This window comes from Bufo gargarizans, chromosome 1 (assembly GCF_014858855.1).
Source record: "Bufo gargarizans isolate SCDJY-AF-19 chromosome 1, ASM1485885v1, whole genome shotgun sequence".
Classification (NCBI taxonomy): Eukaryota; Metazoa; Chordata; class Amphibia; order Anura; family Bufonidae; genus Bufo; species Bufo gargarizans.
Window position 1 is genome coordinate 690,847,438 of NC_058080.1, and position 576,716 is coordinate 691,424,153.

Genomic DNA, 576,716 nt, shown 5'->3' on the forward strand with positions numbered 1-576,716 from the left:
CGTCGCCATCACAGGTACGTGCAATCGGCCCCAGGTTAACTAGAGTCACCAAAGCGGCAGCAGGCCCTCACCCATAATGTTTTAGATGGTCAGATCAGCAGGCCCTTGATCCAAATGTTTTTGAGGGTCACCAGCAGGCCATCAATCATAATTTTTCAAGGCTGTGTATGATGCCCTCTTTTATTTGTAATAAAAGGTGTATTGGAGTGCCGGTTCCTTGTAATTTTTAGCAGCCCTTTCACTTAGTGCATAGGCTTTATTTGTGTAGGAGTCCCACTACCTGAAGAATTGTACCACAATGAGAATGAGGCCCTCCTTTATGTGATATACAGGTTGTATCGGAGTGCCTCTTCCTTGTAATTTTTGCCAGCACTTGCACTTTATATACAAGTAAATATACAGGAAAGAATGTTTCCTATACATTTTTCCTCTAAAATCGTTTTTTTTTCTTTAGTCGTGCGTATTATTGTAAGTCTGTAAAAGTGGTGTACTATTCGGACAACATCGTTCCCAGCAGCGACCTGCGAGTCCAAGATGCATCCAGACATCCTCCCCATGCTGTTACAGAACCATTTCGGTGGTGTTTCCATAAGTTTCTGACATTTTCCTATGAACCAGGCACCGTCCCGTCTTCAGAGCAGGGGGGGGGGTGCCTGGTTTAATACTTGGGTTCTCCCATTGACTTCCATTATACTCGGGTGCTTGGTCGAGCACCCGAACATCCCGATGTGTTCAGCCCGAGCCCCCGAGCAGTACGGTGTTTGATCAACACTAATAATGAGTAGTGTTGAGTGGATCAAATTTCTGGAAAAATTGGATTTGCTGCAAAGCTGAATTTCCTCATACTTCATGGAAACAAATCGATTTTCCGTGAAATGGCGGTAAACATAAAAAAAAAATCACCTCATGCTTTTGAGTGTGAAGAGGCCGCTTCGGCCATCTTGCTTGAAGATCCCGCGCTAAATTGTGTGCGCTGTGACGTATCACCACGCTGGCCGATATGATTACGTGTCGTGCGAGATTTCACCCTGGATTTTTAAGCAAGATGGCCGCAGCAGCCTCTTTGCGCTCAAATGAATGAGATAAGTATGATTTTATTTTTTAATTAGCAAACACTAAAATGCTTTAATATGGATCTCAGATACTGCGATTAGCTGGGGTCGGCCCAATCGCCGTTCCTTGTCATTGCACCCACTATTTACAAAGAAATGCGCTTCTTGACAAGGTCATTCGTCGAAGCAGCCGAATCGAATATTTGTGAACTTTGCTCATTTCTAATAATGATAACCCATCTGTGAGAATGTTTTTCTTATGATGGGAAGGGAAGTCAAAAGAATATTCTGCACATGGTGACATCTAACCAGAGGCTGGCCCTGGGTGCAATCGCTTGGTATTTCATGACAAAACAGGATCTGGTTCTGTCAGGAGATAGAAGGGAAACCCACCACAAATAGTTTCTTGGGGACAGGTTTCCTTGATTCTCCTTTTATACCACAATGTCCAGATTGTGCATTTACTCATAAGAATAAAGCTGAAATAATAGCTTCTTTCCTAGACACAAGTAGCATTCAATTAGCGCCATCTAGTGTTCAAGTTTTCATAGTGCAGACAGGAAAAATATGACTCATCCTATGAAACAGACATTTTATACAGAATATACTGAACATAGGGGTTTTTGTTGTGTCAGATTATGGGGGATACATGTTCTTGGTGGGTTTTATTTTGTGACAATATTTTATGAATTTCACATAAGTAAGTGACCGCAATTAAAACTTAACATTTAATCAGTAACTCATTAAAATAAGTAGGCCCAGATATAAAAGTTATTGAAAAAGAAGTACAAACAGGTGTCGCACCAAAGTACACGGGATGTGACCACTAACCGTTTCACAATAATTATATGGTCTACAAGTAGCAGAGAGTACAGAGGGATAGGTGTAGGACAGAATAAGATACTGGGTCTCTGTCCCTATATATCCCTGTGTCTCACTGCTAAATATCTCTCTCTCAGTATCCCTTATTGTCCCTCAACCAGGCAACAGTGACTGCCCAGTTTCGTCAAGTAATAAGGAAACAGAAACGGAAAAGTAGGATCAATTGAACACAATTGTCCCATAATCAAATTAATACAATTGTCTCTTGTTCTGACGTGTTTCATTGGTCAACGCCAAATTCTCAGAGGACCAGACAATATTTTATGGATATAAATGTTGTGCGGTTATAGATATCAAAATGTTTTTTTATGGCATCAAAATGGCATCAAAATGGCATTTGTTCCGCAGAATTGGCATGGGTGCGAACCCTTTCATACAGCCGTGTGAATGGGCCCTTGGCAAAAGTTGATTTGGAAATATTGTTGACAATTTTAAAAATTGCTTCTAAAATTCTAAACCTCCTAAAAAATAAATAACATTACTAAAATGATGCCAACATAAAGTAGACATATGGTTAATATTAATTAATAAGTATTTTATGGGGTATCACAATCTGTCTGAAAAGCATAGAGATTCAAATTTCGAAAATGGTGAAGTTTTCAATTTTTTTTATAAATTTGGGACTTTTTTTATAAAACATATTGACTCAAATTTGCAATTAAAATTACGCAAAATGTGTCACAAAAAAAAAAAAACATTCTCAGAAGTAAAAGCGTTCCAAAGTTATTAACACAAAGTAACACGTATCAGAGTCGTAAAATTAGGCCTGGTCAGGAAAGGGGGAAAAATGGCTAGTTTGGAAGTGGTAAATAAAGACCAATTGAAAAAATTAATTTCAGCTCAGAATGAGTTCAATGCAATACTAAAAAAATTGCCCCCAAAGGTCTACATAGCCTTTAAGTACTGCCTTCATGTTTGATATGCACATGTGTGGAACATTATGATGGGTTGGATGAAGGTAGTATGAAGTCGCTATGATGCCCACAAGAAAATATTTCTTTGTCGAGAGAAAACCCTTTCGCTACCAGCGCTGTATATGTACGATACTAGAGGTATGGGTAAACATGGCCAGTGGGTCTCCACTGTTTCAAACAGCAGAGACCTGAGGCAAATGACCTTGATCGGCAATAATGCCAATCAGGGTCATTAAATCCTTTAAATGCAGTGATCAAGTGTGATCATGGCATCTAAAAGCTCAAAAACCAGGAAACACGCGCTTCCGGCTAATGAGGATGCCAGTAATTGAATTCAATACGCTGGATCTCTCTAATAAGACCCAGGGTATCGGAGCTGCAATTCTTATTTTGGCCAGCAGGTGGCAGGCCAACATAAGAAAAGAGCAATTCTAGTGCCATTATGGATCTGTAAGAAACATGATGGTACAGAATAAAAAATAATGTGAGTCTTGTAGCTCAAACACGAGCTACAAAACCATAAAAAAATAAAAAAGATATACAGTACAGACCAAAAGTTTGGACACACCTTCTCATTCAAAGAGTTTTCTTTATTTTCATGACTATGAAAATTGTAGATTCACACTGAAGGCATCAAAACTATGAATTAACACATGTGGAATTATATACATAACAAAAAAGTGTGAAGCAACTGAAAATATGTCATATTCTAGGTTCTTCAAAGTAGCCACCTTTTGCTTTGATTACTGCTTTGCACACTCTTGGCATTCTCTTGATGAGCTTCAAGAGGTAGTCACCTGAAATGGTCTTCCAACAGTCTTGAAGGAGTTCCCAGAGATGCTTAGCACTTGTTGGCCCTTTTGCCTTCACTCTGCGGTACAGCTCACCCCAAACCATCTCGATTGGGTTCAGGTCCGGTGGCTGTGGAGGCCAGGTCATCTGGCGCAGCACCCCATCACGCTCCTTCATGGTCAAATAGCCCTTACACAGCCTGGAGGTGTGTTTGGGGTCATTGTCCTGTTAGAAAAATAAATGATGGTCCAACTAAACGCAAACCGGATGGAATAGCATGCCGTTGCAAGATGCTGTGGTAGCCATGCTGGTTCAGTATGCCTTCAATTTTAAATAAATCCCCAACAGTGTCACCAGCAAAGCACCCCCACACCATCACACCTACCTCCTCCATGCTTCACGATGGGAACAAGGCATGTAGAGTCCATCCGTTCACCTTTTCTGCGTCGCACAAAGACACGGCGATTGGAACCAAAGATCTCAAATTTGGACTCATCAGACCAAAGCACAGATTTCCACTGGTCTAATGTCCATTCCTTGTGTTCTTTAGCCCAAACAAGTCTCTTCTGCTTGTTGCCTGTCCTTAGCAGTGGTTTCCTAGCAGATATTCTACCATGAAGGCCTGATTCACACAGTCTCCTCTTAACAGTTGTTCTAGAGATGTGTATGCTGCTAGAACTCTGTGTGGCATTGACCTGGTCTCGAATCTGAGCTGCTGTTAACCTGCGATTTCTGAGGCTGGTAACTCGGATGAACTTATCCTCCGCAGGAGAGGTGACTCTTGGTCTTCCTTTCCTGGGGCGGTCCGCATGTGAGCCAGTTTCTTTGTAGCGCTTGATGGTTTTTGTGACTGCACTTGGGGACACTTTCAAAGTTTTTCCAATTTTTCGGACTGACTGACCTTCATTTCTTAAAGTAATGATGGCCACTCGTTTTTCTTTACTTAGCTGCTTTTTTCTTGCCATAATACAAATTCTAACAGTCTATTCAGTAGGACTATCAGCTGTGTATCCACCTGACTTCTCCACAACGCAACTGATGGTCCCAACCCCATTTATAAGGCAAGAAATCCCACTTATTAAACCTGACAGGGCACACCTGTGAAGTGAAAACCATTTCAGATGACTACCTCTTGAAGCTCATCAAGAGAATGCCAAGAGTGTGCAAAGCAGTAATCAAAGCAAAAGGTGGCTACTTTGAAGAACCTAGAATATGACATATTTTCAGTTGTTTCACACTTTTTTGTTATGTATATACAAACCGGATTCCAAAAAAGTTGGGACACTATATAAATCGTGAATAAAAACTGAATGCAATGATGTGGAGGTGCCAACTTCTAATATTTTATTCAGAATAGAACATAAATCACGGAACAAAAGTTTAAACTGACAAAATGTACCATTTTAAGGGAAAAATATGTTGAATCTGATTTTCATGGTGTCAACAAATCCCCAAAAAGTTGGGACAAGGCCATTTTCACCACTGTGTGGCATCTCCACTTCTTCTTACAACACTCAACAGATGTCTGGGGACCGAGGAGACCAGTTTCTCAAGTTTAGAAATAGGAATGCTCTCCCATTCTTGTCTAATACAGGCCTCTAACTTTTCAATCATCTTGGGCCTTCTTTGTTGCACCTTCCTCTTTATGATGCGCCAAATGTTCTCTATAGGTGAAAGATCTGGACTGCAGACTGGCCATTTCAGTACCCGGATCCTTCTCCTACGCAGCCATGATGTTGTGATTGATGCAGAATGTGGTCTGCCATTATCTTGTTGAAAAATGCAGGGTCTTCCCTGAAAGAGATGACGTCTGGATGGGAGCATATGTTGTTTTAGAACCTGAATATATTTTTCTGCATTGATGGTGCCTTTCCAGACATGCAAGCTGCCCATGCCACATGCAGTCATGCAACCCCATACCATCAGAGATGCAGGCTTCTGAACTGAGCGTTGATAACAACTTGGGTTGTCCTTGTCCTCTTTGGTCCGGATGAATGGCGTCCCAGATTTCCAAAAAGAACTTCGAATCGTGACTCGTCTGACCACAGAACAGTCTTCCATTTTGCCACACTCCATTTTAAATGATCCCTGGCCCAGTGAAAACGCCTGAGCTTGTGGATCTTGCTTAGAAATGGCTTCTTCTTTGCACTGTAGAGTTTCAGCTGGCAACGGCGGATGGCACAGTGGATTGTGTTCACTGACAAGGGTTTCTGGAAGTATTCCTGAGCTTATTCTGTGATTTCCTTTACAGTAGCATTCCTGTTTGTGGTGCAGTGTCGTTTAAGGGCCCGGAGATCACGGGCATCCAGTATGGTTTTACGGCCTTGACCCTTACGCACAGAGATTGTTCCAGATTCTCTGAATCTTCGGATGATGTTATGCACAGTTGATGATGATAGATGCAAAGTCTTTGCAATTTTTCGCTGGGTAACACCTTTCTGATATTGCTCCACTATCTTTCTGCGCAACATTGTGGGAATTGGTGATCCTCTACCCATCTTGGCTTCTGAGAGACACTGCCACTCTGAGAAGCTCTATTTATACCCAATCCTGTTGCCAATTGACCTAATTAGTGTTAATTGGTCTTCCAGCTCTTCGTTATGCTCATATTTACTTTTTCCAGCCTCTTATTGCTACTTGTCCCAACTTTTTGGGGATTTGTTGACACCGTGAAAATTTGAATCAACGTATTTTTCCTTTAAAATTATACAATTACTCGGATTAAACGTTTGATCTGTCATCTACGTTCTATTACAAATAAAATATTGACATTTGCCATCTCCACATCATTGCATTCAGTTTTTATTCACAATTTGTTTAGTGTCCCAACTTTTTGGGAATCCGGTTTGTAATTCCACATGTGTTAATTCATAGTGTTGATGCCTTCAGTGTGAATCTACAATTTTCATAGTCATGAAAATAAAGAAAACTCTTTGAATGAGAAGGTGTGCCCAAACTTTTGGTCTGTACTTTATATAACATTTTTTTAAAAATACAAACATTTAAATCTCTTTCAATAGAATAAAATAAATACATAAATAATTAAAAAATATATATAAACATCATGGGCATCACCATGTCAAAAAAACACCTGCACAATAAAATATAAAAATATTTTTCCAATATGGCGTAATGGAAAAAAGGGTCAAAATGGTCAATTCACCATTTTTTCATTGCTTCTCTTACACAAAAAAAGTTATAAAATGTGATCAAAAAGTCGCACACACTGGTATCAATAAAAACTACAGATCATTCTTCAAAAAATTTGCCTCCCCACAGCTCAGTAGATATAACTAAAAAATGTATGGATGTCACAATATAGTGATGTAAAAAAAAAATATATATTTATTTTGATATGATTTAGACATTAAAAAAACTCCTATACATATGCGGTATCGTAATTGTACTGACCCAAAGAATGAAGGGCACGGTTTAGCCACAAAGGGAATGCCGTAGGGACAAAACCCATAAAACAGTGGAGAAATTGCATTTTTTTTTCCAATTCCACCTCATTTGGATTTTTTTCCTCACTTCCCACTACATTGTATGCCATATAAAAGGGTGGCATTAGAAAGTACAACTTGTCCCGCAAAAAATAGGCTGACCTCATAAAACTGTGTTGTAAAAGGATATCAGCATACCCACAAGCCTCTCCATGACATCAGAGGAAGGGGGGCTAGTGGTGGACTCTTAAGAGCAGTGATGGTCAGTTCGCAGTGTTTGCCAGCGAACACATGCGGGCTGCCATCTCTAAGGTAGTCTCACCCGTCCAGCGATGCACAGGTAAGCCCTTACCTGTGCCTGTGCCGAGAGCCGGTCTGAAATAAAATGCAGTCACCGGGAGCAGGCAGTTCTGAGAACAGCCGCCGGGGGCCTTCATCGGGCTGTTCTCGGAACTGCCTGCTCCCGGTGACTGCATTTGATTTCAGACCGCTCCCGGCACAGGCACAGGTTAGGGCTTACCTGTGCATCGCCGGACGGTTGAGTCTACCTTACTAAAGATGGCAGCCGCATGTGTTTGCTTGCTAACACTGCGAACTGACCATCACTGCTTCAGAGCTTCTTAAGGTGTGTGTCCCTGTAGAAAATAGTAATTTATTGATGATCTGGTGACTTTTATGCTACCCCCAGGCAGCTGGATTTCTAGCGTATCATAACTTAAAGGTGTTATTCCATGAACAATGTAAAAAATTTAAATCATACATAATCTGGTACTTGACAATCTCTTTCTAACAAAGCTAGAACCAGCCCTGCACCTCACATGGATCCAGAGATCTTCCCATTCATTGCACTGCTAGATTTATATCAAGCTGACAGATCAATGGGAGTGTCCTTTCTGCTGCAGCTCAGGGGGTGTGTCTATGCTCTCCCTATCACAGCTCAGGAGGCAGTTAAAGGATGAATCTGAGCATGTGCCACCATCTTAGTGAGCAGGTTAAAGAAATAAGAAAAGAAACAAACAGCAGGTGGCGCTATACAGATACATTTCATTGACTAACTCACTAGCTATGCAAAATTTTTAATTACATGCAATTACAAAAGTATTCAGAACCAGGTGCTGGTTTGAAAACTGTAGAATATTTTTCATGAGACAACCCCTTTAAGTTCCATTTGTTTTATCCTTTTTATTTTTAGATTACTTTTTTTGAGTATGTCATTGTAGTTTTACATCCTCATAACCAAATTTTTGTACTCGTTGTCCTGTAGATATTAATCTAATAACAAGGACAGGTGCACTCTGCGATCTTACTAAGCCCTCAAACTGATGTTAAAATTGAGAAATTAACCAACATGTCCTACTAAGAGGCCCGAGCACCGCGTAGGTGAGTGTTAGGACCCCAGCTACTTGAGAAACCTTGGCGCAGTGCTCGGGCTCAGACAGGACATGTTGGCTAATCTCTCAATTTTAACACCAGTTTGAGGGCTTAGTAAGACCGCAGAGTGCACCTGTCCTTGTTATTAGATTGTTATACTGTTATCACATCCACATAATTGCTATCTTGTGTAGTATGTCTATTGTGGTACTTGTGGTCCGCTGCGGGCAACCCCCACTGTATGCATTTTTGCTGGGGATAGTCATTAGTAACGGACCATAAGTGCAGGATTTGCTCCCCTGTATATATATATGCACAACAGCATGTGGGGTTGAGCACCTCCTGCCTGTCTAACGCCACCCTATTTCTGTCAGCCTGTAGATATTAAAACATCACTTTAATAAAAAGCCTTCTTGTGTTCCGTATATTTGTGTGTTAACCCTGTGAATGCTGGAGAGCATAGCGGGTTTGAGTGGGTGATTGTGAGTTAACTAGTTTAAAGAGAACCTGTCATCGTGATTTTGTGTATAAAGCTGAGGACATGGGTTGCTAGATGGCCGCTAGCACATCCGCAATACCCAGTCCCCATAGCTCTGTGTGCTTTTATTGTGTTTAAAAAAAAAGGATTTGATACATATGCAAATTAACCTGAGATGAGTCCAGTCCGTGACTCATCTCAGGGACAGGACTCATCTCAGGTTAATTTGCATATGTATTAAATTTATTTTTATTTTTTTACACAATAAAAGCACGCAGAGCTATGGGGGCTGGGTATTGTGGATGTGCTAGCGGCCATCTAGCAACCCATGTCCTTAGCTCTATACACAAAATCCCGGTGACAGGTTCCCTTTAAGGCATCTTGTCCACTTAATAAGAAAAGTGGTGGCAGCTAATATCATTTACATGTGGATGTCAGATAGCTGAGGGGGGAAGATTTAGTGTAACCCTTACCCTCCAAGTAGAAGAGTGGGAAGTTGACATTAAAATCTGGGTGAACCTTCAAGCTCACATCCTGAGTCGTGATCCTGACAGATTTAGTTTTGTCCCCTATTTATGAGAGATAAAGATTTACAAGATTGAAAAAAATGGAACAATTTAGTGCAACTAGGGTTTCTCCATTTTTTTGCAGCTTGCTAAAAAGAGGAGGGGCTAATGGCAAGTGGAGTGACCCAAGATGTGATTAATGTGGCAAAATTGCTCTACAATTCAAAAATTCTGACTTAACCCCTTGAGGACCTCCGTTGTACATGTACGGCGGAAGTCCGGTCTCTAAACATGGTGCCCACTCGCACGTGCAGCGGGAGTCATAACCGCCGAGTTTCTGCTATTTAAAATAGCAGAGACCTGTGGCACATGTATACGATCAGCCAGCATACATTTTCCCTTTCAGATGCCGTGGTCAAATGTGACCATGGCATCAGAGCAGTCCAGAAGCGGAAGCCGCGCGCTTCCGCTTCGTAACAGCGTTCCCCGGGTGAGATCTGGGAACCTAGTACACTGATCTAATAGACTGAACCTCAAGCAGGCTTCGGCGGCTATAAGAGGAATATACCAATACAGGCCAGTAGGTGGCAGCACTGTATTGTTATATTGAAAATTAAGTGTTCAATGACGGCTATATAGTCATCAATGAACACAATGGGCAATTTAATGATTGCCAGTTATAGTCACCCAGGGTGAGTTAAAAAAAAAAGTTCAAATCACCCCCTTTCCTAAAAATAAAAATACTTAACCAATAAAAAAAAATAAACATCGTGGGCATCGCCGCGTGCGAAAATGCCCATACAATTAAAACATAACAGTGTTAATGGCATATGGCATAAAGGGAAAAAATAAAAACAGCAAATTTGCTATTTTTTGTGACTTCAACTCCCCAATAATTTTTTAAATAAAAAATGATCAAAAAGTCACGCAAATTAAATTGGTATCACTGAAAAGTACTGATTGCCCCACAATCGCACAGCCCCATACACATAACTACAAAAAAGTTATAGGGGTCAGCATATGGTGATAAAAATGTATTTATTTTTTCAGTATTAAAACGCAAGAAAAATTATACAAGTGTAGTATTGTAACCGTAATGACCTGGAGAATGAAGATAACAGGTCAATTTTACCGCATAGTGTGAGGTGTAAAAAAATTAATAAAAAACCTTCCCACTACATGGTATGCAACCATAAATGGCGCCATTAGAAAGTACAACTTGTCCCGCAAAAAATAAGTCCTCATAAGACTATGTGAACGAAAAAATAAAAACGTTAGGACTATGGGAAGGCAAGGAGTGAAAAATGAAAAGCAAAAATAGAAAATCTCAGGGTCCTCTAAGGGTTAAAGTAAGCCAATCAATATTTGGTTTAAAGGTAGACAACAGTGTGTATAATACTATCCCTGCAACATATCATCATGGGTGGACTGGCCATAGATTCCCTGATGATCCAATGCCCAGGGGGCCACCCAAGCCTTCCTCTTGACCACTAGACACATACATATAGATCTGATGGTATCAGCATAAGGGCCCTTTCACACTTGCGTTATAGTCTTCCGGCATAGAGTTCCGTCGTCGGGGCTCTATGCCGGAAGAATACTGATCAGGATTATCCCCATGCATTCTGAATGGACAGTCCGTCCTTCAGGATGCATCAGGATGTCTTCCGTTCCGGAACGGAACGTTTTTTGGCCGCAGCAAATAGCGCAGCATGCTGCGCTTTTTGCTCCGGCCAAAAATCCGGAACACTTGCCGCAACGACGGATCCGGAATAATAGCCCATTGGAATGTATTATTCCGGATCCGTCCTAACATCTTCAGTTCTTACGACGCAACGACGGATCCGGAAGTTGCGTCTGCGCCTGCGCCAGGAAGTAGGAAGGGCTTGGCTGGCGCCAACTTCGGCAGACAACCCGCGCGGGAGAGGACAGGTCGTGTCTTCAGCTCCTGGAGGTGAGTTTTCAGTGTGTGTTTTGTCTGGAAATATACATTAACTACATGCATCTACTATGTCCTAGACATAGTAGATGCATGTAGGAGGCAGCAAATGAATGCTGGGGGTAGTAGTCCCCTGGGGAATGCAGCCCCCCGCACCCACCGTGCAGTCACCCCAGCTTCAGTCCAAAGTGCTTTTTCTTTGGGACTGCAGCTGGCTGGGGTGACTGCATGGTTGATGTTGGGGGTAGTAGTCCCCTGGGGAATGCAGCCCTCCGCACCCACCGTGCAGTCACCCCAGCTTCAGTCCAAAGTGCTTTTTCTTTGGGACTGCAGCTGGCTGGGGTGACTGCATGGTTGATGTTGGGGGTAGTAGTCCCCTGGGGAATGCAGCCCCCCGCACCCACCGTGCAGTCACCCCAGCTTCAGTCCAAAGTGCTTTTTCTTTGGGACTGCAGCTGGCTGGGGTGACTGCTTGGTTGATGTTGGGGGTAGTAGTCCCCTGGGGAATGCAGCCCCCCGCACCCACCGTGCAGTCACCCCAGCTTCAGTCCAAAGTGCTTTTTCTTTGGGACTGCAGCTGGCTGGGGTGACTGCATGGTTGATGTTGGGGGTAGTAGTCCCCTGGTTAAGGTAGTACTGTTGTTTAATATTAATGTGTTAATTTTCATCTTTTTGTTCTCATTTTTCTTAGGTTATATTTTTTGGGAGACAGACCTTATCTTCATCTTTGAAAAAAAAATGTCCAGTAAGTATCATTTTTGAGGTTTTTTTTTTCAATGATTGAAAAACAATTGTTTAATTATTAATTTTTTCAATAGGCTATTCAAGTGAGTCCGGCAACTCTCCTCCAAGGCGACGAGTTCGCTTGGACACGGTATGTCATGTTTTAACTTTTTATTTTATTATCCCATTCATGTCCAAAATATTAATTTTATATTTCTTTTACAGAATTCGTCAACGGAGGAGAGGTATTCCGGCCCTGTTCCTACAGCGGGAGAGGAGGAAGTCGGGGGTGGACACCATGAATCGGTAATAAAAAAAAAAAAAAAAATGCAGTGTGTTTTTTCTAAAATTATTCAAATTTAAGGTTATTAAGTTTGATATTCTTTTATTTTAGTCTAATCCTACTGTTGCATCAAGAGGTCGTCAGCAACCATCCACAAGGCCCCGGGGAGCACGCGGCGGTCGGGGACGTGTGAGTATATCTCAGTATTGATTCTTGTTATCTCATATGTGTAAATTATTACATTATTTTTTTTAAATTAATAAATTATTTTCTCATTTTTTTTAGGGTTCAAGGGCCTCTGCCAGAACGGATGAGGAGGAATTATCTGGTTTCTATATCGACAACGAACTCCTCATCCATCTGGTGGAGGAACGCGTCCCACTCTGGGACCATACCGACCGCCGCCATGCAGACCATCACCTGACCCGGAGTCTGTGGATGGAGATTTGCGGCAAAATGCTGACGGATTGGGACGACCTCAGTGAAGGCAAACAGGAAGATTGCAGTAAGTATCCTTAATTTTTTTTAATTGATTAGTGATGTGTCATGTCCAACCTGCGGCCTCCAGCTGTTGCAAAACTACAACTTCCAGCATGCCCTATCCAGGCATGTTGGGAGTAGTAGTTTTGCAACAGCTGTAGGGCTGCAGTTTGGTAATGCCAGTAATTTGAGAGTAATGTTTATTTTCATATTTTTCAGAGACGGCAGTTATGGTGCGATGGCGCTCAATAAGGGACCGCTATAAGAAAGACTATAATGAGGAGGTCAATCGCCCGAGTGGGTCTGGCGGAACCCGCCGGCAGCCGTACCGCTATGCGGCTGCCCTAGGGTTCCTACGTAGAACCCTAGAGCTGCGAAGGTAAGTACAAAAATCCCTAAAAAAATTGGTCAAATGGTGAAAACTATTTTCAAAAAATGCAAATTTTTCTTTTTTTGTTTTTTTTACAGAACAACCAGCAGTACTCGGGCGCCAGAACCTCCTTGTGAAAGTCAACAAGAGGCGGTCCCTGCTGAGCTGCCACCCGCGGATCCCTCTCCACCTCGTCCAGCACCTGGTCAGGACCCAAATCGTCCTCTACTGGTGCCCTCTGGTGACGCAACAATGGCCGTTATGGCGCCACTTTTTGATGCGTTGATGCGTCGCCAGAGGGCCGGTAGAAGCCGCCAAGCTGATTATGAAGACCTCACAAGGCTCTTGTATGAGACCTTGTGTGGTTACAGCAATAGGATTGTAGCCATCGAGGCCGAGCTGAGAAGTCTGCGGGAGTGTGTGGCGCAGTTTTCTCAGCCGGGCCCGCTACAAACCTATTGGCCGTCAATTATTCAGCTGGTGGCGGACTTCACGCCCGACCAGGTGTTGGAGTTCAGACGTAGGGTGGAGGATGCGGTGTGGGATTTGAGACACTGCACAACTCCTGTTCCCCAACCACCAACCTATCCCCCCTCCCATTCCTATCCCCCCTCCCATTCCTATCCCCCACCACAACCTCCTCACCCCTTCCAACCTCCTCACCCCTTCCAACCTCCACAAACTCCAACCCGTCCACCTCAACCACCTCCCCATTCTACAACCCCCGAGCCTTTTCACCACTCTTCTTTCTCTCCTCAAAACTACTTCCAACAAGCAACTTTCACCACTCCTTCTTCGCTGGCTCGGACAACTCCTTCACCCAATCCCCCATCCCTTTTTGCATACTCCCTCTGTCTCTCCTCCCACATCACACATTTCAGTCTCCACCAGAACATACGAAGGTGGAGAGGGATCAATCCGTGCACTGCCTTCCACCCCCCAACCTCCTCCTACAATTCCTCAATACCAGGATTTGTAATTTTTGTTATTTCAAATTTTATATTAATATTGTTTTATTTATATATATTTTTATTTTATAAAATTCAGTAAAATTCAGTTCAAAGTTTTTATGTGTCCTTGTGTTTTTTTTACTTATCTAAAAATAAAGGCCCGACATGCTCTTCCACCGCTTGTGGAGCGACACAGGAACTGTCGCTCTACAGGCGGTGGGAGAGGGTGTGGTGGATAAAGGCCTGACACGCTCACACCGCCTGTGGAGCGACACAGGAACTGTTGCTCTACAGGCGGTGGGAGAGGGTGTGGTGGATAAAGGCCTGACACGCTCTCACACCGCTTGTGGAGCGACACAGGAACTGTCGCTCTACAGGCGGTGGGAGAGGGTGTGGTGGATAAAGGCCTGACACGCTCTCACACCGCTTGTGGAGCGACACTGGAACTGTCGCTCTACAGGCGGAGGGAGAGGGTGTGGTGTATAAAGGCCTGACATGCTTTCACACCGCTTGGGGAGCCAGCCAATGATAGTGGCTACTAATGCGGTAATAAGATTTTTAGTAAAATTAATATAAATTTTATTTAAAAAGAAACACCATACTACTATATTTGAAAAAGTTATTCAACTTTATTATTGAATATTTTTTTGGGAAAAAAACAGTACAAAATTTGAATTTTAAACATTCTGGTCCTGCCACTGTAAACGTCCAGCATCTGAGCTGAAGTAGGCAGCAAATGAATCTCGCATGGCGGACACGGCCACAGTACCACGTGGTCCAAAAGTTTCAATACTACACATTTCGCTTTCCTCGATTATTCGCTCAATCGCGGGTTCTTTAGTCCGTATGAAATTGTGAAGAACTACCCCACACTTTACTACTTCGTCTACTGTTTCAATCTTCAATTGAATCGGTTTAGCAAAAACTCTCCATTTAGAGACAAGGATCCCAAAGGTGCACTCGACCATTCTTCGTGCCCTTGTTAAGCGATAATTGAAAATCCGTTTTGTGGCATCCAATCCACGGCTGGAGTAGGGTTTAATCAGGTTTCCAGACATTTGGAAAGCTTCATCCCCCACCAAGACGTATGGCAGTGGTGGACTGTCGGTTCCAGGCATAGGTTCAGGAGGTGGAAAGTCAAAGCGCCGATTGTACACGCTCCGTCCCATGAAAGAGTTTTTGAAAATCATTGAATCATTGGTGCGGCCATATGCACCAATATCAACTGCCACAAACCGGTACTCAGCATCAGCGATGGCCATTAAAACAATTGAAAAATACTTTTTATAATTAAAAAATTCTGATCCGGTACCTGGTGGCTTTATAATACGGATATGTTTTCTGTCCACTGCGCCGACACAATGCGGAAATTGACACACCTCATAAAATTTTTTTTCAATTTGAAGCCATCTCTGCTGATTGGGAGTAGGTATGAACTCCTCATGCAGTTCCTCCCATAAAACTTGGCACATTTCTTTTACAATAGTTGAAATCGTTGAAATCCCAAGCCGGAAATGGTAGTGTAGCGACGTAAAACTGTCACCTGTAGCCAGAAAGCTGAACAAAAAAATAAAGAAAATAATAGATTAGTAATTTGAAATACTTAAACATTTTAGATTATGGATTTGTCTAATTTGATATGGCCTGAATCACAATAATTATCATAAATATGAGTAAAATTTTACTATACTTGAAAGCATCAATATATATTTACTGCCTGTAATATTTATATTAAATACATACAGATTAGTATAGCTGCTATGAAAATCTTCAAAAAAAATTGTTAATGAAATATAAATACTAGACAACACATATAAATAATAAAAATTAATATATACAGGTCCTTCTAAAAAAATTAGCATATTGTGATAAAGTTCATTATTTTCTGTAATGTACTGATAAACATTAGACTTTCATATATTTTAGATTCATTACACACCAACTGAAGTAGTTCAAGCCTTTTATTGTTTTAATATTGATGATTTTGGCATACAGCTTATGAAAACCCAAAATTCCTATCTCAAAAAATTAGCATATCATGAAAAGGTTCTCTAAACGAGCTATTAACCTAATCATCTGAATCAACTAATTAACTCTAAACACCTGCAAAAGATTCCTGAGGCTTTTAAAAACTCCCAGCCTGGTTCATTACTCAAAACCGCAATCATCGGTAAGACTGCCGACCTGACTGCTGTCCAGAAGGCCATCATTGACACCCTCAAGCAAGAGGGTAAGACACAGAAAGAAATTTCTGAATGAATAGGCTGTTCCCAGAGTGCTGTATCAAGGCACCTCAGTGGGAAGTCTGTGGGAAGGAAAAAGTGTGGCAGAAAACGCTGCACAACGAGAAGAGGTGACCGGACCCTGAGGAAGATTGTGGAGAAGGACCGATTCCAGACCTTGGGGGACCTGCGGAAGCAGTGGACTGAGTCTGGAGTAGAAACATCCAGAGCCACCGTGTACAGGCGCGTGCAGGAAATGGGCTACAGGTGCCGCATTCCCCAGGTCAAGCCACTTTTGAACCAGAAACAGCGGCAGAAGCGCCTGACCTGGGCTCCAGAGAAGCAGCACTGGACTGTTGCTCAGTGGTCCAAAGTACTTTTTTCGGATGAAAACAAATTTTGCATGTCATTCGGAAATCAAGGTGCCAGAGTCTGGAGGAAGACTGGAGAGAGGGAAATGCCAAAATGCCTGAAGTGATGGTCTGGGGTGCCATGTCAGCTGCAGGTGTTGGTCCACTGTGTTTTATCAAGGGCAGGTTCAATGCGGCTAGCTATCAGGAGATTTTGGAGGACTTCATGCTTCCATCTGCTGAAAAGCTTTATGGAGATGAAGATTTCATTTTTCAGCACGACCTGGCACCTGCTCACAGTGCCAACACCACTGGTAAATGGTTTACTGACCATGGTATTACTGTGCTCAATTGGCCTGCCAACTCTCCTGACCTGAACCCCATAGAGAATCTGTGGGATATTGGGAAGAGAAAGTTGAGAGACGCAAGACCCAACACTCTGGATGAGCTTAAGGCCGCTATCGAAGCCTCCTGGGCCTCCATAACACCTCAGCAGTGCCACAGGCTGATTGCCTCCATGCCACGCCGCATTGAAGCAGTCATTTCTGCAAAAGGATTCCCGACCAAGTATTGAGTGCATAACTGAACATAATTATTTGAAGGTTGACTTTTTTTTGTATTAAAAACACTTTTCTTTTATTGGTCGGATGAAATATGCTAATTTTTTGAGATAGGAAATTTGGGATTTCATGAGCTGTATGCCAAAATCATCAATATTAAAACAATAAAAGGCTTGAACTACTTCAGTTGGTGTGTAATGAATCTAAAATATATGAAAGTCTAATGTTTATCAGTACATTACAGAAAATAATGAACTTTATCACAATATGCTAATTTTTTGAGAAGGACCTGTATATATATATATATGTCATTATCTTACCGGATGGTCAACATGAGTCGTTCTGTAGGTGACACACTCCTGCGGAAATACGTATCCATCCTGGCCAGTCTTGGTGATACTCGGTCTAGGAGCTCATCAAAGCTAGCCATGTTCATGCGAAAAAAAATTATTAAATTTTTCGGGATAATGACGCAATTCCGGGTACAGGACTTCAAATGCTCCTTCGGTAATCCGTGCAGACGAAATTGGATGAACCCAATAACGACGAAGACAACGCCGACGTCTATCTCGCTGTTGTTTCCTCCACCTTGAAACCAAGATCAGCGCTTTGAAAGCAAACTCTTGTTCAGGCATCATCCTGGCGACAATCCTAAGCAGAATCTGAGCTAGTCCCTTAACCCCTTAAGGACCAGGCTCATTTTCACCTTAAGGACCAGGCCATTTTTTGCAAATCTGACCAGTGTCACTTTAAGTGCTCATAACTTTAAAACGCTTCGACTTACCCAGGCCGTTCTGAGATTGTTTTTTCGTCACATATTGTACTTCATGACACTGCTAAAATTGGGTCAAAAAAGTTAATTTTTTTGCATAAAAAAATACATTTTTTACCAAAAATTTTGAAAAATTAGCAAATTTCAAAGTTTCAGTTTCTCTACTTCTGTAATACATAGTAATACCCCCAAAAATTGTGATGACTTTACATTCCCCATATGTCTACTTCATGTTTGAATTGTTTTGGGAATGATATTTTATTTTTTGGGGATGTTACAATGCTTAGAAGTTTAGAAGCAAAATTTGAAATTTTTGAGAAATCTTCAAAATCCCACTTTTTATGGACCAGTTCAGGTTTGCAGTCATATTGTGAGGCTTAGATAATAGAAACCTCCCAAAAATGACCCCATTCTAGAAACTACACCCCTCAAGGTATTCAAAACTGTTTTTTCAAACTTTATTAACCCTTTAGGTCTTCCACAAGAGTTGATGGCAGATGGAGAAACAATTTTGAAATTTCTATTTTTTGGAAAATTTTCCTATATAATCAATTTTTTCCAGGAGTAAAACAAGGGTTAACTGCCAAACAACACTCAAAATGGGTTGCCCTGATTCTGTAGTTTGCAGAAACACCCCATATGTGGTCGTAAACTACTGTTTGGCCGAACGGTAGCACATAGAAGGAGGGGAACACCATATGGGTTTTGGAAGGCAGATTTTGCAGGACTGGTTTTGTTTATACCATGTCCCATTTGAAGCCCCCTGTTGCACCCCTAGAATAGAAATTTCAAAAAAGTGACTCCATCTAAGAAAGTACACCCCTCAAGGTATTCAAAACTGGGTTTACAAACTTTGTTAACCCTTTAGGTGTTCCACAAGAGTTAATGGCAGATGGAGAAACAATTTTGAAATTTCTATTTTTTGGAAAATTTTCCAATATAATCAATTTTTTCCAGGAGTAAAACAAGGGTTAACTGCCAAACAACACTCAAAATGGGTTGCCCTGATTCTGTAGTTTGCAGAAACACCCCATATGTGGTCGTAAACTACTGTTTGGCCGAACGGTAGCACATAGAAGGAGGGGAACACCATATGGGTTTTGGAAGGCAGATTTTGCAGGACTGGTTTTGTTTATACCATGTCCCATTTGAAGCCCCCTGTTGCACCCCTAGAATAGAAATTTCAAAAAAGTGACTCCATCTAAGAAAGTACACCCCTCAAGGTATTCAAAACTGGGTTTACAAACTTTGTTAACCCTTTAGGTGTTCCACAAGAGTTAATGGCAGATGGAGAAACAATTTAGAAATTTCTATTTTTTGGAAAATTTTCCAATATAATCAATTTTTTCCAGGAGTAAAACAAGGGTTAACTGCCAAACAACACTCAAAATGGGTTGCCCTGAATCTGTAGTTTGCAGAAACACCCCATATGTGGTCGTAAACTACTGTTTGGCCGAACGGTAGCACATAGAAGGAGGGGAACACCATATGGGTTTTGGAAGGCAGATTTTGCAGGACTGGTTTTGTTTATACCATGTCCCATTTGAAGCCCCCTGTTGCACCCCTAGAATAGAAATTTCAAAAAAGTGACTCCATCTAAGAAAGTACACCCCTCAAGGTATTCAAAACTGGGTTTACAAACTTTGTTAACCCTTTAGGTGTTCCACAAGAGTTAATGGCAGATGGAGAAACAATTTTGAAATTTCTATTTTTTGGAAAATTTTCCAATATAATCAATTTTTTCCAGGAGTAAAACAAGGGTTAACTGCCAAACAACACTCAAAATGGGTTGCCCTGATTCTGTAGTTTGCAAAAACACCCCATATGTGGTCGTAAACTACTGTTTGGCCGAACGGTAGCACATAGAAGGAGGGGAACACCATATGGGTTTTGGAAGGCAGATTTTGCAGGACTGGTTTTGTTTATACCATGTCCCATTTGAAGCCCCCTGTTGCACCCCTAGAATAGAAATTTCAAAAAAGTGACTCCATCTAAGAAAGTACACCCCTCAAGGTATTCAAAACTGGGTTTACAAACTTTGTTAACCCTTTAGGTGTTCCACAAGAGTTAATGGCAGATGGAGAAACAATTTAGAAATTTCTATTTTTTGGAAAATTTTCCAATATAATCAATTTTTTCCAGGAGTAAAACAAGGGTTAACTGCCAAACAACACTCAAAATGGGTTGCCCTGATTCTGTAGTTTGCAAAAACACCCCATATGTGGTCGTAAACTACTGTTTGGCTAAACGGCAGGACATAGAAGAAGGGGAACGCCATACGGTTTTTGGAAGGCAGATTTTGCTGGACTGGTTTATTTACACCATGTACCCTTTCAAGCCCCCTGATGCACCCCTAGAGTAGAAACTCCATAAAAGTGACCCCATCTAGGAAACTACGGGATAAGGTGGTTGTTGTTTTGGGACAATTTTTGGGGTAAATTAGATTTTTGGTTGCTCTATATTACTCTTTTTTGAGGCAATGTAACAAAAAAATGTAATACTAAAATTGTTTCTACATTCGCTATTTAGTTTTGTGGAACACCTAAAGGGTTAACATAGTTTGTAAAGTAATTTTTGAATACCTTGAGGGGTGTAGTTTCTTAGATGGGGTCACTTTTTTGGAGTTTCTAGTCTAGGCTACATCAGGGGGGGCTTCTAATGGGACATGGTGTAAAAAAAAAAAACTGTCCATCAAAATCTGCCTTCCAGAAACCGTATGGAGTTCCCTTCGTTCTATGCCCTGCCGTGCGGCTATATAGCCATTTACGACCACATATGGGGTGTTTCTGCAAACTACAGAATTGGGGCAATAAATGTTTAGTTTTGTTTGGCTGTTAACCCTTGCTTTATTACCGGCAAAATGGATTTAAATTTAAATTTTGCCCAAAAATAGGTGTTTTGGCACCGTTTTTATTTTATATTTTTAACACCGTTCATCCGAGGCGTTTGGTAAAAAGTTATTTTTATAGCGACGACTTTTACGCACGCGACGATGCCCAATATGTATGGCTCTCAGACTTTGGAGACACTAAGCAGGCATCCTAAAACTGCGGCCCTCCAGATGTTGTAAAACTACAATTCCCACCATGCCCTGATGATGGCTGTAGGTTGTCTGGGCATGCTGGGAGTTATAGTTTTACAACATCTGGAGGGCCGCAGTTTGAGGATGCCTGCACTAAAACTAATATTTTTTGGGGAAAGAAAAATTGTTTTCGTGTCTCCAAAGTCTGAGAGCCATAGTGTTTTATGTTCTCTAGTGAACTGTTGGGGATTATAAAAATTTAGTACTCCATGGAAGTGTGATACTCCCTGAAGCAATCGATAATGCAGAGGCCCGGATGATCGGGGCACGTGTCACATTGAGTTGTGGTGTCCTTCCGTATCCCCCTCTTGTGACACACTCTGCACTTTTTTTGGGTTCGTCCCTTCTTTCCAGTATGGGGGACCACACCTGGAAAGTGTTGGCCAGGGACGATCCGGGCGCCTCCAGTTCCCGAGGTACTCCGGCCTGCTCTTTCCCGGTCCGAAAAGATCAGGTCTTTGAGGACTGCCTCATAGAATTGGAGGAATGTCCCTGTGCTGCCAGCGCTTCGGCATAGTACAAAAGAGTTGTACATGGCAACCTGCACCATGTAGACCGCAACTTTTTTGTACCATGCCCGGGTTTTGCGCATGGCGTTATATGGCGTGAGGACTTGATCAGAGAGATCAACTCCTCCCATATACCGATTGTAGTCGACGATACAATCGGGCTTGAGGACCGTTGCCGCGGTACCTCGCACAGGGACTGGGGTGGTGCTGTTACCGTGGATTGTGGACAGCATAAGGACATCCCTCTTGTCCTTATACCTGACCAGCAACAGGTTTCCACTGGTAAGTGCACGGGTCTCACCCCTGGGGATAGGTACCTGGAGGGGGTAGGCAGGGAGGCCGCGTTGATTTTTCCGCACGGTCCCACAAGCGAACGTGGATCTGGCGGCAAGGGACCTGAACAAGGGAATGCTGGTATAAAAGTTGTCCACGTACAAGTGGTAACCCTTATCCAGCAGTGGGTACATAAGGTCCCACACGAGTTTCCCGGTAACACCCAGAGTGGGGGGACATTCTGGTGGTTGAATCCGGGAATCTCGCCCCTCGTACACACGAAATTTGTAAGTGTACCCTGAGGTACTCTCACAAATTTTGTATAGCTTCACGCCATACCTCGCCCGCTTTGTGGGAATGTATTGGCGGAAACTGAGTCTCCCCTTGAACGCAACGAGAGACTCATCAACCGCGACCTCCCTTCCAGGTACGTAGGCCTGCTGAAATGTGGCCCCAAAGTGATCGATGACCGGCCGTATCTTGTACAGCCGGTCATAGGCAGGATCACCTCGGGGGGGACATGCTGCATTATCGGAATAATGCAGACATTTCCGGATGGCCTCAAACCGGTGACGTGTCATGACCATACTGTACAGTGGGGTCTGGTATAGGACGTCCCCACTCCAGTATTGCCTGACACTGGGTTTTTGGACTAGACCCATATGCAGCACGAGGCCCCAAAATGTCCTCATCTCGGCTGCACTGACCGGCGTCCAGCCACCGGGTCTAGCCAAAACTGAGCCTGGGTTTTGAGCGACGAACTGTTGGGCGTACAGATTCGTCTGCTCCACCATCAAATTCACCAGTGGGTTACTGAAAAAAAAACTAAAAAAGTCTATTTCAGTAAACCCCACTGTGGGAATCTGGATTCCAGGATTGCCAGCGAAATCCGGAATCTCAGGCTCAAAGTCCACTGGGGGACACCAGCTAAGTTCATCGGCAGGGGGCTCCGGTGAACTTATTTGGTGGGCCGGGAAACCAGTACGAACCCCAGGGCGGCTCGTACTAGGGTGGGCCACAGGATCCCTAGCATGTGTGGCCCCTGGCTCCGCCTGGCGGCGTCTCCGCTGCCTTGGTGGCTCATCGTCATCCGATGATGATGAGGAGGATGCGGATGACAAAAGGAACGTGGGGTCATCCTCATCCTCACTGGGGCTCTCAGAGTCGGAGGCAATCTGGGCATATGCCTCCTCGGCTGAGAACACCCGGCGGGCCATGGGTGTGTGTGTGTGCGTGTGTATGTGCGTGCGTGTAAACCTTTATTCTATGTGCGTGTGTGTGGGGGCACGGGTGTTCACGTACTAAAAAGTCCAGGCAAAAAAAATGTGTTAGGAAAAAAAAAAAAAAAAAAAGTTCAAACTTGCTGATCTGCGGTTCAACGCTGATCAGCGGTCGGTGGGGTGGTGGGGCGGGCGATGCGCTAACAGTGGACGGACGCTAAAAAGTGCCGGCCAGTCAGCGCACGCAGAAAAAAAATAATGTGGTGGTGGGGGAAGGGTCTGGTGGTGGGGGGAGGGGGTTGGTGGGTGGGGGGGGGGCTGGTGGTGGGGGGGGGGGCTGGTGGTGGGGGGGATGCGGGGGGGGCAAGTGGCGTGGGGTCTGGGGTCTGAAAGTTGTAAAAAAAAAAAGTTTGGAATAAATGTGTTTTTTTTTTTTTTTTTTTTCTAACTTTTCCCTTCTTTCCCTGCCTAACGGTGCCTCTCCCTCACTGACCCTAACCTACCTGGGTGGCGATGGGTGCAGGAGGGTGATGGATGCCGATTTAGGGGGACACAGGAGCTGGTGCTGGACGATGCTGCACGGTCAGGGTGCTGGACAGGAAGAGGAGGGGAGAGAGGAGCGCAGGAAGTTTGAATCTCGCGCCTCTCTCCCCTGCACCAATCAGCACCCTGGACAGCGGCGTTCAGCACCAGGGCCAGCTCCGCCTCTGCAAATCCTCGGACTGCGATTGGTGGTGTAAAATTACGCCACCGATCGCAGTCTTTTTCCGGTTCATCGGGTCACAGGACACCCGAATGGACCGGAAACGCAGAAAACCGCAGGTCTGAATTGACCTGCGGTTTTCTGCGATCGCCGATACGGGGGGGTCCAATGACCCCCCCCTGCGTTGTTACGGGATGCCGGCTGAATGATTTCAGCCGGCGTCCCGTTCCGATTAACCCCTGCGGCGCCGGAATGCAGATTTTAAGTCAGGACGTACCGGTACGTCCTCGGTCCTTAAGGACTCGGGAAATAGGGCGTACCGGTACGTCCTCGGTCCTTAAGGGGTTAAAGGTTTACTTTTTATAGACCAAAATATTTGCATATTTTATTAGTTGTACAACAGTGATAAGATTAGTTTCTGATTAATTTTTAGTGATAGGATTAGTTTCTGATAAGAAATTATTTTGCATACCGGATCCGCTCTAAAATACACGACTGATCCGCTGTTTCAACGGATCCATACGACGGATCCGTCTACATACCGGATCCGTACGGCGGATCCGGACAAAAAACGCAAGCGTTGCCTTCAGGATTTCCGGATCCGTATCTCCGGAAAAAAGCCGGAAAGACGCATCCGGAATGAAAAAATGATGCGTTCTCACGCGTTTTTCCGGATCCGGCGTGTAATTCCGGCAAATGGACTACACGACGGATCCGGCCAACGCAAGTGTGAAAGAGCCCTAATTAATGTAGGAGTATCAGGCATTTATGCACCTGGCTAGTGGCCGCAGGAGCCCCCCCCCCCCCGAAGCCAACTGTATTGCTATCCTCAGGACAATGACTGTTTCATACTGTGGCGCGGGTGGCAGTATTTTGTGCTGCACTGGAGTATTTGCTTCTCTCTCTTTAACCATAAGGATCTGAGTGACTTTAACAAGGGTTAAATTGTGATGGCTGGCTTGACAGGATCAGAAAATCTCCAAGGTTGCAGGTCTTGTTTGGTGTTCCCTGGTTGGTACCTACAGTACTAGGAGTGATGCAAAGAAAGACAAGTGGTAAACTGTGCCATAAGCTCATTAATGTGCCTGGAGAGAGGAGGCTAGCCCATTGTTTTTTAATGTAACTGTAACATTTTTGACATGCTATACACTGTTACACCAGCAGATGATGGATGGGTGGCACTTGGAAGCTTGCTTACCACTACATTCTCCTCCTCTTAATAGCAGTGGGCTCATGTGACTTCCTGTCAGAAAGGGGGCTTAGCATGGCAAGCCTGTAGTAAAGGGAACACATCCATCTACTCCCGTTCTAAGGACCTTTGGGACTAGAGATTCAGCTCATCTGTGAGGACCACTATTCCAGGGAGACTGCAGGGTCCCAGGCCACAGAAGTTCTGCAAGCTACAGTGTTTACAATCAGGAGAGTGATGAGCACTATAGCTACACAGACTCCAGTGCAGGTGAGAGGAAACATATTAAGACACCCATCACCACAGTTCAGGACAGGCAAACTCAAAAGTCTGCATTTCACAAGTAGACACCTATAGCTATAAATGCCTGCTTATTGCTGTTAGCAAGAAGATCAGGAGAGAGACACTTTTGTAGGCTGGTATACTCAGAGTACCATCATCAGCCACCATTGCCCTGTGTACAAAATACTGCTAGATGTACTGCTGTTCTCATCTTGCATTTAGTAAAGATAGACTTTTGTTCTTTTACTTCTGATTCCTTGCCCCATTTTTTACGCTGCACCAAACCCCAGGGAGCGATGGTTTGAGGGAGTACACCATGACACATCTCATTAGGGCCACTACGACTCCCATCCTCTGCACCCCTGCCCTACAATTAACAGCTTTCTTTCCATACTGTGCATAGGAAGAAAGCTGCTAATCAGTGATGGGTCAAACAGCATCTTTGACAGTAGAGTATATATTACGTCATGGGGTATATTTGGCCTTTCTGCCTACAAATTTGGCCCTGTTGACTGGAAGCGTCAGTGATTTATCAGAATTGACTATTTAAAGCATTGTGGTTTCTTGAGGTTGGTAAAGATGTTATTTCAGGTTTATAATGCCTCCTGCAGCTGTACCAAAGCCCACGTTATAATGGCCATCTGTGAGGAAGTTCACACAATTTCGGCTCACGTAAAACACAATGTACTGTACTAGTAACTAATTTAGTGGATGATGAATATTATTATATTCTGGAACATGAAACTAGAACAGATAGGAGGCAAGCGCTAAATGACTGAGTATATTGGCGGGAAAGCCTCATGGTTATTCTCATATCTAACCTATAGGTTGCTGTAACTTATTTTCCATGTTCAGTTCTTCCCGTACCTCTGCTTTTGGGCTATTACTAGAGGTGAGCAAATATTTCATTAGTTGTAGTCTGGTGTTGAGGGGGTTGTTTTAATTTTCACCCAAAAATAATCATTTGAAGAAAATATAATCATTAATAATTAGGTACTTTATTTCAACTTTTCTTCATTTAGAAGGTTTTGATCCTGACAACCTCTTTTCATGTTCACTATTAGGGTATATGGGTGTCATAGAAGAGAAGCCTCTATGAGCTAGATTAGAAAGACGCTAATGAACATGGACTCTGACTGGGGAAGAACCAGTGTGTCCATTTATTATTGCACAGACTGTCATTCATTTAATGTAAGGTAGCCAACAGAAACTTCTAGCTACATCATTTCCAGGGGGTCTCGGGGGCAGCAATGGCTCTAATACTAAACAGGTTTTCAGTGAAGACAACCAGTTTAATCTTTATATTTCCTCTCTAATTTATTAGGCTCATATTTGTTATTTTTGTCACGGATGGTGTTGCAGAAAACAAGAAGTAACAAATAAAGATCCAACTGACTTGGTCCCAAAACTAAGGAACAAAAGGGTGAGTCCTATTAAAGCCCTATAGCTCTCCCTGACTGCTCAGCCCATGCAAAGATCTCTGTGATAGAAAGTTGCATGTCCACGTACCTAGACTGAGTGACAGCTGAAACCTCTATAATAGTGAGGGGATATGACCACCGGCTCCCTGCACTTAATACGGAGGGAGTCAGGGTCACCTAGGATCAAGCCAACAGGAAAACACAAATAAAGTAACAGACTTATCTGAGGAGCCAGCAGTTGCAGCATCTAGCAGTGAGCACCATCCAGGAAGTTGTATAAACCGCAAAGTGAGGCAGTATGGGAGGGGATATAAAGGGAGGCAATCACTGCTAATAGATGACAGCTGATAGAGGGAGAAGAGATGTCAAAGTGAAACCAAAACAACAGAACATCATGCAGGAGGTACTGAAGAACGTCTATCAGAACTTCTCAGAGATCTGGCGGTGACAGTACCCCTCCCTCTACGAGTGGACTCCGTACACTCAGAGCCCACCTTCTCAGGATGGGACCTATGGAACGCCAGTGGCCTTAATGTCCGCCACTGGAACCCACATCCTCTCCTCAGGAGCATAACCCTCCCAATGAACGAGGTACTGAAGAGAACCGTGGATAATACAAGAGTCCACAATCCTAGTGACCTGAAATTCAAGATTACCATCAACCATAATCAGAGGCGGAGGCAAAGAGAAGGGTACAGTGAGTTGGACATAAGGTTTTAATAGGGACTTGTGAAAAACATTATGGATCTTCCAAGTCTGAGGAAGATCAAGGCGGTAGGCAACGGGATTGATGACGGACAAGATTTTGTAAAGCCCAATAAACTTAGGACCCAACTTCCAGGAGGGAACCTTCAATTTGATATTCTTAGTAGACAACCACACCAGATCACCAACATTCAGGTCCGGACCAGGCACACGTCTCTTATCCGCCACAAGCTTATATCTCTCACTTATGCTCTTTAGATTATCCTGAATCTTTTGCCAAATAGATGACAAAGACGAGGAGAATCTCTCCTCATCAGGTAAACCAGAAGACCCCTCTCCAGAGAATGTCCCAAACTGCGGATGAAACCCATATTGTCACGGCTGTGGATGGGGAAAACCCTCAGCCGTGCGATGACAGAAGATGGTGGTCGCTGCTCGACCAGGATGACAGAATTAGAGATCAGGTCACCTCCTAATCGCATCCCTAATCTGACCCTGACTCCTAGCTGTATGAGCCGACCCTTATGGTAGGAGGGCTCATACTCTGGAACCTTGAAGTCTCTGCTAGCCCTCAAGGTGGACCTAGACTAGGAGCAGGGTAAGACGACCTGTTCCTTCTGGATACAGAGGAACAGGAGTCTCACTGGCCAAGCTACAAGGGGATAGGAACATGAACAGCCCATGGATATGGCAGGAGGATGAAAAGAACTTCCACACCTACCTGCCACAGACACACTGACTGGATCCTGTGCAAAACAAACAAGTGTCCACACCCAAATATAAATGGACACAGCACACACACAAACACACAGGAACCCAGATCTATAGGTGCATAAAATATGAAAAGGAAAACAACATCAACTAAGCACCGTGTATAACATTTTATGACCACAAGGGTGACCCTCACTGGCAGATGGTATTAGAAACCAGGAGGGTGCCTCCAGCTTACTACAAGGCTGGAGTACCCCTCAGACATCAGGTCTCAACTGAGGTTAAATAGCCCATGTAGCCACACCCACACAGACACACCCAGTGCACACACACTAGGAAGGAAGTTAACCCTTCCAACACCAGGGAAGGGAAGAAAGACACTTAAAGGGGACGTGCACCCATAAATAAACCTTGTGCACAGAAACAGAAACAAGGCACACCTAAATAGACAGGTTGCCAGGTGCAACCGCATGCACAACATAGCAAGCTGCCTCGCAACAGCTCAGGCTGCTATGCTGCCACATAAACAATGTTGGCAGCGGCAACCACAGGTGAGGCAACATACTACAGCCCTCACCTGTGATTGACAACCAGACCTAGACCGCAGGCAACTACATGCGGTTACAGGAGTCACGACCATGACCATGCACCAAAAAATAGTGACTTATCAGAGGACTCCTGACGACGGTTATTTAAAGCAAACTCAGCAAGAGACAAAAAAAACACCAATCCTCCTGATTCTCCGCCACAAAACAGCGCAGATATGTCTCCAGATTCTGATTGACGCGCTCTGTCTGGCCATTCGACTGCGGGTGGAAAGCAGAAGAGAATGACAACCGAACCCCCAAACGAGAACAGAAAGCCTTCCAGAATCTGGAAATAAACTGCGTGCCCCTATCAGAGACTATGTCTGAAGGAATACCATGCAATTTGACAATGTGATCAATAAATGCCTGCGCCAGCGTTTTAGCATTGGGCAACCCAGGAAAAGGAATGAAATGCGCCATTTTGCTAAAACGGTCCACCACCACCAGAATCACAGTTTTCCCCAAGGAACGAGGCAGGTCCGTAATGAAGTCCATGGACAGATGTGTCCAAGGATGGGAAGGAATGGGTAACGGGAGGAGAGGACCTGATGGCTGTGAATGAGGGACTTTGGCACGAGCGCAGGTCTCGCAGGCTGCCACAAAACCCTCAACCGACTTACGAAGCGCCAGCCACCAGAATCTCCGAGCAATGAGATCCACTGTGGCTCTACCCCCCGGGTGCCCAGCAAGGACAGTATCGTGGTGCTCCTTAAAACCTTGTGTCGTAAAGCGAGAGGCACAAACAACCTCCCAGGAGGACAAAGATCAGGAGCCTCTGCCTGGGCTGCCTGAACCTCTGCCTCCAATTCAGAATAAAGAGCAGAGACCACCACTCCTTCAGCCAAAATGGGACCCGGGTCTTCAAAGTTCCCCCCTCCCAGGAAACAACGTGACAGGGCTTCCGCCTTCACATTCCTAACCCCAGGGCGGAATGTGACAACAAAATTAAACCTTGAAAAGAACAAAGACCATCTGGCCTGTCTCGGGTTCAGACGCTTGGCTGACTCCAAGTAGGCCAGATTCTTATGGTTGGTAAACACGGTAATAGGGTGTCTGGCTCCCTCTAGCCAATGGTGCCATTCCTCAAAAGATAACTTGATGGCCAACAACTCCCTATCTCCCACATCGTAATTTCTCTCTGCGGAGGAGAGTTTCTTCGAGAAAAAGGCACACGGTCGCCATTTGGCAGGAGAGGAACCCTGAGACAAGACCGCACCCACACCCACCTCAGAAGCGTCCACCTCAACTATGAAGGGCAGAGAGCTATCGGGTTGTACCAAGATGGGAGCGGAAGCAAAACTCTCCTTGATACTAGAAAAGGCCTTACGCGCCTCTACCGACCAGGTGGAAAAATCTACCCCCTTTCTAGTCATATCAGTGAGTGGTTTAACAACAGAGGAATAATTCAAAATAAACTTCCTGTAATAATTGGCAAAACCCAAAAAAACGCATCAGCGCCTTCTGATTCTGAGGAAGCTCCCACTCAAGCACAGCGCGGACCTTCTCGGGGTCCATGTGAAAACCAGAAGCGGAGAGAAGAAATCCCAGAAATTGAATTTCTGGAACCGCAAACGCACATTTTTCCAGTTTAGCGTACAATTTATTCTCCCGCAGGATGAGCAAGACCTGACGTAGGTGGTCCTTATGAGTTTTGAAATCAGGAGAGAAAATCAAAATGTCATCTAGATACACTAGTACAAATTTCCTGTCACAACCAGACAGCTGAGAAGCTCTGACAGAGGCCTTTCAGAACCTCCTCCTTGAGTTTCTGTGTTGTGGTATTCAGTTCCTCCTCTCGTTAGCCTCTCTCAGCTGTCATGTGTTGGACTAATTGCTTCCCTTTAAATTCCTCCCCAGAATGCTTTTCTGGGCGGCTTATACTTCTTCCTGGAGTGTGTGTGCATGCTGACCTTGTTCTCCTGTCTGCTACAAAGCTAAGTGTTGTACCGTTATCTGTTATTTACTGTTTGCTGGATCCCAGGTGACCCTGACTCCCTCCGTATCTTGTGTAGGGAGCCAGTGGTCGTGTCCCCTCACTATTGTAGGGTGCTCAGGGCTTTATAGTCAAGGTTCGTGGATATGCAAACCTCCACCATTAGGATCTTTGCATAGGCTGAGCAACCAGGGAAAGTGCCAGGTCTTCTGCAGGGGTCTCCCTTGGTTCCTTAGCTTTTGGATCCAGCGAGTCATTTATACATGTTGCTTTGCCTTGTTTCCTGTACACCGTCCGTGACATTTCCCCAATAAATGATAAAGAATGCTGTTCACAAAATGCTGAAAGACGGCTGGAGCATTCATCAAACCAAAAGGCATAACCAAATTCTCAAAATGGCCCTCAGGGGAATTGAAGGCCGTCTTCCATTCGTCTCCTTCTCTGACCCTGACCGGGTTGTATGCCCCTCTTAAATCCAACTTGGAAAAAACTTTAGCCCCAACAATCTGGTTAAACAGGTCCGGGATCAGAGGAAGCGGATAAGGGTCACGAATTGTGATACTGTTCAGCTCCCTGAAATACAGACAAGGTCTTAAAGAACCATCTTTTTTCTTAACAAAGAAAAAAACAGCGGCAACAGGTGACTTCGAGGGTCGTATGTGTCCCTTTCTCAGGCTCTCAGAGATATAAGCACGCATAGCGATCCGCTCAGGTTGGGAAAGATTGTATAAACGAGATTTAGGCAGCTTGTTGCCTGGAATGAGATTAATAGGGCAATCGTACACCTTGTGAGGGGGCAGCTCCTGAACACCACTCTCAGAAAACACATCCGAAAATTCAGAGAGAAAAGATGGTACAGTCTTAGTAGAAACCTCTGAAACAGATGTTGTGAGGCAATTCTCTCTGCAAAAGTCACTCCAACCATTTATTTGCCTCGCTTGCCAATCAATGGTGGGGTTATGTTTAGTGAGCCAGGGTAGCCCCAACACTAGAGGAGTAGGCAACCTGCTTAGGACGAAACATGACACATCCTCAACATGAGTATCACTCACAATCAAACGGATAATGTGAACTATGCCCTTTAACGATTTCTGAGAAAGTGGAGCGAATTCAATAGCAAAAACAGGTATATCCTTTCCCAAAGTGCATACCTGGAAACCATGTGTTATAGCAAATTGATTATCAATGAGATTGACAGCTGCTCCACTATCTACAAAAATCTCACAAAAAATGTTCTTGCTCTCTAGTGCCAGGTAGGACAAAACGGGAACTACAAGCAAACGGAAAACCTTCAATTTCCGCATCAACCTTGCCAATAGTAACAGAAGAACGTTTTTAGAGGATTTTTTTCTTTTTGTTTCTTTATTACTCTAAAAAAAAACTGCCTGAATCTTCTAGAGGGAAAAACATTTGCCAAATGATTTATACCTCCACAACAGAAACAAACCCTCCTCTGAGAGCTGAATCTTCTATTGTCAGAGACAAGCAAACCCAGCTGCATGGGCTCCTGCTCAGAAGGGATTGAGAGAGACTGAGGCCCCTGCGCACTGAATGAGACCGCCGCACTGTCCTTGGACTGAGTATGACAGGAAGGAGTGATCTCTCCTCTCTCTCTAAGACGCCTGTCAATACGAACGGCCCGAGACATGGCAGACTCCAAAGAGATAGGTCTCTCATGAAAGGCAAATTCATCTTTCAATCCCTCTGAAAGACCATGGCAAAATTCGGAGTGCAGAATCATTCCAACCAGTATCAGCTGCCCATCTCCGAAATTCTGAACAGTATATCTCTGCGGACTGTTTACCCTGGCATAAAAGACGTAGTCTAGACTCAGCCAGAGCAATACGATCCGGATCATCATATATCTGACCCAGGGCTAAAAAGAATTCATCCACTGAATGGAGGGGTCGTGCCCCCACCGGCAGCAAAAAGGCCCAGGACTGAGCGTTATCCCTGAGTAACGAGATGATGATCCCCACCCTCCGCTCCTCATCACCAGAGTAATGGGGAAGTAGGTGAAAATTGAGTTTGCAAGCCTCTCTAAAATGAACAAAACTCTCACTACCCCCGGAGAACGTATCCGGAAGCGAGATTTTAGGCTCAGAACAAATTCCATGAACGCAAGCTGAAACGGTCACCTCAAACTGAGAGACAGTTTTCCGGAGATCTGCTACCTCCAGTGAAAGACCCTGCATGCGGTCAATCAAGGTTGAAACCGGATTCATGCTTAAGACGGTTTTGGTGGTTTATAATGTCACGGATGGTGTTACAGAAAACTAGAAGACACAAATGAAGATCCGACTGACTTGATCCAAAACTAAGGAACAAAAGGGTAAGCCCTGTAACAGCTCTAGCACTCTCCCTTACTGCTCAGCCTATTCAAAAATCTCAATGGTAGAAAATTGCATACCCTCGTTCCTCGACTTTATGACACCTGAACACCCTATAAAAGTGAGGGGACACGACCACCGGCTCCCTACACTTAATACGGAGGGTCACCTGGGATCAAGCCCACAGGAAAACAGAAATAAAGAAACAGACTTATCTTGTGAATGCAGCAGTAACAGCTTCTAGCATCAGCATACTCCAGGAAGTTGTATAAACCGCAATGTAAGGCAGTATGGGGAGGAGATATATAGGGAGGCAATCACTGCTAATAGATGACAGCTGGGAGAGGGAGGAGAGATGTCAAAATGAAAGCAAAACAAAAGAAGATCATGCAGAAGGTACTAAAGAACGTCTAACAGAACTTCTCAAAGATCTGGTGGTGACAGCCGAAGTCTCCAGCTTAACGCAAGCCACCGGGTATGATTTTGCATCCCCATGGATGCACAGCACATTTACACTTTTGTCCGGCACATAATTCCCAGCCACGAAGCTAGCATGCACTAAGGTGACCAGACTACCAGAGTCCAACAGAGCCCTGACGGAGCAGTCATTTATCACCAGGGAACACATGTGCGGCCAGGTGAGGCCACACACACTGGCACCGCATACCCGCACACTCCATGGGCTCTGAGGTCAGAGGACAGTAGGCAGCAATGTGTCCTCACTCACGGCACCTCCAGCACTGGGGAGCCCCAAGTCTCCAAGGTGAGAAGACCTCTCCGGGTCCGGACTGCCCGGGAGACCCAACCTCTAAAGCCTTATTCCCTCTTGCACCCTTCCACACACCCCCAACAGCCGGAACTCTCTTACCCACAGATGACATGGGTCGGGTACTTCGGGGAGGTGTTCGTGCGTTAGGGATATCACGGAGGAAGTCCTCAGTCGTCAGGAACCTTTCGACCAGGTTTACGAGCTGATCTGCAGTTTTAAGGTTTCCATGTCCGACCCACCGTTGTAGCTGCGCCGGGAGGGCTCTGAAGTAGTGACCAACCACTACTTTCTCCTCGATCTGGTCCAGTGTAGAAGACTCAGGTTCCAGCCAATTCCGTACAAGATGGAGGAGGTCAAACATCTGAGATCGGGCAGGCTTGTTCATGGTGTAGCTCCTTGTTTGGACCCTCCGGACACGAACCACCGGTGTAACGCCCAAACGAGCCAGGATCTCCATTTTTTATTTGCTATTGGCAGCCACTCTCTTTCCGCCACCCTCTCAAATACGGTCAAGTAGGCCTCGATATCATCAAGTGTCACTTTTTCCAAGGCCCGCTGCACAGCCCTCTTCACATTCAAAGTCTCTGGGGAACTTACCTCCACTTGTGGGGCTGGAGTTACAGCAGTCTCTCTTATTGGAGCAATATGCTCCATCAACAAACGATTAGTTTCCTGTTGCCGAGCCTGGGCCTCCACCTGAGCCTGCTGTTGGGCATATAAGGCCTCTTTATGCCTCTTCTTTTGCTGTGCCATGGCCTTTTGTTTCTGCGTCATGGCCTGTTCATGCCTTAGGTTAGCCTGCACCAGCTGCTATATCACTTCCTCCATTGTTTTCGAGGGACTTTGTAACGCTGCAGCAGCTTTCACCCAGGACATTAAATTATCAACTGTCAACCAGTTGCCCTTTTTCAGCAGGGACGCTTGCCCGCATCCGACACCAATTGTAATGGGTTACACTCTCAGGCAGGGCGGCGGTGATAGATTCTCTTGCAGACCACAGGGTTAAAGTCCAAATGTTGCTTTATTTATAACACTTTGCCAATACAGAGACCCCAGTTATAATTCACTGAGTAAGGGGAAGGTCCAGTACCACAAAAGCATAAACCAAACCAAAATAAACCCCTGCCCGTCTGGGCTCTGGCTGATACAGTGAAGATCCTAGCTCACCTACTGAACATAGGTCACACAGACACTTCAGCTTCTCTAGCCAGCAGGTCAGCCATCTTCCCAGACTTTCTCCAGGCATCACTCTCCTCAGACTGACAGCCTGGACTGTGCTTTATTTCCCCTTGACAATCCCATCTGGCTTCAGCTGGGGATCCCTCAGGCTAGGGGAAAAACTGTCCGGGAATGGGGTGGACTGGGGAGGTCCCTCTACCAATCCTACCTTCTCCAGTCCAATAAAATCCAGCCCATAAACTTAACAAAACTGTCTCAGCAACCTACACATTGCTGAGGCCATTTTAACCTTCTGGATTTTATTTACCTCACCCAGTTGAGGAAGCTGGGTGGGCTATACACCCCTTCCAGGACTTTACCATACACTTTTCTGTTCACCTTACCACAATACCTACTATGTGGGTACTCTAACAGGGTATTCTACTGTATGTGGACACTAAGGGAGCATGGCTACTGTGTGGGTCTCTGGGCAGAATTTGTCATGCATAGATAGGGGTGAGTTAAAGGTGTTACGTAGTATAAAAAAAAGGATGCTGTGGCTGATATTATCCCTCCCTTACTTTTCCAAAAGTTGGGAGGTATGAAAAAGGGTGACCTCGAACTTCGACCTAACCCTGTATAGGCATAGGTTTATGCATTTAGAAAGGCTAACAATATTTATTTGCAGAGGAACCTAATGGAAAAAACACAAGTGTGAGGCCTAGCAGAACTAAAGTAGAGCAAATCAGCAGATGGGATAAAGAAGTCTGGTGGCCAATTAGACCACACTGGTGGTCTAATTGGTATATATCCCTAAACCTAGTGGGAGGGTTTCCAACTGTCCAGAAATTCCTGTGACTTTTCCTGTGTCTGTGAAAAATAATTAACGTGTCCATGAGTTTTTTTGAGGCTGGTGCTATTTGTCTAGAAATCAGGGATGCTCAACCTGTGGCCCTCCATCTGTTGTAAAACTACAACTCCCACCATGCTCTGCTGTAGGCTGATAGCTGTAGGCTGTCCAGGCATGCCTGGTGTTGTAGTTTTGCAACAGCTGGAGAGCCACAGGTTGGGCATCCCTGGTCTAGATTACTTTGTTGGTAATTATCATCATTTTACAGCTCACAGTAAATGCTGGTAATGACTTAATATCAGTATATTGAGCTAAAAACATGGATTACTTTCTAGTTTGTCCGCAAGAAAAAAAAAATTGTCTGTGATTTTGTTTTTTATTGAAAAATAAAAATTCTGGTTGGCAACCCTGCCCAGTGACATAGCTATAGTGGAAGCAGGGGAAGCGAATGCTCTGGGGCCTGAACTCAAAAGGTGCCCACCCAGGAGGACTAAAAGATTTTATTGTCAGGTCCCCCTCAACAGTATTAAATAATACATTATATACAGTGATATTATATACAGTGACATGACATAAAGTATATACGTGTAGGAAACTGATGGAGAGACTGCATTCCCTGGTCTGAGGGCATTATCCTGACCAGCAGCCACATAGGGTGGTTGATGCACAGGAACAGGGGGTTGTGAAGAAGTTTCTGGGAGGGGGGGGGGGATTCAAACATTTGCTGTGGGGCCCAGTCATTTCTAGTTATGCCACTGCCCAAACCGTTTCAAGAGGCTGCTTGGCACAAATCACACTCTTCCTTATCAGACCCCCATGTTGTGTGGTATGGTTGGTTTCAACCATTTTGAGTTGACCATTAGAACTTTTTACGCATAGGACATTTCATTTAGGCTTTGACTTTCTTCTCATTCTTTATGAAAAAGATGGGATCACACAATTTATCATCATCACTGTCCTAAATATATCACCCAAGAGATTTAGATCTCATGTCCTTTAATGACCGAAGACTCCGGCAAATGTAATGGAGATAAATCTTTAATATCCACACTGACGAGGGGCTATTAGGAAATTCAAGGTTCTTTAAATTTAATATGTTAAAGGAAAAGAGATGTAAAGTCTAATTGCATTCATGAAGAGTGTTTTCCATACGTGATTGATTACGTTAATTGGAAAAAAGCTATACATAGGTAATGCAGGAGGGATGGCTAAATGTCCCAGAAAAACCTTGTAGTAATGACTTGTCACTGGTCTCTACTAATTGGGACACTGCACCAAACCATGTTACTGCAATAAAAATCCTTAACAACCCAATGAGTGTAGGTTTATATTCGTATTTGTGTTTATGCTGTGTGAACATTGCCCAAAAAAAAGCAAAGGTCTTCAGGGATGTAAAAGAATGATAGTGAGACACTAACTGTAGTAGATAAAGATATTAAAGCTGCTAAAACTAATAATTGAATGTGTAAATATTAATCCCCACAAGGCAGTATCTGGCAAAGGCAAGGACACTTCTTAGGGAAGGCAAATAAGGCAGTTGCCCAGAGGCCTCCACCTCCCAGCTCACTCTGGAGGTTCCCAGACAAGACATGGAAGACTAACAACTATGAGTCATAGTATTCTTTGATGGCTTCTTTTGGCCAATTTCTTTTTGTGTTAAAGGGGTTATCCCATGACTAATGTAAAAAATGAAAATCATACATAATCTGGTACATAACAATGTCTTCCTAACAAAGCTAGAACCAGCCCTGTACCTCACATGGATCCAGAGATCTCCACATTCATTGCTCTGCTAGATTTATATCAAGCTGGCAGCTCAAGGGGAGTGTCCTTTGTTCTGCAGCTCAGGAGGCGTGTCCATGCTCTCCCTATCACAGCTCAGGAGGCAGTTGAAGGATGAAACTGAGCATGTGCGGCCATCTCAGTGAGCAGGTCATAGAAAAACAAACAGCAGGTGGCGCTATACAGATACATTTTATTGAATAACTCACTGGCTATGCTAAATCTTTAATTACATGCAATTAAAAAAGTATCCAGATCCAGGTGCTGGTTTGAACTGCAGAATGTTTTTTCGGGACAACCCCTTTAATTGGGGTTAAAAGAGGAGCAGACCTGTTCCTGTATTATGGTGCTCTTACACAGGGCAGTGCATTCAGGTAAAATGTTATCTATTAATAATACCGTCAGCAATATTACCCTTGTATCCTACCTCTCTGATGTTCATATGTTCTAATAAGGCATATGGACAGAGTTGTTTTCATAGGATAACCCCTTTACTTGAACAATGGAATCCTTAGGTGGTATACTGTATTTGTCTATGTGAAAAGCCCCACAGAATAATTTAGCATGGGTCCTGTATACAATAAGCTCTCCCCAATCAGCTATTCCAACTGCAGGTCCTATAGCAATTGCGTGCCTTGTTTCTACGTTAGGCGTGCCACAAGCTGCATGTAAGTCGGTCAAAAATGCCCTCTCCTTTGTGCTGTTCTAATCACTTACTGTCCAGTTGCTATTGAATACCGATGACCCCACCAATACCACCCACAAAACAATTTAATATGGAAAATGGCTGTAATGGGATTGTTATATGACACACCACCTATACTATATATGCCATGTGTTGTGCCTTACGCTGCATGCACCACACCACTGTGGGATAGTAAGATGTATATAATGAGTGGTGACATCACAAGCAGCCTGTGGAATGAGGATAAAGCTTGTATGAGTCTTATACTCTTAGACAGGATGTCAATAGGCGCTACAGATGTGTACGTGTGAAACCGCACTATATTTGATGTAAACCAATCTGTATGTGTTGAGACACTGCTCTTTGAAATGTTAGCTTGTGGGTTAATTACCAAGCAGGCCACGATGGTAAGCCAGGGGTCAGTGTAGGGGTTATGCCTAGTGTGTCCACATGCTGTGTAACATGTTCCTAGATCTGATAAACAGTTGTGTCCAAGATGACCTTATGGTCAAACACACAGAGAATGCCACAGCCTCTGGTATGGACAGTAGTGATGAGCGGCAGGGGCTATATTCGAATTTGCGATATTTCACTAACATTTTCTAGAATATTCGTAATATATTCGCAAATTCGAGATTATTTTATTGAATGCGAAAAATCGGCAATGTAAAAATCGCATAATGCAAATTTGTAACGTGAAATACAGGCGTGGGTCACTTTGGCTACATTTTTCAAGCTGCTAGAAGTTTCATGAGTTTCTCCTGAGACTGGGGAAAATGGTTGGCACGGCAGAATATTACAATAGCTTTATATGCAGATAGGGTCAAGTGCTCCAATATGTTCGCGATTGCGCTAATCGGCAGTGATTAGAATATTTTTTCGCACTACGTGCAACTTCACGTTTTAGCAGCTCTGACTACAGATTACTGATTGGCGCACTAAGTATTGTTGTGAACTTGACATTGCTTCCTTCTCATTGGCCCACCAGCAAGAAGCAGAGAGGAATCATGTGTTCAGATGGAAAAAAATGATGAATATTCACGCTCAACACTAATGGGGAGGACCAGCGCACTGTGTGGTAGTTAGCTAGCAAGTTGGAGTGAGTGACGCTAGCAAATTGGTATGTGCGGTTTGGCCCAACAACCAATGTGATGGTATTTGGCTTATGTAACGGATCTCCTAGCACCCCGACCGGGTACCTCCGTTAATGGATGCTCCCAGTGCCTCCCGGAGACTCCAAGCACTCCGCTCGACACCGATACCACCACAGGAACCAGGAACAGGAACAGCTCTTACAAGAGCTAGGAGTTATAGCCAGGGGAGTATACACGTATAGCAATCCCCACACACATGAGACGAGGCTCCATGTTGAATGTAAAAACAGCAACTCTTTATTGAGGGCTACCCGCCCGTATTTATGCAGGTCCCCATCTGGTGGACACGCCCCTAGGGGACCAGAAGGAAGACTGTGACACAGGACAGATATGCAGCAATTCAGGATACACAGACACAATACATCCCCACAATGCATCATGACACCCGAGGAGCAATTCAATTATCTCTCAGGACAAAGGGAAATCGCCAATACACATGTGGGGACAACAGGACAGAAATCACCATTTAAACATACAATGTCACACCCTTACAGTAACCACAGACATTTAACATATCCCCAGATAGCTCAAGTCTGAGTGCATATTATTAGGTGAATGGCACTTAGACTACACGAATACAATAAAATTAGCTATCTGGGTACAATTCCAAAGACAGATTTAAGCTGTGCGGCCGGTCTGTCTTCTCCTTTAAAGTTAGTATGGGCCATAATCCTGAGGCAAGAGGCTGGCAACCAGGCCCCTCCAAAACCCAGTGGCGAGGTTATTTTCGCCACAGCTTACATGGGCTTATCCCCATAACACAGGCAAGCTGTGATGTCATCAGTCACAGTATGTTGTATCATACAGTGTATCGCATATGTATGAGGCTTAACATATATTTCACATAAATAATCATCAAATTATTAGCATTTTCATAGTATGCATCCACTTAACAGTTTAACATGGGTGGTATTGCATGTTGACGGGGTAAATAGTAAACCATAACAATGGGACGTCAACTGAGTAAAACAGTCTAAGGACACATTTACTTGGATACATTTTCTTCCCTGGAACATTCCCTGGCATTTTTAGTCCTCTTATAACCACCTACCTCTAGTTAGTTGGCAGTGAGGAGGACCAAGAGGCAGGACTCCTGAGATCCAGCTGGGCAGTGGCCCCTGCCTGTGGATGTATTTTGCAAACCGCATGTTCTATAGCTATAGAGTTTGTGTCCCTCTGAGACATTGTAGTCGGGGGTCATTTACTCATTCTGAGTGGACCGCTGTTCGAGGTAAACCTTGCCGAGCCCATGTGAGTCACTGCACCATCGTCGAGTGAGGTACAGTGTAAAGGTCATAGGCCACACTAGTAAGTTTCTGACCCTCTAAGTGACACCGCTGTTCTCGACACATATTAGTATTGTGTTAGGAGGATGTCCTGATTTTACCTTTAAATAGCTGGGCATTGGTTTTGTGCTGCGGGTGTTGCTGCTGTGTAGCTGTGAGTGTTGGTTGTTGTTGCCCAGTGCTGAGGTTGTTTATTCTGGCAGTAGGGGTGATGGTGGTCTGCTGGGTCTCACTGCCTGCAGGTACTGTGATGTGGTGGTTGCTATGTGGTGCTGCACCAATATGGAGTAGAGACTCACTCAAAAGAGGCCACCATGACACGTTAAGTGGGATTATGCATTTCAATCAAAACATGTAGAAAAGCCATGTTTATAAATTATTTTTAGCAGCAATAGATCCATGCATGGCTTGTGGCTATGAAATCCTTGTCTTTTTCTCTACAATTGACTACCGTCCAGGAGCCTTAGAACTGTAATGCTTTCTGCTGACCAGTCTCATCATTGGAATATTAGTGTTTGCCAAACGTGTGGTGGACAGAGATCCCCCCAGTCTTGTGATGTTTTGAGAACATGTAACAGAGGAAGTGGATACAGACAGGAAGTCCCATACTCGTTGGTTCTCATTGTCACACTGGTGCACGAAGACTGTGGTTTCAAAACCACCTCTAGATGACACAAGCACAGATCTGAAGTTGTCGCTTCACTCTTAGTGGTTGCATTCCGATACCCCTACGAAGTAAGATAACTCAGTAGTTTGTTTGCATATCTATGTAGACCACGTTACTCATTGTGATGTACAAGCATAGCTGTATGTAAGTGTTGTAGTATTTGTAAAATTGACTGGGCCTCTATGACCCCCCATAGGCTCTCATGCTACAAGAACTGACTTTGTTAAAAGATTTCAGTGTAACCCCTGATAATTACAGTACTTCATCTCTGTTCCACGTCTGACACCACCGTTCAGTACATTTTGTTCAACCTTAAAATTCGAGCTTCTGTTTTGGGACATGCAATGCTAACTTACCAGCAATATCTGGTAGTGTAATATGTTTAATTCTAGCTCAATTACAACCATACATTTTGAACCCTTTCATTATGACACAAGGGTCATGTGATCCCCAGTCTGACCGCCAGTCTGACCGTCAGTTTCCCTCTATCTGGCTAACTTCCTGTGAACTACAGGATCATATAACCATCTATCAAATCTCCCCTGGCAGCTCCCGGATCACTCCACTTTACTCCAAGCTGCACCCTACTTGTCCCTAAGAGGAAAGAGCACATCAGAGATATAAGATATAATTTCTGCCATATGTAGGAAGCAGGGTGATATAGTAGGTGAGTCTCTACACTAATTAGGTATAAATTATTAAAACTCCAGTGACTGACACTGTCTATACTATCTGCGTGTTCTGTGTGCAGAATGTCCAGTGTATCCTCTAAATTGCAGCTTCACACTGCTCTTCCCAGCCTCCTGTAAAAGCTGACAGGGAGAAAGCTATCAGTAGGAGTCAAGGGAGACCGGCTAAAGCTGTATCGCATAGGATACATTGAGATTCTGCAGTCTGATTTAGGGAACAGGAGTCATTGATTTATCAATTGCTGCCTCTTTGACTGCTCGTTTTAAAGAAGTTGTACATTAGAAACTCAAAAAACAGTGCCACAATTATATGTGGGTTGTGATGTTATTGCATCTCAGGGACATTGAAATTAATAGTTCTGAGATGCAATGCCACAAACAACCTGTGGATAGTCGTGGCACAGTTTTATTTTTTTTATTATTATTAAGACAGCAGCAATCGTTTTCTAATTTTGCATAACCCCTTTAACCCCTTCATGACATTTGACATACCTATACATCATAATGCCAGAACAGGTTTATGGAGCTGGCTCCAGGCCTGGACCTGTGCCATACACAGCAAGAGCTTTCCAGCAGTGATCAGGATCAGATATAACTCTGATCGTTATAGTTTAACCTCTCATATGCTGCAGCCAATGGTGAGTGTGGCATCTAAGTGGTTAGACAGAGGGAGGGGGCTTGTGTCCTTTCATTCCCCCATACAATCTTGAGGTGCTGAGTGGTTGTCATGGCAGCCAGAGGCCTTGTGAAGGCTCTAATTACACACTATACAGAGTTAACAGGTTTTTGGTAAAAATCACCATTCACTGCACTATAGAAGTATTGCACTGTATAGTGCTGGAAGGTTCTTGTGCCCAAAGGGGACTAAAAAACATAAAGGATCAGCTTAATAAAGTTTTTTAAAAAATATGATTAAAGGGGTTGTCTCACTTCAGCAAGTGGCATTTATCATGTAGATAAAGTTAATACAAGGCACTTACTAATGTATTGTGATTGTCCATATTGTCTCCTTTGCTGGCTGGATTCATTTTTCCATCACATTATACACTGCCGGTTTCCATGGTTAGAACCACCCTGCAATACATCAGTGGTGGTTGTGTTTGCACACTATAGGAAAAGGCGTTGGCCTCCTTGGTGGCCAGGACCATCGATACGCACACGGGCTAGTGCTTTTTCCTATAGTGTGAAACCATGGCCACCGCTGCTGGATAGCAGGGTGGTCGTAACCATTGAAACGAGTAATGTATAATGTGATGGAAAAATTATTACAGCTATCAAAGGAAGCAAAATGGATAATAACAGTACATTAGTAAGTGCCTTGTATTACCGTAACTTTCTCTACATAATAAATGATATTTGCTGAAGTGAGAAAACCCCTTTAAAACAACTATATTAACAATTTAAACCCCCCCACACATCCACCCAATTTCCCTTTTTATGTTAAAAATTCCTAAAGGCACAATTACTATTTTTGGTCACCTAACTCCCCCCACCTCTCAAAAAATAAAATAGCAAAAAGTTGTGTTCACCCCAAAATGGTACCAATAAAAGCTTCTGTAAACCTCACCCTGCGAAACAGAAGCCCTCACGCAGCACCACCAATAGAAAAATATCAAAATATGGCAACTCAAGGTAATTAAAAAAAAAGTGAAACACAAACAAAAGTATATAAATTGGTATCTCCATAATCGTACTGTCCCGCAGAATAAAATTATCATGTCAATGGTAGACTTGCTGGTGCTGGTGGTGGTTCTGGTGGTGGTTCAATTACCACCCCAAAAATAATTTTATCAAGGGATTAATGTCTGATATTGTGTTCTGCAGAATGGATGTCAAAGCTCTGACACTGTTCAAAAAAGAGACAAAAGATGACAAAAGTGAACTGTCTTCAGGCAGGTCTTTATCAAGGCCAGGAGTTTGTGCAGCTGAAGTTGTCAGTCACTGAATGAGACATGTTCCTGGTGCGGATCTCTGTAACAGGAAATAAAATGAATGCAGTAGCCTTATGAAACCTCTCATACCGTTAATTGTCAGAAGAGGCAAGCAGGGCCCGTTTTAGACAATATGTGGCTCTTGGTAAAATTTGAAGTAGGACCTCAATGAAATATTGTAATTCACTAACTTTAGTCGGTTTAAATGGCGGTATGCTAGCCTTAAAAGATTAGGGGCTAAAACCTCAATGCCCCAAAAAATAAAAATAAATATATACAAATATTATCACAATACACAGACCAAATATTACCACCATAGAGTGATTAAATAGTTACAATGTTGCATAGTAGATATGGTTTTAAAAAAAAAAGGGTCTAGTTGAACAAAATGTACTATACAGTGCAATATTACCAATGATACCAGTAAGTGCCCTCGACGGTCTTTGCCATAAACACTTCACAACCTCTTCCCTCTGCTCCTGAGTGAAGGCTGTAAAGTCTCCAGGATGGATGCTACAGCAGAAGGCAGAGGTTATGAAGTGTGGCCTGCTGACATCAGATGAAGACCAGGGCTTAATCCAGGTACTCTGGTGCCTGAGCCGAAAATTGAAATGGCCACTGACCTACCCAACCCTAGTGCTAAAGATGGACATTACATTCTGCACTAACAAACATACAGGAGAAAACAGCACCACATACCTCTTACATTCAGTGATATCTCCTCTGATAGATGTTCTCTTTTGTCATCTTCTCAATTCGGACCATACCACCATGAAGAATTATGTCAGACATGTCTCATCTTTGGAGAGTTAACCTACAAACATCCAACATTGTTATACTGCTGCTACCCCTAATACTATTTCTGCTGTGCTCCCTATAATGCCACCTGTTGTGCCAGTATATAATGCTCTCACCCCTGGAAGTGCCAGTATATAATGCTCTCACCCCTGTAGTGCCAGTATATAATGCTCTCACCCCTGGACGTGCCAGTATATAATGCTCTCACCCCTGGAAGTGCCAGTATATAATGTTCTCACCCCTGTAGTGCCAGTATATAATGCTCTCACCCCTCTAGTGCTAGTATATAATGCTCTCACCCCTGTAGTGCCAGTATATAATGCTCTCACCCCTGGAAGTGCCAGTATATAATGCTCTCTTCCCCTGGAAGTGCCAGTATATAATGCTTCCTTCCCTACAGTGGCAGTATATAATTCCTCTCCTGTAGTGGCAGTGTATAATGTCTCCTCTGTAGTGCCAATATACTGTATACTGATTTTGCCTGTAGTACCACCAGTATATAATACTCCCCCTCTCCTGTAGTGCCACTATATAATGTTCCCTCTCCCCTTACAGTGCTGATGTGTATATACATATTACAATGTCCTCCTCCAGTCTGTGGCCTGATTTGCTTCGTCCTGACACAGGTGGACAGATGATATCACTGCAGAGTCCTGTTCCGGGTCTCAAGTGATCACGAACACCAGTGTCATCGTGCGGGACGTGGTGCAGGGCTCCCTAGGGCTGTGCAGTGACTGGAGGGCAAACCTTTGCTTCCCTCGGGCACACCCTTGTGTTGGGGTTCCTGGTAGTTGTGGTGCCCTTAATGTTAGGTGTTCGTGGGTGCAAGGCAGCAGAACAGGTACAATGGCTGGTGGATGATGGAGTCATTAACCAGGCCACTCAGTATCAGTAAATAAGTGTCTCTTTATTAAAGTGCAGGATAGGAGTAGTAGTACATTGACAGGCACAGTTCCAAGGCATAAAACATAGTGCAAGCCTTCCCCAAAAGCAGCTCATGGACAGCAGTAGAGATGAGCGAAGTTTTCAAATATTCGATTTGGCTGCTTTGCTAAATTTCGTCAAGAAATTTGATTAGTTACGAATTACTTCGTAACTAATCACATGCCATTGTATGGAGCGGGCGCAATGATGGTGAGTGGTGATCACGCCGCCCCCCTGTCGTTTAACCCCTCAGATGCGGCATTCAATGCTGATCGCGCCATCTAAATCACAGGCAGCCTATCGAGGATAATCAGGGGTTAAAACAAAAAAATAATACATACACTCAACTCATCCATTTGATTGCAGAGAGGCCGTCGCGGACATCTTGATTGAATAAAACACGGCAATTGGGGCTCGCGCTGACCTGATGTCTCTGCACCCACCTAGCATGATGACATGGGGATATCACACATCAGCGCGCACCCCAATTGACGCGCCTCTCCGTGATGGATGAGGTATGTTTTTTTTTACCGCCAATTCAGAAAAATGTATTCGTTACCATGAGGCACCATGTCTCTGCAGTTCCTGGATGGAAGGGCACAGATTTAAGATACTGCTACGGATACAGTTGTGTGCAGGAGGCCTAAAGTGAGTCTACCACCACAATTCCGGACTATTATCTGCAGGAATACATGAGTATGCTGCATATAAGGAGTCAAGGTCACCATTTTTTTTTTCTCCTCTCTGGAGCAATTTTGATGATAAAGCAGCTTCCCTGGCTGTAGAAGTCTCAGACGAAGGTTCTCTGAGCCCTAATGAGCTTTCACATGTAGGTTCTCACTGTAGCATGAGTAAGAACAGACTCTCTAACCAGGGGGTGGACCCAGGGCCATCTTCTGGCAACCTAACAGGATGAGCCAAGCCTTTAAACCTTAATTGTCCATACAATGCTAATAGGTACACAAATTTAACAAATCACAATATTTAACTTTGCAATACATTTAATCAGTTAACCCTTTGCAGTGACCCTGTTCTGGACTACTACAGATGCATGTGTGCTTCTTTGGAATAGGCGGTGTGCTGGTATATTGCTTTTCTATTCTACATAAATATTATGCCCAGTCTTAGCACAGACCTTGGGTAACCTTTCCAGGTGCAATCTTCTCACTGTCCCACCTAGATTCCACCTCACGATACCTCACATACCTTGCTCTTTACTTCCGACTCCCTGCTTAATAGTGAGAAGATCGCATGTGTAAAGTGCAGTGCTCCAACGTCTGTGCTAAGACTTGAGGAATACAGTATATAAACCACTTTCGGATTTCCACCGAAAAGCTCTTTGGACATATTAAGTAATGGCAAAGGTACACCTTTGGGGGAGATCTACCGGTTTCCTCATCCACATTGTATTGGATCCCTTTATAAACTGGGACCAATTTTCTAATGTGGACCTTCGAAGATACACAAGATATGATATTGCTATGTGATACATTCGATTGTTTCATCCCATGCTACCATCGAGCTCAGCTTTAGAAGATTTTCCTAACACCCCCTAGAACATGGAAAGGGAGGCCCTTTAAAAAAAATAGTTGCTCAATTTTTCATCTATATCTATAATTTGAGAAGAAAACCTTGTTAATGCCTTTGTGTGTACTACATATTTAGTTTTACCCTAAACTGCAAAAGTACACAGGAAACCTCAACAGCAGTGTGGAAGAAGCCACATGACGAAGAAATGTAAGTGACTTCTCAAGTGCATAGAAAGGCGCTCACTGTGGGTCTAATAGGAAATGCTTTATGAACCTATTACAGTAATCTTGCATTGTTTCCTGAAGTACAGTCCAGAGCTGGATTCTCAATACTTTAGGCCGCTACTGGAAACAGTCAACATCCAGAACCTGGTGTGCAGACTGCACTTCCCAATATGTAATTGATCAGAAAAATATGGATAACCAAAGGAAACATCTTCTTGAAGTTTTGTGTTTGCTTGGGATATTTCCTGATTTTCTGGTTCCCCCCTACTCCAAAAATATTCTGTTAAATTTGGAATTTAGATTGTGTGTCCCATCGAGGACAGGAGCCAATGTGAGTGATGACATTCTCTGTACATTGCTAGAAAATATGGTGGTGCTATATAAATAAAGTAATAATGATACTATATACAGATACTCAGCACACAACTCAGTGTAGAAGATACTCACTTTCCAGGTTAAAAGTGGAGAAAAACATGCGCTACCATGACTATCTGGGATGGAAAATACCACTTCTCTATGAACTAATCACCATATCCAGGGCCAAATGATATGGCATGGGCCCTGAGGCCTCCACTATATTCCCTCCCAGATTGCCTTCTGGTGATCCTATCCAGCCAAAAAGAGGTGGACGCATGCAGCCTGCTTTTCTTTTTGGGGACTAAGGGAATCTCTAGCTAGGCTGTCTCCATAACTCCTGTAGACATCGCTGTTCTGCCATCTTTCCTATACAGGATGTGGCTGAAATAGTGTCAGATGTGTTCCAAGTCCTAGAGGTAGGATAAAGACCTCAACTCTATACACTCATTGACAATAAAAAAAACTACCTCACCAAGAAGGAATTTTTGAAACGGAATGAAACTTTCAATGTATGAATAAAGGACCGTCCGTGCCATAATCAAACTGATGCAAGAGAGCACAGGGAGGGTCTTGTCTTCACTATCAAGTTCCTTAAAGTTGTGTGGTCTTTGCTTCTCAGGTTCTTGATAATCTCTGATTATTACAGGAACCATCAGGCAATGGCAAAGTTGATGTAAAGATGGAGATAAGAGGTGGAGGTCAGAATAAAAGGCAAAAATGTAGCCCCATATGTCCAGACGAAAAGTCAGTGGCTGCAATGTAACAGCTGGGAACAGAGCCATACAGTAGGTCAGAGCACTGACCTATACCACTATGCAATGGAGTGGAGCTACTCTTTATTGGCATTAATAATGAACACATTAATGACCACCAAAATTCATTTTTATGACTGTCATTAGGAGGTCCTATTCTATGTTGCCATGTTTTTATGGCAATGTAGAATAATTCCTGCCTGGGTGTTCCATGCTGCACTTGGCTGTCAAAGGACAGACTGGCTCCTGCTCTAATGGCTGGGATCAGAGGAACATCCAATCCCTGCCATTTATCACTTTGATTACTGTGGTCAAGAGTTTATTAAGGATCTAGGAATTTTATAAACAGCAAACTAAGCTGTAAAAACCAGTGTCAGGCAGCTGCTGCCAAGGCCAATAAGATAATGGGTTGCATCAGAAGGGGCATAGATGCCCGTGATGAGAGCATAGTCCTACCACTTTACAAATCACTAGTCAGACCACACATGGAGTACTGTGTACAGTTCTGGGCTCCTGTGAACAAGGCAGACATAGCAGAGCTAGAGAGAGTCCAGAGGAGGGCATCTAAAGTAATAACTGGAATGGGGCAACTACAGTACCCTAAAAGATTATTAAAATTAGGGTTATTCACTTTAGAAAAAAGACTGAGGGGAGATCTAATTAATATGTATAAATATATCAGGGGTCAGTACAGAGATCTATCCCATCATCTATTTATCCCCAGGACTGTGACTGTGACGAGGGGACATCCTCTGCGTCTGGAGGAAAGAAGGTTTGTACACAAACACAGAAGAGGATTCTTTACGGTAAGAGCAGTGAGACTATGGAACTCTCTGCCTGAGGAGGTGGTGATGGTGAGTACAATAAAGGAATTCAAGAGGGGCCTGGATGTATTTCTGGAGCGTAATAATATTACAGGCTATAGCTACTAGAGAGGGGTCGTTGATCCAGGGAGTTATTCTGATTGCCTGATTGGAGTCGGGAAGGAATTTTTTATTCCCCTAAAGTGGGGAAAATTGGCTTCTACCTCACAGTTTTTTTTTGCCTTCCTCTGGATCAACTTGCAGGATGACAGGCCGAACTGGATGGACAGATGTCTTTTTTCGGCCTTATGTACTATGACTGCAGAATGATAAAAAAGGACACCTACCTTTGATTGTATCACAGGGTTTCACAGTGACATGACTGTAGATTGGAGAACTCCTGTATAGCTAGAATTGATGATCTAGAAAGGACCTTAGGGCTGTAGACTAAGCCTCTTCTTAAGAGGATAATGTACTAGTATTGTGGCTCAACAGAGGCCATCAATGATGAATTAACCCCTCTACATTATCGAAAATGAACGGGCTACAACACGCGCAAGACGCATTGGCTACGGCCCCTTCAATGTTTATCCTGGCACAGAAGCATGCCAGTACAATCAAGCTGAGTTACAGTGCCAGGCAGAGTCCTACATAAGGATGTGGGATGGACTCAATCTAACTGGAAAATGTTTATGGGGCTCTAGTGAGTGCCTCCAGTGAGCGTTGAAGCCCCTTTGTTTTGATGACAGGTTGAGGCATTTTTTTGTGGATCGAATGTGGACCCATTTATTTTTATCCACAAAAAATGCACACAGGACACAGATGTTATCGGTGTGCTATCCCCATCTGTGCAGCCATGCTGCAAATGATAGAACATGTCCTATTCTCGTCTGTTTTATGGACAAGAATAAGCATTTCTGCTTTGGGACCTGCAAAATTGTGCAGGATGCACATGGATCAGTGATTTGTGGACTGCAAAACGGATACAGTTGTGTGCAGGAGGCCAAAAGGCAGTCTACCACCACAATTCTGGACTATTATCTGCAGTAATACATGAGTTGTGCTGCATATAAGAAGTCCAGATCACCATTTTTTATTTTGCCACCGCCCCCGTTCCCCCAATGTCAGCACTCAAAGCTACGCTGAAATACACAGTCCTTACTGCTGTGCGAACAGACTGGAGAGGACACACCAGTTTTGACAATGTATTTCAGCACAGGTTTCAATGCTCACAGCAGGGAAATGGACGGCAGTAAAAAATAAAATATGGTGACCTGGACTCCTTATCTACTGTACTACTCATGTATTACTGCAGGTGATGGTCCTAGATCGGTGTGACAGATTCCCTCTAACCTCCCTGGCGGTATGATTATGTCAGGAATTTTGTACCAAAAGTGGTACAATTTTTTGCATGAAATTTGGTGTTATGTACTGTAGGCCTGCAATTCTTAGTAATTACTTACTTAAACCTGACCAAACAAGACTTTAGTAGACATCACAGATGTGATAAAGTTTCAAACACAAAATCATGAATTATAATCTAATAAATAGTATAATTTTATTTAATAATGTAATACAAATAATGAAATTTGTCAAACACAGAAAATTCAATAAACATCCTGAGTGTGATAAATTTTGAAACATGGGACTGCACAAAGTCCGACTTCACAATCAGGACAATGGAACCTGGTTTCTTTTCGGACTTTCTTTCTATTGCCATCTCTCTTTGAGCAGCAAACCACGCACATCCTGGTAGGTGCTGCCTTTTTTGCAGTTGGTGGGATGAAGTCGATAAAGTGACGACCAGTCAGGCGTTCTGGGTTGACAACGTCAACAGCACGACATCCAGGTCTGTTCACAGCTACTGATGGCGTCTGGTGGTTGACAAAAATCCGCTCAACCACCTTCCATATAAAGTCAGAATGAACAAGATGCTTGTCACTCTTTGCTCTGTGCAGGATATATGCATTCCAAGGCATTGTTCCAGAAGATGCCTGAAGATCTTCTTATAATATTTTTTTTGCTGTTTGCGCATAGCCGGATAAAATGTCATTGCCTGATCGGCTCTGTCGACACCTCCCATGGTATTATTATAGTCTATCACGACTTGCTGCTTCAACACATCTTTCCCACCTTTTGTGTGGACCATGGCAGTAGAGGTATTGTGCACAGTACTCTATGAGACACACGTCCTTCTTGTCTCGCCATCGCATTGCCATCATCTTACCCTTCTGCCAGGCAACCAATTCTCCGGTTTTGAGTTTTTTCTTGGCAAACATAGATGGCACAGTTCCGGAGACGTGTAGAAATTGTCCGTGGTCACACAATATCCCTGGTTCAGCATCTGGAATTCGGTGTAAATGACCGAATTCCAGATGTACCCAGTGGATGACTCGCACAGCATGTAGGATTTGATGCCAAACCACGCTCTTTTGTATGCTATGTACTGTATCCAGCTTAGGCGTCCCTTGTAGGCCATCAAACTTTCATCTACGCTGACGTCCCTTTCTGGCACATAGGTCCGCTGGAAATTGGTCACAATAATTTGCCATACCTCCCAGATTTTTTTTTTTGGGGCTAGTTAAATTCCTTATACTGCGATATATGAAAATATAATGGTGTTACTTACTTTTCTTCAGCAGTTTCTTATAAAAACGAACTTTTATAATATGTAAATTAGGTCTCTACCAGCAAGTAGGGCGTCTACTTGCTGGTAGCCGCTGCAAAAAACCACCTCCTCGTCGTGTTGATTGACAGGGCCAGCCGCGATCTCCTCCTCCGGCCGGCCCTGTCAGCATTTCAAAAATCGCGCGCCTGTGTTTATTCGGCGCAGGCGCTCTGAGATGAGGAGGCTCGCCTCCTCAGAACTCCCTCAGTGCGCCTGCGCCGATGACATCACCGAAAGAGAAGACGTCATCGGCGCAGGCGCACTGAGAGAGTGCTGAGGAGGCATTTTTGAAATGCTGACAGGGTCGGCCAGAGGAGGAGATTGCGGCTGGCCCTGTCACTCAACACGACGAGGGGGTGTTTTTTTGCGGCGGCTACCAGCAAGTAGACGCCCTACTTGCTGGTAGAGACCAAATTTACATATTATAAAAGTTTTTTTTATAAGAAACTGCTGAAGAAAAGTAAGTAACACCATTATATTTTCATATATCGCAGTATAAGGAATTTAAATAGCCCCCCAAAAAATAAAGATTTTTAGTGGGGTGACAGAAGCCCTTTAAGCATATACAACATTTGGGTTCCTGCTGACACCATTAGCGGTCTAGGAAAAAATAAAAGAAATTACATTTTTAATATTAAAATCTATTCCTCTTTTTCTCTCATTCATCAAACTCCAGAGCAGAGAAATGAAATTGTCAAGCTTTAGAAAGTGAATGTCCGTGTGGCTGTTTGACATTGGCAAGAAAAAAAAACTTTTAATCAATACGTAAGAAAATGACTTTTGCTTATAACACGCTGTCCTGTCTGCTCTTCCTCTTGCTTGTACACAAATAAAAGAGACATTATTAACAAAAGTGAAGTCTGACAAAGTCATTTTTCTGTTTATTCAATATTTAGTGACAAAGCTCAAGGCTGAGACATAATAATTTATGACATGCAAAGGAACCTACCCTGTAATACTCCTTAGCTCCATCCTTTCAACTTTCGTATGAAGTCTATGACCGTCCCCTACATTGTTCCTAAAGCTGGCCATGCACGTTAGAGGTGTACTGTCCCAACCCGGCGATTTCTGTGTGTTTGCCCCACCAGCGAATGTGTTTGGTGGCCTCTCAAGTCTCCCCCAACACCTGACATCAGATAAGTCAAGTTGGATTCAATTGCATGATGCTTTTGTTAACTGCCTGGTGGCTTTCTATCCTCTCCCCACCCACTACATTTGCATGTGTAGTACCCCAGACCTGGGGGTACTGCAAATTATATTTTGTTATCTTGTGTATTTGACTGTTCCCAGGGGTGTATCTATCACAAGGCAAACAAGGCATTTGCCTTGGGCGGCACTTGCCAATGGGGTGGCAAAATGCCTTGTTTGCTTAGTGATAGTTACACAATACGCTAAATATTTTTTTTGCACCTTGTCCGATCCGATCCTTCACTATGCGAGCGGCATCGCCGGCGCCACATAGTGAAGGACTTGAAAGACTTACTTCCTCCTCCTCCTCCTGACCTCCCCTGCCTTTTGCGTCCGCGCGTTGTCGTCGTGACGTCACACGGAGGTGGAGTCACGGGCTGGCAACGCTAGGGTGAGCCTTATCTCCTCCAAGTGCAGAACGGATCCTGCACACGGTCACTGTGAACACTGAGGCCAGGCCCCGGCCACCAATGCACTGAACCCTGAGCCTGCTGTCTTCAAAAACTGTAAGTACTTAAATTACAGTAATTCACTAAAAATCTATTACTTAGTTGTTTTATGGGGTAAGGGGGTTGGGACCCGTTGAGTGGATAGAGGGGGGAAAAGGGGTGGGTCAAATTTATATTAGGGGGGTGCCCAAGTTTAGTCTCGCCTAGGGCAGCACAAAACCAAGATACACCACTGACTGTTCCTGGCCGTTACTGCAGCAAGGAAAGGATGGCAAAGTTTGGCAGTAACAGGGTTAACCACTTTGTTCCTTCCCTGTTGGTAGGAGTGGGCTGGACCTGCTCCCTGACAAGATGGGGAGTTCCTGTCTAGAGACTTACGGGAGAGGAAGAAATTTGCAGAGTTCCTGCTCCTGATATAGGATTCTTCAGGGAGAAATGCCCAAATTGTCCTCAAGTAAAGCCTTGAGATTCCAGACTGCTGAGTGACCTGCTACATCTGCATCTACAAACATTGCTGTAAGGTGAGGGACTACAGCCAAGCCACCCATCACCAAACAACCTCTAGGCCAGTATCACCTACTGTAAGTGCTGAATTGCCACTAACCAACCTGCCTCAACATCCTTGCTGGTGCCAGAGAAGAATTGCACTTGAAGCCTGCTGAAGCTGTATGTATTGCAAGTTCTATGTTGCACTTAGTAAAAAAGACTTTGTTACATTCCACTCTGGCCTACTTCTTCAGTAAATAATTCCACTGCACTGATTCCTAGAGAGCATCAGCCTGAGGGAGTACACCGTGATGCAAAACTTCAACAAGGGCACTACCACTCCTATCCTCTACACCAGCTCCTTAGGGGGTCGCTGCACATGCACCCCCCTGCCCTGAGCCGAAGATGCATATGTATTGGAGTGTTTGGAAAGATAGCTGTTGGCCAATAGTTATCTTATGTGTATGCCCTGCATACGTGTAGTGTTCACAGAATACTGTCCCCACAATACAGATATATGTGACTTACACACTAGTTCCACCTTGAAGATATTGCAATGTTTATACCGTAGCGTAACACAGAATTGTCTATCCATAAAATTGTGCCACAAAACAGCAGTAAACATAAAATAATCAGAATCGTCCGCAGAGTAGTTACTGCGAGTGCAATACCCATACCAGTGCGTCAGATGCAGTGTCGCTATAATGCAACACTCTGACCTTTTCATGGTCCTGACCTGCTTGTCTATTCTGCTGACAGAGGTTACATCTTACCTGTTGCTTCCCAATCTATGCGGTCAGAGACACAACTGATCTATGATTAATGACTTTTCTCAGTACAGAAGAGTAGGACAGTGCCAAAATTCCTGGACTGTCTTTCTGAATTCTGAACTTTGGTGTAGGAGTTTGTAAGTCTGGAACCAAAGCAATGGGAGCAACAAGCAGTATACAAGTGATCTGAGATACAATATTAATTACAATATTACAAGATACAATATTAATTAGTTCTGTGATGATCATTGTAAGGTGAAACCATTGTGACTTGAAAACTAGTAATTGGTTCCAAAGTCCAAAAATGTAAACAAAAAATTAGGAAATAATGAATATAAAAGGGTTTTTCTAAAGAGAAAAATGGGGAAGTGAGATTGCTAGGAATCTGGCCCTGCCAACCAAGAAGGAGAGCAGAGGAAGCAGCTTTAACGGTGAATTTCCTGATTACAGACTATTTCTAAAGAGGTTTTCTGGGAGTTTAACCTCTTAAGGACACAGGGTGTACAGGTACGCCCTGTGTATTTCAGTTCACCACCGCGCGGCGGGCAGTGATTGGAACCGGGTGCCTGCTGAAATCATTCAGCAGGCACCCTGTGACAATGCCGAGGGGGGTCCTGTGACCCCCGTGTTGGCGATTGCTGCAGCTTAACCCCTTCTATGCCGCGGTCTGCACTGACCGCGACATAGAAGTTGCTTGTTGTTGAGGGAGCCCTTTGAGTCCCCACGCTGCTGTGGCCGGGACACGATGGGTGAGAAGACAGTCCGATGTGGTGCAGAGACTGCCCAATGCCTTGCACGGTATCGGGACCTGGCGTCTACGGATGCCGAGGAGATCCAGCCCCAGGCTGGGTCTTCTAGGCAACCTGTTAGTGTATGACTCAGTGTCATACACTAACAGGCAATGCATTACAATACAGATGTATTGCAATGCATCGCAGAGAGGATCAGACCCCCAAAAGTTGAAGTCCCAGAGTGGGACAGAAATAAAGTTTAAAAAAAATTATAAAAAAAAGTGTTTTCAATAAAAAAAAAAAAAGATTTAAGTTATAAAAAAAAAAACGCCCCTTTCCCCTAAATTTTATAATAAAAAATAAATAAAAAACACACATATTAGATATTGCCGCGTCCGTAACGGCAGGCTCTATAAATATATCACATGATCCACCCCATCCGAAAGACACCATAAAAAAAATAATAACAGTATAAACAAAAGCCATTTTTGTCACCTTACATCACTAAAAGTGCAACACTAAGCGATCAAAAGGGCGTATGCCCCCCAAAATAGTATCAATCTAACTGTCCCCTCATCCCGCAAAACATTAACCCCTACATAGGACAATTATTTTTTTTAACTCCATTTTACCAGTGTCATGAAGTACAATATGTGACAAAAAAAACTCAGAAATCTCAGAATGGCCTGGATAAGTAAAAGCGTTTTAAAGTTATTCACACATAAAGTGACACTGGTCAGATTTGCAAAAAAATGGCCTGATCTTTAAGGTGAAAATGAGCCCGGTCCTTAAGGGGTTAATATTGATGGCCTATCCGTGGCATAAGTCATCAATATCTAATTGCGTGGGTCCAACTCCCAGCACCCCTACCGATCAGCTTTTTAAAGATGCTGCAGCCCTCCGGTAAGCGCCTAGGCCAGTGATGTCACATACATTGGTCACATGACCTATGTGCAACTCAATGCCATTGAAGTGAATACCAAACACAGCTGCAATACAATGACTAGTACTAGGCTTGGTAAGCTGTGAAAAGACCACAGCACTTAGCAAACTGTCATAGTCTCTTCAAGCAGCTGATCGCCAGGGGTTATAGGTGTCAGACCCCACTAATCAGATATTGATGACTTATCCTGAGCATAGGTCATCAAAATTGAACTCTTGGAAATCCCTATTGTTGCATATACAGCGACCTGCAGAGGGAGTGTTGTGATGAGGATAGCAGTGGTGGTGGTGGCACAGATAGGAATGGTGTAGTAGTGTTGGCACATATAGGAGTGGTAGTGGTTCACAGTGGCTAACCTCACTCCAACATTCCCTGGGACTGTGCAGTGAATGGAGGGTGCACCACTTCCTCCCTCAGGGCAAACACTGGACCTTCTGGGGTTTCTGCCTAGTGTAAGGCACGGTGCCTTTGATGTTAGGTAGATGGGTGCAAGACAAGACTCTATGGTGGTCCAGGCAATGCAATGGTGGCAGCAGTGCATGTGTTAGGTGTAAAGAGGCTAGTGTAAGGTAAGTTGCCTCTGAGTCCCACTCTATTAAATCTAGGCAATGTCCCAAATTGACCAAAGTTTCCACAACAGGGTGTAGATCACCAACAAGTAGCTAATCTGTTGTAAAAACGTGGTGGACACCATATCAACATACTCCTTCCAAAAGTCCAAAACCATAGATATGTGTTAGCTTTGGTGTTACACACTATCCCGTATGGTCCTCAACAGTCTGTAAATATATATTCTCTTTCTTTCAGGAGTTGCTACTTAGCCTTAGCATGTAAGGGTGGGGAGCCTGTGTAATAGGCCTTACACTGCACAGACCCATTCAGCTCATCACATGTTGGCTGCCTAGGCCATACTCCTAGCTGATACGGTCAGACTACACAGCATCTCAGTCAGAGAGCCTTCCTTCTGCTGAGTGTCCATTGCTGCTCCGTTAATTCTAGTAGGAACATTATTCACTGAACTACCATTCTCCCATTCTTGCAATCACCACCACTCCTTTCCTTGTTCTGCTATACCTGCTGAGCTGTCCCTTCTCCCCTTGCCTTATGAACTTGGTTATTAGCTTGCTAAGTTCCTTGCAAAACTATGCTGTTTCCTGTTGTCTGCCCGTATACTGACCTGTGCCTGTTTACCATTGTCACCCTCTGCTTCCAGCCCTGACCTTGGACCTCCATAGGTCATTTGTCAACTACAACTGGACTACTCCAGGAGGTAACTTATTGGTGGTTCCCTGCAGCGAATCCTTATTTAGAGGTTAAAGGGTGAATAGCACAAAGCCAACAGGATAACACCCTTGGGTTTATCCCCAAGTCAAACTTGATGGAATTCTGCCCCTCGATCTCCAGGCCTGTACTTGTCACGGCTGAGGATGGGGAAAATCCTCAGCCGTGCGATGCAAGATGACGTTAACCCCTGCTCGGCCAGGACGACAGAATTAGGGAGCAGGTCACCTCCTAAAGCGTCCCTAACCTGACCCTAACTCCTAGCTGCATGGGCCGACCTTTAAGGTAGGAGGACCGATGCTCAGGAACCTCGGATCCCTAACTCACCCTCCGACCGGTCCCTGGACTAGGAGTCAAGGTAAGACAACCTGTTCCTTCTGGATACGGAGGAGCAGGAGTCTCACTGGCCAAGCTGCAGGGAAAAGGGGAACACTAACAGTCTTACGGATATGGCAGGTGAACTGAACTAGTTCCACCTACCTGCCACAGCCTTGCTGACTGGATACCTGTGCACAAAGGAATCCAGATCCATAAGCTGCACCAAACAACAAGGAAAATCCCAACTGAACATCACATAGACATCACACATAAACATAACATAAACTTAATGTGACATACATCTTATGACCACAAGGGTGGCCCCCACTGGCAGGTGAAAAACACAAGGGGCTGCTCCAGCTAAGCATGGCTGAAGCAACCCCCTGAGCCATGCCAAACATAGAGGCTTTATAGGCCTAAGTGGCCACACCCACACAGACACACCCAGTGTCTCACACACACAGAAAGGGAGTTAACCCTTCCACCACCAGGGAAGGGAAAACACCACTAAAAGGGGAAGTGCACATAATAACATAAAACAGAGTGCACACCAGACATACAAAAGTGCATACATACACGCACACAACTCCAAGGCAACCGCACACATACCTGTTGTCCGCGGCAACCGCACCTGAGGCAAACAGCAAAATGCCTCCAGCTGCGGTTGACACAACAACCCAAACCGCGGGCAACTGTATGCGGCTCCCAAGGAGTCACGGCCATAAACATGGTCGTGACAGTACTGCTTGTGTGCGAGCAGACTGCCTGCTAAACTTAAGGGCTAGATGCGAGTACATCTCCATTGCCCTGTGAGTCAAAGTGCTAAGGGCACGACCAGCAGGAAAATGGAGAGGAGCCTCTGGGTGAAATGAGGTTATTTCTCTGAATATGGGCCACTGATCAAGATGGCACATCTACAGAAGGAGAACGTTTTGTTGGAAGGTATATGGTGACAGATTCCTTATGAGGCTTGGGGGGAGGGGGACACAATTTGCCTTGTCCCAGTACAAGGGCCAATGTATTAGGGATTTCAGTATCCAAGTTCTCCTTCACTGGGACATGGAAGTCATATTCCCTGATGAATCCATAGAGGCATTAACCAATTATCAGTGTGCCTCAGCTAAGGTTCCCTGAAACATGGTTTAGGGTTCCCTATAAAAATGGGCTTCTGCTTTTACAATATAAATGGCAAACTAATTTCAGCCGTGTACATGACTGGCATGGAGCTAGGTAAAGCAGTCAACAAGGCATGGGCAGAAATACGTTTCTATGATTGCTAGTTTATAGCTTATCTACAGGCTCCATGAATAGCTCCATGTATTCATGTATTATCACTCATTACATGGTTTCATGTTCCTTCAAGGAACCTTCCCTTTTTCAGTTTTAATAATTTAATTTCAGTTTGTTGGTCTCTCTTTGGAAAACCCATCCAATTGCAGCAAGTCTCTTTCTTCATTTATCAGCCACCTCACCCTCTTCCCCATACCTGTTGCAATGATCACTCACTCTCAATCAAAGGGGTTATCCAAATTCTAAAAGATCCCACCCAATGCCTGAGCCCCTCCCCGGCAGTTGCTCCGAACCCCTGCATGGACGCCACTGCCTGAATGGGGCTCGTGACTGTCGTGGCCTGCTACTGGCTGCTCCCCCCCCCCCTCGCCAGATGTTTTGATTCGCGCAAAAGGGAGATTAAGTGTCAGGCCATGCAAGGATCCGGAGAGATGCGGATGCCAAGGAGCAGGTAAATATAATGTATACGAGGGGCCTGGGCATTGGACGGGATCTTTTAGAATTCGGATAACCCCTTTAACTGTTAATATCTATGAGAGATGAGGTGGGTTATCAGCTTCCCTGAGAGGCCAGGTTACATGCTGATTATAGAAGTCTACTGAGAGGTCAGGGGAAAGCAATAAAGCAGCTGCAGTGTGAGAGACAGGCAGGGAGACATACGCAGAGATGCTTCTGGCAAGTTTTCTATCTCACCCCACTGCTGGATTCACGGCTACAATGCTCAGTACTGCTGTGTAATGTTGTCATGCTGCTGCTGCCTCTGAGGGTGCGCTAAAAAGGAATAGGGGAGCAGGATCTCCTCCTCTTGTCTCTGCATGTTGTGTATAGGAGACATCACAGCAGCCAGCCTCCACTGTCCAGAAATAGTGTTATTCCTCATGCACAAACACATGACATATTATTCTGGAAAGTCACTCCCTGGAATGGCAAGAAACTGATTTAATAGTTATTTTTACTAAGGTAAAGCCAAACGCAATTTTCCATTATGAAAGGGTGTGAATCACCAGCATAGTGTACACTAGGTGGAACAATTTCCATAAGGTCAATTTTGGTCATGCAAAAATAGAAATCGTGTTCTCCCTGGCTTTCTCCATCGCCATGGCAACTGATGCCAATGATCCATATATACCATAGTATTACTGCAACTCAGGTTTCCCACTGGTAACCGCTTTGTACATTATGCTCTTTGTGCACTAAGTCTATTTTATGCCGTGCTGCAAGCATTTTACGTGAAACATCCGGTATTGTATGCGCATTAACATGGTGGTTATGTGTGACCGTCAGCAAGCTACAATGCAAGTATAGCATCCAGCCAAGATTGCTACACTACAGATATATCCTACCTCCTAAATTACTGCACTGCAAGTATAGGCTCCAGTAACAACTGCTACACAGCAGATATACCCCCCCCCCCCCCCCCCCCCCAAGATTGCTCCACTACAGATATATGGGGAAATTATGTGCTACACTACAGATATATGGGGCAATTATGTGCTACACTACAGATATGGGGACAATTATGTGCTACACTACAGATATGGGGACAATTATGATTGCTACACTACAAGTATAGGATTGCTACACTACAAGTATAGGATTGCTACACTACAGATATGGGGACAATTATGTGCTACACTACAGATATGGGGACAATTATGATTGCTACACTACAAGTATAGGATTGCTACACTACAAGTATAGGACTGCTACACTACAGATATAGGGGGCAATTATGTGCTACACTACAGATATGGGGACAATTATGTGCTACACTACAGATATGGGGACAATTATGTGCTACACTACAAGTATAAGATTGCTACACTACAGATATATGGGGCAGCTATGATTGCTACACTACAAGTATAGGATTGCTACACTACAGATATAGGTTCTAAATAACATGGTTACACTATAGGATCTAGCTAGAGATGAGTGAAGTGTTCAAAAAAATTCACTTTGAAGCAAATTACTGCATTAGTGCATTTCTTTGTAAGTAGTGGGCGCAATAACAGGGAGCGGCGATTGCGCCCATCCCCATCATTGTACCCCTCAGATTCATAGCTGATCACAGCATCTGATAGCAATTACACAGTGTAAAATAAAAACAAAAAAAAAATTACATCATATTTACCTCATCCGTTTGCTCGCGATGGGCCAGCCGCCGCCATCTTGATTTGAAGATCTGGTGTGAAATCTCGCACGGCCCGGGATGACGTCATCACGTCGGCCTGCATGGTGAAGCCATACTTCACTGCACACGGGATTTCGTGCGAGACCTTCACTCAAGATGGCGGCGGCCGGCCCACCGTGAGCAAATGGATGAGGTAAGTATGTTTTTTTACACCTTTTCAGGGAAAAATCGATTCGCTATCATGAAGCACAAGGAAATTCTGCTTCGCGGTGAATCTAATTTTCCTTGAAATTCGGACTTTGTGGACTTCGATTTGCTCAACGATTTTGCTAACGATGTCACACCACTTTCAGTATATACAGTGGACTTGATTTACTAAACCTGTAGATGGTGCAAACTTAGACTGGCCGTCTAGACCTGCACCAGATTAATATCAGTGCCTCACGCAGGATGATAAATGTGGTGCATGGATAGACAATTTTGTGGGGCAACTTTGGTGCTTTGCTTATGACCATTTCCAGTGACACCACACCTCTATTTCAGACTAAACAAAGAAACTTTCTCTAAACCTAGATGCGCCAACTGGCACCACATTGGACTACTTTTTATTGCTATTTACATTACTAAATTCACCCTAGCTCCTCTGCTTTCACTGTGTCATTTTAAATATGTAGTTGGATGCTGGCAATACCTTATGGCTCTGTAGATCGTCGGTTAGTAGGGTGGGGTGGCCCTATAGTGGTATGGTTAGGGCAGTTATGGGGTATTGTATTCTCCTAAGCAATATGGTTCTTGGGAAGTGTTGGCACCAGCCACCATGATTGACAGAAGCAGTATATGTGCCAGTATCAGAGACCAGCCTGAGGATGTTATGATGTTGTGTCACCCACATATCTAAGGCTTGTATGTAGAGTGGGTGGAACTCTGTTCCCACTACACAGGTGATGTGTCAGCAGTTGACAAGAAATGACAGAGGTAGTGGTGAATAAGGTACAGGGCAGAGGACGCCCAAGGCTGTGAAAGCCAGCTCACCTAGAGATCCAAAGATATCCTTGGAGGATAGGGGATTCACAGCTGACACCATCCTCAGGCAAGATGGGGTTGGTGCAATGTCTACTGAGGCCTTGAAGGAAGCAGCTAAAGATGAGTCCAAGATGGAAGCTAAAGGGGAGCCCAAAGGAACTTGCAGAGAGGAGCCTAGAGATTGTGGGTCAGATGTTTCTGAATTGCTTGTAGGCGGAGGAAGGGGCTAACGGCCAGAAGATGAGATATCCTCTATGACTATAAATGGTATCTCTTCTGTGCCGATGAGTGTAAATAGCGGTGTTGTGGCCGAGAGACAGTAAAATTGCTCAAGACATTGGAACTCAAGTTAAAATTGTTTTAATAATGTTAATAGTTGTTACAATGTTTAACTTTTGAACAGGTGGTCATTGTGATTGTCGAGGATGGCAATTGTAAAACTAGGTTTGGGGGGTATGTAAGATTGGCAGAAATCATAACCATCTTACTAAGGTTAAATGTGTTTTTAGTGCTGTGTCACTTTAAATATGCTTTGACATAGTTGGGGAGAGAGGTCGTTGCAGAAGGGCTTGATAGATGAGGGGGAAGTTATGGGGTCTTATGCAATCCTGAGCAAAATGGTGCTAGGGAGTGTTGACCCCAGAAGCCATGGTTGACAGGAACAGTGTAGATGCCTGTCTCAGTGACCAGTGTGGAGATGTTCATGCCTTGTAATGGCATGTCACCCACGTGGGTTGTGGCGGGTATAGAGCATCATTTGGGATGACGAGTCAGGGCAGCATTTGTGATGGTTATCGGTCCCTGAGTGATGTGAGGTTGGAGGAACTTGGGCTGAGTGGAACTGGAATGCTTGGAAGAGCAATAATTGTGGCCATGGATTACGTGGCCTGCTGATAGCCTGCTTCAACGACCTTCACTGTTTGAGCTGAATTGTTTTATGCGGCATACTGATCTGTGACTAAATTCATACACTGTAGTCTTGGGTCACGAAAGCAAAGTGTAAACTGTACTCCATCATTAACCTTTACAAGTCCTCCCTTTGTCTGGTGCCTCTACCATACAAAGGCATCTTAGTAGGATTCAACCTGCAACACAAGTATAGGATCCAGTCTGCTATACAAGTAAAAGACCCAGCATGGTATAGGAGCATAGGATTCTACAAGAACAGTGTCGGACTGGGGTGCTTAGGGCTGTGGCATAGCTATAGGGGTTGCAGCGGTCGCAATGGCCCCTAAATCAGGGCCCCCTCCCCTTGTGAGTGGTGCACTGCCAATTATGTATCACTCTCCTCAGGACGACGATACAGCTAGATGCTGTGGCAGGGCACGGGAACGATGTCTCTCTGCCCCGCTGTTCCCTCTAATAGGCTTCAGGCCTAGTGCCTGTAGCCTATTAGAGGCCGGCACAAATGGCACGATGGTGTAATCATCATCCCGCCGCCTGAGCTGGGCCATGTACAGCTCCAGACACAGGCCGAAAGAGGCCTGCACCACATTGCTGACAGCCGTTTGGAGGTAAGTATTTGAGTTTATTGTGTTTTATTTGGCACCATGCTGTTGGGCCACTATGTGGGGGGTGGGGATGCACTATGGGTGCATTTACTAGGGGTATTAAATAGGACCATTTTGTGCTGGCACATATAAGGGGGTATGTTCTTATACTGGCATATATTATGGGGACATTTTCTCTACCAAGGGCATTAAGAGGGGGTATTTTTGTTCTGGCACACAGAAGGGGGCATTTCTTTTGTACTAGCACACATTTTAAGGGGGCATTTTTTGCACTGGGATGCATTATTAGGGAGTATTTTTTGTACTGTCACACATTATAAGGGGATATTTTCTTGTGTTGGCACACATTATAAGGGGGCATTTTTTTACTGGCACACATTATAAGGAGAATTATTACTACTGGGAGGACTAAGGGGAACACGATTACTAGTATGATCACAGTGGAGTCATTATTCCTATTGGGGGCACTAGTAACAGTGCACTCTGGCAAAGCATTATTACTATTGGTGAGACTTTGGGGAGCACTATTACTGTGGGGGCACCCTGTCACAGTATCAACTTAGACCAATTATTTTTGGGGGACGCTATGTTTATGACACTATTTGCTGGGCGCAGTCATATTTTAGGGCACTGTGTGGCAATAATTATTGAAGAGGGCACTATCTGTGTGATACTAGCATTTTCAGGGGCACTGTTTCTGCAGTATAGTATTGGGAAGCACAGTGGTCACAGTATTGGAGGTGGCAGGACAGGGTGTTGAGAAGGTGTGGAAGATGATGGAAAAGTAAGAAACTAAGATGTCTGTTCGTCAAACTCTGCAGGGACCAGAGATGGCTGAAGGAAATAATCATGGTGGTCTGGTCTGAAAGGAGAAGATGAGGAAAGAAAACTTCTACATCAGAGGAGACATCACTGGATGTACGAGGTATGTGGTGCTGTATTATCCTGTATGTTTTGTAGTGCTGTATGTAATGTTTTCCAAGTATGTCTTTTAAGCTAGGGCTACGCGGCCGCCCTGGTTGCGGACAGGATCGGAGAGTAGTGGTGATCCCATAGAAATGAATGGGATCACCTTATCAGTCGCAAGAAATCCATCAGTTCTGGATTCTTTGCAACTTGCGTGGCGATTCCATTTATTTCTATGGGATCACCGCAATTCTGTGATCCTGGCCGTGACCAGTGTTGCCATGTAGCTGTAGCCTAACAGTAGGGCTGGAGGGAAGGGGTTAGATTAAGAATTTGACATACTGTTTACATTTTTGCCTCAGGCAGCAGAAAAGCAAGGAGCATCCATGCCCCTTGCAACAAAGTACTGAGGGAAGGGGGGCAAAAGCTGACCTCTTGGACCAGGCCTCATTAGCCTTTAGCTACGCCCCTGCCTAGGACTCACCAGTAAAATTAATTCTGGAGGCCACTGTACAGCTACAAATATTACCTGTTTACACAGCGGCAGACAGCTGCAAGGCACTACAAGATCCCCTACTGTATGATGGGGGTCCCTGCAGCGACTTCGAAAAATTGGGTCCCTGGGTAAAGGAGGCTGGCGAGCCTCTGTGCCTACAAGTCATCTCAGCCACCTGATGCATCTATAATAAAGGTACCTTCACATCTGAGCTACCTGATCCGTCAGAGGGACACTTTTAATATTTTTTCCAGGACCACTTTAAGTTCACAGTCCGCCCCTGAACTGCTGGATACGGTAAAGTCTGGTAGTCTGTTCCTCTCCTGGACCAACTGGCCGGCACAGCATAAAATTGGTTGTGCAACTAAATATTGTTGCACGGCCGGCTAAAAAAGGGGACTTTTGACTATTTTTCACCTAAAATAGCCACAAGTCCCTTAGTACATGTGCCCCATTGTTTTCTATGAGCATAGGCTGGCTGCGGTGGTGTATGCTGCCTATCTACATGTAGTGCCCTCAGTCTGCTGTATCATGTGCCACATGTGGAGGGACTAGGGGGTCCGCCTTGCTCAGGGGGGATTCACCTGCTCCTCTGTTGGCCAGTCGGAGCCTGCACATGCATCCCATCACAAAGATATCATTCACGTATAGGATCCAGCCCGCCTACATGTGTCAGACCCAGCAAGACCAGGATGAAGCCCCCAAGCCCTGTGGTCTCATGTCTGTGGGTGTGACTCAGTGGGGGGCAGTGCTTTCCAGGGCTGATGTGCCTGTGTGTACAGTGTCTGCAGCTGCACATCCAGTCTCTGCAGCCTCAGCTCTCCCCCTCCTCTCTGCCTCTCTCCTCCACTGTCTGCTCCTCTCACTCTCTCCCTGTGAGCAGCTGATCATTGTGATCATTCACTCCCTCTCTTTATTGCACTGACAAGCCGGGGGAGGATTTCAGCAACTCAGTCTATTGTCAGGAGGGGAAATTGCAATAAAACAGCAGCAGCAGAAGAAGCAGCAGCAGCCTCTTCCTCTTCCTCCTCCTCCTCCTCCTCCAGCAACAGCCACCTCTTGGAGAAGAAGCTTGGGCTGACACAACCACACCAAGGCTTTGCTTCTTTCTTACCATCATTTTATTATTACACACTGAACTGGGGGGGACAATAAAGCTGCTTTCCCAGGGATTTATTTCATGGGGATGTGTTCAAGGCAAGAGAGGATTCAGAAGGATATTGACATTGTCATTCAAAAGTGCAAGGCGGAAAAGGACTGCCTGTTTTCAGGTGAGTTATTGCATATGGAGAGATGGCAAATACCATGCCCATAGTGCCCTCTTCCTCCATTCAGGTCAAGATGCTTTGCAATTCAGTATAATGACCCCCCCCCCCCCCCTCCATTCATTTACATATAGCAAGAGCTGAGATCTATCTGTCTGTCTGTCTGTCTATATCTATATGCATCCGCTGACAGCTAAAATCTGTTGCCATGGCAGCGGTGCACTTGTTGAAATGGGGTTTCCTTCATGTAGGGTGTCTGTGGGCTGCTATGGAAGCTGCTGGGCTCTAGGAATACAATACTTTCATGTTCTCTGCTTTTATTCTGTCCCCCAGATTTCAGATATTCGGACAATACGTTCACCTTTACCTTCCTAGGAGGCTCCAAAAGGTACTGTCTTATTCCATTTCCTTAATGACATGCCTCATGTTATGCATAGGACTGTGTTGCCATGACACCAGCTCTTCTCAGGTTGCCAGGAAAGGCTGTGACAACAGACGTGTTACATGTAATAACCACTGAAATGTAACGCAGAAGCGGGATCCGCGTCTTACATGGTGTAAAGATTGCATTGTATCTTGCTTCCTGTTACATACGGCACTGGATACCGTCTCCTAGTTATATTATTCCTACTAGCACTAATAGTAGTAGTAATAGCATCTTTGGCTCTTTTTCTGGATCTGAGCTTAGCCCAGATGATAAAACCATGTTGTATGTGACAGAAAATCAAGTTAAAAAGTTGCAGCCTTACAAAGACAACGCCTGACGTAGGCTAGCTTCTCATATGTCTCCGGCCAACTGCGCAGATCCGGCGTCCATACACTGATGGCGCCTGAGCATGCAGCGTTTTTCTGTCCGGCGCTTTTTGACGTCCATCGTCACAACTGATGCACCGGATGTATTTATTTATTTTACGCACTTATATAGCGCTACTATATTCCGCAGCGCTTTATAGACATAAGCAGCCAACTGTCCCCAGTGGGGCTCACAATCTAAGGTCCCTATCAGGATGTCTTTGGAGTGTGGGAGGAAACCGGAGAACACGGAGGAAACCCACGCAAACACGGGGAGAACATACAAACTCCATGCAGATGTTGCCCTTCAAACCTAGGACAACCAGCGCTGCTAGCCACCAGTGCTAACCACTGAGCCACCGTGCTGCCCAGTATGTGTGTGCACGATCCCATAGAAAACGATGGGATCCGTTCTGGCTCAGTTCCCCTCCTGCGTTTTCTGAGAGGCAAATGATAGCCAGATAGCTGGACACGTGTACAGGGGGCGTACAAGGGCAGGTTTGGTATGGGGTGATGGAGCCAACAGGAATCCATGGTGGACAGGCTGTACGGGGAGTGGAACTGAAGAAAGAACAAGTGCATCCAGATCACGCCAGATATGTGGTATGTGGCGCACAAGTCGCCATGCGGTCTGTGGGGCTTATAATATACAGTAAGCACCGTAAGGGTATATTATAGCTACGATAAGGAGAGGTCGCGGCTTTTTCATATGATTGTCATCCGGTTTCTAATTATGCATAATGCCTCTTTTACAGAATTAGGCCTCGTGCACATGATCATGTCCATATTGTGGTCCACAAAATACAGATACCTTCCATTTTTCTCACTCCTGTCAATACAAAGGATTGTTCTTGTCCGTAATATGGACCAGAGTAAGACATCCAGGCGCGTGCGATTTTAGTTTTTTTTCTGGACTCATAGAAATGAATGGGTCCATATGCAACCTGCAAGAAAATGCGGATCAGGCATGGATGTAAAACACGGTCGTGTGCATGAGCCCTTTGCGTTTCAGGTCAACACTTCCTGGATACGACTTTGGGGACCATTACTACTTCTTACCTATTACTCAGCAGAATTGGGGTATTGTGCCCAGAGGATGCTTTTAATGTACAGTATATTTCTCCTTTTATTATAATGAATCATTTTATATATTTACTTGCTATCTCCTCTTTTGTACATTTGAAACTGTACCTTTCTACTATACATGTGTGTGTGTATACCATATATATATATATATATATATATATATATATACACACCGTATATAAAACCTCTGTACAGATGAGCCTTCACAGTGCGATGCCTTTCAGATACAGTACATTAGATCTGACATTAAAGCTTCTACGTGATCACAGATCAGCATTGTGATTTATCCATTTTCTTTGTGAAATATAAGGTATTATGTGGCAATTCCTGCCCTTAAGGCCTCATGCACACAACTGCGTCCATGTTGCGGTCCTCAAACCACGGATCCGGACACCTTCCGTGTGAAATCTGCATTTTTCTCACCCCCATTACTAAAAATGCAGTATGGATAAGAATAGGACAAATTGTGGAACGAACACACGGATGCGGACAGCACGTGGATGACATCTGTTTGTTGTCCGTTTTCTTTGCGGACCCATAGAAATGAATGGGGCCATGTTCAATCCACAAAAAATGGGGATCGGACGCGGATAAAAAAACACAGCATTGGTTTTGTCAGTGACTTATGGGTGGCGTATCAGCTTCTGCAATGCCTTGGAAAGCTAATGTAGTGTCTGTGTTCAATCTGATATTAGTAATGGAACTGAAGATGTATGGTCTGTTCACATTCTATAGGGTCGTCGGAGAAATTCCCACAATTGTCCACTTCAGTAGTAATAATTCAGAGCAACTGGAATTAGTTTATTTATATACCGTATATCAGTAGTAATAAGCCTGTTGCTGTGACTGATTACTACTGATATACCATGACCTGGATGAATGAGAAGCTTCACAGACAATTGTCCAGTTCATATGAATAGGGATTTGCAGAAATCAATGCACCGGTCGCAGAAACAACCGCGTTCAGATGCGCGCAATGGATTTTCATTCACAGAAATCTGAATATACCATTATTGCCAATTATGTGAATTATGCATTTTGGTAAAGCGCCATTGTATTCTACAGCAAACATGTACTAAGCCATGCAGGGAGAGAAGAGTAAGCTCTCATAGGTCTCTCTAGCTTTTGGGCGGCTTAGTAGACACACATCCACCTGCAATAGATTCCCAAACCCAATGTACCTACCTACATAGTGGATGTACCCCTGAGAATGACACCTAGGCTTTGAACAACTCGATCTCCCTCTATTACTTAAAGGGAACCTGTCACCGGGATTTTGGGCATAGAGCTGAGGACATAGGTTGCTAGATGGCCGCTAGAACATCCGCAATACCCGGTCCCCATAGCTCTGTGTGCTTTTATTGTGTAAAAAAAAACAGATTTGATACATATGCAAATTAACCTGAGATGAGTCCCTTATGAAGGAGTCCAGAACCGCCCCGCATCCTTAGAATCTCCTCCTTGCTCCCCGACGTCACAAAGCTAGAGCGTAATCTCGCAATGCGCAGTTCATTCCCTGAGGCTGATGCCAGCACAGGGAAGGAACACTATGCCGACACTGCGCATGCGCTAGCTCCTGCATCGCGAGATTGCGGCGCTCTAGCTTTGTGACGTCGGGGACCAAGGAGGAGATTCGGAGGATGCGGGGCGGTGCTGGGCTCCTTCATGCTGGACTCATCTCAGGGACAGGACTCATCTCAGGTTAATTTGCATATGTATCAAATCAGGTTTTTTACACAATAAAAGCACACAGAGCTATGGGGACTGGATATTGTGGATGTGCTAGCGGCCATCTAGCAACCCATGTCCTCAGCTCTATACACAAAATCCCGGTGACAGGTTCCCTTTAATGCCAACTCTTTGCCATTACCTGGATATAGTAGGAAGTTTACTATGGACAACAGAAAGACATAAGATCCTTTGTCCACTATGGTTGAGCAGTGCCCTTACTGGATATACATATGGTAGCTGAACCCTGTTCTCGCCGGGTAACATAGCCGGGTAAATGAGTCTGCCTGCTCAGTACCACTAGATGAGAACTTCTATAACCAAAGGATTAGGAGGGGGATTTGTGCCTGGGTCGGTCCTCCAAAATGATATAAAATGGTACAGAATACATTATAATATAGTATATGAAATATATATGTATATATATATATACGCACACACATATTACCCTCACTTGAATCTACTTGCTTTATAACAGCTATAAAGTGTTTATGGGGATGGGGTCCCACTAAGATGTAAGAACAGTAGTAACCTCCGCAGATCCCAAGCAACTGCTTTATCTCATGGTATTCCGTTTTTCCACCACTGAGCAGATATGGAACATGAAGCTCCTGGGCCTCAAGGTAAAAGCTGTGACAGAGCCCCAACCTACCATGTGCCATGTATAATACTGGAGAAAGACTTCTATCTCTAGCAATGTCCCTGTCACTGAGGATTGGGATGGTCAAGGAGACTTGCCAGGACTGAAGACATGGTCATAGCCTAGTCTTAGTGATTGATTGGTGTTTAATCTCCAGATCCCTTTAAAGGGATTTTCCAGCCGTTTGGCCTTCTTTAACTAGCCTGGCGATCTTCCGGATTGTAAATTTCCGGTTGGGGTCACATGCGCTACTGCAGCCAACGACTTTAAAGGTGTTTTTCAAGTGTTTTGACTGATGACCTATTCTTTGGATAGGCTATCAGTATCAGATCGGGGGTAGAGGTCTGACACCTGTGTCAGGTGGATGAGGCTGAGCTGCAGTACCAGGCCCAGCCACACGATATGCTGCTGCATCAGGAAAATTATTAAAGGGGCCATGGTCTACCAGTAAGCACTGTGGTCCCTAGCTTTATTGATCGGTGCTGGTCATGGATGTCCGAATCCCACCGATTACACATTAAAGGTTTCTTCTAAGGATAGGCCAACAATATATTTTCCAGGAAAATGCAGACAAATGACATATAGGCATTTTCACTGGCAGAAACCACTTTCAGGTGCTGTTGCCACCATCAGAGAACACTAGGACATCGCATCTTATAGGCGTTGCAGTAAGTAATGATTTTTCTTTCTTTTTTTTTTCTGTGGAATTACTTTTTAAGATGCATAACATTACTGGGTAATATCTAAATAAGCCTAGAGCTAAAATGGAAGCGTGTGTGCTTGCTGATTGTGACTGCGAGCATTGCATAGCGCGGGAGACAATATTCTTGCTTTACATTTATTTTGCAAGTGGTGATAATTTTCCACGTCAGGCAGCTCATCTTGATTTGTGTTTATTGCTGTGCATTTACAGAAGATTACATTTGTAGCAACATCTTTGGGCGCTTTATATGCAGAAAAGACTTTTGCGTTCTTTCGAAGCAGGGGCCACCTTTAGGTTGGGTGGTGCCTCCACTTCTTATGTACTAAACGTTGGGGGTGCAAGCTCTGGCTGCCCATGCCATTTAAAACCCATTGATGTCTACTTCAGTAGTGACAGGTCATACTCTCTTAAGGGCTCATGCACACGACAGTATTTTGCGTTCAGTATACTGGACGTTTTTTGAGTTCAGTATGCGGAACATATACTGAACCATTTATTTGAATGGTTCAGCAAAAAATACTGAAGTGTCTCAGTATGCATTCCGTTTCAGTATTTCAGTATTTCTGTGCCGTGAAAAGATAGAACATGTCCTATTATTGTCCGCAAATCACGGTGCTTGGCTCCATTCAAGTCAATGGGTCCGCAAAAAAAACTGAACACATACGGAAATGCATCCGTATGTCTTCCGTATTCATTCAGTTTTTGCTGAACCATCTATTAAAAATGTTATGCCCAGCCCAATTTTTTCTATGTAATTACTGTATACTGTATATGGCATACGGAAAAACGGAATGGAAACGGAAACACAACGGAAACAAAAAAACTGAACAACGGATCCGTTTAAAACGGACCGCAAAACACTGAAAAAGCCATACGGTCGTGTGAAAGAGGCCTAAAGGAGTTGTCCAGGATTTTGATACTGATGGCCTAGGGTAGGCAGTCAATATCCGACCGGTGGGTGGTCTGTCAAATAACGCTGAAGACTGCATGGCTGCTCCCAATGAAGTAGATGGGTGCAGTCAGTGTCGGACTGGGATGCCTACGGCCCACCAGTAAAATTTATTTTGGGGGCCCACTGTACGGATACATTCAAATATTACGTGCTCACACAGCAGCAAGATGCTACCAGAGGATTGAATACTTTGAGAAGGTAGGTCATGGGGATAAGAGGACACTGGCAGCTTTCCTCCATACCTAGAAGTCATCTCAGCTCGGATCGTGTCTAGAATAATAAACTGGGGAGTTTCTTTAATAATCAAATTTTTATATGACCATCGGCTGGTTGAGGTGCTGTACATTGTATATATGTAGTGCAGTAAGTCTGCTGTGTTATGTGCCACTGGTGCAGGGGGTGAGAGACTAGGGGCCCACCTCACTCAGAGGCCCACCGGGGGTTTCACCTGTACCCCTGTGGGCCAGTCCGAGCCTGGGTGCAGTGCTGCAGTTACCAGCTCTGTCCTCAGCACAAAGGATGGCGCTGTGTAGCTTCGGCACTGACTAGGAGCTGAAAAGTTAGAGCTGATTGGTGGAGATCCTGAGGATAGGCCATGAATATCAAAATCCTGGACAATCCCTTGTAATGTGATAGGCACTGCAGTTATCACAGGTAGTGTGCACCAGCTGGACTCCTGGTTCCAGTAAAACCTTGCCACTACCATACATGTGGTATGAGGCATGACATTTTGTACAAAACCGTGGAATTACCTCTTTTTTATGTCTCTGATCACACATTTGTGCTGATTACCCCCCCCCCCCCCCCCATTTACAAAGAGGAAAAACAAATCGCACATAGTTACATCGGTTGAAAAAAACCACAGGTCCATCAAGTCCAGCCTTTCTCAGCTCAATTATACAATATTAATTCTTAGATTAATTATGACCCTCAATGCCGTTTATTACTAGATAAGCATCTAGCCCTTTTCTAAATGTTGACATAGTAACTACCTCTTGGGGCAAGGTTTTCTATAGTGTCACTCCTCTAACTGTAAAGAATCCTTTCCTGTCCTTCATATCTAAATCGCCTTTCCTCCACATGTAATGAACGTTCCCTGGTCTTTTGTGAAGTCATTTGAATGAAGAAATCCTGTGCCCGATCTTTGTATTGACCTCAGATGGATTTCTACATGTAAAAGATATCACCTCTAAGTCGTTTTTTTCTAAGCTGGACAACCCTAATTTTTTTACGCCTCTCATTATATCTTCCATCTCATTTAATAATCTGTCCACCCCTCTGAACCCTTTCTAGCTCTGTTATATACTTTATAGTATGTGGAGCCCAAAACTGAAGCCAATATTCCAGATGTGGAAATTTATAGAGGGGTAATATCACACTGGAATCACAGGTTTTATCTCTTTTTATATACCCTAAAATCGTATTTGCTTTAGCAGCTGCTGCCTGACATTGAGTACTGCTGCTTAGCTGACTTGTAACCAGAATACCCAAGTCACTTTCTTGTGTTGTTCCCAGTTTTATTCCACTTATTGTGCATGCAGCCATATGATTTCTGTGACCGAGGTGCATTACGTTACATTTATCAACATTACAGTTCATCCGCTGCGTTCTTGCCTGCGCTGCCAGCATCTAGGTCTTTCTGTAATATCTCACAATCAAGCTGAATTTTAAGCATCCTACACAGATTTGTGCCACCTCTTCATAGAAACCCAGCATGTTGGTTAGGCATGACCTGCGTTGCATGAATCCATGCTGGTTATTAGTTATTAGTTTTTTCACCACTACATACTTTTGCAGCTCATCTCTTAGAATACCTTGAAATGTATTACACGGCACAGATGTCAGACATACCGGTCTGTAGTTGCATGCTTCCACCATTTTACCTTTCTTGAATAGTCTGAGTTGTCAGGTTTGCCACGGATTTTAGCTCTGATTTAAGGCTCATTATTAGAATAAGCATTTTCTATCAGAGTGGCGGCCACGTGCGGTCAGAAAATTACCGTACGCACACGGGTTGGTATCCGTGTTTTGCGGATCCGCAATTTGCAGACCACAAAACACATACGGCCGTCTGAATGAGCCCTCAATCAGTATTAAATCTGATGGCAATCCCATTTATGTGAATGGCTTACATGCTGTGGAAAACTTGGGTAAAACATCCATAGTGGAAATAGGTAAGGCCGGGTTCACATCTGCGTTGTGAACTCCAGCACTCTGATCTGGTCACTATATCCAGCAATATATGCCGGCTTTAGGCCAGACAAAAAATACTAAACACAGCATTTTTGGGCCGTCTGAAAGCCGGCATTGATGCCAGAGAGTGGCTGGATACTATTACAGTGAATGGGGATCTAGTGGTGCACGGTGGTTTCTGGCTTGAACTCCGGCAGTCTGTTCCTCTGCTGGAAAAGGTTGCCGGATTTCACCTGCTACTTATTTTCATGGATTCTGCATGGTTCAGCTAAACATTAGCTCCTTAAATGATGTGGATAATCCTTGATTAGATCCACATTTGTAACATAAATCTAAGCGCAGGTCTCAGATTTGTGCTGGTGGATTTCCTTGAAAATACGTGTCGGCTTAATGGGGTTGTCCCACTACTACAACTTACTCTCTATCCTGTGTCTGATTGGTGAAGGTCTGACCGCTGGTCCCTCACCGAGCACTAGAATAGGGGACAAGTGTTCCCCCTTTGAATTGAAGAGTGGACAATCATGTGTGTCTGCTGCTCCATTCAGCTCTATGGGACTGCCAGTGATCGGCGAGTACAAGCGATTGGCTATTTCCGGCAGCCCTATAGAGCTGAATGCAGCTCCGGATGCCTGCGTATCCTCCACCCAATTCCAATAAGGGAAGACAGGCCAGTAGGACACCATTATACTGATCGGTGGGGGAAACCCCCACCGATCAGACCCTTATGGAGACAACCCCTTTAAATCCAACACGTCTGAACATACTCTTAGGAAATGTTTCCCTGCTGATGTACTTAGCCAATATAAAGGCAGGCACAAATTGCCGCAGAAACTTTCTGCACTCGTCTTCGTGTTACACCATCGCTTAGAGTAATGAGGCTTTAAAGTGACAGGCATTTGACTGAACCTCAGCGAGGTCTCTGAAAGATGAAGCGTGAAGACGTGTTAAATGCTGTCATTAAGCCGTATATAATCTGCGAAGTGAAAGCGTTTTACTTGTTTTTCTCCTACTTGTCTTTCACTATTAATTTTAGCATTGTAAAGCGTTTACTGGAAGCGCGGACTGGAATTTATGACGTCATTGGGGAAGCACGGCTTTGTGATGCTGCAATGTGCGTCTGGTGTGTGACCGGCCCTGGAAGTGCTCCATGGTATTGGCAATGCTCCATACCGGCCTATTTACGGAGATTCAGCACCCTGCCTAAGCTGCATCCAAGGCATCGCACTCAGAACAGCTCTCTACGGCTAGATATCTGGCCTGGCTGTATTCCTTTGTCAAATCCCAAGGTTTGTTAACCCATAGAGAACCTTGTGATTTTCCTTTTTTTTTTTTTTTTTTTTGCGTGTTCGTTTTTCACTCCCCGCCTTCCCAGATTTATAACTTTTTTATTTTTCCATTCACATAGCCTTATGAGGGCTTATTTTTTGTTGTACTTTCTAATTACACCATTTACGGTTGCATACAATGTAGTGGGAAGCAGGAATAAAATTCCAAATGGGGTGGAATTGAAAAAAAAATATAAAAATTCACTATGCGGGAAAAATTTACCTGTTACCTCAATTGACACTGCTGCCCCCTGTAGACAAGTGGGGAACTATATATCAATCTGCTCAGCTCCTCCTGCTCTATAACACGGTGCTTTCAGATTGCATTGCATCAATGTTCCTCACCTCCGGTCCTCAGGACCCACCTGCCGTTCAAGTTTTCAGGATTTCTTTAGTATTCAGCAGGTGATAGAGTTAGTGTCAGTGCACCAGGACTTACCACAGGTATTCATTCTACGAGATATTCTCAAATCATGACCGGCAGGTGGGCCGTGAGGACTGGAGTAACGCTGGGTTCACACCTGAGCGTTTTACAGCGCGTTCCTACGCGCTGTAAAACGCACAACAGGCAAGAACCAATGATTCCCTATGGGAAGGGTTCACACCTGGGCGTTTTACAGCGCGTACGATCGCGCTGTAAAACGCCCGACGCTCAAACAAGTACAGGAGCTTTTTTTGGCGCGTTTGACGCGCGTTTGGGCCATAGACTCTTTGGACAACACTGCTGTCAATCACCCAAACGCGCGTTCACTATTAAAAAAACCGCGCATAAAACGCGCGACAAAAACGCGCATAGAAACGCGCGTTTGACAAACGCCTAGGTGTGAACCCAGCGTTAGGGAACACTGCATTGCGTTTTGTGGTGACAGGTCCTCTTTAAAGACATACTTGAAAAATATGAAATACAGGTCTACAAAACATACAGGGTAAGGCTACTTTCACACTTGCGGCAGAGTGATCCAGCAAGCAGTTCCGTCCGGCAAAACGTTTGCCAACTAATGGCATTAGTAAGACTGATCAGGATCCTGATCAGTCTTAAAAATGCCTGATCAGTCAGAAAAATGCATTGAAATGCCGTATCCGTCTTTCCGTTGTCATCGGCAAAACGGATCCAACATAAAAAAATTTCACCTTTCTTTTTGGTCTGCGCATGCGCAGACCGGAAGCACGGATCCGGCATTCCGGTATTTTGAATGCTGGATCCGGCACTAATACATTCCTATGGAAAATCAGGCATTCAGGTAAGTCTTCAGTTTCTTTCGCGGGAGATAAAACCGTAGCATGCCTGATCAGTCAAAATGATGGAACTAAAGACAACCTTATGCATCCTGAACGGAATGCTCTCCATTCAGAATGCATGGGGAGAAAACTGATCAGTTATTCTCCGGCATTGAGGCCTTTTGACGGAAGTCAGTGCGGGAAAAGAAAACGCTGGTGTGAAAGTAACCTAATACCGCACCACATACCTCTTACATCCTGTGTTGTCTGCTGTGAAGTACATAGATGTTGTCTTTCCTCATCTTCTCCATTTGGACCAGACCGCCATGATGATTTCTTCCAGCCGTATCTCATCTCTGCAGTGTTTGACAAACAGATATCTTAGTTTCCTACTATTCCATCGTCCTCCCACCTTCTGAACACCTCATCCTGCCACCCCCAATACTGTGCCTACTGTGCTCCCCAATACTATACTGTAGATACTAGTACCACACAGATAGTGCCCCCTTCAATAATTATTGCCACACAGACCCCTAAAAAATAACTGTGCCCATCAAATCATGCCCCTGACACTAATAGTGCCATAAACATAGAGTCCCCAAAAAATAATTGTGCCAGGGTGCCATCCAATAGTACTAATTCACCTTACAATGTGTGGCAGTCGAAAAAAATGCCCCCTAATGTGTGCCAGTACAAAAATAACCCATTATAATGTGTGCCAGTACAAAAATACCCCCATTATAATGTGTGCCAGTAAAAAAATTCCCCTTTGTCCCTTTTTAGTGCTCCCAGTAGAATCAATGTCCCCATAGTGCCTCACCCCCCGGTTCTAATAATGACCTCCCCATGCGGCTGTCAGGATGCAGGGCACAGGCCTCTTCCGGGCGGTGTCCTGAGCTGTTTGCTGCCCGGCTCAGACGGCAAGATGATGATGATATCATCTCACCACCTGCGCCAGCCTCTGATAGGCTACCGGCACTAGGAAACTGGGGGCAGGGAGACATTGTCCCTATGCCCAGACACATTCTGATAAAGATATATTAACTCTGCTGTCACATGTCACCATAATGTAAGTTTCCGTCCGTCCCTCTACAGTCACTGTATCTCTGTCACTCACCTGTCTGTCACTGGTTTAGCTCGGGCTCAGGTATTAACCATCAGCACATCCTGCATTACATCCATTCCTCATCCAGTGTTATATCATGTCCAAGCGATCGCTGGGTTACATTGCTGGTAACCAAAAGTGTAAAAATCATTACGGGAAAGGCACAACGATATTGAAATGACATAGTTTGCCCCTTTAAATTTTATTTAAAGGGGTTTTCTGGGAGTTTGATATTTAGGGCTTATCCTCACAGTAGGTCATAAATATCTGATTGGTGGGGGTGCGGGAGTTGGATCCCCGCCAATCAGCTGTTTGAAGAAGCCACACTGCTCCCATGATCGTTGCGACCTCACGTTCAGTGGTTACGTTTCTTCCCTGCAGCTCAGTCCCATTCAAGTGTATAGGCCTGTCCTGCAATACCAGACATGGCCACTGTACAATGTAGGGCACTGTGTTTGGTGTGCAGTAGGCACCACACCTCTTCAGACAGCTGATCGGCAATGGCACTGGGTGTTGGACGCACATGGATCAGAGATTGTGAGGATAGGTCTTTAATATCGAACTTCCGGAACACCCCTTTAAGCCAGTAATACTCTGACTCTTAAAGCTCCTTTGGGGGAAAAAAGTTACCTGATTGGTTGTTAGGAGCCAGTCTCCACACATGTCTCCACCAAGCGCAGTGCACAGATTGCACTTTATTTAAAATTGTTCTTGTTCAAGCACTTCCCCCCATCTTGAATTTTTTTTCAATCTGAAAACTTGTGTAATCTGCTTAATTATACTTCCTGTGCATTTCGGGGAGTTTCTGTAGCATATTCTTGTCTACCTTAGAACTGCAAAGTAAATTCCCTGTGACCACTTTTGCTGTTGTAAATACATGTACTCAAATCGCCCAGACAGGATGTGCAGGATCGGCATTCTGAAGGTTTCCGGAAGCAGATCGTCGAGTGTAGAGTCTAACAACGTTTCCAAAACTAATTAGCTACGTATACAATTACTGCAATAGAGGTTTTTTCTCTTAAAGGGATTTTCTCATTTCAGCTAATAGCATTTATAATGTAGGGAAAGTTAATACTTAACAAGGCACTTACTAATGTATTGTTATTGTCCACATTGCTACCTTTGCTGGCTGGATTCATTTTACTAACACATTATACACTGCTTGTTTCCATGGTTACAACCACCCTGCAATCCAGCAGTGGTGGTCGTGCTTACACACTATAGGAAAAAGCGCTGGCTGGGACCGTGGGAGCGCACATAGACTGGTGCTTTTTCCTATAGTGTGTAAGCACGACCACCGCGGCTGAATTACAGGGTGGTCGTAACCATGGAAATGAGCAGTGTATAATGTGATGGAAAAATGAATCCAGCCAGCAAAGGAAGCAATATGAACAATCACTATACATTAGTAAGTGCCTTGTATTAACTTCCTCTAGATAACAAATGCTACTTGCAGAAGTGAGAACCCCTTTAAGACTAAAGATTTATTTCAGAAGGATCCCTCGGATATAAGCTGATCACAGTGTGTCTCACCATGTTATACCATGGTACAGTGGTGGATCCTCAAAGACACAATGAGGTGCGCCACTAATGAGGCCAGGTGAGGCGAGCACCTCAGGCAGCACCAGGTAGGGGCAAGAAGGGGGCAGCGGAAAGGCCATGGTTCACCCCAGTCTAAGGGATTATGCATTCATTATCCTTTGTCCCCACAAGGAAGGATGGACTTTCCCATCGTGAATTTCCGGGTCACACTTAAGAGGTGTGTCCTCAGATTGGCGGTAGCAATGTAGTAGAAACAAATGTCCAGGAGGTCAGCAGAAGTACCAGAGACAAAGTCCCAAGCAAGCCTGTGTCCAAGCCATGGAACCACAGGTGTCAGAAATCTCAGGAGCAAAGAGAGTGGCCATGTGTGAGCAAGCTGAAGTCAAAGCGGTGGAACCACAGATCTCAGCAATCCAAGAGGCAAAGTGATAAACAGGTCCGAGAAAAGTCCAAGGGTGAGATGAGGCAATCAGGAAACAGCCGGGCTCAGGGAGAGACTAGCACTAATAGGATATAATATGGCAAAGTTCACAGACCAGAAAGAGGTTTAAAACCTGGTATGACATCATCTTTGGGCACCAGCTTTGTTGGTAACCTGTGCAGGATTCTGATATGGGATGGAGGTATAGGAGATATAGAAGAGCCAGCACAAATATTTGGATGAGTGACTCTGCTGGTAGCCCCATGATTATCGGTAACATGCAGAGGAGTGCAGCAAGTGTTTAGTTCCCCTGCAGCACCACCAGAGGGGAACGGAAGCGTTACACTATTCCAAGTGAAATCTCTGTGTTACCAATGTACCTATTAGTCCTCCATAGTGAGAGACACTCTTTGTTATTGCTCCCACTCTGCCTAAAAAATGATGAGGGTCCTTAAATGCCTTAATACGTAATTTGAAAATATGTTTTCTAGACCAGACACCTCTTTTAATCAATATGCTGATTCTGAATTCCGGATTCAAAAAAGTCACAGAATAGAGCTTTATGACTTCATGAGTTTATTTGGACAAAAATTTTGACATTTCACATTTTTACACCACTCACTCCAGTTTTCAAATGTGACTGGGAGGCGGACCTGGTTATCCTGTTGAGCTGATTTGCTGATTTAGGTTGGCTGTCTGCTGATTTGTCGATTTAACTTTTTAAAAAGTTGAAAAAATTGCCGCAATCTTACTCCAGTAAAGGGGTGGTGGAGTAATATATTGACAGAAGTGATACTCATAGGGGTATTCCAGTTACCGAACGTTATGAAGGGATAACTATTAGATCGGTTGGGGTCCTACCGCTGGGACTCCCATCGATCACAAAAACGGGAGCACTCCTGAACAGTGATGGTCAGTTCGCAGTGTTCGCCAGCGAACACATGCGGGCTGCCATCTTTAGTAAGGTAGACTCACCCGTCCGGCGATGCACGGGTAAGCCCTTACCTGTGCCTCAAGCCTGTCTGAAATCAAATGCGGTAACCGGGAGCCGGCAGTTCCAAGACCAGCCGCCGGGGGCCTTCATCGAGATGTTCTCGGAACTGCCTGCTCCCGGTGATCTGCTCCTGAAATGGACGGAGCGGCTGGTCTGAAATCCGTGCTGATGCTACATTAATTTCTATGGGAGTTCTGGAGATAGCTGAGCGCTGTACTCGTCTATCTCCAGCGCTTCGATAGAAATTAATGGAGCGGCAACGCGCATTACAAACCAGCCACTCCATCCATTTCAGGAGACTCCACGGGGTACTACGGGGAGCCCCCGTTATTTTGATGTGGGGGTCCCAGTAGTAGAACCCCAACAATCTAATAGTTATTCCCTATCCTGTGCCTATTAATACATTTTGTACATCTTATTCCAGCACACTTTTCTATGCCAGTCTTAGTAAATCTCCCCCATTGAGCAACATTTGATAATTTTTTGAACAAATTACAACAAACTAACTTAAAAAATTCCTGTCATGATAAATGTTCCCCAATGTCTTGTATAGCATACATATAGTACGATGAAATCACAATAACCATTCACCCTCATTAGCTCGGGAAATAAGCGGCCAGTTGGGGCCTTTAAATTAATGTTGATATAGGGAGTGCAAATATTTTTGAGAAAATTACAAGCAAACTGTGGGCCGTCTAATAGTGACATTAATCAGAGAGCTAATCCAGATAACAGTAGTGATATCGGAAAGATAATTAGCACAGTGGCTGGATGGAGCTCATGAATAATCACACACAGAAATGAACTGATATCTTCACTTGTGCTGAGAATATATCTTCTCACCTGCTTCAATTGTTTACTGTTAGCATTTAAGCTCAATATAATTATGCCTGGTGGAGAAGCATTAGAAAAACTATGTATGCGGCAGACAGTATGAGGGCATTTGCAAAAAAGGTCCACAGAAATGCTATGATATTAAGTAAAAACAGTTTTCCTATATTACAAAGAGACAAAGATGGACAAAGTGTGTTATTTGTGCCTTCTTGCCACCAATAAATAAATGTAATTCCTTCTGATAAACCCCTGCTTAGTTAAACACAGCCATTTTTATTGATGGGTGCCAACTTTGCTCTTCTTAATACATTTCCCTTTGATGAGCCCCCCCCCCCCCCGTTCATCTCAGTACATTTCCTGTGGATGAGCCCCACCCCTGCTTATTCTAATACTATTGATTGGCTTCATTCCTGCTTAGCTAAATACAGTTGTTTTTTATTGATACGCTCCACCCTGCTCATCTGGATACAGTTCCTTTTGATGAGGCCCACCCCTGCTCATCTCAGTACAATTCCTGTTGATGAGACCCACCCCTGCTCATCTGGATACAGTTCCTTTTGATGAGACCCACCCCTGCTCATCTCAGTACAATTCCTGTTGATGAGACCCACCCCTGCTCATCTGGATACAGTTCCTTTTGATGAGACCCACCCCTGCTCATCTCAGTACAATTCCTGTTGATGAGCCCCACCCCTGCTTATCTTAATATAATTGCTATGCCTTTGACTCTACTTTATTTAGTTAAACACCACACTTTTTATTAGCATTTCCCATTTATGTGTACCTGAATCCAATTTCTGTTGATTAAAGGGGTTTTCTGACATTTTAATACTGATTACCTATCCTTATGATGACAGGGATCCCCGCCGATTAGCTGTTTGAGAGGGCTATGGCTCTCCTGTGAGCACCGTGGCTTTCTCTCTGCTTTCCCTAGGCCGAGTGACAACACGTTCATGTGTCACGCGACCTAGGAGTAGCTCACCCCCATTCAAATGAATAGGGCTGTACGGCGCTGTGCTTGGTGAGCTGCAAGAAATCTGCGGTGCTCACAGGAGTACTGGTGCCTTCATACACAGCTGATCGTCGTGGATTCCAGGTGTCGGACCTTCACAAATCTGATGAACTTTCCAGAGGATAGGTCATCAGTATTAAAATCTCAGAAAACCCCTTTGAAGGGGTTATCCAACCCCCAATATAAAATCAGCTAAGGCCCCTAATTTAACATTAAAGAGAAGGACACCTTTTCATTGGTGCTCTGTTCCCTTCCCTTTGCTTCTAGTCTACTGTTGACTGGAAGTGTGACGTCCCATCCATCGTCACTGCTGCAGCCAACCACTGGCCTCAGCAGTGATGACACATGACGACTGAGGCCAGTAAATAGCTGCAGTGGTGCACATGAAGTAGAGAGGTGGCACAAGATCAGGCAGTCAGTTCTTTTCTTTATTGCAGGTTTATCCCAAGGTTTGTCCGGTTTCCTCTTGAATTTTGGACAGCCCTTTTAAGAGCACCCTTTTGGAACATGTTTGGAATTGTATGGGATTAGAAAAAAGGGAGCTGGTTTTGTCCAATAACAGTGCCACTCTTGCACTTGGGCTGTGTCTGGTATTCCAGCTCTTCATTAAGGTGAATGGGATAAAACTGCAATACCAGACATGATGAAGGAGAGAGCGTTTCTGGAAAAAACGGATTCTTTTTTATTTTATTTCAGATAACCCCTTTCTAAATGTCCCACTATGAAATATTGACGTTATAGGGGGGGGGGGGGGGTGTCTAAGAAGAGTGGACTCTAGTGGGCTCAATGCCACCATGCATTACATGGTCGCCCATACATTTGATGCGGCAGAGAAGTAGTTTGTATTACAGAGCAGCTTTTCTTGTTGCATCTGCAGAAATAAAATTGTAATCAAGGTCCGCCATTCTGTAATTACAGAGGAGAGTGTTTAAGTCATACATTCACTGAGCCTGCTACCTCCCACGCATCCTCTTCTAACGTGCCTGTCAGGATTTTGCATGTTATTCCCACAGCCTTGCTCTTTTGTGGTACTTGATGGTACTTGATGAGACCTTTGCGCCCCCTTGGGTACCAGGGCCAGGGTGCGACTGCCGATTCTACACCCTTCAGCTAATACCCAGATCCTTTGCCTACATGCACATCCTGGGTATTAGCAATGCAAACTCCCTCTAGGAACAATTAAGGCACAGCTTAAGTTGAAGCTAAAGTAAAATAGCTTTGTATGTAAATATGTGGTTTTAGTATTTTTTCTATGAGTGCCTTCATTTTCAGGAGAATGTAAGCCTACCTGACCTATTGGCCTATATTCTCAGCGTCTCTTGTTTTCTGCAGCTCATTTTCATTCTACTTACCACCCATTGTATAACCTACTTAGATTGAGCATGCTGATGAGAGATATATACCCTCAGCTCAACACGTGCAGTAGATCGGGTATTTTAATGAAAATCATGTTCTGCATCTAAGACCATTTCAAATATGTGTGATCTCCTATAGAGATGCTTTTCTATTTTTTTTTATCCCCAGTAAAGGCAATTCATGGAAATGTAAAATCCAATCAGTAATGATAATAATTGTACCTCAAAGAGGGACCCTGGTGAGAAGACCAAATCTCTTCTCTCTGGTCACTCTGCCTGCCCTTCCTGATTTGCACCACTGAAAGCCTTTCAGTCCTCTGTCCAGCAGTGGACTTGTTCAGCCATTTCTCCAAGAGAGATGCAGAGGGGCAGAACTGGTGGTGATGAGTCTTCAGTAGATACCTTCAGCTCTTCTGCAGACTGTAAGATGAACTGTTCATTTCCAAAGGAATATGTTAGCAATTGTCGATTTTCCATTCCAGTGCTGTCCATAATTGAGTTGAGCCATAATTGTTGCAATAGATGATTTTTCAAAAAGATCCCAAAGAATACAGATTTTATTTACCTATAATTGGGTCCATGAGGTTCCTGTTCATGTTTGATGGCAAGAATAGCTTTGTGCCTTCTGTGTATACAATACAGGGGTCATACCTGATATGATCCATCATGATCTTTTATCCATTTGATGGACCTGATATGAATATTTCAGATACTTTTTTTTTTTTACAGCATTGAATACCATGGCATGCTATTCTAACCATGAAAGAACAGAAATGTCAACTGAGCTTTCTATCTGGGTTTCAAGAATATTGTAGACTATATCAATATTCTTGCCATGAAAAGTAACTAAGGAACTGATAGAAATCTGATGAACCCTGTTCTAAGTCAACAGAACCCACCATCATCAGTTGAGATCTGTAAAAACTGAGGACATATAGATGTGTCCTTCCTTACCTTTCCTTTTGGCTCCAGATATCCTGACATGAGGGATGTGAGATGACCAGCTTTGAAAAAAGTGTAAAACGTTTGCGTTTCGGACATGGTGATAAACGCAAACATTTAGAATTTTTCAAAGCTGGTCATCTCGCACTACTTATCTTGGGTTATCTCCAGCGAGGATGAATAGACAGATGAACCAAGAAGTTTTCTAATGTAAATAAAAATATGAAAGTCAATGGTACTGTATATCAATAATGCATGGACCAGCCAGGTCCTCCGAGTTCTCGTAGAAGAGACCTGCTTAGGCAGGGGCAGATTTGGACTTTCTGGGGCCCCAGGCAAACTTATGTCTGGGAGCCCACATTGCACTACTAAGCTGCACCCCCATCAAACCGCTAAGGTCTACTGTCAACCTAGCAGTTCAGTGTGGGCACTTAGGGGCCTCCCCCACTAGGCCCATGTGTGGCTGAATGGTCTGAACAGGTGGTATGTCTTCCCTCGGTTTAGTCATTTTTTTTAAGGTTTCTTCAGCCAACCGCTTGTAACCAGCAGGTGTCCCCCTGATTTCTGTGGGCCCAAGCATTTTTTTGGTTTTCATGGCTAACAGGGCTTATGGACAGGGGTTGTCTAAAGAGATATCTTCGAAAAAACACTAAAAAGAGCCCACCTTTCACAAAAACATATATATATAATTGATGTGCTATGTGGTGACTATTCCCATTCTGCTAGGTTAATATTTCTTATTTCCCTTGAAGATCCTGGCTACCGATGGAATGCCATCATTAAATACTGAGAATATCTGAGAGACTCTGAGTTTTATGCAGTAACATTCAGGTGGCAGTGACTGTAAATAATACTAAAGTATATACTGAAAATGAATATATTCCTTTGGTTCTTTATGGATGTTCTCATTTTAGGATGCAGAAGCATTGCTTTGTAGAGATTACTAACACCCACCTTTATTGTTTCCCTTTCTCTGGGCGAGAATTGCTATTGTGCTTTCTTTTACTGCCATTCTCGTTATTGTAATGAAATACAATGTGAAAAGTAAAACCTAAAATAGCAAATATTGAAATGTTGAGATTTTCTGTCAAGCCCTGTATCGCCCTTTCCAGTTACACTTGTTCTAATAGGCGATGTAAAGCTGTGAGCCAGTCCCCCCCCCTCACAGCATGCAGTTTCCAGCACAGTATGAAACAGATTGCAGCTCCATCCCCCTTCTCTCCGCCACATTTCTGTTTACTGCCTTAGACTGCATTCACACGATGGTGGAAAAAATAGCCAATAAAAACAAACTCACTGAGTTTTTCATGACCTTTCTGAATACATCTATGAATGCATTTTCTGGCTGTTTGTCCATTTTTAATGACTGCTTTGCATCCGTTTTTTATGGCCGTTAAAAATAGCCGTAAAAAAGTATGAATAAATATATATTTTTTAGCATGTTGACCCCTGCAATGTCCTCAGTACACCACCATAGTCACCTAAGTATCTATAATGATCCCCCTGTAGTGCCCCCAGTGTCTATAATGCCCCCTCATAGTAGCCACAGTATATGAGGCCCCTCACAGTGCCCCCTATAAAGCGTCAGGTCCTGGGAACATCAGGTCGTTCCAGTTCCCTCCAGTGCAGAGCGAGTGTCAGCACCTTCAAGTGGATGAAGTATTTATTTTATTTTTTTAACAACTGAAAGGCACCTTAACCTATTTTTAACGGGCGTTAGACAGATGCACCCCTGTCTATACGGCCATTAAAATCAGTCCCATCGATTTCAGTGGGGTCTGTGTGGCCTTGAAAACTGCCCTCGTTTTGACACCCGCTATTTACTGACCGTTAAAGAAACGGCCTTGTGAATAACACCATACACTTTAATTGGTAGTAAAAAAAGCCGCGTGACAGCTGTTTTTCATTGTCATGTTAATGTAGCCTTAAACGGGGTTGTCCGGGTTCAGAGCTGAACCAGGACATACCCTTATTTTCACCCAGGCAGCACCTCTGATGTTGGCATCTCATGCTCCGATGCGCTCCCTTGCCCTGTGCTAGATCGCGCAGGGCACAGGCTCTTTTGTGTACAATAACACACTGCCGGGCAGAAGCTTCCTCCCAGCAGTGTGTTCGGTGACGTCACCGGCTCAGATGGGCGTGCTTTAGAGCTGCCCTAGCCGTTTTAATGACTAGGGCAGCACTAAAGCCCGCCTATCAGTGCCGATGACGGTACTGGGCTTCCTTGCAGACCCGTGGAGAGCCCGGTATGTCACCGAAACTCTTGAAAATGCCTTTGCCCTGCGCGATTTAGCGCAGGGCAAAGGAGAGCATCGGAGCATGAACTGCTCCAATGCTCAAGTCAGGGGGGCTGCTGGGTGAAAATAGAGCTCTGAACCCGGACAACCGCTTTAAGGCCCTGACTGGATGACCTTCAGGTCACTTATTAGGAATAAGCGTTCATAGTATCAGCCTGTATAATATATTGATGCAAACGGCACGAGTTTGTCAATTGGCGCTCGTTCTGCCGATCAAACAGTCCTATAGGGTTGTTATACTGGACAGATTTTGCAGGGAGGTTTTTGAGTATTTGCAGATATCCTGTATGCTAGGAAACGTGATGCTCACCCTCCCCTCTCACAGCATGCAGTTTCAAGCACAATATAAATCAGATAAACTGCAGCTCCATCCTCCTCCTCCTCCTCCCCGATTGCCTATTATCTGCTTTACCGTAAACAGACTTTATGGAGAGGGAGAGGAGGTTTTTACCCATTTGCAGAGATCCTGTATGCTAGGAAACGTGATGCTCACCCTCCCCTCTCACAGCATGCAGTTTCAAGGACAGTATGAAGCATATAGACTGCAGCTCCATCCCCCTTTCTCCCCACCTCCTCTGTACTTACATTAGGTTTCTAAGCACTTACAAAGATCCTGTAGGCTTGAAATCAAACTCCATGCTGTTGGTGAGGAAAATATAAATTTATCCCTGATACTACTAATGTATGCATGAAAAAAATGCAATGGTAGGATGGAGGGTCTTGGCAATCAACAGTGGTGGAAAATATTTATAAGGGGTTCTGAAGGTATGTCTTTATGCCAGTAGGACACTTTTATGCCATACATGGTGCTTGGTTCCTCATGAAGTTGAATGCCGCACCATGGACAACCATGCTGATGTGCACAAGAACGAGCAGATCCAGCGTGGTCGTCTCTGCTGGTTGCTAGGCAACCGCCCAATCTCATTTGCTATTAGGAAGTCCCTAATGAGTATTTACAAAAGGAAACTCTGGTTTTTGCTGCTTGACTGCCGTATTTTTCTACCGCAAAGGCTAGAAGGTCGATGTTCAATGTGTTCCTGTTCACACACAGCAGTAGTGACTGATCCTAGGTTTTTAGGGTCTGTTGCATTTGTATTCTCTACCCTGCGTGACCTTTCCTTGTCGTTTTATTGGTTATGTTTCCCTATTGAATTCAATAGGCATTTTTTGTGTTAATGACACAGTTGGCAACAATTAAGATTTTTAACCCCTTAATGTAAAATACTGTGCATGTACGCTCCATACGTGGTGAGTGCTGTATAATGCAGCAGACACCTGACTGCAATGACTGGGATTGGAGATAACTCTGATCCTGGTCATTGAAGCCCTCAGATGTCACAGTCAATAGAAACCTCTACATCTGAGAAGTTAATACTAATACTAATAACATTTATATATATAGCGCCACCATATTCCGCAGCGCTTTACAAATTCAGAGGGTTCATGTACAAAACTAAAAACATCACAATGTAACTGGCTAATATACAACTGAAACACTAGGATTGAGGGCCCTGCTCGCAAGAGCTTACAATCTTTAGAGGGAGGTGGCTCCTTCTGTCCTCTGATCAAAGCCCCCATGGTGAAATCGCAGGGCTCTGATCCAATCACATGACAGTGAAAAGACCGACCATTAAAAAAAATGTACACACTGTCAGTTTTTTATGGCCATCTCTTAACCATTTGTGCATCTATTTACTGTCCGTCTGTCCATTTTTAATGCCCATTTTGCATCCGTTTTGCATCAGTTTTTAACAGCCGTTAAAAACGGTCATTAAAAATGGTTGAGTTTCATTGGCTTTCTTTTTTTAACATTCTAACCCTGCAGTGCCCTTAGTATACATCAGTGATGGCTAACCTTTGGCACTCCAGCTGTGGTGAAACTACGACTCCCAGCATGCTCGATTTATTTCTATAGAGTTCTGGGAGCAGCCAAGCAAGGGGGGCATCTTGGGAGTTGTAGTTTTACCACAGCTGGAGTGCCAAGGTTAGCCATCACTGGTATACATCATGCGCTTCCTTTGTGCCCATAGTATTAAATTGACTCCCTCTGTTCCTTCCAGTATAAAGTATGGCCCCCTTGGTGCCCCCAGTATAAGTAATGGCCCCCAGTACCCTCAGTATATAATTTTCTCCTGTTGTACCCTCAGTAATTAGTACCTCCTGCCACCCTCAACCCCCAGTAGTGCTAACAATAAAATAACATGGCAGCCAGTAAAATCCCATTGATTGCAGTACTGGTAGCTGCATCAGTACTGCTATTGCAGTATATGGTATAAGCAATCACAGGATTGCATGTTTAAGTCCCCTAAAGGGGCTAACATTTTCAGTAATAAAAGTTTTAAAAGATTTAAAAAATATAAAAAGTTTCCCCAACTCTACATATAAAAATAAATAACAAAAAAATAAACATTATCGGTATTGCTAAATCTAAAAATGTCCAAACTATTTTGATATATTTGTTTTAAAGGTAGGTATCACTAGTGCCTCTAAAACCACCCAGAACAGCGCTATACACCATCGATTTGTGCTGGTGATGTCACCGGGCTCCCTGCTAGACAGAAGTCTCCTTTGAGCATACTGATGTGAACCCCGGTACGTCACCGGCTTATAGCAAACAGACCTTGCGCTGCGCGATGCAGTACAAGACAAGGGGAGCATGGGAGCAAGGAAATGCAGGTCACATTATTGCTCCTCTATGGGTACTTTCACACTTGCGGCAGAGTATTTCGGCAGGCAGTTCCGTCGCCGGAACTGCCTGCCGGATCCATCCGTCAAAATGCATGCAAGCTGATGGCATTTGTCAGACGGATCAAGATCCTGATCCGTTTGACAAATGCATTGAAATGGCGGATCCGTCTCTCCGGTGACATCCGGAAAAACGGATCCGGCATTTATTTTTTTCAAATTCTTTGCAGTCTGAGGGGGCCGGATCCGGCATTAATGCATTTCAATGGGAAAAAGTTTTGGATGCTGCGGTATTATCTCTGTCCCAAAAAGGCAAAAAGACTAAACTGAAGACATCCTGATGCTTCCTGAACGGATTGCTCTCCAATCAGAATGCATTAGGATAAAACTGATCAGTGCTTTTCCGGTAGGATGGAACTCAGCGCCGGTCCTAGGATGGAACTCAGCGCCGGAAAAGAATACCGCTAGTGTGAAAGTACCCTATATTAGGCATTTTTAGTTGCTGTCATATATTAAATAAGTGTTCACATTTAAACGGGTTGTACAGGATAATTAATTTTCCTGGGGCAGACAGCAGTGTGTTAAAAAAAAAAAAGGATCTCGCACTCTCCCTGTTGCCCTGTGCTAGGTGCACACGGCAGCAGGGAGATTACCATGGCAGCCAGTGCTTCAGTAGCGTCCTGGCTGCCATGGTAACTGATTTGAGCCCTGGGATTACGCTGCTGGGGCTCCGATCAGAACTGTCACAGGGGAGGGGAGCCTGTGGGCACTGCCACCAATGTTTTTAGTACTGGGGGAAGTGGGGATGGCACACTGCACCACCAATGAAGATAAGTAACCTTTTAATACAAATACAGGAGGCGGGTGCTAGCGGCAGAATCACACAGTTGGCACCCGACCTCTTTGACAGGGAAGTGCGATCCGCGACAGGTTAACTGCCGCGGATCGCAGCGCCCTGTCATAGAGGTCGGGTGCCTGCTATATGAGTCTGCCTCTGGCACCCGCCTCCTATATTTGTATTATTGGGTGAGTTATCATCATTGGTGGCGCAGTGGCCATAGCCCGTCCCCTCCTCTGCCCCTCACTTTTCTAATTGGCGGCAGCAGCAACAGCGGCACGGGGGGAGGGACTGCTTCCTTCTCCCCTGTGCTGCTGAGGAGAACATGGAGTGCGCTGAGAACAGCGCGTTCCATGTTCTCTGATACTAGGCTGCTCAGTAGTGCAGCCTAGTATCTGTAAATGTCAAATCCCGGTATCGGATCGATACCGGTAAAAAAGCATTAATTGGGTATCGATAATTCGATAACCACTACAACCCTAGTCTCAGACATGATTGGCTGAGGGGTCATCTCCTGCCATTTCCTGTGTGTCAAGCCTGGACCAGGAAGTGGAGACCAGCAAAGACTCGGTAATCATTGGAACTGAAGCTGCGGCGGATCATTTTGACCACTCTGAGGACTTTACTTAAAATTTTACCATGCTGAACAACCCCTTTAATACATTTGTCGGACCTTATGGTATTTGTCGGACCTTATGGGTGACAAATGCCACTGTATCCCTCCAGTGTCATGGTTGGTTTAGGCTGCTCTCTCCTTCTTCCTGCAGCTCTGCCTCTTCATAGCGGCTGCTATGTATAAGCATATATCTCATTATCTTTCAGTTGTATCTCCCTTTCATGTGCTGCCTTGAAATTGTGAAAGATTTTACTGAAGATAAGTCAAGGAAAAATAGTCACAAAGACGAATGTTGCAACAAGGTGCTTTGTCACCTAAGGCAAAAATTTTATCATTTAAAATCTGTACTCATTAATATGCTGTAATCGTATGAGCTTACATAATATGTGTCTGTTATCTTATTACCTTAAATGAATCAAATATGGCCTTGAAAATACCTGTATTTATTTGTGCAGAATATCTATATATATATATATATATATATATTACAATCTGCATTTCTCAGTATGAGGTCTCTACAGCACTGCATGCCAGCATGTTTGAAGCAGATCTCTCTCTCTCCTTCCCAGCAGGAATTCCCAGCATCGTCTCGAAAGCCTTTCTGTTTGTGATGTAGAAGTGCCTCCTTCAGGGCTAATTATCTATCTAAATATTACTATTTAGTTTTAATTGATAGTAGGTGATGCTTCTGTACATTAAAGTAGTTGTCTCACAAAAAATATTCTACAGTTTTCAAACCAGCACCTGGATCTGAATACTTTTGTAATTGCACGTAATTAAAAATTGAGCATAGCCGCTGAGTTATTTAATAAAATGTATCTGTATAGCGCCATTTGCTGTTTTTTTTTTGTTTGTTATTTCTTTGTCCTGCTCACTGAGATGGCCGCACATGCTCAGTTTCATCCTTCATCTGCCTCCTGAGCTGTGATAGGGAGAGCATGGATACGCCCCCTGAGCTGTAGCAGAAAAGACACTCCCCTTGAGCTGTCAGCTCGATATAAATCTAACAGAGCAATGAATGTGGAGATCTCTGGATCCATGTGATGTACAGGGCTGGTTCTGGCTTTGTTAGAAAGAAGTTTGGTTTTCATGTATTATACGATGTCTGATTTTCATTTTTTACATTAGTCATGGGATAATCTCTCTAAGGGTTGTTTCAGAAGAGCAAGTTTTCTTCGGGAAACACGTTCCGTGTGGGAGTGTGATTTTTCCCAGCTTGAACTCTGCTCCTCTAATGATTTATAAAACTGTGTGTTCCTGCCTGCCGTTGGCTGTAATGAATCGCACTGACGGCATTATGTCAGTACAGTTCATCACAGCCGATGTCGGGCAGGGACACACAGCATTATAAATTATTACAGGAACAGAGTTCAGGCTGGGAAATCAAGATCCCACATGGAGTCTGTTTCCCACAGACAACTTGCTCGTCTAAAGCTACCCATATTATAGGAAGTGCTCCATCGTGGTACACCACAAACAGCCCTCTGTCTTCTGATATGGCGCTTGACCAGATTGCAGTTTACATTCCCTTTTAAGCAGATATTACAGATGTAGATGTGTTCTTCCTTACCTTCAGTCTTGACGCAACATACCCTGAGATATGTGAAAAAAACATGATTTTGTGATACTGTGTCATGAGGTGTCTATCCTTTATGTGCCGATGTGTGGCCATCCAGTGGTTGTGATGTGAATTGCAGCCCGTCAAGGGTTTTGCAGTATGTTGTGATATTTTATTGATTTTTGTAGTGAAATGAGCTGGAGTCTTTGACTAAATTCAAGAAAAGGGATAGTTGGGTACATCTATATGGCCACACAGAGTTAATTAGAATGGTCCCATTTTAAGCGGCAGGCACCTTGATACTTATGCCTTAATACTCCACGGTAAAGTGATCCCAATATACAAGTGCACCTTTCTGCAGCAGTCACGCCATGTGAGTGACCATTCATCCATCTGCCTCTGCGCCATGTATCATAAAAGCTGAGCGATACATTCTAACAGACAAAGCTTCTTCTAAATGATCTCTTTCGGAAAAAAAGGGGAGGGGGGAGGGGGGGAATGTACTGCAGCGATAAATCAGTGTTGAGAAATGTTGTTGGGTTCTGGTGGGAATGTTGGGGCATTGATCACCATCCACATATTGTTATTTTAAAGGAAAGTTGGGGACTTTTTTCCAATAGAAAAAACACAACATAAAAATGTGCAGGAAACAAAGTGCTGTACTAGTGATGCAAGGACACCGCCAAATTATGGCTCCAATATAAGCTGCTCCAATAAATATCATGTCGTGTTCCATCAGATGCTGTATTGCGGAGATATTCTACACTGCTTTTAGTGAAGAATATGTCCATATTATTGTTCTTAGAGCATTAACACTGTGTTATCTGTGGTGTTACATAGGACTGCAGGTGACATCTACTACATTATCTGTACTCACAGAGCTATCACTGTGTTATCTGTGGCTTTCCATAGGACTGCAGATGACATCTACTATATTACCTGTACTCAAAGAGTTATCACTGTGTTATCTGTAGTGTTACATAGGACTGCAGGTGACATCTACTACATTATCTGTACTCACAGAGCTATCACTGTGTTATCTGTGGCTTTCCATAGGACAGCAGATGACATCTACTATATTACCTGTACTCAAAGAGTTATCACTGTGTTATCTGTAGTGTTACATAGGACTGCAGGTAACATCTACTACATTATCTGTACTGATAGAGTTACCACTGTGTTATCTGTGGTGTTACACAGGACTGCAGGTGACATCTACTATATTATCTGTACTCAGAGAGTTATCACTGTGTTATCAGTGGTGTTTCATAGGACTGCAGGTAACATCTATTACATTATCTGCGCTCATAGAGTTATCACTGTGTAATCGGTGGTGCTACTTAGGACTGCAAGTACCATCTACTAAATCATCTGTACTCAGAGCATTATTACTGTGTTGGTGTTACATAGGACTGCAGGTGACATCTATTACATTATCTGTACTCAGAGTTATCACTGTGTAATCGGTGGTGTTACTTAGGACTGCAAGTACCATCTACTAAATCATCTGTACTCAGAGCATTATTACTGTGTTGGTGTTACATAGGACTGCAGGTAACATCTATTACATTATTTGTACTCAGAGAGTTATCATTGTGTTATCTGTGGTGTTACATAGGACTGCAGGGCTATTTCTTTGGAAATTCAATTAATGTGATAGTCGGCTGATTATATGAAATTAAGCACACACGCCTTTCCCTTGGATTTCTACCATGATGTAACAGCAGCAATCCGACCGTCGATGGGACCGCAGATACGGTTGAAAGTTGTGGCTCTATCTCACGCGCTTGCTAGGGGTCCCCAAGCTATTGCATGGTTTGCGTGGTGGTCAAGACCCCCACTGGACACAGCAATCTGTTTCAGTTGAGGCTCCAAAGTAACAAAACCTAGGGTCTTTTATACTCATTTTTATTGAGCTCCTGGCTGGGGTAGCAAGCTCGATGGGCATACATAGTAGTGTGGTTGGGCTTCCCTGATTAGCAAACAGGACATAAAATAGAAAGATTATTGTGTGTAGAATTTTCCAGTAGAAACCAAGTGGGACTAGCCAGTCAAGTTCCTGTAAAACTGGTAAATGGTGGGGGTGCAGGTTGTCGGACCACTACTGATAAGATATGTATGGCCTACCCTAAGCATTGGCCATCAATATAAAGGTACTGGACAACCCCTGTATTGTATACTCTAATAATATACCGCAACTTGAGTGAGTTACTTTGCATATACCAACAGCAAAGGCCAAGATGAAATGACCCCTTTGACATTGACCTCGTAGTCTGTATACATATTTCTAACCTCTGGATATGTTGTCACACCTCAGTAAATTTTCTTCTTACATTTCTTCTTTGAGGTTTTCGTGAATTTGTCGTTTTATTAAGTTAGGCCGTTCTACACTTTGTAAGTTCTCCAGAGTATTGTTCACATTGTTCTTTATAGCCAGAGCATGAACGCTGTGTACAGACGGCCATTGATTTCAGTATACAGAGATTACAGGTCATATTATAAACCGACATTCAAAAAAAACATGTTGCGGAACTGAAAGTGACAAGTCAGAGGAAGAGCCGGAAGGCTGCAATAATTTCTGCGTGTCCTTTGATATCAAGAACTGATACTGTTACTGTATCATTGTGAAAATATAGTCCACTAGTGCAGTACCCAAGAACTGGGGGATATTTGCAATTGTTGTGTTTTATTATGTGTTGTTATGTATTTTCATCTACACATTGGCAGTTTTTTTCCGGCAGAGGAGGTAATGTTTGGCAGGAACGAGGCTAACTACACTGTTCCTACTCTCTTGGTATGATTGGGATGGTCCTACTTTCTGCCAGGAGGGAGAATTCGAGAGAGAAAAGGGAGCTGAAGCACAAGCACTGAGCTCCTACTCCTAGGGACCCTATCCAATTCTCCTGTGAGATTATCACTCCAGAGAGACCATCAGAATCTAGAACACAGCTTCTAGAAAGCATCAGTCTGCCAAGACAGTAGAGTGATCAGCAAAATTACAGTTTTGCAGACATTGCTGCAGGTGATGGACTGCAGCTCAGACACTCATCACCTAGAACAACCACCAGGTCAGACTAACATCAAGCCTGTTTCACAGTGGACACCCTTAATCCACAAGTGCCTGCTAGTGCCATTAAATTGACATCCAACCAGCCACCATACCTCCTCATCTGGTGCCACAAACTGAACTTTGTACTTAATATTGCTAAATGTACCACAAGTTATATTTTGCAATGCAAGACTTTTATACATTTACCACTGGCACGATTTTTCAAACCACCTTTCCACTGCACTGATCTCCCAGGAGCAATGGCCTGAGGAAGAATACTGTGACACAATGCCTCATCAGGGCCACTACCACTCCCATCCACAGCACCGGCTCCTTAGGGGCTTGCTGCACTAGCATTCTTCAAAACCTACAACCACATCATATTATCCAAGTTGTCCCCAGATCAAAACGCAACCTAGAGCCTACCCAAAAGATCAAAGATCAATGGGACTATGACTATAAAATGTATAATAATCTTTAATTGTCAAAATGTATAATTTAAATACAATAATAAGGAGAAAGAGGTACGATGGAAAGTGATCCAGAAAAGATATACATGGGGTAGATAGATCAGATACAGCACTTATGTCACAGATGTAATAATGGGAAGCAAACCCCAAACTCTTATATCTAGCTACATAGTAAAGCAAAAAAGATACCATAGAGTCCTAATAGTTGTACTCCACCAATGGGGGCAAAAAAATACACGTCCCCCAAAAAGTTTTGTTGACCAAGCTAGATAATTCAGGCTCTCCACCAGGGCAACAACAAATAGAAGCTCAAGGTAGTAGATTAGACTAAAACTATGAGGCTGAGTACATATAGGAACATAATGATACCCAGGGCTAGGTGCATAGATATTGCACAAAGTTATAAATGCTCCACTTGGCTACTGGCTGAATATATAATGCTGAATACATACAAAATCCAGTTGGCCCTAAAATACTTTTTATTAATACATATAAAGGCTTTATAATGCCTGAATCTTAGTACATAAATACTGCACAGAGCTGCAGATACTATACTAGACTTCTAGCTAGATATATATTTGCTGAATACATGAAAAGTACACAGAGTCCTAAGTGCTATGTTTCACCGGAGCAGTAGTACTGGTGCCGTGCTGAGTACATATAAATAATGACATATAGTAATGAAATCAATAGTTGCACACATATGTACATACAAAAAGATAACAAACTACTCAGGGGAACAGCCCATATGCAGCTATAGCAACCTACCCACAGACCTAATGTGCAATACGCTGAGGTATCACCCCACACACAAACGCCTCGACACGTGTTTCGCCCCTCAGGCTTCGTCAGGAGGTGACCTCTGACAAATGTGCAATATTTATGTACTCAGCTTCAGGTATTATAAAGCCTTAATATGTATTCAGCTTTAGGGCTAACTGGATTTTGTATGTATTCAGCATTATATATTCAGCCAGTAGCCAAGTGGAGCATTTATAACTTTGTGCAATATCTATGCACCTAGCCCTGGGTATCATTATGTTCCTATATGTACTCAGCCTTAGGCCTCCTGCACACGACAGTTTTTTTTCACGGTCCGCAAAAACGGGGTCCGTGATCCGTGACCGTTTTTTCGTCCGTGGGTCTTCCTTGATTTTTGGAGGATCCACGGACATGAAAAAAAAGTCGTTTTGGTGTCCGCCTGGCCGTGCGGAGCCAAACGGATCCGTCCTGAATTACAATGCAAGTCAATGGGGACGGATCCGTTTGATGTTGACACAATATGGTGCCATTTCAAACGGATCCGTCCCCATTGACTTTCAATGTAAAGTCTGGAGTTCTTTTATACCATCGGATTGGAGTTTTCTCCAATCCGATGGTATATTTTAACTTGAAGCGTCCCCATCACCATGGGAACGCCTCTATGTTAGAATATACTGTCGGATATGAGCTACTTCGTGAACCTCAGATCCGACAGTATATTCTAACACAGAGGCGTTCCCATGGTGATGGGGACGCTTCAGGTTAGAATACACTACAAACTTTGTACAAGACTGCCCCCTGCTGCCTGGCAGCACCCGATCTCTTACTGGGGGATATGATAGCACAATTAACCCCTTTAGGTGCGGCACCTAAAGGGGTTAATTGTACTATCATATTCCCCTGTAAGAGATCAGGGCTGCCAGGCAGCAGGGGGCAGACCCCCCCCCCCTCCCTAGTTTGAATATCGTTGGTGGCACAGTGTGCCCCCACCATCGCCCCCCCTCCCTCCCTCTATTGTATTAAATCGTTGGTGGCACAGTGTGCCAACCACCATCGGCCCCCCTCCCTCCCTCTATTGTATTAAATCGTTGGTGGCACAGTGTGCCAACCACCATCGGCCCCGATCCCTCCCTCTATTGTATTAAATCATTGGTGGCACAGTGTGCCAACCACCATCGCCCCCCCCCCTCCCTCTATAGCAGTAACATTGGTGGCAGTGTGCGGTCTCAACAGTAGAAGATTCATACTTACCTGCTTGCTGCTGCGATGTCTGTGTCCGGCCGGGAGCTCCTCCTACTGGTAAGTGAAAGGTCTGTGCGGCGCATTGCTAAAGAACTGTCACTTACCAGTAGGAGGAGCTCCCGGCCGTTCACAGACATCGCAGCAGCAAGCAGGTGAGTTTGAATCTTCTACTGTTGAGACCGCACACTGCCACCAATGTTACTGCTATAGAGGGAGGGGGGGGGGGAGGGGCGATGGTGGTTGGCACACTGTGCCACCAACGATTTAATACAATAGAGGGAGGGAGGGGGGCCGATGGTGGTTGGCACACTGTGCCACCAACGATTTAATACAATAGAGGGAGGGAGGGGGGCCGATGGTGGTTGGCACACTGTGCCACCAACGATTTAATACAATAGAGGGAGGGAGGGGGGGGCGATGGTGGAGGCACACTGTGGGAGGGGGGAGGGGTGGGGGGGTCTGCCCCCTGCTGCCTGGCAGCCCTGATCTCTTACAGGGGAATATGATAGTACAATTAACCCCTTTAGGTGCCGCACCTGAAGGGGTTAATTGTGCTATCATATCCCCCTGTAAGAGATCGGGTGCTGCCAGGCAGCAGGGGGCAGTCTTGTACAAAGTTTGCAGTGTATTCTAACTAGAAGCGTCCCCATCACCATGTATCACATATACTGTCGGAAATGAGTTTTCACGAAGTGAAAACTTAGATCAGAAAAAGCTTTTATGCAGACGGATCTTCGGATCCGTCTGTATGAAAGCAACCTACGGCCATGGATCACGGACACGGATGCCAATCTTGTGTGCATCCGTGTTCTTTCACGGACCCATTGACTTGAATGGGTCCGTGAACCGTTGTCCGTCAAAAAAATAGGACAGGTCATATTTTTTTGACGGACAGGATACACGGATCACGGCCTCGGCTGCAAAACGGTGCATTTTCCGATTTTTCCACGGACCCATTGAAAGTCAATGGGTCCGTGAAAAAAAAAGGAAAACGGCACAACGGCCACGGATGCACACAACGGTCGTGTGCATGAGGCCTAACAGTTTTAGTCTAATCTACTACCTTGAGCTTCTATTTCTTGTTGCCCTGGTGGAGAGCCTGAATTATCTAGCTTGGTCAACAAAACTTTTTTTGGGGCGTAAGTTTTTTCACCCCCATTGGTGGAGTACAACTATTAGGACTCTATGGTATCTTTTTGGCTTTACTATGTAGCTAGATATAAGAGTTTGGGGTTTGGTTCCCATTATTACATCTGTGACATAAGTGCTGTATCTGATCTATCTACCCCATGTATATATTTTCTGGATCACTTTCCATCGTACCTCTTTCTCCTTATCATTGTATTTAAATTATACATTTTGACTAATAATGACTATTATACATTTTATAGTCATAGTCCCATTGATCTTTCTTTGGTTAGGATCTATGTTGCACTAGCATTCTTACTTGTTCAGTGTCTTTCTATTCTGTTTTTAAAACACTGGAATTTGGTGGGAGCAATTGTAGCTAGCGGAGAGGGGGCTGAAGGCAGGGCATGTGCCCCAGGTGCTGGTGGCGGGGTAGGGTGAGGTGCCACTGACACCAGCAGCAAGACTTTTTAATAAAATTTTAGCTATTATGTAGAGACTACTATTTTGGTATCTGATTTAGGTCTCTCGTATTTTGTTCTGTATTTTGCATCGGAATGTGTAAGCCGAAGCTCGGAGCAGGTCCAAAACACGGAAGTGGTGCAGTCTTTCTTTTATAGTTTTGGTCTGAGCCTGTTCCACTCCTGGTTTCTGACTTACCATACAAATGCTGAATGTAATACTGCCACGTGAATGTTATTTTAATGTGTGGGAGTTTTGTTGCTGATATTGCCATTCCATCTGAAGGTGGTTATTCTGGCGGCAAGCACGTGGATATCTGTATCCTCATTCAGATGAATGAGACAGTCGCAGAAATTTCTGCAGCAAATCTGCTGCATGTGAATGTACCATTAGGCCAGTTTCACAAAGATGCTGTCAGCTCCTGTCCAGCCACGGGTCTGTTGCTCTTTCCTGACAGCATTATGTGAGTACAGTACAGTCGACCGGCGATCAGGCAGGAACTCATAGCATCATAAATCCTTTAGATGCTGTGAGTTCAGTCAGAGGAGCAGTGTTCGGTCTGGGAAATGCAGCCATCACACGGAGCATGATTCCCAGACCCAACACAAACCTGTGAACTCTGCAGGGAGGAGGGGAACTTTGGGCCACCACACGGTAGCAGCTGTCCTGGGGAAGGGATACGTAGCTCCCGGTTCTGGATAGGTTGTTGGCACAATCTCTCAGTATTGCAACCTAAAGCTTTGTGTCTCTTACTTCATTTGATCATATGGTAGCGTAGAAGTACAATATTAACCTAAATCTTTGCCCAGGGCAAATGAAAGCCCAGCTTTGTAGATGGCATTGTCTGCCTCAGAACAATTATACGGATGGAGTTTATTACCGGCTGTACAAGTGCTGGGAACAGCACCAGCATGCCCATAGTAATGAGTCTTATTAAACCATTGGTGCCTATGTCCAATGGTTTCATATGAGTAATTCATGTTGACATACAGGTTCGCCTTACCTGCTTATCGACACTATGCTCCGAAAATGGCCACTGATGGAGGGTTCCAACCATCAATGTCCTCCATTAATTTGCACTGGGGATGGGCCGTACATGCACTAGTTTCCCTGTGCCCAGTGTAAGGCCTATTGCACACGACCGTATGGCTTTTTCAGTGTTTTGCAATCTGTTTTTCGTCGATCCGTTGTTCCGTTTTTTGTGTTTCCGTTTCTGTTCTGTTTTTCCGTTCCGTTTTTCCATATGCCACATACAGTATACAGTAATTACATAGATAAAATTGGGGTGGGCATGACATTTTCAATAGATGGTTCAGCAAAAAACGGAAACGGAAGACATACGGATGCATTTCCGTATGTGTTCTGTTTTTTTGCGGACCCATTGACTTGAATGGAGCCACGGGACGTGATTTGCGGGCAATAATAGGACATGTTCTATCTTTAAACGGAAAAACGGAAATACGGAAACAGAATGCATACGGAGTACATTCAGTTTTTTTTTAGGAACCATTGAAATGAATGGTTCCGTATACGGAATGCAAAAAACAGCCAGTAAACGGGGAAAAAAAGTTCGTGTGCATGAGCCCTAAGTGAAAGAATTCTTTATCAGCAGCCATGTTCCCCGCGCAGCGCTGGCATTCAGGTGAGCGGACCTGAGTGTATACATAAATTATTTATATTAAACTATTGCTCATTGCCTATTACTAGCTTCATGCGTGTACTCTTCCCATCACATGTGCATCTAATAACAGTTACCGGTCAAGCCCTTTAAAGACTTGTTTGCTGAGGACTATGACCAATAAATAAATGTGTGCCATCAGAAGTCTTCTCCCAATGTGGCGTCATCCTCACTGCTCTAACGCTGTCCTGTCAGTGCGGACGGCATTGGAACGACAAGCCCCTCTGCTCTGACTAGCTATGAAGCCCGGCTGAGGTGAGCACACAGCATGGTCTTGCAAGATAAACTGTATCTCATGAGACCATGCAGGACTTTCTGTGCTTCACGGTGTCTGGGCAGAATCTGAGTAGTGAAGATGACTCCAGCTTAGGAGAAGACTCCTGGTGACCACCATCTTTTCTAGCCAAAGGCTCTTTTACATAATGTACATCAGAAATATCAGGAACTGTATCTTGGGTAGGGGAGGCCAGGAACTAAAAAACACCAGAATACTGAGGCCAGCAATGCAAATTCAGGACAGTACAATATTTAACCTGGTGACGGGTCCCCTTTAAATATTTGGTAGACTGGAATTTCCCAAAGTCCACAGGATGCCAGATTAATGAAATGTTACTGTAGATGCAAACAGTTTGCTTCCTTTAACACATTCTCAGTTTTATGTTCTTTCAGACCTGGGAAATAGAAAGATCTAATGAACCCTAAGGGCTGGTAATCCTCAAATCAGCAAAACTCAAAGAAGGCAAGGAAACTCCATAAAAAATGATGGATTATCCTTAGGATAAGCCATTAATATTAGACACGTTGGGTTCCGATTCTCAGCCGCGAACCCAATTAGCTGATTGATTTTTCATTGTTTACCTGACACAGCGCTGTACTGTTAGTAGTGGTTATTTCTGGTATTGCAGCTGCTCTAAACTGCAATACCAGGCACAGTCAATTCTAAAAGTGCTGTTATAGAGTATAAGAGAAAAGTGGATGATAACAATTTAATGTGGCTTCAGTAAGCTATGTGATGTGATATATTCCTGATAATCTGCATTGCTTTCTAATGGTTGACACTGTTTCTAACTGCTGCATAGCCTGTAAGCTAAATCATGGGTTAATCCTGTCCATGAGATGTTGCTTCTAGAGGGAAGCCAAAGCTTAAGCCCTTAGGCTTGGCCTCTCCTCTAATTCCTCAGTTAGTTGACAGTTGGAACCTTTGTGTGGGTTGAATCAAGGCTGCTGTACCAGGTACTTCCAGGGGTGCACCACCAATGAGGCCAGGTGAGGCGATCACCTCAGACAGCACCAGGTAGGGGCAAGAGGGGGGCAGCCAAAGGGCCATGTGCTGAGGGGAAGGGGCTAGGTTAAGAAATTCAGTTGTCCCCTCAGGCAGCAGAAAGGCTAGGTGCACCCCCTTACTTCATCCAAGTTTGATCCCAAAGGACTTCGAAGAACCCCTGAGACTGTGTGTAGCTGAAGAACCCCTGAGACGCACGTCTACGGCTAATAGACCTCACTGAATTTGATTGATTGTATTTAAAAGCTTTCATCTCCCAATCCTATCAGTTTGCTCCTTTGTGGAATCTGCACCTCACTGTCAGGAGTTACAGATACATTTTGGATTAATTTGCAATGCACCCCTCGAATGGCCCCATATGTAAGGAGTTGCTAAGAATTTGTATCTCAGAGCAACTTTGGAAATACCTCATAGCTGAGCCACAACTTGTTGGAAAGGTTGGGCTAAGATTTGTGCATCTATCTTCTGTGGAAGTGTAAAGACCATCGGTTAACCTTGTTCAACTCCACTCTGGTCTCTGGTCTGTCGTTCTGCCCTCGCCTTTCATTGAACAGGAGACTCCACGCAAGTTGTGTCTTGGGAAAGATACTATTACTTTTATCCTGCGGACAACTATGAAGAGGATGGAACTGGAAGCATGAGGTTCTGTCCCCTGTATAGTTTCCGGCACTGGCGGCTGCCCAAAAGAGCAGACCTATAAAAAAAAATTGGGGGAGGGGTGGGATAAAAAAAACAGGACTTTTCAAAGCAGCCAGCCCCATAACTGTCATATAATTTAGGACCATTTAAGATAAAATAAAGTAACAACAGGTTGACATTAATCGGCTGCAGCTTGTCCAGAAAATATCAAATACCCTTACCTGAGGAATCATTAAACATAACTTCTGTTGTCAGATTATTTTAGAATACATTTTGTACGCCCCAGCTGAAAGCAGACACTTTGCTAGAACTGTCTGCACAGGGATCTGAATAGCACAAAGTAAAATTCAAACCTTTAAGTGTGTCACATACTGTGCCAAGATCCAGGCGCTGCAGGACTCCAACCTTTTATCTTCTGCAGCTCCGTAGCTGAAGGTGAGTTATTAGACGCACTTGAGGAAGTTTACAGTTCTTGAATTTTTTCATCTGCAAACGTGTCCTGATCTCATATAATAAAATTAACGGATGATGAACAGTCCATAGACAAGGCGTTGAATGGCAAATAGGAAGGATGCAGGCCACTGGCAAAACTACCTTTGCGAAAATACACCTTAGGGACATAATTAAGAGTGGGAATTGCATCAGAAGAAAATGGCTTTTTGATCTTTCTTCCAGTATGTTATTCTGCAATTCCCATTGGAAATCTTCCATCCATATGATTTTCATACCCAAAGCTCTTTCTAATTAGTCTTTCTTAGAAGGGCACATTAAAGAGGCGATACAATATTTGTTTTTGCTAATATGCGATCAGAAGTAAAAAATATGAACAAATTGGAAAAAAAAAGAAATAAAACATACTTGTACATGCCTTTTAATTGGCTTTATGGTATAATTATCATAACTTAAAGATTAGGGACAATTTTTGTGTTTTCTTTTATATTGTCCCAGTAGATGAGTTATTACAGGTTGATGGAGCTTACTGATGTCTGCTTAGATGTTTAGACCTCATGTACATGATCGTATTACAGATGGTTTTGAGTGACACAAAGCCGCAGAAGTCTATGGGCCCATAGTTGTACCGTTTGAGGCCTTTGATGTCATGCAATATATATATACAGTTGCAAGAAAAAGTATGTGAACCCTTTGGAATGATATGGATTTTGCACAAATTGGTCATAAAATGTGATCTGATCTTCATGTAAGTCACAACAATAGACAATCACAGTCTGCTTATACTAATAACACACAAATAATTAAATGTTACCATGTTTTTATTGAACACACCATGTAAACATTCACAGTGCAGGTGGAAAAAGTATGTGAACCCTTGGATTTAATAACTGGTTGAACCTCCTTTGGCAGCAATAACTTAAACCAAACATTTCCTGTAGTTGCAGATCAGACGTGCACAACGGTCAGGAGTAATTCTTGACCATTCCACTTTACAGAACTGTTTCAGTTCAGCAATATTCTTGGGATGTCTGGTGTGAATCGTATTCTTGAGGTCATGCCACAGCATCTCAATCGGGTTGAGGTCGGGACTCTGACTGGGCCACTCCAGAAGGTGTATTTTCTTCTGTTCAAGCCATTCTGTTGTTGATTTACTTCTATGCTTTGGGTCGTTGTCCTGTTGCAACACCCATCTTCTGTTGAGCTTCAGCTGGTGGACAGATGGCCTTAAGTTCTCCTGCAAAATGTCTTGATAAACTTGGGAATTAATTTTTCCTTCGATGATAGCAATCTGTCCAGGCCCTGACGCAGCAAAGCAGCCCCAAACTATGATGCCCCCACCACCATACTTCACAGTTGGGATGATGTTTTGATGTAGGTGTGCTGTGCCTCTTTTTCTCCACACATAGTGGTGTGTGTGTCTTCCAAACAACTTAATTTTGGTTTCATCTGTCCACAGAATATTTTGCCAGTACTGCTGTGGAACATTCAGGTGCTCTTGTGCAAACTGTAAAAGTGCAGCAATGTTTTTTTCTGACAGCAGTGGCTTCCTCTGTGGTATCCTCCCATGAAATCCATTCTTGTTTAGTGTTTTACGTATCGTAGATTCGCTAACAGGGATGTTAGCATATGCCAGAGACTTTTGTATGTCTTTAGCTGACACTCTAGGATTCTTCTTCACCTCATTGAGTAGTCTGTGCTGTGCTTTTGCAATCATCTTTACAGGACGGCCACTCCTAGGGAGAGTAGCAGCAGTGCTGAACTTTCTCCATTTATAGAAAATTTGTCTTACCATGGACTGATGAACAGCAAGGCTTTTGGAGATACTTTTATAACCCTTTCCAGCTTTATGCAAGTCAACAATTCTTAATCGTAGGTCTTCTGAGAGCTCTTTTGTGCGAGGCATCATTCACATCAGGCAATGCTTCTTGTGAAAAGCAAACCCAGAACAGGCATGTGTTTTTTATAGGGCAGCTGCAACCAACACCTCCAATCTCATCTCATTGATTGGACTCCAGTTGGCTGACACCTCACTCCAATTAGCTCTTGGAGATGTAATTAGTCTAGGGGTTCACATACTTTTTCCACCTGCACTGTGAATGTTTACATGACGTGTTCAATAAAAACATTGTATGACCAATTTGTGCAGAAATCCATATCATTCCAAAGGGTTCACATACTTTTTCTTGCAACTGTATATATATATATATATATATATATATATATGTGTGTGTATCAATAGCAAAAACTTGTGGAATGTGTTCAGCCATACTTTATTCCCTGGCACACTTTACACCTGTTCCGGGCATGCCATAGCCACCGCAGTGGTACTGGCCACAATGTGCCCCTCCCAATAGGGGTAGCCATATAGTACTGCTCCTACATTGAAATCTGATGGGAGAATTGTGCAAGAATGGGGGGGGGGGGGGGGTTTGACCTGAAAAGGGAAGATGACTTACCTGACTCCCCATTTTTTCTCCTCCAGGCCTGTGATCCTTCACTGTGCTAACCTTGAAGTCAACATCTGGTTTGAGATTGCCACAGCCAAACACTGGTGACTAGCTCCCCTTGTGTCATGACAAATGGTCTCATGATGTAAGGAGATCCAGTCTCCACCGTGGCCAGTGATTGGCTTTGGCAATGTCATACCAGATGTGGACATCGAAGGAGCCCAGGGGAGCATTGCCTAGACAAGAAGGAGCAGGATACCATCCACCGGAAGCAGGTAGGTAATCTTTCCTTTACAGGTCTGGCCAAATGGGAAGGGTGGGGGTGTTTGTAAAATAATAAAACACCCATTTTTGCACAACTCCTTTAGGGCTCATGCCCACAAACATATTTTCTTTCCGTGTCCCTTTCATTTTTTTTACTTCAATGGGTCCACAAAAAAACAGAAGGTACTCCGTGTGCATTCCGTTTCCATGTGTCCGTATTTCCATTTTGCAAAAAAATAGTCCTATTATTGTTCGCATTACGGACAAGGATAGTACTGTTCTATTAGGGGCCAGCTGTTCCGTTCCGCAAAATACGGAATGCACACGGATGTCATCCGTATTTTTTGCGGACTGCAAAATACATACGGTCGTGTGCATGAGCCCTTAGGGACCGGCTGTTCCGTGAAATGTGGAATGCACACGTATGTCATCAGTATTTTTTGAGGACTGCAGAATACATACGGTCGTGTGCATGAGGCCTTAAAGAGGATTGCCAGGTTCACAATATTTATGGTCATTAATATTCTGAACATGGAAAACTCCATTAATGCACAATTATGTACATTTGGTGTCCAGATTACTTGGAAAACATTTATAGTTATAAGGTTTTATCAAAACTTAAAAGGATTTGCTGGTACTTGGATACTCATGGCCTATCTTCAGGATAGGTCCCCACTATCAGATGGATCGGGGTCCGGCACCCCTCATCTGCACTGATCAACTTTTTTGGGCAGCAATTGGAGAAGGCTCCATCCACTGTGTGGTTTCGGCCCTGGTGGTATGCAGCTCAGCTCTCAGTGAATGGGAGTTGAGCTGCAGTACCCCAGCATGGCCGCTAAACAGTAGATGTGACCTTGTGTGTCTGGTTCCTCCCAATGTTCAGTTTTCAGCATTGGAAACAGGTGTTCAGTGGGGGTGCCAGGTGAAAGGACCCCCACTGATCTAATATTGGTGACCTATCCGAGGATAGGACATCAGTATCTAAGTACAAGAAACCCCCTTTAATAACCATTTCATGGAGTTGCCCCGTTAAAGACAGAACAAATGGTAATTGTCCTTAAAGGATCCCCTGATCTCAGTTTTATTAACTAAAGGTGCGATCAGCTGATATAGAATGTATGTAGTATGAATGCTCCACCAGTCAATCTTCATTTTCCATGCCATTGGAAAAGTGACTTCTATGACCACCGCAGATTGAAGGACCAAGCATCACATTGTTTCAGCTTCTGTACTCCTGCTGCTTTTTTCATCAGCCATTGGCTACAAAAAGCTGAGCAGGTTGCCTCTGGATAATGAGGACTTCCCTTCTTAGAAGTGTACTGGAACCTGTTTAGTGTGTGAGGCAGGGGCGTAACTACCATAGCGGCAGACCATGCGACTGCTATGGGGCCCAGGGCAGGAGGGGGCAAAGTCTTTGTTGGTTTTATCTCCTCTTCTACTGGAGGTGAAAACTTGGTTGGGACTCTGCCCTCTAAAGGAACAACTTTTAGCAAACGTGACAGTGGAAAAATAGCCCAACGGTCATTGAAAAGGGTTTAGGCAGAAACCCTTCTGTCCTGTGTGGGGGCCTGGTGTGATCCCTGCTATGGGGCCCTTACTTCCCTATGTACGCTACTGGTGTGAGGTGATAATTATCACTGAGCTGATTGTATCACATTCAGTTGGTGAGTTGGTGCTGGAGATTGTGCTGGGATTTCCTGCTGAGATAGAGGAAGAGATATATGCTTCATTATGAATCTGCTCCTACCTCCTGCAGAGACTACACACTCTGTAGTACTTAGCACAGTTATTAAAGGGAATTTATCATTAGAAAATGACTATTTTTTTTATTCAGACAGCATTAGACAAGACAAGAGACACTTTATTGCCATTTCACTGTACAAGAAGCACAGTAAACGAAATTATGAGCGTGCAATTCAAGTTAAAAGAGATATCACCCTAAAAACAATACGTATAGAAATAGAAAGTAATAAAGGCTCTACTAATTCATCTCATTATTTAAAAATCAAATTGCTAACGGATAAAAACTATTTATATACCGATTTGTTTTACGTCCCAAGCTCCTATACCTTCCTCCTGACGGCAAAATATTAAACAGACAGAGGCAGGGATGTGACGAATCCCCAAAAAAGCCTCTGGCTTTATGAGCCACATTCTCAATGTTAGGCAAAGAAGCCCCAATAATCTTCTCAGCGACCTTTACCACTTTTTGCAACGCCTTTTTTTTTCCATACCATAAAGTAATACTATTCCATAACACGCTTTTTACAAAACCTCGATAAAAAGTTCTAAGTACAATGTAACTAAAAGGAGCTCTCTTTAATTGCCGCCAAAAAACAGGCGTTGATTCCCCTTTTGAACCAATGCTGAGGTATGCAAAGACCATGTCAGAGTATTGGAAACATGCACCCCGAGAAACTTTATACTGTGAACAATCTCAGCCCAGGTACCATTGATATCAATAGGCTCATACCTTAGAGCATACGGCGGATCTGCAATACACGGGCACCGGCCCATGTGTACTCCGCATCACGGATGTGGACCCAATCATGGAGATGCGGAAAGGAAGCATGGATCGGAACCCCACGGAAGCACTACGGAGTGCTTCCGTGGTGTTTCTGTCCGTGCCTTCGCACCGCAAAAAAAAAATAGAACTTGCTCTATTTTTTTGCGGTGCGGAAGGATCACGGACCCATTCAAGTTGAATGTCACGGACCCATGCATTGGGGGCTGAAAATTGTGGGCCCCAATGCACGGAACGGAACCACAACATCCGTGTGAATGAGCCCTTAAAGGGGTTATCCAATCCTAAAAAAAGCCCCCCCCCATATGTCGGGCCCCCCAGTTATGCTAGGAAGGCTTGTCCCCGTCCCCGCCTGCCATTGGCTGCCCACTCCCCCCGACACTGGATGTTTTCATCAATGCATGTGGAGTAGCAGCAGCGGCGGTGCGGGGACCAGGAGCGGCACAGGAACCGGAGACCCGGGTAAGTATATTCAGCGAGGGGGGCCCGACATATGGGGGGGCTTTTTTTAGGATTGGATAACCCCTTTAACCGCATTCAAAATCAGATTATTATTTCTACATCATTCAGAAAAAGTTCTCACCTCCTCCCTGTACACCATCTCATCATTATATTGATAAGACGACAATGGTTGTATCGTCCACACACTTTATAATATGATTTGCATGCAGTACTTTTGTTTTTGTCTTAAAAAACGCATCTTCTCTCTCTTCTACTGACGGATCAGAGCGGAAAGCTAAACACACGGTGATATGAATGCACCCTCAATAAGGCCTCTTGCACACGACCGTAAGTACTTTGTGGTCTGCAAAAATACAGATGACATCCGTGTGCATTCCGTATTTTGTGGAACGGAGCAGCTGGCCCCTAATAGAACAGTACTATCCTTGTCCGTAATACGGACAATAATAGGACATACGGAAACGGAATGCACACAGAGTACCTTCTGTTTTTTTTGCGGACCCATTAAAATGAATGGTTCTGTATACGGTCCACAAAAAAAACGGAACCGACACAAAATGAAAATACGCTCATTTGCAAGATGCCTAAGAATGGCCTTGAAATACAGCCCTATGGAGCTCCAATATTCGGTAGGACAGAATCGGATACATTCCTGCCTACTCTAACATATTGAGTTCAACTGGTAAGGTTACTTTCATACTAGCGTTAATATTTTCCGGTATTAAGATCCGTCATAGGGTCCCAATACCAGAAAAAAACACTTGCGTTTTGTCCCCATTCATTGTCAATGGGGACAAAACCTAACTGAACAGAACAGAATGCACCAAAATGCATTCCGTTCCGTTCTCATACCGGAGAGCAAACCGCAGCATGCTGGTGTTTGCTTTCCGTCCTGGGATGCGGAGCAAGACCCACAATGCAAGTCAATGGGGACGGATCCGTTTTCTCTGCCACAATAGAAAACGGATCCGTCCTCCATTTACTTTCAATGGAGTTCATGATGGCTCTGTCTTGGCAATGTTAAAGATAATACAACCGGATCCGTTAATAACAGATGCAGACGGTTGTATTATCAGTAATGGAAGCGTTTTTGCTGAGCCCTGCCGGATCCAGTATAAAACGCTAATGTGAAAGTAGCCTAAGAAAACTCAGAATCCAATCACACACGGCAGTGCCAAACCCCAACATATCTAACGTCCTAACCAGCTGTTGAGGAATTATTGTATCACCAAGCTAAAGTTGACAAACAACATAAGTGCACACGTGTTAGGGCTCTTTCACACCTGCGTTCTTTTCTTCCGGCATAGAGTTCCGTCGTCGGGGCTCTATGCCGGAAGAATCCTGATCAGTTTTATCCTAATGCATTCTGAATGGAGTGAAATCCGTTCAGGATGCATCAGGATGTCTTCAGTTCCGGAACGGAACATTTTTTGGCCGGAGAAAATACCGCAGCATGCTGCGCTTTTTGCTCTGGCCAAAAATCCTGAACACTTGCCGCAAGGCCGGATCCGGAATGAATGCCCATTGAAAGGCATTGATCCGGATCTGGCCTTGAGCTAAACATCGTTTCGCCGCATTGCCGGATCCGACGTTAAGCTTTTTCTGAATGGTTACCATGGCTGCCGGGACGCTAAAGTCCTGGCAGCCATGGTAAAGTGTAGCGGGGAGCGGGGGAGCAGCATACTTACCATCCGTGCGGCTCCCGGGGCGCTCCAGAGTGAGGTCAGGGCGCCCCTGGCGCATGGATGACGTGATCGCTTGGCACGTCATCCATGCGCATGGGGTGCTCTGACGTCACTCTGGAGCGCCCCGGGAGCCGCGCGGACTGTAAGTATACCGCTCCCCCGCTCCCCGCTCCTACTATGGCAACCAGGACTTTAATAGCGTCCTGGGTGCCATAGTAACACTGAAAGCATTTTAAAGACGGATCCGTCTTCAAATGCTTTCAGTTCACTTGCGTTTTTCCGGATCCGGCGTGTAATTTCCGGCAAGTGGAGTACACGCCGGATCCGGACAACGTAAGTGTGAAAGAGGCCTTATTCTTCTCCAAATGTTCCAGGCTCAACTGAAGTGCAACTGTAGGTAAACTGTAAAAGATAAAGGTAAGTTAGCTACAATGTTTTCCTTAACCAGGCTTTCAAAACCCTTCATTATTATAGGCCGATAATCGTTTAGATCAGGGATGCTCAACCTGCGGCCCTCCGACTGTTGCAAAACTACAACTGCCAGCGTGTCCTATTAGCTGTAGGCTGTCCAAGCGTGCTGGGAGTTGTAGTTTGCTATGACGCCGTGCGCTCCCTGCTGCCGCCGCTATGCAGTAATACACTGGTATGATCTATACCAGTGTATTACTGTACTGTGCCGGCAGCAGGGAGCGCACGGCGTCATAGCAACCAGTGACGCCGTGCGCTCCAGCTCTCAGGAGGGATCCAGGCCGCGGTTCCACGGCCCGCACACGGCTGTGAAACACGGCCGTGTGCAGGGGGCCTTAAGGAGATGTCACTAGTTAAAACTTGGAATCCTTACTGTTTCCCATGCTGCTTGGTGAGTCCAAATAAAAAAAAATAACAAGGAATAGCAGTATTTGTATTTTGTAGCCCCTGGTGATACTTAAATAGTATATTCATGGAACGCATAAAAAAAGAACAGTAAATTCTGAAGAAAACACATAGAATCATCTTGTTTCGAGACTCCCTTTACCCTTGGGACAAAAATGGTTTGAGGCCATAATTGTGGATTCTGTTATCTACAGCGCGGTATTCTCCCGATACCCTAGATTTGACGGTAACTTGTGCAGCTTGTTAATGATGATAAAAAAAGAAGCCACAAAAATGGAGCAGAATAAAGATTCTGTAAAAAAAAAAAGTCAAATTGACGTCTGTGACCCAAATTTACAGTTTTGGTATGACCAGAAATGACCATGTTTTTACTGCAGCCTAAAGGCTCCTGCATACTGGTGTGGAGCCTGGAGGGCAGTGCATGGAGGCTGAACAGCTCCTTAGTTACGGTGCTTTACTGCCTCCGATCACTGCAGTACAGTCTATATCGGACTCTGTAAGGGCTCATGCACATGACTGTATGCATTATGCTGTCAGAAAAAAATACGGATGACGTCCATGTGCATTCCGTATTTTGCAGAACGGAACAGCTAATAGAACAGTCCTATCCTTGTCCGTAATGCGGACAATAATAGGACATGTTCTATTTTTTTCCGGAACGGACATACAGACATATGGAAACAGAATGTACACAAGCTCATTCATACAATGGTGGTTTGATTCCACAACCGAGACCCATTGTTTGCGGCTCGGGTGTGGACCCATTCACTTCAATGGGGACGCAAAAGATGCGGCTAGCACTCCGTGTGCTGTCCGCATCCGTTGCTCCGTTCCGAGGCCCTGCAAAAATTATAGATCATGTCCTATTCTTGTCCGTTTTGTGGACAAGAACAGGCATTTCTATAAAGGGCTGTCCCTTCCGTTCCGCAAATTGCGGAAGGCACGTGGGTGGCATCCGTGTTTTTCGGATCCGCAATTTTCAGATCGCAAAACACAAGCCCTAACTTCCTTTTTTTTTTTTTGCAGACCCATTGAAATGAATGGTTCTGCATAACGGACACGGGAAGGAAATACTTTCGTGTGCATGAGCCCTAAGTCTTGATATTCCCACGTGGAAGAAATGCTGATCCTTCTCTGCACATACACGTTGGATTGAGCACACCGTAGCACAATGTCTCCCTGTTTCCATATGAAATCTAAGGGATTAATTACCCATTTTTGTTGTAGAAAAATCTGTTGGGGATATTTATTCCCTGCAGTCTTATGCCTTATTCACATAGTCAGTGTTCGGTCAGTCCCATAAGGGAGCATTCACACGAACGTGTTTTTCTTCCATGTCCGTTCCACGTCCGTTCCGGAATTTTGACCGACAATGCACGGACCCATTCATTTCTATGGGTCCGTGAAAATTGCGGTATGCCTTTTATTCTCATCCGTGTGCTGTCCGTTCCGTGTGTCCGTTCCGTGTGTTTTAGAACATGTCCTATACTTGGCCGCAAATCGCGGTCTGTGGCCCCATAGAAAGTCATTGGGTCCGTGAAAAACGGATAGCACATGGAAATGCATCCGTGTGTCATCCGTTTTTAACGGACCTTTGGACTGAAAACATTCTAGGAAACCCCATTTCATTACCCATCCGTTTTTTTTGCGGACCGTGAATAACGGATGACACACAGAAGCACCACGTCCGTATTATATGGACTTGCGGAACGGAAAAGGAAAGATAACTGAAGACATACGGAACACACGGATCCGTGATTTACGGACCGCAAAACCAACACGGTCGTGTGAATGCTCCCTAAAGTAGAGTATTGGATCTGCCTTTCTGTAGCTTGTGGTAGTCTAGGAGGCCCTCTGTATTGATCCACAGGGAAGGGAGCATAGGCATAGCCAAGAAATGCGTGAAGGTGGTGTCTGAATATACAAAAAGACACAAGATGACAAGCAAAGCAGCAGAAGAATAAAAGGGATAATGAACAGAAAGCCCTAATACTGTATTTGCAATCTTTACTGTATCTTTTGTCCCCGAAGTTAAAAAAATAAAATATGGGATACAAAGTTCAGGATTAGACTGACCCCCACACTATGGACAACTTTTTATTGGACCAATCATATTTTACATACTTACATATGAATATGCCTGTTAGGGATCATCTTGCAGTATAATACTGCCGCCGATTGCTCGTTCATCGGGCTATTGTGATTTTTAAGCACAGCGGATCGTACTGTCTAATTACAATCTGCTGCCGGCAAACCACTATACAGCATGGTGGCGAGCGATGGCATACTGATTGCTCCTCCCCATGCTGCGGAGGCGATCGCTGCGTGTAATAGCCGCGTTCTCCTCTGCTTGCTAGCCGGTGATTGCCAGAAGAGGAGCGCTTCCCTCCCGACAATTGCTTGCTCAATCGGCCCGTGTAATACAGGTCATTTCTGGAGCACTCTAACAACATATTAGAATACTTTCACAATTGCGTTCTTAATTCCGGTATTGAGGTCCAGCAGAGGATCTCAATACCGGAATTAAATGGATCCATATTGATTTTACACATCAGGATGCATTCATTCTGTCACTGTCACTAAATACATTGAAAGTCAATGGGTGACGAATCCGTTTTTGTAGGCTCCGAAAAAACGGATTTATCACTATTGACTTAAATTGTTTTTAGTGATAGAGGGATAGATGCTTTTTTTTGTTGTTTTTGTGACACAAAACCACAGCTTTCAGCGATTTTGTGTCCAGTCACAAAACAGAACGCTGACGGAACGGAAGACATCCTGATGCATCCTGAAAGGACCTCTTTCCATTCAGAACGGAAACTACATTTTTATTTCCGGTATTGAGATCCTCTGCCGGATCTCAGTACCGGAAAAAAAAACCACAAGTGTGAAAGTAACCTAAGGCAAATATGAGATGGTGTTTAATTCCTTTCACTTATGGGGGATATTTCATTGTGATAAATGTCTATAGGAACCAGGCCCAGCGTGTCTTCAGTTGCCATGATACAGTACACCTACATCCTGCAATAAAATCCCTGGCAAATTCAAACGGTTTATTCTCTTTACCAAGTTAACCATGTGGATGCTACGAATATAAAGTTATGTCACCTTTTATCCACAAGGCTCAGGTGCAATACCAGACATGGCCCATGATCCAGAGTGGCGCTGTTTCTGGGAGAAAGTAGATATGTTTTTCTGCTCTCTTACAATCCTATTAAAGGGAAAGTATCACCTAGATTTATTTTTTTTTATAATTAAAATCAGACAGTGACACATATTGTTTTTTATCTAACATGTTTTCATTTTCTAATTGCAGATGATTTTATTTTCTGTACATGATTGTGGGGGCAGCCATCTTACCTGAGCTGATGGTTATCAGCATTTACCCTGGGTTCACACCTGAGCGTTTCTGAGACGCGCGTAAAACGCCCGTATTTGTCGCGCATTTTTATGCGCGTTTTTTGCAATAGTAAACACGCGTTTGACGCGCGTTTGTGTGATTGACTGCAGTGTTGTCCAATGAGTCTATGGCACAAACGCGCGACAAACGCCCCCAAAAAAGCTCAAGAACTTGTTTATGCGTCGGGCGTTTTACAGCGCGTTCAAACGCGCTGTAAAACGCTCAAGTGTGAACTTAGGGTAAGGGATATGCCTTATGGACGGTGGACACAATAGACTGAAGGGAACACCCTTATGTCTATAGGACTTTTTTCTAGAAATGCTCTGTGACCTTTGACGAGGTCATTGTGCAGGGGGGGGGGGGGGGAGCATATAAACCAGTGACCAACTAGAAAAAGTACCTGAGTATGAAGTTTTAATCTGTTTGTGTGTTTAATGAATTTGTTCCAAAGCTGCCCTGGAGGCCAATCCCTGCCCTTGTTTATTATAGGGAAATCTCTAGTAGTCCTATATACCCCGACAGGTGCAGGCTGCCTTTTTATTAACTGTTCCCCATAACAGTAACCTCCACAACACCCTGCCCCTTTAAAACTGAACTCTACAGCACCCCGCCCCCTTAAAAGTGACCTCCACAGCACCATGCCCTCTTAACAGTGACCTCCACAGCATCCAACCCCCTAATGGTGACCTTCTCAGCACCACAGCCCCTTAACAGTGACCTCCACAGTTCCCTGCTGCTTAACAGTGACCTCCACAGTTCCCTGCTGCTTAACAGTGAGCTCAACAGCTCCTGCCCCCTAACAGTGACCTCCACAGTGCCCTGCCTCCTTAAAAAGAACCTTCACAGCACCCTGCCCCTTAACAGTGACCTCCACAGCACCATGCCCCCTTAAAAGTGACCTCCACAGCACCATGCCCTCTTAACAGTGACATCCACAGCACCACACCCCTCTAACAGTGACCTCCACAGCATCCAACCCCCCTAACAGTGACCGCACAGCATCCAACCCCCTAATGGTGACATTCACAGCACCCTGCCCCTTAACAGTGACCCCCACAGCACCCCAACCCTTCAACAGTAACCTGCACAGTGCCCTGCCCCTAAATTATGACCTTTACAGCACCCTTTCCCCCTAACAGTGACCTCCACAGTGCCCTGCCCCGCTTAACAATAACCTTCACAACACACCGATCCCTTAAGTGACCTCCACAGTGCCCTGTCCCCTTAAGAGTGACCTCCACATCGCCCTGTCCCCTTAAGAGTGACCTCCACATCACCCTGTCCCCTTTAACAGTGACCTTTAAGTGAAGAAAAATAGCTTTGTTGTTATGGAAACCTGGTGTAACACTGTGTGTATGTCAAGCGCGAAGGACCTGCGAGCTTCTGCTGGTTAACAAGGGTCATGTTACCATGTGTATGAGTCTGATCTGCAAACTCCTATTGGCTAATACATTTTGTGGGAATATCTCAGGAATGGTGCATCCTAGAGAACTGAGACCTTTATGAAAACCTTCTCAGACACCCGATGTACCTATGTGCCAAATTTGGTGTCCATCAGTTCAGGCCTTTGGATGCCTATAGATGTCAGATGTACAGATGGACGGACAGACAGACATAGATTTTTATACTATAGATATTATAATATAGACAGTATACCGAACCTATTCCCATGTAGCTTAGTCTATTCAGCTCCTCTGCCTCTATAACATGAGGCCTGCAGATAGACTTTAAAGCTTAGGTTCGGCTTCGCTGACCCTTGGCTTTTACAGCATATTGAGGAAAGGCGTCATCAGCAATTCCTTAATATTTATGTTATACTCGACATTCTTGCTTCATCAGCAGGAAAAACAGGAGTGGTAGGAGAGAGACGAGAGGATGAAATCCCCATGTGCCATTAGTAGAATGGAGGAAATACAGTACGTGCAATAGGAAGAGCAGAGGAGCTGTCAAAATGTGCTTACGGCATCCGCAATCCCTGTCCTCTCACATGGGCATGCTATAACCGTGATCTTACACTTTAGCTTTCCAACTACAACTCCCAGCATGTCTTGACAGTCCGACAGTCTAAAGTTAATGTTCAATATTTTCTTAGCCATGAAGGATGTACAGAGTAGATAAAAAAATGTAAATTGGGTTCGTTCCCACCCAAATGCTAGAACATTATTGATTTAAAGGGGTTATCCAACCCCTATAATGACCCCCCTTTTTGCCCAGGACCCTCAGATAGATTATATCCACTCCCCGGCACCCACGGCCGCCACTGCATCTCCCCGTTGCGCGGATCAAAACATCAAAGCCAATAGCAGGCCCCTTGCGGCCTGCTAATGGCTATTGTCTCGTCGTCAGATGTTTTGATCCACACAACAGGGAGATGCAGCTGCGGCCGTACAGGGAGCAGGAGCGACGCGGGTAGCGGGGAGCGGGGTAAGTATAACCTATCTGAGGGTCCCGGGCATTAGGGGGGTCATTTTAGAAGTTGGATAACCCCTTTAAGTAAAGTCCATTTTTGCCCTGTGGTCAATATATTGTTGTTACATGAATATTGTAATTCAGATCTATTACAAAGAACATGATAAATATGCATCTTCCTTAAAACCACCATTTTGCTGTTGACAAAATATAGAAATTGCAGCGTCGAATCCGACTGCAAGCAGCGTGGTTTCAGTGGGAATAGACAAAGTCTTAGCAATTAGACAAACCATCTTTTTGCATCGTCTTCCAGCAGCTGCTGAATCCTCGCTTTTCTCCATGAATTCCCAGGGCCCTGTACATAATCCCTCCCCACTGCATACAGGTTATGGCAGCCAGGTGTATGGAGCATTTCATTAAGTGCGACATATCTGTACTGAAATAACACAATTCATCTACCCATGTCAAGGTGTAAGCTGTTCATCCATGTCTGGGCCACTGGAGACTTTGTTTTATTTTAAGGTTATTACTTTCTTGCTTCTCGGAGAATTTAAAGCGAAAGAAAATAAAAAAAATTAAAAAATTATACCCTTGTCAAAGCAGCACCTGGAGTTGAACCCTTTTGTAATTGCATGTAGTTAATATATATGTATAGCGCCACCTGCTGTTTGTTATTTTCCTTGTTTCTCTATCCACCTCAGTAACAACACTTGGTTGTGGTGGTCACGCATGCTCCGTTCCATTCTTCAACTGCCACCAGCCCTATCTAATGTTTGAAGCTGTGACAGTTACGGGAAGAGAACTGCAGCCAAAAGAACACACCCCTGAGGAAAGATACACCCCTGGAAAAGGACATGCCTCTGAGCTACCAGAACAATTGCAGCAATGAATGTGGAGATCTCTGCATTCATGTGAGATACAGGGCTGGTTCTAGTTTTTTAGAAAGAGATTGTCATGTACTATATGATGTCTGATTTTTATTTTTGTACACTAATGACAGGACAACCCTGTTAAGGAAGACAGTGTGTCCTCACTTGGATATGCCTCACTCAGGAGTAGCTTTATGTTACTCAGTTGCTCGTGAAGTTTCAGACCGTGCTGGGATTTGCTGCTGTGAATGAGTAAGAAAGAGCTGCTTTAGGGCTCATGCACATGAATGTACACATGCACACCGTCTGTGTGGCTGGCGCTAACAGATGCATACCCATTCGACTTGAATTGGACCGCGATCTATCTGAGAGCATGTTCTATTTTTTGGTGGTGCGGAGGCATGGGTTGAAATACAATGAAAGCGCTCCGTAGTGCTTCTGTGGCCTTCCACTCCATATCTTCCAGACTGTGGGCCTATTCAAATGATTGTGTTCAGATCTGTGATACGGTGCGCACACTCCTGGTGCCGTATATTGCGGACCCACTGTTTGCAGGCCGCAATATGGGCCCACTTTCATGTCCTTGAGCCCTTAGTCAGTGTTTGGACACATATTTGTTTAAATAGTAGATAAAAAACTTTTTAAAATCATTACACATATTTCTACTGGATTTATGTCTAAGTCTTTTAAGATTTCTCCATAAACAGGGCCACTCTTGTCCATAGACAAAAAAAAAACAAAAAACTAAAAAAGCGAAAAAAATGTTGTCAGTTCAGTTTACCTATCAACCAGGTACGTTCCCATTTTGGATGACTTCACTTCAGTACAGGTAGACATCTACCATACAGTATTATTCTTCTCTACACTGCACAGGCATGTTCCAGATCCGTCAGGAAGCAAAGGCGTAGACTGGAAACCATGCGGCTTCCGGAGAAAACGTCTCCACAAAAGGGCAAGAGATACAAATGTTACATACTATTAAGAGCTCCTTGGCAGAAAGGGTGAGCCTGTTAACCGCTTAGTCAAAAGAAGTAAGGACAATTACAGGCAATGATGTCACAAGACCAGGCCTACCAATTGTAATGAATTTTTAATAATTCCCATTACAAAGCATAGGATCAGGGAGCTGAGGGAGCGTGGCCCCGAGCACTGTGTCTGGATTGTGTTTTGTTCACTTGCTTTCTTCACTTTTCATTAATCATCAGCAGACAGGACAGGCGTTGGGGAACGTCAGCAAAGCTGCAGTGTTTCACCGTTCTTCCAGCCAGTATAATAAGGAAGCTAGACTTCCTCATCCTAATGCTTGGCGTTATTCTGAGTGAAAAAGTGTTAATTAGTAATTAAAATATATAACAGTGAGATCACAGCAGTGACACCTATGATGCTAAATATAAGTGGCTGACTGGAAGAGGGAACCGTCATGTTCGTTTTAGTCTTTTAATTTAAATGCTTTTTTTAAAGAGCGATTCTATCTAAAATCAGAGCCGGTCGTTTGTTTCTAGGTGGGCGACTACTCCTTTGGATCTGTTCTGACACAATAACTAGGCTGCAAGTTACATAGTTAATACAGTTGAAAAAAGACATACGTCCATCAAGTTCAACCAAGGGATAGGTGGGGACGTGAATCCCAGAAGGAAGTGAGACTCTGATAGCTACACGTTCTCATAAGCATTAATGTCATTTACTTTTAAGAATTCATATAAACCCTTTTTAAAACTGTCCACTGTTCCTGATGTGATCACGTCCTGAAGAAGTCTATTCCACAGATGTACAAAGAAACTTTGACACTTCTGGAGACTGAACTTTTTCTTCTCCAGTCGGAGGCAGTGCCCCTTGTTTTTTGAGGGAATTTGACATGGAACAGTTTTTTACAATATTTTTTTTTTGTATGGCCCATTTATATATTTGTATAGGTTAATCATGTCCTCCCTTAGATGTCTCTTCTCAAGACTAAATACATTTAGTTATTTTAATCTTTCTTCATAACTAAGACCCTCCATTCCCCTTATCAGTTTAGTCGCTCTCCTCTGTACCTTTTCCAGCTGCAGTGCGTCCTTTCCATGGACTGGTACCCAGAACTGAACTGCATATTCCAGATAAGGCCGCACCAACGCTTTGTGAAGTGGTAATATTACATCCCTGCCCCGCATGCCTTGTTTAATGCATGACAATATCCTAGTGGCCTTAGAAGCAGCTGATTGACATTGTATGCTTTGTATAGATAAGACGTGGCACTCGTGTCTCTTGAGATCGTGGTGCTGGTTGTGTTGGCTTCCCAGACACACTAACACATTGAACAGAATAACAACCGCACTCAACTTGAGTTCTGATTTGTTTATTTTTATTTTTATGGCAACTTCACCAATTTGTGACGTTTCGGTCATAAGACCTTTATCAAACACTGTGATAATAAGAAAATATTTCTATAAGTATACATTATAATGGCAACATCAAAATAAATATATATCCATTGTACCTTATTTCATCATATAGTACTGACACTTTACACAATGGGAAATACTCGAATGCAGGTACCAAGAAAATCAAAAAAATCCAGAAAGATTGCACAGTACTACACAGCTTAGTGTCATCTGCAAAATGGAGCTAGAAATGGTGCTATTTATCCCGTCCTCAATATCATTAATAAATAAATTAAATAATAGGGAACCCAGCACTGAACCTTGGGGTACACCACTTATAACCTGGAACCATTCTGAATAGGAATCATTGACTACAACTCTCTGGACACGGTCCTTCAACCAGTTTTCAATCCAATTACAAACTATACTTTCCAAGCCTATAGACCTTATCTTACTTATTAACATCTATGAGGGACAGTATCAAAAGCCTTTGCAAAATCGTGAAACACTACATCCACAGCCACCCCTCTGTCTAGGCTTCTACTCACCTCCTCATAAAAACAAATCAGGTTAGTCTGACAACTTCTGTCCTTTGTAAACCCATGTTGGTTATCACTTGTAATATTATTTACAGTCACATACTCCTGTATATAGTCCCTTAAGAGTCCTTCAAACATTTTTCCCATGACAGAAGTTAAACTAACTGGTCTATAAGGAGGACCTAGATCCTTTTTTGAATATGGGCACCACATTTGCCTTTTGCCAATCACTTGGCACTGTACCAGTACCTAGAAAATCTTTAAAAATTATAAACAGGGACACATCAATGATTGAACTGAGCTCTTTAAGCACTCTTGGGTGTAATCCATCTAATTGAATTTAGCTTGGACCATATCTACAGTTAGCCAATTGAGTATATTACTGGATGTACTAACAGCCCAGCACCACAGATATCAGCTCCTTTCTCTTCTTTTGTATATACAGAGCTAAAAAAAACATTTAGTAACTCTGCCTTTTCTTTATCTTTAGTGACTAACCCCCCTTTACCATTATTTAGGGGACCAGCTCAGACCTTGGTTGTTTAGCATTGAATAATTGTTTGGGATTTGTTTTGCTCTCTTTTGCCACCTGCTGATAGTTTTCTATTTTTACAAATTTTATCTCCTCATGTGGAGGTTCATGAGATAATATGGCTGTGCTTGTCTGTATTGAACAGTTCAGCTCCTGAAATCTTATCGGACAGGTCAACTCCACTTATGAGGCATGTGTGAAGAATCTGTAGCGACACTCTCCCCCTTTCCCTGAGGAGTGGGTGAAGAGGATAGGAGTGGTAGTGGCCCTGTTGAAGAGTTTTGGTGTACTCTCACGAATAAGAAGGAGTCCAGAGTTGAACATAGCAGAGTCTTTTATTACTAAGTGCAATGTAGAATCTGAGATACATAAAGTACAGTAGCAGAAGACTTTAGTGCAATTCTTCTCTGGCACCAGCAAATGTATGGAGGTAGGTTGGTTGGCGGTAATTCAGTACTTAGGTGGTTGTTTGGTGATGGGTGGCTTGGCTATAGTTCCTCACCTTACAGCAGTGTCTGTAGATACAGAAGTAGCAGGCAATTCTGCTGTCTGGACTCTAAACGTTTTACTTGAGGACAATTTGGAATGGTTCCCTCTTAAGATTAAGTAAGAGGAGCAGGAGTACTGTAGATTGCTTCCTCTCGACTCTGAGGCTAGACAGGAACTCCCCCTCCTGGCAAAAAGTAGTACAAGCCCACTTTTACCAAGAGGGGAGGAACAGAGTGATTTAACCTGTTCCTGCCAACTTTTCCTTGCTGGGAGTGATGGCCAGGAACAAACAGTAAAATACATAACATAGCAATAAACAATTTGTAGTACCCCCAGGTCTGGGATACTATAAATCCAGACGAGAGTTAGTTTAGGCTGATAACTTGTAATTATGCCCAACACAGTAGGTGAAAAAAATACTTTTTTTTGCCAGAGCTGTGGACTGTACAAAGCATGTATGTAAAAAAGGCCAGCAAAATAAGGAGAAGGGAAGAGCTGATAGTGGAGGGAAAAACCGTAAACAGTTCAAATACAGGAATAAGATAATGTAGGAACATGAGATGACAGGATCTAAGATGGTGACCATGTTGTATGTCAGTCAACTTTCATAAGTCCTTGAAAGACAAGTCTATCTACTTAGTATCTGGTTTACACAAGTCTAGCCTTCCAATGACAAATCCGATGCTATCATTTATCGGTTTTGGTGCTGGATGCCTCACTGAGCTGGACAGAAGAAATGTTCCATACCATGTTTCCATGTCTATGAGCTGGACAGAAGAAATGTTCCATACCATGTTTCCATGTCTATGAGCTGGACTGAAGAAATGTTCCATACCATGTTTCCATGTCTATGAGAGAAAGTACAAAGGTGCTACACTGTGTGAAAAACAACTAGGTGACAGTATCTACACAACGACCACAGAGGCTTAGCAAAAGGGGTTGTGCATCCTTGGGCACAACTCCAGACATGGTGTGTTGGTAGCCTCAAACTGGCAACAGCTGCAGCTCCATTCCCTTCTATTCAATCCAATAACAAATGCAGAAACGATGAGAAAAAAAACAAAAAACTGGTTGATTTGAAAACGATAAAAACTAATGCTATGAGGAAGTGAAAACGGGTATAACATTGCAGTGTGTTTTGAGAGAGTACTGCTTGTGCTTGAGAAAGAGAGTGGTACGCTTTTGAAACGCATTGTATTGTTTTACCTGTTTTTCTTCTCCTCGTATTGATATGAGGGACAACCCTTATGAGAACCACCATTGGCGGTTCACACCTTTGGAAGCTAGAGAGAGAGCTTAAGAAATGGTAAGACTCATCACACTGGTGATTTTTAGTTTCCGCCAGGGATTCTGGCATTATTGACATAATAGTGTAGTCTTAATAATAGTGAGAATAGTGTGGTCTTAAAGTGTACCTGAGTTTTAAAAAAAACTTATATAATGGCCAAAACATGACTGTTCCTTCACAGTTTTGTTTGTACAAAGAAGTACTCTTTGTACAAACAAAACTGTGAAGAAACAGTCATGTTTTGGCTTCCCTAGTGTTTTTTCAGCCATATTATTCCCTTTTTCAGCAGCATAGCTAGATGCATTTCATTCAGAAGCAGGGTGCGTCTCTCCCTTCTGTGGAATCTGCCAGCAGTGTACTGCTGTGACATCCTTTCCCTTGCTTTCCACTATGTTTGTTTTTAGCTCCTTAGCTCACAGAACATATAAGGAGGGTAAGATCACACAGAAAGGCAGCAGGCTGCTATGCTGCTCAGAAGCAGTGTAGAAGCAGGGGTTTTATCAGGCTCAGGATTTTCACTAGCTGTCACACGCCCGCACACCTGTCCTCTCAGCCATCTGTCTCTGTCACCAAGGATGGATCTTGCTTGACAACAGGCAGTGGACTGCAACTTAGGTGATCCCTAGTGGTCATGACTTTACAGCTTTTTTTCAGGTGGATGCAGGCAGCTTTTTTAAAATAAGTGACTTGGAAATTTGCTAGTTACACCATTTTCTATTAAACAAAAGGAAATTGTGTGAAAGTGCAGGGATTCTTTAAGCATTATTCATTATGGATCCTACTGTAAATCAGTGGGAACTGAGAGGGTTTATTGAATTCCATCTGAAAATAGGCCCAGTATTGCTGTCACGGTTCTGTTATGAATGGAATCCATGACACTAAACAGAGCTTAAAGCGAACCTATCAGGTGATTTCTGCTTCCTGACATGAGAGCAGGATATGATAGATAAGTGATAAATAGGTTTATATGATTTGAAGCAGGATGTCTGCAGAAAAAATCCTGTCAGGACTCCTAAGAAAAACAGAGCGTATAATGACCCCCAGTGGCCCCCTCACACAGTATAATGACTTCCAGTGGCCCACTCATGCAGTATAATGACCCACTAGTGACCTAGCCCCTCCACACACATAGTTTAATGACCTGCAGTGGCCTCCTCATACAGTATAATGACCCTCAGTGCCCCCATAAAGTATATTGACCCCCAGTGTCCCCCTAACACAGTATAATGACCCCCCCCCCACACACACACACACATAGTATAATGACCCACAGTGGCCCCCTCATACAGTATAATGACCTACAGTGGCCCCCTCACACAGTATAATGACCCCAAGTGGCCCCCTCACATAGTATAATGACCCCCCCCCCACACACACACATAGTATAATGACCTCCAGTGGCCCCCTCATACAGTAGAATGACTCTCAGTGTCCCCATACAGTATAATGACCCCCAATGCCCTCCATACAGTATAATGACCCCCAGTGGCCCCTCACACAGTATAATGACCCACAGCAGCCATAGCAGAGGAACGTGAGCACAGAGGACCCCTCTGGTCAGACCTGCAAGAGGATGGACAATGGCATAGATAGACAGCAGCCAACTGACTACATATGATGTCTGTATAGTAGTTCAGTTTGTCCTCCCTCTCAGCGAGTGTAAAAAAGGCCCCCAATTTGGACCAGTAGAGAGGGTCCAACAAGGTGGAGAGCCAGAAGTCATCCCTCTGCCGAATGGTGACAATTCGGCTGTCACTACGCAAGCAAGTGAACATGCATCGGGCCATTTGTGCAGGTGACTTGGAGGAACTCCCTGCCTACATCTAAACTGCATACTGCTACGGTGTGCCTGGGTCCTCTGCCTCATCTCCCTCATCACCCTGTAAGTCCTCTGGCTGCTTCTGCACCTTCTCTACTGTCACCTGTGTATAAAAACCACCCATTTCGCTACACATTGCTTGTGCTCCAATTTACTCCTCCAGTTCAGCCCCCACAGGGCTCATGTGGCTGTGAGATCTAGGCGCCACGTATCCAGTCCCCTAACGAGCCAGATTTTCCAGCATCTGTTCCAGGACATGAAGCATTGGAATGACGTTGTTCATCCCGTAGTCCTGGCAACTGACAAATAAGGTGGCCTCCTCAAAGGGCCTGAGCAAACGTCACCTGGCCAAGTTGCTGGTGTGGCTGTGCAGGAACCACATTTACCCAGTGGGCCGTAAAGGACATGTATTGTCCGTGACTGTAGTTAAAGCTCCACACGTCGGCGCTGCCGTGCACTTTGGCAGACACCGATAGGCTCAAGGACTGGCCCACCTTCTGTTCTGCATATGTGTGCAGGGCTGGTACTGCCTTTTTGGCAAAGAAATTACGGCTTTGGACTCTCCACCTCTGCTCGAGTACTGTCTGCATGTCACTGATGTCTTCCTCAACAATCTCTGGGTCAGGAGCCTGTCCGCTCGCAACACCAGCTCCCACGCCACTCTCCTCATCACTACTTGCCCGCCTAATGGAGGAAGCGGCGCATGTCTCCTCCACATCTTGGCTGGCCAGAAGTTGCTGACCGTCCTCGCTGTATAGTGGAACTGAGAATACAGCATATAATACTTGTCTGGCTGAGGGAACAGAAAAGGACAGAAGCAGGTTGAGGTAAGGTGAGAGCACAAGGCCATGCCAACTAAGGGTTGTGTCTGACCAACCCACCAACTCTTGGCCTGGGGTGTCTGATGTCACTTGGGACGAAGTGGATGACCGCTGGGTTGCTGGTCAAGACACGACCACTAGATGACACCGGGAGCTCAGGCTGCTCACTGTGACTCCTGCTGCCACGTCCCCCTACTCTGCTGCACACCTGTGCCTGCACCAGAAACATTTAGACCTATGCCACTCCCCTGTGCAGGGCCTGGCACTTCTCTGTCTGACATACTGTTAGATCAAATAAATAAATAAAAAGGAAATTAAAACACCCCAAACAAGTCTGTAATTTTCTCGCTTCACCACACAACAGCTAATAAGTCCTTTTTTTTTCTCCACTAATACATGCCAAAGAAGGCTTTAGAACATATAACTGCACCACTGAAGGGCAAATAGGCCCTTACTTTTTCCACTTATACTCGCCACAAAAGGCTTTATAACATATAACTGCACCGCTGAACGGCAAATAATATATATATTTTTTGCCACTAATACACGCCAAAAAGGGCTTTAGAACATATAACTGCACCGCTTAATGGAAAATATATTTTTCTTTTGCCACTAATACACGACAAAAAGGGCTTTAGAACATATAACTGCACAGTTGAACGGCAAATATATATATTTTTGCCACTAATACACGCCAAAAAGGGTTTTAGAACATATAACGTCACCGCTGAACGGCAAATATATCTTTTTTGTCACTAATACAGGCCAAAAAGGACTTTACAACTTTTAACTGCACAGCTGAATGGCAAATATATATTTTTTTGCCACTAATACACACCAAAGAGGGCTTTAGAACATATATGTCACGGTGCAGTGTGGGGAACTCCACACCGAACACCGATATGAATTGGGAATAAAGACTAGGCCTGAATGCCGGGATAAAGGGAGCAGGTCATCTCCTAAAGCATCCCTAAACCTCGCCCTGACTCCTATCCGTATGAGCGGACCCAGATGGTAGGAGGGCTCCTACCCAGGAGCCTGGGCCCTAGCTGACCCTGAAGATCCCTGGAATAAAGTCAGGACTGAGACACCCTGTTCGTCCACAACAATTATAAACAGGAGTCTCTACATACCTAGCAGCAAGGAGAGGAGAAGACAGTGAACAGAAACTGGATGAGCAGGTAAGAACCCAGTGATACAACAACACACTAGATCAACTAGCACTTACCTTCCGCAGCAACAGGATGGAACACTGACACCAATAACCAGCTGGAACCCCATGCGGACAGGATGCATGATGGCACCAGGCAGAGCTGCTCACTGACTTGTGTTTCCCCCTCCGGGGAACCCAGGAGCCCTCTCACCGAAGGCACAGACAGACAGGGGAAATGTGTAGCAAACATGCTGGACTACAAACACCAACAGACCAGATATGTAACAACAACTAGACATACAACAACCCCAAAATAAAACCCACACCATACAAAGAGACATGTAAGGAAGGGTAGAGGACATAACAACAACGGGAAGACATTGGAGAGACATTGATGTCAAACTAGGTGGCCCTCACACTGGACAGATGGAATCTCCAGCACAGCAGCATAACTCCAGCACACACCAAGGCTATCGTGTCACGGCGAACAACAACACGACAGTGACACAGTCGTGACAATAAAACTGCACCACAGAACGGCAAATAATATATATTGCACACGACTTCTGGTCCGCATCCGAGCCACACTCTGTGTGCTGTCCGCATCCGTTGCTCCGTTACAATGCCCCGCAAAAAAAATATAACATGTCCTATTTATGTTTTGCAGACAAGAATAGGCATTTCTACAATGGGCCGTCTGTTCCTTTCTGCAAATTGCGGAAGGCACACGGACGGCTTCTGTTTTTGGCAACTCCGCGGTTTGTGGACCGCAAAAAACGGAACGGTCATGTGCATGAGGCCTAATTCACGCAAAAGTGCTTTAGAACATATAACTGCACCGCGGAACGGCAAATATCAAACAGCACTTGCACCCCAATAACAAGAACGGTTTGCTGGAATTACAGTGCTGTATAATGGCAATTTTGATCCGCAGTCAGTGCAGCAAGGTGTAATAGGATTGTTCCTATTACCCAGGCTGTAACCTCCCCTACTGAACCCTGTTCTACTTCAATACTGCGGAATTATTCCTCCCTATCCTTTCCCTAAACTTCTATACAGCAAAATAAAAGTTTTAAAGTCATTTCTACCACAGTCCATAGCAGCTGCTGATGTCTCTCCCTGCACTAAGTACACTGGAAAATGGCTGAATCCAAGATGGCTGAGGCTATTAATAGGGCTGTGACATCACAGGGCTTGCTGGCTGCTGATTGGCTGCATGCATGGCATTGGTTATCCATTTTTCCCAGAGTTCCTTGCTCCATGTCCTAACACGTGCAGCAGCCATTTTAGGAAAAAAAGGGATTGGTTACCACCAAGCGTGAGGAATTTCTTATTCGGTGCAAATCAAATTTTTTCAACTTCGATTCGCTCATCTCTATTTACGATTATCTCAATAACATCTATCGTGTTTCAATAGGCCTGTAGAAAGTTGGGGACCTCTGGTTAACAGGTCTGGGCTGAGTTCCTTATTTAGCGGGTCTGTATTCATTTTGGGTTATGATAAAGAGGTTCATGTGTACTACATGTGTAACTAAAATGCCTTATGTTGGGGGTATATCCTATGTAAATGAAGAGGACATATGGTAATAAAATGTTATGCAGTTGTGCACAGCTTTCACACGGTACCTAGCTCCACAGAATCTCCTGGAGTCAGACTTTAAAGGCTACGTACCTTTGGGGGCAGTTTATTTTATTACTGCATTGTACTCATTTTGAGCTAAAACTATTTTAAAGCCAATTTTTCAGTTGGGCTTCATTAGAAATTTTGAGCCCCTTTCTCTGTACAGCCTTGAGATTCTCTAGTAGCTTCTTACATCAGGAAGCTCAGCTGACGGTTCCTTATGTCTGATCTCTGAGTTCATAAACGCTTATTAAAGCTCAATACTTATCTTACTGAAAAGAATGTGGCTTAAATAAATGTTTATGACCTTTTAGTAATTTAGGGATAAGGTTTATTAGATGCTAGGCACACAGTGAAAATTCAAGTAGGATTCACATAGCTAGATAAACAGTTAACCCTTTGTGAATGGTAGAATATTTTTAATAAAACCAATAAAAATAAATATTTTTAGCCCAAAATGAGTAAAATTCCATCATAAAAATTGCCTCTGAAGGTGTACATAACCTTTAAATACAGATGTGTATTATGCCTTTAATCTATTCCTTTCCCCTTCTTTGAAGCTCCTTTTCATTCGATCATTTTCAGATGAAAGTGATTTTAGTAAAATATAATTCTTTTTCTTCTACCGAATCTTTCTATAATGTGGTCACCGTGACCATAAAGATGATGGACTTCACACATTTATCCAGCACTTTTTATTGGTACAGTATTAAACATTTCTTTCAGCCCTGAAAAAAGCTGATTAAAAAATGTCTAACAGTCATCTCGACTTTCAGCTGCCTTCAGGTTAGGTTGTTTCTGTACAATTGCTTTGTTTTTTCCCCAGAAAAATGTACTAACCCATTAGTGAGCTTAAAATCGCATGAAAGGGTGTTTGGGTGCTCAGTGTATCTGTGTAAATATCATATGGCGTAATTTCACACCAGTGTACCAAAGGAGTCCTTTTGGAATATATTTGGCCACCAAAGGAAATTATTCTTGGGGCCCAAACCCCATATTATCAATAACGTTTAACAGATTTTGATTCAAAGATTTATCAAACTGGTGTAAAGTGGAAGTGGCTTAGTTGCCAATAGCAACCAATCAGATTCCTCCTTTCATTTTCCAAAGGAGATGTGATAAATTAAAGGTGGAATCTGATTGGTTGCTATGGGCAAGTAAGCCAGTTCTACTTGACACCTGCTTAATAAATCTCTCCCATAGACTCTAGTCAAGTTATTGGCTCCAAAAGTTTTTTTTTTGGGGGGGACCTTTGGGGCCCACTATGGTAACAAACCCTGGGCCCACCAGAGGATCCTGTGGTACTCTGGGTGGGTCAGTCCCCCACTGTATGTTTGGGTCCCACAGCTGCAAATGTTTTAAACAGTATACATTTTATGGCAGTCAATGACAAACTTATGGAATTGGATAGACCTACAGTTGAATATATCCAGTCGTACATTTAGACACAAAGGGGGAGATTGGTGTAAAGGAAAACTGTCTTAGTTGCCCCTAGCAACCAGATTCCATCTTTCATTTTCCAAAGGAGCTCTGAGAAATGAAAGGTGGAAGCTGATTGGTTGCTATGGGCAACTAAGCCAGTTTTCCTTTGCACCAGTTTGGATAATTCTCCCCCAAACTCTGAAAGCACACACACAAAGTTGGCAGTCTGATGTGCGCCGTTGTCCACTTGCGTAGTGCCAGGTTGAAGGTGCAGCCACATCCACCAATGCATTTTGGCACCAGTGAGTACTGTGCTCCACACTTCTTTTTCTGACTCCCTTTGTCTCCATGTAAAGCTGTCTTTACACATCAGACAATCCAACTCATTTTGGTGAGACCAACTTATGTGTATGAGGTGTCTGAATCTCCCGCAATGGCAGATATTCGAGTAAATAAGGGCCTGGCATGTGGATTTCAACATGCTCGATCCTTCATGGCATAAACTGCTACCAGTGTGGCAGCAACTTTCTCCTCTCTCCCCATTTAAAACATATATCGATACTTGGCTGAGCCTAGCTGTAGTCGGCCAAACGAGCATTCAACTTACATCTAACGTGTATGGCCACCTTTAGACCTAGTGTCACTGTACTTTTACACAGTTTCATTTCATGAGTGAGTTGAGTGCAACTTGAGTGAATTCAGTGCAAATAAATTTTTACAGCTTCATTTGCAGTCAGTGGTAACGGTATAAATTTCTCTGCACTGAGATCCCCCAAGTGGTCATTACTGGCAGCCCTTTTTGTAATATACTGTATTATGTGAAGGGAAGCAGTGACGTTGAGCTGTATAGAGAAGATTTATCAATGTATTTATGCCAGTTGCTTGTTTTAAATGCATTGAGAGATATGCCGAGACCCATATGATCACCATATTTACCGTATGATGCACCTGTTCCACTTTTTACGTCAAAGAAGTTGGATAAAGTGGGTGAGGTCAACTTTTTAAAAACACATTTCTTGAAATGTATTTTTCTTTCACCTAAAAAAAAAAAACCATGTAAATTCATCAGAAATCTGGGGAATTGAACTTTGCATTCCACATTCTCTGAGTATTTGACGCACGTGTACTAAGAAACTTGGTTTGCGCTGGGGGCCCAATAGGGATATGGGGCCCTATGAGATTTGTATACTCACCTGTCTATGCCACAAATTTTTTGTCCAGGGTTTCTCTAGAATTTTCTGAATGGTCAAACTTCTATAAGTCACGAAGATATCTAATAGTTTAGTATCACACGAGTCCAGTGGATGCCAAAACTTTGCTGGTCCAAAGGCAATGCATAAATATACAGTGAGGAACAGAAGTATTTGAACACCCTGCAATTTTGCAAGTTTTCCCACTTAGAAATCATAGAGGGGCCTGAAATTCACATTGGAGGTGCATTCCCACTCTGAGAGACAGAATAAAATAAAAAAAAATCAGGAAATCACATTGTATGATTTTTAAAGAATTTATTTGTCTTGCACTGCTGAAGATAAGTATTTGAACACCTGAGAAAATCAGTGCTAATATTTGGTACAGAAGCCTTTGTTTGCAATTGCAGAGGTCAAATGTTTCCTGTAGTTGTTGACCAGGTTTGCACACACTGCAACAGGGATTTTGGCCCAATTCTCCACACACATCTCCTCTAGATCTGTCAGGTTTTGGGGCTGTCGCTGAGCAACACGGAGTTTCAACTCCCTCCAAAGATGATCTATTGGATTTAGGTCTGGAGACTGGCTAGGCCACTCCAGAACCTTGATATGCTACTTACAGAGTCACTCCTTGGTTTTCCTGGCTGTGTGCTTCGGGTCATTGTCATGTTGGAAGACCCAGGTACGACCCATCTTCAATGCTCTGACTGAGGGAAGGAGGTTGTTGCTCAAAATCTCACAATAAATGGCCCCTTTCATCCTCTCCTTAATACAGTGCAGTTGTCCTGTCCCCTTCGCAGAAAAGCACCCCCAAAGCATGATGTTACCACCCCAATGCTTCACAGGAGGGAAGGTGTTCTTGGGATGCAACTCATCCTTCTTTTTCCTCCAAACACGACGAGTGAAGTTTAGACCAAAAAGTTCTACTTTGGTCTCATTTGACCACATGAATTTCTCCCATGCCTCCTCTGGATCATCCAGATGGTCATTGGCAAACTTCAGATAGGCCTGGACATGTGATGACTTGAGCAGAAGAACCTTTGAAACTATGGTCCCAACTCTCTTCATGTCATTAAACAGCTCCCCTCTTGTAGTTCTAGGCTCATTTCTTACCTTTCTTATCATCAGTGATACCCCACGAGGTGAGATCTTGCATGGAGCCCCAGTCCGAGGGAGACTGACAGTCGTCTTTAGCCTCTTCCATTTTCTAACAATTGCTCCAACGGTTGATCTATTTTCACCAAGCTGCTTGTCAATTGCCCTGTAGCCCTTTCCAGCCTTGTGGAGAGCCACAATTTTGTCTCTGGTGTCTTTAGACAGCTTTTTGGTCTTGCCCATGGTAGTAGTTGGCATCTGACTGACTGCGGGGTGGACAGGTGTCTTTAAAGAGCTCAGACAGGTGCTACTAAGTTAGATTAGTGAGTGGAGTAGAAGTGGACTTTTTAAAGGCACAGTAACAGGTCTTTGAGGGCCAGAATTCTTGCTGTTTCTCAGGTGTTCAAATACTTATGTTCAGCAGTGCAAGACAAATAAATTCTTTAAAAATCATACAATGTGATTTCCAGATTTTATTTTATTTTATTCTGTCTCTCGGAGTGGGAATGCACCTACAATGTGAATTTCAGACCCCTTTATGATTTCTAAGTGGGAGAACTTGCAAAATCGCAGGGTGTTCAAATACTTCTGTTCCTCACTGTATGATATAATAAAAAATGTAAAAAACAGAATAATAAAAGTGAAAATATATAAAGATGAACATGGTATGAGTACATAATGCATCGATACAAATAAATAAGTGTTCCTCTCTGGCTCTTAGATTTACATTCAAGGTCAGTACAGGTCCCATTAGACCTCAGTAGGATATTGTACTAATGAGTAGCATCTGCTTGTAGAGCTCTCCTTTCCTGGTCTGTACCTTTGTACGGCACGATTTTTATTTGTATACACTATTCCCAGTTGTCCTTTCCTGCAGAATAGAGTAGAAATAGTAGATTATCACAGAGACTGCAAAATCACAGCAAGTGATATGTTCCTGTAAAAGATAGACCTGTCAGATCTTATATGCAAAGGGGTCTATTCTGCATTGTCAAACACCAGCTCCTGTGATGGATTCTCAAAGATTTTTGCCTCTGTTTTCCTACATTTTATATCACACTTTTCCATTGCACTTCTGCCAAGGGACTCTTAACTGGAATGTCTCTATCTGATGCATAGATTAACTTCATGAAGCATGGCTCATATTATTTATCTGATTAATGTTTTTCTTTTATGATTGCTCAAAATTAGATAATAGGAACATGTTCATTTTATAATTTGCTGAGAATTAAATCATAAGCAAAATTACCCGAATCGGCCATTTCATTAGGCTGTGCATATTTCACATGGTTATAATTGTTCCTTTTTTGCATATTGGAAACTATGTGTATGGAGTCGGCATGTGTTTCCAGTGCTCAGATAGATTTTTTTCTGGTTACTCCAGTTTTTTTTCCCTACTCTCTAAAACTGTGATAGTATATTTGGGTTGCCATACCATTGACCCTGGTGTGTGTGAGGAGAATATTGTAAGCGCCAATAGGGATATGAAGGTAACAAATAATAGGTAACAAAAAGGAACAAATAAGAAATAATGGGATACACCAGGAACGGGCTACCCAACAAAAATATGAGCTCTTCCCCCCAGTTCAATCACAACTCTATCCTTGTTCATTCAAGGGGTTGACTTACTACACAGTGATGGCCCATTTTGACCCCACTGGTTGGCTCTTTTCCGTGGCTGCATGGTTGGCTCAACATAGTTTCTGGGACAGGTGGTTGTCAAAAACAGTCCATCCAAGGGGTGTTAGGTGTCAGACCCCACCGATATGATTATCTGGCCTGAGGATAATTAATATTTCCATGAAAACCCTTTTAAGGAATAGTGGTCTTCATGCAGTGTAGTGAGAGCTCAGATATGGAGTTCTCGTAGATTTTAAACCCTCACAGACAGGGCCCTCTCTCCTTCTGTACCAGTTTCTAACTCGTCTTGTTCATACTTATTCCAATTGTCTGTATTATGTATGTGCACCCCTTTTCATATATACAGCGCCATGGAATGAATGGCACTTTAATAATAAATAATAATAATGCTTCTGAAATTACTACTACCTTTATTTATTGGTTTGGGTTTTATCTACAGTCCTTCATACTTCTATGTCCTTCTGTAACTAAATCAGACTGATCAACTATGACACCCAGCTAATTGTATTCGACAGACATCCATGAACCCTTTAATGCCTATAGCAACTTTTGGTCTTGTTCCACCAACCCTTTGATTCAACCTCCAAAGGCAATGCTTCTAAAACTTCCTTTTTTCTCGCCCTGGACAAGTTGCTTGGGATCATTACAATTTTCTCATGTTCCTTCCTTTCCTGTATATGGTACGTTGGTACTTGTAAGGTAAAATATAATACTGTAGAGTCTATAGTAGCAAGGAAAAAAATGATAATTTCTTTCTGCTTTACTGTGTTGTCTGGGACAGTATCTGCAAGGTACTGAAGGTCTTAATAAAACAGAAGTGACACTGTACCTACAGATAAGGCTTTGTATATAGCTCCCATGACTGTACTCCATTTCTTCTTGAAAACTGTATTATGGTTTACTTAGCAGATGAATTCCCCATAAAGAGAACCGGTCCACAAAATAGTGAGCTTGTTTACTTGCATTTACATATGACATAGAATCGCTTATTATCCCCCTCTTTTATGTGTCTATTATAGATGACAGGCAGATAACTGTTTTCATGAGTCGATGTAATGCCAACCAATGAGGATTTTTACACCAGCATACAAAATGAGATCTACAGTATGTCAAGAGAGCAAATTACTGTTCACTGTTTGATTGCTGGACATATTTTAACTGGGAGATGATTATGATTATTCTAGTATAGACTATTCTTCTAGTCTATAGGCCTTTCACCTCTCCTGACATGTCTGTTTTTATAGTTTTATGCATTCTTATGGCTCTATGTTGGGCCATTCCTTTATTATTCCTGCTAGAAGTTGTGAATGAATTGCTAGCAGTCTGCAGTAAGGGTACAGAGGGGTGGTAACAAGTTGGGGGGTGTACCTGCACCATCTGAAAATGGCAGCACTGATTGGAAACAGTGAGTCTGTGCAGGTACACCCCCCCCCCCCCAACTGGTTACATTGTTGTTACATTGGAAATGCATGAAGCCATAAAACAGGCATGTCAGGAGTGGTGAAAGGTCCTCTTTAACTTCAACTTATTAAAGCTACCAAAAAGAACATCTGCTATCTTTTCTATGCAGGGAGGATGTGTGTGGCCCCAATATGGTGGCCCTAGGGAAGTACTTAACTATAAAATATATCAACAAAATGGAAAAAATATTTATGTCCTGTAGACATAAGGGTATATTTATTATTAAAAATGTTTTATTTTTTCCCCAAAGACTCTACCACTTCATTGACTCATTGGCTTCAATAGGACTGAACTGTGATAGACCTAACAAAATACACTAAATACATTTTTATAGCTGTTGGCTTACCAGGAACTGTTGCTTCCCAATAGTGCCAGCATAAAGAAAGACGATCAAAATTGATCTGTTAAAAAAAAATAATAATAATAATCATTTGAATCTTTTCTAAATAAATTGGATTTGACGCAAAGTCCATAAGGATCCACTGAAAGTTTGAACTCGTGAAATGTCCAAATGTGAGCTGAAAATGCAATATGGAGATATTTACCATTTCAGTCCATGTAATATCGATTAAATAAGAGAAGCCAAAATTGTAGGAACTTTTCAGAACAGATACTGTTTGTTTTCTTAAGCGCTCCTGGCACAGTGAGTCTCTAGATAAAACATAGCCTAATTTTCTGCTTGAAGCACAGTGTATAAAACTGATGTGCCAAAGTAGGGGCTGCCCATAAGATACAGGAGGAGACTGTAGAAGCCAGCAAAAAAAGCTATGTGATTGATAATCACTTTGAAAGAAAACACATGCAGAGCATATGCCAGATTCAGGCAGATTATTGGTGCTAACACTTCTGAATGCATACAATGGATTTCTCATTTTTATAGCTCAGAAATTGTTGTTGGACTAGAGTTTGCGCTGCATGCAATTGGGCCAGATTTACTAATACTGTAAACAGTATAAAGATGAGCGAGATTTATCACAGTGGGTCAGGCTGAATTATAGAGTTGGTGAATAGTGTTGATCGCGACTATTCTAATCGCAAATTTTTATCGCGAATATTGGCACTTCGAGAATTCGTGAATATCTAGACTATAGTGCTATATCTTCGTAATCACGAATATTCTAGATTTTTTTATCAGTGCCCATGATCCCTCACTACTTCTTGCTTGTGGGCCAATGAGAAGGCTGACTTTAGGAGTAGTGTTCATCGCAAATTTGCGCATCACAAATTTTTATCGCTAATTTTTCTATTGCCAATTTTCGCAATCAAGAAAATCACAAATACTCGAATTCGCGACTATATGAGGAATATTCGCCCAAATATTAGCGAAATATCGCAAATTCCAATATTGCCCCTGCCGCTCATCACTGTTGGTGAATGTTTAGACACTTTTTCTAGCTTTTTAACTATTGGTTTGCTTATGTAATGGAACCAATGTGTATCTGATGTACCATTGGACAGATTTTGCTTGTGCCTACACCTGAGGACGTTTTCGAAGTGGCCAAACTGGTCTTCATTCTTTACTTCAAGAGGCAGTGGCCTTTTGGTTCGCCTGTAGAGGTTAGTGTCTGTTCATTGGCTGCTGACCACAGAGGCACAAGTGAGGGGCTCCAAAGGATCAGGCAAAACCATATTTAGGAACAAGCCAAGGTCGGGGCTGGCAGAGTTCATACACTCTGGTAAGCAGTCCAAGGATTGGGGTGGGCAGCACAGGGTCAATATAAGTATCAGGCAGAGTTCAGGTCAGGCAGCAAAGGGTCAAATCCAGTTAACAGGCAGACAGACAGTGCTATGCAGCTTTGCAGGGACTGGCTAGCTAGACAAACCTATTGCTTAGACACCCTCCCACCGGAAAAGTTGCCTTAAATACCCTAGGTAGGCTAGTCATTCGCTGGACAGATTAGGATGCGCAGTATAGGCAGGCAGAGGTACTGCAGGCAAAGAGCAGGCAACAGTCCAGTATGGAGTAGATTGAGCAGTCGGATTCCAATGGCCACGGACCGCCAGAGCACAGCAACAAGGAATCAGGTAAGCATTTCCGTGGCCGTGCCTGCCAGGAACAGGGAGCGGCTGGCTGCCATGCACCGCCAGCATCACAACTTACTTTGAGACAGAAGTTTGTGCCAAAATGATGTTACATTTTATGTCACTTTCCCGCTAAGCCATGCCGCTTTCAAACCTAGTTAAGGGCAGTGAATTACTCTTCTTAATACATAGTCTTAAAAAATATGTGCAAAACAATATTTTGCACCAAAAATGAGTGAGATTTTGGCTCACAATAAGCAAGAATTCAGGTGCTGCTACAATAATAAAAATGGGCCATAGTGAGTATGCTGCAGATGATTATTGCTGGGAAGTTGAAAAATAATAATAATAATAATAAACAATAATATGAAATCCAATTATTTTAATATGGCAAAGAGTAAGAGGAGGCTAAATGGCTGCAGCACTTTACTTCCTCCCTGCTGATTTTCTGCTTCAAGAGAAATGGCTAAAATAATTTGGAAATCCTCCTCAAATGGAGAATTTCACGCTGACAACTAGTGGGTTAAAATATTTTTGAAAGGGACCAATGAGCACACAGGTCTTCTTTTGCTTCATGCTGGTTGCTGGCTATAATGTAATGTTTTCAGGAACCTAAACTTTATAGTAATACAGATTATGGGGCAGGCTCCATCTCTTGGTATCACCCTCTATTAGCTCAAGTCAAGAGCTTAGTACGGAACTGATCTTGACACTGGTGAAACCTTGGTCGTGCCGAACTTAAATGGGATCTGTCGCTTTCTTTTTTCCTATGACACAGTGCTCATAGAAAAACAAGCAAACTGCATTGTGACTATCAGCAAATAACAGCTGATCCTGCAAGTAAGACACAGTTGCTGTCAGGGTGACCTACAATATCTAATACTATGAGATATGTATGTTTTATTCTGCTAAGAGGTATAAGAGGTATCGGGAATATACAGAGAACCCTCAGGATACAATGGCCTCAGGATACAATATTTTCACCATACAATGGTCTTTTCTGGCACATCGTAAGTTTAAACCAGACTCAACATACAATGACTCAGATCCAACCAATCAAGGCCACTTCTCTAGTAAAATAGTTGTATTAGTTGCTAGTTAGCAACTATTCCTGACTGTTATATGTAAGCATTTGTTTTAATCTGTCTTAGTTATCTGGTTATTTTCTTACATTTTTATTTTCTCTTGGATGACATTTTGGGGCTTTGGAACCGATTTCTCAAATTACAATGGTTTCAACATACAATGGTTGTCCTGGAACCAATTAATATTGTAACTTGAGGGATCACTTGTATACAAAATTTTCAGGATAAGAATGAATGACTATGACGTCACCACAGGTCCTTCTATCTTCATTCACCAGAACCTGCAATGACGTCACATTCATCGTAATTCCTTTTGCAGGTCCTGCAGAAATAAGAAAGACGAGGATACCGGCTGCGCGATCAAGTGGATGAGGTGAGTTTTTTAAAATTATTTTTAACCCCTCAATGGCCATTTTATTTATCATTCTGTATTAAGAATGCTATTATTTTCCGTTATAACAGAAAATAATAAAGTGAAGTTCGGGCCCTCATTGACTTTAATCAGTACCCATGATCCCTCACTGCTTCTACAGGTACAGTGTCACTTCTGTTTTATTTAGACCTTCAGTACCTTGCAGATACTGTCCCAGACAACACAGTAAAGCAGAGAGAAATTATCATTTTTTTCCTTGCTACTATAGACTCTACAGTATTATATTTTAATTTTCAAGTACCAACGTACCATCTACATGAAAGGAAGGAACATGAGAAAATTGTAATGATCCCAAGCAACTTGTCCAGGGCGAGAAAAAAGGAAAAAAATAGGTTGTCATTAATCTGAGGTGTCCATACTTGCAGACCATCTTTTCTGTGATAGAATTTCTACATCCAGATGTAGAGTAATATAAATTCAGCATAAATCCCCTTAGTTTCACATAATAAATGCACATTGCCAAAGTTCAGATGCATTGATATGATGAAAACTAGCTTGCCAATGTAATCAGTAAATAGATATTTAAAGGAGTTATCCAAGAATTTGATATTGATGGTCTATCCTTAGGACAGGTCGTCAATATCAGATTGGCAAGGGTCCGACTCCGGAGACCCCCGCCGATCAGCTGTTTATAAGAGGCAGCTATGCTCACTGAAGCTTACCAAGCACAGCGCTGTACATTGTATAGCGGCTGTTCTCTGTATGGCAGCTCCGCCTATTCACTTGAACGGGACTGACCTCCTCCATTGTGACCAATACATGGTGACGTCTCTGGCCTAGGAATGACCTAGGTGCACATGGAGCGCCACAGTCTCTTCAAACAGCGGATTGATGGGGGTCCCGGGAGTCGGACCCCTCCAATCTTATTATTGAGGATAGGCCATCAATATCAAATTCCAAGATAACCCCTTTAACTGTTGTAACCAAAGAAATAAAAGGCTTAGCTCCTTCTCACCCTTCCACATCTCTTCTTGTTAGTTTGCTGTGCCTTGTAGTGCGGCCCACTGCTTCTCTGCTGTCTTAGTGAATGGACTGTGTATGTGCTATATAGTTGATAGAACGCTACGTCCTTCTAGTCAGGAACAATGTCGTAGCTGGTTGCCAAAGCAACTTTGCCTTCCCAATACAGCACGGTATCTTGTGATGCAAATTAGCAGGATATCGACCACTAAATAGCTTGCTTGCTATTTAAATGTTCATTCTGATCAAAACCATATATTGGACGACCTCTTACCAACCAAATGCATATCGGAAACCTTCTCAGTTCCTTCCTGGGTGGCAATGACGTTATAGTTCGTCTGCGGAAGCACGCTTTTATGGACCAACTAAATCCCAATAAAAACCTGTACCAAATTGTAGAATACCGTACATGGTGGTGTAAGACCAAAAAGTTACAAACCACTATTTTATGACTTTTTGAAGCCAGAGTTCTGGAGAGCAGGGCTTGATCAATTACACCTCAGTTTAAAAAGTAGAAGATAATTTATACAAAATGGCAGATGATCGCCATCATTGGCCAGTCATGCCTCGTTTCAACCAACAGCGCCGAATAGATCCACTCTTTTTGCATACACAGTTGACTGCCATCAGGGATCATCATCTATCGTTCACATATAATTATAAAATGATGGTCAGCACTAAATGTTCCAAATTGGGCTTTTCAGGCCACCTTTCGTCTTTTGTGCATAGCCAGCATTTGGCACAATAATGCAGGATAAAATCTGAAGATCCCATAGAAGGGTGGATTTTTTTAATTTGGCACCATGCTGATTACCAGATTGAGTAGGGTCATGTACCGCAGACACCCACCAATATGATGGTAGACAAGTCAGTAGATCACCTTTTTCCACTTTAAAGACTGTGACCGTGGTTTGTATTTGCTTAGTTACTGTACGTGCACCACAAATGAGGCCAGGTGAGGTGATTGCCTCAGGCAGCACCAGGTAGGGACAAGAGGGGGGCAGCGGAAGGGCCATGGGCAATGAGCGCTTTCATTGTGGTGAAGGGTTCAGGTTAAGAAATTGGCAAGGGGGGGGCGTTGTTTCAGTTTTTGCCTCAGGCAGCAGAAAGGCTAGGTGCACCCCTGTGTACGTGCATTTTTTTACTTACAGAACTCATAGCAGGTTTAATAATACATATTGATGTACTTTACCTCCAGAATCCAATTTATGAACTGTATAATAAGCCTTACATCATGCATTCACTTAAGAAGCAGTGCTCTGCTTCTCACAGAATCTTGTAGACAGAAATCATACAAATGGCAACTGCAGTAAATAGTTCAGATTTTAAGGGCATTTAACAGAATGGTTATATCAGTGTCCTACTGTTAGTCCATTTTGAGGACAAGTTCGGAGCCCTGGGCTTGTGCCTTGAATATTTTCGCTTAACGATACCCATAGATGGCTAAAATAATTGTTCTTTGTTAAATTTCACCTGATGAAATCATCAATTTGGTTAAAATCATACATTGATTTAAACTAATGTGTATTGTTTAGCTGGATACAATTTTTTTCATATTGTAAGGGACATAGACTTGGGTAGAAGACCAGGTGGATCAGGTTTTAAAATGTTACTATCTTTGCTTTTAACTCATAGTTCTTCAGTTCCTGAAATATGACCTGGAATTGTGGCCAGAGATCCACCACTGGTTCAGCCCTGTTTATTCACTTTCCAGGTGTGTCTTCCAACAGCACCAAGAGTCGACCTCAGGTTACCTACTGGTGGACAGCTCCCTTACTTCTGTCAGATCTCCAACTACAGCACTCAGGAATCTCTGTCCGTCTCATTTAAGTGAATGGAGCGGTCACGCAGGTGCACCACCTCTCCTCTCACACAGGGGACTTACTGCATGTTTGTTGATGGCCTTGGTAATCGGTTCCTCAGCAATACTTTATATCACCTATCCTGTTGTTAATGTACAAACACAGAAAGTGAGGAGGCAGTACTAGATAATCTCATCAAAGAGATTTCCTAACATGAAATGTTATTTTGATATAATTCAGCATTAAAACGAATTAGTTGCATCCTTTGCCTACCACCAGCTGAATCTCCTTTTACTGACTGATGTTTTTTCCAATAAAAAATGCCCTCTTGTCATCGCTATGGGAGTTTCAAAAATAGCGGCGCAAGGATTTTCAGCTGTTTCACAAGTCCCATAGCGGTGAATGGAAAGTGCACCACGCAAGTGCGGCCACGTCTCCTTTCACCTCTGTAGGACTGAAAATCGCTGAGCTGTCGCTTCCTGAACTCCTATAGTGGTGAATGAAGGGTGGGAGCTCATGCACAGCTGCTCTCTGGTCACTTCGGGGGCCTAGTTCTTAAGATAGGACTGTTCCTCAGATGTGGGACCCGCACCTACATATTTGACATTCTGATCCTAGCAATATGCCATCAGTCTCCCTGATGGGTCAACCCCTTCAAAGTCTCTTCCCTGGTGTTGCTGTAAGAGCCATCAGAACAGTGTTTTGTATTAAGCTGTCCCAAAAGTAGAACAAACACAGAAAAAACTAAGATAAAAACATCCTGCACAATATGATATTAAAAAGTGCGGATGTCCCTGGCCATATCATTAAAGAAAACCACAGAAATGCACTTTGTAAAGTAGATGCAAGCACTATATATGGACTAAGCCCTCATTCTGATATGATAATATCTGAGACACTTAGCCAATATATTTTGATCAAAATACATCTGAGCCCGCCTACCAAGCGCCAAGGTAGTCTCAGGTCAGGCGGGTCCTACGCTAAACCTACCTAAGCCATTGGGCTTCTATGTGCAGGAGCGAAGATGCCACACATATGGTGTGCTGCTCCTAGTCACCTCCATGTGCATCATGCAACCGATGGGAGGAGGTTCAAGCACAGCCATATGTACCACCTAATTAAGGCGCTCTATTGGATAGGGGAGGGGGCAAAAGTGCAGAGGAATGCTACTCCCAAGATAATCGGTGGGCATTCACACTTGAAGGTGCCACTCCCTCAAGCAAATACTACATAGAACAAACACAGAAAAAACTAAGATAAAAACAGATAAAAAACTGCAAGATATGATATGGAAAAGTGCGGATGTCCCTGGCCATATCATTAAAGAAACCCACAGAAAACCACAGAAATGCACTTTGTAAAGTAGATGCAAGTATTATATATGGACTAAGCCCTCATTCTGATATGATAATATCTGAGACACTCAGCCAATATACACTCACCTAAAGAATTATTAGGAACACCATACTAATACGGTGTTGGACCCTCTTTTGCCTTCAGAACTGCCTTAATTCTACATGGCATTGATTCAACAAGGTGCTGATAGCATTCTTTAGAAATGTTGGCCCATATTGATAGGATAGCATCTTGCACTTGATGGAGATTTGAGGGATGCACATCCAGGGAGCAAAACTCCCGTTCCACCACATCCCAAAGATGCTCTATTGGGTTGAGATCTGGTGACTGTGGGGGCCATTTTAGTACAGTGAACTCATTGTCATGTTCAAGAAACCAATTTGAAATGATTCGAGCTTTGTGACATGGTGCATTATCCTGCTGGAACTAGCCATCAGAGGATGGGTACATGGTGGTCATGAAGGGATGGACATGGTCAGAAACAATGCTCAGGTAGCCTGTGGCATTTAAACGATGGCCAATTGGCACTAAGGGGCCTAAAGTGTGCCCAGAAAACATCCCCCACACCATTACACCACCAGCCTGCACAGTGGTAACAAGGCATGATGGATACATGTTCTCATTCTGTTTACGCCAAATTCGGACTCTACCATTTGAATGTCTCAACAGAAATCGAGACTCATCAGACCAGGCAACATTTTCCCAGTCTTCAACAGTCCAATTTTGGTGAGCTCGTGCAAATTGTAGCCTCTTTTTCCTATTTATAGTGGAGATGAGTGGTACCCGGTGGGGTCTTCTGCTGTTGTAGCCCACCTTTCTTTCCCATTCTGACTGTCACGGCTGAGGATGGGGAAAACCATCAGCCGTGCGATGCCAGAAGATGGTAGGTCGCTACTTGGCCAGGACCACAGAATAAGGGAGCAGGTCACCTCCTAGAGCTTCCCTAATCTGACCCTGACTCCTAGCTACATGAGCCGACCTTGAAGGTAGGAGGGCTCATGCTCAGGAACCTTGGATCCCTACTCACCCTCCGCAGATCCCTGAGCTAGGAGCTAGGTAGACAGCCCGTTCCTCCTGGATGCGGAGAAACAGGAGTCTAAAGTGGCCAAGCTGCAAGGGGATAGGAACATGAACAGCCTATGGATATGGCAGGAGGATGAAAAGTACTTCCACACCTACTTGCCACAGACACACAGACTGGATCCCGTGCAATACAAGCTAGTGTCCACACCCAAACATAAATGGACACAGCACACACACAAACACACAGGAACCCAGATCCATAGGTGCATAAAATATGAAAGAGAAAAGAACATCAACTAAACATCATGTATAACATTTTATGACCACAAGGGTGGCCCTCACTGGCAGATGGTATTAGAGACCAGGATGGTGCCTTTAGCTTACTACAAGGCTGGAGTACCCCTCAGACATCAGGTCTCAACTGAGGTTAAATAGCCCATGTAGCCACACCCACACAGACACACCCATTGCACACACACTAGGAAGGAAGTTAACCCTTCCAACACCAAGGAAGGGAAGAAAGCCACTTAAAGGGGATGTGCACCCATAAATAAACCTCATGCACAGAAACAAGGCACACCTAAATAGACAGGTTGCCAGGTGCAACCGCATGCACAACATAGCAAGCTGCCTCGCAACAGCTCAGGCTGCTATACTGCCACATAAACAATGTTGCCAGAGGCAACCACAGGTGAGGCAACATACTACAGCCCTCACCTGTGATTGACAACCAGACCTAGACCGCAGGCAACTGCATGCGGTTACAGGAGTCACGACCATGACCATGGTCGTGACACTCCCACCCCTCAAAGCCCCCCACCAAAAAAAAAGGGAAAACTAGTGAGGGACCCATCAAGAGGATAGGAGAAGGGGAATCAGCATCATAACATGCGCGTCTCCCCAGGACTGCTGCCGGCCCCTGGAGCAACACACAGGAACCAGGAGCCGACTGCCAGGCTCCGGAGCAACACACAGACCAGCAAAGAAACAGCCCGGGGAGAGCGCACTGACACTGCGTCCACTCTCCACTCACGTCCCCACTCCAGTCGCTGCCAGCAGACACTCCTAACCAGCACGCAGCCGGAAACCTAACGGAATGCTGCCAGCAGACAACCAGATAGGAACATGGAGAGGGACGAGGGATCACCAACACGGACACGGAAGGTAAGGTGGCGGGGAATAAGCCACCAACCGCGCCGTTAACGGTGATCCCCAAAACGCTCTCCCTCCGGAGAACGCGCATGCAGGCCAAAAGCAGATGGCGCTGCATGCTTCCGAAGATGTGCAACCGCACACAAAACAAACCACAGTGCAAGGATAAAAAGGTAAGGGGACACCAAAACAGGCAACGGTGAAAGAATGGCGGGGACTAGCCACGCACCGCGCCGTAAACGGTGATCCCCAAAATGCTCTCCCTCCAGAGAACGCGCATGCACCCCACAAACGTATGGCGATGCATGCTGCACCCTCTTCCGAAGGTTACCATGTGAGGAGCCTTTGTGGTCATACTTTATGTCACACATGATGTTATGAAGGTGTGTTTTTTGTATGCTTGTTTATTGCAGCTTATGGTCCTGTGTTCCTGTGTGGTGTGTGCTGTGTCCGTGTGTGTTCTTTGGACAGCAGCGCGTCTGCATGGGTTCCAGGCTTTGTGTCTGTGGCAGGTAGGTGCTATACTTGTTGCATTTACCTGCCATTGCCATAAGTTGTTTATGTTTCCCCTTTATTGTAGCCTGGCGTGTGAGACTCCTGTTCCTCCGTGCCTAGGAGGAACAGGTCATCTTACCCTGCTCCTAGTTGAGGGCAACCCTGAGGGCTAGTAGGGACTTCAAGGTTACGGAGTATGAGCCCTCCTACCATCAGGGTCGGCTCATACAGTTAGGAGTCAGGGTCAGAGTTAGGGATATGATAGGAGGTGACCTGCTCCCTGATCTCTGTCCTGGCCTTGCAGCGACTGGGTGTAATTATAGCCATATAAGCTATAGCACTTGCTATGGGGCCCAGAAGTTGGGAGGGTCCATTCAGGTGCAAGAACATTGTAACTTTTTGTGGAGAATAATTTTGTGGATTTTTGTTATAATGTGGATTTTCAGATGTATTGTGCTATTATACATACAGTACCTTTCATTTTTACTCCTTACCGTATTTTTCGCTTTATAAGACGCACCCCAGGTTTAAGGGAAGGAAAATAAGAAAAAAATATTTTTCATCAGACCTCATATCAGATCCTCAGAACAGACCCCCATAAATATCAGTACATCAGATTAGTCCCCCATATCAGGACATCACATCTGACCCCTTCATTGAGACATCAGCATGAGCCCTCCATGTCAGACCTCAGATCAGCCCACATTGTCAGACCCCCAGCAGACCTCAGATCAGCCCACATTGTCAGACCCCCAGCAGTCCTCAGATCAACCCATATTGTCAGACCCCCATCAGACCTCAGATCAGCCTTCAATATTAGACCCCCATCAGACCTCAGATCAGCCCTCAATGTTAGTCCCCATCAGACCTCAGATCAGATTAAAATAAAAACCTCCTCTTACCTGTCCTGCGCTGTGGCTCCTCTCCACCACTCTCCCGTCTTCCTGGCCTGTGCTGCTCTGTCACCTAACTGTACGCTAAACACAGCCAGGACAGTGAAGCATCGGCCCCAGGTAGGAAGACAGAGGAGGGTGAGTACCACAAGTGCTTGCGGTGCTTTGCTCCCTGCTCCCGGCACCTGAAGCATACTAGTGAGCACTTCCATAATGGAAGCGCTCACTAGTATTCGCTTTATAAGAAACGCGGCCATTTTTCCCTCACTTTTTGGGGGCGTCTTATAAAGCTGGCGAGCCTGGTCTGAGAGAGTGATTTTGACTAGCCACAGGAGTGGTGGTTGTGAAGAAGTTGCTTGGTAAGGGGGGCCCACTCAAAAATTTGCTGGGTGGCCCAGTCATTTGTAATTACGCTACTGTCTGCATTGTAAAAAGCCACACGGTATTGAAGGTGCCGTATGGCTATTAACCATGCAAACCGACTAAACAGTGCAGTCTTCATTGGTTAACAAGAGCCAGCTGTGGCCCGTACAGCGCCATGTGGTCATACCCTTACACATTTTATTTTGTTATGAGGCCCTATGAATTATAATTACACCCCTGGTAGTGCATGTGATGTTTGGCACATTGTTGGTGCAGCAACCAAGTGGAGAGGATGGGAGTGGTGGAAGTGGTCAGGATGCAGTTGGTGTCCAGGATCTTCTCCGCCAAACTTCCCTCGCTCCAAGGGCTGGTGTAGTGAATAGGGGTTCACACATTACTGTGACACTCACAGCCTCTGCAATTCCCATAGTCAAGTAGAGGAGCATCAAGGTTGTGGATTATTTGTTACATTAAAATAAAAACTGCAGTGACATTTGCCTGTTCATGAGGCAGTTTTATGCTTCCTTCATACACTGCTTTTATCTTATTTTATTTTTATTTTTTTCATTTGTAAAAAAAAACTCCCTGAATTTCAATAATTTTCACTACATTCTTTTGGTGTTTTTTAAGACCTATAGAGAAGCCGATGAAAAAACACCAGTAGGGTAGGTTCATACCACTAGGGTAGGTCTTTTTTATGGAACTTTTGAGGGCTTTTACATTTTTTTTGTTGTGTTGTTTTTTCTGTTGGCGGTTTTGCTAAATTTTTTAGGCAAAAGACGCCAGCTCCAGATGTTGCTTGGAAGTCTGTGGGAAATATTCTACAGGTATTTTTTGGTAGTGGCAATTTTTGACCCTTCAGTTGTGTTTCTTGTGTCAAAAGCATTTTCAAATGCTGTGGGTCTGGTGTTTTTTTTTCTGTTATCACCTGGCATTTTTCTTCCATAGACCTCCGTTTTTATTTTTATATTTTTTCATTTTGCAGCTTAAAAAAAACAAAACAAAAAAAAAACCCAAGTACAATGTGTTTTGGTATTTTGTAAGGGCATTTTCGTATGTTGTTTTATTTGTACAGGAAATGTTTTCTTCCCATACAGCTCTACAGGGGAAGTGAAATTGCAGTGGGTACAGGTGCATCTTAATAAATTAGAATATCATTGAGAACTTACAGATAACCTGTCACCATGAAAGTGCAATGTAAGCTACATGCACCACGTTATAGAGCAGAAGAAACTGAGCAGATTGATATATAGTTTTATGGGAAAAGTTTTATTATAACTATTATTTATACATGTAAATTCCTGCTCATTTGAAGTCCAGGAGGCGGTCCTATCAGTGATTGACAGCTATCTCTGTATACACAGTCATAGAGGGCAGGCTGTCAATCACTGATAGGACCGCCTCCTGGACTTCAAAGCCCAGAATGAGCAGGGATGTAAATGAATAAATTACAGGTTATACTGAATCTTTTCCCATAAAACTATATATCAATCTGCTCAGCTCCTCCTGCTCTATAAAATAGTGGCTGCAGATTGCACAAAATTTCGGGGCGACATGTTCTCTCTAAAGAAAAAAGACCAAGCATACAAAAAGCCATTGGCAGGTGCTAAAACGCACTATACAGTATGTGCAAAAATGTTTCAAAAACACCCCAAAAAATGCAACAAGTCAGGCGTTTTTTAGTGCATGCTGTGTTTTTGCGGACCGTATATGCAACCATTCATTTTAATGGATCTGAAAAAAAATGAAAGTTACTCCGTGTGCATTCTGCTTCAGTATGTCCGTATTTCCGTTCTGCAAAAAAAAATAGAACATGTCCTATTATTGTCCGCATTACAGACAAGGATAGTACTGTTCTATCACGGGCCAGCTGTTCCGTTATGCAAAATACAGAATGCACACGGACGTCATCTGTATTTTTTGCGGACCTCAAAATACATGCGGTCGTGTGCATGAGGCCTTTAAAAGGTTATTCCAGTTGTTTGATGTTATCCCCTATCCACAGGGCCCCGTACCACCTGCAGTCTCTCTGAAATAAACAGAGCGGCCGGTCAGGCATGCGTGTGGCCACCCCATTCATTTCTTTTTAAAATTCCGGAGATAGCCAAGCACTGTACTTTACTTTCTCTAAAACTCCCATAAAAATTAATGGATTATCATGTGCTACCAGCCACTCTGTTCATTTCAGGTGTCTGCAGGGGGTACGAGGTCCCCGTTCTCGTAATCGGCTCCCAGTGGTAGGACCCCCACCGATCTAATAGTTATCCTCTATCCTGTGGATAGGCAATAACTTCCAACAACCGGAATACCCCTTTAAGTCTGTCTTTGCTTTGTGTGCCTGCACCAAATTTATGAAATGGTGCATCTCAATAATATATTTGCCATGAGTGCAATGTGGCTTACACTTGAATGTGTAAAATTATACCGGGGGGGCTGCCTGGCATAGGTTGCAACTTTTGCAAAAGTGACACGTAGTGAATGTGCCATAATCCAGGTCTAATCTGACTCTTAGCTCTTAAACATAGACCACTTTGAAAATTGACAAGGAACACAAAATGAAAAGAAATGGCACAATCTCCATAACTCTCCACAATTTTAAGACACAAAACTGACATATCTGATAAATGTCCCCCATTGTGCTGTGTTTTATATTTTACAATTTTAGCCACAGTATTTTTGGCCAAAAATACTACAGAAAACAATAGTAGGAAAAGGGCCACAAAAATAGAATTAAAAAATAAATAAAAAATCTTTGTAAACAAAACCATCCTAAAAACCTAAGGGGGTCATTTATTAAACAGAAATAAGCCTATATTAGGCCTATCTCTAGTGCAGATTGCGGTGCAAAGGTCATTTGCAATCTGCAACTATTCCCCGCTCACACCAGGTCTAAAAAAGCGGTGGTAGATACGACAAAAGTTATGTAGAGGCGCCTCTACATAACTTTGGCGAATCCACCGCCAGTGCAGGCCCTTATTAAGACCGGCCTCTAAAATGCCGGTATTAATAAATGTGCCTCTTATAATCTAAAACCATCCTTCTGTACTTAGCTACATGTACCTTTCAGGCCTCTTGCAATGTTTTACTTTTTTACCTATTTTTGTTAATCTTTTTTTTTTGTAATGTGCTTCAGTATCATCAGTTGTTTCCAAATGCGGCTCACATGCTGGGGACCGCTGTTCTACATAATTGACAAGTGACATAAATACTTATAGCAGAAACTTCTATTTTCTGCTTGGAAAAACACCACAATGTGATGCCAATTCTGACTTCCCAAAAATGTGCAAAGTGTTCCTATCAGAACGCTAAAGTTACTCTCTTTTGTTTCTACATCCATGCGCTAGGATCAACTTCATCCCAAAAAATTGCTATATTTTTGGAATGTGAGAGGAAACTGGGGTACCATAAGAAGATCTCAAGTCTACACAAATTCCAAAAGATGTTCCTCTACTGGGATTGGAGCTCATGGTCCGCTGATCTATAGTGCAGTCCCATATTTGTGCTAGGCAGTATTTACAATTCTATAGACAAACCAGTAGTGGATTCAAAAGAGAGTAGAAGTATCAATAATTCTGTCATACGTGATTTTTATGACTACGTGAATTTTTAGTTATGATTAATGTTGAAATGGTTTAGTTAATGGAGACCAATGAAAGTCCAAAATCTGTGTTTATGCTATGATTGCAGGAACTTAGGACATGCCAATTTATTATTTTTGAAAACAGTCTTGGTTATCTATTCCTCTATGTTTCCGAGCTGATCTGCGGACATTAAATATTAGTTTTCTTAACTTAGATGCCGTGTTGTTTCTACAGTATCTATTATGTTTAGACTTCATGTCGCTGCTGATAAATTAGGATGCATCAGTGCTTTGCTTCCTGCTGTGACTAGAAAGTTTTTTCTCCATAGCGGAACTGAACAGAGACTTTTTCTGCATCCTGATATTCTTTCATAAAGAGGAGTCAGATGGTTCAGAAGAATTTGTTCTTGGAACAGATTTATGCTGCTTTAGTATATTAAATCGTTGCTCTATATGAGCCCCAGATTGTAAATGAGAAGTGTAAGGCTACTTTCACGCTACTTTCTATTTTCCAGTATAGAGATCTGTCATAGGGTCTCAATACCGGAAAAAAACGTTTCCGTTTTGTCCCCATTCATTGTCAATAGGGAAAAAAAGTAACTGAACAGAATGGAATGCTCCAAAATGCATTCCGTTCTGTTCTCATACCGGAGAGCAAACCGCATTCGTCATGACCCACAATGCAAGTCAACGGATTCATCCCCATTGACTTTCAATGGAGTTCATGACGTCAGAAGATAATACAACCGGATGCATTCCTAATGGATAGTGTGAAAGTAGCTTAGAGTCATTTTATAGATCAGTTTCACCAGTTACTAGAGGCTAGGATGTAGTCAAGACTGATTTCACAGTGGTTGGAACTCATTCGACTTGTAGGCTTGTAGTGTACCCGGCATAGAGTATCTCAAGGATGGAGAGGACCACCTAAAAGATACTCCCAATACAAGGAGCCCATGCGACATGAAGACCTATTGTTTACTGAATATGTATCAAGGATGGAGGAAACAATCCAAAAGCTACTTAGAAAACAGGGAGCTATTTATTATTATTTTTAATGCCTGAGATTGTAACTATCTGGCGTTTTATTGCAGGGTATATACAATACAGGCAGCTCATTGGACACGTAGTCCTACAGTTTACTAAATATACCTCTAAGGTGAATAAAACAACTCAAAAGTTGCTTTCAGTGCAGGGAACAAATGAGGCATGTAGACTAGAGATAAATAAATCAATTAAGAATTCCCACCAAATTTATTGTGATTTGTTTTGGGTGAATCTGTGAGAGGGAAAGCCATGCATAATACTGTACTTCACTGTAAAAAAGACACGAAAGCCAAGACTTCTTTCAAAATGACAAGAGTACTGAGTGTCTCAAGAGTACATTGCTCTGTTTGAGTGGCCTTGGAGTACTCTTGGGCTTGTGATTTCTCAATAGGGAGACCACTTAGTATGCATAAGGAGTATTGCAGCCCAGCCTACGCTGCTCTGTGTTCTCGGGAGAAGCAAATTATAATTTCCTGCCATTAGATAGGCTTAGGGTTCTTTTCCTTTTGAAAGGAAAGCTAATTTGCATACATTTGGGTTTCTGGGAAAGATATTCAAATTAGCTCTTTGTCTCTTATCTTCTAAGACATATTCTTCTTTAGTTTTTGAGAGAAAGAATATGAGACTTAGGAGAACTTACAGTGTTAAATACCAATTTTTCAGGGCAATTGCAACATATTTGATTCAGGTAGAATCAATTTAGACCGTAATCATTTTTTTTTTTACAATTCTGCAAATCAGAGATGAAACACATTTAAAGAAATACACTCATTTTTAATGTAGACCTATAGTTTACTAAATATTCATCAAGGGTGGAGAAGACGACCAAAAAGCTACTTACAGTACAGAGAGCTCATGAGACATGTAGACTTATGGTTTACCAAATAACTCAAGAATGGTGAGGACATCCCAAGAAGTACTGTATTTACACTGCAGTTAGCTCATGCAACATTTAGACCTATGGTTTACCAAATATGCCTCAAGGCTGGAGAAGACAACCAAAGAGGTATTGGGTTGAGAAGACAACAAAAGAGCTCCTTACAGTACAGAGTGCTCATGAGACATGTAGATTTATGGTTTACCAAATAACTCAAGTGTGGTGAAGACAAACCAAGAGGTACTGTATTTACACTTTAATGAGCTCAGGTGATATCTAAACCTACCGTTGACCAAATATGCATCAAGGATGGAGAAGGCATGCCAAGACCTATTTATACTGCAGTGAGAACATGTAACAGTTAGACCAATAGTATAGTTTATATAATATAGCTCAAGGGTGGAGAGTTACAGAATTGGTTCAACACAATTGCATCTCAAGGACATGTTGAAATTGCATTTTCCTGCAGCATTTGCGCAGCTGTGGTGCAACCCACTAACTTGGGTCTCAAAGTGGCTGAAATCTAATAACCAATACTGTTTTTTTTGTACTAGTCTGATCAGGCAGTATTTTTTCTTTTATATCCTGCTATAAAACCTTGTCTCTTTTAGAAATAATCATGTCATATTGTACGGTGCCGAGCAGAGACGCCTCATATCCCATGATAACAATAACAAACAATGCTGCGAGATATTAATCCATCGCTAAGCAAATACAGAAGAAATATGTACGGAGTAAATGTTCTGAACAGACTCTTGATGTGGCTGGAACAGTGTGTTTCTTACCTGCTGAGGACACCACAGCACAGATCCAGAAAGCCTCCATTACAGTCTATGTAATTAGTTACACACTCAGCACCATGTGCAAATACAGCATTAGTCACAGGATTTGTCATGAGTGCCATCTCTGCCACCCTTACCTACTGATGTGTCCTTCCTTATCTTTCCTCGTGACTCAAGATATTGTGACAGGAGTAGCATAAGCTTACCTTCTCTGAAAAAAAAAAAAAGTTTTTGTGTTACAATGCACGTCAAAGTAACACAAAAGATTTTTCGGCAAAGCAGGTCTTAAAGAGGTATTCCGTTTTTAATGATTACGGCCCTTTTGACTCCTGTAGGCCCGTTTTAGTCCATAGGATAGCTAATAGGACTAAACATGGCATCAGTCATGTGAGCTGTCATGTGATCCTCACAAGTATCTTGTGACCTGCTTTTTACTTAACTACCCTGGTATCCAACAGCTGAATAGTACTCTATTGGGGAGCAGAATATATATACAGTATGTACAGTATTTCAACCTGTAGCAGCACCTCATCATGTCCGTCACTGTCTATGTAGAAGCAGATCTGTGTGTTTGCCTTTTTTACACTAAACTTTATTAACATCAAATCACCACCTAGAGACAGGCAGCCATTTAACAACATCACCTACAGACAGGCAACACTGTAAATACACACAGTAATGTAGTTACTGTAGTCGCCATGATAAAATCATTATCCAATCACCAGCCCTATTTACTTATCACATGAATGTGTCTTGTTTGCTGACTCATGTACAGTATGTCATGTAGCACTGCTGCTTACTGAATGTCAAGGATAGTCAGGACATGGATACATTACACAGGACTGATACATGGGCTATACCATTTTACTGTATATAGGGGTCAAACTGCCTGGTGGAACAAAGGTGAATGTATGCAGAATTTTAAATACATGTCTATTAGAGAATTGTATGATTTCATATGATACAAACTAAGTTTAAAAACTGGAATACCCCTTTAAACTGAGACAGCAGAGTTCTCTCCTGATAAAAGTACAAGAGATGGGACCTTATGGAATATCCAGCTTTAAATTTTCATTTTCTCCTGATGCCTATAATTGAGGATGGAGTTTTGTATGCTGTCTAGTGCAGGCAGAGCAGTACAAAGCTCATGCTGAAGCAGCTGCCTTACAGCCAGATGTAAGTCTGCTCTGAGGTTTGCGGGAAGTAACTAGGGGAACTGGCTAATCTCCTGTATATATTGTATTCTTGCTATTTGAGACAGGACAGGAAGAAACTATTAGTTTGTCTATATGTAGAATTTAATCACTTAGAATATAATTAAAATGCTCAGCGTCTGTCTCGCGCTTCTCTGAGCATAGCGCATGCTTACTGTTTGCTGACTGATGACTTTGGTTGTTTTGAGAATGAAGTTTCCCTATCTAGTGAAAAGAGAGCAGTCACATTAATATCTGGTAAATGTTACTGGATGGGACCCAAATCACTGGAATGTTGGCCCATGATGTCACTGCGAGCAGCACGTATGGACTTGACATGCTGTGTAGTCTCAGCTTGTCTGTCTGAGTTTTACACTGTGAATTTAGTATTTTACTGTTGGTGACGCAAGAGGAAGATGTACACAGGGAGTAATTCACCCGTCAACAAAGTTTTCTTCTTTTTTAAAGTTCATCTGTCAGCAGTTTTGTACCTATGACACTGGCTGACCTGTTACATGTGCGCTTGACAGCTGAAGGCATCTGTGTTGGTCCCATGTTCCTATGTGCCTGCATTGCTGAGAAAAATGATGTTTTATTATATGCAAATGAGCCTCTAGGAGCAACGGGGGTGTTGTCATTACACTTGGAGGCTCAGCACTCTCTGCAACTACTTTGATTGTCAGGACCAGGTGTGATGATGTTTAAGCTGTCACTCTCTATAAAAAAAAGTGCAGAGAGTGCCGCAGTTGCAGAGAGAGCAGAGCCTCTAGGTGTAACGGCAACGCCCCCGTTGCTCCTAGAGGCTCATTTGCATATATCAAAATATCATGTGCTATAATAATATATTAATAAAGTAATTGGAACAGATTTTTAAACCTATTTAGACTAAAAATGACAAAAGTATGTTCAAGAGTTAATATTACTTTAAAGGCGATGGATACTTTTGGGCCTATTTTTTATTATTGCATTCATCGTGGCTTCACTGCATCTGAAGACTGCTCTGATGGCTCGCTCTGTAGCCCTTATGTTTAATTCCCTGACAGCTCATAAACACTTATCACTTTCTCAAGAAATTATCTTAAAGGGGTTGTCTCACTCAAGTATATGGCATTTATCATGTGAAGAATGTAACGGCAGTTGCTGACCCCCGATGTTCCCCAATTCACCTTTGTGGCCCCTGGCTTTGTGCTTGGAAGTGCACTGTCCTCCCTGACTGCCTCCGACGTTGTCCTTGTCTGGCTGGATTGCGGGTAGGTAGCAGCAGTGATCAGCTGCCGGTGTCTTCCCATTCACCGCTGCGGTCCTGGGCTCTGTCCTTACAGACACCATCCTTCCTGGACTCCACTCCACGGTTTCCTTCTAACCCTGGACACAGCATGCCTTCCAGCCTGTTCCTTGCAGCACCTCATTTAAGACTGGTACATTTCGCTTCCTGTGATTTAAGGGTTTTGCACATGTGACCTGTGCAACTAATCTCAGCCATCTGTACCTATATAAGTGGCTCAGCCCCCTTCCCAGTTTCCTGAGCGTCAAAGGTCCTTGTGTCCAGCAAAGGTTGCTGTTGTTTGTCCCTGTGCTCCCGCATTCCTGACCTGTGCATGGATTCTGGACTTCACTTCCCGTTTGATCCTTATATGTACTGTCTAAACTCTCCTGTTGCTGACCCTGATTGCCTGACCTATTGCTTCTATGACTTCATCTCTGCCTCATCCTTCAGTCATGCCTGGACCAGATGCCTCATGTGCCAATCCTCCTCAAGAGGTTTGGAATTGGTGTTCCCCTCGAAAAGTCTATCTCCACCATCAGGGGTACTGTGAAGAACAAGGGGTTCACTTAGACTACACCCTTAGAGGAGGTTGGTCACGTGGCACAGTGAGTTCACACCCGCTGGTTTGTGACAGAGAAAGTTAATACAAGGCACTTAATAATGTATTGTAAATGTCCATGTTGCCTCCTTTGCTCATTTCCATGGTTACAACCACCCTTCAATCCAGCAGCAGTGGCCGTGGTTGTACACTATGGGAAAAAGCATTGGCCTCTCGGGTAGCCAGTCTACAAGGTACCACTTGGAACCAAACCTGAGTTCGAGAAATGTTTTTTTACAGTACTAATTTATGAAGTTATTGCGCGAAGCTTCGCAAGACTTCGCAAAGCAATAACTTCGGCTCATCAGAGCCAATACATTCTATTAATGTACAGAGCTCCTGCTCCATACAGTATTAGAGCGAAGTTTTATGCGAATCGACTTTGGATGTTTCATCCGAAGTCGATTCGCTCACCCCTAATAATAATAATAATAATAATAATAATAATATAAAAATAAATTGACTTCAAAGGTGTCCATGGCCTTTAAAAATAAATTTGAACTGAAATGTAGCTATAGGGGGATGCAGAGGTAGCACTTGCACTTGGGTCCTGGTGTCTGAGGGGCCCAGAGTACTTTCTGCCTTACAAGACATGGTAGGTTGGGGGCCCAGTTACAGATTTTGCATTTGAGCAATCACCTGTACCTTTTGCATTTGGTCATTGAATTTATTTAGCAGTGATTTTCTTTTCTGTTAGTTCCCACATTAAGTTGCACATACAATAAAGTATCTAATGCCTTGCAAGCCTTTATTAAGAATGACTATACGATACCATTAAGCCCGGTGCATATGTCTTCTTCTGTGCACCTGACCTGATCATTGAGTATCAATGGAGTAATGAGATGTCTATGTAGAGTTAGCAGAAAATAGAGAAATGACTTTGTTCATCTTTGTAAAGAAAGAACAAGCGATGCTTCAAAGGGAAGTGAAAGTCCATTAGGGAGGAAAGAAGAGGATCCTGTACATGTACTAACAATAAAAGACAGTGGGGAGTCAGACCGAGTGAGTCTGAATGCAGTCACTTCCTTCATGTGGCTTTGACAAATCTTAAATTCATATAGTTTGACACAGAAACGAAAAAGGACATAAGTATTATAATTAGCACATGATCATCGGGAAGGGGGGTTCCATTAGATTTTTATTGTGTCATCTCATACATTGGGGGCATATCGATAGAATATGCCCCCAATGTCTAATAGGTTCGGTTCCCGGCTACCTCTAAAAATAAGGGCAGGAAGTCCCGAAAATAGCTCCTGCTCCGTACAGTATTAGAACAAAGTTTTATGCAAATCTACTTTGGATGTTTCATCCGAAATCGATTCGGTCATCCCTAATAACAATAATAAAAAATAAATAAATTGACTTCAAAGGTGTCCATAGAAATCAATGGAAAGTGCACTGTGCAAGCGCGGCCATCACTGTATTCATTTGTTTGGGGCTGATGGAGATAGATAAGCCTGTGCTCAGCTATTCTCAGCAGTCTCATAGAAACGAACGGAGGGTAGCCGCGCTTGAGCAGTCCACTCTCCTCTTTGCAGACTCCATTTAGAGAAAGGTTCGGGTACCACCTATGGGACCCTCACCTATCATACATTGGGGGCATATCCTAGCGATATGCCCCCAATGTATGAGATGACGAAACCCATTTAAATAGGTATTCCCACTGTGGACTAGATGTGGGTCTGACCACTGGAACACATTCCTACCTCCAGAATGGGGATCCTTTGTTCCTCTGCGTTCCTGGTGAGTTGGACACGGCATGTGTGCACCATGCAAGTAAACAACATTAATGCTTATGAAAATGTGTAGAAATACGAGTCTAACTTCCTTCTGGGATTCGCGTCCCCACCTATCCCTTGGTTGAACTTGATGGACTTATGTATTTTTTCAACCGTATCAACTATGTAACTATGTGACTATATGCTCCATTAATTTCTATGAGAGTTACAAAAACAGCTACCGTACACTCGGGATGGGTATGAGCCACAGAGGTGGGACTTTTACTGTATCTATCAGACATTTACGGCACGCCCTGTATATATGCCATACATATCTAAGATGACAATATTCCTTTAAGCATGTTACTAATGTATTCTATTAGAAGTATGGACATCATAGATAGTGGTTTCTTGCCTGGGATCACATCTACCAGCAAGATTGGAGACTGGTTACAAAGAGTGGCTGGAGGGCTCGGCAATATGTAGTATGTGATTGCCCTTTAGAATTTGAATACAATGATATATAATGCCACATTTGCAGCCATTCACTGATGATTTCTGGTGGTTTCAGCCAAAGCTTGGTGGTAACAGATCATCAGAGGGTCGTCATTTAGAGAATGTGTTGTCAACCTGAAGCAACTCCTTTCAAAATTAGTATGTTATTCACTTATATAAAATTCATTAACTTTATGAAGTATTCATCATTCAGTTCAGCAGCCTTGCAGCTGTGTTTTCTGGAATCCTTTATGTTGGACATACACATAAGATAACGGTCGTCTCAAGGCTCATTTGGCTGATAGCTATCTCTCTTGATTGCCCTATACACATGCATGCTCGGATTGGAAACATCTCAGCCTAAAATAATATTTAGAAAATTAGTAATAAAAAGTAAAATAAACACTAAGGGGAACATTTATTAAGACCAAGAATTTATACGCCAGTCTCAACCTCTCTGTGCTGCTGCATCCTATAAACCACGCCAGCTCCTTTGCTGGTATAGTTTAAGGCCATTTTTCCACGCCATAAAGTGGCCGGCCTGCCCTCTTACCCACCCACACCACATCCCTTTTTTCCGCCACTTCGGAAAAGTGGCTTGAGCAGGGCACAGATTTTGCCAAAACACCTTTGCGACAAAATCTGCAACCTTAATACGCCACAAAGTGGTGTAAAACAAAAAATAAATTGGAATCATTCTGATTCTGGTTGTCTGGCCTGTACTAAGCTACTGAGCATGTGTGACCCCCAGCACAGATCATGGACATTCTGAGAGGGAATCCAAAGAACAACAGGAGGAACCATAACAAGTACGTAACCAATATTTAGACAGAGGAGCATTTTCTCCCCCACAAAAAGTTACTCCAATTGAAAATGTGTTCTGTTGTGTGTGATCCCACAAAGAAACAGAAAATGTATCCACTGGACAACCTTTTTAGGAGAGGGAGGCACCTTCAATACTGCACGGCCATTAGGAATTAAGGCTGCCTATGCGGTTCGGTCTTCATCAGTTAAATAAAAGGCAGCTACAGCCTAATTCGGTTCTTGACCACAAATGGCTACGACCCACAACCGCACCGCGTAGTCCTAACCAAAATGGATGTTGGTAGCAATGTCTTGCAAAGATGCAAAAGTGCAATATTTTAGTAGTTGGTCTAGAAACAGATCAAATAATTTGTTATGCTCCTGTTGATTACTTTTTTGGAGTTCTAATAGCAGGCAGAATTACTGCCTAATAATCCCTCTCCCCGCCACACTCCCCGCTTGATGGAAAAACTAATACAGTTGTACAAGATTAGAAAAAGATGACTGCTTTCTTCCAAGAAACAGTGCCATTCCTTATTCACTTCAGTGGAGCTGAGCTACAATACCATACATAACCCACCGACCGGTGTGGCACAGTTTTTGGACGAAAGCAACCATGTGTTTCTAATTCTTTACAACCCATGTAATGATTGCAGAACACATTATGGTATGCCATATTTAGCACCATAACTACTGTTAGGCCTCATGCACACGACTGTTTTTCGGGTCCGCATCCGAGCCGCAGTTTTTGCGGCTCGGGTGCGGGCCCATTCACTTCAATGGGGCCGCAAAAATGCGGACAGCACTCCGTGTGCTGTCCGCATCCTTTGGTCTGTTCTGTGGCCCCTCAAAAAAAATATATAACATGTCCTATTGTTGTCCGTTTTGCGGACAAGAATAGCCATCTCTACAATGGGCCGCCCGTTCCGCAAATTGCGGAAGGCACACGGGCGGCTTTCTTTTTTGCGGATCCACGGTTTGCGGACTGTAATAAAACGGAACGGTCGTGTGCATGAGGCCTTATTCTGACGTTCAGTGATTTGTACTTGAACCCCAAAATGGGAAGAAACCAATTTGTGAATTATTCTGAACCAAACTGAATTTGTTTGGTCCAAACTTCATTCGAATATATTGCTAAGAACATGTTGCTAGTCTATAATATAGATATCTGCTTTGGAATCCTTCATCTTTCACATTTGCATTTAATGTACTTTTCCTGAAAAGGATGTAAATCCAGTATATCAGGCTACAAGACATGTAATGTCAGCTCCTGTAATGACTAGTTGTATATCACAATCTCCACTTCGGTTCTATCATTCAATCAATAGATCATTTTATGGAGAGCCCAGCCGCCAATAAATCAAATTCCCCTTTAATCCCGTAATGTGTTCTTTTTCCGAGGTCAAAACATTTTGAACACTATATGATTATGTGTAATAAACAAACAAATAAACTATAAAAACAATATTGTAGCATAATGATAATAATACTAATAATACTTGTTTTCTCTCTTTTTTTTTTTACAGTGTTGCATATTCTGTGCATGTCTCAGAGGATTATCCAGGTAAAGTAGTTTTCTTTTCATATTTTAGCTGAATTTTAAGAATAAGCTGTTGTTTGTGAACATGGGAAAAACATAAAGTTTGTCCATGATAGATCTTGTATTCGGCATTTATCACCAGAGCTCTATCTCTCAGGGCACAACAACATTTGGTGGTGATCTACCGGAATTCCACAGCAGCAAAATCTGTGCTAAATGGCGATGACTTTGCTGTGCTCACAGTTTGGACGCTAAATGTGGTGTTTACAGTTGGCATATACAATTCCCAAGGCCGTGTTTGGAAAGCTGGTCTTTCTCTCTATCCTTCATTAACCCTTTCATGACCAAGTGTCATTGATGCCCCAGTGTCCAGGTCGAAATTTACAAATCTGACATGCGTCACTTTATGTGGTAATAGCTTTGGAACACTTTTACTTATCCACGCCATTCTGAGATTGTTTTCTCGTGACACATTGTACTTCATGATAGTCATATATTTGAGTCAATATATTTCACCTTTATTTATGAAAAAATCCCCAATTTACCCAAAATTTTGAAAAATTCACAATTTTCCAAATTTCAATTTCTCTGCTTCTAAAACAGAAAGTCATACCTAATAAAATATTTATTACTTAACATTCCCCATATGTTTACTTTAAGTTGGCATCATTTTGGAAATGTCATTTTATTTTTTTAGGATGTTAGAAGGCTTAAAAGTTTAGAAGCAATTTTTACAATTTTAAAGAAAATTTCCAAAACCCACTTTTTAAGGACCAGTTCAGGTTTGAAGTCACTTTGTAGGGCTTACATAGTGGAAACCCCCATAAATGACCCCATTGTAGAAACTACACCCGTCAAGTTACTCAAAACTGATTTTACAAACTTTGTTAACCCTTTAGGCGTTCCACAAGAATTAAAGGAAAATGGAGATGAAATTTCAAAATTTCACTTTTTGGGCAGATTTTCCATTTTATAATTTTTTTTTCTTTAACACATTGAGGGTTAACAGCCAAACAAAACTCAATATTTATTACCCTGATTCCGCGGTTTACAGAAACACCCCACATGTGGTCGTAAACTGCTGTACGGGCACACGGCAGGGCGCAGAAGGAAAGGAAAGCCATATGGTTTTTGGAAGGCAGATTGTGCTGGATTGGTTTTCTGAACGCCATATGTTTTTTATTTTTCTGCCGATCGTCTTGTGCAGGGGCTCGTTTTTTGCAGAAAGTGTTGAGTGTTTTATTGGTACCATTTTTGGGTACACAGGATTTTTTGATCATTCATTATTACACTTTATGGGGCAAGGTGACCCAAAAGTTGGCTGTTTTGGAACAGTTTTCATTTATTTATTTTTACAGCGTTCATCTGAGGAGTTAGGTCATGTTATAGTTTTATAGAGAAGATCGTTATGGACGTGACAATACCTAATATGTATACTTTTTCTTATTTATTTAAGTTCTACACAATAATAGCATTTCTGAGAGCCATAGCTTTTTTATTTTTTGGGCGATTGTCTTAAATAGGGTATCATTTTTTGACTGTTTGATTGGTACTATTTTGGGGGTCATACGCCCTTTTGATCGCTTGCTGTTGCACTTTTTGTGATGTAAGGTGACAAAAATTGCTTTTTTTTTACACCGTTTTTTTTATGGTGTTTATTGGACGGGGTCTATCATGTGATATCTTTATAGAGATGGTCGTTACGGATGCGGTGATACCTAATATGTGTAGTTTTTATATTTTTTAATAGGAAAAGGCAATTTTGTTTTTTTAATTTTACATTTTTATTTATTTATTTTTACTTTATATAATAAAAATAGTGAATACAATGTGAAATAACATGATACAATGTATTACAATAATTATAAAAAACATGATTGCATGTGAATTGCAAAAATTGATAATAATAAAGTGCAAACAATGAATAAAATCCTTAAATGAGTCCAATACAAATCAGCTGCCATGCATCATGATAATTAGATTCAAATATGAACAGGTGGAGCAAAGGATAAGATCAGTAATATACCACACAGAACCATCGTAAATCCACATGCGGTCAATGGCCAAACTCGGAGTGTAACAACTAACAATGCGCAAGCGCCAATTTGCTTCTCGACTGTGTGATCTCATGCCGTACCAGGGGTGGACGTATCACGCATCTCCTCCCCATTCGGATGCGGCCAGACCGGAAGCTGCTACCAATGTTCCAACACGCATGCCCACATCAAACATCAGTCGGGAAGCGCCATATTGGATATTGGTGAAGTTGTCCCAAGTTAGAATGCTATTATAATATCAGCTAGCAGGAAGCAAATATAGGACGTGGACACTCTTTGTCAAGGGGGTACATCATCCTAATAATTGGGCATGTAATATGAGCCCGAACGGCATTGCCATGCCAATCGCGCATCTAAGCACCACCCCATACACACCTCCTATCCCAGCCATAAACAGGGTTCTCCTGACAACTATGGGATACAATATAAAAAATATATACATCAAGGCTCAACCTGGACAATGGCACAGATAACAATAACGCAATTGTACTAGACAAGCACGGGATAACGATGTTCATCCATAAAGTATGCTAATGTCTTCTCCATGTTACTCCACATCTTTCATCGGAAATACTATAAGAGAAAGAGAATAGAATGATCAAAAACTAATATGATCACTTATGTTTAACAATAATCACCACTACAGAACAAAGACAAAACAAAAATGCAAAAGGACATTATGAGGCAAACCAATCCCTTAAGAATATACTCCTGGATTGAAATCAATATTCAAACCATTAGTTCTCAAAGTATTCAATGTATGTATCCAAAACTATTTCTTCTTTTTTAAAAGCAAAATTCTATTCCCTCCACGTCTAGGTAAAGGAATGTGGTCAATGATCCAACATTTAAATTGTTTCTCTGACTGATTTAACTCTAAAAAGTGTTTAGGAATGGGCAAATCCTGGCGTTTCTTCCTAATAGTGGAGATAAAGTGCACTAAGGCCTTACACCACAGTGAAAAATGGCCGTGCATTGGCTGTATTTTTAACATCCGCAATGGGTGGCCGCATTGTCCTTCATGCCGTTATGGTTTATGACTGCGACTATGCCAAGGACATGTCTTTTCTTGGTACAGTCATGGATGTAAACTGCAGTCTTCTACTGAAAACAATAGGAGGTGGATTTCGTGTGGCCACCGACTGCATTTTGGGGTGGAATCTCTGACAAATTTCCAATGCCAAGCGACACTGTGTGAACCCTAAGGGTGATTTCACATGCACAGGGACAGAGACAAGAAACTAAGGGAGCGAACAAGAAACTAATCTTCTGGCATCATTACAAAAGAGACACGGACTTCTAATTCCACTAAATAACACTGAGCGCCGTAGTGAAGTAGTCATTGCTCTTTGCTCTGTCCAAATTGTAGAACCAAAAAAATAAATGAATAATAATAAAAGTTAAGCTGGAGAACCAAGAATGACTGAAAGATCAGACAAATCATTAAAGAGTTATCAGACTAATATGTTTTGTAATTGTCAGAATGGCAAAAAATAAAAAATAAATTATACTGCTGATATACTACACTGATCCCCTACTGGCCTTATTCCTGTGCCTCTTTTATTTTATGGGAATAATATTTCATAAATACACAAACATTTTCAGGAGAAGGGATATTGGTTTGATAACCCCTATTTGTTAGATGCAACCCTGAAATTGGCTGAATAGGTTGATTGCAAAGTGTCTCGCTATTAGAATCCCTAGTGCATCAAGCCCCTGAGGAGCCGGTGCAGAGGATGAGAGTGATAGTGGCCCTGATGAGATGATGTGTCACCGTGTACTCCCTCAGGCTGTTGTCCCCTGGTGATTACTGCGTTGAAATGGTGGTATGCAGAATCAGGCCACCAGTAGGAGAGTAAAAGTTTCTCTTTACAAAGTGCAAAATAGAAGTCGTACTACATCCAGTAGTAGTTTATACAAAGTCCAGTTTCTGTCCCCATATGATGAGGTATGGTGGCTGGCAAAGTGACAGATGATTGCACCTCTGGTATGCTATCTTGCTGATATCTCTCCTCTGAACTTCTGACAGCTGACACATGTGGCTGTAGATGCCCACTGTGTAATGCAGGCTTTTTTGAGTCGGCCTGGCCTGCATGTGAACTAAGGTGATGGGTGTCTGAGCCGTAGCCCCAAACTGGCAACAAATTCTAGATAGCTATGGTTGCTGGTCACTCTGCTAACTGTAATGCAGTAGCTTTGCAGAATATCTGTAGTTTTGTCTTTGGTCTCTCTGGAGTAGTGGTCTCACAGATGAGTTAGTTCCCTGGCCCCTAAGGCACTAGGAGTAGGAGCAATGAGACGTGCTTCCTCACAGTGCTAACTAACACTTCTCTCCCCTGGCAGGAAATAGGACCAGCCCACTCCTACCAAGTAATGGGGTGGTTAGCCCAATTCCTGATACCAACCACACCTCATCTGCTGGTGTACAGTGCAAAAATGTAATAACATTACAAACAAAACATTTGCAGATACCCCCTGTACTGGGGTACTGCACTATCAATGAGCTGTAATCTGCTGGTGACTCTCGCAGAAAGTGTTCCGTTCTCCAGCAGCGTTAACCCATGAAGTATTACATACATTATGCCTTACATGTAATCAGTGGGTTGTCCATATAATACACAAACATGGCAGGTCTTCCTGAGAGTGAGACTTTACATACCTGCCCTCTGCTCTGGCCAATTACTGGAGGGTCCAAAATAGTTGTGGTGAGATGCATAAGTGCACTTTGAGGGGGGGGGTAAATAACGGCCCCAACCAGTGTAACCAGTCATAGTGTGACCTGCACCCTGACAGTCAGTTTCAGCTCCATGGATCCATCGCTGTCTTTACTGTGCTTCAGTACCGCATGTGACCCCCAGTTTATGGTGGATACAGAGAGCCATAACTGGGCATCAGGGTGCAAGCAAGTATGCTTCCCTGGACAGATCCTGCTAGGTGGAGGAGGGAGTTTTGCTTAGATCACAGTTAAAATTTGGACAACCCCTTTAACTATAAAACACGTCCTGTAGGAGCAATAGGCTATTACTTTTTAGAAGTACAAATAAGTCCCTTTAAATTGCATAAGCTATCTTATGATTATTTTCATCGCCAGGCAGGAAATAAGTGCCGCAAAGCTCCAGTATGTAGGTAGCAGGGATAATGTTCTAGGGGATTGCAATGTGTAAAGTTCAGTAATATGCTTTTATTAGCAGACGGTAAAGGGAGTGCTGGGGAATAGGAGTCCCTCCGGCTTTACAAGTTAGGAGCTATTTGAAGACAGTCTGTAGCCTGTGCCCTTTAGACAAACTGTGAAGCACTGTAAACAGCCGTCTTTAGTTTGTTGACAGCCTGGAAGACAACCCTGGGGATTTTTATTTCTCTGTGACTGCGCTTCCAAATTTACAGCATGATCTCTTCTCCTAATGAAAGCACATAATGTGATTTCCTACTGTGGTGTTTACCCTGTCCTGTCCAAGAACCACAACAGATCCTACCTATAGGATTTCTCCCCTGGTTTTCACCCTTTAACCCCCTATACAGGGATCTGGCCATTGCTGCAGGGGAGTCATCAGGCCACTACTTCTTGGAATAGTCCAGCTGTGGGTGGCTGCTGACACACAGGGATCAGAGACTCCTTTGTGTTGCACCGTGGGAACAGGCAATAGACATAGTCAGGAAACAGGCAGATGTCAGGGCTGGCAGAATCCGTGAAACAATCCAAGGGTCCGGGCAGGCAACACAGGATCAGTGCAGTGAATAGGCACAGATCAGGTCAGGCGCCAGCGGAACAGGAACAAGGAAACATGGTGAGTACACAGGCAGACAAATTTATTATAGCTCTTAACAGACTGTAGCCACCTAGAGAGACCTAGCAAGCTCTGTAGAGACCAATCGCTCAGGTAAGGAAGTGAAAGTCTGCAGCAAAGCTACATAGCATAAACTGATTAGCAATTGGGAACAGCCTCGAAGCAGTTTACAGAGTAAAAGTAGGTTAACCCTTGCAGTACTGCAATTGAGATAAGATACTTGCACATTGAACAATGGTCCTAATTCACACACAGAAAACTGGCATCCATACATACAGGACAGCAGCAGTCATGAACCTCCTGTGTAACAGGTGAGACTACTTAAAGTGGTTATCTGACCTCTAAAAAATTAAAACAGCAAATATAAAATTAAAAATTAAATATATAAACTATTAAACTACTCAATTCTCCAATCCCTTGTCAATCCAGCATCGATGGTTTGGAGGCCTCCCAGTATTTGCTTGCAAGTGGCCTTGAAGTGACCCATTACTGACCTCAGTGGTTTTATGTAATGTGCAGAACGTGACTACTGAAAATAATGCCTGGCTGTAGTGATCACATCCTGGCCGCTTGTCAACAGGGGGACCATTGGAGCGGCCAACGCTGGATCGGTGGAGGATTGGAGATGCATGTAGCGTTTTTGATAATATTTGCTATTTTTATTGTAATTTTTTTAGAAGTCGAATAATCCACTTAAATCACCGTTGCAATATTAAACAGATTGTCTCATTATAAGGAACCCCTTTAATATGAGTGTCTATCTCCTCAGACCCCAGGCAAACAACTGATTTTGCGAGGGGGGGTTGTCATCGGCTGCTTATTTCTCCTGCATTGGCTGATATAGGAATCTTTCACACAAGCGTGACGGATTAGGTCCGGATGCATTCAGGATGCAATTTTGTCTGCGATTGCATTCAGTTGTTCAGTTTTTTCCGCGCGGGTACAATGCGTTTTGATTCATTTTTCACGTGCATGATAAAAAACTAAAGGTTCAACATCTCTTAGCAACCTTTAGTGAAAAAGGCATTGCATCTGCACTTGCTTGCGGATGCGATGCGTTATTAATGAAGCCCCATTCACTGGGGCCAGGGCTGCGTGAAAAACCCAGAATATAGAACATGCTGCAATTTTCACACAACGCAGAAGTGATGCGTAAAAAAAAATATGTACACAGACCCATTGTAATGAATGGGTCAGGATTCAGTGCGGGTGCTATGCGTTCACGTCACTCATTGCACCCGCGCGGAAAACTTGCTTGTGTGAAAGGGACCATAGGGGAAAGGTACAGTAGTATTACATGCAGCCATTCAATTATCACATGGGTGGACAGAATGCCTCCGAGCGAGAGTAGCTGCTCAGGTTTATATATATTCATATATGCACTTATAGGACATATGGATAGGGGTTATCCTATTGGGGTTCCTTTAAGGTTGGATTGAGAAAAAGTTCCCCGCTATATTAGCCCAGGTAAGTTTTTCCTCAAAAAAACAACCAGACATTTACCATAAATGCAAAATTAATATTTTGAAAAGATTTTCCAGATGCAGTAAGCTGGATTGGAATAATGCACTCTGATGCTATAATATGCAATGACTGGGTCAGGTGTAAATGATAGTTAATAGTTTTGTTTGTGACGCCGATTGCAGCGTGCGCAGGGTACAGTCTCAGGGCCCTTTAAGATGTTGCAACTCACGTACCAGGTTAGGAATGCCAGAGTGGGGTAATGTCTCTGTATAGTAGTGGGTATAATGTCAACGGTGTCTCCTACCTGGGTACGGCTGGACTCCTGGATCCTGGCTCACTTGCAATAAAATGAGTGTGTTGCTAGTAGGAGTAATTGAGAGATTTAGTAGTAATAATTGAGATCCAGACTTGGAATATAATTCAAACTGGTCTTTACTTGATGCAGCAGTAGTCCTTGTGAGATACAGCAATGGTCTGAAGTCCCAGCAGGTATTGCCAATGTGTGGCAGGAATCTATCTTCTGCTTCTATCATGTGCCTGGAGCTCTCTTGCAGGATAAGTAGTCTGCTTGTGGCTCTGTAATGTGGCAGGAATCTATATCTTCTGCGCTATCTGTCTTCTGCTGTGTTGGGGACTGACTAGCTGAGGAGGAATTTGGCTTCTCCTGGTCTCTGGACGTTACTCACAGTTGTGCTCACAGGGTATGCTTCTTCCTGGAGTTCTGGAGGTGGCTGCTTGCTTTCTACCAGCTGAGGCTGAAGGGCTCAGACTGGGAATGGCGATCTTTTGACAAGATGCTGGCTTGGATCCCTATATCTGGGAGCTCTTACTTGCACAGCCTTCCCCTAGCCGGGGTGGCTGGCACACTAACTGAACTTCCTTCCCCATCCATGAGGCAGGATGTGGGAACATTCCACACCTCCTTACGGGGGGGGGGGGGAGCTAAACTGGAATGTACTATTCCAGTCTAGAAATACTAAACTGAACTAAGTCACTGCTAAACAGCCAAACTTGCCAGTAGGGAAGTAAATGTATGTAGCGAATATTTTCATTTTTGGTAAATGGCTGAAGAAAAATAGAGGGAAGAGGCATTTTTAGAGCTCTGATTTCCCATCCCTTGACTGCCAATTAGCCCTAACTGGGACTTTGGGTTTCATTAGTTGACATGCTGGCACATTTTGGATCTAAATTGCTTGTGTTTGATCCTGTACTGGTACAGGCTGCCTTTAAAACTAGATTAGCATTTCTAGAAAACAATATAAAAGTCAGGACGTGTCTAGATTCTTATTAATATCCAGTGCTTCGTGACCATGAGCCGTTTTATTGTGTTGAACGAGATGAGCAACTGAGAACTTGAAGATTTCCCCATAGTCATGTTCTACTCTGTACAATGGCAGAGTGCTGTAGTCAAGTAGAAATTAAGTTATGAATATGTGAAGTATGAAAATTCACTTATGGATTACAGGAAAGACAGCCATCACACCAAAAACATTTACAGTACAATGACACCTGAGCCATAATAATGGGCCAACAACATATACCTCGATAATTTGTGGCAACGTGTACCCCCATAACAGTATGCTAGGCATGGATGCACCATAACGGTTTGCTAACCACAGATACCCCCATAACAGTGTTCTAGAGAAGTATGGGAGAGGTGTTTTTTTTGCCGTGGTTGTGGAAGTACTCACAGTGGCAATTCCATCTTTCTGGCTCTCCCTGGTGCCAAACAGTGACTGGAGGGCATACCCTTTCTTGCCTAGAGGAACACTATGGTCTTATGTTCCTGCCTAGTGGTGATTGGGGTCCACTTGTCACGGCTGAGGATGGGGGAAACCCTCAGCCGTGAGATGCCAGGTGTTATAATGGCTACTCGGCCATGAGGCCACAGGATAGGGAGCAGGTCACCTCCTACAGCATCCCTACCCTGACCCTAACTCCTAACCTGCATGGGCCGACCTTTAGGGTAGGAGGGCCCATGCGCAGGAACCTCGGAGCCCTATCTTACCCTCCGCAGATCCCTGAGCTAGGAGCTGGGTAAGGCAACCTACTCCTCCTTGACACGGAGGAGCAGGAGCCTCAATGGCCAAGCTGTTGGGAAAAGGGGGACAGAAACAGCAACACGGAAATGGCAGGCGAACAGAAGTTCACCAACCTGCCACAGCCCTGCTGACTGGATCCCTAAAGAGACAAGGATCCAGAACCGTATGCTGCACAAAGACATGTGAAAGTCCCAACAGACAACATCCACCAACAACACACACATAAAGACATAGGCATACATGAAACCTTAACTTAAATCTTATGACCACAGTGGTGGCTCTCACAGGCAGATGGAAAAACACAGGAGGCTGCTCCAGCTAGCAAGGCTGCAGCAACCTACTGAGCCCTGCCACAGAGAGAGGTTATATAGGCCCAAAGGCCACACCCACTGGTCAACCACACCCAGTGACATCATACACACACACTGGGAAGGAAGTTAACCCTTCCAGTACACAGAAGGGAAAACACACATATAAGGGGGAGTGCACACAAAACATAAAACACAGTGCACACCACACACACACCTAACATAATAGCAGTCAGGTGAGACCGCATGCCACTGCAGCACGCTGCCTAGCCACGCTGAGACTGCTGCTGCACATACACATGAGAACCGGGTTGCCCGCGGCAACCACAAGTTAGGCCACAAGCCAGCGGCCCTCACCTGTGGTTTTAACCGACACGAAACCGCAGGCAACCGCATGCGGATAGAGAGTCACGGTCATAGCCATGGCCGTGACACCACTTTATTTAAAGTGTAAGGCAGGAGTGTGGATTAAGTGGCCAGCATATAATGGAGGAGCCTGTAACCAGGCCAGTTGATATCAGTAAATAAGTTCCTCTTTACTGGAGTGCAGAATAGGAATAATAGTACATCCAGCAATAGCAAGGGGCAGTTCTAAGCATATCACAGTGTAATTCCTTCCCCAATAACAACACATTGGCCAACAGCAATGATGAAGATTGTAGTACTCCTTCTCTTTGTCTCTCTAAAGTCTCTCTGCAGAACCTTAGGCACGCAATCAGGGGCTGATCGTGTCTCAGGTTTATCGAAACACTGAGTGGTGTGGTGCACCCCTAACAGTCTCTGTATGTATCACGGTGCTCCTACCTGGATACCATTGCTCCCCAGGGTTTGGCTCCAAAGCAATAAAGGGGATGAGTAATAGTGGAGGTGGGGAATAAGTTGAGTCCAGGCTTTAGTAAAGTTCAACAGTTGCATCAACTTGTATCCAGACAATATTCAGGCTTTCTCTTGGTTACAGCAGGCTTTGGCATAAACTGGCAGGCAAACTTGAGTACTCTGCTTTCTCTCTCTGCTGTGCTAAACTTGTCTCTATTCTGGCAGCTGGACTTTAGGACTGTACTGGTATCTCTGGAGTGGGGTGACTTTGGCTGTTGACTCCCTCATAACAATGCTCTGTAAATCTGTAAGAAGGCATGGTGTTCTATAAGCTGCTTCCCTCTGGAGAGACTTCTGCTGCAGGAGGGGAGCCTCCCATCGCTGCTACATCTTAGACTGACTAGACACTTCCTGCTGCCCCTCCCTTGGTAGGAAATGGTACTAGCCAACTTCTGCCTAAAAGGGGGACAATGGAATGGTAAGTTCCATTCTATCTAAAGATCTCACTGCCATATATCCACTGCCACCTGCTGGTGAACCAGGCACATTACATTAACAAAACAATTTCATAGCAACATTATCAATGCACAGTGACAAAGAACCTGGAATCAATACACAGATGACTTTGTGGTTAGCGATTAAAGAGAGTAGCAGGGTGTAGAAATGGCAATACCACTCCGCCCCATAACAATGCTCTAGTCACACATGGCCCATAATAATCAAAAAGTCCTGGGTTGGCTTTCCAATCAATCTCAGTAGCTGGATGGCTGGCTGGTCAAAATAATAGATGCAGTTGTACATCTGAAAGGCAGACAGCATTCATTTTGGTCCACTCCTAATAGGGTAGTGTCTTTGCCCCTTTTTCTCGACTACTACTTTTTGTTAAATTTATTCAATGGAAGATCCAGAAGAATGGAAGAAACAGGTGATTTCCTTGCAATAGACTGAGGTTGGGTACATATTTTATTTCCAAATTCAAAATTAATAGAATGTTTGCATATGTATTGATTACACTGTAGTAATGTAAGGCATATAGATGATAAAATGCTGGGATCTGTGTAGTGTGCTAATAGTTAGTGATGAGCGGCATAGGCAATATTTGTTTTTGCGATATTTCGCGAATTGTTCACATAATAGTCGCAATAAATTAATGAATTCTAGAATTCATGATCTCCTGTCATTATTTTTGTGATTGCGCAAATCGGCACTAATGATGCGCATATTTTTTGCACAATAAATGCAACTTCACATTTTATCAGGTCTGAGTAGATATTACTGATTGGTGCACTAAGTATTGTTGTGACATCACAGCACTATGTCTGTAGCATGTATTGTATGGACAGCAGAGAAACAGTAATTCCTATCACACTACCTAACACCCTGCACTATATCCCTATATCACTATCTAACCTACACTGACTATCTCCCACTAACTATTTGTATTATATACAGTGGGGCAAAATAGTATTTAGTCAGCCACCAATTGTGCAAGTTCTACCAATTAAAAAGATGATAGAGGCCTGTAATTTTCATCATAGGTATACCTCAACTATGAGAGACATAATGAGAAAAAAAAATCCAGAAAATCACATTGTCTGATTTTTTAAGAATTTATTTGCAAATTATGGTGGAAAATAAGTATTTGGTCAATAACAAAAGTTCATCTCAATACTTTTTTATATACCCTTAGTTGGCAATGACAGAGATCAAATGTTTTCACACACTGTTGCTGGTATTTTGGCCCATTCCTCCATGCAGATCTCTAGAGCAGTGATGTTTTGGGGCTGTCGCTGGGCAACACTTTCAACACCCTCCAAAGGATTTTTATGGGGTTGAGATCTGGAGACTGGCTAGGCCACTCCGACACCTTGAAATGCTTCTTACAAAGCATTTGTGTTTAGGATCATTGTCATGCTGAAAGACCCAGCCATGTTTCATCTTCAATGCCCTTGCTGAAGGAAGGAGGTTTTCACTCAAAATCTCACGATACATGGCCCCATTCATTCTTTCCTTTACACAAATCAGTAGTTTACACAAATCAGTTCATATGGTTTCATCTGACCATATGACATTCTCCCAATCCTCTTCTGGATCATCCAAATGCTCTCTAGCAAACTTCAGACGGGCCTGGACATGTACTGGCTTAAGCAGGGGGACGCGTCTGGCACTGCAGGATTTAAGTCCCTGACGGCGTAGTGTGTTACTGATGGTAGCCTTTGTTACTTTGGTCCCCCCGTGTGGTTTTGGGATTTTTGCTCACCGTTCTTGTGATCATTTTGACCCCACGGGTTGAGATCTTGCAGATCAAAGGAGATTATCAGTTGTCTTGTATGTCTTCCATTTTCTAATAATTGCTCCCACAGTTGATTTCTTCACACCAAGCTGCTTGCCTATTGCAGATTCAGTCTCCCCAGCCTGGTGCAGGTCTCCAATTGTTTCTGGTGTCCTTCGACAGCTCTTTGGTCTTGGCCATAGTGGAGTTTGGAGTGCGACTGTTTGAGGTTGTGGACAGGTGTCTTTTATACTGATAACAAGTTCAAACAGGTGCAATTAATACAGGTAACGAGTGGAGGACAGAGGAGCCTCTTAAAGAAGAAGTTACAGGTCTGTGAGAGCCAGAAAGCTTGCTTGTTTGTAGGTGACCAAATACTTTTTTTACCGAGGAATTTACCAATTAACCCCTTTGTCCCCTTTGGGACAGCCTTATTTCACCTTAAGGACCAGGCAATTATTTGCAAATCTGACCAGTGTCACTTTAAGTGGTGATAACTTTAAAACACTTTGACTTATCCAGGCCATTCTGGGATTGTTTTTTCGTCACATATTGTACTTCATAACACTGGTAAAATGAAGTAAAAAAATAAAAATTTATTTATAAAAAAATACCAAATTTACCATAAATTTTGAAAAAATTGCAAATTTCCAAGTTTCAATTTCTCTACTTCTATAATACATAGTAATACCTCCAAAAATAGTTATTACTATTCCCCATATGTCTACTTCATGTTTGGATCATTTTGGGAATGATATTTTGGGGATGTTACAAGGCTTAGAAGTTTAGAAGCAAATCTTTAGGGACCAGTTCAGGTCTGAAGTCACTTTGCGAGGCTTACATAATAGAAATCACCCAAAAATGACCCCATTCTAGAAACTACACCCCTCAAGGTATTCAAAACTGATTACAAACTTTGTTAACCCTTTAGGTGTTTCACAAGAATTAATGGAAAATAGAGATACAATTTCTAAATTTCACTTTTTTGGCAGATTTTTTATTTTAATAATTTTTTTCGAGTAACAAAGCAAGGGTTAACAGCCAAACCAAACTCAATATTTATGGCCCTGATTCTGTAGTTCACAGAAACACCCCGTATGAGATTATCTTAGGTAGGGTCTCATTTTTTGCGGGATGAGATGATGGTTTGATTAGCACTATTTTGGGGTGCATATGACTTTTTGATCGCTTGCTATTACACTTTTTGTGATGTTAGGTGACCAAAATGGTTTATTTAGCACAGTTTTTTTTTTTTTTTTTTTGCAGTGTTCATCTGAGGGGTTAGGTCATGTGATATTTTTATAGAGACGGTCGATACGGATGCGGCGATACCTAATATGTATACTTTTTATTTATTTATTTATGTAAGTTTTACACAATAACAGCTTTTTTAAAACAAAAAAAATTATGTTTTAGTGTCTCCATATTCTAAGCCATAGTTTATTTTTATTTTTGGGGAGATTGTCTCAGGTAGAGGCTCATTTTTAGCGGGATGAGGTGACAGTTAGATTGGTACTATTTTGGTGGGCAAACGCCTTTTTGATCGCTTGCTGGTGTACTTTTTGTGATGTAAGGTGACAAAAAAATTGTTTATTTAGCACAGTTTTTATTTTTAATTTTTTACGGTGTTCATCTGAGGGGTTAGGTCATGTGATATGTTTATAGAGCCGGTCGATACGGACGTGGCTATACCTAATATGTATACTTTTTTTTCCCCCCTATTTTTTTCCAATTTTTTTTTACTTTATTTGGAGAAGATGACATTTTTGTTTATTTTTACTTGAAACTTTAAATTTTTTGGGGGAAAACTTTATTTTTTAAACTTTTTTTTAACTTTATTTTTTGTTGCACTTTGGGACTTGAACTTTTGGGGGTCTAATCCCTTTACAATGCATTCCAATACTTCTGTATTGGAATGCATAGGCTGTATGAGTAATACAGTGAGTATTACTCATACAGCTTCCAGCCTGTGAGATCCAGGGGGCTGGATCTCACAGGCTCGTCACCAGAAGTCAGTGCGATGCCTTCCTTAGGCATCGCGCTGCCTTTCATGCCATCGGGTCCCCCCTACAGCCGCATGGGGACCCAATGGCACCGCCCGCCACCGCCGCAACCGCAGGTAAAAAATGCAAATCGCAGGTCACGGGACCCCCCCCACGCATTTAGCCAAGGTGCCTTTAGCCGGGCAGCGGTGATCGGAAATACACATGACGTACCGGTACGTCTTGTGTCCTTAAGTACCAGGACAACATGCCGTACCGGTACGTCATGTGTCCTGAAGAGGTTAAATTATTAGAAGTCCTACCATATGATTTCCTGTATTTTTTCCCCCCATTCTGTCTCTCATAGTTGAAGTGTACCGATGATGAAAATTACAGGCCTCTCTCATCTTTTTAAGTGGGAGAACTTGAACAATTGGTGGCTGACTAAATACTTTTTTGCCCCACTGTATATGAGCTAACTATCTAATGTAATTGGATAAGGAATAGGATCCAGATGAAAGCACAGAGCACAGCAATGTCACTGCTCTCTCTCTCAGAACTGCAAAAACACAGCAGAACCTGGCTGCTGGGGAGGTTCTTATATAGTAAGGGGTAGGCAACTTTCCTATTGGTTGCTAGGGATGTTGCTAAGCTCTGACAAAGACATTGCAGCCTTCTCATTGGTCCAAAAGCAAGAAGGGAGGTTACTGATGAAAAAAAAAAATAACTAGAATATATAGCACATGAATTCTACATCTTTATGAATTCTCGGAGTGCTGATATTCGCAATAAAAATTTGTGATTAGAATATTCACGATCAACACTACTAATAATCAAGATACCAGCTCAATCAATAGATGTTTTCCAGGAACAATTAATACGTGGACGGATGTCTAAGTTGTTGACTGGCCTGAGATAAATGTATCATTTACATTACGAAGGCTATTGCTATCGTTTCGTAGGTGTAGCATTGTAAGAACAGATACTTTATGTGTTGTTACAGTGCATACCGCAATTTATGTGCAGTACCCCAGAGCAGGGAGTACTTGCAAATTGTTTTGTTCATTTATGTTATGTCATATTACCCAGGTTGATAATGTTTAGGAATGATATAGTAAAAGGGGTTCTGCGATTTGTTTAAACTGATGATCTATCCTCTGGATAGATCATCAGCATCTGATCGGCGGTGGTCCGACACCCGGGACCCCCACTGATCAGCTGTTTGAGACGGAAGCGTCGCTTCAGCAGCGCCCCGGCCTTCTCGCTGTTTACCGCCGGCCCAGTGACATCACGACTAGTATCAACTGGCCTGGGCGGGGCTAAGCTCTGTTCACTTGAATTGAGCTTAGCCGCGCCCAGGCCATTTGATATTAGTCCTGATGTCACGTTCAAGTGAACAGAGCTTAGCCCCTCCCACGCTAGTTGATACTAGTCGTGACGTCAGTGGGTCTGCGGTAAACAGCGAGAAGGCCGTGGCGCTCCTGGAGCGCTGCTTCCGTCTCAAACAGCTGATCGGTGGGGGTCCCTGGTGTTGGATCCCCGCCGATCAGATGCTAATGATCTATCCAGAGAAGAGATCATCAGTTTAAACAAACTGCAGAATCCCTTTAATCAACTCTGACTTAGCCCTTACAGGAAGTTTGAGTGTGGATCCTGGATATGCCCCTAGCTCAATGAGTTAGGCCTCATGCACACGACCGTTGTTTCATTCCGTGTCTGTTGTTCCGTTTTTTGTGATTTTCTGCGGACCCATTGACTTTCAATGGGTCCGTTGAAAACTCGGCTAATGCACCATTTGTCATCCGCGTCCGTGATCCATGGTTTATATAACATGTCTTATTTTTTTCACGGAAAACGGTTCGCGGACCCATTCAAGTCAATGGGTCAGTGAAAAAACGAGGAGGCACACAAGATTGTCATCCGCATCCGTTTTTTTCCTATCATTTGCATGGCAAACTGATTTTTTTTAACTTTCCTTTATGTCTGGAGATCCTCCCAAAAAAAAGGAAGACACACGGAAACAAAAACGGACACGGATCACGGAACATCGGAACCCCTTTTTGCGGCCCGCAAAAAAATACTGTCGTGTGCATGAGGCCTAAGTTGTGAGTTACAGGAGGAAGAGTGAGTAAGCATGTGCTCCAGTCCTCACAGGACTGGACTAAAGTTACAGACGATCGTCTTCTATGTGGATTGTCTACTGAGAGAAAGATATCAGCATTTCGTACAAAAAAAAAAGATACAAGGAGGTCCAGAAATGTGCATGGCTGAGCTTAGGAGTCAGACAGAAAGTTATTTGCTGACCAAAGCTATTAGCAGGGCCATCTTTAACGCGGGGCAAAAGGGGCAGCTGCCCGGGTCCAGTTGCTCTTGGGGGCGTGCCACACCGCCAATTAGGCAAAGTGATGCGATGGCCCCAGGCGGCGCGGCCCTGGTGACAAGTGGGGGGAAGCGGAGGGGGCACATGGAGATGAACACTTTCATTGTGGATGCGCTCATCTCCATAGTCATCTGTATCGCCATCCTCAGGACAGCGATACAGATAATTGTGCTGTGGCGGGGCAGGGGAGAGAGAGGGGCTTCTCCCTTCCCCTTTCCTCTGATAGGCTGCAGGCACTAGGCCTGCATAATATCAGAGGCCGATGCAGACGGCGCGATGACGTCATCACGCCGCCTGAGCCGTACAGCGCGGGACACAGGCCGGAAGAGGCCTGCATCGTATCGCTGCCAGCCTGATGGAGGTAAGTAAGTGTTTATTTTTTTATATGGTACTACTTACTGGCACAAGATTGGGGGGCATCTATGGGGGCACCTGTTACTGGAACATGATTGGGGGGCATCTATGGGGGCACTTGTTACTGGAACATGATTGGGGGACATCTATGGGGGCACTTGTTACTGGAACATGATTGGGGTGCATCTATGGGGGCACTTGTTACTGGCACATGATTGGGGGGTCTATGGGGCACTTGTTATTGGCAAATGATTGGAGGGCACCTAAAGGGGTACTTGTTACTGGCAAATGTTTAGGGGGCATCTATGGGGGCACTTGTTACTGGCACATTATTAGGGGACATCTATGGGGCACATCTTACTGGCACATTATTGGGGGGCACTGTGGGATCATCTATGGGGGCACTTCTTACTGGCACATTATTGGTGGCACTTGTTACTGGCATATTATTAGGGGGCATCTATGGGGGCACATCTTACTGGCACATTATGGGGGCACTATGGTGACATTAGCTCATTAGCTCAACTGGGGTCATTAAAAGGGGGTATTTTTTGCACTGGCACATTATAAGGAGAATTTTTAATACTGGGGGAATTATGATGGGCTTTATTACTACTGGGAGCATGATTACTAGTATGGGCACTATGGGAGCATTATTACTTCTTGGGCACAGTGGGGACATGTTGGGGGCACTGTAGGAGCACTTTTACTACCATGTGTGCTCTAGCAGAGAATAATTCCTATTGGTGGGACTTTTGGGAGCACTATTACTGTGGGGGCACCTTGGCAGAGTATCAGCTTACCACAATTATTTTTGGGGGACGTTATGTTTACACTATTAGTGTCAGGGGCACTATTTGCTGGGCGCAGTTATTTTAGGGCACTGTGTGCTAATAATTATTGAAGGGCAATATCTGCATGGTACTACTATTATCAGGGGGTTTATCTGTTTCTACAGTATAGTATTGGGGAGCACAGCAGGCCCAGTATTGGAGGTGGTAGGATGATTTGTCCAGAAGGTGGAAGGGTGCTATAAAAGTAGACCGTAAATCACATTTTTGATCTTTTTGCAGCATACATATAAAAATTGCACGTAAAACCCATTTGCTGGGGAACCTTTGCCTTCGCCGCGGGGGATGCTGCACACCTAAAATACTATTTACTATACGTACTGTGTACTTTGTACGGTGCATATTATATGTACTGTATATGCAGTGCTTACAATATGTACATACAGTGCTTATAATACAATAAATGCCACAGTATATGCACATACAATGCAAATAACTGCCACAGTATATGCACATACAATGCAAAATGCAGTATACATTCATTGCTTTCTATGTGTACATACAATTCATACTATATACTGTACATATGAAATGCTTATTATATTTGTATACTGTTCAATGCCTGCTACGGTATTGTACATACAATGCTTTCTCTGTGCTTATTAAATGCACATACACATGCATTTTATATTCAGATACAATACCTTAGATTGTGAGCCCCATTGGGGACAGTTGGATGCTAATGTCTGTAAAGCGCTGCGGAAAATAGTGGCGCTATATAAGTGCATAACATAATAATAATAATAATACAATTCTGTATGTTCATCCAATGCTCGCTTTATGAACATACATTATTAATTATTAAATACACATACATCACTTATTAGTATTGGCTGCTGTTATTGAACAGGTATAATTAAAAGCGGTTGGAGGCCATTTATCCTGACCCTAACATTCATCAACATGATGGGTCATTCTGTCACAAATACAATCAGCATCCATCAAAAAATACAGTATTAGCATTAACTGAAAAAATGGCTTCTAAATGCAAGATCTTCCTTTATATAGCGCCAACATATTCTGCAGCGCTTTACAATCAGAGGGTTCATGTATAAACAAAATCAGATGTTACAACGAGATTAAAACAAGAGGAGTGCGGGCCCTGCTCACAAGAGGTTACATGAGGAGGAGGAAGCATTGACGCAAAAGGTAAAAAATGCTCATTTTGTACAATGGTCCGACCAGCTTAACACAATAATTGCCTGGAGTAGGGCATTCCAGAGAACTGCTGCAGCTCAAGAGAAGTCTAGGAGACGTGAATGAGAGATTGAGATTACGAAGGATGTTAGTCTTAAAGGATATGTACACCTTTTGGGGGCAATTTTTTTTTACTATTCCATTGTACTTATTTTGAGCTAAAAATAATTTTTTTAATTGGTCTTTATTAAAAAAAAATATGGCATCCTTTTTTCTGTACAGAGCTGAGATGCTCTAGAACAGTGTTTCCCAACCAGTGTGCCTCCAGCTGTTTCAAAACTACAACTCCCAGCATGCTGCACAGCCAAATGCTGTCCGGGCATGCTGGGAGTTGCAGTTTTGCAACAGTTGGAGGCACACTGGTTGGGAAACACTGCTCTAGAAGCACCCTTTGGATTTTCTGTCTTTTCCGTCAGACCAGGAGCAAACAGACTCCTTATCTCTGCTCTCTGACCTTATGAACACTCATTATAGCTCAGTTCTTATCTTACTGATATGACTGCAATGACTGGCACAGGGCGGAGGCATTGAAGTGGCGACTGAACAGGTAGATGAGCCTGGCTGCTGCGTTCATGATGGATTGGAGTTTAGTGAAGGGAAGATTGTGCAGTAATGAGTTACAGTAATCAAGACGAGAATGGATCAGGACAACAGAGTTTTTGTTGTTTCCATAGTGAGGAAGGGGTGAATTCTAACAGTGTTTTTGAGGTGCAGGAGGCATGAGTGGGCGAGTGATTAAATATAGGGGTGAAGCAAAGCTATCCAGTAGGTTATTCCTTCCCAGTAGTTGAAGTGTAAATTAGGTTATGGAAAGGCTAAAGAATGCTAGAACTGGTCTAGTGTAGGCTACATTCACATGACGGCTGTGAAAAACAGCTGTGTGACGGTAGTTTACGTAATGACCGTGTTTTTAGAACCAATCAAAGTTTATGGGGCTATTCACATGTCCAGTGAATAGTGGCCATCAGAAAATAGAACATGTCCTATTTTTCATGGCCAGACGGACTCCACTGAAATCAATTGACCAGTTTTTAACACCCATATAGACAGTGTGCACCGGTCTAACGATTGTTACAAACTAGTTTGCAAGTGCCTTTCAGGGGTTAAAATAAAATAAAAAATACTCATGTCATCCACTTGGAGAAGAGGCACATCACATGTGACATCATCAGGCAGGGAGCGTCAAGTCCTGTCAGTGCAGAGAGTGTCAGCGCGTTCAAGTGCATGAGGTATTCTTTCTATACCCAGCAAAATTGGTGCCGCTATGGAAGGGGGGCTTATTTATACTGGGGGCACTATTGGGGTCTTTTTTTTTTTATACTAAGGGAATACTATTGGGGGCCATATTATATACAAGGGGCACTATTTGGGTTAATTTTATATACAGGCTGGCACTATTGGGGGTATTTTATATACAGGGGGGTACTGTTGGTGGCATTTTATATACAAGGGGCACTGTGTGGGGCCTTATATATACTGGAGCCATTATGGAGACTGGGAGCACTACATAGGAGCCATTATAGATACTGGGGACAGTGTGGGGGTGTACTGAGGGTATTGCAGGTGTTGGGATGCTAAAAAAAAAAAATTATGTTTTTCACGGTGGTTAAAAAAAAGAAAAACTATGTAAAACGGCTGTTAAAAACGGATAAACCATGAGAAAAAGGATACACATGCAGAATAGCCATAAATAACTGCCACTGAGTCTTTTTTAATGGCCATCTTGTGAATGTAGCCTTAGATAATACATTAATTGTAGAATATTTAATGCAAAATAAGAAAACTAAAAAGCTATCTTATGGGTTGCATCCCTGTAGTCATGGCCCAACCCTAGTTGGAACAAGGCTCGTTTTGGGGTTTTCCATATCTTTCCCTGAAATCCACCCTTTTATTTATCCTTTATTTTTATGCACATATCACAAGTATAAACTTGGTGCCTCCTTTTTAAATGCTTTGGTGCAGACGTCTTGTCTTGCTGAGCTTCTTCTCTAATGTGCTCCTGGTCAGTGGAGACTAGGAAACAATGCACGATTGGCAGAATCTCATGGTTTCGGGTCGCTGGCCAAATCTCCTAAACCTGATCTTTGTACATATGTATGTGAAATGTGAATTCATTCTTATAAATAACCGGATAATCCAGATTGTCTGATAATTTGATGCCTGTCAGATCCTGTTCATGACAAATAACCCAATTTTACTTGTTCTTTTGGTCTTCTAGCCGAGCTGAATTTGTGTGTCCATTGTGCTAATTCTTGGCGTATGATTCACGTAAAAGTTATGTAGCTCCAAGGCTGAGGGAGAAAATATATGTATGTTTTACAGGTTTTGAAAATAGTTTTTTTTTATCTGCAGATAATACTTATGTGTCCAGTTCAGAAAATGATGAAGATGTGTTAGTGACTACAGAGCCCATCCCAATCATCTTCCACAGGATATCCGGTAAGACACATTCTCGGGTGATATAATGCATGCTCATGGATGTTTTATATACGTATAGTGGGTCTGGAGCTTTTCCCATTAATATTAATAAGTATAGAATATAAATCACTGACAGGGGAGAGTGCTCAACAATTGCCCTGAAGCACAATGGAGGGAATTTTTCAAAACTGGTTGTTGCCCACAACAATTTAGTTTACTGCTGTCCAGTTCCTAAGGACCACTGAAAATGGAAACATTGGTTTCTATTACCTACCCACCTTTCCATTAATATTCTGTTTTACGTCAGTGACAATCGGCTATGCAGTAGTTACAACTATGGCGCTTCACTATAGAGGCATTTTCACACTAAGTACTGTAGGATATGCTATCAATGCCCAATGGTGAGGGTAGGACCCTGGGCAGCCACTTTCCATGCAGAGATATAGAGCAGCTGACTGTATCCTGATCAGCCACTTCCTTTCTTGTGACTGATTGGCCGTCAAGGGAGTAAGGCCGCTCTCACATGGTCAGTGTTTGATCAGTGATTTCCATCAGTGATTGTGAGCCTAAACCAGGTGCTGGTCAAGAACACAGAACAGGTGCAGATCTTCCCATTCTATCTTATCTCTGTGTAGGCTACACTCCTGGTCACAGTAAGGGCTCATTCAGACAACTGTGTCTGCAGTGGCGTACATAGAGAAGTAAGAGCACCATAGCAAGGATCAAACTAGACCCCCCCCCCACACAGGACAGAAGCGTTTCTGCCTAAACCCTTTTCAATGACCCTTGGGACATTTTTCCATGCCCTCATTTGCTAAAAGTTGTTCCTTTAGAGGGTAGTGTCCTGACCAAGTTTTCACCTCCAGTAGAAGAAGAGATAATCCCAACTAAGACTGGGCCCCCTCTTGCCCTGGGCCCCATAGCAGTTGCATGGTCTGCCGCTATGGTAGTTACGCCCCTGCGTGTCTGTTTTGCTGTCCACATATTGTGAATCTGCAAAACACGGATGCCAGCCGCGTGCATTCCGCATTTTGCAGAACTAATCGGCCAGCCCTATGATAGAAATACCTATTCTTGTCCGCAAGTGCGGAACGGAAGTACGGATGCAGACAGCATACGGTGTATTGTTTGCATGTTTTGCGGGCCCCGTTGATATGAATGGGCTTGCATCCGATCCGCAAAATTGCAGACACAAATATACGGTTGTCTGAATGAGTTCTGAGGGAAATCCCTGACCAAACAGTGACCAAACACTAAGGCCCCTTTCACACGAGAACACATAGCACCCGCACTGAATCCTGACCCATTCATTTCAATGGGTCTGTGTACATGAGCGTTGTTTTTCACGCATCAGTTCTGCGTTGCGTGAAAATCGCAGCATGTTCTATATTCTGTTTATTCACGCAGTCCTGGCCCCATAGACCTGAATGGGGCTGCGTGAAAAACGCATTGCATCCTTAAGCAAGTGCGGGTGCGATGCGTTTTTCACTGATGATTGCTAGGAGATGTTGTTTGTAAACCTTCAGTTTTTTATCACGAGCGTGAAAAACGCATCAAAACGCACTGCACCCGCACGGAAAAAATTGAACAACTGAACGCAATCGTAGACAAAACTGACTGAACGCATCCTGAACGCATCCGGAGCCAATCCGTCACGCTCGTGTGAAAGGGGCCTAACTGTGTGAGATTAGCCTAATAAGGTTCACAGGACATGTTGCTCACTCGCCACTTCTATATCCAAGCCAATACATTTGAGGAAAGAACCTTCTAACTATTTTTAAATGGGTAATATAGGACTTTAAATTGACCTGTCTCCACTCCTGTCGTGTATTGTAGTATATACTGTATTTGAAGCATCTTTTCTTATAATGACATACAGTATGTGTCAGTCCTCTGTTATTTCTACAAGAAATGTATGAATACATTAACAACTGGGCATTCACCTTGTCAAAGGGGTCTGTCCCGATAGAGTCAGATACTGATTGGACAATGTCAGACTGTACACAGACACGCCCACCCCCCAACTGATAACACCCACTTATCAATATATTCATACATTTCTAGGAGGGATAGCAGAGGTGGTAGAATTAGTTATTTTGTGAAGATTGCAGATATGTACTAAAACAGACAAGTCAGGAGAGGTGAGAGCTTCGCTTAAAGGGTCATCAAGATACCCACCGATCCCTAGAATGAGGCGAGAGGATTCACATTTTGCGTTCTTTCTCCTCACTGCAGTGAGCAGAGGGAGCGATATATGAGCACTTCTCTCTCCTCGTTCTAGCGATTGGTGGGGGTCTCTGCACTCGCCTTTGATATGTGGCTTTGACTTATCAATGGTTTTATGAAAACTCAGTGGTACTTTTAATATTGATGACTTAAGAACTGCAGTTAGTGCCATTGACCCGCATAGCACTGAATGACACAAATTTTTGTCTTAGGTACAGCTGCTTATATGGAGAAGTCGTGGTAACTGTGTGAAAGGAGATCTGGTACTCACAAGAGCAGTTTAGGGTGCTGAATTGCAGGGCTTCTGGAGAACCCCTTTAAGAATATCGGGGGGGGGGGGGGGATTTATGAAGCCCTTTATGCCGGTTTTCTGCTCTCAGATTTTACTAAACTCAATTTTTCCACAAAAAAACTGAGATGCATTTGCAAAAGTGTTTAGCACATACTGAATAGTGAAAATGTGTGCACAGTCAAGTCCCAGTGTTTAGGAATGCCGAGTGGTCCTAATAGTTTGTGTCACAGTGCATCTACTGTACCTGGAAACTGTCGTTCCGTGGGGTTAGACTCCATAGCAACAAAGGAGTTATAGTTGGTGGAGAATGTAGAGTCCAGACTTGGTAAAGTTCAATGATTTTTACTTGAATAAACTTGTAATAAACTTGTGTCATCCAAACAATACTTGATCTTTCTTTTGGCTCCAGCAGGCGAAGGGTAAATGGGAGGTAAATGTGAATGCGTTGGTTTATCTCTCTGCTGCTGTGCTAATCTCTGGCTTCAGTCTGGTTCCTATCTGTTTCTTAGGAGAGTTAGGTATCCCGTGACCCGTTTTGTTGAGATGGGGTTTCTCATAACTAGGCTCCACTCTCAGAAGTACTAATTCCTTTTACATATCAGGAATGGGCTGCTGTCTGAGCTACTTTCCTAAAACTCTTGCAGCAGTCAGGGGAAATACTCCCTCACCACACTATGCTGCTTCACTCTCTTGCTTCAACTCTCAACTCCACACTCCACTCCACTGTACTCTCAACTCGACAACAGCTTCCTGCAACTTCTTCCTTGGTAGGAAGCAGGACTAGCCCACTTCTGCCCACCTGCTAGACCACCAGGCACATTACATGTAATAACAGTTACATAACATCTTTATTAAAGGGGTTTTCCAAGAATTAGAAAATTTAAATACTTAAATATTACTTTATTATAAATATATTCTCAAATACCTTTCATTTTTTTTAATGGCTAGTTTTGTCTGGGGAGCAATCATTAAGTGAAATAAAATGGCCGCTGTCCCATTAGTTCACACATCACACATGAGGACAAGTTACTTTACAACACTGAGGTAAAAAGCTGCCTCCTCCTCCTCCTCTCTACTTGTCAAGGATTATGATCCTGAATACAGCTGATAAGAACTTTAGCGGAGTCTCTGTAGGAATGGAGTCCATGAGGAGACATGAAGTACATAGAGGACGGACAGGACAGACTGTGGTAATGTGTTGCTGTGGTAATGGAGACTGTAAACAAGTGCTGCTTCTCATTAGTGATGGATGAACATTGGCCGGGACGTTTCACGAACAAGAACGCACGTTCGCGATCAAATGTTTGCGAACCGCGCATTCGTGGCGGGCCCCATTCACTTTATAGGCAGGCGAACCTGAAAAACCTTCAGCTCATATTTGCAGCCACCAAATACTTACTAGAAGTACACAAATAGTCCCACAACATGGACAGTGACAAACCAAAGGGGGATCAATGGCAAAAATTCCCACCAAAAATATGTATCTTAATCAGGGGCCATTTTTATGCGTCTTAAAGGGAAACTTTCAAAAATGTGCCCTGCTGGAGCCTAGAAATTTTTTATTTTAGGCCACAGGAGTACGTGTCCCAAAAGTTAGGCATTCACCGGACATAAAAGAACAAGTAATTATGTGGCTGGAGGTATATTAGTTGGTCAGTGGATAACAATTTTACTGTAGGCCAGTGGAGTACAGGCCCCAAAATTTATGCATTCACCTGACAGAAAAGAACAAGTAATTATGTGGCTGGAGGTATATTAGGCAGTCACTGAATAACAATTTTAACGTAGGCCAGTAATTATGTGGCTGGAGGTATATTAGACGGTCAGTGGATAACAATTTTACTGTAGGCCAGTGGAGTACAGGCCCCAAACATTAGGCATTCACCTGACAGAAAAGAACACATGATTATGTGGCTGGAGGTATATTTAGCGGTCAGTGGATAACAATTTTACTGCAGGCCAGTAGGGTACAGAAGTGAAGTACAGACCTAAAAAATTATGCATTTACTGGACAGAAAAGAACAAGTGATGATGTGACTGCAGGTATATTAGACGGTCAGTTGATTAATGGTCAGTTGGTAATTATGTGGCTGGAGGTATATTAGGCAGTCACTGAATAACAATTTTAACGTAGGCCAGTAATTATGTGGCTGGAGGTATATTAGACGGTCAGTGGATAACAATTTTACTGCAGGCCAGTGGAGTACAGGCCCCAAACATTAGGCATTCCCCTGACAGAAAATAACAAGTGATTATGTAGCTGGAGGTACATTAGGCGGTCACTGAATAACAACTTTACTGTAAGCCAGTAGAGTACAGGCCCCAAAAATTAGGCATTCACCTGACAGAAAAGAACTAGTGATTGTGTGTCTGGAGGTACATTAGGCGGTCACTGAATAAAAATTTTACTGTAGGCCACTGGAGTCGAGGCCTAAAAAATTAGGCATTCACCTGACAGAAAAGGCCTTTTATGTTGCTGTAATACATAAGACAAGGACCATTCGTTGTTCTGGGTGGTGGTGGATATATGTGGGCTGGCATGAGGAAATTAATTTACACATGGTCATCACAGGTGTTAAATTCCTCCAAGATCCATGCCTCATTCATTTTTAGAAATGTGAGGTAGTCCACCCTCTCGTGAGCTAGGCGAGTGCGCTTATCGGTCACGATATCCCATGCTGCACTGAACGTCCTTTCAGACAGGCCCCTCAACAAGGGGCAAGCCAAGAGTTCCATGGCAAATTGTGCCAGCTCTGGCCACAGGTCAAGCCTGCACACCCAGTAGTCCAGGGGTTCCTCGCTTCTCAGAGCGTCCACATAGGCCGTCAACCCGATGTAGTCAGACACCTGTCGGTCTAGGCGTTCCCTGAGGCTGGATTCGGAGGGCGGCTGTCGATGGGTTGGCTGCAAGAATGATCTCATATCCGAAGTGACCAACACATCTTTAAACAGCCCTCTTCTTGCAGGCGCGGTAGGATTGGTACCCACACCTGTTTCGCTGTGGGTGGAAATTCCTCTGCCAGCGCCCGCAATAGCAGAATGCAGCATCTCTCGCAGCAAGACATGGAAATGCTGCATTCTGCCAGCCCTCTGTAATACTGGCAACATGTCTGCCATTTTGTGTTTGCACCGGGGGCCTAAGTACATGGCCACCCAGTACTGGTCCTTGCCCTTTATGCTTTTTATACGGGGTCTCTATTCAAACACTGGAGCATGAAGGCCCCCATTTGCACTAAATTGGAAGCGGTGGAGCGCCCTGGCTCCTGCTTATCGCCCAGGAGAATGTCGTCCTCGGTCTCCTCCCCCCAGCCACGGACAACACCAGGGATCTCTGAAAAGTTTAAAGTCCCCCTCAAAGCCTGCTGTTCTTGCTCCTCCTCCTCCCCCCAGCCACCATCCTCCTCTGACTCCTCTTCAGACTTATGCTGACTTGTCTCAGATGGAGTAGCCCCCCTGGGAATTCATTCGGCATTGCGACTTCCTCATCTTCCAGCTCCTGCTCCTCGATAGCTTGATCAATGACACGTTGCAAAGCACACTCCAGAAAGAAGGCGTAAGCTACGATATCACCGATGGTGCGGTGAAAAGAAACCAAGCTCCCCAGAACCTGTCCTGCTGCAGAGTTCGTACAGGTAGTCGTTAACGGCACACTGCTGGAGCAGCCTATCAAGCATATACACTACGTGCAGAATTATTAGGCAAATGAGTATTTTGACCACATCATCCTCTTTATGCATGTTGTCTTACTCCAAGCTGTATAGGCTCGAAAGCCTACTACCAATTAAGCATATTAGGTGATGTGCATCTCTGTAATGAGAAGGGGTGTGGTCTAATGACATCAACACCCTATATCAGGTATGCATAATTATTAGGCAACTTCCTTTCCTTTGGCAAAATGGGTCAAAAGAAGGACTTGACAGGCTCAGAAAAGTCTAAAATAGTGAGATATCTTGCAGAGGGATGCAGCACTCTTAAAATTGCAAAGCTTCTGAAGCGTGATCATCGAACAATCAAGCGTTTCATTCAAAATAGTCAACAGGGTCGCAAGAAGCGTGTGGAAAAACCAAGGCGCAAAATAACTGCCCATGAACTGAGAAAAGTCAAGCGTGCAGCTGCCAAGATGCCACTTGCCACCAGTTTGGCCATATTTCAGAGCTGCAACATCACTGGAGTGCCCAAAAGCACAAGGTGTGCAATACTCAGAGACATGGCCAAGGTAAGAAAGGCTGAAAGACGACCACCACTGAACAAGACACACAAGCTGAAACGTCAAGACTGGGCCAAGAAATATCTCAAGACTGATTTTTCTAAGGTTTTATGGACTGATGAAATGAGAGTGAGTCTTGATGGGCCAGATGGCTGGATTGGTAAAAAAAGGGTTATCCGGCGTCATTAACTTTTTACGATCGAACATTTGGGCCACGGAAGCCTGCCTTCTGCCAGATGAATGTGACGACGGCACGTTGGAAGGTGGAGTGGAGGACAAATGGGAGGAGAGAGGAGAGGAGGCAGGACATGGAGTGTCGGGAGTGTGGCTTTGAGGGTTCTGACGGCGTTGCTCCCACTGGGTTCGGTGATGGGAGGCCAGGTGCCTTCTTAAGGCGGTTGTCCCTAGGTGAGTGGACTTACTGCGACTTATGCATTTATAGCACAGGCTGCAGATGGCAACACTATTGTCAGCAGCTGACACGTTAAAAAAAGCCCACACTGCGGAGCCATGTGCCGGTGTCCTGGGAGCGCAAGATGTGATCGTGCATGGTGGATGGCTCGCTCCAGATACATTTGCAGTCTGCTTTTTGCCTCTTGTGCACTGCGAGTTCTGCCTGCTTCTTCTGCTTCTCCTCCCTATCTGCTGCTCTGTCTCTCTTCTAAACTCCCCTCCTCTTCCTCTCTTGTGGGCACCCACGTGACATCCATCAACATCATCATAGTCACCAACACTGACATTAGATATCTTTGAGTAGGCAGCAAAAGCAGGGACCATCCTCCTTGGGCTGATCGTCAGATCGCTGGGTGGCGGCCGTTGCTACCTTCTCTTCCTCATCTGATGCCAAGAATGGCTGCACATCGGTAAGGTCTGGGAATGGATGGACAAATAATTCCTCTGACTCAAGTGGAGGGGCTATGGTGGTCGTGTCTTTGGGGGTACACACAGCAGAGAGTGAGAAGGGTGCAGATACAGAGGCTGAGGAGGGTGCAAAAGCCGAAGGCTGAGTGAGCCACTCAACTAACTCTGGTGCGTCCTTTGACGTAATTGCACGCACCTTCTCCAACTTTCCACTTAGGTTCCGGCCTGGTGCACCTGCTCGACCCCTACCACCCCTGTAGAACGGCCTGCCTCTTCCTCTGCCTGTCTTTTTCAAAATGATCCTGTGCCAAAGTCCCTAGAGAAGAGCAGTATTTGTGGAAGCAGGTATATTGCAGGCCTCAATCCGTATTTGGTGGAAGCTGGTATATCACACCCCTCAATCAGAATTTTGTGGAAGCAGTTATATAGAACCGCTTAATCAGTATTTTGTAGAAGCAGGTATAAAGCACCCCACAATCAGTATTTTGTGAAAACAGGTATATCGAACACCTGAATCAATATTTGGTGGAAGCAGGTATATCGCACCCCTCAATCAGTATTTTGTGAAAGCAGGTATATCGCACCCCTCAATCAGTATTTTGTGGAAACAGGGATATAGAACACCTGAATCAATATTTGGTGAAAGCAGGTATATCGCACCCCTCACTCTGTATTTTTTGAAAGCAGGTATATCAAACCCCTTAGTCAGGATTTTGTGGAAGCAGGTGTATCGCATCCCTCAATCAATATTTGGTGGAAGCAGGTATATCGCACCCCTCAATCAGTATTTTGTGGAAGCAGGTATATAGAACCCCTTAATCAGTATTTTGTAGAAGCAGGTATATTGCACCCCTCAGTCAGTATTTTGTGGAAACAGGTATATAGAACCCTTGAATCAATATTTGGTGAAAGCAGGTATATCGCACACCTCAATCAGTATTTTGTGGAAGCAAGTATATCAAACCGCTTAATCAGTATTTTGTGGAAGCAGGATCTCACACCCCTCAATCAGTATTTTTTGGGGGAACAGGTATATCACACCCGTTGCAAATAATTGTTCCAATAATGCTTGTCCCTCTATATACCTGGGCTATCGCAGCAGAACCGCACACAACTGCTGCACAATACAAATGCACTAATATACTTTCTATGTTATAAAGTATATTATAGGTATATCACATCCCTCAATCAGTTTTTTTGGGGGGGCAACAGGTATATCACACTAGTTGCAATTAGTTATTCAAATAGTGTTTGTCCCTCTATAAAGCTGCGGTATCGCAGCAGATCTGCACACAACTGCAGCACAATACAAATGCACTAAAATATACTTTCTATGTTAGAAAGTATGTCATATGTATATCACACCCCTCAATATATCACACCTATCGATAGCACACCTATATCAGTCCTTAAAAGGACTTTTGTGGCCCTATTAGCTAGCGTTTGGTGTTCCATTTGGTGTAATATGGTTGCCAGATCGGGTTCTGTTATAGGGTGGGGGTGTGTCCATGTGCTGAAACGTCCAAATTGGCTGTCCTTTCCCACCTGATAGATGTGTCATGGGTCAAAGTTCGGCTCAATGCAAAAGAATATGGCGCATGCAAACATCGCCATATGTTCGCATGTTCGGCGAATCGTTCGAAAAGTTCGCCACTAAACGACTGCCGGGCGAACTGCAAGGCCACCTCTACTGCTCATTAGCCACAACTCACCCTCCTCTCATGTCTCCTCATCATCTCCATTTCCACAGAGATTCACCTGTATTCAGGATCATGATTCCTGACAAGCAGAGCAGAGAGGAGGATGAGGCAGCTCTATAGCTCATTGTGGTGAAGTAACTTGTTCTCCTGTGTGATTAGGACAGGTTTTGTGTTTACTGATAGGACGGCGGCCATTTTGTTTCTCCTAATAATTGCTCCCTAGACAAAACAAGTATTTGTGAATATATTTATTATAAAATAATATTTAACTATTTTCATTTTTTAATTCCTGGAGAACCCCTTTAAGACACAGTATCAGAGGACCTGGAATTAAATACACAGATTACATTATCTGCTAGCCATTAGAGACAGTAGCTAGGTACAAGAATGGTAGGGCCCCCTCCACTCTGGAGTGAGTCTTCTCTATTCAGTACTGCGCTGAACAGTCAAGATAGGCAGCTCACTGCTAATAGTCAACTTAAAGGTCATTTTTTTCATAAAAAAATCACAAAGCAATAAATAATACACATTTTTTTCAATATACTTTATCAATTGCCCTACACATTTAATTAAAAAAAATAATAATAGCAGTTACTTTTTAATATAGCCTGCATATAAAAAACACAGAAATTTGTATAGGTACATGCCTACACGTTATTGCACACAGGTATATATTACACATCACGCACATAATCACGTATAGTTCATACTGCGGTACCCCCACTATTGTGGCATAAAAGAGCCTTCTTTATATTCTCTCCACTGTACACTAGGGGAGGGACTTAGCGCGAGGAGGCAGGGTTTCTCATAGGCCGGATTTACTATAACTTGCGCCAGAAACTGGTGTAAGTTATAGCTCAAGTCTAGTCGAGTAGTTGTATGCCACATTGACTCTCGAGTTCCCTCTTCCATACCATTTGGCTTTAACATTCAGGGCTATGGATTGGCTACATTGAGTAGGGCTTATCTTTTGCTGATCTGTGGCAGATCAAGCCGCACATCGGTGGCAGAAATCTGAGTATCAGTCTTGGATTTCTGCCATGAATACTGAATTTGTCAAACATACCCTGAGGCGGCACAATATTGTGCCTAGACGTCCATAATGACCTGACTCTATGTGCCACCGCACAGGGCGTTTCTCCCTGATTGTGACGGTCTGCGCTTTGATTGGACAGCGCTACAGCCAGGGAAAAGGAACGCCCATTGAGAAAAAGGGCAGAATATAGCGGGTGAACGGAGTGGCGCCCGGGAATAATAGTAAGTGCAGTGAGATCCCTGGGCATCGCTCTACATATCCTGATAGTTAGTTTACAATGTTTGGACCCATGAAGGGTCCTCTACTATCATTGGTGGTGCAGTGCGCCCGCTCCTCCTCCGCCCCTCTCTCTTCTTATTGGCACAGGGGGAGGGAGAGAGTGACTCCTTCTCCCCTGTGCTACTGAGGGAACATGAGTGCGCTGACAGCAGCGCGTTCCATGTTCTCTGATGCTAGGCTGTGCAGTAGGGCAGCCTAGTATCGATAAATCTCAAATCACGGTATCGTATCAATACTGAAACAAAAGTATTGATTGGGTATTGATATTTCGATACCCGCAAAAACCCTAATACAGAGTGCAAAAAAAATACAGCTAAATATACAATGAAAGGGTAAGACAATTTTATGACTCCGGTAGCTATAGACCAAATGTGTTTGACCTCGACTTTTGCAGTATGTTGAAGAACATAATGATATCTTTAGAGTCTTTTTGATAAAGCGCTTGATGAAAGAGGCAGACATTGAATAAATCACTTTGATTCTTCATAACTGGTGGGGATCATAAACAGTAATACAGTTAAAGGGATTCTGTGACCTTCAACATCATTTTCAAAGTAAGCATTCCATCATGTAGGGTAGGTTCTCTGAATCATAACCATACCGTTCTTGTAAAAATTCTGACCTCTAGAGGCTCATGCACACGGCCTTTGCTCAGCCATTTCGTGCATTGGGGACCACAATTCGCAGTCCCCAATGCACGGGCAACATCTGTACGTATTCCGCAGACGGATCCAGACCCATTCGACTTGAATGGGTCCGTGATCCGTCTGCACTGCAAAAAAAAAAGAACGTGTTCTATTTTTATATGGTGCGGAGGCACGGCGAGAAACCCCACCTAAGCACTCTATATTGCTTCCATGGGGTTCCATGCCTCCGTTCCGAACCACACCTTCCGGATTATGGACCCATTCAAGTGAATGGGTCCGCATCTGTGATGCAGTGTAAAAACGTCCGGGGTCTGTATATGTCGGGCTGTTGTTTTTAGGCCGCAATACAGGCCCATCTGGCACACAAGCCCTAAGCCTGAGAAATGCTCCTTTAGATTTTTAGGCAAGTAAGATCTTTGGTCCACCGTGGGCCGGACTGTTCCGTTGAGTGCACTTGGTGTCTCCTGTGTCATTGGTACCGGCTCTTTAATCTTAGGGACTGTCAAACAAATGAGGGGGAGGCACTAGGTGGTGTTATGGCAGATTGGTGGTGCACCCAACGGAGCGGCCCATCCAGGGTGCACTGAAAACCTTATTTGCATATAATGATGTATTTCTCAGGAATAAATAATTGGATTTTCACAAGAAAGCTATGGTTTTGTTACGGGATACCTACACTACATGACGGTTACTTTGTTATACTCCCTTTATGCTGACTGTATGTATAAGGCCTCATGCTGTCCGCATCCATTGCCCCGTTCCGTGGTCCGCAAATAAAATATAACCTGTCCTATTCTATACACACATTTCTGTCCCTTCTTTACAGTGATCGTTGTGAGTCTTCGCAACGACACCCCAACTGATCAAAACTTCTGACAAGTCACTGTGGCATGTCAAAAGATTTCTGAAATGACAATTACTTTTTAATTACTATTTACACCATTAAAAAAAACTTAAAGGGAACTTGTCGCATTGAACATGATGTGAGATCTGCAGGCAGAATGTTGTGTTGTAGAGCAGGAGGAGCTGAACAGATTGATATATACAATGTGCTGCCCATAATTATTCATACCCCTGGCAAATTTTGACTTAAAGTTACTTTTATTCAACCAGCAAGTAATTTTTTGACATGAAATGTCATAGGTGTCTCCCAAAAGATAAGACGATGTACAAGGGGCATTATTGTGGGGGAAAAAAACATTTCTCAGCTTTTATTTACATTTAAGCAAAAAATACAGGATGTTCTGCACTGTGAAAAATCTCAAAGGACGTGGTCGGAAGCCAAAAGTGACACCTGTGCTGGCCAGGAGGATAGTTAGAGAGGTGAAAAAGAATGCAAGGATCACCACCAAGGCCATTCTGGTGAATCTGGGCTCTGCTGGTGGCAATGTCTCAAGGCAGACAATCCAACGGACACTGCACACTGCCTGGTTCCACTTCTCTAGATACGGCACACAAAAGCTCGCTTGGCCTTTGCAAAAGCTCATCTGGACAAAGAAGAAGACTTCTGGTCTTCTGTGTTATGGTCAGATGAAACAAAAATTTAATTGTTTGGTCACAATGATGTTTCCTTCATTTGGCGTAAAAAAGGAGAAGCCTTCAACCCAAAGAACACCATCCCCACTGTCAAACATGGTGGTGGGAACCTAATGCTTTGGGGGTGTTTTTCAGCCAATGGACCAGGGAACCTAATTACAGTAAACGGCACCATGAAAAATGAGAAATACTATGTATTTAGACTGTATAGTAATGCCACTAGACTGGATGCATAATTAGGAATTTGATTTATGTGGTTCTGTCCAGTATCATAGGGAAGGAGTCCCTGGATTTTGGGATTTACAATGGAGGTGATCAGAAACATGCACTTTCTATGTTGATGACTGTCCTTTGCTGCACAGTCTTTTAATGGAGGGCTTTATGGTTCCATTCATCCCACCACTTCTTAACCAAACAAGCAACTAGAAAAAAGATCAGTAAATACAATAAGTCGTAATTGTCTTTATATTCTTATAACATTTGTGCACAATTAGGTAGAACAATATAACACCTGGTACCTTCCTTAGTAAAACAGGTCACAAAGCTTTCCCAGATGTCCCGTTTATATATTCACATTGGAAATGCATTTTAAAGTGTGCACTCTGTACAGTGTGTCCTTAATGTATGTCATTCATCATTCATGAGGGCTGATCACAGCTAAAATTTTTATAGTTCTTTACATGGACCACTAATTTTGATGCCACTTATAATATAGAGAAAGTAGATTTAAATACACACGTTCCCCTAAGCTTGATCAAAAACCATCAATCTTTTTTTTTTACGGTTATACATTTAGCAATAAAATGTGCAAATGCAGCCAAAGTTGTTAATTTGTGAAGGGAATTATACTGTCACACAAAGGATACAAAGCCGTTTTAAAAACCTGGACTGAAGAAAAAAGCAAAAACCAAATCATGACAGTATCAATAATACACATGTATCAGTATTTTTTTGAAATCTGTATCTATAGGTAAAATAAAAAGCATAAAGAATGGATAAAGAGTTCAAGGCATCGGGTGATAAAAAAACAAAAAAAAACAGTTGCTAGGTGGAAGCCATAAGCTTAGAATACTGGAATGGACCGTAGAGGAAATGTATTTTGGATGTAAGTCAGATGTATAGGATTCTAAAATGCCTGCCAGTAGGGCCACCTGTGTAATAAACGGTGGAAGATGATTCTGGCACCAAAGAGAATGGGTCTGAGAAGTTATACGATTTTGGAATGAATTGAGAGGAGTCAGGTGCTAGTTGGTTTCTTCAACCCAGAAGGAGTGGAATCAATAAGTATTGAAAAAACATATTGAAACCCAGTTGTGAAGAAAAACTTGGTGCTGAATAGAGATGGCCTTGCGGTTCGCCCAGCAGTCGTTTTGCGGTGAACTTTATGCGTTAGCGATTCTCTGAACATGCAAACATTTGGCAATGTCCACCGGCGCCATATTCTTTTGCATTGCGCCCAACTTTGACCCATAACACATCCATCAGGTGGGACAGGACAGCCAATTGAGACATTTCAGCACATGGACACACCCCCACCCTATCACAAAACCCTATCTGGCAGCCATTTTGTGTTTTGCCACTGTAGGGAGAGGTTGCTTTGTGGATCAGAGGCAGACTGTTAGGGACACCAAATGCTAGCTAATAGGGCCACAAAAGTCCTTTTAAGGACTGGTATAGGTGTGCTATCGATAGGTGTGATATACTGAGGAGTGTGATATACTTTATAATATACTTTCTAGCATAGAAAGTATATTATAGTGATTTGTATTGTGCAGCAGTTGTGTGCGGTTCTGCTGCAATATCGCAGCTATATAGAGGGACAAGCGCTATTGAAACAACTAATTGCAACGGGTGTGACATACCTGTTGCCCCCCAAAAAACTGATTGATCGGTTTGATATACCTTCTTCCACAAAATACTGATTGAGGGCTGTGATATACCTGTTGCCCAAATAAACAGGGTGGTGTGATATAACTTTTCTGGCAAAAAAATAATAATTGAGGGGTGCAATATACCTGCTTCCAAAAAATAGTGATTAAGGGGTTAGATATACCTGCTTCCACCAAATATTGATTGAGGGGAGCGATATACCTACAAACCGGATTCCCAAAAAGTTGGGACACTATACAAATCGTCAATAAATACTGAATGCAATGATGTGGAGGTGCCAACTTCTAATATTTTATTCAGAATAGAACATAAATCACGGAACAAAAGTTTAAACTGAGTAAATGTACTATTTTAAGGGAAAAATATGTTGAATCAGAATTTCATGGTGTCAACAAATCCCCAAAAAGTTGGGACAAGGCCATTTTCACCACTGTGTGGCATCTCCCCTTCTTCTTACAACACTCAACAGACGTCTGGGGACCGAGGAGACCAGTTTATCAAGTTTAGAAATAGGAATGCTCTCCCATTCTTGTCTAATACAGGACTCTAACTGTTCAATCGTCTTGGGCCTTCTTTGTTGCACCTTCCTCTTTATGATGTGCCAAATGTTCTCTATAGGTGAATGATCTGGACTGCAGACTGGCCATTTCAGTACCCGGATCCTTCCCCTACGCAGCTATGATGTTGTGATTGATGCAGAATGTGGTCTGGCATTATCTTGTTGAAAAATGCAGGGTCTTCCCTGAAAGAGATGACGTCTGGATGGATGCATATGTTGTTCTAGAACCTGAATATATTTATTTTGCATTGATGGTGCCTTTCCAGACATGCAAGCTGCCCATGCCACACGCTCTCATGCAACCCCATACCATCAGAGATGCAGGCTTCTGAACCGAGCGTTGATAACAACTTGGGTTGTCCTTGTCCTCTTTGGTCCGGATGACATGGCGTCCCAGATTTCCAAAAAGAACTTTGAATCGTGACTCGTCTGACCACAGAACAGTGTTCCATTTTGCCACACTCCATTTTAAATGATCCCTGGCCCAGTGAAAACGCCTGAGCTTGTGGATCTTGCTTAGAAATGGCTTCTTCTTTGCACTGTAGAGTTTCAGCTGGCAACGGCGGATGGCACGGTGGATTGTGTTCACTGACAATGGTTTCTGGAAGTATTCCTGAGCCCATTCTGTGATTTCCTTTACAGTAGCATTCCTGTTTGTGGTGCAGTGTCGTTTAAGGGCCCGGAGATCATGGGCATCCAGTATGGTTTTACGGCCTTGACCCTTACGCACAGAGATTGTTCCAGATTCTCTGAATCTTCGGATGATGTTATGCACAGTTGATGATGATAGATGCAAAGTCTTTGCAATTTTTCGCTGGGTAACACCTTTCTGATATTGCTCCACTATCTTTCTGCGCAACATTGTTGGAATTGGTGATCCTCTACCCATCTTGGCTTCTGAGAGACACTGCCACTCTGAGAAGCTCTTTTTATACCCAATCATGTTGCCAATTGACCTAATTAGTGTTAATTGGTCTTCCAGCTCTTCGTTATGGGCTTTTTTTTAACGTGTCAGCTGCTGACAATAGTATTGCCATCTGCAGAATGTACTGTCAACGCATAAGTCGCGGTATGCCCAACACTCACCTAGGGACGATCTCCTTAAGAAGGCACTTGGCCTCCCATCACCGAGCCCAGTGGGAGCAACGCCGTTAGAACCCACAAAGCCACACTCCCGGCACTCCACGTCCTGCCTCTTCTCCTTCTCCTCTCTCCTCCCATTTGTTTTTCACTCCATCTTCCACCGTGCTGTCATCACGTTCATCTGGCAGAAGGCAGGTTTTCGTGGCCCAAATGTTCGGGTGTAAAACGTTGATGATGCCGGATAACCCTCTACTGCCATATAAACTGGTGGGCTCGGAGGCCTTTAGAAAATTTGTGGCCATTGGCAGTTCTATGATTATTTTGCAGTCTGAGTCTCTAAATTAGGGATGAGCAAATTTCTTAACATTTTTTTACTTTCCTGATTTGACCATTTTTTTTTTATTAAGCCCAAATCGATTCTACCCAAATCAAATATGCTCCGATTTCCTTTAAATTTGGTATATGACACACACAGGTGGAAATCAAAATAGCTTATCTTTGATTTTTGGGAAAGATATTTGTAACGGATCTCCTGGCACCCCGACCGGGTACCTCCATCGATGGATGCTCCCAGTGCTTCCCGAGGACTCCAAGAACTCTCCTCTACACCAAAACCACTACAGGAGCCAGGAACAGCTCTTACAAGAGCTAGTAGTTATAGCCAGGGGAGTATAGCAAATCTTCAGCGTATAGCAATCCCCACACACATGAGATGAGGCTCTATGTTGAATGTAAAACAGGAACTCTTTAATGGGTTATTTTTCAGCCTTTTATGCAGGTCTCCTAGCAAGGGACACTCCCCCTGGGGCCCTTGTAAAAGACTGTGACAGTTTATATTTTAGCCAATCACATGCATTTACAGTATTGAAACCTTCCCAGCAATTGTACACAAAACCCCCTTCCCTCTGTCTGTAACGCAATCAACAAAATACAATGAGCATTGTCTTTGACGCAATTGACTAACACACTGGCATTGTCTGAGACGCAATTAACTAACACACTGGCATTGTCTGGTACACCATGGTTAACATAATCATCACAGGCAGGAGAATACACAATGTCCTCTGTCCTGGAGACAACCAAGTTGTAATTCAATTATCTCTCAGGACAACGGGCAATCGCCAATACACACAGAGAGACAATGGAACAGACCTCACTACTCAATGTATACAATGTCCCACCCATTACAATACACGTAGACATTTAACATCCCAACATAGCACAAATTAGTTGTAAAAGTCTCTTGGGCCTGGCTGTACTCATGGCTTTTCTGTCAAAAACAGTTCCACAGATTTAAGCTGTGCGGCCAGTCTGTCTTCTCCTTCAAAGTTAGTATGGGTCATAATCCTGGGTCAAGAGGCTGGCAACCAGGCCCCTCCAAAACCCAGTGGCGAGGTTGGTTTCACCCCAATATTCAAATTAGTTTTCCTGACAAAATTGATAGGAAAGCTAATGCCAGATGATATTAGTCATCCTAATTTGCATATATTTTCCCAGAAACGAAGAGAATTGTTACCTAGCCTATAGTAGTCATTACATATATTACTTGGTCTCCATAATGCAAAAAATACCCATCCAGAGGTCCCCCCAAGGCCTCTGAGCTAGAAAAGCCGATTCTTTCTGCTTTGCTCTGATAAAGGGCTTTTGCTCTCGAAGAGCTATTATCCTACTTTTGCTAGGAAACCTCTGCAAAAGGCTGAGCAATGATTGGATGGCTATGCTGTATCTGCAGGTATAAAACACAGCTTTTTTTAAATTGTTTTGGAAATAAAGCTGAATTGCACATGTTTGGCATGGGCAGATCTCTATTTCTCTCTCCTGTTAGTTTGCCCAAATTGAATCATAAAAATTGGGTTCACTAGAAGATACATTTCTAATTTATAGAATTGATTTGCTAATCTCTAGTATGTATGTTGATGCATACCCACTTGTGCTTCATAGATCAATTTTCCCTTATTTTGAACCACTTAGGTTTCGGTGGTAGCCTCAAACTGTTCAATCAGTGCTTTTTCATAATAATACTTTTTATCTATTGCCGTGCTTGAGCTTCATAGATCAATTTTCCACCATTTTTTTATCCACTAAGTTTTTGGTGGTAGCCTTGAACTGTTCAATCAGTGTTTTTTTATAATAAAGTTTTCCCCTGGTGCTAGCCTCTCATAGTGGTGGACAGAGGGTGGCTGGGCATGCGTAGTTGCTCTTTGTTTACTTTAGGGGCCGCCATTCTGGAGATAAGTGGAGGTCCCAACTCAGGGACCTATTTCTATCTGACAGATCCTTGCAATATGCTATCAATGTCCCATATTCCCCCTGGTGATAGCCCCAAATGTTTCAATCAGTTATTTTTTTTATAATAATTATTATTATTATTTTTTTTTTATCTAAGCACATCTTACATCTGCTGGCAACAGATAGGCTTAGCTTATTTAAATGCTTGAATATCCCAGACACCCAGAGGAGAGTTGCCTGACCTACTCTGCAAACATGCTAAGCATAGGCACACTCCATAATGAGGAAGAGCACCCCCCATTCAATGCATATATTTTGCCCATAAACCCAGAGTAGCATACTCTGGCTAGAACTCAGCTATTTTTGGACCTCTCATAGCAGTGGGTGGAGGGTGGCCACACATGCACGGCTGCTGTATGTTAACTTTGGGAGCCCCGTTCTGGATTTAGGTAGAGGTCCCACCTCTTGGACCTGCTATTATCTGACATATATGGTACACCCTTGTGATATGCCATCAATGTCCCAGCTGAGCCAACCCCTTTACTTATGAAAATGGTCAGCAGCCCTTAACCTGGGTGCTCTGAAGTGTATTCTGTTTTCTCTAAGCTGATCAGTAGATGAAGGTCTCACTATCAGTCTGTCCTTAAAACAACATTATGTCTGGATTGTCTGTAATCAATCACAGTGAAGAAAACACTTGAAGTCATGGTATATATATTTTTTTTTTTACTTGCTCCACTGGGCTGAAGTAATCCAACAATTTATTACTCTCTGTATGCTGTCACTGGGAAGCACAAAAAGCTTTTATATTCCTTTCTTATGTCACCACCGCGCCTTAAAATTGATTTCATCCTGGGATATTAATACAGGATTTGGAGTCCTCTTTTCAAGAGTTACAAGAGCAGAAACCTATACAAAACACTCCAGATTAGTTTTCTATTGGTGTTCAGGCTATAAAACAGCTGGTTGTGGGGCAACATTGTCAGTGCACGATTATTCTAGTACCTCAAAAGTTAGCGTTTAGAAGAGACCATCCTATTATTCCAAGACCTAAAAAGTTAGGGTTCCATTGATCTTGGACTGACATGTAGGTGTGCCATTAGCCTAGGACCCCAAATGCTATAGCACCTAATGCTCAATATTTCTAGACCCACATTTAGGACCCCAAGTGCCACAGTGCCATATTTCTAGGACCCCAAAACACAGTGTGCCATCATTTTTTGGAACTCACATTTCCTGGGATGGACTCGGAACTTAAAGTGGCCCTGTGTTGTAAATGAGTCCAAATTGACAGAAGGTGGGACACAAGTAGGCATGACCAACACAAGCCAGAAGTAGGCAGTAGGTTTATAATGTCACGGATGGTGTTGCAGAAAGCTGGAACTTATAAATAAACATCCGACTGGCCTGATCCCAAACTAAGGAGCATATGGGTGAGCCCTATAAAACCCCTAGAGCTCTCCCTGACTGACTGCTATGCCCATGCAAAGGTCTTTATGGTAGACGATTGCATGCCCACGTACCTAATACTATGTGACACCTGAAAAACCTATAATAGTGTGGGGACACGACCACCGGCTCCCCGCACTTAATACGGACGGAGTCAGGGTCACCTAGAATCAAGCCAGCAAATAAACACAAATAAAGGAAACAGACTTATCTGAGGAATCAGCAGAAGCAGCCTCCAGCAGTGAACACAATCCAGGAAGAAGTATAAACCGCAAAGTGATTTAGTATGGGAGGGAATATAAAAGGAGACAATTAGTGTAAATAGGTGACAGCTGGGAGAAGGAAAGGAGATGACAAAGTGAAACCAAAACAAAGAACATCATGCAGGTAGAGAAGAACATCTAACAGACCTTCTCACAGAAGTGGCGGTGACAGCTGCTTTTCCTAATAAGAGCAGCGCATGTCCAGTCTGCCCCTGCCACTGGTGCGCTCCATGCTCCGACTCTGTCTCTACAACCAGCTTATTCCAGTCAGAGGTCGGAGCGGGAAGAAAAGTTAGTGCCAGAGGCAGGGGCAGACTGGGCATGCACTGCTCTTAGTTTCCCATTGTTCTGCCACCCAAATATCAATGCACCATTTTTCTAGACTCCTAAAGCTCAGTGCTCTCTTGTTCAGGGTTCACATATCAGTGTGCCAGCATCTTAGGAGGACCCCAAATGTGAATAAAGCCGTAGAGGTAGTAGTACGTCCAGTGCTCCATTGTTTTAGTACCACTAAGCTCTGTAGCTTACATGTAAATACACAATTTTATTAGGACCCAAAACGCAGTGTCCATGGTTATAGTACTACAGGTCATTGTGTTATTATCTTAAAGAGGACCTGTCACCTCTCCTGAAATGTCTGGTTTAGCAACTACTTGCATTCCCCATGTAATAATCAGTGGAGTAACTAGAGTGTTATGGGCCACTGTGCAAACTTTGGATTGCCCCCCCCCCCCCACCTATTTTTACAAAGAGGCGGCAGATTTTCTTTACACTAAGGGCTCTTTCACACAAGCGGATGCCGAGCGGGTTATCCGCTGCGTGAAAGATAGCCAAGCCCCGCTCCGGACAGCAGAGACAAGGAGCATTAGCATGATTAATAATGCTCTTTGCCTCTCTGTGATCTTTTTACTACAAAATCAAGGTAAGATAAAGTTGTCACAGGATCAGTTTGTGTGAAAGAGCCCTAAGCCCAATGCATGGCTACACTCACCCAGTCCTAATAAAATCTGGTCCTAACTTATCCAGGGTGTTGCTGGCATCGGCGTGATGTCCAATTGATCCAGAACAAGGTCCCTGTGATCGTTAAAAAAAATGAATACTCACATAAGAAAGAGATGGTGACTGCCCCAGTGAAATCACCAGCAGGGGGCGCTGTGCTGGCCTGTAAGACTGAGCCATGCCAATCAATAGCAGGGTATTCTAGGACATTTCCCTTAAGTGCTACCACACAGTACTAATGCCCATATTGTGGCCCCTCACAATAGTTATGTCCTTCTTGTGGCCCCTCACAGCAGTTATGCCCACCTTTGTTCCTGTCACAGTAGTTATGCCCACTTTTGTGCCCCCTCACTATAGTTATGCCCAGATATATGTCCCCTCACAGTAGTTATACAACATATGTTTCCCCTCACAGTAGTTATGCCCAGATATGTGCCCCTCTCACAGTAGATATTCCCAGATATGTGCCCCCTCACAGTAGTAATGCCAAGATATGTGCCCCCTCACAGTAGTAATGCCCAGATAAGTGCCCCCTCACAGTAGTTATGGCCAGATATGTGGCCCCTCACAGTAGTAATGCCCAGATATGTGCCCCCTCACAGTAGTAATGCCAAGATATGTGCCCCCTCACAGTAGTAATGCCCAGATAAGTGCCCCCTCACAGTAGTTATGGCCAGATATGTGGCCCCTCACAGTAGTAATGCCCAGATATGTGCCCCCTCACAGTAGTAATGCCAGATATGTGCCCCCTCACAGTGGTTATGGCCAGATATGTGCCCCCACACAGGGGTTATGGCCAGATATGTGCCCCTCACAGTGGGTATGGCCAGATATGTGCCCCCTCACTGTAGTTATGGCCAGATATGTGCCCCCTTACAGTAGTTAGGTCAGATTAAGTGACCCCTCACAGTAGTTATGCCAGATTTTGTGCACCCTCATAGTAGTTATGCCCAGATATGTGCCACCTCACAGTAGTTATGCCCAGTTATGTGCCCCCTCATAGTAGTTATGCCCACATATGTGCCCCTTCACAGTAGTTATGCCAGATTAGGTGCCCCCTTAAAGTAATTATGGCAGATTAGGTGCCCTGTCAGTAAAAATGCCCACTTTTGTGCCCCCTCACTCTTGTTGTGGCCCCCCGTCTGCAGCTTTATGAGGGAAAAAAAACCACATACTTACCTTCTTCCCTGATGACGTGCTCCCACACTCACATTGTTTTGCTGGCTGTGCTGGAGGCCGATTCCCGGGCATTCAGCGCTCGTCCCACAGCCAGCAGCACTATGTGCGGCCTGCAGGAGGAGCGCCGGAGCTCAGAAGAAAAGTGAAGCAGGGAGCGGAGAGAGCGCCCTGCTTCACTCTGGAGATGACAGCCCGGCAGTGACAAGAACTGCCAGGTAAGTGTGCGAGCGCCCCCCCCCCCCCCACACTTGCCTCTGCGCCCCCTCTTGTCTGGGTGTTACCAGTTTTGTGTGTGTGGGGGTGTGGCAGCACTGTCCAATCAGTGCTGCCACACCCCCAACTGGTAACACCCAGCTGTACCTTTAGGCAGACTGCTAGTGATTTATTCATAATTTCCAGCAGGAATAATAAAGAATAGAATTGCCAGAATTGTTATTCTGTGGTGGATTCAAGTAACTACTAAAACAGACATGTCAGGAGAGGGAATGGATCATTTTAAAACGCCAAATGTCAGCACTCCAATGTATTAGGACCAAAAATGCATGTGTTCCATTCTTAATGAGCCTGTAAAGTCAATTAGAAAAGCTACGATTTCTGGGGAAATTGTGTGAAGTGTTCTTGCCTCCACCAGTAGTCTACAACTGGAGTGGGCGGAGTAACTGGGTGGAGTGGCTTGAGTAACTGTTGTGTGGTTGGAATGGCTGGAGTAACTGTGGAAAGGTTGGACTAGGCAGAGTAACTTTATGGAGTGGGCAGTGTAACTGTGTGGAGTGTTTGGAGTGAGTAAAGATAGTAAACATTACACTAACCAATTGATCAAATTTCAAAAGTGCACATGGCAAGTTGATAGAGTGAGAAATGCATTTCAACTTTTATTTATTTATATAGCACAATTAATTGCAATGTTGTTTCCCAAAGTGCTTCACAGTTACATTAAAACATACATTTATAAAAACATTAGCAGCCAATTTGTGTAGGTGAGCTTGAAAATGAGGGAGTGGTGGCAGTTTAGAAATCATGTCCTGATTTTTCAGCTCACACTCTAGCTTTTGTCACTCTGCTGGCTGATCACACACCTGGACTTCCTATGGCAAATCACTCTACAGCAAGGGCAGAGAAGAGCGGTTAAAAGCTAACTGCTCCAACTTGCTCACTTCACTGGCGGTTGCCATCTTCAAACAGTTGTAGTTTAAAAATTATAAATCTTACTGCGAAGAGTTGATGCATAGTATGTTTCTGAAATATTAAAAATGAAGGCACAGTCACAGTTCAGAAATTGCCCTTCAAATTTGAGGTGGCTAGAGTGGAGTTTTTAATGAATGTCAATGGGCGGCGTGAGTTGCAAACAAATGGTCATATTGTGAAAACTATCATGACTATGGCTTAGCCGTGGACATTTTTAGTGCCAGCAGGGATAACTGAACGTTTTTATATAAGATTTGTGTAGGTGGGCTTGAAAACAAGGGAGTTGTGGCAGTTTAGAAATCATGTCCTGATTTTTCAGCTCACACTCTAGCTTTTGTCAGCTCCCACTCTAGTTTTGAACATTCCGCCATTCATTCCTATAGGACCAATTTCGCCACAAAAACGTGGATATTTCGTGAACCATTCGGCGAAACGTTCCACAAAGTAATAGCACACCAATCGGGAACAATCCGCACGTTTCAGTATATTACTGTCTATGTAGTGTAAAAACTGTGGGAGAAGTTAGGGTGGTAAATTTGGCTATAATAATAAGAATTTATATGTGAGATAGCAGTAAGTGGTCTTGCCATGCAAGAACACTTAATTATCAATTATCTGGCTCCCCAAATGTCAGCATGCCTTTGTTTTACAACCTGAACTTTTAGTATGTCAGTGTATTGGGCTCTCAAATACCAATGTGTCCTTGCTCGTTGATTCTGGATGGCAGTCGATTCCCTAGTTCAGTGCCCCGTATTCTGGGCCCTCTGTTGTCAGCAGGCCATGAATGTTACCACTACTGAGATGAAAACTATCTGCAATGTGGTAAAAGATGGCTGCACCTGCTGTGTTAAAATGTTCTGATTTTCTCTTGCAGAGCTGAGGAAATCCAATGACATTACCAGCTGCTTGTCCATAAAGTCTAAATTACAGAAAGAAAATGGCGAGGTAATGTATTGTAGTGAAAATGTATGCAAATCTACGGGAAAGATTGTTTGTGGCTGGCTTGTTGTTTTTTTTTTTTCTTTTTTTTCTTTTCGATCCTTAAATAAGGGAAGCAGTCGTGAGAAGATATTACAAAATCAACCCATGGCACAAGCAGAAAAATAGTAGATTTTGCAATGTGTTGTGTAAAGAGGTTTTATTTACTAAGAAATTATTTCAAACTTCCTAATATACATTTTTTAACAGGGATTATTTTGGCTACAGATGACCTGTCCTGTACGAGCGGCGGGGTTCGGGAGCTCAACATCCATTCATGTAATGCGCCGTTGCCGTAAACTATACTGTCTATGGGGCACTCTGTACACTGTATGGTTTCCAGCTTGGTGGAAGCTGATCGTTGAGGGTGTTGGATGTTGGACCCCCCACTGATACTGATGATCTATCTGAGGATAGGTTATTAATATCTGTAGCTCAGACGACCACTTTAAAGTGACACATATCCTTTTTTCTAAGACGTCTTTCACATTAGCATTACCGATGTCTGGCAGGCTGTTTCGACAGAAAACATCCTGCCAGAGCTCTCTGAATCCGGAAAAGCTGAATGTTACCACAATGCCCACCAGGCCAATTGACTATAATAAGATTCTGTGGAGATCTGTAGACTATCAGGGAAATATGCCGGATTTGGCCAGACAAAAATTATAGTCAATAGGGGCAGTGGACATTGTGATAACATCTGGCTATGGCGGCCCTGTTATGCCGCGGAAGACTGTTCTCTGCCGAAACTGCCTGCCGGACACCGGTAATGCTAGAGTGAAACCAGCATAATCTGTCTTCATTTTCTGATAGTAGATTTTCTTTTTATTCTGTGTTCTGTACATGATTTTGGGGGTGGCCATCTTGTCTGAACTGTTGTTAATATCCATAGAGAAAATATTCTGGACGGGACCTCATTGACTTTTATGGGACCGTTTTCTAGGCATGCTCTGTGACTTGTGCAGAAGTCATTGAACAGGGAGGGAGTAGATAAGCTGAGTAGATCCACCGATTGTGTATGGTGGATCCTGTGTTATCTATATGTAAAAGTGTTATCTGTCATAGCATTCCTGTCTATGATGATAATGGGGTGACTGCTTCAAAGGGATCTGTAGAGACCAAGAAGTGACACCTTTTATTAATCTTAGTGACCAGTGCTAAAAATGCAGTATGTTAGTTTTTTTATATATATTTTTAATATAGATAGTGACATGGAAAAGAAAAAAAAAAACATCACCAACAATTCTTTAAAAATATGTTCCACATAAAGATTTGACTTATACAAAAGTAATTTTCTAATGACACATTCCCTTTATGCTCTCACCTCTGGCTAAGGCCTTATGCACACGACCGTATGTATTTTGTAGTCCGCAAACAATGGATCCACAAAGAATACGGATGAAGTCGGTGTGCATTCCGTATTTTGCGGAACGGAACAGCTGGCCCCTAATAGAACAGTACTATCCATGTTCTATTTTTTTGCGGAACGGAAATACAGACATACGGAAATGGAATGCACACGGAGAAATAAATGGTTCCGCATACAGTCCGCAAAATAAACTGAACGGACACAGAAAGAAAATAAGTTTGTGTGCATGAGCCCTAAGACGTCCATATGTCCTTGTAGGAGACATGGGACATCCCCTATAATGATTGTATAATTAAAGTTATGTTGTTTTCTAAGATCTCTGTGTATTGTCAGTGAATGGAAACAGAATGAAAATCAGATTACATTGGACTAGTGCAGGGTTCCCAACCTTTTTTGGCATTGGGTAACCTGTGGGGAAAAAAATTATTATCTCAGGGAACCCGTGACAATTTTTTTTTTTCAGGAGAAAAAAAAGCTATAAACAGACCTCTTAGCACAAAAGCTATAAACAGACCAGACATGGCTAATACACAATTAATTCAGACTCTACAATTATTGTAATTCAGACCCTATGGAGTAAGATTAATTCAGGCCCCAGACATCAGACCCCACAACCCCAAAGCAGTTCAGACCCATCTCCAAGTTTTGGGATCTGGGGGCGGAATTTTCTCTGAGGTGCTTCTTTATTGTGACAGTGCAACGGGCGCCCCCCCCCCCCCCCCAGGGTCCTCTATATAGCGAATCCCAAGTGTAGGAAATGCTAAGTGGTATAGTGTGGCCTAAAATGTCTCTTTATGTGTGTCACGGTGCTCCTACATGGATATGGCTTGACCCCAGGCTTTGGCCCTGATGCAATAAATAGGGGGAATAATTAAGAGATAAAAAAATAACTGGAGTCCAGACCTTGAGATGAAGTTCAATAGCAGCTTTACTTTGCATAAACATTCTCCAAAACGGCTTACAGGTTTTGTCTTGGTTCCAGCAGGCTTTAGCATGAAACTGGCAGGCAAACTCCACTCTGCTATATCTGTTTCTCTCTGACTCTGCTGTACTGACAGGCTGGCTATATAACTCAGCTTATTCTGTATGCTGCACTTCACTTTGTAGTCTGACTCTAGGTTATGCCAGGGAACTTTCCTCTTGGCTCCTGAGGCTTCAAGCCTTGGCCTCCATGGCCAGCAGAGCTTAGGGTGCTCTGGCTGGCGTGGGCACATCCAGCAGACATGTGCCCCTGCACACCTGTCGCCTAGCAGGGGGTAAGCTAGACTAACTAGAAACTGGTCTTCACCCTTCCTGCAGGAAGTGGGACTCGCCTACCTCTCTCAAGAGGGGGGTTAGAATGGAATTGTAAGTTCCATACTATCTAATTACAGCTCTACTGTGTTTGCTGCCACCTGCTGGTGAACCAGGCACATTACATGGGAACATAACAGTTGCATAACAAAATAGGAATGCACATTGTGGAGGACCTGGAAAGATATAAGATGATATTATATTAGACCATTAAAGACAGTAGCAGGGTGACGGAGTCGTAACACCACTCTGGGGTGTTACATAAGAACATTCTTTTCTACATAGCAGCCCTAAACATGACAGCTCCCACAGCCCTCTTTTTACCTTCTTCCACACTGCAGCCATGCTACTCAGCTTAAAGGGGTTTTCCAGGCAAAAATATATATTTAGAAATGCTTTGAATGCTGTTACAGGGAAAAAACTCCCTTATGGATCTCCCTGTCTCTCCTGCTCCTGGTTCCTGGTTCCCCACCAATTCCTGGTCCAGAGATAACATGATAACACAAGAACTTGCAACCACTGTAGCCAAATAACAAGAGAGATGCGGGATCTGTGAGGTGTTTTTTTGTTAAAGTGTTCAGAACAGTTGTACATATATTTTTTGCCTGGATGACTCCTCTAAAAAAGTTGTTCAGACTTTTTATATTCATTATAGACCATCAGTATCTGATTGGGTGGGTCAATACCATGTACCGCTGCTGATGCACCAGATGTGAGTACCAGAACTACACAGCGCCATCCATTGTGTGAGTTGGTAACTGCTGCACTGCTTCCATTCACTTCATCGTTAAACAGCTCCATCCACTACACAATGGACAGTTCTGTATAGTTTTGGTGCTGGAGCTACTTCAGAACAGCTGATGGTGCGGGTTGTGTTGGACCCTCATTGATCAGCCTATCATTAGTACAGGTCTTAATTATGAAAATCCTAATTAACAGTTTCCCTCTCGGTATAACCAGTGAACCAAAGGTCTGCACTAAGCAATCACTACTGACTGACTTTGAAGTATTTTGGATCCGAATACCAAAGAAAGCATGGGGGGGGGGGGGGTCTTTACTCTGTAATCCCACCATGGTGTAATGAAATACTTGCAAATGGAAGGGTGGCTTTATCCTGTATTCCCTTCCCTGCACCAAAGTCAAAATATAAGGCTTATAGCACGATTACTATGGTGACTATGAGTAGCAAAAAGGCTCTAAGGTTGAGGCGCCATACCTTAGGCAAAGGCACAGAAGAGGAAGTCATGAGCTTCTCCAAACGCTTCTGGCAGTCACAGGAGGAGGGCATAGTAATCCCTTGGAACTCCTGGAAGGCACACCAGGATAGGGGTTTAGTAGTCCCATTACCAATCCTGGCACATATAATAAACAGGATGGAGGGGTATATTATTCCCTTAGACGTTCCCGAAACAGCGGGGTTACCCTTGCTGGACCTGCCTGGGACTTACCACTTGGTCCTACCTGGGTACCCGGGATATATGACTGCAGATGTTATACCATTAATAATAAGTGTCAGTAGAGGCAGTCCGTATAAAGAGAACAGAGCTGTAAATCAAGGAACACAGAAGCAATGCGCTACTGAACTAGCTAAAGGCAAAAGTTAGTGCAGTTTCACAAATAGTGCATAAATTCACATTGCGGCATCTGTAAAAGAGTCCATACAATGGGCACGAGTACTTGAATGTTGCTCAACCTGTAAACATTTAGGCAAAATTAGTGCAAGATTAGAACAGTATGAGTCACAAAGAGCTCAGGTACACGTTTGAGTCCTTCCTTTGGATGCAAGCTTGTAACGTTGCATAACTTGTAACAAGTAGAAAAAAAAAATATAATAATAATTTGCAATCCAACATGAGGTATGGCTTGGCTGATAGATGGAGTCCATTAAGTCCAGGCACAAAAAGTTAGATGAAAAAGGCCAAAATGTCAACAATAGACAGTAGGCAATGTTTCTTACCAGTCAAAATGTGTCCATGGCTTGACTCCCATTGTCTCTGTAGCTAAACACTGGTTTTAAAGAATTCCCGATAACGGGCAGGTAGTTTACCTTTATTGGTCCGTTGGGATCTCCGCAAGGGCAGTTCCGAGTCTCCAGGGGTAGAAGTAGAGTCCTGGACTTGTGTAGGAGGATTAGCTGTCTGACTTGGAGTAGTCTCAGCAACTGGCTTCAGGACTCGAATTTGAGGTTGGAGTAACCACTGAAGGGGGTCAAGCATGGAAGGCAACTCCATTGGAGTCTTACTTTATGAAGACAATGGCAGCTCAGGTAATGTATCCTCTTCTCTTGGCTGCTCTTGAACAGGTTCCTGTAGGCATTTCTTGAGTTGGTTACGATGGACTCGCTGAGTACCTTTATCCTCTCTCTGGATTTCGTAGACCTCTGATGAGGGAATGGCCACTATTGTATATGGCTCACGCTCCCAGCAACTATCCAGTTTGCTTACAGGGATTAGGGGAGGATTACACTCGGATTAGGGGAGGAGTGGTTCAGAGTCCGGCACAGGGACATCAAGGGCAAGATCTGCAGGTAGACGGCCATGTCTTACGAACATGAGGTAGTACGGAGTGTACCCAGTGGAGCAATGAGTTGTATTGTTGTACAGATAGACTAGTTCAGGGAGGAGTAACGGCCATTCGGCCCTCTTGTGAGGCGGCACAGCCTTGAGCATGTTGATCAATGTCTGGTTCATCTTTTCGCTCAGTCCATTCCTCTGAGGGTGGTATGCGGTGGTCCTCAGTTGTTTTGCAGTTGTACAAGGCACAAAGTTCATCGAATAACTGAGACTCGAATGCAGATCCCTGATCGGTGAGTATCTTGTCAGGACACCCATACGGCAGAATGAAGCTCTTCCACATGGCAGCAGCTGTAGTTTTTGCAGTTAAGTGTTTTACAGGTACAGTCACAACGAACTTTGTATAGTGGTCTATGATTGTCATAGCACGTACGTACTTAGATCTGCTGGGTTCCAGTTTCACGTGGTCGATTGCCACAATTTCAAGAGGACTTCTACTCACTATTGGATGAAGGGGGGCTCGCTGATCATGTCTTTCCCCTTTAGCCACAGCACAGGAGGGACACTGCCGACACCAGGTTTCAATGTCACTTCTCATGACAATCCAGTAGAAACGTTGTCTGATAGTGGCTTCCGTTTTTTGGGTTCCAAAGTGACCAGAACGGTTATGGTACGTGTCCATCACCATCTTGGCATCTCTTCGAGGCACCACTATCTGGTGGAGGTGCTCACAGATGACTGGATCAAGCGTTCTCCTGAGGAGTAGGTCTCTTTGTAGAAAGAGTAGTTTCCGTTGTTGCCAGAGGCGAACTAGCTCTGAGTCTCTCCGCCGTCGGATTCTCTCCGGTATGCGTCCGCTGTAAAAATAATCCAACAGTTCTCCAATGGCTCTGCTCTCTGATTGTAGTTTAATCCAGAGCTCTTTCTCAACTGGAGGTGAGGAGTCACAGGTCTGCGGAAAACAAGTGACTTTAGAGGGTGGGGCACCTAGTGTATAGGGCCTCCTGCCGGGCAAATCAGGAGTAGAATATTGGCATTTCCACATCTTCCCACTGCTCATTGGTAGAAATTGATTCTTTCTGGGTAGGTAGCCTAGACAAAGCATTGGCATTGTCATTAGATTTTCCAGTCCGGTACATAATGGTGAAGTTGAAGTTCGCCAGTATAGAGGCCCATCTTTGTTCTAGAGCTCCCAGACATGCAGTGTTCAAGTGAGCTAGCGGATTATTGTCTGTATAGACTGTGAAAGGTGTGGCAGCTAGGTAGTCCTTGAATTTCTCAGTTACAGCCCAGACCAAGGCTAGAAACTCCAGTTTGAACGAGCTGTAGTTATGGTCATTCCGCTCTGGCTCTCATAAAGATCTGCTGGCATAGGCGATGACTCTTTCAGTTCCAGCTTGTGTCTGAGATAGTACAGCTCCCAAACCTTTCTTACTTGCGTCGGTATAGAGGCAAAATGGTAGGCTGTAGTCAGGGTAACCCAGGCCTTGAGGTTCTGTAAGTTTTTCTTTCAACCGTTGGAAAGCAGCTACTCTCTCTTCATTCCACTCCACCGGTATTTTCGAATTCTGACAGCCTTTAGGGTGACCTTTCACAAGCTCCTGGATAGGTTTTGCAATCTGAGCGAAGTGCGGGATGAATCTCCGATAGTAACTTGCAAATCTGAGGAAGCCCGTGACCTCTTTGACTGATTTGGGGGCCGGCCAGCTTTGTACTGCAGCTATCTTGTCGGGGTCCGGTCTCACGCCCTCCGCACTCACAACACGTCCCAGATATTTCACTTGGGACTTCAGTAAGTGACACTTTGAATGTTTCACTTTCAGTCCATGTAGGGTACAAGTTTGGAACACTTCCGCCAAGTGCTGTAAATGCTCTTCGTAGGTCTTAGAGTAGATGATCACATTATCCAGGTACAGCAACATGGTCTCAAAGTTTTTGTGTCCAAGACATCTTTCCATGAGTCTCTGAAATGTCCCAGGGGAGTTGCATAACCCGAATGGCATGTAGTTCAACTCCAACAGACCCATTGGGGTGGCAAAAGCAGTTTTTTCTTTATCTTCTGGTGCCATGGGGACTTGCCAATAGCCATTGGTTAGATCCAGAGTTGAAAAGTAAGCAGCGGATCCCAGAGCTGCCAGAGATTCTTCAATTCGTGGCAGGGGGTACGCATCCTTGTGCGTAATGTTGTTGATCTTACGGTAGTCCACACAAAAACGGATAGTTCCTTCCTTCTTCTTTACTAGGACTAAGGAGGCAGTCCAGTGACTATCCTGGATGACATTAGCGGTCTTCATATCCTGCACCATCTTCTTCACCTGCTGGTACATGGCAGGAGGGACTGGTAGGTATCTCTCCTTGATTGGAGGATGAGTGCCGGTTGGAATGGTGTGCTGTATTAGGTGAGTCTGACCATAGTCTAGAGAATGTTTGCTGAAGACTTGATGGTGTTGTTTGACTAAGTCCAGCACACTGCTTATCTGTTCGGCAGAGGTTGTGGTATCACCAATGTGTAGTTTGGCCCACCAGGGCTGTTCTGGCGGGTCTTTGGCTTCCTCTGCTGTTTGGAGTGATTGTTGAGCTGCAGCAGTAGGGTAATCCAGGATATCCTGCTGACGGATGTGATATAGGCAGGCCACTGGGCAGTGCTTTTTTTATTTCACAGCTTCATCACCCAGATTGACTAAGCGTATGGGTACCTTACCTTGGGACACGATGACCACACTCCTAGCGGCTAGGACAAGGGGGTGATCCTGAAGATGTATTGGTTCCACAAGGGCCTGATAATCTTGACTTTGGATACTGATGCAAGCCTTGCACCATATCAGAGTCTCTGCTCCAGGCTGGAGTTTGATAGGGTGAGAATCCTTGATGCGGACACGGCAGATTTCGCCCCGTTGATTGCTGAATTTTTGTTGGGCGGCTAGCACTTGAATGGTCTGGTTTATAACCCATTGAGTTGCACGGGGTGTAGTCAGTAGGGTTCTCTTTAAGGCTTTCAGCACTTTAGGGTAACAGTTGCCGAGTACATTCATCCCTAGGACCACAGGGCAATTGTCATAATCTGGGACCTGAATCACGACTACCCCTTGGCATGAGAGTTCAGTATCTTTAATCTGTAAGGTAGGTTCCCAATAACCTAGTATAGGCACTGGTTTGCCATTGGTAGCTATGATGCGGAGCCAAGATTCAGGAGGTTGCATCAGCTGGGCTCCGTTTCGGCATGTGTCAAATGCTGCTTGGCGGATGGTAGTTACTTGAGATCCGGTATCAATTAAAGCAGGAAACTTCACTCCGTTGATGTCAAATTCAACCACGGGGCGGGCACCTACATACCTAGGCATAAAGGCTGGATCTTTGGGACCTAGTATTCTCGGTCCTCGACCTCAGGCGATACCCGTTTAACTGACGGAAGTCCTTTTCAGTGTGTCCATAACTCTGACAATGCAGGCATCGCTGTTTCCTAATGTCTGACAACCTACTGACTGGCTGGCGCCGATATTCTTGTGGACCGGGTGTAGGGGGGTCTCTGTTTGCAGAAGTCCCTTTCCCCACCTTGGGTTGCTGTTCCAGTCGTTCTAGCTGTTTTCTCATCCTCTCCACATTCTCAGCTAAGAGGGAGACTTGAGCGATTAGAGCTGCTACAGCATCTGGAACGGGTGCCTGAGCCCCATGCTCAGCTATTTGGCTGTGAGTAGCAGGCCGTAGTGTGGCCCCTGCCCTCTTGTTTTCAGGAGGTTCAGCTTGGTGACTTTCCCCTAGGATGCCAATATCAAGTTGTTTAAAGTCCAAGAAAGGGATATCTGGGTGCTGAGCTGACAGCATCTTCAGCTGACGTTTGAGAGATTCACCAAGGACACCTTCAATAAACTGTTCCCTGAGGGTTTGATTTTGTCTCTCAGCTTCACGGGGATCAATCTGGATAACAGCCCGCAGGGCTTCCTGCAGAGACAGGCCAAAGTCTCTCAAGGTCTCCAGCAGCGCCGCGGCCTTCTCACTGTACCGCCGGCCCAGTGATGTCACGACTAGTATCAACTTGCCTGGGCAGGGCTAAGCTCCATTCAAGTGAACGATGCTTAGCCGCGTCCAGGCCAGTTGATAGAAGTCGTGACGTCACTGGGCCGGCGGTAAACAGTGAGAAGGCCGCAGCACTGCTGGAGCGCCGCTGCCTTCTCAAACAGCTGATCAGCAGGGGTGCCGGGTGTCGGACCCCCTCCGGTCAGATGCTGATGATCTATCCAGAGGATAGATCATCAGTTTAAACAAAATGCAGAACCCCTTTAACATGGGTTAGATGCACATTTGTGGAGACATAATACAAATTATATCTGATAAAATCATAAAAGCTCTTAAAGGGCAGTAGTGGGGAAGAGGCGTGTAGTAACACAACTCTGGGGTGTTGCACATGTAGAAGTAACATGATTACAACCTCTGGTATCCCTAGCGTTATCCTCTGATTCCCATTTGTCTCGATGAACAGATGTGAATGATTAACCCTTCATCTACCATGTTAGTAGAGTCCCGGATGGCCCTATATTCATTGCATTCATCTGAGGTATCTTCCTAAGAAATATTAGACCTGTGATTTGGACATAAAATATCGGTCTAAATGTGAGTTAAACCATTTGCTTCATGCATGGGAAGGTCACGACTTCATTCATTTTAATATTTTATTTGAGTGAAATTGAAATCTTTGCACAAGGTGAGGGCTGCATATTAAATGAGGCAGTGCGAGTGAATGAGTGCTTTAATTTCTCAGACTGGACCTCTCCATCATTGGATACACGTCCCATTATGTCTCAGCTAAAAGATTGACGTCAAGAAGGAATTTTTGGATTGGTTTTCTTGGCGTTTGACTGATTATAATGGTGTTTATCTTCAGGTCAGTCAGTTTTCAGTAGTCCTTTACATCACCTAAAAGGAGGTTTGAGGTTCTTTTAGTAACCTTTACATAGTGTTTTATAGGTGGTTTATCTGTACTCTTACCACATTCCTAAAAAGAATGAACATCATTTGATTTTTTAAATATAAATAGGTTAAAAATGCTGTACTAATTTTTTTTTTTAAAGAGTAATTAAACTTTTAAAAACTTTAAAAATGTTGGAAATGTCCTTAAAATAATTTTTTTGTATGTAAAATATTTTTTCTAATATACTTTATTAATGGATTTATATATTTTTTTTTTTACTAAAGAACTAGGCAGCTGGATGGACTAGCTAAAAATAATAATAATCTTTATTTATATAGCGCCACCATATTCCACAGTACAAAACAAAAGACATTACAACATAACTGGCTAATATACAACTGAAACACTAGGAGTGAGGGCCCTGCTCAGAAGAGCTTAGAATCTATGAGGAAATAGGGGTGACACATAAGGTAGTTGATTGTGATAAGTGGTTATCAAGCCATTTTTGTACTGAAAGCAGTGGTGTAGGCAGATCTGAAGATCGAGTTCAGGTCTGAGGAGTTAGGCGGTGGGCAGGGGGTTAGTCGGGGAACAGTCAATTTCGGGGCGAAGCATTCCAGAGAGAAGATGCAGCTCGAGCAAAGTCTTGAAGATGGGCGTGAGAGGTACGAGATATGGATGATGTTAATCTTAGGTCACTAACAGAATGGAGAGCACGAGTAGGGCGGTAGATGGAGATGAGGGAGAAGATGTATGGAGGTGCAGCACTGTGGAGAGCTTTGTGGGTGAGGGTGAGAAGTTTGAACTGTATTCTGTGGTGGATGGGCAACTAGTGATGTGACTGGCACAGACTAGTAGCATCAGTGTAGCGGGTGGATAGATAGGTAAGCCTGGTTGCAGCATTTAGGACAGACTGAAGGGGGGAGAGTTTTGTGCGAGGGAGACCAATTAGTAATGAATTACAGTGGTCAAGACGAGAATGAATCAAGACAACAAGAGTTTTGGCCATTTCCACTGTATGAAAAGGGCGGATTCTGGAGATGTTCTTTAGTTGCAGATGACAAGAGTGTGTAAGTGATTGGATATGGGGAACAAAGGACAGATCTTTAGTAAAATAGCAAAATCCATTAATAAAGCATACTAGAAAACATATTTTTAGAACATTTTCAACATTTTTTTATACAGTTGTTTAAATGTTTAGTTACTCTTTAGTCACCTTTAAGAGAAATATAGCATTCTGACTACTATGGTATATCTTCAGTGCATAGACATTGAGTTAAATGATAAAAGTCTACCTACCTGCAGCCGCCACCAGGGGGAGTTTAGGTGCTCACTGTATACTTATGATTGAATGTATAAACAGTAAACCTTATGTTCCTTAACTTCCTCTATTGGCCAAAATTGAATAATTAAGGGGACACTGACAGGCCCAAAAAGCATATTTAGGTATATATATGACAGTACAGGTCATATAAAGTGTATTAGAATATTCTAAGTATCCCCCCTGTCCACCTTATAAATACAGTAAAAAGAAGTTTTATAACCTGCTTTCATCGTGTTCAATCTGCCCAAGGCGCGGTGTTTCATCTGAACTTGCGCCCAGCCAGCCTCGCCACAACTGCCGTTTGAAGCGCCGCCCAGCTAATCAATATTCACTTCGCTGGGCGGCTACTCTGAAGCGCTGCTGTGCCCGGCGCATGCGCATTAAGCCTGGGAATCAGACTGTGCGCAGGCGCGATGCGATCCCGGCCAGTGAGGGTGCCGGGCGCATGCGCTGAAGATGGCCGGGGACACTAGTAGCCGCCCAGCGAAATGAATATTGATTAGCTGGGCGGCGCTTCAAACGGCAGTTGTGGCGAGGCTGGCTGGGCGCAAGTTGAGATGAAACACCGCCCCTTGGGCAGATTGAACACGATGTAAGCAGGTTATAAAACTTCTTTTTACTGTATTTATAAGGTGGACAGGGGGGATACTTAGATGATTCTAATACACTTTATATGACCTGAACTGTCATATATATACCTAAATATGCTTTTTGGGCCTGTCAGTGTCCCTTCAAGCTCTATGTGGGGAGATTGGGATCTCTGTGCCAGAAAAATCAGAGCTCCGACTTTTATAAAGACATCAGAAAATTAATCTGCACAGAATGTTGGATGTTTAAAAGACATAGTAATAAAGAATGGACATTTAGTTTACATTTCTTCTATTCACTTTACTGTATGGGGTTGTCTGTCTTAGGAGCGGACAAAACCATTGGACCTAACCTGCACTTTATAAAAAACATTTTTATTTTATTTTACGGAAAGAGGGTGATTTAAACTTTTATATTTCTTTAGTTTTTAATATATTTTTTTAAACTTGTTTATGGTTTTGCTGCTTGTGTTTGAGGCTACAAAAGTATGTATTTTTTTTTATTCTGTACCATTATATATCCATATCGGTACAGAATTGCTTATTTCTTATGTTGGCCTGCCACCTGCTGGCCAAAATAAGAATTGCAGCTTCAATATCCTGGGTCTCTTCAGAGAGGCTCAGTATATTGAAATCAATTACCGGCATCCTCATTGGCCGCAGAGGATGCTGGTCAGAATCCCGGAAGCGTGAGATTTTGGGTTTTTCATCCTTTAGATGCCGTGATCACACTTGATCCTGGTATCTAAAGGCTTTAATGACCGTGATCAGCATTATTGCTGGTCATGGTCATTAGCCTCGGATCTCTGCTGCGGGCGCCATGTTTGCCCATCGCAGTACATGTACGTACGGTGCTGGTAGCGAAGGGGTTAAAACATGAAAATACAAACATAACCCAACTTTAGGAAAACAATGTTTGATAAGAATTGAGCTATAATGAGTGTTTATGAGCTGCCAGTTCAGAGATAAGGGGGTCTGTCTGTCAGGACTCACCATGAACGGAAAGCCTGCTACTCTGAAAATACACTGCAACTGACATTTGTAAAGGGAAATGGGCTGAACAATTTTTTTTAATAAAGACCAATTGAAAACATGATTTGTAGCCTAAAATGAGTAGAATGCAATAAAAAAAAAATTCCCCCAAAGATGTCCTTAGCTTTGAAATGCAAAGTGAGCTGCACAATCCCTAGATCAGAGATGCCCAACCTGCAGCCCTCGAGCTGTTGCAAAACTACAACTCCCAGCATGCCCGGACAGCCTACAGCTATCAGCCTACAGCAGGGCATGGTGGGAGTTGTAGTTTTACAAAAGCTGGAGGGCCACAGGTTGGGCATCCCTGCTCTAGATTAATAATTGGGTGTCATTGCATTGGCACTGAGTTTTGTGGGCACTGAAGAGAATGGTTGTGTACACTGAAAAATTGTAATAGTTGAGCACTAAGATAGTAGGATCAAGTGAAGATCATGTCCCCCTGGATTATTTATCTTAATTTATTTCTCAAAATTTCTAATGAAATATAATACAAACTATAAACTATGTACATCAATCAATCATTAATTATCACTACAAATGTTGACAGGTGTTAAAAAATTTAGTGAAACAAATTAAATCTAGATATTTCCTGAGGGAAGTACATATGGGGTAATTTATAGTGTTGATCGAGCACCAAGTGCTCGGGTACTCGAGTAGAACACTTTGGGATGCTCGGGAGCAGCATGGGGAGGATGTCTGGATGCATCTTGGACTCCCAGGTCGCTGCTGGGAATGATGTTGTCCGTGTAGAATGCCACTTTTACATACTGACAATAATACGCACAAAACCGAAGATAAAATTGATTTTAGAGTAAAAATTGTTAGGGAACATTCTTTTCTGTATACTTACTTGTATATAAAGTGCAAGTGCTGCCAAAAATTACAAGAAATCGGCACTACAATACGCCCTTTATTATGCATAAAGGAGGGCATCATACACACCCTTGAAAAATCATGATCGATGGCCTGCTGGTGACCGTCTAAAACATTAGGGGTGAAAGCCTGCTGCTGATCTAACCATCTAAAACATTAGGGGTGAGGGTCTGCTGCTGAGCTGACCCTCTAAAACATTAGGGGCGAGGGCAGCCTAATAAGCATGTTGATATGATGCAGGAGGAGGATGAGAAAAGGAAGATTAAACCATATACCCTTTTTTGTGGTGGAAGGGGTGCATGGGAATACAGTGTATTCAATACACCATAAAAGCCACATTTAAAGTGCCTTTATGTTCAGCCGCTTTCCTCTGGTGGAGTAGAGAAGTCAGGGGCAATCCAGGCCTTTTTCATTTTGATAAGAGTCAACCTGTCAGCATTTTCAGTTGACAGGCGGATGCGCTTATCAGTTATTATACCACCAGCAGCACTGAATACCTGCTCTGACAAAACACTGTTTCAATCATGTTTGCTTGATGGATATGCACCTGTGGTTCTGAAGGTTCTAGTCAAAATTTTATTGTAGTAGTAGAACTGACAAAATGCTGGCGGCAAAGCAGGCCAGCACCTCCAAGGTGTAGAGCGTTAGTTCGTGCCACGTGTCCAGCTTGGACACCCAATAGTTGTAAGGCACAGAGGAATCACCAAGGATGCTGACACGGTCTGCTACGTACTTCTTCACCATCTTCCAAAACTTTTCCCTCCTTGTGACACTAGGCTTTGCATCAGGGTGAGGGTGCTGGCAGGGTGTCATGAAACTGTCCCAGGCCTTGGAGAGTGTTGCCCTGCCTCTGTTGGGACTGCTGTGTGTTCCCCTTGTCTCCCCTCCTCGGTTGCCCAAGGAACTACGTACCTACGCCAGAGTCCCAACAGACAAGACTTTGCTGTCCTTATCAGGAGGATGACTCTCAATCTCCTTATCCTCTTCCTCCTCTTTGGCCCATCCATGCTGAACAGATTAAATAAACCTGCTACTATTTTCTGTAGCGGAGGCAACCGTCCCCTGCTCGTCCTCCTCCTCCTCATCATCATCCAATTCACGCTGAGACAACGAACGGAGGGTGGTCTGGCTATCACCCTGTGTACTGTCTTGCCCTATCTCCACCTCTTCCACATGCAAAGCGTCCGCCTTCATTGTGAGCAGCAAGCGTTTTAGTAGACACAGAAGTGGGATGGTCGCTCACCATCTGTATTGATTCCTCAAAGTTGCGTAAAACTTCACAGAGGTTGGACATGCATGCCCACTCGTCGCTTGTGAAGAGAGAAAGCTGACTGGAAAAGTGACCTCTGCTGCTTACAAAGCCTGGCCAAGATGTGGAATGTGGAGTTCCAGTGCGTGTCCACGTCACACAACAGTCGGTGAGCTGGCAATTGCAAGCGCTGCTGCAGTGTTGCCAGACAGGCGTCAGCTGTAGATGCCTTTCGGAAATGGGCACACATGCAGCGCACCTTCACCAGTAGCTCAGGCAAATTGGGGTAAATTTTGAGAAACCACTGAACCACTAAGTAGAACACATAAGCTAGGCATGGTATGTGTGTGAGCTTGCCGAGCTCCAAAGCAGCCACCAAGTTACGGCCATTATCAGACACAACCATGCCTGGTTGTAGGTTGAGTGGCGAGAGTCACAGCTCAGTCTAGTCCCTTATACCCTGCCACAGTTCTGTGGTGGTGTGCTATTTGTCACCTTAGCAAATTAGTTTCAGTACGGCCTGTTGCCGCTTCCCCACTGCAGTGCTACACTGCTTCTAGCTACTGACTGATGGCTGACTGGTGCTGCAAGAGGAGAATTCAGAGGTGGAAGTGGAGGAGGAGGTGGAGGAGGAGAAGGGGGGGGTTGCAGCCACTATTCTAGGTGGTGGCGGAAATCCTGATGGAAGTAGGGCCCGCAATCCTTGGCGTCGGTAGCACCTGTGCCATCCCAGGGTACGATTCGCTCCTGGCCTCTACAACGTTCGCCCAGTGTGCCATCAGGAAAATGTAGCGTGCCTGTGTCCATGTGTCAGTAGTTACGTGGACCTTCCCAATAACTGCGTTGGTCAGGGCACAGGTGATGTTACGGAACACATGCTGGTGTAAGGCGGGGACGGCACACAGGGAAAAATAGTGGCGGCTGGGGACTGAGTAACGAGGGACGGCTGCTGCTATCAGGCTGCGGAAAGCCTCAGTGTCCACAAGCCTAAATGGCAACATTTCCAGGATCAGAAATTTTGAAAGCATTTAGTACTATGGCCTGTGGGTGGGTGGCTGGGTATTTGCGCTTTCGTTCAAAGGCCTAGGGTATAGACATCTGTATGCTGCGCTGGGACACAGACGTGGATGTGCTAGCTGATGGTGCTTTCAAAGGTCCAAGTGCAGGGCGGGAGGAATCCGGGCCTGCGCCTTGGACAGGGGATTGGCCAACACGTAACACAGAGGAAGAGGAGGTAGTGGTGTGACCCACAGACATTGATTGTGGACCCAGGCATTCAGCCCACCTATTAGGGTGCTTTGATGCCATGTGGCGGATCATGGTGGGGGTGGTGAGGCTGCTAGTGTTCACGCCCCTGCTCATTTTGGTATGGCACAGGGTGCAAATTACAATTATTTTATCATCCGCACTTTCCTCAAAAAAGCGCCGGACTTCGGAACACCTACCCCTTGGCAAGGGAGATTTCCGCAAGGGGGTGCTCCGGGGAACATTTGCGGGCCTGTTTGTTGTGGCCCCCTTCTTACTTTTGACACCCTACTGCCTCTTCCAGCCTGTTGCGGTGCTGCGGATCCCTCCCCCTCTGTACTGCTGTCCTCGCTCGGCTTCCCACCTTCCTAGATTGGGTCAGTGATTTTATCGTCCACCACCTCCTCTTCCGCTTCCTCACTCTGGTCATCCTCCTGACTTGTTGACCTAGCAAAAATCTCACTTATTGACAACTGTGTCTCATCCTCATCATCAACCTCTTGAGACACTAATTGCCGTTGACTTATTAGCAACTGTGTCTCATCATCATCATCCACCTTGTGAAACACTAATTGCCGTTCCCCACCGTCATCTTCTTCTGATTGTGGATGCTCAAGAGGTTGGGAATCAGTGCACAAGATCTCCTCATGTCCCTCTTCAAGCGGGCTTGGCGAGAGGCCAAAATCAAGGAATAGCTCTGAACTGAGCTCCTCGGAATATCCGAGTGTGGGATCACTTGTTTGCCAAGACTCTCCATGGTGGGAGGAATGAGGATCAGGGTGAGGATTCTGTTGACCAGACTTTTGGCTACTGAGACTGGACTTTGTGGAAGATAGGGTGGTGCTTAACCGACTGGAAGCATTATCTGCTGCAATCCAACCGACCACCTGGTTGCACTGGTGTGATGTCGAGAGTGGTGTCCTGTGCCGCCCTGCAAACTGGAACATGAAGCTAGTTAACGTGGATGCGTGTGTTTCTTGTGCTTTGGCATCAGGCACAGTTTCACCGCGCCCAGGGCCACGGCCTCTGCGTGCACCATCAGCAGCACGGCCACTTCCCCGTCCCTTACTGCTCGCCTTGTGCATATTAAATGGTATATATGCTTGCAAGTATGTCACACGTACAGTAGTGCAGGTTTTGTAAGGGTATGCGCAAATAAATTAGACTGAATGTCACAGATACTTAGGATGTGCAAACATTATACAGGAGATGTAGCGCAGGTAATGTCCCTGTCACCAGCGGGGAAATTTTTTTGACTGAATGTCACAGATAGTTAGGATGCGCTAATGTAGCACAACAGATGTAGCAGAGGTTGTGTCACTGTCAGCAGCGGCCAAACAATTGCACGCAATTTAGCACAGGTTGCGCTAATAATATATATGGCAACCAGATAAAACAATAGTCCTTAAAAGGCTTTTTGGGTCTCTAACACCTTTCACTGGTAAAACCTGCCTAACAAACAAACCAATTCCTGTCCCTACACTATCTGTCCCTTCTGCTGCAGCTCTCCCTGACTAAGACTGAGCCGAACCACATGTCATCGAGTGCTATATAGCACCCGATGACTCGTTCCGGGGGGGGGGGGGGGGGGGGGTGATCAATGACAGGGGGGTGATCAATGACAGGGGGGTGATCACCCATATAGACTCCCTGATCACCCCCTGTCATTGATCACCCCCCCTGTAAGGCTCCATTCAGACATCCGCATGATTTTTTACGGATCCATGGATACATGTATCGGATCCACAGAACGCATGCGGACGTCTGAATGGAGCCTTACAGGGGGGTTATCAATGACAGGGGGTGATCAGGGTAATCAGGGTGATCACCCCCCTGTCACTGATCACCCCCCCCTGTAAGGCTCCATTCAGACATCCGCATGATTTTTTACGGATCCATGGATACATGTATCGGATCCACAGAACGCATGCGGACGTCTGAATGGAGCCTTACAGGGGGGTTATCAATAACAGGGGGTGATCAGGGTAATCAGGGTGATCACCCCCCTGTCACTGATCACCCCCCCTGTAAGGCTCCACTCAGACATCCGCATGATTTTTTACGGATCCATGGATACATGTATCGGATCCACAGAACGCATGCGGACGTCTGAATGGAGCCTTACAGGGGGGTTATCAATGACAGGGGGTGATCAGGGTAATCAGGGTGATCACCCCCCTGTCACTGATCACCCCCCCTGTAAGGCTCCATTCAGACATCCGCATGATTTTTTACGGATCCATGGATACATGTATCGGATCCACAGAACGCATGCGGACGTCTGAATGGAGCCTTACAGGGGGGTTATCAATGACAGGGGGTGATCAGGGTAATCAGGGTGATCACCCCCCCTGTCACTGATCACCCCCCCTGTAAGGCTCCATTCAGACGTCCGCATGTGTTTTGCGGATCCGATCCATGTATCCATGGATCCGTAAAAATCATGCGGACGTCTGAATGGAGCCTTACAGGGGAGTGATCAATGACAGGGGGGTGATCAATGACAGGGGGTGATCAGGGAGTGTATATGGGTGATCACCCGCCTGTCATTGATCACCCCCCTGTAAGGCTCCATTCAGACGTCCGTATGCTTTTTGCGGATCCGATCCATGTATCCGTGGATCCGTAAAAATCATACGGATGTCTGAACGGAGCCTGACAGGGGGGTGATCAATGACAGGGCGGTGATCAATGACAGGGGGGTGATCAGGGAGTTTATATGGGGTGATCATGGGTGATCAGGGGTTTATAAGGGGTTAATAAGTGACGGGGGGGGGGGGTGTAGTGTAGTGTGGTGTTTGGTGCGACTGTACTGACCTACCTGAGTCCTCTGGTGGTCGATCCTAACAAAAGGGACCACCAGAGGACCAGGTAGGAGGTATATTAGACGCTGTTATGAAAACAGCGTCTAATATACCTGTTAGGGGTTAAAAAATTCGGATCTCCAGCCTGCCAGCGAGCGATCGCTGCTGGCAGGCTGGAGATCCACTCGCTTACCTTCCGTTCCTGTGAGCGCGCGCGCCTGTGTGCGCGCGTTCACAGGAAATCTCGCGTCTCGCGAGATGACGCATATATGCGTGACTGTGCGCCAGCCTGCCACCTCCGGAACGCACATGTGCGTTAGGCGGTCCGGAGGTGGTTAAAAACGACAAATCCAGATCAACTCCAAAAATTCTAAGTGAACCTCTGTGCCGAGATCTTCAAAATGCAGTTTGAATGGAGTCTTTATGCTAAGGGATTCGGGCTATATTCATTGCAGAAAACTAGAGAAGAATTAAATATAAGAAGATGATGAATAACAATATAGTACCTTTTCTAGCAGTATAATAAATAATCCAGGAGAACATGATCTTCACTTCATCCAGGTGGTATACCATGAGGGCACTAGGGGGAAAGAGGGGGTTAAGAAGTCATGGTGGGGGCGAACAACCACCCCAAGGCTAGCCCTGCGATTGATACATCCCCTAGTGTGTATTGGTGATCCCAGCCTGAAGGTAAAATCTGCCCAAGATGGATGTTTGAGTTTGGTATTTTTCTTAAGTGCATTCTAAACCTTTATCTGGAATCCATAAAAGACCTTGGTGCAGAAAATCTTTTACAGGTGGAAACCCCCCCACATTTTTATAGTCTTTAAACTCTAAGAAGGTTACAAAGTCAACTCTGCTTCTCAGAATGCAGAATAAAGGACACATAAATGTATAAAAAGATCTTACATCTTATTATTCTCATTTTTTCCAGGAGTCACGACACAGTAGTGCAGTGGAAGAAGATTCTGAAGGAGATAATGATTCTGAAGAGTTTTACTATGGAGGGCAGGTGAAGTTGTTATAAGTGGTATAGTATATCTGCACATAAGTACTGTCATTGTCTAGAAAAATTGGACTCATATAGAGTGGCAAGTACCCGCATGTTACTGTGCAGGCAACAGGGGTATACACCAGACCATGCTGCCGTTATTGGACAACCATTGGACCCAAGATAATCTGGAACAAAACCCTACTCAAGTAGATGGAAGAACCGTCAAAATTTACATGCTTCTGTTCCATTAGGTTTCTGTTGGAAAGAGTGTTTTCCTATTGTAGTGAGAGCAGAAACCTGACAGACGCATTATGGTTTCCATTACAAGACAATCGGTCATGGATGTTGTTCTTTTTAAAAAAACACTACGACACGACTAACAGTTAATAGAGGGAGACCCCTGTTCTGAAGCCTCATCTCTTGGCCAGAGTGGAGAACATTTAAGAAAAGTAGTCTCTCACTCTAGAGGACCTGCCCTGTCATGCATTGAACATACAACCTAATGAGAAATGAGATCATGAGTAGTGTTGAACGAACTTCTGTTTTCGAGTTCGGCATACAAGGTTCGGGTTATCTAAGAAGTCTGTTATGGATTCCGCCCATGGTCCGTGGTAGCGAAATCCATAATGGAATTCTTAGATAACCCGAATCCGAACCTTGTACGTCGAATTTGAAAACACAAGTTCGCTCATCCCTAATTATGAGATCTAGTAGGAAAGTTGAACACTTACCGCCAGACTTTTCCACAAGTTAAAGCTCATCGCTGGGGGTCTTATAAAGGGGAAAGTTTGGGATCAACTTATTGTTAAGGGATCCTTCTAACAAGTATGGATTGGCCAGAGTGGGAACCTCTTTAACTAGTGATATACTCTGTGTACACATTCCCCCAGAGCTAGAGCTTCACCACAGAAGATCTCAGTGACCACCACTTACACACACTGTTTATTCAGCATGTCTAGGATAGAGTAGTGGTGAGGACGAGAATAAAAGTAATCGTATTTATACCTTGTCAATGTAGAATTGCTGCCGAGATGAGAAGTTATGGTGATAGAAATAGACATCAGGGACTATTTCCTAAGTAAAAAATCCCACTGGAAGAAGATCTAATTTATTAAAAGGTGCACACCTCTTAATAAATTTTACTCATCTTCTGCAGTCTGAACTCTACTACAGCCAGGAGCAATGTGAGTAATTATTGTGTGTAACAGCTGTAATACCTATAAAGGCCAATGATCCTCCCGGTCCCCACTGCAGAAATATTCATGTTGTCTCTTCCACCAGTTTATTCAGTTGTAATTAGTGATGATCAAGCATGCTCGGCCGAACACCTATGCAGCCAATAAACATGTAGGTAAGTGCTGCCCTCACTGTAATGCCAGTAGCCATGTTGGCTACTGGCATTACAGTGATTGGCTGGTCGGAACGCGTCATCCATTTGCTATATAGCACCCGATGACGCATGTTTAGCTCATTCGTAGTCAGGGAGAGCTGAGCATAGGAAGGGACAGAGAGTGTAGGGAGTGTAATTGGATTACATTTTTCTACAAAAACAGTTCATAGACCCAAAAGTCCTTGTAAGGACTATTGTGTGTGACAGCAGCAATATATGTTTGTAGCGAAACCTGCGCTAAATTGCTCAGTGTTAGGGCTTATGCACACGATCGTATGCCCTCCGAGACATACGGTCTGTGAGCAGGCAATATGTCCCAGAGCGGCATACATCGTGCGCATGGGAAAGCACAGCATTATAGGTTACTATGATGCTGTGCGCATCAGGCCGCCCGCGGGACTATTGTCCCACACTCATATGATATTAACCTATGATGCTATGCACTCCCATGTGCATGATGTATGCCGCTCAGGAACATATGGCCTGCTCACAGACCGTATGTCTCGGAGGGCATACGGTTGTGTGCATGAGCCCTTAGGGAGAGCTGTGCATAGGAAGGGACAGACAGTGTAGGGAGTATAATAGGAAGATTTTTATACAAAAAACTTTTCAGAAACCCAAAAGTCCTTGTAAAGACTATTATGTGTGACAGCAGCAATATAGATTTTTTGCGCATCCTGCGCTAAATACCGTGTAATAGGCCGCTGCGGACAGTTAAATTATCCGCACCACATCTCCTGTTTAAAGTGTGAGCATCCCTAAAATGTCAGCGACATCCAGTGCGCTTTTTCTGTAGACGGCGTCCGCTGCGAACAGTTAAATTATCCACGCCACATCTCAGTGTGCGCATCCCTAAAATATCAGTGACATCCAGTGCACTTTTTTTTGTAGACCGCTGCGGACAGTTAAATTATCCGCGCCACATCTCCTGTTTAAAGTGTGCGCATCCCTAAAATATCAGTGACATCCAGTGTGCTTTTTTCATAGACGTGTCTGCTGCGGACAGTTAAATTATCCGCGACACATTTCTTGTTTAAAGTGTGTGCATCCCTAAAATATCAGTGACATCTAGTGTACCTTTTTCCATAGACACTGCGAACAGTGACATTACCTTTGGTACCTGTCCTGTATAACGTTTCCTAATCACAAATGCCTTTGTAAATTTTTTTGTGCATATACTTCCAAATCCTACGCTACTGTACGTGTGACATACTTTCAAGCATATATCACATTTAAATTGAAGAAGGCGAGCAGCAAGGGACGGGGAAGTGGCCGTGCTGCTGATGGTGCACGCAGAGGCCGGGGCCCTGGGCGCGGAGAAACTGTGCCTGCTGCCAGAGCACAAGAAAAACAATCATCCACGATACCTAGCTTCATGTCCCAGTTTGCAGGGTGTCGCAGGACACCACTCTTGAAGTCAGACCAGTGCGACCAGGTGGTCAGTTGGATTGCAGCAGATAATGCTTCCAGTCGGTTAAGCAGCACCCTGTCTTCCACAAAGTCCAGTCTCAGTAGCGAGGAGTCTGTTCAACACAATCCTCACCCTGATCCTCCTTACTCCCACCATGTACAGTCTGACCAAACAAGTGATCCCACACTCGGATATTCTGAGGACCTCTTTTCATCGCCATTACTTGATTTGGCCCTCTCGCCAAGCACGCTTGAAGAGGGACATGAGATCTTGTGCCCTGATTCCCAAACTCTTGATTATCCACAGTGACAAGAACATGACGGTGGGGAATGGCAATTAGTGTTTAATGAGGAGGATGATGATGAGACACTGCTGCCAATGAGTCAACTGCAATTACTGTCTCAAGAGGTTGATGAAGAGGATGAGACACAGTTGACAATCACAGAGGTTGTGGTTAGGTCAACAAATCAGGAGGATGATTAGAGTGAGGAAGTGGAAGAAGAGGTGGTGGACGATGAGGTCACTGACCCAACCTGGGAAGGTGGAAAGCCAAGTGAGGACAGCAGTACAGAGGGGGAGGGATCTGCAGCACCGCAACAGGCTGGAAGATGCAGTGGGGTGCCAAAAGGGAGAAGACAGGCCACACCAAACAGGCCCGCAACTTTTCCACAGAGCACCCACTTGCGGAAATCTCCCTTGCCAAGGGGTAGATGTTCCGCAGTATGGCGCTTTTTTGAGGAAAGTGTGGACGACAAAAGAATAGTAGTTTGCAACCTGTGCCATACAAAAATGATCCGGGGCGTGAACACTAGCAACCTCACCACCCCCAGCATGATCCACCACATGGCAACCAAGCACCGTAATAAGTGAGATGAACGCCTGGGTCCACAATCTGTGTCTGCGGGTCACACCACTACCTCCTCTTCCCCTGTGTTACGTGCTGGCCAATCCCCTGTCGAAGGCAAAGGCCCGGATGCCTACCGCCCTGTTCCTGGACCTTCGCAAGCACCATCAGCGACCACATCCACTTCCGTGTCCCAGCGCAGTGTCCAAATGTCCTTACCCCAGGTCTTTGAAGGCAAGTGAAAATACCCAGCCACCCACGCACAGGCCATAGCACTAAATGCGCAGCTTTCTAAATTACTGGCCCTGGAAACGTTGCCATTTAGGCTTGTGGACACTGAGGCCTTCTGCAGCCTGATGTCGGCGGCTGTCCCGCGTTACTCAGTCCCCAGCCACCACTATTTTTCAATGTGTGCCATGCCAGCCTTACACGAACATGTGTCCCATAACATCACACGTGCCCTGACCAACACAGTTACTGGGAAGGTCCACTTAACCACGGACACATGGACAAATGCATTCGGCCAGGAACGCTACATTTTCCTGACGGCACACTGGGTGAACGTTGTGGAGGGCGGGAGCCAGTCATACCCTGGGATGGAACTGGTGCTACTGACGCCAAGGATTGCGGGCCTTAATTCCATCAGGGTTTCCGCCACCACCTACGTTAGTGGCTCCAACCCCCACTTCTCCTCCTCTTCCTCCACTTCCATCTCAGAATTATCCTCTTGCAGCACTAGTCAGCCATCAGTCAGTAGCTGGAAGCAGTGTAGCACTGGGGAAGCGTCAACAGGCCGTGCTTAAACTGATCTACTTAGATGACAAACAGCACACCGCCGCAGAGTTGTGGCAGGGGATAAGGGACCAGACTGAGCTGTGGCCCTCGCCACTTAACCTACAACCAGGCATGGTTGTGTCTGATAATGGCCGTAACTTGGTGGCGGCTTTGGAGCTCGGCAAGCTCACACACATCCCATGCCTAGCCCACGTGTTCAACCTTGTGGTTCAGCGGTTTCTCAAAACCTACCTTAATTTGCCTGAGCTACTGGTGAAGGTGAGCCGCGTTTGTGCACATTTCCACAGTCATCCACAGCTTCAGCCGATCTGTCATCGCTGCAGCAGCACTTAAAATTGCCAGCTCACCAGCTGTTGTACGACGTGAGCACGCGCTGGAACTCCACGTTCCACATGTTGGCCATGCTTTGTGAGCAGCAGAGGGCAGTAGTTGAATACCAGCTGCAACATGGTCGTCGCCTTTCCAGTCAGCTTCCGCTATTTGCAAGCAAGGAGTGGGCATGGATGTCTGACCTCTGTGAGATTTTAAACCCTTCCCCACCCATGACATACTACTACTATTATGCAATTTGATGTAATAGTACGTCATGGCGATCGCGCGGGCACCGGAGCGGTGCGCTCGTGATCACTGCAGGGGCCCGGCAGTCCTTGGTTGCCGGGCCTCTGCTGTATATGCCAGCATCACTGTAAAAGCCGATGCCGGCGGAGAAACCCCTTATATGCTGCTGTCTGCGCTCACTGTGACATAGAAGGGGTTTGTGTCGGGTGAGTGAGCACATCGAGTTCCTGCGCTGCTGTGGCGGAGACATGACGCGGGACAAGGCAGTCCGATGCCGTGCAGAGGCTGCCCAATGCCTTGCACAGCATCGGGACCTGCCTTCTATGGGTGCTGAGGAAATCCAGCCTCAGGCTGGCTCTCCTAGGCAACCTGTTAGTGTATGACTCACTGTCATACACTAACAGGCAATGTATTACAATACAGATGTATTTTAATGCATTGCAGAGGGGATCAGACCCCCAAAAGTGAACATCAGAAATAAAGTAAAGAAAAAAAAGAAAAAAAAAACGCTCCTTTCCCCTTATTTTATAATAAAAAACAGAAACCCTCCCACACACATATTAGGTATTGCCACATCCGTAATGACCGGCTCTATAGATATATCACAGGATCCACCCTGTCTGATAAACACCATTTTTAAAAAAACTGTGTAAAAAAAAAAAACATTTTTGTCACCTACATCACAAAAAGCACAGCACCAAGCGATCAAAAAGGCGTATGTCTCACAATATGGTATCAATAAACCGTCACCTCATCCTGCAAAAAATAAGCCCCTACAGACAATCGCCCAAAAAAAAAAAATATAAATATCACTCTCAGACAATGGAGACACTAAAATATGATAATTTTTTTTTTCAAAACTGCTATTATTGTGCTAAAGTGAAATAAAAAAAGTATACATATTAGATATTGCCACGTCCATAACAACCAGATCTATAAAAAGATCACATTATCTAACCACTCAGGTGAACACCGTAAAAAAAAAAAAAAAAAAAAAACATTACATTTCAAATTTGCAACAACAAGTGATCGAAAAGGCATATGCCCCCCAAAATAGTACCAATCAAACCGTCACCTCATCCTGCAAAAAATGAGACCCTACCTAAGAGAATCGGTCGAAAGATAAAAAAGCTATGGCTCGCAGACTATGAATGCACTAAAATATTATTTTGGTTTCAAAAATGCTATTATTGTGTAAAACTTAAATAAATAACAAAAAGTAGACATATTAGGTATTTCCACGTCGGTAATGATCTGATCTATAAAAAAGTCACATGACCTAATCCCTCAGGTAAACGCTGTAAAAATAAATAAATAAAAGCTGCGCCAAAACAACCAATTTTTTGTTCACCTTGCCCCATAAAGTGTAATAATGAATGATCAAAAAATCATATGTACCTAAAGATGGTACCAATAAAACGTCAACTCTTCCTGCAAAAAATAAGCCCCTGCACAAGACGATCGTCAGAAAAAAATAAAAATAGGGCGTTCAGAAAATGGAGATACAAAAACCAAATTTTTGTTTTCAAAAATGCTTTATGTTAAACTGAAACAAACATGATAGAAAATAGACATATTTGATATCATTGCATCAGTAACAACCTGTTCTATAAAAATAGAGCATGATCTAACCTGTCAGATGAATGTTGTTGAAAATTAAAAATAAAAACTGTGCCAAAACATCAATTTTTTGGTTACCTTCCCTCACAAAAAAAGTAATATAGAGCAATTAAAAATAATATGTACTCCAAAATAGTACCAATAAAACTGGCACCTTATCAAGTAGTTTCCAAAATGTGGTCATTTTTTTGAGTTTCTACTGTAGCGGTGCATCAGGGGGGCTTCAAATGGGACATTGTATCTAAAAACCAGTTCAGCTAAATTTGCCTTCCAAAAACCATATGGCGTTCCTTTCCTACTGCGCCCTGCCGTGTGCCCGTACAACAGTTTATAATCACAAGTGGGGTGTTTCTGTAAACCGCAGAGTCAGGGTAATAAATATTGAGTTTTATTTGGCTGTTAACCCTTGCTTTGTAAAATATGCCAAAAAAGTGAAATTCTGAAATTTCATCTTAATTTTCCATTAATTCTTTTTCAACACCTAAAGGGTTAACAAAGTTTGTAAAATCAGTTTTGTATACCTTGAGGGGTATAGTTTCTAAAATGGGGTCATTTTTTGGGTGGTTTCTGTTATGTAAGCCTCACAAAGTGACTTCAGACCTGAACTGGTCCTTAAAAAGTAAGTCTTGGAAGTTTTCCAAAAAATTTCAAGATTTGCTTCCAAACTTCTAAGCCTTCTAACATCCCCAAAAAATAAAATGTCATTTTCAAAATGATCCAAACATGAAGTAGACATATGGGAAATGTAAAGTAATAACTATTATATGAGGTATCACTATCTATTATAAAAGTAGAGAAATAGAAATTTGAAAATTTAGGAATTTTTCTAACTTTTTGGTAAATTTGGGATTTTTTCACAAATAAAGGTGAAATATATTGACTCAAGTTTATGACTATCATAAAGTACAATGTGTCACGAGAAAACAGTCTCAGAATGGCTTTGATAAGTAAAAGTGTTTAAAAGCTATTACGACATAAAGTGACACATGTCAGATTTGCAAAAAATGGCCTGGGCAGGAAGGTTAAAAGAGGCCCCGGGTTGAAGGGGTTAAGAAACTTTGAGGGATCGATGCAGATGTTGAGCGGTGATAACGCTATTATCAGCATAACCATCCTACTTCTGTGTCTACTCAAACGCTCGCTGCTAACAATTAAGGACGACACTTTGCATGTGGAAGAGGTGGAAATGGACCACCCTTAGTTCGTCTTCTCAGCGCGAATTGGACGATGAAGAGGAGGAGGAGGAGGAGCAGGAGACTGTTGGCTCCGCTACTGAGGGTAGTACCCATGGAAGTTTAAATCTGTTCAGCGTGGGTGGGTAGAAGAGGATGAGGAGATTGAGAGTGATCCTCCCGATGACAACAGTGAAGTCTTGCCTGTTGGTACTCTGGCACACATGGCTGACTTCATGTTAGGTTGCCTTTCCCACAACCCACGCGTTATACACATTTTAGACAAGAGATTTCTGGTTGTTCACCCTTCTCGACCCCCGCTACAAAGAGAACTTCTCATCTCTCATTCTTCTGGTGGAGAGGACGAGCAAAACGGTGCAATACCAGAAGATCCTTTTTGAAAAATTGCTCCAAAACTTTCCATCTGACAACGCTTGCGGCAGAGTCCGTAGTTCCTTGGCCAACCGAGGAGGGGAGACAAGGGGAACACACAGCAGTTCCAACAGAGGCAGGGCAACACTCTCCAAAGCCTGGTACAGTTTTATGACACCCCACCAGCAACATCACCCTGATGCGCGGCCTAGTGTCACAAGGAGGAAAAAACTTTGGAAGATGGTGAAGGAGTACATAGCAGACCGAGTCAGCATCCTTAATGATCCCTTAGTGCCTTACAACTACTGGGTGTCCAAGCTGGACATGTGGTACGAACTATCGCTCTACGCCTTGGAGGTGCTGGCCTGCCCTGCCACCAGCGTTTTGTCTGAGCGGGTATTTAGTTCTGCTGGTGGCATTACAAACAAGGATATATGGTTGAATCTTCCTTTTCTCATCCTCCTTCTCCTCTTTTATCATATCAACAAATGCTCATTCGTCGCATTTAATGCCCTTCGCATATAATGTTTTACAGGGTCAGCACAGCTGCAGGCCCTCACATATAATTTTTTAAAGGGTCATCTCACCAGCAGGCCCTTGCATATAATTTTTTAGAGGGTCAGCTCACCAGCAGGCCCTCGCATATAATGTTTTACAGGGTCAGCTCACCAGCAGGCCCTTGCATATAATGTTTTACAGGGTCAGCTCACCAGCAGGCCTTCACCTACAATCTTTTAAAGGGTCAGCTTACCTGAAGTCCCTCGCATATAATGTTTTAGAGGGTCAGCTCACCTGCAGGTTCTCACCTACAACCTTTTAGAGGGTCATCTCACCAGCAGGCCCGCACCTAAAATCTTTTACAGGGTTAGCTTAACAGCAGGCCCGCACCTCAAATCTTTTACATAGTCAGCTCACCTGAAGGCCCTCGCATATAATGTTTTAGTTGGTCAGCTCAACAGCAGGCCCTCACCTACAAACTTTTAGAGGGTCAGCTAACCAGCAGGCCTGCACCTAAAATCATTTGCAGGGTCAGCTCACCAGCAGGCCCTTGCATATAATTTTTTACAGGGTCAGCTTACCTGCAGGCCCGCATCTAAAATCTTTTACAGGATCAGAGCACCTGCAGGCCCTCACCTAATTATACCTAATAGGTAATTTGCGCGCATGCTGCCTTGCTTGGATGTGGTAGCCATAACTGTTTCTTAGGCTCCCTCTCCAGAATCGAACCATGATTCCCCCATTACCCATGGTCTATATGGTTTGGGCTGAAAATAACATTGAAAGTTGATAGGGCAGACATCCGAATGGATCGTCACCGTCACGTGCATCGGCCTCAGGTTATCTAGAGTCACCAAAGCAGCAGCAGGCCCTCGCACATAATGTTTTAGATGGTCAGATCAGCAGGCCCTTGCTCCAAATGTTTTTGTGGGTCACCAGCAGGCCATCAATCATAATTTTTCAAGCGTGTATGATGCCCTCCTTTATGTGTAATAAAGGGTGTATTGAAGTGCTGGTTCCTTGTAATTTTTGGCAGCCCTTTCACTTAGTGCATAGGCTTTATGAGTGTAGGAGTCCCACTACCTGAACAATTGTACCACAATGTGAATGAGGCCCTCCTTTATGTGATATACAGGTTGTATCGGAGTGCCTCTTCCTTGTAATTTTTGGCAGCACTTGCACTTTATATACAAGTAAATATACAGGAAAGACTGTTTTTCCTCTAAAATCGATTTTATCTTCGGTTTTGTGCGTATTATTGTCAGTCTGTAAAAGTGGTGTACTACTCAGACAACTTCGTTCCCAGCAGCGACCTGAGAGTCTAAGATGCATCCAGACATCCTCCCCATGCTGTTCTCAAACCATTTCAGTGGTGTTTCCATCAATTTAGGAACTTTTCGTATGAACCAGACACCCTCCCCTCTTCAGAGCTGGGGGTGCCTGGTTTAATGCTCGGGTTCTCCCAATGTACCACAATGTGAATGAGGCCCTCCTTTATGTGATATACAGGTTGTATCAGAGTGCCTCTTCCTTGTAATTTTTGGCAGCACTTGCACTTTATATACAAGTAAATATACAGGAAAGAATGTTTCCTAACAATTTGTCCTCTAAAATAGATTTAATATTCGGTTTTGTGCGTATTATTGTCAGTCTGTAAAAGTGGTGTACTACAACATCGTTCCCAGCAGTAACCTGGGAGTCCAGACATCCTCCCCATGCTGTTCCCGAACCATTTTGGTGGTGTTTCCATCCATTTCTGACCTTTTCCTATAAACCAGACACCCTCCCCTCTTCAGAGCGGGGGGGGGGGGGGTCGGGGGGCCTGGTTTAATGCTTGGGTTCTCCCATTGACTTCCATTATACTCGGGTGCTCAGTAGAGCCCCCTAGCATCCCGATGTGTTCGCCCCCTAGCACCCGATCACTGTGGTGCTCGATCAACACTAGTTGTAATACTTCTTGCACAAGGTTCTCCATTCAGGTCAAAAAGTTCTATAAAGTCAGAAATGTTGCAACTGGGCAGAGCGAGAGAGAAGAGACAAAAGAAAGAAGAGAATGCTGAAGAGACCAGGTGGATCAGCCTTTTTATAGTACTGTAGAGAGGGCAGAAGGAGGAGACACATGCTGCAGCCAAGCAAAGGGCAGTGCGGAGATGGATGGACATGGATGATTGCTTGGGACACAGACAACATTTGTAATATTATACAAAATAGGATTAAACGAGAGGAGGAAGTGCTGGCATCTGTTTTGTGGATTTTATATGAGCCCTGTATAAGGGACACTTGTTCTTCTTGATCTTCCGCACATGTAAAAGGCCTACCAATCAGCTCCCAAACAAGCAAGTGCTTGTTTATCAGCTTTTTTACCTGCAGAATTGTATCTTTTGTCACCAGCACATTGCCCTATGTATAAATGATCATAGTAACGATCATTCATCCCCCATCCAGTTTGTATCAGGCTGCATAAAATCAAGTCCCAGTTGACTTCTATATCATCAATCGACTGTAGCTGAGGGTAAAATTGCCCCTGGCCAACATTGTCACCCCGCACAGGGCATAATCCCAAATTCGACTTTGCTACATCTGTATCCCAGTTGTTCCCTTTACATTTATCCGCATCATGTATCATAGAGCAGAGTCACTGTAATCAAAGCAGTAATTAAAACTTAACTTCCTTATGGAGCATTTTATGGCCCTTTGCTGTGAATTAGAAATCTGAGATGTATTCACCTGCCTTAAGAATACTTATTAAAACTCCTTAATATTATTTCAATGTCTTCTATGTGTGACTGAATATTTTATTAGCTTATGTTTTATTTATCGTCAACTAGAACACCCCACTATATATCTTACCTATTATATTGCAGTGCTGACCCGTGCGGTAGATGAGCTCTTCACATCTGAGATTTCATTTTTTTATTTTTTTTTGCAGAATACATATTTAATGTATATATTTCTAAAAATGACGACTTCAGCTTAGAGTTCAATATGTTTTATCATGCGCAATATGTGTGAAACAGAACCATAATGCTTTCTTAATTCACTTTAAAATGAATTCCCTTACAGAGCCACTTGAGGCTTATGCATTATAAATAAAGGTATATAAACTACCAAGAACTAGGTGGGCCTATTAATTATTGAGATGGGAAATTCATTTTACAGAAGAGTAGATCATATTCTATGTACGGCAATTGTAAAAAGCTCTGCAGGTGCTACATTAAATTTAACCCTACACTTCACCAGCACAACATGCATTCTTGCGGAAAATAGACGCTGAAATGGAGCAGTGCAGAATCATGAATTTGGCAGAATAAGGCCTCATACACACAAATGTATTTTCTTTTCGTGTCCGTTCAGTTTTTTTTGTGCGGACTGCATACAGAACCAATCATTTTAATGGGTCCGCAAAAAAACGGAAGTTACTCTGTGTGCATTCCGTTTCCGTATGTCCATATTTCCGTTCCGCAAAAAAATAGAACATGTTTTATTATTGTCCGCATTACGGACAAGAATAGGACTATTCTATTAGGGGCCAGCTGTTCTGTTCCGCAAAATATGGAATGCACACGGACGTAATTCAATTTTTTTGCGGATCCGTTTTTTGCTGACCACAAAAGATATACGGTTGTGTGCATGAGGCCTAAGAGCAAACTTTTTTTGTCACTTTTGTAACTTTTTGGATTTTTTTCTGGTGTTTTTTTTTGTTTTTTGCACACTGTCGGGGGAATTTACAAAGACGCCAGTCTTTGATGTCCCCTGTACCACCGGAGGTAGCAATGTATAACAAGGCACAAGCCTCCTATAAATTAAGCAGATCCTCCGGCAGTCCATGCTCCTAGACTGAAATGTGCGCCAGCTCATGCTTGATGTAGATTGCAATCATGATTTACTCCACAAAACTGGTGTAAATGATGGTAAGTTTGCTGGGGCCCTGTCCCCACTCTGTCCGTGTCATGCCCCCTTTTTAGGGCTCATTAGATGTAGATGTAATGGCATTTAAAAGTTACAAAAACCGAGGTTTGAGAATTTTTTATGAGAGAAAATTGGCACTGGGGGGATAATAAATTCCTCCGACAGTGACTTACCACTAACGCAGGGATCAGCAGCCTTCGGCACTGCAGCTGCTTCGAAGCTACAACTCCCGCCTAATGCCCTACCAGTACCAGTCAAATCGCCACCATAACAGTCACAGCCACCATGCCCCATAGCAGTGCCTTCATTATAGTCACAGCCACTGTTCCCCACAGGGCCAGGTTTAGGATTTAGGATGCCCACTTCCTCGTCTGTTCTTGTAACTCCCATAGAAGTGAAAGGAGGATTCTGGGAGTTGTAGTTTTGGAACAGCTGATCCCTGCACTAGCGTGTGGCAACATTTCTGAAAAAATGGCAAGAGCTACAGTATGCCTTGTTTAAAAAAAAAAGAAGACAAAGGCAAAAACAAATGAAGAAAAACGTCAAAAGAAAAAAAAAAAAAACACCCGTGTCCTGCATTTCATATTCCCATAGACTTTCAGCTAACATCTGGAGCTGGCTTTTTCACAGCAAAAATGCTGCAAAAACTGCTGGCAAATGCTGTCCGCAATACGGCAACGGGCAGCACACGTTCGTGTGAACGAGTCCTAAGGCTACATGCACATGAACGTAAGGGCTCCGTGCCCGTGATGCTGACCACAAATTGCGGTCAGCAATGCACGGGCACAGACCGTGGGGAGGCCGCATGCGGATCGCGTACCTATTCACTTGAATGGGATCCGTGATCCGCATCCGACGGTCCACACTGCAAAAAAGTAGTGCACGCGCTACTTTTTTGCGGTGCGGAGGCACGCCCAGAAATACCACGGACGCACTCCGTAGTGCTTCCGTGGGGTACCGATCCTTGCCTCCATTCCGCATCTCCATGATTGCGGACCCATTCAAGTGAATGGGTCTGCGATCCGTGATACAGGGGGCACACGGTCATGTGCATGTAGCCTAAAATTGACCTGTGAAAGCAAACAACCATTTAACCTAACCATGCATTCCTACTTTAGAGAACTTTGTCTGCAAGGGGCCTTATAGAGCAAGTAGTCGTGACGCCTTACCTCTGGCAGGCAAACACTTCTGCAACAATCTCAGCTCAGTTATGCTGTAGCTTCCTCAGCTCTGCTATGTTAGCTGGATTAAACATGGACTTTTCCTCTTATGCTGGAACTTAGTTTTAGTCTGTCTCTTACTTTATCTCTAGTCCTAGGAACGTCTTCCTGGCATCAAGCTTACTTGGCTTGGATTTCTAGGCAATGCAAGCCCAGGAGGGGACAAGCAACCATGGAGAACTTTTGCAGGCAGGGCCCGCAGGCCCAGCAGAGCAGACAGTGCTCTGCTGGCCGCCACACAACCTCTCCCTTAGTAGGGTAGACTAGACACTGACTCACTAGCACTAAACTCCTCCCTCTCTAGAGGGGGCTGGAAGCAACTAGAAGTTCCCCTCCAGAGAAACTATCACACTGCCAATGTTGCTGCCACCTGCTGGTGAACCAGACAATTGCATGAACATGAACAGTTACATAGGGATAAATATGCACATTATTTAGGGATGACACAAAATACATTCTGATGACATAAGTTAGCGTATTAGAGATGGTAGCAAGGTGCAAAAGAGTGATAATGGCACTCTGGGTCATTACTGTCCGAATGTATGTTCCGCAACAAAATAGAATGTGTCCTATTTTTGTCAGTTTTGTTACAATGGATCAGCAAAAAAAAAACTGATGCGATGCGGACATAACGGACGGCAAAATACATATGGTCAAGTGGATGAGTTCGCAGCATGGCAATTATGTTTTATTTATTTATTATTATTTTTGGTGTGGATTTCACCCTCTCCAGTGGAAGGATGAGATCTGCAGCAAAACTGTATCAAAGCCGCAGCAAAAACTGCAAGTAACACATGCGGTTTTTGGTGCGGATGTGGTGCAGAAGCAAACAGAAATATGTGCAGATTTTCTACTTGCCTGCCCACACCCAAGTGTCAGCAGTGACCCTAGGTAATTGCCCAGTGCTCAGGCAAGTACACAGACTACTGTACAGGTGGCAGGCAATCTCACCAGGCCTTGCTGACATCTTTGAAGTTTGGAATGAAGGGAGAAAAAGCCTACAGATCTGCTTAGGTGCTGAATGAAAATGTGAGCACTGCTACTGCATCTGCCAACAAACTGTGCAAAGTGCACTTTATTTTTCTTGAAGCTCACAAGAAATGTATACTCCAAAATCCAAAATGTCCACTACAGTCACTGGAGATGTCTCCTTATGATGTCATCCTAAATTAAAGAGTTTGTCTGAAATTGGACTTTTTGTCAAAAAGAACCCACAGTCTGCAGTAATCCCCTGTGGGATGCTACAACTAGTTTTGTGGCTGTGAGGATTTGCTGGGAGTTGTAGTTGATCAAGAAAAGAACAGGCACAGCTTGGAGACCAGTTGACTAGAGCCTAGAAAATTTTGAGAAGGAGCCAGTAATAATATACATAATCATAGAAGGTTCTCTTCGTTCAGAGTCACCAGACGTTAGAAGTCAAATTAAACACCCACAGCCGTGTCTGGGGAATTCCAGGAGTTTTATTTTCCTAGTATGTAATGTCAGGGCTGGGGTTACGAGCAACATCCCCCTGTGTATACAAGTCACAGTTTAGGAATAATGGCCCTGAAGCAGTTTGGTGCAGCAACAAAATCAACTTTACAGAAGAACTGGCAAGTTAACATGGAGACCTTGTGGGGAAGAACCTGTCCCGTCAATTCAAAGGCTATGTACACCTTCAGAGGCAATTTTTGTTTACTCTTTTTTTTTTTTTTTTTTGCAAAAAATCTTATTTTCAATTGGCCTTTATTAAAAATATTGAGCCGTTCTGTCACAAAGGGTTAACTGTTTTTCTAACTGTGTGACTGATACTTTCACTTTGGTCATCTAATAAACCTTATGTCTAAACTACTGAGAGGTCATAAACACTTATTTAAGCCACATTCTTATCAGTAAGATGAGAACTTTGCTATAATAAGTGTTTATAAGGTCAGAGAGAAGAGATGAGGAGCCCGTGATCTCCCAAACTGACGGAAAAGAGAGAACATCCAGAGGCTGCTACTAGAGCATCTCAGCCCTGTACAGAAAAAAAGAGCTCCATATTTTTAATAAAGACCAATTGAAAAAATGATTTTTAGCTCAAAATGAGTACAGTGTAATAAAGAAAAATTGCCCCCAAAGGTTTACATAGCCTAGGGAACCTGTCATCAACTTTGTGCTGCCCATACTAACAGCAGCATAACGTAGAGACAGGTGAGTTGATTTCAGCGGTCTGTCATTTATAAGGTAAAAGTAAGTTGTTGCCGAGAACTAACATCACAAACATTGCAGACTGGGCCCGGAAAAGAGTCACGGCCACCTGAGAAGAGTCATGTTTATTCATAAATTCCTGCTCTCCTGCCCACCTGCTGATGATTGGCAGGCTTCTACCTAGTTTTCTCGCTTTCTCTGTAGGAGAAAACTGCCAACCATCAGCAGATGGGTGAGAGAGCAGGAGATGATTCTTCTCAAGTAGATTTGACTCTTTTCGAGGCCTGGGCTGCAATGATTATGATGCTGGTTCTCAGCAACCACTTACTTTTAACTCATGAGTGACACACCGCTGACATCAACATTTCTGTTACTATTTTATGCTGCCCTCAGTGAGGCCAGCATAAAGTTGATGACAGGTTCCATTTAAGAGTACTACAACCATCTCTTACACAGAGACACATTTCTTGATTGTCCAAATTACAAGATAGCAGTGGTTGTACCCACATGGCACAAATGCAGAATATGCAATTGTTCTCTTCTTCAGGGGTATGTGGCTGAATGGTAGCTATGCATTGTAAAGATTCCCTAAGATATACTTATAGATCGGGTGCTCACCACTACATCCTTCTACTGTCCCAGTTGCTTTATGGCTGGTATTGCTAAATGGACCACCATGGAAACAGGCAATAAGACTGCATGCCAGTATCACCAGCTGTCACCACCCTCATGGTGTGCTCCCGAGACCTTCATAGATAAGAAGGACAAGTCCTCTTATATGTTAGCCACTGGTCCACTGAAGAGCTGTTGCCCATGCACTCTCATGTTAAACACAACACTTTACAGAAGACAACAATTACTACACAAAGTAGAGTGTTTAGAGAGATGTATATAACATAGGCATACAAGAAACACACAATACACAAGAGGCACATTATCAAACAAATAATTAAAGAGGAACAGTCCAACCAGCATCCAAGGGGGTTTCCTCTGGAATAATGTAACTCGAATAGTCCCAACAGCGTCCGGGGGTTCCCTCTAGAATAATGAAACTAGAACAGTCCCATCAACATGCAGGGGTCTCCTTTAAATAATGAATCTGGGAACAGTCCCAACAGCATCTAGGTGGTCTCCATTAAAAAGTGAAATGAACAGTTCCACCATCATCCAGTTGGTCTCCTGTACAATAATGAAACTGGAGCAGTCCCAACAGCATCCAGGGGGTCTCCTCTACAATACTAAAACTGGAACAGTCTCAACAGGATCCAGGGGTCTCCTCTACGATAATGAAAGTAAAACAATGCAAAAAGTATCCAGGAGATTTCCTCTACAACCATTTCTGATCTGCGGGCTATCCATGCATATGTCAGGACATGCCATAAATGGGCAAGATGGGAATAACCCTTCAATATGTTTGTTGTTATGTTTAGAGATGAGCGAATCGAAGCGAAATCTAAATAGTTCTAAATTTCAGGAAAAATTTGAATCAGAATGAATGCAAATTTCCTTGCGCTTCGTGGTAATGAATCACAATTTTTCCTAACATGGCGACTAGCCGGCTACAATGGCGGCTAAAATGGCAGCTACACGTGAGGACATGGGGCAAGGAACTCTGGGAAGGCGGGATGACTCATAAGGCTATGCATGCAGCCAATCAGCAGCCAGCCAGCCTGGTGATGTCACAGCCCTATAAATATGGCGGCCATCTTAGAGTCTGCCATTCACTATTGTACTTTGTTCAGGGACAGAAGTGTATGCAAGTGCTAGGGAGAGTGAAAGAAAAACTAATTGTTAAAAAAAAAAAAAAAAAAAAAAAAAAAAAAGGAAAGAAGCGATTTACTAGTGCTAGGAAGCATTACTTGGGGATCCAGATAGTCTCATAATACATTTCTGTCATTCCAGCAATTAGTTATTGGGGTGCAAGGGCTATGTTGAAAAGCTTTTTGTGGCTTTTATCTGTGGCAAAAGATAAATATATACCAAGGCCACTTTTGTTTCTTATTGGCACTAAAAGCGTTTATTGCCATGTTTCTAGAGAAAAGAGAAAAATAGACTAAGTTCATATTTGCTGTTATTTGTGTTAAAAGCGTTTCTTGTCATATTTAACTACAATACGAGAAAAATAGACGCAGTTCACATTTGGTTTTATTTGTGCTAAAAGCGTTTATTGACATATCTCTATAGAAAAATAGACTTAGTTCATATTTGGTGTTATTTGCGCTAAAAGCGTTTCTTGTCATATTTCACTACAATACGAGAAAAATAGACACAGTTCACATTTGGTGTTATTTGTGCTAAAAGCGTTTATTGACATATCTCTATAGAAAAATAGACTTAGTTCATATTTGGTGTTATTTGCGCTAAAAGCATTTCTTGTCATATTTCACTACAATACAAGAAAAATAGACTCAGTTTACATTTGGTGTTATTTGTGCTAAAAGAATTTATTGTCATATTTCTAGAGAAAAAGAGAAAAATAGACTAAGTTCATATTTGCTGTTATTTGCCCTAAAAGCGTTTCTTGTCATATTTCACTACAATACGAGAAAAATAGACGCAGTTCACATTTGGAGTCATTTGCACTAAAAGCGTTTGTCATATTTCTAGAGAAAAAGAGAAAAATATTCGCAGTTCACTTTTTCTGTTATTTACTTAGAAAACGTTTAGTGGCCTATTTTAGTCCAATACGAGAAATATATACACAGTTCACTTTTGCTGTTATTTACACTAAAATCGTTTCCTTGCCAATTTCAAATCCTTTAGTTGTCTATCTCAGTAAAAAAAGATAAATATATTTGCCGCTTTCAGGGGTGTTTTAATTTGCAAGGCACAGTGTTCTACATCCATATAAAGGCTCTATGCAGCCCAGAAATAGCTGTTTTTTATCACGATTCATTGCGAATATATATCGAGGGGAATTTTTTCAGAAAATTCGGCGAACCGGCCGAATCGAATTTTTGAGAAATTCATTCATCTTTAGTTATGTTTGAACATAGGGCACTGTTGTTTGGGTCCAACTTTGTGTCTGGACAATTTGTAAAATCTTTCAATATATTTTCCCAGTTTTCCTTAGGCTTTACTGCAAAAAGCAAGCAACTGCTAGATTATATATAAATAACACTGCTGACATCTTTTTTTGTGCCCGTCCTGATTTCTGTCCTGGGAATAGGTATTGTTTGTCCCAGTGAAGTATGACTGTAGGCACCATACCTGGTAACGGAAAAACATGTTTAGACCCAGTAGTTACGTGAGAGCAAAAAAAAGCATAGTGGACATTGCATAGCTCCTGTTAGCTGGGTTACGGGATGATACAAGGGGGATTCCCTTCCTGCCAACGAGAGAGACATTATGCCTTCTGTGAAGATAGGGCCTCTGTACAGAGCTGGGTCACCAGAGATGTGATGTAGCTGAAAAATAATATGTGGTGGTGTTGTCTGGTGAGAAACAGAATGGAGTAACTGGGAACCATAGTGAACATTGGGTTGGGAGAGAGCAGTGTACCACAGCCAGGACTAGAAGGCACTATAGACATTGGAGAGCCTGGAACACAGCCCGTTATAAGGGTGGTAACCATTGAGTCAGGGGAAGGGATACTGATTGAGAACTGCTACTGAGGAGAACCTCCAATGCCATCTGCACAAGCATGATAGAACAGAGACTGTTCTGCTGTTGTTCAAGTCTTGCATATCTGTGGGAGAAGGCGTTTGCATCCCTTTAAGTCCGTACCTCTGTCCACTATGCTGGCAGAAGACTCTGGAGGTAGACAGACCGAGGTAAACAATGAAGAGGCCACAGTGCCAGTACAAGCACCGTCCCCCTTCACACAGCTGATGAGTGGCTGTGCAAGAGTCGGAACAGCCAGGTTTGATGCTGATGGCTTGAGAATTTGATTTGGCTGCTTCGCCAAATTTTACCCAAAAATTTGCTTCTTGACAAATTACTTCGTCCCGAAGCGCATTTCTTTGTAAGTAGTGGGTGCAATGACAGGGAACGGCGATTGCGCCGCTCCCTGTCATCCTGCCTCTCAGATGCCGTGTCCATAGCTGATTGCGGGATCTGACATTAATACTAAGGTCTATAATAATAGTAATAATTTAAAAAAAAATCATACCTCATCCATTTGATCGCACAAGGAAACTTGCTTTGCAGTGAATCGAATTTTCCTTGAAATTTAGATCAAAGTCCACTTCGGACAGTTCGCTTCGCTCAACACTACTAATGACTTATCCTATGGTTAGACCATTAATATGCTAAAACCTCTTTAAAGGGGTTCTCCAGGAATTAAAAAAAAAAAAAATACTTAAATATTATTTTATAATAGATATATTCACAAATATGGCTTGTTTTGTCTAGGGAGCAATCATTAGGAGAAATAAAATGGCCGCTGTCCTATCAGTACACACAAAACCTTTCTGAATCACACAGGAGGACAAGTTACTTCACCACAATGAGCCATAGTGCTGCCTCATCCTCCTCTTAGTGCTGCCTGATCCTGAATACAGGTGAATCTGTGGGAATGGAGATGATGAGGAGATGTGAGAGGAGGGTGAGGTGTGGATAATGAGCAGCAGCATTTGTTTACAGTCTCCATTACCACAGCAACACATTACCACAGTCTGTCCTGTCCGTCCTCTCTGTACTTCATGTCTCCTCATGAACTAAACTCCCCAGAGATTCAGCTAAAGTTCTTATCATCTGTATTCATCTGTAATCCATGACAAGTGGAGAGGAGGAGGAGGATGAGGCAGCTCTTAACCTCATTGTTGTAAAGTAACTTGTGCAGCACGCCAGACCTGCAGGATATAGCGATAGTGAGGTCACGGTTATGGGCAATCGAGGGTTACTCACTTTTCTGAGGAGAACCCTGGGCAGGCATGTGGCAGTGAAAGAGAGGTAGACACAAGTTCCTCTGGGGCACACTCATTAAATAGGGACCAGGCCTGATGGTGGATGAGGTGCCCTGGATGTTGCAGGTATTTTGAGTGCCTGAGGCAAAGTCCCTTTGAGGATCGTGATTAGCCTCAGGAGCTTCAGGCTGACTAGGTGGCACTTCTAGTCCCCTGGCATACACTGACTCTCCCCTGTCTGGGCCTACCTATATATACCTAGGGCTCTCTAGCTCCCTCTAACGTCTGGGAGGCTAAACTACACCCTGACAGGCCTGACACCCAGATAATACAGGGAAATGCACATTAAACATCACATTAAATGCAATAAACACATTAACCCTTGTGTAGTGCCCACCTTTACCTAGTGGGACACTACACGTGTCCTCTCCTCGTGTGTGATTGTCGGAACTAATGGGACAGTGGCCATTTTGTTTGCCCTGATGATTGCTCCCCAGACAAAACGAGCCATTATAAATAATGAAAGGTACTTGAGTATACATTTATAATAAAGTAATATTTACATATTTTCATTTTCTTAATATCCGGAGAACCTCTTTAAGGCTAAAATTGTCTGAGTCTGTGAAGGGTTAAAGGTTGCTAACATTAAGTATTCTCTCTTGCACAGGTGAGTTACGATGGAGAACTTCACAAGCACCCACAATTGGAGGCTGACCTCGCAGCAGTGAGAGAAATCTATGGACCCAGTGCTGTATCTCTCAGGTAAACGCAGAGGGGGAGATTTACTAATCAAAGTGTACCCCAATTTACACACGAGGAGGTGTGAAATGTGATGTGGCTTAAGATGCACCAATGTGCGGCCGTAATTTCTGGTGCAATTATGGTGCACAGTATTGCAAGTTAAAGCACATCTGTCAGCAGATTTGTACCTATGACACTGGCTAAGATAAGTTAAGATGCCTTTATTGTCACTGTACAATACAATGTAATACACTGTACAATACAATGAAATGTTGTTTGGAGCAATCCTAGATGCCATGGACAGAGGAACAAGAACTGACATTTAAACTAAAGCATTACACTAGAAAAAAACAAAACATTGCACTAGAAGGCATTACTATTCACAGTTCACAGCATATATATAGTAAGTGCCTGTGAGTATATATACACTGATTCAGACACCACTGCAGACAAGAGGTCATCATGGGTTCATGAATGCAGCAGTCACTTTCAGTCTGTGGTAGTTTCTATCCTAGGAAGGGGCAATAATCTCCGAGCATTTAGGAGACTGATTGTTTTGGAGTAAAAGCTGTTCTTCAGCCTAGTGGTGTGGGCATGTAGGGCTCTAAGACGCCTACCAGAGGGTAGGGGAGTGAAAAGGCTGTGGCCGGGGTGAGTTGGATCCCTGCAGATAATTTTTGCCCTGTTGCTGCAGCGAGCAGTGAAGATGTCATCCAGTGATGGTAACTGAGTACCAGTAATTCTGCCAGCCATTCTGATGATGCGCTTGAGGGTCTTTTTGTCCTCAGAAGAGCAGCCGGAGTACCACACTGTGATGCAGTATGTGATAACAGATTCTATGGTGCACCTGTAAAAATTGACTAGCAGCTGTTTTGGGAGTTGTGCTTTCTTCAGACTCCTCAGAAAATAAAGCCTCTGAAGGCTTTTTTTGGTAATTTCTGTTGTGTTTTTTATCCATGTTTTTTATCCATAACAGGCTGACCTGTTACATGTGCACTTGGCAGCTGAAGGCATCTGTGTTGGTCCCATGTTCATATGTGCCCGCGTTACTGAGAAAAGTAAAGGTTTAATACATGCAAATGAGCCTCTAGGAGTAACGGTAATGCACCATTGCTCCTAGAGTCTCAATTGTAAGGATTAAAACATAATTTTTCTCAGCAGTGCAGATACATAGGAACAATTTTGGGGCGTGCCCTTACACAGTATGGCAATGGCAGGCAGCACTGATCGGATAGAGTCAGATTGTGCAGGGACACGCTTCCAACTGGTGTCCCAGGTGGACCTTTATTTCAATTTGCTGGCAAGTTATAATAAAATATGATCCAGAATTGTTACCAAAACAGACAAGTCAGGAGAAGTGACGGGTAGAGACGAGCATACCCGAACTTTACAGATTCAGGTTCGGGCAGTGGAAGAATGGATTCCATTATAACAGAAAAAAACATTGGAATTCTATGACAGAATGTTAGGATCCCGAAATCTCAGTATGGAGGGATCCTCATGGGATTTTGATCATCCCATGTTAGTCTTTTAGCTGATTGTGGCCCAAGGTGGCTAAAAATACCCCTAGTTTCTAGGTAAAAGGGGCAGGTAGCAGGGATGGGTCAGGGAAATGGCCTATTAGATGGTTGTTGCAGGGCTAAGTAGAAGTGGGGGCCCAGCAACAGGTAGGGCATTGCGTTTTTGGTTATAAAGGGTTGGCCAGGAAGGTGAAAATATTCGCGGTGGCTGACAGCGTTATGCTGTCCGCCAAGCCACAAGTAAAGAGCCCTCGCTGTCATTTGTCGGTTTGTCACAGTCACTTTATTAGAAGGAGGGGTAAAGTCGCTCACTGAAAAATGGTGAGCGGACGAGTTAGTTCTGGTACTTAGGCTGAGCTTAAGGCTGGTCTAATCTGTGGTTATCAAGTTATATGGGTTATGATTTAATGGTTTAAGCTGTTCTTTAAGAAAGTTGTCTGTGGCCTAATTTTTCCATCACATCAGGTGTCCACGTGTCTTATTTATGTATTGGTTATTATTTGTAATTTGTTTAGCCAGGTTTTCTGTATGATCTATAATCCCCTGCAAAACGGAAGCCTTTAAGAGGCATTCCATCATAATAGAAGTCTATGGGCCGCATAACGGATCCGTCCTGGTTTCCATTATGCATGTGTTTCTCCACTGCCCAAACGCCGAACCTGTACAGTTCAGGTTTGCTCATCCCTAGTGACAGGCCCTCGTTAATGCTGAAGTCTATTAGAGGGTAATGTTGAGTATTGTTCTAGAGCAGGGGTCAGCAACCTCCAGCATTCCAAGCAAGTGTGCATGGTGGGAGTCGTAGTTTCACCACACCTGGAGTGACGAAGGTTGCGGATCCCTGTTACAGAGACTTTTTTACATTGCAGTTTCTGCTGGTATTATTATTATTAACCTTCTGTACATTTGCATTACAGGGAATATGGAGCAATTGATGACGTGGACATTGATTTACATATAGATGTTAGCTTCCTCGATGTAAGTAATCACAAGCTGGATTTGATTTCATCGTTACTTGTCATTTTATTGCTTTGGAATTACGCCCCGTAGCCATAGAATAAAGGAGAAACTAACAATACAGGAACGTAGATGAAAATCATGTGTTTTTTTAAGTCAGTTTTGCTTTGGGTCTGCGTTGATGAAAAATGAGCCAAATTGACAACAGTTGCATGTTGCTTCATACATTTGGTGCATTTTTAACCCTTTCCCGATCTCTGCTGTACTATTATGGCTGAAGTCTGTTCTTCAAAGATGGCGCCTGCTTGTGAGCTCTGCTGGCGCCATAGCCACCGGGTACCTGCTGTTTTAAACAGCAGACACCCGGGGCTAATCTCTGAGATCAGCCGATTGCAGACATTTAACCCTTTAGATGCCGTGGTCAAATGTGACCGCAGCATCCGAGAGGTAAAAAATCCGGGAGCACCCTCGGGGCCAGAAAAACTCCCCCTAGCAGTGATCGGGGTAGCCATTCATTGTCTGCAGCAGCCCCGGTCCCTGTGAAGGATCCGAGGCTGCCACAGCCAGGTTTCCTATAGAGACCTTGCCTGTAGCAGGGCTATTGCATTTGAGTCTATAAGAGAATCAATCTCTAATAATTGCATGTTCAGGTTCTCTATGAGAAAAAAAGAACGTTTTTAAAAATATAAAAAAATGTAATAAAATTCTAATCACCCCCTCTTTCCCCAACAATAAAATAAAAATATTTAAACAATTAAAAAAATAAACATCATAAGCATCACCGCGTTCACCACACACACATACTATAAAAATACAAGAATAGTTATCCCATACGGCAAATGGCATAACAGAAAAAAGAAACATCAAAATGGCCGACCTGACATTTTTTCATTGCTTCACATCCCAATTTTTTTTTTTATAGAAAGTGATAAGAAAGTCTTAAACACTCCAAAATAGTATCAATAAAAACAAGAGATCACCCTGCTAAAAATTAGCCCTCACACAGCTCCGTAGACATAACTATAAAAAAAGAGGGTCAGAATTGGCGATGAAAAGAGAAAATTGCGTTAATTTCCCCAAAGTTTTCCCCCCCCCCCTAATATTAAAACACAAGAAAAACTATACAAATGTGGTATTGCCATAATCGTTCTGGCACAGAAAATAAAAGGCATGGATCAGTTTAACCGCATAGGGAATGCCGTAGAAACAAAACCTATAAAATTGTGGCAGAATTGTGGGGTTTTTTCCAACTTCCCCCCATTTGGAATTTTTTCCAGCTTCCCACTACATTGTATGAAATAGTAAATGGTGCCATTAGAAAGTACAACTTGTCCCACAGAAAAAAAACATACTATGTGACTGAAAAGCGGCGGGGGGGGCATCTTGCCTGAGCTGTTGTTCACAGCATTTACAAATATGCATTGCAGCAGCCACATGGTCCATAGACACAACAGACTGGAGAGGAATCATTGACTTCTGTGGGAGAGTTTTCTAGGTATGCTCTGTGACCAGGAGGGAGTAGATAAGCTGTGATATCAGCTATTGTAAATGGTGGATCCTGTGTTATCTATAAATAAGTCATATCTGTCATTGTAATCCTACAGGACTTTAAGTTTTTTTGTTTTTTTATATATATGTAGTGACATCGAAAAGTTAAAATAACATCACAAAAAATTCTTTAAAGTGTCACCAAATTTTAAAAACAAATGTATATACTGTATCATAGGAACATATCAATTGTTTTAAACAGCTGTTTGAAGAGGCTGAGGCGCTTTAGTGAGCGCTTCGGCCTTTTCCTAGACCGGTGACGTCCCGTTCATTATCAAATGGCCTAAGTTCTACTCATTCCCATACTGAGCTGCAGTACAAGCATAGCCGCTATCCAGTGGACAGTGCTGTGCTTGGTAATCTGCGACCACTGCCTCCTCAAACACCTGATCGGCAGCGGTGTCAGACCACTGGCAATCTGATATTAATAGCTATCCTGGTCCCCAATATTAAACACTTGAACAACCCCTTTAACTTTGTATTTATCATCTTTTATTCAATATTTTTAAAGGATATTGTGCGCTTTCTAGCTTTATGTCTTCTTTAACCCCTTCGCTAACAATGCTGTACATGTATGGAGCTGGTGGGGTCTTTATACATGGCGTCTGCACGCGCGTACAGCGGGCGCCATAGCCAACAGGTCTCTGCTGTTACAAACAGCAGAGGTTCGTGGCAGAGGTCCGTGGCTAATTTCCACGACCAGCAATAATGCAGATTGTGGACATTTCAGCCTTTAGATGTCGTGTACACAGCATCTAAAGGGTGTGGTGATTGGGGATGCTGATCATTATTTCTAATAGGCTGGGTCTCTCTGAAGAGACCCAGCTTATTAGAGCTGCAGGGATTATAGTAATATTCTAAAAAAAAAAAAAAAAGTAGTGGACATTGTAGCCTCCTAGAGGGGCTCCAAAAAATGTAAAATATAAATACAAACAAAATTTAAAATTTAAAAAATAAATATAAAAATTACATACTAGGCTATGTAAATTCATACCATTGGAACAGGGAGGAGGAGAGGAGACTGCACAATCACACTGGAGAGCGTCACTGCCAGGAACAAGTTGAGCTTTTTTCTCCAGAAACACAGCCGTCTCCTACTCCCTGTACCGATGGTATGAATTTGCATATCAGGAGGGAAACCAGTACGGGGGGCACAGCGTGCAAATGGAGCAGCGCATAGAGAAGCTAGTAAGTGCTGTAACATGACTTCACTATGCCCTACACACAGGGCTGCTACAAGGATTTTTGCCGCCCCAGGCAAAGATCCATTTTGCCGCTCCCTCATGTCACTAACTCACTGACAGACACACACATACACTGACAGACAGACACGCACTCAGACACTCACTGAATGACGTACACAGAAACTCACTGACAGACATACTCACTGACAGACACACATACACTCACTAACAGACTCACTGACAGACACACATACACTCACTAACAGACACTCACTGACAGACATACACCTACCCACTGAAACACACACACACACACACAGAAACTCACTGACAGACACTCACTCACTGGCAGACAAACACACACATACTCACTGACAAACATACACATACTCACTGACTAACACACAGACACTTACTGACCGACAGACATCCACACTCACTGACATACACTCACTCACTGACATAGTGTTGAGCAAGAGGTGCCATACTCGATTTCGCGAATATTCGCTTGAATATTCGTCTTATATTAGTCGAAATCGAATATTCGTCATTATTGTATTTATCGCGATTAATATGCGATTTAATCATTCGCATATTGCGATTTTTAAGCTTAGAATTAGAAGTTATAAATTATAACTTCTAATTGCCTTATAACTTAATAATAAGACAACTTTCCTATTCTTTAATCTTGGAGATCTAGATTTAACACGATTATAGCACTTTATTCTATGTCTTTATATTAATAAAAGAATCAAGATAGCGAAGTATTCTTTATTCTACATCAACTAAGATAGCAAAGTATTCTACATCAATGAAAATAGCGACGTATTCTAAATCAACAAAGATAGCAAAGTATTCTACATCAACGAAGATAGCGAAGTATTCTACATCAACGAAGATAGCGAAGTATTCTACATCAACGAAGATAGCAAAGTATTCTACATCAACAAAGATAGCAAAGTATTCTACATCAACAAAGATAGCAAAGTATTCTACATCAACGAAGATAGCAAAGTATTCTACATCAACGAAGATAGCAAAGTATTCTACAATGTAGTATACTTCGCTATCTTCGTTGATGTAGAATACTTCGCTATCTTTGTTGATTTAGAATACTTTGCTATCTTTGTTGATGTAGAATACTTTGCTATCTTTGTTGATGTAGAATACTTTGCTATCTTCGTTGATGTAGAATACTTCGCTATCTTCGTTGATGTAGAATACTTCGCTATCTTTGTTGATGTAGAATACTTCGCTATCTTCGTTGATGTAGAATCTACATCAACGAAGATAGCGAAGTATTCTACATCTTCCTCAATTTAAGTTATTATCGCATTGCGATTACAACTTAGGCGATTTTGATAATGGTGGTATTGGGAGAATTAACGGTCGGATAACGAATATAGTACTATATTTAAGAATAGTGGATTATAAAAGTTGGATTCGTAATGCGGGTAATAATAATAGCAAATATTATCGCATTGCGATTACAAATTACCACTGCTAGATTCTATATTCGTTAACTTAGTTAATTCTAGCAAGCTGACCCATTCCATTAGAGACCCAGCAGCAGCTACAAGTTAAAATCACAATGCGATTAATATAACTTGAATTAATCGCATTGGGATTTCAAATTAGACCTGGTTTACTAAATTACTTTCAATTAGCGAGGATGACGAATATATTTATTAGTCAAAACGAAATATTCTCCATCTTCGCTAATTCAAGAAAGCCAACCATTGTAAACCAGGTACAAGTTAAAATCGTTATGCGATTTATTCAAGTTATATTATTCACATTGCGATTGCAACTTGATTCTCAAATCCGACAGTACATTCTAGCATGGAGGCGTTCCCATGGTGATGGGGACGCTCCATGCGCACGGGAATTAGATAGAGGCGGCAACGGGCACTGACTTGAGCGGGCAGGGAGCAGGGAATCATCTCTTAAAAGTACCGCCTTTTGAAAAGCTAGGGTAACAATAATAAATAAAAAAATACGAATATTCAAAATAACTAATATATAGCACTATATTCAAAATATTCGCGAATTAGCGAAGTGACGATATTCGATAAAAATTTTTGCTATTCGAATATTCGCGCTCAACACTCCTGACATACACACACAGACACTCAATGACAGACACACATACATTTACTGACAGAAAGACAGACAGACATACACTCACTCACTCACTGACATAAATACACAGGCAGACACACTCACTCAGTCAAACACTTAAACACTCACCTCCCTGGGGTCCAGTGCGGTGCAGCTCCTCAGTCCTGCAGCGCGCTGTTTAGTATTCCGGGGCCAAAATGACATCATATTCCGGCATCACAGAGGGCGCACGAGGGAGGAGTGGGGAGCTGCTTGAACAGCCTCCCTATGCCGCCCGCCTCCTCTCCTTCGGTAATTTACTGGCAGAGCAGGCACCTGCCATCCGTGTAAGCAGATGCCTGCTCTGCCATATTTAAGAAGGACCTCCACCTCCTGGCCCCCCTGTAACGGCGCTGGGGGCGGCTCAAGAGCCGCTCGCCCAGGGCTGCAGCCCCAGTCAGGGGGAGCCCACCAGGGCGCCCGTAGCAGGCAGGCGCCCTAGGCAAACGCCTATATGGTTGTGCCGGCCTTGCCTACACAAGGCGATAGTTATATGATAATGTCTGGATCTGTGAAAGGTCCTTTTTAATAGGGTTAATTCTGATTAAATATACTCTTTAAGGTTTGCTACATATATATAGTCCCTATTTAGGACACACAAGGAGAAACAGATCATTTGCAGTACTTTCGCTGTGTGTCTGAGATTTTACAAACCTCATTTAGATATAAGAGACTGATTTTTTTTTAATTTAGGGAAATTTCTTTGCTATTGAACCTGGCCTTAAAGTTCTTGTCTCTTAACTAAAATTATGTTTTTTTCATTTCTCAGGAAGAAATTGCTGTAGCATGGGATGTGATCCGCACAGAACCCATCGTAGTCCGTCTGCATTGTTCTCTAACACAGTATTTAAATGGCCCAGGTTAGTAGCTGTGTTTTTTTATTGAGTCGTGCAGTGGATGGATTATGCAGATATGCTATGATTTAAAGCGGTTCCCCGGGATTGTGATATTGATGGCTTATCCTCAGGATAGGTGATCAGTATCAGATTGGTGGGGTTTCAAGTCCCCCTGCCTCCACCAATCAATTCCCCGTGATGCTCCATGAGTGCTTAGGCTTCTTCGTTGGCCATGTGACGTCACATTCATGATTCCCATGGCCTAGGTGCAGCTCAGTCCCATTCAAGGAAACGGGGCTGGGCTGCAATACTAAGCACAGCCACTATACAATGGACAACACTGTGCTTGGTAAACTGCGAGGAGGCACTGCCGCCTCCTCAAACAGCGCTGGTGCCGGGAGTCGGACCCCCAAGGAATTCAACTTCTGAGCATTTTTTTTGCAGGAAAGAAGAGTCTGGCAGTGGCTTTCTCCTTTCTACTCATTGACAACACAGACACACTCGGCCAAACCAAGAGTGTATGTGTGGGAGTGAGTTGGAAGAGATACAGTAGCTGTCATCTGAATGAGCTTTCAGCCCCCAGCTATTGATGGTGTAATCAGCTGGGACCCCATCATTAGTAGACCAAAAGAGTCATAACCTTATTCCCTTTCAGTGAATGGGTTTGAGTTGCAGTTCTTGAACATTGCAGTTCTTTTTTTTAGCTTTTTGGAATCTTCGTTCCCTACACTATATACACATAAAGTAGAGCCAATTTTATAGAAAACCAATTGTCATTTCGGTACATTGTTGGAGTAGGGAAGGGAGTAGTGTTGATCGAGCACCATAGTGCTCGGGTGCTCGGGCAGAACACCTCGGGAAGTCAATGGGAGAACCCGAGCATTAAACCAGGCACCCCCTGCTCTGAAGAGGGGAGGGTATCTGGTTCATACGAAAAGTTCCTAAATTGATGGAAACACCACTGAAATGGTTTGAGAACAGCATGGGGAGGATGTCTGGATGCATCTTAGACTCTCAGGTCGCTGCTGGGAACAATGTTGTCCGAGTAGTACGCCACTTTTACAGACTGACAATAATACGCACAAAACCGAAGATAAAATCGATTTTAGAGGGAAAACATTCTTTCCTGTATATTTACTTGTATATAAAGTGCAAGTGCTGCCAAAAATTACAAAGAAGAGGCACTCCGATACAACCTGTATATCACATAAAGGAGGGCCTCATTCACATTGTGGTACAATTGTTCAGGTAGTAGGACTCCTACACTCATAAAGACTATGCACTAAGTGAAAGGGCTGCCAAAAATTACAAGGAACCGGCACTACAATACACCCTTTATTACACATAAAGGAGGGCATCATGCACAGCCTTGAAAAATTATGATTAATGGCCTGCTGGTGACCCTCAAAAACATTAGGAACAAGGGCCTGCTGGTGACCCTCTAAAACATTAGGGGCGAGGGCCTGCTGCTGAGCTGACACTCTAAAAAATTATATGCAAGGGCCTGCAGGTGAGCTGACCCTGTAAAACATTATATGCGATGGGATGAGTAAAGGAAGATTTAACCATATAACCTTGTTTGTGGTGGAAGGGCTGCATGGTAATCCAGTGTATTCACATACATTATAACAAAAATCAAACCACGGTCACCTGACCAAAAACTCCTTTTAGGGGTGCTATCTATATGTTAAAACTTTAAACTTTATTATTTACTTTTAAAACAAAAATACTACAAGGTAATTTAAAAATATCAGTTTGCAGTTACGGGCTAATTCAGTTCATTGATGTCTTTTTTGGATGTCACAGATATTTTTTGGATGCACACACTTTACACTGGAGATGTGGCGCAGCTAATGTCACTGTCCGCAGCTGACACCATCTATTGAAAAAGTACACTGTATGTCACAGATATTTTTTGGATGCGCACACTTTATACTGGAGATGTGGCGCAGCTAATGCCACTGTCCGCAGCGGACACTGTCTATGGAAAAAGTACACTGTATGTCACTGATATTTTTTAGATGCGCACTCTTTACACTGGAGATGTGGCGCAGCTAATGTCACTGTCCGCAGCGGACACTGTCTATGGAAAAAGTACACTGTATGTCACTGATATTTTTTAGATGCGCACACTTTACACTATAGATGTGGCGCAGCTAATGTCACTTTCCACAGCTGACACCATCTATTGAAAAGGTACACTGTATGTCACAGATATTTTTTGGATGCGCACTCTTTACACTGGAGATGTGGCGCAGCTAATGTCGCTGTCTGCAGCGGCCTAACTATTGTACGCTATTTAGCACAGTTTGCGCTAAAAAAAAAGATTTTGCTGCTGCCACACGCAATAGTCCTTAAAAGGACTTTTGGGTCTCTATAAAGTTTTGGTGGTAAAAATAGTCTTAAATCATTCCTTACACTGTCTGTCTCTTCCTCAGCACAGCTCTCCCTGACTAAGAATGAGCCGAACATGCGTTCCGGCCAGCCAATCACTGTAATGTCAGAAGCCAACATGGCTACGGAATTACAGAGAGGGCAGTACTTATCTGCACGTTTATTAGCTGCGTAGCAGCCAAGAAACGTGCGGGGAGGAGACTCGAGCATTGCGTTCGAGAACATGTGGTATTTGGCCGAATACTGCCATGTGCCGAGCATCGAGATGCTTGAGCCGAATTGGTGTTTGTCCGAGCATGCTCTATCATCACTAGAAGGGAGTAATTGGAGAAAACCCAAACAAGTATAAGGAAATGTGCAAACTCTGTGCTGATTAGAGTCACGTCCATGAGATACTCGCAGCTGGAACCCAATCATTTCTAGAATTGCTGTCACTTGTATGTCTCTAAAATCCACATTAATCTCAGTGGAGATTGGCCTTGCATGGACAATTGTCTCCATTAAAATGCTACTTAGACTTCGTTCTAGACCTTGGAGGCCCTCCCATTTTACACACCACCAACCATGTGACCCTGTGACCACCCATATGACATCTCTCTGATTGACATGTCAGTAAATCCTATTAGCAGGATACAATACTAAAAGATAATCATACTTTATACAGTAAAGGACATGAAGTCTTCTCCGAGCCCAGAATAACCTTATTAAATTCTTTATCTGAGCAATTTCCATTTCCAGCTCCACAGAAGCCGGTATTCTGTTTCTCACTTATGAACCCTATTATGATCAACACAGCGATTTGACATTCTGTACTTACAATTCGTTCTAAGATTAATATGTCGTTCCCTGGCTGCAGGAGATAATAGTCATTGCAGTAGACTAGTCCTGCTCGTGTGAATGATTTCCATTTATACTTTATACCTGACAATGTACAAAATCCAGACCATGCTGAATGAACTGAACTGTTCCGATCACTGGTTCCAAGGATCGATGAGGAATTGCATTTACCTCTAAAATTAATTAATAAACCAGCAAATTTGTCTTTAATAAACCCTAAACAGGGTCAAACTGGTCAACAGAGGATCCTCTTGAGGTCTTAGGCCCTAACATAACAATGAGGTCCAGCAGAAGGTAACTCCGTTTGGATCTGACTTTAAGTCCAATAATTTGCCAATAGCAATACCAGCCACAGGTCATTGTATATTTAAGAGGTCAGTCCATATAAACTTGGCTGTCCCTTAGTAGGGCCAGCCACTGGACTCCTCAGCATAGAAAGAAATAGGATGTTAATCAGTAAGTTACAAGTTATACTAAATCTTTTCCAATAAAACTGCTTAGCTTTTCTTTTTCCATAACATGTTGCCTGGAGAATAGACACCATGTTCACCATGTTCTTTAATGATGGTATTAAAATCATCCCTTGTTGTTGGCACATGACCCCATACAAACAGGAGCGATGAGGCAGCAAACTGTGCTCCTTTGGCTCATAGCTTGGAGCTTTCTGAGCTATGTTAGGATCTCTCTATTAACTCACATGTAATATGGAAACTTCCACTTTGTGAACAAATCTGGACATCTGAGCATCCATACCCCTTCTGATCTAAAGGAATATTTCTGCATTTGTACTTTTCACACCTAAATGCTGTTTTCAATATCAAAAATATTCAAAAAGTTGAATGCTGTGGTGTATGCAGTCTAGTAACATGTCCTGTTTTCCAGTGCCAACGGTGGACGTGTTTCAGATATCTACAAAGGAGAAGTTTGGTTTAGGACACCAGTTGAAAAAGTAAGTTGAAGAAAGTCCCAGATGTGGCATCCATTGGATGTTTTTTCTCTGTCATATTCCATATAAATCCAGCATGAGGAACCTCCCAGGGCTGGCATTAGGGGGTGTACAACCAGTGTGGTCATACAGTGCCCATCAGCTGCCACTACTGAAGGAGGCACCACTAGCCCTGCTGGGCACTGGAATCACTGCGACTGGTTATAGTACGTACCCCTGTTACGTCTGCGGTTTTCACTGAACTGGCTAAGGAGTTTTACAACTAATAAGATTAAAAAAACTACAAGACATTTTATTGGTTTGCAATAAAGCCTATCCATGCATTCATATGTCCTGAGATAGTTTAATACTGCCTCATTTATTTCTAAGAGTCAGCAGAGGTTAGTGTGAACTCATCCTACTTCACCTACCTAATTTTAATTGTGGGTGTCTAAGTTTTTACACATCGTGTATAGCATTGATATGAGCCACACACAAGGCCAGTTATACACAGCTTACATAGGGTTTAAAGAGGTTTTCCTGGGAGGATTATTAAAAAGGCAAAAGGTCCAGAACATGGTTAAAATGAGAAAGAAACATTACCTCCACTGATCCTCCTCTCTACGTTCCAGCACTGCTCCAGTCCATGCAGCTCTGCACTTTCTGTTCTGGCTCAATGTACCAATACCGCTAGGAACGGCCTTCTCAGCCAATCAGATGTTGAGCTGGGACAGGAAGTGCAGAGCAGCGGGGACCGCAGCAGCATTGGAACAGCAGCAGCGGGGCATGATGGAGGCAGGGGCGGACATATGTAGACAACAGAGAGTCACTGTGCAAAAATAGTAAGTGGGCCCTTTGCCACTATAGTAGTGAGAAGCTCATCATAGTGCTTCTTGTTTCTTACTATGACTCAGTCAATCAGTCCTTCATCTAATGAATCAGGACCTATCAGAAATGTGGAGCCAAAGGAATCTTGGTGTCCTTTTTTGATGGTGGTATCACCCCTTCTTGCCTATAAGTGCCCCTGTGCAGCTTCATAGGCTTTATCAATGGTATGTCCACCCCTGGATGATGATTAGTAAGGCGTAAATACTTCTTAACATGTTGTGACCCTATTTTTTTTTAAATTCCTGTTGGAAAACACCTGTAACTGGATCAGGCTATCATGGAGAAGTTCCCTCTTACTTTACCAGGAAGATGTCCAAAACTGTTCTAGCATCAGTGACTTTAACCAATATTGTTCCATTTAATTCAGGACCCACTAGTATCCCTGATGGAACCGCTGGAGCTCAACATAATGTGTTGGAACTTTTCAGCAATCACTATACAGGACATCCTGATCACCAGAGCTTCAGATCATCTGGCAAATGTTGTCATATAAACCCTGGTCTGAGCATGTATATAACAGTGCCATTCTTCACAGTCGGGGGCTGGGAACCCAGAGCTTGCATCCTCAGTCCCATATAGATCCCAAACCTATGAAGATGCAGCTGCACAGGACACATCTACATCCCCTAGGTTATTGATTGGATACTGCTATTATTGTATGGTGTACCATAAGGGAAGAGGCATCCAAAAATGGTACTAAAAAAGTACCAATTCCCCTGAACCTGTGTGTGGGAGGCACAGGATGCTACAACTTAGGCTACTTTCTCATCTGTGTTTTCCTTTCCTGTTTTGAGATCCGGCAGAGGATCTCAAAACCAAAGGAAAATTCTTCAGTTACTGGAACGGAACGGAGTGCACCAGAATGCATTCTGTTCCGTTCCATTGTGTTCCCATGCTGGACACAAAACTGCTGAACCATGTGTGGGATCTGTTATTATCGGACACAAAAAACAGTTCCGGCGCCCATTGACTTACATTAGTATTTGATGCTGTATCCTGCATGTTCATTTTTAATATAATGCAACCGGATCCATTCTGAACAGATGTAGCCGATAGTATTATTCAAACGGATAGGTTTTCCTTCGGTTTTGAGATCCTCTAGAAAACGCAGATGTGTAAGTAGCCTTCGACCTGTGATGGCTAACCTCTGGCACTCCATGTGGCAGTCGTAGCATTATGAAGTGCCTTTTGCGCTGTGGCATTAGAAGAATTTTGAGATCTCTAAACTTTTAGTCTAACCAGACTGTCTATTACTCTGTAATTCCTCTAGCGCCGTTGTATGGAAGCAGTAGGTTTAAAGAGCACACCAAATGCTTGAAATAACTTCTTTATTAACTTTAACTTTTCTTCATATATAATAATGCTGTCTCCGCAGCAGATAGTCCATGTACAAAACACGTGTTGATAAGATATCACAAAATGGCGGTATGCATAAGATGGTGGTTCATCTGTTCAATCTTTCAACATAAAATGGTGGATATATTTCTGTACTCTTACTTTAAGTTATTTAGGCACTTTATGATCTCTCTGAGAGGTATATCTGAGGTTAACCAATAGTTCACTTGCTCTATATGGTTTGCAGTTTGCTCTATATAGTTGCTTATGATCTGGTATGAGCAGTTCGCATTTGTATGCATTTTGTTTGGATTGTATGGCTCAGTAGTTCATTTGTATGGTGGAACTGTAAGTAAATATATAAACAGTTCAGTATACAGTTCTAATCACTATATTAACAGTAGGAACATTATACAGGTCCTTCTAAAAAAAATTAGCATATTGTGATAAAGTTCATTATTTTCTGTAATGTACTGATAAACATTAGACTTTCATATATTTTAGATTCATTACACACAACTGAAGTAGTTCAAGCCTTTTATTGTTTTAATATTGATGATTTTGGCATACAGCTCATGAAAACCCAAAATTCCTATCTCTAAAAATTAGCATATTTCATCCGACCAATAAAAGAAAAGTGTTTGTAATACAAAAAAAGTCAACCTTCAAATAATTATGTCCTGTTCTGCACTCAATACTTGGTCGGGAATCCTTTTGCAGAAATGACTGCTTCAATGCGGCGTGGCATGGAGGCAATCAGCCTGTGGCACTGCTGAGGTGTTATGGAGGCCCAGGATGCTTCAATAGCGGCCTTAAGCTCATCCAGAGTGTTGGGTCTTGCGTTTCTCAACTTTCTCTTCCCAATATCCCACAGATTCTCTATGGGGTTCAGGTCAGGAGAGTTGGTAGGCCAATTGAGCACAGTAATACCATGGTCAGTAAACCATTTACCAGTGGTTTTGGCACTGTGAGCAGGTGCCAGGTCGTGCTGAAAAATGAAATCTTCATCTCCATAAAGCTTTTCAGCAGATGGAAGCATGAAGTGCTCCAAAGTCTCCTGATAGCTAGCTGCATTGACCCTGCCCTTGATAAAACACAGTGGACCAACACCAGCAGCTGACATGGCACCCCAGACCATCACTGACTGTGGGTACTTGACACTGCACTTCAGGCATTTTGGCATTTCCCTCTCCCCAGTCTTCCTCCAGACTCTGGCACCTTGATTTCCGAATGACATGCAAAATTTGCTTTCATCCGAAAAAAAGTACTTTGGACCACTGAGCAACAGTCCAGTGCTGCTTCTCTGTAGCCCAGATCAGGCGCTTCTGCCGCTGTTTCTGGTTCAAAAGTGGCTTGACCTGGGGAATGCGGCACCTGTAGCCCATTTCCTGCACACGCCTGTACACGGTGGCTCTGGATGTTTCTACTCCAGACTCAGTCCACTGCTTCCGCAGGTCCCCCAAGGTCTGGAATCGGTCCGTCTCCACAATCTTCCTCAGGGTCCGGTCACCTCTTCTCGTTGTGCAGCGTTTTCTGCCACACTTTTTCCTTCCCACAGACTTCCCACTGAGGTGCCTTGATACAGCACTCTGGGAACAGCCTATTCGTTCAGAAATTTCTTTCTGTGTCTTACCCTCTTGAGGGTGTCAATGATGGCCTTCTGGACAGCAATCAGGTCGGCAGTCTTACCCATGATTGCGGTTTTGAGTAATGAACCAGGCTGGGAGTTTTTAAAAGCCTCAGAAATCTTTGGCAGGTGTTTAGAGTTAATTAGTTGATTCAGATGATTAGGTTAAAAGCTCGTTTAGAGAACCTTTTCATGATATGCAAATTTTTTTAGATAGGAATTTTGGGTTTTCATGAGCTGTATGCCAAAATCATCAATATTAAAACAATAAAAGGCTTGAACTACTTCAGTTGTGTGTAATGAATCTAAAATATATGAAAGTCTAATGTTTATCAGTACATTACAGAAAATAATGAACTTTATCACAATATGCTAATTTTTTTAGAAGGACCTGTATAACTGTTTTAAATACCTATTTTGGCCTCTCTGCTTCCATAAAACACAGCTCTTAGTGGAGTGAATGTCTGTTCAGCTTCTCTATCTGGTGAATAATGATTCCAGCAGCTCCTGCTAGGGGAATTTCCCACACAGGCTGTGTGTGAGGGGCTGGCTGTGATTGGTAAAATCTCCTGCTGTGTGTGAGGCTGGGTGTGATTGGTCTAGACTCCTGCCCAGCAACAACAGTTTAACTCTATGCTTTCTGTTGTTTCTGCTGTGTTATTGAGCTTACCTCACATCCATATTGTCACGGATGGTGTACAGGAAACAAGGCAAAGCAACAAGCATAATTGACTCGCTGGATCCAAAAGCTAAGGAACCAAGGGAGACCCCTGCAGAAGACCTGGCACTTTCCCTGGCTGCTCAGCCTATGCAAAGATCCTAATGGTGGAGGTTTGCATATCCACGAACCTTGACTATGTAAGCCCTGAGCACCCTACAATAGTGAGGGGACACGACCACCGGCTCCCTACACAAGATACGGAGGGAGTCACGGTCACCTGGGATCCAGCAAACAGAAAATAACAGATAAATGTACAACACTTAGCTTTGTAGCAGAGAGGAGAACAAGGTCAGCATGCACACACACTCCAGGAAGAAGTAGTTTAAGCCACCCAGAAAAGCATTCTGGGGAGGAATTTAAAGGGAAGCAATTAGTCCAACACATGACAGCTGAGAGAGGCTAACGAGAGGAGGAGCTGAATACCACAACACAGAAACTCAAGGAGGAGGTTCTGAAAGGCCTCTGTCAGAGCTTCTCAGCTGTCTGGTTGTGACAGTACCCCTCCCTCTACGAGTGGACTCCGGACACTCAGAACCCACCTTCTCAGGATGGGACCTATGGAAAGCCCTGATGAGACGAGAGGCCTTAATGTCCGTCACTGGGACCCACATCCTCTCTTCAGGACCATACCCCTCCCAATGAACAAGGTACTGAAGAGAACCGCGGACAAGACGAGAATCCACAATCCTAGAGACCTGAAATTCAAGATTCCCATCAACCATAATCGGAGGAGGAGGCAAAGGTGAGGGTACAATGGGTTGAACATAAGGTTTCAATAAGGACTTATGAAAAACATTATGGATCTTCCAAGTCTGAGGAAGATCAAGACGGTATGCAACAGGATTGATGACAGACAGGATTTTGTAAGGCCCAATAAACCTAGGACCCAACTTCTAGGAGGGAACCTTCAATTTGATATTCTTGGTAGACAACCACACCAGATCACCAACATTCAGGTCCGGACCAAGCACACGTCTCTTATCTGCCACACGCTTATATCTCTCACTCATGCTCTTTAGATTATCCTGAATCTTTTGCCAAATAGATGACAAAGACGAGGAGAATCTGTCCTCATCAGGTAAACCAGAAGACCCCTCTCCCGAGAAAGTCCCAAACTGCGGATGAAACCCATATGCACCAAAAAATGGTGACTTATCAGAGGACTCCTGACGACGGTTATTTAAAGCAAACTCAGCAAGGGACAAAAAAGAACACCAATCCTCTTGATTCTCCGCCACAAAACAGCGCAGATATGTCTCCAGATTCTGATTGACGCGCTCTGTCTGGCCATTTGACTGCGGGTGGAAAGCAGAAGAGAATGACAACCGAACCCCCAAGCGAGAACAGAAAGCCTTCCAGAATCTGGAAACAAACTGCGTGCCCCTATCAGAGACTATGTCTGAAGGAATACCGTGCAATTTGACAATGTGATCAATAAATGCCTGCGCCAGCGTCTTAGCATTGGGCAAACCAGGAAAAGGGATGAAATGCACCATTTTGCTAAAACGGTCCACCACCACCAGAATCACAGTCTTCCCCGAAGAACGAGGCAGGTCCGTTATGAAGTCCATGGACAGATGTGTCCAAGGACGGGAAGGAATGGGTAAGGGAAGGAGAGGACCTGATGGCCGTGAATGAGGGACTTTGGCACGAGCGCAAGTCTCGCAGGCTGCCACAAAACCCTCAACCGACTTACGAAGCGCAGGCCACCAGAATCTCCGAGCGATGAGATCCAGTGTGGCTCTTACCCCCGGGTGCCCAGCAAGGACCGTATCGTGGTGTTCTTTAAAAATCTTGTGTCTTAAAGCGAGAGGCACAAACAACCTCCCAGGAGGACAAAGATCAGGAGCCTCTGACTGGGCTGCCTGCACCTCTGCCTCCAATTCAGGAAAAAGAGCAGAGACCACCACACCTTCAGCCAAAATGGGACCCGGGTCTTCAAAATTCCCACCTCCCGGAAAACAACGTGACAGGGCATCTGCCTTCACATTCTTAACTCCAGGGCGGAACGTGACAACAAAATTAAACCTAGAAAAGAACAAAGACCATCTGGCCTGTCTCGGGTTCAGACGCTTGGCTGACTCCAAGTAGGCCAGATTTTTATGGTCAGTAAATACGGTAATAGGGTGTCTGGCTCCCTCTAGCCAATGGCGCCATTCCTCAAAAGCCAACTTGATGGCCAACCATGCCCTATCTCCCACATCGTAATTTCTCTCTGCGGAGGAGAGTTTTCTTGAGAAAAAGGCACACGGTCGCCAATTGGCAGGAGAGGAACCCTGAGACAAGACCGCCCCCACACCCACCTCAGAAGCATCAACCTCAACTATGAAGGGTAAAGAAACATTAGGTTGCACCAAGATGGGAGCGGAAGCAAAACTCTCCTTGATATCAGAAAAAGCCTTACGCGCCTCTACTGACCAAAAAGAAAAATCTACCCCCTTTCTGGTCATATCAGTGAGTGGTTTAACAATAGAAGAATAATTCAAAATGAACTTCCTGTAATAATTGGCAAAGCCCAAAAAACGCATCAGCGCCTTCTGATTCTCAGGAAGCTCCCACTCAAGCACAGCGCGGACCTTCTCGGGGTCCATGCGAAAACCATAAGCGGAGAGAAGAAACCCCAGAAATTGAATTTCTGGAACCGCAAACACACATTTTTCCAGTTTCGCATATAATTTATTCTCCCGCAGGATGAGCAAGACCTGACGTAAATGTTCCTTATGAGTTTTGAAATCGGGAGAAAAAATCAAAATGTCATCCAAATACACCAATACAAATTTTCCCATCAAATGATAAAAAATGCTGTTCACGAAATGCTGAAAAACGGCTGGGGCATTCATCAAACCAAAAGGCATAACCAAATTTTCAAAATGGCCCTCAGGGGTATTGAAGGCCGTCTTCCATTCGTCCCCTTCTCTGACCCTGACCAGGTTGTATGCCCCTCTTAGATCTAATTTGGAAAAGACTTTAGCCCCAACAACCTGGTTAAACAGGTCCGGGATCAGAGGAAGCGGATAAGGGTCACGAATTGTGATATTGTTCAGCTCCCTGAAATCCAGACGAGGTCTTAAAGAACCATCTTTTTTCTTAACAAAGAAAAAACCAGCGGCAACAGGTGACTTCGAGGGTCGTATGTGTCCCTTTCTCAGACTCTCAGAGATATAAGCACGCATAGCGATCCTCTCAGGTTGGGAAAGATTGTATAAACGAGATTTAGGCAGCTTGGCATCTGGGATGAGATTAATAGGGCAATCGTACTCCCTGTGCGGGGGCAAATCCTGAACTCCACTCTCAGAGAAGACATCCGAAAATTCAGAGAGAAAAGATGGTACAGTCTTAGTAGCAACCTCAGAAACAGATGTCATGAGGCAATTCTCTCTGCAAAAGTCACTCCAACCATTTATTTGCCTCGCTTGCCAATCAATGGTGGGGTTATGCTTAGTGAGCCAGGGCAGCCCCAACACTAGAGGAGTAGGCCATCCGCTAAGGCGAAACATGACACATCCTCACCATGAGCATCACTCACAATTAAACGGATATTGTGAACTATGCCCTTTAATGATTTTTGAGAAAGTGGAGCGGAATCGATAGCAAAAACAGGAATATCCTTTCCCAAAGTGCGCACCTGGAAACCATGAGTTATCGCAAATTGATTATCAATGAGATTGACCGCTGCTCCACTATCCACAAAAATCTCACAAAAAATGTTCTTGCTCTCTAGCGCCACCCTAGCCGGCAGGACAAAACGGGAACTACAAGCAAATGGAAAACCTTCAATTTCCGCCTCAACCCTGCCAATAGTAACAGACGGAACATTTTTAAAAGATTTTTTCCTGTTTGTTTCTTTATTACTCCCGGAAAACTGCCTGAATCTCCTAGAGGGACAAATATTTCCCAAATGATTTATACCTCCACAAAAAAAAAACCCTCCCATGCGAGCTGAATCTTCTATTGTCAGAAGCAATCAACCCCAGCTGCATGGGCTCCTGCTCAGAAGGGGCTGACGGCGACTGAGACCCCTGCGCACAGAATGGGACCGCTGCACTGTCCTGGGACTGAGTATGACAGGAAGAGGACATCTCTTCTCTCTCTCTAAGACGCCTGTCAATACGAACGGCCTGAGACATAGCAGAGTCCAAAAAAATAGGCCTCTCATGAAAGGAAAATGCATCTTTCAATCCCTCTGAAAGACCATGGCAAAATTGACTTCGGAGTGCAGCATCATTCCAACCAGTATCAACTGCCCATCTCCGAAATTCTGAGCAGTATATTTCTGCGGATTGTTTACCCTGGCATAATAGACGTAGTTTAGACTCAGCCAGAGCAATACGATCCGGATCATCATATATCTGACCCAGGGCTAAAAAGAATTCATCCACTGAACGGAGAGGCCGTGCCCCCTCCGGCAGCGAAAAGGCCCAGGACTGAGCGTTACCTCTGAGCAGTGATATAATGATCCCCACCCTCCGTTCCTCATCACCAGAGGAGTGGGGAAGAAGGCGAAAATGGAGTTTTCAAGCCTCTCTAAAACGCACAAAATTCTCACTACCCCCGGAGAACGTATCCGGGAGCGAGATCTTAGGCTCAGAACAAACTCCATGAACGCAAGCTGAACCGGTCACTTGAAGCTGAGAAAAAGTCTTACGGAGATCAGCTACCTCCAATGAAAGACCCTGGAAGCGTTCAGCCAAAAGTGAAACCGGATCCATGCTTGAGACGGTTATGGCGGCTTATAATGTCACGGATGGTGTACAGGAAACAAGGCAAAGCAACAAGCATAAATGACTCGCTGGATCCAAAAGCTAAAGAACCAAGGGAGACCCCTGCAGAAGACCTGGCACTTTCCCTGGCTGCTCAGCCTATGCAAAGATCCTAATGGTGGAGGTTTGCATATCCTCGAACCTTGACTATGTAAGCCCTGAGCACCCTACAATAGTGAGGGGACACGACCACCGGCTCCCTACACAAGATACGGAGGGAGTCAGGGTCACCTGGGATCCAGCAAACAGAAAATAACAGATAAATGTACAACACTTAGCTTTGTAGCAGAGAGGAGAACAAGGTCAGCATGCACACACACTCCAGGAAGAAGTAGTTTAAGCCGCCCAGAAAAGCATTCTGGGGAGGAATTTAAAGGGAAGCAATTAGTCCAACACATGACAGCTGAGAGAGGCTAACGAGAGGAGGAGCTGAATACCACAACACAGAAACTCAAGGAGGAGGTTCTGAAAGGCCTCTGTCAGAGCTTCTCAGCTGTCTGGTTGTGACACATATAATGAATATTAAAGGCCTATTATCTTTTCTGCTTCTGTGAACACAATATATAACAGTTATATGACATTAAAACATGAAGTCACTGTAAAAAACTCTGCTTTTGTCTTTAACACACAAACATAGGAACTGTATTAAGGTTATTGGCAGGTCTGGCTGTGTAAACACACAAGCTATATTAGCAACCTAGGAACGGTCTTAGCTGGCCAGCTACACTCCAGCTGTGGTAAAACTACAACTCCCAAGATCTATACATGCTTGGCTGTTCTCAGAACTCCATATAAATGAATGGAGCATGCTGGAAGATGTAGTTTGACCACAGCTGGAGTGCCGGAGGTTAGCCATCACTGCCTTAGAGCTTGTACGGAGCCATAATACAGCAGTGTGCACGAGACCTTATAACTAGAGATGAGCACACTCATTCACCTGAGTCTGGTTCAGTTCATAATCCTCATCCATTATCATATTTTGGGCTAATTGGTTAGACATGATCATTGCTTTTGCAAAGTAAATAATCTGGTTATTGTGAAAAATCATTGAATCAGTCAAATCAGATAACGGAATGGATCGATGTGCTCTTCTGCAGCTATATTATACTTACAGTATAATTACCGGGTAATGAAGTAGTGGCCGGTAGTTGTTTAGTGGGATGCTTGGCTCTATAGCTCCACTTTATATTGTACCGTCTATTAGGAAAATGGCTAAAAAGCAGCCTAATGATCCCTGATTTCAGGTAATTATTTCAAAAATCACTTTAGCTGTCAGAGCCAATGGTGTAGGTTAAAGGGGCATCCTAGTTGCAGCCATATTTGTACCATGGTTCATGACGGGGTTCTGGTCCATTGGAAAGGACATCAAACTATGACAGTTGGGGGCCCCGTCACACAAATGAAACCTATAAAATTAAACCTATAGTTTTAAAACACAATATTATAACATTAAAATAAGCACAAAAGTTAGTTCTGTTGCTAAACTATGAGGGTCAGTTCACGCAGGACAGGATCGCTGTGGCTTTTATCTGTGGATTTGCACAGATAAAGCCTACAGTGGAATACAGATCTCACACGTGAAATATTTTCAGCGTATTTGCAATGCAGATTTTTCTGATGAATCTGATAAGTATAAGTAGCAGATGTGTGACTCCAATGTCACTTAAAAGTCCACTATGTCTGTAAATACAGATGACCAAATTGATTTAAAATAAATAAAATTTGACCTGAATTGTCCAAACAGTTTAGGTCAGAATCAAATTTTTTAGTGATTCGATTAAGATGAATTTCTCAAAGTGGCATCAGCAATTTTTCTAATCATAAGACAAGAAATATGAAGGAAGATCACGTGACCCCAGGGGGTGTGTGGGTATACACACCGGCAGGCATTTGCCACCAAAAAGTGAACATTTTTGGGACCATTTTATTTAAAGGGAACCTGTCATCAACCTTATGCTGCCCACACTAACGGCAGCATAAAGTATAGACAGATGAGTTGATTTCAGCGGTCTGTCATTTATAAGTTAAAAATAAGTGGTTGCCAAGAACCAACATCACAATCATTGCAGACTGGGCCTGGAAAAGAGTCCTGGCCACCTGAGAAGAGTCCTGGTTATTCATCAATTCCTGCTCTCCCTGCCCACCTGCTGATGACTGACAGTCTAATACCTAGTTTTCTCCCTTGCTCTCTAGGATAAAACTGTCAATCATCAGCAGATGGGCGGGTAGAGCAGGAGATTAGGAATAACCAGGACTCTTCTCAAGGCCTGGGCTGCAATGATTATGATGCTGGTTCTCAGAAACCACTTACTTTTAGCTCATGAGTGACACACCGCTGACATCAGCATTTCACTATTTTATGCTGCCCTCCGTGAGGTTAGCATAACGTTGATGACAGGTTCAGCATAACGTTGATGACAGGTTCAGCATAACGTTGATGACAGGTTCAGCATAACGTTGATGACAGGTTCCCTTTAAAAAAATGTAAAAACAAATTCTACATTGCAGTTTATCATTAGGCAGGTTCTTTGTTACCCCCAGCATCCTTTACTTATAGTCATATATGTTACTGTTGCTGTCATTCGACCACTTATAGTTGAATTATACGGATCCAAATCAATTTGAATGACCGATTTGGCCGTATTGAATCCGAATTGCATTTAAAGAAATCTGCGCATCACTATCACTTAATAAAGTGTATTGATGTTGATTTTTCTGCACAATAACTATGGATTTGTAGGTGCCGATAATTGTATAAAATAATAAAAAGCTGTATACTCACCTTACCGATCCCCTGCCGCTCCTATACCTGTGCTTATCCCCCACCTGCCTCTGTTCACCTGACTCCATCTTGTTGACTAGTGACCGCTGCAGCCAGTCACAGGAGCCTGCGGGGGATTACTTTGGTTATCTGTAAATAATAAATCAAGGCAACTGGACTTACTGTAGATTTCTTGAAAACGTTTCACTCGTTCTTCCAACGAGCTTTCTCAATTCTGCTTTTTTAATATTAGATAATTAGCTTTTTATATTTGCATAGGTAAATCCACATCAACATAAGTACGATTTTGTGCAATTTTGTCTTAGATTTCCCTGTGGCCTACCCACTAGGGGCGCCTCACCAATAAAGCATGATTCTTTGAGTATCTGTATAGACTGGGCTCTTCCTTTCCTGAGTTGGTTACTGTCCTGTCACCAGGGATCCAAACTCTAAGGAGCTCAGATTTTTTCTGTTTCAAATTTTTTTTATTGAGTTTTTCATTTCAAACGCTAAAAGTACATTAGTTTGATTTGTTACATTGTCAAGCAGAATACCATTATAATCAGGTAATCAAAGGAAAATCAAAGTTCCAATATAATACAATTATTCAGATAACATTCTTTATTTTATGTAAAGCATCATCCTATTCTTTATTGTGCTTCTCTCTAGTTATCTATCGTTTTGTTTATTTCATCTCTATCCTCATCTATCAGTTAATTTTTCTCCTACACTTTACATGCAGTACACAATACCTTTTTGGCCACACAAAGCAAGTACCAACTAGAAGGTTGCTTCATTGAGGAGCTCAGATTTTTTTTCCTGCGAGGGATGTGTTCAGTCATCATGTTTGCTGATCTTCATCACTCCGTCTATTCACAGTCCTCCGGGGGGTCAGTCTCTGGAGAACAGAACATTCACAGCAGGGGTGAGAGCAGTGAAATCTATGGGGGGCTCTGACGTGTACCCTGAGTCTTAAGCTGATAAATTGGACGACAGGGGATGGGGCGATGGTTTTTGCCTAGAGTTCTGTTCCTAAGTAGACGGCATTGCACAGACAGGGATGTCTCTAAACTGATGCTGTCTTTGATGTTTGCACAGAATCATGCAGACATTTGTGACACAGCAATGGAAACAGAGCAAAGAAAAGTCAAACTGTTCGCACAAGAAAATATCGGACAAGAAGGTGAAGTCTCCTCTGCACATTTTTTCTACGTTGCGCAGGTAATGTAACCTTTATATGTGTTATATGTAATATAACCTTTATACTGCCTTATAATGTATCTGCATACAGATTCACTGTAGTAAGGAGGTCACAGAGAAGCCTACTTGCTGACGGACTGTAATAACCTCTAGACCACAAGTTGTTCCCATCATCTGTTATCATTAAATGGACTCCTTGGACCAACTCTATAGTGTATCTCTATACTCCCTCTGGTTCACCACTGTGTGCCCACAAACCAGCAGCGTAATGCACAGAAAGGACTAGTTCCTGAAGTTCTCTCCATTATGTACGTATGCTCAGGAGTCCTACCCATTATGTACGCATGCCCAGCAGTTTTCACCCTTATGTATGCGTGCTCAGGAGTCCTCTCCATTATCTAGACATGCTCAGAAGTCCTCCCCATTATGTATGCATGCTCAAGAGTCCTCTCCATTATGTATGCCTGCTCAGGAGTTCTCTCCATTATCTAGACATGCTCAGGAGTCCTCTCCATTATGTATGCCTGCTCAGGAGTCCTCTCCATTATGTATGCATGCTCAGGAGTCCTCTCCATTATGTATTCAAGCTCAGGAGTCCTCTCCATTATGTATGCATGCTCAGGAGTCCTCACCATTATGTATGCCTGCTCAGGAGTTCTCTCCATTATGTATGCATGCTCAGGAGTCCTCTCCATTATGTATGCCTGCTCAGGAGTTCTCTCCATTATGTATGCCTGCTCAGGAGTCCTCACCATTATGTATGCCTGCTCAGGAGTCCTCTCCATTATGTATGCCTGCTCAGGACTTCTCTCCATTATCTAGACATGCTCAGGAGTCCTCCCCATTATGTATGCATGCTCAGGAGTCCTCTCCATTATGTATGCATGCTCAGGAGTCCTCACCATTATGTATGCATGCTCAGGAGTCCTCACCATTATGTATGCCTGCTCAGGAGTTCTCTCCATTATGTATGCCTGCTCAGGAGTCCTCACCATTATGTATGCCTGCTCAGGAGTCCTCTCCATTATGTATGCCTGCTCAGGAGTCCTCCCCATTATGTATGCATGCTCAGGAGTCCTCTCCATTATGTATTCAAGCTCAGGAGTCCTCTCCATTATGTATGCATGCTCAGGAGTCCTCTCCATTATGTATGCCTGCTCAGGAGTCCTCTCCATGTATTGCACAACCAGATTGAATATACAGATTAAAATCACTGATGTGAACTCCATGTCATGTGTACTGTTCATGTATTTCTGTGCTTAATAGGACTGGTCCAAGGACAGAGTCCCTTTAAAGGGGTTATCTGTTGAAATAATGTATCGCCTATTCACAGATTTGGTGACAAATGTATAATTGCTGGGGGCCTCACTGATCACTAGAATGCAGGTCCCTAGCATCTTATTGCTCTTCTCTGTGGCAGGGGGTTATATGTGACCACCAGTCCACTCCAAACTTCTCTACACTGCATGCTTGCAACAAGAAGAAGGGGGACCGTTGTAGTGATTAGTTGGGCCCGGTCTCTCAAAGATTATCCTATGGATTGTTGATTTAAATGTTTTTGTCGGAAAAACCCTTTAAAGGCACTTTAATTAAAAAGTTATTTTCGAGATAGATATATATGAGATAAATAGATACGAGATGGATAGATACATAGATAGATAGATATGAGATAAATAGATATGAGATGGATACATAGATAGATATTGTATGTTAGTTCCTTAATCCAGCATCTCCTAATCTACAAAGTCTAATAATTCGGCACATAATTCCCTATGTGGAATTTCACAAGACCTGAAGAGTGGGCAAGAGCAAAATTAGAGTGGACAAAGAGAAGCAATGATGGGACGCCTCTAGTTTTCTGATGAAGACTGAAAAGTAATTGTAGCAGGTTCTGTTTTCTGCCCGAAGCTTCTGTACCGTTACTGGTGGGTTTAATATACCTGTATGTAATTGTTTAATAATCCAGAATATTTGAACCTTCTAGGTCTTGGTGATGCTGCATAGGTTGTAACTCTTATTTTTTACGTTTTAAAGGTCGCCAAGTTACCCCCCTCCTGGATGTGGTAAAAGCAAAGTCAAACTAAAGTCAGAACAAGATGGACTCTCTAAAACTCACAAGTTGCTGAGAAGGACTTGTTCTAGCACAGTCAAGGCTGAAGACATGTGTAACGCAAAATCCCACAGAAACTTTGGCCGCTCTCTGTCAAGCGACCCTAGAGCTGAGCAACCAATGGGCTTAAAACCACACAAACTTTTGAGCCGTCAGTGCTCCACAACCATTAAGCAGGAGGAATGCATTTCACTGAAGCAACATAAACTCTTAACCCGTTCTTGTTCTGGAGACCCCAGATGTGAGCACAACAGCACCTTGAAGCCCCATAAACTATTAAGCAGGTCTTATTCTAGTAATCTTCGTATGGAAGAATTAGATGGACTTAAGAACCACAAACTTCTCAGCAAGTCTTACTCCAGTGCCCCCAAAACATCAAAAATGGACCTTTTGAAGGAACCTATCGCAGAGGGCAGGCGGCTCTCTCTTACCTCAGGGCTGATTGGTATATTAACGCCAGCTGCATCTTCACAACCTGCTGTGGGTACACTGGTATTATTGATGGGCACTTTTCTTAGATAGTGCCCATAACGTATAATGCAATATATGACAATGAGGGAATGTTATTTGTCGTTACCTGTAGGCCTTTATGCTGATCCTTACTCTATAGCTTCAGGCTTGAGATGATCTTCAACCCTTACCCTGGGTTCAGACCTGAGCGTACTTGAACGTACGCTCTGTATGCGCGATTGTACGGGCGTTTGCAATCGCGCATACAGAGACAAGCGAACGCCCATTGTCGCGCGTTCCCGCTAAAGTCTATGTATGGGAACGCGCGACAAGACGCCCCAAAGAAGCTCATGTACTTCTTGGGGCGTCGGGCGTTTTACAGCGCGATCGTACGCGCTGTAAAACGCTCAGGTGAGAACCATTTCCATAGGGAATCATTGGTTCTTGCCTGTTGAGCGTTTTACAGCGCGTAGGAACGCGCTGTAAAACGCTCAGGTCTGAACCCAGCCCTAGGCTGTAGTATTCACAAGACGTTTTCAGAACAATGGAAATCTATGGGCATACAGATGTAGCAGGGGTAACACACACTCTTAACTCAAATTTCTTAACTCATCTCGTTATCTTGAAACAAAAGCCATTGAAAAGCAATTGCTTAACGCATTTAGTTGCATTTAGTTGAGGTAACATGTCTCATAAAGCATGAGTGTTAACCCTGCTACAGCCGTATTCACATGGCTGTTTTTGTTTTAACAGATAGTTAACGGCAGTCAAAAAATAGAACATGTCCTATTTTTGCCTTTTTTCTGCACCAACAGCCCCCATATAATCGAAGGGGACTGTTTTTGATGGCTGATTATTAGAAAGCATCCATTACAAAAGGTCACTAAAAATAGGTAATTTTTCTGTTTTTAATGGCCGTTGTTTAATGGTTGTGTGAATGTATCCTTGAAGTGAACAGACATGCTGGAACACTATGGGGGTCATTTATCAAATCGAAATATGCCTAAATTAGGTGTATTTCTGGAGCAGATTGCGGCGTAAAGGTCCATGGCGCCGTAATCTGCAACTTCTCCCCACTCACGCCAGGTCTAAAACAGTGGGCATGGCGTGGGCAGGGATGGACCGGCAGGCCCATCTCATTTACCATTTTCTACGCCTGATTTAGGTGTAGAAAATGGTACAAATGTAAGACAACTAGGAAGTTGCTGCTGCTGCTTCTCCCCGTGCGTGGATAAAAACATCCGGTGTCGGGGAGGGCGGGGACGAGCCTCCCTAGTGTCACCCACGATGCTAGGGAAGCTCGTCCCTGTCACCGCCTGCCATTGGCTGCTCCCCCCGACACCTGATGTTTTCATCCGCACACAGGGAGAAGCAGCGGCGGTGCAGGGACTAGGAGCGACGCAGGGAGCTGTGTAAGTATATTCAGTGTGAGTGGCCTGGGCAAATGGGGGACATTTAATAGTCTTGGATAGCCCCTTCAAGACCAGCGTCTAAACCGCCAGTCTTAATAAATTGTCCCTATATTTTTAATCAAAATTGGTCCAAAATTCTGCACTGATTATTTTTTTAATATGGCTTTATGGTGATAAAAAAGTTCAGTTTTATGATGTAAAATCCGCAGCATAGATCTACATTTATAAAATAGATCTGTAGAATGAGGTCCCCCACCCCTTGTACCACCTGGAGAAGCAGGATGTGGCTTTTCATTCACTTCTATGGGAGTTACTAAAACAGCCTAAACTGTTTCCATCAAAGTGAGTGGGGAGAGTCGCACAGATACGCAGTCACCTCCACATTTATCTTCCGCTCTGCTTGGATGAATGGAGAGGTCAGTTGCTGTAGAGTCTGGGGACCCCGTTCTGCAGTTAGGTTACTGTTAAATACCCATTTAAAAGGGTTTCCCGCAAATTAATATTTATTTACAGCAACAGGTTTTATACCTGTTCCTATACATTGTTGTTATGTCGCCCCCTGGTGTTTGATTTCCTCTCAGAGCGTCCATCTAATGAGTTCAGTGGTGGTGGTCACACATGCTCAGTAGCTCAGTCCCATCATCTGGATCTTCTTCTACATGGACGGTCGAGTGATTCCTGCTATTGTACAGAGCAGCGCTAGAAGCAGCTCCTCCTCTCCTGCACTGGACACATTAGGTGGACATTCAGAATGAAATGAACACCAGGGGGCGCCATAAATATGTAAGAGAGAGGATCAATGGTTTTAAAAGGTCCCAAAGGTTGTCTGATATAACAGTGAATCATATTATTTCATTGTGGGACAACTCCAGGAAAAAATTCAACGCAGAATTTCGAACCTAAAGACGGCAGAATGAGATGGAGGTCCATTTTAAGCCATACCTGGTTACTGAAACTGCTATAAAGTGTGGGCAGGTGACTATGGACAAGAACTTTAATGAAAGCATGTATGGATTTCTATAGCTACTTTATGTTCCATCTCCTGTATTCAGCTGCTCGGTCACACTGTAGGGTGGCAGTAAGGGTGTCCACATGGAATGGGTCCACTGTGGATTTTCCAGTGCAGAAAAAGTATCCGCTGATATTCTAGAAAAATCTGGACAAAATGGTTTGACTTTTGTTGCAGAATCCATAGCGTGAAAGCTGCTGATTCAACCCTCTGCTCACAAAGCCTGGCCAACATGTGGGACGTGGAGTTCCAGCGCGTGCTCACGTCGCACAACAGTCGGTGAGCTGGCAATTGCAAGCGCTGCTGCAGCGTTGCCAGATCGGCGGCAGCTGTAGATGATTTTCAGAAATGGGCACACCTGCGGCCCACCTTTACCTGCTCTGTAGAGCACCTGAGCATGCCAACGTGTTCTACTCAAGCACTTTGGTGCTCGATCAACACTAGTTATACCAGATTTTTGCAAAAATGTTCTGCGATCTTTGCAAATCATGGCAAAAAATACATAACATGACCGCGATTCGTGAATAAGCCCTGACCTTACAATGAGTCACAGATTCTCATTAGTGAAATGAATAGTTGTGCTTCAATTTGTGAAAATAATAAAATCAGTGCATGTTATTCATCTTTTATTGTAGCTAACCAGTGGTGCAAAAAGTGTTCCGGTGCGAGGGCATGGATTCCTTGTGCAGGTATGACCTCAGATGTTCAGCATCATGTCTGCAATCATGTTCCTTATGTTGTACGATGGAGCTTACATATCACTTTTCTCAATCACAGGCAGACACAATATACAGTATATGAGATAATGCCCCTCCCCCACTAGACTATAAGAATATTAAGTCACGGAATTAGGCCACTTGAATGAGTCCGCAAATCCGGAGATCCGGAACGGAACCACGGAACGGAAGCACTACGGAGTGCTTTCGTGGTGTTCCATTCCGTGCTTCTGTTCCGCAAATAGATAGAACTTGTCAAGTGAATGGGTCCACGATCCGCATGCGGCTGGCCCGCGATCGGTGCCCATGCATTGCGGACCGCAATTTGCCATCACACGTTCGTGTGAAAGAGGCCTAAGGCTACATGCACACGACTGTATGTGTTTTGCGGTCTGCAAATTGCGGATCCGCAAAAAAAACTGATGACGTTTCGTATGGCATCCGTTTTTTTTTTGCGGATCCGTTCTTTTTGCGGATCCATTGTAATGATGCCTATCCTTGTCCGCAAACTAGAAAAAAATATAACATGTACTATTTTTTTGCGGAGCAACGGAACGGACATACTGATGCGGACAGCAGACAGCACACGGTGTGCTGTCCGTGTTTTTGCGGACCCATTGAAATGAATGGGTCCGCATCCTATCCTCAAAAAAAACGGATCAGACACGGAAACAAAATACGGTCATGTGCATGAGGCCATATTCTGAGTTTTTTCACGCAGCCCTGGCCCCATAGAAGTGAATGGGGCTTCAGTGAAAAACGCATTTCATCCAGAAGCAAGTGCGGGTGCGATGCGTTATTCACTGATGGTTGCTAGGAGATGTTGTTTGTAAACCTTCACAGGCATGAAAAACGCATCAAAACGCATTGCACTCACGTGGAAAAAACTGAACAACTGAACGCAATCGCAGACAAAACTGACTGAACTTGCTTGCAAAATGGTGCGAGTTTCACTGAACGCACCCTGAACGCATCCGGACCTAATCCGTCACGCTCGTCTGAAAGAGGCCTTAGGGCCCTTGCAGACGAGCTTTGGTCATGCTGCGAGTCCGCATTGATTTATAATGCTATGTAATCCTTACAGTTCTGGAATGTATTGGATAACACAGGCAGCCTATTTCTCATACATGCCTTTGCTGCTTCCAGGTTCCATGGGCTAAGCAGCGTATTGCTACCCTTCAGCTCTGGCCTCAAATCCTCCACAATATTCTGCTTCAAATACCCTAGCTAGTCCCTGTGGTGTTTTATGTAGCCTTATTACTAGTGACAATCACCTCCACTATCTAGTTAGTTACTTACAGGATTAATGCTGGCTTTGTTACGAATAGGAACTTGCCAGCTCTCTGTTCCATCTCCTGTTTCCTACTGGCCATGAGATCTGCAGAGCATGTGCCTTCACTACATATTTAAAGGGATTCTGTCACCTCATTTTAGGTTATAGAGCTGTGGACATGCACGGCTAGATCGCCGCTAGCGTGTCCGCAATATACCTGTAATATAGGGCTGTGTGCTTTTATTTTGAGTCCATTTCCATTTAAGGACCTTATGCAGATCATGTGACTCAAAGGGTCTTATAGCCACACGTATTATCAATCAGTAATAATACCATTGGTCCGTAGATGTCACCATAACCTAAGTGTTGCACAGGCATATTTTCAATGGATGAAGTACTGTATGATATTATATTGCACTATAATTTACATATATGTAAATGCAATATAACATCATACACCGTCCACCCCATCCTGCCCAAGATATATTGCTTCCCTAGCTGGGCAATATACCATCTGCAACATTTCCCACTAATAGGGTGTGTTCACATGACCGTGCTGCAGGCCATAAACCACAGGTCCGCAAAACACGGGCAGCAGCCATGTGAATTACACATCACGATGCAGACCTATTGACTTCAATGGATCTGCGATCCGCAAGATATGGTGAAAGATAGGACCCATCCAATCTTTTGTGGTGCGGAAGCACAGACCCAGAAGCCCACTGAAACACACATTAGACCTTCTGTGGGCTTCAGGGTCTGTGCTTCCATGCCGCCAAAGATAGGACATGTCTATCTTGCGCATTGCATACCCATTAAAGACAATAGGTCCGTACCGCAATGCATAGTTCACACGGCCAGTGCCCGTGGTTTGCGGCCTGCAGCTCGGGCCCAGCAGCACAGTCGTGTGAATGTAGCTTTAGACTGCAATGTTCATGGCTTGTACACACAGGGCATTTTATCCTCCTTAGTGCAGTACATCCCCTTTTGGAACCCTGGCTGGCATTTCCCGGGCGCATAAGACCCACGGAGAACATAAATGACACATCTCATTACACAGAAAACATTGCATGTCATACATCATTGCAAGCACATGGCACAGCTAAGTGGACGGAGATAAAATACAGTAACTAGCAATCCCTTAAAGCGGTTGTCTCACTTCAGCAAATGGCATTTATCATGTAGAGAAAGCCACTTACTAATGTATTGTGATTGATCATATTGTCTCCTTTGCTAGACTAATTTTCCCATCACATAATACACTCGTTTCCATGGTTACGACCACTCTTCAATCCAGCATTGGTGGCCATGCTTGCACACTATAGGAAAAAGTGCCGGCCTATGTGTGCTCCTGTGGTCCCGTTCACCAGCACTACCATAGACTTCTTATTAAAGGGGCTTCTGGGGCTATGGTATTGGTAAGCATGGGTCATCAGTGTCAGAGTCTGGAAAACTGCTTTAATTCACCCACCTTCTAATGATACTGTGTTGACTTTGCTCATTCTGTCACAGTCTAAACAGCAAAGCTGACAAATGCACAGAAGAAAATGGAAAGTGTTAGGATGCCTGCACATGGGGCGGAAAAATCGCAGCGACATACAGTACCAGCAAAGTATTGACCTGCTATGTGAATTTTGAAATCCTATGCATGTCAGTTGTTGGAAGGGTGAGATCTGAGGAAAATTCGCATCACATCAGCCCCAAAAACCAAATAAAAAGCATCAAAAACGCTGTAACAGTGCAGATTTATGTAGGTTTTTTGTGTGATTTTGGTACGGATTACATGTAGATTTTCTGCACATAAATCTGCACCGCGTGCAGCCACCCTTTCACACAGTGTTTGGTCAGTGTTTGATCAGTGATTTTCATCAGGGATTCTAAGCCAAAAGCAGGAGTGGAGGCTACACAGAGATGAAGTTTAATGAAACCTGTGCACCTATGTTTTGGCCCCGCATCTGCACCTGGTTTAGGCTCACAATCAGTGATGGAAATCACTGATCAAACACTGACTGTGTGAAAGTGGCCTAACCCTATTGTATTTTCTCTAGTACTGGGTATAAAAGCAGAAATATTTTAAAGGGGGTGTCACTTCAGCAAATAGCGTTTATTATATAAAGCAGGGATCAGCAACCTTTGGCACTCCAGCTGTTGTGAAACTACAATTCCCAGCATGCTTCACCCATTCCTATGGGAGTTCTGAGAACAGCAGTTCAAGTATGCATGCTGGGAGTTGTAGTTTCATACCAGCTGGAGTCCCGGAGGTTGCCTACCCCTGATATAGAGACAGTTAGTACAAGATACTTACTAATGTATTGTGATTGTCCATATTGCCTCCTTTGCTGGCTGGATTCATTTTTACATCACATGATACACTGCTTGTTTCCATGGTTACAACCACTCTGCAATCCATCAATGGAGGTCATGCTTGCACACTATAGGAAAAAAAATGTGCACTTCCATGTTCCCGGCCACCAAAGAGGCGGGCGCTGTTTCCTATAGTGTGCAAGCACGGCCACCTCTGCTCGATTACAGGATGGTCGTTACCATGGACACGAGCAGTGTATAATGTGATGGAAAATGAATCCAGCCAGCAAAGGAGGCAATATGGACAATCACAATACATTAGTAAGTGCCTTGTATTAACTTCTTCTACATAATAAATGCTATTTCCTGAAGTGACACAACCCATTTAAGATTATCTAACATGGATAGTTACATTTTTTTTTTTTTCAAATGAATGGAAAATGTTTTTTAAAGAATTTTATTTTATGATAAAAACTATTCAAAAAATGTCATGTTCTGATGCTTACAATATTTTTTTTGTCTTCTGCTTTTTTAATTGTTCTCCTCTTTTTAGACAATAGAGTTTGCTGAGCAAAGAATACCTGTGCTAAACGAGTACTGTGTGGTTTGTGATGAACCCCATGTATTTCAAAATGGACCAATGCTGAGGGTAAGTGCCCTTTACATCATGGACTGAATGCATAACTGGTAATGTAATTTAACTTATTCAGTCATTCCAAACCTATGCCTGTTTCTGGGAAGGCTCAGTGTAGTAATGTAGGTATAAGATTCAGAGATAGTAGTAATAACTAGGCCCTGTTGCTTAAAGGGGTTGTCCGAGTTATGTAACAAAAAATTAAGTAAATCTGATGGTCTGCAATATATACATAGGCTAAGCAAGTTGTAGACACAAAAAAGTATATTTACTCATTTCCCTAGTGCTGTTCTGGCCCTTTGTTTACATGCAGTTGCAGAGCTGTGGGGGCGTCTAACAATAATCTCTGAGGTTTTCCTCATGAATACTTGTGGGTGTCAACAAAGACTGCCTTTTACCTCCTCCGGATCGGCAAAGGGAGTTAATCAAATTGCTGCCCTGCCTGCAGTCTGACTGCTGGGATACTCATGTTGTATGTGTGGGACTACAAGTCCCAGCTGTACAGTTCAATAAAATTTCTGATACACACAGGATCTTCCCCCTACCTGTTCTTGTGCAATGCTCTGCAGACACTTCCTGACAGCCAGCAGAAGAGTACAGAGGAGAGAACTCCTCTGGTCTCTGTCAGCTCTGTGTCTGCAGGGTGAGGAGGGAGGGAAAATCCTGTGCACAGCATTTGTCTCTTCAGCGCCTGGAGAAGGGGAAACCCTGCAGCTGCTCATTACCTGAGGCAGAGCCTCTAGCCCTGTGTCTGTGCTGCTGATGGTAGAAGGGGTTAAACTTTGCTGAAGAATCCAGTGGAAGGGGGGACACAGGGCACACAGCTCAGCCAGCAGATCAGGCAGTGCAGGGGTGTGGCCAGCAGAGTGGGCAGTGCAGGGGCGTGGCCAGCAGAGTGGGCAGTGCAGGGCGTGGCTTGTCGTTCCAACCAGCACAGCCTTCACATTGACGTCCTGTGCACAGAGGCAGACCTGCTCCTCCTGCTCCCTCAGGCTTGTGCACCGGACGTCATCAGAGCAGGGAAAGAAGCTGACATCACAGGCCATGTGACACCAGTTAGCCAGGAGAACAGGAACACTGGAGATGAAGTAAGGGAACTGAAAACCCCTTACATTTTCCTAGTTAGAAACATGCAAAGAGCAAAAAAAAAAAAAACTTGGACAACCCCTTTAAGGGGACCCAAACGCTCCTTTGCCACATGAGAAGATATAGGTGGAGGCCACTGCTAGAACTGTAGCTAGGCTTTTCTTCACCCAGGGCAAAGATTTAGTCTGGTGCCCCCGCTTCCCCATAAAACGTAAAGTGGCTGTCCAACCCTTCCCCTCATTTTACACACACATATATACACAACTCACACACATGCATACACACTATATACAACATACTGTATACTATACATACACATTACACACACATAGTTATGCATATCACACAGAAAGACTGAGATGCTCTCTTCAAACTCTCCCCAATGTGCAGTGCCCATCTCTTTCACTGATGGCACCCAGGGCAGGAGCCAGGCTGCCCTTACCCTTGCTACATCCCTGTTACAGATTTTGCATTGTAGCTCAGAAGATTTCAATTCCCTAGAATTATGTGGACAGTCTTTTCTATATAAAAACTGGTACATAGATGGGTTTTTACGTTGGAGACCCCACTTCATGACATCCAAAGATTGTCCTATTAAGAAAACTGCTTTAAAGAAGACCTGTCTCCAGACATGTCTGCTTTAGTAACTACTTGCTTTCTCCACTAGATACTCCAGAATTGTTACTACATAGAGAATGCAAATAGTTGCTAAAAAAGGCATGTCAGGAGAGGAGACAGGTCCTCTTTAAAGTGTACCTACGTTTTCAGAAATGAATAATAGGGGGGAATGTAAGAAGTTTTGTAATATATCTTATTAAAGAATGATGCTTCCTCATAGGCTTCTCAGACTGCTTTTCTTCACTCTGCCTTTTATTAACAACTTTCTCTGTCTCGAGCTTCACACACAAAAGTGTATGGAGAGACTTATTACCTCACTCTGAACAGTGGTAGAGCCCTACCTTACTAGATATAGTAGACAAAATCCCGGAACAATACCGCACTTGCCGGATCCGGCATTCATTTCCATAGAGATGTTTTAATACCAAGTGTCCTGGAAATTGCCGCATTGCCGGATACTGTTTTCCGGTCTGTGCATGCGCCGGGATATAGGAGGAGCTACTTTCTCTTTTAATCTTTTAAAAAAATGTAAATACCGGATCCGTTATTTCAGATGATACAGGATGAGACAGCCCTCCAGCTGTTGTAAAACTACAATTCCCACCATGCCCTGCTTTAGGCTGTCTGGGAATGATGGGAGTTGTAGTTTTGCAACAGCCTGAGAGCCGCAGGTTGAGCATGCCCGGTCTAATGGATCCGGAAAAAAAAGCTATCCGTTTGTATACGGCTTGCCGGATTCTAACAACGCTAGTGTGAAAGTGCCCTAAGAAACTGGTTTGTTTATCTCTCACCCAGCCGCCTCCTCCCCTCCTCTATCCATAGTAATGTTAAAAGCAGGAAAGATCACCGCAGCCTGATAAAAGCAAATAGAAGAGTTTTCCTTTAAAACAATATATTACAAAGTTTCCTATATTCGCCTGCATTATACATTTATGGAAAGTTTATTTATAACTGGAGGTTCGCTTTAAGCTTCTTTTACTAACCAGAAACGGAGAGGGAGGATTTCTCAGCATAATAATAAGAGAGTAGATGTAAACAGATGCATTCATGGACTTGGCTTTGGTGTTATTAGCTGCAGAGATATTATCTCCTTTGTATGATGCATTATTCATATCTTGTAGCCTTTTGATTATGGGATGAAATAGGTTTGTGCCAAATGATGATTAGTTAATTAGCGTTATGTCTGCTCCTCATGTCTTGATGTTTGAATGTAAAAACATTCATTTATTTCTTGGCTTGTAAACAGGTCTTTTGTTCCTGTTGTACCTTTGTTTGATGTAATTATGTCTAAGGTCATAAAGTATCAGTCTACGTCTACATTAATTGGATGCTAAGCACCACATGAGACCCTGCATTCAGGCCTTTCATGTAATGAATAGCATGCAGCTCCATGTACTGGATGTTCCATAGCTGTAGGAAATTACAAAAATACAAAGCTGGATGATCTTTTCTCAGATTTCTGCATCATGCCATCCTCTGTTATTCCTCCTAGAAATGTACAGTCAGGTCCATAAATATTGGTACATCAAAATTTTTGGCTCTATACATCACCACAATGGATTTGAAATGAAACAAACACGATGTGCTGTAACTGCAGACTGTCAGCTTTAATTTGAGGGTATTTACATCCAAATCAGGTGAACGGTGTAGGAATTACAACAGTTTGCATATGTGCCTCCCACTTGTTAAGGGACCAAAAGTAATGGGACAGAATAATAATCATAAATCAAACTTTCACTTAATACTTAGTTGCAAATCCTTTGCAGTCAATTACAGCCTGAAGTCTGGAACGCATAGACATCACCAGACGCTGGGTTTCATCCCTGGTGATGCTCTGCCAGGCCTCTACTGCAACTGTCTTCAGTTCCTGCTTGTTCTTGGGGCATTTTCCCTTCAGTTTTGTCTTCAGCAAGTGAAATGCATGCTTAATCGGATTCAGGTCAGGTGATTGACTTGGCCATTGCATAACATTCCACTTCTTTCCCTTAAAAAACTCTTTGGTTGCTTTTGCAGTATGCTTTGGGTCATTGTCCATCTGCTCTGTGAAGTGCCGTCCAATGAGTTCTGAAGCATTTGGCTGAATATGAGCAGATAATATTGCCCGAAACACTTCAGAATTCATCCTGCTGCTTTTGTCAGCAGTCACATCATCAATAAATACAAGAGAACCAGTTCCATTGGCAGCCATACAAGCCCACGCCATGACACTACCACCACCATGCTTCACTGATGAGGTGGTATGCTTAGGATCATGAGCAGTTCCTTTCCTTCTCCACACTCTTCTCTTCCCATCACTCTGGTACAAGTTGATCTTGGTCTCATCTGTCCATAGAATGTTGTTCCAGAACTGCGAAGGCTTTTTAAATCTGGCCTTCCTGTTTTTGAGGCTCACCAATGGTTTACATCTTGTGATGAACCCTCTGTATTCACTCTGGTGAAGTCTTCTCTTGATTGTTGACTTTGACACACATACACCTACCTCCTGGAGAGTGTTCTTGATCTGGCCAACTGTTGTGAAGGGGGTTTTCTTCAATAGGGAAAGAATTCTTCGGTCATCCACCACATTTGTTTTCCGTGATCTTCCGGGTCTTTTGGTGTTGCTGAGCTCATCGGTGCGTTCCTTCTTTTTCAGTATGTTCCAAACAGTTGTTTTGGCCGCGCCTAATGTTTTTGCTATCTCTCTGATGGGTTTGTTGTGTTTTTTTCAGCCTAATGATGGCTTGCTTCACTGATAGTCACAGCTCTTTGGATCTCATCTTGAGAGTTGACAGCAACAGATTCCAAATGCAAATAGCACACTTGAAATGAACTCTGGACCTTTTATCTGATTATTGTAATTGGGATAATGAGGGAATAACAGACACCTGGCCATGGAACAGCTGAGAAGCCAATTGTCCCATTACTTTTGGTCCCTTAACAAGTGGGAGGCACATATGCAAACTGTTGTAATTCCTACACCGTCTACCTGATTTGGATGTAAGTACCCTCAAATTAAAGCTGACAGTCTGCAGTTCAAGTACATCATGTTCATTTCATTTCCAATCCATTGTGGTGGTGTATAGAGCCAAAAATGTAAGAATTGTGTCAATGTCCCAATATTTATGGACCTGACTGTATAAAAATATTGGCAGTTAGATATTGCCATTCCCCCTGTCAGTTGGGTGCCTCCCTGCACACACTGACGATGTTAGCACTGATTGTACAGCATATGTAGGGACATGCCCCACGACAATTTCAGGAGGAATAACAGAGGGATTCTACAATGCAGAAAGCTAAGAAATTATGTTTCAGAAAGTAATTTATTGGGGAATGCAAGTTTTTTACTAAACTGACACGACTTTGTTGACCACACTGACCAATTCCAAATCTTTAGTCACCAGGTATGTCATGACTGACCAGCATCTAGTAAATTAGCGAAGAGTTAAATTATTTATATCGCTTCGATGGGTCCTTAACCCCATAGTGACCACATATTCGCCTTTTTACATTGTTTACGAAGGGGCCTTGGGTTAAGCTGCCGCCTTATTACAGTTCCCTAGTCTGAAGAGCCGGAGCTGGGCTCTCTCATGACAGTCGGGCACCAGCTCCATGGTCTGAATCTGCAGACTGCTGACTGCATAGCCCCTTCGATGCAGCAAACATGAAATTTGCAGTCTGCAAAACACGGATCCACAAAAAACCTGTGTGACATCTGTGTGACATCCGTTTTTTTGCGGATCCTTTGTAACAATGCCTGTCCTTGTCAACAAAACAGACAAGAATGGGACATGTTCCATTTTTGGGCGGAACGGACTTGCCAACATACGGGTATGGAATGCACACGTTTGTTTTGCAGCCCCATTGAAATGAATTCCGCATACGGGCCGCATAAAAAACGGAATGGACACGGACAAAAAATAACCCTTCGGTTCCCACATGCAGTGGGGTTGTCTATTTTCTATCATGAGCACTTGATGTCTGTTAAACGGAGCCTGTCATCAACGTTATGCTAACCTCACTGAGGGCAGGATAAAATAGTGACAGAAATGCTGATGTCAGCGGTGTGTCACTCATAAGCTAAAAGTAAGTGGTTGCCGAGAACCAGCATCATAATCATTGCAGCCCAGGCCTCGAAAAGAGTCACATCTACCTGAGAAGAGTCCTGGTTATTCCTAATCTCCTGCTCTCCCCCGCCCATCTGCTGATGATTGGCATTAACCTATAAATAGAGATTGCTGAAATCAACTCACCTGTCATTACTTTATACTGCCGTTAGTGTGGGCAGCATAAAGTTGATGGCAGGTCCCTTTAAATACAAAAAAAATAAAAATAAATCTATTCTAGTAAATGAATAAAGTCATAAATAAATGACTAAAATGAATGAATACATAAATTAGCCTTATAATTTGCAGATTACTATGTTTACCAGTCTAGCGGAATCATTTCTCTGTGCCACAGCATTTCCTTTTAAGATGCAAAACAGGACGGTGCACGCCAACGCACAAAGCCTTTGTGATTTTAGATTTTATAATGAAATTAGGCCTGGTTCGGAGTGGAAGCGATGAAGCAAGGCCCATTGTGTGCTGCTTTACTGTACATCAACTTATTTGACATCTCATTTCACAACTGCTGAGCAATGTAGACGCGTTTCATGAATTAAATCATGAAGAGAGCCTGCAGGAGCTATTTAGGTACCGCCACGTGGGCTATTTGTCTTGTTATGACAGTGCCATCTGGTGGTCGCTCGCTGTCATTGCGTATCTTTTGTGTTTGCTTTCATTCTCTCTGATTTGGGTTGTTTCATTTCCTTTTGGATGCAAACTTAGTTTTTACTGACTAATGTGAAACCTATTTGCCGATATGAGATGATAGTTGTCATTTTCTCTTTTTGACAGCCTACTGTTTGCGAACGAGAGCTTTGTGTGTTCGCCTTTCAGACGCTGGGTGTAATGAATGAAGCTGCAGATGAAATTGCAACCGGTGCTCAGGTATATAGCGTGATGTCACCTTTGTGACAATTAGGAGTATTGACTAGTGTCCCACATGATTTAGGGATATGATAATTGATATGATATATTGAATCTATTGCATATAGAAAAGTAGGCCTGGGGCTAGCAGACGAACAGCTTGGAGCCAATGGAACGTTCACAGCAGCACAGAGTATATCAGCTCAGTGTACTGCTTTAAAAGGGTTTTCCAGGATTTTTGCTTATCCTCTGGACAGGTCCTCATTGTCTGATCGGTGGGGGTCTGACACCCGGGACCCCCGCCAATCAGCTGTTTGAGAAGGTACCGGCGCTCACAGTAGCTCTGCAACCTTCTCCAACTTTTCCTAGAACATATGACGTCACATTTAGAGATGAGCAAAGCGAGCTACGCATGCTACATCCGAAGCCGCTTCGCTAAAAAAAAAATTGTTATAATACTGTACGGAATCAAAGCCAGGTTAGGTTCAAAGGTTTTTCACTGTAATAATCAATGAACGAAGTTATTCAAAGAAGTCACTCGCGACTTAATAAGTCACATCGGAGCTCATACATTCTAAGGCTACTTTCACACTAGCGGCAGGACGGATCCGACAGGCTGTTCACCCTGTCAGATCCGTCCTGCCGCTATTTCACTGTGCCGCCGGACTTCCCCTCCCTCCCCATTGACTATAATGGGGACGGGGCAGAGCTCCGGCGCAGCACGGCAGTGCACGGCAAGAGGCCGTCGGACTAAAAAGTCGGACATGTCGTAGTTTTGTCCGGCGGCCTTTCGCGTGCACTGCAGTGCTGCGCCGGAGTTCGCCCCTGTCGCCATTATAGTCAGTAGGGGACGGAGCGGCGGTCCGGCGGCACGGCGAAATAGAGGCAGGACGGATCCGACAGGGTGAACAGCCTGTCGGATCCGTCCTTCCACTAGTGTGAAAGTACCCTAATACTGTACAGAGGCGAATCTCTGTACAGTATTATAACACATTTTTTTAGACAAGCGACTTCAGCTGTAGCATGCAACATCCATTGGGCACACGGTCTAGGCGCAGCTCAGCCCCATAGAAGTGAATGGGGCTGAGCACGATACTAAGCACAGCCGCTATACAATGTATACGGCGCTGTCCTTGGTGAGTGGAGAGAAGCGTGCCGCGCTACTGCGAGTGCCGGTGCCTTCTCAAACTGCTGATCAGTGGAGATCCCCACTGATCAGATACTGATGACCTATCCAGAGGATAGGTCATCCATTCAAAAATCCTGGAAAACCCCTTTAATTCCATAAAAAAAAATTAAAAAAAAATATTGTTAATAGTTTTTTTTTTGTTGCTTTTTTACACTATTAAAAAAGTAGGGGTCTCAGCAGATTTGTCATTTAGGGCCCTAGGAAAGCTGGGGGCCCTGATCTGTGGAAGTTATATCCCCCTACAGTTAAAGGGAACCTGTTGCATTGAGAATGCAGTGTGTCATGGAGCTGGAGGAGCTGAGCAGACTGATGTATGGGCGGACATTATTCAGCAAAACTTGTAATACAGTCATGTGAAAAAATTAGGACACCCTTTGAAAGCATGTGGTTTTTTGTAACATTTTTAATAAAAGGTTATTTCATCTCCGTTTCAACAATACAGAGAGATTAAAGTAATCCGACTAAACAAAGAAAACTGAAGAAAAGTCTTTTCAAGATCTTCTGTAAATGTCATTCTACAAAAATGCCTATTCTAACTGAGGAAAAAGATAGGACACCCTTGCCCCTAATAGCGAGTGTTACCTCCTTTGGCTGAAATAACTGCAGTGAGACGGTTCTTGTAGCCATCTACCAGTCTTCGACATCGGTCTGAGGAAATTTTACCCCACTCCTCAATGCAGAACTTTTTCAGCTGTGAGATGTTTGAGGGGTTTCTTGCACGTACAGCCCTTTTCAAGTCACCCCACAGCATCTCAATGGGATTCAAATCTGGACTTTGACTTGGCCATTCCAGGACTCTCCATTTCTTCTTTTTCAGCCAATCTTTGGTTGATTTACTAGTATGTTTTGGGTCATTGTCATGTTGCATGGTCCAGTTCCGCTTCAGCTTTAATTTTCTAACTGATGGTCTCACATGTTCTTCAAGCACCTTCTGATACACAGTAGAATTCATCGTGGATTCTATGATGGTGAGCTGACCAGGTCCTGCTGCAGCAAAGCAGCCCCAAACCATGACACTTCCACCTCCATGCTTCACAGTTGGTATGAGGTTCTTTTCTTGGAATGCTGTGTTTGGTTTACGCCAAACATGTCCTCTGCTGTTGTGTCCAAATAATTCAATTTTGGACTCATCTGTCCAAAGAACATTATTCCAGAAGTCCTGGTCTTTGTCAACTTTATCTCTGGCAAATGTCAGTCTGGCCTCGATGTTTCTCTTGGAAAGCAAAGGTTTCCTCCTTGCACACCTCCCATGCAAGTTAAACTTGTACAGTCTCTTTCTGATTGTAGAGGCATGTACTTCTACATCAACAGTAGCCAGAGCCTGCTGTAGTTCTCGAGATGACACTTTAGGGTTTTTGGAGACCTCTTTTAGCATCTTGCGGTCTGCTCTTGGGGTGAACTTGCTGGGGCGACCAGTCCTGGGCATGTTGGCAGTTGTTTTGAAAGCCCTCCACTTGTAGACTATCTTCCGGACAGTGGAATGGCTGATTTCAAAATCTTTTGAGATCTTTTTAAATCCCTTCCCAGACTCATAGGCTGCTACAATCTTTTTTCTGAAGTCCTCTGACAGCTCTTTTGCTCTCACCATGGTGCTCACTCTCACTTCAACAGTCAGGAGCACACCAAACTAAATGTCTGAGGTTTAAATAGGGCAAGCCTCATTCAACATGCAGAGTAACGATCTACTAATTATGTGCACCTGGTGTGATATACCTGTGTGAGATCTGAGCCAATTTAAGAGGGAATACATGTGAGGGTGTCCTATCTTTTTCCTCAGTTAGAATAGGCATTTTTGTAGAATGACATTTACAGAAGATCTTGAAAAGACTTTTCTTCAGTTTTCTTTGTTTAGTTGGATTACTTTAATCTCTCTGTATTGTTGAAACGGAGATGAAATAACCTTTTATTAAAAATGTTACAAAAAACCACATGCTTTCAAAGGGTGTCCTAATTTTTTCACATGACTGTATATTCATTTGACTCCCTGCTCTCTCTATGCTTAGGAGTCTAGTGGGCAGTCCCATTAGTGATTGACAGCTATCTATGTGCACAGTCATACAGGGGAGGCTGTCAATCACTGATAGGACCGCCCACTGGACTCCTAAGTATAGAGAGAGCAGGGATTTAAATGAATACATTACAGGTTATACTGAATCTTCTCCCGCAAGGCTTTATACCCATCTGCTCAGCTCCTCCTGCTCTCCAACATGCCAGCAGCAGATAGGACTGCATGGACAGTGTGACAGAAGAAAGGGTACAGTTTTTAAAGAACTTCGCTTACAGTAACATGTATTCTCTACAAGTCATTTTTAAAGTGATATTTACTGTGTTATGTTTACAGGTTGTAGATCTCCTTGTGTCAATGTGTCGTTCTGCTTTGGAATCTCCGAGGAAAGTTGTCATTTTTGAGCCATATCCTTCAGTAGTAGACCCCAATGATCCTCAGACCCTGGCCTTTAATCCAAGAGTAAGTATTTAGCTGAACATGTGTAGTGCCAGGTCCCCCTGACCACAGCAATACAGAGGTGCGCGCCATTACCTTAGCTCTACTGACTTTAGTTAGGAACAACATTTTCATATGTAACCGATTAAATGCAATATTGTGATATTGTAGCTAAAGCCTTGACAGGCTGCCATACACAGCACAACCACTGGGTGGCAGTACATATAGGATAGATGCCTTGTAACACAATATCTCAAAATCATGTTAATGTATATTTATTTATTATTTATTTATTTTATGCACTTATATAGCGCTACTATATTCCACAGCGCTTTACCAACTGTCCCCAATGGGGCTCACAATCTAAGGTCCCTATCAGTATGTCTTTGGAGTGTGTCTTTTATATTGAAAGGCTAAGTATCTCGTGACCAACACATAGCAGGACATGTCCAGCCAAGAGGAAAGGTAGGGACGGGCACATCTGCATTTGCCCGATAGGTAAGGGGGACATTGTTCCTTTAAAAACAGCTTTATTCTACATATTAAATAGAATAGAGACAGAATTCAAACCAGCACCTGGATCTGAATACTTTTGTAATTGCATGTAATCATAAATTTTATATAACTACTGAGTTATTCAGTAAAAATGTATCTGTATAGCGCCACCTTCTGTTTGCTCTTTTTCTTTATTTCTTGTCCACCTCACTAAGTTGGTCGCGCAAGCTCAGACATACGTTCTGTTAGAAGCTGTGGCAGCTACGGGGAAAGAGCTGCAGCAGAAAAGACATGCCCCCTGAGCTACAGCAGAAAGGACAGGCCCCCTGAGCTACAGCAGAAAGAACAGGCCCCCTGAGCTACAGCAGAAAGGACAGGCCCCCCGAGCTACAGCAGAAAGAACAGGCCCCCTGAGCTACAGCAGAAAGAACAGGCCCCCTGAGCTACAGCAGAAAGAACAGGCCCCCTGAGCTACAGCAGAAAGGACAGGCCCCCTGAGCTACAGCAGAAAAGACAGGCCCCTGAGCTACAGCAGAAAGGACAGGCCCCCTGAGCTACAGCAGAAAGGACAGGCCCCCTGAGCTACAGCAGAAAGGACAGGCCCCCTGAGCTACAGCAGAAAGGACAGGCCCCCTGAGCTACAGCAGAAAGGACAGGCCCCCTGAGCTACAGCAGAAAGGACAGGCCCCCTGAGCTACAGCAGAAAGGACAGGCCCCCTGAGCTACAGCAGAAAGGACAGGCCCCCTGAGCTACAGCAGAAAGGACAGGCCCCCTGAGCTGCAGCAGAAAGGACATGCCCCCTGAGCTACAGCAGAAAGGACATGCCCCCTGAGCTACAGCAGAAAGGACAGGCCCCCTGAGCTACAGCAGAAAGGACAGGCCCCCTGAACTACAGCAGAAAGGACAGGCCCCCTGAGCTACAGCAGAAAGGACAGGCCCCCCGAGCTACAGCAGAAAGAACAGGCCCCCCGAGCTACAGCAGAAAGGACAGGCCCCTGAGCTACAGCAGAAAGGACAGGCCCCCTGAGCTACAGCAGAAAGGACAGGCCCCCTGAGCTACAGCAGAAAGGACAGGCCCCCTGAGCTACAGCAGAAAGGACAGGCCCCCTGAGCTACAGCAGAAAGAACAGGCCCCCTGAGCTGCAGCAGAAAGGACATGCCCCCTGAGCTGCAACAGAAAGGACATGCCCCCTGAGCTACAGCAGAAAGGACATGCCCCCTGAGCTACAGCAGAAAGGACAGGCCCCCTGAGCTACAGCAGAAAGGACAGGCCCCCTGAGCTACAGCAGAAAGGACAGGCCTCCTGAGCTACAGCAGAAAGAACAGGCCCCCTGAGCTACAGCAGAAAAGACAGGCCCCTGAGCTACAGCAGAAAGGACAGGCCCCCTGAGCTACAGCAGAAAGGACAGGCCCCCTGAGCTACAGCAGAAAGGACAGGCCCCCTGAGCTACAGCAGAAAGAACAGGCCCCCTGAGCTACAGCAGAAAGGACAGCCCCCCTTAGAAAGGACACTCCCCCTGAGTTGCCAGCCTGAAAGAGATCTAGCAGAACAATTGGAGCAATGAATGGGGAGATCTCTGGATCCATGTGGGGTACAGGGCGGGTTCTAGCCTTGTTAGAAAATGTACTATGTGATGTTGATTTTCATTTTTTATATCATTCATGGCATAACCCCTTTATAGTAGATGCTCTGTATTTAGCTTTTCAAGGATGAGAGGTCCATGTCTTGTTTTTGCACAGTGTTCACCTGCTTTACGTGTCCACCACTGGACGCACTTGAAATAGTTTTTATAACACAGCAAAACCAATGGGTAACCTTCTATTACATGGTCCACAGAGAGAGCACCTGAGAGTCACAAGTGCACATGAGCGTATGCTGTCCTGATGTGACCGCCCCTTTAAGACCATCTCACCGCTCATCTCATTGTCACTTGTAGTACTTCTTACGGACTGTTCTGGACACAAGTTTGGCCACTTTTAATTTGCATGCGTAGAGTGTGGTACCTAATGAGTAAATGATACATTCAGCGATCTGCTGGTTCCTATTTATTTATTTATTTATTTTACTTCCAGTCAGGGTATGGACAGGGTCAGGTGCACTGCTGCAGCCAATGACGGGCCTCTGTAGTGATGTCCGTTCCGTGTATTTTTGCGGACCATATGCGGAAACATTCATTTCAATGGGTCCGCAAAAAAAACTGAAGGTACTTTATGTGCATTCCATTTCCATATGTCTTTTCCGCCAAAAAATAGAACATGCCCTATTATTTTTCACATTACGGACAAGGATAGGACTGTTCTGTTAGGTACTAGCTGTTCCATTCCGCAAAATATGGAATGCACATGGACGTCATCTGTATTTTTTCTGATCCGTTTTTACGGACTGCAAAATACATACGGTCGTGTGCATGAGCCCCAAACAGTATTTCACTGCTGGGTCATGTGCCGCCTGGAGACATGTCGCCTCTGAGGCCTGTCATTGGCTGCAGCAGCGCACATGTCTCCATCTGTACCCCTGCCAGAAATAAACAAGCTGGGGACCGGAAGATTGCCAAAAAGAGCCAGGGCATTGGCGCTTAGTGGTGGGGAGCAGGTGAGATTTTTTTCATTAGGTGCTACACACTATGGCGGCTACTTATATATTACCAAACTCCTGGAAAACTCCTTTAATGTCCGTTGAGAGTAACTAATCTCCATGCAGGTTCCATGAAGGAGAAGTTAGAATGTTTGCTTTTACTTGGCATATCTCATAGAGCCCCCGCTGCTTCTCGGGGTCTGTCAGCCCACCCAATGCCAGGCTGCAGTACTTACCTGGCTCATTTCTGATGTGTCAAAAGACACCTGGTAGTGGAAACCAGCAGGAGAACCAGGAGGTGTCAGATTGGCAGGGGTGGAGGGGGTGAATACTGCTGTATTTTTTTTAACTCATTCAGGTTTTTTATGCACTGTACAAACCATTTTAACCATATTGTTGGGAGATTTCTTGACTTGTCTTTATTTTCCCAACAGAAAAAGAACTACGACAGAGTAATGAAAGCGTTAGACAGCATCACTTCCATCAGAGAGATGACGCAAGTGAGCACACTTATTATTATAGTGTAATGAGGTTTGTTTTATCCTATTATATAATGACGTGGGCAAGACGCTTCTGATTAATCTAGCCTATATACCTGCTGCCTGGATACAGCAGGTCTGCACAAACAGCGGCCGCATTGGCAGACAGTAGGGCTTGGCACTGCATGTTGTATGCTGTATTATATGGGCACTGTGGGCTGGTATTGTAAAGTATGTTATATTAGCATTGCATGTTGCATAGTAACATCGTTTGTAAGGCTGAAAAAAGACATAATGTACATCCATCCAGTTCAGCCTGTTATCCTGAAAAATTTTCCTCTTTTTAGGGGAAAAAAATCCTTCTCGACTCCAATCAGGCCATCAGAATAACTCCCTGTATCAACAACCCTTATAAGTATTATATGAGCATTGTATGTTGGTATTAAATATATCTCTGCCACTGCTATACACTGCAAGAATAAAGTACCGTCTGGTATACAAATATCTGTGATGCACAGTGAACACCACCATACAGTGCTCATATAATACAACATACTGTATAGCGCCAACATACAGGGCTGGTGCAGGGATTTTTGCCACCCTAGGCAAAAGCTAATTTTGCCGCCCCCTTGATTCCGCCCATTGACCACGCCCTTTGACCCGCCCCTTTTTAACAGGTCAGAAACGTGCCCTCTCCCCCCAGTGTACAGGGACTGAGCTGGTGAAGCCAGGCGTAGGGCACCATACTAAGCTGCACATAGAAGAACTGACCATGGTCTCCATGGCACATGTGGAGGCACACTACACCCACAAACAGTAGTAGGGGTCCTCTCCTATTCCCCCTGTCACAGGAGCCTGCTGCCTTACTTATCGTGTCTGAGCCAGAGCTCACATGCTGAAAGGCGAGGGCGCCAAACATGAACCCTGACATGAGCGCTCGGGTGCTCTCCCCTGTCATGGTGCCCGCCGCTCACCCCCTGCAACCTGTGGCATACCCGTCTCTATGGGGTACGGACTGCTGGCTGCACTGCGGAAGTATCTCCGACTCCTCACACACAGCAGAGAGAGCGGGCTGCGGGCAGATAGGCATGTATAGTGCGACACGAGAAGAAACAGTGACCTCTACTGGAAAAAGCCCATACTGCAGCTAGGAGACAGGGAAGTCCATACCCCATAGAGACGGGGATGTCACAGGTTGCAGGGGGTGAGCGGTGGGCAGGGCCAGCGCCACCCATAAGCAAAGTAGGCGACCGCGTGCGCCCCCCCAGCAACAGTGCGCTCTAAGCGGTGGCCTACTTTGCTTATGGGTGGCACCAGCCCTGTACACATATAATACAACATACAGCAGTCATATAATACTACATACAGCATAATACAAAAATGCAATGCTCATGCAATACAACTTACTGTATAGTACCAGTTTACAATGCCGATATAAGACAACACACAGCTTAATATGCTCATATAATACAACAAAGCATAATACCAATATACAGTGCTCATAATACAAGATATAGCATAATACCAACGCATAATGCTCATATAATACAACCATAGCTTAATACAAACATAAAATGCTCATATAATACAATATACAGCATAATACCAACATACAGTGCTCATATAATACAGCATAATACCAACAAAAAATGTTCATATAATACTGCATACAGCAAAATATCAACATACAATGCTAAAATAATACAACTTACTGTATAGTACCAACATACAATGCCCATATAATACAACACACAGCTTAATACCAACATACAATGCTCATAAAATATGACATACAACATAATATCAACATACAATGCTCATATAATACAAGATACGGCATAATACCAACATACAATGCTCATGTAATATAATATACAGCTTAACTCTCTTAAAGCGAACCTTTCACCTGCATTTCACTTAATAAACTATCAAAAGTACCTTATAGATCATCCTCATTGTGTTATCATACAGTCTTGTCCCGCTTTTCTGCCATGTGTATGCATGAAAAAATCGCCTTATAAAGTACTCTTCTCCAGCTCCACAAGTCACGATAGAAGTCAAGGGGGTAGCCCTTCCCTCACTCCAGGCTGTAACTCCCCTGCCCTAACCCCGCCTCTATACAGTCTAATTGACACCCGGCTCAGTCGCCGGGACCGCGCTTGTACAGGCGGCGCATGCGCCGTCGGCCTCAGTAGCGGCGCGATCCCGTCTATCGCGCGGACTCAAGCGCGATCCTGTAACTGAATTACAGGATCGCGCTTGAGTCCGCGCGATAGACGGGATCACGCTGCTACTGAGGCCGGCGGCGCATGCGCCGCCTGTACAAGCGCGGTCCCGGCGACTGAGCCGGGTGTCAATTAGACTGTATAGAGGCGGGTCTGGGTACCACAGTCAGTTTTTTATCACGCGCGTGCAAAGCGCATTGCACCCTCGCGATAAAAACTGAACATCGGAACGCAATCGCAGTCAAAACTGATTGCAATTACGTACCTACTCGCACGATTTTCCCTGATCGCAGACACAACGCATCCGGACCTAATCCGGACTCGCTCGTCTGCAAGGGGCCTATGGTCAGAAGAAGGAGGCCTGTCCTTATGTCACGGATAGTGCTTCCCATGTCAGCCCTTCATGTGGCTTGCTACAGCAATGATCGTCTCATCATGCACCGAGTCTACGTCTCCCGTCCTAGAATATTCCCAGTAACATTCTGATTGTTTCTTCCAGGCACCTTATTTGGAAATCAAGAAGCAGATGGATAAGCAGGATCCCTTAGCCCATCCTTTGCTGCAATGGTTCGTGGTGCTATTTATAAGCCTCGCAGTCTACCTAGCTTCCTGAGAAACACATCATACTCCAAATCAGATTTGCTGCTGTGATATTGGGAAATAGGAATGATATCCTCAGCGGAAGGGGCTCTGATGGCGACTAACGGAGGAACGAAAGAAAAATGCATTAGAAGGAATTCACTGTCAGATGTAACCCTGTGGTGGCGGGCGGATAAAAGTGAAAAAAAATATTTGCTTATTCACAGAAGTGATTTTTTGGAAAGAAAAGTCATTAGGGTACTTTAACACTTGCGGCAGAGGATTCCGGCAGGCAGCCCTGTCGCCGGAACTGCCTGCCGGATCCGTCACAACGTATGCAAACTGATGTCATTTGTCAGGGTACTTTCACACTTGCGTTGTTTGATTCCGGCAAACTGTATGCAACCGCATGTCATTTTTTCTGACTGATCAGGCATTTTTCAGACTTACAGGATCCTGATCAGTCAGTAAAAATGCATTGCAATACCGGATCCGTTTTTCCAGTGTCATCCGGCAAAACGGATCCGCTATTTATTTTTTTCACATTTTTAAAGGTCTGCACAATAGCAGATCTGGCAATGCGGCACTAATATGTCCCTATGGAAAATAAATGCCGGATCCGGTATTCAGGCAAGTGTTCAGTTGTTTTGGCCGGAGATAAAACCGCAGCACGCTGCGGTATTATCTCCGTCCTGAAAAGTCAAAAAGACTTAACTGAGGACATCCTGATGCATCCTGAACGGATTGCTCTCCATTCAGAATGCATGGGGATAAAACTGATCAGTTATTTTCCGGTATTGAGCCCCTAGGATGGAACTCAATACCGGAAAAGAAAAACGCAAGTGTGAAAGTGCCCTCAGATGGATCAGGATCCTGATCCGTATGACAAATGCATTGAAATGCCAGATCCGTCTCTCCGGTGTCATCTGGAAAAACGGATCCTGCATTTATATTTTTCACATTTTTTGCGGTCTGAGCATGCGCAGACCGCAATGCTGGATGCGTTTTGCCTGAACACTCGGCATTAATGCATGTCAATGGGAAAAAAATGCCGGATCCGGTATTCCGGCAAGTGTTCCGGAATTTTGGACGGAATTATCTCTGTCCTGAAAAGTCAAAAAGACTGAACTGAAGACATCCTGATGCATCCTGAACGGATTGCTCTCCATTCAGAATGCATGGGGATAAAACTGATCAGTTCTTTTCCGGTATTGAGCGCCTGTGATGGAACTCGGTGCTGGAAAAGAAAACGCTAGTGTGAAAGTGCCCTTAAGCAGATAATCTCATGATTAATGTGCAATGAGCAGGACACTGGTACAATGCAGTGGGTCAGGATATGTGTATATAAGTTTATAGTTTGTTCGTGATCCCAATTGCAGCTTGCTCAGGTACTGTAGCAGGGCCCTTTAAGATGTAATAGCTCACGTACCAGGTGAGGAATGCCAGAGGGGGATAATGTCTCTGTGTAGTAGGTATGGTAGTGTCAACGGTGTCTCCTACCTGGGTACGGCTGGACTCCTGGATCCTGGCTCACTTGCAATAAATTGAGTGTGGTCAGTAGGAGTAATTGAGGAATGATTGAGATCCAGACAGGAGATATAATCCAACTTATCTTTACTGAATGGCAACAGAAATCCATACGATTTACAGCAATAGTCTTGGGTCCCAGCAGGTATTGGCAATATGGGCAGGAATCTACAGGGTGGGCCATTTATATGGATACACCTTAATAAAATGGGAATGGTTGGTGATATTAACTTACTGTTTGTGGCACATTAGTATATGTGAGGGGGGAAACTTTTTAAGATGGGTTGTAACCATGGCGGCCATTTTGAAGTCGGCCATTTTGAATCCAACTTTTGTTTTTTGAATAGGAAGAGGGTCATGTGACACATCAAACTTTTTGGGAATTTCACAAGAAAAACAATGGTGTACTTGGTTTTAACGTAACTTTATTCTTTCATGAGTTATTTACAAGTCTCTGACCACTTATAAAATGTGTTCAATGTGCTGCCCATTGTGTTGGATTGTCAATGCAACCCTCTTCTCCCACTCTTCACACACTGATAGCAACACCGCAGGAGAAATGCTAGTACAGGCTTCCAGTATCCATAGTTTCAGCATACGAGATGTGCAGCACCTGAAACTACGGATACTGGAAGCCTGTGCTAGCATTTCTCCTGCGGTGTTGCTATCAGTGTGTGAAGAGTGGGAGAAGAGGGTTGCATTGACAATCCAACACAATGGGCAGCACATTGAACACATTTTATAAGTGGTAAGAGACTTGTAAATAACTCATGAAAGAATAAAGTTACGTTAAAACCAAGCACACCATTGTTTTTCTTGTGAAATTCCCAATAAGTTTGATGTGTCACATGACCCTCTTCCTATTGAAAAAACAAAAGTTGGATTCAAAATGGCCGACTTCAAAATGGCCGCCATGGTTACAACCCATCTTAAAAAGTTTCCCCCCTCACATATACTAATGTGCCACAAACAGGAAGTTAATATCACCAACCATTCCCATTTTATTAAGGTGTATCCATATAAATGGCCCACCCTGTATATATATTCTGCTGCTTGTCATATGCCTAGAGAATCTGGCAGGTATCTATCGTCTGCTCTGTCTGTCTTCTGCTTGGTATGGGCCTGACTAGCTGAGGAGGGATTTGGCTTCTCCTGGACTCTGGATAAGTACTCACCGGACTGCTTTCAGGGAATGATTCTTCCTGGAGATCTAGAAAGTGTTGCTTGGTTGTCCACAGTCGAGGCTGAAGGGCTCAGACTGGGAGGATGGATCCTTGGCCTCAGCCGAGGCTGGATCCTAGGTTGGGATCCCTGTAACTGGGAGCTCCTACTAACACAGCCTGCCCCTGGCAGGGGTGGCTGGTACACTAACTTAACTTCCTTCTCCTCTTCATGAGGCAGGATGTGGTCCGCAATACGGAAACGGAACCCATACCTTTGTGTGAATGAGCCTGTACAGTGATACTTTAAACAAGCCTCCGAGCTCTTATGTTGAAAACAGCTAGCTAGTAAAAATCCAATTAATGGAATCTTCTGTTTTCGGCAAATAAAGCTTCCTCTTTGTAGAATGAAAAATTTTGCACTTTTCTAATATAATTTCCTTATAGTTTTATAGAGCCTGCGTGTGGGTGCATGGCTGACTAGAGTTGCAGTGTAGTTTGTATTACTTTTAATTGTATTACTGCTGTATTTTTTATACATTTAAAGGGGTTGTAAATGGCATTTAACATGTTAAAAAAGTTAATACAAGACACTTACTAATGTATTGTGATTGTCCATATTGCCTCCTTTGCTGGCTTCTTTTATTTTTCCATCACATTATTATACACTGCTCGTTTCCATGGTTACGACCACCCTGTATTCCATCAATGGTGGTCATGCTTGAAACACTATTAGAAAACCGCCGGGCTCTCTGTGGGTGTGCACATAAGCTACTGTTTTTCCTATAGTGTGCAAGCACGGCCACTGTTGTTGGATTGCAGGGTGGTCATAACCATGGAAACGAGCAGTGCCTAATGTGATGGAAAAATGAATCAAGCCAGCAAAGGAGGAAATATGGATAATACCAATACATTAGTAAGGGCCTTGTATTAACTTTCTCTACATGATAAATGCTATTTGCTGAAGTGAGACGACCCCTTTAAGTTTCTTAGCAAACATTTGGATCAGATTGTGTGAGCCCATCTGCCATGACACGTGACCTTGTCTTTTTTGAGAGTTACCAAGAAACTCACTGATAGACCAGGCGCGGTGTCTTGTAGGGCTAGTTCAGCTGAATGTAATGATGCCTTTCACTTAGCGAACTGTTGCTTGATTCTGGAGAAAAAGTACTTTTAATCCATATGCAAATGAGCAGTCAAGTGCACCAAGGGAGGACCCAAGCCACTCTGTGCACCTGTACTCCTCCCTCCCTGCTTTCCTTACAAGCCCCTCCCTCTCCTTTTGATTGACATGGCCAGGCCAGATGACTATGCAGGAATCTGATCAGTAAGAAAGGAGAGGGATGGGCTGGAAGGGAAGAAGTAGGAGAAAGGGTGCACAGAGTGGCTTGGGCCCGCCCTCAGTGCACTTAACTACTCATTTGCATATGGATTAAAAGTACCTTTTCTCCAGAATAAAGCAGTAGATCACTAAGTGAAAGGTATCACTACATTCAGCTGAGCTAGTATGTATTTATTTTTTTGTTTAACCCCTGATTAACCCACTGATAGGCCGTCTGTGACTCTCAGATGCCGCAATCTGTGTTGAAAGCGGCATCTGAGGAGGTGATCGCCATTCCTCGTCATTGTGCCCACTCCATACAATGAAATGTGATTTGTTACAAAGTAATTCATAACGAATTGAATTTCTTGTCAAAGTTCAGCGAAGCCGCCAAATCGAATTTTAGAATTCTTTGCTCATCACTAATTTCCTAAACCCACAATCACTGATGGAAATCACTGCGCAAAACACTGATGTGTGAAAGGGGCCTTAGGAGGCGCTGACTTATTTTCTCGATTGCAGTAAGGTTTGCACAGCTCCGACTTAAACATCCAGGACCAGGACAGATTTGCACTTGATTAAAGTAAAGCTAGTTTTACACCAGCGCTAAAATGTTCCGGCAGGCTGCTTCCAGCTGGAAACTGTCGGAGAACCACCACGCCCCATTGACTCTAATGGGAGCCAGCTGCGGCATTAGTGCCAAGATCCGGTCGGACAAATAACGATGCGAGCAACGTTTTTTCCAGACAAATACTGGAACTAATGCCGGAAACAGGCCATGTCCCATTATAGTCAATGGGCTCCGGCGGGGAAAGGTAGTATCCTCTACCGGAACAGTCTGCTGCAACATTTTAGCACTGGTATGAAAATAACCTAAAAATGGAGTTAAGGGTGCATTTACATGTCCGCATAACTATGGATAACATCTTTGATATATCCGAGTGACATCCGATTTTTTGTGAATCTATTGTAACAATGCCTATCCTTGTCTGCAAAACAAGAATAGGAATAGGACACTGACATATGGGTGTGGATAACACACGGTGTGCTGTCAGCATTTTTTGCTAACCCATTGAAATGAATGCAAAAAATGCGGACCATGCGAATGGGGCCTAATAAATAAACAATGATTCATCTCCATTTGCTGAAACTCGTTTAGGGTGCTGTCAGCAATTGTGGGTGCCGCACGGGTGCTGTATGGCCGAGCTACTGTACTGCTCATTGCCGTCTTTTGCCTAAAATCCGTGTGGCTATTAGCAAACAGCAAGGAGCTCACACTTCTTGCATTGGCAGGCAGCATGGACCTGGCTCCTGACCGTAGCCATGGCTCAGCATTGTGCTGGCCACGGTAATAGTTGTCTCATGATTAAATATGAATCCGTTAGATCACGCAAAAAAGTTTTTTTTTTTAATTGGATTTATTTTAAAAACATTTCTGTGTGCAACTACTGCTCTTACTTGTACCAGCGCCCCCTGCTGCCATTTAACTCTTTCCTGGAACATCCATCTAGTGCTGGTGAGAAAAAGCCACTTCTAGCGCTCCTGTTCTCATCATTATCATCGCCCATGTACAAGAGGATCTGGTGGGACTGAACGAACTCAGCATGTGTGACCACCAGCACTGGACACATTAGGTGGACACTCGGAAGGGGAATTAAAGGCAGGCAGGGGCAGGTTTAAAACATGTTTTACATTTTGCAAGAGCTAACAGAGTAAATGAATACTCATCTATGGGCCAGACTTCAGGACCAGGAATCGGAGTAGTAAGGATGCCTGGCCCTGTCAATCTCACTGGGAGGCGGAGGTGCCCAGGTGCTATGCCAGCCTCTGAGTGCTCCAAGCACCTCCTTTGCATATAACTTTAAAAAAAAGAATGGCCCTGCAATGGTAATACCGATTGCAGAGAGAAAGGACTCATATGAGTCAGTATGATCAGCTCTACAAGGCAGAAGGCCGGGATTCATAGGATTGATCATGCTGACAGATCCTCTTCAGGTTTTACATTGACCTGATAGCATGACGATAACATGATGTCACATTTACAATACAGTGGGTGGTATAGGATTGCATTGTGCACAGTATCGGTCACTATTGTATGCCATATAGAGCAATTTATTCCCCCTAGATCTGTAATGTGCCACAGGTGCCAGTGTTAGAAATGTTGAGTGGTGATGTGGCCTGATAGTTTTGTGTCACGGTGCTCCTACCTGGGTACTGTCGCTCCCCCCAGGGTTAGGCTCTATAACATTCAAGGAGTTGTAGTTGGTGGAATAAGTCGAGCCCAGACTTGGTAAAGTTCAACAGTTTTACTTAAATAAACTTGAGATAAATTTGTGTCATCTAAACGATATGTGATCTTTCTCTTGGCTCCAGCAGGCGAAGGGTAAACTGGCAGGCAAACTTGAATACTTTGCCTTCTCCCTTTCTGCTCTGCTATTCTCTGCTCCAGTTTGGTTACTGGACTTTCCAGCAGTTCTGGTAGCTTTGAGTGCGGTACCCTTGGCTGTTGACCCCCTCGTAATACTCTATGAACTGCACGGAGCTCTTGTTGTAATTTACACAGCAATGTTATTAAGGCACAGTGTAAGAGGACCAGGAATTAAATACACAGATGACATAGTCTGCTAGCCATTAGAGACAGTAGCTAGGTGTAGGAATGGTGGTGCCCTGTCTGGGGTACTACAGATCCAATGAAGCGTTGCTTCTAGGAGAGAATATGATCTAATACAGGGTATATATATATATTCAACGAATGAAGAGGCAGCACTTCCAGTTTTTGGTGATAGGGTGACAACCCCAAACTTTATTCCCAGCAACGTTTCAGCCTTCTCACTGAGGCCTTTGTCATTTGTTGAATATATATCCTGGAGGAGAAGCCAGCCTCTGTGAGGAATTTTTGCACCCAGTGCACGACTTCTGACTGTGCTGCTGCACTATTTGTGGTATTATATATATATATGTATATATCACTGAGGATCGTGGTGATTGCGCCAGGACTTTTATACAGGTCCTTCTAAAAAAATTAGCATATTGTGATAAAGTTTATTATTTTCTGTAATGTACTGATAAACATTAGACTTTCATATATTTTAGATTCATTACACACCAACTGAAGCAGTTCAAGCCTTTTATTGTTTTAATAATGATGATTTTGGCATTGAGATCATGAAAACCAAAATTTCCTATCTAAAAAAATTTGCATATTTCATCCGACCAATAAAAGAGAAGTGATTTTAATAAAAAAAGTCAACCTTCAAATAATTATGTTCAGTTATGCACTCAATACTTGGTCGGGAATCCTTTTGCAGAAATGACTGCTTCAATGCCGCGTAGCATGGAGGCAATCAGCCTGTGGCACTGCTGAGGTGTTATGGAGGCCCAGGATGCTTTGATAGCGGCCTCAAGCTCATCCAGAGTGTTGGGTCTTGTGTCTCTCAACTTTCTCTTCCCAATATCCCACAGATTCTCTATGGGGTTCAGGTCAGGAGAGTTGGCAGGCCAATAGAGCACAGTGATACCATGGTCAGTAAACCATTTACCAGTGGTTTTGGCACTGTGAGCAGGTGCCTGGTCGTGCTGAAAAATGAAATCTTCATCTCCTTAAAGCTTTTCAGCAGATGGAAGCATGAAGTGCTCCAAAATCTCCTGATAGCTAGCTGCATTGACCCTGCCCTTGATAAAACACAGTGGACCAACACCAGCAGCTGACATGGCACCCCAGACCATCACTGACTGTGGGTACTTGACATTGGACTTCAGGCATTTTGGCATTTCCCTCTCCCCAGTCTTCCTCAGACTCTGGCACCTTGATTTCCGAATGACATGCAAAATTTGCTTTCATCCGAAAAAAGTACTTTGGACCACTGAGCAACAGTCCAGTGCTGCTTCTCTGTAGCCCAGGACAGGCGCTTCTGCCGCTGTTTCTGGTTCAAAAGTGGCTTGACCTGGGGAATGCGGCACCTGTAGCCCATTTCCTGCACACGCCTGTACACGGTGGCTCTGGATGTTTCTACTCCAGACTCAGTCCACTGCTTCCGCAGGTCCCCCAAGGTCTGGAATCGGTCCTTCTCCACAATCTTCCTCAGGGTCCGGTCACCTCTTCTCGTTGTGCAGCGTTTCCTGCCACACTTTTTCCTTCCCACAGACTTCCCACTGAGGTGCCTTGATACAGCACTCTGGGAACAGCCTATTCGTTCAAAAATTTCTTTCTGTGTCTTACCCTCTTGCTTGAGGGTGTCAATGATGGCCTTCTGGACAGCAGTCAGGTCGGCAGTCTTACCCATGATTGCGGTTTTGAGTAATGAACCAGACTGGGAGTTTTTAAAAGCCTCAGGAATCTTTTGCAGGTGTTTAGAGTTAATTAGTTGATTCAGATGATTAGGTTAATAGCTCGTTTAGAGAACCTTTTCATGATATGCTAATATTTTGAGATAGGAATTTGGGGTTTTCATGAGCTGTATGCCAAAATCATCAATATTAAAACAATAAAAGGCTTGAACTACTTCAGTTGGTGTGTAATGAATCTAAAATATATGAAAGTCTAATGTTTATCAGTACATTACAGAAAATAATGAACTTTATCACAATATGCTAATTTTTTTAGAAGGACCTGTATATTGTACCTCCTAGGGTATGTTCTCGCCTACATCCATTCTGCCATAATAAATCTGTAAAATCTTGTCCTGTCATTGGTTGAGTCGTTCCCACAAGAGCTGTGACATAGCTTGTCCGATCTGGCCAGTTATACAGTTATACATCCCCTATTTTCATATAAGTCTGGGTTATGGCAAAATTACCCTGATCGTGATTTCATGTACAGTACAGACCAAAAGTTTGGACACACCTTCTCATTCAAAGAGTTTTCTTTATTTTCATGACTATGAAAATTGTAGATTCACACTGAAGGCATCAAAACTATGAATTAACACATGTGGAATTATATACATAACAAAAAAATGTGAAACAACTGACAATATGTCATATTCTAGGTTCTTCAAAGTAGCCACCTTTTGCTTTGATTACTGCTTTGCACACTCTTGGCATTCTCTTGATGAGCTTCAAGAGGTAGTCACCTGAAATGGTCTTCCAACAGTCTTGAAGGAGTTCCCAGAGATGCTTAGCACCTTTTGGCCCTTTTGCCTTCACTCTGTGGTCCAGCTCACCCCAAACCATCTCGATTGGGTTCAGGTCCGGTGACTGTGGAGGCCAGGTGATCTGGCGCAGCACCCCATCACTCTCCTTCATGGTCAAATAGCCCTTACACAGCCTGGAGGTGTGTTTGGGGTCATTATCCTGTTGAAAAATAAATGATGGCCCAACTAAACGCAAACCGGATGGAATAGCATGCCTCTGCAAGATGCTGTGGTAGCCATGCTGGTTCAGTATGCCTTCAATTTTGAATAAATCCCCAACAGTGTCACCAGCAAAGCACCCCCACACCATCACACCTCCTCCATGCTTCACGGTGGGAACCAGGCATGTAGAGTCCATCCGTTCACCTTTTCTGCGTCGCACAAAGACACGGTGGTTGGAACCAAAGATCTCAAATTTGGACTCATCAGACCAAAGCACAGATTTCCACTGGTCTAATGTCCATTCCTTGTGTTCTTTAGCCCAAACAAGTCTCTTCTGCTTGTTGCCTGTCCTTAGCAGTGGTTTCCTAGCAGATATTCTACCATGAAGGCCTGATTCACACAGTCTTCTCTTAACAGTTGTTCTAGAGATGTGTCTGCTGCTAGAACTCTGTGTGGCATTGACCTGGTCTCTAATCTGAGCTGCTGTTAACCTGCGATTTCTGAGGCTGGTGACTCGGATGAACTTTTCCTCCGCAGCAGAGGTGACTCTTGGTCTTCCTTTCCTGGGGCGGTCCGCATGTGAGCCAGTTTCTTTGTAGCGCTTGATGGTTTTTGTGACTGCACTTGGGGACACTTTCAAAGTTTTCCCAATTTTTCGGACTGACTGACCTTCATTTCTTAAAGTAATGATGGCCACTCGTTTTTCTTTACTTAGCTGCTTTTTTCTTGCCATAATACAAATTCTAACAGTCTATTTAGTAGGACTATCAGCTGTGTATCCACCTGACTTCTCCACAATGCAACTGGTCCCAACCCCATTTATAAGGCAAGAAATCCCACTTATTAAACCTGACAGGGCACACCTGTGAAGTGAAAACCATTTCAGGTGGCTACCTCTTGAAGCTCATCAAGAGAATGCCAAGAGTGTGCAAAGCAGTAATCAAAGCAAAAGGTGGCTACTTTGAAGAACCTAGAATATATTTTCAGTTGTTTCACACTTTTTTGTTATGTATATATTTCCACATGTGTTAATTCATAGTTTTGATGCCTTCAGTGTGAATCTACAATTTTCATAGTCATGAAAATAAAGAAAACTCTTTGAATGAGAAGGTGTGTCCAAACTTTTGGTCTGTACTGTATATAGTATAGATCTTTTTTAATATATTAATATATAATATATATTATTTTTAATATAGATATTAAAAATGACTCCTTATACATACCTGGAAGCTAATGATTCCCAACCTGACAAGGGGCAAAATTAGAAGGGATGCAGCACTAGCAATTGCACCTGGGCCCTGGAGCCTGAGGGGACCCACATGACGACACTATTATTATAAGTGGCATTGGGTAGGGGTCCTGGTTACTTCTCGATCTATTGCAAAACTACAGCTCCCAGCATGGCCTGTGGCCTGGGAGCATGCTAGGAGTTAGACCTCTTTCACAAGAGCGTCATGTTTTTGGCCCGGATAAGATGCGGGTGCGTCGGGGGGAAATGCGCGATTTTTCAGCGCGAGTGCAAAATATTGTAATGTGTTTTGCATGCGCGTGAGAAAAATCGGCATGTTTGGTACCCAAAGGCCTCATTTCGTTTTTGGTACCCGGGCGGCTTTTGTTTTTGCAGATCCGCGGTTTGTGGACCGCAAAAAACAGCACGGTCGTATGCATGTAGCCTGGGTTAGGTGTTGTGTAGACTGTATTATTTTCCCTTATAACATGGTTATAAGGGAAAATAATAGCATTCTTTATACAGAATGCATAGTACAATTGGGCTGGAGGGGTTAAAAAATAATAATAATAATTTAACTCACCTTAATCCACTTGTTCGCGCAGCCCGGCATCTCTTCTGTCTTCTTTCTTTGAGGAATAGGACCTTTGATGACGTCTCTGGGCTCATCACATGGTCCATCACATGATCTTTTACCATGGTGATGGATCATGTGACGGACCATGTGACGAGCGTAGTGAAGTCACCAGAGGTCCTTTTCCTGTGCACAGCAAAGATGAAGAAAGAAGAAAAGCCGGGCTACGCGAACAAATTTTTTAACATTTTTTTTAACCCCTTCAGCCCTATTGTACTAAGCATTCTGTATTAAGAATGCTAATATTTACCCTTTTAACCATGTTATAAGGGAAAATAATACAGTCTACACAACACCTAACCCAGGCTACATGCATACTACCGTGCTGTTTTTTGCGGTCCACAAACCGCGGATCTGCAAAAACAAAAGCCGCCCGGGTAATACAATCTACAGAACACCTAACCCAAACCCGAACTTCTGTGAAGAAGTTTAGGTTTGGGTACCAAACATGCTGATTTTTCTCACGCGCGTGCAAAATGCATTACAATGTTTTGCACTCGCGCGGAAAGATTGCGCATGTTCCCGCAACGCACCCGCATCTTTTTCCGCAACGCTCGTGTGAACCCAGCCATACTTTTGAAATACCTGGAGAGCCACAGGTTGTAAAAACCTTCTGCCGGGCAGCTAATTATCTAAAACAACGGACATAGTACAGATAGAGCCAAATACATGGCACCTTATGAGTTCTCATCAGTGCAGTACAATACAGCAGTGTACCGCTATAGAAGTACCGTCGTAGGTAACGCAGCCAATCTAATGTCACATTATGATTCAGTGCGGCTGGCGCTCAGCGGTGGCTGATTCCTCTCATCACCATTTGTATCGTTAGTGCTGAGAAGATCGTGTTTGTCTCTGTAACTCGGGCCATTTCCCTTCCACTTTGTTACCTCACACATTAAGATATCGACTGTAAAGGCAATAAGGGAAATGTCTGTAAGAGGATATCTGCAGAATGGCGCATTCTCTCCACCATCGCCATGCAAATCTCTATCGCACACTGAGATTTAGGGACTACGTGAAGGAGAACATCTGTTTATCCTCTGCTTATGTTTTTTTCCAGGGTTATTTCGAGTAATAGGTCTCATATAGTGAAACTGCCAGTTAACAGGGTAAGTTTGGTTTCCTATTTAAACAATGGAATGGTTTGGGTTAATGATATGGTTATGTTGTATTATTTGGTTCATTTACTTTTTAGTCTGTATTGTATGACATATGCATATTTCACACTGTACATAATACAGTATAATGCACCACATTGTCTTAATGATGCAGTATATTTACAGTGTTTATCCCATGACTAATGTAAAAAATCAGACATCATATAATACATGACAATATCTTTCTAAGAAAGCTAGACCCAGCCCTGTACCTCACATGGATCCAGAGATCTCCCCATTCATTGTTTCAATTGCTCTGCTAGTTTTCCTTTAAGCTGTCAGCTCAGGGGCATGTCCTTTCTGCTGCAGCTCTCCCGCTACCACAGCTCAGTGGAGTGCCCTTTCTGCTGCAGCTCTCCCGCTACCACAGCTCGGGGGAGTGCCCTTTCTGCTGCAGCTCTCCCGATACCACAGCTCGGGGGAGTGCCCGTTCTGCTGCAGATCTCCCGATACCACAGCTCGGGGGAGTGCCCGTTCTGCTGCAGATCTCCCAATACCACAGCTCGGGGGAGTGCCCTTTATGTTGCAGCTCTCCTGCTACCACAGCTCGGGAGAGTGCCCTTTATGTTGCAGCTCTCTCGCTATCAAAGCTCAGAGAGCATGTGCTTTTTGCTACATCTTTCTCCCTGTAACTATCAAAGATTCTAACATTAGATGCAACTGGTGATAGTTGAAGGATCTTACCAAGGTGGGCAGAGAAATAAGGAAAAGAAAAACAGTAGGTGGTACTATACAGATACATTTTATAAACCCATTCCCCACCTCTGCCATACATGTACAATGGAAGTCAGGTCTTTAAACATGGCACCCACCCAGAAGCTGAGTGAGAGCCATAGCCGCCAGGTTTGTGCTTTTTTAAACAGCAGACAACCAAAGCTAATGTTTGTGATCAGCGATAACGCCGATTACAGACAGACCTAATCTAACTTTACACCACCTATTTGCTGGCTTTGTACCAAAATCTTGGCAAAGTTTTTGGCGCACAGCCCATTTCCCAGTGAAGCCATGCCCCCTTTCTGCTAACCCCTGCCCCCTTGTGAGTAAAAATGTTAGAAAAAGTTATAAGGTGATAACTGCGCACGCGCCATTGACATCACTACACCCGGAAATGGAGGCAACTGCAGATGAAGCCGACAGTGCCTCCACTTCTGGTTAGAATGACGTCAACAGCAGGTGCACAATTAACATCTTCGCTGCTTGGAAACCTGCAGAAGATGCGTTACGCATGCGCCGTGTTAGCTATCGAGTGCGTTGGTTAGAGAAAACGATAGATGTGAAGTCTAGCTCTGTCAATCTAAGGGAAGGGGGCATGTTTGAAGCAATAGAGGCACCGGGGCATCACTGGAGCAGTGCACTAACCACATAAAACCACCTCTTGGTCCTCCTATGGCTCATATGCGAAATATAAAAGTGTAAATTTCTCCACAATACCTACCAGCACCTACCAAAAAAATACTACATCAACCCTAACAGGCTATATGTCTGGTTTAATAGGGTTGATCCTGGTCACAGAGTACTGTAAGCAGGGTTGCCAACCAATCTGAAATTTCTGGACAGTACTTAAAAATAGATGATTTTTTTTAAGCTGGTGGTAGTTGACTCGATTACTTTGGCGGCTCACAGTAAATGCTGGTAATGAGGAGTTATCAGTATATTGAGCTATAGACATGTAGTACTGAGAATCTTTATTCTGGTTTTCCAGTTTGTCTGTAAAACTGTTGGCTGTCCATGATTTTGTGATAAGTTGTCCAGAAAAAAGAAAAATTCTGCTTGGCAGCTCTGCCTATAAGAGATTTTTTAGACCTACTCTAACCTGTGCGGAGGTCATTGTGCAGGGAGGGAGTAGATAAGCTCTGATATCACATATTTTAATGGTTTGATCCTGTGTTGTCTATATAGAGATGATATCTGTCACTGTAATCCTGCCTGGGATAATAATGAGATAACTGCTGGTAAGCAATATGTACAGACCAAGTAGTGACGCCTATTATTAGTCCTAGTGGCCATTTTTAAAACTGCTGGATTTTAGGATTTATTTTATATGTAGGTACTGACATGGAAAAGAAAAAAAATTGCATCAGCAAAAATTAAAAATAAAATGTATTTTAACATAAAAACTTGATTTAAAAGGTTTCTCCTAGATGACCTATCCTCAGGATAGGTCATTAATATCTGATGGGTGGGGGACCGACTCCTGTCACTCCTGCAGATCAGCTGTTGGAAGGAGATATGGAAAACCCATTTAAAGCGTACCAACGATTTCAAATGTTAACTGCTGATTCCCCATTTCGAGACAAACAAAGCGATGCCCATATTATGTAACTCACCTTTTACCCTGGAGATATGGCACTTTATTGTTCTATAAGTACTTGGGGGGGGGGGGGGGGGGGGCAAGCACCTGTAAACTGCATGTAAGGGCTTGTTGCTCCGTTCCATGGCCCCGCAAAAATTATGAGTCACTTCCTTTTCTTGTCCGTTTAGCGGACAAGAAGAGATATTTCTATAATGGGTCTCCTGTTCCTTTCTGCAAATTGCGGAAGGCACACTGGCGGCATCCGTGTTTTGCGTATTCGCAGTTTGCAGACCGCAGAACTTGGCACAGTCGTGTGAACAAGGCCTAAGACTGACGATTGTGCAGGAGCCCTCTGCCACCCATCCCCAGGGCTTCTACACCCATACATGTCCTCCTCCCCAGATAGGACAACATAAAACTGCTGGCAGCTTCCCATTAACGCATTCACTAGCCGGAGCTATGCCGTGTGATTGGTCTTGTGTGTTTGCATTCTGTCACTGCAGAACTATTTATACTTATTTTATATTTTGCAGCAACTGAAGTTTATGCACACCCCTCACCAGTTCCTACTACTCAGCAGTCCACCAGCCAAAGAAGCAAATTTCAGAGCTGCTAAAAAACTTTTCGGAAGCACATTTGCATTTCAGTAAGTTCTCGTGGTTTCTGGTCTTTAATTGTAACGCGGTATAGATGAATAATAGCAGATTTATTATAGAGGTCGTCACAGGAAAGATGAAACTTACATTTTCAATGTTTGGAGCCTGGCTCGCCCAAGAAAAGTCTTCCCTATTATAAACCTCTACTCCTTTGATGTCATTGTCTTGTTTACTACTGGTGGGCTAAATACGTCACCAATCATGTCATTTAGAGATGAGCGAAGTTATCGATTCGTTATCGATTCGCCTGCTTCACCGAATTTCACAAAGACATTTGATTTGTTACAAATGACTTCATCACGAATCATATACTGTACCATTGTATGTAGTAATCGCAATGACAGGGAGCGGCGATCGCGCCGCACCCCTTCATTGAACCCCTCAGATGCCACGGCCTTTCAGGGCTTAATCAGTGGTAAAAAAATAAATACATACTCACCTCATCCATTTGCTTGCGGAGAGGCCATGGCGGCCATCTTGATTGAAGAAACCACTCAAAATATCTTGCACTGAAGACGTCCCCACACCCTGCTAGTGCTCTGACGTGGTGACGTGACACGTCACCGCGCATGAGGGTTTTTTCAATCAAGATGGCCGCAACGGCCTTTTGAGGTATGTTTTTTTAGTTGTTTTTTTACTGCCATTTCAGGAAAAATTGATTTGTTACCATAAAGCGCAAGGAAATTCGGCTTTGTGGTGAAATTCGGATCAAAGTCAATTTGTTTCACTGTGATTTACTCAACACTAATGGTATTATTGTCGCCTTCAGCTTAGGTTCTTCAGGTCTGAATATCATTGCTAAAACCTTCCAGCGGGGTTCACTGTGCTGGGCCACCTGGACCCCGAAGCAGAATCAATAGCAGGGCCCCTCAGCTACATGTTCCATTTATAATGCAGGTGCCTTTTTATGTAGCAGAGGAGCCTTTGGGTTCCCTAAGTGCCAGGGCCTTGGTGCTAAGTGCTACTTGTGCCCCCCCTCTAGCTGCACCGCCGCCAGCAGAGCATACTTTTCTCCTTCTTAGTCCCCTCCACCCATAGCGTCTCACATAATACCAGATTACTCCATGTGGTTTTCTATGTATTAGTTATTGATTTTTTTATATTTGTGAAAGGGAATTGTTAATTACAGCTGCAACGTTACTGTTATTTATAATAATAATAATAATAATAATAAAAAAATAATAATAATAAATAATTATTGCCAAGCTTAGAGACTTTCATCGATCAATGTGTTCTAGAAAATAATTTCATCTGGAAATCCTAGAAGCTGAAGAGACTGGTCAAAATAATGGCATTGCACTGAATGTGTTCATATAATTTTTATTTCACACAATGACTAAAGGAATCAATAATCCGAGGTTTTTCTCCAGCTGTCGCACAACTAGACTATGCCAGGAGCCCTGATGCCAGGAGGCTGCCATAACATGCTATTTTCAACCGGAGAGCCACAATTTGGGCTGCTGAACTTCTATTATGTTTTCTATTTCAGTGGCTCACACATTGAAAATTGGCACTCTATCCTGAGGAACGGCTTAGTAGTTGCTTCCAACACAAGACTGCAGGTAATGTCAAGTATTACTACCGGTGAAACCTTCCAGGGGATTACTCTGACCACAAAGCAGTGGCACGGTTGGAAAAGAAGGTACCAATAGCAAAAATCAAAGTGGTCCCTATAATGGTGCCAGGTCTTACCAAATGAGACCGAACAGTTTTGTGTTGGCTTCCCCTTTCATTCCCTTTCCATAACCACTAGTCCGATATCAGTGCCCCTTGTTTGCCAATGATGCAGTTCTTCTGGAGAAGAAAGGCATCAGGTTTTCTCCACCCAGAATCACAGGGGCATTTCCCTCCCTCCAAGGGTCCCACAGCAGCCACATGGTCTGCTTTGTCCCAAAGGTGGCAAAATGTAATATTATTATAGACTTCAGTGCAGAACTATGTGTCTCCATGGTTACAGACTACAAACAACCCCTATGTAGTCAGAACCCACAGTCATGTGGTACTCTCTTCCATCTGCCACATCTTCTACTTTCTGTAGATTAGCAAGAAGAGGGAGGAATCAGAGAGAATAAAGTAACACCTGCTTGTAGTCCTTCACCATGGATACACATTGGTCTGCCCTGGAGCTGTATTCATGTAGACTATTTGCTTTATAGCAATAAAAATGATTGCAGTTTAGCATCTCACAATGGGTGGGGGATTTATCAAAGTTTGCACGCCAGTTTTCTAGCAATATATTTTTTTTTTTCAAAAGGTATTCTGTGAAAAAAAGTATGCAACTTTTTTCAATTTTACACCACACAAAATGGGGATGGGGTTCATTCAAAGGGAGTGGCCCCCGACAGATTTACTAAACTTTATGCCAGGAACTGGCATCAGTTAGAGTGTAAATCTAAGCCAGCTCATAGCATATAAGGGCCAGCCATATGAAATGCCCCCAAGTCTCCGGTCTGTTCACTGATATTGGTTACCAGCCAACAACCCAGTGATCACCCTGTGGACCAAGCCGCAAAAGTGATGTGCGCTATGTAAATCTGCAACTTTAGTAAGGAGGTCACGGGGGGGGGGGGGGGCAGTTCTCTGTTCATTGTGAGGGGGATGAGTGCAGGTGATCCCACTTGCCACCGATCCAAAGCCACTTTCTTTGCCTAGATGTGTCAGCCAGTGGCCACCTCGTCATGAGTAGTGATGAGCGGCAGGGGCTATATTCGAATTTGCGATATTTCACGTATATTTGGGCGAATATTCTTCATATATTCGAGAATTCAAGATTATTTTTTCGATCGCGAAAAATCGACAATGTAATATTTGCGTAATGCGCGCGAAATACAGGCTGCTCCATTTTCCAAGCTGCTAGAAGTTTCCTGAGACTGGAGAAAATAGTTGGCACGGCAGAACATTAAAAATAGCTTTATATGCAGATAGAGTCAAGTGCTCCAATATATTCGTGAATGCGCAAATCGGCAATTACGATGCAAATATTTTGGCGCAATATGTGGAACTTCACATTTTAGCAGGTCTGCATATATGTATGGACAGCAGTACCTACACTATATCTGGATATAACCTACACTAACTATCTGTATTATATATATAAGCTATCTATCTATTTATCTACTGTAGTGTGGAAAGCACAGAGCACAGCAATAACACTGCTGTCTGTCTCAGAACAGCTGGGGAGGTTCTTATATAGTAAGGGGTGGTCAACTTTCCTATTGGTTGCTAGGGATGTTGCTAAGCTCTGACAAAGACATTGCAGCCTTCTCATTGGCCCGCAAGAAGGAAGGTTACTGATAAAAAATAAAATAAAAATCTAGAATATTCGAAATAACGAATATATATCACTATATTCTAAATATTGGCAAATTCTCGAACGGCTGATATTCACAATTAATATTTGCGATTCGAATATTCGTGATCAACACTAGTCATGAGTTGGGTATGTTAACAGATTTTGAAAATCCTTCTACAGAATTCACTGTGTTTTTTTTTTTTACAGTGCGGTTTCTTGTGCAGTTTTTTACACGCTTTTCATGCATTTTTTTGTGCATTTTTCAACCAATGGGCGTTTACTTCAATACAAAACTGCATTTTCAGCTTGCTATTTTGGCGCATATTTACGCCAAAAACCGCCCCCAAAAATGTGGGGACGTGATCATTGTTCTGTTAGGATATTTTGGAGCTGATTTTCAGATGGAAACGCACCAAAATCAGCACCCAAAATTCAGTTTTAACCCTTCACAGGCCCTTACATGATACAGGTGTGAATCCCAAAAGTGTGACCCTCATTTATAAGACATCTGCGGCATATTCTCGGCCTATGCAATCTCTGAGTTTGGAACACTCTTAGAGGGCATCTGTCAGCAGATCTGTACCTATGACACTGGCTGACCTGTTACATGTGCACTTGGCAGCTGAAGGCATCTGTGTTGGTCCCATGTTCATATGTGCCCGCATTGCTGAGAAATGAAGTTTTAATATATGCACATAAGCCTCTAGGAGCAATGGGGGCGTTTCCATTACACCTGGAGGCTCTGCTGTCTCTGCAACTAACTGCGCGTTCTCTGCACTTTGATTGACAGGACCGGGCTCTGAAAACGTCATCACTCCTGGCCCTGACTTCTCCTTAAGTCAATCAAAGTGCAGAGGGCACGGCAGTTGTAGAGATAGCAGAGCCTCTAGGTGTAACGGCAACGCCCCCGTTGCTCCTAGAGGCTCATTTGCATATATTATAACATCATTTTTCTCAGCAGTGCGGGCACATATGAACATGTGACCAACACAGATGTCTTCTGCTGCCAAGCGCACATGTAACAGGTCAGGGAGTGTCATAGGGACAAAACTGCTGACAGATGCCCTTTAAAGGAGGCAGTTTTGAGACACTCATATGTAGAGCCGGGTAGGACTTCAGTTATCAGTAGGTATGCTGATTAACCCATCAGATGCCAGTGCTGATTTTGTTTTACATGTTGGTGTATTTTTTTTATATTAGAGATTTTACTTTTTATAGTAGTATAATGTGTCATTCAAATACCTCCTCTAACACTGGAATCCAAATATGTTTTGAGCCCACAATTTTTTAAAATAAAAACGTCAAACACCCTGACACCAGGTAAAGCCACAGAAACTGAATTTTAACATTTAATTTTGTGTGATTGGGGCTCAACCTATGTCAGATACAATAATCTTCAAGTTCTGTTATGTTTTATTAAATCCTTTTACTGCATCAACTTCTGTAAACCTCTCAAATCAATGGCGCTGTGAAGGGACCCCAGAGGGTCTGTAGATTAAATCTATAGATTTTTTTAGTTTTTTCTTTGTTTCTTATGTGTAAATGCATTTTAACACCTGCCATTTATACAGTGATGGACGGAGTGATGTAAAGCATTTATGTGATGCAAATCTCTCTTGATATTGATTTAGCTTCATGGTGCCATGTACGGAAGTGGAATCTATCTAAGTCCATTAGCAAGCATATCATTTGGCTACTCAGGTAAATGTCAGATTTCTTTTTATTGTATTTTGTGCAGTTAAAGTTGTTGTCTATGTGTGGACAGTCATGTGAACTTATTTGGGTTAACACTTTAGTGAATCTATAGACAAAACTAAAACACCCCACCCGTCCTTCATGGGAACCCATACTGGTACCATGGCAGCTTGGTGCATTTTAGAAAACCATTTAATATATTGGCCTACGTAGCTATAGTGGAACACCTTTCCGTTGATTTATGCTGCCCTATCTGAGAGTGGTATGTGATAGAGGGAGAGAAGCTGAGCTCTGTGATATATAAGTTTGTCATTTGGAACAGGATTTCTGCATAGAAAATGCAGAGCAAATCCTGACAGGACTCCTAAGAGAGACCAGAAGAGTCCTGATGACCCCACCCACATAGGGTGATTGACATCTCTCCTTGTATCAATGTGTGTCCACATTGATACAAGGACTGTATAGGTATACCCATGAGCAAGGCATGGGATGGAGGCCAGGATGCTGTAGGGCTCGGCGTCTCTTATGTTTTAGAATATATCTATGTAACTGAGGATTTTTTATGAAATAATAAAAGGATGAAGGTAGTTCGCCCATCAGTCGTGAGGAGGATATAATTGCTCACTGAATAATAGAAAAAATCCAGTATATGAGTCTACATGATTCGGAGTATTGTGGAGGTTTTTGGCCTCTGCATGTTGACAATGTTTTATTTTCTGATTTAAACTGATACTTAATCTTTCATTTAAAGGGGCACTACCATCATTACATAGAATATTAACAGCCTATATGTGATTATTCTATGTAGTTTAAATTATTACAAAAAACAGGTGGATGGTTTTCTATATATAATGTTTGAAGCCACTCCATGTATTCTACTTCCTGTCCGGGTTCTTTAACTTCCTCCTCCACAGCAAACAGCCTCGACTAACTCTCTCAGTCAGACCATCACTGTGACCAGAGAGGGAAAGGGATGACTGACTCAATCAGAGCACCCCACATCACACTGATAAGTGCAATGCTCTTCGGGGGGCATCCTTATCTAGGCCTATCAAACGTACAATAGCGCTGTTATACTGTTATTTCAATTCTACTAATCTATTAATTTACTAATATAACATCTCTCCTTCACAGCAGCAGTAAACTGACAGTGGATTATCTATCTATATAGGAGTTTTATCTCTCTATGCTGACTGCTGCAGAAGGACAGCATTTTTTATTTCCTTTCCAATGGCATAGTACTACCAAAATCAAAACGAGCCAAAAACTCTTTTTCTATCTCTATTAAGTTTAAAAGCAACTGATGACCTGATATATTTATGGGAACCCAGAGGTAGTTTCCGAGTATAGAGACAAATGATCTATTACTGGATTGTGATGAGACTTTTTTTGCTAGTTAAAAAATGCTAAGCTTTTTTTATAGTTTTTCTTTTTTGCACCTTAAATGGCTTTCTTTTCTTTTATACACAAGTCTATAGGAAAACACCATCCCTAGAGCATGCTGCATTTTGAAAAGAAAAGAAAACCTCAACGACTATTCTAAAACACCTTAAATTATATGTCTAACAGCATAAACACAAAAATATTATATAATGAAGGCAAGAAAAAACACTCTCAAACAAGGATATTTGAAATCACCCTTAGGGCTTGTTCACATCACCGTGATTAGAAGAATGGAAATAATGGAGATTTGGCACATAACTGACACAGGTGGAACCTAACAGATCCCTTTGTGTCTATAGTGGGATCCGTTTGGTTTCAATTCTGGAGAACATTTCTTTAACGGAGAAAAAAGTTGTGCAGGACTTTTCTCGCCGCTATTTTTGACAATTTCTGTGATGGATGCTCAAATGCGGATGTGAACCTATCCTAACAAGAACAAAGCTACTGTATACCAGTTCTTTGGCATCATATTCAGGATCTGTACATCGGGGGATACAGCTGAGTACATGATACCTTACAGGGTGTAACATTTCAACATTCTCTACACAGGGATGAACAAGAAGCAACAGAAAGTATCAGCCAAGGACGACCCCCCAAGCAGCAAAAGCAGTAGTACATCACAGGTAACATTCTTCTGGCATTTCAGATATGGTCAGTCCATTCTTATTTGTCACTTACCCTCTTCATTGATACTTAATCTTGGCATATTACATTTATAATGTCTGCCTATAATTCTATCTATAATTGTATCTCAGATAACTGCTATTTATGGTATTATAATGCAAGTATATTTTTACATATTTTCCTCATGCCATGGACAGTAGCATATGATTGACCTGAATGTGGTATAAGATGATGCAGACAGCACCCTGAGTAGTTGACCAGAGGTGCTTACCCTGGAGGCAAGTCACACAACTGCAGGAACTGTTAGGCCTCCTGAACACTACAGTATTTTTTAACGTTCCGCAAAACGTGGTTCCGTGATCCGTGCCCGTTTTTTCTTCCGTGGGTCTTCCGTGATTTTTGGAGGATCCACTGACATGAAAAATGAAAAAAAAATCTAAGTCAAGTTTGCCATTGAAATGATAGGAAAAAACGGACACGGATCACGGACGCGGATAACAATCTTGTGTGCATCCGTGATTTTTCACGGACCCATTGACTTGAATAGGTCCGTGAACCGTTGGCCGTGAAAAAAATAGGACAGGTCCTATTTTTTTCACGGCCAGGAAACACGGATCACGGATGTGGCTGCCAAACGGTGCAGTCAATGGGACTGCAGAAAAACACGTTAAACGGGACAACGGCCACGGGTGCACAAAACGGTCGTGTGCAGGAGGAGGAGAATTATCAATGTATTTATCCCAGTTTTCTGGGGTAAATACTTGAAGAAACATGGTGATGAAACACAGAGAAATCACTATATGTATGAAGCAGCTTTGTCGATCATAGAAGTGGGTTAGGCATAGGGTGAATCTTTTTAATAAAAATATTCATCCACTCAATAAGAAAAAACCTGGTCTGAAAGCTCACTGAAGACCCATTCTAAGTTTTGCTATGGGGCCCTATGAGATCTGTGTATGACCCTGCTAGTGTTGTGAACATCATTCATGCCCAATACCTGTATTTCAGCAGTAATTGGGAATTGCCCCATTTACACTCATTTTTATCTAACTCTGTTGGCTACCATAGTAGAGCAGGTGCCCTCTACTCTTCTGAAAAAAGGGACCTACAGTAAAGACGTAAGTTGTTTTATTTATTTTACTGTCAGATCTGAGGTCTGATACAGTTTCGGGGTCTGATTGGGCAGTCTGATCCAGTCTGATAAACATTGTGGGTCTCATTGAAGGTTCTGATCTGAGGTCTGATAAAGATTGGAGGTCTGGTTTGGGAGTCTGATAAAGATTTGGGGTCTGATCTGAGGTCTGATGAAGATGGGGGGTCTGATATGAGGTATGATGAAGATTGGAGGTCTGGTTTGGGGGTCTGATAAAGATTTGGGGTCTGATCTGAGGTCTGATGAAGATTGGGGGTCTGATCTGAGGTCTGATGAAAAATATCTTTTTTTCTTATTTATCTCTTCTAAAACCTTGGTGCCTCTTATGATCAGGTGTCTTATAAAGTGAAAAATACAGTAATAAATACTTCAAATGAGACATCATAAAAATAAAAAATAAAATAGAAGCCCCTAAGTTGCAGTTTTACACAAAGATGTCAAAACCGCATTTATGAACTTTTCTATAATTCCTTTTGACAGCAGACATTTGTTATATAATATTTCCATAGATTCTTTTAGCAATAATGCTCTCTCCATTCTTTGCTTTTTAGTCACAGAAGAAAGGACAACAATCACAATTTTTGCAAAGCCGTAACTTAAAATGTATAGCCTTATGCGAAGGTAAGAAGTTCAGCTGTAGTTTAATATTTGAGTGGTTTCTGCTTGGTTTCTATTACTGTTTTACCACCCTAAGTGGTCCCTCCCTCTGAAGTGTTCTTTGCATGGAGAACTTTATGCTGCCCATACTAACGGCAGTATACAGTATAGACAGGTGAGTTGATTTCAGGGGTCTGTCATTTATAGTTAAAAGTAAGTGGTTGCTGAGAACCAACATCACAAACATTGCAGACTGGGCCCGGAAAAGAGTCCCGGCCACCTGAGAAGAGTCCTGGTTATTCATGAATTCCTGCTCTCCTTCCCACCTGCTGATGACTGTCAGGCTTCTATCTAGTTTTCTCCCTTGTTCTCTAGGAGAGAACTGCCAATCATTAGTAGATGGGTGAGCGTGCAGGAGATTTTGAATAATCAGGACTCTTCTCAGTTAGATGTGACTCTTCTCAAGGCCCAGTCTGCAATGATTATGATGCTGGTTCTCAGCAACCACTTACTTTTAGCTCATGAGTGACACACCGCTGACATCAGCATTTCTGTCACTATTTTATGCTGCCCTCAGTGGAGTCAGCATAAAGTTGATGACAGGTTCCCTTTAATTCTCAGTGTAAATGAGGATCATGGCAAAAATATTTTACATTTTTCAAACCAGCACCTGGATTTGAATACTTTTGTAATTGCATGTAATTGAAAATTTAGCATAGCCAGTGAGTTATTTACTGAAATCTAGCAGTATAGCGCCACCTTTTGTTTACTCTTTTTCTAATTTCTCTGTCCTGCGTACTGAGATGGTCGCACGGGCTCAGTTCCATCCTTCAAGTGCCACCAGCTGCAGTAGAAAGGACACACCCTCTCAGAAAGTGCTTACCCCCTGAGCTTGAAATAAATCTAGCACTAAATGGTTCCATGTGAAGTACAGGGCTGGTTCTAGGTTTGTTAGAAAGGGACTGTTATGTACTATATGATATTAAAATTTTATACATTATTCATGATATAATAGGTCGCCAAATCTTGTGTTCTGCTGTAAAACTCCTTAACGGTGTGTCGTGAATTAACCACTGAATATCTAATGTGATTTTTCTATTAAAGTGATTACTTCACCAGAATTGCACAAACATGGGGAGATCTGGGTTGTTCCCAATACGGATCACGTCTGTACACGGTTCTTTTTTGTGTAAGTATCAAAGCTTGTGTTTTTTATATCCTTCATGCTCCTACAATGTTCTTCTTGTATCGTAGAATGGTGCTGAAGAAGAACATTACACTGGGAGGATTACATTTACATTTAGTTGTGACATTTCTTCAAAAAAACTCCTTCCAGTGACTTTATTAGTCTCTTAGAAAGCATGTATTAGGCCTCTTTCACACGGGCGTCATGTTTTTTGCCCGGATAAGAGGCGGGTGCGTTGCGGGAAAATGCATGATTTTTCCGCGCAAGTGCAAAACATTGTCATGCGTTTTGCACTCGCGTGAGAAAAATCGCGCATGTTTGGTACCCAGACCCGAACTTCTTCACAGAAGTTCGGGCTTGGGATTGATGTTCTGAAGATTGTATTATTTTCCCTTATAACATGGTTATAAGGGAAAATAATAGCATTCTGACTACAGAATGCTTAGTATAATAGTGCTGGAAGGGTTAAAAATAATAAAAAAGTTAACTCACCTTCTCCTCTTGTTCGCGTAGATGCCGATCTGTTCTTTAGCTGTGGGCTGAATGACCTGAGGTGATGTCAGATCACATGCTCCAATCACATGGTCCATCACCATGGTGATGGAGCATGTGATCTGACATCACCACAGGTCCTTCAGCCCACAGCTAAAGAACAGACCGACATCTACGCGAACAAGAGGAGAAGGTGAGTTAACTTTTTTATTATTTTTAACCCTTCCAGCACTATTATACTAAGCATTCTGTATTCAGAATGCTATTATTTTCCCTTATAACCATGTTATAAGGGAAAATAATACAGTGAATAGACTGTCACCTAGAACCCATGTGTGAAAATCGCACCGCATCCGCACTTGCTTGCGGATGCATGCGATTTTCACGCAACCCCATTCATTTCTATAGGGCCTGCGTTACGTGAAAAACGCACAAAGAGGAGCATGCTGCGATTTTCACGCAACGCACAAGTGATGCGTGAAAATCACCGCTCGTGTGCACAGTCCCATAGAAATGAATGGGTCAGGATTCAGTGCGGGTGCAGTGCGTTCACCGCACGCATCGCACCCGCACGGAAAACTCGCCCGTGTGAAAGGGGCCTTAACGTCCCAGCACACTGTGGCAGCCAGAATCGTTTTTAGGCATTTGTGTTGGTCAGTAAAAAAATGCATTTTGTGCAAATGTTTTTTTTTTTTTGTGTGTGTTTTTTCCCCCATTTATTTTTACATGCATTTTCCAGCCCTATAGAGAAGACTATGGGAAAACTCATAAGAAAAAAGTAGAAATATGCTATTCTTTTTAGTACTTAAATGTCCCTATTAACTTACAGCTAACATCTGTCGCCAATGTTTAAAAAAAAATTGCAGGAAAATATTTTGCAAAAATGCTGTGTCTTTTTCTAAATGCGACTTGTTTGAAACACCTTAAAGGATATGGACACCTTTGTAAAAAAAAAAAAATATTTTGTGGAGAAAATCATTTTTCCAATTGGTTCTATTTATCTATCTTTTTTGATCTACAGCCTACTGTGCTTCCTATGCACAGCAGGCTGCTCTCAGTAGATTTACAGAGAATCCGTCAGATTCTCTGTAACCATTCCTTGCTCCACACGGGAGCGCGCATTGTCTCTCTCTCCCTCCTCCTACTGTCCCCCCTCTCCTTCAGGATGGCAGAGCAGTGCAGACTGTCAACTGTAACATACAGATGACAGTCTGCTTCAGAATGCAGACATAACCCTTCCATGCCGCGGTCCTTAGGGACCGGTGTATGGAATGGGCTAACCATCGAGCCGCTACTCTGCTGTGGCAGCGGCCCGATGCTGTGGCATTAACCCCCTCTTTCCCCTCTTTAGTATGGCCGTTTAACACCTTCCATGCCGCGGTCCTTAGGGACCGCATTATGGAGGGGCTAACCTTCGGGCCGCTGCTATGCTGTGGCAGAGGCCCGATGCTTGAAGGGTAAACTTAGGGAGGGAACTCCATCCCTTCCCCATCGGGCCGCTGTGCTGCAATCTTCACAGGTATCCGGCTTGCCGTGGTATATCTAAGCCTAATCAGGCTCCTGCTAAAGGCAGGAGCCTGATCAGGCTTACTATGAATGACAATACACTGCAGTACACTATACAGTGCACTGCAGTGTATTGTAGAGGCATCAGACCCACTGGATCTTCAAGAACCAAGTGGGTCTGGGTCAAAAAAGTGTAAAAAAAAAAAAGTGAAAAAAAGGCTACTTTCACACTAGCGTTCGATCGGATCCGTTCTGAACGGATCCGATCATATTAATGCAGACGGAGGCTCCGTTCAGTACGGATCCGTCTGCATTAATAACTTAGAAAAAATTCTAAGTGTGAAAGTAGCCTGAGCGGATCCGTTCAGACTTTCAATGTAAAGTCAATGGGGGACGGATCCGCTTGAAGATTGAGCCATATGGTGACATCTTCAAGCGGATCCGTTCCCATTGACTTACATTGTAAGTCTGAACGGATCCGCTCGCCTCTGCACGGCCAGGCGGACAGCTGAACACTGCAAGCAGCGTTCAGCTGTCCGCCTGTCCGTGCGGAGGCGAGCGGAGCGGAGGCTGAACGCCGCCAGACTGATGCAGTCTGAGCGGATCCGCTCCATTCAGACTGCATCAGGGCTGGACGGAGGCGTTCGGGTCCGCTCGTGAGCTCCTTCAAACGGAGCTCACGAGCGGACCGACGAACGCTAGTGTGAAAGTAGCCTAAAAAAGTTAACAAAAATTTTACTTCTTCCTATCCGCACATATAATTGGTTAAAAATTAAAAAAATTAAAAAACACTAAACATTTTTGGTATTGCCACGTCAGTAAAGACCTGCTCTATACAAATATCACATGAACCGTGCCAAAAATCAATTTTTTATCACCTTACAACACAAAAAGTGTAATAACAAGCGATGGTACCAATCAAACCGTCACCTCATCCCGCAATAAATGAGCCCCTACATAAGACAATCACCCAAAAAATAAAAAAGATATAGCTTTCAGAAAATTGAGACACTAAAACATTATTTTATTGTTTAAAAAATGCTCTTAGACCTCCTGCACGCGTATTTGTGCGCCCCATGGCCGTGCTGCGGCCTGCAAATTGTGGGCCGCAATGCACGAACACCGATCGTGGGGCAGCCGCAGCGAATCGCGATCCGCCCATTCCGCAAAAAGATAGGACATGTTCTGTAGGTTTGTGTTCTGTGCTTTCGTTCCACACCATTCCGCATTTCCGGATTTGCGTACCCATTGAAGTGAATGGGTCCGCATTTGTGATGCAGAATGCCCACAGAACGGCACCTGTGTATTGTGGATCCGCAAATGCGGTCCGCAATACGGCAACAGGCAGCACATGTTCGTATGCAAGAGGCCATATTGTTTAAAACCAAAATATATTGAAAAAAAACAGACATATTAGGTATTGCTGCGTAACAACCTGCTCTATAAAAATATCACATTAGCTAACCCCTCTGATGAACACCATAAAAAATAAAAACCATGCCAAAAAATCAATTTTTTATCACTTTGCCAAGTGATTCATATGTGCCTCAAAATGGTACAAATCGAACCGTCACCTTATTCCGCAATAAATGAGATCCTACATAAGACAAAAATAAAAAAAATAGGGATTTCAGAAAATAGAGACACAAAAACATGTTTTTTTTTCTAAAATGCTTTTATTGTGTAAAATTACCGGTAAATTTTGACCTGCTTTATAAAAATATCATGTTATCCAACCCATCTGGTGAACGGTGTAAAAAAATAAAATAAAAAATGTGCCAAAAAAGTAATTTGTTATCACCTTACATCACAAAAAGTGTAATACCAAGCGATCAAAAAGTCAAATGTGTCCTAAAATGGTACCAATCAAATCAAATCATCATCTCATCGCGCAAAAAATGAGACCCTACCTAAGACAAACGCCCCCAAAAATATGGCTTTTAGAAAATGGAAACACAAAAACATGATTTTTTATTTTATTGTGTAGATCCCCCCCCCCCCCAAAAAAATAGACATATTAGGTATTGCCGCGTCATTACGACCTGCTCTATAAAAATATCACATTATCTACTCTATCAGGTGAACGCTGTTATAAACAAAAAATAAAAACTGTGCCAGAACAGCCATTTTTTGGTTATCTTACCTCATAAAAAGAGTAATATATATAAAAAATATGTTTTACTTTATTTTGGGAAAAGGACCCTTTTTTATTTTTTACTTGAAACCTTAAAGGGATTCTGTCAGCTGGATTTTAGTAACAGAGTTTTTGACATCACCACATCAGTCTCCTCGATTTGTTTTAAAATATACCAGTATTACTGTCATCTGTCTTGTCATTTTGTTTAAAAAAAAAATTAGCAGTGGGGCGGTGCTAGGCTCCTAGAGAATGGGGGCGGCTGGGCACCAACGGCCAGAGGGACAGCCCCTTGGGCACATTACTGAGGTAATTAGCATATTAATAAAAGCCATATTTTTTTTATTTTTTATTTTACAAAATGACAAGACAGATGGCAGTAATATTGGTATATTTTAAAACAAATCGAGGATCCTGATGTGGTGATGTCAAAAGCTCTGTTACTAAAATCCAGGTGACAGAATCCCTTTAAATTTTTATTTTGTTTAGAAAACTTTTTTTTTTTACTTTTTTCACTCTATTTTATGTCCCACCCTGGGACTTCAACTTTTGGGGGTCTTATCCCCTTTACAATGCATCACAATACTTCTGTGTTGTAATGCATTGGTTGTAAGTGTATTACTGAGTGTAATACAGTTACAGCCTGCATCCTGTGAGATCCAGGGAGCTGGATCTCACAGGCTCTCCCGGAAAAGCTGCCTTCCCTGCCATTGGGTCCCCGTCATAGCAGCGCAGTGTAGGGAAAGGATAGGGAGGAATTTTCCACAGTATTGAAGCAGAACAGGGTCCAATAGGGGAGTGTACAGCCTGGGTAATAGGAACAATCCTATTACACCTTGCTGCACTGACTGGGGATCCAAATTGCCATTATACTGCTGCTTTCAGGTTTGCAATAGATGATACCTTTGTAATTCTAGCAAACAGTTCTCTTTATTGGGGTACAAGTGCTGTTTGATACAGTCATTATCTGTCACGGCTGAGGATGGGGAACACCCTCAGCCGTGGAGTGCCTGGTGATGGTAAGGTTGCTACTTGGCCAGAACCACAGAATTAGGGAGCATGTCACCTCCTAGCGCTTCCCTAATCTGACCCTGACTCCTAGCTGCATGAGCCGCCCATAAAGGTAGGAGGGCCCATGCCCAGGAACCTTGGATCCCTACTGACCCTCCGTCATTCCCTGAACTAGGAGCTGGGTAGACAGCCCGTTCCTCCTGGACACGGAGAAACAGGAGTCTAAAGTGGCCAAGCTACAAGGGGAACAGAAACAACTTATGGCAGTGACAGGCAAATAAACCAACACAACACTCACCTGCCACAGACAACAAAGCCTGGAACCCATGTGCAAGTGCTGCTGTTCAGAACACCAACGAACACAGCACACACCAGACATCACACAGGAACCCAGGACCATAAGCTGCAATAATAAGGAAACCCCACACACACCTTCATAACACCGTGTAACATAATTTTATGACCAGAAGGGAGGCCCCCACTGGCAGATGGTAAAGTAACCAGGAGGATGTCTCCAGCAAGCATGGCTGAAGCACCCTCTCTGACTACTGCCTTCCACTGAGGCTTTATAGGGCCAAGTAGCCACACCCACAGTCAGACACACCCAGTGCACACACACACTAGGAAGGAAGTTAACCCTTCCAACACCAGGGAAGGGAAAACATCAACCTAAAGGGGACGTGCACACAACACATATAACACCCCGTGCACACTGATAAAAGGCACACCTATAGGAGAGGTTGCCAGGTGCAACCGCATGCCTACTGCAGCAAGCTGCCTAGCACCGCTCAGGCTGCTCTGCTGCCACATACCCAATGTTGCCAGTGGCAACCACAGGTGAGGCAACATACTATAGCCCTCACCTGTGATTGACAACAACACCAAGACCACAGGCAACTGCATGCGGCCACAAGAGTCACGACCATGACCAAGGATCGTGACATTATCAGGGTGTATTACTAGGAAATATTTCTACGTCTTATTAGCCCTTGTGTGGTGCAGGTATATGTTCTAAAGCCTTTTTTGGCATGTACTAGTGGGAAAAAAAGTATTATTTGCTGTTTAGCGATGTCGTTTTTTGGCGTGTATTAGTGGGGAAAAAGGGATTATTAGCCGTTGTGTCGTGAAGTGAGAAAATTACAGCCCTTTTTAGCATGTATTAGTGGCAAAAATAAAAGTATTATTTACCGTTCAGCGGTGCAGTTATATGTTCTAAAGCTTTTTTGGCCGTTCAGCGGTGCAGTTATATATTCTAAAGCCTTTTTTGGCATTTATTAATGGGAAAAAAGGGCTTATTAGTCATTGTGTGGTAAATTGAGAAAATTACAGCCTTTTTTTGGGGTGTATTCATTTCCTTTTTATTTACTTATTTGATCTAGCAGTATGTCAGACAGAGAAGTGACAGGCCCTGCACAAGGGAGGGGCAGAGGCCTAAATGTTTCTGGCGCAGGCACAGGTCGCAGCAGAGTAAGGGGGTCACTTCGAGAGGCCTGAGCTCCAGTGTCAGCTAGCGGTCGTGTCTTAACCAGCAACCCAGCGGTTCTTGAATGGTTGACTCAGTCATCCACTTCGTTCCAAGTGACATCAGACACCCTCAGCCAAGAGTCGTGGGTTCGTCAGACACAACTCCTAGTTGACATGGCCCGGGAGCAGGCCCTGTGCCCTCACCTGCCCTCAACCTGCCTCTGTCCTTTGCTGTTCGCTCAGCCACAGAAGTATTATATGCTGTAGGCTCAGCTCCATTATACAGCAAGGACGAGCTACTAGCGGACAGTCAGCAGCTACTGCCCGGCCAAGATCTGTAGAAGACATCAGCCGCTTTCTCTGATAGGCAGGCAAGTAGGGATGAGGAGAGGGGCTTAGGTGCTGGTGTTTTCGATTGGTCAGGCTCCTGGCTCAGAGACCGTTGAGGAGGATATCAGTGATGTGCAGACAGTAATGGTTGATGATGTAGCTGATCACAATTGGGAGCCCAGTGACAAAGGAGCTTCATAATCATCGGGAGAAGAGGATGGCAGCGTGGCTGGGAGTCAGCAGGGTGGCATCAGTGGGAGGTTGGGAGCCAAACGTGCCTGGGGTAGACAACCCACTTCGCAGCAGCCTATCTGCCCGGAAAGTAGTGGTGAAGGGGTTCACGGAGGCAGTGGCGGTAGAAGTCAGTCAATGTGGAGTGTTGGGGTATCACAGCACCGACGCATGGAGCTGTAACTATGGTCAAGGACAATAAATGTCCTTTACGGCCCACTGGGTTTCTGCTCAGCCAAACCAGCAACTTGGCCAGGTGATGCTGCTTCTGCTTACACAATCTCATGCTGTTGGTCCTGCAACAATGTCCGCCTCTGCCTCCTTATCCACCACCGTGTCCTCAGCCTTCACTGCAGGGACAATTCACAGTGCTCCTCCAGCATACCACATGTGCAGGACATGGTGGTGTCACACTGTCCTTCCCTTTGTTTGCCTTGGCAAACTGAGTCACACAGGGGAGGAACTGCTCCGTGTCCTTCATCAAGAAATTGAAATCGAATCCGCAACAACTCAATATCGGAACCGTGTGACCGACAATGGGAATAACATGGTGTCGGTGCTGTGTCAAGGAGGGCTAAGCCATGCGCCCTGCATGGCGCACGTTTTCAATCTGGTTGTCAAGCGGTTCCTGAAGTCTTCCACCCATCTGCAAGACATTCTAAAAATGGCCAGGAAACTTTGCATGCACTTCGGGCACTCGTACACCGCTAAGCACACCTTCCTTGAGCTGCAGAGGCAAAACGGAGTCCCCCAACATAGGCTAATATGCGACGTTTCCACCCGTTGGAATTCCAACCTCCATATGTTGGACCGACTATACGAACAGAGAAAGGCAATCAATGATTTCTTGATGATACAAGCGGACAGGAGTACTCCCCTGTGTAACTTCGATGTCAGCCAGTGGCAGATCATGCGTGACACCTTCCGTTTGCTCAGGCCCTTTGAGGATGCCACGTAATTTTTAATCCACTGCTTCAAATCCTAGAACAAATGCTGATAAATCTGCCTGGGGACTGGAGACGTGGCGCCTACATCTCACAGCCACATGAGACCTGTGGGGGCTGAACTGAGGAAGGAGGAGGACATTGGAGCACAATATGGGTGGTTTTTATACACAGGTGTCAGGAGAGGAGGAGCAGGAGCAGCGGTAGGAGCAAGGAGGGAGATGAGGAAAATGAGGCAAATGACCCAGGCACACTGTGGCAGTATACAGTGGAGATGGAGGCAGGGAGTCCCTCCAAGTCACTTGCGTAAATGGCCCGGTGCATGCTCACTTGCTTGGGTAGTGACAGTTGAATTATCACCATTCAGCAGAGGGTTGACTTCTGGCTCTCCACCTTGTTAGACCCTCGCTACCGGTCCAAAATGGGGGCCTTTTTATACCCGCAGAGAGGGATGAGAAACTGAACTACTATAGACTGACCGAGGGGTCCACTGCCGTGGCTGTTCTAGCAGGGTAGAGGGGTAGGAGCAATACCACCTTCATCAGTAGCATCTTGAGTCTAGAGTCGATGATGAGCAGCTTTCTTAACCCACCTAGTGAAGAAACTGCTCACCAGCAACAGCAGCTAGACCTGGAGCAGAACCTGAACCAAGAGGTGGTTGCATACTTGGGCAGCCAAACTGGATTTGTGGCCGCAATTGGCCGAGTTTGCCCTGGAAAAGCTGTCCTGCCCGGCCAGTAGTGTGTTCAGTGCGGCGCGGGCCATAGTTACCCCAAGGAGAACTCGCCTGTCCACCAAAAATGTGGAGAGACTGACCTTTGTGAAGAAGAATCAGGCGTGGATCAGCCAGGATTTCCACCCACCAATGTCTGATGCATCAGATTAGATCATCCATGCTGCCTCACCCAAACCTTGACAAAAAAGACAGGTTCCTTCTGGCTACCTGCCTCAGCTGCTATTCTGATGCTGCCACTCGCCTGATGCCACATATCTGATGCCAAGTGCTCCTTCTTACACCTACCATCATCACCTTGCCAGTCTGTGGCCTCCTCATGCTGCTGCTGCCACCTCCACACTATGTCACCTTGCCACTCTGTGGTCTCCTCATGCTGCTGCTACATCAACACTATGTCACTGGGCCACTCTGTGGCCTCCTCATTCTGCTGCTGCTGCTACCTCCACACTATGTCACCTTGCCACTCTGTGGTTTCTTAATGCTGCTGCTAAATCAACACTATGTCACTGGGCCACTCTGTGGCCTCCTCATGCTGCTGCTAACTCAACACTATGTCACTGGGTCACTCTGTGGCCTCCTCATCCTGCTGCCACCTCCACACTATGTCCCTTTGCCAGTCTGTGGCCTTCTTATGCTGCTTCCACCTCCACACTCTTTCATTGTGCCACTCTGTGGTCTCCTCATGCTGCTTCCACCTCCACACTATGTCCACTTGCCAGTGTGTGGCCTCCTCATGCTGCTGCTGCCACCTCCACACTATGTCACCTTGCCAGTCTGTGGCCTCCTCATGCTGCTGCCACCTCCCCACTATGTCACTGGTCTACTCTGTGGTGTCCTCATGCTGCTGCTAATTCAACACTATGTCATTGGGCCACTCTGTGGACTTCTCAAGCTATTCTTCTACCCTTCCCACTCCATGACTGGGCCACTATTTTGCCTGGTTGACATAATCATTTATTTGACCATTCTTCTGATCTGTCAGAAGGAAGGAAAAATGAGACGCAAAATGGATCCTGTCTATGTACCAGCTGTAAGGCCTGTATGTTCCCATTAGAATTGGCTTATGATTTCGTAGCCAAAAGCAGAAGTGGGTACAAAACACAGAAGACATGCAAAAATTCCATTCACGTGTCATCTCTGTTTTGGATCCACTCCTGTTTTTGTGGCTTTAGCAATACTGATGGATTACTGACCAAATGCTGACAGAGTGAAGGCGGATGCTCAACAAACAGGATCCGTTTCTGGGGGGGTTATTGTGCAGACGGATCAGAGGAAGGGCAAAATAATCACTGACGTCAACACAAACTTACTTTTGACACCCTCTCCACTCTGTCAGGGGGGCTCTACTTGTATAAGCGTTTAATAGAACAGATTCTTTAGACATCTATGTGGAATCAGCTGACGATGGTGTAAAAGGAGTGCGCTCTTTCACGCTACAGTAGAATCTTGGGCCTCTGCACGGTTCTTTATAACTGCCGCTAACATCGACTTGTAAGGATGAGTTCACACTTGAGTTATTTGGTCAGTTTTGGCCCCGTAACTGCCCAAATAAGTTAAGTGTGCAGTGATTCTAAGAGTGACCCTTGTCATCTGCACGTTATAGTTACTCACAGTATTGTTTCACTACCACAGCAGACTCCCTATGCGTGTTACTGCAAGGCACAGTGTTCTACACCACTATACAGGCTCCCTGTAGTCAGGAAATAGCTGTTTTTAATGCGATTCGCTGCCAATTCAGATCAAATCGAATCTTTTTGGAAAATTCGGTGAATCGTCCGAATCGAATTTTTGAGAAATTCGCTCATCTCTACTTATATTCCCCCAAAAGGACATACAATACCTTTTGTGGGCTATTATTTTAATAAATGCTTACACTACATTTTCCCTTGTAATTGGAGCTGCCATAGTCACCCTATTTTCAGGGAAAAATGCCATGAAAGTTGTCAACAGTGCTCACAATCAGCGCTCTTATGGGTCATTAAAGGGGCTGTCCAGCTGTTTTTAGTTTTTAAATGTCAAACCTAGCCTGTTGTACCTTTGTAAAAAGCCAAACTCATCTGCTCCCCGCTTCTCTGTTCCAGATCTGTGGCTCTCTTCACTGGCCTTCTGGTCCTAGAGCTGTAAACTTCTGGATGGATGGGGTTATGCTCGCCGCTGCAGCTAATGACTGACCTTATTGTGACATGTCCCACTACAGCACGTGACATTCCATTTTGGGACACGTCACCACTGAGGCCAGTCATTGGCAGCAGCAACACACCAATGACTGACCTTATTGTGACATGTCCCACTACAGCACGTGACATTCCATTTTGGGACACGTCACCACTGAGGCCAGTCATTGGCAGCAGCAACACACGTGACTTGCACTTTACAGGACGGCGACTGGAAGACGAGTAAAGTGAGCCAGAATAAAGCAGATATGAGCAGATGAGTATTTATTCACCCAGGTATAAAAGGCTAAATAAAAAAGCTGGACAACCCCTTTAAAGGACTAGAACCTCACCCTTGTCTTGTGTTTTGAATTAAAGTATGAATTGATAATATTTTAGTAGTAGGCCACATGGGGGATTTTTCGAAGTCTTGCCACAGTCACACATCCAACTTTGATGCAACTCTGAAGCAGGATTTATTTGTCTTTTCTCAGAATTATTTCCTTGGGTGGAAGTGTTAAATTACTCATTTCTGTACTGCATGTTTTGCTATTGAAGTGAATAGGAGTACAAATGTTAGATAACTAGGTAACTTGCGTCTCCCAAAAGCTTGCTCCACTCTCCTGCATACAATTTCTGGTAAAAATTATATTAAAAAAATTTGAGTACAAGATCTACAGTAGAACATTAAATATGGTTAGGATTTAGTATCAGTAATGAAGGCATAGCTAGGAGCCTGCAAGAGTACCAGTAAATCATTCCGCTGCAGAGCGTTGTATGCCTACACATGGACGTGATTTACTATTAGAAGACGGAGATCTAGAGCTTCGTGGTGTTCAATTCATTATAAACCTGTCTAGAGTGAAGAATGATATGTTGTTTTACCAATCTACCAAGCAAGCATCCTTTGCTTCAGTGTTTTATTTTTCGCAATTAATCCTGGTGGACAACAGTAATCAAGTGAAAGGCACTATTTGGGAGCCATATGTGATTAGATGTATACCTACCTTTACAAAAATAAAATAATAATAATATTCGGAAACAAGCATAGGATAGAGCAGGAGTCAGCAACTTCTGGCACTACAACTGTGGTGAAACTACAACTCCCAGCATGCTCCATTCACTCATATGGGAGTTCTGTAAACAGCTAAGCGAGTGTGTGTGTTGGGAGTTACAGGCTTGTTTTATATTTAGGCGGGGGAAGCAGGACTAATAGGCTTTCTCTATGTGTGGGGAGTGAAAGCAAGACTCACAGGCTTTCTCTGTGTGAGAGAAGGAAGGAGGACTCACAGGTAGAGATGGCCTTGCGGTTCGCCCGGCGCTCGTTTTGCAGCAAACTTTGCTCGCCGAACATGCGAACATATGGAGATGTCCACCGGCGCCATATTCTTTAACATTGTGAATAACTTTGACCCATGACACATCTATCAGGTGGTACAGGACAGCCAATTGAGGCGTTTCAGCACATGGACACACCCCCTACCTTATAAATAAAGCCGATCTGGCTGCCATTTTACATTCAGTCTTTGGCCAGTGTAGGGAGAGGTTGCTGTGTGGAGCAGGGACAGACTGTTAGGGACACCAAACGCTAGCTAATAGAGCCACAAAAGTCCTTTTAAGGACTGGTATAGGTATGCTATCGTAGAAAGTATATTAAAACATAGAAAGTATATTATAGTAACATAGTACATATGACACACTACATAAGGCCGAAAAAAGACATTTGTCCATCCAGTTCGGCCTGTCATCCTGCAAGTTGATCCAGAGGAAGGCAAAAAAAAACAAAAAAAAAACAAAAAAAAAACTGTGAGGTAGAAGCCAATTTTCCCCACTTTAGGGGAATAAAAAATTCCTTCCCGACTCCAATCAGACAATCGGAATAACTCCCTGGATCAATGACCCCTCTCTAGTAGCTATAGCCTGTAATATTATTACACTCCAGAAATACATCCAGGCCCCTCTTGAATTCCTTTATTGTACTCACCATCACCACCTCCTCAGGCAGAGAGCTCCATAGTCTCACTGCTCTTACCGTAAAGAATCCTTTTCTATGTTTGTGTACAAACCTTCTTTCCTCCAGACGCAGAGGATGTCCCCTCGTCACAGTCACAGTGCATTTGTATTGTGCAGCAGTTGTGTGCGGTTCTGCAGCGATACCGCAGCTATACAGAGGGACAAACGCTATTGGAACAAATAATTTCTACTGGTGTGATATACCAGTCCCGCCCCAAAAAAACTGATTGAAGCAGGGGTGTGATATACCTATAATACACTTTTTATATAGTGCAGTTGGGTAGTGCAGCATTTGTTTGCGGTTTTTCTGCGTTACCTCAGCTACAGATAGTGACAAACGACATCGGAACAACGTACTCCTGTGGCCTAAAATAACAGGACACATTTCAGAGAAAAAAAAATTCTGGTTCGCCTGCCATTAAACTGAATGGGGCCCACCGCGAACTTGCGGTTTGCGAACATTTGATCGCATTCGTGCACCTTCCCGGCCGATGTTTGTCCATCACTACTCACAGGCTTTCTGTGTGGGAAGGGGGAAGCAGGACTCACAGGCGGGGTGGATTGGCCTTAGACCTTACAGGGAAATTTCCCGGTGGGCCGAGGCCCAGGAGGCCGCCGGTGCCTTCCTCATGGCCGGCCAGTGGAAGTTTTTGGGGATGTATTTTGTGAGGGACTGTGGTATTTGGCTCTGTTGGGGTGGTATAATGTTGCACAATATGGTATTGCTGGCCCCGCCTTCCATCAATTTGGACCCGACTACAAAATGGGCGACTTTAAGTATTTTATCCAGGGCCACTATAAGTTCCTTGTCCGTCTCTGCTCACAGGCTTTGGCTAGGTATTTTCTTTTTAGAAACAAGTCCTCAGTCCTTTAAAAGAGGGGTAGAATAAAGCTAGATTCACAGACGCAGTTTTAGTGAACTTTTTATTGCGTTTTTCTGCTCAAGCCTCCCTAATGCATGGAAAAGTCACTTGAAAGGCCTCATGCACACGACCGTTGTGTGTTTTGCTGTCCGCAAATTGCAGATCCGCAAAACACGGATGGCGTCCGTGTGCGTTCCGCCATTTGCGGAACGGCACGGACAGCCATTGATATAACTGCCTATTCTTGTCCGCAAAACGGACAAGAATAGGACATGCTATATTTTTTTTACGGGTCCTTGGAACTGAGCAACGGATGCGGACAGTACACGGAGTGCTGTCCGCATCTTTTGCGGCCCCATGGAAGTGAATGGGTCCACATCCGAGCCGCAGAAACTGCGGCTCGCATGCGGACCAAAACAACGGTCGTGTGCATGAGGCCAAACTTTGATAAATGAGGGCAACGCCTTTATTGAGCCGTGTCTCTTATATTACTTTCCAAGATTTGTGAAACGCATCTTCATACTCCTAAATATATTTCTTTTCTCTTTCTCTCCAGCTATGAAGACGGCCAAGTGGGAGACACAAGCATCAACACACAAGAACCAAGTAGCTATAAAGAAATCCTGCGCGTTATAGGCAACCAAACGGCTACTGGTTAAAGACATCATTTATGGAATATGGGGGTTTCATCAGTATCAAAGCTGGACTTTGTACTGAAGAACATTATGGATCTCTTTATTACTCCTCTTATTGTTATTATTATACAAGCTCCTTTTATTTCTGCTTTTTAATGTTTGACCTGATTATACTTATTGATTCAAATGATTATTTAATATGAAATTAATATATTGTGGTGTCTACATGACAGCCAGGCTTATATCCTAGAGAGTAACTGCAGGAGATTTGTAATAATTAGTGCAGATTTCTGTTACAAGCGACTACTTTCTACCTACCGTACATGGCTATGGTTTTATCTTGCAATAAATGAAACCACCAAGTGTTTTATGGATTTTATGCTAAAGAAAATTGGAATATAAAAAAAAAAAAACTTGTTGTGACATGTGCCGTGCTTATCTGGAGGTGAGACCCGAATATCACCACTGGTATTATATATAGCACTCACATTTTTATTTCTCTGGCTACATGTGGTATGCTAATAAAAAAGTATCAAGTTTTATTCTAACAAGACATCTGTTAAAGTCTAGCGTAGTATAAATAAAAAATTAGGCAATAGGCAGACATTTTATAAACCTAATTTATTAAACGTCCATATTTCTTACATTTCTTACTATTTGCCCCTTCTCTGTTTAATATATGGAAAATTTGGAAATAAGTATTCAAACAAGTTGTCATCCAACTGCTGTAGTTATGGGACTGGTTACAAAAAGCAAATGCAGTGATGCCTTCCACCAAGGGATCTGTTTGGTTCCTGAGGTGCCTCTCTCTCTTGGCTGCCTCTAGAGGTGACCATACTTCTTCCTAAAGTTTGAGGTCCTTGCAGGGTATACCTTCCATCTGCCCTCTTTTGATTTAAGTTCCCCATACACTGTGGATAGTTGTTGGCTGAGGGCTCCTTACACTCCACAGCTTTTCCTCCCGTCCCCCCTTGTTTAGCATGTGTTCTCAATGAGGACTTAAACTGCAATTTAAAAAAAATTGGGGCATTAGAAAAACAAAGGGCCAATTTTTCTTCTCCCAACAACTGTCATCAGGGTAATGTCTTACCTATACACATTAGATGGTCTTCCAGTCCAACCAAAATTGGCATGGTTCATCCAACATGAATCTAGTAGGTATGCCCAGTGTTACAGTTGAGGGTTTCCTACTGGTAAGCTACACTAAACTTGGAGAAATAGAAACTGCAAGTTTTTCTGCCTCTGTTCTAGTCAACATTTCTATCCTACACATATTATAGTAAGGTGCAATCGGGTGCCAAGGCTGGAGTGATCTCCAGGCAGAACCTGGGCAGATAAACTACTAGGCTTGGCGCTCTACATTCTCTACACTATGACTCGGTTGTCCAAGGGCTCACATTCACCTGGAGCTAACCCTGATAGTTTTCCAGGGAAATAAGAGGTAACTGGCACACAGTTTCTATTGATGTTTCCAAGCAAAAACAAGGGGTCCAAAAATACAACAGGACACAGGTCCTAAATGCACCAGCAGGGCCTAAATGTGTGGCATTAAGGTGATGTTCACAAGGGACCAATACAGTTCTTCTTATAACAAGAAATGCCATCACACGTATACAAAGAGTGTTACCTAGTCACTGGTTATTACAGTACAGTATATCCTAGTTTCATAGCATCTACAAGGTTCCATTAGGTTCCTGACGTGTAGATATCAGCAGTTTCTTGTATTAAGGAGCAACCCAGCAGCAAATGTCCAGTCCAGTTGCAGCACCTCCATAGGGTAAATTTAGCATTACACACTGCCCAATGGGCAATCTCTGTGATACATGGATATACTTTCTGCCCTCCCTCCACACCAGCTGAATGATGGAGGACTTAAAGGGGTTTTCCCAAGACTTATGTACTTAGGAACTATCCTCTGGATAGATCATCAGTATCTGATTGGTGGGGGTCCAGCACCTTGGACGCCCGCTAATCAGGTGTTTGAGGAAGTACCGGCGCTCACAGTAGTGCTTAGCCTAGGCCATGTGAAGTTACGTTCATTGGTCACGTGGCCTAGGCACAGCTCAGCCCCATAGAAGTGAATGGGACTGAGCACGATACCTAGCACCGCCGCTATACAATGTACGGTGGTGAGCTCACCGGAGCGCCGGTGCCTACTACAACTTTAGTAGTGGGGGTGCCAGGTGTCGGAAAGGTGCCAGGTGTTACAAAGATTCTAGATTTTACAGCAGTCATCTCCTGTCTAATAATAAACCAAGTATTGATGGGTTCCCTATCAGCCCTCTGGTGCTATAAGGTCTGATATGAACATATTAATTGATTCCCACTGTAGGATTTCAAAAATGCAGATGTAGCAGAGCTGTCTCTGTTATCTGGAGCTGCACTGTATGTACAGTGTGGTAAGTCTCTTACTTAAAGGGGTATTCTGGTTATATCAACTTGTTCCCTATCCACAGGAATGTGGATAATATTAGGCTACTTTCACATCTGCGCTTTCCCTTTCCGCTATTGAGATCCGTCATAGGATCTCAATAGCGGGGAAAAACGCCTCAGTTTTGTCCCCATTCATTGTTAATGGGGACAAAACTGAACTAAACGATTCAGAGTGCACCAGAATGCATTCCGTTCCATTTGGTTGCGTCCCCATCGCGGACAGAATATTGCAGCAAGCATTGTTTTTGTGTCCGTGATGTGGTGCGGAGCAAGACGTATCCGTCATGACTCACAATGTAAGCCAATGGTGGCGGATCCGTTTTCCGGATCCGACACAATAGAAAACGGATTGGTCCCCTATTAACTTTCAGTGGAGTTCTTGACGGATCCGTCTTGACTATTTTAAAGATAATACAACTGGATCCGTTTGTTTTATCAGAAACGGAAAAAATTTTGCTTATCCATGACGGATCCTGCAAAAGTGTGAAAGTAGCCTTAGACTGGTGGGGGTCTGATTGCTGGGATTGATCACAAGAACAGGGGTGCCATACTTCACAGGGACCCTACACAGGTCACGCATGCTCACAGCTGCCCCATACATCTCTATGGGACTGCCCGAAACAGCTGAGCGCTTGCACTCCGGTTTCTCTGGAATTTCCATAGAGGTGACTGCAGTGCCAGTACACATATTTGACCTACCACACCTTTTATTTCAGGGGTCCCCCCACAGGGTACAGTTCTAATGATTGGTGAAGGTCCCAGCGGTTGGTCCTCCACAATCTATTATGCCCTATCCTGTGGATGGGGTGTAACTTAATATAACAGGAATACCCCTTTAAGATCATGCAGTATGTTTACTTGCAGTCCTATATAAAACCACACAACAGACCATAGTAATCCAAAAGATTGTGCCAAATCACAGCGACAATCTCCGCTCTCCTCCGCCAACTCTTCCTCTTGCCAAGCCGACATGCCAAGACCGTTCTACAATCGTTTCACTCCACGTCGTCGCCTTTTCTTTGGTATTTGGCATTTTTAGTATTCATCATTCTTCTCTGCCATAAACGTCTGTGTCTTGATTGGCTTTTTATTTCATGGTTTATACAAAGACATTTATACCATTCAATATCTCGTTATACGTTATAGTGCCATCGGCTTCAGGATTATGGGTATATATTACCGCAGTGCAAAGCATAAGGTTGTATTGAATTTAAAGGATCAAGGGTGCGTTCACACGTCGCGGAATTCTCCCCAGCAAAATCTGCAGGTGTGGATTTTTCAAAGTTGCGTTTTTCGTTGCAGATTTTGTATGCGAATAACGTTGCTGATTTCTGTATGGATTACATCTTCATTGAATTAAATGGAGACGCTCAGCTACAGGAAATCCACCATAAAAAAGTATTTGCATTCTGTTCTCAGAACGCAGGTTTTGACACTTTTCATCCCCGTAGGCTAACATGGGGAATGTCTTTATGGTACGTATTTTGTGAAGTCACCCAAATAAAATAGCAAGCATAAAGTGGGGATCATGGTATGTATGTTGTAGACAATGATGTAGCTCTGGGTTTTTTAGGTTTCAAAAATTTAAGGGAATGCCCATCTGATTATAAAGGCTCAAAATAAATCGTACTGACCTCCATAGATTCCTTGCTGCTCCTGTTTTGACCGTCCTTGGGTCTCCACTGGTCTTTGGCTCCTAGTGCCACATAGGAAAGTCTCATTAAGCCAATCATTGGCTGGGGCGGGTTATCACTATGGCCAGTGATTGGTTGAGGGGGCCTTACCAATAGGTTGAGAGGCACTAGAAATGAGACACCTTAGGGGCCTGGTTAGCATGGGAGCGGCAGGGGGAATCAGTGAGTATGACTTATTTTGGGTATTTTTTAAGCCATTCTAATTGTTTAAAAATAGCAAAAATCTTCCATCAGTCCAGCGCTTGTCTGTTCGTGACTACTTCTCTATATTGTGCTATTATCAGAATCAATACCTTTCCAAGCAGTCATTCGGGTAATAGAGCTTAGAGCCAGTGGCATCACTAGAAATGACTGGCCCCACAGCATATTTTTGAATGGGCCCTCCCTCCCCCAACAACTTCTTCACCACTCCCAACTCCTGCGAGACCCCTACTCCTGAGGTTAGTCATGATCGCGCTATCAGACAAGGCCCGGCAGCCGCTACGTCCATTTCCTACAGTGTCACTGTATATAATGTCAGTGTTAAATGCTGTTAAGGGGGTCCTGACAATAAAATCTTTTTTGTCCTCCTCCTTTTGAGTTCGGGGCCCCAAAGCAGCCGCTTCCCCTATAGCTATGCCCCTGCATAGATCTCTTGTTCCCATCCAATTGTCTGCTGTCTCCATTGGCTACATATAGTTCTGGGCTTCCTACAGGGTCTGCCTCTATATCCATTTTCACACTGTAATAGCCCCTTATGGTGGTCACAGAATACTCACTGGGATCACTGGTGTCCTTCTTGTGTTATTGCAAATAGTGGCAATAAGAAGAGAAAGGCACTCATAGGCTGAGTATGTCAAGTGAACATTAAATCCACAGATAGTGGGAGATGGTTTGCTCACCTATTTGGGTTGCACCAAATTGGGCGCAACCACAATAAAGGCCAAATGTGAAAGGGTAACGGTTGATGCAGCCTGAACTTGTCTAATCACCTTGGGCGGGAGCCACACCGCCAGTCGGATAGACAGTAGAAGTAGAAGAACGCCAGACCATAGAAGTCAAGCGTGTGGACAACAAGGGGCTCACTTTCACAACCGGTTGTTCAATAAATTTCAATTTAATTAATGACGACGCGTTTCGGGGTACCGCTGACCCCTTTATCAAGTCTGGATGGCTGATACGGCCGCTGTTCACCGGCATGAGGAGGATGCTGACTGTGAGTCCTATGGTCTGGCGTTCTTCTACTTCTTGTGTTATTGGCAGGAGAGCAGTGAGGAATTTTAATTCCCTGCTGCTCTACATCTTTTTATTAGCACTTTTTGTACGTTTTAGGGTGCTTTCACACACAACGTTTCCCTTTCCTTTTAAATTAATTACTGGCTTTGGTTCAAAACAACTTCAGTGGCATTTTTCCAAAGACTGCTATGTGTGAAAGCATCCTTATGGTTTTTCAAGATTTTACATTGATGTCCTCTCTGTTCATTGAATAGACCGAGCTGCCCGGCTTGGGATGTGTATCTACCGTATATAAGGTGTAGAGTAGTCGCTCATTGGCCCTGGTGTCTGAGCGCACCATAAACTCCTCTGCCGTATAAGAAAATGGCAGCATTACACATTTCATACTGTGGGCAGTGGACCCTGTCACAGATATTGCATTGGGGCCCAGGTGTACAGATGAGCGAAGTATTGGAAAATTTGATTACTTCGCAGGATTTTACCCAAAAATTTGCAATCGCCGTCATTGTACCCCTCAGATGCCACGTTCATAGCGGAGCACGGCATCTGACATTAATATTACAGTGTAAAATAAAAAAATGGATAAAATAATACCTCATCCATTTGATCGCGAAGAGCCGGCCGCTGTCCTCTTGATTGAAGATCCAGCAGGAAATGTTGCGTGGCCCGTGATGACGTCATCACGTCGGCCGGTGTAGTGATGAGCGCATGGGATTTTGCGCAGGATTATCAATCAAGATGGCGGCAGCCGGCTAATCACACTCAATGGATGAGGTATGATTTTTTTAATTTATTTTTTTACCGCCATTCAGGTCAAATCGATTCATTACCACGAAGCATGAGGAAATTCGGCTTTGCAGTAAATCAAATTTTCCACTTCATCAGGTTCGATTCGCTCAACATTACCCAGGTGCTTCAGGTTACACCTCAGGATGTCGCTGCATTTAGGAGACTGTCAATGTAACATCCTAGAAAAAATAATAATACTTAACAGGGTTTTATCATTTTAGACATTGGTGGCGTATCGTTAGGATGTGCCACCAATGTCAGATAGGTGGGGGTCCCAGAGGTGGTACCTGCAGCTATCTTCAGAATGGGCCACTGAACGTGAGGAAAGCTCATACCGGGCATGTGCAGCGTGCTTATCATTCATCTCTATGGAAAGTCCAAAAATAGATGAGCGAGCACACTCTGCTATTCCTGGAAATCCCATACTGGTGAATGGAGAGCGCACTGCGCATGCGCGGCCTCCTCTTCACTCACTGCTATGGGACTGCCAGAGACAGCCGAGTCCAGAGAAATAAATGGAGGAAGGCCGGGCATACACAGCTGCTCTCCAGTGACTTTAGGCATCCCGTTCTGGAGATAGGTGCGGGGTTCCACAGCTATTTGACATTGGTGGCATATCGTACAGCAGGGATCAGCAACCTCCGGCACTCCAGCTGTTGTGAAACTACAATTCCCAGCATGCTCCTTTCATTTACATGGGAGCAGTGCAAGTATGCATGCTGGGAGTTGAAGTTGTAGTTTCACAACAGCGGGAGTGCCGGAGGTTGCCATGCTTGTCCTAGAGATATGCCATCAATGTCTAAGATGAGACAACCCCTCCAAACTATCATTATTGTGTTGCAAATTTTGAATAAAAATCATTTTATATTTACCTCCCAGGAAAAGTATGGTAAAGTTGTGTTTATGCACAATAGGTAAGCAGAAGCAAAGCTGCAGTGTGAAGTATAGTGGATAGACCAAATCAGATAATCTGACTATAATAAGCACTGGAGCCAGGGGTGCACCACCAATGAGGCCAAGTTAGGCGATCTCCTCAGGCAGCACCAGGTAGGGGCAAGAGAGGGGGAACTGAAGGGCCATGGGCTGAAGGGAAGGGGTTAGGTTAAGAAATTGGCATTGGGGAGTGGTGTTGAGCACGGGGGAGATAGTCAGTGTAGGTTAGATTGATCTATAATGTAGCAGATATTGCGAACATATTGGAGCACTCTATCTGCATATAAAGCTATTGTAATGTTCGGCCGTGCCAACCATTTTCTCCAGTCTGAGGAAACTTCTAGCAGCTTGAAAAATGTAGCATAAGTGACCCACGCCCGTATTTCTAGCGCATTACGCAAATATTACATTGTCGATTTTCGCAATCAAGAATATAATCTCGAATTCTCAAATATATGACGAATATTCTACAAAATATCGCAAATTTGAATATTGCCCCTGCCGCTCATCACTATTGGGGAGGGAGGGGCGCCATTTCAGTTTTCGTCTCAGCAGAAAGGCTAGGTGCACCCCTGACTGGAGCCACTGGCCACAGCTAATGTCACCACTACATAAGTAAATAATCGTATTCCCCATCAAATAACAAGTCTGAAGCATCTTTTCCTAGAACTCGGCTTTCTGCTGTTTCTCTGTTATTCCTCCTAGAAATGTATAATTAAATTGACAACCAGTTATTGCCATTTGCTTTGTCAAAGGAAGCGTGTCCCTGCACAGACCAACATCCTCCTCCATTTTCTAGGAGGAATAATAGTTGGAACTGGCACCATACAAAGTAATAAAAAAAAAAAGATGATCCAGAATAGTTTTTTTTATTATTATTTTATTTTATTTACTAGGCCAGAGGTCAGGAGAGGTGACGGGTCCTTCCTCAAACCTAAGCAGGGAAGCATTAATCCCGGGTAACGACTTTCGTAATCATTAAAACTGCACCAGAAATATTGAAATCTTGACTGTGAAGATCAATCTAACAGTAAGGACAGGAGCACTGCTCGTCTACTCTCGGAAGATGTTTGATTTTAATTTCAGGATCATTTTCCAAAACCTAAAAACCTTTGGTCCCTCCAGCCTCATACAAACAGCACAATTTATCAATGTGGAAAATGCTTTACAAACTGCCTTTGTAAAGGGCTACTTGATACAAATGCATAGAGAAGTCACTAGCAATAGTGGAAAAACAAAGCAAAACAAAATGACTTGAAATCTGCACTTTCGGGTAGCAGACGGTACCAAGCTGTCCGTCGGCAGAGCTTTGAGTCCATCAGGGACTTCTGATGGGTAGAAGGGGGTGCTACCTCTCAGCTTTCTTGACTAAGGCTACATGCACACGACCGTGGTGTGTTTTGCGGTCCGCAAATCGCTGATCCGCAAAACACGGACAGCCTTTAATATAACTGCCTATTATTTTTGGCAAATTGCGGACAAGAATAGGACATGTCCTATTTTTTCTGCAGGGCCGTAGAGCGGAGCAACGGATGCGGACAGCATGCGGAGTGCTGTCCGCATCTTTTGCAGCCCCACTGAAGTGAATAGGTTCTTATCCGAGCCGCCAAATCTGTGGACCAAAACAACAGCTGTGGGCATGAGGCCTAAAAGGGGTTGTCCAGCATGTGTTGTGTGTGGAGCTGATCTGCAATACCAGATGCATTCATGGCGCTGGTTTGGGGGGAAAAAAGGAGCCATGTTTTTCTAATCCTGTGCAATGTCTTTTAAAGGGGTCGTCCCACGAACCAGGACCTGGATCCGAACACTTTTGTAATTGCATGTAATTAACCTCTGAGTTATCTAATGGAATCTATCTGTATGGCGCCACCTGCTGTTTACTTTTTTAATTTCTCTGTCCTGCTCATTGAGGTGGATGCACATGCTCAGTTCCATTCTTCAAACGCCACCAGCTGCAGCAGAAAGGACACGTCCCCTAACCTGACAGCTTGAAATAAATCTGGCAGAGCAATTGTAGCAATGAATGTGGAGATCTCTGGATCCATGTGAGGTACAGGGACTGGTTCTAGCTTTTTTAGAAAGAGGTTGCCATGTTGTAGATCAGGGATCAGCGGCACTCCAGCTGTTCTGGAACTGAAACTCCCAGAATCCTCCTTTCACTTCTGAGGGAGTTAGAAGAACAGGCGAGCATGTTTGCATGCTGGGAGTTGTAGTTTCACAGCAGCTGGAGTGCCGAAGGTTGCTGATCCCTGTTCTAGATTATGTATGATTTACATTTTTTTACATTATTCACGGGATAACACCTTTAAGAAGGACCTAGAAAGTTGAGTTTAGTGACAAATTTACTTCATTTATTTCCTATCAGACAAACACTTGAATCGATGCAAATAGAAATATTCATATACAAAAATAATAAAAATGGCCATCTGGTGATAAAAGTACAAAAAGCTGAAAGACTCCAGTCCTAATAGCCATGTGTAATAATAGTCTGCTCTAAAGGATTTTATTGCAACCTGTTTACTTATCCCAAACTTTTTGATACTTGTATTTTTCGGACTCTTTACTGATACTGTACAATAGCACTTTTAATTTTCTAGTCATTGGCACAATAAGTGATTCTGTTAAATAAAGCTAAGCTTCTACATTTCCTTTTAAAGTTGTTAAAAATGATAAACTGTGTGCTGATGGTCAAATGTAATACATTTTTTGTACTATAAATGGTACGCTCTTCTCCTTGTTTGTTACATGCAGGGAAGGAGGACGAACTGGGAATAAAATGGAAAATGTGAAAAGATGACATTTCGACTCCTCAGTTATACTGTATGTATTTAGCATTTATGACAGTGTCACCTTCAACTGACCCACTAAACCAGCGGGCCCACAGGCCTCCATCACCACAGGCTGCCCCCCCTCCCTTTAATGAATTCCCATCATCATGATTTTCTTGTCATAGAGAGAACTTTGCAGTCACACAGTTACAGCTGCACAGTTTGCTCTTTACCTTCCTGCACTTATGAGTATGATCAAGGCAGGGAGGAAACAGGAAGTTGCAGCCAGAGCAATCCTGGAGCTTGAAAGGATGAGTAACCATTGAACCCCAGGTATACAGCATTAACCCTTCCACTGCCCCTCACCCAATATCCTTATGTTACCTCCTGCGCTGCCCTAGATCAGCAAGGATACTGAAGGATACCAGAATTAAACCCCTTATTGCCCTAGGTAACAGGGTATACTGACATCAGCCCTTTCACTGCTGTAGACTTCCAGATATACTGATATTAACCCCTTGAAAAAAGTTACAGTGTTCAAAGCAGGCCGGGTCACCTGAATACTTCAGCTAGGAATAATGGAATCGTACTCCGGTTCTATTTTGTTGGTTTTCGGAACTAGGGCCATGATTAAGAGGGACGGCCGGGGGCATCCATATTGCGCCGCTAGACGTGAAATTCTTGGACTGGCGCAAGACGAACCAAAGCGAAAGCATTTGCTAAGAATGTTTTCATTCATCAAGAATGAAAGTCGGAGGTTCGAAGACGATCAGATACCGTTGTAGTTCCGACCATTAACGATAACTGAGCTGAGCTGCTTCCTGGAAACCAAAGTCTTTGGGTTCCAGGGGGAGTATGGTTTCAAAGCTGACAAAGTACACTGTATGTCACAGAAAATAAATTTAAGTGCACACGTTACACTGCAGATGTGGCCCTGGTAAGGTCACTGTCAGAAGCGGACCCCGTCTACGGAAAAAGTACACTGTATGTCACAGATATTTTAGGGATGCGCACACTTTACACAGGAGATGTAGCGCAGCTAATCTCACTGTCCTTAGCGGACACCGTCTATTGAAAAAGTGCACTGGATGTCACTGATATTTTAGGGATGCGCACACTTTAGACAGGAGATGTGACGTGAATAATTTAACTGTCTGCAGCGGCCTATTACACGGTATGTAGCGCTGGATGCGCTAAAAATATATATTACTGCTGTCACACACAATAGTCCTTAAAAGGACTTTTGGGTCTCTGAAAAGTTTTTTGTATAAAAATCTTCCTATTACACTCCCTACACTGTCTGTCCCTTCCTATACACAGCTCTCCCTAACACTGAGCAATTTGGCGCAGGTTTCACTACAAACATATATCGCTGCTGTCACACACAATAGTCCTTACAAGGACTTTTGGGTCTCTGAAACGTTTTTGTACAATTTAATTTTTCAATTACACTCCCTACACTGTCTGTCCCTTCCTATGCTCAGCTCTCTCTGACTACGACTGAACCAAACATGCGTCATCGGGTGCTATATAGCACATGATGACGCGTTCCGGCCAGCCAATCACTGTAATGCCAGTAATCAACATGGCTACTGGCATTACAGTGAGGGCAGTAGTTACCTGCATGTTTATTGGCTGCATAGCAGCCACGAAACGTGCGGGAAGGACACTCGAGCATGGCGCTTGAGCACATGCAGTACTCAGCCAAGTACCGCCATGTGCAGAGCATCGAGATGCTCAAGCCGAACAGGTGTTCGGCCGAGCATGCTCGATCATCAATACTCAGCACTCATCCAAATGAAAGGGACTGGAGCTGCAGTACCCCGGCACGGCCACCACAAAATGGACAGAACCTTTTACTTCCTACTTCGTCCACTGTTTAGTGTCCAGCACCAACGGCTGCTAAAACAGCTGATCAGTGAGGATGGAGAGTGTCAGACTCCCACCAATCTGACATTGATGACCTATCAGGAGGACAGCACTTTAATACCTAAAAGTTGGAGTATCCCATTAACTCAGTATGAGATCATTTGAAGTCCTTAAATTATATTGTATTTATTTTGTCTGATTGGTTGGATCTTCCAGTCGATTGCATGCACCACAGGTTGACTTCGCTGGTGGTATGGTACGTTCAGTGGTGTTTCCAATAAGGGTGGTACAAGGAAGACCAGGTAAGTTGAAAATATTGTAACCAGAGTCCAATGCAAGTAGGTACTGTACTTGTAGGTACTACAATGAGGCTGGCACAATGGGCACTTCTTTCAATGAGCATTAGCTTATAAGAGTACTCTGTGTTAAAGTCTACATCAGATAACGCACAGTAGCACCTATTCCTACTCCTCTTCATTTTTGGAAGGTGGAGAAGGTCAGGCAGCATAAGAGATAAAATAACCCTTGAGTATGAGCCACTTCTGTATGCTCTTCAGTGGAGGCAGCCAAGGTGGACTTCTCCAAAGCCAAAAACTGCTTCATGTTGTGCAGGACAAATCCAATGACGATCATTAAAATGAGTTGCAGATTTTGGAAGACGAACAGGTGCCTCTTCCTTGACAGAACGTCTTGGAGTCTCAGAACGCCTCAGACTAATCTGGGTAATAAAGTCAATTAACAGAACAAAGGTCCTTGCTCCAGATCTCATTTTCATTTTTAATGCCGAAGGAATACAGAGGATATTGAATAGTTTTATTATTACAAAGGCAATAACTTCAGAATTAAATTGCCTTTCTTTTACTGGAAATGTGGGTTTTCTGGGTCAGAGACTATAAAGCTTATTCCTGGTTTATCACAGCTGCATATGTTTAAAGATACGATTTCTGCCATTTTTCTGCCTCCAAATCATATAAATTTATGGCCTTTTATATGATTGTTTCTCTTTCTACATACTGCTAAGGCCACATTTCTCACTTGGGTCATAAAATTGTGAAAGGTGTAGTAGCAATATACAGTGCAGATTTCCTTGCACCTTATTGTTGATAGATGCTAGGGAAGAAGAGGAGAAGTAATTTCCTGGGGCTGTTAATCACGCTAATGCTGGCATGTCAGAAAGCTATCTGTAGGCTTTGTCCTACCACAGTCTCACCGGCTCAACTGCTGCTGGGAAACCGCTTGCTTACATATTGTGACTTCAATTTAATCATAAGTCACAGGGAAAGGAGTATTTCATGGTATTTGATAGCTACACACTCCTTCCAGCTTAGGTACAATACATCATTTTTAATAAGATAAAGTTTGGATATTATTAAGGTCCGCAAAGTCAACACGATGTTGTCTCTTGTTTTGCTTTTCCTTGAGATGATCAGGACTTACCATGGAATTGTAACCATGCAATGTCTCCTAAGAGTCATACATATCTTAATGAACCCTTCTACTTAAAATTTGTTTTTTCTGTCTTTTTCTTGCCAAATGATAAATCATGGCATCATTCATCCAGATGTTCTTGGAAACTGGATGATAGCAATATGATCACCCACTATGGAATAGTTGTACCATGATATACCGTATCATCTATTGCTTAGCTGATACTTGCCTGTTTAGGACTGTTGAAGCTATTATGGCAGCCATATTGAATTTTACTTGGCTGTCTTAGAGGCCAAGAAATGACAGGGATTGTCTTATTTAGAAACCTCATTCTGGACCATCATCTACTAGCTTAAAGACATTTTTCGAGATGTTAATACTGATGGCCTATCCTCTGGATAGAACATCACCAGTATCTGATCGGTGGGGGCCCGACACCGGGAACCCCCGCCGATCGGCTGTTCGAGTAGGCAGCAGCCTCACAGTAGCACTGCAGCCTTCTCTCAGCTATTCCTAGGCCAAGTAATGACACGTTCATTTGTCACGTGACCTAGGCACATCTCAGCCACATAGAAGTGAATGGGGCTGAGCGTGATACCAAGCACAGCCGCTATACAATGTATGGCACTATGCTTGCTGAGCAAGGAAAAGGCAGTGGCGCTCTCAGCAGCACCGATGCCTTCTCACACAGCTGATCACCAGGGGTTCAGGTGTCGGACCCCCACCGATCAGATACTGATGATCTGTTCAGAGGATAGGAGCTACAAATAGCATGTATGACTGTAGAAAACCCGGTATGTCTGTATTACATGAATAGTACATTCTTTTCAATGAGACCAGGTTAATGCTTCATTTCTCCTTTGGTGGTGCTAGAGCTTCCTAGTTATGGATAACTATAGGCCCATTCAAATGGCCGTAGTGCCACTGTGCAGGCATTGAGGGCTGCAAACCACGGGTCCACAAAACACAGGCATTGGCTGTATGAACCGGAAAACGATAGGACATGTCCTACCTTTTTCGGTGTGGAGGCATGGACCTGGAAGCCGACAAAAGGGATTCTGTGTGTTTCCATTGGCTTCCTGGTCAGTATCTCCGCTCCGCAAAAGATAGGACATGCCGTATCTTGTAGATCGAGGACCCATTGAAGTCAATGGGTCCGCACTGTGATGCAGAGTTCACCGTTAAATGGTTAATTCAGGAGCAGGGGGTTAATGCTGGGATCCGGCTATGGGGAGGAAGAGGCAGGCAGTAGTACAGGGCATATATACCCCTGTCCCTCCTCTTCTCATCCTCTTGAGCGGAAGTGCCGTGTGGTGAGTGTTACCCAGCGTTCTGTCCGCAGAGAGCCATGGCCGCAGGTGAAGCGTTCCTGGTGAGAGTAGCGGAGGGAGGAGAGGAATGGCTGTGCTTCTTCCTGAGCAGCCTTGGCTCTCCCCTGCCTTCCTCCTCCCCTGGTCTAGTGTTTACTGCTGGGGAGTCATATATAGTAGAATCTGGCTCCAGGGCTTCGGTGGGGGGAAGGCGGTCTGCCCGGCGTATCCGCCCCCCCCCCCCCCCGCTAGGCTCGGTCTCTTAGTCCTCCCCCTTCCCCACGTACCTTGAGCGCTGCTAGTAGCATGGGCATGGTCTCCTTTGGCCAGCAAGCTGATAGATCGTCGGCTGGGGATGGAGCTCCGCTCCTTCCTCCCTCCTCTCTCCCCCCAGCACTTCCTGTCCCCACGTGTATGCTGGTAGCACGGCCTGAGTCTGTAACAGGCAGAATGGGTGATAATGCCACAAGCTCATCTTCTCAAGGGCTCCCCCTACCCCTCCTTCAACCCAGCCCTTAGCCCCCCCCTGCAGTTCAGGATCAGAGGGCTAAAGAGGATACAGTGGCCCCTGCTTCTGGCATGATTGATGCTGCTGCCCACAGTAGTGGAAGTGGGTCGCATATGGACACCACAGTACTACATACCCAACAAACCCAGGACCCCCCCTCCGCTCCCCAGCGGTCATGCAGGCACAGGGAACAGTCTATCTCCTCATAAGAGCCGGAGGCGAAGACGCTGTGGATCACGCAGGCGTCAGTTCCGTCGCAGGTCTGGTGACTCAGCGTGGATTAGACGCTCCAGATATTCCAGGTGGTGGATGCCTAGCCAATCTTCCAGGGCCCATAGCCTGGTTCCTGCAACGTCTCCTCAGCCCGAGGTTCCTACGCCTGGTTCTTCAGCGGCACTAATCCCGTCTACGTCCGGTGAATACCAGTTTACCGGGGCATGGGGAGCGGGCAGTGGGGGTTCAGACACGGCGGCACTGTTAATGGTGCTGTTAGAACGGTTTAGCCAGCCTCCTCAAACCCACGCCCCCCCTTCCCCTATTAAGCCGGTGCCTGTGCTAGCAAGGGTGCATAAGGATTCTTGCTTTTGTGGGGTTAGCCTCCTGGGAACCCACTTAGACGAGGCCGTCCGGGATAAAGCTTGGGCTAACCAGTATGTAGATGTATAGTGCCTCATATTAATTGACCAGCATACGGTGGACAAGAAGAGGCGTTTTTCAGATAAACCTTATGAGCGCAGACCCAAAGTTGTTAAGACAATGAACATTTGGTTACAGGCCTTTTCGGTTGCATTATGGGGCAGCGTCACCCTGAGCATTGTTCCGAACTATTTATTTATCATGACATCATTTAGAACGCCTACAATTCCTATGGGGGTAGCGCTTGGTGGCGCTATGATGAGGAATTTCTGCGCCGCTTGGTGCTGCAACCTAAGATAGGTTGGGGGGTAAAAGCCACGGATGTTTGGCTGAGACTAATGGTGGGGCTGCTGGTTCAGGGGGGTCTTCTACCCCTGGACCGGTGGTCATCAGTCGCCCAGGGGCGTGCTGGCTGTTTAATGAGGGGAACTGCAGGTTCGCTGGTTTGTGCAGGTTTAAACACGAGTGCTCAGCCTGCGGCGGCCCCCACCCATTAGGTTTTTCTAGCAGCTTGAGCAAGAGGGACATAAGAACCCTGGTGAGCGTGGTAGAGATGGGCCCCTGGCTAGACAGATACCCCAATATGCCGCCCAGCTCCACGTTGGTTTTTCCTTGGGTTTTTTATCCCTTTTTCTCTCAATCATTTTTTTTATCCCTTTTTCTCTCAATCATTCCCCGATTTTTTCAGATAACCTGAAGTCGGCCCATGACCTTCCCTTCCGGAGGTTCTAAGGGAGAAGGTCAATAAAGAGGTTTCCCTGGGTCAGATTAGAGGTCCGTTCATTGACATACCGTTCCCTAATCTACGTCTTTCCCCGCTGGGCGTGGTCCCTAAAAAAGAGGCTGGGAAGTTCCAGTTGAAACATCATCTCTCCCACCCAAAGGGTTCGTCCGTGAATTACGCCATCAGTTCTGAGGATGCTTCGGTGTTGTATGTTATTGCATTTACGATCTAGGGGCGTTTCAGCAGCGGTTGCGCAGCGACGGCTGTTGGGTATCGCTTTCCATTTTCGATTGCGCAAATGGCCCGACGTTACCAAGCAGTTTTTTTTACCCGGCAGGCGTTACGGGGTTGGAAGAAAGAGTTTGTCTACCGTGAGAGTTGGCGTCCCGTATCGTTCAGCCTCCTTGGTAGGCTTATTGCTAAGCTTCCTAAGGTTTGTGCATCCCCCTTTGAGGTACCTCTATTCGCAGGGAGCTTTAGTATAGCCTTTTTTGCGGCCCTACGAGTCAGTAAGTTGGTAGCCCCCTCCTGTCGCAAGCCGGGAGGTCTTTCCTTGTTGTCTGGGTAATGACTCATTGAGGATTCGGGTGAGTCGTTCCAAGACAGACCAGTTCGGTAGGGGCACTTGGATCCCTCTGCACCCGGTTTCCGGGGCAGCCTGCCCGGTACAACTTACATCTAAATATAGTTCTCTGCGCCCTGCTAGTCATAATTTCTTTGCGCATGCGGATGGCTCCCCTTTGACCAAATTTCAGTTTTTAGGGCTTGTTTAGAGCTGGCCGGGATGGATCCCAAAGAATTCGGCACCCACTCATTCCAAATCGGGGCTGCAATGGAGGCTGCCAGGGCGAGTCAGAAATTATGAGAATAGGCAGATGCTTTGCAAGATATATTAGACCGTACCTTCTTTTATAAAAAAAAAAACAGAAAAAAAAACACCGGGTCATTCATTATTAGCTGCAGTGCATTCAGTTGGAAGTTTTTTTTTTTTAAGAATGTGGTGTTTCTGTTCTAAAGTTTTTTTCTTGCAGGTTCGGTAAGACCATATGGTCGGCCATTCATGCATTTTCTGGGCTGAGCAGCGAGCCGAATGAAGACCTGGTGGGAGACCCCTCGGTTTCCGTGAAGTGGGGGTGTTGTGGAGAGGGATTTGTGGCCTCAGATGGTCTCAGCTCCTTTCAGAAGTGGTTGAGATCGGATTGCAAGCAAGTGGTCCAGTGATTCTGGTGGTCCATGCCGGGGGTAACGATATTGGTTCCATGCCATTGATGGAGCTTTTGACCCTGATGCGGTCCAATATAGAGCGGTTTCCGTCTTTTTTTAGGGAAGTAGTGTTGGTATGGTCTGAGATCATTCCACGGGTGGTATGGCAATGGGGCAGGGACGGTCCATGGTGGCAGGTAAATAAAATTAAGGTGTTGGAGAAAAATTTGGCGTAACTGCCCGCTGGGTGGCCAGCGGCTGGCAGATCGCACGGTTTGGTTTATGATTATGCCCTTAAGAAATAGCTATGGCCGACTACCATCCAACAACAACAATAAAAGAACATAAGGAGAGAATTGGTGTCATTTATTGATTGGGTTAGTATGGGAGGGGCCATAAGTGTTAAGGGGGGCTTACCCCTTCCCCCTCCCTGTTTCTAGGTGATTATCGACAGTCTGGTGGGCACCTGGCCATTTAGGTAGGGTGATGAGGGACTAGTGGTCCCCCTCCCCCCTTTCCTATGCCCATCCCGGTGGGCGGAGTTTGGCCCCTGGGGTGACCGTTAAATGGTTAATTCAGGAGCAGTTAATGCTGGGATCCGGCTATGGGGACAAAGAGGCAGGCAGTAGGACAAGGCATATATACCCCAGTCCCTCCTCTTCTCGTCCTCTTGAGCGGAAGCCTATCTTCCTCTTCCCTCCCGGTCTTGGCCTTGCTGCGGTACTTGGTGCTTCGGTGCCTCGAGTTCAATATTTATTTTAGGGCCGGGCCAGACTGTCGAGATCTTAGACCAGCGTAAAACATCCCTTATGTTTTTATCTCCTCTTATGGCTTCCTTTAGTATACATAAGGCCATGTGCTTAGCAATTGCTTGATTTTCAGTCTTGGTGACCACTAGTTCTGTACGCGGAGCTATATGCATGTATAGAGGTCACCACTTAGTTCAGTTTAACGATACACAGCAGCTTTTTAATATATAATATATAGAATAAACAATCATTAACCGTGTCAGACAAGGGTCAAGTTCAGTGTTCATTGGTGGAGCATTAGGAGTTCTGTGGCCTGGTTCTGGAAATGCCAGGTGAATGTGTCCTGCTGGAGGACTCATACAGCAGAACCCAACTTGTGGTAACACCTTTATGTTGTGATAGCTTGCAGTTGAGAACATTAGTGGCCCGCATCCCGGATGCTGCCATGGCATCTGGTCACAGAAGCCAATCATAGCCTGCTGCTACTGTAGTGATGTTACTATGGACAACAAATCCACAGGGTGGACCTCGATTAATTGTGACAGTCAGGTGATGTGCAATCATATTGGATAACAGGGGTCTCTGACTCATTTGGCATTTAGCCTGGGGTGCACTGTTCTATGGAAATATATTTTATGGAAATTTATGGAAAATACCAGCATCATATGAAAAAGGTGGAGCAATCTGGTAATATTCTAGAACTGCAGGGAATTTCCAATTTCTTGCCTCATAAGAGCCATTCAAGTGACCCTCTGGTTCAAGAAGGAAATTCATTCACATTGGAGAAGGAACAGAACACTTACTTGGTGACCTCCTTTTCATATTTTCGGCTGCAGATCTGCCAATTCACAAACTCCTCTTCTGCCATCCAAGGTGGCCACACCATTTCTAAGACTTCCTGATGCATACTGTGACAGTGATAGTCCAAGACACTTTTTGCTTCTCCAGCCCTGCTCTTGGATTGGACAGCAGTGTTCACTTGACCAGTGCTGGCCAATCTGAGAGCAGCAGGAAGTTATTGGGCTACCAAATACCCAGTATGCATCAGGTAGTCTGAGGAGAGGTGCATGACAGAAGAGAGGCCTGGAAATCAATGGATCTCCAGCTGAAAAGGAGGTGACCAGATAATTATTTTGTTCCTTCTCCAATTAATGTAATTTTTTTTAGAATGGGAGAGTCCCTTTAACTCTTATTTTCCCTTTCCTGTCTATAGATAAATGTCGGACTATAACAATAGTCCTTTATCTATTTCCTATGTAGTCCATAGGTCAGGAAACCTGAATCACGTTCTTCTCTGCCTGAGCTCCAGACTCGCTATGGACATAGCATCTACAGAGAAATATCCTACATATATATTTTAATATGTTTTATACATTTTTATTGTTAATATGAAGTGTTTTTAGGGTGAAAGAAAGATGGATGGAAATTCAAGCTCAGTGTGCCCTGCCATAATTAAATATAATAGAGCTCTTTTTGTCAGAGGCCGGTGTTATAATACACAAGAGAAAATCATACGGTTTAATACTCATCACAATGTAAAGTAATGGCGACGACGTTGAGGGACAGGCTAAAAGAGATCATTATAGTGTTAAACTATGAAGGAACAGCAAGCACACCTTGTTGAGATGGAGAATGGCAATTCATACAACATCGTTTACCCTGATTTCGATAAGGCTATTGCACAGTGTTATAAGTACAGGCATTTGACAGTGCAGCGGAGCTCTACAGGGTGCTGATAGCAGAGGTACGGCTGAAGGAGGCTCTTTCTTTCTGTACCACTGCATCATGTAACCCCCCTGCTGCTGCTCTACCTCCAGCCCCTCACTATCAAACACTTGCCTTTCTAAAGGCAGTAATTGGAGGGGTTTGTGATCAATGGAGTCTGTCTGAAAAGACTGGCCGGTTCAAGGCTTACATTGTCTGCTTGGCCCAGACCTCTAATAATCAATATATCATTTGTGCATCATATTCCTTTTCTTTTTCCTTCCGTCTATTCATTTCTTATTACTAGAATATGAAGTCACAATATTTTTAGTCAGGTTTTTTTTCTTCATAAATAATGCACCCGAGGCGATATCACAAGTGTCACTTTGTTAATATGCAGTAGAATATTTATCACTCTTTCCTGCAGGGGCCATGAGACAAAACAGATGACAATCTCTACGTATATGATTTAGCTTAAAGGGGTGATCCCATGACTAATGTAGTAAATGAAAATCAGACCTCATATAGAACCAGCCCTGTACCTCACATGGATCCAGAGATCTACCCATTCATTGCTCTGCTAGATTTATATCAAGCTGGCAGCTCAAGGGGAGTGTCTTTTCTGCTGCAGCTCAGGGGCGTGTCCATGCTCTCCCTATCACAGCTCAGGAGGCGTGTCCATGCTCTCCCTATCACAGCTCAGGAGGCCGTTGAAGGATAAAACTGAGCATGTGCGGCCATCTCAGTGAGCAGGTCAAAGAAATATGAAAATAATCAAACAGTAGTTGGCGCTATACCGATACATTTTATAGGATAACTCACTGGCTAGATTACATTTTTAAAGGGAACCTGTTAGCGGCAAAAGCCATCCCAAACCGCCAGCAGTACATTCAAGTAGCCGGCAGTGAGTTCCGAATGATGAATTTCTTACTGCAGTCTGATGAGGCAGAAGTATGGAAAACGACCTTTTATCCTCTGTTCGCGCTATTTTTCAGTCAGGCTTGAAGTCAAGGGGGCAGCGGCCCCCTTGACTTCAAAACTCACTGCCGGCTACTTGAAGGTACTGCTGGCGGTTTGGGATGGCTTTTACCGCCGACATGTTCCCTTTAAGTACATGTAATTACAAAAGTATTCAGATCCAGGTGCTGGTTTAGAATATTTTTCGTGAGACAACCCCTTTAAGGTCATACTTTGTGATTATGATGCTCATTAGCAATTTCATATCTTTCTGCTAAAAATGGAAGGTGAAGAATGATTATTAAATTGTCACAAAATTTTCATACAATAAATAAATGAATAGTACTAAAAAAAATGTATGTATCGTATCAAATAAAAATAACTCATTTTGCACTTATCAGCTCTTGTACTCCCTCTTCGCAGCTAACATTCTCCAAGAAATGAAGATGGACTGTCCGCTGCCCATAGAAGTTTATGGAGAGAGCAGACAGTCTGTCTTGAGGTGGTGAATATTAGTTTAGGAGTGGGGGCAGAAATCGTAAGTGGAAAAAGGGTTATTTTTCTCTGATATGAAATATTACATTTATTCTCATAAGATATATTACAATTAGTGATAAGATCCGAATTTCGATTCACCGAAAAGCCGAACTTCCTCGTGCTCCGTAGTAGCCAATGGATTTAACCTGAAATAGTTAAAAAAAACAAAATACTTATCTGATCCATTTGCTTGCAACAGGCCGGCCGCTACCATCTTGCTTGAAGATCTCAGACGAAATCCCGTGCGTGGTGACGTATGACGTCACCACACCGGTTGGCGTGATGATGATGTCATCTTAGCCCACGTGAGATTTCGCAGCAGACCTTCAAGCAAAATGGCGGTGGTCGCCCGTCGAGAGCAAGTGGATCAGATAAGTGTTTTTTATTTTATTTTACACTGTTATTAATATCATAATCCGCAATCATGTATGAACGCGGCATCTGAGGGGTGCAATGACGGTGGCGGTGCAATTTCCGCTTCCTGTCATTGCACCAACTATTTACAAAGAAATGCGCTTCATTTGTCATGAACCAGATTTCTTTATTTTTTTTATTTGCCAAAGTAGCCGAATCGGATTTTTGAATACTTCGCTAATCACTAATTACAGTGTTTCTTCTGGGCACCTGTACATTTATGGTGAAACATGAGTGACCGTAGAAGTCTGGGGCTTAAGTGATGGCCTGTTTAGGATTCAAGGAATAGGACATTTGTAAAAGACTCTGTTCACAAATGTTTGTCCCTTGTGGTAGCAATAGTCACTTTTGTTTGAAGTAGAAAAAAGAAAAAATTCCATGTATTATATACTATAAGATGTCTACAAGTCCTACAATTGACAGGCCCAAGTGCAATGACTATGCAGGAACCTGGCCCTGTCAATCAAAAAGGAGAGGGAGGGGCTGACAGAGGAAGCAGGAGGAGCAAGGGTGCTCAGAGTGGCTTGGGTCCAGCTTTGGTGCTCTTGGCTGCTCATTTGCATATGGACTAAAATAACTATTGTTTCCGGGTCCCCGATGGAAATGGCTTAAATGCATGCCAAATGTGCATAAATGATGCACAAGATCCTCTTTTATTTAAAAGGATTCTGATTTTTTTTTTCTTCTGATGGATCAGAAGAACAGAAAATGAATGCAGATGTGAACCCAGCTTAAGTGGTTGTATATGGCACTCAGGGAAAAAGGCAAGGCTGGAATAAAGGGAGGGTAACAGACAGGCTCGGACTGGGCCATTTGTGGTACTGGTGAATCCCCCTGTGGGCCTCTGAGCAAGGTGGGCCCCTAGTCTCCCATAACACAGTAGACTTACTGCACTACATACATCTATCCAGCGTACAGCACCTCAACCAGCCTATGTTCATAGAAAAAAACGTGTTAGATTATTTATTACAGTGGGATGCAAAAGTTTGGGCAACCTTGTTAATTGTCATGATTTTCCTGTATAAATCGTTGGTTGTTACGATAAAAAATGTCAGTTAAATATATCATATAGGAGACACACACAGTGATATTTGAGAAGTGAAATGAAGTTTATTGGATTTACAGAAAGTGTGCTATAATTGTTTAAACAAAATTAGGCAGGTGCATAAATTTGGGCACCACAAAAAGAAATTAAATCAATATGTAGTAGATCCTCCTTTTGCAGAAATTACAGCCTCAAAACGCTTCCTGTAGGTTCCAATGAGAGTCTGGATTCTGGTTGAAGGTATTTTGGACCATTCCTCTTTAGTTCATTCAGGTTTGATGGCTTCCGAGCATGGACAGCTCTCTTTAAGTCACACCACAGATTTTCAATTATATTCAGGTCTGGGGACTGAGATGGCCATTCCAGAATGTTGTACTTGTTCCTCTGCATAAATGCCTTAGTGGATTTTGAGCAGTGTTTAGGGTCGTTGTCTTGTTGAAAGATCCAGCCCCGGCGCAGCTTCAGCTTTGTCACTGTTCCTGGACATTGGTCTCCAGAATCTTCTGATACTGAGTGGAATCCATGCGTCCCTCAACTTTGACAAGATTCCCAGTCCCTGCACTGGCCACACAGCCCCACAGCATGATGGAACCACCACCATATTTTACTGTAGGTAGCAGGTGTTTTTCTTGGAATGCTGTGATCTTTTTCCTCCTTGCATAATGCCCCTTGTTATGGCCAAATAACTCAATTTTAGTTTCATCAGTCCACAGCACCTTATTCCAAAATGAAGCTGGCTTGTCCAAATGTGCTTTAGCCCACCTCAAGCGGCACTTTTTGTGCTGTGGGCGGAGAAAAGTCTTCCTCTGCATCACTCTCGCATACAGCATCTCCTTGTGTAAAGTGCGCTGAATGGTTGAACGATGCACAGTGACTCCATCTGCAGCAAGATGATGTTGCAGGTCTTTGGTGCTGGTCTGTGGGTTGACTCTGACTGTTCTCACCATTCGTCGCTTCTGTCTATCCGAGATTTTTCTTGGTCTGCCACTTCGAGCCTTAACTTGAACTGAGCCTGTGGTCTTCCATTTCCTCAATATGTTCCTAACTGTGGAAACAGACAGCTGAAATCTCTGAGACAGCTTTCTGTATCCTTCCCCTAAACCATGATGGTGAGCAATCTTTGTCTTCAGGTCATTTGAGAGTTGTTTTGAGACCCCCATGTTGCTACTCTTCAGAGAAAATTAAAAGAGGAGGGAAACTTACAATTGACCCCCTTAAATACTCTTTCTCATAATTGGATTCACCAGTGTATGTAGGTCAGGGGTCACTGAGCTTACCAAAAGCCAATTTGAGTTCCAATAATTAGTCCTAAAGGTTTTGGAATCAATAAAATGACAACAGTGCCCACATTTATGCACCTGCCTAATTTTGTTTAAACAATTATAGCACACTTTCTGTAAATCCAATAAACTTAATTTCACTTCTCAAATATCACTGTGTGCGTCTCCTATATGATATATTTAACTGACATTTTTTATTGTAACAACCAACGATTTATACAGGAAAATCATGACGATTAACAAGGTTGCCCAAACTTTCGCATCCCACTGTATATTTGAATATATCCGTACGGTGGGCCCCCAAAATAAATGTTACTGGTGGGCCCTAGGCACCCCAGTCCGACACTGGTAACAGAAGCTAACGGCCCATGGACTCCACAATTTAGGCTCGGCATCCTCCTCCTCAGAGTGATTCACAGTATAGTCATACTATTAGTCCCCAGTGTTTGAATGGCCTTAAATAGCTCTGCGTGTGGACATTGTGTAGCGGTATTTTTTGGACACTACATGGCACTAACATTATTTTATGCATTTAGGGCTCTTTCTCACCTGCGTTCTTTTCTTCCGGCATAGAGTTCCGTCATCGGGGCTCTATGCCGGAAGAATCCTGATCAGTTTTATCCTAATGCATTCTGAATGGAGAGAAACCTGTTCAGGATGCATCAGGATGTCTTCAGTTCCGGAACGGAACGTTTTTTGGTCGGAGAAAATACCGCAGCATGCTGCGCTTTTTGCTCCGGCCAAAAATCCTGAAGACTTGCCGCAAGGCCGGATCCGGAATTAATGCCCATTGAAAGGCATTGATCTGGATCCGGCCTTAAGCTAAACGTCATTTCGGCGCATTGCCGGATCCGACGTTTAGCTTTTTCTGAATGGTTACCATGGCTGCCGGGATTCTAAAGTCTGGTAAAGTGTAGCGGGGAGCGGGGGAGGAGTATACTTACCGTCCGTGCGGCTCCCAGGGCGCTCCAGAGTGACGTCAGGGCGCCCCAAGCGCATGGATCACGTGATCGCATGGAGGGAAATGAAGTTGAGGTGTGAACGCAAGTGTGAACGAGGTCTTAGTACTTTTTCTCCAGAGTGAAGTGAAAGGTGTCATTACATTCAGCTGAGATAGCCCTACAAGACACTGTGCCTGGTCTATCAATGATTCTCCTTGTGACAAATTTACTGTTAATTAAATAAGTCCAAGGAAAAATAAAATATGATTGTAGATTCCATAAAGCTGTTACCCAGATACTCTATTGTACTCTCGATATACTCTATCAACATTGATTTAAGATTGCTCTATTTTTTTTAGACAGAAAGACAGTGTAGGAGATTACAGGAGCTGAAGTGATATCCTCTCAGTACAATTCCAGTCACGCCACTTTTGTATTTTTTGAGAGATGATCTAGTTCTTGTGGCTTCTCAAATTTTTTTTTCATGTGCCCATGATGAAATAATCTATAAGAATAGGTAGATGATGAAGCTGAATAGAGCAGCTCTGTGATTGACCATAGCAGTGGCCAAAATTTGGAGTATCAATCAACTAACTGTGGTGAGGATTAGCGCTCTACCAGACCGCTGATTGATGAGCACCTCCTGACCTCCCAATGCAACACAACACGCACATCCTCTAGCCGATGCAACTGGAATAAGAGCAGCGAGAGGAAATCCTATATATTTATATAAAATGAAGGTGCTCTCCTGAGGACATCGAAATTAGCAAGACAGCCATCTGATTATAACTGTGATTTGGATCATAATGCTGAGAGCTGTGGAAGAAAAGTTTTGTCCGTGGACACGAGAGTGAAATCAAAGGATATTGAGAACCTTACTGCACACATATAGGAAGAAGTGAAAACTTCGACAAAAAGTTGCTACCTAGAAGTAAAAAAAAAATCACCCACTGACCTGATATTACATTACCAGTCTGATGAAAATTGTTCCTTTTCACAGATTTGTCATTTCTGCTGCAGGGGACACTGCCTTGCACCTTACAATTAGTGTTGAGTGACTACGATCCGAATTTCAGGGAAAATTTGATTTGCCGCGAAGGCGAGTTTCCTTGTGCTTCATGATAACGAACTGACTTTCTTTGAATGTCAGAAAAAATTGAAAATAAAATATCATACTAAGATTCGGCCGCCGCCATCATGATTGAAGATCCCATATGAAATCCCATGCACGGTGATGTATGACGTCACCACGCCACCTGACGTGATAACATCATCATGGACAGCGCAATATTTCTCGCTCGATCGTCAATCAAGATGGTGGCTGCCGGCTCTACATGATCGCATTAATGAGGTAAGTATGATTTTATTTATTTATTTTATATTTTACACTGTAATATTAATATTAGTGTTGAACTTTACAATTTTTGGTACCCCGACCGGAACCTGAACTTTGCCGGAAAATTTGGGGTTCGAGTTTGGTGTTCGGGCATTTATTAAAGCTTGTTGAAAGGCTGCATGGAAGCCAATCAACAAGCTTTTAAGCTGTGTGCCCTTAGAAACTATCACAGCCATGCCTAGTAATGGAATGGCTGTGATTGGCCGGTGCATCATGTGACCCAGCCGCTATATAAGCTGGATCACGTGTAGCACCGCCCATCAGCTCTCAGTAGTGAAGGGACAGAAAGCAGGCAGCTGAAGTGAGGGACAGTGTTAGGCCCCTTTCACACGAGCGGGTTTTCCGCGCGGGTGCAATGCGTGACATGAATGCATAGCACCCGCACTGAATCCTGACCCATTCATTTAAATGGGTCTGTATACATGAGCATTGTTTTTCATGCATCAGTTCTGCGTTGCGTAAAAATCGCAGCATGATCTATATTCTGCGTTTTTCACGCAAGCAAGTGCGGGTGGGATGTGTTTTTCACTGATGGTTGCTAGGAGATGTTGTTGGTAAACCTTCAGTTTTTTATCACGCGCGTGAAAAACGCATCAAAACGCATTGCACCCGGATGGAAAAAACTGAACAACTGAACGCAATCGCAGACAAAACTGAATGAACTTGTTTGCAAAATAGTGCGAGTTTCACTGAACGCACCCTGAACGCATCCAGACCTAATCCGTCATGGTCGTGTGAAAGAGGCTTTAGGGCTGACCGCATTTGTGGATCCGCAACACACTGGTCCCGTTCCATGGCTATTCCGCATCATGGATGCGGACCCATTCATTTCAATGGGTCCGCAAATCCGGAGATGCGAAACGGAACCACGGAACACTACGGAAGCACTACGGAGTGCTTTCTGAGGTTTCGTTCCGTGATTCCGCACCGCAAAAAGATAGAGCTTGCTCTATCTTTTTGCAGAACGGAGGAATCGCGGACCCATTAAAGTGAATGGGGATGCAATCCCTATGCGGATGCCACACGGCAGGTGCCCGTTCTTAGCGGACCGCATTTTGCGGTCTACAGCACGGGCTTCACACGGTCATGTGAATAAGCCCTTAGTGTGATTTTTTGTGGGTGCAATACACCATCTTTGCACCCCTGACACAGAAAGCTAATCATAAATCTGGCTGTTAATTCTGTGGGTTACCTGCAGCGATTTTTTTTTTGCGGGTGCAATGCAACATTATACTTTGTACCCCTGACACAAATATAATAGTTAATCCGTCTGTCAGTTAGATGCACGTCATATACCTATTTATTGCGTGAACGTTCAGCGTTATTTTGTAGTCCCGAATACCAGTGTACGAATGGTGAGGCCAGAACAAATAGAGGCAGTAGTAGATTGGGTGGCTGACAGTGCCTCCAGTTCCTTCACATTGTCTCCCACCCGGTCACCTGCTGAAAGTGCAGAATTGGCACCTGCAGCCCATGGGCATCTGTCTTTCACCTCACCCGCTTGCAAATCAGCCAAGCAGTCTGAGCCCCAAGTAATAGTTCAAAGGATAATCCCAGCAGGCGTGCTTGTTTCCAATCTATAGTGTGCTTTATTTCATAATCAAAATGACAAAATTACAGGACATGTTTCGACCCGTCCAGCCTTCCTTAACTGAGTCCCAAGTCATGCAGCAGTCTCTTATGCTTTTTGATGACTCTGCTGGCGGGGTTTCTGTGGGCTATCCACATAGCCCTGCCCCAGAAGTGGAAGACATTGAGTGCACTGATGCCCAACCACTTATGTTTCAGGATGAGTACATGGGAGGACCACCGCAGCACGTCTCTGATGATGACGAAACACAGGTGCCAACTGCTGGGCTTTCTGCAGTCTGCAGACCGGCAAGGAGGGCAGAGGTGAAGAGTGGGTGGAAGATGATGTGGAGGATGATGAGGTCCTAGACCCCACATGGAATCAAGGTCATGCGAGTGACGTGTGCAGTTCGGAGGAAGAGGTGGTGTTCACACAGCACCAGCCACACAGCAAAAGAGGGAGCAGTGTGCAAAAGCAGAGTGGCCGTCCCCTAGCCAGTACGCCTGCTACTGCCCACCGCACCCAGGGACTGAGCACACCAATGCCAGCTCCAAGGAGTTCCCTGGCATGGCAGTTCTTTAGACAATGTGCTGACGACAAAACGCGAGTGGTCTGCACACTGTGCAATCAGAGCCTAAAGCGAGGCATAAATGTTCTAAACCTGAGCACCACCTGCAGGACCAGGCATCTAAGTGCAAAGCACGAGCTGCAGTGGAGTACACACCTGAAAAACCACGGAAGATTCTAAGGCTAATCCTGGTCCCTCTTCTGCCGCAGTCTTAGCCTCTTCCTCCCCCTCTGGAGTGACTGTGGCACCTGCCACCCTGCAAACAGAGGATGTGGCAGTAACGCCACCATGTCCGTCACCAAGCATCTTCCAAACACTGGAGAGAAAGAAGAAGTACCCCCCTACCCACCCGCGGAACCTGGCCCTGAATGCCAGCATTTAAAAATTCCTGGCCTTTTAAATGATGTCATTGCATCTGGTGGAGACGGAGACTTTTAAAACACTTATGGCGGTGGCTGTCCCACAGTACGTGGTTCCCAGCCGCCACTACTTTTCCACCGCCCTGCACAACCAAGTGGCGGACAAAATTAGGTGTACACTGCGCAACGCCATCTGTGGCAAGGTCGACATAACCACTGATACGTGGACCAGTAAGCACGGGCAGGGACGTTATATCTCCTGCACACTGGGTGAATGCAGTGGCGGCTGGGCCTGAGGCGGATAGCAGTTTGGCGCATGTCCTTCCGCCACCGAGGATTGCAGACGTTTCTCTTTGCCTCCTGTTGCATCTGGCCTAGTGGTGTGCGATAATGGGCAAAATCTCATAGCAGCTCTGGGACTAGCCGGTTTGACGCACATCCCTTGCCTGGTCCATGTGCTGAATTTGGTGGTGCAGAGATTCCTGAAAAATTTCCCCGATATGTCAGAGCTCGAGGTCAGGATCAGGTCAGACTCCGGGCGGGGGGGAGATTGCGGAAGAAAGTGCGGTCCGTCTGTGTGCGCTTTCGGCGTTCTCACCCTGCTGCTACTTACAGCAGAAAGTGCGGTCTGCAGAAAGTGCGGTCCGTCTGTGTGCGCCTTCGGCGTTCTCACCCTGCTGCTACTTACCTGTCTGCGCTGCAGCGTAACTTTAGCCTTCCCGCTCACGCAGTGGCGTACCGCCTATAGAGGCAGACCACGCCATTGCTATGGGGCCCACGGCACTGGGGGGCCCGGAGCGCAGAGAAGGCCCTGCCCACACTATTTGTCCCCGCCCACTCATGACATGCGGCTATGCGGCTGCCGCCGGCTGCTTTTCTTCTCAGCCAACTCTTCTTAGTTCTTCCGCAATCTCCCCCCCCCCCTCCCCCCGCCCGGAGTCTGACCTGATCCTGAACTGAACCTGACTGCTGTCTGCTGCAGAATCAGGATCAAACCAGCCTGCATGTAGCGCTCGAGTCGCTGGCCAATCAGCACAAGGCAACTCTGTAGAGGCAGCTGCTGATTGGCCAGTGGCGCAAGGGAGGCGGGAGAATCGGTTCGAACTTCGCCGTCGGCCGTCGCCAGTGTGCCTGAGGTCCTAAGGAGACGAAGAAGGAAGAAGCACCTGTGTCGACTCCCTGGCCTGAAGAACCGTTCGTCCTCCCGTGTCACTGCCTGCCTGGCCCTGGCTGCCTGAGACGAGTGAGACTGAGAGAGAGCAGACTCAGTCAGCAGAGACTAGGTATGATAATGTCACTATGTCAGATGGATACTCAGATTGTCAGACACTGACCGGCCAGGCCAGGCAGCAAGAGAGAGGAGGGGTGGGGAGGGGGACAGCCAGGACAGGGTCGGACATGCTTCAATCCCACTACAGTGAGTCCTGTTGTCCTCTATGAGCCCCAAAATGCCCATGGGGGAGAAGGAAGAAAGCACACTGTCCTCAGATTTTGAGGGGGGGGGGCATTAGGGGTTGGGGGGCTTTCCTCCTACACCTACTGCTTCCTAACCCCCCCCCCTTCCCCCCCCCCGGGTATTTTGGAGGGCATTAGGCGGGGTTAGATGGATATTAACCCCTCTAACTCCTTGCTGCTAATGCTGAGTGTGCACATAGCCACCAAATAATATTTCACCAACCAGACAAACCCCCCCCCCCCCACACACAAACACATGCGCATATGTGCACACTCAGCATCAGCAGCAAGGAGTTAAAAGGGTTTGGGGTAAGAGAAGTGGTGACAAAATGGCGCAGGTAGCAAAGGGGTTAAGATGTGGGGGATGGCTTATGTCCGGCTTTAGCACAGTGGACAGAGGCAGGAGGAGTGATGTGTATGAGCTCCTGCCCTGCACTCGCTCAGTTGTGTGGCATACATATTGCGCCCTGTGTCCACTGTCCTGTGCCCACTCTGGCAAGCCTGGCAAGTGACACGCCCATTGTATGAAAAAATTATTCCCCATATGGCAAACAGCAAAACAGAAAAAAGAGTCCAAAAGACAGATTAGCTGTTTTTGTTCGCTTCCTTTTCCACAATAAATTTAAATAAAAAGTGATCAAAAAGTCATAAACACCCCAGAATGGTGAAAATTTTAGCCCCCATATAGTTCCGTATACATAATTACAAAAAAGTTATAGGGGTCCAAATATGGTGACCCAAAAATTATTTTTTTCCCAATTTAGAATTTTTTTTCACTATCAAAACGCAAACAAACAGAACAAATCCTTATTGGAAAATACATGTACATTTTATACGTTAGTGAAACAAAGTTGGTGTCACGGCCACGGTTATGGCCGTGACTCCTTGGGAGCCGCATACAGTTGCCCGCGGTTTGGGTAGTTGTTTCAACCGCAGCTTGAGGCATGATGTTGTTTGCCTCAAGTGCGGTTGCCGCGGACAACAGTGATGTGTGCGGTTCCCTTGGAGTTGTGTGCGTGTGTGTATGCACGTTTGTCTGTCTGGTGTGCACTTTGTGTTGTCTGGTGTGCACTTTGACACTCTTCCTTTCTCTGTGGCTGCCTGTGGCAACGTTTGGTATATTGTACATGTGGTGGCAGTGTCCCGGCCTTCGGGCTGTCTCCAAGGATGGCTGCCACCCATGTCGTCGCCTGCGGTAACAGCCACAGTGTGATCCTAGTTTGGTCACTTCCCCTTTATGTGTGTTTCTCTTCTGTGGTGCTGGAAGGGTTAACTCCCTTCCCAGTGTGTGTGTGATGTCACTGGGTGTGTCCGACTGTGGGGTGTGGCTTCTTGGCCTATATAGCCTTGGTGTTTGGCATGGCTCAGTAGGTTGCTTCAGTCATGCTTGGCTGGAGCAGCCTCCTGTGCATATTACCTGCCAGTGAGAGCCACCTCTGTGGTCATAAAGATATTGTCGTTATGTTTATGTCTTGCTGTGTGTGATGTTGTATGTTATGTTCTGTTGGGACCTTCCTATGTGTGTTTTGGTGCAGCTTACGGTTCTGGATTCCTGTTTGCGGAGGGATCCAGTCAGCAAGGCTGTGGCAGGTTGGTGGAACTACTAGTTCGCCTGCCATACCCGTAAGGCTGTATGAGTTCCCCTTTTCCCAACAGCTTGGCCATTGAGACTCCTGCTCCTCCATAACTTGGAGGAGTAGGTCGTCTTACCCAGCTCCTAGCTCAGGGATCTGCGGAGGGTAAGTCAGGGCTCTGAGGTTCCTGCGCATGGGTCCTCCTACCTTAAAGGTCGGCCCATGCAGGTAGGAGTTAGGGTCAGGTTAGGGATGCTTGAGGAGGTGACCTGCTCCCTATCCTGTTCTCATGGCTGAGTAGCCACTACATCATCTGGCAGCACACGGCTGAGTGTTTCCCCCATCCTCAGCCGTGACAGTTGGTTAATAATAAAATAAAAATGTTTATCCCTAACAGTTTCAGTAGGTCATGTATACATTTAAAGGGGGTGTGACATGGGAGGAGCCAGGTCAGGAAGTAGGATGGGCCATGGTGGGTAGTGGGCGGGGTTAAGGGCCCCAATTCAGTGATTTCTATGTACGCCCCTGCGCTTACGCCTCATATGCGACGCGCCCACAAGGGGGAACTCTACCTTGCACCTGCTAGAGAGACTGTGCGAGCAGCAGAAGGCAATAGTGGAGTTTCAGCTGCAGTACGCACGTGTGAGTCGCTCTGCGGAACAGCACCACTTCACCACCAACAAGTGAGCCTCCATGCGGGACGTGTGTGCCGTTTTGCGCTATTTCGAGTACTCCACCAACATGACTAGTGCCGATGACGCAGTTCTCAGCGTTACTATCCCACTTCTATGTGTCCTTGAAAAAACGCTTCGGGCGATGATGGAAGAGGATGTGGCACAGGAGGAAGAGGAGGAGGAAGAATGATCATTTCCACGGTTATCAGGCCAGTCATACACAAGTGGCTCGGAGGGTGGGTTCCTGCACCAACAGAGTCCAGGTACACAATTGTCCAGCCACGGCATAGTTCTCTAGGATGATGATGAGGAGGAGGAACCGTGTTCACAGCAGGGTGGCACTCAAAGCAGCTCATGGGCTTTACTGGAGCGTGGCTGGGGGGATACAGAGGACACAGACGATACACCTCCCACAGAGGACAGCTTGTCATTGCCTCTGGGCAGCCTGGCACACATGAGCGACTACATGCTGCAGTGCCTGCGCAATGACCGCCGAGTTGCCCACATTCTAACCAGTGCTGATTACTGGGTGGCCACCCTGCTGGATCCCCGCTACAAGGACAACGTACCGTCCTTAATTCCATCACTGGAGCGTGATCGGAAGATGCGCAAGTACATGCACGCTGGTAGACGAGCTGCTGGTGGCATTCCCACCTGACAGCGGGGGCACAGTGGAAGCACAATGTGAAGGCAGAGGAGAAGGAAGAGGTCGCCAACGCAGCTGGGGCACCACCAGCACTTCAGAAGGCAGGGATAGCATGGCCGAAATGTGGAAAAGCTTTGTCAGCACGCCACAACAACCAGCACCACCAGCTGATATGGAACGTCTTAGCAGGAGGCAGCATTTCAGCAACATGGTGGAGCAGTATGCGTGCACACGCCTACACGTACTGAATGATGGGTCTGCCCCATTTAACTTCTGGGTCTCCAAATTGGGCACATGGCCTGAGCTTGCCCTTTACGCCTTGGAGGTGCTGGCCTGCCCTGCGGCCAGTGTATTGTCCGAACGTGTGTTCAGCACGGTAGGGGGGGGTGATCACAGACAAGCGCAGCCGCCTGTCCACACCCAACGTGGACAAGCTCACATTCATTAAAATGAACCAGGCATGGATCCCACAGGACTTGTCCGTACCTTGTGCAGAATAGACAAGTATACTGGCCGCACCCAGCCATTGTTATACTCCAGCACACTTTCTCTTTGTTTTCTTTTTTATATTTCCCAATGTTTTAGGGTCTTCCCAAATTTATAAATAAAAAAAATACAAAAATAATGTTGGCTACCTCCTCCTTCTCCACCACCGCTTCCACCTACTCCGCCACGTCCACTGCCTCCTCAACCTCCTACTCATCTTTGACCTCTCCCTCCTAGTTCAAGATCATTATTTTTTACCTTTTTTTTAATTCTATGTTATTTTAATTAATTTCCCTATCCACATTTGTTTGCAGGGCGTTTTAGTGCCCCAAAGTAGGGGTTCCCAATGACTTCAATTCCAGGTGTTCGCTCAACCCTAATTAATATCAGATACCGTGATCAGCTATGAACGCAGCATCTGAGGAGCACATGTCGTTCCATGTCATTGCACCCACTTCTTACAAAGAAATGCCCTTCAGAAGATCCATCAGACTAAATAACCTCTTTTAATATATGACTCTAAACAGCATTTTCGTGATATTTTTAAACAGAAACTATTCATCAATGCGGAACAAGCTCAGATATTATGTATTGGTACATAATGTGTAATCTAACTCCTGAACTTTGCATATTGTAAATGTAATATAATAAAACCACATCATCCAAGATGTAAAACTACATAAAAAAACAGAAAAAAGAAATGAAACATAAAATAATGTATTATTTATTACTGCTAAGAATAATTTTTATATATTCTAGTATGCACACCGTTATATATATAAAGTAATTACAGAGGAGTGTAAATTTCTGGATTAGGACAACTAGACTTTATTGATCGTGAATTTTTGACGGACTGGGAGATTGTTAGGGATACACATCCATGAACTGAAGCTTAAGTAACAATTTCCCTAATTCGCATACGAGGTCCTGCTGATCATTGTACAAAGAAGTTTTGAGATGTGTTTGCTGCAATTTGTCACAAAATATTTAACAAAATGTTTATCAGTTTTGTCATGTTTTGCAATGATTTGCAGAAAAAACCCACAATGTGCATCACCTCTTTGGGCATCCAAACCACCCATATAATCTGCCACTGAAAATGATCTTAGCCTAGCCCTCCTTTGTTCTTCTTAAAGGGGTTTTCTGGGAATTTTAACCCATTTTTACCATTTTTATTTTTCCTCCCTACGTTCCAATAGCCATAACTTTTTTTATTTTTCTATTCACATAGCCATATGAAAGCTTTTTTTAGCGGGATAAGAATTTTTCAATGCCGCCATTTAATTTCCTATGTCTTGTATTGGAAAATAGGAAAAAAACTGCAACTGAAAATTATCTCAGCCTAGCCCAAGTTTATTCTTCTTAAAGGGGTATTCTCATCTTAATGATCACTGTTAAATCTGTTAATGATTTAACAGTGATCATTTTTCGAAATATATTTCATTAACAAATCCCCACCCCTTAGAAAAAAATAAACCTATACTTACCTGACTGTTGTCTTCCATCTCCCCTGGTTACGGCCACCGCTCTTCTCAGGAATCGCGGTGGCCGCGCGTGCGCAGACGTCTTATTTTCTTCTCCCGGCCGGCCGCGCGCTGTACTGAACGCGCACGCCGAGTCCGCGCATGCGCCCTGGTGACTTCTTCCTGGCAAGTATACTATACTGGCCAGGAAGAAGTCACCAGGGCGCATGCGCGGACTCGGCGTGCGCGTTTAGTACAGCGCGCGGCCCAGCCGGGAGAAGACATCAATGAAACCAGGAAGTGGACGGCGTGCCGGGAGCAGGTAAGTATAAACCTGCGTCTTGAGAAAACCCCTTTAAAGGGGTTTTCTGGGATTTTAACCCCTTAAAGATCGGGCCTATTTTAATTTTTAAAAATTTTTATGCCGCCATTTAATTAACTATGTCTTGTGTTGGAAAACAGGAAAAAAATTATTTGTTGGGTAAAATAAAAAACAAAACACAATTCCATCAAGGTTTGTGGGGTTTTGACATCATGGCATTCACTGTGAACTGAAAATAACCTGGCATCCTTATTCTGATGCTCAAAACGATTGTGGTGATATCAAACTTGTATAGTTTTATTTGAAAAAATCAAAATTTTCTTTGCATCGTTATATTATGACAACCATAACTACAGAGCTGTATAAGGGCTTGCTTTTTGCGAAACGAACCGAACTGTAGTTTTTATTGCCACCATTTTTGTGGTATGTTCGACTTTTTGATCACTGTTATTCATTTTTGGGGGGGGGGGACAAGATGACAAAAAAATGAGGAATCGTGTTTTTAACATATTTTTCCATTACGATGTCCACCGCACAGGACATTTTCAAAAATATTTATTAGTTCAGACATTTTCGGACGAGGCGATTCATAATATGTTTTTTTTATTGTTTATATATTTTTATATGTAACTTTGGTAAAAGGGGTGATTTAACCCCTTCACTACTGAGACACTTTTCACCTTAAATCCCAGGCCGATTTTTGCAAATCTGACATGGGTCACTTTATGTGGTAATAACTTTAAAACGCTTTTACTTATCCACGCCATTCTGAGGTTGTTTTCTCATCACATATTGTACTTCATGACAGTGGTAAAATTGAGTCCAAATATTTCATTTTTATTAGTAAAAAAATACCAAATTTACCCAAAATTTTTAAAAATTAGCAAATTTCCAAATTTTTATTTCTCTACTTTTATAATAGTAATAACTCCAATTATAGTTATTACTTTACATTCCCCATATGTCTACTTCATGTTTGGATTATTTTGAAAATTACATTTTATTTTTTGGGGACGTTAGAAGGCTTAGAAGTTTAGAAGCAAATCTTAAAATTTTTAAGAACATTTCCAAACCCCAATTTTTTCAGGACCAGTTCAGTTATGAAGTCACATTCTGGGGCTTACATATTAGAAACCACCCATAAATCACCCCATTTTAGAAACTACACCCCTCAAGCTATTCAAAACTGATTTTACAAACTTTGTTAACACTTAGGCCTCTTTCACACGGGCGTCATGTTTTTTGCCCGGATAAGAGGCGGGTGCGTTGCGGGAAAATGCGCGATTTTTCTGCGCGAGTGCAAAACATTGTCATGCGTTTTGCACTTGCGTGAGAAAAATCGCGCATGTTTGGTACCCAGACCCGAACTTCTTCACAGAAGTTCGGGCTTGGGATTGATGTTCTGAAGATTGTATTATTTTCCCTTATAACATGGTTATAAGGGAAAATAATAGCATTCTGACTACAGAATGCTTTGTATAATAGTGCTGGAAGGGTTAAAAATAATAAAAAAGTTAACTCACCTTCTCCTCTTGTTCGCGCAGATGCCACTCTGTTCTTTAGCTGTGGACTGAATGACCTGAGGTGACGTCAGATCACATGCTCCAATCACATGGTCCATCACCATGGTGATGGAGCATGTGATCTGACGTCATCAAAGGTCCTTTAGCCCACAGATAAAGAACAGACCGGCATCTGCGCTAACAAGAGGAGAAGGTGAGTTAACTTTTTTATTATTTTTAACCCCTCCAGCACTATTATACTAAGCATTCTGTATTCAGAATGCTATTATTTTCCCTTATAACCATGTTATAAGGGAAAATAATACAGTGAATAGACTGTCACCTAGAACCCATGCGTGAAAATCGCACCGCATCCGCACTTGCTTGCGGATGCATGCGATTTTCACGCAACCCCATTCATTTCTATAGGGCCTGCGTTACGTGAAAAACGCACAAAGAGGAGCATGCTGCGATTTTCACGCAACGCACAAGTGATGCGTGAAAATCACCGCTCGTGTGCACAGTCTCATAGAAATGAATGGGTCAGGATTCAGTGCGGGTGCAGTGCGTTCACCGCACGCATCGCACCCGCACGGAAAACTCGCCCGTGTGAAAGGGGCCTTAAGGTGCCCCACGAGAATTAAATGAAAATGCATATTTTTTTATGCAACACATCAAGAGTTAACAGCCAAACAAAACCCAATATCTATTATCCTGAATCTGGAGTTTACAGAAACACCCCATGTGTGCTCAAAAACTGATGTATGGGCGCACAGCAGGCTTCAGAGTGGAAGGAGCACTATATGGCTTTTTGAGAGCGGATTTAGCTGGAATGGTAATTGGGAGCTGTGTCGCATATGAAAACACCCTGAGGTGGCTCTACAATGGAAACCCCCAAAAAGTAATCCCATTCTGAAAACTACACCCCGCAAGGAATATTTCAAGGTGTGTAGTGAGCACTTTGATCCATCAGGCGTTTCACAGAATTAATAGGTTTTGGAACCGCGCTGCTGGACACTATATGTTCCGGTTACAAGTGGGTGATGCAAGGGTGTCCACCCCTCTCCTCAATGCCAAGGAATACGATCCTCCCAGATCTCCTCCTCTACAGGATTTAAGGTGATACGAAGAATAGTGAAGCACCCTTGAGAATCTTATCTTAAAAGGTTTTATTCTACTTACAACAGATCAGTAGACAAAAGGCATAAAATACAGGAATGTGACGATCACTCTGTATTTTATGCCTTTTGTCTACTGATCTGTTGTAAGTAGAATAAAACCTTTTAAGATAAGATTCTCAAGGGTGCTTCACTATTCTTCATATCACCTTAAATCCTGTAGAGGAGGAGATCTGGGAGGATCGTATTCCTTGGCATTGAGGAGAGGGGTGGACACCCTTGCATCACCCACTTGTAACCGGAACATATAGTGTCCAGCAGCGCGGTTCCAAAACCTATTGATTTGACTTTTGCCAGTGTGAAACCCACCTACTTTTTTTTCCAGAAAAGCTTTACACCCACATTTTTCACTTTCACAAGGGGAAACAGGATGCACCCCACTTTTTGTTCCCCATTTCCACCTGAATAAGCCAACACCCTATATGTGCTCAAAAAATGATGTATTGATGCATGGCAGGGTTCAAAAGGGAAGTAGCACCATAGGGCTTTTGGAGAATGGCTCCGATTTTGCAGGAATGGCTTTTGGGAGCTATGTCACATATGAAGACACCCTGGGGTACCCCTAGAGTGAAAACCCCAAAACATTTAACCCATTCTGGAAACTACACTCCTCAAGGAATATTTTAAGATGTGTAGTGAGAACTTTGTCCTCAAAGGCGATTCATGGAATTGGCTGTGAAAATGAAAAATTACAATTTTGTCCAGAAAAATTGACTTTAGGCCCACATTTTTAACTTGTACAAGGGGGAAGTGGAGAAAATGCACCCCCTAATTTATTGTCCATTTGCTCTTGATTATAGCAATACCGCATATGTGCTTGTATACTGCTATATGGGCGTACCACAGGGGTCAGAAGGAAAGGAGCACCAAATGGCTTCTGGAAGGCAGATTTCACAGGAATAATTGACAGGCGCCATCTTGCAATTGAACACACCCTGAGGTACTCCTAGAGTGGAAACCCCCAAAAAGTGACCCCATTCCAGAAACTACACCTCTCAAGTAATATTTCAAGGTGTGCAGTGAGCATTTTGACCCATCAGGCGTTTCACAGAATTAGGAAACGCTTGGCTGAAAATGAAAAACTCAAATTTTTCCAGAAAAAGTTTCTTTACACTCACATTTTTCACTTTCACAAGGGGTAACATGACAAAATGCACCCCACATTTTGTTCCCCACTTCCCCCAGAATACGCCAACAACCCATATGTGCTAAAAAAAATTATGTATGGGCACACAGCAGGGCTCTAGAGGCAAACTGCAAAATATAGATTTTGCGTGCCTGAATAAACAGACATGGATTTTAGGTGCCATGTTGCATGTTAAAAAATTCCTGAGGTCCCCAGAAATTAAAAACCCCAGGAAATTAGGGCCTTTATCACCACCTCTTGAAACTGTAGGAATGTTCTTGGATGGCCTCTAGATTTAAAAAGCACAAATGCATTGTAGAGAGCCATCTGTACGAGGTGCACGGCCAGCTTTTTGTACCACACTTTTGTTTTTCGTGTGGCATTGTAGGGCTTCATAACTTGATCTGAAAGATTACCCCCCTCCCATGTGTTTATTGTAGTCCAGGATGCAGTCTGGCTTGGGGACAGTGGTTGTGGTACCTTGTTAGAGTGAATGGTTGTCAGTAAAATGACATCCCTCTTGTCCTTGTACTTAACCACCAACATCTTCTTATTGAGGAGAGCACGGCTTTCTCCTTTTCTTAGTGGTTGACCTACCAGGGATCTAGGGAGGCCTCTCTGATTTTTGCCTACTGTGCCGCACGCCACAGTACCTCTGGAAGCAAGAGACTGGAACAGTGGTAGACTGGGGTAGTAATTATCCATGTATAGATGGTAACCCTTATCCAGCAGTTGGTGTAGTAAGTCCCACACTATCTTCCCACTAACTCCTAGGACGACGGGGGGGCATTCAGGGGGTTGAATCCGGGTTTCTCTCCCTTCGTAAACCCGGAACTTGTGAGTGTACCCAGAGCTACTCTCACAGATTTAGTAAATTTTTATGCCATACCTTGCCCGCTTGCTGGGCAGGCACTGGCGGAGTCTTATCCTCCCTTTGAAAAGTAATAGAGATTCATCTACGCAGATTTTTTTTTCTGGGGTGTACACTTCTGAAAACTTTGCGTTGAAGTGGTCAAGGACGGGCCTAATTTTGTACAGATGGTCAAATGCGGGGTCATTTGAGGGTGGGCACTGTGCATTATCATTGTAATGCAAAAATTTCAGGATTGCTTGGAATCGATTATTGGCCATGCCACTACTGTAAATTAGAGTGTGGTACAAGACATCCACACTCCAATACTGAGTAATCTTTGTTTTTTTAACAACTCCCATATGCAGCAAGAGCCCCCAAAAGGTCATCATCTCTGCTGCATTTACTGGGGTCCAACCTAGGGGTCTTGCATAGGGCGATGTGGGGTTCTGGGAAATAAACCGCACAATCTATCTGAATTCCTGAGCTGCCCACAAACTCAGGAATTTGGGGCTGATAATCTTTAGGAGGTGAGGTCCATATGGGGTCACTCTGGGTGGCTGTCTCTGCTGCTACCTTGGAGGGCCTTCTAGAGGGTACCTCATCACCGGATGATGATGATGAGGGGGTAGAGGAGTAGAGGAAAGTGTCACCCTCTTCTCCCTCACTGGCCAACTCAGTATCAGAGGCAAGCATGGCGTATGCCTCTTCAGCTGAGTATACTCGTTGGGACAGACGGGACATTTTTATTTTATTTTATTGGGGTGTAATGTGTGAAATGTGTAAAACTTTATTTAGTGTGGGGCAAGGGCGTCGCTAGGTTAAAACATTCGGGGCCTGGGCCCCGGATGTTTTGTCCCATGCCCCGAATGTCCTGCCTGCTAGATACAACTGTATTGCCGTACACAGAACGGCCATACAATTGAATCTTACACTGGAAAGAGGTGAAGGACCTGTGGTGACATCACAGGTCATGTGATCAGCAAAACAGGCTGTGATAGGATGACCTGGATGATGTCACCATCATGTGACCAGTGCAGGATTGGACCGGAGTGAAGAGGAGAAGGTGCCTAATGGAGATGTCTGTACATGAGGAGAGGTAAGTTAAGGGAGAGGCAGATGCTGGGAGTTGTAGTTATTTAACTGGGATGTATGTTAGGGCTGAATAAAGGGATGTTATTGACATGGAACTGTGTGCTTGAGGTGGCTGGGGGAGGGAGTGATGTTATTTACATGGGACTGTATGTGGAAAGTGGATGGTGGGGGAGAATGATGCTTATGTACATGAGTTTAGGCTACGTTCACACTTGCGTTTGGGGATCCGCTTGTGAGATCAGTTTCAAGGCTCTCAAATGCATCAGTTTAACCCCAATGCATTCTGAATGGATGCGGATCCATTCAGAATGCATTCGTTCGGCTCCATACGGCCCCCCGTTCCGTTTTGGAGGCGGACCCCAAAATGCTGCAAGCAGAGTTTTTGTGTCTGCATGGCCTTGCGGAGCCAAACGGATCCGTCCTGACTTACAATGTAAATCAATGGGGACGGATCCCTTTGCATTGACACAAAATGGTGCAATTGTAAACGGATCCGTCCCCCATTGACTTTCATTGTAAGTCAGGATGGATCCGTATTGGGACTTAGAAATTCAAATCTAATACAAACGAATCGGTCCTGAACGGATGCATTGGTTTGTATTATCGGTGCGGATCCGTCCTGTACAAGTACAGGACAGATCTGCACGAACACAAGTGTGAAAGTAGCCTTAGGGGGTGATGTTTGCATGGGATTGTGCGTTGGAGGTGGCTGGGGAGGAGGTGATGTTATTTACATGGGACTGTATGGTGGAGGGAGGATTATAACTACAGGGGGCACTGCAGCTCTAGGTGACATTATAGGCGGTCTTATTACTACTGGGGGCTCTATAGGAGGGTCTTATAGATCCACCTTATTTCTACTAAGCGCACTATGGGGGCCTTATTACTACTGAGGGGTCTGTAGGGAGCTTTATTACCACTGGGGGAACAATAGGGGGCCTTATTTCTACTAGGGACTCTGTGAGGGTATTATTAAAGGGTTTCTACCACTTGCAGATCACATATTTGGTGATCAGACACTAGCGATCCGCTAGTGTCTGATGTAGCTTACAAGCTAATTATTACCTTAATCCGTTCGGCCCATACCTCAAAAAAAGCACTTATATCTTTATGCAAATGAGCCTCTAGGTGCTATGCAGGCGTTTTTCCAGCACCTAGAGGCTCCGTCTACCTTGCAGTTTGCCGCCCAGCGCCTCGCTCCAGCACGCCCATCTTCAACTCTATTCGATCCTCCCCCTGCTTCTGCCTTCCGAAATCTCGCACCTGCGCCGTTCGTCGCGGCATTCGGCGCAGGCGCAGTCAATGTCTGACCGCTCCGTGCTCAGACATTTCCACTGCGCCTGCGCCGATGACATCGGCGCAGGCGCAGTGGAAATGTCTGAGCACGGAGCGGTCAGACATTGACTGCGCCTGCGCCGAATGCCTCCGAATGCCGCGACGAACGGCGCAGGCGCGGGATTTCTGAAGGCTGAAGCAGGGGGAGGATCGAATACGGTAAGAGATGGGCGTGCTGGAGCGCGGCGATGGGCGGCAAACTGCAAGGTAGACGGAGCCTCTAGGTGCTGGAAAAACGCCTGCATAGCACCTAGAGGCTCATTTGCATAAAGATATAAGTGCTTTTTTGAGGTATGGGCCGAACGGATTAAGGTAATAATTAGCTTGTAAGCTACATCAGACACTAGCGGATCGCTAGTGTCTGATCACCAAATATGTGATCTGCAAGTGGTAGAAACCCTTTAATATGGGAGGGCTCTTTCAATAATGGGGGCATTGTTGAGGAGCATTATCACAGCTGGGGCAGTATTACTAATGAGGGCATTCTAGAAGGGAATTACTATTGGTGGGACTATGAGGAGCACTATTACTATGGGGGCAGTAATGTTTCTTCAGGATAGTATTTGGGGGTATTGGGGGGGGCAGGGGCGTAACTAAAGGCTCATGGGCACCGGTGCAAGAGTTCAGCTTGGGCCCCCCCCTCAGTGCTTTGTGTGTCTTCTTATGCGGCACAAGTGTCTTTGGGCCCCTTCAGGCTCCTGGGCCCGGTAGCAACTGCTAGCTCTGCACCCCCTATAGCTACACCCCTGGGGGGGGGGGGGGGGGGCACAGCAAGCAGCAGAATAACATTGTGGGGACTCCAGTTGGGGGATAATTATAGAATGTGAGGAAGCTAAGATGTCTGTGTGTCACACTCTGCAGAGACGAGGCGGCTGAGAGAAGTTGTCCAGACCGAGTGGAGAAGATAATGAGAGAGAAGATCTACAGAGAAGATGATGACAGAGAGGAGACGTAACCTGGAGGCCCTGGATGTGACAGGTAAGTGCTGCTGTAGAGCAAGTACAGCAAAGTGCGGGGGGGGGGGGGGGGGACATATTTATTGGGGCTTGTGCCCCAGATCTTTTGAGACCATAGCAACGCCCCTGGTGTGGGTTGTGTAAGAGGTGCTTTCACACGTGAAGTGGCTTGTAAAAAATTGGAACATAAATTTAGGAGAAAAAATAACAAAAATTAGCAAAAAAAATATTCTTTTCAGCACAAAAAAAGGTCTCTTCTGCACAAAAAAAAAAAAAGCTGTGAAAACAGAGTAGACACGATCAGTAATGGACACTACTGATCGGTGCTCAGTGGTTGCAAAATGCATGCGCGCAGATGGTGCGTTTGTGCAAAATCCTAAACTGACACTAACTGAAATTGATTTATATATATATACAACTAACTACCGACCACTAACTGCAGGTCTTTTTTCACAGGAAAATAAATAAATGGGCAGATGTAAATGAACACACTAGTTACCGGTGCTCTGCAGCAGACACGCACGCACACAGGTCGTGCATGCGTGCAAAAACTGGCTAAAAATGTAACTTATATCTATATATATAGAAATATAGAGCTCTATATATATTTATATAAACCCCTAACCACAGTTTCTTCTTTTTGATGCCAAAAAAGGAAAAATTGGTAAAAAAAATGAACACAGATGTGGGAAAAAAAATAAGCGCAAAAATTTTTCCCCATGTGCTGATCAGGCAGGTATGCACTGAACAGCACTTGGTGGTCACAGCTCGCACGCAGAAAAAGTTGTGCAGAGCTGGAAAATTGTAAAAAAGAAGAATTAAAAAACTAACAAAAAAAAAAACCGCACAGACCAAATGGCGTCCAAATGGCGTAAAAATAGGACAGGGGGGTGGGGGGACAGGAAGGGACAGGAACGAAGGGTGGTTTAGGGATCTAGAACTGCTGCAAATAGAAAAAAAAAATCACTGCAGCAGTTCCAGATGTTCTTCTTCTTTTCTTCTTTCTTTTTCTTTACAGGAACAGTTGAAGTTGCAGTGGTGGTGCACCACAAGTCCCAGTAAGCCAACCAGCAGCACAGAGGGGAACAGAACCTCACTGCATGCAGTCACCAGCTAGAAGTTCAGCCCTTTCCTGTGCAGCTGTAGCTCTGCCATTGGCTGGACCCCAAACACTGGTGTCCCCTGCCTGACCCAGGGGGGACAGGTAATGACATGTTCAGCACCAGTCACCCCTTTACAAACCCTGTTCCACCCCCCTGCAGCTTCCTGGATGAATGAAAAATCATCCGGAGCTGCGATTGGCCGGTCTGCAGAAATCCGCCAATCGCAGCGATCGATGTTGCAGGGGGGGCGGACAAACCTCCCTGTACCCCTAGGGAAGATGGCTGCCTGCCATCCTGAGCAGCCATCGTCACCCAGTCACCGAGCAATTTCGCTCAGGAGCCGGGTGAACACTGCTGGTATTTTGTACCTAGTTCGCAGCGCCGTACAGCTACGGCGCGGGTAGAGAACGTGTTAAACTTTACATTTTTTTATTTATTTTTTATTGACTATTAGCCCCCTTACGGGGCTTGAACCTGAGATCTTTTAAGCCCTTGCCCTATTTACCCTAAGGGCTTATGCAAGCGACCGCATGCTGGCCGGGCCCGTGCTGTAGACCGCAATGGGGCCACTGCATGCGCATCGCTGCCTCATTCACTTGAATGGGGTCTGCAATCCGCATCCGATGGTCCCACTGCAAAAAAGTAGTGCATGCAAGTGAATGGGTCCGCATCCATGATGCGGTGTCAGAACACCAGCGCCCGTATTTTGCAGACCTGCTGTTTGCGGGCCACAATAGGCCCCCGGCCGGCACACGGTCGTGTGCATGAGCCCTAACAGAGATCTATTAGTATGAATAGGATTCTGACACTGTCCCTGCTGAGCTGTGCATGATACAGCTGGCACCCGCCACGTATTGAGCGGGCTCACTGCAGCAGCTCACTCCATATATGGCATTACAGCGATACCACATTTTCAAATTTTTTCTTGTGTTTTCTTTTTATCACCGTATTCTGAGCCTCATAACTTTTTGAAACTTACTGTAGGTCTATGGAGCCGTGTGGCGGCTGACTTTTTGCAGGGTGATTTGTAGTTTTAATTGATACCATTTTGGAGTGTGTATGACCTTTTTAAATCACTTTTTATTGGCTATTTAGATTTATTTTTTCTGTTACGCGATTGTACGGGATAAATATTGTTATATTTTTATGTAAAATATAGGAGTGAAACTGGATCGCACATCCTCGATAGAGATGTCGCGAACATAAAATTTTCCGTTCGCGAACGGAGAATGCAAATTTCTGCAAATGTTCGCGAACGGCGAACCGGGCGATCCGCCATTGACTTCAATAGGCAGGCGAATTTTAAAACCCACAGGGACTTTTTCTAGCCACAGTAGTGATGGAAAAGTTGTTTCAAGGGGACTAAAACCTGGACTGTGGCATGCCGGAGGGGGGTCCATGGCAAAACTCCCATGGAAAATTACATAGTTGACGCAGAGTTGGATTTTAATCCATAAAGGGCATAAATCACCTAACAATCCTAAATTTTTTTAAACAACGTGGTTTAAAACATCCAGTGTGTGTATACGATCAGGTATGATGTTGTATCGATCAGGTAGTGTAAGGGTTACGCCCGCTTCACAGACATTGACAGACCAAACTCCCCTTTTAATGCACCGCAAACAACTGCAAACAGTCCATTTGCCCAACCGCAAACTTCCCATTTGCACAAGGTTGGATACCAAGCTAGCCATGTCCCGTTGATGCCATTAAAGGTTTCTTCCTCTACCCAGCCACGTACAACACCAAGGGTCCCCGAAAGGTGAATTGAATTGATTTTTCGAAATGGGGAGATGGTTAAAAAAACACTGGCTCCCTTCCCTTTGTTTGAATCCACGGTCACTGCATCTGCGCCGTGCAATTTACTGTCACACCCGATGTGACATATTTTCCATAGTTCTCTCTTCTCATCAGTTTAATCCCTGTTACGTCCCCAATCTGGGGTCCATTTATTAAATTGATTTTTCAAACAGGGAGATGGTTAAAAAAACGCTGGCTCCCTCCCCTTTGTTTGAATCCACGCCACGGTCACTGCGTCTGCGCCGTGCAATTTACTGTCACACCCGATATGAGTGGTATTTTCTGTAGTACTATTCTCATCAGTTTAATCCCTGTTACGTGACGTCCCCAATCTGTGGTCCATTTATTAAATTGATTTTTCGAACGGGGAGATGGTTAAAAAAACGCTAGCTTCCTCCCCTTTGTTTGAATCCACGCCACGGTCACTGCGTCTGCGCCGTGCAATTTACTGTCACACCTGATATGAGTGGTATTTTCTGTAGTACTATTCTCATCAGTTTAATCCCTGTTATGTCCCCTATCCGGGGACGTGTTTCGAATTGATTAATCATTGTCGAATTAACGACATCCTGAAATAATTTTGTTTTGAGCTCTGTACTTGCTTTGTATTGGAATTGATGGGGATTTTTTAAATTGTCTGCATTATTTCTAATAAACTATTAAGAGACTTTATTATGATTTTTTTATTTTATGTATTAAAAACCTATACAACTTAAAAAAATAAAAATAATGTTTTTTCTATGAAAAATTATCCAGCCGATCGCTTTTAGTCTAATCATAATGAAGCAACGGCCTTATCTGGGGTGTGGCAACATTGCTAACACACTCATAGAGGGGATGATTGCTTTATTGTGATACGCAAGCCCCTTCACCACAACAAGGTACCGATCACGAAGGGGAATTGACACTTGTATGTGCCTTTTTTTTGTTTTGTTTTTGCAGCCACAGTGCAGCACTAGAGGCCAGAAAAATTAGGCATGTACACATGCCTGAAAAATTAGGTATTGTTGCAGCCTCTGCTGTATCAGCGGCCAGAAAAATTAGGCATGTACACATGCCTGAAAAATCAGGCATTGTTGCAGCCGCTGCTGTAGCAGCGGCCGGAATAATTGATGTTTTCCAGGCAGAAAGGTGACTAAAACATTGCAGCTTGAACCCTAGTTGGTGGCGGAGAATTCCCGAAAGTCATCCGGTATGCAGACATTAAATACAGCAGCGTAGGGACCATTTTGAGGCCAAGGCATGTCATCAGGCCTTTTGTTAGTCAAACGTATCCCCCACTGTCAGTCCCTTCGGGATTCATGCCTCATTCATCTTACTGAAGGTGAGGTAATCAACACTTTTTTGACCGAGGCGACTTCTTTTGTCAGTGACAATGCCTCCTGCTGCACTGAAGGTCCTTTCTGACAGGACACTTGAAGCGGGGCAGGCCAGAAGTTCTATCGCAAACTGGGATAGTTCAGGCCACAGGTCAAGCCTGCACACCCAGTAGTCAAGGGGTTCATCGCTCCTCAGAGTGTCGATATCTGCAGTTAAGGCGAGGTAGTCTGCTACCTGTCGGTCGAGTCATTCTCTAAGGCTGGATCCCGAAGGGCTGTGGCGATGTGTAGGACTGAAAAAGCTCTGCATGTCCTCCATCAGCAACACATCTGTAAAGCGTCCTGTCCTTGCCGCCGTGGTCGTGGTAAGAGGAGGATTACTTTCCCCTCTTCCCCTGTTAGATTCCCGTTGTGCTGTGACATCCCCCTTATAAGCTGTGTAAAGCATATTTTTTAGTTTGGTTTTGAACTGTTGCATCCTTTCTGACTTCCGGTAATTTGGTAACATTTCCGCCACTTTCTGCTTATACCGGGGGTCTAGTAGCGTGGCCACCCAGTACAGGTCGTTCTCCTTCATCCTTTTTATACGAGGGTCCCTCAACAGACATGACAGCATGAAAAACCCCATTTGCACAAGGTTGGATGCCGAGCTACTCATTTCCCATTCCTCCTCCTCACTGATGTCATTGACGGTCTGTTCTTCCCCCCAGCCACGTACAACACCACAGGTCCCAGATAGGTGACAACAATGAGCACCCTGGGATTCCTGCTGTGGTTGGTCTTCCTCCTCCTAAAAGCCACATTCCTCCTCTGACTCCTCTTCCTCATACTCCTCTTGCAGCGTTGCCGCAGGTCCGGCAAGTGATGATGACAAGGCTGTTTCTGGTGGTGATGGTGACCACAACTCTTCACGCTCATCTACAGCCTGATCCAGCACTCTTCGCAGGGCATGCTCCAGGAAGAAAACAAATGGGATGAGGTCGCTGATGGTGCCTTCGGTGCGACTGACTAGGTTTGTCACCTCCTCAAAAGGACGCATGAGCCTACAGGCATTGCGCATGAGCGTCCAGTAATGTGGCAAAAAAATTCTCAGCTCCGCAGAAGCTGTCCTAGCACCCCGGTCATACAAATACTCGTTGACGGCTTTTTCTTGTTTGCTCAGGCGGTCGAACATTAGGAGTGTTGAATTCCAACGTGTCGGGCTGTCGCAAATCAAGCGCCTCACTGGCATGTTGTTTTGGCGCTGAATGTCTGAAAAGTGCGCCATGGCCATGTAGGAACGCCTGAAATGTCCACACACCTTCCTGGCCTGCTTGAGGACGTCTTGTAAGCCTTGGATACAAAGCGTTGTACGATGAGATTCAACACATGTGCCATGCACGGCACATGTGACAACTTGCCCAAATTCAATGCCGCCAACAAATTGCTTCCATTGTCACACACCACTTTGCCGATCTCCAGTTGGTGCGGGGTCAGCCACTGATCCACCTGTGCATCAGGGCGAACAGGAGTGCTGGTCCGGTGTGGCTCTCTGCTTTCAGGCAAGTCAACCCCAAGACAGCGTGACACTGTCGTATCCGGGATGTGGAATAGCCCCTGGGGAGCTGGGGGGATTCAGTTGATGTGCAGCCAGATGCCACAGCAGAAGAGGACTCAGCCGAGGAGGTTATGGAAGAGGATGGAGTAGGAGGAGTAGAGGAGGTGGCAGTAGGCCTGCCTGCAAGTCGTGGCGGTGTCACCAACTCCGCTGCAGAGCCACACATTCCATGCTTGGCAGCCGTCAGCAGGTTGACCCAATGCGCAGTGTAGGTGATATACCTGCCCTGACCGTGCTTTGCAGACCAGGTATCAGTGGTCAGATGGACCCTTGCCCCAACACTGTATGCCAGAGATGCCATGACTTCCTTTTCAATCACTGAGTAGAGGTTTGGGATTGCCTTATTAGAAAAAAAAAATTGTCCGGGTACCTTCCACTGTGGTGTCCCAATAGCGACAAATGTTTTGAAGGCCTCAGACTCCACCAGCTGGTATAGTAAAAGCTGGCGGGCTAAGAGTTCCGTCAGACGCCGGGCAAGGGGGTGACTCTGTGACATTGGCTTCTTACGCTCAAACATTTGCTTTACAGACACCTGACTGTGGGCAGATGAGATGGAACTGCTGAAGGTGAGAGGCGGAGTGGCGGGTGGTTGAGAGGGGGCAAGGAGGACAGCAGTGGTTGACGTTGGCTGAAGATGCTGGACCAGGAGGAGGATGGTGGCTTTGAGTTTGTGTGCTGCTTCTACTCGTCATCATGTGTTGATCCCATAGGCGTTTGTGATGTGCGATCATAGAATGTGTCGGCAGATAAGAACCATTTGGCCCATCTAGTCTGCCCAATATACTGAATACTATGAATAGCCCCTGGCCCTATCTTATATGAAGGATAGCCTTATGCCTATCCCATGCATGCTTAAACTCCTCCACTGTATTTGCAGCAACCACTTCTGCAGGAAGGCTATTCCATGCATCCACTACTCTCTCAGTAAAGTAATACTTCCTGATATTACTTTTAAACCTTTGCCCCTCTAATTTAAAAATATGTCCTCTTGTAGCAGTTTTTCTTCTTTTAAATATTCTTTCCTCTTTTACCTTGTTGATTCCCTTTATGTATTTAAAGGTTTCTATCATATCCCCTCTGTCTCATCTTTCTTCCAAGCTATACATGTTAAGGTCCTTTAATCTTTCCTGGTAAGTTTTATCCTGCAATCCATGTACCAGTTTAGTAGCTCTTCTCTGAACTCTCTCCAAAGTATCTCCAAGATCATGTGCCTTCGCAAAGCAGTTGTACCTAGGTGGGTGTTGGATTTCCCACGACTCAGTTTCTTTTGGCACAGGTTGCAAATGGCATTGCTGTTGTCAGAGGCAGACACACAAAAAAAATGCCACACTGCTGAGCTTTGCAATGACGGCATTCTGGTGGTGGCAACAGCATGCGTTGATTGGCGTGCTGTCTGGCTGACCCCAGGTGCCGATACATGCTGTCTGACTGTGCCACTAGCTCCTTGCGACGACCTCCCCCTGCTTCCAACTTGTCTCCTCCTTCTCTCTGTCTCCCCTTCTGAACTTTCCCCCTCTTCTTCTTCTCTTCGAGCAGGCACCCACGTGGCATCCACGGACACATCGTCATCATCAACCACTTCACTTGTATCTGACACCTCAGCAAAGGAAGCAGCAGCGGGTACAACATCATCATCATCATCACACTGTACGTCCATGTGTGTAATGCTGCCTGACTGAGACATATCCCTGTTATCTACATCCTCTGGCAATAATGGTTGCGCATCACTAATTTCATACAACTGATGTGTAAATAACTCCTCTGAGGGATCAAGTGAAGCGGCTGTGGTGGCTGTGATGGTAGTGGTGGTGGTGGCGGCGGGCGGGAGAGTGGTAACTTGAGAGCAGGTGACCAAAGCTAAGCTGGAGGAGGATGGTGCGTCAAGGTTCTTAGCAGAAGCTGTTGAAGATTGGGTGTCCTGTGTAAGCCAGTCAACTATTTTCTCTGAATTTTTGGGGTTCAGGGTACGTGGCCTCTGAACACTGGGCATTATTCCAGGGCCAGTGGAAATCAAAGCACCACGACCACGACCACGACGACCCCTGCGGGGTGGCCTGCCTCTGCCTGTCATTTTTTTTTTTTATGTGAAGTGGTACTATGCGTGCAAGGTACTGTGCCAATGTATATAAGTGGTGGGCAGTGGGCACAGTACAGTCTGTGTGGGCCTGACTATTAAAAGCCAGCCGCGAGGAGGCTCACACTCTGCCCTAACCCCTGAAGACGCCGTGAAACGGCGAAACATGTCGGGGGGCAGCGTGAAGCTCTGAATTTTATAGCAGTTAATCACTGTGGCCTATTAATATAAGATAATGAACTGCACAAAGTATATGTAACACACAGGCAGCGCGCAGCCTGTTGGCATAAGTGTGTATCAATTCAGCAACCTAGTCAGGTGACAGCCCTGACAGGGTGGTCTAATGTGTTGTATAAAGGCCAGTGATCACTGAGAATTTTAAACATTTAGCTATTCACACCAGTAATATTAAATAATAAGAAATAAAAGTTAAGTCTTATTTAAGTAGGTAGGTGCAAATGTGATTATATCACAGAAAAATGTTAAATATAATTTTTTTTATCTGCAAGGTATTTGAGTGAATGACACCCTGTAACGGTATGAGTGGAGGCCTAGCCAGTGGCCACAGTACAGTATGTGTGGGCCTGACACACAGGGGCTTGGAAATGTGATTATATCACAGAAAAATTTTAAATATATATTTTTTTTATCTGCAAGGTATTTGAGTGAATGACACCCTGTAACGGTATGAGTGGAGGCCTAGCCACTAGCCAGTATACAGTATGTGTGGGCCTGACAAACACGGGCTTGCAAATGTAATTATATCACAGAAAAATGTTAAATATAATTTTTTTTATCTGCAAGGTATTTGAGTGAATGACACCCTGTAACGGTATGAGTGGAGGCCTAGCAACTATACAGTATGTGTGGGCCTGACACACACGGGCTTGCAAATGTGATTATGTCACAGAAAAATATTAAATATAAATTTTTTTTATCTGCAAGGTATTTTCTGTCACACCCTGTATGAATAGTGTGCACGTGCTGTCTGTGACTGAGCCTGCAGCCTCTCACACACGGGCAGCCAGGCAACTGCAATATATATATATATATATATATATCTATATAAAAAAATAAAATAAAAAAAAAGCAGACTGATGTACCAGCCCTGAAAAGCGCTTTTTGGGGTGCTGTCAGGACGCTGTCCTTACAGCAGATGAGTCTGTGGACACAGAACAATGCCCTAGCTAACGCTTTCCCTATTCAATCAGCAGCAGCAGCACTGTCCCTCCTCTCACTGTGAATGCAGCTTCCGAATGAATCTAAAATGGATGCTGTCCAGGAGGAGGGAGGGTCTGGGAGGGAGGGTCTGCTGCTGATTGGCTGGAATGTGTCTGCTGACTGTGAGGTACAGGGTCAAAGTTTACTCAATGATGATTTATAGGGGGCGAACCGAACATCGCATATGTTCGCCCGCCGTGGCGAACGCGAACAAGCTATGTTCGCCAGGAACTATTCGCCGGCGAATAGTTCTGGACATCACTAATCCTCAATACTATGCTTTTGTCTAATAACTGCTTCTCAGCGCAATATATCATATACCTACCCCTATGTTAAATACTATACATTGGTATACAATTTTAACAAAAGGCATAGGCACACTCACCACGACAACGATGCCCAAAAAGCCACACTACAAAAATGTAAATAAATAAAATATTTATTGAATTCTATATAATAAAAAGTATAATAGTACAATCACAGAGAACGGTTAAAAACGTATCCCATATAGCAGCATGTGGCAAGTCTTGCCCACTGGAAAAAGCCGTCGGGCGAAACGTACGTCGGGGAGATGCTGGAGGTCACACTATACAGCGGTCTGTATCATTTCATGTTTCTATGTTTGTTCCACTTATTATACTTATTACTTTTGAGTTTAGCCTTGTGCCTTACCTATCTTATATTGTGGTTTATACAGTTGGGTTGGTTATCCACCATGCACTAACATGATATGGCCATTGGGCCTGCCTGCTTTGTAGGTTGGCTAGGAAACCTTTTACCTAGCTATATAAATCATCAGGATTAGGCTACATGCACACAACCATGTGCCCCCGTGGCAGTATTGTGCATTCCACATCACGGATCGCGGACCCATTCACTTAAATGGGTCCTCAATGACGTATATGCGGAACGGAGGCATGGTTTGGAACCCCGCGGAAGCATTACAGAGTGCTTCCGTGGTGTTTCTGGCCGTGCCTCCGCATCGCAGAAAAGTAGTGCATGCACTACTTTTTTGCGGTGCGGAACTGTCGGATGCAGATTGGGGAACCAATTCAAGTAAATAGGTCTGTGATCCACATGTGGCTGCCCCACGGTCTGTGCCCGTGCATTGCAGACCGCAATTTGCGGTCTGCACCATGGGCACGGAGCCCTAACGTTCGTGTGCATGTAGCCTTAGTGTACTGATGGATATGGGCCCTTCTGATTAGTGGACTTTTACAGGCGTTTTTTGATACGCATAGATCGCTGTATGTTTTTATTTGTGACTTGCCACATGCTGCTATATGGGATCCGTTTTTAACTGTTCTCTGTTATTGTATTATTATACTTTTTATTATATAGAATTTAATAAATATTATATTTATTTAAATTTTTGGGTGTTTTCTGTTTAGATGGCCACACACATGGTTTAGAATCATTGGTGTTTTGTAGGAGTATTGCTCTTTGAGTGGGAACCTACTCTAAATTTTAATAATCTTACTATGAGGGTCCATTCATAAGTCCGTAAGTGTTTTGCGGATCCGCAAAACACGGACACCGGCAATGTGCATTCCGCAATTTGCGGACCGCACATCGCCGGCACTATAATAGAAAATGCCTAATCTTGTCTGCAATTGCGGACAAGAATAGGACATGTTCTATTTTTTTGTGGAAACGGAAGCATGGATGCGGAAGTGCGGATCCGCAAATGCAGATGCAAATACGCAAATGTGGTTGCGAACAGCACATTCTAACCCCATTGCAATTGAATACGGACCCATTTTGCGGACGTGTGAATGGAAAAGATAGCCCTCAAAATGAAAATAAATAAAATTATTAAAGTTAAGCAAAAAGCATAGATGTGGTAGGCAATAACAAGTGCTCGGCGGCACCAAATCTGAAACCATATGTCCTACCACAATCCGGGGGGTTCCAGTGCACATCGATGAATGGATGTGTCATGGGTCAAAGTTCTTCACAATGTAAAAAAATATGGCGGGTGCAAATTTCTCCATATGTTCGCATGTTCGGCGAATCGCGAACACGCAAAGTTCGCTGAGAAAAGAAACACCGGATGAACCGCAAGGCCATCTCTAATGCTAAAACCTATTTAACATGATTTTGAATGTGATTGCTTAATTATGAACACAGCTACATCCCCAGTTATAAGAGGGTGTGCACACTTATGCAACCACATTATTTCAATTTTTTTTGTTTTCTTTCCTCCACCTAAAAGATTTCAGTTAGTTTGTCAATTGAGTGGTACAGTTTATAGGTCACATTAAAGGTGGAAAAAGTTCTGAAATGATTTAGATTTTTTATATCCACGGTATATCCAGTGTGCCTTGAAAAAGTATTCATAACCCTTGAACTTTTCACGCTGCACCCACAAACTCTAATGTGCTTTTTGGGGATTGTATGTGTTTGACCAACACAAAGTGTTTACTGCTATTTTTCCTGAAATAGCAGTAAAAAAAACTGTTCATACTCACCTTACCCATTTGAGCGCCTAAGAGGCCAGCCACCAAGGCCATCTTGATTGAAGATCGTGTGCGAAATCTCGCTCAGGATCTTCAATCAAGATGTCCGTGGCCGTAGCGGCCTCTTCGTACTGAAATGGATAAGGTAAGTATTATTTATTTTTTCAATGGATTAAACCCTGAAAGCACTCACTATTATTCTCAGATGCCGCCATCAGCGATAAATACGGCATCGGAGGGGTTCAATGACTGGGGGGTGGTGCAATCGCCATTCTTCATCATTGCGTCCGCTATTTACAAAGAAATGTGCTTCGTGATGAAGTCATTCATCACGAAGTAAATTTCTTTGTGAAATTCAGTGAAGCAGCTAAATCCAATTTTTCTAAACTTCATTCATCACTATCTGATACCCCTAAATAAAATCCAGTGTGAGCAACTGCCTAATTGCCACCTAATTAGTAAATGGAGTCCACCTGTCTGTAATTAATTCTCAGTATAACTACAGCTGTTCTGTGAAGGCCTCAGAGGTTTGTCAGAGAACATTAGTGATCAAACAACATCATGAAAACCAAGGAACACCCCAGACAGGTCAGGGATAAAGTAGTAGAGGTGTAAAGCAGGGTTAGGTTATAAAAATATATCCCAAGCTCTGAACATTTCACGGAGCACTGTTCAATCCATCATCCGAAAATAGAAAGAGTAGGGCACAACTGCAAACCAACCAAATCATGGCCATCTACCTAAACTGCCAGCCCAGGCAAGGAGAGCATTAGGTCACTCTGGAGGATATGAAGAGATACACAGCTCAGGTGGGAGAATCTGTCCATAGTACGACTATAAGTTGCGTACTTGACAAATCTGACCTTAATGGAAGAGTGGCAAGAAGAAAGCCATCTTTGAAAGCAAACCATAAGAAATCCTGTTTGCAGTTTGCCACAAGCCATGTAAGGGACACTGCAAACATGTGGAAGAAGGTGCTCAGGTCAAGTCTAACTTTTTGGCCTAAATGCCTTTTTGGTGAAAAACTCATACTGCACATCACCCTGAACACACCATCCCCACATGGTGGTGGCAACATCATGCTGTGGGGATGATTTTTCCTCAGCAGGAACAGGGAAGCTGGTCAGAGCAATCCTGGAGGAAAACCTGGTAGGACAGGACAACTACCCTAAACATACAGCCAGAGCTACAATGGAATGGTTTAGATCAGGCATCTTCAAACTGCGGCCCTCCAGCTGTTGCAAAACTACAACTCCCAGCATGCCCGAACAGCCTACAGGTATCAGCCTACAGCAGGGCATTGTGGGAGTTGTAGTTTTACAACAGCTGGAGGGCCACAGTTTGAGGATGCCTGGTTTAGATCACAGCATATTCATTGAGAATCTGTGTCAAGACTTGAAAATTGCTGTGCACAGACGTTCTCCATCCAATCTGGCTGAGCTCGATCTATTTTGAAAAGAAGAATGAGCAAAAATGTCAGCTTCTAGATGTGCAAAGCTGGTAGAGACATACCCCAAAAGACCTGCAGCTGTAATTGCAGCAAAAGGTGGTCCTACAAAGTATTGTCTCAGGGGGGCTGAAAACAAATGCACGCCACACTTTACAGATTTTAATTTATTAAACATTTTGAAAACTATGTATCATTTTCTTTACACGTCACACATACACATACTTGCTACTTTGTGTTGTTCTATCACAAAAAAATCCTAATAAAATGTATTTAAGTTTGTGGCTGTAACGTAACGAAAAGTTGAAGGGGGTGTGCATCATTTTTTAAGGCGCTATATATATATATATTTATTTTTTAAGAAGTTCCCATAGAACTTGAACATGCAAACATTAGACCACTTCTCCTATAAACTCCAGTGCATTAGCATTGGAGTCTCTGAGAGATTTGCTATGTTTCTAGCCTTGTATCCTTCACAGGGAACAGGGTTGCCGCAGAGAGGAAAATGGCTGCTAGGGGGAGCTATTCCACAGCAACGGGCCAAGGCTGAGCTGTTACATTTGTGTGATCTGTATTATTGCTGATTGTAAACATTAGTCCACCATACTATGACTAACAGTCCGAAACGCTCAATGGGTGGAAAAGCATTTTTGAATTTTATGAATGTTAATGAGATTTATCTATCTATCTATCTATCTATCTATCTATCTATCTATCTATCTATCTATTATCTATTATCTATCTATCTATCTATCTGTCTATCTAGTATCTCTATCTATTTATCTATTATCTATCTATTATCTATCTATCTATTTATCTATTATCTATCTATTATCTATCTATCTATATCTTTCTATCTATCTATTATCTATTATCTATCTATTATCTATATCTATCTATCTATCTATCTATCTATCTATTATCTATTATCTATCTATCTATTATCTATCTATTATCTATCTATCTATATCTATCTATTTATCTATCTATTATCTATCTATCTATCTATTATCTATTATCTATCTATTATCTATCTATCTATATCTATCTATTTATCTATCTATTTATCTATCTATCTATTTATCTATCTATCTGTCTATTATCTATTATCTATCTATCCCTCTATCTATCTATCTATCTATCTATCTATTTATTTATCTATCTATCTATTATCTATTATCTATCTATCTATATCTAAATATCTATTTATCTATCTATCTATCTGTCTATCTAGTATCTCTATCTATCTATCTTCTATCTATTATCTATTATCTATTATCTATTATCTATCTATCTATCTATCTATCTATCTATCTATCTATCTATCAATCACCTTTACTAAAAATGAATGAATTCAATGCATTTTCTCCCTTTATGATGTTTGGTTCATTTATAATGTGATATTTTGCCAAAATAGTGTCCAGTGATGAATCAATATTATATTATATTAGTGATCTTGTAGCTTCAGCGTCCTTGTAATCTGGATATAAGTCACAGCGATTGCTCCAGATCTCACAAAGGATCCTTATAGGGGGGTTTATTGTCTTGGCAGAATGTAACTGGTAAAGAGACCCTACCTTAAATCTGTAAGAATGGCTAAACAATGGCCCAGACAACAGCTCTGGGTCAAGATCCTATTCTCCATCTGCCAGGACACTGTGTTAAAATACATAGCCTGACCTCTCCAACATGTTTAACCTCTATCTGATCAGAATGTTCTCAAGATCCTCCCCACAACAACTGTTCTACTTATAGTGACAAATGCCATTCCTTCACTCGTGGAGAAGGTTCAAGAACCTTTTATTCATATGTGAAAGACATTTGACCTTGTGAACTACCAACTGCTCCTGGGAAGCATAACACCTAATGAGAGCCCATGAGATGGGATAGACTGCGGCCACCTAGGTCACCAAACACAAAAGATACCCAAATGAGCAGGGATTGTGTATAACATCATTCATGTAAGTCAATACAGTCATCACACGGGACTGGTGGGACCTGCTATGTGACTGTCCGCCGGCCATGCCTGAAGTGACAGATTCAATTAGCAATAATTGTATCTATGATGTAGATATGGGAAATCCTTCATTACTTTTGCAGTCAGTCAACCTATATAAATCTAGTTATATATTTGTATCTATCTATTTATCTATCTATTTATCTATTTATCTATTTATCTATCTATCTATTTATCTATTTATCTATCTATTTATCTATGTATCTATTATCTATTATCTATCTATTGATTATCTATCTATTATATATCTATATATCTATCAATTATCTATATATTATCTTTCTATCTATCTATCTATCATCTATCTATCAATTCATTATCTATGATATATCTTTCTCTCTCTCTCTCTCTCTCTCTCTCTCTCTCTCTCTCTATATATATATATATATATATATATATATATATATTATCTATCTATCTATCTATCTATTTCTGCTTACAGTATCAGACAATAATTTATCTTCTCTCTACGTTATAGCTAATTACCTACATAGCCCATATTTCCTGAGCAAATCTACCAGATATCATTTTTTGCTTTTTACCAAAAAAAAAAAAAATACCCATTCCATTACTGAGTAAACACATTTCACTTAGTTTCACATTTCACATATATTTTTTTATTTAAATGAGATTTCAGATGTAAATATTAAGACTTGCTGCAAAAAAGCATAAAATACAAATATAGGGTCGAGCATAACATTATTTATCACTATTATTCTTATGAAAGTGCCATTCTGGTTTCTGTGTTGATGTGGCCACAAGCAGCACGTCACCACTGAAGCCGGTCATTGGCTGGAGTGGTGCATGTGACCATGTCCATGGCCACGCAGATGTAAACAGTGCCGGGAAGATGGAGACAGTGGAGACGGCACAGAGGAGTGGCATGGAGCAGGTAAGTATAAATCTTTTATTTCAGGGGCCATGCTGAAAGACTTGTTAAAAAAATCTTTTTTACTAGAAAACCCATTTAAGGGACCCGCAGCTATATCGGGAACGGAGCCCCGCAAGGTGGTGGCTGGTAGGACTCCGGTCCGTCCACCAACAAGCGCTCTCCCCATAGAAGTGAATCGGAGCGCACCGCACATGACCAGCCACCGCTCCCATTCACTTCTATGGGCCCGACGGAAATAGTGGAGCCAGCGCTCGGCTAGTTTTGGCGGCCCCATAGAAAATGAATGGAGGGCAGTTGCATTATAGGTGCATTGGGACCCACATCTATAAGACAATGGGGGCATATCCTAGCGATATGCCCCCATTGTCTGTGATGAGACAACCCATTTAAGAATAACAACTTTATACTAACTAGGCTTTGAGTAGCAAATGTGGAGACGTGGACCAATTTGACCTGTGATGAGATAACTGAGGGTTCCTCTTCCATAGGCTATTCCCATATTAAGAGATGATGGAGTATTGCCTGGATATGCCATTGCTTCATGGATTCATGGAGTTCGTCTTTTAGGACTACCCTGAGAATGAAGGGGATGAAAGCCATTAGGCAGTTCCTCTGCTATCCCTGTCAGGAAAGAACCGGGATGCACATCAATAATGTTGGGGCTGCTTCATTCTGAGGATCGGGTATGGGTTGACGTGAAGACTTTTTCATGAATTCAAGGTGAAGAAAAGTTAAAATGTGCACTTGTAAACCACAGAGTAGTGAGTATATTCAGTGTCGGACTGGGGTGCCTAGGGCCCACCAGCAAAATTTATTTTGGGGGCCCACCCTACGGATACATTCAAATATTACCTGCTCACACAGCAGCAAGATGCTACCAGAGGATTGAATACTTTGAGTAGGTAGGTCCTGGGGATAAGAGGACACTGGCAGCTTTCCTCCATACCTAGAAGTCATCTCAGCTCTGATCGTGTCTAGAATAATAAACTGGGGAGTTTTTATATGACTATAGGCTGGTTGGGGTGCTGTACATTGTATATATGTATGTAGTGCAGTAAGTCTACTGTGTTATGTGCCACTGGTGCAGGGGGTGGGAGACTAGGGGCCCACCTTGTTCAGGGGCCCACCGGGGGTTTCACCTGTACCCCTGTGGGCCAGTCCGAGCCTGAGTCTAAGAGCCTGAAATGCGCATGGGGTAAAAGTCATTTTTGGGATTTTTTTTGAATGTTAATTAGCTTTAATAAAATGTGCCGCCTATTAGTCTTACACACCTGCATGTACTGTATACTTTGTTCTAACAATGTTACAATGTTGGAGTAACAATCTTGCCATAGTGCAGTAATAATGCTAATAATACACTAGACTTGGTTCACATATACTGACTGTACCTGGCCAGTTGTTTGATGCCTGAGCCTGGCACAGTGCACTGATTTGTCCTCCATAACTGGAAATAGCCTGACAGAAATATGCTGCATGCTGCGTAAGGCAGCGAGACATCTGGTGTTACAACTGAAGTACCCCATAGAAGACCATAGGATGAGCATAGGCATTCGTTTCTGTCTGGTGTTTTACTGCCAGGCTGCTTCCCCTGTCATCTAGGCTTTATTGTAAATTGATTCGGCGGCATCGTGGTCTAGTGGTATTTCCATAGTCCTTGTTACATGAATACCTCACCTATTGATTATCTCTGTCCCACAGATTATATTCAGAATAGTCCTATAAAGATGACCACGGCATGCCATTCCCTTGACGTCAGATGCCACATGTTCCAGGTTCAGATGACACTTTAATATGTGGGGGGCTCCTGACTCTCCCCCGACAGGTGATGTAGAAGGACAGAAGGATCGGGCTAAATTAATATTTTTATCCACTCCCTATGTTCTCCGAGGAGATAACCCACCACCAAAAGTGTCTCAGTGGCTTTCTCCACTCCACAGTGGCCGAGCCGAACGTGGATGTGAACGACGGAGCTGGGAGGGAGTCGGAGAGATAGCTGCTGGCTCAACAATCGCTCGGACAATAGCTATTTATGGAGACCTTTAGTGAGACGAAGCTCCAAGCAGGTTATTACAGTCAGTAACTGGTAATTAGTGTGGAGCGAATCGAGCTGCACCGCTCCTCATCCGTTTGAGCACGAAGAGCCGGCCAACGCAATCTTGATTGAAGACCTCTAACAAAATCCTGTGAGTGGTGACGTATGACGTCACTATGCTGGCCGACGTACGGGCCGCGCAAGATTTTGCGCTAGATCTTCAATTAAGATGGCGATGTTTGGCTCTACGCGATCAACTTTATAATTTTTTAAAAAATGTTACATTATAAGGCTAAATACACACGATCAGGATCGCGTGCGGATTTTCAGTGCGGATTTGCATGCGAAAAATCTGTGAAAAAGCCACACCATAGGTCATGTACATTGTATTCTATGAGAATTAGACATTCTCAATGCACACGATTTTTTCCGCGCTGATTTTGACATTTTAAAATCTGCAGCATGTAAATTTATTTTATTTTTCCTGACCGGATTTTCTACATTCACTTAGTAAAATCCCCATCCGCATGCAAATCCGGACCAATTGATACGGATAGACCGCACGTATTTGCCTGCGAACACCTGCGGATTTCAGTGCGGATTCTCTGCACATGAATCCTGAATGTGTGCATGTACCCTAATATTGCTATCAGATGCTGCGATCAGCTATGAATGGAGCATGTGAGGGATAAAATTCATTGAAGCAGCCAAATCAAATTTTTCAATACTTTGCTCATCTCTTCTGGTAAGGCCACTTTTTACACCAGCATTTTCCTTTTCCGCTATTAAAATCCATCATAGGATCTCAATAGCGGGGGGAAAACGCTTCCGTTTTGTCCCCATTCATTATCAATGGGGACAAAACTGAAAGAAACGGAGTGCACCATCGCGGACAGAATAAGGCCTCTTGCACATGACCATATGGCTTTTTCAGTATTTTGCGGTCCGCAAAAAACAGATCCGCAAAAAATACGGATGACTTCAGTGTGTATTCCGTTTTTTGCAGAACGTAACAGCTGGCCCCTGATAGAACAGTACTATCCTTGTCCGTTATGCGGACAATAATAGGACATGTTCTATCTTTGAATGGAACGGAAAAACGGAAATACAGAAACGGAAGTCATACAGAGTACCTTTCATTTTTTTGTGTGGTTCCATTGAAATGAATGGTTCCGTAATACGGTCAGTATACAGAACGCAAAAATCAAAACATAAACGGAAAAAAAAACCACGTTTGTGTACAAGAGGCCTAAGGGTCCATTCACACGTCCGTAGTGCATTGTGGATCCGCAATACACCCGGCCGGCACCCCCATAGAAACGCCTATTCTTGTCTGTAATTGCGGAAAAGAATAGAACTTGTTCTATTTTTTTCCGGAGCCGCGGACCGGAAGATTGGCGGGGCACTCCGGAAATACGGACAGCACACTGTGTGCTGTCTGCATCCATTCCGTCCCCATAGAGAATGAATGGGCCTCCACCAGTTTCGCAAAATTGGAACGGATGTGGACCCATTTGCGGACGTGTGAATGGAGCCTAAACGAGCGAGTTTTCCGCGCGGGTTCAATGCGTGACGCGAACGCACAGCACCCGCACTGAATCCTGACCCATTCATTTCAATGGGTCTGTGTACATGAGCGTTGTTTTTCACGCATCAGTTCGGCGTTGCGTGAAAATCGCAGCATGTTCTATATTCTGCGTTTTTCACGCAGCCCTGGCCCTATAGAAGTGAATGGGGCTGCGTGAAAAACGTATTGCATCCGCAGGCAAGTGCAGGTGCGATGCGTTTTTCACTGATGGTTGCAAACGGTTGAGATGTTGTTTGCAAACCTTTAGTTTTTTATCACGCGCGTGAAAAACGCATCAAAACGCATTGCACCCGCACGGAAAAAACTGAACAACTGAACGCAATCGCAGACAAAACTGACTGAACTTGCTTGCAAAATAGTGTGAATTTCACTGAACGCACCCTGAACGCATCCGGACCTAATCCGTCACGCCCGTGTGAAAGGGGCCTAATGGCTGCAAGCAGCGCTTTTCTGTCTGCGATGTGGTGCGGAGCAAGACGGATCCGTCACAACACACAATGTAAGTCCGTTTTCTTGGACACAAAAGAAAATGGATTGGCCCCCCATTGACTCACAATGGTTTTAGAGACGGCTCCGTCTTGACTATTTTAGGGATAATACAACAATCCTGTTCAGAACGGATGCAGACGGCTGTATTACTATGACGGAAGCGTTTGTGCTGATCCATGACGGATCCAGCAAAAACGCTGGTGTGAAAGTAGCCTAATATAGCAGGAAGCATTTATGGTGCCCCCTTTGTTTTGCTGCCCTAGGCATCTGCCCAGTTTGCCTACATGGGTAACCCATGTCTGCCGCTGCCAGCAGTTTGTGTTCTACGCCTAGCCGTGTAAACGCTCGCCGTTCTATCTGTTCCCAGACATTTTGGAATGTCACATAATAACAGTGATGAGGGTTACATCAGTGCAGGGTTGGATGCTGTATTTGTGCTGGAGACAGCTGGCTGATATTGTAAGATAAACACGTCTTAGTCTGCTACATTCCCACTCACCAGTACAGTAAAACAAAACTTTCACTGCCAAGTGCGAATCTGGTTTTTCAAAGGTCTTTCATGCCATGTAATTCCGAATATCTCTAATTATTGTAAATATTTAACTATCAGAACCGGGGACAGACAATAAAGATAATGGGGAGCGCTTTCTGCCTTTGCAGCAGTTTATACTTATGCAGATTTCTTTTCTAAGGGTTAGTGAACCAGTCATCACTGCTTTACTGGCAGACATTTAAAAAAAAAAAACACCTTTCAATGGCTGCTGAACATAAAAAGCATACAAACATATCTAAGTGACAATGAATTTATGGGTGATGTTAAAAGAACCTTTGAAATGCAAAATTAAATGTTTATTTCATTTAATAAAAAAAAATAAAAAATTGTTTCCAAAGAGGTGTTTTTTCACTACAGCTCCACCAAGGGACAGCAGGAGACCATGACAAAAAGCAATAAGAAAAAAATAAATAAAAGACGCAACTCCACTCTTCACCACTAGGTGTCGCCCAAGCGCCAGGTTTCACTCCCCAGGACTACTCCAAGGCATTTGCATTTTGCAATGAACATTTTAATAATGTCAAGGCAAGAAAAACAATAGAAGCCAGAAGCCCAGCACCTAGGTTTCCTTTTGCATAATTCAGTTCTAGCTGTGCTATATTTAAACCCATACAGACAGTACAAGTGTAGTGCCTCTAAACTAATGCACCCACTAGTTGATTGTTGCTCAGATCCTCTGCATTTGCCAGCAACTTGAATTTTAGCCATAACTGTGAGGCAACCTGATAATACACAGAAGAGGAGCTCCCTGTAAGGAAGACACCTTATAGCCAGTGGCCGATCTCTCTGTATAGGGGCTATTAAGACCCTGCTTTACATATAAATGCATGGCATCTACTGACAGATCTGGAAGAGTTTGCTCCTACATTGAGTGAAGATTTTTTTTTTTTTCCAATGCAGAAGCTAAAAAAACTGTGTTTAAATAAATTTTAATAAGCATTAGAGGGCCTTCTCCACATTAATCTTGTGTAATTAGGGATATAACACTTGGCAGTTCAACAATCGCTATAGAGGAAAGCTGTATGCAAATGCCTCTTCACATCTCCCGTCTTTGTGATGCTGTTTGGACTCCGGTTTTTTTATTTTAATGATATGGTGCAATGGGTAACTTAAAATTAATTACAAGGTTCTTGACTAAAATGGGGGAGGCAGCGCTATTAAGGGTGGTTAGGACTGAGAGAACCACCTGCGCCTGGCACTAGTCCTCAGTCAATGGCTGGAGGAGGAATCTGTGCTGGACTGGGACCTGGGAGCGAAGCATCATCTGCTGTGGAGGAGACCAAGGCAGGGACCTGGAGCAATGTCCTGCTGGAAGGTAGAGTATGCCTGCTCAGGAGGGGAAGGCTGCAACATGGTGGCTAGCTGTATATCAAAGGAGACACAACATGATCTATGAGGATAATAGATACATAGAAAAATAGGTAGGAGATAGATAGAGATAGAGATAGATAGATAGATAGATAGATAGATATAATAGCTATGAATAGATAGATAGATAGATAGATAGATAGATAGATAGATATAATAGCTATGAATAGATAGATAGATAGATAGATAGATAATTGATAGATAGATAGATAAATAGATTGATAGATAGCTGATTGATGGTAGATTAAATAGATATGGAATACACTGAATATCATCTTAGAAATATATAAATTTCTACATACATTTCAATAATTTTTCAAATACACTGTACAGATAAAAAAAAGTATGTAACATTTTTCTGCTTATTTACAACTACTTATCACACTGATTTTATACAGTTTATTTATTTTGTAAAAAATATCAGGTTCACTTATGTTAGAATTTTCCAAATCCCATTCAAGTTATTGTTTTTGTACGATTTTTGTTTTATTTTGTTTATTTATTTTCTCTATTTATATGTCAAATCCACTGAAAATATTTTTTATTTATTTGTTTTCACTAGATCTATAGGCGCTCATACCAATAGATTTTTTTTTTTTGGGTGAGGATATTATTCATGAGGAAAGCCCTTTAACCCTACCTGACATGTATACAGAGGTATTTCTTAGTTTCCCCAGAGGTCAGTAGATAGTGGGTAGGTGCTCCGGTCAGCGGTCAGTAGATAGTGGGTAGTTGCTCCGGTCAGCGGTCAGTAGATAGTGGGTAGGTGCTCCGGTCAGCGGTCAGTAGATAGTGGGTAGGTGCTCAGGTCAGCGCTCAGTAGATGGTGGGTAGGTGCTCCGGTCAGTAGATAGTAGTAGGTAGGTGCTCCGGTCAGTAGATAGTAGGTAGGTGCTCCGGTCAGTAGATAGTAGGTAGGTGCTCCGGTCAGGCTGAAAAGCTTCTCTGCTCCATCAGTAATTAATGCCCGTTAATTAGCTCATCTTAGATCTATTATTTACAGCTAAAGATGGGACAAGGGGACAACTCTACAGATCGCTGGGGTCAAGAGAGAAAAAATATATGATGTTATTATTATGTATTTATTTATTTTATACTTTATATTAAATGTTATGTTAAGGATATGTATTGTATATCTTGTAATTAATGGATATATATATATATATATATATATATATATATATATATACAGCATATATTTATATATTATATTTATATTATTTATTCCATCCTTATATACATCATGTACTTATATATTTAATTCAAAAACATTTTTGCAATAAAAATATTTTGAACCCAGCTATTCCCACGTCTCTCTCCTATTACACCTGTAGAGATCGTTACTATGCACTGGTCTCTTGCAGTATTTGCAGTCATTATTTTTTTTTTACTTTATTGCTTTTTTTTTTTTTACCCATACAATAGAATTGCGAATTTTATGGTGCACTTTTTCTTGTAACGCAAGGTAAACGCAAGGTAAACGCAGGGCGAGGCAGCAAAGATCTCAATTGAGCAGATCCTTAATTTACAAAAAAAGAAAAGAAAAGCTGTAATAAAGTATCAGGAATAAATCCTTCATTGACATGTTAAACACACTGTACAGTAAGGCATGAAAACAAAATTACAATCTTTGGGTCTTTTCTGTAAAACACAGGCTTCCTGTAAATTCCCTTCAGTGACCCTTAACACCACTCAGCGCCCCTGAACACAGGCAGTAAATTAACCCTTGGCTGTATATTATCAGCACATATGAGTGACTTTAATGTCACCAAACCATAAAACGTGGAGTGTTCATAAAAAAGAGCCTTCATTTCCCTCCAAGAAGAGAGAGCAGCCTCTCCCCGGGACCTCTCCTTTCCCCCACTATTATATATATATAATCTCTAAGAATTTTACCAGAATAGTATTTATAAAAGAAATATACGGGAGGATTTCCTCTTAGATGAATTCAGCATTAAAGTCGGCGGATCTTTCTCTGCGGATCCTTCCTGTGATGATGATGATGATGATGATGATTAATCTCTTCTTTATTCCATTGAAAAGAAATAGATTAGGAATGTTATGGGGGATTATTTTTTTTATGTCAGACAGATGGAAGCGTGCTGTAAAAATGCAAACCTTTTAGCTGTTCTTAGTTTTAATTTATTTAATTTTTTTATTTAATTTCTACTTATTTATATTATGCTTGGTCTTATTTTTCATTTTGATTTTTTTGATTTATTAATTTATTTTGTTACAAGTCTTAATATTTACACTCGAAATCTCCTTAAATAAAAAAGTAAAAATGTGAAAAATAATAGGTGATAGTTAAACATGATAGATATGAGATAGATAGATATAGATACCTATATAATGCGTGTGTATCTATCTATCTATCTATCTATCTATCTTTTATCTATCCATCTCATATCTATCTATTTAGTATCTATCTCTATCTATCTATCTATCTATCTATCTATTATCTATCTTTTATCTATCTATATCATCTATCTATTATCTATCCATCTCATATCTATCTATTTAGTATCTATCTCTATCTATCTATCTATCTATCTATCTATCTATCTATCTATCTAGCTATCTCTATCTATCTATTATCTATATTTTATCTATCTATATAATCTATTATCTATCCATCTCATATCTATCTATTTAGTATATCTATCTATCTATCTATCTATCTATCTATCTATCTATCTATCTAGCTATCTCTATCTATCTATTATCTATCCATCTCAAATCTATCTATTATCTATCTATCTCTATCTATCTATCTATCTATCTATCTATCTATCTATCTATCTATCTATCTTTTATCTATATTTTATCTATTTGTATCTATAATCTATCTATTATCTATCCATCTTATATCTATTTAGTATCTATCGAATTATATGTATATATTAGGTATCTGTATATCTCATATCTATCTATGACTATATGACTTACTTGAAAACAAAAACAAACTACACTATATCGTTATTTATCATATATATATATATATATATATATATATATATATATATATAATATTCGATAGATAGGGATATAGTGTTTTTGTATTAAGTAGGTCATATCCCTAACACACAGCCGCCAGGTGTGACGTCATTGCCCGGTGACATCATAGGCCGTGTGTCTGTCATTCATTTGCAGATATTGACCGCAGTATGAGTGGCGGATCAGGCAGGACACAGGCCACATTGTGCATCAGATGTCCTGCGCCTAGAGCTGCTCTATCGATTGCAATAATAGACGCATTATTATGATTAGTCCTGACAGGACGGTGACTCCTAGATCTCCAGCTCATTGATCCTGCCTGATGTCCAGCCACATGGAGATGATAGGAGTCCTCCTCCTGGAGCCCTGGCCATGGGGGGGCATGGAGGGTGCCTTGGCCGGGTCCATGTGTTTCCACATTGGGGAGACAATAGCGCCAGAGACATCTGGAAATACCAGGAGACAGAGCAGCATGTGTGCTTCATTCAGTGTGGGTTATTAGACGGAGAGAGTCAGGTTCAAGGCTCGGAGACAAAAGGAGAGGTAGGAAACCTGCCCGGGTGGATGTGCCGGTACAGTGTAGCAGGGTGGAAGAGGGTCAGCGCCCAGGGCCGCTATTCTACAGGGGTGGAGACAGGGGGCGCTAAAGAGGCGGCGAGACTGACGCTGCTCCACATCCTGCCCTCAGGTAGGTAGCAGTATCTGGACCCCATCTGATGGGAGAAGACTGCATGGTGCTCCCCGCCTGCAGGTAAGTGGTGATGTGATGCCTCAGCCCTGAGGAGCTCCTCCAGGCTTCACCTCTCCACCTCCTCCTCTCTGGGGCCCCTTCTATCCATCCATCAGTCTTTCCCTGTCCTCACGTCTTCTTCTCATTCACCCCCTACAGGTTCTCGTTCCCTCCTTCATTCAGTCTTCACTCTCTACATTTCTCTTTCTCTCTCACATTTAATCTTTCATCTCATTCCTGTATATTTTCCTCTCTGCCTCCAGTGTCTCTCTTCTTTCCTCTCTCTTTCACTGTCTAAATCTTTCTTTCTTTCGTTCCTTCTTTCTCTCTTTCTATTTCTTTCTTTCTATTTCTTTCTCTCTCTCTCTTTCTTTTTCTTTCTTTCTTTCTTTCTTTCTTTCTTTCTTTCTTTCTTTCTTTCTTCTTTCTTCCTTCCTTTCTCTGTCTATTTCTTTCTTTCTTTCCTTCTTTCTCTTTCTTTCTTTCCTTCTATTTCTTTCTTTCTTTCTCTCTCTCTTTCTTTCTTTTTTTTCTTTCTTTCTTTCCTTCCTTCTTTCTTCCTTCCTTCCTTTCTCTCTGTCTCTTTCTTTCTTTCTCTCTTTCTATTTCTTTCTTCCTTTCTATTTCTTTCTTTCTTCCTCTCTCTGTCTATTTCTTTCTTTCTTTCTTTCTTTCTTTCTTTCTTTCTCTCTCTCTATTTCTTTCTTTCTCTCTTTCTTTTTCTTTCTTTCTTTCTTTCTTTCTTTCTTTCTTTCTTTCTTTCTTTCTTTCTTTCTTCCTTCCTTTCTCTGTCTATTTCTTTCTTTCTTTCCTTCCTTCTTTCTTCCTTCCTTTCTCTCTGTCTCTTTCTTTCCCTCTTTCTCTCTTTCTATTTCTTTCTTTCTTTCTTTCATTCTTTCTCTCTCTCTCTCTCTCTCTCTCTCTCTCTCTCTCTCTCTCTCTCTCTCTCTCTCTCTCAGATTCATGACACATGTCCTCCTCTCTCACTGCCCCTTGTACCTGCTCCATCTCCCTGATGACTGTCTCAGGGCCTCTCACACTCTCCTGGCAGCAGTTTTCAAGGGCATCCTGCATGTGTCCCACAGCCTGGTCTGCCCACTCTGCCAGATTGCAGAAAAAGTAAAAGGGGAGGATTGAGGATTTAATGGCAGTGAAAGTATTAAGGGGGATCAGAATGAGAGGCAGAGAGGGAAGGAGAGGCACTGGGAACATCTGTCTAATGCAGCCAATACAAATGACATTAGTGATATTGGAGAGAGGAGCTGTGAGCCGGATTACAAGGGCAGAGACAATCCGATTAGACAGACACTGCTCCTCTCCTGCCAGTCACTCAGCGCCATGGAGGGGGAGGGGGCATTACACCCTTCACTCTCTGCTCACACCTATGTGCAGGGTGTAGCCTCTCAATATCCATCTATCTATCTATCTATCTATCTATCTATCTATCTATCTATCTATCTATTTATCTCTTAGTACTGTGATATGGGAGGGGGATCACCCTTTTCACTCCTGGCATGTTCTCACATCTATATGCTGTGTATTCTCTCTCTATATGGCTATCTGTCTATTGGCTATCTCCATTTATTATGTATTTAAAAATAAAAAATAAAAATAATAATTAGCACAATCAGCAGAAAATAGTTGGACACAACTCCTCAATATACCTCTGGCCTATGTTATTCACAGATACTGTGAATCTATCACTATCTATCTATCTATCTATCTATCTATTATCTATCTATCTATCTATCTATCTATCTATCTATCTATCTATCTATCTATCTATCTATCTATCTATCTATCTATCTATCTATCTATCTATCTATCTATCTATTATCTATCTATCTATCTATCTATCTATTATCTATCTATCATCTATCTCTGTCTATAATCTATCTGTTAGTCTGCCTTGTTTTGCCTCCTCATTGACACCACAGGAGACCCCAGGTCCGGTTCTGGTTCTGGCTGGACCCTCATCCTCACCTTTGCTGTCTGGTCCTATCAGGTAAACAAACAGGAAGGAGAAGAATGGCCCTCACATTGCCCTCCCATTGTCCATGTGTCTGGAGGACAGACCCTTTATTACATCACAGGAAGCCTGTGTGTAGATGGTCGCTGGAGCGTGTGATGGACAGCATGGAGCTAAATATCTCCTAAACTCTTTCTCTGTTTACCAACCTGACCTCCACTGTGAGGGTGAAATGGACCATTCAGATGCATGTGAATGAATACGTCCCTAGCCTGGAGAGGTTAATAGAACATTATTAAGTGTTCTGCTGGGGAGCAGGCCTGGTTCTCCGGAAAGTACAATGCATCAAAGGTAGACTGTGATGAGGAAATTATTCAAATGAAATCAATTACTAGGAATTTGTCACCAGGGGAATAGCTCCACACAATACATCAGATATCTCTCTGCTTTATATAGTCCTCAACCCATAAAATACAAAATTACCTGTAAATGTATTTCTTTGACTTGTCCTATAAAGATGTTTAACACGTCCTTGAGGAGATGCATTACACATGTCTGTTGATGGGAAATCTGGGTGGCAACTGACGTGGCCTTGGGTATAGATTCCTGGGGTCTTCAAACTTTCCTAGTGTCCTTAAATGGTCTATTTGTCTCTGCTTGACTAGACAGAGTAACTCTCAAAGCGGGTGTATCTTCAAGACAACCTAGATGTCCCTTTAAGGTTATTCACTGAGATTTTTATAGTGATGGCCTCTCCTTAGTTCAGGTAACGAGTGTCAAATCTGTGGGGTTCCAACTCCTTGGACCCCAGAAAATGAGCAGTCCTGGTGCTAGAAGCCGACACCGATGTCCACAGCTATGTCCACCATGTAATGGCCAGGGCTGGTAAGGTACTTTCACACTAGTGCTATTCTTTTCTGGTATTGAAATCCGATAAAGGGTGTTAATACCTGCAAAAAACGCATCAGTTTTGTCCTAATGCATTCTGAATGGAAAGCAATCCGTTCAGTATGCATCAGGATGTCTTCCGTTCTGTCCCTTGTACGGTATTTGACCGGACAAAATACCGCAGCATGCTGCGTTTTTTTTTTTCCGGCCAAAATCTCGGAACACTACCGTGCTTTTCGGATCTGGCATTAATTTCCATTGAAATGCATCAATGCCGGATTCAGTACTAAGTGTTCCAGAAATTACCGTATCACCGGATCCGTTTTTTTACTGACTGCACAAGCGCAGTGCTTTCTAGCTGTGAAAAAAAAAATACCGGATCAGTTTTTCCAGATGATACCGGAAAGACGAATTTGGTATTTCAATGACTAAGTCTACCGGATCCTGAATCGGAAAAAAAGATATTCGTTTGCTTACGGATTTCTGGATCCGGCAGGCAGTTCCGTCAGCGGAAGTGCCTGCCGGATTCTTCTAACACTAGTGTGAAAGTAGCCCAACTGCAGAGCTGCTCCCATTCACTTGGAGGGAGCTGTGTGGTTTCAGCGTCTGCTTCCAGCACTGGAGCTGGGCTGCCTCCAATCTAATATTGATGACCTATCCTAAAGTTATAATAGTCCGGGAGAACCTTTTATAATGCATATTGACATCATAGAGGGGTCGGCTACTCAAGAACACCCTCTTTGATCTAGAGTTAAGCTGGCCATAATCATTAGGTGTATGTTGACCAAACCTGGGACCGGCTGACCACCTAATGTGCCTAGGGGCCTCCAGATGCTGCCCTGATGGAAGGAGATTGGATTTCAACTGCCTAATTCTTTTTTTTCTGGGGGAGATAAGCCGTTGCCAAAAGTGTTGGTAGTGGCTTCCTCACCATCTTCTTACTGAGAACATGTGATTGCTCAGCGGACAGCTGCTTTATGTGTTCAACCGGCCTAAGAGTATCTACTACACTTGAATGCTGGCCCCTGAAGATTAGCTGATGGCCTGGACAGTTGACCCCTGAAGATTAGCTGATGGCCTGGACAGTTTTTGGAAAAGGAGTTATCTCAATGAGACAACCGTTTTAAGGGTAGGCTCAGATGTGGATTCTGCTTCTGAGATCTGTAGTACAATACAAGTGGATGGGGATTTCGAAACCTTATTCACATGTAGCAGAAGAATGCTGCGGATCAGCGAATCCTCCTTCTTGTGTGAAATAACAGCACATTTTCACAGCTGATTCATCCTTTGCTGCAAATACAGTTATGCAAAGAGGTATCTCCCAAGGAAGAGAACCATCTCGCCAGCGCCACCTATTGGAAGTGGCTCCCTATGAGTCTAGGTACGATTTTCCTACAAGCACTGGGATTTGAAAAGAGAATACAGCCAAACCAGACATCCATCCGTAGACAGCTGCTTCTGGGTGCCTGCCCTCATCAGTACAGGGTAGGATTCCTGGTTGGGTACGATGCCTTGAATACGGCTTAGGCAGAGAATCTCCTTAAGGCCTCTTTCACACAGGCATCCCGGACTTGCTCCGGATGCGTCGCATGTGCATTGCGGGAAACCCACGTGAGTAGGCACGTAATTGCTGTCAGTTTTGACTGCGATTGCTTTCTGATGTTTAGTTTTTTCCGTGTGAAAGGGGCTTTAAAGAGACCGGTCCTGTAAGGAGACTGACTGGAAGTACTCCATGGTATGGAGGCTTATTGGCAAAAGTTTGACTCATAGGGAGCCATTTCCAAGAGGTGGCGCTAGTGAGATTGTTTTCTTTTAATATTTGTTTCCCACGGAGCATTGCCGATAAGTCTCCATACCATGGAGTACTTCCAGCGAGTCTCCATCCAGGACTGGTCCCTTTAAAGGGAGTCTGTCGTCAACATTTCACCTTTGTAACCCTTCCCATAGCTTTCTAGCATCCTTACAGTTAATAAAAACGCTACCTTTCTGATCAATCCTGGACTTATAAAACATCTTTGTAGCATATGCAAATGAGGGCTCGCAAGTGCCCAGGGGCGGCGTTCCCCTCGTAGGTGCCCAGCTAGCTCAGTCTTTTCTTCGCTTCCCCCCGCCCCTTCCTTCCCTCCGCCCACCTATCTACTAACTTCTTGTTTCGCCGAGATCCCGCGCCTGCACACTCAGTCCGTCGGCCGGCGCATGCGCACTGCGATGCCCATTCCTTGTACGGCATCACAGTAATTAATGCACATGCGCCGGCTAACGGACTGAGTGCGCAGGCGCGGGATCTCGGCGAAACAAGAAGTTAGTAGATAGGCGGTCAGAGGGAAGGGATGGGCGGGCGGAGGGAAGGAAGGGGCGGGGAAGTGAAGAAAAGGCTGAGCTAGCTGGGCACCTACGAGGGTAACGCCGCCCCTGGGCACTTACGAGCCCTCATTTACATATGCTACAAAGATGTTTTTTGTTGGTTTTATAAGTCCAGGATTGATCAGAAAGGTAACGTTTTTATTAACTGTAAGGCTGCTAGAAAGCTATGGGAAGGGTTACAACGGTGAAATGTTGATGACGGACTCCCTTTAAAGGGACACTGACAGGCCCAATAAGCATATTTAGCTATATATATGACTGCACAGGTCTTCTAAAGTGTAATAAAATCATATAAGTCTACCCCCTGTCCACCTTATAAATACAGTAAACTCATGTCTTATAACCTGATAGAATCGTCCTCTTTCTGCCCAAGGGGCGGCGTTTCAGTTCACTTGCGCCCAGCCAGCCTCGCACCAACTGCCGCTTTGAAGTGCCGCCCAGCTCATCAATATTCACTTCGCTGGGCGGCTTCTGCTGTCCCCGCTCTGAAGCGCTGCTCTGAAGAGTGCCCGGCGCAGGCGCAGAACACAGAGGCTGAAGCGGCCTCTAAGAAGCAGAGGGGACGCAGGCGCGATGTGATCCCGGCCAGTGAAGGTGCCGGGCGGATGCGCTGAAGATAAAATGGAGTCCGATGCCCATAGCTTTGTATTGGGCATGCGCCGAATCTTGTAAAGTCGGGGACAGCAGAAGCCGCCCAGCGAAGTGAATATTGATGAGCTGGGCGGCGCTTCAAAACGGCGGTTGGGGGCGGCTGGCTGGGCGCAAGTGTAGCTGAAACGCCACCCCCTGGGCAGAAAGAAGGCGATTCTATCAGGTTATAAAACATGAGTTTACTCTATATAAGCTGGACAGGGTGTAGACTTATATGATTTTATTACACATTAGAAGACCTGTGCAGTCATATATATAGCTAAATATGCTTATTGGGCCTGTCCGTGTCCCTTTAAGGAGATTCAGCACCCTGCCTAAGCAGCAAGCTCAATCTGCAGCTCAATCTGCTGTTAAATCTTTGTGTAGCAAAAGCATAGTTCTTGCAGAATCACAGCAGATTTGTGGTGTGATCCATGGTGGAAATATTCTACTATGTAAATACTTTCTCTACCCTGAGGAGTTTAAAGAGGACCTTTCATTGGTCCAAACATTGTAAAGTAACAATCAGGCTGTGTGAAGCGGCGCCCTGGGAACTCACTGCACTTACTATTATCCCTGGGCGCCGCTCTGTTCTCCTGCTATGTCCTCCAGTATTTTCGATGAATTGGTTATACTGGGCGGAGTCTGCCCTTGTTCTCCTGGGCGTCTCCTTCTCCCAGGCTGTGAGCTCTGCGCTGCAATTGGCCAGCGCTACAGCCTAGGAGAAGGAGACGCCCAGCAGAACAAGGGCAGACTCCGCCCAGTATAACCAAGTCCCCGAAGTCTCCGCCCAGTCCCCGAAGACACCAGAGGACATAGCGGGAGAACCGAGCGGCGCCCAGGGATAATAGTAAGTGCAGTGAGATCCCCGGGCACCGCTCTCCATGTCCTGGTAGTTATCTTACAATGTTTGGACTGATGAAATGTCATCTTTAAGAAAGCTGGGTGACAATACCTTCAGTGATGACTATATCAGTTGTACGTAACCCAGCTTTACCAGAAACAGATGTCTTTTTCCTAAAAGGCTGTGCCAAATTTTGAAAAAACTTGACATAAAAGGATGACGGGGAGTCAAAATCTGTTTGTATTAGATGAAAAAGTATATTATAGAATAGGAGTAAATTCTATTTGAATGGGAATTTTCTGCACTGAATAAATATCTGTGATTGACATCTATGTCTCAATAATTCCCACCAAGCCTAATACGGCTGCAAGACTTGGACCATCCCCCCCCCCCCCTCGCAGTTTCTCTAGATCGGTCTTAGATTACAACAGAGCCCTATACAGGTGGAACAGGACTAATGTGGTCACATAACTGTCTGGTGATACATAATGTGCGCTGTAAAATGTCACAATCCGAGTTTAGATAGTACAGTATGTGTTTGGTATACATGTGTAGCGAGTGTATGTATGGTTTTATTTATGTGTGCTACATGTGTGTGTTCATTTTGTGTTAGTATACAGGTGAAACTCAAAATATTAGAATATTGTGCAAAGTTCATTTATTTCAGTAATGCAACTTAAAAGGTGAAACTAACATATGAGACTCATTACATGCAAAGTGAGATATTTCAAGCCTTTATTTGTTATAATTTGGATGATTATGGCTTACAGTTTATGAAACCCCAAAGTCACAATTTTGAGGTCCCCTTTGCTCAGGGGGTATGGATTAATTAGCTGACTAGAGGGTGACACTTTGAGCCTAGAATACTGAACTTTTTCACAAAATTTGAATTTTAAGTTGCATTACTGAAATAAATGGACTTTTGCACGATATTCAAATTTTTCGAGTTTCACCTGTATATGGAATGTGTATGGTGAATTTATAGGCAGGTGTGATGTGTGAATGATTGGTATATGTATGGTAAACAGAAAGTGTATGTCTGGTGGATTTGGCTGTATGTGTGATTGGTATATGGAAGGTGTGCGGGTATGGAGAGGGTGGTGTATTTATGTGTGACATATGTGAATGGTGTGCGTTTGTGGTGGGTAAATGCATTGCTTATGTATATGTGGTATATGTATGGTGAATGTGGGCACGTGTGGGGCGTGTACACTTTGTGTATGTACTGTACGTGTGGGGCGTGTACACCTTGTGTATGTACTGTATGTGTGATGTGTGTTTGGTGATGTATTATTTGTGTGTACAGTGCATAGTGCATTTTGTAATATATATGTGGTGTGTGTCTGTGTCATACATGTATGATTTGTAGCTCGCCATAGTGATCTGCCAAAACACCATTTAATAGTGAACTAGTTAAAAAAACATAGTAAGTGAATGCACTGTAATTCCTAAAAACAACATGCATGGATAGGGAATCACTGACCCTTCCTTGTCCGTTATCCTTAAAGGGAATGTGTCATCAGAAAACGACCTGATGTTTAAATCACCTTTTTATGTTTAACATATTTTTTAAATAATTTTTGATGATATTTTCCATGTTACTTTTTATATTTAAACGAAAACCAAAAATCCTGCAGTTTTTGCACTGGCCACAATGTCTAATTGGCGCCACTTCTTGGTCTGCACGGATCACTTTACTGCAGTTATCTGTCAGTCTAATCCTGCCTGTAATGATATCACCTCTTCGTATAGATAAGACAGGATCCTCCGTTCTCAATAGGTTACTGTCAGAGCTTATCTATTCCTTCCTTGTACAATGACCTCTGCACAGGTCACAGACCATGCCTAGAAAACTCTCCCCTAAGAGTCAGTGAGGTCCCCTCCTGGCCATTGTGTCTATGGACCACGGGGCTGCTGTAAAGCAATTAAAAAAAATGTTTTTTAATGCAAGATGGCTGCCCCCATAATAATGTTCAGGAAATAAAATAAAAAATCTACAATCAGAAAATAAAAACAGATAAGAAAAAAGGGATATGTGTCACTATCTGGTTTTAACTGGCAAATAAAAATTTGGGTGACACATTTCCTTTAATTTATCTTTATCCTTCAGACAGACCCTATGGGTTGAAAAAGTGAACGCCCCCTTTTACTAGTACTTCACTAGTGGGCAGCGCTGGAAATGCTGCATGTTTTCCTATGTACTGAATCCAGGGAGTATACTGTATGAGTATCTTGTGTCTATAGGGAGCAGATAAGTCGCAAACATTTGTGTGACAGTCCATTCATCGGAATAGGTCCATGTGCACGGAGCAGATTATCAGCTGCAGAAATTTCTGTAACAAATCTGCTCCAAATGAAGACAACAGATCTTCTCTCTTTGTGGCAAAACACCTCAGAACCAAATTACATTTCAAATAAATAAATATATGTCTGAAGTGTCAACTCTATCAAGAAAAGTGGGGCAAAAATATATTTCTATAGGTGTACTGAATACTGAATGAAAGCAAAGGAACTGAGACATTCGACTTTATTACCACAATAATATAAAATACATAATAAAGATAAAGACACATAGTAACAAAATACAATTAGCATATCTATCTATCTATCTATCTATCTATCTATCTATCTATCTATCTATCTATCGTAACTATCTATCATATCTATCCCTCTATCATCTATCTATCTATCTATTTATCTATCTATCCATCTACTATCTATCTATCTATCTATCTATCTATCTATTATCTATCTATTATCTATCTATCTATCATCTATCCATCTACTATCTATCTATTTAAATATTATCTATTAACTATCTATCTATCTATCTATTTAAATATTATCTATTAAGTATCTCTATCTATCTATCTTTCTATCATCTATCTATTTATATATTATCTATCTATCTATTATCTATCTATATCTATCTATTATCTATTAACTATCTATATCTATCTATCTATCTTTCTATCTTTCTATCATCTATCTAATTATATATTATCTATCTACCGTATCTCTATATCTCTTTATCTCTCTCTCTCTCTCTATCTATTTATCTATCTGTCTATCTATCTACCTATCTGAAATATTAAAATCTTAAAATGACATATGACCTACACTTAAAAAAAATAACAAAGTGAAAAATAATATTAGCAGACAATACAATGATATCTACAGATTTTCTGTTGCAGAAATTTCTGTAACAAATCATCTATCTATCTATCTATCTATCTATCTATCTATCTATCTATCTATCTATCTATCTATCTGTATTATCTATCTATCTATCTATCTATCTATCTATCTATCTATCTATCTATCTATCTGTCTATCTACCTATCTATCTATCTATCTATCTGTCTATTATCTACCTATCTGATATATTCAAATCTTAAAATTACATATGACCTAAAATGACAAAAACTTTAAAAAAATAAACATTGAAGTGAAAAATAATACTAGCACACAATATAATGATATCTTAACATCTGATTAATAATAATAATTTTATAAAGCAAAGTTTACTAATATGCATGTGCCACAAACTTTACTGAAGGAGAACTTTAAAAATAAAACCGAGTCGGATCATAAAGAAGTATAATTTTATTTCATTGCTTTTCGTGTTCCAAAATTTTGAACAACATTACTTAAAAAAGGTTATACATGTAGCCATTACACCATCATAAAGTCGTCACAGATATTTTAGCAGACAGTTGGTATTTGACCAATGCACCTAAGTATATGCCAGACATTACCTAGGTAAAAAGGGACTAACAATAAAAGGCCATAGGGGGAGGGGAAATTTGTGACTATGATTTAATATTTTAATAAAAAATAAAAAAAGATGTCCTAAATGAAAGCTGCGATTTTTGGCGGAGATCAAGGAACTTTTGACAACTTAATATTTACTTTGCATTATTTGCTGGATTCACCAGAAAGGTTTCCCAATGACCTTCCCAGTTTGCACAGCTTTCTCCTGTCTGGCTTTACCCCTCAGCCTGCAGCCCATGATGACAAATGAATTTCGCACGCCTGGAAATCTACTAATATCTATCATTTAAAAGGTTGGGAGCCTGCTTGAAACATCGCTGCTTTTTAGTCATCCTCAAGTTAAAATGTATGTTTTACAACAGGACCTGGGAAGAGAACACAGACCAAGTTAAGTCCAGTCCTGTCCAGTCGTACTGGTGTTTTTGCCTCTGTTTGTTAATTATGGAAATTTGACAATTTTGGAAAAAGATAAGAAAAATAATGTGCATATGAGCCCTAATACTTCCACCTTCCAAGCTGTAGTGAGAATTGTAATGTTCCATCAGCTACAGCAGATACCTACTACTTCAAGGCCCATCAAGTCATCTGGCTGAGATTTGTATCCTTATTATTCCTTCTATACCACAATTTCCTCAATCTTTCTAAGCAAACATTGGGCTCATTCCCAGCAGTGCCCACTGACGAGGTTTACATGCCCAGTCATCAGTCACACAATAGGTTTATCTAGTGTCCACCATACATCTATATATTACACTAGTAAATATACTGTACTATACTGTCATTATATAACTCTACACCACAGCTCTTTATCATATTGTATTCTACAGTAGTCATTTATTTTAGACTAGATTCCCTTTGTACATATGAATTCGTGTCTACTTAGTGTAATACCTTAACACTGATGGGTTCATGTATCAGAACCGTATAAGAGAAAAAGTGGCCATAACAGCAAATTATAGAGTCCATATGCTTTTTAATGCAGTTATTGTATATAGTATACTATACCATGTCATGCTTTTTTAGGCCTTATGCTAAGTTATTATACTATACCTTATTCCATTTTGCTATAAGATAGTATACTTTATTATACTAAACATTAAATATTATACTGTACCTGATTATACCATTATTATTATATAATTCCATGGGGTTACACAAATATAAAAATACAAGAAGCTATTACCAGACTGGTACAGAGGGGTAGAGGAGAATCTGCAATCTATTTTTATTGTTGTTTTTACTAGACCTTATTTGACATCCTGTTCTGTGTTATAATATACTTTTGTAATTCTACAAACCTTAACTAAATACTATGTTTTATTACTTACAGTGTACTCTGGCTTATTATACTACTCTGTTATACAGTATGTCTTATGCTATTTAATGCTCCACTGATGTTTATTGTATTACACTATACTATTATATACTTCTCTGATATTATGCATCAGTAATGTTACAAATATATTACTATATTATAGTATGTTTTGTTGTTTTATAGTATACTACACTATCCTATACTTTTCCATGCTATATATACTCTACTATATTATACTTTACTATTATATTTTAATATATTTATTTCCATCGTATTATGGGATTCTATAATGTACTGTACTATAAATACGAAATAATATTAGATTACATCTGTTGCGGTATATTATAGATAGATTATGCTATGTGTTGTGCTGTATATAATATTCAGCCACGATGAGGACCTCTATAGTGCAGACCTCCGTGCCGCTGATTCCTTTAGGCTATAGATTTGGCTATAGTTTCACTCTTGCTGTTTACACACATTTACACGTATCAGTCTCCTCTCGCTCTGTCTTGGAGAACACCCTGCCCCCTCTCTGTCTCTCGTTTTTCCCATCAGTCATTCGCTCTCACTTTACACTACTGTATCTCATTATTTTCCCAGAGAACACAGCTAAACATCTCATTCTGTTCTTGCAGGCAAAGCACTGACAATCTGACAATTTTCATTGATCTCATCTTGAAGTCAGAATGATGTATTCATCGCCTAAGTTTTATTATACGGAATCCGTCATTTAGGATAATTCTCACTAATGAGCTGTGAAATATTCATACACGGAATTGTCTTTGTGTTAGGCTTTATTAAAAACTTCAATAAAGTAAAAAAAAAAGGAAGCAAAAATCCATGTTGTTCTCTTGTGTAAGGTCTATCCGATTATTACTGTTGAGTGCCCACTATACATTTTATACATTGCAGTGCCCGTAGAGGGTGTCCCCTCACTGTGATCTCTTACCCAATTGAACCCCACCATAAACACTTGTGACCATGCGGTAAGTACAAGTACCCACACAACTAGGCAAAGGCAATGTCTACAATACGGTGGCAGCTCCAACACACAACCTTTTGTATGTGTCGATCAATGCTCATTGCAGCATACAAGGGAAGGGATATATATATATATATTTACAAAAGCTGTTGGCCAAATGCTCATTCAGTTGACAACTACTACTCCCATCTTCCCCATGCACAAACACACATGACTGAGCATGCTCACGTTTCCTGTGAGCAGAAGGGCTTATCTACCGTTGTAGATTTTATTGAAATCCAACATTCCTGATGCTCTTTTCTTGAACATTTTACATTGATTGGTAGGGTCCAACCACTGGAACTCTCATCAATCATTAGATTGAGGGGTCATCGTCTCCTATTCATCCTGCGGTGAACCTCTGAGTTCAGTGTTGAATTGGACAACCGGAGTACCAGAGGATCCTTTGGTAGGCCCAAGCTCTGACATAACAATGTACTTCTAATACAGTAGGGCATCTAAGGTCAAGCAGAAACTTTCAGCTGACTTGAGAGCCAATCATTTACCACTAATGTCTATTTCTAATGTAATGGAATTAAGGAGTGGGCATGTGTATGTTCTGTATAGACTGATGATGGGTCCTCAAAACTATTCTCCCCAGTGAACCCAAGGAACCCCGGTCCAACACTGGCTGTGCATAGACTTCAATGGCCAACATATGCCAAAAGAGTATTTTTTTGGCATATGTTTAGCCAATATATATCATGATAAAGTAACTTGGGACCTATTGCTGTAGGACCCCTGCTTACATAAGCCCCCTGCTGAACCTATTGGTTGTATGTACTTGGTAAGTACAAGATGTGTACAGGGCTCCTAGCCATGGAGAGAACACTGGTAAACTGATGCTACAGAGGACATGTAAACCAGCCATGACCCCACAATTATGGTCCCTAAGGAGCCCTTAATGGCAGATGTGTTCTGTATAGACAGATGGTGGACCCTCAAAATTATTTTTCCCGGTGCACCCAAGGAACCTGGGTCCAACACTGGTTGTGGGAAGGGGGGGGGGGGGGGAAGTAATTTTAACGAGTCAAATATGAGCATACGTACAACCCATAATATGTGCATAGACTTCAATGCCAAACATATGCCAAAAGAAAATGTTTTAACATATGTTTGGCCAGAATATATCATGATACAGTAACTTTGTGGTCCATCACTGTAGGACCTCTGTTTACATGAGTCCCCTTCTGAATCTATTGGCTGTATCTACTTGGTAAGGACAACATGTGTACAGGCTTCTAGCCATTGAGAGAACACTAGTAAACTGATGCCAGAGAGGACATGTCAACCCACCATGACCCAACAATCATGAGCCCTCAATGGCAGATTCTTAAAAGAAGGTAAACCATTAGGATGGAGAAATAGACGATTTCCATTATTTATATAAAGTATATCTGTATAATTCTGGACAACACCTTTAAGAAATGTTCTCAGCTGTGATCTGCTAGGACTACTTGTGAACAAAGAATACCATGTCATGTTTTCTTGATCAGTAGCTGCTACAGAAGAAGAGTCTGATGTTTGCCTGAGGCGCCCAGGCTGAATCTCGACTTTCCCTAAGGCTTGTACATTGCTGATTACTCATCACTTAGGTTTTATTCATTGTCTTTGCTCTTTGTGTTCATTTCTTCTCCTTTTAATAACTTTGCAGGTCTCCGTTTATTTTCAAGGCCATGACAATGGACTTCACACCAGTCAAAACAATGTTACAATCAAAGCATTTGCGGAAAGTACACAATTTATTCCTGGGCCCAAAGCCCAAGTAAATCAATTCATTTGCCCACAGTCATAAGTAATGCTGACACTTTCAGTACGTGCGAGCTGTCCCGGTCAGCTTTCTAAAGTGATTATTCTGCAGTTCTTTATATAGAACATTTTCAAGTGACACATGCAGATCCTAAACACGGATTATTTATTATAGCTGGTGTATCAGGTGCTGAAGAAAGCAGGGCCTGTAGAAGCCTCATTCATTTCTGGATCAATTGGGGTGAACACAAACAAATGCGGAAGCTTCATACTGTAGCTTGGTTTCTCTATTTTTCAGGTCTAATAACTATGTATAAATATATCTCCCATCATCTATTTATTCCCAGGACTAGGAATGTGACGAGGGGACAACCTCTGCGTCTGGAGGACCGCAGTGAGACTATGGAACTCTCTGCCTGAGGAGGTGGTGATGGTGAATTCACTAAAAGAGTTCAAGAGGGGCCTGGATGTATTTCTGGAGTGTAATAATATTACAGGTTATAGTTACTAGAGATGGGTCATTGATCCAGGGAGTTATTCTGATTGCCCGATTGCCTTCCTCTGGATCAACTTGCACGATAACTGGCTGAACTAGATAGATTTTTTCGGCCTTATAAACTATGTTACCATGTAACTATGTTTATTTTCTGATAAATGATGAGTAATAATCAAAAGACTAATTATAAGCAGTAGTATTGGCATTAGCGTACCTTCAGTTATAAACAAGTCTTCAGAAATGAATAGTACAGTTGAATATAAGACACTTTGGAGTATAAATAAAGAATTATGCTTCCTCCTGGGCTTCTTAGGCTTCTTTCCTCCTCTTTCCCTTCACTCTGCCTCTTATCTTTTTTTGCTCATGTCTCTGTCTCCAGCCTCACACACAAAAGTGTATGGAGAGAGGAGGAGAGATGAGGAGGCTGCTGCCAGCTAGTACGTGATTTACTGTATTACCTCACTCTGACCAGTGGTAGAGCCTTATTCTATATAGTAGAGTCAAAAGTGCTATGTGAGGCAGAACTAAGAAACTGAACTTTGTTTATCTCTCATCCAGTAGCCTCCTTCTCCCTCCTTCTCTCTCCATAGACTTCAATGCTAAAAGCAGAGCAAAAAAGCCTGATAAAAGCAGGTAGAAGCAAGCATTTTTATTGCTGGGTAATTAAAAAAGAATGGTGCAAAATGATAGGCTCAGTATTCACAACTAAACGAACATAAGGCTATTTTTATTAACTTGAAAAGATACACTATCCAAGTTTTATCGATACAGTACAAATGTGAGAATATGGATTATTGTTCAATGTCAGCCATGTTCCCACACCAGACATTTGCTGTCAGATAGCAGAGGTATTGAACTCACACAGGGGAGCATTGCTTCAAAGCCCAGCCAAATGGCAGGGAACTTCTTGCAGGGCACCTTTGTTTGCAATTTATCACCTTCATTCAGCCAGCCAGGAACCCAGCTAATGGAATAGGAAAAACTTCCCTGCAGGGTATCTAGGCCCTTCCCCAGTTCAATAAACATTATCAGACATCATGGAACCGGCGATTCATAAGGAATTATGAATCGCTCGGCCATCACAGGCATAAACCAGATACATATTTGTGTCCCTGTGGCCACGATGAACAGGCCCATGGTAATAGTTTGGTGGTGGGATGCCCGGGAGGGGAGATATACATATCTCCCCACAGAAACCAAATAGCGGTACCATCCTTGGACTCTACGGGTAGCCAGAACCCAGGCGGACCCATTGGCTCCATAACCACCTCCCTGCGACATTCTGGTCGGGAGTAGAGTTGAGCGAACACCTGGATGTTCGGGTTCGAGAAGTTCGGCCGAACATCCCGGAAATGTTCGGGTTCGGGATCCGAACCCGATCCGAACTTCGTCCCGAACCCGAACCCCATTGAAGTCAATGGGGACCCGAACTTTTCGGCACTAAAAAGGCTGTAAAACAGCCCAGGAAAGAGCTAGAGGGCTGCAAAAGGCAGCAACATGTAGGTAAATCCCCTGCAAACAAATGTGGATAGGGAAATGAATTAAATTAAAAATTAAATAAATAAAAATTAACCAAAATCAATTGGAGAGAGGTTCCATAGCAGAGAATCTGGCTTCCCGTCACCCACCACTGGAACAGTCCATTCTCAGATATTTAGGCCCCGGCACCCAGGCAGAGGAGAGAGGTCCCGTAACAGAGAATCTGTCTTCATGTCAGCAGAGAATTAGTCTGCATGTCATAGCAGAGAATGAGGCTTCACGTCAGCCACCACTGCAACAGTCCATTGGCATATATTTAGGCCCAGCACACACACAGGCAGAGGAGAGAGGTCCCGTAACAGAGAATCTGTCTTCATGTCAGCAGAGAATTAGTCTGCATGTCATAGCAGAGAATGAGGCTTCACGTCAGCCACCACTGCAACAGTCCATTGGCATATATTTAGGCCCAGCACCCAGGCAGAGGAGGGAGGTCCCGTAACAGAGAATCTGTCTTCATGTCAGCAGAGAATTAGTCTGCATGTCATAGCAGAGAATGAGGCTTCACGTCAGCCACCACTGCAACAGTCCATTGGCATATATTTAGGCCCAGCACACACACAGGCAGAGGAGAGAGGTCCCGTAACAGAGAATCTGTCTTCATGTCAGCAGAGAATTAGTCTGCATGTCATAGCAGAGAATCAGGCTTCACGTCACCCACCACTGCAACAGTCCATTGGCATATATTTAGGCCCAGCACCCAGGCAGAGGAGGGAGGTCCCGTAACAGAGAATCTGTCTTCATGTCAGCAGAGAATTAGTCTGCATGTCATAGCAGAGAATGAGGCTTCACGTCAGCCACCACTGCAACAGTCCATTGGCATATATTTAGGCCCAGCACACACACAGGCAGAGGAGAGAGGTCCCGTAACAGAGAATCTGTCTTCATGTCAGCAGAGAATTAGTCTGCATGTCATAGCAGAGAATGAGGCTTCACGTCAGCCACCACTGCAACAGTCCATTGGCATATATTTAGGCCCAGCACACACACAGGCAGAGGAGAGAGGTCCCGTAACAGACAATCTGGCTTCATGTCAGCAGAGAATTAGTCTGCATGTCATAGCAGAGAATGAGGCTTCACGTCAGCCACCACTGCAACAGTCCATTGGCATATATTTAGGCCCAGCACCCAGGCAGAGGAGGGAGGTCCCGTAACAGAGAATCTGTCTTCATGTCAGCAGAGAATTAGTCTGCATGTCATAGCAGAGAATGAGGCTTCACGTCAGCCACCACTGCAACAGTCCATTGGCATATATTTAGGCCCAGCACACACACAGGCAGAGGAGAGAGGTCCCGTAACAGAGGATCTGGCTTCATGTCAGCAGAGAATCAGTCTGCATGTCATAGCAGAGAATCAGGCTTCACGTCAGCCACCACTGCAACAGTCCATTGGCATATATTTAGGCCTAGCACACAGGCAGAGGAGAGAGGTCCCGTAACAGACAATCTGGCTTCATGTCAGCAGAGAATCAGTCTGCATGTCATAGCAGAGAATGAGGCTTCACGTCAGCCACCACTGCAACAGTCCATTGTCATAAATTTAGGCCCAGCACCCAGGCAGAGGAGAGAGGTCCCGTAACAGACAATCTGGCTTCATGTCAGCAGAGAATTAGTCTGCATGTCATAGCAGAGAATCAGGCTTCATGTCAGCCACCACTGCAACAGTCCATTGGCATATATTTAGGCCTAGCACACAGGCAGAGGAGAGGTTCATTCAACTTTGGGTAGCATCGCAATATAATGGTAAAATGAAAATAAAAATAGGATTGAATGAGGAAGTGCCCTGGAGTCCAATAATATATGGTTATGGGGAGGTAGTTAATGTCTAATCTGGACAAGGGACGGACAGGTCCTGTGGGATCCATGCCTGGTTCATTTTTATGAACGTCAGCTTGTCCACATTGGCTGTAGACAGGCGGCTGCGTTTGTCTGTAATGACGCCCCCTGCCGTGCTGAATACACGTTCAGACAAAACGCTGGCTGCCGGGCAGGCCAGCACCTCCAAGGCATAAAAGGCTAGCTCTGGCCACGTGGACAATTTAGAGACCCAGAAGTTGAATGGGGCCGAACCATCAGTCAGTACGTGGAGGGGTGTGCACACGTACTGTTCCACCATGTTAGTGAAATGTTGCCTCCTGCTAACACGTTGCGTATCAGGTGGTGGTGCAGTTAGCTGTGGCGTGTTGACAAAAGTTTTCCACATCTCTGCCATGCTAACCCTGCCCTCAGAGGAGCTGGCCGTGACACAGCTGCCTTGGCGACCTCTTGCTCCTCCTCTGCCTTGGCCTTGGGCTTCCACTTGTTCCCCTGTGACATTTGGGAATGCTCTCAGTAGCGCGTCTACCAACGTGCGCTTGTACTCGCGCATCTTCCTATCACGCTCCAGTGCAGGAAGTAAGGTGGGCACATTGTCTTTGTAGCGTGGATCCAGCAGGGTGGCAACCCAGTAGTCCGCACAGGTTAAAATGTGGGCAACTCTGCTGTCGTTGCGCAGGCACTGCAGCATGTAGTCGCTCATGTGTGCCAGGCTGCCCAGGGATAAGGACAAGCTGTCCTCTGTGGGAGGCGTATCGTCATCGTCCTGCCTTTCCCCCCAGCCACGCACCAGTGATGGACCCGAGCTGCGTTGGGTGCCACCCCGCTGTGACCATGCTTCATCCTCATCCTCCTCCACCTCCTCCTCATCCTCGTCCTCCTCGTCCTCCAGTAGTGGGCCCTGGCTGGCCACATTTGTACCTGGCCTCTGCTGTTGCCAAAAACCTCCCTCTGAGTCACTTCGAAGAGACTGGCCTGAAAGTGCTAAAAATGACCCCTCTTCCTCCTCCTCCTCCTCCTCCTCCTGGGCCACCTCCTCTTCCATCATCGCCCTAAGTGTTTTCTCAAGGAGACATAGAAGTGGTATTGTAACGCTGATAACGGTGTCATCGCCACTGGCCATGTTGGTGGAGTACTCGAAACAGCGCAACAGGGCACACAGGTCTCGCATGGAGGCCCAGTCATTGGTGGTGAAGTGGTGCTGTTCTGTAGTGCGACTGACCCGTGCGTGCTGCAGCTGAAACTCCACTATGGCCTGCTGCTGCTCGCACAGTCTGTCCAGCATGTGCAAGGTGGAGTTCCACCTGGTGGGCACGTCGCATATGAGGCGGTGAGCGGGAAGGCCGAAGTTACGCTGTAGCGCAGACAGGCGAGCAGCAGCAGGATGTGAACGCCGGAAGCGCGAACAGACGGCCCGCACTTTATGCAGCAGCTCTGACATGTCGGGGTAGTTGTGAATGAACTTCTGCACCACCAAATTCAGCACATGCGCCAAGCAAGGGATGTGCGTCAAATTGGCTAGTCCCAGAGCTGCAACGAGATTTCGCCCATTATCACACACCACCAGGCCGGGCTTGAGGCTCACCGGCAGCAACCACTCGTCGGTCTGTTGTTCTATACCCCGCCACAACTCCTGTGCGGTGTGGGGCCTGTCCCCCAAACATATGAGTTTCAGAATGGCCTGCTGACGTTTACCCCGGGCTGTGCTGAAGTTGGTGGTGAAGGTGTGTGGCTGACTGGATGAGCAGGTGGAAGAAGAGGAGGAGGAAGCCGAGAAGGAGGAGGTGGCAACAGGAGGCAAAGAATGTTGCCCTGCGATCCTTGGCGGCGGAAGGACGTGCGCCAAACAGCTCTCCGCCTGGGGCCCAGCTGCCACTACATTTACCCAGTGTGCAGTTAGGGAGATATAGCGTCCCTGGCCGTGCTTACTGGTCCACGTATCTGTGGTTAGGTGGACCTTGCCACAGATGGCGTTGCGCAGTGCACACTTGATTTTATCGGATACTTGGTTGTGCAGGGAAGGCACGGCTCTCTTGGAGAAGTAGTGCCGGCTGGGAACAACATACTGTGGGACAGCAAGCGACATGAGCTGTTTGAAGCTGTCTGTGTCCACCAGCCTAAATGACAGCATTTCATAGGCCAGTAGTTTAGAAATGCTGGCATTCAGGGCCAGGGATCGAGGGTGGCTAGGTGGGAATTTACGCTTTCTATCAAATGTTTGTGAGATGGAGAGCTGAACGCTGGCGTGTGACATGGTTGAGACGCTTGGTGACGGAGGTGGTGGTGGTGGTGTTGGTGGTACATCCCCTGTTTGCTGGGCGGCAGGTGCCAACGTTCCTCCAGAGGCGGAGGAAGAGGCCGAGGCTGCAGCAGCAGAATAGGCCGAGGCGGCAGCAGCAGAAGAGGTAGCAGGGGGAGCCTGAGTGACTTCCTTGGTTTTAAGGTGTTTACTCCACTGCAGTTCATGCTTTGCATGCAGGTGCCTGGTCATGCAGGTTGTGCTCAGGTTCAGAACGTTAATGCCTCGCTTCAGGCTCTGATGGCACAGCGTGCAAACCACTCGGGTCTTGTCGTCAGCACATTGTTTGAAGAAGTGCCATGCCAGGGAACTCCTTGAAGCTGCCTTTGGGGTGCTCGGTCCCAGATGGCGGCGGTCAGTAGCAGGCGGAGTCTCTTGGCGGCGGGTGTTCTGCTTTTGCCCACTGCTCCCTCTTTTGCTACGCTGTTGGCTCGGTCTCACCACTGCCTCTTCCTCCGAACTGTGAAAGTCAGTGGCACGACCTTCATTCCATGTGGGGTCTAGGACCTCATCGTCCCCTGCATCGTCTTCCACCCAGTCTTGATCCCTGACCTCCTGTTCAGTCTGCACACTGCAGAAAGACGCAGCAGTTGGCACCTGTGTTTCGTCATCATCAGAGACATGCTGAGGTGGTATTCCCATGTCCTCATCATCAGGAAACATAAGTGGTTGTGCGTCAGTGCATTCTATGTCTTTCACCGCTGGGGAAGGGCTAGGTGGATGCCCTTGGGAAACCCTGCCAGCGGAGTCTTCAAACAGCATAAGAGACTGCTGCATAACTTGAGGCTGAGACAGTTTCCCTGGTATGCATGGGGGTGATGTGACAGACTGATGGGGTTGGTTTTCAGGCGCCATCTGTGCGCTTTCTGCAGAAGACTGGGTGGGAGATAATGTGAACGTGCTGGATCCACTGTCGGCCACCCAATTGACTAATGCCTGTACCTGCTCAGGCCTTACCATCCTTAGAACGGCATTGGGCCCCACCATATATCGCTGTAAATTCTGGCGGCTACTGGGACCTGAGGTAGTTGGTACACTAGGACGTGTGGATGTGGCAGAACGGCCACGTCCTCTCCCAGCACCAGAGGGTCCACTAACACCACCACGACCATGTCCACGTCCGCGTCCCTTACTAGATGTTTTTCTCATTGTTATGGTTCACCACAACAACAAATATATTATTTGGCCCAATGTATTGTATTCAAATTCAGCGGGATATAAATTTGAGGCCTAGTATTTAGGCGCTGGGTGATCGGTATGGATTTAGTGACAGAATTAGACTTGGAAATGCACAGAAGCGTGTGTGTGAAGTTATTCTGAATGACCCTATGTGCACCTTCAATATGATCTACCCTTTTAGGGATAGATTTCAAATAGCTCTGATATAGCAGAAACGACTAAATTATGAAATTGCTAAATTGGGAATTGTATTTCAACCCAGAACAAAAAATGTGCTTTGACGGACACTAAATAACTTTCCCAGCCACAACAGGACAGCGGTAACGAGAGATTTAGCGGGATATAAATTTGAGGCCTAGTATTTAGGCGCTGGGTGACAGGTATGGGTTTAGTGACAGAATTAGATTTGGAAATGCACAGTAGCGTGTGTGTGAAGTTATTCTGAATGACCCAATGTGCACCTTGAATATTATATACCCTTTTAGGGATAGATTTCAAATAGCTCTGATATAGCAGAAACCACTAAATTATGAAATTGCTAAATTGGGAATTGTATTTCAACCCAGAACAAGAAATGTGCTTGAACGGACACTAAATAACTCGCCCAGCTACAGCACTAAGGACAGATTTAGCGGGATATAAATTTGAGGCCTAGTATTTAGGCGCTGGGTGACAGGTATGGGTTTAGTGCCAGAATTAGACTTGGAAATACACAGTAGCGGGTGTGTGTGAAGTTATTCTGAATGACCCAATGTGCACCTTGAATATTATATACCCTTTTAGGGATAGATTTCAAATAGCTCTGATATAGCAGAAACCACTAAATTATGAAATTGCTAAATTGGGAATTGTATTTCAACCCAGAACAAGAAATGTGCTGGAACGGACACTAAATAACTCGCCCAGCTACAGCACTAAGGACAGATTTAGCGGGATATAAATTTGAGGCCTAGTATTTAGGCGCTGGGTGACAGGTATGGGTTTAGTGCCAGAATTAGACTTGGAAATACACAGTAGCGGGTGTGTGTGAAGTTATTCTGAATGACCCAATGTGCACCTTGAATATTATATACCCTTTTAGGGATAGATTTCAAATAGCTCTGATATAGCAGAAACCACTAAATTATGAAATTGCTAAATTGGGAATTGTATTTCAACCCAGAACAAGAAATGTGCTTGAACGGACACTAAATAACTCGCCCAGCTACAGCACTAAGGACAGATTTAGCGGGATATAAATTTGAGGCCTAGTATTTAGGCGCTGGGTGACAGGTATGGGTTTAGTGCCAGAATTAGACTTGGAAATACACAGTAGCGGGTGTGTGTGAAGTTATTCTGAATGACCCAATGTGCACCTTGAATATTATATACCCTTTTAGGGATAGATTTCAAATAGCTCTGATATAGCAGAAACCACTAAATTATGAAATTGCTAAATTGGGAATTGTATTTCAACCCAGAACAAGAAATGTGCTTGAACGGACACTAAATAACTCGCCCAGCTACAGCACTAAGGACAGATTTAGCGGGATATAAATTTGAGGCCTAGTATTTAGGCGCTGGGTGACAGGTATGGGTTTAGTGCCAGAATTAGACTTGGAAATACACAGTAGCGGGTGTGTGTGAAGTTATTCTGAATGACCCAATGTGCACCTTGAATATTATATACCCTTTTAGGGATAGATTTCAAATAGCTCTGATATAGCAGAAACCACTAAATTATGAAATTGCTAAATTGGGAATTGTATTTCAACCCAGAACAAGAAATGTGCTTGAACGGACACTAAATAACTCGCCCAGCTACAGCACTAAGGACAGATTTAGCGGGATATAAATTTGAGGCCTAGTATTTAGGCGCTGGGTGACAGGTATGGGTTTAGTGCCAGAATTAGACTTGGAAATACACAGTAGCGGGTGTGTGTGAAGTTATTCTGAATGACCCAATGTGCACCTTGAATATTATATACCCTTTTAGGGATAGATTTCAAATAGCTCTGATATAGCAGAAACCACTAAATTATGAAATTGCTAAATTGGGAATTGTATTTCAACCCAGAACAAGAAATGTGCTTGAACGGACACTAAATAACTCGCCCAGCTACAGCACTAGGGACAGATTTAGCTGGATATAAATTTGAGGCCTAGTATTTAGGCGCTGCGTGACAGGTATGGGTTTAGTGACAGAATTAGACTTGGAAATACACAGTAGCGGGTGTGTGTGAAGTTATTCTGAATGACCCAATGTGCACCTTGAATATTATATACCCTTTTAGGGATAGATTTCAAATAGCTCTGATATAGCAGAAACCACTAAATTATGAAATTGCTAAATTGGGAATTGTATTTCAACCCAGAACAAGAAATGTGCTTGAACGGACACTAAATAACTCGCCCAGCTACAGCACTAGGGACAGATTTAGCTGGATATAAATTTGAGGCCTAGTATTTAGGCGCTGGGTGACCGGTATGGATTTAGTGACAGAATTAGACTGGGATATGGCCAAAAAATAAACAGACTATTGCTGGTTAAATGCACTTGGTGTGACAGCTTCACCCTGATGTAGGCTTTAGCCAAAAAACAACCACACCATTGAGGGTTAAATGCACTTGGTGACAGGCGCAGCTTGCCCCTGATTTAGTATATGGCCAAAAAATGAACAGACTATTGCTGGTTAAATGCACTTGGTGTGACAGCTTCACCCTGATGTAGGCTTTAGCCAAAAAACAACCACACCATTGAGGGTTAAATGCACTTGGTGACAGGCGCAGCTTGCCCCTGATTTTGTATATGGCCAAAAAATGAACAGACTATTGCTGGTTAAATGCACTTGGTGTGACAGCTTCACCCTGATGTAGGCTTTAGCCAAAAAACAACCACACCATTGAGGGTTAAATGCACTTGGTCGCAGCTTGTGCTGGCGCACCACAAGACACAAAATGGCCGCCGATCACCCCAGAAAAATGTGACTGACAAACGGTCTGTGCAGCCTAAAAACAGTGAGCAATTGAGGATCAGCAGCTCAATGATCCACAGCTGCAGATCGATCAGTTAATCAAGTCCTTTGGAGGAGTTAATCTGCCTAATCTCGCCCTACTGTCGCAGCCGCAACCTCTCCCTACGCTAATCAGAGCAGAGTGACGGGCGGCGCTATGTGACTCCAGCTTAAATAGAGGCTGGGTCACATGGTGCTCTGGCCAATCACAGCCATGCCAATAGTAGGCATGGCTGTGATGGCCTCTTGGGGCAAGTAGTATGACGCTTGTTGATTGGCTGCTTTGCAGCCTTTCAAAAAGCGCCAAGAAAGCGTCACAAAAGCGCGAAGAAAGCGACGAACACCGAACCCGAACCCGGACTTTTACGAAAATGTCCGGGTTCGGGTCCGTGTCACGGACACCCCAAAATTCGGTACGAACCCGAACTATACAGTTCGAGTTCGCTCATCCCTAGTCGGGAGCCATGAGCCCTAATCGGTTTTGTGGCTCATTTGCTGCCATCCCCAGCAGAGGGGGAGTAGACCCCTTACAGCAGATGGGGGGAGGGGCCGGCTACAGGTTAAAAGGCTTGTGCCAGCAAGTGGGCGGGTCTTTTCTCTGAAGGGGGGTCACATTGTGCCATGTGTTTAGAGGGACCTGCAACTGGCTGACATCAATGCTTCCCATGTGACTACAGCTAAGAACTCATCACAACCCAAAGGACTCATATGCCTGGTAAACTGACTTATTGTTCTGCTTAACCCTGTTGTACCCTCCTGTATTTGTAACCTCAGACTACTGTATATATTTTCTGTGTGTTTCTTGTATGTATGTTTAAAGTGATTGGACATATGTGATTGCACCTTGTGTGCAGCTCTTCACAATCATGTGATCGATTGATTGCATGGCCAGCTGTGTGAGCTGCTCATATGATGCGATCCCATTACCAGTTCGACAAGTCATGAGGAAGGACCAATATTTGTTAGTGGTCTGAAACGCGTAACTGAACATTCCTGTTTCTGTCGAAGATTTTATGCCGCAATAAAACTACAAATTTTCCACCATTTCTTGAGCTGGATTTCCTATATTCTCGAATTTACCATTACGCATCTGGGTGCGTCATCCATGCTCGACTGGTAAAGGGGAAGGTGAGAGCTGCTGTGTGCTTAATGTGATATTTTCTGTGTGTATAGTGTTATTTCTAGTGATCCCTTAAGGCGATTAAATACATAATATAATCTTGTGCTGTCTTGTATCACGATCACAAATCCCAACGTCAGTGTTTCGGCCTAGTTATACGTTACTGCGGGTTGGTTTCTCACCCTATATAATCGAGTTAGCGGACCAGGCTTATAGCTGGTGGCAGTATACCCGGACACAGATAGCGCTGTCTCACTGGGGCAGTAAAAAGGCTCTCTCAGCTTGTGGCCTCTCTGTGCCCGAGAGGTGTCTGTGTAAACTGTTTCAAACTGACCTTACCTGCCCCTCCAGGAGGGTGTAATGACATGCCTTGGTAACCAGTGACCATACCGTATCCCGCTAGCTCTATGTATTTGACGTCCGGCGTCAGTCGGAGTACGGTATTCATCACAACAAATATTGGAAAGAGCTCCATTGCTGACAGCAGATGTCTAAGAACTAGTCCAGTGTGTCCATGCGCATTCCAGCATATCTTTACTTTTCTATATTTTTGAATGTCCCATTATTACAAAGTTTCTTACATTCACATGCACTGTTCATTTATTGAAAGGTATGCTTAAAGGGAACCTGTCACCGAGATTTTGTGTATAGAGCTGAGGATATGGGTTGCTAGATGGCCGCTAGCACATTCGCAATATCCAGTCCCCATAGCTCTGTGTGCTTTTATTGTGTAAAAAAACGATTGAATACATATGCAAATTAACCTGAGATGTGTCCTATCCCTGACTCTTCTCAGGGACAAGACTTATCTCAGGTTAATTTGCATATGTATCAAATCGGTTTTTTTACACAATAAAAGAGCATAGAGCTGGTCCTCATGCCAACAGCCCTGCCGATCAGCTGTTTTCATAAACTCCAGTGCTGGAACCAGGCAGCAGAAGTGGCCGTGACTGTTTACTGCACAATTGCTGCTAATTACTTGAATAGAAGTAACCAGATACGGTGACTACACAGCTTGATAGCTTGATGACGTATCTAAAGAATAATTAATAATCAATCATTAAAACCCCAAACCCAATAAAACTAGACTTTGGGTGGTCATAACCAAAGTAACCATGTTCTTAATAACACCTATGGTCCATGAAACTGGTTTAGAGACTCTAGTGCCAGAAGTAATACTTTGGAAAATGAATAATAAGTTATTCTCAAAGAGCACTTGGCAGCAGGATCAACCCTATCAAACCATGTTAAAGTAATGATGGCCACTCGTTTTTCTTTACTTAGCTGCTTTTTTCTTGCCATAATACAAATTCTAACAGTCTATTCAGTAGGACTATCAGCTGTGTATCCACCTGACTTCTCCATAATGCAACTGATGGTCCCAACCCCCTTTATAAGGCAAGAAATCCCACTTATTAAACCTGACAGGGCACACCTGTGAAGTGAAAACCATTTCAGGTGACTTCCTCTTGAAGCTCATCAAGAGAATGCCAAGAGTGTGCAAAGCAGTAATCAAAGCAAAGGGTGGCTACTTTGAAGAACCTAGAATATTGCATATTTTCAGTTGTTTCACACTTTTTTGTTATGTATATAATTCCACATGTGTTAATTCATAGTTTTGATGCCTTCAGTGTGAATCTACAACTTTCATAGTCATGAAAATAAAGAAAACTCTTTGAATGAGAAGGTGTGTCCAAACTTTTGGTCTGTACTGTATGTGCCTTATATAATACATGGGTGTGAATACTACCTCTGCCATTCCTATTTCTTTATATACAACGACTAATTCAAATTCATGATGGAGGAAAGAATGTAAATGTATACAGGCCCTTTGACTTTTCTGAAGAGCGTCGACTTAACATAAGTGATATTTAGTTGACTTGTTACTAAATTATGTAATTCGCCGATGACTGGAGATGAGCAGAGACCAGACAGAACCCGCTGAGGTAGAACATTTTCCATTGAGCGTCTTATTGAGATTATATTGTATCCATATTGTTTAGCTATCCCGCAGATGCCGGCCTTATGTAAGGATTTTCCAGGTGGTTGCTCACAGTAAAGTTTCCACAAGAAGCCAGAATGGGATGTGAGTGCGTGACAATACTGTTTTAAAACACATTTTCTTATTTAAATATTAGCCCCCGAGAAGCCATTTTCATCTAGGCAATAAATACACTACCGGCCCTTCGCTTCCATATTGAGATTCATGAGGTAGAGGAAAAATTCCACCATTTTGATAGAAGTGAGTCATAGGATCATATAATATATATATATATATATATATATATATATATAAAGACGAAAAAAGTCGGACTGCACTCCAAAATGATGGTGAAATAAAAGTGTTTTAATCACCCATAATATGGCAACTTGCGACGTTTCGGCTCACAAGAGCCTTCCTCAAGCTTGAGGAAGGCTCTTGTGAGCCGAAACGTCGCAAGTTGCCATATTATGGGTGATTAAAACACTTTTATTTCACCATCATTTTGGAGTGCAGTCCGACTTTTTTCGTCTTTACAAATCCTGGGTATAGCCGTCACCCTCTGCTGGACTTTGCACCCGTAACCTGGTTGGTGCTCCCGCTGGAATTTTCCTTCTCTTATATATATATATATATATATATATATACAGTGCTGCACATAATTATTCATACCCCTGGCAAATTTTCACTTAAAGTTACTTTTATTCAACCAGCAAGAGGCATTATTGTGGAAAAAAAACATTTCTTAGCTTTTATTTACATTTGAGCAAAAAGTGTCCAGTCCAAAATTATTCATACCCTTCTCAATAATCAATAGAGAAGCCTTTATTAGCTATTACAGCAATCAAACGCTTCCTATAATTGCAGACCAGCTTTTTGCATGTCTCCACAGGTATTTTTGCCCATTCATCTTTAGCAATGAGCTCCAAATCTTTCAGGTTGAAGGGTCTTCTTGCCATCACCATGATCTTTAGCTCCCTTCACAGATTCTCAATTGGATTCAAGTCTGGACTCTGGCAGGGACACTCCAAAACGTTAATGTTGTTGTCTGCTAACCATTTCTTCACCACTTTTGCTGTGTGTTTTGGGTCATTGTCATGCTGAAATGTCCACTGGTGCCCAAGGCCAAGGTTCTCTGCAGACTGCCCGATGTTGTCGTTAAGAATCCTCATGTATTGCTCTTTTTTAATGGTGCCGTTTACTGTGATTAGGTTCCCTGGTCCATTGGCTGAAAAACACCCCCCAAGCATTAGGTTCCCACCACCATGTTTGACAGTGGAGATGGTGTTCCTTGGGTCGAAGGCTTCTCCTTTTTTAAGCCAAACGTGAGATGACGTGATGACGTAGAGTACGTTGCGCTCTCCGCCTCCCCACGGCTCAGCTGTCCTGCTGCCTTGAACCTTCTGGCGTCCTCGTGCTGAATTTTGCTCGCACCCTCTCCACGACCGTGTGACAAGCGCTACTGCGCTACTGCCTCGACTGCTGAGTCCGGACGTGGGGCCTGCTCCTAGCTTCTGCCGATCCTGCCGCTCCTGCCGTTTCCTCCTCTCCTACTCACCGTGCCGTCGTGGTCAGTTCTGTGTGTGGAGTTCTTCCGTGGAGTGCGTCTTCAGTCCTTGTTGATCCGCTGCTCTCCTCCTGGTGTCAGTGTGAGTAGCCCTCTTGTGCTTCCCCTACCCGATGGTTTGCGGGACAGGTTGATGAATCATACTCAGGACTGCTGCCGATTCTCCCTGCTCTCTCCTCGTGTCACTGTACTTGACCCTCTCCCCGTGTCTTCAGTTTTCCCCGATTTGTTCCCTCTCCTCCTTGATGTCGTGGTGACTAACCTCCCTGTGATTGTTGACTGTAACTAATCCTGAGCGGAGATCGACAGGCTGCTGGAGGACTCTTCAGGGGGCTTGTATGACTCCCATGATATATTTGAACCCCTCCCTGTGCCTCTAGATTTTGTCCACTATCCTCCCCTTTTCCTCTACACTGCTGGGACTAATCGTATTAACCCTACTCTGACAGGCTGCTGGTGTCAATATATTTGAAAAAAAAGGGAGGTGCCTATGATTATAAAAGAAGTAAACTATAAAATATAAAGTATAAAGCGGAAAAAGTGGAAAAGGAGAGGAAAAAGAAAAGAAGGGGAGAAAGAGCATAAAGAAGAGGGGACAAACAAAAAAAAAAAAAAAAAAGGGGAAGGAGGGAGAGGGAGAGAGAGAGAAAGGAAAAAAAAAAGGAAAAGAAAAGGGGAAAAAGAGGAAAAGAAAAGAAGAACAAACAAGAAGGGAGTGAAGAGAAAAAAAAAAAAAAAGAAAAAAAAAAAAAAGGAAAAGAGAAGGGAAAGAGGGAAAGTGAAGAAGAAGCGATACATATTCAACAGGAGAGAAAGAGGCGGAATAAGGGAAAAAAAAAAAAAACCTCTTAAAAAAAAAAAAAAAAAAAAAAAAAAAAAAAGCAGGAATAAGGTATGGCCCCAAAAGCTAGTAGGCGCTCGACTGACCTCTCAAGTCAGAAACTCGGGTCCAAAACTGTTGAAACAACAAAGATTGATCAGTTCCTGAGGTCTCCGAGGGTTAATACGAGGGGCGGACAAAAGGAACCTGTCACAAAAAAAAATGATGACTCAGAGATGACTGAGTTAGAAACACAAAAAGCCTCTAGATACCCCGAAGAAGAAGACGGTATAATGGGGGAAGTTATCCCTAATGACAACTCCTCTCCGCTAGAAGAAATACTGCTAGCGGTTAAACAGAACGGGGATTTAATACAGGCGGTCACAACCCAACTTGGGTTTATCCAAGTTGATGTGGGACTAATAAAAGACGACTTGTCAAAAATGCGAGACAGAGTCAACAACCTTGAGAGTTCCGTTGCCCTTATACAGAATGAATCCAAAAAAATAAATACTGAAGTCTCCACATTTAAATTAGAATATAACCTTCTGAAGAAAAAGGTGGCGGACCTTGAGGATAGGTCACGAAGATACAACGTGAGAATAATAGGGATTCCAGAGGGTGCGGAAGAGAAAAACCCAACCCAATTCATACAGAAGTTAATCCTTGAGAACTTTGGGAAAGAGTCGTTTTCTTCCCTTTTTATGATCGAAAGAGCTCATCGAGTCCCAGGGGGAAAACCAATTCCAGGGAGACAACCTCGGATATTCCTTGTTAAGCTATTGACTACAGGGGATAGAGACATCCTCTTGAGAAGGGCGAGGGAATGCTCACCGGTTGTATATAATGGGAATAGACTGGCCTTTTTTCCAGACTTCTCAAAAGATACACAAGAAAAGAGACGCACATTCATGATTGTTAAAAAGAGGCTAAGAGAAAGGGATATTAAATATTCTCTCATATTCCCAGCAAAACTGCGGATTGTTTTCAATGATAAAACTTTTTTTTTGACACCTCGGAAGAAGCCGCGGACTGGCTTGATCGAAATAATCGATGATTTAATTGGTTTATGACCTGGCGGGAATAATAATTACTATAAGGGGCTTATACCCCTAAATGTATTTCTCTTCGCTTCCTAATGGGGGTGGCTGAGTGGGGGGAGTGCGGGAGGGATGGTCATAGGAAAGAAATCTACTACAATATGTGGTGGATTGCCTGTACGAGGGGGGTGAGGGGGGGGGGGCGGGGTTGGGCTGTGGTGCGTCAAAATAGGTGTGATTTCCCTTTTTTTTATTTATTTTTTATTTCCTCTTTCTCCATTTAACCGTTGTTGATAATGCTGACTAGAATTATTGCTTGGAATATACGTGGTTTGGGGGATAGAGGTAAGAGACAAGCGGTTTTTGACTTGACTCAGGTCCATTTACCAGCAATAGTATGCCTGCTAGAGACCCACCTCACTGAGGAGACCTCTAGAGTGGTCGACAGGGGATGGGCTGCGCACACTTATCACTCTACCTTTTCTAATTACTCGAGAGGTGTTACTGTTTTGATACATAGACTTATTGATTTCGTTTGTGAGGCATCCTCTGTCGACCAACAGGGGAGATTTATTTTTTTATATTGTAGGTTAAGGGGGAAGATATGTATTTTGGCCTTTGTCTATATTCCACCGCCATTTTCCTTTTCGGTTCTTAACTCTCTGTTATTATTTATGGATAAATGGCCAGAATGTCCAACATTGATTATTGGCGACTTTAACTGTGTCATCGATCCTGTACGTGATAGGGTCTCTACGAGTGTCAGGAGTGACAGTCCGGTCCAGGGGTCTCCCCTGGCACGGTTTTGCCTGGAGGCTGGATTTGAAGATGCTTGGGAATATCTGGGACAGGGGAAAAGGGCTTTTTCATGTTTTAGTAAAGCAGGTAAATCGATGTCCAGAATAGATCTTGCATTGATAAGTAGTAAACATGTGAAACTGGTAAAGCGAATGAAATATGAAACGAGGTCAATATCGGATCACTCTCCGCTATTACTTGAACTTTGCTTATCTCAGGAAAGATATACACCAAAACCTCCTTTTAGACTAAATCCTTATTGGCTATCAGTCATAAAGACACATGAAATAATTCAAAATGAAATAGGCCGATTCTGGGATAATAACTATGGCTCAGCAAAAATTCAAGTGGTATGGGATACTTTTAAGGCGTATATGAGGGGATTGATGGTTAGTAATCTAGAAGAACATGTAGCGCTGGTGACAGAATCCTTTCACATGAACAAGACGGAGGAGAACAGGGAAAATATGCAAAGGGCCACACAAATATATGCTAAGTTTTTATTGGATAAGGCCCAACAGAGCCTTTTCTTTAAAGGGCAAAAATACTTTACCGAGTCAGGGCGACCCGGTAAATTCCTGTCCAGAGTAATTTCAAATCAACAACCCAAAGAACATATAGATAAGGTTCGATTGATTGATGGTAGGATAGTCACTAGACAGGGTCCGGTGGAGAAGGCCTTTGTTGATTATTTCCTTGATCTGTATAAGGCCAACTCTAACATCACAGATGATAAGATAGATTTCTATCTAGACAGGATCAACTTTCCAACTATTACTGAGACGCAAAAGAAAGCACTTGAACTAGAGGTCTCAATTCAGGAACTTGAGGGAGCTATTAAACTATGTTCAGCTAACTCCACTCCTGGTTCAGACGGGCTTCCATATGAATTTTATAGTAAATATAGGGACTGCATTCTTCCCAGACTGCTGGAGGTCTTTGCTGAATCAATGGAGGACGGGAAGCTGCCAGATTCAATGATGGAGGCTACAATAATATTAATTCCAAAAAAAGGCAAGGACCCTTTAGATTTAGAATCTTATAGACCAATCTCACTGCTTAATGCAGATGTAAAGCTTCTTGCGAGGGTCCTGGCTACAAGGCTTTCTAGGGTCATTTTCTCTATTGTCCATCCGGATCAGAGCGGTTTTATCCAAAACAAGGGCACACATCATAATTTACACCGGCTTTTTTCTAATATTCAGGCCCCTGGGGGGACCGCTCGCTCCATCCTGTCATTGGATGCCTCCAAGGCCTTTGACAGGGTGGAGTGGCGCTTCCTCTGGAAGGTTCTCGCAAGGATGGGCTTTGGGGAAAAGTTTATACGTACTCTTAAGCTACTGTATAGATCTCCAAGGGCAAAATTGAGTCTTAATGGAATCCTGAGTAGTGGTATTGACTTAAATAGAGGCACGCGGCAGGGCTGTCCACTATCTCCCTTGTTATTCGATATCTATATCGAACCCCTTGCGATGGCCATCAGGCAGGATGATCAGGTTAAAGGATTTGGTACGTTAGGAGTACAAGACCGTATCTCCTTATATGCAGATGATGTTTTGTTTTTTATAGACCATACGGAAATTACTCTTCCTAGGATTATTCAAATGGTTAAAGCATTTGGTGAGGTGTCTGGTCTTCTTATAAACTGGGCCAAGACCAGTTTGCTGCCAATAGACCCCCTGCCACAGAAAGAGGTTCTTGTGACACAGTTAGACATTGTTGACACTTTTCAATACTTGGGTTTGACTATATCGCCTCGGGTTGAAAATTTTGTACAACTTAATTTGATCCCCATAATGGTAAAGACTAGAGCTAAAATAGGGATCTGGCTGAAACTTCCTTTATCTAGAGCTGACCGAGTTTCACTAGTTAAAATGGTGATACTACCACAATTTCTTTACGTGCTCAGGAATACACCTATCTGGATACAAGATAAATATTTTAAACTCATGGAAAGAATAATTAATGATTTAATATGGGGAAGAAAGCGAGTTTGAATAAAGCTGGAATATTTGTACAAATCAGTGGAGTGTGGGGGTTTAAATCTCCCTTACTTTAAAGGGTACTTTATTGCAGCCCAGCTATTGAGGTGCTATGAATCAGAGAACAGTGCATTGTTGGGGAAGTTGGTAACTAGTCATGCCCACAATAATATTTTTACCTTGTTGGAATCTGGTTTATTGAAGAGTTATGAGCGAGGCTACAGAGAGACTATAAAATTACTCCTGAAAGTGTGGGCTACAATTAGGACATGGTTGAAGGTTAAGGGTTCACTCACATTTACGCCCCTCTGGCATAATTTGTATTTACAAAGGTTAGATGAGATTGCAGCTGACACATTTTGGCAGAAGAATAAAATTCTATATATCTCACAGGTAGTTAAAGATAGAGAAATTAAACCATTTATAGAAATGACACACAGTATAACAAACCTTTCATGGTTTAGGTATTTTCAATTGCGTTCAGTACTATCCAGTTTGGATGATAAACGGGTGTTGGATATAGATAACTCATCTTTTTTGAATGATTGGGTAGGGGGTACACCTTCTAGAATAAAAATTTCAAATATATATAAGTTATTACTTAAGGCACGGTTTAGTGATACACAGTCACCAGGACAAAAAGCGTGGGAGGTGGATTGTCCGAATTTACAAATAGAAGGGTGGGAGAATATTTTTGGGAACTTAGTCTCACTATCCCAGAACTTCAACCATGTTCTAATACAATTTTATATTTGCCATAGATTATACATTACTCCCTTATGGATGAATAAATGTGGGTTAAGAGATACGTCAAACTGCCCCAAATGCGATACTGTAGGAGCGGACTTTCTCCATATGATATGGACTTGTCCAGAACTTATAAACTACTGGAATAGTATTAATAATTGTATTATGTATAAACTAAAAATTCAAATCCCTTTTGAACTACAAGTATTTGTGCTTAATGATCTTTCCAAATTAAATAATCACAAGTATCAAAAGATCTTCCTGAGCAGAATATTGATGTTGGCTAGAGTTTTGATCAGTCGGACTTGGTTTGCCCGATCCACTCCAGATATAAATACATGGTTAAATTTAATTGATAAGGTAAAAAATTATGAGAAAATTATGTAGAAATGGAGGGAAGTTGAGGACCAGTGGATTAAGATATGGGGTGGTTGGAGGATTTATTAGCTGAGGTCAAACCGTTTTATTTATAAGGGTTCTATTTTGACGCACCACAGGCAGGGGGGGGAGGGGGGGGAGGGGGGAACTGTATTTTTTTCTCTCTTTATTTTGTAATGTTTTGATATATTAATCAATAAAGACAATCAAATTTAAAAAAAAAAAAAAAAAAAAAAAGCCAAATGAAGGAAACATCATTGTGACCAAACAATTAAATTTTTGTTTCATCTGACCATAACACAGACGACCAGAAGTCTTCTTCTTTGTCCAGGTGAGCTTTTGCAAAGGCCAAGCAAGCTTTTGTGTGCCTTATCTGGAGAAGTGGGGTCCTCCTTGGTCTGCATTGTGCAGTGTCCATTGGATTGTCTGCCTTGAGACATTGCCACCAGCAGAGCCCAGATTCACCAGGATGGCCTTGGTGGTGATCCTTGGAATATTTTTCACCTCTCTAACTATCCTCCTTGCCAGCACTTTTGACTTCCGACCACGTCCTCTGAGATTTTACACAGCACGGAACATCCTGTATTTCTTTGCTTAAATGTAAATAAAAGCTGAGAAATGTTTTTCTTTTTACAGAATAACGCATCTTGTACATCGTCTTATTATCTCTTGGGGGACACCTATGTCATTTCCCGTCAAAACATTACTTGCTGGTTGAATAAAAGTAACTTTAAGTAAAAATTTGCCAGGGGTATGAATAATTATGGGCAGCACTTTAAATATATATATATATATATATATATATATATATACATATATATATCATATATATTATATTATGTCACACTGTACAGCTGAGTACTTTAAAAAATATTTTTTGACATATTTTAGAACAAGTGTAAAGCTGGAGCAGACATACCATAAATGTAGCCCGTACAACTAGACAAAGGCCCGGTTGGCGAGGGGGCCCACCACCACAAGATCCAAAATTCCACGTTTATTAACCAGCACTTAGAGGCAAAGGCCCCAATACAAAATCTGTAGCAGGACCCCTCAGCTATTGGTGTCTTTTTACACAGCTGAGGGGCTATTCATGCATTTGCACCACATATAGCTATGCCATATTAATGGTAGGATTTTTATGTACATATGCTGACTAGGTGTAATTTTTTTTCCTTTACCCACTTGGAATATGGTACGTTTGATCAAAGAGAAAATTCATTAGTTAAAAGGTAAATAATAAAAAAAAAGATTCTATGTATGTGTAATAAGAGGAAAATGAAACAACTTTTTTGTCTTTTGTCTTTAAAATAAAATTTTGAATGTGTTTTTTTGTCTTGTACATAATTATTTTGTAAGCAGCTTAAAGGAAATTTATTATTAAGAAACATTTTTTATAAATATCTTTTTTTTATATTTATGTGATCATAAATGAAAGATTTCTTGAATTATTTGTTCTCACACTGAATATTAGAGCAGATACAACAGGCTGCACCTCCTGCTTTTATTGGCTCAACTTCAGCTTTGCTGTGTAGTTTAGGACAGAGTCAGCAGAGTCAGCTTTATTACTATTGGATGTATTTCTAGAGTGTAATAAAAATACAGGTTATAATTACTGGATTTCTGGAGAAAATTGTCTCACAAGGTTTTTTTTACCTTCCTCTGGAAGGCTGAACTGGATGGACGGATGTCTTTTTTTCAGCCTCAAAAATGACAGCATGTTACAATGTAACAGTTTTTTTGCACCATGCACATAGATAAGGTTCTGTATACTTCTCCTGTGCTGCTCTCCATTATCTGTCAAAAATTATACATACTCAGCTGAACTGTACAGGTAATAAAGGAAAGTCAGTGTGTGCCTCCAAGATTGCTTTTTCGAACTAAAAAAGTAAAAAAAAAATAGACAATAAGCACATTATATCTCTTCTACAGACTTTGGCCGTATATTCAGTGTTTGATCAATGATTTCCATCAGTGATTGTGAACTAAAAAGTGTAGGCTACACAGAGATGAAGTATAGTTAAAAGGATTTGCTCCTGTTCTATGTTTTTGACCCGCACCTGTTTTTGGCTTACAATCACTGATGGAAATCACAGACCGTGTCAAAGCTACCTTGACTCTATTTAACCCCTTAAGTACCGGGTCCATTTTTGGTTTAGAATTTTCATTTTTAACTCTTCACCTTCCAATAATCATAATTTCTTTTTATTTTCCCATTCATATAGCCATATGAGGGCTTATTTTTTCTGGGATAAGTTGTATGTTTTAAGGGAAACATTTCATTTACTATGTCTGTTATTGGAAAACTGGAAAAAAATTATTTGTGGGGTTAAATTGAAAAAACAAAACCAAGTTTTGACATCATGGCATTCACTGTGCACTAAAAATGACTTGACATCCTTATGGTTCAATCTTTATTTTATTGAGGCACAAAAGTATATGGTATAACAAACATATCAAGTGTATAAGTAATGGTAATGACCAATTATTGGCTACATAAATGCCTCAGAGGTAGTACAAGATATAGAAAGCCAAATCAGGTATGACACCACATAAAGTAAGCTAATAGAGCCCATCAGTTTTGCATAATTAGGGCAAACATTTCCAAATAATTGGTCAAATATTCACATTAACAGGGGGAAAGGACAAGACGAGACAAGACAGACAAGGACAAAACCTGAACAAGAGGTGGGGGGGGGAGGGAGGAGGAATGGACTTAATATATCGTAGTCATCATTTTAAGAACTGCTAACAGGTATGGTACCAGTTGTCACCCACCCTGAGAAAGAAGTGGAGGTGCGAAATTGGTTCCATGGATCCCAGGTCTTCCAGAATGCCGAGGAAGAGTCTGCTTCAGATGCACTTAACTCTTCCAAATGAACTAAAGCATCCATAGCATTAGACCAGGTTACTCTAAAGGCTCTCGGTCGACCGCCATTGGCGGGGAATTATCTGTCTCATTGCTAAAATGAATAGACGTAGAGCCCCTTTCTTAATCTGAGAGATTCGCCCTGGGAATATGGATAGAAGAGCTAGCGAATGAGTAGGAATAATAATAGTTTTGTACAGGTGATTGTATAGATCAAAAATATCTCGATATAGGGGAGTCACTCCTGGGCAATCCCACCAGATATGGGTCATTGTGCCCGTTGCTGCGAGACACCTCCAGCAGACATCTGTTACCGAGGGGTAAAACTGGTGCAACCGAACTGGGGTCCTATACCATCTGGTAAGAATTTTATAGTTGAGCTCCTGTAAATTACAGGACACAGTTAATTTATGTGTAAAGAGAAGAGATCGAGACCATTGGTCTGCCGAGATGGTGGTTCCCAGTTCTGATTCCCAGTCAGACATAAATTTAGGTTTAGCTCTGTGGGAGCCCGTGGAAGAGCACTCACTCTCCCCAGAGTTTAACATGGCATATAGCAGAGAAATAGCATGTCCGGGAGCCGAGCTAGCTGTACACAGCTTTTCAAACTCAGTTAAGGGTGGACAGGACTGCATTCCAGGCATCAGGGAGTTAATATAACTTTGTAACTGAAAATAAAGGAGCCAACACCCAGGAACCGAAGGTATGATATGAGAGATGTCTTCTAGGGGGAGTAGGCCGGACTGCGTGTATATGTCCATCAATTTAATTGTGTGGCTACCTCGGGACCCGTGGGCCGGGAGTTGGTTCAGACCGACGGGTAGACCCGGATGGTCCGTAAGTACAGTGAGAGGACCAGGGGCGCGTATTAGATTGAGTTTAATGTCAAATTTACTCCAAAGTCCAGCTAAAGAGTAAAGAAGCATCGGAGAATGCGAGTCAGGTAGTGAATTCAAGGCGGTAGAGGGGAGCCAGAAAATTCCAGTAGCTAGGTGGGGAGCCATTTCATGATCAATTTCGACCCATAACTTAGAGGAGCGGTTGTGTAGGATGTCTAGAACACAGTTCATAACTGTCGCGCTATAATATAAGAGGAAATTTGGCAAACCTGTACCTCCTGAAGATTTAGAACGGGACATCAAATTGTAACTGAGTCTAGCCCTGGGCGCCCTCCAAACAAAAACCGAAAGGCGACCAAAAAGGTCAAATTCTCGGAGAATTGAGGGGAGTCCTATTCTGGGAGAGGTTAAGTATATAAGCAGGTCATCTGCAAACAAGGATAATTTATGTTCCGTATTACCAAGTCTAATACCCAAAATAGAGGGGTTCGCACGGAGGGCATTCGCTAGGGATTCCATCACTAATGTGTATAAAAACGGCGACAGGGGACACCCCTGACGGGTACCGTTTTGTATATCGAAAGGGGCCAACAAAAGACCGTTAACACGAACACAAGCCGATGGTGAGGTGTATAGAGCTAATATCCTATAAATCTTTCTGTCCCCTAGACCTAAATGTCGCAGAGTCTCTTCCAGGAACCGCCAGTTTACCCTGTCGAATGCCATTTCCGCGTCTACAGCGAGGAGGCACAACGGTATTTTAAGTTGTTGCGATCTCGCTATCAGTCCTAATGTTTTAAGTGTATTGTCGCGGGCTTCACGTTTCGGAACAAATCCAACTTGTTCCCTATGGATACAACTTGGGATGTGGGGGTGGAGTCTCAAGGCCAAGAGCTTGGCATACATCTTGAGGTCCACATTAAGCAAGGAAATGGGCCTATAATTAGAACATGTCACAGGGTCTCTACCTGGCTTGGAAATGACCGTGATGTGTGCCTGGAGAGCTTGACGCGTGATGGGGCAGTCCTGTGAGATGGAGTTAAAGGTCTCAACGAGTATAGGGATTAGCTATTCCCGAAGGATTTTATAAAATCGCGAGGTCATCCCATCTGGACCTGGGCATTTCCCATTCTTCAGATCCTTTATTACTGCTCCCAACTCAGAGGGGGTAAAATCATCTTCTAATGTGACCGTATCTGTGTCGGGTATAGGAGTGGGCCGAATAGGGACAGATAATTACGAGTATCGTCTCTGTGTGATGGTTCTCGTGATGAATCCACTGTTTGAAGGTTATATAGAGAAGCATAATAGGACCTGAATTCTGATGCGATGTCTATAGGGCTATGTACGGAGCCCCCCGTTCGTGTGTTGATTGAAGGTACATGAGTTAGCGATGTTTGGGGATGCAATGCTCGGGCCAACCAGCTACCGCACTTATCTCTGTATTCAAAAAACCCATGCCTAATTTTGTCCCTAATACACAATGACTTCTGGTTTAGGATTTGGAGTATTTGTTGTCGCGCTAGGGAAATGTCTGATTTTAGGACATCTGATGGGGAGTTCTTGTTCTGATTTCCCTTCAGGGCGAGATCAGATAAGAGAGATCTCAATTTATAAGAGCGTTCTTTTTTCAACCTAGTACCATGGGAAATAAATATGCCCCGCAGCACGCATTTGAGAGCCTCCCATTTTATAGGAGGGGCCGTCAAATCCGCTCGATGGTCACTACCAAAATCCAAAATAGCTTTCCTAATGTCTGTCAGGCAAGCTAAATCTGAGAGCAGATTATCGTTTAATCTCCATGAGAAAGGACGGAGGCAAGAGGACTGGGAAGAAATAAGGCCAAATACAGGAGCATGGTCAGACCATAAACGAGTGTCAATGGAGCATTTAGGGCCAGAGTCTAACAGCTGCTGAAAAATAAATATGTGGTCAAGTCTACCATAACTATTGTGGATTGGAGAATGGAAGCCATAATCCCTGACACCAGGATGCAGAATATGTCACAAATCCACCAGATAAAGTGCCATGAGGTCAGTTTGAATCTGCGAAGAGAACTCGAGGAGATTGAGGACTTACCAGAGGATGAATCCATCATCGGGTCCATCACCAGGTTGAAGTCGCCTCCGAGGATGATCGGGAAGCCATCAGCAAATTTGGACAATTTTTTCAAGATCTGGGATCCAAAAGTAGTCTGCCCCTGGTTAGGGAAATAAACATTAGCGATAGTAATGACAGAACGATCCACCGAGAGCTTAACAAATAGAAACCTGCCTTTCGAGTCTACCTCAGAGGATAAAACCGTATGACGGGATGACTTGTGTAACCCTATGGAGACACCTCCAGACCTTCCGGCAGGATTAGGACCATGGAAACATGTCTGATAATATCTATTAGTGTATTTGGGCACGGCACCCATCTTAAAGTGGGTTTCCTGGATCATAGCAATCATAACTCTCTTCTTGTGGAGACTATATAATATCTGGCTGCGTTTCTCAGGTTTATTGAAACCCCAAACATTAAAAGTACAAAACGATATACGCGCCATTTTGTGCAATGGTAGTGGGGATAAGGCATAAACCCTGAAATCCATTCAATGACGATAGGATTGTAATAAAGGTAGAGCAAGAGACACATAAGGCAGGGGAGACGAAGAGACAAACACCCAAACACATATTAGTGCACACAGAACAAATAAAACCCTATAGGGAGAACCAACAACGTCAGTTCGAAAGGTACTAAGTAACGACCATGGTCACTCACGGCGGTGTGTGCCGCACGCCCTAAGTGGGGTAGGGAGAAGACAAGGACTGAGTCATCCCTCTACTCGATTAGGATCACTCAGTTTAGGACCTAGGGCTCTATGTATGCGATCAATTTCAAGGGATTGTCCCGGGTCCCTGGTCAATAGTGTATTGAAGAAGGAGATGGCCCATTTTTCCAGGTCTTGCGGCAGAATATCTTCAGAGAGTGCCCTAATGTGCAAGTTATTCCTCCTGTTTCTATTTTCAATATCGTCCAAATGAGTGAGGATATCCTGTATCTGGACCGAGTGTGACTGAATAGCTTGTTGGTGGGAGTCTAGGACCAGTAACACTTGGTCCTGTTTAAGATCATGCTGCAAGGCCTCAATGTCCCTTTTATGGGAAGTTTCAAACCTTGTGAATAAGGCATCTATTTCATGTCTGGTAGGGAGGGATTTGAGGTGAATTTTCCAGGCCCAGTCTTCATCGTCACCCGGCGGGGTGAGACTGCCCGATCCCCTGAAGACGCCATGTATATGGCGAAACATGTCGGGGGGCAGTAATTAGGATTTTTGATCTCAGCAGACCCTGTATCAATGTGCTAGCCACTGAGTAGCTGTTAGGTAGCTCTATGAGTGATTGCGCCGCCATCAGGAACTAGTATAGAACCTGAACCAGAGAAAGCAGATATTCACAAGGCATCAAGTGTAGCAATCGGATCGCTACCTAAAAAAGAAACAATCAGTGCAACATAGATATATCAGTAAGCACTGGAAATGAAAAGCTAGCAGGCAGCAAAGAAAACAGTGTTATCACTGATACATAGCAAGTGTATATAGAAACACCTAGCAAAATACTGACAGTCCAATAGCACACTGCCTCTGTAATATTGCCACACCGTCTCAGTGATTCTGAGTCACAAAGTATGCACCAGCTAGTAAGCAGATAGATCACCGCATTCATACAGCAGGTGTATACAGAGGCATTGAGCTAAAAGACAGATAGTCTAACAATATAGCGCCAGAGCAATACTGATTTCTACAAGAAGCAAAAACTACACAAACCAAAGCACACAAGGATCCACTGTAGAAAGTTTTAATATTAGAATATTAGGAAGTTAGATAAATGTGCTCACAGACTATTTAGTGAAAATAAACAATAAAAGTTAAATTTTAACTCATATAAACACTACATTAAAATAAAAAAGTGCACGAGTCAAGAGCAGGCAACTAGTAGTCTCAGACTAAGGCCTCATGCACACGACCGTTGTGTGCATCCGTGGCCGTTGTGCCGTTTTCCGTTTTTTTTCACGGACCCATTGACTTTCAATGGGTCCGTGGAAAAATCTGAAAATGCACCGTTTGGCAGCCGCATCCGTGATCCGTGTTTCCTGGCCGTGAAAAAAATATGACCTGTCCTATTTTTTTCACGGCCAATGGTTCACGGACCCATTCAAGTCAATGGGTCAGTGAAAAATCACGGATGCACACAAGATTGTCATCCGTGTCCGTGATCCGCGTCCGTGATCCGTGTCCGTTTTTTCCTATAATTTCAATGGCAAACTTGACTTAGATTTTTTTTTCATTTTTCATGTTCGTGGATCCTCCAAAAAACAAGGAAGACCCACGGACAAAAAAACCTACGGACCCCGTTTTTGCGGACCTTAAAAAAAAAACGGTCGTGTGCATGAGGCCTAAATGTAAATATTTCATAAGTGCCTCTACACGTGCAGGGTACAAATAAGTGTAATATAATTGAAGAAGGAGATAGCCAATTTTTCCAGGTCTTGCGGCAGAATATCTTCAGAGAGTCCCCTAATTTCAATATCGTCCAAATGAGTGAGGATATCCTGTATCTGGACCGAGTGTGACTGAATAGCTTGATGGTGGGAGTCTAGGACCAGTAACACTTGGTCCTGTTTAAGATCATGCTGCAAGGCCTCAATGTCCCTTTTATGGGAAGTTTCAAACCTTGTGAATAAGGCATCTATTTCATGTCTGGTGGGGAGGGATTTGAGGTGAATTTTCCAGTCCCAGTCTTCATCGTCACCCGGCGGGGCTGGGGAGCCTCCCGACTCTGACATCGTGACCTGAGAGCGGCGGTTTCTGGGAGAGTGGCTCTGCGTTGCTGCAGGGTTTGACCCCATACACGAGGGTGATAAAGTGACCGACGAGCCGGAGCTAGCTGCTGTGGCATATGAGGCCGGAGAGCTGGTAAGGGTACCTCTTGCTGGCTGTAGTGAGGCCGGGGCCTGTGAGTCCGGTCCCCTATGGCGCGAAGGAGATGCCGCTCTGCGCTGCCTCGACACCATCTTGGGAGAATCGTCCCTCTCCTGGTAAGCGTCTGCCTGGCTTGACGAGGCGAAGAAGCGGGATATGGCTCCCAATTTGCGTTGGATAGGAGCAGGGGTAGATGAGGGTCTCCTCCTGCGACCTTTCATGTAGCTGGCGGGGTCCGGGTTGTCCTGTAAGGGCTGTGAGAGCTGGAGTCTTTCAGGAGCCGAGGTGAAGCACGTCTTACTCCGCCATTGGCAAGCTCCGCCCCCCGACTTGACATCCTTATTCTGCAGCTCAGTATGAATACAGTGATACCAAACTTTTTTTTTTTTTACTTAAAAAAAAAAACTAAAAAGCTTTGGAAAAAAATGAAAAATTGTTCTGCATTTTCTTAAAGCCATAACTTTTTAATATTTCCATCCACAGAGCTGTATGAGGGCTTGTTTTTTCAGGGACCAACTTTAGTTTTTAATGGTACCATTTTTGTGGTACGTATGACTTCTTGATAACTACTTTTGGGGGGAAAGGTGGCAAAAAAAATTGGAACTGTGTGTTTAAAAAAAAAAATCTATTATGCGTTCACTTCACAAAAATATATATTTTAATAGTTCAGACATTTTTGGACACGCTGATACCTAATATGTTAATTTTTTTATTGTTAATATATTTTTATATGTAAAATTGGGAAAGGGGGAGATTTAAACTTTTGATATTTTTACTTTTTATTTTTTTACAATAACTATTAGCTCCCTTAGGGGCTAGAACATGGGATCTTCTGTCCTTGTCCTATTCAGAGATCTATTAGGGTGAATAGGATACTGACACTGTCCTTGCTGATCTGTGGGTTTTGTTCTCAGCACAGCAGGTAGCTTACCATGGCAAGCCTGGAAGGCTTCGGATGCATCCAGGCTTCCATAGTAACCAATTGGTGCCTCGTGATTTCACTGCAGGGCTCTGATTGGAATGCAGAGGGAGCTGCATTCCTCTGCCTTACTTCACAGGTGATCGCGGCACCTGAGGGGTTAAATGATGGGGTTCAGCACAGTTGCCATTCCCAGTCTTTGTGGCTGGGTCCAGGAGCCTGAGGGGGCCCAAATACTCTTGTGCTGCATAAGAAGACACACAAAGCACTGAGGGAAGGGGGGCCCAAGTCTAACTCTTGTACCAGGGCCCATGAGACATAAGCTACGCCCCTGGAAGAAGCTCAATACAGAGATGGCTTCACAGTGAAGCTCCACCTCCTGGACACTTGGAAGAGGAGAATCTGGCAGAATAACCTCATATTTACACTTCTGATGAAAAAACTGCCCTCGCCAGCCCTTACCTAGTGTTGTCAGCAGCTTAGCATGGTTTAAATTGTTGACAAATTCCATTTCCATGCAAAAGACTTTCCCTTTAACCTACTCTTGAGGAATTAGCCCATGGCTAAACTTTCATAACAACAGATTTGAGTCTTTCTACTGAAAGCAAATATCATTTTTTTTGTTTACTTGGTGATTTGTTCCAAAACCATTAACTCCAACTTGATTCATCATCAGTTTGTCAAGTTTCTTATACTTAATTATAATAAATGACAACCTTGATTAAAGATCATTTAATGGAAGGAGGTTTGGAAGTATGGGAACAAATAATACTGTTTAACCATTTTAAACCAGGTATACCTTATTTAGGTTAATTTAAAAAGAAGCATTTTGAATGCTAGACTAGAATACCAAAGTTTACATCGAAATTTTCCATTTGGGAAACCATGATGTTCCTTGAATCCTGTTTGAAGGTTCACCAGAGGCATCTAGAGGCCCATTACTTTTGCAGCCAGAACGACAATGATTTCCACCTGCTGGAATGCTAAAAACAGTGAGATTTGTAGTGCTGAGCATCTAAAGTTTAATGTCAGTCCATCTTTATTTAAAACTTCATTGAAAACAGGAAGGTGCACATCCCGGAGGCTAGATTATGCTTGCTAGCTGGCTTGGCAGCTAAAGTCATCATTGTTGGTCCTATGTTTATGTTGAGATAAATTAAGTTTTAATATATGCAAATGAGCCTATAAGTGCAACATGGGCGTTACCGTTACATCTAAAAGCTCAGCTTTCTCTGCAACTGCGGCACCCTCCGCACTTTGATTGAGTTTAGGAGGAGTCCGGGCCAGGCATGATCACATTTACACTGCTGAGCCCTGTCCATCAAAGTGCAGAGGGAGCATCAGTTGCAGAGAAAGCGGAGTGTCTAAGTATAAGGGTAATGCCACCGTTGCTTTTAGAGGATAATTTGCATATATTAAAACTTCATATGACCATTGGACCAACACAGATGACTTCAGCTGCCAAACCAGCTAGCAAGCATAATATAGCCTCCAGAATACGCACCTTTCAGCTTTCAATGAAGTTTTAAATAAAGATGGACTGACATTAAACTTTGCATGCTCAGCACTACAAATCTCACCATTTTTAGCATTCTAGCAGGTGGAAATCATTGTCGTTCTGGCTACAAAAGTGATGGGCCTCTAGATGCCTCTGGTGAGGCTCTGAACAGGATTCAAGGAACATCATGGTTTCCCAGATGGAAAATATCGATGTAAACTTTGGTATTCTGGCCTTCAGCTCCCAAGTACACAGTTTCTGGTCAGCCAGTTTCATAGGTACAAATCTGCTGACAGATGTCCTTTAAACTTTTCATGACCAGAGGTGTTTTGGTCTTAATGAACAACACAAAGTTTCATGTATCCAGACACGCCGTCTGACCTTACCCTAATTCTGCTGTCCATAATAATACCAAATATTTCCACATGGTTTCACGTACCAGACTAAAAGGAAGGTAAGTGAGACATAAAAGCAAATGCACATACGCAGAGTGATTGCCGCAAAATATGAAATCCTTTATTGACACTGAACAAGTAACTCATCAAATAGACAGAATGTACAATAAAATCATTTAAAGAGAAAGGCTGATCACAGAGATGTTGAGACTTCATTGCAGTACTGGTCTGAATAAGGGGAAAAAAAGATTTAATGTTAGTAATTTAAGATCAGGAAGCGCTCAGACATAAAGAAATAAAAATCTATATATTTCTGAAGTTATAGTCCTCTGTACAATAGTAACAATGTGTATAACCACTGTAATAACCCCAAAAAGTGCAATGAAGAAAAATAAATAAAGTACATGAATTGCCTGAGAGTAAAAACAGACTAAATTCACAGAGATACCACCATTCTAAAACATAACCTTTAATGCTATTATATTAAAAGTCAATACACCCTTATAAATATAAATAATTGGTAAATAAGAAAAGAAAATCAAAATCTAGGTCAGATTGTTATACCCTTCTGAGGTTGTTGTATGAGGGTTAAGATGTGTTGGTGGGGCCTATTGGGGGTCCCTATTTCTGGCCCTGATATAATGACCCTGCCTAGATACAGAATAGCCGCCCCGATAGGGGCGATCCCGTTTCTCGTACCTCCTGATATCCCTAGATGGACCCTAGCAAGGGAAGGATAACCTGTACAATAGGTTGCCCTGATAGGAGACCTAGGCTATTTAAAGTACAAAAAATAATAAACAAATAAATATAGGTACCCAGAAGTAGTGACAGCGAATATCCCAATTTATGAAAAAGTTGTATCAGGTTAGTAGAAAAATAAGTTAATAAAGATGTTCAATATCGTCCCTACGCGTTTCACCTGGTTGGTGTCAGGTTCATCAGGGGACATAATTGACCATGGAAAACCCATCACTATAAGTAGTCACCTGAGCACTTCAAATAATATTATATACAATTAAATTCATTTATTTTTTATTTTTCTATTTTTCTCTCTTTTTTGATAATAAGAGAACCACTGGCATAAATGAACAAAATTTAACCACCAGCTGATTGACTGGCTAGTCAATATAGAGAAATTCGTATTAAGCCGGTTTATGGAGCAGGAGACATTGGTCGTACCAATAAGGTGTAAGTTCTGATATTAGAACTGACCAAAATAACCCCAATGTCTCGTGCTCCAAACTGGGGCTACACTGCGGTATAACAATTTATGTATACACATGTATATCCCGCACAAAAAGACAAAGTCTGTTCATTATCAGCAGTCCATCGGTGACTGTGCCTAGAATGCCTCAAAAGTGATACACTAAAGATGCAACTGATACCTGTGGCATAACAATTGATAATTATTGGCCAGTTCTGCAATGGATACCGATCCACATAAATGATACACAATAAGTTATCACTATATAATGCTGCATAATATCAGTCAGATGATGCTGATATAATAGGCGGTACTTGTGTTCCCATTGAGGTTACACTGATGGGCCATTAATGATGTCCATAGGTTAGGAGGTCATTGCCAGTTGGGGCGTCCTGATGATACTAAGGCGCAGTGGCGTCCGGCAGATGAAGCAGCGTGGTATCACCGGCGTTATAACGTTTTTAAAGGTTCCTTCAGGGTGACGTGGGGAGACCATGTGATGTTGGTGACGTGTGACGTCTTATGTCAGACGCCCACACGTGACCGGGTGAGGTCAGTCGCCGGGCACGTGACCAGATGAGGTCAAGACGCCGGGCATGTGATCGGGTGAGGCCAGATATCCGGCACGTGATAGAATGGATAGCGTCTAACAGCCGACGTTCTCAAATGACCAGTATGCCGGTCACGTGACTGCTCTTCCGAATCCTTTAGGAGGAGAAGGGGGGAGGGGCCGGGGGGTGGTAGGGACGCAATTATTGTAACCATTAAAGAGTGTATCTCCCCTAATGAATAATTATCTAATAGGAGGCAAATACATTTGAATATAATGTGATTATACAAGTAGCTGCAGATGTATGCATCTATAGCTGATTAAAAGCTCAAAGCTGATGAGTTGGTATAAATGTAACCAGTGGATAAATTAATTATTTTGAGGGTAACTGACTAATATATATTTAAGGATCAAATATGGAGGGGTTTACCTCCCAGTCAACATGTGTTGTACTATATGAAAGATAAATTGATCCTAAAAGATAAAGGACGCCTTAAATGAAGCACGCAAAATCTATACACTCATTTATTCCAGCTGGTGCGACAGTATTTAATCTGAAGATTCATCTGGATTCTTTCTGTTTTAATAATTTATCTAAGTCCCTGCCTCGTTTGGACATTTTTAATACCTCAATCATAAAGAAATGAATACTTTTAGTAGACCCTGCATTACTAGTCCACACATGTCTTGATATAGGTTTATCCCGTTTGTTGCGAATATCCCCAATGTGTTCAAGGATTCGCTTTTTGAACATTCTTTTGGTTTTACCTATATATTTAAGTCCATATATATAATCCCAGAGGTATTACAATTGGCAAAGCTACGGGAATAAAATATCCGGTCTGCCAAGCTGTTTGTGAAAGTTTTACCTGAAGCTATGAATGTGCATGCTTTGCATTTGCCGCACTTAAACGTGCCCACCTGTCTATTGGACAACCACGTGCTTTTTTCTGGGGACTCAAAGTGACTGTGGACCAATGTGTCGCCTATATTGCGTCCACGTCTATAGGTAATCGTCGGGTTTTCAGATAAAACCTGCGTTAGGTCAGGGTCTGTCTTTAAAAGGGACCAATATCGATTTAAGATGTCTCGAATTTGTTTGGACTCTGAGTCGAACATTCCAATGATTCTAATTGGATCTTGACAGTTTGTTTTTTTGATTTGTGGTTGGAGTAGGGCAGTACGGTCCCTTGAATTGGCCCAATCCCATGCTTCAAAGAGGCATGGACTTGGGTAGCCCCTCTGTTTAAACCGATCAAAGAGTTTAGGCTACTTTCACACTAGCGTTCGGGCGGATCCGTTCTGAACGGATCCGCTCATAATAATGCAGACGGAGGCTCCGTTCAGAACGGATCCGTCTGCATTATTTTTAGCATAGAACAGCTAAGTGTGAAAATAGCCTAGTACGGATCCGTCCAGACTTTCAATGTAAAGTCAATGGGGGACGGATCCGCCTGAAGATTGAGCCACATTGTGGCATCTTCAAACGGATCCGTCCCCATTGACTTACATTGAAAGTCTGGACGGATCCGCACGGATCCGCACGCCTCCGAACGGCCAGGCGGACACCCGAACGCTGCAAGCAGCGTTCAGCTGTCCGCCTGTCCGTGCGGAGGCGAGCGGAGCGGAGGCTGAACGCCGCCAGACTGATGCAGTCTGAGCGGATCCGCCTCCATTCAGACTGCATCAGGGCTGGACGGCTGCGTTCGGGTCCGCTCGTGAGCTCCTTCAAACGGAGCTCACGAGCGGACCAGCGAACGCTAGTGTGAAAGCAGCCTTAGATGCTTCATATGTAAAGTTTTTATTATCTGAACAGTTCCTCCGAACTCTTAAAAATTGGCCCTTTGGGATGCCCCTCTTCAGAGGGGTAGGATGAAAACCATCCCAACGTAGAAGGCTATTAGTAGAAGTCTTCTTTCTAAAAAGGGTCGTCTTGATGTAGTTGTGTTCATCTCTTTCTAGACAAACATCCAGAAAATTAATGGTGTTGCGGTGTATTTCTGAAGTAAAGAATAATCCAATATGGTTGGAATTGAGGGTGTCCATAAATTGTTGAAATTGACTAATTGTCCCTGACCAAAGTAATAAAATATCATCTATGAACCTGGACCAGAGTGTGATAAATCTGGTCCAGGGTAACATAGATTCAGAAAATACAACCGTGTCCTCCCACCAGCCCAGGAGCAGGTTTGCGTAGGTGGGTGCACAGGGGCTACCCATCGCAGTGCCCCTGAGCTAGTGGTAGAAGCGATCTTCAAATATGAAGTAGGTGTGTGTCAAAACAAAATGAAGAAGTTGAAGGGTAAAATGGTTATGTTGATATAGGTCCGTTGATCTAGAGTCCCAAAAATATTTGACTGCTGATAAGCCCTTGTTGTAAGGAATTGAGGTGTAGAGGGCTTCTACATCTATTGAGGCGAACCAGCTGTCAGGTTCTATGATAACACCTTCAACTCTTTGCAGTAGGTCAGTCGTATCCCGTAAATATGAAGGGAGTGTCGAGACAAAGGGACGTAGAACTTTGTCAATGTATACACCGGCATGATGGGTCAGACTCTCAATTCCCGATACTATGGGGCGTCCTTTTAGGGGACATGTCCCCTTATGTATTTTTGGGAGCCCATAGAATGTCGCTATTTCTGGTGTAGCGGATAACAAATATGCATATTTCTATACATCTGTTTTCTAAGCCTTCTTGTAGAATCTGGGAAAGTTCAACCTGAAATTTCTCAGTTGGATCCCCCCTAAGGACTACATAGCTGTTTTTGTCTGAAACTAAAGAGAGGCACATATCTCTATATTGCTGTAAAGAGAGGACAACAATGTTCCCCCCCTTATCCGAAGACTTAATTATGATCTCCCTATTTGTGCTGAGGTTTCGCAGTGCTGTCATTTCTGCCCGGGTATAGTTTTTATCGGAGGTAGTGTAGACCATTTTTTCCAAGAAGTCCCATGTGACCGACTTTAAAAAGATGTCTATGTTTGCATCATTCAAAGTTTTCGGTGGCATTTTGACACTTTTATTTCTCACGGTAGTAAAGGGGCCCTGCCCGCTGGGTCGTTCGTTTTCCTCTAAAAGATGTACAAGAGTGTCAATGCCCTCTAGATCCCCCATTTCTACACCTAGTTCCTGGCATCTCTTTTTGTCAGATGTTACAAAGATTTTATGCCAGCGTAATTTCCTAGTGAACAGTTGTATGTCTTTAATCCAGTCAAAACAATCAAATCTCCTTGTTGGTACATAAGTGAGTCCTTTTCTTAATATAGACGTCTCATCCTCAGACAGGACTTTCCCTGATAGACTAATGATTAAGGTATTTTCTGTAGATGAAGTATCTATTTTTTGTTGATATGAGATTGGGTTAACTGGCGATCCCTTAGCGCATAAGTGTTCGGTGGGGGTTGACCTAAAAAAGCAGCAGTTGTGACAGTGGGAGAAGGAGTTGGAGTTGGAGTAATGTATGAGGAAGAGGGCCCAGATGTTTGACCATCCTGTTCGGGTTGTTCCTGACTTGTCCTTGCCCCGTTTCCTGATCCTCCCCTGTTCTGTGGGCCCCATGGTCTGGATGAGTAGCCACCTGTGTATTGTTCGTTCCTCCAATTAGACCTAGGGGCTGAATATCTAGTAAAAACAGACTAAAGCAGCGTTTTGGTGTCTGCCTCCAAAGCGGAATGGAGACGGAATTGAGCCAAACTGATGCATTCTGAGCGGATCCTTATCAATTCAGAATGCATTAAGGGCAAAACTGATCCGTTTTGGACCGCTTGTGAGAGCCCTGAACGGATCTCACAAATGTAAACCAAAACGCCAGTGTGAAAGTAGCCTTAGTCTACATTCACATGGCCATTGTTTTGGTCCGCATCCGAGCGCATTTTTGCGGCTCGGATGCAGACCCATTCACTTTAATGGGGCCGCAAAAGATGCAGACAGCACTCACTGCGCTGTCCATGCGGTATGCCAGACCTTGCAGGGGAATTATGTGTGAGCCGTGAGCAATTATACCGTGAGCAATAGGTGGGCCGAGGTGAATACAGTTCTGGTTACTCACGGTTATGTCGTCCCTGGGCAGGCTCGCATAAGTGAAAAGGAGAACGGCACAAGGATTCTCTGGGGCACACTCTGGTGTAGGGGACACTGGCCTGATGTTGGTTTGAGGTGCCCTTGGTGGTGTGTATTAATGTGCCAGTGGCAAGGTCCCTTGTAGTCGTGAAGCCAGTACCTTTTGTATGGAGGTACAACCATTTACTTTTGTATTAATAGAGGAACTTGAGTCTGAGGCAAGCAGGATGAAACTCAAAAGGGAACTTTACTGAAGATGACTCTTGATAACAATACATCCAATGCATTGAACAGTCTCAGTACAGAGATATCACTGCTACAAGTCCTCTGCTGACAGGTGTAACTGTCCCTCTCTAGATATTAAATAGGGAAATTGTAGCCTAAGGCCTCATGCACACGACCGTTGTTGTGTCCCGTGTCCGTTGTTCTGTTTTCCGTTATTTTATGCGAACCCATTGACTTTCAATGGGTCCATGGAAAACTCGGCTAATGCACTGTTTGTCATCCGCGTCCGTGATCCGTGTTTCCAGTCCGTGAAAAAAATATGACCTGTCCTATTTTTTTCATGGACAACGGTTCGCGGACCCATTCAAGTCAATGGGTCCGTGAAAAAACACGGATGCACACAAGATTGTCATCCGCGTCCGCGCGTCGGCGCCCGTTTTTTTCCTATCATTTGCATGGCAAACTAAACTTAGATTTTTTTTACTTTCCTTCATGTTTGGAGATGCTCCAAAAATAAAGGAAGATACACGGAAACAAAAACGGACACGGAACAATGAAACCCCTTTTTGCGGACCGCAAAAAAATACTGTCGTGTGCATGAGGCCTTACTGATAGAGGTCCTCAGGAATGGTCCTGGTGATCCTGGTTCAGGCTTGTGAAGTTGCCAATGGCTGGTAAATCCTTCATGATGGAGTCCAAAGGTCCTAAGGCACTAATATTATGTGTCCAATAACCTTTAGGGGATCTCCTTTCGGTAGTATTCTCTGAGTAGGTAAATCACTTCAGCTCTGGGCTGAGATATAGCTGAGGGATAAATATAACAGGCTGCATACACTGCTAGACTGTGTTCAACTGCCACTAGAACTAGATCTCAAACTATACTCAACAGGAATTTGTCTGCACTAGCTAGGCCTGAGCTGAACTATATATATGGGATATCTGTAAAGAATAAATCAAGGCAAATGAACGTACTGTAGATTTCTTGAAAACGTTTCACTCGTTTTTCCAACGAGCTTTCTCAATTCTGAGTGAAAAGTTTTCAAGAAATCTACAGTACGTCCAGTTGCCTTGATTTATTCTTTACAGATGACCTGGATAAAAGAGAACCTTCACAGATATATACAGTCAGGTCCATAAATATTGGGACATCGACACAATTCTAACATTTTTGGCTCTATACACCACCACAATGGATTGGAAATGAAACGAACAAGATGTGCTTTAACTGCAGACTGACAGCTTTAATTTGAAGGTATTTACATCCAAATCAGGTGAACGGTGTAGGAATTACAACAGTTTGCATATGTGCCTCCCACTTGTTAAGGGACCAAAAGTAATGGGACAGAATAATAATCATAAATCAAACTTTCATTTTTTAATACTTCGTTGTAAATCCTTTGCAGTCAATTACAGCCTAAAGTCTGGAACGCATAGACATCACCAGACGCTGGGTTTCATCCCTGGTAATGCTCTGCCAGGCCATTGAATAACATTCCACTTCTTTCCCTTAAAAAACTCTTTGGTTGCTTTTGCAGTATGCTTTGGGTCATTGTCCATCTCCACTGTGAAGCGCCATCCAATGAGTTCTGAAGCATTTGGCTGAATAGGAGCAGATAATATTGCTCGAAACACTTCAGAATTCATCCTGCTGCTTTTGTCAGTCACATCATCAATAAATACAAGAGAACCAGTGCCATTGGCAGCCATACATGCCTACGCCATGACACTACCACCACCATGCTTCACTGATGAGGTGGTATGCTTAGGATCATGAGCAGTCCCTTTCCTTCTCCATGCTCTTCTCTTCCCATCACTCTGGTACAAGTTGATCTTGGTCTCATCTGTACATAGGATTTTGTTCCAGAACTGTGAAGGCTTTTTTAGATGTCGTTTGGCAAACTCTAATCTGGCTTTCCTGTTTTTAAGGCTTACCAATGGTTTACATCTTGTGGTGAACCCTCTGTATTCACTTTGGTGAAGTCTTCTCTTGATTGTTGACTTTGACACACATACACCTACCTCCTGGGGAGTGTTCTTGATCTGGCCAACTGTTGTGAAGGGCGTTTTCTTTACCAGGGAAAGAATTCTTCGGTCATCCACCACAGTGGTTTTCCGTGGTCTTCCGGGTTTTTTGGTGTTGCTGAGCTCACCGATGCGTTCCTTCTTTTTAACCCTTTCATGACCAAGGGTCATTGATGCCCCAGTGTCCAGGTCAAAATTTACAAATCTGACATGCGTCACTTTATGTGGTAATAGCTTTGGAACACTTTTACTTATCCACGCCATTCTGAGATTGTTTTCTCGTGACACATTGTACTTCCACCCCCCCCCTTCCAGCGCTGCCCCCTGCTCGGTCTGCCCCCCTGCTGTGTTTGATGGCGGCGGCTCAGGAATGGAGCCGCCGCCATCAAACACAGCAGGGGGGCAGACCGAGCAGGGGGCAGCGCTGGAAGGGGGGGGGGTGGAAATTGTCACGGCCAGCAGGAGGAATCTGCTCATTGTAATTGGGATAATCAGGGACTAACACCTGGCCATGGAACAGCTGAGAAGCCAATTGTCCCATTAATTTTGGTTCCTTACCAAGTGGGAGGCACATATGCAAACTGTTGTAATTCCTACACCGTTCACCTGATATGGATGTGAATATTATCAAATTAAAGCTGACAGTCCGCAGTTAAAACATATCTTGTTCATTTCATTTTAAATCCATCGTGGTGGTGTATAGAGCCAAAAATGTTAGAATTGTTTTGATGTCCCAATTCTTATGGACCTGACTGTATATGGGAGGTATTATCTGCCCCTAGTGGTAAGCTCAATGTAAATGCAGCTAGACACACTTGTAAGCAGGGATAATGCATAAAAATGCATTGCAGCACAAAAACAGGCTATAAAAGGCATATATAGTACAATACAACAACTTTTCAGTACCCACGAGGGTAGTGGGATGCTGCATCCGCATCTGTTGCTCTGTTCCATGGCCCCGCATAAAAAAAAAATAGTACATGTCCTATTCTTGTCCATTTTGTGGACAAGAATAGGCATGTCTATAAGGAGCCGCCCGCAAAGTGCGGAACGCACATGGTCGGCTATCTGTGATTTGCAGATCCACAATTTACCTCCATCGATCATATAAAGGCAGCAGCAATTAGGCAGTTGCTATAGTCTCTTAATAGTTTACATTGCTCTGGACCAAAAAATACCATATATATAGTAACGGATGTTCTGGGACAAAATGGGACAAAACTGCAATGCCCAGAACAACCGCTACTATATGTATAGCCCAAGCTAAGGATAGGCCATCAATATTTTTCTATTGAAAAAACCCATTAACTAATTATATAGCACATCATGTAATTTAACAGTTTTGTTCCTGGGCTTTAAATCAACATAATTGAATATATGAATTAATTACTGTAATAGTGATCTATGTTGGCGGAATCTTGGGATGCCAAGCTCCTGGTCACATATATGGTGGTGCTGTCAAAACGTTATTGGGAAGACATTTTTAAATAAAATTTAGGTTTGTGTCAGACCAACATCTCCCCTACACCAGAACTGGCTTTACTAGACCATGGCATGCTGTGTATTGTCACCAAATGTAGGTGGGTAATAAATAGTGATGAGCGGCAGGGGTCATATTCAAATTTTTTCCATCTGAAGTAAACACATGATTCCTCCCTGTTTCCTGCTTGTTGGCCAATGATGTCATTGGTCCACAAGCAAGAAGCAGGGAGGAATCATGTGTTCAGAAGGAAAAAATTACAAATATTATAAAAAAAAACGAATATATAGCACTATATTCTAAATATTCGCGAATTCTCGAAGTGCCGATATTCGAGATTAAAATTCGCTATTCGAATATTTGCGCTCAACACTAGTAATAAATAGAGTACTTATTGCCACTAGGGCATGGAGAGTAAATATGTTTAAAAGTAACAGAAGTCCAATCCTAGAAGAGCTAATATAGAAACTCTACAGCTATTATCAGTTAGAAATATGTTTAAAATTAAAAATATAAAAAATAATATATTCCCAGTAAAGAACCTGCGGTATAAATTGAAGATCTGGCAGGAGATTACATTTTCGGGGAGAATTCATGAATTCTGTTAAAGAACAATAATAATGATAATAATAATGCTAGAATATATATTTATGTAGAGATGGCCTTGCGGTTCGCCCGGCAGTAGTTTCGACATCGCCGAACATGCGAACATATGGCGATGTCCGCCGGCACCATATTCTTTTGCATTGCGCCGAACTTTGACCCATGACACATCTATCAGGTGGGACAGGACAGCCAATTGAGACGTTTAAGCACATGGACATACCCCCTACCCTATAAATAAACCTGATCTTGCCGCCATTTTACATTCAGTCTTTTGCCAGTGTAGGGAGAGGTTGCTGTGCAGAGCAGGAAAAAACTGTTAGGGACACCAAACGCTAGCTAATAGGACCACAAAGGTCCTTTTAAGGACTGGTATAGGTGTGCTATCAATAGGTGTGACATACTGAGGGGTGTGATATACTTATAATATACTTTCTAAAATAGAAAGTATATTATAGTGCATTTGTATTGTGCAGCAGTTGTGTGCGGTTCTGCTGAGATACCGCAGCTATACAGAGGGACAAACGCTACTGGAACAACTAATTGCAACTGGTGTGATATACCAGCTGCCCCCCCAAAAAACTGATTGAGGCAGGGGTGTGATATACCTATAAAATACATTATATATAGTGCATTTGTATTGTGCAAGCAGTTGTGTGCGGTTCTGCTGAGATACCGCAGCTATACAGAGGGACAAACGCTACTGGAACAACTAATTGCAACTGGTGTGATATAACAGTTGCCCACCCCAAAAAACTGATTGAGTCAGGGATGTGATATACCAAAAATATAATTTCTATATAGAGCATTTGTATTGTGCAGCAGTTGTGTGCATTTGTATTGCTAGCTAATAGGGCCACAAAAGTCCTTTTAAGGACTGTTGTAGGTTTACTATTGATAGGTGTGACATACTGAGGGGTGTGATATACTTAAAATATTATTTCTAAAATAGATAGTATATTATAGTGCCTTTGTATTGTGCAGCAGTTGTGTGCGGTTCTGCTGCGATACTGCAGCTACACAGAGTGCCAAACGCTATTGGAATAAATAATTGCAACTGGTGTGATATACCAGTTGCCCCCCCAAAAAAGCTGATTATGGTAGGGGTGTGATATAACTATAATATAATTTCTATATAGTGCATTTGTATTGTTCAGCAGTTGTGTGCGGTTCTGCAGCGATACCGCAGCTATACAGAGGGACAAACGCTATTGGAACAACTAATTGCAACTGGTGTGATATACCAGTTGCCCTCTAAAAAATCTGATTGACGCAGGGGTGTAATATACCTATAATATATTTTCTATATAGTGCATTTGTATTGTGAAGCAGTTGTGTGCGGTTCTGCTGCAATACCGCAGCTATACAGAGGGGCATACGCTATTGGAATAACTAATTGCAACTGGTGTAATATACCAGTTGCCCCCCAAAAAACCTGTTTGAGGCAGGGATGTGATATACCTATAATATAATTTCTATATAGTGCATTTGTATTGCGCTGCAGTTGTGTTCAGTTCTGCTGCGATACCGCAGCTATACAGAGGGGCAAACGCTATTGGAACAACTAATTGCAACTGGTGTGATATACCAGTTGCCCTCCAAAAAACCTGATTGAGGCAGGGGTGTGATATACCTATAATATACTTTCTGTATAGTGCATTTGTATTGTGCAGCAGTTGTGTGCGGTTCTGCAGCGATACCGCAGCTATACAGAGGGGCAAACGCTATTGGAACAACTAATTGCAACTGGTGTGATATACCAGTTGCCCTCCAAAAAACCTGATTGAGGCAGGGGTGTGATATACCTATAATATACTTTCTGTATAGTGCATTTGTATTGTGCAGCAGTTGTGTGCGGTTCTGCAGCGATACCGCAGCTATACAGAGGGACAAACGCTATTGGAACAACTAATTGCAACTGGTGTGATATGCCAGTTGCCCCCCCAAAAAACTGATTGAGGCAGGGGTGTGATATACCTATAATATACTTTCTATATAGTGCATTTGTATTGTGCAGCAGTTGTGTGCGGTTCTGCTGAGATACCGCTACTATAAAGAGGAACAAACGCTATTGGAACAACTAATTGCAACTGGTGTGATATACTGGTTGCCCCCCCAAAAAACTGATTGAGGCAGGGGTGTGATATACCTATAATATACTTTCTATATAGTGCATTTGTATTGGGTAGCAGTTGTGTGCGGTTCTGCTGAGATACCGCAGCTATACAGAGGGACAAACGCTAATGGAAAAACTAATTGCAACTGGTGTAATATACCTGTTGCCCCCCAAAAAAATGATTAAGGTAGGGGTGTGATATAACTATAATATAATTTCTATATAGTGCATTTGTATTGTTCAGCAGTTGTGTGCGGTTCTGCAGCGATACCGCAGCTATACAGAGGGACAAACGCTATTGGAACAAAAACATTATTTGCGAGGGCCTGCAGTTGAGCTGACCCTGTAAAACATTATATGCGAGGGCCTGCAGTTGAGCTGACCCTGTAAAACATTATATGTGAGGGCCTGCAGCTGAGCTGACACTGAAAAACATTATATGCAAGGGTCTGAAGGTGAGATGACCCTGTAAAACATATGCGAGGGCCTGCAGTTGAGCTGACCCTGTAAAACATTTTATGCGAGGGCCTGTAGGTGAGCTGACAATGTAAAACATTTTATGCGAGGGCATTATATGCGACGAATACGCATGTTGATATGATGGAGGAGGAGGATGAGAAAAGGAAGATTTAACTATATACCCTTTTTTGTGGTGGAAGGGGTGCATGGTAATACATGCAACCGTCTCCTGCTCCTCCTCCTCCTCTTTATCATCCAATTTGAGCTGAGAAGATGGACTGAGGGTGGTCTGGCTATCACCCTGTGTAATGTCTTCTTCCCCCATTTCCATCTCTTCCACATGCAAAGCGTCGGCCTTAATTGTGAGCAGCGAGCGTTTGAGTAGACACAGAAATGGGATGGTTAGGTTGATAATAGCGTTATCGCCGCTCACTATCTGTGTTAATTCCTCAAAATTCTTAAAACCTCACAGAGGTCAGACATCCATTCCCACTCCTCGCTTCTGATTAGCGGAAGCTGACTGGAAAGGCGACGACCATGTTGCAGCTGGTATTCCACTACTGCCCTCTGCTGCTCACAAAGCCTGATCAACATGTGGAACGTGGAGTTCCAGCGTGTGCTCACGTTGCACAATAGCCGGTGAGCTGGCAAGTTAAAGTGCTGCTGCAGTGTTGACAGACCGCTGAAGCTGTCGATGACTTGCGGAAATGTGCACGCACACGAAACACCTTCACCAGTAGCTCAAGCAAATTGGGGTAGGTTTTGAGAAACCGCTGAACCACTAAGTTTAGGACGTGGGCTAGGCATGGGATGTGTCTGAGCTTGCTGAGCTCCAAAGCTGCCACCAAATTAAGACCATTATCACACACAACCATGCCTGGTTGTAGGTTAAGTGGCGAGAGCCACAGCTCAGTCTGGTCTCTTATCCCCTGCAACAGCTCTGCAGCGGTGTGCTGTTCGTCCCCTAAGCATATCAGCTTCAGCATGGCCTGTTGACGCTTCCCCACTGAAGTGCTACACTGCTTCCAGCTACCGGCTGATTGCTGACTGGTGCTGCACGTGGATAATTCAGTGGTGGAAGTGGAGGCGGAGGAGGAAAAGTGGGGGTTGGAGCCACTAACGTAGGTGCTGGCGGAACCCTGATGGCATTAGGGCCTTCAATCCTCGGCGTCTGTAGCACCTGTGCCATCCCATGGGCTCCCGGCCTCCACAATGTTCACCCAGTGTGTCGTCAGGGAAATGTAGTATCCCTGGCCAAATGCACTTGTCCATGTGTCCGTGGTTAGGTGGGCCTTCCCAGTAACTTTGTTGGTCAGGGCACGTCTGACGTCTCGGGACACATGGTGTACGGCGGACACGTCACACCTTGAAAAATAGTGGCGGCTGGGGACAGAGTAACGCGGGACGCCCGCTGACATCAGGTTGCAGAAGGCCTCAGTGTCCACAAGCCTAAATGGCAACATTTCCAGGGCCAGTAATTTTGAAAAATGCGCATTTCGTGTTATGGCCTGTCGGTGGGTGGCTGGGTTTTTGCCCTTGCGCTCAAATGTCTTGGGTAATGACATTTTGACGCTGCGCTGGGACAGGGAAGTGGATGCAGGTGCAGGGCAGAAGGCATCCTCGACTGCGCCTCCAATAGGCAATGGCCAGAACTTACCATAGGGGAAGAGGAGGCAGTGGTGTGACTCGCAGTCACAGATTGTGGACTCAGGCATTCGTCCCACTTATTACGCTGCTTGGATGCCATGTGGTGTATCATGCTGGTGAGGTTGCTAGTTTTGGTGTGGCACAGGTTGCAAACTACTATTCTTTTGTCGTCCGCACTTTCCTCAAAAAAGTGCCATACTGCGGAACACCTACACCTTGGCAAGGGAGATTTACGCTAGGGGGTGCTCCATGGAACATTTGCGGGCCTGTTTGGTGTGGCCCGCCTTCTCCCGTTTGTCACCCCACTGCCTCTTCCAGCCTGTTGCGGTGCTGCAGATCCCTCCCCCTCTGTATTGCTGTCCTGGCTCAGCTTTCCACCTTCCCAGGTTGGGTCAGTGACCTCCTCGTTCACCACCTCCTCTTATATTTCCTCACTCTGATCATCCTCTTGATTTGTTGACCTAACCACAACCTCAGTGATTGACAACTGTGTCTCATCCTCTTTATCAACCTCTCGAGTTATTGCGGTTGACTCATTGTCAACTGTGTCTCATCATCATCAGCCTCATTAAACACTAATTGCCGTTCCCTACCAGCATATTCTTGTGACTGTGGATGCTCAAGAGGTTGGGAATCAGGGCACAAGATCTCATGTCCCTCTTCAAGCGTGCTTGGCGAGAGGGCCAAATCAAGTAATGGCGATGAAAAGAGCTCCTCGGAATTTCCGAGTGTGGGATCACTTGTTTGTCCAGACTCTCCATGGGAGGAAGAAGGATCAGGGAGAGGATTCTGTTGACCAGACTCTTGGCTACTGAGACTAGACTTTGTGGAAGAGAGGGTGGTGCTTAACTGACTGGAAGCATTATCTGCTGCAATCCAACCAACCACCTGGTCGCACTGGTCTGACTTCAAAAATTTTGTCCTGTGACACCCTGCAAACTGGGACATGAAGCTAGGTATTGTGCATGATTGTTTTTCTTGTGCTCTGGCAACAGGCACAGTTTTAAAGCGCCCAGGGCCACGGCCTCTGAGTGAACCATCAGCATCACGGCCACTTCTCTGTCCCTTACTGCTCGCCTTCTTTACAATAATTGTTATATGCATGCTTGACACACAAGATGTGGCACAGATGTCACAGTTCACAGCAAGCACAGTTTATGGAAAAAGTATGGAAAAGTATGGAAAAAGGAAAATAGATTTCACTTTTTCCTATCTCTGGCCTGACACACAGAAGGTATTGGACAGATGTCACAAGTCACTGCAGACACCCTATATAGAAAAAGTATTGAAAATGAAGGAAAAAATATAGTAATTTTCACTTATATTTTTCCTATCTCTGGCCTGACACAAAGAAGGTATTGGACAGATGTCACAAGTCACTGTAGACACCCTCTATAGAAAAAGTATTGAAAATGAAGGAAAAAATATAGTAATTTTTACTTATATTTTTCCTATCTCTGGCCCTGACACACAGAAGGCATTGGACAGATGTCACAGGTCACTGCAGACACCCTATATAGAAAAAGTATTTAAAAAGAAGGAAAAAAATATAGTAATTTTCACTTATATTTTTCCTATCTCTGGCCTGACACACAGAAGGCATTGGACAGATGTCACAAGTCACTGCAGACACCCTCTATAGAAAAAGTATTGAAAATGAAGAAAACAATATAGTAATTTTCACTTATATTTTCCTATGTCTGGCCCTGACACACAGAAGGTATTTGACAGATGTCACAAGTCACTGCAGACACCCTATATAGAAAAAGTATTAAAAATGAAGGAAAAATATAGTAATTTTCACTTTTATTTTTCCTTTCTCTGGCCTGACACACAGAAGGTATTGGACAGATGTCACAAGTCACTGCAGACACTCTCTATAGAAAAAGTATTGAAAATGAAGGAAAAAATATAGTAATTTTAACTTCTATTTTTCCTATCTCTGGCCCTGACACACAGAAGGTATTGGACAGATGTCACAAGTCACTTCAGACACCCTCTATAGAAAAAGTATTAACCTCTTCAGGACACATGACGTACCGGTACGGGATGTTGTCCAGGTACTTAAGGGCACATGACGTACCGGTACGTCATGTGTATTTCCCATCACCGGGCGGTGATCGGAGCAAGGTGTCTGCTCAAATCGTTGAGCAGACACCTTGGCTAAATGCACGGGGAGGGGGGGGGGTCCTCTGACCCCCCAGCGATCGCTGCCTTCCGGTGACGAGCCTGTGAGATCCAGCCCCCTGGATCTCACAGGCCGGAAGCTGTATGAGTAATACTCACTGTATTACTCATACAGCCAATGCATTCCAATACAGAAGTATTGGAATGAATTGTAAAGGATTAGACCCCCAAAAGTTAAAGTCCCAAAGTGGGACAAAAAATAAAGTGAAAAAAAAGTTGAAAAAATAAAGTTTCCCTAAAAAATAATTAAAAGTTTCAAGTAAAAATAAACAAAAATGTCATTTTCCACAAATAAAGTAAAAAAGAAAAAATGGTAAAACATAGGGGGAAAATTAGGTATCGCCGCGTCCGTATAGACAGGCTCTATAAAAATATCACATGACCTAAGCCCTCAGATGAACACCGTAAAAAATAAAAAATAAAAACTGTGCTAAATAAACAATTTTTTGTCACTTTACATCACAAAAAGTGTAATAGCTAGTAATCAAAAAGTCATATGCACCCCAATATAGTTCCAATCAAACTATCATCTCATCCTGCAAAAAATTTGACCCTACTTAAGATAATCACTCAAAAACTGAAAAAACTATGGCTCTCAGACTATGGAAACACTAAAACATGATTTTATTTGTTTCAAAAATGAAATCATTGTGTAAAACTTACATAAATAAAAAAATTGTAAACATATTAGGTATCGTCTCGTCCGTGACAATCTGCTCTATAAAAATACCACATGATCTAACCTGTCAGATGAATGTTGTAAATAACAAAAAAAAAAACGGTGCCAAAAAAGCTATTTCTTGTTACCTTGCCTCACAAAAAGTGTAATATAGAGCAACCAAAAATCATATGTACCCTAAACTAGTACCAACAAAACTTCCACCCTATCCCATAGTTTCTAAAATGGGGTCACTTTTTTGGAGTTTCTACTCTAGGGGTGCATCAGGGGGGCTTCAAATGGGACATGGTGTCAAAAAACCAGTCCTGCAAAATCTGCCTTCCAAAAATATGGCATTCCTTTCCTTCTGCGCCCTGCCGTGTGCCCGTACAGCAGTTTACGACCACATATGGGGTATTTCTGTAAACTACAGAACCAGGGCCATAAATATTGAGTTTGGTTTGGCTGTTAACCCTTGCTTTGTAACTGGAAAAAAAATATTAAAATGGAAAATCTGCCAAAAAAGTGAAATTTTGAAATTGTATCTCTATTTTCCATTAATTCTTGTGGAACACTTAAAGGATTAACGACTTTTGTAAAATATGTTTTGAATACCTTGTGGGCTTTAAAGGTCATCTGTCAGAAGATTTGTACCTATGAATCTGGCTGACCTGTTGCATGTGCCCTTGGCAGCTGAAGGCATCTGTGTTTGCCCAAGTTCATACGTGATGGCCAGGGTTGCACCACCAATTAGGCGAGGTGAGGCAATCGCATTAGGCGGCGAGGCCCTGGTGATAAGTGGGGGGCGGCATCAGCAGGGCAGCTAGAGATGAGCGCTTCTTTTATAGCCATACCACTAATCAAATAAAAAAAAGGTTTATAGACATGACAGTTCCTGTAAAACTGAGCTGGAGGTGGATTCTGAATGTAACCCTCACAAAAAGAGTCCGCATGTCACAAACTTCTTAACTATGTCCTTTCCAGGTGGATTTGCTTAAAGGAAACATTCATCGAGCAGTATTTGGCTTGACTCATGAAATAACAAACAATGTCTCCCAATAGTACTCCTTCACTTCATTCAGAGCTCATATGATTTATTTTATTTTCCGTGCTGGAAAATAGTTTATTTATGGATGACATAACTGAATATACAGAAGTTTTGTTCTCCAAAGATCATTGGCTGAGATTATCGAACATTCACTTGGGCTCTCCGGTACAGGAGGTCAGGACTAATGTTATCTGATAAATATATCACTGTCGCAAGAGCTCTAATAGACTACTTGTTGTGACCTTACAATATGGCAAAGCTTGAATGTATCAGGCTTGATTGCAAAAAACTGCTTCTACAGTATCGCGGTTGACTTGTTACGAATATACTCATTTAATGATCTTTACCTAGAAAAAGATACCAACATGGTGCCCAGAGGTTTAACTGTCTTCTCTAGTTGGGTGAGGAACCATGTGCACAGGACACGTCCATGGCACACTGTATTTTTCTTGAAACAATGGTACTCTGGGAGAATACCTCCTAAATACAGCATGCAATGAAGCAGGACACTTTTGACTTTCCATTATAGTTTTTTTCTTGCACAGCCTCTTGGAGTCCATGAGAAGACCTTGTTCTTTTTTCAGTAAGGAGGTACAGTATGAGTCTATAAAATTCCATGGGTGCAGGACTATAGATCTGTGCCTCGTGGAACCTCAAATATAGTCTTAACATGGAACTGGGGTCATTCCATGTCTCATATTTTTTTCAAAAGTTTTACAAGATATGTATTTATCCCACTTACTGTATTTGACTTGACCAAACTTTAATGTCTCAGGCTTCATTGCAAAAGACTGCTTCTACTGTATTGCTGTTGACGTGTTACGGATATACTCAATTAATGATCTTTACCTAGAAAAAGATACCAACATGGTGCCCAGACTTTTAACTGTCTTCTCTAGTTGGGTGAGAAACCATGTGCACAGAACCCGTCCATGGCACACTGTGATTCACGATATTTTTCTTGAAGCAATGGTACTGTGGGAGAATACCTCCGAAAAACAGCATGCAATTAAGCAGGACACTTTTGACTTTCCATGATAGCTTTTTTCTTGCACAGTCTCTTGGAATCCATGAGAAGACCTTGTTCTTTATTCAGTAAGGGGGTACAGTATGAGTCTATAAAGTTCCATAGGTGCAGGACTATGGATCTGTGCCTTATGGAATCTCTAATATAGCCTAACAGGTAACTAGGGTCATTCAATGTCCCATAATTTTTTAAGTTTTACAGGATATTTATTTATCTCACTTACTGTATTTGACTTGACCAAACTCTCTTTTGGAATTTAGACCAAAAGTGAAACCTGGAAAGGGCAATCAAAATATATATTATAATTAATACGGCTTTGATCTTCATCCTAGGTGGTGTCACAAGAAATGTATTTCTTTTTTTGGCCTCATGCACACAACCGTTGTTGTGTCCCGTGTCCGTTGTTCCGTTTTCCGTGATTTTCTGCGGACCCATTGACTTTCAATGGGTCAGTGGAAAACTCGGCTAATGCACCGTTTGTCATCCGCATTCAAGTCAATGGGCCCGTGAAAAAACACGGAGGCACACAAGATTGTCATCCGCGCATCTGCGTCCGTTTTTTTCCTATCATTTGCATGGCAGACTTGACTTAGATTTTTTTTTAACTTTCCTTCATGTCTGGTGATCCTCCAAAAATAAAGGAAGAAACACGGAAGCAAAAACGGACACGGATCACGGAACAACGGAACCCCGTTTTGCGGACCGCAAAAAAATACTGTCGTGTGCATGAGGCCTTAATGATTGTTCACAGCCTGCAAAAGAATTGAAACAGCAAAGCTTTATTTAAATTTTTTTGTAAAAAAAATTTTTTTTCTGTAAAAAATTATTTCTGAGACGCATGGCCAGTATTAATACTGGCTGTGCATTTTACAATCAATTTTTACAAGTAAAGGTAGGTTCACATCAGCATTATGTATTCCGTAATGGCTTTCCGTTTTTAACATGGTTATAATGGAAAATAACGGAATCCATAAGACGCAAATCAAAACTGAAGCCTTTAAGAGGCATTCCGTTTTGATCTGTCACAATAGAAGTCTATGGGAACCAAAACGGATCCATCTGGTTCCCGTTATGCAAGATGGAAAATAAAGTCCTGTCGACAGGACTTTTTTGTCCGTTCTGCATAACGGGAGTCAGACGGATCCGTTATGATTCCCATAGACTTCTATTATGACGGAAAGCAAAACAGAATGCCTTTTAAAGGCTTCCGTTTTGCATTCCGGCATAATGCAAGTCTATGGGCAGCATAGCGGATCCCTCCAGGTTTACGTTATGCTGCCCATAGACTTGTATTATGAAGGATCAAAACTGAATGCATCTTAAAGGCTTCCATTTTGACTTCCGTCTTTTGGACTCGTTTTTTTTCCGTTATAACCATGTTATAACGGAAAGCCATAACGGAATACATAATGCTGATGTGAACCCACCCAAGAAAAAAAACTATACAAAACTAATTGAGCGTTGTTATTTGAACTCTTTTGCAGCCTGTTAACAATTATTATAAATGGACAAGTTTCTTCTGACACCACCTAGGATGAAGATCAATGTCTTATGAGTTACAATATATATTTGCATATTATACTTCCTTAAAGAGCCTATATAATATTACCATCTACCATAGTTCCCACATAATGATGTAATTCAATTACCACCTAATACCACCATACACTACTAATACTCGGTGGTTGAAGTTTGCTTCTGATTGTTTCCATCCTTCTTAGGAAATGGAATAGATCCTTGAGTGGTTGGCCAATTTGTAACTAGAGATGAGCGAAGTTTAAAAAAAATCTGATTTGGCAACTTCACCGAAGTTAGCCAAAACATTTAATTGTTACGAATTAATTTCTTACGAATCACTATAAATCAGGAATACCCACGCCACTGTGTCTTAGGCCTCTTTCAGACGGGCGTTGCGGGTGTGGGTGCGTTGCGGGAACATGCGCGATTTTTCCGCGCGAGTGCAAAACATTGTAAGATATAGTTATATATATTCGTAATTTCGAATGTTCGATTTTTTTTTTCGTTTTTTTCTATATTTTTTTTTTATCAGTACACATGATCCCTCCCTGCTTCTAGCTTGTGGGCCAATAAGAAGGCTGCAATATACTTGACTTTAGGAGTGTTTGCGAATTTTGCTCTATATTAGTTTTTTTGAATTTTCGCTATATTGCTATATATTCTTGTTTTAGAATATTACGAATATTCAAAAAAACTAAGTTATAGCAATATAGCTAATATTCGAAAAAAACGAATATAGAGCAATTTAGCTAATATAGTGCTATAACCTTTTTTTTTATAGTTGTAATTTTTTTCCAATCTGAACTTCAGATGAGAAAAAAATTACAACTATTAGACAAAGAAGTTTATAGCACTATATTAGCTAAATTGCTCTAATTTTTTTTGGGGGAATATTCGCTATATTGCTATATATTCTTGTTTTAGAATATTACGAATATTCGAAAAAACGAAGTTATAGCAATATAGCGAATATTCGAAAAAAACAACGAATATAGAGCAATTTAGCTAATATAGTGCTATAATCTTCTTTGTCTAATAGTTGTAATTTTTTTCTCATCTGAAGTTCAAATTGGAAAAAAATTACAACTATAAAAAAAAAGATTATAGCACTATATTAGCTAAATTGCTCTATATTCGTTTTTTTTGAATATTCGCTATATTGCTATATATTCTTGTTTTAGAATATTACGAATATTCAAAAAAACTAAGTTATAGCAATATAGCGAATATTCGAAAAAAATCTAATATAGAGCAATTTAGCTAATATAGTGCTATAATCTTCTTTGTCTAAGGCCTCATGCACACGACCGTTGTGTGCATCCGTGGCCGTTGTGCCGTTTTCCGTTTTTTTTCGTGGACCCATTGACTTTCAATGGGTCCGTGGAAAAATCGGAAAATGCACCGTTTTGCAGCCGAGACCGTGATCCGTGTATCCTGTGCGTCAAAAAAATAGGACCTGTCCTATTTTTGTGACGGACAACGGTTCACGGACCCATTCAAGTCAATGGGTCCGTGAAAGAACACGGATGCACACAAGATTGGCATCTGTGTCAGTGATCCGTGGCCGTAGGTTACTTTCATACAGACGGATCCGAAGATCCGTCTGCATAAAAGCTTTTTCAGACAGTATATTCTAACACAGAGGCGTTCCCATAGAATATACAACGAACTGTGTACATGACTGCCCCCTGCTGCCTGGCAGCACCCGATCTCTTACAGGGGGCCGTGATCCGTACAATTAATCCCTCAGGTGTTGCACCTGAGGGGGTTAATTGTGCGTATTATAGCCCCCTGTAAGAGATCCGGGGCTGCCAGCAGCAGGGGGCAGACCCCCCTCCCTCCCCAGTTTAAATTTCATTGGTCGCCAGTGTGACCCCCCCTCCCTACCTCTATTGTAATAATAACATTGGTGGCAGTGTGCGGCCTCCCCCGGCCCCCCCTCCCTCCCTCCCTCTATTGCATTAATAACATTGGTGGCAGTGTGCGGCCTCCCCTCCCTCCCTCTATTGTAATAATAACATTGGTGGCACAGTGTGCGCCCCCCCCGCCCCCCCTTCCTCCCTCTATTGTATTAATACGTTGGTGGCACAGTGTGCGGTCTCACCCGGCCCCCCCTTCCTCCCTCTATTGTATTAATACGTTGGTGGCACAGTGTGCGGCCTCCCCCAGCCCCCCCTCCCTCCCTCAATTGCATTAATAACATTGGTGGCAGTGTGCGGCCTCCCCCGGCCCCCCCTCCTTCCCTCTATTGCATTGATAACATTGGTGGCAGTGTGCGGCCTCCCTTCTCCCCCCCCCCCCCCCGATCATTGGTGGCAGCGGAGTTCCGATCGGAGTCCCAGTTTAATGGCTGGGGCTCCGATCGGTAACCATGGCAACCAGGATGCTACTACAGTCCCGGTTGCCATGGTTACTTAGCAATAGTAGAAGCATCATACTTACCTGCTGGCTGCTGCGATGTCTGTGTCCGGCCGGGAGCTCCTCCTACTGGTAAGTGACAGGTTGTCGCAGGACCAACGACGTGAGAACGTGGAGGCTGAAGCAGCGTCATCTGGCCAAGTAGCTGGTGTGGCTGGGCAGGTAACCACATTCACCCAGTGGGCCGTAAAGGACATGTATTGTCACTGACCGTAGTTACAGCTCCACACATCGGCGCTGCCGTGCACTTTCGCAGACACCAACAGGCTCAGGGACTGGCCCACCTTCTGTTCTACATATTTGTGCAGGGCTGGTACTGCCTTTTTTGCAAAGAAATGATGGCTTGGGACTCTCCACCTTGGCTCGGCACAAGCTATTATTTTTCTGAAATGTGCAGAGTCCACCACTTGGAAAGGGAGGGACTGCAGTACCAGCATCTTTGCCAGGAGCACATTCAGCTTCTGCACCATAGGATGACAACACGCGTATTACTGTCTCTTGGCAATCGCTTCGGTGATCGACAGCTGACGAAATGAGTGACGAGGAGTAGGCGGATGAGGAGCAGGAGCATCAGGACCGGTAGATGATGGGAAGGACAGACAGCTCCCTTCGGCTGAGGTGGTGGAGCCTTTACTGCCTTAAATCGGGTGCGTGCCACTGGGTAATGTAGCGGCAGGTTGCGGCAGGCTGCACCACCACATCGGAGCCACGGTTCTCCCAGGCCACTTTATGGTGATTCTGTATATGTTGGCACCCTGGCCACGCTTCACCTTCTTCCCACAGATTTGGCAAATGGCCATGTTCACCTCCTTCTGCGGCTTAACAAAAAACTGCCACACCGCCGAGTAGATTTTAGCCCAACACCCTGCACTGACTGCTACCCACCGCTGCCTCCGTGAACCCCTGCACCACTACTTTCTGGGCAGATAGGCTCCTGCGAAGTGGGTGGTCTACCCCGGGCACATTTGGCTCCCGACCTCCCATTGCTGCCACCCTGCTGACTCCTGGCCACGCTACCGACTTACTGGCCCCCACCGCTGCCTCACGTGCTAGCTGCCACCCTCTTCTCCCGATGTTGATGAAGCCCCTTCGTCACCCGGCTCCCAATTGCGATCGGCTACGTCATCATCGAGTACTGTCTGCACGTCACTGATGTCCTCCTCAACGGTCTCTGAGCCAGGAGCCTGACCGCTCGCTACACCAGCTCCTACACCACTTTCCTCATCACTACTTGTCAGCCTACCGGAGAAAACGGCGGATGTCTCCACCAGATCTTGGCTAGGCAGTAGCTGCTGACTGTCCTCTAGTAGTGCGTCCTCACTGTATAGTGTAGCTGAGACCACAGCATATAATACTTCTCTGGCACAGAGGGAACAGAAAAGGACAGGCAGGTTGAGCACAGGTGAGGGCACAGGGCGTACCCCCTAGCCATACCAACTAAGGGTTGTGTCTGACGAACCCACCGACCCATGGCTGGGGGCGTCTGATGTCACTTGGGATGAAGTGGATGACAGAGTCAACCATTCAAGCACCGCTGGGTTGCTGGTCAAGATACAACCGCTAGATGACACAGAGATCTCAGGCCTCTCAAAGTGACCCCTGCTGCCACGCCCCCTTACTCTGCTGTGGCCTGTGCCTGCGCCAAAAGCATTTAGGACTCTGCCCCTCCCCTGTGCAGGGCCTGTCACTTCTCTGCCTGACATACTGTTAGATCAAATAAATAAATAAAAAGGAAATTAGTACACCTCCAAAAATGCCATAATTTTGTCACTTCACCGTACAACGGTTAACAAGCCTCCCCCCCTCACTAATACACCCCCAAAAAAAGGCTTTAAAACATATACCTACACCGCCGAACGGCAAATAAGAATTTTTTTCCCACTAATACACCCTAAAAAAGGCTGTAATTTGGTCACTTCACCGCACATCATCTAACAAGCCTTTTTTCCACTAATACACCACAAAAAAGGCTTTAGGTCATATAACTACACAGCTGAACCGCTAATAAGACTTTTTTTCCCCGCTAATACACCAGAAAAAAAGGTTTTAAAACATATAACTGCACTGCACAAGGGCTAATAAGACTTTTTTTCCCCACTAATACACCCCAAAAAAGGCTGTAATTTTGTCACTTCACCGCACAACGGCTAACATGCCTTCATTTTAAAAGCCTCTGAATGGCTAATAAGCCCTTTTTTCCACTAATACACCCCAAAAAATGCTTTAGAACATAACTGCACCACACAAAGGCTAATAAGACGTACAAATATTTTCTAGTTAATACACCCTATTCATGGCTGTATCACACAGCACTTGCACCCCAATAACAAGCAAGGTTTGCTGGAATTACAGAGGTATGAATCTATTGCAAACCTAAAAGCAGCAGTGTAATGGCAATTTGGATCCCCAGTCAGTGCAGCAAGGTGTAATAGGATTGCTCCTATTACCCAGGCTGTACAGTCCTCTTTTGGGCCCTGTTCTCCTTTTATAGTGTGGAATAATTCCTCCCTATCCTTTCCCTGAACTTCTAATGATCTTTTCCTGAACTTCTATTCAGCCCCCCCAAAAAGTTTTAAAGTCTTTTCTACGACTTTCCCTAGTGCCTGCTAATGTCTCTCCTCTCTAATGCAGGCAAGCAATGCCTGTCTGTATTCTGGTTCTACTAAAGGGAAGACAGACAAGCCATAGCAACGGTCTTTTAAGGGACCAGTGGAAAGGGACAGGAGACATTAATAAAAGCTGTCATTATAAGGTAATTACAGATCTTTTGACAATCAATGACAGACTAACTCAGGTATACATGCCTTGTTCTAAAATCTAGCAAATAAAAAAAAAATATGACAGTTTAAGACCTGGGGTGCAGACTGGATGGTATAGGTTAGCTCCTTGGTACCAGAATAATAAAGGCTTCCATCTTATTGGTATTGAAATACAATTATGGCTGGTGTAGGAATAAATAAATAAAACTGATGCAACATAAGTCTCCCTGGCATTCTCCCTGTACTGCCCTTGCACTCTCTCTCGCCAATATTCTTTTATTAATAATTTTCACCAACACTGTCCCTAGCGCATGAGTGCTTGCCTCGTCTCTCCCTATGTTCAGCGTATAGGACAATGGCGGAGACTGCGTGGGATGAGGGTTTTATAGGGCTGTGACATTACAGGGGAGGGCTATCTGCGGATTGGCTGGCTGCATCATGTGTGATCTCGCATTCGTGGACTTCTTACTTTTACTTTGTAACACATGCAGCCTCTATTTTAGGAAAAAAATTATTTGCTACCAAGAAGCATGTGGAAATTCGGATTTGTTGTGAATTTAAGTTTTCCTAAACTTCAGACTGAATTCTGCTTTGAATGCTTTGCTCAACACTAGTTGTAACCCATATAGCTGGACCTGCCGGGCTGTCATTTTTACATTATTCTTAAATGCAGCAAAATATAAAAAAAAAATGTATAGGCCATGGAGTGAGGAGAACACAATAAAGGATTCCATATGGTAGTTGTACTTAAGATGCCTTGTAGTGGTGAAAATTGAACCGTGGTAACTTTTCCCTTGCAAGCCCTGGCTGCCTAGGTTAAAAAAAAAAAAACTGATGACCACCTAATACGGTTTCATTGCCCTGACAAGGGAAACCTTGTCCAGAACCTATCCCCGTTGTCAGCTCTCTAGACGTCTCTAATCCAGTGGTCACACTCCAAAGGGAAAGTTGATGGAGATAACACCAATTTCTTTTAATTAGTGTAATACATATAGCTGAGTTTTCCTCTTCCTCTTATTGGATGATTTATGGCCCACATGGATAACAATTGTACACAGTATAGATGCCCACTGGCCCACTGGCATAGAGATAGGTATTAAATAGAGTGGGTTCCTGCACAGATTGAGGTGACTTTTCAGTGGTAGGTGGGCACAGATATTTTTAGATCAAAATATATTTCCTAAGAACCTCATATTTATTTATCATATCAAATGGAGTGTTTATATATATATATATATATATATATATATATATATTTATATATATATTTATATATACAGTATATATATTGTATTTAGTGCTTTGATAGTGTTGTTATGTTGTTTGCTTGTTTTTTTCTTTGTAGTAATTACCAAAACTGTACCAAATAATTTCTTACATACTGTATATGAATACAAATAGTCACACATGAGCCCTGGATTCTGAGGGGCCAAAATGTCCCTTTGCCCCATATGAGGAGGACCGTATTATGAACATTGCATGCTAGGTTGAGGATCTGTTACAGAATTTGCATTGGGGCCCATAACATTCTAGTTATGCCTCTGGTTATACCATCTGTGCAATAGAAAGGATGCTGAATGGCTTTTAATACATTATTAAATAGTATACTTTTGTACTTACTGAGATTGAACAGAGCAGGTCCTGTCCCTGGACTTCTGTCATAATGGCCCTTATCTGTTTCTGCACTGACACTACATTTCTTATCTAATGTAACATACATTTTTCTTTGTTTCTTCTTTTTTTTTAATATAAGCTTTCCTTTCAGTAGTAATAATATCCATCAAGTGATGTTAGAAAAATATAGCTTAGGTAATCACATTCCTTAAAATTGCTATGTAACAAATGGCTGCTTTCTCAATTTGAAGCATGCTATATTTAATGATGTTAGAAGTGCTTTGAATTATATTCTGTGTTGTATTTCGTGTGATTATGTTGATTTCCCAGACTTGTGTGTTATTTCCTTCCACCCTCCTTAATGCTTGCCTGAGACACGTAATTCATAATCCAGCATTTCTTCAAAATGTGCCCATCTACATGTGCAGTTGGAAGATTATTTTGTGATTTTTAAAGAGGAATGGCATGGATCAATAATTTATACTCTACAGTCTTGGCCAGACACAATAATGTTTCTTGAGGACAAACTAACAACAACTGCAGATGCCGGGGAAAAGGCTTAGAAATTCAGTTTGATCGATGATCTTTTCAGACAGATGCCATCAATGTATCAAATTCTTTCTTAAGGTAATATATGTCTACTACAATATCACTATATTACTATAGACTATATAGCACTTAAGTCATTTGGGAAGATAATTTAGAATGACTAAATGTAATATTCCCAATGATCCTTGGCTAGTTGACCAATCTGTAAGAAAAAGGACGGAGGGTAAATGGTAAATGCCAGTAATTGGTGCGCCTTGCTGTAAAAGGAACTTTTTCTGAATGTGTGGTTTTGTAGTACCCCAGACATAAGGGTACCTGTGATTGTTTACTATTTTATATGCAATGTTATGCAATGTGATGCTATGCGATTTATTCCAGCAGAGGAGCAATGGTCTCCCTGCTCCCACTCCCAGGAACTGTATCTTATTCCTCTGTGAGACCAACACTACAGGGAAAAACTCAAGAACCAGTCATTCTTCCCCTGTGAGAATAACTTAATCCTGCCTCAAGAAACTACTTGAGAGACAAAGCAGCAAAGTGATCAGCGAAATACAGCTTTTCAGACAATGCTGCAAGGTGCGGGACAACTGATCAGACACCACTCCCTGCCTAAACCATTGCTAACTAACATTAAGCCTGTACTTCAGTGAACACATATATCCACAAGTGCCAACCAATTGCCGTTAAAGCAGCCACTATACCTCCTCATCTGGTGGCAGAAACCGAACTTTGTATTTTAAACTGCAGGATGCACCACAAGTTTGCATTAAGTAAAGAGAGACTGTTATACGTTTGCTTCTGGCCTGATTATTCAAACTATTTTTTTACTGCACCGAACCCCATGGAGTGATGGCCTGAGGGACACATCATGACACGTCAACTCCACAGGGCCATTTCCACTCCCCTCCTCTGCATCGGCTCCTCAGGGGCTCACTGCAGTTGTGCTCCCTCGTGTGCTTTGACATAGAAAACTGTAATATTAGAGAATAGATGGGCAAAGAGCCTCCATTACATATCTAGAGAAGTTTGAGATGATACAGATCCACTTTAGCAAATGGCTGAAAGATTTTTGTAAGGTAGTAAAATCATGTGGATGGAAAGGTTATTTCTTGTATTTTACTATAATACAAAAAATAAAGTAAACAATTTCCATATATATGCAGAATTATGTTACAGTGAGTAGTTTACTTGAATGTCATAATAATGTAAAGATGCAGAAGAAGAAAGAAAATGAACCTTTTGGATGGCGCTGTCAGCAGGAGTCAGAAACAGGTAAGTATTGATGAAACAATACTTTTTATTTGCAGTCAACGCGTTTCAGGGGCGGAGGGCCCCCTTCATCAGGAAAGGGGGCCCTATATACATTGTATATTGTCCTGATGAAGGGGGCCCTCCGCCCCTGAAACGCGTTGACTGCAAATAAAAAGTATTGTTTTATGAATACTTACCTGTTTCTGACTCCTACTGACAGCGCCATCCAAAAGGTTCATTTTCTTTCTTCTTCTGCAACGAACTACTCCCCGACGAATGCTTCCAAGGCACGGGGCTGGAACCGAGGCAGCAGCGCAGGCATCCCGCACGCTGATCGGGAAAATCAGCACAAGCTTTTTATAGGTGTTGTGACTCGTCACAACATCATCTGGTAAGAGTTTTTACTTACCCCATGTACCAATTATTATACAACACCACACATGAGGCGCTGCCTCCTATCTTTCTTTTATCTTCATAATAATGTAAAGACACATAGTCCCTGATTTATACATTAGGGACAATTTGAAGTTTGTTAAAGGTCTGTGAGCTAAATTAAAAAAAAATGTGCACAGGACACTTGCTGAATTTAACACAGACCAAACATTTCACATTCTGACTTATTTTCACCTTCAAAAGCTAAGACAATTTTATGAGACAATTCCTATGATAAATAAGCCTAAATATCAATGTACTCCCCAGGAATGATGGCAAACAGCTGGATTTCTGAAGCTGACTTAGCAGGAGAAAAACAATAACTTTGACCTGTTGCAGACTATTGATAAATGTGTCTTTTGAGAAAAAAGTTGCAATTTACTCAAAAATAAAGACAAAGCCAGTTTGATAAATCGGGGCTATATTCTTCATATTAGGTTTAAATCAAGATGGAGATGGCAGAACACATGTCCTATATTCTGAATATTAGGCATGGTGGTGGGGGTTGGCATTCAACAAAGCATTCTGACATAAACAGAGTATTTAGATACGTGCAGTGGCGTCTCTAGCTTTCAAAATTTGGGGGGGGGGGGGGCACACTGGGGGCCAGGACAAAAGTAGGAGGGGGGGGGGCAGCTATAACAATAATACATTTACACAAGTATGCTTAGAAATGCTGCAATACTTTACCCAATACCTAAAACCGCAACAGGGAAGAAAAGTCCAGCTGTCTGTGGTTTAAAAAAACTAAACAATCACTCAGATTTAAACATGTCCTAGTTGCCTTTGAACAAGACTTTTATAGGGAGAGGGAACTGTGGATGACACTGCTATGGGGGGATCTGTGGATGACACTGTTATGGAGGGGGATCTGTGGATGACACTGCTATGGGGGGGATCTGTGGATGACACTGTTATGGGGATCTGTGGATGACACTGTTATGGAGGGGGATCTGTGGATGACACTGTTATGGAGGGGGATCTGTGGATGACACTGTTATGGAGGGGGATCTGTGGATGACACTGTTATGGAGGGGGATCTGTGGATGACACATACCGTATATAGCATCTTATGCTATATGTGTCATCCACCCTATGACAGTGTCATCCTCATTTCCCCCTCCATTACAGTGTCATCCACAGATCCCCTTGCCTATAACAGTGTCATTCACAGATCCCCCTCCCTATAACAGTGTCATCCACAGATCCCCCTCCCCATAACAGTGTCATCCACAGATCTCGCTCACCGCCGCTCACAGGAGTGTACATTTGACATTTCTAAACTGTAATCCATATCCTGCGGTAACTTTAACTTTAAATCAGGATTCAGCGCTGCTCATCTCTACTAGTACCTTCCTTACACCACTCAGCTAGCTTCAGTAACAGCCCAGGCTACAGCCTACAGGCACTGCCTGTTAGTTGTTACAGAGCAAGTGCTGATTTCTGCAGGTCAGAGGATACGGATTACAGCTTAGAAGAAATGTATACTCCTGTGAGCGGTCCAGACCAGTGGCGGATCCAGAGCCTGGTCTCTGGAGGGGCACTTCCAGATTATTCTCTGTCCGCCACCACAAAAAAATGGTGCTTATAGAACAGACTACACAGTGTAGAGGATTACTGTATATTGTGTGGCATAGTGTATGCTATATGTGTTTAACAAACATATTTCACATGAAAACTTAGAATTACTTGGCTTGGCCCTTGGGGATCTCGGACACCACTTCAACACTTGGCTGTGAGCTCTGTGGCGCTGATGTTGTGTTTTATCCTAATGAGAAAGACTTCATAATAAGGATTTGGAGAAGGGGCAGTGGGGTCGCAGAGCAAGGAGAGACTGGTGCTGCTACTAGGGGGCTCATACCATGGGGGAGTAATAAAGACCACCATATTTCCCCCCCAGTAGAAATAATTCTCCTTATAATGTGACAGTGCAAAAAATACCCCCTTGTAATACCCCCAGTTGAGCTAATGTCCCCATAGTGCCCCATAATGTGCCAGTATAAAATATCCCTATACAGTGCCCCCATAGTGCTCTACTCCCCCTTCCTCCTATGCCCCCCATAATGTACCAATATAAAATGCCCCATATATAGTGCCCCAGTAGATGCCCTCAGTGTCCCCCATAATTTGCAAGTATAAAATACCCCTTCTTAGTGCCCCCGTAGATGACCCCATAGTACTCCTCTCCCCCTTCCCCATAGTACCCACTATAATGTGTCCCAAAATAAAATGCTACTGTACAGAGCCCCCCATATAAAATATCCCTTCTTTGTGGCCTCAGTAGATGCCCCCATAGTTCCCTCCAATAATGTGCCAGTAATAAGTGCCCCCAATAATGTGCCAGTAATAAGTGCCCCTAATAATGTGCCAGTAATAAGTGCCCCCAATAATGTGCCAGTAATAAGTGCCCTCAATCAAGTGCCAGTAATAAGAGCCCCCCATCATATGCCAGTAATAAGAGCCCCCCATCACGTGCCAGAAATAAGAGCCCCCCATCATGTGCCAGTAACAAGAGCCCCCCATCATGTGCCAGTAACAAGAGCCCCCCATCATGTGCCAGTAAAAAGAGCCCCATCATGTGCCAGTAATAAGAGCCTCCCCATCATGTGCCAGTAATAAGAGCCCCACATCATGTACCAGTAATAGGAGCCCCCCATCACGTGCCAGTAATAAAAGCTCAGCCCCCATCACGTGCCAGTAATTAGAGCCCCCATCATGTGCCAGTAATAAGAGCCCCCCAATGTGCCAGTAACAAGAGCCCCCCAGCATGTGCCAGTAATAAGAGCCCCCCATCATGTGCCAGTAATAAGAGCCCCATCACGTGCCAGTAATAAGAGCCCCCCCAATGTGCCAGTAACAAGAGCCCCCCATCATGTGCCAGTAATAAGCCCCCCAATCATGTGCCAGTAATAAGAACCCCATCACGTGCCAGTAATAAGAACCCCCATCACATTCCAGTAATAAGAGCCTTCCCATCATGTGCCAGTAACAAGAGCCCCCCGTCATGTGCCAATAACAAGAGCCTCCCCAATGTGCCAGTAACAAGAGACCCAATCATGTGCCAGTAATAGGAGCCCCCCATCATGTGCCAGTAATAAGAGCCCCCATCATGTGCCAGTAATAAGAGCCCCCATCATGTGCCAGTAATAAGAGCCCCCCATCCTGTGCCAGTAATAAGAGCACCCCCATCATGTGCCAGAAACAAGAGTCCCCCTATCATGTTCCAGTAATAAGAGCCCCCATCACATGCCAGTAATAAGAGCCCCCCATCATATGCCAGTAATAAGAGCCCCCCATCACGTGCCAGAAATAAGAGCCCCCCATCATGTGCCAGTAACAAGAGCCCCCCATCATGTGCCAGTAACAAGAGCCCCCATCATGTGCCAGTAAAAAGAGCCCCCATCATGTGCCAGTAATAAGAGCCTCCCCATCATGTGCCAGTAATAAGAGCCCCACATCATGTACCAGTAATAGGAGCCCCCCATCACGTGCCAGTAATAAAAGCTCAGCCCCCATCACGTGCCAGTAATTAGAGCCCCCATCATGTGCCAGTAATAAGAGCCCCCCAATGTGCCAGTAACAAGAGCCCCCCAGCATGTGCCAGTAATAAGAGCCCCCCATCATGTGCCAGTAATAAGAGCCCCATCACGTGCCAGTAATAAGAGCCCCCCCAATGTGCCAGTAACAAGAGCCCCCCATCATGTGCCAGTAATAAGCCCCCCAATCATGTGCCAGTAATAAGAACCCCATCACGTGCCAGTAATAAGAACCCCCATCACATTCCAGTAATAAGAGCCTTCCCATCATGTGCCAGTAACAAGAGCCCCCCGTCATGTGCCAATAACAAGAGCCTCCCCAATGTGCCAGTAACAAGAGACCCAATCATGTGCCAGTAATAGGAGCCCCCCATCATGTGCCAGTAATAAGAGCCCCCATCATGTGCCAGTAATAAGAGCCCCCATCATGTGCCAGTAATAAGAGCCCCCCATCCTGTGCCAGTAATAAGAGCACCCCCATCATGTGCCAGAAACAAGAGTCCCCCTATCATGTTCCAGTAATAAGAGCCCCCATCACATGCCAGTAATAAGAGCCCCCATCATGTGCCAGTAATAAGAGCCCCCAATGTGCTAGTAATAAGAATCCAGCCCCCCCATCGTGTGCCAGTAATAAGAGCACCCCCATGTGCCAGTAACAAGAGCCCCCTTTGTGCCATTAAGAGCCCACCCATAATGTGCCAGCCCAGTAACAAGAGCTTAGGGCCCCCCAATGTGCCAGTAACAAGAGCCCCCCATCATGTGCCAGTAATAAGCCCCCCATCATGTGCCAATAATAAGAGCCCCCTCATCATGTGCCAGTAACAAGAGCCCCCATCATGTGCCAGTAACAAGAGCCCCCAATTTGCCAGCCCAGTAACAAGAGCTTAGAGCCCCCAATGTGCCAGTAACAAGAGCCCCCCATCATCTGCCAGTAATAAGCCCCCCATCATGTGCCAGTAATAAGAGCACCCCATCATGTGCCAGAAATAAGAGCCCTCCATCATGTGCCAGTAATAAGAGCCCTCCATCATGTGCCAGTAACAAGAGCCCCCAATGTGCTAGTAATAAGAGCCCCCTCATCATGTGCCAGTAACAAGAGCCCCCCAATGTGCCAGTAACAAGAGCCCCCCATGTGCCAGTAACAAGAGCCCCCTATGTGCCAGTAAGAGCCCCCCCATCAAGTGCCAGTAATAAGAGCCCCCCATCATGTGCCAGCCCAGTAACAAGAGCTTAGAGCCCCCCAATGTGCCAGTAACAAAAGCCCCCCTAATGTGCCTGTAAAACTATTGTACATATAAAAATAAAAAAACACTTATACTTACCTCCAGGTCAGCGATGCGATGCAGGCCTCTTTCGGCTTGTGTCCCGCGCTGTACGGCTCAAGCGGCACGATGATGTCATTGCGCCGCCTGCGCCGTCCTCTGATAGGCTGCCTTATGCCTGCAGCCTATCAGAGGAAAGGGAAGGGACACGCCTCTCCCTCCCCTGCCCCGCCGCACTAGCACAGGCATCTGTATCGCTCTCCTGAGGACGGCGATACAGATGACTATGGAGATGAGCGCTTCCACAATGGAAGCGCTCATCTCCCTGTGCCCTGCGGCCGCCGTCCCCCTGCCCCAAGCTGCTCAGTTGGGGGGGCATTTCAGTTGGGGGGGCACAGCGTGATGTAGGGGGGTCCATGGCTCCACCTTGGCGATGCCACAGGATACGTGGCTAGGCCAAACTGTATCTACCCAAGGTACTACTCTTTCATTAGTGTTACGACAATCCGACCCAAAAAGGAAACTCATGTCTTGATTTATCAAAGTGGTTTTGTCTTTGGAGTTAATTGCAACTTTTTTTGTTATTTTACCTGTAAGACACATTTAGTAGTCTGCGCCAGGCCAAAAGGTGTTGTTTTTTTGCTGCTGCTAAGTCAGCTTCAGAAGTCCAGCTGTTTGTGAACCTTTCTGTGGAGAATGTTGCTTTTTGGCATTATTTATCACAGGGATTGTTTCAACTGCTCTCCACTCTCGAACTCCTGTATCTGTGGCAGAATGTGCTGCAGTAGTTTGGCCCGTGCTAAATTCAACAAGTTTCATAAATCTTGCTCGCAAACCCTTTTCTTTACACAAGTAGATAAGGGGGAAGACAAACTTCAAAAGTTGATAAATCATGTTTCTGAAAACCCTACTTTTGTCCCCACTGCCTTAAAATTCTATAATTCTAATTTTAACTTAATTTTAATAAAAACTATTCATAGATATTCTTAAACTTATGTACTTTTTTATGTACACAATATTTCAAAGACTGTCAGGAAACTTGTTAGGGCGGGTTCGCTTTAGCGCTGGAAATTCTGTTATAGTGTTCCATTAAAACAGAGTTATAACGTATTATAACGGAGTTTTAGGAATGCAAAATGGAACCCTTTAAGAGGCATTCTGTTTTGATCTGTCCTAATATATGTGCACAAATAACGGTTCAGTTTTCTTCCGTTATGGATGACGGGAAAAAAAATCCTGTCGAAAAAAATCTTGATTTAAACAATACCTTTGTTTTGTCTGAATGTTAAATAGCTGCTGAGATATCTGTGTTTTTATACATATTCAAATGAGGAAGTTGGAGCACCAGGAGGTAGGGCTGAAACATTTGAGCACTGCTTTGTAAAACTCCATGTGCCTTGCACACTCCCCTTTCCTCTTGATTGACAGGGCTAAAAGACACTAGTAATATGTGTTAGCTTATAAGCATAGAAGCACAGTCTTCTTCATGTGGTAATTCTATAGCTTTGTGGTAAGTGCTTGATTTGCATGTGGAGATTCTGGGAAAGATTTCCAGGTTTTTTTCTTCAGATATTGTTTTTCTTTCACATTTAAGCCATAATAAAAGTCTATATCCTTATCATATTGAGAATTTGCGGAGCCATTTATTATGGTAAGTATGCACCTTTTTGTCGTACTCTTGTCGCAGATATGGTAGTAAAGGGCATTTTGCGTCCAAATCTGCAACTTTTCCCCTCTCACTGCACTTTTCAGAGGTGGTGGAAAAATGGGGCGTGGTGTGGGTGGGGAAGGGGGGGGGGGGGGCAACAGGCCCATCTTATTCACCAGATTCATCATTTTCTATGCCTGTTTTTGGCTTAGAAAATGACTTAAATCTACACCAGCAATGCAGCTCGTGTAGATTTAAGCAAGTCGCACGACTGCTGGTAAAGCACTAAAATAGATGAGGTAAGTATGATTTTTTTTTATTTCTTACTGTCATTCAGGGAAAATTGATTGGCTATTACGAAGCACAAGGAAATTCAGCTTCGCAGCAAATCAAATTTTCCCTGAAATTCGGATCGAATTCCACACTATTTATTGGATAGCCTTTTATTATGGGTTAAATGAGAGAAAATAAAATAACAAAAAGAAAAGATTGCATAAGTCTTTCCTGGGACTTGAATTTAATATGGGAATACCCTTTCAAGGGCTCATGCAAAGGACTATTGGTGTTTTTGCGGTCTGCAAATCACAGATCCGCAAAACAGGAATACCGGCCATGTGCGTTCCGCAGTTTGCTGAACGGAACATCCTGCCATCTATACAACAGTCCTATCCTTGTCCATAAAACATACAAGAATAGGACATGTTTTCAGACAACCGAATGGATCGGATCGGATGAGGACAAAAACCACAGTCATGTGCATGAGCTTTAAGGCTGCAGTGCAGACAACCATTTTCGAAACCATGCATAACAACATGTAGCCTTCTTGTTGGACTTACTCTAGTGGCATAACTACAAATGACTGGGCCCCACAACAAATGTTTGAATGGGCTCCTCCTCCCAAGCAACTTCTTCGCAACTCCTCTCAGACCAGGCCCGGCAGCTTCGTCCATTTCCTACAATGTCTCTGTATATTAATGTATTTTACAATACTGTTGAGGGGCCCTGACATGACAAATGTTTTAGTCCGCCACCTGGGTGGGCCCCTTCTAAGTCTGGGCCCCATCGCAAGCCACTTCCCCTGCTTCCCCTATAGCTACGTCCCTCGCTGACCTTAGTTGCCAGACAATGGGGGAGAGTTAACAAAGCTATTGTAAAAGAAAACTTGCTTAGTTGCTCATAGCAACCAATCAGATCCCTACTTTTATTTTCTAAATGAGCTCTGAAATATGAAAGGTGGAATCTGATTGGTTGCTATGGGCAACCAAGCCAGCTTTACTTTACACCAGTTTTGATAAATGTCTATGCAAGGATTGGGTGACAGCCGCTGTCGTACTGACCACCTTTCACTCTGTGAAGCACCGACTTTTCATTTCAGCCTAATCTACAAGTTTTAAGAATAATTATTAACGAAAGTAACAGCGTTTGGATTTCCAAATCTCATGTCCTCTTTGAAGTACATTATTCAATCGAATTTAATAAACTTTGTTGAATAATGCAATTGGATGATGATGGTGATTTAGTGCTCACAATATACCCAGACGCCTGATAGCTAGGAAGATACTCTGATTTAAGCATGCGTACCCTGGCTGAATAACAATTTAAAGGTGACATTCGCAAAAAAGTGTGATATGGCACTTAAATCCCCATTGTTATAATGATTCTGTATGTAAGCTTAAAACCTACCTCCCATCTCCAGAGGGTATGAGTTGAAGCTCATGTGAAGTGCATTTAGAAACACAGCAACATCCTTGTTGTCTCTCGCGGCCACATCTAATGCAAGAAACGTGTTAATCAAATTTCTTATATATTGTAGTGATATGTTTGCTAGAGGCTGGCATCATTTCTGGATCAGCAGAGACACTTACCATGGGCAAAACTCAGAAAACTGCTCTTTGCAAGAAAGGCCAACTTTTACAAAATGTATTTATCTGGTTTATTCCAGTTTTTATTTTTTTCAGGCTCTGTCATTTCCTAAAATTACAGGAGTGACAAAAATGTGTTTATTTGAAGACGTATTTTTGAGTAAACCAAAGAATAAAATGCAGGTTTGAGCTCTTCCTGTGCCTTGTATTGCCTTCAGGCTGTACACCCTCTTAGCACAGCCAACGATTTGTGCCATTCTGCATTATCTGCCAAGAAGTGAAAACTACCTCTCGTCGAGATGTGGAATGTTAACTCATCATTATTCTGACTTATCCGATTAAGGGTTTTACTGCCCTGTATTATTTACCCAAATAAAAATTCACTAGGGAAGATACGTCTCGCAATACATTTGAGTTAAAAAAGAAAGAACTGTAACTAGGCTTAATTGAAAATCTTAAGTAAATGTTAGAAATCTTAGTTTAGGCTTCTTCTCCTTCCCATATTTTGGTTTCTGGGAAAATATAAAATACATGCCTGCTAAATGTGCACTGTCATGTCTTTCTAAACAGTATTCACACTTCTTCGGTTCATTAAATTACTTTTCCGGTGACTGCTGGGATAAAAAGAAAATGTAATTGAATTACAAGCTGTTTTTCTTTTGCTAGAGTTATACATTTATTAAAAAAAATAGCTATATTTTAAAATCTCTAATTTGGGATTTTTTAAAATGTTAAGAAACAAATATTTTATATAAAATTACTGTGAGTGATAACATGATAAAATAATAAATGTAAGGGAATTCCTCAACTTTGCAAACAGCATCAGTCCCCTATGTTGAACTGGCCTACTAGAGGATCCTTCGATGGGCCTGGGTTGTGACACAATAATGGGCCCTATTTGAAAATAACTTTTTAACCAATCACTTGCCACGAGGGTCTAGTTTTCATTGGTTAATTGACAAATAACCAATTAGGCACTATTTATATTATACCCTGCGCAAATAATTATGAGAAATTTTATGATGCAAATAAACATGAATGCACATATCTTAGGCATAGGAGTAAAGATGGTCCTTTGTGAACAGGTAAATAAAAATATCCAGCACCAGATCGAGATCTTCAATAAAATTATTCATCAATTAATTGTGCAAATAAATTATATAAAAAAAAAAAACAACTAATAATGTATACCATCAACAAGTCTACATGTTTTGGGCTAGCTGTAGTCCTTATTCATGACCAAAGGGAGATCTTAGGAAGTCACAAAAGATGCTGAAAGTGGTCTCCGTTCAGACTCTGCATCTTTGGGCATGTTGGATTATGTTGTCTGATACTGCTTGCTGCTCTTCAACAGTGAGGCTGCGGATAGTGTTGGTGATGTTTTCCTTGAGTTCATCCAAGGGATGTGCATTGATAGCATACACTTTCAGGCAAATTTATTTTTTAGACAAAAGTCTTAATTAAGCACTAAGCTGGCTGTAGATCCGTCGATGTTATGAAGATGCGCAAGCCAATTTTCTGGTCATGAAGTGGTGTTTCGTGAGTCAGATGGGTATTTTCAGAGGACCAGTACCTCATATTCTGGGAATTCATGTGAACTGATAATTGAAACCAAGCTTCGTCCGTCATAAAGTACAGCCATGGGTCCAAATGTCTGTCAGCAATCATGTCCAGTAATTTACCCGTTTAGCTTTGTCAGACTTTCAGTTCCTGCATGCACGTTATTCGGTACGGTTTCAGGTTCAGAGATTTCAGCACTCTTTCACACGTTGTGATACACCAACTTGCTAAGACAGTCTTCGAGTTGATTTTTGGAGGCTACTTGCAATCTGCTGCTGAATTTCATACACAACTTCAGCCGTTCTGATTAATGGAGACCTCGGTTTCTTCATGTTTCCAACAGAGCCAGTTTGATGCCATTTCTGAACCAGACTCCGAATACAATGTTTAGCTGGTGGCTTTGTTCCTAGGAACTTGTCAGCAAAAGTCTCTTTCGATCTGCTTTGCACATAGCCTTCCACAATCACTATTCCAGGTCCACAAATTATTCCTTTTTGGAGGCAGATGCCTTTTTTTATGTCTTCTGACAAATAGAGTGGTCGCCATTTTGAGATTTGTCTGAATCAAATCACAAAAGATTTAGATTAGGCTTGGGAAATTTTAGAGTGTTGGAATTTTCTTCAGAGTTTATTAAAAGCAGTAAAACAGGTGAAGTGAATAACATGGATTAGCTCATTACAATCCACTTGCCAAGGAGTGGGATATATTAACCAGTAAATGAACATCCAAGTCTTAAAGTTCATGTGTTTAAGGCAGTAAAACATGGGAAAGCGGTAAGGATCTGAGCAATTTCGACAAAGGACAGGTTGTGATGGCAAAATGACTAGGGCAGAGCATCTCCTATGGTAAATAGCAGGTTTATGTTTTTTACTGCTAAGTAGTGGTTAGTACCTACTAAAATTACTATAAGAAATTACAACTGGTTTATCTGGGAGCAGGGTCAAGAATGCCCAAGGCTTACTGATGAACATGAACAATAGAGTCTAGCCTGTCTGGTCCAATCCCACAGAAGAGCTACTGTAGCACAAGTGACTGAAGCCCTTAATGCATCAGAACTGGACTATGAAGCAATGGAAGAATGTGGCCTAGCATATTCACTTTTTGATCATGTAGATGGCTATGTGCATGTGCATCAATTACCTTAGGAAGAGACGGCACCAAGATACTCTATGAGAAGAAGACAGGCCAGTGGAGGCAGTTTGATGCTCTCGGCAATGTTCTTCTGGGAAACCTTAGAGCCTGATATACATGTGAATGTGACATGTACCACACAGTGGCTCAGTGGTCATCACTGGTGACTTGCAGTGCTTGGGTCCTCGGGCAACATCTGCTTGGAATTTGCATGTCCTCCCCTGTTTGCATGGGTTTTCTCTGGTACTCTGTTTTCCTCCCAAACTCCAAAGACATATTGATAGGGAATTTAGATTGTGAGCCCAATTGGGGACAGCGGGATGTAGACCAAGTGCATTCCTTCATAGCAGTGGCATTCCCTAATGGCAGTAGCAGCGCACCTGCTACACTGCAATAACTAATCTGAAATGGTTTGAGGAACATGACAAGGTGTTTACTTGACCTCAATGCAATTGAGCATTTGTGGAATGTTCTAGAAAAACAAGTCTTGTCCATGAAGGCCGCATCTCAGGAATTTCTGGGTTAAATCTGTTTTGAAGGGGGCTACACGATATTTGTCAGGTGGCTTAAATGTTCTGCTGATTGACCTATGTTGGCATACAAAATAATTATTTATGTTAAAAGTTGGATGGAGCTGCCAAAATTGTTTCTTATGGTGTTCTGATAGACCCTTAATGTCCAGCTATGGTAAACCCCATCTTCAGTAAGTTAATGGTACATGCATTAAGGCCTCTATGTGTTTTTTGTCCTTATACTTTTCTCTAATGCTACCTAAATGTCAACTGTATAGTCATGTAGATACCTTTATCTAATATTGCAGGTTTTGTTTTCATTTGTTCATCACTTTCAGTTGACTTTTTCTCACAATTGCCTCTTAAATCCCGTCAAGTCTTTATCTACTCCTGCAACAATACCACATTTCATTGGCGTTTTCTTGCTACCTTGGCAGTGCATAAATATATATTTCCTTGCAATGTAATATTAGCATAAATCATCTTCTTGGTATATTTATTGCTTCTTGGCTGAAGCTAAAAGTGTCTCCCCGGTACATGGTTTTGACTGTTGTGTGGGAGCAAACATACTTCGCCAACTGAAAACATTAATCAACACGTAACATGGATGTTTTCCAGGCTAAAAGCCTGTCGCTTCCTTAAGCTCACGCTTTAGGTTTAGAAATACGGTTGGCTTTGCATTCACCTCCTTTTTCTCCTCCTTTCAGTGCTTGATTAGTCATGGGATTACTAAAAAGTGACATCATAATTGTAGGTAGAAGACAGATCTCTATTTCAAATGCTTCTGAATGAAAATGCATGGCCTCTTGATAAATACATTATACTTCAGAGTAAATACCCTCTGGATCTTTGGCAAAAAAGTGAAGTGTACCCTCATGAGATCACTGCTTTCTTCAGAGGGAAAAGTCACTTATCAGTAAAACAAAAAAGAAATAGGATCTTCATTGTTACAGTGCAATCAAAAGTAAGCTTAGGCTACACGCCTGCATCTTGAGACTCACAAATAAACACTTCTTGATATTCTAGGGTCATATTTACAAGACAGTCTGCTGCCATTTTATAACCTGTGGGTGCCTAGTGATGATGGACACCTACTTGACCCTTTGATAGGATAGTCGGAATACATTCAGGTAATGATGGGATTTTTTTTTCTCGTGCAGACGTTTCTTGACATAGTATTATTTATTATAGTACTTTGTCTAAAGATAATAATACTGTTTGCTTTGTGCAAAGAAATAGAGGTGATTAATGTTGAAATTACAATTTAAGGATAAGTGCACTTCCAGACTTGTCCTTAAAAAAAATAAAAAATGTTTCTGGCGTCTATGAAGGTATACTGTGGAACCTAGTGTTTGAGTTCTTGTATCCATGCATGAGGGACAGTGGGACAAGTTAGCCAACTTCAAAATACAGGTGTACAGATAGATAGCAGAGGGACGCCCTACAAAAAATAATATTATTAACCCTAACTCTAACATCTTATCATAGTGCTAGTGTTTTTCTAGGAAGCCCTCACTTATAACCTAGAAAGGCTAGATGCACACTAACATCAAAATCTTCTAGCCGATAAACAGCTTGATTGAGTGTAATCTTGAATAGGAAACAGTGCTCACATAAGCACTGCCTCCTCTTCAAACAGCCAATTCGTGGGGATCTTAAGAGGAAGCAGCAGTGTCCAGCTCTCAGGTGGAGTGGTCAATTGACCAATTCAGCACGGATCTGGGTGGTAATCACACCCTGCAGTAATTCCAGAAACAGACATAGGATCCAGCGAATAATAAAATTGAAAATGAAATTTTACTTGATCTATGATTAAGACCTGTACAGGTCAAAATGCGTCAGGTCTTATGTGGAGGGACCTTTGTACATGCTTTTAATGGAAGAAATCAAGATTTTTTTTTATTTCATTTGCTGGATACTACATCTGTTTCTGGAATCCGTGGGTATGCCTACGGTTGGACCCCTGACAATCTGATATTGGTGTCTTTATTATAAACCCACTACAGAACCCCTTTAAATCTTATGTACTATTAGGCTAGTTGCACACTAGTGTCAAAATTTTCTGGTACAGCCTGTCGGAGATCATCATATGCAGCATAGACAGAAACTCTCTAGGTCCGCAATATAAACCCACTGCACAAGCCCTTTAACATTCTTAAATAAAAAATACCACCATGACTTACAATACCACACATGGCTGCCTATTTTGTCACGTACCTTTTTTAAAGGGGTTGTCCAGGTTCAGAGCTGAACCCAGACATACCCATACTTTCCCCCAGGCAGCCTCAGTGATTTGAGCGTCGGAGCAGTTTATGCTTCGATGCGCTCCCTTGCCTAGCGCTAGATTGCGCAGGACAAGGGTTCTTTTGTTTACAATCACACACTGACGGGTGGAAGCTTCCGCCCGGCAGTGTATTTTGTGATGTCACCGGCTCTGATGGGTGGGTTTTAGCGCTGCCCTAGCCATTTTACTGTCTAGGGCAGCGCTAAAGCCCGCCCATCAGTTCCGGTGATGTCACGGGGCTTCCTGGCAGCCCCATGGAGAGCCCGGTACATCACGGGATCTAAAATAAATGCCTTTGCCCTGCGCTGTTTAGAGCAGTGCAAAGAAGAGCATCGGAGAATGAACTGCTCCGATGCTCAAGTCAGGGGGGCTGCCTGGGTGAAAATGGAGGTATGTCCGGGTTCAGCTCTGAACCCGGACAACTCCTTTAAGTGTTCCCACCTCAAGTGGCATAAGATGACCAGCTATGAAAAAAAAGGTTATCCTTACAGTAGCACCACAGCTTTTCATCCAAATCTGGTCATCTTATGCCCCTCATCTTAAACAGAGAAAAAGTAAGGAAATAAATATCTGTAGTTCTCATAAGGCTGGAGCTAAAAAGGGTTTATCTAACAACACAACTTTTCAATGTTAATTAAAGAGTGACACACATTTCCTTTTAACTGGAAAGTGCTATCAGAAAATTAATTTATTCATGTTGTTATAAACCTATTCAGATTTTTATAAACATTTTATCATATGTGTATCTAAATAGATTTTTTTTAAATAGAAAACAAATAAAAATTTAAAATATTTTTGTTTTCACAAAGATCAATTATGAGCTTAGCTATATAGATGGGGACAGCATTACAGAGTCATCTTATTATCAATAGTAGATGGGCTATTTAATGGCAGCACAATTTTACTGCTGGATGTCTCAATACTGCTTGACAGCAACACTAAACTATATATACACATCAGGCTTTGTATCCCTTCCAAAATACCCACCATTTTTTCATCTTTATTCTGATAGAGATCCCATTGATAGACACCTGATGTTCAGCCATTTCATAAAAGTCTTTCCTACAGCTTCTAAAATTTCTATTCTGCAAATACAAAAACTAGAGTGTATGATGTGTTTAGACAAAGAGTCTATGGTGGTCTTGTTTTTACAGTATTTTCCATCCATTCCACAGATTTTTATTTTTTATGGCCAAAACAGTGAAGAAGTCACTGTGATGTTAGACCTCTCCTCTTTTCATTCAGGTTTATTTCAGCACATTTAACGTGGATTGTAATGTAATCTAATTGACCTTAGCTCCTCACGCGTTCTTTTTCTTGTTTTATTGTAAGCTCTATGTGCAGATAAACATTTTTATTACCTGCTCTGCAGGGAGCACAGAATTATTGTGCAGAGACCTGATTGTATGTAGAGTCTGACCATGTGTGACCAGCAGCATACTATTTAGTAGATGGATGTGCTGATTTCTTTACACTTTGAACACCAGATAGTGCCATAGTATGTAAATAAATTTTATTACTCATCATTTTTTTTTTTAACAGCATGTAAATGTGCTTCCTTGTTATGGTCTATAAAATGAATATGCCATGTAATGTTAAGAACCCATTAAGGACTAAGAATTGTTTTTCATATTTTTCCATCTCATTCCTAAAGCCATAATTTTTTTTGTTAGCATGGCCATATGAGGACTTCTTTATTGTCTGATGAGTGGTATCTTCTAGTGGCACAATTTTGGAATACATATAACTTACTGATTAACTTTTATTAACTCATCCTCTGGGAAAAAAAAAGAAAAAACAGCAATTTTGCCATTCATTTTTGTGCTACAGATTTTGCGACGTTTACAGTGCAACATAAATATCATGTTATCTTTAATCTACAAACCGGATTCCAAAAAAGTTGGGACACTATACAAATCGTGAATAAAAACTGAATGCAATGATGTTGAGGTGCCAACTTCTAATATTTTATTCAGAATAGAACATAAATCACGGAACAAAAGTTTAAACTGAGAAAATGTACAATTTTAAGGGAAAAATATGTTGAATCAGAATTTCATGGTGTCAACAAATCCCCAAAAAGTTGGGACAAGGCCATTTTCACCACTGTGTGGCATCTCCCCTTCTTCTTACAACACTCAACAGACGTCTGGGGACCGAGGAGACCAGTTTCTCAAGTTTAGAAATAGGAATGCTCTCCCATTCTTGTCTAATACAGGCCTCTAACTGTTCAATCGTCTTGGGCCTTCTTTGTTGCACCTTCCTCTTTATGATGCGCCAAATGTTCTCTATAGGTGAAAGATCTGGACTGCAGACTGGCCATTTCAGTACCCAGATCCTTCTCCTACGCAGCCATGATGTTGTGATTGATGCAGAATGTGGTCTGGCATTATCTTGTTGAAAAATGCAGGGTCTTCCCTGAAAGAGATGACGTCTGGATGGGAGCATATGTTGTTCTAGAACCTGAATACATTTTTCTGCATTGATGGTGCCTTTCCAGACATGCAAGCTGCCCATGCCACACACACTCATGCAACCCCATACCATCAGAGATGCAGGCTTCTGAACTGAGCGTTGATAACAACTTGGGTTGTCCTTGTCCTCTTTGGTCCGGATGACATGGCGTCCCAGATTTCCAAAAAGAACTTCGAATCGTGACTCCTCTGACCACAGAACAGTCTTCCATTTTGCCACACTCCATTTTAAATGATCCCTGGCCCAGTGAAAATGCCTGAGCTTGTGGATCTTGCTTAGAAATGGCTTCTTCTTTGCACTGTAGAGTTTCAGCTGGCAACGGCGGATGGCATGGTGGATTGTGTTCACTGACAATGGTTTCTGGAAGTATTCCTGAGCCCATTCTGTGATTTCCTTTACAGTAGCATTCCTGTTTGTGGTTCAGTGTCGTTTAAGGGCCCGGAGATCACGGGCATCCAGTATGGTTTTACGGCCTTGACCCTTACGCACAGAGATTGTTCCAGATTCTCTGAATCTTCGAATGATGTTATGCACAGTTAATGATGATAGATGCAAAGTCTTTGCAATTTTTCGCTGGGTAACACCTTTCTGATATTTCTCCACTATCTTTCTGCGCAACATTGTGGGAATTGGTGATCCTCTACCCATCTTGGCTTCTGAGAGACACTGCCACTCTGAGAAGCTCTTTTTATACCCAATCATGTTGCCAATTGACCTAATTAGTGTTAATTGGTCTTCCAGCTCTTCGTTATGCTCAAATTTACTTTTTCCAGCCTCTTATTGCTACTTGTCCCAACTTTTTTGGGATTTGTTGACACCGTGAAAATTTGAATCAACGTATTTTTCCTTTAAAATTATACATTTACTCAGATTAAATGTTTGATCTGTCATCTACGTTCTATTACAAATAAAATATTGACATTTGCCATCTCCACATTATTGCATTCAGTTTTTATTCACAATTTGTTTAGTGTCCCAACTTTTTTGGAATCCGGTTTGTATTTAGTCAGTAAAATTACAGTGGTATCAAATATGTATACAGGGAGTGCAGAATTATTAGGCAAGTTGTATTTTTGAGGATTAATTTTATTATTGAACAACAACCATGTTCTCAATGAACCCAAAAAACTCATTAATATCAAAGCTGAATATTTTTGGAAGTAGTTTTTAGTTTGTTTTTAGTTTTAGCTATTTTAGGGGGATATCTGTGTGTGCAGGTGACTATTACTGTGCATAATTATTAGGCAACTTAACAAAAAACAAATATATACCCATTTCAATTATTTATTTTTACCAGTGAAACCAATATAACATCTCAACATTCACAAATATACATTTCTGATATTCAAAAACAAAACAAAAACAAATCAGTGACCAATATAGCCACCTTTCTTTGCAAGGACACTCAAAAGCCTGCCATCCATGGATTCTGTCAGTGTTTTGATCTGTTCACCATCAACATTGCGTGCAGCAGCAACCACAGCCTCCCAGACACTGTTCAGAGAGGTGTACTGTTTTCCCTCCTTGTAAATCTCACATTTGATGATGGACCACAGGTTCTCAATGGGGTTCAGATCAGGTGAACAAGGAGGCCATGTCATTAGATTTTCTTCTTTTATACCCTTTCTTGCCAGCCACGCTGTGGAGTACTTGGACGCGTGTGATGGAGCATTGTCCTGCATGAAAATCATGTTTTTCTTGAAGGATGCAGACTTCTTCCTGTACCACTGCTTGAAGAAGGTGTCTTCCAGAAACTGGCAGTAGGATTGGGAGTTGAGCTTGACTCCATCCTCAACCCGAAAAGGCCCCACAAGCTCATCTTTGATGATACCAGCCCAAACCAGTACTCCACCTCCACCTTGCTGGCGTCTGAGTCGGACTGGAGCTCTCTGCCCTTTACCAATCCAGCCACGGGCCCATCCATCTGGCCCATCAAGACTCACTTTCATTTCATCAGTCCATAAAACCTTAGAAAAATCAGTCTTGAGATATTTCTTGGCCCAGTCTTGACGTTTCAGCTTGTGTGTCTTGTTCAGTGGTGGTCGTCTTTCAGCCTTTCTTACCTTGGCCATGTCTCTGAGTATTGCACACCTTGTGCTTTTGGGCACTCCAGTGATGTTGCAGCTCTGAAATATGGCCAAACTGGTGGCAAGTGGCATCTTGGCAGCTGCACGCTTGACTTTTCTCAGTTCATGGGCAGTTATTTTGCGCCTTGGTTTTTCCACACGCTTCTTGCGACCCTGTTGACTATTTTGAATGAAACGCTTGATTGTTCGATGATCACGCTTCAGAAGTTTGCAATTTTAAGAGTGCTGCATCCCTCTGCAAGATATCTCACTATTTTTGACTTTTCTGAGCCTGTCAAGTCCTTCTTTTGACCCATTTTGCCAAAGGAAAGGAAGTTGCCTAATAATTATGCACACCTGATATAGGGTGTTGATGTCATTAGACCACACCCCTTCTCATTACAGAGATGCACATCACCTAATATGCTTAATTGGTAGTAGGCTTTCGAGCCTATACAGCTTGGAGTAAGACAACATGCATAAAGAGGATGATGTGGTCAAAATACTAATTTGCCTAATAATTCTGCACTCCCTGTAGTTTACTTTAAGTATATTTGTGTTTACTTTTGCACAATAAAACACTTTAAAAAATAATTTACTGTATGTATGTCATCATATTCCTGAGAGACAAAAAGAAGGGTCTACATTCCAGCTCTTTGCACTGGATCCACCAAATTATTATTTTTTTAGTCCTATAAGTGACTTTATTTTTTTTTACAGTTGTTTTACCTCCAGGTACCCAACAGCCTCAGGGACAGCTGAACCAGTCCTTCAGTGCCAGGTTAAAGCATTCAGGACCCTGCCATAGTTCACATTAAAAAGGACCTTTCATGTTTTTATTTTTTATTCTAGATAAATACCTTTAATTTCGGGGTGTAGGAGCTGATGCTGCCAGCCTGCCTGTTTTTTTTTTATATTGCTCCTACGCCCCGCTGTGCCCCCCTGTAGTTTTCCTGCTCAGCATGTTAAGGCCTCTTGCACATGACCGTATGCCCTCTGAGACATACGGTCCATGAGCGGGCCATATGTCCCGGAGCGGCATTGATCATGCACATGGGAGTACACAGCATCATAGATTACAATGATGCTGTGCACGTCGGGCTGCCCATGGGGCTATTGTCCTGCACTCATAAGATCATATAAGTGCAGGAGAATAGTCCTGCGGGCAGTGAGACATACACAGCATCATTGTAATCTATGATGCTGTGTGCTCCTGTGCGCATGATCAATGCCGCTCCGGGACATATGGTCCGCTCACAGACCGTATGTCTCGGAGGGCATACGGTCATGTGCAAGAGGCCTAATACTGAGCATCAGTACAGGGAGGAGGAGACGCCAGGGTTTCTCAATGGGCGTCTCCTTCTCCGTGGCTGTGCCCCGATCCAATCACAGCAGAGAGCATCACAGCCAGGGAGAAGGTAAGCTTTTTTTTCCCTCCCTGGCTGTGACGCTCTCCGCTGTGATTGGATCACGGCACAGCCAGGGAGAAGAAGATGCCCATTGAGATACCCTGGCATCTCCTCCTCCCTGTACCGATGCTCAGTATTAACATACTGAGCGGGAAAACTACAGTGGGCACAGCGGGGCATAGGAGCGATATTTTTTTAAAAAAACAGGCAGGGTGGCAGCATCAGCAAATAAAGGTATTTATCAAGAATAGAGTTGAGCGAACACCTGGATGTTCGGGTTCGAGAAGTTCGGCCGAACTTCCCGAAAATGTTCGGGTTCGGAATCCGAACCCGATCCGAACTTCGTCCCGAACCCCATTGAAGTCAATGGGGACCCGAACTTTTCGGCTCTAAAAAGGCTGTAAAACTGCCCAGGAAAGGGCTAGAGGGCTGCAAAAGGCAGCAACATGTAGGTAAATCCCCTGCAAACAAATGTGGATAGGGAAATGAATTAAAATAAAAATTAAATAAATAAAAATTAACCAAAATCAATTGGAGAGAGGTCCCATAGCAGAGAATCTGGCTTCCCGTCACCCACCACTGGAACAGTCCATTCTCAGATATTTAGGCCCCGGAACCCAGGCAGAGGAGAGAGGTCCCGTAACAGAGAATCTGGCTTCATGTCAGCAGAGAATTAGTCTGCATGTCATAGCAGAGAATGAGGCTTCACGTCAGCCACCACTGCAACAGTCCATTGGCATATATTTAGGCCCAGCACACAGGCAGAGGAGAGAGGTCCCGTAACAGACAATCTGGCTTCATGTCAGTAGAGAATCAGTCTGCATGTCATAGCAGAGAATCAGGCTTCACGTCACCCACCACTGCAACAGTCCATTTTCATAAGTTTAGGCCAAGCACCCAGGCAGAGGAGAGAGGTCCCGTAACAGACAATCTGGCTTCATGTCAGCAGAGAATTAGTCTGCATGTCATAGCAGAGAATGAGGCTTCACGTCACCCACCACTGCAACAGTCCATTGGCATATATTTAGGCCCAGCACCCAGGCAGAGGAGAGAGGTCCCGTAACAGACAATCTGGCTTCATGTCAGCAGAGAATCAGTCTGCATGTCATAGCAGAGAATGAGGCTTCACGTCAGCCACCACTGCAACAGTCCATTGGCATATATTTAGGCCCAGCACACAGGCAGAGGAGAGAGGTCCCGTAACAGACAATCTGGCTTCATGTCAGCAGAGAATTAGTCTGCATGTCATAGCAGAGAATGAGGCTTCACGTCAGCCACCACTGCAACAGTCCATTGGCATATATTTAGGCCCAGCACCCAGGCAGAGGAGAGAGGTCCCGTAACAGACAATCTGGCTTCATGTCAGCAGAGAATCAGTCTGCATGTCATAGCAGAGAATGAGGCTTCACGTCAGCCACCACTGCAACAGTCCATTGGCATATATTTAGGCCCAGCACACAGGCAGAGGAGAGAGGTCCCGTAACAGACAATCTGGCTTCAGGTCAGCAGAGAATTAGTCTGTATGTCATAGCAGAGAATGAGGCTTCACGTCAGCCACCACTGCAACAGTCCATTGTCATAAATTTAGGCCCAGCACCCAGGCAGAGGAGAGAGGTCCCGTAACAGACAATCTGGCTTCATGTCAGCAGAGAATTAGTCTGCATGTCATAGCAGATAATGAGGCTTCACGTCAGCCACCACAGCAACAGTCCATTGGCATATATTTAGGCCCAGCACCCAGGCAGAGGAGAGAGGTCCCGTAACAGACAATCTGGCTTCATGTCAGCAGAGAATCAGTCTTCATATCATAGCAGAGAATCAGGCTTCACGTCACCCACCACTGTAAGAGTCCATTTTCATAAATTTAGGCCCAGCACCCAGGCAGAGGAGAGAGGTCCCGTAACAGAGGATCTGGCTTCATGTCAGCAGAGAATCATTCTGCATGTCATAGCAGAGAATCAGGCTTCACGTCACCCAACATTGGAACAGTCCATTGGCATATATTTAGGCCCCGGCACCCAGACAGAGGAGAGGTTCATTCAAATTTGGGTAGCCTCGCAATATAATGGTAAAATGAAAATAAAAATAGGATTGAATGAGGAAGTGCCCTGGAGTCCAATAATATATGGTTAAGGGGAGGTAGTTAATGTCTAATCTGGACAAGGGACGGACAGATCCTGTGGGATCCATGCCTGGTTCATTTTTATGAACGTCAGCTTGTCCACATTGGCTGTAGACAGGCGGCTGCGTTTGTCTGTAATGACGCCCCCTGCCGTGCTGAATACACGTTCAGACAAAACGCTGGCCGCCGGGCAGGCCAGCACCTCCAAGGCATAAAAGGCTAGCTCTGGCCACGTGGACAATTTAGAGACCCAGAAGTTGAATGGGGCCGAACCATCAGTCAGTACGTGGAGGGGTGTGCACATGTACTGTTCCACCATGTTAGTGAAATGTTGCCTCCTGCTAACACGTTGCGTATCACGTGGTGGTGCAGTTAGCTGTGGCGTGTTGACAAAAGTTTTCCACATCTCTGCCATGCTAACCCTGCCCTCAAAGGAGCTGGCATTGACACAGCTGCCTTGGCGACCTCTTGCTCCTCCTCTGCCTTGGCCTTGGGCTTCCACTTGTTCCCCTGTGACATTTGGGAATGCTCTCAGTAGCGCGTCTACCAACGTGCGCTTGTACTCGCGCATCTTCCTATCACGCTCCAGTGCAGGAAGTAAGGTGGGCACATTGTCTTTGTAGCGTGGATCCAGCAGGGTGGCAACCCAGTAGTCCGCACAGGTTAAAATGTGGGCAACTCTGCTGTCGTTGCGCAGGCACTGCAGCATGTAGTCGCTCATGTGTGCCAGGCTGCCCAGGGGTAAGGACAAGCTGTCCTCTGTGGGAGGCGTATCGTCATCGTCCTGCCTTTCCCCCCAGCCACGCACCAGTGATGGACCCGAGCTGCGTTGGGTGCCACCCCGCTGTGACCATGCTTCATCCTCATCCTCCTCCACCTCCTCCTCATCCTCGTCCTCCTCGTCCTCTAGTAGTGGGCCCTGTCTGGCCACATTTGTACCTGGCCTCTGCTGTTGCCAAAAACCTCCCTCTGAGTCACTTCGAAGAGACTGGCCTGAAAGTGCTAAAAATGACCCCTCTTCCTCCTCCTCCTCCTCCTGGGCCACCTCCTCTTCCATCATCGCCCTAAGTGTTTTCTCAAGGAGACATAGAAGTGGTATTGTAACGCTGATAACGGCGTCATCGCCACTGGTCCATGTTGGTGGAGTACTCGAAACAGCGCAACAGGGCACACAGGTCTCGCATGGAGGCCCAGTCATTGGTGGTGAAGTGGTGCTGTTCTGTAGTGCGACTGACCCGTGCGTGCTGCAGCTGAAACTCCACTATGGACCTGCTGCTGCTCGCACAGTCTGTCCAGCATGTGCAAGGTGGAGTTCCACCTGGTGGGCACGTCGCATATGAGGCGGTGAGCGGGAAGGCCGAAGTTACGCTGTAGTGCAGACAGGCGAGCAGCAGCAGGATGTGAACGCCGGAAGCGCGAACAGACGGCCCGCACTTTATGCAGCAGCTCTGACATGTCGGGGTAGTTGTGTATGAACTTCTGCACCACCAAATTCAGCACATGCGCCAAGCAAGGGATGTGCGTCAAATTGGCTAGTCCCAGAGCTGCAACGAGATTTCGCCCATTATCACACACCACCAGGCCGGGCTTGAGGCTCACCGGCAGCAACCACTCGTCGGTCTGTTGTTCTATACCCCGCCACAACTCCTGTGCGGTGTGGGGCCTGTCCCCCAAACATATGAGTTTCAGAATGGCCTGCTGACGTTTACCCCGGGCTGTGCTGAAGTTGGTGGTGAAGGTGTGTGGCTGACTGGATGAGCAGCTGGAAGAAGAGGAGGAGGAAGCCGAGAAGGAGGAGGTGGCAACAGGAGGCAAAGAATGTTGCCCTGCGATCCTTGGCGGCGGAAGGACGTGCGCCAAACAGCTCTCCGCCTGGGGCCCAGCTGCCACTACATTTACCCAGTGTGCAGTTAGGGAGATATAGCGTCCCTGGCCGTGCTTACTGGTCCACGTATCTGTGGTTAGGTGGACCTTGCTACAGATGGCGTTGCGCAGTGCACACTTGATTTTATCGGATACTTGGTTGTGCAGGGAAGGCACGGCTCTCTTGGAGAAGTAGTGCCGGCTGGGAACAACATACTGTGGGACAGCAAGCGACATGAGCTGTTTGAAGCTGTCTGTGTCCACCAGCCTAAATGACAGCATTTCATAGGCCAGTAGTTTAGAAATGCTGGCATTCAGGGCCAGGGATCGAGGGTGGCTAGGTGGGAATTTACGCTTTCTCTCAAATGTTTGTGAGATGGAGAGCTGAACGCTGGCGTGTGACATGGTTGAGACGCTTGGTGACGGAGGTGGTGGTGGTGGTGTTGGTGGTACATCCCCTGTTTGCTGGGCGGCAGGTGCCAACGTTCCTCCAGAGGCGGAGGAAGAGGCCGAGGCGGCAGCAGCAGAAGAGGTAGCAGGGGTAGCCTGAGTGACTTCCTTGGTTTTAAGGTGTTTACTCCACTGCAGTTCATGCTTTGCATGCAGGTGCCTGGTCATGCAGGTTGTGCTCAGGTTCAGAACGTTAATGCCTCGCTTCAGGCTCTGATGGCACAGCGTGCAAACCACTCGGGTCTTGTCGTCAGCACATTGTTTGAAGAAGTGCCATGCCAGGGAACTCCTTGAAGCTGCCTTTGGGGTGCTCGGTCCCAGATGGCGGCGGTCAGTAGCAGGCGGAGTCTCTTGGCGGCGGGTGTTCTGCTTTTGCCCACTGCTCCCTCTTTTGCTACGCTGTTGGCTCGGTCTCACCACTGCCTCTTCCTCCGAACTGTGAAAGTCAGTGGCACGACCTTCATTCCATGTGGGGTCTAGGACCTCATCGTCCCCTGCATCGTCTTCCACCCAGTCTTGATCCCTGACCTCCTGTTCAGTCTGCACACTGCAGAAAGACGCAGCAGTTGGCACCTGTGTTTCGTCATCATCAGAGACATGCTGAGGTGGTATTCCCATGTCCTCATCATCAGGAAACATAAGTGGTTGTGCGTCAGTGCATTCTATGTCTTTCACCGCTGGGGAAGGGCTAGGTGGATGCCCTTGGGAAACCCTGCCAGCGGAGTCTTCAAACAGCATAAGAGACTGCTGCATAACTTGAGGCTGAGACAGTTTCCCTGGTATGCATGGGGGTGATGTGACAGACTGATGGGGTTGGTTTTCAGGCGCCATCTGTGCGCTTTCTGCAGAAGACTGGGTGGGAGATAATGTGAACGTGCTGGATCCACTGTCGGCCACCCAATTGACTAATGCCTGTACCTGCTCAGGCCTTACCATCCTTAGAACGGCATTGGGCCCCACCATATATCGCTGTAAATTCTGGCGGCTACTGGGACCTGAGGTAGTTGGTACACTAGGACGTGTGGATGTGGCAGAACGGCCACGTCCTCTCCCAGCACCAGAGGGTCCACTAACATCACCACGACCATGTCCACGTCCGCGTCCCTTACTAGATGTTTTCCTCATTGTTATGGTTCACCACAACAACAAAAATATTATTTGGCCCAATGTATTGTATTCAAATTCAGCGGGATATAAATTTGAGGCCTAGTATTTAGGCGCTGGGTGACCGGTATGGATTTACTAACAGAATTGGACTTGGAAATGCACAGTAGCGTGTGTGTGAAGTTATTCTGAATGACCCTATGTGCACCTTGAATATTATATACCCTTTTAGGGATAGATTTCAAATAGCTCTGATATAGCAGGAACCACTAAATTATGAAATTGCTAAATTGGGAATTGTATTTCAACCCAGAACAAAAAATGTGCTTTGACGGACACTAAATAACTTTCCCAGCCACAACAGGACAGCGGTAACGAGAGATTTAGCGGGATATAAATTTGAGGCCTAGTATTTAGGCGCTGGGTGACCGGTATGGATTTACTAACAGAATTGGACTTGGAAATGCACAGTAGCGTGTGTGTGACGTTATTCTGAATGACCCTATGTGCACCTTGAATATTATATACCCTTTTAGGGATAGATTTCAAATAGCTCTGATATAGCAGGAACCACTAAATTATGAAATTGCTAAATTGGGAATTGTATTTCAACCCAGAACAAAAAATGTGCTTTGACGGACACTAAATAACTTTCCCAGCCACAACAGGACAGCGGTAACGAGAGATTTAGCGGGATATAAATTTGAGGCTTAGTATTTAGGCGCTGGGTGACCGGTATGGATTTACTAACAGAATTAGACTTGGAAATGCACAGTAGCGTGTGTGTGAAGTTATTCTGAATGACCCTATGTGCACCTTGAATATTATATACCCTTTTAGGGATAGATTTCAAATAGCTCTGATATAGCAGAAACCACTAAATTATGAAATTGCTAAATTGGGAATTGTATTTCAACCCAGAACAAAAAATGTGCTTTGACGGACACTAAATAACTTTCCCAGCCACAACAGGACAGCGGTAACGAGAGATTTAGCGGGATATAAATTTGAGGCCTAGTATTTAGGCGCTGGGTGACAGGTATGGGTTTAGTGACAGAATTAGACTTGGAAATGCACAGTAGCGTGTGTGAAGTTATTCTGAATGACCCTATGTGCACCTTGAATATTATATACCCTTTTAGGGATAGATTTCAAATAGCTCTGATATAGCAGAAACCACTAAATTATGAAATTGCTAAATTGGGAATTGTATTTCAACCCTGAACAAAAAATGTGCTTTGACGGACACTAAATAACTTGCCCAGCCACAACAGTACAGCGGTAACGACAGATTTAGCGGGATATAAATTTGAGGCCTAGTATTTAGGCGCTGGGTGACCGGTATGGATTTAGTGACAGAATTAGACTGGGATATGGCCAAAAAATAACCACACTATTGCTGGTTAAATGCACTTGGTGACGGGCGCAGCTTGCCCCTGATGTAGTATATGGCCAAAAAATGAACAGACTATTGCTGGTTAAATGCACTTGGTGTCACAGCTTGACCAACCACACTACTGAGGGTTAAATGCACTTGGTGACAGGCGCAGCTTGCCCCTGATGTAGTATATGGCCAAAAAATGAACAGACTATTGCTGGTTAAATGCACTTGGTGACGGGCGCAGCTTGCCCTTGATTTAGTATATGGCCAAAAAATGAACAGACTATTGCTGGTTAAATGCACTTGGTGTGATAGCTTGACCAACCACACTACTGAGGGTTAAATGCACTTGGTGACGGGCGCAGCTTGCCCCTGATTTAGTATATGGCCAAAAAATGAACAGACTATTGCTGGTTAAATGCACTTGGTGTGACAGCTTCACCCTGATGTAGGCTTTAGCCAAAAAACAACCACACCATTGAGGGTTAAATGCACTTGGTGACAGGCGCAGCTTGCCCCTGATGTAGTATATGGCCAAAAAATGAACAGACTATTGCTGGTTAAATGCACTTGGTGTGACAGCTTGACCAACCACACTACTGAGGGTTAAATGCACTTGGTGACGGGCGCAGCTTGCCCCTGATGTAGTATATGGCCAAAAAATGAACAGACTATTGCTGGTTAAATGCACTTGGTGTCACAGCTTGACCAACCACACTACTGAGGGTTAAATGCACTTGGTGACGGGCGCAGCTTGCCCCTGATGTAGTATATGGCCAAAAAATGAACAGACTATTGCTGGTTAAATGCACTTGGTGACAGGCGCAGCTTGCCCCTGATGTAGTATATGGCCAAAAAATGAACAGACTATTGCTGGTTAAATGCACTTGGTGTGATAGCTTGACCAACCACACTACTGAGGGTTAAATGCACTTGGTGACGGGCGCAGCTTGCCCCTTATGTAGTATATGGCCAAAAAATGAACAGACTATTGCTGGTTAAATGCACTTGGTGTCGCAGCTTGACCAACCACACTACTGAGGGTTAAATGCACTTGGTGACGGGCGCAGCTTGCCCCTGATGTAGTATATGGCCAAAAATGAACAGACTATTGCTGGTTAAATGCACTTGGTGACGGGCGCAGCTTGCCCCTGATTTAGTATATGGCCAAAAAATGAACAGACTATTGCTGGTTAAATGCACTTGGTGTGACAGCTTCACCCTGATGTAGGCTTTAGCCAAAAAACAACCACACCATTGAGGGTTAAATGCACTTGGTGACAGGCGCAGCTTGCCCCTGATGTAGTATATGGCCAAAAAATGAACAGACTATTGCTGGTTAAATGCACTTGGTGTGACAGCTTCACCCTGATGTAGGCTTTAGCCAAAAAACAACCACACCATTGAGGGTTAAATGCACTTGGTCGCAGCTTGTGCTGGCGCACCACAAGACACAAAATGGCCGCCGATCACCCCAGAAAAATGTGACTGACAAACGGTCTGGGCAGCCTAAAAACAGTGAGCAATTGAGTATCAGCAGCTCAATGATCCACAGCTGCAGATCGATCAATAATCAAGTACTTTGGAGGAGTTAATCTGCCTAATCTCGCCCTACTGTCGCAGCCGCAACCTCTCACTACGCTAATCAGAGCAGAGTGACGGGCGGCGCTATGTGACTCCAGCTTAAATAGAGGCTGGGTCACATGGTGCTCTGGCCAATCACAGCCATGCCAATAGTAGGCATGGCTGTGATGGCCTCTTGGGGCAAGTAGTATGACGCTTGTTGATTGGCTGCTTTGCAGCCTTTCAAAAAGCGCCAAGAAAGTGTCACAAAAAGCGCCAAGAAAGCGACGAACACCGAACCCGAACCCGGACTTTTACGAAAATGTCCGGGTTCGGGTCCGTGTCACGGACACCCCAAAATTCGGTACGAACCCGAACTATACAGTTCGAGTTCGCTCATCCCTAATCAAGAACAAAAAAAACAAACAGGAAAGGTCCTCTTTAAGGACAAGGCCATTTTTGGGAAATTTGACATGTTTCACTTTATGTGGTAATATCTTTGGACCACTTTTACTTAACCAAACCATTTTGATATTGTTTTCCCGTGACACATTGTACTTCATGATAGTGGTAAATTTCAGTCAATATATATATATTTTTTTAAAGCTAGTGATACCTCATATAAAAGTTATTATTTTACATTTCCCATATGCCTAATTTATGTTTGGATCATTGTGTGAATGCCATTTTATTTTTGGGGATGTTAGAAGGCTTAAAAGTTGAGAAGCAAATCTTGAAATTTTTCAGAAAATTTCTAAAACTCACTTTTTTAAGGACCAGTTCAGTTAAGAAGTCACTGTGGAGCTTACATAATAAAAAACACCCATAAATGGCCCAATTTTAGAAACTACACCCCTCAAGGTATTCAAAACTGATTTTACAAACTTTGATAACCCTTTAGGTTTTCAAAAAAATTAAAGGAAAAGTGTAGATAAAATTTCAGAATTTCACTTTTTTGGCAGATTTTCCATTTTAATCCAATTTTTTCCGCTAACAAAGCAAGGCTTAACAGCCAAACAAAACTCTATATTTATTACCCTGATTGTGTAGTTTACAGAAACACCCCATTTCTGATCGTAAACTGCTGTACGGGCACACGGCAGGGCGAGGAAGGAAAGGAGCGCCATATGGTTTTTGGAGGGCAGATTTCACTGGGATAAATTTAAGTTGCCATGTCACATTTTAAGACCCCCTGATGCACCCCTAGAGTAGAAACTCCAAAAAAGTGACCCCATTCTAGAAACTACAGTATAAGGTGGCAGTTTGTTGGTACTATTTTAGGGTACATATGATTTTTGGTTGCTCTATATTACACTTTTTGGGAGGCAAGGTAACCAAAAAATAACTGTTTTGGCACAGTTTTTATTTTTTGTTAGATCATGTGCTATTTTTTGATATCAGGTTGGTATGGATGCGACAATACCAAATATGGTATTTTTTGGTTGTTTGTTTCAGTTTTACACAATAAAGCATTTTTGAAAAAAAAGATTATTTTTTTTGTGTCTCCATATTCTGAAAGCCATATATTTTTTTTTTGGGTGACTGTCTTAAGTAGGGGTTTATTTTTTTAGGATGAGATGATGGTTTGATTGGTACTATTTTAGCGTGCATATGACTTTTTGATCGCTTGGTATTACACTTTTTGTGATGTAAGGTGACAAAAAATTGCTTTTTTGACAGTTTTTATTTACAGTGTTCATCTGAGGGGTTAGGTCATGGGAAGTTTTTATGCAGCAGGTTGTTACAGACGCAACGATACCTAATATGTATACTTTTTTTAAATTAATTTTAGTTTTACACAACAAAAGCATTTTTGAAACAAAAAAAAAAATCATGTTTTAGTGTCTCCATTTTCTGAGAGCCATATTTTTTTATTTTTTGGGCGATTGTCTTAGGTAGAGTCTCATTTTTTATGGGATGAGATGACTGTTTGATTCGTACTATTTTGGGGGTGCATATGACTTTTTGATCGCTTGGTATTGCACTTTTTGTGATGTAAGGTGACAGGAAAATGCTTTTTTGACACCATTTTCTTTTTTTTTTTACTCTGTTCACCTGAGGGGTTAGCTATTGTTATATTTTAACAGACCTGGTTGTTATGGACACAGCAATACCTAATATGTAAAAAAATAAAATCATGTTTTAGTATCTCCATATTCTGAGAGCCTTTTTTTTTGCCTGATTGTTTTATGTAGGGGCTAATTTTTTGCAGGATGAGGTGACAGTTTGATTGGTACTATTTTGGGGGGCATTCGCCTTTTTGATCGCTTTTTGTGATGTAAGGTGAAAAAAAATGTTTGTTTTAGCACAGTTGTTATTTTATTTTTTTCTACGGCGTTTAGGTGAGGGGTGGATCATGTTATATTTTTATACAGCCGGTCGTTACAGATGCAGCAATACCCAATATGTCTGTTTTTATTTATTTTTTCTATTTTTTGACAGAGCCAAATATCACAGTACAGCACAGACTACTGCCTCTGCAGAGCCAAACATCACAGTACAGCACAGACAACTGCCCCAACAGAACCAAATACCACAGTGCAGCACAGAATACCGCCTCTGCAGAGCCAAATATCACAGTAAAGCACAGACTACTGCCTCTGCAGAGCCAAATATCACAGTACAGCACAGACAACTGCCCCAACAGAACCAAATACCACAGTGCAGCACAGAATACCGCCTCTGCAGAGCCAAATATCACAGTACAGCACAGACAACTGCCCCAACAGAACTAAATACCACAGTGCAGCACAGAATACCGCCTCTGCAGAGCCAAACATCACAGTACAGCACAGACAACTGCCCCAACAGAACCAAATACCACAGTGCAGCACAGAATACCGCCTCTGCAGAGCCAAATATCACAGTAAAGCACAGACTACTGCCTCTGCAGAGCCAAATATCACAGTACAGCACAGACAACTGCCCCAACAGAACCAAATACCACAGTGCAGCACAGAATACCGCCTCTGCAGAGCCAAATATCACAGTACAGCACAGACTACTGCCTCTGCAGAGCCAAACATCACAGTACAGCACAGACAACTGCCCCAACAGAACTAAATACCACAGTGCAGCACAGAATGCCACCTCTGCAGAGCCAAATATCACAGTAAAGCACAGACTACTGCCTCTGCAGAGCCAAATATCACAGTACAGCACAGACAACTGCCCCAACAGAACCAAATACCACAGTGCAGCACAGAATACCGCCTCTGCAGAGCCAAATATCACAGTACAGCACAGAATACCGCCTCTGCAGAGCCAAATATCACAGTACAGCACAGACAACTGCCCCAACAGAACTAAATACCACAGTGCAGCACAGAATGCCACCTCTGCAGAGCCAAATATCACAGTGCACCGCAGAATACTGCCTCTGCAGAGCCAAACATCACAGTACAGCACAGACTACTGCCTCTGCAGAACCAAATACCACAGTGCAGCACAGAATACCGCCTCTGCAGAGCCAAATACTCCAGTGCAGCACAAAACACTGCAACCCGCACCACAGAATAAATCTGTATCATCGTCCTGAGGATGGCAATACAGTTGAATTCAGGAGTGCTCCTGCAGCCGCTGACCAGGTGCATGATACTACTACATTAATTAATGCTTAGAGCATCAGATCGTACCTGGCTGGGACCATGAGGAGGCTTTGGGTGGCTTTCTGGGCATTTGGCCCATCGGGAAATTTCCCTTTTAGGTCTACGACCAGTCTGCCCCTGAGTCAGTGCAGTGCTCGATGTGACTGTAGAGAACAATTTTTATAGTTATTTTTATTGATATATTACTTTTTTTCTAATGGATCCTCTTTAGGAGATACAACCAGAACACAGTCAAGGTGGTTTTGCATTATCATAGAGAATTTAACGGCAAAAATTGACTTTGCTTAGATATTACAGCACAATGGAAATGAATGGCCTCCGCACAACCGTACAATGTTTTTTTTAGAGGCAGAAATGTTTCTTTTTTTGTCGATTATATGCTAACACGCCATCCAAACAGCCAAGTCGTATGCATGTAATGTGCATTACTGGGGTTACAAAAACATCGCTTTCAGAGGTGAAGGGGAAAAAACACACACCGATACTCACATCCACACACAGTAATGCACTTGTTATTTTCACGACCACAAATGCTGCCTGGCATAACAATGCTACACATGCTTTCTTACGAAAGAGTTAATACAGAAACATGCAGGCTTTGTTCTGTTGCATTCAGAATATTTTATCAGGACAATAACCCGCTCCAGGGTGTGCATTAAGCTAAATCACCGCACTTTGCCTCATGCTTTACAATGCATCTTTACCATGCTGAGCCATAGCTTAATGTACACCCTGAAGTGTGCTATTGCTTACTTCCTACAAGTACTTGGTACATGGTTTACAATACTTAACATGAGCATATGAAGTTTCAAGCTGTAACACTCAGTAATTTTCTCTGACCCGCTTTGTATCTCTAGGTTGCATGAAAAAGGACATAAAAAAGATCAAGTACAATTACATACTAGAAGAACTCAAATCTCAATGAAAGAGGGTTTTTTCCCCCCAGAAATGAGTGCATTTAATTTTACCATACAAAATAATACATTCAGACTGAGGGCTTAGAGCGCTTATCTGCGGTTACGTGGGCATTATTGTTCGAAGATACAGTTTTATGTAACACATTTTGATGCTTTGAGCATGTGCTTGTTGTATTCATGTACTTCTTTTTCCAGAGAGGAAATAATGTATGTATCGCACACTATGACACGTTTGTTTCTAAAACAGTATACTATAGCATGATACAATTATGTAAGCTGTTTGAAAGTTACTTTGCTAAAAATAAATGTAATATTGTTTCGAAAAGTATTCCTCACAGCATGCTACTGTACCTTCCTCTGCCTACTACAGATGCTGTTTATGACAGTCTGTGCGAGATAAAGACTATGCCAGTCATTGCCCGTGTTGCCCATACCCTTCTGGAATCCAATTTAAAATCCTCATTCTCACCCACAAAGCTCTCCACAGTGCTGCACCCCCTACATCTCCTCCCTCCTCTCTATCTACCACCCTACCCATGCTGTTCGCTCTGCAAACGACTCACGACTGACACCCAACATAATCCGAACCTTTCACTCCCGGCTCCAAGACTTCTCCCGAGCTGCACCAGTTCCCTGGAATGTCCTACCCCAAGAAATCAGGTTAAATTGAAATATACACAGTTTTAGGCACTCCCTCAAAACACATCTTTTTAGGTTGGCCTATCACATTCCCTGATCTAACTCCTCTCCATATATAGTCCATTTATCATATCCTGAACCTGATCCTCCACCAAACTCTCCACCGCACCCAGAAGCACTTCATATTTTGGCTGGTGTCTGGCTCATGCAGCTTTATATCTGCTCCCCTATTCTCTCAAGATGGCCGGACCATTGTACAAAACAAGCACTTTTACCTTTTGTGTCTTGTCATAGGTTGTAGGCATGCGCACTTCGCTCGACTATGCCATTACCTGTAGTCCGCACGGGCGCAGACTACAGTGTGTAGTGCGCACGCGCAGGATTTCAAACAGGCTTAGGGATTACGTCAGCGCGCCGGCTCTTGAATATATTGTATTAGAGGCGGAGCTGGACTCAGGAAGGCGGCGCTGGGCACCGGACCGCGGGGTGCGGCTGGGAACCAAGTTAGGAAAGGACATCCCCTTGGGCACCTTATGTAAGTCATTAGCATTTCACTAAAATCGGTTGTTATAAAGAAATAAATCAAGACTATTAGTTAATAAGAGCATCATTTAATACAGCTCAGGGAGACCTACAAGTAGCTATGTTTTACTGTAGGGGGTAAAATGTGGTGACAGAATCCCTTTAAGCATCTAGCCTCAGGTGGCACCACCTAGTTGGAAGGAAGGGGGCAGCACTGGAGTACCCACAGTTGTTATGTGTGGGTAATGAGAGTTTACTAACCTGAGGAACCAGACCAGGACATGCTGTACAAAGGGGCTACTGAGTAGCCACACAGTCTTCATTCAGTTCACTGATGAACATAATAGATGGGTAGCCATTCTTTTGGATAAAAAAAATTGTGCTGCAGTCTGTTATTGAATTCCAACTGAAAAAGACAACAGTAGAGTGAACATAATAACTAAGTAGTAAATCACCCGTGGGTGATTGAGACAAAAAGCGCTGGGTAACACAGTTAAAAAAGTTAGTCCTTTTGAATAGATACTATCAGTCAGTGCCAGCCAGTGTGACAGAACGGTTGGCGCAGAAAGTGAGTGTTGTGGGAGTGGAAAAAAAAGGTATTAAAAATGTTGATTCTGGAATTTCAAAGCTGAATAACTGTTAGTAGTAATGTTGCCGTAATTACCTTGTCTTTGGTTAAGGTGGTCCTTTGATTAGTGATCCAATGTGACATTCACTGTTGATGGGTTGCCGTAGTCTTCTTCTACTGATGCTGTTCTTTTTAAATCGCGCGTCCTCCTAGCTCACCTACCAGCAGCAGCGCGGCCCCGGCCGGAAGCACGCGCAGCGCGAGGGAGCTTGTGTGTCTGTTGCCTGGGAAACCGCTGGTGGTGACGTCACCGTACAGAGTACAGGGGACTCCGTAGGACAAAAAGCTACCTACGCGTTTCGGGGCCTATCAGGCTCCTTCGTCAGGACTAACTGTTTTAACTGTGTTACCCAGCGCTTTTTGTCTCAATCACCCACGGGTGATTTACTACTTTTTTACATTCATCTGAGGAGAACAATAACTCCTTGTTAGACAGTAAGCAGCGGGATCTTCTTAATCAGGTAGATTTACACATTCTAACAATAGGAACGCAGTGGGGGCCTTAAACTTTCTTTGAACATAATAACTGTAGATGGAAACTATTTTTTTTTTAAATAGCAGGGTGGCTCATGAAAAAGTAGCCCTCCTCCAACATCTCCAAATCAAACTGCCTAATAGTAACTAAGACAGATTTACTATTAGGCAGTTTGATGTGGAGATATTGGAGGCGGGCTACTTTTTCGTGGGCCACCCTGTATATTTAACCCTTGTTCCCAATCTATTCCCTTGTATAACATGAAAGAGATCAGCTTATTTGTTGGCCACTCACATTGTTTATATGTGGCAAAAAAAAAACATTTTTGGCATGCTGCTTTGTCGCTTATTATAGCCAGATCAATGGTGCATATAAATGGGTCTTAATAAGGACACCCAAAACAAGGGTGATAAGCAGTGTCACCCTTTTCAGACTGGTCACTATGCAACAGTGAGGGAGGACCAGAGTAGGTGCACCTCCAAAGCTTGTTTGATTGTATATCGATATTGATAATGAGCTGGTGGGTTCTTCTTCCGTGATCTGTTAAAGGGGATGTCTGAGATAATTAAGTCTCAGACATGCTGCCAAATGATGTCAAATAAACAAAAACAAAAATTTCGATAGTGTCCTCTTTCTCCAATGTAATTCTCTACGCAGCTGGACCCGTCCTCCTCCGCCACTGTTTATTTACAGATTTTAGCGGTGATAGTCAGGCATACGGCAGCCATTTTTATTTTACCCCATATACTGTATCAGTATGATTTTTAATTATCTCAGGAAACCCATTAAAAAAGCATAACATTTTTCCCCACAAAAAGTGGTATAAAACTTTCTTTACACTTTCTGTTTCTGGTAACAACTATAACATTTTGTCTGTACTGTATTTCAAATGCAGTTTAAAAAAACTGCTGCTTAAATTGTAAAAAAATGGCAAAAAAAAAATGAATTTGGCACATATTTTATAAATAATAATAGTTAAAAAAAGGTGCAAATTATGACGCGTGCCATATTTTTTGCATTATTTGCAACATTTTGCTTCTTTCTCCATTTTTCAAAAGTGGTGCTAATTGGTCAAGGCTTAGCAGTAGAGGTGTGGCTTCCAATGACCCATCAAATTTACAATAATTTACGCCAAAAATTGATGTCAATTACAGTTCAGATCTAAGCTGGCTTATAACTTGTGCATATTTTAGTTTACAGTACACAGACTAGAAGAAGATGTACTGAATAGCAGCAGCAACTACGTGAATGTCGATATGTTCAGCGAAACTGACAGGATTTGGGGGGCTATGGAAATATCTGAAGACTGAACAATAGCTATAGAGAGATTTTATGCTGTCTACAAGACCACAATCAGCTGTTTATGCTGCAGTCTTTTTTTGTGTGTGGTGGATGGCATTTAACTTTTTGCTTCAGGCAGCAGAAAGGCTAGGTGCCTACTTTTAGTGTATAACCACTATGCAGATGAAAAGACGCTGCTTCTGAATATGTGAACATTATTTGGCTACTCGCTAGTAATCACTCGCTGTAATCCCGTAACTCATCAGCACGCTGAGGCACATTGGAGTCCTTTATATTTTTATTACTGAGCTTAAAAGTTATTTATTTATTTTTTTGTATGTTTCTAACTAATCAAATATAAATGATTTGAAATTCACTTACTTCATCTGCAGTGGCTCCTTTCTCAGATTTCACTGAGGGTCACATGACCTGTGATGTCATCCTCTCTCCCTGCTCTGATGATGTTTCGTGCACAAGCCTGAGGAGCAGGTCTGTGTCTGTGCACAAGACGTCTCTGTGCTGGCCACACCCCCTGCACTGCCGTCTGCTGCTGTCTGCTCTGTCTCCCCTCCCACTGGATTCTTCAGGAAAGTTTAACTCCTTCTACCATCAGCAGCACAGACTCAGGGATGGAGGCTTTGCTGAGCAGCTGTAGTCAGTAAAGAGACACATGCTGGGCAGAGGATCTGCCCTCCTTATCCTGCAGACACAGAGCTGACAGACTGGAGAAGTTCTGCAGAGCATTGCACCAGAACAGGTAGGGGGAAGATCCTGTGTGTATCAGCAGTGTCATTGTACAGCTGGGACTTGCAGTCCTACACATACAACATGCTGCTAAGTCTTACAGCAGTCAGACATGTCACTCAGGGCAGCACTTGTATTCACTCCCTTTGCAGAGCAGGGGGAGGGGCACAAATATTCATGAGGAAATTCCAGAGAATGTTGTTATTGCAGGTAAATAAAGGGCCAGAAGAGAACTAGGGAAATGAGAAAATAGATATTTTTTGCCTAAAAATTGCTTCGTTTATGTATATAGTGCTACCATCATATTTACAGTGCTGTATTTTTTTTTTACATAACTTGGACAACCAACCCCTTTAAGAGTCTGGGTTAAGCACATACTGTAGCCCAGGACATCCCATCCAACGTAACCAGCCTTCCTGCAGCAAATGCAGCGCATGCGCTGCCTATCCCTGCCCTGAGAATGTGCAGAGTTGGCTTTGAGAAGAATTATCCTCACTAAATCCTAACATCATACCTAAAGCCTGTGCTTGCCAGTGCAAGAGTGTTGTAGTTACCTGCAACAGGGTAATGAGCTGAGCAACATGTGGGGCAGGCCAACAGCACTAATATATGCATATTCATATGGCAGGGCAGAGAAGAGCAGTGGATTGAACAATATTAGCATAAACCACATAAACAGTCTGCAGAATAACTGTGTTGAAAGAACGATGGCTGAAAATTAGAATGTATTTGGAATTAGTGGAGGAGATTTATCAAATTGGTGTAAAATAGAACTGGCCTAGTTGCCCATAGCAACCAGTCAGATTCCACCTTTCATTTTCAAAAGGAGCTGTGGAAAATGAAAGGTGGAATCTGATTAGTTGCTATGGGCAAGTAAGACAGTTCTACTTTACATCAGTTTGATTAATCTCCATCTGTGTATTTTATACTATTAGGCCATTATAGCAGTGTGTGGGGATAAGACATGCTGACTAATTTCCTTTAAAATAAGAAAAAAAAACATACAAAATTTATCTTAAGGAATTGTGGAAACAGTAGCTGATTTTTTTGGGGAATGTTATTGCTATTGCTTTGTTTAGGCACTTCGGTGATGTCATTGCTTACCTTCTCTCCCTCACTGCACAATGACCTCTGCACAGGTCACAGAGCATGCCTAGAAAACTCTCCCATAGAAGTCAATGAGTCATCTCCTGGTCGTTGTCCATGTGGCTGCTGTAAAGCATATCTCTAAATGCTGTCAAGAGCATCTCAGACAAGATGACAGCCCCCAAACTCTTGCATAGAATTTGAATAATCAGAAAAAAAAAAACAGGTTAAACATTTTCTTTAAGTACATCTGGGTCTTTTACATAACAAAAGACAGTGGATGAAATTTGCTAATAGTGGTCAACTGTCTGAACGTTTCACCACTCTATTGCATTGGGCTCCTGAGGAGACGGCGTAGAGGATGGGAGTGGTAGTTGCCCTGTTGAACTGTTGTGTCATGGTGAATAGCCTCAGGCCGTTGCTCCCTGAGGATCAGTGCAGTGGAAATGTAGTATTGAACATAACAAAGTGCAATGTAGAACTTTAAATACATACAGTAACAGCAGGTCTTAAGTGCAAATCTTCTGTGGCACCAGTAAGGATATAGAGGTAGTTTGGTGACAATTCAGCACTTAGCTGATACTGGCCCAGTGGTAAGAAGTTCACACTGCTTTCTGGAGATTCAAGATTTTACACGAGAAAAGTTGGTTTGGTTCTCTCTGGGGGAATTTGTGTCTGTATAAGGAGCAGGAGCTCTGCCATGTGCTTCCTCTTTCTTCTGTCTCTGGACAGGAACTCCCCTCTTGGCAGGGAGCAGGACCAGTCTACCAAGAGGGAAGGAACAAAATGATTAGCCCTGTTCCTTTCCAACCTTTCCCAACCATTCCTTGCTAGTATCTATGGTCAAACGTAAATAATAGAATACATGTAACACTCCCTGACTAATTCTCTAACTTTTAGGGGAGTTTTACCTATTTCTTCTTCTTCAGTGACGCAGTGCCTCCATCTGATTCTTGATAGGAGCCTGAGAGGTATGCAGGAGGATTTATCTCTTCTGCCAGGGATTGAATCGGGAAACCCCTGCTCAGCTCGATACACACAATACACTATAAGATGATATGCTCACAAAGAAATGTTAAATGAAACTACCGTATATGCAATTTAATGTTTGGATGGTAAACAATATGGGATTTTGGTAAAGTTACAAGTTAACAATGAATAAAGAAATTATTATTATATTACAGTATATCATTTTTCTCCCCCTAAAGGCCTCATGCACATGACAATTTTTTTAGTCCGCATCCGAGCCGCAGTTTTTGCGTCTTGGATATGGACCCATTCACTTCAATGGGGCCGCAAAAGATGCTGAAAGCACTCAGTGTGCTGTCCACGTCCGTTGCTCCGTTTCGTGGTCTGCAAAAAAAATATAACCTGTCCTATTCTTGTCTGTTTTGCGGTCAAAAATAGGTAGTTATATCAATGGCTGTCCGTGCCATTCCGCAAATTGCGGAACACACACGGACACCATCCGTATTTTGCGGATCCGCAATTTGCGGACCGCAAAACACACAACGGTCGTGTGCATGAGGCCTAAAGGTGAGACAATCCAAAATAAGAATGGGATATTCAGATAAGACAAATGGTATTGACCAAAAAGATATAATATTGATGATATGATATTAAGCTTTTGACAATGGCTCTGCTCTTTTCACATACTGTACATATTATCACACATCTCCTCACAATTCTCCGACAATTGCATGCATTTTTAATATATGTGATATGCTACAATTTATACTACAGTCTGAATATCAAATATAAGGTCTGCACGTTGGGGCCATTTGCCGCAGATGTTGGTGCGCTTAATCAACTGTAGGTGCACTTAATGACGCAGAAAAGACTTGTAGTTTTTTAAAATAACTTAAGCAGTAACTCTCGCTTCAGTATTAAATGGATAATATTCTGTATGGCCTTATTCATCACTGTCCAGAGGCAGCTTAGCCTGCAGGGGTTACATAGTTAATACGGTTGAAAAAAAGCAATATATATTTGTATAGATTAATCATGTCCCCCCTTAGACGTCTCTTCTCGAGACTAAATACATTTAATTTAATTATTTTAATCTTTTTTCATAACTAAGACCCTCCATATCTGTAAAGAATAAATCAAGGCAACTGGACTTACTGTAGATTTCTTGAAAACGTTTTACTCGTTCTTCCAACAAGCTTTCTCAATTCTGAGTGACTGTACAAGAATTCTCTGGGAATAAATATGTAACTGAATTAACATCTGGTAATTATACCCAGCAAGGGGTCAAAGGTGTTGATTCCATTATCCTAATTGGAGTCAGTAGGTGATAAAGACTTCCCAGAAAAAGGTGTCAAGACAGCTCTATTCAAGGTGTCTGCAGCTCTGGCCAGTGCCAAACCACCTTCTTCAAACTTGACTAGAGAAGAAAGGGGGGCGGTTACATCCCTGAAGAAAGACACAAACATCACCATCCTGCCTGCGGATAAAGGAAGATGCACGGTTGTACTTAATACATCTGACTACGATGCCAAGGTGACCACACTCCTGGATGATAACAACACATATGAGGCCCTAATACGAGACCCAACCAGTGGCTACAAGAAGAAGGTTATAGAACTACTACAACAACTAGAAAAGGACAAAATCATTGATTTGATCATTGATCATCTTCTCAATCATCATCCGTTGCAAAACCAAAATTTCAGTTACTTATTCGAGTATCCTGCTCACCTGCTCACTGCTCCAAAGAGAGCTGGGAGATATAGTTCTTCTGCCTCCCCTAACAGCTGTAGAGAAGTCCTCTTACTGATGACCATCCACTGTAGCATTAATTGCTGTTATAAATCTCTTACAGGGGTTATATCCATAATAATACAATGTACAAATTGTATTACCCCCAGGTCTGAGGTATTGCACTACAGAATATTGAGGAATATGGTTCCTGTGTAGTACATACAGTACAGACCAAAAGTTTGGACACACCTTCTCATTCAAAGAGTTTTCTTTATTTTCATGACTATGAAAATTGTAGATTCACACTGAAGGCATCAAAACTATGAATTAACACTTATGGAATTATATACATAACAAACAAGTGTGAAACAACTGAAAATATGTCATATTCTAGGTTCTTCAAAGTAGCCACCTTTTGCTTTGATTACTGCTTTCCACACTCTTGGCATTCTCTTGATGAGCTTCAAGAGGTAGTCCCCTGAAATGGTTTTCACTTCACAGGTGTGCCCTGTCAGGCTTAATAAGTGGGATTTCTTGCCTTATAGATGGGGTTGGGACCATCAGTGGCGTTGAGGAGAAGTCAGGTGGATACACAGCTGATAGTCCTACTGAATAGACTGTTAGAATTTGTATTATGGCAAGAAAAAAGCAGCTAAGTAAAGAAAAACGAGTGGCAATCATTACTTTAAGAAATGAAGGTCAGTCAGTCAGCCGAAAAATTGGGAAAACTTTGAAAGTAAGGGCTATTTGACCATGAAGGAGAGTGATGGGGTGCTGCGCCAGATGACCTGGCCTCCACAGTCACCGGACCTGAGCCCAATCTAGATGGTTTGGGGTGAGCTGGACCGCAGAGTGAAGGCAAAAGGGCCGACAAGTGCTAAGCATCTCTGGAAACTCCTTCAAGACTGTTGAAAGACCATTTCAGGGGACTACCTCTTGAAGCTCATCAAGAGAATGCCAAGAGTGTCGAAAGCAGTAATCAAAGCAAAAGGTGGCTACTTTGAAGAACCTAGAATATGACATATTCTCAGTTGTTTCACACTTGTTTGTTATGTATATAATTCCACATGTGTTAATTCATAGTTTTGATGCCTTCATAGTCATGAAAATAAAGAAAACTCTTTGAATGAGAAGATGTGTCCAAACTTTTGGTCTGTACTGTACAGGGCTCAACAATTTTTCAGGTTATTATAGCTGCACATGTCTGAAAAAGTGGCTCAAGGGTTTTATAAATATGGCACTCGGCCCATAACATTTTTTGATTCCTCTTTACCAGAAAACTCACGATCTCCCCCATGGTTTCTGTAAAGAACATTATATCAGGAAATTGCTATATATGCAATTGTCTCATTAGTTTTTTTTTTTAAGTGGCTCCAAATGGGGAACTTATTTTAATGCCACTTAGTAGAGTTTCTTCACACGACACTCTAACCAAATGGTCGGCAAATCACCTCTGCAAATGAGGCAGTCATGATGATCTTACTCGCTGTACCTGAGCACCTCTGCTGTTCACGTAATTGGCAGTATAAAATGTGGGTTAGAGGAAAAAGCTTAAAAATCACACACTCATTATTTCTAGAGGTTTTAGTCTGACCCACAAGGTAGAGTACATTGCTACTTAGGCGAACAGCAGAGGCTTGCAGATACGGGGATTAATGATCTCTCTACCTGCATATTTCCAGTGTAATTTTCTCTTGCTGGGTTCCTATTCTAACACTAGGTGAGAAAATTCAGTCCAGAAAAACACCTGGCTAGATTTCAACTGGTTATTTTTATTTTTTTAAAGGAGGAAAAAGTTAACCTTATTCTTCCCTCAAAGACCCAACACATTTCGTAGGACTCCTAGCAATGCATCTATGATAATGTTGGATAATGAGTATTTTAAAAGGGTTGTAGATTTTAAGTTCTTCACTTTTCACAGTCTGTGATTGGAGGGTGTCCCAGTGCTGCAACACTAATAATGACAATTAGGAACAGTCTTCCCGGTTCTTGACAATGTCTTGTTATCTTGGGTTTCAGTGTGCTTAATAAGTCATTGGTGTGGATTCTGTCCCTATGACACTCTATGTAAGATTGTTATGCAATTAAGAAGCCTTTAATATGGTTCAATCTCCCTGTTAATGGCAACCCCACTTGGAGCCTGTCCCTTACAAACACAACCACCTCCCGACCGCCTAACACAGGGATGCGTCCTGCGGGCGGCCGGGTTATTCCTCCTAGACGCATCGATGCGTCATCTCACGAGATGCGAGTAGGGATGAGCGAACTCGAACTGTATAGTTTTCGACATTTTCGTAAAAGTCCGGGTTCGGTGTTCGTCGCTTTCTTGGCGCTTTTTGACGCTTTCTTGGCGCTTTTTGAAAGGCTGCAAAGCAGCCAATCAACAAGCGTCATACTACTTGCCCCAAGAGGCCATCACAGCCATGCCTACTATTGGCATGACTGTGATTGGCCAGAGCACCATGTGACCCAGCCTCTATTTAAGCTGGAGTCACATAGCGCCGCCCGTCACTCTGCTCTGATTAGCGTAGGGAGAGGTTGCGGCTGCGACAGTAGCGCGAGATTAGGCAGATTAACTCCTCCTAAGGACTTGATTATTGATCGATCTGCAGCTGTGGGTCATTGAGCTGCTGATACTCAATTGCTCACTGTTTTTAGGCTGCCCAGACCGTTTGTCAGTCACTTTTTTCTGGGGTGATCGGCGGCCATTTTGTGTCTTGTGGTGCGCCAGCACAAGCTGCGACCAAGTGCATTTAACCCTCAATGGTGTGGTTGTTTTTTGGCTAAAGCCTACATCAGTGTGAAGCTGTCACACCAAGTGCATTTAACCAGCAATAGTCTGTTTATTTTTTGGCCATATACTACATCAGGGGCAAGCTGCGCCTGTCACCAAGTGCATTTAACCCTCAATGGTGTGGTTGTTTTTTGGCTAAAGCCTACATCAGGGTGAAGCTGTCACACCAAGTGCATTTAACCAGCAATAGTCTGTTTATTTTTTGGCCATATACTACATCAGGGGCAAGCTGCGCCTGTCACCAAGTGCATTTAACCCTCAATGGTGTGGTTGTTTTTTGGCTAAAGCCTACATCAGGGTGAAGCTGTCACACCAAGTGCATTTAACCAGCAATAGTCTGTTTATTTTTTGGCCATATACTACATCAGGGGCAAGCTGCGCCCGTCACCAAGTGCATTTAACCCTCAGTAGTGTGGTTGGTCAAGCTGTCACACCAAGTGCATTTAACCAGCAATAGTCTGTTCATTTTTTGGCCATATACTACATCAGGGGCAAGCTGCGCCTGTCACCAAGTGCATTTAACCCTCAGTAGTGTGGTTGGTCAAGCTGTCACACCAAGTGCATTTAACCAGCAATAGTGTGGTTATTTTTTGGCCATATCCCAGTCTAATTCTGTCAGTAAATCTATACCTGTCACCCAGCGCCTAAATACTAGGCCTCAAATTTATATCCCGCTAAATCTGTCGTTACCGCTGTACTGTTCTGGCTGGGCAAGTTATTTAGTGTCCGTCAAAGCACATTTTTTGTTCTGGGTTGAAATACAATTCCCAATTTAGCAATTTCCTAATTTAGTGGTTTCTGCTGTATCAGAGCTATTTGAAATCTATCCCTAAAAGGGTATATAATATTCAAGGTGCACATAGGGTCATTCAGAATAACTTCACACACACGCTACTGTGCATTTCCAAGTCTAATTCCGTCAGTAAATCTATACCTGTCACCCAGCGCCTAAATACTAGGCCTCAAATTTATATCCCGCTAAATCTGTCGTTACTGCTGTACTGTTCTGGCTGGGCAAGTTATTTAGTGTCCGTCAAAGCACATTTTTTGTTCTGGGTTGAAATACAATTCCCAATTTAGCAATTTCCTAATTTAGTGGTTTCTGCTGTATCAGGCCTACTTTAAATACATCCCTAAAAGGGTATATCAGAATCAAGGTGCTGATAGGGTCATTCTGAATAACTTCACACACACGCTACTGTGCATTTCCAAGTCTAATTCCGTCAGTAAATCTATACCTGTCACCCAGCGCCTAAATACTAGGCCTCAAATTTATATCCCGCTAAATCTGTCGTTACTGCTGTACTGTTCTGGCTGGGCAAGTTATTTAGTGTCCGTCAAAGCACATTTTTTGTTCTGGGTTGAAATACAATTCCCAATTTAGCAATTTCCTAATTTAGTGGTTTCTGCTGTATCAGGCCTACTTTAAATACATCCCTAAAAGGGTATATCAGAATCAAGGTGCTGATAGGGTCATTCTGAATAACTTCACACAAACGCTACTGTGCATTTCCAAGTCTAATTCCGTCAGTAAATCTATACCTGTCACCCAGCGCCTAAATACTAGGCCTCAAATTTATATCCCGCTAAATCTGTCGTTACTGCTGTACTGTTCTGGCTGGGCAAGTTATTTAGTGTCCGTCAAAGCACATTTTTTGTTCTGGGTTGAAATACAATTCCCAATTTAGCAATTTCCTAATTTAGTGGTTTCTGCTGTATCAGAGCTATTTGAAATCTATCCCTAAAAGGGTATATAATATTCAAGGTGCACATAGGGTCATTCAGAATAACTTCACACACACGCTACTGTGCATTTCCAAGTCTAATTCCGTCAGTAAATCTATACCTGTCACCCAGCGCCTAAATACTAGGCCTCAAATTTATATCCCGCTAAATCTGTCGTTACTGGTGTACTGTTCTGGCTGGGCAAGTTATTTAGTGTCCGTCAAAGCACATTTTTTGTTCTGGGTTGAAATACAATTCCCAATTTAGCAATTTCCTAATTTAGTGGTTTCTGCTGTATCAGGCCTACTTTAAATACATCCCTAAAAGGGTATATAATATTCAAGGTGCACATAGGGTCATTCAGAATAACTTCACACACACGCTACTGTGCATTTCCAAGTCTAATTCCGTCAGTAAATCTATACCTGTCACCCAGCGCCTAAATACTAGGCCTCAAATTTATATCCCGCTAAATCTGTCGTTACTGCTGTACTGTTCTGGCTGGGCAAGTTATTTTGTGTCCGTCAAAGCACATTTTTTGTTCTGGGTTGAAATACAATTCCCAATTTAGCAATTTCCTAATTTAGTGGTTTCTGCTGTATCAGAGCTATTTGAAATCTATCCCTAAAAGGGTATATAATATTCAAGGTGCACATAGGGTCATTCCGAATAACTTCACACACACGCTACTGTGCATTTCCAAGTCTAATTCCGTCAGTAAATCTATACCTGTCACCCAGCGCCTAAATAATAGGCCTCAAATTTATAGTCAGCTAAATCTGTCGTTACTGGTGTGGCTGGTCAAGTTATTTAGTGTCCGTCAAAGCACAGTTTTTGTTCTGGGTTGAAATACAATTCCCAATTTAGCAATTTCCTAATTTAGTGGTTTCTGCTGTATCAGGCCTACTTTAAATTTATCCCTAAAAGGGTATATCAGATTCAAGGTGCACATAGGGTCATTCTGAATAACTTCACACACACGCTACTGTGCATTTCCAAGTCTAATTCTGTCAGTAAACCTATACCTGTCACCCAGCGCCTAAATAATAGGCCTCAAATTTATTGTCAGCTAAATCTGTGGTTACTGCTGTGCCTGTATTAGTGTAATACGGTACCTAAATAGATAGCCAGATAGTGTTAGTTGTCTTTAAAAAAAGGCCTGAATTTGAATTCAATACATTGGGTCAAATAATATTTTTGTTGTTGTGGGGAACGATAACAATGAGGAAAACATCTATTAAAGGACGCGGATGCGGACATGGTCGTGGTGGTGTTAGTGGACCCTCTGGTGCTGGGAGAGGACGTGGCCGTTCTGCCACAGCCACACGTCCTAGTGTACCAACTACCTCAGGTCCCAGTAGCCGCCATAATTTACAGCGATATTTGGTGGGGCCCAATGCCGTTCTAAGGATGGTAAGGCCTGAGCAGGTACAGGCATTAGTCAATTGGGTGGCTGACAGTGGATCCAGCACGTTCACATTATCTCCCACCCAGTCTTCTGCAGAAAGCGCACAGATGGCGCCTGAAAACCAAGCCCATCAGTCTGTCACATCACCCCCATGCATACCAGGGAAACTGTCTGAGCCTCAAGTTATGCAGCAGTCTCTTATGCTGTTTGAAGACTCTGCTGGCAGGGTTTCCCAAGGGCATCCACCCAGCCCTTTCCCAGCGGTGGAAGACATAGAATGCACTGACGCACAACCACTTATGTTTCCTGATGATGAGGACATGGGAATACCACCTCAGCATGTCTCTGATGATGACGAAACACAGGTGCCAACTGCTGCGTCTTTCTGCAGTGTGCAGACTGAACAGGAGGTCAGGGATCAAGACTGGGTGGAAGACGATGCAGGGGACGATGAGGTCCTAGACCCCACATGGAATGAAGGTCGTGCCACTGACTTTCACAGTTCGGAGGAAGAGGCAGTGGTGAGACCGAGCCAACAGCGTAGCAAAAGAGGGAGCAGTGGGCAAAAGCAGAACACCCGCCGCCAAGAGACTCCGCCTGCTACTGACCGCCGCCATCTGGGACCGAGCACCCCAAAGGCAGCTTCAAGGAGTTCCCTGGCATGGCACTTCTTCAAACAATGTGCTGACGACAAGACCCGAGTGGTTTGCACGCTGTGCCATCAGAGTCTGAAGCGAGGCATTAACGTTCTGAACCTTAGCACAACCTGCATGACCAGGCACCTGCATGCAAAGCATGAACTGCAAGTGGAGTAAACACCTTAAAAACAATGAAGTCACTCAGGCTCCCCCTGCTACCTCTTCTGCTGCTGCCGCCTCGGCCTCTTCTGCTGCTGCCGCCTCGGCCTCTTCCTTCGCCTCTGGAGGAACGTTGGCACCTGCCGCCCAGCAAACAGGGGATGTACCACCAACACCACCACCACCTCCGTCACCAAGCATCTCAACCATGTCACACGGCAGCGTTCAGCTCTCCATCTCACAAACATTTGAGAGAAAGCGTAAATTCCCACCTAGCCACCCTCGATCCCTGGCCCTGAATGCCAGCATTTCTAAACTACTGGCCTATGAAATGCTGTCATTTAGGCTGGTTGACACAGACAGCTTCAAACAGCTCATGTCGCTTGCTGTCCCACAGTATGTTGTTCCTAGCCGGCACTACTTCTCCAAGAGAGCCGTGCCTTCCCTGCACAACCAAGTATCCGATAAAATCAAGTGTGCACTGCGCAACGCCATCTGTGGCAAGGTCCACCTAACCACAGATACGTGGACCAGTAAGCACGGCCAGGGACGCTATATCTCCCTAACTGCACACTGGGTAAATGTAGTGGCAGCTGGGCCCCAGGCGGAGAGCTGTTTGGCGCACGTCCTTCCGCCGCCAAGGATCGCAGGGCAACATTCTTTGCCTCCTGTTGCCACCTCCTCCTTCTCGGCTTCCTCCTCCTCTTCTTCCACCTGCTCATCCAGTCAGCCACACACCTTCACCACTAACTTCAGCACAGCCCGGGGTAAACGTCAGCAGGCCATTCTGAAACTCATATGTTTGGGGGACAGGCCCCACACCGCACAGGAGTTGTGGCGGGGTATAGAACAACAGACCGACGAGTGGTTGCTGCCGGTGAGCCTCAAGCCCGGCCTGGTGGTGTGTGATAATGGGCGAAATCTCGTTGCAGCTCTGGGACTAGCCGGTTTGACGCACATCCCTTGCTTGGCGCATGTGCTGAATTTGGTGGTGCAGAAGTTCATTCACAACTACCCCGACATGTCAGAGCTGCTGCATAAAGTGCGGGCCGTCTGTTCGCGCTTCCGGCGTTCACATCCTGCCGCTGCTCGCCTGTCTGCGCTACAGCGTAACTTCGGCCTTCCCGCTCACCGCCTCATATGCGACGTGCCCACCAGGTGGAACTCCACCTTGCACATGCTGGACAGACTGTGCGAGCAGCAGCAGGCCATAGTGGAGTTTCAGCTGCAGCACGCACGGGTCAGTCGCACTACGGAACAGCACCACTTCACCACCAATGACTGGGCCTCCATGCGAGACCTGTGTGCCCTGTTGCGCTGTTTCGAGTACTCCACCAACATGGCCAGTGGCGATGACGCCGTTATCAGCGTTACAATACCACTTCTATGTCTCCTTGAGAAAACACTTAGGGCGATGATGGAAGAGGAGGTGGCCCAGGAGGAGGAGGAGGAGGAAGAGGGGTCATTTTTAGCACTTTCAGGCCAGTCTCTTCGAAGTGACTCAGAGGGAGGTTTTTTGCAACAGCAGAGGTCAGGTACAAATGTGGCCAGCCAGGGCCCACTACTGGAGGACGAGGAGGATGAGGATGAGGAGGAGGTGGAGGAGGATGAGGATGAAGCATGGTCACAGCGGGGTGGCACCCAACGCAGCTCGGGCCCATCACTGGAGCGTGGCTGGGGGGAAAGGCAGGACGATGACGATACGCCTCCCACAGAGGACAGCTTGTCCTTACCCCTGGGCAGCCTGGCACACATGAGCGACTACATGCTGCAGTGCCTGCGCAACGACAGCAGAGTTGCTCACATTTTAACGTGTGCGGACTACTGGGTTGCCACCCTGCTGGATCCACGGTACAAAGACAATGTGCCCACCTTACTTCCTGCACTGGAGCGTGATAGGAAGATGCGCGAGTACAAGCACACGTTGGTAGACGCGCTACTGAGAGCATTTCCAAATGTCACAGGGGAACAAGTGGAAGCCCAAGGCCAAGGCAGAGGAGGAGCAAGAGGTCGCCAAGGCAGCTGTGTCACGGCCAGCTCCTCTGAGGGCAGGGTTAGCATGGCAGAGATGTGGAAAAGTTTTGTCAACACTCCACAGCTAACTGCACCACCACCTGATACGCAACGTGTTAGCAGGAGGCAACATTTCACTAACATGGTGGAACAGTACATGTGCACACCCCTCCACGTACTGACTGATGGTTCGGCCCCATTCAACTTCTGGGTCTCTAAATTGTCCACGTGGCCAGAGCTAGCCTTTTATGCCTTGGAGGTGCTGGCCTGCCCGGCGGCCAGCGTTTTGTCTGAACGTGTATTCAGCACGGCAGGGGGCGTCATTACAGACAAACGCAGCCGCCTGTCTACAGCCAATGTGGACAAGCTGACGTTCATAAAAATGAACCAGGCATGGATCCCACAGGTCCTGTCCGTCCCTTGTCCAGATTAGACATTAACTACCTCCCCATAACCATATATTATTGTACTCCAGGGCACTTTCTCATTCAATCCTATTTTTATTTTCATTTTACCATTATATTGCGAGGCTACCCAAAGTTGAATGAACCTCTCCTCTGTCTGGGTGCCGGGGCCTAAATATATGCCAATGGACTGTTCCAATGTTGGGTGACGTGAAGCCTGATTCTCTGCTATGACATGCAGACTAATTCTCTGCTGACATGAAGCCAGATCCTCTGTTACGGGACCTCTCTCCTCTGCCTGGGTGCTGGGCCTAAATATATGAAAATGGACTGTTACAGTGGTGGGTGACGTGAAGCCTGATTCTCTGCTATGACATGAAGACTGATTCTCTGCTGACATGAAGCCAGATTGTCTGTTACGGGACCTCTCTCCTCTGCCTGGGTGCTGGGCCTAAATTTATGAAAATGGACTGTTACAGTGGTGGGTGACGTGAAGCCTGATTCTCTGCTATGACATGAAGACTGATTCTCTGCTGACATGAAGCCAGATTGTCTGTTACGGGACCTCTCTCCTCTGCCTGGGATGCTGGGCCTAAATTTATGAAAATGGACTGTTGCATTGGTGGCTGACGTGAAGCCTGATTCTCTGCTATGATATGAAGACTGATTCTCTGCTGACATGAAGCCAGATTGTCTGTTACGGGACCTCTCTCCTCTGCCTGGGTGCTGGGCCTAAATATCTGACAATGGACTGTTGCAGTGGTGGCTGACGTGAAGCCTGATTTTCTGCTATGACATGCAGACTAATTCTCTGCTGACATGAAGCCAGATCCTCTGTTACGGGACCTCTCTCCTCTGCCTGGGTGCTGGGCCTAAATTTATGAAAATGGACTGTTGCATTGGTGGCTGACGTGAAGCCTGATTCTCTGCTATGATATGAAGACTGATTCTCTGCTGACATGAAGCCAGATTGTCTGTTACGGGACCTCTCTCCTCTGCCTGGGTGCTGGGCCTAAATATCTGACAATGGACTGTTGCATTGGTGGCTGACGTGAAGCCTGATTCTCTGCTATGATATGAAGACTGATTCTCTGCTGACATGAAGCCAGATTGTCTGTTACGGGACCTCTCTCCTCTGCCTGGGTGCTGGGCCTAAATATCTGACAATGGACTGTTGCATTGGTGGCTGACGTGAAGCCTGATTCTCTGCTATGATATGAAGACTGATTCTCTGCTGACATGAAGCCAGATTGTCTGTTACGGGACCTCTCTCCTCTGCCTGGGTGCTGGGCCTAAATATCTGACAATGGACTGTTGCATTGGTGGCTGACGTGAAGCCTGATTCTCTGCTATGATATGAAGACTGATTCTCTGCTGACATGAAGCCAGATTGTCTGTTACGGGACCTCTCTCCTCTGCCTGTGTGCTGGGCCTAAATTTATGAAAATGGACTGTTGCAGTGGTGGGTGACGTGAAGCCTGAATCTCTGCTATGACATGAAGACTGATTCTCTGCTGACATGAAGCCAGATTCTCTGTTACGGGACCTCTCTCCTCTGCCTGGGTGCTGGGCCTAAATATCTGACAATGGACTGTTGCATTGGTGGCTGACGTGAAGCCTGATTCTCTGCTATGACATGAAGACTGATTCTCTGCTGACATGAAGCCAGATTCTCTGTTACGGGACCTTTCTCCTCTGCCTGGGTGCCGGGGCCTAAATATCTGAGAATGGACTGTTCCAGTGGTGGGTGACGTAAAGCCAGATTCTCTGCTATGGGACCTCTCTCCAATTGATTTTGGTTAATTTTTATTTATTTAATTTTTATTTTAATTCATTTCCCTATCCACATTTGTTTGCAGGGTATTTACCTACATGTTGCTGCCTTTTGCAGCCCTCTAGCCCTTTCCTGGGCTGTTTTACAGCCTTTTTAGTGCCGAAAAGTTCGGGTCCCCATTGACTTCAATGGGGTTCAGGTTCGGGACGAAGTTCGGATCGGGTTCGGATCCCGAACCCGAAAATTTTCGGGAAGTTCGGCCGAACTTCTCGAACCCGAACATCCAGGTGTCCGCTCAACTCTAGATGCGAGGTTTCGCGTGAACGCGCAGCTGAAGTTGATCTACAGCCTGCCAGCAGCAATCATTCACTGGCAGGCTGTAGATGCGATTTTTTTAAACCCAAAAAGGTATATTAGACGCTCTTTTGTTAACAGCGTCTAATATACTTGCTACCTGGTCCTCTGGTGATCACTTTTGCTTGGATCGACCACCAGAGGACACAGGCAGCTCTGTAAGTAGCACCAATCACCACACTACACTTCACCCCCCTGTCACTTATTAACCCCTTATTAACCCCTGATCACCCCATATAGCTTCACTGATCACCCACCTGTCATTGATCCCCCCCCGTAAGGCTCCATTCAGACGTCCGTATGTGTTTTGCGGATCTCACACACAGTATGGGTATATGTAAAAATACACCCCAAAACACATTGCCCTACTTCTCCTGAGTACGGCGATACCACATGTGTGACACTTTTTTGCAGCCTAGGTGCGCAAAGGGGCCCAAATTCCAATGAGTACCTTTTAGGAGGGCATTTTTAGACATTTGGATTCCAGACTTCTTCTCACGCTTTAGGGCCCCTAAAATGCCAGGGCAGTATAAATACCCCACATGTGACCCCATTTTGGAAAGAAGACATCCCAAGGTATTCCGTGAGGGGTATGGCGAGTTCATGTAAAATAGTATTTGTTAGTGGAATATGAGACTTTGTAAGAAACAAAAAAAAACATTTTCCGCTAACTTTGCCCAAAAAAAAACTTCTATGAACTCACCATGCCCTTTACAGAATACCTTGGGGTGTCTTCTTTCCAAAATGGGGTCACTTGTGGGGTATTTATACTGCCCTGGCATTTTAGGGGCCCTAAAGCGTGAGAAGTAGTTTGGAATCCAAATGCCTAAAAATGACCTCCTAAAAGGTGCTCATTGGAATTTGGGCCACTTTGCGCACCTAGGCTGCAAAAAAATGTCACACATGTGGCATTGCCGTACTCAGGAGAAGTAGGGCAATATGGTTTGGGGTGTATTTTTCCATATACCCATGCTGGGTGAGAGAAATTTCTCTGTAAATTGACAACTTTGTATAAAAAAATGTAAAAAGTTGTCATTTACAGAAATATTTCTCACACACAGTATGGGTGATTTAGGGTTAAATAGTGCACTTGTAAGGGATTCAGATCTTTTGTTTGTGGATGTTATGTACAGCTCCCCATTGTAGGATGATTGAAGGAGCCTTAAAAGAGGAAACAAATTTGGTAGTTACAGAGTTTTCACAAGAGAGATCTGGCTTAGTAATTACAGCCTCACATGTAGCATATGGCTTCAACTGTCTCTCAAAAAGGGCACAAACAAGGTAAATATAATCATCTGACCTGGGTCTATGCAGAATGGCAGGAATGATGATGGCTTTACACTTTATAGGCCAAACTTTTCCTTGTGGCACACCCCATACACTCTGTGCATCGGCCTGGGAGAGGAGAGGACAGAAGTGGTAGTGGTGGCAAGGATAGAAGTAGTATCAGTGAGTCCTCATTCTGGCATTCCCTAGGTTAGAGATATAGGGAAAAAAGAAGAGGGGATTAGTCGCAGACTCCTTGGTGTCTAGAGAGTCTGGGATATCCAGGCAGGGCGCCAAAGGGAACGGACCGTTAGGTGGTAATATGATATATCTAGGGTCCAAAAATATATATTTCGGGTGAATACTTATTTCTTTCTTTATGTTATTTTTTGTATTTTTTATATAGATATTTATTTTTCATATATTTTTTATTGGATTTGGTTGTTGGGGAAGTTGAAGGCTGCCACAGGTGCAATGTCCAGACAGAATTAATCTAAACTGGACATGGTACAAGAAGGACAACACAAAATGAAGGGAAAAAAAAATAACCTGTATACGGCGCCAAATCCCTCAGAGGTAGTCAGTTGCTGATTTTAGAATGGTAAAAAAGGGGGTGGTTGAGTGCTAAAAACAGGCGGTTGTCAAACTCACTATAAAAAAATCCCAGATGCTTGTGTACCCCAGCAGGGTTATTATTAGGATTAATAGTGATGCTAGTGTATTAGAATGGTATAATTAAGAAAGGTATATTAAAAATGTCCCCGTGGGAACAGAAGACATTTTTAAAAAAGATACTCTCTTTGAAAAAGATCTTTTACAAAATGCATTTTTCAAATGGAAATTTTCAAGTAAAAAAACTCACTTCACCCAGGAGGGGCAGGGTGGGATAAAGCACATAACACCCACTCTGCTTCCTCCTACGCCTGGGTCGCCTAAAAGATCGTCTGGAAATAAACGGCAGTCACAGCTGGAACGTCTGGTAAATTTCCTCTTTATTAGCACAGGGTAGGGTAAAGGTAAAGGTAGGCTCAACGCGTTTCGGGGTCACCAAGGATCCCCTTCATCAGGAGCATAAGTGAATCACAATAGTTCTCATGTATTTATATTCAAAAAGAGCGCCAAAAACCTGTTTGCAGGGCAACAGCAGCGGGGAAAGGAAGTGATGTCACTTCCGGTATGAGTTCCAGAGTGGAGCGCACATCGGCCGGCTGAGTTAGAAGTGGTTCTGGTATGCGTTCCAGCATGGAACGCACCGGGACCTGGATGGTGAGGAGGCAGGCGCTTTAGGAGGAGGTGCCGTGGTTTAAAGATGAGCTCCAGCTTAGAGCGCTTGGAGCGGTGGAGAAGTGAGTTCCGGTTTGCGTTCCACAGTGGAACGCATCGTAACCAATATAAGATGAGCTCCAGCTGAGAGTGCTTGGAGCGGCTGAGAAGTGAGTTCCGGTATGCGTTCCACAGTGGAACGCATCGTAGCCAATATAAGATGAATGCAGAATGGTGCACTTTCAAGAGATGATGTGGGTGGCTAATCTGGAGAGGTGATAGGGGGCATGTATAGTGATGACAATAAACGGTGTTTTAGTAGGTTTTTTGTTTTGTTATTATTCTAATTCTGTCTAAAAGGGTGATAGGGGGTATATATGGTGGTGACAAAAAAAAAGGTGTTTAGTTGGTTTTTTATTCTAATTCTGTATGTATGGGCGAGGAGGGGGGAGAAAGGTTGGGAAGGGGGAGGGGGTGAATTGGCACCGTTGAGTTGCTCCAGGGTAGAGAGCAAATTGAAAATGACAAATTATACCAATAGAAGTTATATACATAGAAATTGCATGCAGGTCTGTGTTCAACTCTGTCCTTAAACCAGGAGTGTTTCGCATAAGTTTGTACAGAAATTGCGCAAGAATTGTGAACAGTAAAAGATGAAAAGACTATTGAAACTATATAGTAGAGAAATGAGATGAAGGATAAAAAGAATTAAAAAATGAAAATAAAAATGGAGGATAAATACAAATGGAAATGAAAATCAATAAAAATGGTGATGTCATACTTAAGTAGAAAAATTTAAAAAGAAAGTGAGAACGGGGTAAAAATAAATATTAAATATTCGTCAGACTGTGCGTTGGCCTCTCTAAAAACGTAATCAAAATCTTCGATCTAAAGGAGACATAAATATATACAAAAAGATATATATACAGGTCCTTCTCAAAAAATTAGCATATTGTGATAAAGTTCATTATTTTCTGTAATGTACTGATAAACATTAGACTTTCATATATTTTAGATTCATTACACACCAACTGAAGTAGTTCAAGCCTTTTATTGTTTTAATATTGATGATTTTGGCATACAGCTCATGAAAACCCAAAATTCCTATCTCAAAAAATTAGCATATCATGAAAAGGTTCTCTAAACAAGCTATTAACCTAATCATCTGAATCAACTAATTAACTCTAAACACCTGCAAAAGATTCCTGAGGCTTTTAAAAACTCCCAGCCTGGTTCATTACTCAAAACCGCAATCATGGGTAAGACTGCCGACCTGACTGCTGTCCAGAAGGCCATCATTGACACCCTCAAGCAAGAGGGTAAGACACAGAAAGAAATTTCTGAACGAATAGGCTGTTCCCAGAGTGCTGTATCAAGGCACCTCAGTGGGAAGGAAAAAGTGTGGCAGAAAACGCTGCACAACGAGAAGAGGTGACCGGACCCTGAGGAAGATTGTGGAGAAGGACCGATTCCAGACCTTGGGGGACCTGCGGAAGCAGTGGACTGAGTCTGGAGTAGAAACATCCAGAGCCACCATGTACAGGCGTGTGCAGGAAATGGGCTACAGGTGCCGCATTCCTCAGGTCAAGCCACTTTTGAACCAGAAACAGCGGCAGAAGCGCCTGACCTGGGCTACGGAGAAGCAGCACTGGACTGTTGCATGTCATTCGGAAATCAAGGTGCCAGAGTCTGGAGGAAGACTGGGGAGAGGGAAATGCCAAAATGCCTGAAGTCCAGTGTCAAGTACCCACAGTCAGTGATGGTCTGGGGTGCCATGTCAGCTGCTGGTGTTGGTCCACTGTGTTTTATCAAGGGCAGGGTCAATGCAGCTAGCTATCAGGAGATTTTGGAGCACTTCATGCTTCCATCTGCTGAAAAGCTTTATGGAGATGAAGATTTCATTTTTCAGCACGACCTGGCACCTGCTCACAGTGCCAAAACCACTGGTAAATGGTTTACTGACCATGGTATTACTGTGCTCAATTGGCCTGCCAACTCTCCTGACCTGAACCCCATAGAGAATCTGTGGGATATTGGGAAGAGAAAGTTGAGAGACGCAAGACCCAACACTCTGGATGAGCTTAAGGCCGCTATTGAAGCATCCTGGGCCTCCATAACACCTCAGCAGTGCCACAGGCTGATTGCCTCCATGCCAAGCCGCATTGAAGCAGTCATTTCTGCAAAAGGATTCCCGACCAAGTATTGAGTGCATAACTGAACATAATTATTTGAAGGTTGACTTTTTTTGTATTAAAAACACTTTCCTTTTATTGGTCGGATGAAATATGCTAATTTTTTTAGATAGGAAATTTGGGTTTTCATGAGCTGTATGCCAAAATCATCAATATTAAAACAATAAAAGGCTTGAACTACTTCAGTTGGTGTGTAATGAATCTAAAATATATGAAAGTCTAATGTTTATCAGTACATTACAGAAAATAATGAACTTTATCACAATATGCAAATTTTTTGAGAAGGACCTGTATATACATAAAAATATATATATAAAAAAAAGGAAAAAAACATGGGCCTTTGGTCATGTGTAGCTGAATAAAAAATGTGTAAAGATGTTGTCGGATCCCCAATGTATGGTTAAATGTTTTAGTATGTAGGATGCTTAGAAAGATACAAACGGAAATATGTATATATAAAAAAATGTATATATAAAAAAAAAAAAAAAAATGCGGGGGAAATGTAGCTTTTTCTGTGTTCTGTTTTCAACTGTATATGTATACACATACGAACAAATGTACATATACATATATATACATATATATACACACACGTACACATAAATGTACTACATAAATGTACCTCGTACACAAGGTCTCAGGTTATATTCAGTTCTTAACGTCATATGATTTGGAGGTTCTGGTTAGTAGTTTGAGTATTCGATTGATTTGTTTAGTCCAAAAGGTGTTAATGTGTTGAGGCGATAGATCCAGTGCATTTCTTTCTGGCAGAGTTGTTGATAAGAAGTGGTTATGTGTTCTATGGGTGAAACTTTGAGTGTTGATGGGTCCTTGTTGTGTTTCTCTGAGTAGTGGCGGGATACGCTGTGGGTTAGGATGCCTCGTCTGATGTTTGAGCGATGCTCGTTCATTCTTTCTCTGACTGATTGTGTGGTTCTGCCGACATATTGTAACTTACAAGGGCAGGTTAGTAGGTATATCACATGTTTTGTACCACAATGTAGGTCTTGTTTGATGTTCCATATTCCGTTATGGCCTTCTTTTGGTGTACTGAGAGGCAATTCTTTGGTCCCATGGGTGATCATAGAGCAACATAGGCACTTTTTGGTTTGGCATTTCCGTATCCCTATTCTACTTGTATTTTGGGCGATCCCTAGTGGTAGGATCACTTTTTGCGTCTCTAGTTTGGGACAGGACGGGGCAATTAGATTCTTTAGGGTTTTTGCTCTTCTGAATGTGAGGGAAGGTTGCCTGGGTAGGGAGTCTTTTAGAATTGGATCTTTAAGAAGGATACCCAATGTTTGTTTAGAATCTGTCTGATGTTTTTATGTTTGGCATTAAACCGTGTGATTAGGTTGTATTGATATTTTTCATTGGTTGTAGTTTTCGGTCGAGCGGGTTGGAGGGTAACTTTTTGGTTTAGGGTACAATCCTTTTTTGCGGTAGCATTGATTAGTCCCTTCGGATAACCTTTTTCTTTGAATCTGTTTTTGATGATGTTTAATTGTTCCCTCATTACTTGGTCATTTGAGCAGTTTCTTCTGATCCTTTTCATTTGGCCAAATGGAATGTTGTTTTTCCATTTGGAGTAATGGCAGCTGGAATATTCAAGATAGCTGTTCGCATCGACTTTTTTGAAATGTGTTCTGGTTGTGATTTTGTTTGAGAGGGTTTTGATGTGTATATCTAAAAATATAGCTTCTTGAGGGTCATGTTCGGAGCTGAATTGTAAGCCCCAACAGTTGGTGTTTAGCTCCTTGATGAAATTGACTATTTCATCTTTTCCTCCATCCCAGATTAGTATGATGTCATCAATGTATCTTTTATAAAAAATTATCTGGTCGTGGGAGAGGAGGCCTAACTTTTCCTCAAAAAGGCCTACAAAGAGATTGGCATAAGAGGGCGCAAATTTTGTCCCCATTGCTGTCCCTTTTATTTGTAGATCGAATTTTTCGTTGAAGGTAAAGAAATTATGGTGAAGGATGAAATGGATGGACCTGAGAATGAAATCCTTTTGAACTGAGGGCATTTCATGATCCTTGGATAAAAAAGTATCTACATAGGCCGATAGGTTGGATGTGAGGGAGTCGATACCGGATATTATTGGTCTCCCTGGGGGGGTTTTCTAGGGATTTGTGTATCTTAGGTAGAAAATAAAAACAGGCTGTTGTGGGGTGATTGTTATATAGGAACGCTTTTTCTTTTTCCCTAGGTTATGCAGTCATAGTAGGGGCACATCATTTCTTCCCATCAGGAACACCATGGTTTGTAGTCTGCTGCCTGGTGGTAGGTGGAGTGTCCTTGGTGTTGGTGGGTTTTGGGCACAAGGAAAGGCAGTAGTGGGAAGGAGTGATGATCCAACCAAGGCAATAATGAGGCCAGATTTAGGGGTAACAATAATACTGTAATTTACTGACAATTTAGGCAGGTACTGTGCACAGGCACTTACAGCTCAGTCTTTTCAGGTTAAAAGCATATTTTTCCAAGGCTGTATATAGGGATATGGGTCATAAAATAAGTTCCTCTCCTCCCAGTTAATCCAAGCAAACTTCCCAATTCGGCCAAGGGGTGCAAAGTCTCTCTCAGAATGAATACTCATTATTAATATAGCACTGCAGTGCACAGCTGTGTGGTGTAGTCTTTAACAAGTAATCAGTCTGTCTCAGAGATATGAAGGGGCACCAAAGGCTTTTCCCCAAACAAATGTAGTGAGTTCCACAGCCTACATGCATGCACTACTTTCACTAATGTTTGTGAATGCAATGTCCTTCCTCAACCTTCTGCAAAGTTCAATTCTTCCTTCTCTCAGAGGAGAACACTGGTCTACAGCTGCATGTTTGTCTGATTCAGCTTGCAGGGTCCATATATAATTGTCGATGGTTTCTCTCTCTAACAGCAACTTTAGCTGCTCACACATACACTCACCTAAAGAATTATTAGGAACACCATACTAATACGGTGTTGGACCCCCTTTTGCCTTCAGAACTGCCTTAATTCTACGTGGCATTGATTCAACAAGGTGCTGATAGCATTCTTTAGAAATGTTGGCCCATATTGATAGGATAGCATCTTGCAGTTGATGGAGATTTGAGGGATGCACATCCAGGGCATGAAGCTCCCGTTCCACCACATCCCAAAGATGCTCTATTGGGTTGAGATCTGGTGACTGTGGGGGCCATTTTAGTACAGTGAACTCATTATCATGTTCAAGAAACCAATTTGAAATGATTCGAGCTTTGTGACATGGTGCATTATCCTGCTGGAAGTAGCCATCAGAGGATGGGTACATGGTGGTCATGAAGGGATGGACATGGTCAGAAACAATGCTCAGGTAGCCCGTGGCATTTAAGCGATGGCCAATTGGCACTAAGGGGCCTAAAGTGTGCCCAGAAAACATCCCCCACACATTACACCACCACCACCAGCCTGCACAGTGGTAACAAGGCAGGATGGATACATGTTCTCATGCTGTTTACGCCAAATTCGGACTCTACCATTTGAATGTCTCAACAGAAATCGAGACTCATCAGACCAGTCAACATTTTTCCAGTCTTCAACAGTCCAATTTTGGTGAGCTGGTGCAAATTGTAGCCTCTTTTTCCTATTTGTAGTGGAGATGAGTGGTACCCGGTGGGGTCTTCTGCTGTTGTAGCCCATCCGCCTCAAGATTGTGCGTATTGTGGCTTCACAAATGCTTTGCTCTAACCTCGGCTGTAACGAGTGGTTATTTTAGTCAACGTTGCTCTTCTATCAGCTTGAATCAGTCGGCCCATTCTCCTCTGACCTCTAGCATCAACAAGGCATTTTCGCCCACAGGACTGCCGCATACTGGATGTTTTTCCCTTTTCACACCATTCTTTGTAAACCCTAGAAATGGTTGTGCGTGAAAATCCCAGTAACTGAGCAGATTGTGAAATACTCAGACCGGCCCGTCTGGCACCAACAACCATGCCACGCTCAAAATTGCTTAAATCACCTTTCTTTCCCATTCTGACATTCAGTTTGGAGCTCAGGAGATTGTCTTGACCAGGACCACAACACTACATGCATTGAAGCAACTGCCATGTGATTGGTTGACTAGATAATCGCATTAATGAGAAATAGAACAGGTGTTCCTAATAATTCTTTAGGTGAGTGTAGGATTCTGGCTGCACGCTCACTAGCTACAGCTAATATCCCAAGGTAGCGGAACCAGCCCACCCCCAACAACTGTCTCTAAAAAGCCAGGACATTAACTCTCAAATACCTGTAGATAATACTGAAGAATCAGGGTAATAAATATAAAGTTTTGTTTGGCTGTTAACCCTTGCTTTGTTACTGGAAAAAAATAAGTTAAAATGGAAAATTTGCCCAAAAATAGCTGTTTTGGCACCGTATTTATTTTATTTTGTTGACTGTGTTCATCTAATGGGGTTAGGTCATGGGGTATTTTTATAGAGCAGATTCTTATAGATGCGGCGATACCTAATATGTCTACTTTTTTATTTAGTTTAGTTTTACAAAATATCTGAGAACCACCGTTTTTTTTCGATTGTCAGTGGCTAAATGGAATTAAAATTGGGGAAGGGGATTATAAATTTAGTACTCCATGGAAGTGTGGTACTCCCTGAAACAACTGTCAATGCAGAGGCCCGGATGATCGGGGCACGTGTCACACCGAGTGGTGGTGTCCTTCCGTACCCCCCTTCCTGTGACACACTCTGCACTTTTTTTGGGACCGTCCCTTCTTTCCAGTATGGGGGACCACACCTGGAAAGTGTTGGCCAGGAACGATCTGGGCGCCTCCAGTTCCCGAGGTACTCCGGCCTGCTCTTTCCCGTTCAGAAAAGATCAGGGCCTTGAGGACGCCTTGAGGACTTCCTCATAGAACGGGAGGAATTTCTGTGTGTTGCCAGCACTCCGGGGCAGCACAAAAGAGTTGTACAAGGCAACATGTGCCAAGGAGACCGCAAAGTTTTTGTACCATGCCCGGGTTTTGCGCATGGCGTTATATGGCTTGAGGACTTGATGAGAGAGATCAACTCCTCCCATATACCAATTGTAGTCGACGATACAATCGGGCTTGAGGACCGTTGCTGCGGTACCTCGCACAGGGACAGGGGTGATGCCGTTACCGTGAATTGTGGACAGTACAAGGACATCCCTCTTGTCCTTATATCTGACCAGCAACAGGTTTCCACTGGTAAGGGCACGGGTCTCACCCCTGGGAATAGGTACCTGGAGGGAGTGGGCAGGGAAGCCGCGTTGATTTTTCCGCATGGTCCCAGAAGTGGACGTGGATCTGGCGGCGAGGGACTGTAACAAGGGGATACTAGTATAAAAGTTATCCACGTACAGGTGGTAACCCTTGTCTAGCAGTGGGTGCATAAGGTCCCACACAAATTCCCGCTAACACCCAGAGTGTGGGGACATTCTGGGGGTTGAATATGGGAATCTCACCCCTTGTACACACAAAACTTATAAGTGTGCCCTGAGGTACTTTCGCAAAGTTTGTACAGCTTCACGCCATACCTCGCCCGCTTAGAGGGAACATACTGGTGGAAAATGAGTCTCCCCTTGAAAGCAATGAGAGACTCATCAACTGGGACCTCCCTTCCAGGTACATAGACCTCCAAAAATTTGGCCCCAAAGTGATCGACGACTGGCCTGATTTTGGTCATAGGCAGGATCACCTTGAGGTGGAAATGCTGCATTATCTGCATAATGCAGGCATTTGCGAATGGCCTCAAAACAGGAGCGTGTCATGGCTGTACTGTAAAGTGGGGTCTGGTAGAGGACGTCCCCACTCCAGTACAGCCTGACACTGTTTTTTTTTTTTTACTAGGCCCATATGCAGCATGAGGCCCCAAAACGTCCTCATCTCAGCTGCACAGACCGGAGTCCAGCCACCGGCCCTAGCTAAAAAGGAGCCCAGGTGTTGAGCAATGAACTGTAGGGTGTACAAGTTCGCTTGCTCCACCATCAGAGTCACAAAGTGGTCACTGAAAAAAATACTAAAATAGTCATATTTAGTGAAGCCCACTGTGGAAATCTGGATTCCTGCTTGGCCAACAAAATCAGGAACCACAGGCTCAAAATCCTCTGTGATACACCATGCAAGTTCCCCCGGTAGGGGGCTCAGGTGGACCTCTCTGGTGGGTGGGAAAACTAATATGAGCCCCAGAGCTGCTCTTACTAGTGTGGGCCACAGGGTCCCTGGCATGGCGGACCCCTTGCTCCGCCTGGCGGCGTCTCTCCCACCTTGGGGGCTCATCATTATCGCTAGATGATGAGGAGGACGCGGATGACAAGAGGAAAGTGGGGTCATCATCATCCTTACTGGAGCTCTTGGAGTCAGAGGCAAGCATATGTTTCCTCAGCCGATAACGTCTGGCTGGCCATGAGTAAGTGTGTGTGTGCAAAACTTTATTCAGTGTGCGTGTGTGTGGGGGCACAGGTGTTCGCGTACTTATCCCTAAACCTAACAGAAAAAAAAAACTAAATAAAAAAAAGCCCCAAAAAAGTGAAAACAAAAATATTCTAACTTGCTGATCAGCGGTCCGAGGCTGATCAACTGTGGGGTGGGCGATGCGCTAACAGTGGCCGGACGCTAAGAGTGTCAGCCACAGACAGCACACGCACACAAAAAAAAAGTGCTTGCTCCCCAAAAAATGTGTGTGGAGGCGGGGCGGAGGGGCAAGCTGCAGCACCCCTGGGAGGGGGGTCACACAACTGGACCCCAAGACACTCGATCAGGGTGATGCAAAAACAAAACTTTTTTTCCCCCCTAAACTTTCCCTGACTATCCCTACCTATTAAATAAATGAGTGGTTGGCTCTTCACCTAGTGGCTATGACGGGTGCTGCTAGCTCAAAATCGGGTGCCCGACCCAATAGTAAAATAATAAAGAAAAGAAGGGGAGTGAGCACTCACAACACCTGGACCATAGGGTGCAATATTAATATTTATTCAGATAGGACCTGCCAAGTCCAATAAAATATTGTAATAATATAATAATAAAACAATCACAAATCACATACACTAAAATATAAAATGGTACCAGTAAACTGATGGTGAGGTGCAAACCGTATTGGTACATCCTATACAGGAATAAGGCACTTGAAGAAATCACATGCAATGGCAACAGTTATATTAATTGTGCCACAATCTGCAGTCCATATTATTATCTAATTCCTGGAAATAGAAGATCGCAAACAATGTAGGCACTAATGATATTCGTTGTGCCGCAAACCGCATCTTATTTGAAGATGTCCCAGTGGTATATATCAAGAATTACTCCAAGTGCAGGTTCAGATAATAACCAGTTCCAGCGTCATAGCGTAATAAATCACTCCAAGTGTAATCCTCTTCTTACCATCGATATGACCGCCCTGAACGGTAAGTTCACTGCTGTTCAAATTTAACAGTTCAGGTTCCTACCTGAGTCCTGGCACTGCGTCCCACTGTCAGATCTCGCAGCCCTTCCACGAGGTGCGTACAGTGTTCGTTGCTTCGGTGTCCCGCTTTGCACGTCTCAGGCGGATGACGTCACGTTATCGCTGGGCTGGATACGCAGGATCGGTGCTTATGCAGTAGAGTCCGTTCTTGTATATTGGAGCGGTATATTGAAGCGGTGATCGTAGCTGAAAATTCTCCTATCGCTTCTTCCTGGTATCAGGAAGAAGCACCCACCTAACCTGCGGAACATTTACTATTAAATTGCATGGCCATGCGATAGGAGAATTTTCAGCTACGATCACCGCTTCAGGTGCGCAGCGATGTGTCCGGAGGCCGTGATGTAGCCTACTTGCCGGAGATCGCTGGCTCCTATTTGAACATCCATTGGCCTCAGAATGAGGCTTGAGATGCAGCGCGATGATGTCAGCGGCGCATACGACGCGATCGCGCATGCGCTCAAAGTGCGGGAGATGGACACTATTGCTCCTCAGAAAGAGGCTTGAAGCGCAGCGCGGTGACGCCAGCGGGCCAGCCGACGCAGCCGCGCATGCGCTAACTATGCTGGAAATAGGCAGCAGGCTTAGTGACGTAGTCAGATAGAGACACGTCATTCAGACTAGCCAGGAATTAGGTCATCAGCCTGTGACTGATAGTTGCCAGCGGCCAGTGTTTAGAGGGTTGCCTAGTGACCGGGACGCTGTGGGGCAACCAATGTTAAAACACCGTCTATAGCAAGTGCGGTGTATGTTAAAGTGGCATTTTTTGCAGTGCCATTTAAAATAAAGGTATTATGGTCAGTATGGTCCAAGCACGGGTACATATAGAAAAATATTTAATGAATGAATTCTCATATATCTTACTATGTGCCTGTCAGAAATCACAGGTACATGTACATTGTTATTGGCAGGGATTGACATCATTATTAGCTTTTACTTTCTTTAGGGTATTTCTAGTGTCACAGGGGTGTGTACAATGCGATTCTTAATGTGTTCAGTGTCAAGGGTGACACATGATAGGTGCAGTTGAAGGGAAATTATCAGCATTATTATTACTATGATGGATCTCTAAAATGACATGTGCTACTCTTTTTGGCACATGCCCTTCAACTTGCCTAGTATGGGCCTATATGAGTCGTATATGGTGGTGCACATCCCTTATTGTTTTCTTGACTCATCTGATGGCCGTCAGATAAAACAGCCAAAGCAAAGTTTCTCATTAAGACCCTGGGGTGCTACAGTGCTCAGGGTATGGATCCAGCGTGCTTCATGTTGTAGGAGCGTGCAGTCCCAGTCACCTCCTCGCAGGGGGGGGGGGGGGTGACTACCTCGATGCCCATGACTTTGATACTCCGCGGATCTCCATGGTGGTATTCATGTACGTGACGTGATACAGCTGTGTCTCTTCTGTTGCTGATGTCCCCCGGGTGTTCGCCAATGCGTCTGCGTAACTCTCGTTTCGTTTTGCCAATGTATTCTAGGGGGCATTCACAGGTGATTCTGTAAATGACACCCCTAGTACGGCAGTTTACAAAGTCCTTGATTTTGAAAGATTTTTGGAGATTGATGCTCACAAATGTTTTGCCTGTTTGTATCGTATTACATGCGATGCATCCACTGCACCTGAAGCACCCCAGTGGTCTTTGATCTAACCACGTTCCCTTTGCAGTTGGCTTGTGGTGACTATGTACCAACATATATTTTAGGCTGTGTCCTCTCCTGAAGGTGATCTAAGGGTAATCAAAAATCCTCTCCAAAATGTCTGGATCCATCATCAGGATGGGCCAGTGCTTCTGGAAAATATTTCTTACATCACTGGCAGCCTCATTGAATGTGCCAATTACCCTTGTCTTCTGTCTGGTATCTGAAGGTTTAATTCTGGGTACCAGTAGTTCAGTTCGTGATGATGTCAGGGCCAGTTGGTATGCTGACCTCAATACTGAGTCGGGATATCCTCTAGAGAGGAATCTGTTCCTCAGGATCCCTGCCTGTTTAAGAAACTCTGCTTTGTTGGAGCAGTTGCGTCTCAGACGCAAATATTGCCCTCGTGGTATTCCCCTCTTGAGGGGTAGAGAGTGGCTGCTGCTCCAATGTAACACAGAGTTTGTTGCTGTGGGTTTACGGAATATTGTGGTGGCCAACTCATCCGAATCCCTTCTCTGGATCAGTATAGTCAGAAAGGGTAACGTGTTTTTATTTGTCTCATATGTGAAGTGTAGGGCTAGCACATTTTCATTTAGTTTGCCCACAAGCGTTGTGAAGGCTGGTACAGATGCGTTCCAGATGATGAATATGTCGTCAATGTACCGGGCCCACAATACAATGGGCCCGGTCCATGACAACATCACCTCACTGAAAACGTTATTGGTCTCCCACCAGCCCAGGAGCAAATTTGCATATGATGGTGCACAGGAACATCCCATTGCGGTGCCCCTGAGCTGGTGGTACCACTTGCCGTTGAAGACCAAAAAATTATGTGTAAGGATGAATTTGAGAAGTCTGAGGACAAACTGGTTGTGCTCCCAAAATTGTTTGCCCCTCATACTGAGGTAGTATTCAACTGCTCTCAGGCCTGCCTCGTGAGGTATAGATGAGTACAGGGCCTCCACATCTATACTTGCTAGGATGGATTGTTGGTCTAATGTAATGCCATCTATCCTCTTGAGGAGATCCATGCTATCTCGTGTATAGGAGGGCAGGGAAGTGACGAAAGGTAGAAGTATCTGGTCAACATATTTGCCTAGATTGTGACATATGCTCCCTATCCCTGATACTATAGGTCGTCCTTTCAGGGGATTTGTCCCTTTGTGTATTTTAGGGAGACTATAGAATGTTGCTGTCACTGGAAACTTGGGGTATAGGAAATCAAATTCGGTCTCTGAAATGATCCTATTCAGTTTTGCCTCTAATAGGATATCCCGTAGCTCGATCAGAAAGGGGGCTGTCGGATTGCAGGTAAGTGTGCTATAGTTCTGTTTATCTCTCAGAAGTTGTAGGCACATCCTACAATAATCCCCTTTATCTATAATGACGGTATTGCCCCCTTTATCCGAGGGTTTAATTGTGATTGTTTCATCCTTTTGTAAATTTGAAATGGTTTTCTGTTCTCTGCTAGAGAGATTGCCCGATGGGTCTGCAGCTGCTAGTTCGCGCAGATCCGTCGTCACTAATTGAAGGAACACATCCAGACATGAGATGTCTCCTAGCGGCGGCATCTTTTTGATTTTTGCCCTTAGGGAGGTGAAGGGTCCTTTTCCTTCATCCTGGTCGTTGGTGTCGGATAGGCTATTCAGTAGTCTCACATCTTCCAGCATATCAACAGGAATTCCCAATTCTCGACACTGGCGCTTGTCTCCTGATTTAAAGCATTTGTGCCATCTCAGTTTCCGGATAAATAAATTCAGATCTTTTACCCATGAGAATTCATTGAAGCGCTGTGTCGGGACAAATGAGAGTCCCTTGCTCAATACCTCCATTTACGAAGATGATAGCGGCCTTTTAGATAGGTTGATTATTTCAGGCCCTGTTGCTCCCATTGTATGGAGCGGTTCCTCAGGGGGTAGGAGATGCCCTGGTCTAAAAAATTTGATGGAGCACCACCAGATTGGCCTCTTCCCCTACTTCCCCTGCCCCTACCTCTTCTATAGGAATTTCTAGTTTTCTTTCTATTGGGCTGTTCCCGCTCTCTGTCAGAGATATCTGTTTCTGTGGTGGAGAGGTCGGAGGCTGCCTCCCTCGCCGTAGGTTTCTCGCGAAGGACGCAGTATGCCTTATTTTCTTTGAACTCCGCTAGATCGTGATTAAATTGTCGGTGTTTTCTGTCTCGTAGGAAGTACTGGAATTTTTCAACTGACGTCTGTAGTAGTTTTTCGGCGTTGCTGAATTCTGGGTCTTGTGAGAATGTTTTTGTTATCTCAATTTGTGCTTTCAATTTCTACCCACAACTCTCCAGTTGAATCTTTTCTTCCTCGAGCAGTAAGGTCATAAATTGTAAAGAGCTTGTTGTTGCTAGTTGCTCCCATCTACCGTTAAATCCTGCGCTCCTTTGTTTAGGTACTGGTACAATGCGAATTCTTAGACCTCTTGGGACAATTCTGTGTTTAATATAGTTGTCTAGGCTTTGTACCTCCCACCAGCTAGAGATGTGTTCACGGTATAGTTTGTTTAGTTCCTTAAAGGCTGATTTGAATGATGGTGTGAATTTTTTCTGGGTGTATGTCTTATCTGAAAACACTTCCTTGGCTTCTGCAAGCCATGCATCTGTGTTAAGACCTCCCGCCAAAAACCCTGCCATGCCACAAGGGGGATTAATTATAGCTAGGAGGAGCTATATATTTGATTGATGATTTGATCACTAGTATTTTGAAACTTATGTAAGTGAAATGGAAATGGTGATTTTTAGTTAAAACTTAACTTTTAATTATTTTATATAGAATAGGGCCCCTAGATATTTTTTTTAGAAACAAACAATGTGTATGATAACACAAGGGATACAAAGATAGATTTGTGCACGACGGCACCTTAGATGCAAAAAAGTATGTGCGCGGCGGCACCTTGAAAAAATCCTCCGGTCACCGTAGATGTTCAGTGCAATTCGGATAGCTGAAAAAAAAAAAAATTAAGGCTGGGCGGGGGTATTAGTGGGTTGGGGGTACCTAGACAGCCCTAAGATATAGATGCTATCTCGGCCCTAACATCCTATTCACGGAGAACCTGTAAGTAAATTATATCTAAGGGGAGATTATTGTTTCGGGTGGGGGAGGGCAGAGAAAGTACCCGGAATAACTGCATTATATGCCAAACGTTTGGTTAATTTCTGTGACCTGATAAACAAAGAACTGTTCCTTTTTGCATTTTTTTTTCTAGATTTTTCACACACACACTTAAAATTTAACGATATAAACAACTCACAGTTTACTGAATAAGAATATACCCGGCAAGCAAAAATGCTGTCCCCCCCCAGATTTTTTGGGGTTCCTACACCCATGTTCTCGGCGACTGAGAGCTTCTTAGAAAAAAAAGCACACAGAACCCATTTGCCAGGAGATGAACCCTGTGACAGCACTGCTCCAACCCCCACTTCTGATGCATCAACCTCCACGACTAATGGCTGAGACACGTCGAGCTGCACCAGAATGGGAGCAGACGCAAAACATTCCTTAATAGTCAAAAAGGCCTGCAATGCCTCATCCGACCAGACAGAGACGTCGGCGCCCTTCTTAGTCATATCGGTCAGAGGTCTTACAATGGTAGAATAGTTAAAAATACATTTTCTATAATAATTAGTAAACCCCAAAAACCGCTTCAAAGCTTTCTGATTCTCTGGTCGGTCCCATTCCAGAACCACCCGGACTTTTTCGGGGTCCATACGAAAACGAGAGTCAGAAAGCAGATATCCCAGAAATGGAAGCTCCTGCACAGAAAACACACATTTCTCTAATTTGGCAAATAATTTATTCTCCCGAAGGATCGTCAAGACCTGTCTCACGTGATCCTGATGGGTCTTCAGATCAGGAGAGTAAATTAAAATGTCATCCAAGTAAACTACCACGAACCTCCCTACAAAATAATGGAAAATGTCATTGACGAATCGCTGAAATACCGCTGGCGCTTTTGTCAACCCAAAAGGCATAACTAGATTCTCGAAATGACCCTTGTGCGTGTTAAAGGCCGTTTTCCACTCATCCCCTTCCTTGATTCTGATCAGATTGTAGGCCCCTCTCAAATCCAACTTGGAGAACACCTTAGCTCCAATAATATATTTAAAAAAAACTATGCCAAAACAGCTATTTTTTTTACCTTGCCTCACAAAAAGTGTAATACCAAATGATCAAAAAGTCCCCACAAAATGGTACCAAACTGTCATCTCATCCTGCAGAAAATGAGCTCCCACCTAAGACAATCACCCAAAAAATAAAAACCAATGGCACCCATAAACCTATTCATCAAAATCTGCGCTGCAAAAGCCATATGGCGCTCCTTTCATTCTGAGTCCTGCAGTGTGCCCCCACTGTAGTTTACCACCATATATGGGATGTTGCTGTATTTAGGAGAAAATGGGTAACAAATTATGGGGTGCATTGTTCTCCTGTTACCCCTTGTGAAAATGAAATATTTGGGGCTAAAGCAACATTTTATTGGTATTTTGCTTTTAAAATTTGTGAGGTTTTGCTCTGGTAGTTAGGACTAGCGGATGCAGTATAGAGGCAAAGTACACAGTTCTTGAATCAAACAGCGGTGTTTATTCATACATTGGTGTATAACAAAATGCAGATAAGGTGTATGACAAAATGCAGGTGGATTGGTGTTTGTTCACACACAAGGAAAGTCCATAAACAATAAGTCACCTTTTCTCCTGGGTATTAATTCACACCCTGTTAGCCGTTCAGCCTCATCAAGTCCATAGGTGGCCTGTTCGCCTTTAGAGGGGCCTGAGTCATCCAGTCTGGCTCAAACCTCAAATTCCAGCACATCCCTCAGTTCACAGCACACAGACTCCTGAGCTCCACTGTCAGAGGGAGGTAAATGCACACATTTTAACCCCTTGTCTGCTGAAACGGTCCGTTACATTGGTGGCAGCAGTGGGATCATTCCTACAGCCAGAAGGACAGCTACAGGAGACACCATTTCTGTGGATTCTACAATTTAAGGGCAACGCATGTCTCAGTACAGTGACCCTAAAAGCACCAGGATGGAACCAGCAGTGGAGTCCAGATACTCTGTGGAGGAATTTGACCGTATGATGTGGTTGCGGCTGAACTTCTTCGGACCCAATCCAGCTGAGAAATACGTGAAGTTTGTGAGGAGTCTAGTGTCTAAGACCCTACTATACCGGGCAGAAGGTGACGGTCAGCTGCCACGTTGGGTGGACCTCCATCGGAAGTTACGGTTGCGGGACAGTGGGAGCCCAGTCTCCATTCCCCAGCGGCAGTGTGAAGTGCAGGGAGGGGAGAGCAGCGGCCTCCCTCCCCAGCGGCAGGCTGAGTTACAGGGGGCAGAGGTAGTTGTTCCTGCCCCCCCAGCAGCAGCATGATTTTTTGGGAATTGGGAGCCTAGTCTCCATTCCCCAGCGGCAGTGTGAAGTGCAGGGAGGGGAGAGCAGCGGCCTCCCTCCCCAGCGGCAGGCTGAGTTACAGGGGGCAGAGGTAGTTGTTCCTGCCCCCCAGCAGCAGCATGATTTTTTGGGAATTGGGAGCCTAGTCTCCGATCCCCAGCGGCAGTGTGAAGTGCAGGGAGGGGAGAGCAGCGACCTCCCTTCCCAGCGGCAGGCGGAGTTACAGGGGGCAGAGACAGTCGATCCTGTCCCCCAGCAGCAGCATGATTTTTGGGGAATTGGGAGCCTAGTCTCCATTCCCCAGCGGCAGCTTAACGCACCAGGGGGAGACAGTAAGCCCCACAACTGTGCAGATGGGACCATTGTCTCTGCACTCACAGCACAGGGGGTAGGGACAGTCGGTCCTGTCCCCCAGCAACAGAGCTGTTTAGCCAAAGAGGAGACAGTCGGTCTCCCCCTCAAACAACCAGATCTCCAGCCATCTCCGCAGGGATACCAGGAGGAGGAGGTAAGCGAGCCCTCCCCTTCCCAGCTACTTCCCAACCGAGTTCTGGGGGCAGGGGATGAGCCTGCAATACCCACTGATCCCTTCCCAGCGGAAGAGCTGGCATCAGGGCAGAGAGCCGCTAGCCTGTGCTCCACCAACCCCCTTGTTACAGGACTGGCTTGTACCCCCCTCACCCCAGCGGAAGAGCTGGCATCTGGGCTGAGCACAATCGGCCTCTGCCCACCAAGTACCTACAGCTCCAAGCTGGAGAACCACAAAGCAAGGAGTAGCAGATGCACACTCAACAGCTGGGGACCTACAGAACAGAGCCAGGCCCCAGAAGTCAACAGGTCCAGTATTGGGTTGTGGGTGGGCTGCCAGACTAAATCAGGTACCGACCGGCGTGAGGTCAGGTATCTGGTTAGTCTTCCCTGGGGGGGGGGGGGAGATGTGTGGCGAAACCAACCTCGCCACAGTGTTTTGGAGGGGGCTGTTTACCAGCCTCCTGCCCTGGGATAATGGTCCCTTAAGTTATTGGGTCTTAAGGCACTTGGGACGGAGCCCTCTGTCCCTGGATTGCATCCTTTGCCTTACTTGCTTGGATGAAGCACATGGTGAGAACAATAGATAGCGGCCATTTTAGCTCACAGACACTGTTCTGACTTTTCAACACGGTGCTATCTTGCCTGTATTTGGTGCACAGAGACATCATTCAGTAGTTTGAAAATACCAAACAGGGGACACATTTATTAGTGACTATTTTCGGTATAACTTGTATATTTTCAGTGTAACTGTATCTTCCAAACTACTGAACGGATGTGGGTGAATTTTGGACATGTGGTTTACCCAGATCCCCCGGTTCCGAGGATATATTGGTTATGGGGTTATTGCATGTTTTGGGGTTCCTGTGATATGTTTTATAAAACTGTATTTCTCTGCCTTTGATAATTATATTCGCCCTTGTGTTCAATAATCATCATCGGCAGAGGGGAGGATTTTGTGTGGGTGTGTTTCTATTGTCCCATTGTGTGTTTAAATGGTGATGTCTGTCCTGTTGTCTCCACGTGTGTATTGGCGATCTCCCCTTTGTCCTGAGAGATAATTGGATTGCCCTCGGTTGTCTCCCAGGCAGAGAGGAGGAAACCATGATGCATTGTGGGGATGTGTTGTATCTGTTCTGTATTTGCAAAACTGTAATAAAAACCAGGCTGGGTGTGCCAGCACTTCAGACCACTGCTGACCCTCAAGACGGAGCCTTGTCTCGTTATTGGGGGGATTCCCTGTATGCTGTTGGAGACTGATTGCCAGGAGTGTAAGCTGACTGTACACTTTTCCTGTTCGTCTGCTGACAGCTATTTGCGAGGTTCCAGTTTGGAGTGCTATTTTGTATCCAGTTCGGGAGGTTGGTGTTCTGCAGTAGCTGTGTCTGTCTCTCGGAAAGGGGCATATCGCCTAAATGGACTTTAACCCCTTGTCTGCTGAAACGGTCCGTTAAACACACACCTGGCAATTCTGGCTGGTTTTTATGCCTGACAAAACTCAGCCTGGAACATGGGGAGTAGTCATCCACCCAGCACTTTGACTACTCCCAGTAAGAGCTGTCCCAGATCAGCTATAACAGCCATGCTAAATCTTTAGGTGTCAATTAGCAATAGCTGCTGTTGACACATAAAATACCGGCTCTTACTTCACCGAGGCCAGGAACCTAGGTGGCACATACCTACCATTCACGATGATTCCAGGTACCATCTTACAAATTATTAGGCTGCTGTATTATTGCAACAACACTGTCTCTAGTGCATGAGCACTTGGAACGTCTCTCCCTATGCTCAGCTGATAGGACAATGGCGGAGATGGCGCGGGATCAGGGTTTTATAGGGCTGTGACTACACAGGGGATGGCTACTGGCGGATTGACTGGCTTCATGGCATTATGGGTCATATTGCATTCCTGAGCTTCTTACTTTCACTTTCTAACACATGCAGCCGTCATTTTAGGAAAAACTGATTCGTTACCACAAAGTGTGAGGAAATTTGGATTAGTGTTAAATCAGATTTTTCCTAAACTTCGGACCAAATTCCGCTCTGGAAACTTCAACATTAAATCAATAATATTTAATAGGATATCTGGTAGTTATTGGCTCCAAGGTCAGCTCCAAATTATCTTCTGCTAGACTTTAGGGGCCCTGCTTTATGAGGGGCACATTATTGTGTCAGAGCTTGGGCCCAGCGGAGGATCCTCTGGTGCTCTGATGGACCAGTCTGACCCTGGGTCTAGTTGACTTGTTCAGTCTGCAGCTGAGAGGAGTTCAGGGTATAGTCTTTGAGGAGAGCACATCGGTTCCAAGCCTCATATCATGGACTAAGCCTTAGGCTTCTGACCTGGGTTATTACCTTTTGCAGCTGTCATTGCTGCTTGTGATTTGAAGATCTGCATCTCCTTATTAGGAACTGTAGAAAATATGAGATATTAGTGCACTCTCAGCTAGCTATGGCATAACATGGAAAAAGCTACTTTAGACATTGTATCAAGAGCAAGATTCCAGTATCTAAGAGTATATTGGAATTTGGGAAACCCTGCCCTAGCCCAGCTGCTCCACTGCTTATGAAACTGCCTTGTAAGACTGTGTACCTTGTTTGGATGTGTTTTTAATCTTACTGCTAAGTAAAGAAAACTATGAGTTACTTGTTCAACTTCATCTCAGTCTCCTGTCAGAAGACTCACCAGGAGAACTACCATATCTATCATCCCATGTGCGACCCCCCTCATCACTGCACCAGCCGCAGGAGTAAGGGAGGTATGCAGCGTGCAGCAAGTCCGTCCCCAGAGACTCTACTAGTTCCAGGGTTAGGATGCCAGGTGGTGGTATGACTATGAGGGGTGTCACGGTGCTCCTACCTGGATCTGACACTCTGATGTCGGGCCGCATAGCGGGTAGCAGCTCATGCAGAATCACAGTAGCTCGTGGCTTCAGCAGGCTTTAGAGTGCACTGTGCTGAACTCTCCCTCTTGTCTGTTATCTTGTAAGGGGCCTCTTTCATCTTGGCTACATACCACTGATAGCAGTCCCAGTGCCCAGTGACTTCTGACCACACTTTGATAGACTGTCAACTCCTACAACCCCTGGGCTAGGGCCGATTTGACTCCGGCTACAGATTGCCTGCTGTGCTTTCTGTCGGGCTTCTAGGCCAGGACTGCACTGCTCTACTTCTCTAGCCTCCAGCTACAGATTGCCTGCTATGCTCCCTGTTGGGCTTCTAGGCCAGGACTGCACTGCACTACTTCTCTTACCTCCGGCTAGGACCAAAATTCAGACTCAACTAACTCTCAGCACCTGTTAAGACACCCCTCATCGTAGAAGACCTGGGCGAGCCCACAAGGAGGGGGGGGGGGGGGGGCGAATGGAATGGTTATTTCCATTCTACCTATAGCTAGCTGCCAGACACACTGCCACCTACTGGTAAACCAGGCACAGTGCATAAAATGCAATAAATAACAGTTACATAGCACTTTACGAACAGACCTGGAAACAAAAGGCATAATGGTGTCACACGATGGTTGGGCATTAGAGACATTAGCAGGTTGTAGGAATGGTAGTGCCTGCTTTGTGGTTCTACAGGTACAGTGGAGTGAACACTGTGACTACCAATTACTCTCCACTACTACTCCCATCCTCTTCATCCTCCCCCTAGAGTGCTGCAATATGCCTGGGTTATTTGAGTTCACTATTGGGCCTGCTTGTTGTTTGTGGCATTGACAGGCTCCAGAGGAAGTCATCCTTGGCAGGACAATTAGTTCATGCCAGAGGCAACTAATGTCTACAGCCTAAGGATTAGAGTTGAGCGAACACCTGGATGTTCGGGTTCGAGAAGTTCGGCCGAACATCCCGGAAATGTTCGGGTTCGGGATCCGAACCCGATCCGAACTTCGTCCCGAACCCGAACCCCATTGAAGTCAATGGGGACCCGAACTTTTCGGCACTAAAACGGCTGTAAAACAGCCCAGGAAAGGGCTAGAGGGCTGCAAAAGGCAGCAACATGTAGGTAAATCCCCTGCAAACAAATGTGGATAGGGAAATTAATTAAAATAAAAATTAAATAAATAAAAATTAACCAAAATCAATTGGAGAGAGGTTCCATAGCAGAGAATCTGGCTTCCCGTCACCCACCACTGGAACAGTCCATTCTCAGATATTTAGGCCCCGGCACCCAGGCAGAGGAGAGAGGTCCCGTAACAGACAATCTGGCTTCATGTCAGCAGAGAATCAGTCTTCATGTCATAGCAGAGAATCAGGCTTCACGTCACCCACCACTGTAAGAGTCCATTTTCATAAATTTAGGCCCAGCACCCAGGCAGAGGAGAGAGGTCCCGTAACAGACAATCTGGCTTCATGTCAGCAGAGAATCAGTCTTCATATCATAGCAGAGAATCTGGCTTCCCGTTACCCACCACTGGAACAGTCCATTCTCAGATATTTAGGCCCCGGCACCCAGGCAGAGGAGAGAGGTCCCGTAACAGACAATCTGGCTTCATGTCAGCAGAGAATCAGTCTTCATATCATAGCAGAGAATCAGGCTTCACGTCAGCCACCACTGCAACAGTCCATTGTCATAAATTCAGGCCCAGCACCCAGGCAGAGGAGAGAGGTCCCGTAACAGACAATCTGGCTTCATGTCAGCAGAGAATCAGTCTGCATGTCATAGCAGAGAATGAGGCTTCACGTCACCCACCACTGCAACAGTCCATTTTCATAAATTTAGGCCCAGCACCCAGGCAGAGGAGAGAGGTCCCGTAACAGAGGATCTGGCTTCATGTCACCAGAGAATCAGTCTGCATGTCATAGCAGAGAATCAGGCTTCACGTCACCCACCACTGCAACAGTCCATTTTCATAAATTTAGGCCCAGCACCCAGGCAGAGGAGAGAGGTCCCGTAACAGAGGATCTGGCTTCATGTCACCAGAGAATCAGTCTGCATGTCATAGCAGAGAATCAGGCTTCACGTCAGCCACCACTGCAACAATCCATTGGCATATATTTAGGCCTAGCACACAGGCAGAGGAGAGAGGTCCCGTAACAGACAATCTGGCTTCATGTCAGCAGAGAATCAGTCTTCATATCATAGCAGAGAATCAGGCTTCACGTCAGCCACCAATGCAACAGTCCATTGTCAGATATTTAGGCCCAGCACCCAGGCAGAGGAGAGAGGTCCCGTAACAGAGGATCTGGCTTCATGTCAGCAGAGAATCAGTCTTCATGTCATAGCAGAGAATCAGGCTTCACGTCACCCACCACTGTAAGAGTCCATTTTCATAAATTTAGGCCCAGCACCCAGGCAGAGGAGAGAGGTCCCGTAACAGACGATCTGGCTTCATGTCAGCAGAGAATCAGTCTGCATGTCATAGCAGAGAATGAGGCTTCACGTCACCCACCACTGCAACAGTCCATTTTCATAAATTTAGGCCCAGCACCCAGGCAGAGGAGAGAGGTCCCGCAACAGAGGATCTGGCTTCATGTCAGCAGAGAATCAGTCTGCATGTCATAGCAGAGAATCAGGCTTCACGTCAGCCACCACTGCAACAGTCCATTGTCATAAATTCAGGCCCAGCACCCAGGCAGAGGAGAGAGGTCCCGTAACAGACAATCTGGCTTCATGTCACCAGAGAATCAGTCTGCATGTCATAGCAGAGAATGAGGCTTCACGTCAGCCACCACTGCAACAATCCATTGGCATATATTTAGGCCTAGCACACAGGCAGAGGAGAGGTTCATTCAACTTTGGGTAGCCTTGCAATATAATGGTAAAATGAAAATAAAAATAGGATTGAATGAGGAAGTGCCCTGGAGTCCAATAATATATGGTTATGGGGAGGTAGTTAATGTCTAATCTGGACAAGGGACGGACAGGTCCTGTGGGATCCATGCCTGGTTCATTTTTATGAACGTCAGCTTGTCCACATTGGCTGTAGACAGGCGGCTGCGTTTGTCTGTAATGACGCCCCCTGCCGTGCTGAATACACGTTCAGACAAAACGCTGGCTGCCGGGCAGGCCAGCACCTCCAAGGCATAAAAGGCTAGCTCTGGCCACGTGGACAATTTAGAGACCCAGAAGTTGAATGGGGCCGAACCATCAGTCAGTACGTGGAGGGGTGTGCACACGTACTGTTCCACCATGTTAGTGAAATGTTGCCTCCTGCTAACACGTTGCGTATCAGGTGGTGGTGCAGTTAGCTGTGGCGTGTTGACAAAAGTTTTCCACATCTCTGCCATGCTAACCCTGCCCTCAGAGGAGCTGGCCGTGACACAGCTGCCTTGGCGACCTCTTGCTCCTCCTCTGCCTTGGCCTTGGGCTTCCACTTGTTCCCCTGTGACATTTGGGAATGCTCTCAGTAGCGCGTCTACCAACGTGCGCTTGTACTCGCGCATCTTCCTATCACGCTCCAGTGCAGGAAGTAAGGTGGGCACATTGTCTTTGTAGCGTGGATCCAGCAGGGTGGCAACCCAGTAGTCCGCACAGGTTAAAATGTGGGCAACTCTGCTGTCGTTGCGCAGGCACTGCAGCATGTAGTCGCTCATGTGTGCCAGGCTGCCCAGGGGTAAGGACAAGCTGTCCTCTGTGGGAGGCGTATCGTCATCGTCCTGCCTTTCCCCCCAGCCACGCACCAGTGATGGACCCGAGCTGCGTTGGGTGCCACCCCGCTGTGACCATGCTTCATCCTCATCCTCCTCCACCTCCTCCTCATCCTCGTCCTCCCCGTCCTCCAGTAGTGGGCCCTGGCTGGCCACATTTGTACCTGGCCTCTGCTGTTGCCAAAAACCTCCCTCTGAGTCACTTCGAAGAGACTGGCCTGAAAGTGCTAAAAATGACCCCTCTTCCTCCTCCTCCTCCTCCTCCTCCTGGGCCACCTCCTCTTCCATCATCGCCCTAAGTGTTTTCTCAAGGAGACATAGAAGTGGTATTGTAACGCTGATAACGGTGTCATCGCCACTGGCCATGTTGGTGGAGTACTCGAAACAGCGCAACAGGGCACACAGGTCTCGCATGGAGGCCCAGTCATTGGTGGTGAAGTGGTGCTGTTCTGTAGTGCGACTGACCCGTGCGTGCTGCAGCTGAAACTCCACTATGGCCTGCTGCTGCTCGCACAGTCTGTCCAGCATGTGCAAGGTGGAGTTCCACCTGGTGGGCACGTCGCATATGAGGCGGTGAGCGGGAAGGCCGAAGTTACGCTGTAGCGCAGACAGGCGAGCAGCGGCAGGATGTGAACGCCGGAAGCGCGAACAGACGGCCCGCACTTTATGCAGCAGCTCTGACATGTCGGGGTAGTTGTGAATGAACTTCTGCACCACCAAATTCAGCACATGCGCCAAGCAAGGGATGTGCGTCAAATTGGCTAGTCCCAGAGCTGCAACGAGATTTCGCCCATTATCACACACCACCAGGCCGGGCTTGAGGCTCACCGGCAGCAACCACTCGTCGGTCTGTTGTTCAATACCCCGCCACAACTCCTGTGCGGTGTGGGGCCTGTCCCCCAAACATATGAGTTTCAGAATGGCCTGCTGACGTTTACCCCGGGCTGTGCTGAAGTTGGTGGTGAAGGTGTGTGGCTGACTGGATGAGCAGGTGGAAGAAGAGGAGGAGGAAGCCGAGAAGGAGGAGGTGGCAACAGGAGGCAAAGAATGTTGCCCTGCGATCCTTGGCGGCGGAAGGACGTGCGCCAAACAGCTCTCCGCCTGGGGCCCAGCTGCCACTACATTTACCCAGTGTGCAGTTAGGGAGATATAGCGTCCCTGGCCGTGCTTACTGGTCCACGTATCTGTGGTTAGGTGGACCTTGCTACAGATGGCGTTGCGCAGTGCACACTTGATTTTATCGGATACTTGGTTGTGCAGGGAAGGCACGGCTCTCTTGGAGAAGTAGTGCCGGCTGGGAACAACATACTGTGGGACAGCAAGCGACATGAGCTGTTTGAAGCTGTCTGTGTCCACCAGCCTAAATGACAGCATTTCATAGGCCAGTAGTTTAGAAATGCTGGCATTCAGGGCCAGGGATCGAGGGTGGCTAGGTGGGAATTTACGCTTTCTATCAAATGTTTGTGAGATGGAGAGCTGAACGCTGGCGTGTGACATGGTTGAGACGCTTGGTGACGGAGGTGGTGGTGGTGGTGTTGGTGGTACATCCCCTGTTTGCTGGGCGGCAGGTGCCAACGTTCCTCCAGAGGCGGAGGAAGAGGCCGAGGCGGCAGCAGCAGAATAGGCCGAGGCGGCAGCAGCAGAAGAGGTAGCAGGGGGAGCCTGAGTGACTTCCTTGGTTTTAAGGTGTTTACTCCACTGCAGTTCATGCTTTGCATGCAGGTGCCTGGTCATGCAGGTTGTGCTCAGGTTCAGAACGTTAATGCCTCGCTTCAGGCTCTGATGGCACAGCGTGCAAACCACTCGGGTCTTGTCGTCAGCACATTGTTTGAAGAAGTGCCATGCCAGGGAACTCCTTGAAGCTGCCTTTGGGGTGCTCGGTCCCAGATGGCGGCGGTCAGTAGCAGGCGGAGTCTCTTGGCGGCGGGTGTTCTGCTTTTGCCCACTGCTCCCTCTTTTGCTACGCTGTTGGCTCGGTCTCACCACTGCCTCTTCCTCCGAACTGTGAAAGTCAGTGGCACGACCTTCATTCCATGTGGGGTCTAGGACCTCATCGTCCCCTGCATCGTCTTCCACCCAGTCTTGATCCCTGACCTCCTGTTCAGTCTGCACACTGCAGAAAGACGCAGCAGTTGGCACCTGTGTTTCGTCATCATCAGAGACATGCTGAGGTGGTATTCCCATGTCCTCATCATCAGGAAACATAAGTGGTTGTGCGTCAGTGCATTCTATGTCTTTCACCGCTGGGGAAGGGCTAAGTGGATGCCCTTGGGAAACCCTGCCAGCGGAGTCTTCAAACAGCATAAGAGACTGCTGCATAACTTGAGGCTGAGACAGTTTCCCTGGTATGCATGGGGGTGATGTGACAGACTGATGGGGTTGGTTTTCAGGCGCCATCTGTGCGCTTTCTGCAGAAGACTGGGTGGGAGATAATGTGAACGTGCTGGATCCACTGTCGGCCACCCAATTGACTAATGCCTGTACCTGCTCAGGCCTTACCATCCTTAGAACGGCATTGGGCCCCACCATATATCGCTGTAAATTCTGGCGGCTACTGGGACCTGAGGTAGTTGGTACACTAGGACGTGTGGATGTGGCAGAACGGCCACGTCCTCTCCCAGCACCAGAGGGTCCACTAACACCACCACGACCATGTCCACGTCCGCGTCCCTTACTAGATGTTTTTCTCATTGTTATGGTTCACCACAACAACAAATATATTATTTGGCCCAATGTATTGTATTCAAATTCAGCGGGATATAAATTTGAGGCCTAGTATTTAGGCGCTGGGTGACCGGTATGGATTTAGTGACAGAATTAGACTTGGAAATGCACAGAAGCGTGTGTGTGAAGTTATTCTGAATGACCCTATGTGCACCTTGAATATTATATACCCTTTTTGGGATAGATTTCAAATAGCTCTGATATAGCAGGAACCACTAAATTATGAAATTGCTAAATTGGGAATTGTATTTCAACCCAGAACAAAAAATGTGCTTTGACGGACACTAAATATCTTGCCCAGCAACAACAGTACAGCGGTAACGAGAGATTTAGCAGGATATAAATTTGAGGCCTAGTATTTAGGCGCTGGGTGACAGGTATGGGTTTAGTGACAGAATTAGACTTGGAAATACACAGTAGCGGGTGTGTGTGAAGTTATTCTGAATGACCCAATGTGCACCTTGAATATTATATACCCTTTTAGGGATAGATTTCAAATAGCTCTGATATAGCAGAAACCACTAAATTATGAAATTGCTAAATTGGGAATTGTACTTCAACCCAGAACAAAAAATGTGCTTTGACGGACACTAAATATCTTTCCAAGCAACAACAGTACAGCGGTAACGAGAGATTTAGCAGGATATAAATTTGAGGCCTAGTATTTAGGCGCTGGGTGACAGGTATGGGTTTAGTGACAGAATTAGACTTGGAAATACACAGTAGCGGGTGTGTGTGAAGTTATTCTGAATGACCCAATGTGCACCTTGAATATTATATACCCTTTTAGGGATAGATTTCAAATAGCTCTGATATAGCAGAAACCACTAAATTATGAAATTGCTAAATTGGGAATTGTACTTCAACCCAGAACAAAAAATGTGCTTTGACGGACACTAAATAACTTTCCCAGCTACAACAGGACAGCGGTAACGAGAGATTTAGCGGGATATAAATTTGAGGCCTAGTATTTAGGCGCTGGGTGACAGGTATGGGTTTAGTGACAGAATTAGACTTGGAAATACACAGTAGCGGGTGTGTGTGAAGTTATTCTGAATGACCCTATGTGCACCTTCAATATGATCTACCCTTTTAGGGATAGATTTCAAATAGCTCTGATATAGCAGAAACCACTAAATTATGAAATTGCTAAATTGGGAATTGTATTTCAACCCAGAACAAAAAATGTGCTTTGACGGACACTAAATAACTTTCCCAGCTACAACAGGACAGCGGTAACGAGAGATTTAGCAGGATATAAATTTGAGGCCTAGTATTTAGGCGCTGGGTGACAGGTATGGGTTTAGTGACAGAATTAGACTTGAAAATACACAGTAGCGGGTGTGTGTGAAGTTATTCTGAATGACCCAATGTGCACCTTGAATATTATATACCCTTTTAGGGATAGATTTCAAATAGCTCTGATATAGCAGAAACCACTAAATTATGAAATTGCTAAATTGGGAATTGTACTTCAACCCAGAACAAAAAATGTGCTTTGACGGACACTAAATAACTTTCCCAGCTACAACAGGACAGCGGTAACGAGAGATTTAGCAGGATATAAATTTGAGGCCTAGTATTTAGGCGCTGGGTGACAGGTATGGGTTTAGTGACAGACTTAGACTTGAAAATACACAGTAGCGGGTGTGTGTGAAGTTATTCTGAATGACCCAATGTGCACCTTGAATATTATATACCCTTTTAGGGATAGATTTCAAATAGCTCTGATATAGCAGAAACCACTAAATTATGAAATTGCTAAATTGGGAATTGTACTTCAACCCAGAACAAAAAATGTGCTTTGACGGACACTAAATAACTTTCCCAGCTACAACAGGACAGCGGTAACGAGAGATTTAGCGGGATATAAATTTGAGGCCTAGTATTTAGGCGCTGGGTGACCGGTATGGATTTAGTGACAGAATTAGACTGGGATATGGCCAAAAAATAACCACACTATTGCTGGTTAAATGCACTTGGTGACGGGCGCAGCTTGCCCCTGATGTAGTATATGGCCAAAAAATGAACAGACTATTGCTGGTTAAATGCACTTGGTGTCACAGCTTGACCAACCACACTACTGAGGGTTAAATGCACTTGGTGACGGGCGCAGCTTGCCCCTGATGTAGTATATGGCCAAAAAATAAACAGACTATTGCTGGTTAAATGCACTTGGTGTGACAGCTTCACCCTGATGTAGGCTTTAGCCAGAAAACAACCACACCATTGAGGGTTAAATGCACTTGGTGACAGGCGCAGCTTGCCCCTGATTTTGTATATGGCCAAAAAATGAACAGACTATTGCTGGTTAAATGCACTTGGTGTGACAGCTTCACCCTGATGTAGGCTTTAGCCAAAAACAACCACACCATTGAGGGTTAAATGCACTTGGTGACAGGCGCAGCTTGCCCCTGATTTTGTATATGGCCAAAAAATGAACAGACTATTGCTGGTTAAATGCACTTGGTGTGACAGCTTCACCCTGATGTAGGCTTTAGCCAAAAAACAACCACACCATTGAGGGTTAAATGCACTTGGTGACAGGCGCAGCTTGCCCCTGATTTTGTATATGGCCAAAAAATGAACAGACTATTGCTGGTTAAATGCACTTGGTGTGACAGCTTCACCCTGATGTAGGCTTTAGCCAAAAAACAACCACACCATTGAGGGTTAAATGCACTTGGTGACAGGCGCAGCTTGCCCCTGATTTTGTATATGGCCAAAAAATGAACAGACTATTGCTGGTTAAATGCACTTGGTGTGACAGCTTCACCCTGATGTAGGCTTTAGCCAAAAAACAACCACACCATTGAGGGTTAAATGCACTTGGTCGCAGCTTGTGCTGGCGCACCACAAGACACAAAATGGCCGCCGATCACCCCAGAAAAATGTGACTGACAAACGGTCTGGGCAGCCTAAAAACAGTGAGCAATTGAGGATCAGCAGCTCAATGATCCACAGCTGCAGATCGATCAGTTAATCAAGTCCTTTGGAGGAGTTAATCTGCCTAATCTCGCCCTACTGTCGCAGCCGCAACCTCTCCCTACGCTAATCAGAGCAGAGTGACGGGCGGCGCTATGTGACTCCAGCTTAAATAGAGGCTGGGTCACATGGTGCTCTGGCCAATCACAGCCATGCCAATAGTAGGCATGGCTGTGATGGCCTCTTGGGGCAAGTAGTATGACGCTTGTTGATTGGCTGCTTTGCAGCCTTTCAAAAAGCGCCAAGAAAGCGTCACAAAAGCGCCAAGAAAGCGACGAACACCGAACCCGAACCCGGACTTTTACGAAAATGTCCGGGTTCGGGTCCGTGTCACGGACACCCCAAAATTCGGTACGAACCCGAACTATACAGTTCGAGTTCGCTCATCCCTACTAAGGATCCATTCACACGTCCGCAAAATGGGTCCTCTTTCGTTACGCAATTTCTTTCATTTTCAATGGGGCCGCAAAAGATGCGGACATCACACAGTGTGCTGGCCGCATCTGCACTTCCGTTCTGTGGCCCCGCCAAAAAATAGAACATGTCCTATTCTTGTCAGCAGACACGGACAAGAAAAGGCATTTCCATTATAATGCCGCCCATGCGGAACGCACATGGACGGTGTCCGTGTTTTGCAGATCCACAATTTATAGACCTCAAAACACTTGCGGACCTGTGAATGGACCCTAACAGTTTGTTACATTTGCTGATGTATATGACCAGGATTACCCATGGAACGGTGGTAGTGGTGGGGTGGCTTAGGGTCTTAGGGTTCTATGTGCCTAGTTCACTGCAACTATTGATGCTATGATTGTACTGTATATTGTTTGATGATTAACTTGACTGGTTGCCATATGGGTGTATGTTACTAACATTAAATTCAGTTTGTGTTTTATACGTATTGTTTTTTACCCCTTTTCTTTTGGCATTATTGGTGTTGAATATTTGGTGAAAAACAATTAAATAGCCCTTTCATGTGTAAATAATGACTTTATCTTTTAGATCATTTCCAGAGATCTCTGAAGCTGTCACTGATATTGCAGCTAGTGAGTCGCCCTGATTTTTTTTGTGGTGCCCTCCCCCTCAGTGAATGTTTGGGCCCCAAGGCTGAATCTCTTGATGTAGCATCCTTTTAGAACATGAGGGATTTTCCATCTCTTCCAGGAATCCAGGAGGTTGCCCCTTTTTCTGGGAGCCTTCAGAACCTTTCGGGCAAGTCAGCAAGTACAACATATGGTCACTAAGCACCCAGACACTTCCTCTACCAATCCCATCTCCTGCTGAATCAAGCCTATTTGAAGTCAAATCTGCCTACCATGCCTTACGAGCTGATAAAAGTATTAACCTTTGCCTGACGTTGTTCCTGTGCGTTGTGACTCTGAACTTGGCCCCGATCTTGAACCACTAAACTGCATTAAAAAAGTGTGAAAACTCAAACTGAGATTAAAAAAACTGTATCTTACAAAAAAACTGAAGTGGATTCTACAACAGTTTTTTTTAGCTCAGAACTTTGTGTGAACCTGCCCTAAGGGTATAATTTTTGCCCAAGATCGTTTACGGACTATTGTTTGAACTGTTGTGATTTTTCATGGTTCTTTACCATTCTGATTAACTTCAGATAGTGATACCTGTGATAAAATATGTTAAACATATGTGGCAAGCGGCTGATCAACCGTATAGCCAATGCAGTCAGCAGCTGCAAGAGGGTGAGTGTTCCCCTTTAACAGTGAGCGTGTTTTACATGCGGTTGACCACACGTACAAAGGTGCCGTCAACACAATTTGGAAAGTGCCAGGTCTGTCTCATAAACCTATTTCCCTATTGACTTTAATTAGAAAATAAGATGCTGCAGTTCCTAACCACGTCATGACTATGCCATGTGGTCATACCCTCACAGTGCTTGGAGACTGCACTTCCATGCTGATATGATTGAGGCTCCTCAACTTGACTTTATGGTGGCTCTCAAAAGTCAGTTAACCAGCCCTGGCATATATCATCCTTGTATGATTGCCATAGTTATTGCCCCATACTATTTTGGGGATTGCTGAGTATGGCATCTAAGGTACACACCCTGGGTGCTCAAGCCTAAAACACCCTTGGGTGTATTAACTAAGCATTGCTTCAACGTATTAACCACAATGAGGAAATGCTGCTTACATTTCATACAAGAAGCCATTGTGTTTGTGGTTGTACACTTGCATATAAATAAAATAATGACAGTAATGACAGTAAGTGTTCTTCTCACGTACAAGCTTGTATCGCCACCTCAGGCAGGCCATAAATTCATTGCAATCGCTGTAATTTCCGTTGATTACCGCACCCAGCTGAAGGAAGAACAAAGTGAGAGGAGGCAGGGTTTCGTTTCAGTAGCACAAAGTTTCTTGTAAGTCTTTCCAAAGAACATTAGGTCACTGTCACATGTTTGCACCTAGCAGAGATAAGCGGGGCTGATGACTGAGATGATAAAGCGTTCTTCAGTCGGGAAAATTATTTATAGCATTTAGCTTTGTGTGTAGACTCTTAGAGATGACTATAGAAAAGACTACCTACAATGCTGAATGTACTGCTGTAAATACCAGGAGGACACTTTATAGCAAGCCTATGGAATGTTCTGCTCTGCCTGCTCATGTACATGGACAACTAGAACTGATTCAGAGCTTAAAGTGAAACTGTAGGAAAATGTGTCAAAAAACAGCACTCAGTTTTTTACACCACAGGCCATAACAACTACCACTGCGTGTGACTGGGCTTTATAGCAGGAGTTGTCAACACATCACCTCCTTCTCTGATATCTCTCAGTGCTCTGCACCTATTGGCATAAAGCGGTTGTGTCAAGAAACACAGTTTACATTTTTCAAACCCAGCACCTGGATCTGAACACTTTTGTAGTTGCAGGTAATTAAACATTTACTATAGCCAGTGAGCTATTGAATAAAATGTATCTGTATAGCGCCACCTGCTGTTTGTTCTTTTCCTTATTTTTTTGTCCATTTCACTGAACTGGTGGAACGCGCTCAGTTTAAATCTTCAACTGCCACCAGCCATATGTTCTGTTAGAAGCTGTGGCAGTTACAGGGAAAGAGCTGCAGCAGAAAGGACACGTCCCCTGATCTTTCAGGCTGAAGATAATCTAGAGCAATTGGAGAAATGAATGGGGAGATCTCTGGATCCATGTGAGATACAGGGATGGTTCTTGCTTTGTTAGAAAGGACTGTCATGTATTACGGTATATGATGTCTGATTTTTATTTTAAAGATTAACTAAACATTTGTATAATTTTTGTGGACGTGTCCCTAATGCCCTAATAATAGTTTTTGTAATATAGTTTATTCATGTATTTTTATTTCACTTTTGCCTCCCTAAAGCGCATATTTCTCTGTGCGCTTAAAATCCACTTCTCTGCACACCGCTTACTGTTCAGCTGTGTACAGACTGTACATTTTATGAATGGGGCCACAGCGCAGTGAGTATAGGCAGGAGCGCATATTGCTGCTCCTTTCCGTGCCCCCTGGACGTTTACTAACTCCTGGCATAGCATATGGGTACCCTGTAACCCTGTGCTATGCCAGCATTAGCTGAGCAGTCTCTGTCTGCAACCACTGTGATCAACACCAACCCAGTGGTTAATATTAAATCTGGGCCGTTGCGGACCTCTGTGTTGATG

General features: G+C 43.7%; 1 protein-coding gene across 3 annotated transcripts; it reads left to right on the forward strand.

Moving 5' to 3' along the window:
• The first annotated feature begins 66,393 nt into the window (after positions 1 to 66,393).
• Positions 66,394 to 343,285, forward strand: PARP8 (poly(ADP-ribose) polymerase family member 8). Of its 3 annotated transcripts, XM_044276222.1 has the most exons (27): positions 66,394 to 66,856; positions 67,184 to 67,238; positions 140,642 to 140,695; positions 162,684 to 162,721; positions 184,558 to 184,644; positions 209,118 to 209,188; positions 229,351 to 229,428; positions 250,883 to 250,977; positions 253,391 to 253,451; positions 259,092 to 259,182; positions 263,272 to 263,338; positions 276,505 to 276,627; positions 278,641 to 279,196; positions 282,223 to 282,276; positions 286,434 to 286,529; positions 293,093 to 293,185; positions 296,695 to 296,820; positions 300,302 to 300,367; positions 303,071 to 303,138; positions 315,375 to 315,423; positions 318,298 to 318,410; positions 319,910 to 319,982; positions 323,344 to 323,413; positions 325,400 to 325,473; positions 327,179 to 327,248; positions 328,329 to 328,413; positions 342,844 to 343,285. In XM_044276222.1, exons 1-27 carry the CDS (start codon positions 66,766 to 66,768, stop codon positions 342,944 to 342,946), a joined length of 2,607 nt encoding a protein of 868 aa, XP_044132157.1. In that variant the 5' UTR covers positions 66,394 to 66,765; the 3' UTR covers positions 342,947 to 343,285. The 3 variants fall into 3 exon arrangements, with proteins under 3 accessions (XP_044132157.1, XP_044132158.1, XP_044132159.1); XM_044276223.1 differs by lacking the exon at positions 140,642 to 140,695; XM_044276224.1 differs by lacking the exons at positions 66,394 to 66,856; positions 67,184 to 67,238; positions 140,642 to 140,695 and adding an exon at positions 140,794 to 140,855.
• The last annotated feature ends 233,431 nt before the right edge of the window (positions 343,286 to 576,716 follow it).

Coding starts and splice junctions, on each gene's coding strand:
- PARP8 (XM_044276222.1), top strand. CDS start 66,766: ATGGGGATGTGTTCAAGGCAAGAGAGGATTCAGAAGGATATTGACATT. Junction 318,411..319,909: donor GGAAGCACATTTGCATTTCA/GTAAGTTCTCGT, acceptor TTTCTATTTCAG/TGGCTCACACATTGAAAATT. Junction 327,249..328,328: donor ATGTATAGCCTTATGCGAAG/GTAAGAAGTTCA, acceptor TTTCTATTAAAG/TGATTACTTCACCAGAATTG.